Source organism: Moschus berezovskii, chromosome X (genome assembly GCF_049115385.1).
Source record: "Moschus berezovskii isolate FMDL1 chromosome X, NW_MosBer_1.0, whole genome shotgun sequence".
NCBI lineage: Eukaryota > Metazoa > Chordata > Mammalia > Artiodactyla > Moschidae > Moschus > Moschus berezovskii.
This window is the reverse complement of record NC_142488.1, coordinates 9,306,549-9,844,265: the sequence shown is the minus strand read 5'-3', so window position 1 is coordinate 9,844,265 and position 537,717 is coordinate 9,306,549. Positions and strand designations below refer to the sequence as shown.

Genomic DNA, 537,717 nt, shown 5'->3' with positions numbered 1-537,717 from the left:
GAGGTTATTGATATTTCTCCCGGCAATCTTGATTCCAGCTTGTGCTTCTTCCAGCCCAGCATTCCTCATGATGTACTCTGCGTACAAGTTAAATAAGCAGGGTGACAATATACAACCTTGACGTACTTCTTTTCCTATTTGGAACCAGTCTGTTGTTCCATGTCCAGTTAGCCTTAGTCTGACATAAATGTCCCATCATCTGGGAATTGTCCACACAGCATAACCTGCGCTACCAGAGCTTATATTCTACTGCATCTCAGGATTTTTAAATTAGACTAACTACAGACCTCCTGCTTGACCAACTGCAGCAAGTCCTAAATGTACAATGAATGAGTTATACATTAGAAAAAAATGGGTCAGTCTATGTGGATGAAAGAGAAAGAGTGACCAAGATACAATTAATAAAAGAAAAAAAGAAGCCAAGCTAAGAACAGTGTACACACTCTGCTCCCATTTTTTGTTGATAAATATGAGGAAGGCCAGGTTTTGTACATTCAGTTCAGTTTAGTTCAGTCGCTCAGTTGTGTCCGACTCTTTGTGACCTCATGGACTGCAACACGCCAGGCCTCCCTGTCCATCACCAACTCCCAGAGTCTACCCAAACTCATGTCCATTGAATCGGTGATACCATCCAACCATCTCATCCTCTGTTGTCCCCTTCTCCTCCCACCTTCAATCTTTCCCAGCATCAGGGTCTTTTCCAATGAGTCAGTTCTTCGCATCAGGTGGCCAAAGTATTGGAGTTTCAGCTTCAGCATCAGTCCTTCCAATGAACACTCAGGACTGATCTCCTTTAGGATGGACTGGTTGTACATTGTATGTATCATATATTATATTTGTAATGCATAGAATGTGTAATAGTAGCAAGAGTTGCTTCTAGAGAGGATGGGCTTCCCTTGTGTCTCAGCTGATAAAGAATCCGCCTGCAATGCGGGAGACCTGGGTTCGATTCCTGGGTTGGGAAGATCCCCTAGAGAAGGGAAAGGCTGCCCACTCCAGTATCCTGGCCTGGAGAATTCCATGGACTATACAGTACATGGGGCTGCAAAGAGTTGGAAACAACTGAGTGACTTTCACTTTCACTTTCTAAAGAGCACTGGAACCTGGTCTGAAAAGGAAATATAGTTGACCTTGCACATCCTTTTATAAGGCTTAATATTCCAACATTATGTAAGCAAATTAATCTTTTAATGAAAAGTGTCTGGTTCTTTTATAATCAAAATAAGAAAAAGTTAAAAATGAAAGCATTTAGAGTTTAAGAAGCACATTTTTATTTTTACTCCCCCCAAAGGATGATACAAGAATGATTCTTCTTCCTATTGGATTGGCTACTATTCTTAACTCAGTAAAGAGTATAGCAATACCATGTTTCACTGGGGCCAAATATTTCAGTGGGGAATGGGGACCCAAACAATTTAGCATGAAACAAACGTGGGAAAATAGAAACCAGATTCCAACATGCTCCGGAGGTCCATAGTTCTCTTGACTGTTCCTTTAGAATAGAGTGCTTATTTCAATTATAGCTCACTTTATGCAAAATACACCACATTTCCCCTAACACTCCTACCCCACACACCCACACACACTCATTCTCATAACCACCTTGGGAAATATCACTCTTGTCCTTGCTTTAGAGAGCAGCGAGAGGAAACCCAAGACGATAGTGGTTTGCTGAAGTCATAATGAGGCATTGGAACTCTGAGTATGTGTGTAGTCTCATCAGTTAATTTTAGGCAGTTGACTTCCATGTCAAGTCTATCTTTCAGAGAAAGAGCCAGAGAGAGAGAGAGCTAGAATGTTAAATATAGAACAGACTGGTTTGTTATGGTTTGTGTCATAACTTCACATGTTAGTGGGAGGCTCAGAGGAAAGTAAAAAAAAATGTAAGTCCAATTTCTCCCTTCATTGTCTCAAATAAGCATGAGGAAACTGATGAATATGGCATATGTGGTGAAAATGGTGCCGGGGCCAAACCAAAGGACTATAGGTGGGTCCTTAAAATCCTGAAATGAAGTAACATACCAGTTGGGATAGCACAGATTATGCCACGTTAACAACAACAACAACAAAAACCGTCCAAAATCTTACGAAACACAATGAGGTTTATTTTGTTTTTACAGAAATAAATTTTTTTCTTCCAGTGTTATTAACATATAATTGCCATACAGCACTATATAAGTTTTAAGGTATACAGCCTCATGATCTGACCTGCATACATGATAAAATGATGACCATGATAAGTTTAGTGAACATCTATCTTCTCACGTGGATACAAAATTAAAGAAATAGAAAAAAAATTTTCTTATGAGAACTCTTCAGATTTGCTCTCTAAATAACTTACATATATAATGTATAGCAGTGCTAATTATATTTGTTATGTTGTACATTACATCCCTATTGCTTATTTATCTTTTTTCATTGATGTATATATTTTCATTACAATATTAGTTTCAGGTATATAACATACTGATTTAAAATTTTGTAAGTTATATTCCATTTAAAGTTATTTTAAAACATTGACCTTATTTCCCTGTACTGTATAATACTTATTTTATACACAGTAGTCTGTGCTTCTTAGTCCCCTATCCCTATCGTTCCCCCATCCCCTTCCCTCTCCCCACTGATGACACCAGTTTTATCTCTGTATATGTGAGTTTATGTTTTCTTATATTCATTTTGTTTCTTTTATTTTTTAGATTCTATATATAAGCGATAGCACAGTATTTGTTTTTCTCTGACTCACTTCATTGAGTTTGATCATCTCTAAGACCATCCTTGTTGCTGCAGATGGCATTATTTTCTTCTTTCTCATGGCTGAGTAATATTCCATTGGGTATATGTACCACTTCTTTTTCCATTCCTCTCTCGATGGACATTTAGGTTGCTTCCATGTCCTAGCTATTGTAAACAGTGATGCAATGATCTTTGGGGTGCATGTACCCTTTTGAATTACAGTTTTCTCCATATATATGCTCAGGAGTGGGATTGCTGGATCCTATCACAATAAACTGTGGAACATTCTGAAAGAGATGGGAATTCCAGACCACCTGACCTGCCTCTTGAGAAACCTGTATGCAGGTCAGGAAGCAACAGTTAGAACTGGACATGGAACAACAGATTGGTTCCAAATAGGAAAAGGAGTACGTCAAGGTTATATATTGTCACCCTGCTTATTTAACTTATATGCAGAGTACATCATGAGGAACGCTGGGCTGGAAGAAGCACAAGCTGGAATCAAGATTGCCAGGAGAAATATCAATAACCTCAGATATGCAGATGACACCACCCTCATGGCAGAAAGTGAAGAGGATCTCAAAAGCCTCTTGATGAAAGTGAAAGAGGAGAGTGAAAAGGTTGGCTTGAAGCTCAACATTCAGAAAAAGAAGATCATGGCATCTGGTCCCATCACTTCATGGGAAAAAGATGGGGAAACAGTGGAAACAGTGTCAAACTTTATTTTTGGTGCTCCAAAATCACTGCAGATGCTGATTGCAGCCAGGAAATTAAAAAACGCTCACTCCTTAGAAGGAAAGTTATGACCAACCTAGATAGCATATTAAAAAGCAGAGACAATACTTTGCCAACCAAAGTCCGTCTAGTCAAGGCTATGGTTTTTCCCGTGGTCATGTATGGATGTGAGAGTTGGACTGCGAAGAAAGCTGATCACCGAAGAATTGATGCTTTTGAACTGTGGTGCTGGAGAAGACTCTTGAGAGTCCCTTGGACTGCAAGGAGGTCCAACCAGTCCATTCTAAAGGAGAAAAATCCTGGGTGTTCATTGGAAGGACTGATGCTGAGGCTGAAACTCCAATACTTTGGCCACCTCATGCGACGAGTTGACGCACTGGAAAAGAGTCTGATGCTAAGAGGGATTGGGGGTGGGAGGAGACGAGGATGACAGAGAATGAGATGGCTGGATGGCATCACTGACTCGATGGACATGAGTTTGAGTGAACTCCGGGAGTTGGTGATGGACAGGGAGGCCTGGCGTGCTATAATTCATGGGGTCGCAAAGAGTCATACACAACTGAGTGACTGAACTGAACTGAACTAAACTGATAGTTTAGTTCCTTAAGAAACTATGTTTAGTTTCTTAAGGAAGTTCCATACTGTTCTCCATAGTGGCTTAAACTATGTTTAGTTTCTTAAGGAAGTTCCATACTGTTCTCCATAGTGGCTGTACCAATTTACATTCCCACGACCAGTGTAAGAGGGTTCTCTTTTCTCCACATGCTCTCCAGCATTTACTGTTTGTAATCTTTTTGATGGTGGCCATTCTGACTGTGTGAGGTGACATACCACTGTAGTTTTGATCTGCATTTCTCTTTGATCTGTGATGTTGAACATCTTTTTATGTGACTCTTGACCATCTGTAGGTCTTCTTTGGAAAAATGTCTGTGTAGGTCTTTTGTTTGGGTTGCTATTTTTGTATTGAGCTGCATGAGCTGTTTGTAAATTTCGGAGATTAATCCCTTGTCAGTCACATCTTTTGCAAATATTTTCTCCCATTCTGTGTGTTGTCTGTTCATTTTGTTTCTGGTCTCCTTTGCTATGTAAAAGCTTTTGAGTTTAATTAGGTCCCATTTCTTAATATGGCACCACCCAAGATGGATGGGTCATGGTGGAGAGTTCTGGCAAGACGTGGTTCACTGGAGAAAGAAATGGCAAACCACTTCAGTATTCTTGCCTTGAGAACCCCATGAACAGTATGAAAAGGCATAAAGATTGTACATTGAAAGATGAACTCCCCAGGTGGGTAGGTGCCCAATATGCTACTGGAGAACAGTGGAGAAATAATTCCAGAAAGAATGAAGGGATGGAACCAAACCAAAAACAACACCCAGTTGTGGATATGACTAGTGATGGAAGTGAAGTCCAATGCTGTAAAGAACAATAATGCATAGGAACGTGGAATATTAGGTCCATGAATCAAGGTAAAGTTGTCAAACAGGAGATGGCAAGAGTGAATATCGACATTTTAGGAATCAGTGAAGTAAAATGGACTGGAATGGGTGAATTTAACTCAGATGACCATTATATCTACTACTGTGGGCAAGAATCCCTTAGAAGAAATGGAGTAGCCCTCATAGTCAACAAAGGAGTCTGAAATGCAGTACTTGGATGCAATCTCAAAAACAACAGAATGATCTCTGTTTGTTTCCAAGTCAAACCATCCAATATCACAGTAATCCAAGTCTATGCCCCAACCAGTAATGCTGACGAAGGTGAAGTTGAATGGTTCTATGAAGACATACAACACCTTCTAGAACTAACATCCAAAAAGATGTCCGTTTCTTTATAGGGGACTGGAATGCAAAAGTAGGAAGTCAAGAGATACCTGGAATAACAGACAAATTTGGCCTTAGAGTACAAAATGAAGTAGGGCAAAGGCTAACAGAGTTTTGCCAACAGAATGCATTGGTCATAGCAAACACCTTCTTCCAATAACACGAGACAAGTCTCTACACATGGACATGACCAGATGGTCAATGCCAAAATCAGATTGATTATATTCTTTGTAGCCAGATGGAGAAGCTCTATATAGTCAGCAAAAACAAGACTGGGAGCTGACTGTGGCTCAGATCATGAACTCCTTATTCCAAAATTCAGACTTAAATTGAAGAAAGTAGGGAAAACCACTAGACCATGAAGTTCAGTTCAGTTCAGTCACTCAGTCATGTCCGACTCTTTGCGACCCCATGAATCACAGCACGCCAGGCCTCCCTGTCCATCACCAACTCCCGGAGTTCACTCAAACTCATGTCCATCGAGTCCGTGATGCCATCCAGCCATCTCATTCTCTGTCGTCCCCTTCTCCTCCCGCCCCCAATCCCTCCCAGAATCAGAGTCTTTTCCAGTGAGTCAACTCATCACATGAGGTGGCCAAAGTATTGGAGTTTCAGCCTCAGCATCAGTCCTTCCAATGAACACCCAGGATTGATCTCCTTTAGAATGGACTGGTTGGATCTCCTTGCAGTCCAAGGGACTCTCAAGAGTCTTCTCCAACACCACAGTTCAAAAGCATCAATTCTTTGGGGCTCAGCTTTCTTCACAGTCCAACTCTCATATCCATACATGACCACTGGAAAAACCATAGCCTTGACTAGACGGACCTTGGTTGGCAAAGTAATGTCTCTGCTTTTTAATATACTATCTAGGTTGGTCATAACTTTCCTTCCAAGCAGTAAGTGTCTTTTAATTTCGTGGCTGCAATCAGCATCCGCAGTGCTTTTGGAGCCCAAAAAAGTAAAGTTTGACACTGTTTCCACTGTTTCTCCATCTATTTCCCATGAAGTGATGGGACCAGATGCCATGATCTTTGTTTTCTGATTGTTGAGCTTCAAGCCAACCTTTTCACTCTCCTCTTTCACTTTCATCAAGAGGCTTTTGAGTTCCTCTTCACTTTCTGCCATAAGGGTGGTGTCATCTGCATATCTGAAATTATTGATATTTCTCCTGGCAATCTTGATTCCAGCTTGTGCTTCTTCCAGCCCAGCGTTCCTCATGATGTACTCTGCATACAAGTTAAATAAGCAGGGTGACAATTTACAACCTTGACGTACTCCTTTTCGTATTTGGAAACAGTCTGTTGTTCCATGTCCAGTTCTAACTATTGCTTCCTGACCTGCATACAGGTTTCTCAAGAGGCAGGTCAGGTGGTCTGGTATTCCCATCTCTTTCAGAATTTTCCACCGTTTATTGTGATCCACACAGTCAAAGGCTTTGGCATAGTCAATGAAGCAGAAATAGATGTTTTCTGGAACTCTCTTGCTTTCTCCATGATCTAGCAGATGTTGGCAATTTGATCTCTGGTGCCTCTGCCTTTTCTAAAACCTGCTTGAACATCTGGAAGTTCACGGTTCACATATTGCTGAAGCCTGGCTTGGAGAATTTTAAGCATGAATTTGGACTGATGCTAAAGCTGAAACTACAATACTTTGGCCACCTCATGCGACGAGTTGACTCACTGGAAAAGAGTCTGATGCTAGGAGGGACTGGGGGTGGGAGGAGACGGGGACAACAGAGAATGAGATGGCTGGATGGCATCACCGACTCGATGGACATGAGTTTGAGTGAACTCCGGGAGTTGGTGATGAACAGGGAGGCCTGGCGTGCTGTGATTCATGGGGTCGCAAAGAGTCAGACATGACTGAGCGACTGAACTGAACTGAACTTACTAGCGTGTGAGATGACCTAAATCAAATTCCTTGTAATTATACATTAGAATTGACAAATAGATTCAAGGGATTAGATCTGATAGACAGAGTGTCTGAAGAACTACAGACAGAGGTTCGTGACATGGTACAGGAGGCAATGATCAAGACCATCCCCATGAAAATGGAAAATGGTTGTCTGAGGATGCCTTACAAATAGCTGAGAAAAGAAGAGAAAAAAAGGCAAAGGAGAAAAGGAAAGATGTACCCATCTGAATGCAGAGTTCCAAAGAATAACAAGGAGAGATGAGAAGGCCTTCCTCAGTGATCAATGCAAAGAAATAGAGGAAAACAATAGAATGGGAAAGACTAGAGATCTCGTCAAGAAAATTAGAGATACCAAGGGAAAATTCAATGCAAAGATGGGCACGATAAAGGAGAAAGGTATGGATCTAACAGAAGCAGAAGATATTAAGAAAATGTGGCGAGAATACACAGACGAACTATACAAAAAAGATCTTCACGACACAGATCATCAGGATGGTGTGATCACTCACCTAGAGCCAGACATCCTGGAATGTGAAGTTAAGTGGGCCTTAGGAAGCATCACTATGAACAAAGCTAGTGGAGGTGATGGAATTCCAGTTGAGCTATTTCAAATGCTTAAAAATGATGCTGTTAAAGTGTTACACTCAATATGCCAGCAAATTTGGAAAACTCAGCAGTGGCCACAGGACTGGAAAAGGTCAGTTTTCATTCCAGTCCCAAAGAAAGGCAATGCCAAAGAATGCTCAAACTACCACACAATTGCACTCATCTCACACACTAGCAAAGTCATGCTCAAAATTCTCCAAGCCAGGCTTCAGCTGTATGTGAACTGTGAACTTCCAGATGTTCAAGTTGGATTTAGAAAAGGCAGAGGAACCAGGGATCAAATTGCCAACATCCATTGGATTATCAAAAAAACAAGATAGTTCCAGAAAAACATCTACTTCTGCTTTGTTGACTATGCCAAAACCTTTAACTGTGTGGATCACAACAAACTGTGGATAATTCTGTAACAGATGGGAATACCAGACCACCTTACCTGCCTCCTGAGAAATCTGTATGTAGTTTAGGAAGCAACAGTTAGAACTGGACATGGAACAACAGACTGGCTCCAAATCGGGAAAGGAGTAAGTCAAGGCTGTATATTGTCACCCTGCTTATTTAACTTATATGTAGAGTACATCATGAGAAATGCTGTGCTGGAGGAAGCACAAGCTGGAATCAAGATTTCTGGGAGAAATATCAATAACCTCAGAGATGCAGATGAAACCACCCTTATGGCAGAAAACGAAGAAGAACTAAAGAGCCTCTTGATGAAAGGGAAAGAGGCGAGTGAAAAACTTAAAGCTCAACATTCAGAAAACTAAGATCATGGCAGCTGGTCCCATCACTTCATGGTAAGTAGATGGGAAAACAGTGGAAACAGTGAGAGACTTTATTTTGGGGTTCCAAAATCACTGCAGATGGTGACTGCAGCCATGAAATTAAAAGACGCTTACTCCTTGGAAGAAAAGCTATTACCAACCTAGACAGCATATTAAAAAGCAGAGACGTTACTTTGCCAACAAAAGTCCATCTAGTCATAGCTATGGTTTTTCCACTGGTCATGTATGGATGTGAGAGTTGGACTGTGAAGAAAGCTGAGTGCCGAAGAATTGATGCTTTAGAACTGTGGTGCTGGAGAAGACTCTTGAGACCCAACCAGTCCATTCTAAAGGAGATCAATCCTGGGTGTTCATTGGAAGGACTGATGCTAAAGCTGAAACTCCAATACTTTGGCCACCTCATGCGACGAGTTGACTCACTGGAAAAGACTCTGATGCTGGGAGGGATTGGGGGCGGGAGGAGAAGGGGACGACAGAGAATGAGATGGCTGGATGAAATCACCGACTCGATGAACATGAGTTTGAGCGAGCTCCGGGAGTTGGTGATGGTCAGGATAGCCTGGCGTGCAGCAGCTGTGGGGTTGCAGAGAGTCAGACACAACTGAGAGACTGAACTGAACTGATTTCTTAATATTTGTTTTTATTTCCATTACTCCATGAGTTGGATTGAAAAGGATATTGTTATGATTTATGTCAAAGAGTGTTCTGCTTTTGTTTTCCTCTAAGAGTTTTATAGTATCCAGTCTTATATTTATATCTTTAGTCCATTTTCAGTTCATTTTTGTGTATGATTTTAAAGAATGTTCTAATTTCTTTTTTTTCACATGTAGATGTCCAGTTTCCCAAGCACCATGTACTGAAGAGACTGTCTTTTCTGCATTGTATAGTCTTGCCCCGTTTGTTGTAGATTAAATGACCATAGGTGCATGGATTTATTGTTGGGCCTTCTATTCTATTCCATTGATCTGTCTTTCTGTTTTGTACCAAAACTGTAGTCATTTGATGACTGTAGCTTCGTAGTAGAGTCTAAAGTCCAGAAACCTGATTACTCCAGTTCCACTTTTCTTTCTCAAGTTTGCTTTGACTATTCAGGGTCTTTTGTGTCTCTATAAAAATTTTTAAAAAATTTTTTGTTCTAGTTCTGTGAAACAAATGCCATTGGTAATTTGATAGGGATTGTATTGAATCTGTAGATTGCCTCAGGTAATATAGTCATTTTGACAATATTGATTCTTCCAATCTAAGAACATGGTATGTCTTTCCATCTGTTTGTGTCATCCCTGATTTCTTTCATCAGCATCTTGTAGTTTTCAGAGTATAGGACTTTTGCCTCCTTAGGTGGGTTTATTCCTAGGTATTTTGGTCTTTTTGATGTGATGGTAGATAGCATTGCTTCTTTAACTTCTCTTTCTGGCCTTTCATTGTCAGTGTATATAAATGCAACAGATTTTTGTCTATTAATTTGCTGTGCTGCAACTTTATCAAATTCACTTGTTGAGCTCTAGTAGTTTCCAGTAGAATCTAGGATTTTCTATGTATAGTATAGTTTGAGCAAACTCTGGAAGCTAGTGAAGGACAGGGAAGCCTGGCATGCTGCAGTCCTTAGGAATCACAAAGAAGCTGACACAACTTAGTGACTAAACAACAAACAACACAATGTATAGTATCATATCATCTTAAATGTCAGTTTTATTTCTTCTTTTCCAGTTTGGATTTCCTTTCTTTTGTTTTCTTCTCTAATTGCCGTGGCTAGGACTTCCAAAACTATGTTGAATAAAACTAGGAAGAATATACATCCTTATCTTGTTCCTGATCTTAGGGGAAATGCTTTCAGCTTTTCACTACTGAGTTAGATGTTAGCTATAGGTTTGTCATATATGGCCTTTATTAGGTTGAGGTAGGTTTCTCTCTATGCCTGCTTTCTGGAGAGTTTTTTTTTTAATTTATTTTTTAATTGAAGGATAATTGCTTTACAGAATTTTGTTGTTTCCTGTCAAACCACAACATGAATCATCCATAGGTATACACAGAGTGGAGGACTGTTTAATCATGGGTGAATTTTGAATTTTGTCAGAAGTTTTTTCGGCATCTGTTGTGATGATCGTATGGTTTTTATTCTTTGATTTTTTTTGATGTGGGGTATCACACTGCTTTTCAGATATCGAAAAATCCTTGCATCCCTGAAATAAATCCCACGTGGCCATGGTGGTGTGTGATCCTCTTAATGTATTGTTGGATTCAGATTGCTAATATTTTGTTGGAGATCTTTGCATCTATGTTCATCAATGATAATGGACTGTAATTTTTCTTTTTTGTGTAGTATCTTGTCCTGGTTTTGGCTTCAGGGTGATGGTGGCCTCATAGAATGAGTTTGGGGGTGTTCTTTCCTCTGCAGTTTTTTGGAATAGTTTCAGAAGGATAGGTATTAACTCTTCTCTAAATGTTTGATAGAATTCGCATGTGAAGCCATCTGGTCCTGGACTTTTGTTTGTTGGGAGCTTTTTAATCACAGTTTCAAATTTCAGTACTTGTGATTGGTCTGAGTTTTAATTTTTAATCACATATGATAAATAGCAGCTGTCTTTGAAGTGTGCTTCTCTATGTCATCTGACCTCTGGAAACCAGACTAATAGACTTACCAACATGTGGAACATCACCAGTCATGACAGCACTGGGAAGAGAGTGTTGCAAGGTCTCCCAAAGGCAATAAAATTCCCCAGCTGGGAAATGACACAGGTCACTTCTTTCCACAGCATATTGGCTATTGCTAGTCACTTGACTTTGAACAACTGGACATAGCTCCAGGGGAGAGGGGGTGCAGATACATGTGAGCAGAAGGAATCTCTACCACCAGAATGAAAGCAAAGGCAGGCAAGAACAGTGAGCTGGGATCTGATGAAATGACAGCCCTTGTGATAGCTCTACCGTCATCCTCCAGAACTTAAGAAAAAAAGTGGGTCTTGGACTAAGTTTTTGATTAACAGAACAGTCCTTATTGGTGAACTTTGAGATTCCAAGAACATTTATACCAGACCCACAGGTTGACATAGTAGGCAAATACGTTAATTAGTGTTGCATTTATACTTCATGCAACCACTGTAATAGTTTTGAAATGTTTTTTCCCCACTATATTAAACTTGTCACTCTTGGAAATGGCATCACCCTACATTCCCAGTACAAGTCTCAGTTCAGTTCAGTTCAGTCACTCAGTCGTTTCCGACTCTTTGGGACCCCATGAATCACAGGACGCCAGGCCTCCCTGTCCATCACCAACTCCTGGAGTTCACTCAAACTCATGTCCATCGAGTTGGTTATGCCATCCAGCCATCTCATTCTCTGTCGTCCCCTTCTCCTCCCGCCCCCAATCCTTTCCAGCATCAGAGTCTTTTCCAGTGAGTCAACTCGTCGCATGAAGTGGCCAAAGTATTGCAGTTTCAGCTTTAGCATCAGTCCTTCCAATGAACACCCAGGATTGAGCTCCTTTAGAATGGACTGGTTGGATCTCCTTGCAGTCCAAGGGACTCTCAAGAGTCTTCTCCAGCACCACAGTTCAAAAGCATCAATTCTTCGGCGATCAGCTTTCTTCACAGTCCAACTCTCACATCCATATATGACCACTGGGTCTAGACTTTTTCAAAATTTTCTTCTCTATCTGCCCAAAGAAGTCCCTGGCTCCTAATGATCATTGATGAGATCATGGTCCTGGTATGGCATTTCTAAAATTACTGTTCTCCCACTCTCTTTCTTGAACATCCTCATCTTTCAGCTTAAAGGCTATAGCTATAGATATATAGGCATACATAGATATATCACTGGGTGTAGTTCTCTTACTAATATTTCTTTGCCTGGATGACTCATCTCTCTTGTGGCTTGACACAGTATAAGAAAAGTGAATAGAACTCTATTTGGCTAATCAAGTAGAGAGTTTAGTGGTCATGAATGACAAATAATATAGACAACACAGTCAGTTCAGGAAAGTCGCTTTTAAAAAAGGCACAAAAACCAAAACCCAAATATACCAACAAAAAATAACAGTAACAACATATCGTAGGAAAAGGGGAGAATCTGATTTCCAAGATGGCTACCTTATACTACTATAAATGTCTCCTTTTCAACCAAAAATTATGAGACATGGAAATAAATAACAAAATATGGACCATCCACTAGGGAGAAAAAAATAGGCGACAGGAGCTGTCCCTGTGAAAGCCAGATTTTGGCATTAATTTGATGACGTTAAATCAGGAATTTTAAATATGCTCAAAGAACTGAAGGAAACCATATCTAAAGCGCTAAAGAAAAGTATGAGAATATCTCGCCAAATAGAGACTATTAATGAAGAGCTGGAAATTAGTGTTTTGGAGCCACATGTTAAATCTAGATTTGAAAAGTATAATAACTGAATGAAGAATTCACTAGAGGGGCTTAACAGCAAATCTGAACAGATAAAGACACTAGGATGAAAATCAGTTCAGTTCAGTTCAGTCGCTCAGTCGTGTCCGACTCTCTGCAACCCCATGAATCACAGCACACCAAGCCTCCCTGTCCATCACCAACTCCCGGAGTTCACCCAAACTCATGTCCATAGAGTCGGTGATACCATCCAGCCATCTCATTCTCTGTCGTCCCCTTCTCCTCCTGCCCCCAACCTTTCCCAGCATCAGAAAATAATAGGCACCAAATGTTCCCATGTTCAATTCACAAATTCCCTGCAACTTAATGAGACCTGAGAGGCCCCAGTAACTGCAGTCTCCTCACCATTTCCCTCAAGCTTTATAAGTAGAAGGCTGGGAATACATTGGAGAATTATCAGAAGACAGCTCTAAGTTTTAAATCAGGTGATGGAGAAGGTTCTAAAGAATCATAATTAGTGATGAAGGGATGTCATTTAATTCCAGAGTTGGCTGTTTGCCTGTGTAATGAACTTACCGATTCCTTCTCTGGGACTTAGGAGCAGAGCAATCAATGGAGAGAGAGAGCATGATAGAGACGAAGGAACACTTGTTCTGGGTGAAGCCAAGATATTTGGGTTTCCCATGAGTCAATAGACACAGAGAGAAGTACTTGGGCTTGAGCCATCATCTCATCCATGATGGCTGCCTATTTGGCCAGGGCCCCTGGCAGCAAGAGACTGCATGGCATACCACGAAATGCAGTGTTCGTAGAGAGTTCAAACTGAAGTACATGTTTCATACATGAGAACTGTGTGGTGGGAAGATCCATCCCAAGAAGCTTCTGGAAAAATATATCCATGAGCCTCATGTCAGAGGGAGCATTTGTTTTCATGCATACACGAGTCTTCTGGAAAGAAGCAGGAAGAGTCAACAGAGAAGACTGCTGAGGCACCTCTTCTGTCAAGGATGTCTGCCCCAGGTACCACCACCCCTGTACCTTCTCCCTCGTCTCTGACACAGAACAGGAAGAAAGAACACAGAAGAGCACAGGATGAAAGAAGTGACAAAAGCTCCCTCCTGTATTCAACACACTTCAGGCCAAGGCCTTTCTCTGGATCCCCAGCATTATAAATTGAATATGAGGCTGAAGTTTAAACTGGACTGACCTGGGCATTTTCAAATATCAGAATGGGCAGGCAACTAAAGGGTCTGCCAGGGATATCTTTGAGGAAGGAAAAGGGAACTGGAACAGAGAATGTTTGAAAGGAATGGTTGGAACAGAAATATTCTTCTCATGTTCTCTAAACTGGTTCCATGAAGGTATCATGGAAATTTTTACAGCAAGTGGATACACAAGCCAACACAATTGTTGGTGTTATTCTTCTGGATCTTGAAAACATCCACTGTGTATTCATGACAAACTTTGAGTTTCTTTTCTTCTCTGTGCCTCAGATCACTTATCTAGAAAGTGAACTGGTTTTACCAAATAATCTCTTAAGAAGTCCCTCTTTGCTCTCATTTTTCTTTAGCACAGAGACCAATCATTGGATACTAATAAATAACCCACATGTAGCACTTTACAAATGATCCAATTCCTAGAAACACTGCAGGTTGATAAGAGAGATATTCTTGGTCTCTTTTAAGATGAGGAGGATCATGAGGTTTCGAGAGGCCTAGTGACTTTCTTGAATTCCCCCAGCTGGTGAATGGCAGAGTGAGTACTGTGAATCCAGGCTACTATCTGAAGAGTCTATCTTCTCTCTGATAATTCACACCATTTCATGCTTAGTCCAGTTCCTGTGTATGTCAACCACAGTATCTTCCAAAATGCTATGTTTATCTCTTAATATCTCATGTATTTTGAGAGAATTATACTTGGGGCTTCCCAGATGGCACTAGCGGTAAAGAACCGGCCTGCCAATGCAAGAGACGTACATGGCACAGGTTTGATCCCTGGGTCAGGAAGATCCCCTGGAGGAGAGCATGGCAACCTATTCCAGTATTCTTGCCTGAAATATCACATGGACAGAGTAGCCTAGCAGGCTACAGTCCATGGGGTTGCAAAGAGTTAGACACGATTGAAGCAGCTAAGCATACATACTTGTGAGCAAGAAAGAACTTTCTGCAAAAGTTGCTTAAGTGCCAGAGCAGGTTACTGGTGGCAATGGAGGAGGCAATGCTCAGACCCTCCTTGAGGGTCTGCAGACATGTATCTGGACTGGCCAGAAGAGGCAGTGGGTTATAGGGAAATTGCATGTTTCTTTGGATTTTTAAATCCGCAAGCATCTACCATTATGTGAGACCAGCTCTTATTTATACAGAGGATCACTTTCTAACCTTCTGTTCACTTAGAATTCTTGAAGCACTGCCTTACATTGTTTTATCATGTGGTCATGTGTTTTGGGTTACCCTCGTCATAAACTGCAGCCGCAGGAAAGAACTGCGTACCCAGTCTACTTGAAACTTAATAAAATCTTCCACATGGAAAGTAAATTAAACCATCCTATCGTGGCACATGTTTATTGTGATGACAAGGGGGGGGGTGTTTGGTTTTATGTATTTTTGGCTTAGGACATCAGGCTTTTGAAGGCCCTTGGGAAGCTGTTGTCTGTAGAGGAAATCCATTAGGACCTCAGTATTCAAAAATGGAAGAGACTGAGTACCTCTCTATGGAGAAGACAGTCAAGGTCAAAGTGACTGAGAGGTCCTGGGCCCACTCCTTTCATTCTCAGAGCTGATCATATCTAGGAGGTCTCCCTCTGAAGTGGCCACTTGACCCAGATAAGGGCTAGTTTGTCACTGGCCCCCACATTGCTTAGAACTAGAAATAGTTTTCTTAAAATCAATCTGGAACTCATAGATTCCCTAAACCTGAAATCCAGGATCTACCTTCAGGGTAGATGTGGTAAGAAAGGGATAGAAGAGATTTTCCAAGGAACAAATAATCAGGTCCAAATGTAGAGTTTTCATGGATCATGCCAGCCACTTTCATAAGTTTCCAGTGCCTGGGATGAGCTCTCAAGTGGTACTTGTTTAGTAATTCAAGAGGCTTTGGCTCTATCTTCTTTACCACAGTATGGGCAAGGGTCTTCTATGCAAGCCTGTTCCCTTACCCTCTGCCAGTGTGTGCACATGCATACATACCCACCACCACCAGCACCATCAAAGCTCAAATGCCTTGAGCATTGACCTCCTAGGAATCCTGCCATGAAGTTATTTATCTCCTGAGAGACAGTGGACCCTGTGTCCAGAGCATACAGACTCACACACACTATTACACGCACAAGAAGCTTTTATGAATGGTCTTTCTGTAGTCTTACCCTTCAGAGCACAGGATGGTAGAGAAATAGATGAAAAGCAAGAATGAAATACACCATCACTGGCTCAGTCTTAGGTAACTCTGCTGCTGCTGCTGCTGCTGCTAAGTCATTTCAGTCGTGTCCGACTCTGTGTGACCCCATAGACAGAAGCCCACCAGGCTCCACTATCCTCGGGATTCTCCAGGCAAGAACACTGGAGTGGGTTGCCATTTCCTTCTCCAATGTGTGAAAGTGAAAAGTGAAAGTGAAGTCGCTCAGTCGTGTCTGACCCTTAGAGACCCCACGGACTGCAGCCTACCAGGCTCCTCCATCCATGGGATTTTCCAGGCAAGAGTACTGGAGTGGCTTGCCATTGCCTTCTCCCTGCTTATATTTCTGGGAGGAGTTCGTCTATGTCCCAGAAGTGGGTGCACGTGCATTACTGCAGAAGGGACAAAGGGGATAGGAAAAGGGAATGAGAAAAACTTCCTCTGATAAGACATTTAGTAGTTTGATGCACTTGAACTGTAGGATGTGGTAGGCCTGGCAGACCTTTGAATTTCTGCTGTCCTTTTTCTCCTGGGAATGCATTCTGTTGTACATGTTGAAGCCCCTGCAGTCTAATCATGAAGAAATCCTTAAAGATTAACACTTTTTATCACAGGCCACCATTAGCACATTATGATTTTTATTCATGGCCAAAGAGGGCTGAGTTACATGAGGTATTTAGTGCCTATACTCAAGGAAAAACAAAACTTCAGATTATTTCACCAATGCCATTAGAGAAAAATGCACACATAACTTAAAATACATTTAATTCTTGTATTCATTGTTCATACATCCTTTAATTGCAGTTTTTATTTTCATATTAGAATACAGGTGATTTATAATGTTGTGTTAGTTTCAGGTATACAGCAAGTGATTCATGTATACATATATCTATTCTTCTTCAGATTCTTTTCCCATGGTAGGTTATTAGAGTATTGAGTAGAGTTCACTGTGCTATACAGTAGGTCCTTGTTGATATATCTATTTTGTATATTCTGTATATAGTAGTGTATATATGTTAATCCCAAGCTCCTATTTTATCCCTCCTCCATCCTTCCCCTTTGGTAACCATGTTTATTTTTTAAGCCTGTGAGTCTGTTTCTGCTTTGTAAATAAGTTCAATTGTATCAATTGTTTGCAGATTCCACATATAAGAAGTATAATGTGATATTTGTCTTTCTCTGTCTGACTTATTTCACTTAGTATGGCCAATGGCATTATTTCATTCTTCTTATGGCTCAGTAATATTCCATTGTATATATGTACCACATCTTCTCTATCCCTTCCTCTGTTGATGGACATTTAGGTTGCATCCATGTCTTGGCTACTGTAAATAGTGCTGTAATTAAAGTTGGGGGTGCATGTATCTTTTCAAAGTATGGTTTTCTCTGGTGTCTGTAAAAATAATGAACAGAAATCTCAGTTAAATAGAGCTGGGAGGCCAGAAGGGGGCGCTCTCATGCCCTGTCACTATGCTGCTGCTGCTAAGTCACTTCAGTCGTGTCTGACTCTGTGCGACCCCAGAGACGGTAGCCCACCAGGCTCCACTATCCCCGGGATTCTCCAGGCAAGAACACTGGAGTGGGTTGCCATTTCCTTCTCCAATGGATGAAAGTGAAAAGTGAAAGTGAAGTCGTGTCCGACTCATAGCGACCCCATGGACTGCAGCCCACCAGGCTCCTCCGTCCATGGGATTTTCCAGGCAAGAGTACTGGAGTAGGCTGCCATTGCAGCCGGGCCCAAAAACAAGAAGAAAGACTCCTCCTCTTTCCTGGCGAGGGAAGAACTGATGAGAAGCCATGGACTCTTTGTTTACTCTGTCCTTCCCAGCTTCCTTTTCCACTCTATAGACACATTCTCCTTCCTTTGCCATGTGGGAACATGCAGGTGGCTCACTATGGTTGCAGTCCCAGAACTGCAATTCTCTGCTGATTCCAAATAAACCCATCTTTGCTAGAGAAATATCTGGCACTCTATTTGTTTTAGGTTACCATGCCTTTAGTTATATTTTGGATTTTATTGGTTTCTGACCAAAGAAAGTAACAACCTCTTTTAGGAAATACTTTATCCAACGTTAAAATAAAGCAAGCATCAAAATGGGTCAAGGGTGTTTAGCAAAATCACAGAGAGTAGAAGGAAACCCTGGTTGGTGTCACTTTGGCACATATGTGTGCACAGGCACACACTCACATGAATCTTGTCACTGATCAGACCCTGTGTAGACTCATGAAACTCTATTTTCGAGGAAGAGAGTTGCGGACGAATCTTGGCCAATTTCCTTTATGAACCAAAGGCACAGGAATTAGAGCAGGGCCTCGGGGATCAGCTCAGATTCCCTGCAGCTTCTAGCTGGAACTGGAATGTTACTTCCAAAGCACTCGGGAATTGCTGCTCCACCCTGATTCTGCTGTATTATGTGATTCTTGGCACTTTGATTACACTCAAAACTTCACACCATCTTGAAAATTCGTTTCAGAGTTCAGAGCTGGGTTGTCCCATATATGGTTGCTGACAGTCGCTGACAAGGGCCATAAACTATCAAATAGTTTAGAACAGTGATCAGAAAGCACATTTGACTATGCAAGTCTAGCAGTAAAAAGAAATGCACACAAAACCGAAATATGTGTATATTAATTCATGTTGTATACGTGAATTAGGAATATTTTGAGGAACCACTGTGATGGTTCCATCCTATGATGAGTCTGAGTAAGAGTTGTCTACAATGGGAGTGGTTGTCAATATATGTTTTATGTTAATTTCTTGACAATGTAAAATATTTTTGGCTGAGTTCTTTCTGGCTCTGAATAAAGAGTCGTAATGTGGCTGGCGATGGCCTACTTGGAGGAGAAAAAGAGTTGTGTCTGACATTTTCTTATTATTAACTTGAAATTGCACTCATAGTATTACTTCTCTCCATGGTTTCCTTAGAGAAAACTTTGAAAACCATTGATCCATCATGTGAGGTTTATTTTAGGTGGTGTTTTTCAGTCACTCAGTTGTGTCCAACTCTGGTGACTCTGTGAACTACAGCATGCCAAGCTTCCCTGTTGGTCACTATCTCGTAAAGTTTGCTCAAACTCATGTCCATTGAGATAGTGATGTCATCCAACTATCTTATCCTCTGTCATCCCCTTCTCCTCCTCCCCTCAATCTTTCCCAGCACCAGAGTCTTTTCCAATGAGTTGGCTCTTCGCATCAGGTGGCTAGAGTTTTGGAGCTTCAGCTTCAGCATCAGTCCTTCCAATGTATATTCAGGGTTGATTTCCTTTAGGATGGACTGGTTGGAACTGCTTGCTGTCCAAGGGACTCTCAAGAGTCTTCTCCAGCACCACAGTTCAAAAGCATCAATTCTTCAGTACTCGACCTTTATGGTCCAACTCTCACATCTGTATGTGACTACTGGAAATGATTTATTCTAGTTAAAATTAGACAATAGCATTTCCAAATTCACTTAATTGGTTCTTCCAAAATGCAATACTTGGAACTACTCCAGAGTGAGAGTGACTATATGTCTTAGGGACCAAGTGTAGGGTGCCATAGTAAAAATTTAAATATTTTCCAATTTTAATTTCTTCCTTATTTTCTGATTTAAAATAAATATGAGTAGATGTTTTCATCTTTCCACCCTGTACTCCAGTTGGTTAACTTGCTCACTCTCAATAGTATACATACCTCACTATGGAGATGAAGAGAGGGGCCCTAGGGATCTGGACTCTTGAGAACCTACAGTGTGAATTGCTTCTCATTAAATGACAGCTCAAATGTCCCCTCTCCAGAGATATCTTCCCTTAGAGTTCCCTTCCCTCTGCCATAAACACAGCCAGCCCATCACTGTCACCATAGCATTTACCCTTCTTAGAATTACATTGTTCCTGTATTGGCTCACTTATCTGTTTGTATATTACTTCCCTGTCATCCTCTTCTCAAATGTAGGCACCAGAAAAGAAGGTGCCCTTTCTGTTTACACCACCCTTGTCCCTTAACCTGGCAATCCGTTAAGCTTTGGATCAATACAAATGTTCTCAGGTAGCCATTTACTGCAGTGTTTTCCCTATAGTATGCAGCTGTAATACCTCCTCAGTGCTAAGTACAACCTGGCCTTCTTCACATCTGGCAATCACCTTCTCGGTTGCTCAAATGGATAATCACGTATGATGATTGGCTTCTTCTTTGGGGGAAGAATTCCAAGCTGCTGCCACAGAAACCTAAGAATGTTTGTAGTTCCTATCTTGTAGAAAGCCAAACCCCAAACTACATATAAGTAAAAATTATGTGTAGACTCAAAAATTGTGTTTCTCCTGTACTAATTTTGAAGATGAGAGGATACCAAGTATGAATTTGTTTCATGGAGCTTTCCAAATCACAAAATAACATCTGAAGCCTAAACAGTTATCATTATCACTACGGAAATCTTTATGTTTCCTAACTCAGGGAAACTGGTTTGTGATGACTAGGGAACAATTTCAAGCACTTTCTCTATAACAGTAATTTTACCTACATTATTAATTTCAAATTCAAAAATTAAAACCCTTTGAAGAGGTTATTTTTACACTCTTTTAAGATGTAAGAGTGTAAAAATAACCACTTCAAAGGGTTTTAATTTTTGATTTTGAAATTAATAATGTAGGTAAAATTACTGTTATAGAGAAAGTGCTTGAAAGACATCAGGCAACAGAATGTGTCTAGGGATTTTTTGTGGCTATAGAGAAAAACTAAAAACACTCATAAAATAGTTTTCATTTCCACCACTTTTCATTATTTATAACTGCAAAAGGAAAGGTTTCAAAATTTTTAAATAATTATTTAATAGGAGCTGTAGTAGACAGAATAAAGGCCCCCAAGGATGTCCCCATCCTAACTTCTGGAGCCTACATCTATGTTACCTTATGTGACCAAAAGGACTTACCAGCTGTCATTTAGTTATGATCTTGAGATGGGGAGGTTATCTTGGATTATCGAGGTGAGTTCAGTGTAATTAGAAGAATCCTATAAGTGAAAGAGGGAGACAGGAGAGGTGAAGAAGGAGGTGTGAAAACGCGGCAGTATCACAGTGATATGATGTGAGAAAGATTTGGCCAGCCATTGCTGGCTTTGAATATGGAAAAGGGGGCCATGAGCCAAGGAATGCAGGCAGCCTCTCAAAGCTGGAAGAGACAAGGAAATGGAATCCCGCCAGAGCCTGCAGAAAGAACACAGCCCCACTGACACCTTGAATTTCATCCAGTGAGACCCATTTTGGACTTCTGACGTCCAGAACTGTAAAACAATAAGTTGGCTTTGTTTTAGGTCACTAAATTTGTGAAAATTTGCTACAGCAGCCATAGGAAAGTAGCACGGCGATGTTTTTAGAAGACATGATTTTATAAATTCACCAATTCCTCATGTAGCCTCTCACATTTAGTACATGACACATTTTGATGGCTTCAACAAAATAGTTCAGTTAGAGCTTTTGAAATCTGAGCTTTGATTATATTAGAGAAACACTGTAAATGGTGAAAATGGGGTAATAATGCCAAGTCCTTGTGGGTGATTATTTATAACTCGAAGTTCATATGCAAAAAGACACTGACTTGACACAAAGCAATGGTTATATCATAAAGTATTTGAATATTCAGTCCAAGCCTCCTATTTCTATGGAACTGAGCAAGTAAGGCCGTGCTCTGTATGGGGTGTGTGCTCATCAGACACTAACAGATCAACACAAGACACACAGGTATCTGGGTGATGGTCTTTGGACCTACAGATCTTCCCTGGTTTCAGAGTCTGATACATGTCTGTCTAGAGCCTATTCTTATAATGGAACTTATAGTATCACATATCAGCTTTGTTTTTCAAGTGGAACTAGAAATAACTGCCTGGGGAATGTACCATTAGCTGGAACTGAAAAAAAAAATCATGATGCTTGAAGAGTTTTAGCACTCGGGATGGACTATGATTTTCCATTAAGCAAGTCAAGTGCTACTACCCAGTCTTCACAAGGAAAGTGCACTATAGCAAGATCCACAGGTCAAATGCTTTAAGAACATTCCATATGGAAACCATTGGCAATAACACATGCTGGCATATGGCAAATGACATGTATACATATAAAAATAAAAACTATAAACATTGCAAGCTATTTTAATAATGAAATCGTATTCTTCCCCACCATCACTTCTCCCACAAAATACAGCCAAGAGGCCGCCCCCCGACCCCTCTGCCATCCGAACCCCCAGCAGGAATGTGAATTGGAGAGTAATAGCTGTGCTCCATCATTGTACCAGTTATGGCCCCAATAGAATTCAGATGATATACTCAATCTTGCCAGAGCCTCCTTTTGGGCCAAAGTCAAGCACACTGCAGCTGGTTACCAGTCCAGATGCTACAGTCCATGGAGCTCTCTCTGGCAGAGAGAACTGGACAAAGAAAGGTGTGAGAATGGAATGGAGGCAAGAGAATGTCTAGCAGCACAGTTTTTCAGTTGAGCAAATATTTTAATGAGCACTTACTGTGAGTTCTTCTCTGGGAGAGACATGTGGTAGAAGTGATCAAAGTAGTTTAATTTGCCTTAAAATCTCAGAGAGTGCCAGGGGACAAGCCAGTAAATGGCAATATGATGGCAATGATAACATGATACAACAGAAACAGAGTATTATGGACACATTTATTTAAAGGAACAAGCTCATACATATGGGATCAGAGACAGCTTCTAAAAGGAAGTCAAATCTAAGCCAAAACATGAAGAATGCATTGGTCATCACTAACTTTCAGTGAGGACTGTCCTAAGGGCTTCACACATTGTAATACACTTAATCCTTCGAAGGACTCTCTGAGTGGGAACAGGGATTAACCATCAATAGTAAAGAGGGATCTCTTTGGGGTGATGGAAATGTTCTAAAACTGGATGACAGGGATAGTTGTACCACTTGGTAAGCTTACTAAAAGTCACTGAAATGTACACCAGAATGGGAGTGAGCTTTATAACATAGAAATTCTACTTTAGTAACTTTTACAAAAGCCAAACCAAAACAGGCTGGTGTGATTATGCAAGGAAGACAGGATGGCTTGAACCGAAGTAAGGGTAGTGGGGATAAAAAGTAGACAAGTGATTGCGACTGGGAATAGCCACTTGTGATTGGGAGAGATGACTGGCAAATTTGGCACCTTGACCTAGAGGTTTTCAGAAAGGAACTGTGGTTCTTTGCCTTCCTGGTGTTGGCTGTTAACTCTATTGGAAGAGAGTGATCTTCAGCTTTGGAAGGAAGGTTACCTAGCAGGCCTTGCCTTTAGATTGAGCAGTAGCTCTCTGCTGATAACAATGCATAGAATTCTTGCAACTTTTTCTGACATCAGAGGTGAGGCTTTAAGAATGAGCTCCATATTTTGGACTGAACTCTAAGGAGGCACTGAGAACAGTGTACCAGAAAGTCTTTTTAGATGACTGCCCTCATCTGTGTCAATCAACTTGCCAAAACAAAGAGGAGGATATCTGGGTTCTTGAGGTAATACCCCTTTCCACATCAATTATAGTGACATTTGGTATCCCTTGAGGAATGCTGGGGTTGTGAAGTCCCCTCCTGTAGCTCAAGAGCCAAGAAAATGTCAGTGATCCTTCTGCTTTCCCCTCGAGCCACAATAAAATCCAGGTTCTGATTAGTTGTTTGGGCGACACCTAGTCTTGTTTTGATGGAGTTTGGTTAAACAAGTAAGAAGATCCATTTTTCCCAGGCCCATGAAATGCATGTAGTGGTGAAAAAAAAAGTTGGGTTAGACTGTGTTTCCCCTGCCAAGACATAGAGTTCTCCGTGTAGTTCGATACTCCCTGAGGGATGGTCGAACCTTTCAGCATATGGTTAGTTAATCTCTCTTATGCTGGGTTATCAGTGGGTCGGCTGAAAGGTCAGAAGCCACGACAAGAACATGAGAAGTCTGAGCTTCAAGTTCTGAATTGTAGGATGACTTTTACAAACTTGGGATAGGGGTGAGGGATGTCTCGATAGGGTAAAAAGAAGAATTTGCTGTTCTGTTTTGGCAACTTTTCTCTGTGCTGCCGTTTCTCTTCCAAGAGATCGAAATTACCTGCATCTCTGAGAGAAAATTTGCTCAACGTATGTACATTTCTGGCAGCTGGTGGGCAGATGTAGCCAAGTCCTACCCCGCAGAATGCTCTCAGAGCAGCACTGATTTTAAGTTTAAGAGACCTGGGACTCTTGATTTAAAGCAAAATATTTCTTCTGGTTAAAATATCTTGAGGGAGATGATCTGAACCAACAATATAAGCTAAGAATTGTGTGTGCATGTCTGCATGCTCAGTTGTATCTGATTCTTTTGAGACTCCATGGACTGTAGCCCGCCAAGCCCCTCTGTCCATGGGACTTCCCAGGCAAGAGTACTGAAGTGAGTAGCCATTCCCCTCTCCAGGGGGTCTTCCCAACCCAGGGATCAAACCCCAGTCTCCTGCATTGGCAGGCAGATTCTTTACCACTGAGCCACCTGGGAAGCCTCAAGAATTATGCACAGAGGGAAATAAATATATCCTGGCATATTCATGTAGTCTTAGTTGTGAGGCTTAACATGGGCAAGTTGGGGTTATGAGAAAGAAGCCTTTGCATCAACTATTGATCAGTAATATAGCCTCTTGATATTAACACATGCTCTTCCTGTACCCTTGAGAATCATCCATGGAGCAACCAAGAAAATCCCTTATTTACAAAAGTTTTTCTTTTTAAGGTCTCCTTTGTATTGAAAACAAAGTCAAGTCCTGCTTCCCTCTGAATAATAAAAACTGAGAGATCACATATTGAATAACTAGGGCCTTGTTTTCTTTCTTATCCTTTTAATGCCTGATAAGTCTTCTAGTTATCTTGTTTGCTTTGAGAATAACAAGACTTCTTTCAGCCTGGGTTCTTGGGAAGCTACTGAGAAAACTGAATTCTCTGCTGTCCAATGGAGTCCCAAGTAAAATGCAAAAGCTCAAATTGGATTACTGGACTATTATTAAGAGAAAAGATTGAAGGGGTAGATGGAAGAAAAGCTATATTTCTCTTGCTGTGTTGAGGACCTTTCAACTTGGAATAACATGTCTTGGTTCTAAATGTATTAGAGAATGACCAAGAGAGAATAAGCATAGAATGCTATTTTCTGGTTTTGATAGGACTCTTGTCAACAATAGCACGGGCAAATCTGGACACAAAAACTTAAAAGAAATTCAAGTCACAGAGAAGAAACACTTAAGAGTGATGTGGAGAACTGTTAATGTAAAGGCATAATAGTTTATATTTCTTTGTTTAAACTACACCTGCCCACTTACTTCATAATGCTTTTGTTTTGGGAAACTTGAGATTGACTTAGCTCACAGGGAACGTCCTTGAAATATATTTTTGGTAGCAAATTCAGGAGTTAACTCCATTTGCTTCTTTGGATGAGAGAGGTTCTTCAGTTTATCTCTGGTCTGAAATAGGAAATGTTAGCATTTGTATCTGTTTCCCTTAAGCAATGAGGTATTTTTGGAAGCCCTAGTTCCCCTGAGGAAAAACAGTTCATTCTTCTAACACTGAAACTAAAATGTAAATGTTGCTACAAGTCTGATGGAGATCTTAATGAAACATTAGTAAAATCTCATCTAAGTGTCAGCGAAAGAGATTATTTGCTTTGGAGATTTTGTTTTAAAAAGAAAATACATGTAAACACTTATGCTCATCACATTTTCTTAATAGCTGTCAGTGTCAAGACAGTGAAATGTATCATCATGTTTCGTATCTATTCTAAGTAATTTAAAAAGTAGCCGGTATAATAGTACATTTTTTTTTTTTAAGTAACTCTACCAGGTCCCAGGAGAGTTAGGTGAGAATTAAAGTTTAAACTTTAGGTATCCTGATGAGGAAAAAGAAAGTTCCATCCATATGGCCAAAATTTAAACTGGATGGATTAGAATGTAAATTGGTACAGTCACTATGGAAAACAATAAGGAGATTCCTCAAAAAATTAAAAATAGCACTACCATATGATCCAGCAACCGCACTTCTGGCTATATATCTAAAGGAAATGAAAACAGGATATTGAAAAGATATCTCTACTCCCATGTTTATTGCAATATTATTCACAATAACCAAGATACAAAAATAACCCAAGTGTCTGACAACGGACAAATGGATAAAGAAGGTGTTTTTAATACACGCACACACACACACACACACACACACACACACACACACACTAGAATACTACTCAGCCATGAGAAAGAAGGAAATTATGGCAATTTCAGCGAAATAGATGGACTTTGAAGGCATTATGCTTCATGGGATAAGCCAGACAAAGAATAGTTGAGTCCCCCCAGGTGACATGTGATAATGAATGGAGACAATCTTGGTTCTCACAACTAGAGGAAAGGCTACTGGCATCCAGTGGGTAGAGACCAGGCATGTTGTCAAATATCCTCCAAGGCCTAGGATAACCTCCCCTCTACCCATAAATAGTCCAGCCCCAAAAGTTACTAGTGGTGAAGTTGAAAACCTCATTGTACAACCATGATTCTGAGAGGCTTGTGACATGAGGTCAGAATTTTAGAAATGTAACCAAATGTTGGTTAGAAAATTAAAAATTATATCAAGACTTCATTACTCCATGCTATGGAATGAATTAATGCATATGTCCTCAGTTGCTCAGTAGTGTTTGACTTTTTGTAGCCCACCAGGCTCCTCTGTCCATGGGATTTCCCAGACAAGAATACTGGAGTGGATTACCATTCCCTTGCCAGGGGACCTTCCCAACCCAGGGAACAAACCCCTGTCTCCTGCATTGCATGTAGATTCTTTACCATCTGAGCCACCAGGGAAGCCCCATGGACTGAATTGTGTCCCCTCAAAATTCATATGTTGAAACCCTAACCCCTAATGTGATGATATTTGAAGGTGGGGCCTTTAGGAAGTAATTAGATTTAGATGAGGTCATGAGGGTGGGGCTCACTTGATTGGGTTAGTGCCCTAATAAGAAAAATCAGAGAACTTGGTCTCTCTCCACCATGAGAGCACACATTGAGAAGGCAGCCACCTGAAAATCAGGAAGAGAGCCCTCACCCAAACCCAACCATGCTGATATGCTGATCTTGGACTTCCAGCCTCTAGAACTATGAGGAAATAAATTTTTGTTAAGTCACACAGTCTATGGTACTTTGCTATGAGATCTTGTGTTGGCATAAAACACTCCTCAAATTGAAAAATATGCAACAGGGACCCAACCCATAATAGAATTGAACTCATACTTTCAGCCAAACTGCCATGTTTATCACCAGTTAACACTGTTTAAAAAAATTTTTATTGGAATACAGTCAATTTAAAACGTTGTAATGTTGTATTAGTTTCAGGTGTACAGCAAAGTGATTTAATTATACATGTGCATATATCCACTTTTTTTAAATTCTCTTCTCACATAGGTCATTACAGAGCATTGAGTAGAGTTCCCTGTGCTGTATAGTAGGTCCTTATTAGTTATCTATTTTATATATGGTAGTGTGTATATGTCAGTCCCCGTCTCCCAATTTATCTTTCCCCCTGGTAACTATAAGCTTCTTTTCTACATCTGTGACTCTATTTCAGTTTTGTAAATAAGTTCATTTGTACCATTTTTTTAGATTCCACATATAAGTGATTTCATATGATATTTGTCTTTCTCTGACTTACTTCACTCAGTATGACAATCTCTAGGTCCACCCATGTTGCTGTAAATGGTGTTTTGTTCTTGTTTATGTTTCAGTAATATTCTGTTGTATATATGTACCACATCGTCTTTGTCCACTCTTCTGCCAATGGATGTTTAGGTTTCTTCCATGCTCTAGCTGTTGTAAATAGTGCTACTATGAACATTGGGTTACATGTAGCTTTTCAATGTATAGTTTTCTCCAGACATACAATCCCAAGAGTGGGATTACTGGTTCATATGATAGTTCTACTTTTAGTTTTTTAAGAATCTCCATACTGTTCTCCAAAATGGTTGTACCAATTTGCATTCCCACCAACAGGGTAGAAGGGTTACCTTTAGTAACTTGACATTTGTCTTGTATGTGTGACAAATAGTGTTGTCTGCTTTGTTTTACTCAGAAAAGTCTATGGCATATACTTTATAATCTTTAATTATCATTCAGGTTTAGTGTGATTCTCGTATCAGTCATTTGTTTATTTATTCATTCAGTAAATAGTAAGCAAGCATGTGTTGAATATCAACTAAGAGCATTTTCTACCTGAGCTGTGAATATATTTACCAAATAATTGTTTATAGCTGATATAGGAGGTGATATTCCAAAGTTCAGGCTTCCCTAGTTGGGACTTAGCAACCAAACAACAAGTTCCAAAGCTCTGTGTATGTGCAGGCTAACATTAAAGATGTTATGTATTTTTATTTTTTTAAATATCAATGTATTTATTTTAATTGGAGGCTAATTACAATATTGTATCAGTTTTGCATACATCGACATGAATCCACCACAGGTGTACGCATGTTCCCCATCCTAAACCCCCCTCCCACCTCCCTCCCCATACCATCCCTCTGGGTCATCCCAGTGCACAGGCCCCGAGCATCCTGTATCATGCATCAAACCTGGACTGGCAATTCGTTTCACATAAGATAATATACATGTTTCAATGCCATTCTCCCAAATCATCCCACCCTCACCCTCTCCCACAGAGTCCAAAAGACTGTTCTACACATCTGTGTCTCTTTTGCTGTCTCGCAGACAGGGTTATCATTACCATTAAAGATGTTATGTATTTTTAAACCCTCTGTATCTTAAAAAAAAAAAAAACTTAAGAATTGTACTTCTAAAAATTAGCATACACACCAATTCACAAATTCCACAACTTCTGAATTAGTTTATGAAATACCATGCGTTCAGTTTTCAATCTAGGTGTTTCAACTACAGTATTATAATAAATTCTAGAAATGATTTTTAATATGATATATTAAATATATATGTAAAATACATTTAATATGTTTTATAATCCGTCGGATACTCCAGTTTTAGGTGATCTCATAGCCTTTTCTATTGGCATGAGGTGGGAGATGCCTATTTCTGGCCCTTTGCAAAACACTTCAAATGCTGAAATAATTAGAATTTATTCCTTAAGATTAATACTTGGACTTCAAGGAAGTCACCTTTTATAAATAGAGGAAACTCAGGATAGATTTCCACCTCTGTCACTACCATTGGGGCACTGGCCAAGTAAGCATCCCCTCCTTGGGGACTCTGTTTCATTATACACAGACACACATGTACTCACATGCATATATATACATAGTTTAAATTCTATTCAATGTACAGATATTCATACTCATATGGTTTAAATTCTATTAAATACATATATGTATACACACACATGTATATGTATATACATACATATATATGATTTTAAATCTATTCATTACACGTATACACATAAATACATATATGATTTAAATATTCACTACATATCTGTATGTGTGTATGTACATAGTCTATTCATTGTAAAATCTATTCATTATACATGCACACACACAGAGTTAATAATGTCACCTTTGAAATTAGATTTGCCTCCTCCTACATGTTAGCTGTGTGGCAACTTCTCTGAAAGTCACTTTTCTTATCAGCACATGGCAATATAATACCAATACTTAATTTCAGAAGTTTAAATAAAACTGTACAAAACGTGATATGCTGAGCACAAAGGCCTCACACAAATGACATTATCATAGGAGTTGTTTTGATCATGATCGTGATTATCACTATCTAAAAACCTCAGTGGGAAGTAACATATTTTGCAAAAGTTGCTTCCTCCAAGTACTGTATGATTGCAAATCAAGATCTTTGCAACTTAATGACTTCAGCATTCTTTTTCTTTTTTAAAAAAATTGCAAGTCATAGATCAGACTTGTGGACACAGTAAGGGGTGGAGAGAGTAGGACAAATTGAGAGAGTAATATGATATACATTACCATATGTAAAATAGATAGCTAGTGGGAATTTGCTGTATGAAGCATGGAGCTCATACAACCCAGTACTGTGTGACAACCAGAGACGCGGTGGGAGATAGGAGGTAGGTTCATTACAGAGGGGACGTATGTATACCTATGGCTGATTCATGTTGATCTATGGCAGAAACCAACACAGTATTGTCAAGCAATTATCCTCCAATTGAAAATAAATAAATTTAAAAATTCATAAAAGAAGGTTGAGAAGAAATGGCCTCAGAATAAAGAACAATTCTTTACATTTAAAAAATAAACTCTCTCTGGGGACAGACAGAAGAACTCCATCTGGGAATCCAGGTTGATGGCAGGAGCTTCTAGCCATGTCATTTCAAGTCAGATGGGTGGAAGTATGTCAGTTCCAGGCAATCAGCCCCCTTAGAATCAGTGTCTGAGTCATAATTGGAGGCTCCACTGTTGGCATAGAGACTCCTTGAGAAAGGACGTCACGTTGCACAGAGAGAGAACCAATGTGTGGCATGGTCCAGGCTAACCTGTAGTTATGCCCCCATCACCACCCTTGTGACGTATTCTGTTACACATGTCCCTCTATACCCAGCGTGTGACATTTGTCACTACAGCTGTTTCAGTCAGGTAAGTAATTCAGGTGATGAAAAGAACCAAGGACTTCCCGCAACTGTTGATTACTCACTCGCATTTGACTCCAGCATAGGTGGCCAATGACAGTAGAAAGGAAGTAGTTGTCCGAGGATACACATTCCTTCATTCTAGTGACTCCATCACTGTTAGGGTCTCACAGGCCTTTACTGTGTTCTCAGCATCTGGCCAAGAGGTGAGTGCAGAGAGAGGTTCAAGACCTATCAGGAGGCCTGAGGAGCCAGGCCACTTGGCACAGGCCAGCTCCATTCCCTTGCCTCACTTCACTGCAAGACACTGGGAAATGTTTAGTTTTGTGCCCAGGAGGGCTTGGCAAGCACGTGCCAGTGTTTCTGCCAGACTGTCATTTCCATATTTGAGGAAATGTGATGGAGCTTGAAATAGGATTAGTATTTAAAACCAATCACATACATTGTGAAAAGGATTCTCTTATATTGTAACAGGGCAGATTTTACATTTTTTTGACAAGAAAGTGAAAATAATCAAAACTCATGAATTTCAGAGACACCCCCCTTACCATATCAGTTTATCCCCCTTTGTTCCTTCATCTCTCTGCCTCCCACTTAGGCAGCTACCCTAAGATGTTGAGGTCAGCTCAGGGACAGCAAATAACTGAGGTGGCAGCAGAGAGAGGTCTGGGAGTATGATAATGATTATTTGCAATGCCCAAACACTGTGCTAACCCATACCATTGGTTTTGGAAAGCACACTACTGAGGCTGCAGTCTTGAATTGTTTCATGTCTGCTTCCTGTCAAAGGCCCAAATGAAATCATTGTTTCCTTCTCATCTTTTATTCTCCTTGGCTAGTGTTTTTCCTCACTTGGTTGTACACACAAATCATTGGAATGCTATGGTGGAAAGACTCTAAGGAGAGGCCCCCACCACCACCCATCCACTGATCCTCTTCACCTGGTTTTCTCACCGTTGTATGATCCCCTCCCTTGAATGGAGGTAGGACCTGTGAGATGCTTCTAACCAATAGAATATGGGCAAGGTGATGGGCTGTCACTTCCACAATAACATTACTAAGATTGTAACCCCTGTCTTGCTAGCAGGCTCTCTCTTTGACTGGCTTTGAGAAGGCAAACTGTCATGTTGGAGAGGTCTACCCAAAAAGGAACTGAGGGTAGCCTCCAACCAGTAGCCAGCAAGGAATCCAGACCCTTAGTCAAAGAGCTGTTAAATAACTGCATTTGGCCAACAATCTGGGTGACCTTGGCAGCAGATCCTTCCACAGTCTAACTTTCAGATGAAGCTCTATCCCCAGCTGGTGAATCCATTACAGCCTTAGGAGACCCTGAAGTAGTGGAATCAGCTCAGGCATGACAAGATTTCTAACCCACCAAAACTGGGAATTAATAAACTTGTATTGTTTTAAGCTGCTAAATGCATAGTAATTTGTTGGCAAAGATGACAACTAATATAGATACTTCTTAAAAAAAATACAGTCCCAAGGCCTAGCCACAAAGTCCATTTGGCAGGACTGGAGAAGGACTTGGAAATCTGAATTTTTCATCATCATCTCAGATTGTGATGTACCTGGTTTAAAAACCACTCCAAATTATCTAGTCTTGATTCTTATATCTAGTCAGCCTCACCAGAAAGTTATATATCTCAGCCTCATTATTTTTAATTCCAACAGAAGTGAGCAAAAAGTTATAGTCTGATGATTTTTCTCTTAGTCCATTATAAAAACTATCTGTATTCATTTTCTATTCCTGCTCTAACAAATTACCATAAGTTTAGTGGTTTGAAAAAAAACATAAATTTGTTATCTTATAGTTTTGTGGTTAGAAGTCTGAAAATGGATCTCACAAGTCTAAAATCAAGGTTTCAGCAGGGCTAATTCTTTCTGGAATTTTCTGAGGAGAATCTGTTTCCTTTGCTTTTCCAGCTTTTAGAGGCTGCCTGCATTCTTTGGGTCCTGGTTTCTTTCCAGCAATGTAGCCACTGAGACCTCTGCTGCCATCGCCACATCTCCTTCTCTGACTATGCCCCTTCTACTTCTTTCTTTCCCATATAAGGACCCTTGGATTACACTGGCTCCACCACAGTAATTTGAGAGAATTTCTCCATTGCAAGACCCATAACTTGATAATGTCTATAAAGTCCCTTTTGACAGGTAAGGTAACTTTCACAAGTCTAGGGATTAAATTATGAACATCTTTGGGGGGGGGTTGTTATTTTGTCTACCATAAGATACATTGAATAAAATATCTATGTCTTGATGCTGGTGAAATGGTTCTCTTTCTGTCACATGAACTATGTAATTTGTCTTGGTCCCCTTTCTTCTTTGGCTCCCAGGTTCTTAGAGCTAGTAATTGTGTTCAGTTGTAATAACTCTGCTGACTTGCTTTCTCATCCAGCTGCTTCCTTTTGTTCATTATTTTCTTCTGACTCTTTTATCTTTATTTTAATAGTTCTGTTTTGTCTTTGTCATTTATTATAAGTTGATTTTGAACCATTACTCAAATATACAAATCCCCATATTTAGGCTTAACCCCTGGATCTCCTGATTGTTCATCTCTTACCCTCTAAGGCCATCAGCCACTGAAACATTTTCTCACTTGGTAGCTGGACTTTCTAATATATTTTACTCCACCTCTTCTTTTGTGTCCTTCCCACAGCCATCCCTGGCTCATGAAACCACTTACCAATCTATAATTATCAATTTCCCCCAAGGGACTGTGGATAAGTAGTTCACCTTCTACCCATTAGGTGGATTCTGCTAAGGCCTGTTATGCTGTGATGAATGAACTAGTTCCTGAACCCTTGGTCAGTCTGCCTATGGAAGAAAGATATCCTTAACTGATCTCAAATACACTGGGCTCATTAAAGTACTTGAACAAATTGCCCTAGTAACTCCCATAATAGCCACACACCTCAGGGGGACCAATAACCTTATCCATATGTTACAAGAGGAAATATTGAGTCAAGGAAGGTGAAGCAATCTATAGATTCTATTTGTTTGGGAAAATTATCTTGGTTTGAGGGTTTTAGGTGACTTAGATGGATGAATCCTATTCCTGGTTTTCCATTTAATCAGTACACCCCAATTATTGTTAGAAGTAGTTTGATAAAATAATTTTGTTAGCCTAATTAAAATATAGATTTCAGATACCATAGTGTGGAATGGTTAGAAGAGCAGAGAATGTAGTACAAACTTTAGAAACATGATGATTAAAAAGTCTGCCGAAATGTTTTAAAGTTTAGTGTATATGTGCAGCCTAACAAATTTCTATAAAATGAACACCTATATAGCCACTCTCTCCTTAAGCCCCAAATCTGTCCATACCTCAAAGACCAGATTAGACACCCTTCAACAAAGACTTGCATATGCCTCTAATCTTTTTCTCACTGAATTTTAGAAACATAGTATTGATAGTTGGACTCTTTTTATGTCACATACATGTGTACTATGTGTGCATGTACCTGTGAACTCATATTATTCACACAGTGAATTCCTGAACCATCCTTTGATTTTCTGCCGCACTGAGTGTCACTGTTTAATTGTTGGTTGAATAGAGTTCATCGGAGAAGGAACAAGTGAATGAATGAGGGAGTGAGTGAATGAGACCATGGAGCTCATTACCTCAGGGGTTGAGTTAATGGTGGTCACCTATCCCAGAATGCAATAGTCAAATTCACCACGTTTGGGAAAGTAGACAAGGGTCAGCAAGCTGGGTCAGCCAGGGCAACCCTGGACAAACAGTTCAGTCTTGACTTTTAGGCTGAAACTGGTCTCCACTCTGTCCACCTACTGGGATTATGTGGCCTGGGGGCCCTTAAACAATGCTCAGGGTTAAAAGGGAGTCATATATTTCAAATACATCTTTTTTCGTTTTAAAGAGGGATAGGATGGAAGAATTACCTTGAAGAGTAAGGTATACACTGCTGCCACTTTACTTATATTTATATCGTGTATAAATATAATTTACTCTTCTCATCAGGCTTCACATATACATTCTTGATTCAAGCACAGGAGAAATATTAATTTGGGTACTGCCTTCAAAGCTGTTGACCATGAAAACCAGTCTCCAGGGGCATTAAGCAAATGATTAGATGTCGATAATAAGGCACTTGCTCTTATTGATCTCGTTTCATCCTCAGAGAAACCCTAAAAGGTGGAAATTGTTATCTGACCCTTTTTACAGATGATAAAGGCAATGCCAAAGAATGCTCAAACTACCGCACAATTGCACTCATCTCACACACTAGTAAAGTCATGCTCAAAATTCTCCAAGCCAGGCTTCAGCAGTATGTAAACCGTGAACTTCCAGATGTTCAAGCAGGTTTTAGAAAAGGCAGAGGCACTAGAGATCAAATTGCCAACATCCGCTGGATCATGGAGAAAGCAAGAGAGTTCCAGAAAAACATCTATTTCTGCTTCATTGACTATGCCAAAGCCTTTGACTGTGTGGATCACAATAAACTGTGGAACATTCTGAAAGAGATGGGAATCCCAGACCACCTGACCTGCCTCTTGAGAAACCTGTATGCAGGTCAGGAAGCAACAGTTAGAACTGGACATGGAACAACAGATTGGTTCCAAATAGGAAAAGGTGTACGTCAAGGCTGTATATTGTCACCTTGCTTATTTAACTTATATGCAGAGTACATCATGAGGAACGCTGGGCTGGAAGAAGCACAAGCTGGAATCAAGATTGCTGGGAGAAATGTCAATAACCTCAGATATGCAGATGACACTACCCTTATGGCAGAAAGTGAAGAGGAACTCAAAAGCCTCTTGATGAAAGTGAAACAGAAGAGTGAAAAGGTTGGCTTGAAGCTCAACATTCAGAAAACAAAGATCATGGCATCTGGTCCCATCACTTCATGGGAAATAGATGGAAAAACAGTGGAAACAGTGTCAGACTTTATTTTTTTGGGCTCCAAAATCACTGTAGATACTGATTGCAGCCATGAAATTAAAAGACGCTTGCTCCTTGGAAGGAAAGTTATGACCAACCTTGATAGTATATTAAAAAGCAGAGACATTACTTTGCCAACCAAGGTCCGTCTAGTCAAGGCAATGGTTTTTCCCGTGGTCATGTATGGATGTGAGAGTTGGACTGTGAAGAAAGCTGATCGCCGAAGAATCGATGCTTTTGAACTGTGGTGTTGGAGAAGACTCTTGAGAGTCCCTTATACTGCAAGGAGATCCAATCAGTCCATTCTAGAGGAGATCAATGCTGGATGTTCATTGGAGGAACTGATGCTAAAGCTGAGACTGCAGTACTTTGGCCACCTCATGCGACGAGTTGACTCACTGGAAAAGACTCTGATGCTGGGAAAGGTTGGGGGCGGGAGGAGAAGGGGACGACGGAGAATGAGATGGCTGGATGGCATCACCGACTCTGTGGACATGAGTTTGAGTGTACTCCGGGAGTTGGTGATGGACAGGGAGGCCTGGCGTGCTGTGATTCATGGGGTCGCGGAGAGTCGGACACGACTGAGCGACTGAACTGAACTGAACTGAACTGGGAACAAAGAGCCTCAAAGAGTTTTAATGGCATACCCAAGGTCATCTGTCTACTTCCTAGTTGAATGTCTGTGTTCTACTCAGCTGTGGTGTAAAGGAGTCTGGCACATAATGGAAATGCAGAATGTGGGCTTTTGATTCAAAGAAAGTAATCCAGGTTATTCTAATTATGGTCTTGTTTATGATTAACGTTTAGAATGAAGTGGTGATATACCAGTTGTGTATTCTTTTAAAATGTGCTGCAATTTATTTTAGATGATAATGATTGAGTACCTACTGTGTGCAGGCCACTGGGTTAGTGGTACATGGTACCCCGTAAACCTGTCTGTTCCTCATCTTTTACCTGGGAAATAGGATATTACTCTCTTTGCCTTAAGAAACGAAATCTCTGTTTTTGTATAATTTCTTTCCTCTGAATAACCTGGAGCTCTGGCTCTTGATATTTAAAGAAAAACTTTAAAAATAAAAAGTTCTATTTTCCCCCTCAAAAGCCTACTTTTATATGTCAAATGAGCTTTGTTCTTCAGATTATTATGATCTGCTGTGAATTTACTAACTTGATTCAGCAAAACAATTGACTTCTGTGTTCTAAGCTATATCTGAATATTGCGGGCACGGAAAAAGTGTGTTGCCATCTGGTATGCAGAAGAGTAGTATGTGGAAGGCATAGGGCATGGAATCATTGGGGAATCCCAAAATATTATCTTGCATTTGTTACATAGTCTTCTGGTTTATTATAATAGGATTTCCCAGGTGGCACAGTGGTAAAGAATCCACCTGCAATGCATGAGACCCAGGTTTGATACCTGGAATAGGAAGATCCCCTAGAGAAGGAAATGGCAACCCACTCCAGTATTCTTGCCTAGAGAATCCCATGGACAGAGGAGCCTGGCAGGCTTCAATCCATGGGGTTGCAGAGTTAGACACAACTGAGCACACATGCACTATATAGGTATTTACTATGTATGATATGAGATAAATCCTACTAATCTTTCTCACCTTCTCTGTTGATCATGCCAGGTTGAAGCCTGTATGTTTTACTATAAAATTTGTTCATTCATTTCTTTTATAGGTATGTAGATACATAGAGATAGGGATACTTAATGTGAGAGATTCTGTTCTGACCATATGAGAATATTTGGCAATATCCAAACACATACTTGGCTGTCACAATGCATAGGACAGCCCCCTACATATACACGCACACAGAATTGTCTGATTAAAATGTCAGCAGTGCTGAGAAGCCTAGTGGACTATAGTCCATGGGGTCACAAAGAGTTGGACACAACTGAGCAACTAAGTGCACACACACACACAATGCTGAGAAACTTTGAGATAGGTACATACAAACATAGCTAGCTAGATAGGTGGATATGTAAGAAGAAAGCTAGGTATATACTAAGTACCACATGCTGGGCTCAGCAGAGAAAAACCAGAGCATCCCTTATTGACAGAAAATTTAATGTACAGCCATCATGTGTCTTCATCCCTCAAAATCCAGCCCTGTTTTCATTATTGGGAAAAATGAAGTTTGGCCTCTCCCAGGATTTATTGCCTTTCTAATCAGCATTTTTTAGGAGTAAAACTACCAAAACATGCATTTCTAAGTGAAGTTAATTTTCTGTACAGCATGCATAGTTCCTAGCACTGATAACAAATTCAGCAGACTTAATCAGATTCAGATTTGGTATGCTGTTTCAGGGGAAAAGGAAAACAAATATAAGTGGGTACTTTAGAGCTTTGGCTCTTGCTAAAGAGTTTATGTAATTTGCCGAATTAAATTTTAAATCCAAGCTTACAAGAACTTCACATTTATGATGTAAAATTAATTCAAGATGAAATATGCAGTCCCCTGAGATGTCTTCCCAGCTCTATCTCCCTCTTCTCCCACTTTCAGCATGGCTCCCATTACCAAAATCTCAATCAGTTTCAACACAGAGATTTCTTTCATGTAGAATGTATGTGGATTTTCCAGTCAATCTCAGTAAAAGATTTGGATAGCTAGATGTGAGTATCCCATCCATGAAATACATATTTGGACCTGGTTTCCAGGTGGCGCAATGGTAATGAATCCGCTTGCCAATGCAGGAATCACAAGAGATGCGAGTTCAATCCCTGGGTTGGGAAAATTCCCTGGAGTAGGAAATGACCATGTGCTCTTGTATTCTTGCCTGGAAAATTCCACTGACAGGGGAGACTGGCAGGCTACAGTCCATGGGATCACAAAGAGTTGGACATGACTGAGCATACACACACACAGCACACACTAATCAAATGCTTTTGATTGGTTGTTAATAGCTCACATTTTAACCTAGTCAAGATTATCCTCACTTATAGTTGCTTCAAGTCATTTTTAGAAAATACCATGCAAGGTGTAAGCAAGTGCACAATGGTCTGCAGAAATTCTTATTGTGCTTTAGTTCAGATGAACTGTGGGGTTAGATGGTCAGGGAAACCACTGTGAAACACAGTTCTAAGAAGAGAACCCCAAAGAGTTCATGTGTGCAACTGTGAAAACATAATCTAACTTTAGGGGCTTTGTTTACTCTCTTTTTATCCATTTTTTTTGCTTTCCCCAGGTCCATCTAGTCAAAGCTGTGGTTTTTCCAGTAGTCATGTATGGATGTGAGAGTTGGACCAAAAAGAAGGTTGAGTGCCAAAGAATTGATGCTTTTGAATTGTGGTGCTAGAGAAGACTCTTGAGAGTCCCCTGGACTGCAAGGAGATCCAACCAGTCCATCCTAAAGGACATCAGTCCTGAATATTCATTGGAAGGACTGTTGCTGAAGCTGAAACTCCAATACCGTGGCCACCTGATGCGAAGAACTGACTCATTGGAAAAGACCCTGATGCTGGGAAAGATTGAAGGCGGGAAGAGAAGGAGACGACAGAGGATGAAATGGTTGGATGGCATCACTGACATGATGGACGTGAGTTTGAGTAGGCTCCGGGAGTTGTGATGGACAGGGAGGCCTGGCGTGCTGCAGTCCATGGGATCACAAAGAGTCGGGCATGACTGAGTGACTGAACTGAATATACATTCTCAAATAGACCAAGAACTAGATTGATTTCTAAGTAGAAGTGCTTATTAGGACTAAATCAAAGGTCAATTCTAAACGTCTCTTTGGTGGCATTGGGACACTAGAGAGAGTGACATTCTCAAAGAGCAACTCTTTGGCAAATGACAGTTTTCAGTGTCAGAAATTTGGTTGTCGGTGTCTCCAAGGTGAGTGAGTGAGTTAAAGTTGCTCCATCGTGTCCGACTCTTTGCAACCCCTTGGACTATACAGTCCATGGAATTCTCCAGGCCAAAATACTGTAGTGGGTAGCCTTTCCCTTCTCCAGGGGATCTTCCCAACCCAGGGATCAATCCTGGGACCCTCGCATTGCAGATGGATTCTTTACCAACTGAGCCACAAGGGAAGCCCAAGGGTCTTCCCTCATAGCTCAGTCGATAAAGAATATGCCTGCAATGCAGGAGACCCAAGTTCGATTCCTGGGACAGGACGATCCCCTGGAGAAGGAAATGGCTACCCACTCCAGTATTCTTGCCTGGAGAATCCCATGGACAGAGAAGCCTGGCAGGCTACAGTCCATGGGGTCACAAGAGTCAGACACGACTGAGCAAATAAACCACCACCACTCTTCAAGGTTCCTGAAAAACTTGGTAAACCAAAATTATCTTGACACACCTGCAGAATCTTGAGAATCACATAGAAAAAAAGACCTAATATTTGAAAATAAAGGCGGAGAAGTTTCTCCGTATGCTAACGTGTTTTGAAACTGCGTCAAATCTCTCAGTTTTTATTTTTTATTTATTTTTTATTGGAGGCTAATTATTTTACAATATTATATTGGTTGGTTTTGCCATACATTGACATGAATCTGCCCCGGGTGTACATGAGTTCCCCCTCCCGAACCCCCCTCCCACCTCCCTCCTCCCTTTATCCTCCCGCATATCAGCCCTGAGCATCCTATAACATGCATCAACCCTGAACTGGTGATTCGTTTCACATATGATAACATACATGTTTCAATGCCATTCTCCCAAATCATCCGACCCTCACCCTCTCCCACAGAGTCCCAAAGACTGTTCTATACATCTATGTCTCTTTTGCTGTCTTGCATACACGGTTATCATTACCATCTTTCTAAATTCCATATATATGCGTTAGTACACTGTATTGGTGTTTTTCTTTCTGGCTTACTTCACTCTGTATAATAGGCTCCAGTTTCATCCACCTCATCAGAACTGATTCAAATGCATTCTTTTTAATGGCTGAGTAATACTGTGAAGAAAGCTGATCGCCAAAGAATCGATGCTTTTGAACTGTGGTGTTGGAGAAGACTCTTGAAAGTCCCTTATACTGCAAGGAGATCCAACCAGTCCATTCTAAAGGAGATCAATCCTGGGTGTTCATTGAAAGGACTGATGCTGAAGCTGAAACTCCAATACTTTGGCCACCTCATGCAACAAGTTGATTCACTGGAAAAGAGTCTGATGCTGGAAAAGGTTGGGGGCGGGAGGAGAAGGGGATGACGGAGAATGAGATGGCTGGATGGCATCACCGACTCTGTGGACATGAGTTTGAGTGTACTCCGGAAGTTGGTGATGGACAGGGAGGCCTGGCGTGCTGTGATTCATGGGGTCATGGAGAGTCGGACACGACTGAGCGACTGAACTGAACTGAATACTCCATTGTGTATATGTACCACAACTTTCTTATCCATTCGTCTGCAGATGGACATCTAGGTTGCTTCCATGCAGAACAAATCTCTCAGTTCTTTAAAAGAATTATCCTTTTCTCTGTTCACTATAGCTTAAGAGAATAGCGGGGAACCACATAACAAGAAAATGGAGCTCTTAAAACATTCCTGGAGCCCACCTGTCTATTTCTTTGTCTGTTGCTCTTCACATGTCCCCGCCCCTGGTTTCTGTCCTTCTTGGATGGGTATTTTCTCCATCTTATTCTTCCTTTTCTAGTCACAGTGTAAAATGAATGTGCTATGTTTTATTGTTCTTGTTTGGGTGTTTTTTTTTTTTGGTTTGTTTGTTTTCTAATTTATTTATTGTATTTTTGGTTGTGCTGGGTCTTCATTGCTGTGGCAGGCTTTCTCTGGTTTCAGCGAGTGGGGGCTACTATCTAATTTTGGAGTGGGGACTCTTCATTTTCGGTGACTTCTCTTGTTTCGGCTCAAGGACTCAGTAATTGTGGCACACAGGCCTACTTGCCCCTCAGCATGTGGAATCTTTCTGGACAAGGGATCAAACCTGTGTCCCTTGCATTGCCAGGCAGATTTTGAACCACTGGATCACCAGGGAAGTCCATGTTTGGGTGGTTTTTTTTAAATAACTGAGGGGAATAATTTTAGATTAACAAGAAGTTTCAAAATAAGTACAGAGTGATCCTCTATACCCTTTCCCTGGTTTCTTCTAATGTCAATATCTTACATTACCATGGCACTTCTGTCAAAGTAAGAAAGCAATATCAGTACATTACTATTGACTAAACTACAGGCTTTATTTGGATTGCTCTAGTCTTTTTCACAAATGCCTTCTTTCTGTTCCAGGATCCCTTCCAAAGTACTGCATTGTAGTTAGTCATCCGGTCTCTTTAGGCTCCCCTGGGCTGTGAGTTTGTCTTCGCTTTCCTCTCCAAAATGTTCCCTGTGTTGAGGAATACTGATCAGGTATTTTACAGAATGTCACTCATTTTTAGCTGCCATAGTCTGAATGTTTTTGTCTTCCCAGCGTGCATATCCTAATCTCCAATGTAATGGTATAATTCTCATGATTGGAATTAGTGCCCTTATTGAAGAGCCCCCCACAGAGTTCCCTAGCCCCTTCCACCAGGTAAGGATATAAGAAGTCTCCAGGTCAGAAGAGGGTGGTCACACCCGGCCATGGTGGGAGCCTGATCTGGGACTTCTAGCCCACAGACCTGTGAAGAATAAATGTCTGTTGTTTATAAGCCACCCAGTCTGTGGTATCTTGATAGAGCCGCCCAAATGTACTAACACATTAGGTTTATCTCTTGTTTTTCACGATTAGATTGGGGTGATGGGTATGGGGAAAGATACCAAGGAGGTGAAGTGCCCTTTTCATCACATTGTAACATGCTATCAGGATCACTTATCACTGCTAATGCGGTCTGGTTGATTTCTAATGCCACAGAATTCCCATTGCTCTTAATGTAAAAGCAAGAAAATGCAATATTTTATATTTGCACTATAGCCTAACTTTTGAAACTCTTCCAACCTTTAATTAGGTTGCTGTTCTCTACCCCAGAATAGGAATGTGTATGTGACACATAGTATGTAATCAGTATTACTTGGTGACTGAATGAATATCTCTCTGTCTCCACCCTCATCTATAGGTCAGGGTCCCTGGGTGGGAAAAAGAGACATCTTAGGCAACCTAGATACTAACCACTCCACAGTCCAGCCACTCATATTTATTGGGTTTTAAAGAATGAATTAAAAATAACTTTGGAAAACTGGGATACGTTTTCATCCTCCTGAAAGGATGTTGGAAGTTTTCTTATGATTTATATATTTGACTGTAGTGTTGTAAACAGTGCTAATAAAGTGAGAGGTAAGCATGTAGGAGTTCAGCAATACAGACCTTGGGAAATGGGGAGGCACTTTAGAATTAGTATTGTCAAATTGCTTGTTTTCATTACATTTGAGAATTTTCCCTCCTTTGTAGTAAGTTGCCATCTCATTAAAAGGGAAACTCTCAAGAACATCATCTCGAAACACCTGCCTCACCACATGGAAAGAGGCAGCCTTTTATGAGCACTAGCTTTCTTTTCTCTGTGGTTTTACCGAGTTTTGATGCTTTATCCAAAGCAGTGGGTTTCTCGCTGCTGACAGACGCAGTTGCAGATTGCAGAGTAAAGTGAACTGTTTAAAAATTCAACTTGATGAAGTTTTCAGACCACTCATTCCCTCAAGCTAAGCTGAAAAGGCCAGAATGATCGCTCACCTTTGCTGGTGGCCCTGGGGGCACGGAGAATGTTGAGCAGAGAAGCTGGGTTCTCTCGTGCCAAGACCTGTGCCTCCAGAAAAATGATCTGCCAACTGTGGGGAAGTGAGGGGGCAGGCTGATCTGAAGAAACACGAGTTTCTCTTATTTCCTAGTCTTTTCTGTATTGGCAGTTAATAATTTTAAACCATCCTGGCATTTTGCAAGCAATTTAAAGGCTGCAAATCCTGAAGTGTGGGGTGTTTTGTGGGAGTGACGTGGGTGGGGAACTCTGTCATCCTAGTCTTCTATTTTGAGAGTAAACATTCTTGACTAAAGATAAGGTGCAAAACACCCTCTCTCCTTCATTGACCATGGGCCCCAAATTCACACAACAGGTCTGTGGGGGAAATAGTGAACAATTTTCTAGCCTGTGTTCCTCCTCGGTTTCAAAATGTATTAAGAAAACCATGGGTGACACAGAGGGCTTTTATAGGGACCCAGATACCTAAAAATCACTTTCAAATTGAATTTCAAAAAATAAACTCCCCAGGACAATTCATACACTCCAACAAATTGGGTGTTTGGGTACTTGGACACTGAATTGCACAGGAAAGGTTTCTTAAGATAAGCATTTGTGTTTCAAATTTCCCCCACTTGGCTCTTTATGATAACAGCTTTCATAAATAGTATAGCAGTTGAAACATTTATTATTGGAACAGAAATGCAATTACATGCAGATGTTGTCCTGTGATTCATTGCTTTGTGCTCCACACATTTTCAAGCTGGAGGAAGAACAAGCAGGTCATCAAGTAAATGCTCTCGGCTGAGCTCCACTTACTCTCCTGACTTGAGTTATCTAATCTCTTTTGTGAGTGTTGCCACAATCTCGTCCTCCGTGGCCCTTCTTGGCAGCCAGTTTCATTGTGCAATTACTCCAACTACCGTCAAGAATGTCTTTTCATCCAACATAAATGTTCTTTCCTTAATCCAAACCTGGTTGTTTCTCCAATATTCCTGTTCCAAGGCATATAAAAGGACCACCCCATTTAATTTTTTTTCCAGTTTTTTATCATTTTCTCCTTTTGGTAATGTCACAAAGTGATCCAAACTGTGAAGGTGATAACATAGGACAATTGAGATGGAACCACTGGAGGTGGAACGGGTGGTGATGTCCTTCCTGGTTGTCATTGGTCATGGATGGCCTCTTCCTGGAGTAAACTTTTGCATTCATTCTGAGGGTTTAGGGGTTAGCAGTGAAGATGCTAAGTGTATCCATTTCCTATTGCTGCAGTAACAAATTATCACCAGACTGGGGCTTCCCTGGTGGCTCAGACAGGAAAGAATCTGCCTGCAATGCAGGAGACCCGGGTTCTATCCATGGATTGGGAAGATCTCCTGGAGAAGGGAATACCCACTCCTGTATTCTTGCCTGGAGAATTCATGGACAGAGGAGCCTTGTGGGCTATAGTCCATGGGGTTGCACAGCTGAGCTACTAACACACTTCAGTGGATTAAAACAACTCAAATTATTTTCATACAGTTCTTCAGATCAGAAGTCCAACACAGGTCTCTGTGCACTAAAATCAAGGTGTCTCCAGGACTATATTCCTTCTGGAAACTTTAGAGGAGAATCTGTTCCCAGCCTCCATCCTCCATTTTCTAAGCCACCAGTAGTTAGTTAGGTCTCTCATATCACATTATGCTTACATGGATTCTTCTGCCTCCCCCTTCCACATTTTAAAGACCTTGTGATTCCTTTGGACCCACCTGGATAATCCAGGCTGATCATCTTAAGGTCAGCAATTTAGGAACCTTCATTCGATCTCCAACCGTAACTCCTCCTCCTCATTTAACTTAATATATGTGCAGATTCCAGAGACTTGGATGTGGACATCTTTGGGAGGTCACTATTCTGCCTACCACACGAAGCAGAGCATTTCACGCAGTGGAAGAACATATGCAAAGGCCCTAAGGTCTGAACAAGATGGGTATGATGGGGAAAGAGAAGGAAGACTAATGTGGGTGGACATAATGCTCTGACATTAGTCTGGGGAAGGCTGGTAGGGGTCAGATTATGGAGAGCTCGGTGGCCCATGGTATGAAAACTAAATTGTGTTCTGGTCAAAGGAGGAGACCACTAGAGGTTTTGAGCAGGGAATGGCATGAACTGATATATATTTTTTAAAGATGGTTTGGGCTGCTCTGTGAAAATAAACTGTGGAGAGGCAAGGGCAGAAGTAGGGAGAACAATTGAGAAGCAAGTACAGGGAATTCCCTGGTGTTCCAGTGTTTAGAACTAGGCAGTTTGACTGCTGTGGGCCCGGTTTCAATCCCTGGTCAAGGAATCAAAGGTCTCACCAATTAAAAAAAGACAATTACAGTGATCTAGTTCAGAGGTTCTCAACAGCGGGCAGTTTTGTGCTGCCAGCCCCTAGGGAACATTTGGCAAGGTCTGAAGAGACTTCCGGTTGTGACTTGCGGTTAAGGGGAGAGAGAGTACCACTGGGATCCAGTGGGAAGATGCCAGCGATGCTACTTAGCATCCTACAGTGCCTAGGGCAGCCCCCAGACAAAGAATGATCCTGCCCTGTGGTGCAGAGGCTGAGAAACTGCAAGGGTTGGAGGCAACAGGAAAGACGTGGTCAGAGCACACGTGCTCAGTAGCTCAATCACGTCCAACTCTTTGCGACCCCATGGACTGTAGCCCGCCAGGCTCCTCTGTGCATGGAATTATCCTGGCAAAAATACTGGAGTGGGTTGCCATTTCCTTCTCCAGGGTTTGGACACAAACTCACCCATAACTAGGATTTAGCTTTCAGGGCTTTATCAAAGAAGGAAGAGGCTAGCGGGTTGACTTCAAAGCAGACTAGATTGAAGAGGGAGGGGCTGTGTGGGGCACATGGGTTGGGAGTGGGAAGGAGAGGTGATTTTCACAGTGCTGGGTTTCCCTCAGGCAGCCAAAAGGACACGCTGTAACACTTCCATTGCATCTTGTATCAGCTATCTTGTCCTAGTTCCTATTATGTACTTGGCGTTTGTCATAGTCTAGAATTATAAACCCAGGGAACCCAGGTCCTATTTTATTCTCCATCATCACTAGCTTGGTGATATCAAACAACTGACTTAACCTCTCCTTGTCTCCATTTTCACCACTGGGCTTCCCAGGTGGCTCAGTGGTAAAGAATCTGCCGGCCAATGCAGGAGACTCAGGTTCTATCCCTGGGTCGGGAAAATCTCCTGGAGAAGGAAATGGCAACCTGCTCCAGTATCCTTGCCTGAAAAATCCTACGGACAGAGGAGCCTGGCAGGCATGATTTAGCTACTCAACAACAACTGAAAAAGACAACATCTGCTTTATCAACCTCATCTTGTTACAAAGAACTTGGGAAGAAAAATTAAAGCATGGTATGTATATATTCTGCTTTGCAAAATTTTGTTCCCTGTAATTTCATTATCATAATCCTTCTTTTCTAGGTTTCATTATGTTTTTCACCATTAATATTTTTATACCTGAAAAACAATGTAACTGATAAATATTTAACACACTGAAAAGGCAAATTATATTTTAGATTTTATTTCCATGACATTTTCAAGGATCACATAGTCCAGTTCTTTCTGAATATTTAATAAGGAAACCAGTGGAGTAACATTATTGGCTAATTTAATTTATTTCACCAATTTATTCACTAACACCGGTGTGTAAAGGGCTATTAAATGAACTAGACCAAAATAGGGTTCCTCTTGCCTCTGGGCATGTGCAATAAATTTGAGTACCTTGCCATTCTGAGACAGTTCTCATAACGTGGAGACTAGGGGTCTGCAAAGTGTAGCCCAAGGTAGGCCGCCCAGTTGTGTGAATAAAGTTTTATTGGAACACAGCCACACATGTACATTTCCATATTATCTGTGACTGGTTTGGACCACAGCAGCTGAATAGAGTAGCTGCAACAGAGAGGTGTACGGCTGGCAAAGTCAAAAATATTTACTACCTTGCCCCTCACAGAAAAAAATTTACCCACTCCTGACGTAGGGCACTGAAGTCTTTTGGAAATTTCAGCTTTTACTTCTGAATTTGCTCTGATTTCTTATTTCTAAAAATGTGAATCTGCAATAAAGAAATATTTTAAGAATGCCTATCTCCCCATGTTTACGTGGCTTACATCACCATACCACAGGCTTTACAAGTAAAAGTGCTAAGCTACCAGTATATATTCAACTTATAGGCTAATAATGGCCCAATATAGTCTTTCTCCCATCTGTTTTGTAGATCTTTCATTGCCATCCTCTATTTATCACTATTGAACCCAAACTTCTTTCTTAACATTATTTTCCCCCATCTCTTCAAGGTCATTTTGAATTATAACACAATCCTCTGAGGTGTTAGCTATCCAATTTGGCACCATCTGCAAATTAAATCAACTTGTCTTTTATTTCATCACTCAAATAACTGATGGAAATATTAAGAAGAGCCTGCCTCAGGACATCCTTTTAAAAGGTCACTGTTTCCCTCAAGGTTCTGCCAGAACCACTGATAATCTGAATCCACTTTTAAGCTACCACTCCTCTTGAAATCGGATCTAGTCAGTGATGGCCAAACCTCAGATGCCAGTCATGATACCATAGTGGTCATGAGCATGCCTACTTAATGGATCCATTCCTCTAAGCAGATGGGTTTGCCATACCTGTCGTGTCTGCTCATCATGTATTCTGGTTCTCCTGTCTTGCTCTGAAATTAAGAACGGCCAGAGGACTTGCTTTGGCCAGTGCTAGGTGAGCGGAAGTTTGCATCCTTTAGGGAGTGAAGTTTTGAAAGGCAGTTCATGATTCACCAGGTCCGCGTTTCCTGTCTTGGCAACCGTGGAAGTACGTGTTGAAAGGAACCTTCATCAGGTTGGGCTCCTGAGTGACTGTGAAGAGAGACCCCTCCCTAGAGATCTGCATAGATGTGCAGCACGAGTGAGAAACACACCATTGTTGTTATAAGCCACTGAGACCTGTGGGTGGCTTGTTTCCAGAGCATAACCTCACCCATCTTGCCTGATAACCGCTCTTGAGCACCATAACATTTTTCTAGAAAGCTCCGTTAAAGCTCGGGACCATTCTTTTTCTGTGGATCCTTTTCTGTGTATATCCCTCGCAGAACCTTATCCACTGTGCATACCACTTAAATGTTTATTGCATAGAAGTTACTTAATAATAGATTGATAGATAACTGGCTAACATGTTTAGGGAATCTTTTTATGCTTTTGCATCCTGTTTTTATATATGTGCTCAGTCGCTCAGTTGTGTCTAACTCTTTACAATCCCTTGGACTGTAGCCAACCAGGCTCCTCTGTCCATGGGATTTCCCAGGCAAGAATACTGGTGTAGGTTGCCATTCCTTTCTCCAGGGGATCTTCCCGGATGAGGGATAGAACCCACAGCTCTTGCATCTCCTGCATTAGCAGGTGGATTCTTTATCACTAGCACCACCTGGGAAGCTGTATTATATGTGAATTAATGATAAAAACAACTCCATGTACATCCAGCTTCCTAAGCACCTTCAAAGTATTTTTCAATTGAATGCCCTGGTTCTCCTCTATTGTTTGATATAAGGATATAGTCATTATGATGGAGGTTTTACCTTCCTTAATATTTACTTTTGGTTAACTCAGCCCAGATTCAGCACTTCTAATCATGGTAAGACTGGCCTCTGGCCACTAAGAGTAACCTGCAATCACTATAGTGAGAGAATGAGCTTGGGCATTTGCCTATTAATACTTTTATATTGGGGCTTCCCTGGAGGCTCAGATGGTAAAGAATCTACCTGCAGTGCAGGAGATGTGGGTTTGATCCCTAGGTTGGGAATATCCCCTGGATGAGGGAAGGGCTACCCATCTACATGAGTATTCTTGCCTGGAGAATCTCGTGGACAGAGGAGTCTGGCAGGCTACAGTCCGTGGGGTCACAAAGAGTCAGACACGACTGAGTGACTAACACTTTCCTTCTTTCACTTCTGTATTGATGTGGCGCTTCAATGAAACATACTTCTGTTAGGAGAAATTTAGGGAAACATTAGAGCTTCACATTCCATAATATTGATGTGCACAGGCTTTCTTTAAGATGTAGTCGGGACATGCCTCACTTGCTCATGGTTGTGTTCCTGGGACCTAGCAGAATGCCAGAACCATAGAAGCATCAAAATATACATGAAATGATTTGCATTTGATACTTTCCATCATCTTTGAGATAGGCAGCCCTTTTTACTTCTATTTTGGAGGTGAGGCTCAGAAACATCACAAGTAATTTACCCAAGATCACACCACTATGAGATGGAACCAGAATGGGAACATTCTGCTTCTCAGGCATTTGCTCTTTCTTGGATAGCATGGCGCACCCAGGCTTCAGTAGTAAGAGCAAATGTTCTGGAGTCTGATGGACCGAGATTTGAATTATAGCTCAGCTACTCATTAGTTATATGTCATTGGGAATTTCTCAAATCTATCCCCTGATGTTTTCTTTAAACCACAATGATATTTTCTCCCCTTCAAGTAGGTCTTGTATTTTCTTTCTTTTCCCATAAATGCTATTTTGGGGGCATGGTATAATGATTCAGCTGTATGTACTCTCTCATTGGGGTCCTCTATGGTTAGGTTGAATTCATGTTGCTTCCCTGACCCTGTCTTTCCCAAACCATTTCTTGAGACATCCAAGATGGATTTAGCAGAAGGTTATATTCCCTCTTTGAAATAGGCTACTTTCAGATCCAAATTTCATTTTGACCTTTCAATTCAATAATTATAGCCTAAGATATTTTATGTTTAAAGCCCAAATGATTGTTTGCTTAGAATTGTAAGAACAAATTTGGAGGCCAGCTTAAGGCACTTAAAGGTTTAGCCTGCCCTGGAAAAAAAAATGCATTCTTTGTCTTGCATCAACATGTTAATAAAGTCTAAAGTTCCTGCACAAATAAAACTTGCTTCAGTGGGAATTATAAGAACATAAAGGGTGCAGGATCATAAATGGACTATATTAGTGAAAACCATTTACCTAGCATGGCATACAGAGTTTTATTTAAGATTACTGAAAACCCAATAAATAGAAAACACTAATATTCCTTCCAGTGGGGCAGTCAAGATGAGTCTTAACTTGATATCATAGAAATGTGTGTACTGTGAACAGAAAAACGTGTGCAATATTTGCAAAGTTATATTTTCATAATATTTTATAACCCAAATTTATATTCAATAAAAATGCACCTAATATCTCATTTTAGGATCATTCTAGAGTCAGGTAAAGGCAGTCATTTTAGCAGTAAGTTATGACTTCATAAAAGAGTATTTTAATCAGTTGGTATGTTACCTTTAAACTCTCTGGACATATGATTCTTAAAAATGATATTTGAACAGGGAAATCTGCCATTTGAAAGTTTTTCTGTCTCTTCAAGTGGATTTTATTTTTGAAAATTCTATTGGAGGTAAATTCTAGAAGATCTGAGATTTTGGATCTGCGACAAAATGGATCACGAGACTTCAGACCAGGCACTTTATCACTGCAAGTCAATTTTGTTATCTTGAAAAGGAAATAATAACACACACTTCCTGTAGAGATATAAGGAGAAATGGTATGGAATAGTCTTTGCCCAGTGGAAAGTGCCCCTGTGGCTTTTGTTTGGTTGGTTGGTTGGTTTTGGGTTTTTTTTGTGGTTTTTTTTTTTTGCAGTCTCCTGCTCTTAGCAGAAACCCTTCATGACTGGTTTGTGTTGGTGCTGGCTTCTGTAGCCTGTAAACATTCATTCTATCCCCTTCCCTGAGCAGAGACCTAAGACACAACACTGAGCTATTTTTGCTAAGATCCACACTACTCAAGGAACAGTCAACCGGTGGATGAAATAGAAACAAATGGTTCATTTTAAGATAAGCTTTATTTAGCAGGCAGTCTTCACCTCCAGCACTCAGGTACTAAGTCTTGAGTCTGTTCTTCATAGTGAGACTTCAGTGGAATTGGTTAGGCTTAAAAAGAATTATTACTTTTCTCAAAGGTAGATAAATGTAGAGGAGAAGAGCCAATTATTAGACAATGGATGTATTACATACTTACATTTAAAAACTGTTTTGAGCCTAGAGTTAAACCTTCCACAGAGTACTTTTAAAGATACATTTTCTTATCTTCTTAAGTCTAAGAGGTTGTTTAAATTTTTTCCATGTAATTATGCAAATTCACAAGTCTTAGATTTCTTTCCTGAAACCATCAAATAACACTTCAATATGTGAGCTCAGGAGGGTTATTTTGGGGAATAAATAGATATCATTATGTGTCATTTCACCCATAAAAAAAAGTGGCAATTACTGCATTGTAAAAGGAGTAAACTCTAAACCATCTTATTGTATTATCTACTAAAGGCTTGGAAAAGTTGAATAACTATTAGTTACTATGTTCCTATAAGGCATTGGGGTCTTACTTGATAGAAGTTTATTCATATTCTCGTCCCATCATATGTTCTATTCACTTCTTTGAAAATAATTTCAAGAAAAGTTACCCTGGTTTTAAAAACATAAAAGACAACCGATAATATACTATGCTTTGGTTTTTCTCCCTACACTGCCTTTATATAATAGAAGGTCGGTCACAGCTCATGATATAAAATACTAGCTGTTGACTCACAGTTACACTAGAAGGGCCAAGTTTACAGACTGCTGAAATAAAGATGATTTTAATTAAATTGCACAAATCCCTTTGTACTGCAACCAAAGCCTCCTCAGGCTGGCTGACGCTGAGCCACTCTGGCGTGTGTAGAGTTAACCAGGTTACCGGGCTTCCTAGTTAACTTCTTTCACCAGGAATGCAATTCGTGTTTACCTATATAAGGAAACCTGTTAGGCTGACCTGAGTTTGGCGGATTTTTGCGCTGCCTGGGAGGCGTGTGAGCACACAGCCCAGAGACGGGGAGTGATTCCGAGCTGGACAGAGCAAGCTTCCTGATCGCACCAGCCATTCAGCTGATCCGAGGCAGGCTGCCTGGAGGACCTACAGGTTTGCCTCTTCCAGATCACAGTTGAGGAACAAAAACCCCGTCCTGGGAAAAATGGGGAAGCCGGTGAGTCTTACCGATCTCTCTCTCTACGCTGCTGCTCAGGGGCACGCCTCGCTGGTCTCACCCAGGAAGTGGAGGCAGAGGCGTCGCTCAGCCTCTCACCCCACAGCTCCTTCCTGAACAAACACCAGGCTTCGCGAATACCTCCAGACAACTTTTCCTGCCTGTTTTGTACCCCGAGAATCCACAGAGGCAGTGATTTTCGCACCTTAGACACAGTGTTTTGGTGGTTTGGGGTGGGGGGGCGTTGGCTTTTTTTTTAACTACTCAGGAGTTTCTGTCCTACCGCGATGAGCAAACTTTCTCATCTTTGTTGCACTCCGCAGAGTGGAAAGGAGTCCTGGGGTGCTTCGCGAGAACTCTGAGCCCCCAAGGATGTCAATGGTAACTTTAAGTGGGGTTCCAAAAACCACAGGCGGGGTGATCGTCTGTAGAAGTGCAGTTTGTCACAAAAAAGGCAGTTTGAAGGTATCATTTTTCATTCATGCGGCAGCAAAAATCCTTCCATCCTGAACATGTAATAAAGGACACCTTCTGAGACCCTGAGAAAAGAAGCGGAGCTGAGCTCTTTGTTCTAGACAATGTAAAGAAGCCCACTCCTGCATTTTGACAAGTTAGCATATGTCTATTTATATATAAGGCAGGAACGATGTCTAAAGGCTTTATGTCAAAGGCATTGTGGTCGATTGAGTTAAAATTTGGTTCTATTCTCTATGTGGACAAAAACTCAAGTCTGAATGTAATTAAACAGGGAAATGTGAAAGTGTTTAACAGACTTGCAGGGGAATTTTAGTAATACTGAGGAATGCTCAATTATAAGAGGCAACTGAGTGAGAAAGAAGAAAAAGCCATTCCAGCTGAGCTCTGGGGCTTAGGTAAAACTTTTGAAAAGAAAGTTCATTTTAAAGAAAATCTAGTATAGCCATCCAAAATGATTTTGGAATGGAATACAATTTTTTTTTCTGGCAAGGTGATTTTCTTAATTCAGTGAGCTTGGATAATTGTTTTGAATGATTTGACTTTTCATCTTGAACAGAAATATTGTCATTTTCTGTCACACACAGTGACTTAATCCTAAGGCTTTGGGGAGCAGGCAAGTGGCGCACAGACCCAATTTCCAATTTGTCATATTAAGAAATTAGTTTCTTAAATTAATTTCAAGAAAAATAACAGCACAAACAAGCAGGTTTGAGCGAATGTCCACTTTTTTAAAAATTGCAAGTCATAGTCCATTCAATAGTGAGGCTATGGATTTAATACAGGGATTGGCAACCACTTATTCATAAAAACAAAAGTTATGGCCAGATTTATTTAGAGTTCTCAACTTGCAAAAGCCTTACTATTTGCAGTAACACAGTTTAAATGAAACCTGCTCATCTCAATGAGAATGAAACCAAGAAAAGCTGTGTGTGTGTAAGACAGTAGATGTTTTAGTAAATAAATTTCATAACACAAGCAGCAGAACTGAGGAGCCTAATGCAAATGTTTTAAAGCTTGTTATCTCCTCACTGCTGCTCAGAAAAATAAGAGTCTTGATATTGTACTGCTTTCGATGGGAATCAGTAACCCAGGAGACACAAAACACTTAAAATATACGGTTAATAACAGATGTTTATACCTGGTCGTCTCACCCTGCTGAAGAGATGGCCCCCAGCCAAGTCGACTAGCACGTCCGCTGTTTTTTCTGTGAGTTGATATGTACACAGTTATTATACACTAATTACATCAACGGCCAAGGGAATATATAACTAGAAAGATAAATCCGTCTCCTGGGGTGGGGAGGGCTGGGGGTAAGCTTGGGTTTGGGGAATCTCATGTTTAGAGTTCGCCTTGCCAGTGACTGATGAATTATTGTCAGTGACTGGGATTCCTGACTCCTGAATTTACTTACCTCTGGTTCCTGGGCAGCTCATTTGGGGGTAATAAGAGTGATTATTGTATTTAACACTTTGGTATTCATAGAGTCCCAACAGGATTTCTTCTTGAAGATTAAACTTATTTCAGGGTCCGAACTAATCCTCCAGTGAAAGGCAGGTAAGGTGCAGCGGTGCCGCATTAGTTGTTTTCCAGTCACTGGTGCTGTGTGTTTAGGTCTGTGAGGTGTTAGTAAGTGTTCTGGTTAAGGAGACTGAAAAATCATGGGAGGGAAAAAGCAAGTAATGGAACCTTAATATCGTCTTTTGCTCATATATGTTGCGACACCCTAAAAAAGTGCAGCATATGAAGTATGATTTGTTGCAAATGTACCTGATGGATCCTTTCTGACCTGATCATCATTAGAAACATTCTCTAAGGCAAAGCTTTCTGAAAGATGGGCCATGGAGTACTGGTAGATGATGAACGAGTTGCAGACATGCCCAGAAGTTGATCCCTCTTGGCATCTGGGTCATCAAGCTGTGCCTGGGATGGGCATATCCCCCTGAGGGTTAACTATGGACCACTTAGTTTCCTCAGCTTGCCCCATTGTGTTGTGCAGATAGGATCAATTTCTGTGTAAAAGCTAGGAAACTGTCTTTGACAATCCAGCCCCAGAACACAGAGAGAGCCAGGGAAAATTCAACTACTGTGTTAAAACCTGAGCCTCGAGGCTCAACATTGATGAAACATAACCTTATTCCTTTTTATCATCTTTCATGTTATCATGGGGAGGCCAAGGTCCTCTGTATGTCACTCCGTTTTCCCCCTTTGTTCTATAACAAAGTTAAAGAAGTATTGGGGTGTGTGTTGTTGTCGTTGTCATTGTTTCTCTATTCTTAAAGATCCCCTAGAAAGCTGATGGCAAACGGTTTTCTCTTGGGATCCTTTCTAATGTTTAGTCATCATTTATTCTTTTTCTCAAACTGCTATCACAGTTTGCTTGGCTAAAATTCTCCTGCCACCAGTGTGGCCTGGTCTAGAGGCAATGACACAAAAGAACTTGGTTTCCAAAGTTATTTATTAAATGTAAATTCTTTCCTTAGATACTGTACCAAATTTGTACACAGCATTCCTATCCCTGGTGAACTTTCTCTGGCTTTCTCTGCCTACCATTTGTCATCAATTACCTTTTCAAAAACATTTTGCATTATTAATTCCTGTTACATTCATTCAGCAAATATTTATTGAGTGCCTTTTGAAGTCCTTTGCTAAGGACTCAAAAGGAAAAGCGAGTATATAGGACACACATGAATTTAAACCCAGTCTTCACGTAATTGGTAGCATTTCTGCAAAGAGTAATCTCATTGCCTGAATGGTGTGCAGCATGTGAAGTACGATTTGCTACAAGCTTACTCGACCACTTACTTTTTGGCTGATCATCCTGAGGGACATTCTTGAAGTCAAAGATTTCCAACTGGTGAGCAGAAAACAGGTTAACACACAGGTCAAGATGCTCATGCTATCAAGATATTCACCAGATAATGTCCACGTCAGAACATGTCCAGTAGATGCCAACGAACTTGGTTACTTACAAAAGAAAGATGCCCCCTTGCTCCCCAAAGAGCATTTCTAGATAACAGGGAGCTGGGTGATACCTTTTTCTGTTTTGCTAATGTATTTTTCAAGACCACATTTTATTGGATTGTGAGGGGTTCCTAGGGCACCATGTTAAGAAGAGAGATTTTCAGAGTACTGGGTAACTTCAAAGTTTTATACTGGCTTTTACCCACTGGAGATTACTAATTGACCAGTGATGATTCTTAAGAAGCAGGCAAGAGCATCTGCTGTTACTACTAAGTTGTAGATGTAAGGCTTCGAATCAGGGATCATGAATTAATAACTGGTTTGCACCAGTAGGGGGTTTCTTTGGTGGCTCAGACGGCAAAGAATCGGTCTGCAATGCATGAGACACAGGTTCAATCCTTGGGTCAGGAAGATCCCCTGGAGAAGGAAATGGCTACCCAGTATTCTTGCCTGGAAAACCCCATCGACAGAGGAGCCTGTTGGGCTACAGTTCATGGTGTCACAAAGAATCGGACACAACTGAGCAACTAACCCACACTTTTTGCGCCAGTAGGATTTTGCAAGTATCTCAGGCATTAGCAAAACCAATTTAAGATATATTTGAAGAAAGCTTGGCTGGTGAGGTGATAGACATGACTAGACTAGGACTTCTAGTTAAATGTAAAAATACATTTCCATTTTTTAATTAATTGCTTGCAGTCACGTATAAGGAAACCTTCTGTGAGTGAATCTTTCAGAGAAATTGAGTTGCTTTATATATTAATGCTAAGGGTTCAGTTGATTTCATTTTTGATTTAAAAGGAAAATATAAATGGATAGCAGTGCTTTGTGGAATGGAGCTTTCTCCAGTGTGCGTGGTACTTACCTAATAGCTGGATCTGCATAAAGATTGGCTCTAACTGCTCCCACTCTCTTGCAAGTTGCTCTTCACTTGTCTAAACTTGAGACGGAGATGAAATTAAGCAGAACCTCCTCAATTTGACAGTTTGAGTTTTAACACGTGACAGAATAGGAATTTTGGTCAAAGGGCCGGAGCCAGGAAATAACTGCATTATTTATAGTTATTGTTCTGCAGCAGAGGCCTTGGTTATTTAAACCCAATTTATCCGCCCCCTACCCTGAGTGTCTAATTGTGCAGTTATTTAGATCTGTACTGACACACTCATCATGTATTGCCTTGGGGACCGAAACTGTATATAAACTACTAGAGAACGGATAACGAGTTTACTCGAACTGATATACTTGGCTTAAAGCTAAGAAACAAAAGAATAGCAGTGTTTCCCAGGTTTATTCCAAGGTGGTGGATGGTGGGTTTGGCCAAGTCATCTTAAACTTCTCTGGGATTCAATTTCCTCATCCATCACTGGAGACATAAATACACAGTTCACTGGACAGTTATGAGTATTGACAGCACCTAGCACAGTGCTGGGCAGGAGGCCAGTCAATAAGTATTTGTTGGATGTGAAATGCATGGGAGTGGATGAGGCGTTCTCCAATAAACAATTAAGAGGCTGAAGGAGTAGAAAGCAACCACTGGTGCCCCTATGTACTTTTGCCCACGCGGTGGTTAAAACCTGCTTTTCACTGAAGTGTGGTATACTCTCTAATGTCTCATACCAGGGTCGCTTTTCTTAGTGTTACCTGTTTGTCCCTTATAGGTTTTGCATTTGAGGCTCTTGTTTAAAGGCTTCTTCTATAGCAATCTATGTTATCGCAAATGTAAGTCCCCCCCTCTTTTAAGGTGTTTTCCCCAAAGCAACACATTTTAGAAGCAAAACAAAAAATATTAATTTTACACTCAGTAATTTGACAGCTTGCAAGCTTTCCAGCAGCACTGGTGGGAGGGACTGGACTAGTAAATTCATGGATAAGATTCACTCATTTTGTGGACAGTAAGTACAACATCTGCCTGGCTTTAGTTCATCACAGTGGTTTTCCAGGTGTCTTGATGTGTTCGGGCCTCTAAGGTATTATGTCCCCAAGGTTATCCTCAAATCCCACCTTCTTTGTCCCACTCTTGCTCATAATATCCTGCCCCAGTGGAATACAACATTTAATCTTATATTGCTCCTATGGTGTTGGAGAAGACTCTTGAGAGTCCCTTATACTGCAAGGAGATCCAACCAGTCCATTCTAAAGGAGATCAATCCTGGATGTTCATTGGAGGGACTGATGCTAAAGCTGAAACTGCAATACTTTGGCCACCTCATGCGACGAGTTGACTCACTGGAAAGGACTCTGATGCTGGGAAAGGTTGGGGGCGGGAGGAGAAGGGGATGACAGAGAATGAGATGGCTGGATGGCATCACCGACTCTGTGGACATGAGTTTGAGTGAACTCCGGGAGTTGGTGATGGACAGGGAGGCCTGGCGTGCTGTAATTCATGGGGTCGTGGAGAGTCGGACATGACTGAGCGACTGAACTGAACTGAACTGAACTGATGATGTGTCCTGTGTACTAGTATTTCAACCAGAATTGTCATGTGTACAGTTTTCCATACCATGCTATCATGCTCTGTGCCAGGAGACAGCATTTATTTTTAGAGGGCATCTCTACTGTCTCTGTTCAGTTCAGTCGCTTAGTCGTGTCTGACTCTTTGGGACCCCATGAGTCACAGCACACCAGGCCTCCCTGTCCATCACCAACTCCCAGAGTTTACCCAAACTCATGTCCATCGAGTCGGTGATACCATCCAGCCATCTCATTCTCTGTCGTCCCCTTCTTCTCCTGCCCCCAATCCCTCCCAGCATCAGGGTCTTTTACAATGAGATGGCCAAAGTATTGGAGTTTCAGCTTCTACATTAGTCCTTCTAATAAACACCCAGGACTGATCTCCTTTTGAATGGACTGGTTGGATCTCCTTGCGGTCCAAGGGACTCTCAAGAGCCTTCTCCAACACCACAGTTCAAAAGCATCAATTCTTCGGCCATCAGCTTTCTTCACAGTACAACTCTCACATCCATACATGACCACTAGAAAAACCATAGCCTTGACTAGATGGATCTTTGTTGGCAAAGTAATGTCTCTGCTTTTTAATATGCTATCTAGGTTGGTCATAACTTTCCTTCCAAGGAGTAAGCGTCTTTTAATTTCATGGCTGCAATCACCATCTGCAGTGATTTTGGAGCCCCCCCCCAAAAAAAGTCTGACACTGTTTCCACTGTTTCCCCATCTATTTCCCATGAAGTGATGGGACCAGATGCCATGATCTTAGTTTTCTGAATGTTGAGCTTTAAGCCAACTTTTCACTCTCCTCTTTCACTTTCATCAAGAGGCTTTTTAGTTCTTCACTTTCTGCCATAAGGGTGGTGCCATCTGTATATCTGAGGTTATTGATATTTCTCCCAGCAATCTTGATTCCAGCTTGTGCTTCTTCCAGCCCAGCGTTCCTCATGATGTACTCTGCATATAAGTTAAATAAGCAGGGTGACAATATATAGCCTTGACATACTCCTTTTCCTATTTGGAACCAGTCTGTTGTTCCATGTCCAGTTCTAACTCTTGCTTCCTGACCTGCATACAGATTTCTCAAGAGGCAGGTCAGGTGGTCTGGTATTCCCATCTCTTTCAGAATTTTCCACAGTTTGTTGTGATCCACACAGTCAAAGGCTTTGGTATAATCAATAAAGCAGAAAGAGATGTTTTTCTGGAACTCTCTTGCTTTTTCAATGATACAGCAAATGTTGGCAATTTGATCTCTGGCTCCTCTGCCTTTTCTAAAACCAGCTTGAACATCTGGAAGTTCATGGTTCACGTATTGCTGAAGCCTGGCTTGGAGAATTTTAAGCATGACTTTACTAGCGTGTGAGATGAGTGCAATTGTGCAGTAGTTTGAGCATTCTTTGGCATTGCCTTTCTTTGGGACTGGAATGAAAACTGACCTTTTCCAGTCCTGTGGCCACTGATTAGTTTTCCAAATTTGCCTGCAAATGGAGTGCAACACTTTCACAGCATCATCTTTCAGGATTTGAAATAGCTCAATTGGAATTCTATCACCTCCACTAGCTTTGTTTGTAGTGATACTTCCTAAGGCCCACTTGACTTCACATTCCAAGATGTCTGGCTCTAGGTGAATGATCACACCATCGTGATTATCTGGGTCATGAAATTCTTTTTTGTACAGTTCTTCTGTGTATTCTTGCCACCTCTTCTTAATATCTTCTGCTTCTGTAAGATCCATACCATTTCTGTCCTTTATCGAGCCCATCTTTGCATGAAATGTTCCCTTGGAATCTCTGATTTTCTTGAAGAGATCTCTAGTCTTTCCCATTCTGTTGTTTTCCTCTATTTCTTTCTTATCTCTCCTTGCTATTCTTTGGAACTCTGCATTCAGATGCTTATATCTTTCCTTTTCTCCTATACTTTTCGCTTCTCTTCTTTTCACAGCTATTTGTAAGGTCTCCTCCGACAGCCATTTTGCTTTTTTGCATTTCTTTTCCATGGGGATGGTCTTGGTCCCTGTTTCCTGTACAATGTCATGAACCTCAGTCCATAGTTCATCAGGTACTCTGTCATCAGATCTAGTCCCTTAAATCTATTTCTCACTTCCACTGTATAATCATAAGGATTTGATTTAGGTCGTACCTGAATGGTCTATTGGCAATGAGGAGTTCATGATCTGAGCCACAGTCAGCTCCCAGTCTTGTTTTTGCTAACTGTATAGAGCTTCTCCATCTTTGGCTGCAAAGAATATAATCAATCTGATTTTGGTGTTGACCATCTGGTGATGTCCATGTGTAGAGTCTTCTCTTGTGTTGTTGAAAGAGGGTGTTTTCTATGACCAGTGCGTTCTCTTGGCAAAACTCTATTAGCCTTTGCCCTGCTTCATTCCGTGCTCCAAGGCCAAATTTGCCAGTTACTCCAGGTGTTTCTTGACTTCCTACTTTTGCATTCCAGTCCCCTATAATGACAAGTACATCTTTTTTGGGTGTTAGTTCTAAAAGGTCTTGTAGGTCTCATAGAACTGTTCAACTTCAGCTTCTTCAGTGTTCCTGGCTGGGGCATAGGCTTGGATTACCGTGATATTGAATGGTTTGCCTTGGAAATGAACAGAGATCATTCTGTCTTTTTTGAGATTGCATTCAAGTACTGCATTTCGGACTCTTTTGTTGACCATGATGGCTTCTCCATTTCTTCTAAGGGATTCCTGCCCACAGTAGTAGATATAATGGTCATCTGAGTAAAATTCACCCATTCCAGTCCATTTTAGTTCACTGATTCCTAGAACGTTGACGTTCACTCTTGCCATTTCCTATTTGACCACTTCCAATTTGCCTTGATTCATGGACCTACCATTCCAGGTTCCTATGCAATATTGCTCTTTACAGCATCAGACCTTGCTTCTATCACCAGTCACATCCACAACTGGGTATTGTTTTGCTTTGGCTCCATCCCTTCATTCTTTCTGGAGTTATTTCTCCACTGATCTCCAGGAGCATATTGGGCACCTACCGACCTGGGGAGTTCGTCTGTCAGTATCCTATCATTTTGCCTTTTCATACTCTTCATGGGATTCTCAAGGCAAGAATACTGAAGTGGTTTGCCATTCCCTTCTCCAGTGGACCACATTCTGTCAGACCTCTCCACCATGACCCATCCGTCTTGGGTGGCCCCACACAGCCTGGCTTAGTTTCATTGAATTAGACAGGGCTGTGGTCTGTGTGATCAGATTGGCTAGTTTTCTGTGATTATGGTTTCACTGTGTCTGCCCTCTGATGCCCTCTCGTAACACCTACCGTCTTATTAGGTTTCTCTTACCTTGGTCGTGGGGTATCTCTTCACAGCTGCTCCAGCAAAGCGCAGCCACTGCTCCTTGTCACTGAGTCTCTACCAAAAGATAACAACCAGAACTATATTTCTTCCTCTAACAATCCTACCTGGGAATGCAGGTATACCCACCAAGTGACTACACTTGTGAGTGAGCTAATTCTTTAGCCCTTCTGACACATGTCCATGAATGTGTTTAGAAGCAACACTCTTGGTGGCTTCCACTGACCTCCTAGATATCTGCCCAGACAACTTTCCTCTAGTCCCACCTGAACCCAAAGAGGATCTCCCCCTGGCCTGGGGGATACCCTTCCTTCTTTTCATTCCTTTGAGCGGCATGTGACTTCTCTTCTCTGGATGTGGGGCGCTGATTTCACATAATACCTAGAACTCAAAAGAAGTGAGAAAAATACAAACTTCTGTGACCAAGAAGGTTCACGGGTGGGCAATTACAGTTATATCAGGACTGCCTCCCAGGAAGCAAGAGTAAGATACCTCCCAATGTCAGCCTGGTTAAACTGGAAAGCGCTTACCCTGAGAACTTAGGAAATAGAGTGCATCTCTCCCACCCCACAGGGATGCCTAAAATCTCAGCATTAGAAAATGTTTTGTCTTTTAAGACATCAAGAGTGTTTTAGTAGAAATTAATGACTCTAGACAGAGCAACGTGTAGTTGCTATATTTACTGCTTTGGCATGCATTTCATTCCCATTAAGATGAAGTAAGAGCAAGAGCCTGTGAAGATGGGACAAGGAATGGGATGGGGATGAGGATACAGGAATGGAAAAAGAGTAGGAAAAGAGCAGAGAAAAGAAGAAGCTCAACTTTCATTCAGTGAAATTTATCAAATCCCTGGTCTGAACCAGGCATCACCCTACATGCTGACACTAAAGTGCCTGCACTTAAGGACCTACCTACCCTTCTAGTGTAGGAGACAGGCATCGGTGATATATCAGGCCAACAAGTGTAAAAGTCTTCCTAGAATAAATGCTATAAAGTATAGTTATATGTTCTATGAGATTGTACTGGAAGGATTCAGATAATCAAGGAAAGTCAGAGAAAACTTCCTCGAGAAAAGGATGCTTCAACCAAGAGGTAGTAGGACAGGATGTGAGTCAGTGTTTGGAGGGGTAGGAAATGGCCAGACTGTATCTGAGAGTTTTCAGCAGTCAAGAAGACTACATTGACAGCATCCTGGAGACTCAATTGGGGAGCTTCAGAGTGAATGTGAGTGAACCTAAGGGGTCCAAGGAAAGATGATGGCTCAGTGTACTAGTATCACGGAGGTGGAGAGAAAGCAAGGTGGATGGCTTTTAGTTATATTTCAGAGGTGAAATAGATAGGTACTGGTAATGAATGGGACATGAGCAATGATGAGGGATCAGGAAGTGTCATGACAAACTCTCAGGAATCTGGTCCACGAAACTAGAGGAATAAGCGGTGTCATTAATGATGTAGAGAGCAGTGAAAGTTGACCTGATTTGAGGGTAGAGAGAGGAATCATTTGTCGTCTGATGAAGTAGAAAATAAGTCTAGCTCATCCATTTACTAGCATTGTGATGCTAAGTTTCTCCGAACCTCAGTTCTTCCATCTTTAAAAATGAAGCCATAAACATTCACCTCACAGGGTTGCTGGGACAATCAACATAACTTCATATGTGTTGAAGTTCCTTCCTACGTGAGTTACTGTGATCACTCCAAAACTGAGCAGCAGTGAAGCCTAGAGGCAGAGTGGCTATTTTCAAGAACTTTCTAGGAGGTGGGGTGGTGTGTAGGAGTTTTGACAGCTGAGATCTCAACACTCTGTAAGTTTACCTTAGTGGAATTTCTCCTTGTTGATAATGTACAGGGCAGCTATTAGCTTCATTTGTCTGGTGAATTCCTTCTATTTTATTCCCACCCCCGCTCCTCCTCTCTCTCAGCCTGGATCAAGGGAACCCATAAAGGAAGAAGGTACATTGCTTTTCTCAGCTGAGATCCCTTATCGCTTGTAAGAGGACTAGAGGATTTAGGAAAATGTAACCCGAGAGTTTGCACTAACAGATGAGCACAGTCGATTAGCTTCACACTCCCTGTAGGCTTCGGGTGAAGACTTTCCCATTCTGTTTTTCTAGCATCAATTTAGCGAGGGCATTTTATACGACATATGTAATTCCTATGCCCTTGAGTGACCTCAGCACATTCCTTTCTGGCTTCCAAATAGTCCCTCATTAAAGGGAGCCATTAGGCAGTGAAAGCTGCAGCCAGTGGTTGAGGAACACACTGGAGTGGGCAGCTGAAGCAGCAGAGGGGGTTAAGCCCTCTGGAATCCAGGTATTAACTTCCCTCTCTGCAGGTGTTTTGACCTTGCAGGATCCTAACTACTACCAAACATCTCCCCCTGTCTCCTGGCTTCACTTCTTTCCCTCTGTTCTTGCCACACTGTTGTCTTTTTATAATCATATTTATCTCTCACTGAATTATCAGAGAGATTATTTCCCATCCAGAGCCCATTCAGTTATTTTTCCTTGAAGGAAACACTTATTTCCGTATAGAAAAATGGGTGGGAGAGAGTAGGAGGCATTTTATTTCATTGTTTCACTTGTTTGGGGTGGAAGGAGGTGACACATTTGTATGAATTTCTGCATAACTAAATTAATTTACGCATAGCTTCCCAGGTGGCAGTAGTGGTAAAGAATTTACCCGACAATGTAGGAGACACAAGAAACACAGATTCGATCCCTGGGTCAGGTAAATCTCCTGGAGAAGGAACTGGCAACCCACTCCAGCATTCTTGCCTGGGAAATCGCATGGACAGAGGCTCCCGATGGGCTACAGTCCATGGGGTAGCAAAGAGTTGGACAGGACTGAGCACACAAGGTCTTTGCACAGGTAACTAAGTTGTTCTTGATTCTCCATCTGGATATTTGAGAGTTGACTGTATACACCCAGGCAGGAATTGGGATGTGCGGGAGGAGTGGAGAAGGAAGTGGAGTGGAAGCTCTTATCTTAATTAGAAGTCTTAGGCAGGCTTTTAAGAGCTTCCTCTTTCGACTACCTTCCCTGCCTTTATAATTATTTTTCTCTATATGGTCCATTTGGATGCAAATGCACTTTAAGATATAAGAGTAATGTAAAAAGGCACTTCTAAATCCAAATTGTGTCTCCCAGAGGGGCTGCCATTTCACCTCATAAAGACCCAGTTGGCTTTAGTTTTGCCGAGTTCAAAGCAAGGGCGTTCCATAGCAACTTCTAATTAGCATGTGCAGTAGTAGTGGCTCCAAGTCTGAATGTTTGAGGAGTCACAGTGCAGTAGCAGGAAGCCAGAGCTAGGCAGTATCAGAGAGTTCACTTTGCCTGTGAATGTAGTTACCTGCCAGTAAATCATTTGCCAATAGTTCAAAGATTAAGATGGAACCTGACAGAATGATCCAAAGAGAAGGTCTCAATACAGAGAAAGCACATCAAACATTACAGTGAGTGAAAAACGGTGAAAACTTCTGTTTCCAGGCCCCTAAATAAAATTCCTGCAAAGATAAAGATGTGAGCTTTGCACACCATCAGGCCTTCTGGTCTGTTTATCCTGCTGAGAAAGGCTGAAACTGGGGAGGAGGAAGGTCTCCGCCAACAGATTGTAGGTCATAAATTAGTTAATAAAACCTGTCCTATGTTATCTGTGAAACAGTCTATTTTATATATACTTGTCCATTTGATTTAGTTGTTTCCCTGCTTACTCCAGGCTGTATTTTGGTAGCATAAGTCAATATGTGAGTTTTAAATTATCCAAAAGTTTATTATTAAATGACTTGCCTTCTGTGGGGAAAATAACAGTAATGTGTGTGTGTATAATTTATTGCTATTTTTTGGGAGTTTCACAGTTAACTTTAGATTTTATATGTATATACATATATATGTGTGTGAAATATATATTTCATATATATAACACAATTTCACAATATGTAACACTAATTATTCCAGTGAAATGTGAATATTGTTATATGCCAACATATATTTATTTTATCATAAAGTTAATTTTTATTGCTGCTTTCAAGACCTATTCAGTCCTTATATGGGTCCTGTAGAATATTTCCACATATTACCATTAGTACAGCCAGCTCTTGTTTTATGTATTATAGTCACTATGGGTGATAAAGCAACACTATGGGTATCTATGTATGTATCTATGTACCAGGGAAGCCCTATATGTTTATTACATATATACAAGCTACATATATCCAAATGTATGTGTCCCTTTGAAAGTTCCTCCCTATTGAGAACAATAAATAGGCATTGTTGACTGATTTTTTTAAGTCAGATGAAATATATAAGAAAAGAAAATGTCACATTTTTTAAGACCAAGTATAATGATTTAGAAGTTACCAAAGAGGTCAGGGGTAAAAAGAAAACAAAAAAGAGTAAAGAAAGAAAAGAAAAGCAGGAAATGAGAGAGGAAGGGAGGTCTCAAAGCAGCAAAACTCTACTCTCCCCTCGCCAATCAAGCCTGCCCTCCATCTATAAACAAAAGCCTAGCAAACAATCAGGTGAAGGACAAAGGGATAAGGAGGAAAAGGACTTCCCTGCTGGTCCAGTGATTAAGACTCTGTGCTTCCAATACAAGGGGCATGGGTTTGATCCCTGGTCAGGGAACTAAGATCCCACATCCCATGCAGCACGGTGGAGAAAGTTTTTGTTTTTGTTTTAAATCTAGTTAAAGAAAAGAGGCAAGCTAAAAACTGCTAGAAAATACTGGGGACCAAAGAGAGAGAGAGAACACAAGAAAGGGTGAGAATGAAACTTCAGGGTGAATGATTGTAAAGCTAAAGCAAATGGGCAGAAAAAGCCAACTAAAGAAAGTAAGAAACAGGGAGGCAACATTAAAAAATCAAAAAATATGAAACGAGACAAAAATGGTCATGGTGTTTGAGGTGGTGGGGCTGAGAAGACATTGTTCTCTAGGTGTCTTGCTGGGAAAGAGGATAAGATGGCCCAGAAACGAAAGTGGGCAGGAGTGGAAGACAGCAAGCATCAGGTGAAAGGGCCACATGACAAGATAGTCAGCCAAGGGGTACGTCCCAGACACTGGCTGCAGAATAATGTCCTGGAGAGGTTCGTCTCCACTGCAGCTCAGCCCTGGAGATGGCAGGACTTGTCTGTTGTTGTTTAGTCATTCAGTCGTGTCCGACTCTTTGCGACCCCATGGACTGTGGCCCGTCAGGCTCCTCTGTCCATGGGATTCTGCAGGCAAGAATACTGGAGTAGGTTGCCATGCCCTTCTCCAGGGGATCTTCCCGACCCAGGGATCTAACCCACATCTCCTGATGGACTGAGCATGATGGATTATAGTCCATGGGGTGTCAGAGACGACTGAGTGACTAACCCTTTCACTTTCATCAGGAATTCTGGCTTCTTAGCTGTGAGGTGCTTCAAAGGAGGCTGGCTATTTCTGATTTAGGAAATGATTATTCTAGGGCAGTGAACGATGGTGGCCTAAAGAGTTAATCCTCCAAATATTTTTCACACTCCCAGGAGTCATTTATTGAGCCAGAAGTACCTGGCTTAATATTTATTGAACACTTTGTTTCTGAAGGGGAATGGGAGGGAGAAGGGTGTCATATTTGAATCTATTTCCACCATCAAGCTTTACCCAAGTACCCGATGCTTGACTCTCTAACTGCCAGGCTTAGAGCCTACCCATGAAATTCCAAATCCAGTCTCTTGTGGGTTTGGACTTGCTCGTTTATTTTTACTGTGCTTCGCTCATAATAACTTATGTTTGTAATTCAGCAACCTGAGGAATTGTTTTTATGGCACGTTCGGATCTTGCAGTCACTCACACGTTTCAAGGTCCATTGCAGGAAATGAGTTTGACACAGCATGTTAACAGTGAATTATTCATTCTTACCTGCAGCGTTCAGAGCAGTCCGGAAGGCTTCCCAGTTGTCGAGTCAAAGTTATGTAGCCGTAGTGCAAACTCCAGTGGGCAGTTGTGAAGATGGCAAACCTTACTTTGATACAATGCCACAGCACCTCCATTAGTGCCCTGGTTAAAATGCAAACATCTGGTTGCTTTTATGGCCCGTGTGTTCCTTAAGATGGTCTATTTCTTGATGACGTCAGTCATTGAAATCAACTATTTTTAAAGACTCTTTTAGTGTTTCTCTCAAACAATCACTCCTTACATTTGTTTAATAGATCATGAGGTACACAAAAATTGTAGAGAGCACATCTATTCTCCTGACTGTTTTCAAGGATGACATTGTGACTCAAGGACCCTGGGGTGCTGTGGGATGTGTTGTCTTCTGGGGTTGTGTGCACCGTAAGTTTGTGACATTTCATTAGCATGTCATGTCAAAAGGAAGCTCACGTTTCTATTTACTGAGGAATGGGGCAGCTAAGCTGCTGCTTTGTGCTCACCGACCATGGCTTTGTGGATTTGCCTAGTTAAGTTTGTTCTGCGAGTGTTTGCTATTTCCTCCCCTGCATACTTATTTTACCTGGTCGTGTGCCAGGCAATCTACTTGCCCTCCACACTGTGCTTGTGTCCAGCACAGATAAGCTTCAGGCTGACAAGGACTGTCACCTAAATTCCAATGAACTGCTGTATGCAGGGCCTTTTGGGGGAAGAATAATTTTATCTTTACCTTTAATGGCAGGTGAAGGTTTGAAGCCAATGGGACTGCTCAAGAAAATGAGAGTCATGAAACAAAGGTTCTACCAATGGGATAAGTAGAATCCATCACTTATGACTGCAGATTTGAAAAAAGATTGGCAAAAGGTATAGCGAATAGTAGAATGGCTCTCCTTAACCCACTGATTGGAAAGGCTTGAGAGGACATGTCTGAACATACTGGATCCTATAACTTGTAGAATGTTACAGACTAGGCCAGCTAGATGAGAACTGTCAAAACATTAAATAAAATATGACTCTTAATCATATCTTAGGATTGCATGGAGGCAGGAAACTTCCATGGAATTCCCAAGAGAGAATATTGGAAGATGATAATTTAAGGATTATGAAAGTTCCTGAAATTTGCCAAAAGAATTAACACAGGCCTAATTGGGAACTCCCAGGGACCAGACAGAACAAATGTGGAAATATTAGGTTGTAATGATTTCTTTCCATTTCACATCTATTTGTTTCTTATTCTCTCTGGGTTCCAAATATTGAATTTATGAAAGTAGAAGGGAAGAAATGAGTGTGCACTAGAGGGAAGCAACTAGGGGTGGGGAAAAACAACCCCCTGCCTCATAACTGGGGAGACAGGAAGAACGAAAAAATTTGAGGCCATTGCATGGAGTAAATGGAATAACTGCAATGTAGTGTTGAAGAAAAAGAATATAGTGTTCTATAAGTCACAAATGGAAGGACATGAGAAGGGAGATTAATTACAATTCAAATTAATTTCATTTAATTAGTTGAAAAGACTAGATGAGTGGTCTTCAAACCTTTTTAATATTTCTGAGTATTCCTTTCCTCTCTCCCTCTCTTTCACAACCCCCCACACGCAGATGTGCACATGATGCAAATTATCCACTAAAACCAAAATGAAACTAATACATATGTGTTATTTCCCATCTCAGCTAAGGAAAGATACAGAAAAGAAGAACCCGCTTTGAAGAACATCACTAGCTGTTAATGCCCTGTTAGGAAGTGCACTATGGCATTGAGGTTAGGAAAACAAGTCTATGAGCCATGCAGATCTGCATTAGAGACTCTGTCATGCCACTTCCTAGCTGAACTGCCGACTCCTAACTCTTGATTCCTTGACCTTGGTTTCTTTTACTACCTGTTTGCCAGGGTCATTTGCTAAGAGTAAATTACGTATGTGCAGTGTTCTTCACAGGGTAAGTGTTCAATCAGTACTGGCTAGTATCATACCCGCTACGTTCCTTGAGAATGATGGCCTGATATTTGATAAACATGTGAACTATGGAACCATCACTCTGAAAGACCGGTTTTGCAAAACACACTGCCTCTAGGGAAGAGGATGCCCACTAACAAGCTTTTGACTTTGTTGGTTAGTACTGCTTTTGCTTCAAAGCACTCAGAATTGTTTAGACTTCCTTCAGAGGTTCATGGGGTCACAGAGAGTCAGACAGAACTTGGTGAATGAACAACAACAACACAGAGGTTCGTGGACTTAGGCAGGCTCTAGAGTCTCTCAGTTAATATAACTAATGAAAAGGATTGATAGCATGTTGAGACAGTGACCTGTCAGAGTTGAAGGTGAACATTCGTTTTCTATCACCCTGTATATTCAGTTCATAATGAACAAATTTATTCTGTTAAAGAATCTTTCTGAAACTAGATCAGTCTTAAGCTTTGCATGCAAAACATTACTCAATAAATTTGAATTAATGCTACTAATATATTCAGTTATTGCCAACAACCGTTGTAACACAAGTTGACTCAAAACAAATTTTTAACAATTTTGCCTGGTGACCAATTTTTCTGTGAAATACTTGAACATATTAAACTCAAAATTAAAATTTGTTTGGAAGGTGTTACTTTTTTTACCACAATAAATAAAATATTTTTAATAACTAATTCTTTAAAAAGCACTTCACATGGTGAGTTCTTACAGAGCAAATCATACACTACAATGAAGCTAACCCTCAGTCTAACCAAAGCTCATAAAAATACAGCTCAGATTCAGCAAATAGTTCAGTTCAGTTCAGTCACTCAGTCGTGTCCAACTCTTTGCAACCCCATGGACTGCAGCACGCCAGGCCTCCCTGTCCATCACCAACTCCCAGACCTTGCTCAAACTCATGTCCACCGAGTCGGTGACGCCATCCAACCATCTCATCCTCTGTCATCCCCTTCTCCTCCTGCCCTCAATCTTTCCCAGCATAAGGGTCTTTTCCAATGAGTCAGTTCTTTGCATCAGGTGGCCAAAGTTTTGGAGTTTCAGCTTCAACATCAGTCCCTCCAATGAACACCCAGGACTGATTTCCATTAGGATGGACTGATTGGATCTCCTTGCAGTCCAAAGGACTCTCAAGAGTCTTCTCCACCACCACAGTTCAAAAGCATCAATTATTCGACACTCAGCTTTCTTTATAGGCCAACTCTCACATCCATACATGACTACTGGAAAAACCATAGCTTTTACTAGAGACCTTTGTCAGCAAAGTAATGTCTCTGCTTTTTAATGTGCTGTCTAGATTGGTCATAGCTTTTCTTCCAAGGAGCAAGTGTCTTTTAATTTCATGGCTCAAATCCCTAATAACTCAGACACTCTGCTTAACTTGAGAATGTGTGACTGGGTGATTTTTACTTTTTGTCTTGGGATCAACTTCATCAGTAAGGTTGGCCTGTGGAAATACTGAATTGCCCTAGTGTGCACTATTGACAGCAACTGGTAGCAGAGAAATTCTGACCTAACTTAAGTTCCAATGAAAGAATGCGCTGAGCACATAAACCACAGACTGATAATGTGAAGGAGGAGGGAGCTGTTAGATTGGCTAGGCCAAGGTCATGTCAGTGGTGCTCACAGCTGCAGATTTAAGACCCAGAATATGCCTTTATGTAGTAGACATTTAGTAAATGTGCTGATTGTTTTCAGTAAAACAATGAATTAATTAATCAATAGGAAATATTTCTGCTTTGAGCTTAACCTGCATCTCCACATGTTGGGCTGGTCAGGAAAATATATGGTATGTTATACTTGAATTCTATTCACTTGCGGGATTGAGAAATAATCAGGGGAAATAATTCTTCTAAGAGTCAAGCATGTAAGCTTGACTCAATAACAATGTTTCAGTTATACAGAGAAAAGGTGTTAGTTTACCCAGCCTAGTTTTGTATTCCCTCCTGGATCACAAACAGATTATTCCTTTAGAAATCTGTTAATATGTGTCCTGAAGACATAATTCAGGAGGGCAAAAACCCTATCCAACAACAAAATCCTATTCCTATAAACATGCAAAGATGGCAGCAATATTGAATGAAAGAAATGAGTATGTGTAGCCATTTCCTTTTCCTATCACTCTCAAGTAAATGTTCTTTTGATGGGAAAGAAAACTATGTTGAAGTGTTCCTAAGATTTTTTATAATTGTATATTTCCAAAGCACTTCACTGCTGAAGTCTACGTATCATAACTACTTAACTTCAGTTTTTCCTCCTCTTAAATGCCAAGGCATAGGTGAATGTTTTGTTTGCTTGTTTTACTGAAAGGTAGGTTACAATAGATTTTTTATAATTGTATATTTCCAAAGCACTTCACTGCTGAAGTCTACGTATCATAACTACTTAACTTCAGTTTTTCCTCCTCTTAAATGCCAAGGCATAGGTGAATGTTTTGTTTGCTTGTTTTACTGAAAGGTAGGTTACAATAGATTTTTTATAATTGTATATTTCCAAAGCACTTCACTGCTGAAGTCTACGTATCATAACTACTTAACTTCAGTTTTTCCTCCTCTTAAATGCCAAGGCATAGGTGAATGTTTTGTTTGCTTATTTTACTGAAAGGTAGGTTACAGTAGATTTTTTATAATTGTATATTTCCAAAGCACTTCACTGCTGAAGTCTACGTATCATAACTACTTAACTTCAGTTTTTCCTCCTCTTAAATGCCAAGGCATAGATGAATGTTTTGTTTGCTTGTTTTACTGAAAGGTAGGTTACAAAACTTATATCCCTCTCTAGTGTTTTATAACAAAGAACACTGAGGAAAACACATAGAATTTCCTGTCCTTCAAATGATCTGTATGAAAACTAAAGAGCTCAAATCTTCCTTGCTAAGTGCTCTTAGATCCTCAAGTATAGATATTGTATTTTCCTTTACACATATCTTATCTTTTAAGAGTACTTATGTGTCATAATACCTTTCCGTGGACTTGTCAGTTGCTCTCAATCTTACAGAATAACCGACAAAGCAGAACAACCTGAAAGCTCCACTTCAAAGAGCTTAAGACATCCCTACCTTAATGCCGGAATTTGGATCACCTGGTAAGACTGCATTGTTTGACTTCTTAACGAGAAAAATTGGAAAAGCAGAAGCTGGGACCTGCCTGCTCTATTGTTCCATGAGTGACCTTTCTGAAAGAAGGTACTTTTATCACAGGGCACCTTTGTTTAAACACAGGTCACCCCAGACACGCTTTCAAGCTCCATTTTGTAGGTAATGACTTTTTTAAAAACAATTTTCAAGATGGCACCTATGAAATTCATTTTTCCCACATGCATGTGGAAATAATGTCCATTGTAAAATTATTTGGAGTCAATGGAGTAACACCAAAGATGTGTTTTCGTTGGTTATTGATGTTTATTCTACAATTTCTTCCAATCCTTCATGTTCAGGAAAATATGCTGGATACTTAAGGATAGTCAGAATGTTTTTGAGAGTCCAGCATCTTCTACAGCCTTAAAGTGCACCCTTTAGTGGAGGACGAAGCCACTATAATATAAAATACAAACCAGTCTTTTTTCCAACAACCACTTATTAGGCACATATTTATTAGGCTATGGAGACACATGTTTCCTGCCCTCAAGGAAATTACAGTTTGATAAAGAATTTTAAATAGGTGCTAAGTAGAAGCACAAACAGAACCTTTTCATTAGAAACATAACATACATATAGCATGTGTGAAGAAAGCTATGATCTGTTGAATGTCAGAAATAACAACTCAGGCTTATGCTGATGTCAATAGTGACCTCATAAAGACTGTATAATTGACAGAAAAGGACTGAAACTGTTCTGTTAGCTGTTTTTTGTTTTTAACCTATTTGCAAGGTATGGATTCCATTTCCATTGTCTCCTTGAAATATAGTTTGGAAGTAGTTGTACTTGTGCTCAAGCTTTAGTGAGCTCTAGCATCTCCAGGCTAGAGCTGATGAAGAAGCAGATGGTTGGGCTCTTGCTGAAGCAGTTTTGGTTCTACTGGTCTTGGGTGGGACCCAGGGGTCTGCATTCCTAACAAGTGTTCAGGTGATGCTGCTGCTGCTGGTCCAAAGACCCTCTTTTGAATAGAACCAGTTTAAGATACGGACACACACTTGCAAGGCCTCCTAGATCCTGAGGAGAGAGTGAAAAATGTAGGGAACCTGCACTTCTGGTCTTGGCCAGTACAATGAAAATTGTCCCAACGTATGTAGAAAAGAAGTGAACTCTTCCTGGACCGTTCAGGACCTCAGAACCTGTCTGGTAACACTTTGAAAATGTGAGTCGCTCAGTCGTGTCTGACTCTTTGGTACCCTTTGAACTGTAGCCCACCAGGCTCCTATGGCCATGAGATTTTTCAGGCAAGAATACTGGAATGGGTTGCCATTTCCTTTTCCAGGGATCTAATCTTCCCAACCCAGGTATCAAACCTGCGTCTCCTGTGTCTCCTGCATTGCAGGAGGGTTCTTTACCTTCTAAGCCATCAGGGAAGCCCATGATCTCTGGGAGCCTGATGAAAAGGGTTTGTTTGCCGTGGCCACAGAGCATTCAAGTTTCCGGTTTTCACACGCACACACCCAGGAGAATTATTAACCTTTCTTAGCATGTTGGCCCTTTGCTGTCCCTGATTACTTCCCCAATGGTTTGAGTCAGTGTCACATTTTGAGTGGAGAGGCCATACAAGACCCCACTGAGTGAGGCTCTGGAAAGAATGGATGATTGAATAGGAGCTCACAACATCCTCAAGAAAATCATGTCTTTTGTTTTGTAGTGAGAGATACTCATCTTTGGCCATTTCCATTTGTGATTGTACTGGTGCAGTGTGATAGGAAGAGAGCATTAAATGGTAAGATGGAAGTGATGTCTTGTTCTGGCTTAGGCTGCCCTGACCTTCTATAACTTGTGACCTCTTGGGGCCAGTTCAGTTCTCTAGTCTTAAGTTCCTAGGTCTATAAAATGAGAATGCAAGATGGCAGGGAATTTTTAAAGGACCTTTACCATGTTATCACTTGTTACTGAGTATTTTTGAAATAATGTTGAAAAGCTTATTTTACCTTACTTACATGCTCAAGGGTTAGTCACTCAGTTGTGTCCGACTCTTTGTGACCCTATGGACTGCAGCACGCCAGGCTCCTCTGTCCATGAAATTCTCAAGGCAAGAATACTGCAGTGGGTTGCCATTTCCTTCTCCAAGGAATCTTCCTGACACAGGGATCGAACCTGCATCTCCTGTGTCTCCTGCATTGCAGGAGGATTCTTGACCTGATGAGCCATTGGGGAAGCCCATAAACTCTGGGAGCCTCCAGGGATCTTCCTGACCCAGGGATCAAACCCAAATCTCCTTTATTACAGACAGGTTCTTTACTGTTTGAGCCACCAGCTGTTTCTTAAACATGCTCAAAGAGAAAATTACCATATAGTCCAGAAATTGCACTCTTGGACATTTATCCCAGAGAAGTGGAATGTTCACATAAAAACCTATACACAAACATTCATAGAAACTTTATTCATGTTAGCCTAAACCTGGAGAGAACCCAAGTGTCCTTCAACAGGAAGAGAGTTAAAGCAGCTATGGTACTTCTATACCAAGGAACACTACACAGCTGTAAAAAGGAATGGACTACTGACATCTTCAACATCCTGGATGAATCTCCAGGGAATTATTATGAGTCAAATAAAAGCCAATCCCTAAAGGTTATATACTGTATGATTCTATTTATATATGCTCTTTAAAGGAGAAAATTTTAGAAATGAAGAGCAGATTAGTGGTTGCCCAGCAGTTAGGGGTGGAAGGCAGGGAGGGTGGCAGATGTAGTCACAAAAGGGTAGCACAGGTAATCCTTGTGGCAATGGTACTATTCTGTATCTTAATCTTGGCAGCAAATATACATATCTGCACGTGTGATAAAATTGTATAGAACTAAATACACACACACACACACACACACGTATTAATGCAAGTAAAACTGGGGAAATCTGAGTAAGATCAGTAGATTATATCAATGTCAATATCCTCTTTGTAATATTATACTATTGTTTTACAAACTGTTACCATAAGGCAAATGGTACATGGAGTTTCTTTGTTTTATTTCTTACAATTGCATGTGAATTTATATTTCAGTTCAGTTCAGTCGCTCAGCAGTGTCCGACTCTGCAACCCCACGAATCACAGCATGCCAGGCCTCCCTGTCCATCACCAATTCCCAGAGTTCACCCAAACTCATGTGCATTGAATCGGTGATGCCATCCAGCCATCCTCTGTCGTCCCCTTCTCCTCCTGCCCCCAATCCCTCCCAGCATCAGGGTCTTTTCCAATGAGTCAACTCTTCGCATGAGGTGGCCAAAGTATTGGAGTTTCAGCTTGAGCATCACTCCTTCCAATGAACACCCAGGATTGATCTCCTTTAGAATGGACTGGTTGGATCTCCTTGCAGTCCAAGGGACTCTCAAGAGTCTTCTCCAACACCACAGCTCAAAAGCATCAATTCTTCAGTGCTCAGCTTTCTTCACAGTCCAACTCTCACATCCATACATGACCACTGGAAAAACCATAGCCTTGACTAGACGGACCTTGGTTGGCAAAGTAATATCTCTGCTTTTTAATATGCTATCTAGGTTGGTCATAACTTTCCTTCCAAGGAGTAAGTGTCTTTTAATTTCATGGCTGCAATCAGCATCTGCAGTGATTTTGGAGCCCAAAAAAATAAAGTCTGACACTGTTTCCACTGTTTCCCCATCTATTTCCCATGAAGTGATGGGACCAGATGCCATGATCTTTGTTTTCTGAATGCTGAGCTTCAAGCCAACTTTTTCACTCTCCCCTTTCACTTTCATCAAGAGGCTTTTTTAGTTCCTCTTCACTTTCTGCCATAAGGGTAGTGTCATCTGCATATCTGAGGTTATTGATATTTCTCCCGGCAATCTTGATTCCAGCTTGTGCTTCTTCCAGCCCAGCGTTTCTCATGATGTACTCTGCATATAAGCTCAATAAGCAGGGTGACAATATACAGCCTTGACGTACTCCTTTTCCTATTTGGAACCAGTCTGTTGTTCCATGTCCAGTTCTAACCATTGCTTCCTGACCTGCATATAGGTTTCTCAAGATGCAGGTCAGGTGGTCTGGTATTCCCATCTCTTTCAGAATTTTCCACAGTTTAATGTGATCCACACAGTCAAAGGCTTTGGCATAGTCAATAAAGCAGAATTTATATTTACGTCAGTGAGAATTTCAAGTAAAAAAAAGGTTTTTTAAAAAAAATACAGTGTACTCAGTTTTCTGTAATAACCTATAAGGGGAAAGAATCTAGAAAAGAGTGGATATGTATATGTATAACTGATTCACTTTGCTACATACCTGAAACTAACACATGTAAATCAACTATACTCCAATAAAATAAATAAATAAAATTATAAATCCAAACTTTGGATTTTAAAAAAGCCTAAAGAAATAATTTTTTAAAAAGCCATACATAATGACATTTTTTGTGAGCCCCTCTAGAAAGCCAAAATTGGCATTATGATGATGTAAAATGCCTAGTTACACTTAGTAGTTTTCACTATCTGGTTGCCAACAGATCTATTCTATTGGGTTGGTCAAAAAGTCATTCAGGTTTTTCATTAAGATACAATGGAAAAACTCGAATGAAGTTTTTGGCCACCCCAATACTTTTGTAAACTTTCTAGAAGTAAACTATGGAAAATACATGAAAAAATCAAGTATGATCCTCCAGCAGGTATTGGTAAATTATGGACTACAGGCTAAATCCAGGTCTCCACTTGTTTTTGTATGGCCCACCAGCTAAGAATGGTTTTGGTATGTGTGCCTGCTCAGTTGCTTCAGTCATGTCCAATTCTTTGCAACCCTGTGGACTGTAGCCCACCGGGTCCTCTCCCCATGGGATTCTCCAGGCAAGAATACTGAAGTGGTCTGCCATTTCCTTCTTCCTGACCCAGAGATCAAACCTGTACCTCTTGCATTGGCAGGCAGATTCTTTACCACAGAGCCACCTAGGAAGCCCTCAGCCTACAATAGGACTCCACAAATGCCCCTTCCAGGATGGGAGGGCACCACTTGCTATTTCCGGTCTGGCTTCTCCATCCATCACCTCCTTCAGTGTAACCCCACAGTCTCCAGAGAGGTCTCAGAATCCTTATTCAAATATCACTCTGGCCCATTTTTGCAGCATTCTCCACAGGTTTCTATGGGGTGTCTTTTTTCAGAACTAGACCATCTCCCTATTGCCCAGACCCCTCCACAAAGAGACCCAAGTGTAAGCTCTAACACAGTGGAATCTCAATCAAATCTATTTTTCAATTATAGGATGGAATATGTCTTCAGTGCTAGGGGAAACCTGCAGATTGATGATATCCCAGTAGGCTCAGCACTAGTCTCCAGGAATAGGCCAATTCAGTTTTTTTGTAATGTTTCCAGGCCTTCAGGTTATTGAGACAACCTTCTAACTGCAATCGTACAGTCTGAAGGGAAGCATGCAGGGAAACTGGCATCTCCAGTTGATCACAGGTGAGCATTCAGTTTACAGTGCCCTTGCTTGTGATTAACTCTGCGTTGGTTCAAGGGGACTCAGGCATACTTTCCTAAGGCAAATTAGGCTGGCGACTGAGAGGCCGGTATTTTTTGCCACACATACTGGAAAGGACATAAAATTCAGTCTCAGATGTCCTCTCAACTCTGGTCCAGTCCAGTCAGAGGGGGACTGTAATGGCTTGACTTGCTAATGGAGACATGAATCCTTGATCATTACTTTGACCTCTCATAGAGACACTCAGGGAGGAGATTTTTCTTTTTTTAATTTATTTATTTTCATAGTGTTTGGCTGTGCTGGGTTTTCATTGCTGCATGGGCTTTTCTCTAGTTGCGCTGAGTGGGGGCTACTCTGTAGTTGTGGTGCTCGGGCTTGCAATTGCGGTGGCTTCTCCTGTTGCAGAGCACATTCAACTACTGAGGGCTTTAGTAGTTGCAGCTTGTGGGCTTAGTTGCTCCACAGCATGTGGAATCCTCCCAGACCAGGGAGGAACTCATGTTCTCCTACAGTGGTAGGTGGATTCTTCACCGCTGAGTCACCAGGGAAGCCCAGGCGGATTTTAGGATGCTGATGATTTTTTAGTTTCCAATCTAGGGGGAGATTGCCATGACTGGAAAAGAGGAGGTGATAAAAAAAAAAGCCAAGGGATGATTGATTTTTTAAAAAATGAAGACAAGTAATTTTGGAGTTGCCAATATTCTTGCTTCAGAGCTATAGTTGAAATTAATTTCTTTATGTCATTCCTCTTCCCCATGTGTCTTAAAGGTATGGCAACCTAACAAGCAAAATGCAACTACATGCATGTAATGAGCCAAAATACATGTTTTCCATGTGGTCACTCAAGTTTAGTTTCCTAACGAAAAATGAGAATTATCTATCCCCACTGTAACCTGCCTCTCACCCCGCTTTTCTCTGTCAAAACTGTCTCTGTCTGACTTACTTCACTTAGTATGACAATCTCTAGGTCTATCCATGTTGCTGCAAGTAGCATTATTTCATTCTTTTAATGGCTCAGCAATATTCCATTATATATATGTACCATGTCTTCTTTATCCATTCCTCCACTAATGGACATTTAGGTGCCTCGGCTATTGTAAATAGTGCTGCTGTGAACATTGGGGTGCATATATCATTTCGAATTATGATTCTCTCCATATATGTTCCCAGGAGTGGAATTGCAGGATCAAATGATAGCTCTATTTTTAGTTTTTTGCAGAATTTCCACACTGTTCTCTAAAGTAGCTACACCAATTTACACCCCCAGCAATAGTATAGGAGGATTCCTTTTTCTCCACACCCTTTCCAGCATTGATTGTCAACTTTTGAATGATGGCCATTCTGATCAGTGTGAGGTGATACCTCATTGTAGTTTTGATTTGCATTTCTCTCATTCCCTGATGGCTCAGTTGGTAAAGAATCTGCCCACAATGCAGGAGAACCAATCCCTGTGTTGGGAAGATGCCCTGGAGAAGGAAATGGCAACCCACTCCATTATCCTTGCCCAGAGAATCCCATGGACAGAGGAGCCTGCTAGGCCACAGTCCTTGGAGTTGCAAAGAGCTGGACATGACTAAGTGACTAACACTTTTGCTCTCATAATTAGTGACGTTGAGGATCTTTTCTTGTACCTTTGGCCACCTTTATGTCTTCTTTGGAGAAATGTTTATTTAGTTTTTCTGCCCTCTTTTCATTGAGTTGTTTGTTTGTTTTTATTAAGCTGTATGAGCTGTTTGTATATTTTGGAGATTAATCCCCTGTAGGTCACATCATTTGCAAATATTTTCTCCCATTCTGTGTATTGTCTTTTTGTTTTGTTTCTGGTTTCCTTTTCCGTGCAGAAACTTTTAAGTTTACTTAGGCCCCATTTGTTTCTGTTTTTTTTTTCATTACCTTGGGAGATGGATCCAAAAAGACATTGCCTACTATTTATGTCAGTGTTCTGCCTATGTTTTACTCTAAGAGATTTATAGTATCCGATTCTATATTTAGAACTGTAATCCATTTCAAGTTTATTTTTGTGTGTGGTGTTAAAGAATGTTCTAATTCCACTGTTTTTTTTTTTAATTTGACTATGCCAATTATTAGTTGCAACATGTGGACTCTTTATTGCAGTATGTAGACTCTTAGTTGCAGCATGTGGGATGCATTCCATGACTGGGGATTGAACCTGGGCTCCTTGCATGGGGAACATGGAGTCTTAACCGCTGGACCACCATCAGTTCAGTTCAGTTCAGTTCATTTCAGTCGCTCAGTTGTGTCCAACTCTTTGCGACCCCATGAATCACAGCACGCCAGGCCTCCCTGTCCATCACCAACTCCCGGAGTTCACCCACACTCATGTCCATCGAGTCAGTGATGCCATCCAGCCATCTCATTCTCTATCGTCCCCTTCTCCTCCTGCCCTTAATCCTTCCCAGCATCAGACTCTTTTCCAGTGAGTCAACTCGTCGCATGAAGTGGCCAAATTATTGGAGTTTCAGCTTTAGCATCAGTCCTTCCAATTAACACCCAGGACTGATCTCCTTTATAATGGACTGGTTGGATCTCCTTGCAGTGAAGTGCCTAATTTCATTTTTTCACATGTAGCTGTCCAGTTTTCCCAGCATCACTTATTGAAGAGACTGTCTTTTCTCCATTGTATATTCTTGCCCCCTTTGTCAAAGATTAATTGACCATAGGTGTGTGGGCTTATTTCTGGGCTTTCTAGCCTGTTCTATCGATCTGTATTTCTGTTTTTGTGCCAGTAACATACTGTTTTGATTACTGTAAACTTGTAATATAGTTTGAAGTCAGGGAGCATGATCCCTGTAGCTCCATTTTTCTTTCTCGAGATTGCTTTGGCTATTTGGAGTCTCTTGTGTCTCCATACAAATTTAAAAACTTTTTGTTCTAATTCTGTGAAAAAAACTGCCATTGGTAATTTATACAGATTGCATTGAATGTGTAGATTGCCTTGAGTGACATAGTCATTTTAACAGTATTGATTCTTCTAATCTGAGAACATGGTATATCTTTCCAACTGTTTGTGTCATCTTTGATATCGTTCATCAGTATCTTACAGCTTTCTAAATAGGTCTTTTGCATCCTTAAATAGGTTTATTCCTGAGTATCTTATTTGTGTTTTTTCTGAATGGCAGGAGACTAATATGAGTTTTTTACTTTAAATTTTGTCACATTACAATAACAAAAAAACCTTCTTACATACAAAATCGTAAAAAAAAAAATGGACATTTTACTATTGAAAAATATAAGCTGGCTGTAATTTAAAAGAGCAGTTATTTCTATTTAATAAATTTAGCTTTATGAACAAATTATTAAATTGTCTACATTTTCTTCATTTCACTACTCTTCATATGAAACTTCATCATGGATCAGTCCTAGCCTGATCCTTCATGGTTTCAAATGTCAGTAGCCCTGACAAGTGTCTTCTTTACAGTCTAGCTTTGCCTACCCTCCCACCCATAATTCTCCCCACTCACATTCATGTACTCTGTGTGTCAAAATCACTGTCAATGAAAGTCTCTCTCCCTTTTTGGACTTGATTTGACTCCTTAATTAGCACAAGAATTTTACCTTTGTTTTGTAGCTTGTCAGTCTGTAAAAAAAAAAAGAGATTAACCTTTCAGCTCAATGCTGGAGAACGTAGATTCTTAGCCAGACAGCCTTGGTTTGAATCCCAGCATCTCCACTTACCAGCTATATTAACTTGGACATGTTTCTCAACTTCTCTGTTCTCAATTCCTCATCTGTAAAGTTAGAATTAAGTGGATTTAATGTGTTCATATTTATAAAGTGCTTATAACAGTCCTTGGCTCAGAGTAACCACTATAGAAATGATGGTTAAATAGAAGCAAAAATAGGTTAGAATTTTTCCTTTACCTCATCAAAGACAGCACACCAAAATGGACCCTGTCATTTTTTAATGGACTATGCCGCCGACCCTAGAAAAGGACCAATATGGAGGGTGTCTGGATAAATCACTGAAAATGTATCTCAGATGCTAAAATAACAACTTGAAGCCATGCTGCCACAATGGACTTCTTTTGTTAGTCAAACAATCTAGTCAAAAGTGACCTCAGAATTCTCCTTTATGGTAGCCATGACTGCTGGCCATCTTATCTCCACTCAGCTGCTTTTAGGAAAAGGATATCATCCCCTATAGGACAGTTTATCCCACTGATAAGGTGCCATAGAGAAGGATGCTAGAGAGAGAGGAAAAGTAAATACAGAAAATCCTAAAGATTCCATCAGAAAACTGTTTGAACTAATTCACTAAAGTTGCAGAATATAAAATTCACACACAGAATTAAGTTGTGATTCTGTACACTAACAGCTCACTATCTGAAAGAAAAATTAAGGAAATCCCATTTACAATAGCATCAAAACAATAGAATACTTAGGAGTAAATTTAACCAAGTAGAGAAAAGACCTGTGTGCTAAAAACTTTTAGACATGGTTTAAAGGAATTGAAGAATACACAAACAAAAAGATATCTCCCATGTCCTTGGCCTGGAAGAATTAATATTGTTAAAATATTAACAGAGGGGATAGGTTGGGGAGTGGGGAGATGTTGGTCAAGGATACAAACTTTCAGTTTTAAGATGATTAAGTTCTGAAGATCTAATGTACAACATGGTATACTTGAAATTTCCTAAGAGAGTAAGTAGATCTTAAGAATTATCACCATACACACATAGACCTGCAAAGAAGCTTATGTGAGGTGATGGATGTCTTCATTAATGGCCTTAATCATTTCACAATGTATACATATGTCAAATCACATTGTACACTTTAAATATATACAATTTTATTTGTCTAGTGTACCTCAGTAAAGCTGGGGGAGGGAAATCAAAGAGAAGCATAATAAATTTTAAAAAATAAAATGAAAAAAAGGAGAATAGGGGCTGGAGGAGTGGGGAGTGAGTAGTTACTTAATGTATACAGAGTTTTGGTCTGGGAGGATGAAAAACTTAGGGAAATCAGTAGTACTGATGGTAATACAATGTTGTGAACATACTTAATGCCATTCTTACACTTAAAATGGTTTAAATGATAAATTTTATGTTATAAATATTCTCCCACAGTAATTTTTTTTTAAATATGGCTTCTCAAAGAGGGGTTTCTTAAAAATAAACATCTTATATGCTGGCTTCATATAGATAGGCATAATGAAGAGGAATACCACAGGAGGGGCACTGTAGACAAGGGCATTGTAGATTGGCTTCATCACAGGGAGGTCCATTATAGATAAGGATATCATAAAAAGGTACATCATGGAAGGTCATTACAGAGATGGACCTCATAGGAGGGAGTTTTGATGGTTATCATATATAATTTCATCACAGAGAGGAACAACATAGGATCATCCTAGAGAAATCTATCAGACAGGAATACATTAGAAGCTTTCATGTCAGCTTCTCTTCTCTGGACATGAGACCAGAGATGATATTATTCATTTTTACTTATTTTTAACATCTGACACATACTTGGCTTATAATAGGTACCTAATCTTGTTTGTGGGGTGCATATATGTATACCATCGCTTCCACACATAGCTTTTGAAAAATGTAGAACCTGTCCCCCATTTCTTCTGCAGACTGAATTAGCCTATTTGTTAGAAAAATTTCCAGTGTACTGGATATTTCTGACTTTTCTCATTCTAAGAGCCCTCTTTATACCTATTTGTGATGGGCATAATTTTTAGGATACCTCCCCTCAAAGATGTCCCGCCCTAGTCCCTGGAATCTGTGATGTTATGAGATAACACTTCCACGTCTATATTATGTTATTCCCTTTTAAAAATAGGGAACTTATCTGTTGGGTATGATCTGGTCCCATGAGCTCTTAAAAGCAGAGAACATTTTCTGACTGGTGGCAAAGAAGAAGACAGAGATTCAAAGCCTGAGAAAGGTTTGATGCACCATTGAAGATGGAAGGAGCCATGTGTAAAGATGGAAGGCTAACCAATAGGAGCTGAGCAACCCTTCACTGCCAGCCAACAAGGAAATGGTCCCTCAGTCCTACAACCAGAAGGAACTAAATTCAGTCAACAATCTGAATTATTTTGGAACTGAATTCTTTCCCAGAGCCTTCAGATAAGAGTCCTACCTGTACAACACTTTAATTTCAGCCTTGTGAGACCCTGAGCACAGAACCCAATAGAACCGGTCCAGATTTCAAACCTCCAGAATTGTGAGGTAATACAAAGTGTTGTTTTAATTCACTAAATTGATTGTAATTTGTTATGCAGCAGTAAAAAGCTAATGTGTCATATGTCACTGTCTTTCTTTAAAAGTTCCTAGAATTTATTATTTTTTATTTTTTTAATTTATTTATTTTAATTGGAGGCTAATTACTTTACAACATTGTAGTGGTTTTTGCCATACTTGACATGAATCTGCCACGGGTATACATGTGTTCCCCATCCTGAACCCCCCTCCCACCTCCCTCCCCATCCCATCCCTCAGGGTCATCCCAGTGTACCAGCCCTGAGCACCCTGTCTCATGCATCGAACCTGGACTGGCGATCTTTTTCACATATGGTAATATACATGTTTCAATGCTATTCTCTCAAATCATCCCATTCTCGCCTTCTCTCACAGAGTCCAAAAGTCTGTTCTTTACATCTATGTCTCTTTTGTTGTCTCACATATAGGGTCATCATGACCATCTTTCTAAATTCCATATATATGCATTAGTATACTGTATTGGTGTTTTTTTCTTTCGATTTTTTAAAAATGAGTATTCTATTTTCCCTTCAGTTCTAAGTATGAAAAGAATTCCCTCTCCATCCCTCCCCCTGTGAGTTGAGAGAAGTTTTTCTTTCCTTTTTCAGATCATTAATTGCCGGTTAAACTACTTAAAAGAATATTGTCTGAATGAACTTTAGTAACATTTGTACTTACAAAAAAGGAGCAGTCATTTGCCTATTTCTTATTTGTTTCATATAAGAAGATATGGTTGATAATGTGAGAAACTTGAGTGCCGTGATAGAAACATATTTGGACAATTGGATTTCTAGATCTTTAGATTTATAGATCTCTCTAGTTGAGAAGAGTGTAACTTGTTCATAAATTTAAAATATTTTGGCAGAAGAAACATCTGGTTTCCACTCATGCATGTAAAGAGCTGCCATCACTTCTGCCCTCTTAACAAGAAAAAGGCTGAACAAACTGAAAAATCAATGACTTAGCTCCATCAGAAAGTGAAATCACAGGACAAAGTCCCATCCTTAAAACTGGAGAGAGAGAGACAGTTATAGAAAATGAAGATCAGTTTACCTAAAATGTAAGCCACTGGACCCAGTAGCTGGTAGTTACACATAAACTATAACTTCAGTGAATAGTTGAGAGTATTGACTATCTTGAGAGTTAAAAAATGCTGGAGACTCAATGTAATTGGGAGCCCCACATTTTTGTATGTTTCACCTCTAGGATTCCCACTATGTCTCATGGTGAAAATCAGAGAAAAATCTTATAGTGCTTGGACAGAAGAGGGGGAAAGAAACCTTTTGCAATACAAAAGTAACAATTTTGAAATGAACCCAGGAGAAAGGTAAGTATTTTAAAACAGTCAGAACATTCTTTACATCAAAAGCCTCACCAGCAAGGGAAAAGAATTTACCAGAGCTTTAACTGACTTGAAAGATGGGAAATTACCCAATTTCAGCTCTCTTTAGCCTGTGTATCTTGCTTGAGGGTAAAACAAAAGGTAAGAAGCACTTGTTAGGGTCACATCCCATGGATACAGGCACACTGAAAAATTAAGAACTGATCATAGGATTAAAGACTGTCCCCCCCGCCACAAACACTGTATTAATAAAGCTCCTGGCTAATGACAGTAGATTACAAGTGAAGTAACTGTGATGCTCAGACTGTAAAAAGGAGTTTTTAGGGAAACACAAAGACCACAGGAAGGGAAACAACATGAAACAAAACCAGAATACTTGAGGAAATTAAAGCCTCTGACACCTACAGGTACAAAAAAGTGGAGCCTAATTCCTAGGCTGCTGCTGCTGCTGCTAAGTCGCTTCAGTCGTGTCCGACTCTGTGCGACCCCATAGATGGCAGCCCACCAGGCTCCCCCGTCCCCGGGATTCTCCAGGCAAGAACACCGGAGTGGGTTGCCACCTCCCCCTCCAAGGCATGAAAGTGAAAAGCGAAAGTGAGGTCGCTCAGTCGTGTTCGACTGAGTGACCCCATGGACTGCAGCCTATCAGGCTCCTCCATCCATGGGCTTTTCTAGGCAAGAGTACTGGAGTGACTTGCCATTGCCTTCTCCATCAACTTAAAGCCTATCTCAGTTCCTATTATTTAACACATCATGTCCAACTTTCAACAAAAAATTACAAGGCAACCTAAAAGGCAAGAAAAACCACAATCTGAAGAGACAAAAGTAAGCAGCAAAATCAAACTCAAGTATGGTAGAGACTTCAGAATGATCAGATCAGGAATTTAGAATAACTGTGATTGATATGCTAAAGGCTCTATTGGAAAAAATGGACAAGATGCAAGATCATATGGGTATCATAAACTGAGAAATGGAAACTCTAAGAAAGAATCAAAAGGAAATGATGGAAATCAGAAGTATTATAACAAATGAAGAATGCCTTTGATGAGCTCGTAAGTAAACTGTCCATGGACAAGCAAGGAACCAGTGAACTGAAAGATATGCCAATAGAAACCTCCCAAACGTGAAATGCAAAGAGAAAATAAAGGAACATAGTATCCAAAGACTGTGAGACAATTGTAAAAGATATAACATACACATAATGGGAATATCAGAAGAAAAAGAGAGAGAGAAAGGGGCAGAAAAAAAATAATTGAAGTAACAATGACTGAGAATTTTCCACAACTAATGACAGAAACTGAACCATGAATCCAAGCAGTTCATGAAACATAACTAGGACAAATACCAAAGAGTTTATACCTAGCCATATCGTATTCAAACTCAGAAAACCAAAGAAAAGGAGAAAATCTTTAAAATACAGTAACAGCTGCTTATGTGCCAAGCATAGTATACACATTTTACTTACGTCATTTAATTTATATGGAAATCTTCATCTCAAAGACTTTGTATTCATCCCCATTTACAGATGATAAAACAGAATCAGGAGGTTAAGACTACTTGGTTAGAAAGTGAATTGACAAGAATTCAAACTCAAGCGTGTTCTAAATACAAAGAAAAAGGTGGAACATAACTTCGTATGATGAGGACATGTTGACCTCAAAATGAAAAGTTATAAATTTCCACAAATTTTTTAAATTTGAGTCTCAACTATTCATTTCTTAAAAGATAAAAGCTCTGAAAAAGAGGAAAGCTATCTAATCCAAAGGACTGCTCCCTGTTGATGAAGCTCAGCCAAGCAGAGCTAGCTCAATCAGTCAGGGTACCAAAATGATTTCTTAGGTGATGATTCAAATCATCCACTAGTTTAAATCTCAGTGTAGATTGGAATTCTCTAGTGATTTCCAAAATTCCTTTCCTTCAGTATGTACTTGTTCTTTGTTCATTTATATTAATTTGTTACATATATGTGTTTGTTGATTTCTTTTGTCTGCCTAATGGTTACACCCTTTCTATTTTATACTTTTGACACAGGAGTTAAGCAAATGTATTGGGTCCAGAAGGCAAAGTGTTCACTGTATTGTTTTTAAGCCTATTTGGGGGGTATGATCTAGTGGAGGAGTTCCTCTATCTGTCACTTTGAAAAGTAGCATCATTATCTTCCATGGGTCTCAGACTGGTAGCTACATGTGCCAAGCCATTTGGTTTTATTGAGCCTTTCTGTGAGGCCCTTATGTTAGGAATCTATTGCTCCTAGAGCAATTACCTCAGAACTTAGAAGTTAAAAATAATACACATTCTTTGTCTCAAAGATTTTGCTAGTCACGAATCCAGGCATACCTTAGTTTAGTCCTCTGCTCAGGATTTCACAAGGATGTGATCAAAGTTTCCACTGAAGCTGAAGTCTCATCTGGAGGCTCAACTGGGGAAGAATATGCTTCCAAGCTCACTCATGTGGTTGTTGGCAGAATTCAGCTCCTTGAGGGCTATTAGACTGAGGGCTTTATTTCATTTTTGGCTGTTGCCCAGAGACTACCTCCATTCCTTGTCATGTGGGCCTCTCCAACATGCCAGCTTGCTTCATCAAAGCCATCTGGGGAGCCTGCCAACAAGATGGAGATCACAATCTCTTTCTGACCAATCAGGGAAGTGGCTTCCCTCAATGTTGCCCTATACTATTAGATAGCAAAGAATTACTTAAGGGAAGGTAAATACCAAGTCATGAATACCAGCACGTCCAGACCATTGGAGACCATTTTAGACATGCCTACCATAGTATTTTGGTGGTTTGAAGGACAGTATAAGTAGGTATCTATTGTGCCTGAGCAAAAAGACCTCTAACTCCAGAGAAGAGTATAGATTTCAGCTCAGCTACTTCTACTAAGTGTGGACTTGGATAGAGTTTCTTACCTTCTTTAGATCTCAATTTCTGCTTTGGGAGATACAGAGATAAAAATACAGGCTTTGCCTAACTGTTATGAAGGTGTAGGAAGAGTTCTTGCTGGTCTCTCATGTGTTGGGTGTGTTCATGGCATGTTACTATCTCTTCACCCCCTTCATAGCTCTAAATGAAACTTTAATCAGTCTGTTTGGTATCTCAACCCCACCCTAAACTTCCTGAAAGTCTATTGAATTGCCATGATTTTTGTTATATCTCATCTGATTAACTCAGTAAATGAATACTTTTTGGTAATGATAGTTTCCAAGCATGATATTTTTATAAAATAACCCTAGGGAATTAATTGTGACTTTAAACGTCATAAAATTTTCTCTGCTGCCTTCATGCTGTGATTTATATACATGATCAACATTATTGATGTAGTATTCAGATCATTAATTTCCTTGATTTACAACTACAAGATGGTCATTATGCATGATCACTTATTTTAGAAATTACATGAAGGTGAGTTGTAAGCATTTAGACTCCTCTTAAGCTGAATCTACGATGCCAGTATGATTCCCAAGCAGCTGTTGAATTAGTTGATGGGTGATTCAAAGAAAGGAAGGGTGTGTAAATTATAATTAATAAAAGCTCAAAAGGCCCCTAATCAGGAGTTAATCTAAGGGCCCAGACCTTCCATACTCCCCACCCTCCATATTTGTGGAGAGCCACACTGTTCTCTGTTTTCTAGAAGAAAGCTGGGTACACACCCACCCTCTCTGATGAGCCACATTCTTTCCAGCTGATCACCCTGGACATGGCCTAGTTTTGGTTTTGTCAATAAGAAAGGCAAGGTATTAAATAGATCATACGATTCAAGCCATTCACAGAGGGCTTAAAGCGAAACTGCAGTTAGACTGAAATGGACTATGTCAAGTATATTTCTCTTCACTCAAATAAAATGTAGGACTTGCACCATGAAAGTCATTAACCCATAGAAATGCTAAGAAAAAGATTTTAAAATGATACAAATCTACTTTTCATCTCTCTGTAAACACCCTCCTAAAGAAATTATAGCATTCATACCAAATGTGCATCTGGTGCTAAATCAAAACTCATAAAATGTCATAGAAGAAAATCATGAAAACAAACAAAATCCCTCAGGAGTGTGGCGATGCCATTGAAGTGTTACATTGGTCAGCTTCCTGTGTAACGTGAAATAAGCCACGTATGACTGTCATCAGCTTTTAAAATGCACTTTTCCAATTAGGATAAATTATTCCTGGGCAAATAATACAGTTTATGAAAATCCTGAAGAAAAGCTTTGTCTAATCCATGTCAGCTTTACACGAGAAGGCCCAGGAAGATTTATGGGAGATTCCTTGCTTAGTCTTCCTTCCCACCTAGTGCCTTTTAGTGAACAAACTTACAGCCTCTTTCTTCCATGGGAAAAGCAGTGTGCAGAGGTTTGGTTGATGGCCTTTCCTGAGTAAAGGCAGATAAGAAGTTTTATGGGTAGCAAGATTTAGACTTGGAGGATTTACTCCTGGATTATAACCAAGACAAGGGAATGAGACAGTTGGAACACATTTTCTTTAGGTTGTCTTTATAGATTGTTTGCTGATTAATGGCCTTTTCAGAATGTAAAATCTCATAAGTCTGATACCACAGCTAGTTCTGTTCTTTCTGTTGTTAATCTAAATACATCGTCATTAAGAGAGGTTTGTTACTTTAGCAAAAGGCAGAGACAAACGACTTGTTTCTTCATTGGTTTCAAACTGAAGCCAGCTCTCTTCTTTCTCTTTAAAGAGCTCTTCATACAAATATTATGATCTTTAAATGTCTGATTTGAAACCAGTCTGGAGATCCTTCCACCACTTGCAAATATTGCTGAATCTTAGAGGCATTTCCAGACCCTGGTTATTTTAAAAAAGCGTAATCTTGGCTTACAATCCCTTATGAAGGCAGAAAATTGTGCGTTGAATTTCAGGGAGTCTTCCTCCAAGAGCAGTCATGGCCTTCTGGCATTTCAGTTAAATGCCAGGCAATGTCCATAACTCAAACACAGCAACAAATGATACAGGGGCCATGTGTATACACATTCCAGATTGATAAGTTTAGCCCATCCTAGATAGAAAATGTGTCAGTGTATGTTGAAAGGGGAAAATAATTAGAGAATATTTGCTGTTCTTTTTCTTCTAGTTTCTTATGTACCACCTCTTGAACAGTGGTTTTGCTGTCCAGGAAAGTTTTGGCAATGTCCAGAGGCATCTTTGTTTGTCACAGCTGAGGGGTGAGTGCTACTGGCATTTAGTGAGTGGACGCCAAATGCACAGAACAGCTCTCTCTCCCCCTGGCCTCTGCCCCTGAGAATTATCTGATCCAAAATGTCCATAGTGCCTAGGCTGAGAAATCTCACTCTAGAATCATGGAAAGTGCTAATTGTGGGCAGATGGAGTGTCGGGGGGGATTATGTTTTCATTGGCTCAGTACATGTTTGAATTAAGAAAAGGTCAAAGGTTTGACATTTTTCACCTTCAAGTCTCTTAATGGATCAACTGTTATTTCAAAGATTAAAAAGGGGAAAAAAATAAGTAAGTGCTGAATGTATAATGAAGTCATGTCCCTTCTTGTTTCTTGATCTGCTTCCCAAGAGAAAAGAAAGAAATCACCCACAGACTGAAGTTTACCCTTCTTTTGTGTTTGAGTTAATTAAACAAAAGAATGAACGGCAGTCCCCATGTGGGGGAAGGTGGTATCCATGACTTACAGGCTTTCCCCCAGATGCATAACTCTGTGGGTAGTGAGTTGGTTACTACAAGGTGTTGCTGCAGACTGTCATTTTACTCCATGATTTATAGGGTGTGTCACCTTCAGTCACTCAGTTCAAGTTCCTTAGCTGTGTGCATGCTGACTGGTTCCTATGCAATGGGTGATCTTGCGTTGGGAGCAGCTGGTTTCCCTTAAATGCCCATGTCTCTTTTTGCTACATTTCTATGACAATGTGTTCACACCAATATAATTATGACTGTATTAGCACTTGCCCTGTAAACCACATGATTCAGGGCTTTATGAGTATGTAATAAAAACTCTCTCCAGGCAGAAACTTGTCTCAGACATGGAACTTGGGGGTGGGGGCAGTTATAAACGGCCGGTGTTGATTAGGACCTTCTGAAGTCTGTGGTCATTAGAACACCCATTTATTGGTTAGCGCTCCACAGAGCCAAGACTGTGTGCTGTGAGATTTCAATCTTTAATCGTTTAGCTAAACATAGGACCTTTGCCAGGTTTCATCCGCATCCATTAATTCTTTCAACAAGTAGTTGAGTGTCTCAAATGGGTAGGGGCAGATGATCCTTCAGTGAACAGCACAAAGTTCACGTTCTCATGGAGCTTACATTCTATGGAAGGAGGAAGGAAAGGAGGAAGGAATTGAAGAACTGTCTCTACTTGGGAACTGTAGGTGAGGACAGTGTCTGTGAGAGGTGATCTGAAGAAAGAGTCCGCCATGGGAAGGGCATTCCTGGTGGAGGGACCCGCCAAGGTCAGCCTCTGGCTTGATGTAGAGGGCCCATAGGTTGATGCATGAAGGGCGAGAGTGGGATACCACACAGATGCTATCCAAAGAAGCCAGGGTTTATCTAGACCCTTCTAAGTCCGGGTGAAGAGCTTGACTTCTTCAGCTAAAGTTGGAATGGTGGGGAGGTAGAAGTGGGTATGAGATGACTACAGGTTAAAATAGATCCCTCTGGCAGTTATGGGCAGGAGAAGAAACAGGATGACCATTTGAGAGCCAACTGCTAAAATCCAGATGGCAGTATTGTGAACTGGCCTTCAGGGCCTCATCTACACCACCCTTGAGGGAAAGAGCACAGCTTAGGGACATTCAGGAAGTGAGGTGCAGGCTGACACCTGCCTCCTGCTAGGGGCACCGTCCACTGAGATGGTCTGTGAGATCAGGAGGGATGGGGGAAAAGACATGGCCTTTGACAATTGGTTTGCTCATCTGTGAAATGGGATTTAGGAGGCATATCCTGCAGAACTGTGGAAAGGATCAAAGAAGGCTGACAAGCTCACAGCCAGTGCCCTCAATCAACTTATATCCTGGCAAATCTGTTGTTCACTCATGTAAACAGATCACACAGCCATGGCCACTTTCCAGGGAGGGGAGAGGGTAAAATATTACCTTTAAATTGTTCCCAGGGTGTGGTAGAGGCCCGTTTGTGTTCGATCTGATGTATAGAGAACGATCCCAGTAACTGACATGATTAATTAATTGATTCATTTGCTGTTTTTCCACGTCCACATCCTCTTCACTCCTCTTCCCCTTTCTCTTCTTATGTTTTTGCATGCGTGTGTGCCAAGTCGCTTCAGTCAGGTCCGACTCTGTGGCCCCGTGGACTGTAGCCCGCCCGGCTCCTCTGTCCATGGGATTCTCCAGGCAAGAATACTAGAGTGGGTAAACATTCCCTTCTCCAGGGGAATCTTCCCAGCCTAGGGATGGAACCCGGATCTCCTGCACTACAGACAGATTCTTTACCATCTGACCCACCAGGAAAACTCACCCAGGCTCTAGAGCACAGTCTCAGTAGTTGTAGCTCTCAGGTTTAGTTGCTTCACAACAAGTGGAATTTTCCTGGACTAGGGATCAAATCCTTGTCTCCTGCATTGGCAGGCAGATTGTTCATCATTGAGCCACCAGGGAAGCCCCAGTTCACCCTTTTAAAGTGTCCAATTCAGTGAGTTTTGGGGTACATTTACAGAGTTGTGCCACCCTCACAACTCTCTAATTCAGAACATTTCCATCACCCCCAAAAGAAACCCTATGCCCACTAGCAGTCACTCCCCATTTCCTCCTCCCCAGCCCCTGGCAACTACTAATTTGCTTTCTGTCTCTTTGGATTTGCCTCTTCTGGACATTTCATCTAAGTGGAATCATGCAATACATGGCCTTTTGTGTCTGGCTTCTTTCACTGAGCATCATGTTTTCAAGGCTCATCCATGTTGCAGTTAGCTCCTATATCTGAGCTGTATATTTATTTATATGTTTTAAAAGAGAACTTTTTTGCACGGTGGTTACAGTTGGTAGGAAATTCTGCCGATCAGTTTCATTTTCTCACATGGCCAGCCAGAGTTTATTGATTTATTATCATTCCCTTAGTGTATCTTACAACTAGAATATTATCTCCTTTGTACCCCTGCAGTGTTTCCATCAGTGATTTCATTTTTCCCAGTTGTTTTGGAGCTGTCTCCCTTGTTCCCAGTTTATTTTTTTTCTTTCCTTCTGTATAGTCTAGTGCAGGGCTGACAAACTATTCCCCAGAGGCCAAATCTAGCTTGCCATCTCTTTTTGCTACTGATTGAAACAGAACCATGCCCATTCATGTGCATCTTGTCAGTGGCTGTCTTCCTGTTATAGTGACCATGTTGAATTGTTGAAAGGGGCCATATGGCTCACAAAACCTAAAATATTTACGTTTAACTGACCTTTATCACAAAAGTTTGCCAACCCCAGTTATAACATCTGATGGACGACAGAAGCTAAGTGTTTATTTGGTTCTAATCAGAATGATTTGTGACCCATGGTGACCTCTCTGGACAGGGGCAAAGTGTTTTTCGCTCAGGCATGTTCAACTCTTTGCCACCCCATAGTCTATAGCCTACTAGGCTCCTCTGTCCATGGAGTTCTCCAGGCAAGAACACTAGAGTGAGTTGCCATATCCTTCTCCAGGGGATCTTCCCGACCCAGGGATCAAACCCTGGCCTATTGCATTGGCAGGTGGATTCTTTAGCACTGAGCCACCAGGAAAGCCCAGACAGGGCAACTCATTGACAAAAATCATGAAGATGAAAAAATCATTTGTTGATGTCACTGTTCACCTCTCAACAGGAAGGTAAAAACATATTCCTTCAATGAAAAAAGATGTTAGACTATTTCTGAATATTTCAAGACAGAAAGAATGTTGGTGAATGTAACTGTTACCCTGGGGATTATAAATGTCATATTGTAAACACGCACACCCATATATACCACCCAGTTGTACACATATGTGTATCAAACTTGACAGAGGGTAAATTACTTAAGCCCTCCTCAACTTGGAAAATGCAGGAACTCTAGCTGAAGGCTTCTATGATTGCACCATTTGGACTCCCAGTATGATCAGAACCCACATGTTTGGAGTCTTGTAAAACACAGGCAATTTTCATGTCATTGCATCTTCGCCTGCCAATGCAAACTGGACCCTTTTATCTGGGCTGAGACATTAGCCCAGAGCTACCTTTTGACTTGGATGCAACTTCCTTCCCTTCCTCCCTCAATTTGAGGAACAAAGAATTTATGGTCATATTAGCCTTCGTGTTTTCTGAACAAAACTGAAACATGCTCTTATTTTTCATGTATATTTCCAGATGCTTTCCTTGTAAATCTTTCACCTTTGATAGCAGTCTCTTTCTTGACCTTACTGTGCCCCCAGCTCAGGTGTCTCAGGTGTCCCATTATCTTTACATTTCTATCTTCCCCACTGGCCTATGAGCCTTTGAGAAAAGAGACTGTTTCCTTTTCATGCCTCTATTTCCCATGCCTAATGAAGAATGTAGTACTGCAAGGCGCTGGACAAATGTCAGTGGAGTGTATGCATGAATGTACTTAAAGCTCCAAACTTTTTCCTTCACATATGTTTTGTTCATCCATAAATTCCTTGTATTAACACTGTTTTTAACAGAGATTTATTTCCTGACCATTTCAGGTATCTGTCTTCAGTGATGACAAGCCCTGCCCTTTAATCCATCCATTCAACTGTCCTTAACCAAACAGCCACGATCCCTGTGGAACATACCTAATTGTGCAAGGTCAGGCAACAGTACACAAAGAATCAAAATATTGTTACAGCCACCCATACACATGTTGATAAAATCTGATACTAGCTCAGAGGAAAAATGCCTGGGGGCTGTAGAGTATCTATATGAAAAATAATCCAAAGAATCTGTACTGATTTACACTGAAACAAAAATCACTTTAGATGATTCAGATGAAACTTTGTTAATGAAGGGGCCAGAATGTAGCACCAAGGCTTAATGAGAGCTGGGGTGCTAGCAGGAGATACTCTCCTAGAGGCATCTAAGAAGCACCTAGAGGCACGTCAGTTCAGTTTAGTTCAGTTCAGTCTCTCAGTCGTGTCCGACTCTCCGCGACCCCATGAATCACAGCATGCCAGGCCTCCCTGTCCATCACCAACTCCCAGAGTTCACTCAAACTCATGTCCATCGAGTCGGTGATGCCATCCAGCCATCTCATTCTCTGTCGTCCCCTTCTCCTCCCGCCCCCAATCCCTTAGGAGGCACCTAAGAAGTAAAGGCGGTCAAAGTACCTGGATGTCCATCTCCTCCAGCCCTCCCGTCTCTTACCGTTGCTTCCCATTGGCTGAATCTAAGCCTGAGTCAGTTAGCAACAGTGCTTACGTCATACAGAGTCAATGGGGTGAGGGGTGCAGGGTAGGGCAGAGAAGTGGGGAGAATGTATAAGGACAGGGATGATGAAAGGAAATGGGAAGTTAGGGAAAGCCTTTTTGAGGGCATGCTATTTGGGTTTCCCTGGTACCTCAGACAGTAAAGAATCTGCCTGCAATGCAGGAGACCTGGGTTCGATACCTGGAGTGGGAAGATCCCCTAGAGAATGAAACGGCAACCCACACCAGTATTTTTGTCTGGGAAACCCCATGGATATAGAAGCCTGGTGGGCTACAGTCCATGGGATCACAAAGAGTTGGACACGACTGGGTGACTAAAATTTTCACTTTAAAGACATGCATTGGTGCAGTAGTAAAAGAATCCAACTGCCAGTGCAGGAGACACAAGAGATGTTGATTTGATCCCTGAGTTGCGAAGATCACCTGGAGGAGGAAATGGCAACCCACTCCAGTATTCTTGCCTGGAGAATCCCATAGACAGTCCTGTCAGGCTCCAGTCCATGGAGTCGCAAAGAGGCAGACACAACTGAGTGACTGAACCCGCACACGTATGATGAAGTGCGAGTGTAATATTCTATTCTGTTCTATTCTGTATTTAGATCGTGATGTGAAACAGAAGGATTTAATGGTAGGGGAGGAGACTTAGAGAACACAGAATATTTGAAGCCTTTGAACTGGGATCACTGTGGCTAAGCAGAGCAAACATGATGAGAGTCCCAGGTCGTCAGGGTCCAGGTCACAGGCACCCTGTAGATGTTGAAGCTGGTTGAATACTATCCCCAGTGCAGGGGGATTTGTTCAGTGCTGAACATAAGGCAATCTGATCCTGGTGCACATCAGTCTCAGAAGGGAGAGGTGATGGGAGCTTGGCCAAGTGTGGGGCAGAATAGGAATTCATTCCCTGAAAAGTGGCAAAGCCTCTCATGTATTATTAGCCCACTTCTAGAAAAGTTATCTTTTGTCTTAATCTCACAGACAGATGAAAATAGGATTAGAGCATTTATTCAACAAGAGATGACTTACATTTTTAGTCCACTCATTTTTGTGGACTTATACATTTCTCTTGTTTAGTCAGTATAAATTTCTTCACTTAAAATCTGGAACGAATAATATGATGTAGCAAAATATTCCTAAACCTTGGCACTATTAGCATTTGGGACCAGAAAAATCTTTGCCATGAAGGCTGTCCTGTTCATTATAGGATGTTGAATAGCACCTCGGGATTCTGCCTACTATTGATACATGCCAGCTCCCCAAGTATGACCACCAACATGTGTCCAGATATTGTTGAACATCCCCAGGGTGGCACAGTCACCCATCTTGAGAACTACTTCAGTTAGCACAGCACATACTCTGGTGTTGCCCTTCTTTATCTCATGTGGGGTTCATTATTTTATACCTATTTCCCAGGAACATGGGGTTCCCCAAAAGCAGGAATGATGCTTCATTCTTCTCCCTGACCCTGTTTCCTACACACACAATAAGCAACACATTGTGAGATCAATACATCTCTGTGGGACAAGTGAATGAAAAATGAATAGCCCTAACATGTGATATAACCATGAGCATGGGATTGGGATCCAGTGAAACTTGTCATTTTCTCCCACTACTGGTTCTTCTGATTAAAGAAAGCATCACTAGAAAGATTATGGAGGAAAGTTATTAAAACCTTTTTAGCCTGTATAAAATATTACTATTTCATTCATAATTGTTTCAAATGAATCCATTAAGCTTTACTAAGTCATTAATTGTCTAGATTAGCTTGTTTACCTTCTCTAGGCAGTTTCAGTTAGTCAGTTTCTCTGAGCTGTATCTCCTTGGGTTGAGGGAGTATAGTGGGTCACACCTGAGCTTTGGAGTCAGAATTTGGATCAAATTCTGGCCCTGCCACTTATGACTTGGGTTGTAACAGCCAAATAGTTTAACATCCCTGAGGTTCAGTTCCTCGTTTGTAAAATGATGATGGTGAAATCGGTCTCATTGTTCAATTAATAAATGTGATAATGAATGTAAAATGCAATTTCTAAACTATAAAGTACTGTATAAACATTCATTATCATTAATGAGAGTTAATCGCAGTTCATTAGGGCGCCCTGTTTAATTTTTTATTGTGTCTTCCTAACAAACCATTTTTTAAAACTTGGCTTTGGGTTGTATTACATTTTATGGGAAAAATATTCTGTCAGGGAAAGAATATTTCTTTCACTTTTCTATGAATAGAATTTCTTATTTTCTTAAAATAATTCTTACTTTCAGCTACACGAGTAGTATGTGGAAACATTCTTGTTATAAAAGATTCAAACTAGCAAAAATGTATAAAGTAAATTGATGAGAATGTATTCTTCATTGCCCCACCACCATTACTTACTCACTCAAGGAAATCCAGTTTTAACAGTTTGGAGTTAAAATTCTTCGTCTTTATTTTCTCATATATTTAATTTATTTTTATATAACTAGAAATATATTTTTTGTACTGTGGTATCTTTTTTCAAGTTATGCACATGTCTTGAAATATTTTTGCCATTATGTTCTAATAGTGGATTATTGACATTAAATATGTAATCTTGGACTACCAGCCTATTCTTCATCTAAATTCGTACCCACAATAAATAAAAAGTATTGCCTAGAAACGTGTATTCTTCCAAGCTTCTCAGAAAATATTAAGAACATCAAATGTGTCATGTGTGGATGCTTGGAGCTTGTTGAATTGTGTGCTCTTCCACCATGGCACAGTCAGACAATGTAAAAATTTTGAAAATACAATTTGTAAGAGGGGTTGGCATTGATGTTAGTTGGTGAGTTTCCATAATTAAAGGCACATGGAAAGCTGTCAATTGTATTTGACATTCAGGTTTTCAAATCTAATATGAATGCTGCCATTGCCCATTGTTGGAAAGTAACATACGTTTCCCATTCACATTTGTGTGAGGGCATTGTGAAGTATAAGTTCTTTGCAGTGCTGTATTTGTGAGTCAGTGTGGGTATGCAATCCCTATAAAAATCTAATGAGGTTTATAACATTGATGGCAGAATATATTTAATTATTAACCACCTTATTGTTTGGTTTGGTGTGGTTAATTTCATGTATTTTAATTTTATAGCTTTGTAAAAACAGGATCAAGTACAGAACTCTGAAATAAAGTAGATTGAATTGTGTTTTCGCCTCACCTTTTCTATAAAAATAAAGATTACCTTTTCTATTGGCAAAATATTGATCCATTCAGAAGTCTAATAACTTTCAGGAAACTGATAGGAAAACTGCTTTTATATCACAAAGAATATGCTTCTCCAATAGGAGTGGCTTTTTTTAAAAAAGCTAGAAGTCTGTTTTTAATCTCAAATTTAGTTAAGGAACAGTTCTGATGGAGGTAGAGGATTGCCAAGGGAAAATGCTTTCCTGCTGCTAAAGAAATGATGAAGCAGGCACTGTGTTTATTTTTATAACAATGTATTTTGATCCTGTGACAAATGTTTCACCATGACTTTAACATTTTTCCTATTCTAATCTAAATTGTATATGTTAACATTTTGATCTGTCCTGACTTCTAAGACCACTAGGATGCATTTTTGGTGTTGAAGACTTTTCTCTCTGGTTTCATGGAGATTTAATTCAATTACATGGTTGATGAATGTCTCCCATTTGCAAACTATCTGGTTGGTGCCATTGTGGGATAAAAGATGATGAGACCAACAGTCTTCCATCTGGGGGAGGACAGACCCATCCCTAAATAACTTGGGCACAAAGCAAGAAAGTAATAAGTTTTATAAGAGAGTCAGAGAAAGAAGAACACTGTAGAAAGAAAACAAGGAAGGAAGTTAATTTAAATACGGAAGATCCTGGAGGTCTTCTTGGAAGAGGTGGAAATATTGAGAGATAGCTGAAATGTAATAGATTACTATGAGAGTGCTGGGTTTGGAAAGCAAATCTTCCTTTGTGGACTGGAAAGCTTAAAAATATAGCACAGGGGTGGCACTGCAGCTGTCCTTTTAAGGACAGAATATAGGGAATAGACCAGTGCAGTCCAATATGACAACCACTGGCTGAAAGTGGCTGTGTAGGTTTCAATGAAACAAAATAAAGTTAAAGATTCAGTTTCTCAATTGTATTAGCCACAGTTGAAGTGCTTTGTGGCCACCAGGAGCTACAGGGTGTTGAAGGCACGGTGGAATGATTGTTAATCGGTGTTTCTCAGACATTTGCCAGCACCTGGAGGGCTTGTTGAAGAAGGCAATGGCAGCCCACTCCAGCACTCTCGCCTGGAAAATCCCATGGGCGGAGGAGCCTGGTAGGCTGTGGTCCATCAGGTCGCTAAGAGTCGGACAAGACTGAGTGACTTCACTTTCACTTTTCACTTTCATGCATTGGAGAAGGAAATGGCAACCCACTCCAGTGTTCTTGCCTGGGGAATCCCAAGGATGGGGAGCCTGGTGGGCTGCCATCTATGGGGTCGCACAGAGTCGGACACAACTGAAGCGACTTAGCAGCTGCAGCAGGAGGAAGGCTTGTTAAAACACAGGATTCCAGAATCCACCACCAGAGAGTGTTGAGTTGCTAAGTCTGGGGTGGGACCCGAAATTCTGCTTTTCTAACCAGCTCCCAAGTGACGGGGACACTGCCAGGTCAGGGACCTCACTTGATGTGACACCACTGTAAAACAGTGTTTCTCCATCAGTTTTAAATTGTTACTGTCTGGTCTATTGGTACATATGATTTTCAAGAGTAAAACTGAGTTACTCAAAAAAGAATATTAAAATACTTCTTAAATTTACAAACTTGAGAACTCGATTAGCAGATTCAACAGATACATAATTACATTTCCATGAATATAATCAGAACAAATATAGGAAAAAAGGAAAGAACATGTAGAGAGATTTCTCAGTGATTAGTCTGTATTTATCTGAGTCTCCTCAGGGTGAACCACGCTGGACCTTGTGGTGAACCTTGTGGACCGTACTGTTATAGTTGGAATATCAGTTTGAGGATCCTACCCTTCATGCTGTTTGTAATAGCGATTCCTCCTGACTTGTAAGCAAGGAAATTATATCATCCAAATCACAGGCAGAGAAATGTGGTGGCAGTGGAAAGGTGTGGTGGGGAAAGGATGCAGACAATACCAAGGCCATGACAGAATTCGGGCAGAAGGAACTATGGGCGGTGGACAGGAGGGGTCAGATGCCTAACACGTTGAGGTCATAGAATCAACAGGATTGGCCAGCTAATTGGCTGTGGGGTGTGAGGAGGAAGAGGAGAGATGTAATGATGACTTTGTGGTTTCGATCCTGAGCAACTGGACCGGCAACAGTGGCACTCACCAAAACAGGAAACACAAAAGGCGCCACCATCACTTTCCACCAAGAAGCCTGGCACAAACCCTTTTTGTTATCCCTCAGATCAAATTGAAGCTTTATTCACCTCTGTGGTTTTTCTTTAGGATATTAGTGGACTCTTGTTTCGGAGATGTACTTTATAGGTCATTATCACATGCATCAGAAAAGCATCCTGTTGGGTGAGCGACTCATAGGATGATTATCTGTGTGTGAGATGGACATTTAAAATGGCACAGATAATCAGTGTGCTAGGTCAGGAAGATCCCCTGGAGAAGGAGATGGCAACCCACTCCAGTATTTTTGCCTCGGTAAGCCCATGGACAGAGGAGCCTAGTGAGCTACAGTCCATGGGGTCACAAAGAGTTGGAAACAACTTAGTGACTAAACAACAATGAAGTAATCCAAATAACCTAAGAAAAGTACTGTGCAGCTCACAAACTTCAAAGTGATCCACAGTTCTTGAAACACCTCGAGGGCTTTATACAGCAACTCCATGTCTTGATATTCAGAAGAATGGATTGTTCAGTTCAGTTGTTTAATACATAAAAAATCTAATTTCTAGGAACACTGGATAACACTGAGCAAGCTTACTGGAATGTTACTAAGTATCCAAAAGTTCATCCTAAATGCCATGTACACATGGAGTTCTAGATAGAAGCTATTTTAAACCCACAAAAGCAAATGGTGACATTCTCTTTGAATTTCACAAGAGTTATGGAATATTGGGGGATTTTAGCCAACAAATGAATGTCATGTAATACACTAGAAAGACTCTGGGAAATCTCCTCAGGTCACTAAAAGGAATTTGATGGTTTCCTTTCTTGTTCAATATCCATAACAAATCTATCAGATTTAGACCTACAAATAGCAGCGTGGCCATCTTGAGAGTATTATTTTCAATGGATTTGCACATCACAGGGATCCACTTAGGCTATCACTGTCCTAGGTGTTTGGGCACATTTCCATAATGATAGGCAGGATGTTTCATATTTAAATATCACTCTTATTCCTTACATTTGTCAGAAAGTGAAAAATGCATTGTTTATACTTTACATCACTGAAAACTCTTAGGTTTACAAACTAAAGGAGATTTTATATTTTTTAAAACCACACTTTTTTTCTGGTTCTTGCTCCTAGTGATAACACCTTTCACCCCCTTGACATCACTGTGACCTTTCACTCCAGCTTTGGTATGAATTCCAAGAAGTCACGCCACAAGTAAAGAATTCAATAAAATTGAATTCTTCACTTTCCTGTTTGTTTCCTGTATTAGTTTCCTATTGATGCTGTACCAGATTACCACAGCTTAGTGGCTTGAAGCAATGAAAAAAGTCCAAAATGGTTCCGCTTTCCTGCCTTCTTCCTGAAGGTGCTGGGGGAGGATTTCTTTCATTGCCTTTTCTAACTTCTAGTGGTCGCCTGTGTTCCTTCGCTCAAGATCCCTTCCTGCATCTTGAATGCCAGCAGCAAAGCATCTTCTACTTGATCAATGTCTCTCCCTTCTGCTTCTATCATTGTATCTCTTTCTCTGCCTCTCCTCCTTCTCCTCTCCTCCACCCTCACTGCATACAAAGTAACACACTCATAGTTTCTAGGGAAGAGGACATGGACACCTTTGGGGACCATTATCCTGCTCACCACACCCCCACCCCATTCCTCTCTGGGTCTCCTACTTCAGTGACTACTTCTCTAGCTGCTCAGCTGGTGATGTTAGAAACTTTCGAACCATCTTCCACTCCTGTCTTGCATCCCCTACATGTAGTTTCCCAGGTCCCACATGTTCTGCAGCTGAACCTCCTGATAAATATACAATCCCTCCATCTTAATCATCACTGCCTCTCTTCATCCCCTCTCTCTACTTTTTTATGCTGGACTCATAAAACACCATCCAAATTTGCTTTCCTGCCTCCTGTCCTGTTCCTCTATTCAATCAAATCTCAGCTTCTGTTTCCAGTCTTCACAATCCCTGGTACCACACTCTTTCATGCTTCAGAGATTTTGTTTCGATGTTCCCATCTGTCAGCGATGGTTTTCTCCTTTCTGCCCCTCCTGGACTTGGTCATGCTCCAAGGGCTCGCTCAGTCTTCAGCACCATGATGCTTGCCCATGCACTCAACAGGAATTGCTAGAGGATGTGTTAGCCCAGCGCTTCATAAATACAGTGGCACCTACTGTGGTTTGTGGTAGTTCTCTGTTTATATGGCTTGTTCTGGCTATGTGATGTTTCATAAGGGCAAGACAAGGTGTTATGACTATACTTTTCAGGGTGAGATTCCAAATTCTCCCTCTTTCCCCATCCTTTCCAATCTCCTTTGTTTTTCCCCACCCCCCACTTGCCCTCCTTGAAGCTCTGTTAAGTCTAGATAATCTCCTTTCATATGCATGCTCAATGGAAACTTCTTGCACCCCCCAGTTAGATTTTCAGCTTCTTTCTCTGTGATTCCATTGCTTCTTGTATGTGCCTCTCTTCACCCTAGACATAACCTCATTGCATGACAGTTGGCCATTACATATGTATTTATTTCCTAGATTCTGGGGAGAAGAGTCACATACCTTTCATCTCTGTGACCCTAGCACATGGCCACATAGTACATGGCACGTTGTTGTTGTTTAGTCACTAAGTTGTGTCCAACTCTTTGTGACCCCATGGACTGCAACATGCCTAAGTCTGTGTCCCCCACCATCTCCCAGTGTTTGCCCAAGTTTGTGTCCATTGAATTGGTGATGCCATCCAACTATCCATCCTCTGTCGCCCTCTTCTCCTGCCTTCAATCTTTCCCAGCATCAGGGTCTTTTCCAATGAGTTGACTCTTCACATTAGGTGTCCAAAGTATTGGAGCTTCCATATCAGTCCTTCCAATGAGTATTCAGGGTTTAATACATGGAAAGTAGTGACTGCTTAATGTAAATGTATTGAGTACATAATTAAAAATAAGTGAATGGACAGGTATACCCATTGCCACCTTCTCTACCTGGAAAAATATAACTCATTTAACTGTTGATGTCCCTGTTGAATTGTCTCCCAGGCTAAATAATATGTTTAAAGAGAGGGGCCACATCTAGTTTACTGTAACCTAACTTAACCATGAAGAGCACTCTAGGTGCTCAGTACTTGTGTGGGATTGAATGGGATGCTCTTTTTTCATCCCTTTTGTAAGAACTTAATTCAGATAAAGTTAAACCGGAGTTTAATTCCGGTAAGAAGCCTGAAATTGAATATTCTGGCTGTCATGAATATTGTACTAGATATCACGCCGTCTGAGCTCTGTCTGGATTCTGTAATGAACTTGTGTGGCATGGCCTGAGGTTCATCACTTCACCTTTTGAAACATCTATGTCCTCATGTTGAAAACTTGCCTGTCTATTCCTCACAGTATTGCCAAGATCAAACAGGATAGTTGAAGGGCATCTTTAAAAAAGGCACAGACTGCTATTTGAGTGCAATTTATTGTTGGGATTCTGCTTTGGGAAAAAAAATGGTAGTTTGCTTTGTCTTGAGAGTTCAGGCTCTTGGAAATGCTCCATCTTCATGCTGATGGAAAAGGAATAGATGACAAGCCTTAATGCCTCTGTATAACCTGGATAGATACCGTGGGAATTGAATATCTTCCTTCTATGTGGCCCTTCAAACTCACAACTCTTCCAAAGACAGCCTGCTTCCTCCATTGTCTGCCTGTCATGAGTTGTTTGTATAGGAACTGGAGGTTTAAGAACCCTTGAAGCTGTTGCTGATTGTATTAGAAGAAATACCTTTCTCCCTGGGGGTCACTTGTTTTTGAGCCAACCTGAATATATAGGTCGGCATGATTGGCTGCCATCCTCCACAATAAGGAATCCAGAGGATTGCCATCTTCAAGAAGGTCAAGGCCACCTTGCGGGATCCCCTATGATACACTCGCTTGACTGGTAGAAGGGCACTTATCCTGTCTCTGATGCGGGGGCTTCCTTAATGCTACAGTGCGCAGTTGTGTCCTACTCTTGCAACCCCCATGGACTATAGCCAACCAGGCTCCTCTGCCTATGAGATTTTCCAGGCAAGGATACTGGAGTGGGTTGCCATTTCCCTCTCCAGGGGATCTTCCCGACCCAGGGATCAAACCCAGGTCTCCCGCATTGCGGGCAGACGCTTTACTGTCTGAGCCACCAGGGAAGCCCTCCTTAATGCTGGAGTTATTCTATTTTATACTGCTTAATGTTGTGCTTCCATCATGAGGCTGTCAACGTGATATCTCAAAACTAATGATTCATGCATGACTCGATGAGTCCTAGACCTGACTCGCTGCCTCCTTGCCTCCCTTCCCCTTCCCTCTCCCATGCCAGAGGCTCAAGCACATCTGAGTTGAGTGTTCTTTGGTGTCCAATGTAGGGGACTATCTAATGTGAGATATTTTTGACCCAGATTCTCCCTCTTCCTCCTTTCTTTCCAATCTGCCTTGCTTTTCCCTTCCCAACTGGCCCTTCCTGCAGCTCAGTTACTTCTAGATCATCTATTCTACTGCGCATGCACTGCAATCCCCATTGGCTGTCCTTCCTCACTCCCAGCTCCTGCCTGGTCATCTTTTCTTCTCTTTCTCTCTCCCTCCCCACCTCCCTGTCTCTGTCATTGTTTTCCTCGCTCCATCCCCCTCTCCTGCCCCACTGCTTGCTGTCACTCAAGACCTCCACAGCAATCCCACTGCAGTTTGCTGCTTGCTAAGATTCAGAGCATTCTACAGCTGGAAGACAGTTTCAAGATCATCACAGCAGAGGAGTAGTTAGAACTTGAGCAAAGAACGTAAAAGCTGTCAAGATCTGAAATGGACTTAGAAGTCAAAGTGTCAAAGATACTGATCTCTAAAGCCCATGAAAGTGCTTGGATGCCCCCTTTAGAATTTGCTAAAAACCTTTGACTGCTTCCATATTCTCCTAGTCAAAGCTGCTTTTCCTGGAGTGCCAGAATTCAAGTTAAAGTCCTTTTTAAAGGTATTCCTCATGTATTTTGTCTGTTCTTTCACAATATTGTTTGGTTTATTTTCTCACAGAAAATCTATAAGGCTATTTTTGTTGTTACCTGTATACTAGCTCTAAAGAAACTTTTATAAGAGTAACTCAGAAATGCTTGAACAACTTTAGCTAAATTAGAGTTTACATTTATGCTTCCAAGATGGCTCTTTCCAAGGACCAATACTTACTTAGACATATAGGTTCCAGTACGTGCATTATTAATCACTCTTGGAGTTCTGTGTCTTCATTATATTGGCGTTTCATGGAATATGGGTTCCCTGCTCCCAACAACCACCTGCTATTGGCCTGCATGTCAGCTAGGCCTACTTACACCTTGCATCAACAATAAACTCTTCTTTTCAACTAATGTCTATAACCGTTTCTAGGAGTTTCTTTTGGTTTTTATGCCTTCACACCCTCTGTGGTCCCAAATGAGTCATTTTAAATCAGATGCTCAGATATCTGAAATAAATAAGACAAATGTTGGAAGGAAAAAAGTGAGAAACCGAATAGACACGTTTTCATGCTGTGAAGACTGACTTTGGAGGAAGAGTTAAGCCCCAGGGTGGCCATTTATTTGCTCTGTGTCTTGTGCCTCAGTTTATTTACCCATAAAAGTGGCTTGGGAAATATAAATAAGCAATGAATCCAGTTGTTCTTCTACAATGAGCAGAGAGAGAAAAAAATACCTACCATAACTCAGTATTAGCTTTCTTCTTCTGTGGCCTGAAAAGGTTAATGTTAGTCTGAAAATCCAGAAGGAAAGTCCCCCAAGATATGTGTAGGATAGTCTTTGATAGACTAACGCTCTCATTTCTGGATAAACCATATTATAGTCTTTTCATGTCCTCTTTTGGCATGTGTGTGCTCAGTCATGTTCAACTATTTGTGACCCCATGGTCTGTAACCCACCAGGGATTTTTCGGGCATGGGATTCTCCAGGCAAGAATACTGGAGTGGGTAGCCATTTCCTTCTCCAGGGAATCTTCCCAGCCCAGGGATAGAACCTGCGTCTCCTGCAATGGCAGGTGAATTCTTTCCCACTGAGCCACCTGGGAAGCCCTCCTCTAAAGCTTGAGATGGTTTTTCTTTTTTCTCGTTGCTGCTGACAGTGGCATTACCTTTCCATCATTGTCAGTATTGCTGTTTGGACATCAGGGCTACTAACTTTTGTAAATTTGCTTTTTTTCTCTCTTTTACACCATGCTAATTAACACTATACTTTTAAAGGTAACTCCCTTTAATTGTTTAGATAGAAAATTATAATACTAAATTTTATAATTTAAAAAGTCTTAGTGATTGATAGCAGCAACTGCTAAACTATCAAAAATAATGGTTACATTGTACATTATTGCCCTCCCTCTCACCTTGAATAAAGAAATATCCCCTAGGGCTGTACTGTGCTTTATAATGGCTATTAGTCACATGTGGCTTTTTAAATTCAAATGGATAAAAATGAAATAAAGGTAAAAATTCAGTTCTGTGGTCGGAGTGGCCACATGTCAAGTGCTCAGTAGCATAAGTAGCTAGTGGCTATCGTATGGGACAGTGCAGGAAAAAATAATTCCGTCATCATAGAAAGTTTTAGACAATGATGTGCTAAGGTGTGGCTCTTGGCTTTCAGTGTAAGGGGGGGGTCAACAGTGACATCCTAATGGGCATTATTTCTATTCTTTAAGGAAGTATGCATTCATTTTTATCTTTTGTTACCTCTTGAAATGTTCATATGATCTCATTCTCATTAAAGTATAGAATCCTTTGTCCGTGGATATCTATTTACAGAGATATCGTAATATTTCTGAAACAAAGCATCCTGGATTTGGGATTATTTTTATTCTAAAGTATTCAGTTCAGTTCAGTCACTCAGTCATGTCCGACTCTTTGCGACCCCATGAATCACAGGACGCCAGGCTTCCCTGTCCATCACCAACTCCCGGAGTTCACTCAAACTCATGTCCATCGAGCTGGTGATGCCATCCAGCCATCTCATTCTCTGTCGTCCCCGTCGCCTCCCGCCCCCAATCCCTCCCAGCATCAGAGTCTTTTCCAGCGAGTCAACTCTTCGCATGAGATGGCCAAAGTATTGGAGTTTCAGTTTTAGCATCAGTCCTTCCAATGAACACCCAGGATTGATCTCTAGAATGGACTGGTTGGATCTCCTTGCAGTCCAAGGGACTCTCAAGAGTCTTCTCCAGCACCACAGTTCAAAAGCATCAATTCTTCGGCAGTCTTACAAGATTCTATTTATTGCTTTATTTTAATGTTTTATTTTGAAGTTCATGAGTGACACACTAAAACTTTTATTAAGCCTATGAAGTTTTAGAATTGAAGCCATAATTATCTCCAAGAAAGAATTTGCTAAAATGCAGAATTGCTCCTCAGGAGACTTCAGAAGAATTCCCTCAGTAAGTCCGTAATTTCTTAACATTCTTTAGAATTCCGAGTTTGGGATGGGGAAGGTCACTTAAAGCACTAGGTTTCTTCTGTTCTTAAAGAATTGACTAAGAGAAGTTGTCTCTTCCTTATTGTTGAGGTTTTGAAGTTTTCTTCTCTTTATTGTTTGGTTGGAGAAGGAAATGGCAACCCACTCCAGTGTTCTTGCCTGGAGAATCCCAGGGAAGGGGGAGCCTGGTGGGCTTCCGTCTATGGGGTCACACAGAGTCGGACACGACTGAAGTGACTTAGCAGCAGCAGCAGCAGTATTATCTTGTTTAGAGTGAGGGTGAGTTCTCAGAATGCTGGATATATGCACCAATGTTGTTCTTGTTTAATCATCCAGTCATGTCCAACTCTGCAACCCCATGGACTGCAGCACACCAGGTTATTTCAATACACCCAAATCCCCAGTAAAATATAAGTAATGTAAACTTTTTGTTATTTTACATAGCTGCCTGGAACTTAGAGCTGAGTATGTAGATATCACTGTAACTAATATATTTGTGACATTCATATTAATTAAGATATACTCTGTGCTTTAATTAGGCACTTTCAGGAAAAATAATGATTTTATCGGATTGTTTTCATCTGTTTTTAATTAACTTGGCATGATTTTTTCATTAATTAAGTTTTTACTAAAATGCCATCTGTAAATGCATTTTTCTTCTGTTTCAATAATTCAGCTTCAAATAAACGAGGGCAGGAGAGATGAAAATATTCATTTTAAAGGTTGCATAAATGGAATCTTCAAAGGTATTAGAGGTATTTGCTCTAGGCTCAAGACAAGTATGTTCAGCAAGTCTGTGTCACTCCTCGTGCATACTAAGTCACTTCAGTCGTGTCTGAGTCTTTGCTACCCCATGGACTGTAGCCCACCAGGCTTCTCTGTCCATAGCATTCTCCAGGCAAGAATACTGAAGTGGGTTGTCATTTCCTCCTCCAGAGGATCTTCCCAACCCAGGGATCGAACCCATGTCTCTTACGTCTCCTTTATTGCCAGGCGGGTTCTTTACCACAGTGACAGATTTGTTACATAGGCTATCTTAGACCAAAATGGAGCCATAGAAATGGGGAGAAAGAAGCAATATCATTGAGATAACAAGAGGTTTTCAATAAAACTGAGCAGATAACTAATACACAGCAAGCAATGCAACACAGCATGTAAAACAAGTTAAAATATAACCAGGGGGGAAAAATCTAGTATTTAAGTTCAAGAAAGTTCTAGTGCACAATGGTAGAATCAGGGTGATTGAAATTTATATCAGTTCTAGTAAAAAATAATAGCCAGATCTGTTGACTTAAAGCTCTAATAGGAGGCAAGTATGACTTGGGAACTAAGCAGTGTACTCTGAGGCTGCATTAATAGAATCATAGCATTTAAAATGGAAAAATCATTAGAATTGCTGTTCTCTGCACTGATCAGAACACAATAAATAAAGGAGAGGTGTGAAATAGCTAGATTTAAAACATGCACATATATGCACACACATACTTGTGTATGCACACACACACAGTGACTCTCAGTCCATTCACCAAAAAGCTTATATATAAATGTCCTGATTTAGTAAAAGGTGGCATTAGAACATTCCAAGGGGTTCTCATTGTGGTGGCTTCTCTAGGGCTCACGAGCTTCAGTAGTTGTAGCACATAGGCTCAGTAGTTGTGGTTCCCAGGCTCTAGAGCACAGGCTCAGTAGTTGTGGCGCACGGGCTTAGTTGTTCTGGAGCATGTGGGATTCTCCTGGACCAGGGATTGAACCCGTGTCTCATGTTGGCAGGCGGACTCTTTACCACTGAACCACCAGGGAAACCCTAAACAACTTTAACATAACTATTCAACCATAGCATCTGATGATGGGTTACATGTACATTTTCTGTACAGTCAGTAATTAATAAAGCATAATAAATCTGCTCAGAAATATATTATTTTATTAGCAATAATCAAAATATCAGAATTGGTTGCTTTTCAATTTAAATTAAAGTACTTTAGTTTTACAGTCATCTTTCAGCATGTTCAATTGTTTTAACCAGTTTATTTTTGTAATCATTCATGTTGGATTCCATATTTGCAGTTTATATATTTTGAAGAGTTAAGTGAATGGTAGCTCAATTTCAAAATCATATAATAGAATTGTTTTGGCAATTTATGAATGTTTGCTTTTGGTCTAAATATCAGTACTTAATATGAATTAAACTTCAACTTCATTGTTAATTTTAAATACCGATCTATCTGATCTGCTTTTTAATTTGTATTGAAAATTTTACTTGAACTTATTAAAGTTTCATTTCTGTTTCATTTACAATTTAAAATTTTTTGAATTGCTTGTTGTAATAGAAAGACTCAATAAAAATTAAGATTCATAGAAAGATTCATCAAAAATTAGATAAATTGCTTAAAATAGAAAAAACAGGGAGTGTCTTTTGAAAGCATCTGGACTAAAATCAGAAGTAGCTGGAACAATCTTTTTATATTAAAAATGCTGATTTTTGAATTAAAAATAGTTTTCCATGTGGGAAGTTTACCTTATTTCTCTTTTGCAAGACTTTTAGCATATTTAGAATTCTTATGCTACCCTTACTTAACTTAAATTTCAGATAATATGAATCAGTCACTAAAATCTAACATTCCACTTAAAACTATTAAAGTGATTAAACCTACAATGGTTAGATTTGGTGTTTTGGGCTTCTTGGAAAATTAACTTTTGGCAAATTGACCTTGTGTGAAAGCTAAGAGAAATCCTAACTTAAGTTTATAAGATGTGAAAAGAATCTTAAGGAAGATAGCTTTGAGCCATTTTCTATAATTTTCAGAGTGGATAAAAAGAAATGATTAATTATGATAAAATGAAGGCTTTAGACTAGCTGTGTAGGTTCATTTTCTCTCATAAGGAACATGAATATCAGGCACCTAATTGATCAAAGGGACATTTCTCCTGAGTTCTAAAACTAATTGGTTGCCTACGTAAATATCAGCCTTGGAGAAGTTTAATCAGAAACTCATTCAATTTTTTCAGTAAGTTGTCTTTGAATGAATAGAGGATCTTTTGCATACCTCCTTACCATGTTAAATTTACCCCCCTGGTATAAACGCTAGACTCACCTTCTGCATTACTTCCCCTGAGATTAGCCCAGTTTGGATTCCAAAGTAGAAATGATCCCTGTCATTTGCCAGAACAAAGGGCTCAATAACATAGGATCCTTCTGAAAATATAGAGCAAGCCAGCAAGTGAGCACCTCCTTTGCGCAAAGCAGGTTCTCAGAGGTAAACTAAATTCGGAGAAAGAAAAGTAAAAATTGGATAGAATGTTTCATGAAGGCGATCACTCTTAAGACCCTGCTCATAGCTCCAAACTCACTGTTTTTAGTGTGTTTGCCACGTTCGTTCATTAGCCAGGGCGCTGTGTGAGGGAAGAGACAGGGTGGACCCTGACTGTTCTGTTGCCATAGTGATGACATTTGAGCTTCTTTGGAGTGGTGAATCTGATTAGTCAGGTCAGTGTTTTCCCTCATTTCACTTCCTTATGCAGGGAAAGAAACTCCGAAAAAGACAGTTGCATGTGGATTTGTATTTGATTAAAGTGTAAATATTTTTCCTGCCAGCTCATCTATGGATTGGTAAGACGATCTACAGCCCAGCTGTATCATATATCACTTTGCCCGGATGCTATGGTGAATGGCAGTGTTAAGCCAGCGGGTAGAAACAAACAGCCTGCTTGGTGCTCGAGTAGCTAGACCTCAGTGACCTTTGCCACCTCCTATCTGGAGCTTCAGTGAAAAAGAGTCAAAGTCTCTATGTATTTGTGTTGATTGGGTGGCCAGCTCCTAGTCAACCTCTATTGAAAAGAACAGGAGTGGAAAAAGAAAATGAGGGCGTTAAATGTAGTCTTTGTTTACTTAAAAATGTATGTGTTGATGGCCAAGCCAAATCCAAGGTATTCTAGGTTCTTGCATGCTTCATTGAAAGAAGGGATGAAAAGGGGTCCCAGTGGACATGGGAGTCTATCTCATAGAAGCCAGCCTTGTCATCTTTGGGTTTCAGAAGGCCTGTGACAGGGAGTCCCAGGGCACCAGGAAACAGTGGGGAGGGAGCCTGCTTCTCCCTTTTTTCCTATCAGCTGCCTTTGTTTGGTGGCCCTGATTAGATAACGCTTATTAGCAAACAGCCAGCAGACGGTGCTGTTTGGTTTAGCACTAAATTGAGAGCTTCCTGGTTTTTGTTTTCTTTTCTTAAGGCACTAAGATAAAGAGAGTTTCCCTTTTATTTTCAAGAGCCTGATCCTGTCATCAGGTCTGTCTAAATACCACGCCTTGCTGTTAGGAGGGGGTCCTCACAGGTCATCTCAATACATTTTCTAAGTTCAGAGTAAGAAAAAAGGAAGATAAATTCATAGACCTCTTTTATAGCCTTGGTATCATTTTCAAGTAATAAAAAAAGTCCAAGAAAAAGTAGATGGCAGCCTTCACTTCCCCCTGCTGCATGCAAACAGATGCCCCCCACCCATCACTGTCAGTTCTCCCAAGTACGTTGTTGCCAGATTGTTTGTTTCATGGCACTTCACTGCTCATCTCCTCACCAAGAAAAGGAACTCATTGAGGTTTATAGAAACTGTTATATAAAAATTGGCAAATATTGTAAAATGAACCCTAACAAATTAACAGAGGGGAAGGGTGTGTGGGTAACCCTGTTGGGAAGGTCCTCTATAGTTGGTACCTGGGACTAGTCCTACCATGTCACCCCTGGGGGGAAGTGAGGAGGAGGGTGAGGCTCTGGATCTCTAAGGATCATTCCAGAACTAACATTTTTGAGCCACGGGCTTCCTCTATGGCTCAGCGGGTAAGGAATCTACCTGCAATGCAGGAGACAAGGTGACTTGAGTTCAATCCCTGGTTGGGAAGATCCCTTGGAGAAGGAAATGGCAACCCACTCCAGTATTCTTGCCTGAAAAATCCCATGGCCAGAAGAGGCTGGCAGCCTACAGTCCATGGGGCTGCAAAGAATCCGACATGACTGAATGACCAAGCATAACAGGGCTTCCCTCATAGCTCAGTTGGTAAAGAGTCTGCTTGCCATGCAGAAGACCCAGTTCAATTCCTGGGTAGGGAAGATCCCCTAGAGAAGGAAATGGCAACCCACTCCAGTATTCTTGCCTGGGAAATCCCATGGACTGAGGAGCCTGGCGGGCTACAGTCCACAGGGTTGCAAGGTCAGACAGGACTTAGCAAATAAACTACCTGCACCACCATTTTTATGTTCTATTTAATGGTAATTGAGCTAAGAAAGGATTAAAGTCAGCACCATGGCCTTATCTGTCCAGGGGCTAAAAAAAAATCCTTTCAAGTTTCCTGAAGGTAAACATAGAGTTGGCTCTGGAAATCCTGTACTTTTGGAACCTGACAAGTCACGAACCTTCCTGATACATCCCCTTTGCTCAAAAGGGACATTATTTCTTGATTGCCAAAAGACAAGTTGGGTTGTTATTAATGATGTTTGAAATGTCTAAGGCTGGCATTTTCTTTTTGTTTCTTTTGTTACAGAAAAGTCTATTTCCAGTTTTGTAGGATTTTAACTGTATACCTGTGGCTGATTCATGTTGATATAGGGCAGAAACCAATACAACATTGTAATGCAACTATCCTCCAATTAAAAATAAACTGATAAATTTATTAAAGTGACAAAAATCAAAATATCCCTCAAGCTCTAAGTTCATCTTGCAGATATTCTTTTTCTGCCTATAAAAATTCAAATAACATTCTTGTAAACAATAAGAATAAATAGTTTTACAGAGGGTTTTGATTAGTGGTGAATTAATTGAACCTCAACTCAAACAATTGCTCTCATTCTAAACTTAATTAGCTAAAATTCTTTGTACATTTTAATCTACCTTTATGAGGTTAATATATTCTGTTTTCTGTTTAACCATTCAGGTATCTATCTAACTGGGCAAACTTACAACCCTAATAGGCAAAATCTTTCTAAAAATCTCAAAAAATGTTTGTAAATGTAATACATGCATTCATTTATTCAATAAGCACATATATTTAAGTTCATTACCACTTGAACTTGAAAATTTTCAACTTATTACCTGTAAAATATTAAACTATTTATAATTTTATGATTTCAATGGTTCAGTGGTTGAGTTTGTTAAATTGCAGTATCCATACTTATTTAAAGAACTGAAAGTTCACCTTGACAGTCCGATATTATTTACCAAATAGTTAAATTCTGTTCTACTTTTCAATTTACAATCACAAGTCTGAAATCAATTTCACAATGAAAATTTGAATTAAAAGGCTGATACATTTAATCACTTGACAAATATTTACTGAATAAGCAAATAGATCCATTTTCTAAAATGCTCTTAAAAACTAAAAATGCTTTCAATCACATTCCCAGATTGTCATTCAGTTCAGTTCAGTTCAGTCGCTCAGTCATGTCCGACTCTTTGTGACCCCATGAACCACAGCACGCCAGGACTCCCTGTCCATCACCAACTCCTGGAGTTCACTCAAACTCATGTCCATCGAGTCGGTGATGCCATCCAGCCATGTCATTCTCTGTCGTCCCCTTCTCCTCCCACACCCAATCCTTCCCAGCATCAGAGTCTTTTCCAGTGAGTCAACTCGTTGCATGAGGTGGCCAAAGTATTGGAGTTTCAGCTTTAGCATCAGTCCTTCCAATGAACACCCAGGATTGAACTCCTTTAGAATGGACTGGTTGGATCTCCTTGCAGTCCAAGGGACTCTCAAGAGTCTTCTCCAGCACCACAGTTCAGAAGCATCAATTCTTCAGTGCTCAGCTTTCTTCACAGTCCAACTCTCACATCCATACATGACCACGGGAAAAACCATAGCCTTGACTAGAAGGACCTTTGTTGGCAAAGTAATGTCTCTGCTTCTTAATATGCTATCTAGGTTGGTCATAACTTTCCTTCCAAGGAGTAAGTGTCTTTTAATTTCCTGGCTGCAATCAACATCCGCAGCGATTTTGGAGCCCAAAAAAACAAAGTCTGACACTGTTTCCACTGTTTCCCCATCTATTTCCCATGAAGTGATGGGACCAGATGCCATGATCTTTGTTTTCTGAATGTTGAGCTTCAAGCCAACCTTTTCACTCTCCTCTTTCATTTTCAACAAGAGGCTTTTGAGTTCCTCTTCACTTTCTGCCATAAGGGTGGTGTCATCTGCATATCTGAGGTTGTTGATATTTCCCCCAGCAATCTTGATTCCAGCTTGTGCTTCTTCCAGCCCAGCATTCCTCATGATGTACTCTGCATATAAGTTAAATAAGCAGGGTGACAATATACAACCTTGACGTACTCCTTTTCCTATTCGGAACCAGTCTGTTGTTCCATATCCAGTTCTAGCTGTTGCTTCCTGACCTGGATACAGGTTTCTCAAGAGGCAGGTCAGGTGGTCTGGTATTCCCATCTCTTTCAGAATGTTCCACAGTTTATTGTGATCCACACAGTCATAGGCTTTGGCATAGTCAATGAGGCAGAAATAGATGGTTTTCTGGAACTCTCTTGCTTTCTCCATGATCCAGCGGATGTTGGCAATTTGATCTCTGCTGCCTCTGCCTTTTCTAAAACCTGCTTGAACATCTGGAAGTTCACGGTTCACACATTGCTGAAGCCTGGCTTGGAGGATTTTGAGCATGACTTTACTAGCGTGTGAGATGAGTGCAATTGTGCGGTAGTTTGAGCATTCTTTGGCATTGCCTTTCTTTGGGATTGGAATGAAGACTGACCTCTTCCAGTCCTGTGGCCACTGCTGAGTTTTCCAAATCTGCTGGCATATTGAGTGCAGCACTTTCACAGCATCATCTTTCAAGATTTGAAATAGCTCAACTGGAATTCCATCACCTCCACTAGCTTTGTTAGTAGTGATGCTTTCTAAGGCCCACTTGACTTCACATTCCAAGATGTCTGGCTCTAGGTCAGTGATCACATTATCACGATTATCTTGGTTGTGAAGATCTTTTTTGTACAGTTCTTCTGTGTATTCTTGCCACCTCTTCTTAATATCTTCTGCTTCTGTTAGGTCCACCCCTTTTCTGTCCTTTATTGAGCCTATCTTTGCATGAAATGTTCCCTTGGAATCTCTAATTTTCTTGAAGAGATCTCTTGTTTTTCCCATTCTGCTGTTTTCCTCTATTTCTTTGCATTGATTGGTAAGGAAGGCTTTCTTATCTCTCCTTGCTTTTCTTTGGAACTCTGCATTCAGATGTTTATATCTTTCCTTTTCTCCTTTGCTTTTTGCTTCTCTTCTTTTCACAGCCATTTGTAAGGCCTCCTCAGAGAGCCATTTTGCTTTTTTGCATTTCTTTTCCATGGGGATGGTCTTGGTCCCTGTCTCCTGTACAATATCACGAACCTCTGGCAAGAGTGAACATAGACATTCTAGGAATCAGTGAGCTAAAATGTACTGGAATGGGTGAAATTAACTCAGATGACCATTATATCTACTACTGTGGGCAGGAATCCCTTAGAAGAGATAGAGTAGCCATCATGGTTAACAAAAGAGTCCAAAATGCAGTACTTGGATGCAATCTTAAAAATGATAGAATGATTTCTGGTCGCTTCCAAGGCAAACCATTCAATATTACAGTAACCCAGGCCTATGCCCCAACCAGTAATGCTGAAGAAGCCGAAGTTGAACGGTTCTATGAAGACCTACAAGACTTTTTAGAACTAACACCCAAAAAAGATGTCCTTTTCATTATAGGGGACTGGAATGCAAAAGTAGGAAGTCAAGAAACACCCAGAGTAACAGGCAAATTTGGCCTTGGAGCACGGAATGAAGCAGGGCAAAGGCTAATAGAGTTTTGCCAAGAGAATGCACTGGTCATAGCAAACACCCTCTTCCAACAACACAAGAGAAGACTCTACACATGGACATCACCAGATGGTCAACACCGAAATCAGATTGATTATATTCTTTGCAGCCAAAGATGGAGAAGCTGTATACAGTTAGCAAAAACAAGACCAGAAGCTGACTGTGGCTCAGATCATGAACTCCTTATTGCCAAATTCAGACTGAAATTGAAGAAAGTAGGGAAAACCACTAGACCATTCAGATATGACCTACATCAAATCCCTTATGTGTATACAGTGGAAAATTGTCATTACAATTGCTAAACATGTTCCTAAATTTAAAACAAACGAATTAACCCTATCTAGGGAAAAAAAAATTAGCCAAGATGCCGTGATTAGGTTCTCTTGCCCCACGGCCTCTTGCTCTTCCCCCACGTTTTGTAAATAATGACTATGTAACAGCTGTGGCTCAGATCATGAACTCCTTATTGCGAAGTTCAGACTTAAATTGAAGAAAGTAGGGAAAACCACTAGACCATTCAGATATGACCTCAATCAAATCCCTTATGATTATGCAGTGGAAGTGAGAAATAGATTTAAGGGACTAGATCTGATTGATAGAGTGCCTGATGAACTCTGGACGGAGGTTCGTGACATTGTACAGGAGACAGGGACCAAGACCATCCCCATGGAAAAGAAATGCAAAAGAGCGAAATGGCTGTCTGAGGAGGCCTTACAAATAGCTGTAAAAAGAAGAGAGGCGAAAAGCAAAGGAGAAAAGGAAAGATATAAGCATCTGAATGCAGAGTTCCAAAGAATAGCAAGGAGAGATAAGAAAGCCTTCCTCAGTGATCAATGCAAAGAAATAGAGGAAAACAACAGAATAGGAAAAACAAGAGACCTCTTCAAGAAAATTAGAGATTCCAAGGGAACTTTTCATGCAAAGATGGGCTCGATAAAGGACAGAAATGGTATGGACCTAACAGAAGCAGAAGATATTAAGAAGAGGTGGCAGGAATACACAGAAGAACTGTACAAAAAAGATCTTCACGACCAAGATAGTCACGATAATGTGATCACTGACCTAGAGCCAGACATCTTGGAATGTGAAGTCAAGTGGGCCTTAGAAAGCATCACTACGAACAAAGCTAGTGGTGGTGATGGAATTCCAGTGGAGCTATTTCAAGTCTTGAAAGATGATGCTGTGAAAGTGCTGCACTCAATATGCCAGCAGATTTGGAAAACTCAGCAGTGGCCACAGGACTGGAAGAGGTCAGTCTTCATTCCAATCCCAAAGAAAGGCAATGCCAAAGAATGCTCAAACTACCGCACAATTGCACTCATCTCACACGCTAGTAAAGTCATGCTCAAAATTCTCCAAGCCAGGCTTCAGCAGTATGTAAACCGTGAACTCCCAGATGTTCAAGCAGGTTTTAGAAAAGGCAGAGGCACCAGAGATCAAATTGCCAACATCCGCTGGATCATGGAGAAAGCAAGAGAGTTTCAGAAAAACATCTATTTCTGCTTCATTGACTATGCCAAAGCCTTTGACTGTGTGGATCACAATAAACTGTGGAACATTCTGAAAGAGATGGGAATCCCAGACCACCTGACCTGCCTCTTGAGAAACCTGTATGCAGGTCAGGAAGCAACAGTTAGAACCGGTCATGGAACAACAGACTGGTTCCAAATAGGAAAAGGAGTGCGTCAAGGTTGTATATTGTCACCTTGCTTATTTAACTTATATGCAGAGTACATCATGAGGAACGCTGGGCTGGAAGAAGCACAAGCTGGAATCAAGATTGCTGGGAGAAATATCAATAACCTCAGCTATGCAGATGACACTACCCTTATGGCAGAAAGTGAAGAGGAACTCAAAAGCCTCTTGATGAAAGTGAAAGAGGAGAGTGAAAAGGTTGGCTTGAAGCTCAACATTCAGAAAACAAAGATCATGGCATCTGGTCCCATCACTTCATGGGAAATAGATGGAAAAACAGTGGAAACAGTGTCAGACTTTGTTTTTTTGGGCTCCAAAATCACTGCAGATGCTGATTGCAGCCATGAAATTAAAAGACGCTTGCTCCTTGGAAGGAAAGTTATGACCAACCTTGATAGTATATTAAAAAGCAGAGACATTACTTTGCCGACCAAGGTCCGTCTAGTCAAGGCAATGGTTTTTCCTGTGGTCATGTATGGATGTGAGAGTTGGACTGTGAAGAAAGCTGATCGCCGAAGAATCGATGCTTTTGAACTGTGGTGTTGGAGAAGACTCTTGAGAGTCCCTTATACTGCAAGGAGATCCAACCAGTCCATTCTAAAGGAGATCAATCCTGGATGTTCATTGGAGGGACTGATGCTAAAGCTGAAACTCCAATACTTTGGCCACCTCATGAGACGAGTTGACTCACTGGAAAAGACTCTGATGCTGGGAAAGGTTGGGGGCGGGAGGAGAAGGGGACGACGGAGAATGAGATGGCTGGATGGCATCACCGACTCTGTGGACATGAGTTTGAGTGTACTCCGGGAGTTGGTGATGGACAGGGAGGCCTGGCGTGCTGTGATTCATGGGGTCGCGGAGAGTCGGACACGACTGAGCGACTGAACTGAACTGAACTGAACTGAACAGCTGAGATCACTTATAGTACTGCTCATGTGCATCACGAGGTACTTGCTTGGTCATGGGCTACTTTGTGCAGTACGCCTGTGTGAGCTTCACCATGAAAGCCCTGGCTGCTGTTGCATTGGGGTTACATTGGAGCAACACCATGGTTATGTTATGTGAGGTTATGTTGACTGCTGCTCCAGCTGCTGTATCATCAGGGAAAGAGGCTGTGTTATGGCTGCCGTGCCAGCCATAGGAGTTCCTACAACTCCTCAAGTCTTCTTCCAACCTCTTAGCTCACATCTTGCCTACCCTGGGTTCAGCAAACAGTGCGGACAGTGTGAAGAGGAAGACAATTGGTGTCACAAACAGGATCAGTAGTACGCCTATGAAATTCATCTATTAACTCAATTGCGTTTCCATCATGGGTTGACTGAGGTTGTTAACTTGGTGGCTTCTGGGTTAGAGATTTGATGCAGGATGTAGGACATAGAGGCTGCAGTGATCCAATGTGTACACCACACTGAGCCTCAATCAACATCCTTGTTTTAGGATCATCGTGTTAACCTGTGACCCTTAATCCATTTCATAACCCATTTCTTTTTATATCATTCCTTTTTTATTTTTATTTTTTTATTATTATTTTTTTTTTAATTTTTTTTTTTGTTTTACAATATTATATTGGTTGGTTTTGAAATTGGAGCATAGTTGATTTATATTGTTGTACCAGTCTCTGCTACACAGCAAAGTGACTCAGTTAATCACATAAAGACATTCTTTTTTATATTCTAGTCCATCATAGTTTATCACAGGATGCTGAGTATAGTTCCCTGTGCTCTATAGTAGGACCATTCGAAAGGTAATAGTTTGCATCTACTAACTCCAAACTCCCAATCCAACTGTCTCCCTGCTGCTGCTAAGTCACTTCAGTCATGTCCGACTCTGTGTGACCCCATAGACGGCAACCCACCAGGCTCCCCTGTCCCTGGGATTCTCCAGGCAAGAATACTGGAGTGGGTTGCCATTTCCTTCTCCGATGCATGCATGCATGCTAAGTCGCTTCAATCATGTCTCACTCTGTGCGACCCTGTGGAAAGCTGCCCTCCAGGCTCCTCTGTCCACAGGATTCTCCAGGCGAGAATACTGGAGTGGGTTGCCATTTCCTTCTCCAAACTGTCTCCCTACCCTCTCCCTATTCATCACCTATTTCTTTAATTTGATTTAGGTTGAAAGAAATTGGCTTTCTTTGTGTTGTCTTTCTGGCAAAAAGTCTTAAGATATTTTAATTCTTCTGATCTGCCTCTAAAGATAATTTGAAGTTATTACTCCATCATATCCTGAGTTAGTCTTAATCCTTTGTTTGGTTCTTTTCCTGTATGGAAGGTTCCCACATGCCCACATCAGTTGGAACCTTCGAGTTGCTGCCCCTAGAGACAGCTGATAGTCTGCAGTTGACCACAGGCCCCCAAAACACAAGACAGGGTTTCTCAGCCTCAGCACTGCTGGCATTAAGTACCAGGTCATTCTTTCTTGTGGGGGCTTCCCTGTGTCATCTAGGATATGTACAGTACAATACAATAGTGTGTATTCAGTCATGTTTGACTCTTTGTAACCCCATGGACGGTAACCCACCAAGGCTCCTCATGCATGGGATTTCCCAAGCAGCAATACTGGAATTGGTTGCCATTTCCTCCTCCAGAAGATCTTCCCAACCCAGGGGTCGAAACTGTGTCTCTTGTTTCTCCTGCATTGGCAGGCAGATTCTTTACCAACTAGTGCTACCTAGGAAGCTTCCTAAATATCCTCTATCCACTAAATGCCAGTAGCATCCCCCTTCTCATTGTGACCACCAAAAATGTCTCAAGATATTACAGGATGTCCTCTGGTAAGCAAAATCACTTCTCCTACACACACACACACACACACACACACACACACACACACACACACTGAGAACCACTAGCTCAGGGCAGTGGACTGTCTGCCGAACACAATGGCAGAGAGATAGGACCATTTATGCCATGACTGTCGTTCTCTTTCTTATAACCTATCAATTGCCCTCAGATGGGCTCCCTGCCTGCCTCCCCTTGGGTGTCTGAGTACCTATCTGCACCTTGCTTAGACTCTAGGGTAGGAAGGTCTGCTTTGGGGAATTGAGCACCGTTTATTGTGTACGTGAGAGTGTGTGTGTCTTTGTCTTTCAGTCTTCATGACAGTAGACAGCATGCTCCCTAGATGAAAGGGTTCCATGTCAGGTTTTAATTTTGTATTATTAATTGTTACTCAAATTCTCCTGTTGAAAACATCCATTTATTTTCATGTAGTATCAGGAAGTGAGCTTTTAGAAACACTGAGGTTTCTACACATACTCACTGTCCAAACCAGGACTCCAGTTTCATGTGAATTTCTTGACTCTTTGTTCACATTAACAGTGATGAACTGGATTTTTTTTTCCAAACCCACCTTGGCCACATTTTTGGTTAGGATGGTTTGAAACCCCAAATAATCAAAATCAGGACAGTCAAAGAAAATCCAAAGTCTTAAAAACTGAGAATACACACAGGCTCAAAGATGGAAGGGAATCTTTCGGCTTGATCTTTCACATGGTACATGATAAATCATTTCTTTTCCAAGACCAGAGGAACCTACATCTTGCCTCACAAAAGAGATACACCAGAGTCTAGCTTTATCTCAGAATACCACCACCCCCCCCCTTTGAAATTAAAGGTAGGTTAAATTACCCGATACAATAAATGTCTCACTGGGAGATTGCTGAAACCCATCTTAGTAAATTAAATGTTTTTAATGATGGAAACCTGGAAGAAATTCACCTTGAGCTAGTTTGCTGGGCAGCAAACTTGATGTTCTCATGGAGGTCTTCATGAACCATTCACCAACATCTGCATGCCAAACTCAGCTTTCACGTGAATACTTCCTTGGCATTTCAGGGCATCTGTGTTTGTGTGAATTCTGTAGACTTGCATGCCTTTCTGTAACATGTTTCTTATGGACTGAGCATGTTAGTTAGCCGGTTTTCACAAGGGTGAACGAGAACAGTTATTGGGTTGGTGTGAGTTGCTATTAACATGAGAAGGAGCTAAATAAACATAATGTTGGAGTACACCTTAATGATGAGTTTTCAGAAGCCAGGGGGAGATTCCACATGAAATGGGCAGTTGGGCAGGGGATATGTATTTCCTTTGAATGTTCCTGTTGTATGTTTGTATGTTCCTGTTGGCTCTTATTTGGGAAACAAAAAATGCATTGTCTAATATGGTCACCATTAAAACAGGACTGAGTAACATGCAAATAGATGGAAATACTGTTATATTGGTGCTACAGAGATCCACTGTCAATATATATGAAAATAGCAGAATACTGTCCTAAGCAGAATAATTAGAATGAAATTGAATTTGATTTCTGGCAGAATTTAAACTCAAATTTCTGTCCTGAAAATGCTAGGGAACTTTGGACCATGCGGATACATAAAATAAATAAAGTGAAAATGAAAGTCACTCAGTCGTGTCTGACTACTCTTTATGACCCCATGGACTATATAGTCCATGGAATTCTCCAGGCCAAAATACTGGAATGGGTAGCCTTTCCCTTCTCCAGAGGATCTTCCCAACCTAGGAGTTGAACCCAGGTCTCCCTCATTGCAGGTGGATTCTTTACCAGCTGAGCCACAAGGGAAGCCCAGGAATAATGGAGTGGGTAGCCTATCCCTTCTCCAGTAGATCTTCCCCACCCAGGAATTCAACCAGGGTCTCCTGCATTGCAGGCAGATTCTTTACCCACTGAGCTATCAGGGAAGCCCAAAATAAATAAATCCCAACCTTATTATTGTCCTACACAGAATGTTTAAAAAATTCTAATATTTAAAGCAAGCCCAAGTGATATTTACATAGTGTGGATATTATATTAAAGAATATATTTGAACTTTATTGTGCTTCATTTTGCATTAATATCAGCATGACTTTTGTCTTATAATTTATTGTTTATAGTAACTGTCTGCAAACTATGGCCCAAGTGCTTTTGAATGCAGGGTTTTATTAGAACACATCCATACATATTATTTTACATATTGTCTGTGGTTGTTTCTGCGCTAGAACGGGCAGAGTTTAGTAGTTTCAACAGAGACCATATGGCTCACAAAGCTGAGAATATGTACTCTTTGGCCCTTTCTAGAAAAAGGTTGCTTGCTCCTCAGCAAATCATTTGATGATCCATTGCAAACTGAGATAACTTCTATATCTACGACGGAAAGGAAGGCAAGCATTTTCTTGTTGCCATTGCTTTACACAGAGTGAGTCATGGGTTTAATAAGAAGACATGTCAGTTATATCCAATACGTACTTGAAGGAGTTTATGGAAAAGAGGGGAGAGAGAAAATGTTCGCTGTTTGAGGAGGACATTTAATGATCTGCCATACTTGATTTTCTTTCAGAAGAACTTAATGTTTGAAAATTTGTCCATAACGTGAAACTTGTGTCCAAAGCCATATAAATAGCTCAGTGGGACTTAGAACTTCTGATAAATCATCGTTTTGGGGCTCTGAGCAAAAAGAATGTTAGATTCTAGACTTGAATTTTTCAGAAGACCTAAGGCAAAGTAAAGAGGGGAGTTTATGTAAGTGAAACCAGAAGAAAATGAGCAAAAAAATTTTTTAAAAATCATGGAATACAAATAATAACTCAAGTATAAATAGATGTTCTCTTATACATTGTACTGAATTAAAAGTAACAGCTAACATAAATTACATACTTTACCCATTAATTCCTACTCTTCAAGGTGTACTTTGCTCAGTCGCTCAGTCATGTCCAACTTTTTGCGACCCCATGGACTGTAGCCCACCAGGCTTCTCTGCCCATGGGATTTCCCAGGCAAGAATACTGGATTGGGGTGCCATTTCTCTACTCCAGGGGATCTTCCTGACCCAGCTATTGAACCTGCATCTCTTGCATCTCCTGCATTGGCAGGAGGATTCTTTACCAAGTGTGATAATTCTGGCTTTACAGATGCACATAGTGAAGCTCTGAAAGACAAGGGAACTTTCCCTCTGAATAAATATCGAGCCATCTGACTCAAAAGTCAATCTGTTTCTATTAGGATTCTCTTAAGATTATATTGTGTAACATTGTATTGTTATATCACATTTAAAAATAAACTAATCAAACAGACCCCTCCTGATTAATACCATTAACCAAACCTGTCTGATAGTGATTTAATGATATATCAGTCAGTTAATACCACATAACAGAACATCCCCACATGTAGTGGGCTAGAACGGGTATGATTTATGATGTTTCTGAAGTCCACTCCAGTGTTCTTGCCTGAAGAATCCCAGGAACGAAGGAGCCTGGTAGGTTGTCGTCTATGGGATCGCACAGAGTCGGACATGACTGATGTGACTTAGCAGCAGCAGCAGCAAGTCAGATGATCAGTCTTGGCTTACTGGTCTTGGCTTGGGGAGGACTCTGCCGCGTTCTCTTGGGACCAGCAGGCAAGCCCAGGCATCTCATTTTCTTCTGGCAAAGGCAGAGTTGCAAGAAAGTGGGTGGAAACACACAAGGCTTAGGACTGGCACTGTGTCACTTCTGCCTCCTTCCATAGGCTGAAACAAATCATATGGTTAGGTCAAGAGACAGAGAAATATAGCCTGCCACCGGTGTGCCATGGCAGAGTGCTGGGATGATGGGAGAAATGAAGGATCAGGGCCAATCTTCCACTCAGAGATTGATTAAAATTAAAAGGACTATTCCAAATGTTATACATTTGAATTATCTGAAATCCAGGCCCAGAATTATGCTTGTTTTCCATTGTAATTACCCTGTAACCAAAGAGGTAGTGTTCTCTACCAAGACCTCATGACAGGAACATCTGAAGTGCACATGGAGAATTCTGAAAACACAGCCTCACAGAGTTCCTTGGACACTTTTCAACCACCTGAGTCCTATTTTATACTAACTCTGCCCTGAGAGTAGCCAGCACTTCATTGTACTTGGTCAGAGAACACAACGGTCCTTGTTGGAACACATTGGCCTTCCCTGGTGGCTCAGACGGTAAAGCATCTGCCTATAATGCGGAAGACCCGAGTTCAATCCCTGGGTTGGGAAGATCTCCTGGAGAAGGAAATGGCAACCCACTCCAGAATTCTTGCCTGGAAAATCCCATGGAGAGAGGAGCCTATTAGGCTACAGTTCATCGGGTTGCAAAAAGTCAGACACAACTGAGTGACTTCGCTTTTATCAGTTAAGGAAAGCAGCATCTTCTCCACCTATAGAAGACTTCCAAGTGCAGTGTGCATGTGTGTGGATATGTACATGTGCACGCGAGAGGGCAAAGGGGAGCAGGGAGTGAAAGAACGAATGCAGCTTCCACATAATTAGACTGTTGGAACAATTTACTTGAAAGTCCTAGGCTGCGTTTTGGTAAAAGGAATGACTTCCTTACTGTTAGCTGCTCTGAGTAACAGAGAATGGCTGATGCCAGCCTTGTGATAAGATAACTTCCTGCCATTCTCAGGTACTTACACAGTCACTAATAGAAAATAAAACTGATTGTGAAGCTTAGAAAATAATTTTCCAGGCAGGAAGTATTGATTGGTGGGAATAATCTATAGATTCTCCTCCTGCCAGAAGAGCAGATAATTCTGGACTTTTCCCAATGATTACCCAAAGTTTAGAGCAACCTGGTTTTTTCAAGATAAGTGCACTTCCCCTTTGTGTTTTCATTTTATTTTTTGACAAGATAAAGACAACTTCATATTAACATTCTTCCCCCAAAACACACACACCCAAATAATCTAGTAAAGAAAAGTACATGAGATGTTTATGGGTACAGCATAAAAAGGAAATGTAAATTTAAAATTTTTCTTTGTTTTCTGAAGAAAATAAGTGCCCAAGAAAATAAGTCATTTTAAAGTTTTGGAATGAAGTATGTAGTTTACAGTCAGCTTCTCCGATGGCTCAGTGGGTAAAGAATCCATCTGCAATGCAGGAGACAAAGGAGACTCAAGTTTGATCCCTGGGTTGGGAAGATCCCCTAGAGGAGGGCATGGCAACCTGTTCCAGGATTCTTGCCTGGAGAATCCCACGTACAGAGGAGCCTGGTGGGCTAAAGTCCAGGGAGTTGCAAAGAGTTGGACACAACTGAATGACTAAGCATGCATGTAGGTTATATTACATTCGGAGAGGAGAACTAGGTAACACAGACCTAACTAGTCCTCCTCTCCCTAAAGTTAGAAGAAGAGCAGAGTGAGCAGTATTTACCATGACTACGTAGATTAATGAAAGGAACTATGTGTACTTTTATTTATCCTGAGTGGAACCCTTCACCTACCCTTGACTATCCAGGGCTCACATCACAGTCATGCCTGAGTTTTCATCTGTCAGGGATGTGCTTGGTGGTTGACTTGATGCAAAGTGTTCAACTCAAAAATGGATTGGTTTGAAAAAGCACTTCCCAGGATGGCATGTAGACTGTGCCCTTAAGACTGGGCATTCTGGAAGGGGAGACCTGTGCTAAGTGGGCACAGCAGCACTGTGAGATTACATTGAAGAGGACAGGAGTCCTCGGGGGTCAGCTGAGGGTCCAACCAAGAGTCCCCTTAACCCTCCTCTTTTTTAAAATGGAAATATAATTACATTACAATATTTCAGGTATACAGCAAAGGTATACACTTCTACATAAACATATATTCTTTTTGAGATTCTTTTTCATTATAGGTTATTATAAAATATTGAGTAGAGTTCCCCATGCTATAAGTATGACCTTGTTGGTTATCCATTAATATTGTCGATATAACAGTGTGCATATGTTAATCCCAAAGTCCTTATTTGTTCCTTCCCACCCCCTTTCCCCTTTGGTAACCGTAAATTTGTTTTCTGTGTCTGCAAATCTGTTTCGGTTTTATAAATAAGTTTCTTTGTATCATTTTTTAAGATTCACATATAAATGATATCGTATGATATTTGTCTGACTTCATTTAGTGTGATAATATCTGGGTCCATCCATGTTACTAAGTGGCATTGTTTCATCCCTTTTAATGGCTGAGTAATATTCCATTGTATATACACACCACATAGTCTTTATCCATTCATCTGTTGATGGACACTTAAGTTGTTTCCGTGTCTTGGCTGTTGTGAATAGTGCTACTATGAACACTTGGATGTGTATATCCTTTCAAATTAGAGTTTTCGTCTTCTCCAGATGTATGCCCAGGAGTGGAATTGCTAGATCATATGGTAGTTCTAAGTTTAGTTTTTTGAGGAACCTCTATACTCTCCTCCATGGTGGCTGTGCCAACTGACATTCCCACCAGCATTGCCATTGTGCTGCCTCTTGCCTAATATATCTAGCAGGTGAATTCACTTGCCTGGAATACTTAGTATGATTGTTTTTAAGTCACGCTTTACTAACCTCCCTGAAGAAGGGAATGGTTTACTCACTCCAGTGGAGAATTCCTGGAGAATTCCATGGACAGAGGAGCCTGGTGGGCTGTAGTTCACGGGGTTGCGAAGAGTCAGACATGACTGAGCAGCTAACACTTTCACTTTTGCCAACCACAGGGACCCTTCTTCTGCTAGAGAACCGAGTGCAGAGGTGGTCTGGAAGAGAGGAGTTCAAAGTTGTGCGCATGAAATGGGGGCAGAGAATCATGTATGTAGCAGGCTGCACAGTGAGGTCAGCGACAGAAGTGACTAAGGAGACACCGGGGATGGGGCCGGGAGAGGGGAGTGGAAGGCGAGGTGAAGGTGCTCTCTGAAGCAGTTAGACTACACAGGTGCTCCCAGGGCAGCAGGTAAAGGAAAATGGCTGCAAAGATGGGCAGAAAGTGACTAAGGTGACCTTGCCCCTGGGCATCATTCACCACAAGCTTTCCTTACCTCACATCACGTTGGAAATCATATTGATGTATTTGTATTTCCAGACACCTCACACTGCAGGGGAAAGTTCTGCAAATCATTAATTCCAGTTGCCTCACAGCCTAAAAGCAGCCCAAGCAAGTTGAGCCTACCACCTCACTCTCCCTCCAGTATTCAACTAGAATGATGGACACGTATGTTGTCCACGTCCCTTGAAAACGGAGTATTTACTGCCTGGGAGACTCTGCAAAGAAAACAAGCGTTTTACAGGATGAAAGATGCAAACTGGGAAAGCTTATGTGTGGGAAACATCTGTAACCATTTGCCGGCCAGTGCAAAATTAATTAACTGTGTACAGATTTTTCAATAGTTCATTTCATCTGCTTGTTATGCAGATCGAATTTGTGATTTGCATTCTTTAAATTTTAGTAGCTTTTCTTAAAGCTTGAGAAAATGTTCACTCTATTTTAATTACGTGTGGAGGAGACTGACATGGTAAAAATAGTAAAGATTGTTTTCAAGAAGACATACGGCCATTCGGAGACCTAACAAAACTCCTTGTCAGTGGCCTGCAGAATCAGATGAGGGTTAATCAAGAGAATAAACAAACCAGTTTAGAACAAAGAAGCCTTGTATCTTGTCTTGATAGATAAACTGGTCTTCAATGCAAACTATAAAGTGAGTTGTGAGAGCAGTTGATGTACATTAATAAGGTTTAACACCATTACCAGGATTAATACATTTTCGAGTTGCCCCCAAATCTATATTTGAATGACTATAATTTTTCTTTCTTGTACATAATAAGTTAGTCAAAACAGAAAACCTGATTTATAGATAACTACATGGTTCTGAATAACAGGCTTGAGCAGAACATTCATTTCTTTATTTGGATAGAGTTCTAGTTTCTGCTGAAAAGTAAAATCCAATAATAAGCCTGTCCAGCTTAAACTCTGTAATATTTTAAAAAGGAAGAGTTCAGATGTAAAGCTTCAATAATTAAAACATTCTTTTCTGGTGAGGTAGTTTCAGAAATACTTAATTTACCCCCAAAATGACATAAATATTCCCCACACTTCTTGGAACTGCATGCATCCACCTCAACAATCATAGTAATTACTCATTTTGCTTTTATTATGGAGACAACTTTTTTTAAGTTCCATCCCATCAATGTTGCATACAGAGATCATTTAAAGCCATTTTTAGAAAAAATTTTTAAGTGTTGCTTGTCAACATTTTCCTGATGGCACTGCCAGTGCCAGATGCACATACCATATTTTATGTGGTCCCATAAAAGGGCGTCATTTTCATCCATCAGGTCAGTAATCCAGTTTCTTTTTTTTTTAATTTATTTATTTTTTTTATTTTACAATATTATATTGGTTGGTTTTGCCATACATTGACATGAATTCTCCCCAGGTGTACATGAGTTCCCCCTCCTGAACCCCCCTCTCACCTAGTAATCCAGTTTCAACCAACCTCAACTGCGGTAGTGAGGGTCGTGAATCCAACTGTGACCTGTGCATCAGCAGCTTCAGCACACTGCAACACTTGTTAGACATACAGGTTCTCGGGCCCCCTGCCCCAAATAACTGAGTCAGGAACGTGGGATGTGGAACCCCAGAAACTGCCTTGACAAGCCCACCATGCCGAGGTGTCTGGGTGCACGCCGGAGGCAGTTATAAATGTTATAAATGAGACTGAAAGGTCCAGGTACTCCAGGCAAAGAGGAGATTTTTTCATCCAGAGATCTTCAGAGAGGAAGTGGTTTTTAAATGAGGTGACGGGGTTTCATAGGGCAACCCAGAGGTAGGCTGACCATGCCATGGGGGTCCCCTGGGAAGTTGCAGGCATCCTTTACAAGTGAATGGGTCTCCCTTGTCATTTTCACATCATCTGAGAGTCCCACTCTGCCATCCAGCCTTTCAGTGCACAACAGGAAGGCTCAACGTGGTTTGACGAGTTCTTTTTCTCTGTAGTGCTTGTGTTTTCTTCCTGGGGGATGCTCCATTCCCACCCCTGCACGAGGCATTGTGTTCGCATCCTTTCTTTCTCTATGCATTTGAGTGTGTGTATATCTCCCCCTTCTGATCCATGCGTAAACGACTGGACACGTAGCCTTGACCTGAGCTTGTGTGTGTGATTTCACATGGTAGGAATGTCCGGGATCTCAGGCTCCTCGTCTGCAAAGGGAGGGAGTTGGGGGCTCCCAAAGGCCTTCACTGCAAGGCCGCAGACCTCGGTATTTCCCTGTGTCTGTCTTTGTTCGCTATATGATTTAGCATTGTAATTAGGTACAGTCAATCTTAATACTCTGTTCACAGTGTTCCTCCCAAAACTAAAAGCTCCTCATGAAATTTCTCTGCTTTGCTTCACACATGCCACGTCTTGATTTTAAATTTCACTACTCGTCTGTAGATGATAACATTATACTTATCATCAGATAATCTGAGACACTTGTTTGAAAACACCTGCATAAATAAATAGCATGGATTTCTTTACCTTCCAAAGGAGATTAATTTATATACAGACTACAGAAACCTTCTGTGTTGTAAATGGCTATTTGCTGTATGTTTTTAATTTTGCTTCTCCATATGAGACTGTATGTGTCCATGTGTGCATAAATATTGAAAGAAGATTATCTCCTGGGTATCTTACTCATTTCTCAAGGTGGTGTCAGGTCACCAAGAAAATTAGTGACAGATTCACATCATAGAGTGGAATTCGACTTATGACAAACTTTGGACAAAGTACACCTTCTTTGTCTGCTTCTTCATAGTAAGATTGGGTGTGCTGGCATGGGAAAGCATTTAGCAACAGAATAAAAACAAGCCATGTCCCCTTTTCACCATCTGTCCCAGCCTGATTTTTGTCCTTGAATTTCTCGACTTCAGTGGGCTATCTCTGCCATTCTGAAGTTTCTGGAACTTGGTTTCTCTGAAAACCGTGACGAGATGTACTCAAAACATGCTCTGAGGCGTCCACTGGTAAATTGCTGACATTCTTTCTCGCTGAACGCTTGCTCGCTCCATATTTATTAGTTCATCTGAGATTCCACAACTGCCACCTGAGCTTTTATACAGGCAATAAGGACCCCTGGCTTGGGGGTTGGCGAGATTCTGATTTAGCCAGGGTCTCTCTAGTCTGCCTGTACCAAATGTCTTTGCTAAGAAACAGATAAATCTGTTCTTTTTCTCCTGCTCCCTATGAAATGACAAGTAACGCCCCTTGCTCCATGAAAGCATCATTTGACATTTAGTTTGTTGGTTTTAAAAATGTTTTTTTTCCATGCTTGTTGCCAGATTAGATACTATCTCCTATCAGTAGCTCTGGGTGGGGAAATCTGTACACTGGACAATGGAAATGATTCCATATTCTTCATTTTTTTCTACTTTCCGTTACTATTTCAGGGAAGGAAGGAGATTTTTGTTTTCTGCAATATTCTCTCAGTTCAGTTCAGTTGCTTAGTCGTGTCCGACTCTTTGCGACCCCATGAACCGCAGCATGCCAGGCCCCCCTGTCCAATATTTTCTAGAAATCATAACTGCTCTGTAGCCTAATATCAGACATATTTGGATTCATGTTGCTTTTTGCTTATTTTTCCAAAGCATTTCTGTGTAAATCTTTAGTCTACAAACAAACGTCAAACACTGTCCACCTTCTAACCAGATGGATAGGATTTACATGAGCATTTTCAGGCTTATCCCCTTATGTAAATGTCACTTTAGGATGGCTTTTTCAAACTTTTCCTACAAGTTCTCTGGCATTGTACTTTGGGTATGAGAAGCAGCCTGGTTAAAAATAAATTGTTCATCTTAGATTCAGACTTAAAAGGAAAAAAATTTAGAATAATGTAAAGCTCAACATTTTCATATGTTTGGGGCTAACTTTGTTGAATCTGGATACCGTCAAAATAAGGATTATGTTTGATGTACTCTACAACTGAATAATTCTGGTTTTTGAATAATGAGACTTTTCATTTGCGATGATGTGAACTTTCCAAGGGAAATGTTCCCTAGATCTGAAACTCACTGTGGAGATTACAGGGTCACCCAAAAATGGCCTTTTGGTCCCACAGGTCAGGCTAATCTCATCTGCTCCTTCACAGAGTGCATCTCACACGAGAAATCAGTGCAAGATAGCGCAGGAAAGGAGGTTTTATTCATCTCAGCTGCTCTCTGAGAATTATTTGTTTTCAAAGATAAAACTCCATTTCAGGGAGTCTTATGAGATAAAATTCAAATAGGAAAAAGTGTCCTCATTGCTTCAACAGTTTATTTGCGTTAAGGTAATTTACAAAAGCTGTCATTTTTGGGGGGGGGTGTCTAAAAACTATCCCCACCTTTGTTTCTCACTAAGAAAAGCTGAAATTTGAACTCACCACTCTGGAAGACCTTCCGTATATCTTATCTCTCATGATACCTTGTGTAGCAGCCTCAGTCTAGCAATGACAACAATGATCTTGTCTCTTTTGTGCTAATCAGACAATTCAGTGTAAATAGATGTCAGAAAACTCACATGACTCAGAAAACGTCTTGCGTTTAGTAATATCTCTCCTTAAGAATTTAGCATTCAGGCAAATACTTCACTTGCCCTCCTAAGATAATAAAACAAAAATGCCAAACTGCTCTGCTTGGTTCTTCCAAACTTTTGACAGCTTCACTGTCTCTTTCAAACATTCACCATCTACTTACTCACTATAAGCTAAGATTTTTCACAGATTTAAGGAGATTTGCAACAGTTCTGAAAAAGATTTGAATTTCTTACTTGGATGTTTGACAGCTCCTAAGAATATATTGTCCAGGTTATGGGGCTTCAGTAGCCTAAAGCTTCAAAGGGCTTCAGTTAGTCAAAATTACCTAAACAGCTTCTCTTCATCTCTTTATAGCTGTGGTTCTTAAAAGGAGATGTCTTAAAAATTACAACATTCTTTTTAGCATCCAGGTTTCTACCCACCAATAAATACACCCATATTTCCTAAATATGCATATCTTTTGGTCACAATATAAAAATATTTTACAACTTTAAAGAAAATTTCCCCCAAATTCATTTCCAAATTCCAAGCAGAGAAATATGTTTCAGACATGGGATTTTTTTGGAATTTTTCAGACAAGACTATATTTTCCCAACACTTTTATCCTGTGAGATTTTAAATGCCTTTCATTTGAAAGTTTTTTTTTTTTTATTTCAGTATGTCCTGGATATGTCTAATGAATAGTCTTTGAAAACAGAGTCACCTTATTTATAAATTCAATTCTCTTTCCATTCATATGAGGAACTTTATCCTTCCTCAGGGCATATATTTAATAACCATTAATGAAATCTGAAATTATATATGAGCACTGAGACCCAAATTTGCTACTCATTTTTTTTTCCAGTGGAAATTTCATAAGGGTTTTGGCATGGGAACACAGCAGACATTTAAGGCAGATGGAATAATACAGTTGGCCACAGTGGCTCCGATTGAATCATAACAGTTTATAATCAATAATTTGCTTACTAGGGAAGAGAATCTTTTCAGCCAAATGAACACAGAGCATACCGTTCACCCTCCTAGTTAGCAGACGACTGCCACCGTTCTGCAACCTTGTGACTCCCACTGATGTTACACAAGGAAGCTGGGGGCTCAGCGCTCATTTGTTCTGTCTTTTGAGATTTCTGTTTCCACCCGCCCCTTCCCACCACAGATCCTATTCCCATTTCCCCTTTCATACCACAAAAGCCGTTGGAGCAAACAGAGGCAACACGGGCCAGATTCAACAGGCGTCTGCAAAAAAGGGCAGGACTTAGAGAGGAGAAGGGGCCACTCTAACTGTTCCTAGATTAGAAACTGCCTGATGAAAGGGCCCTTGCTGGGCAGACAGGAGCCTGGCCTTTGGAAGTTGAAATGCGTGCATTTTTTTAAAGTATATATATATATATATAATTTATGTATTTCTTTATTTATTTTTGGCTGTAGTGGGTCTTCGTTGCTCCACGTGGGCTTTCTCGAGTTTCAGCAAGCGAGGACTACTCTTCATTGTAGTGCACAGGCTTCTCACTGCAGTGGCTTCTCTTGTTGCACAGCTCAGGCTCTAGGGTCCATGGGCTCAGTAGTTGTGGTTCCCAGGTTCTAGAGCACAGACTCAGAACTTGTGGCACCCGGGCTTAGTTGCTCCATGGCAAGTGGGATCTTCCTGGACCAGGGATCGAACCTGTGTCTCCTACATTAGCAGGCAGATTTCTTTGCCACTGAGCCACCAGGGAAGCCCTCAGATGAGTTTTGATTGGGCAGGTTAGAGTGAAGTCCTTGCAGAATTTCCTTTTGAGGAAAACAAAGTGAAGAACTTGGTAATAGACTCTAGACTCTGAGAGGTGAGGCAAAAAAAAAAAATACAGGTCCTCATCTGATGGGCTATGCAACAAAACAATGTCCCCACTTGGGTGCCAGGTTCGCTACAGAGGATAGAGAAATCTGAATATGCAAGAGGCTGTGGAAGAAGAGGTCTAGGCAGTTGGCCTCCATCTGCTCTTGCAAGTTTCTGAGCAGAGGGACTGTTTGGGGAGTGGGTTGACAATGCTTTCTACTAGATATATCGCCTTGTATTTTCCCATTTAATCCTCTCGGTCGCTCTGTCATGCATGCATGCATGCTAAATCACTTCAGTTGTGTCTGACTCTTTGCAGCCCCATGAACTGTAGCTCACCAGGCTCCTCTGTCCATCAGGATTCTCCAGGCAAGAATACTGCAGCTAGGCGCCATTTCCTTCCCCAGGGAATCTTCCTGACCCTGGGATCAAACCCACGTCTCCTGCATTGGCAGACGGATTCTTTACCACTGAGCCACCAGGGAAGCTACCAGGAAAGTACTCCTTACTTTGGCTTTAGGGAAGACTCTTTCCAAACCACTGCCCTATGAGGCAAAATCCTTTGTGAGAGAAGCCCCCATATGGAAAGCTGAGTGTTTCTTCCAAAGCCTGGAGACAGGAGAGAGAGGACAAAGGCCAATTGTCAGTCAATGTCAGACCTGAAATTCTCTTATTTCAGGCAGTAAAGACCCTTGTTTGAAATGAGAAAGTTTTCTGAGAGAGATCCTGCATTGACGTAGGATCACTTTCGGCTGAAGTGACAGCATCACCGGCAGACGTCACTGTGACCCTAGTGACATAACCCCATGCCCACTGCTCATTTAGAATCACTGGCGTTTCCCCTCAGCACATGTGTACTCACAGGTGGGCTTCTAAATACAGACTCCCACTTCATCAGCTGTCTTGCATAACTCTAGTCAAGCCAACAGCAAATGCAGGTCCATAATTTCAAGTCTTTGTGGTCAGTATCTGAAGATGGCCATGGATTTGAGAACGGTCCTGGGTTACCCAGCCACCAGATCTGACGCTGATGGCCGTGAAGTTAGGGTGGTGGCTTAGAAGCAGTGGTCGGTAGTATCTGGGCTTCCCTGGTGGCTCAGTGGTAAAGAACTTGCCTGCCAGTGCAGGAGATGCAAGAGATGCGGATTTGATCCCTGGGTCGGGAAGATCACCCGGTAACCCACTCCAGTATTCTTGCCTGGGAAATCCCGTGGACAGAGGAGCCTGGAGGGTTGCAGTCCATGGGGTCACAAAGAGTCGGACACAACTGAGTGACTAAACAACAGCAACAACAACCAGGAAAATCACAAAGGTGCTTGCTAAAAATGGAAATTCCTAGGCACCTCCTCAGATCAGTAGAACCTGAATCTCTGATATGGGATCCTTGTGAATAGTCAGATGTTCAACCTGCTTCGGGAACCAAAGGGTAGAATATTGTTCTAGAAGAGTCCTTGACACAATAGCCAGTTTATTTGCAACCATCTCTTCAGTCATCTTGGTTTGACCATCCTTATTCCAAACAACACTGCTCTTCTTTCTTCAAGGTCAGTGTAAAGTGTCACGTTCCCTCAGATCCTCTGGTCAGAGTGTAGGCTCTGACTCAGTGGGTCTGAGGTGAGGCCCATGATTCCCTATTTCTACCAAGTTCCCAGGAGGTGCTAGCGCTGCTGGTCCAGGGACCACACTTAACCTTTTCTAATGATGATGTCTGCTCAGATGCTTTGGGCCTTCCTCTCCACAGACTGTCTGCAATTTATCAGTGTCCTGTGGAGACAGGGCTCTTCCAGGTCTAATCAAACATTGAGGAAGATCCCCTCTGATGGGAATTTCAAACAAAGTTGAAAAAGAGGGTGGGGAAATGGTGAACTCTTAGTAGAGGCCTTTCTGGCAGTGAAGATATATGAAACATTCCCCATCCTATAGCGTGACTGTGCATGAGGATAGGGTCAGAACCTTCCAGAAATAGTCTGCTCTGCAGAAATGAAAAATATGCACGAGCCCAGAGATGACTGCAGAGGAGCACTAGGAAGAAGAGACACTTGCAATCGCGGCAGCAAACACCTTCTGGCCCTTATGACAGTACCAGAGTGTTCCTCCCACCCCCCAGGGGACCCACATGTCCTGTCACAGCTTTCTCTGGCACATTTAATTAACGAAGGTGAGCATACCAGTGGTCATACCCCTGTTTGTCCGATGACCCACCATCTACTGCACACTGCAGATGAAGCCGTTTTTCTTCAGGGCGACATCACATATGTGCAATGGGACTACCACAGTATGTATTGATAACCTCGAAATTGGCTTTACATCTCCCTAAACCCGGCTTTGTTTTCCATTTATTGATTTCATTATAGTGATGATAAGTTTCCACTAGCTTTGGAGGATGGATTAATTCATAACAACAAATGACTCAAGTGAGAACAACCCATCATTATAGTCACTTCATATAAATAAAGTCTTGCTGTAAAGGCATCAATAACCTATAATTCTGCACTCATCTATAACTCAGCCCTCTTTCTGAGTTGTTCAGGCTAGTGTATAAATCTTTGAGACTAGCCACATCGACCAGCATGATCTCAACTTGCTTGTTTAATTTCAGACTTCACAGAGTGCACTGCATAAATCAAAGGTGCATTTTCACATTTAGTTGTTTTCTGTCCCATGAGAGAGGGCTATAAATTGAACCTGGGCCTGGGACCATGCAGCTCTGCCTTTGCTGGCTCTGTCTTAGCATCATGACAGCTGACTGAAGAACAATGGGACTGCTTGAAGGAGGGCCTTGTGGACAGCACGCAGGGGAGAGGCCAGCCCAGTGGGAAAAACTGGAGCCATTTGTCAGCAGAAATATATGATTCCCAGGGGCAGCAAGAGTGGAAGTTCCTCATGATTTGGGCCACTAGCTTCTCATGAGCCATTGTCATCTCCAGCTCATTAAATGGATCCCAAAAGCTTGAAGAACTGGTACACCTAAAAAAATTTTTTTTTCCTCTTTTTTTCCTGAAAAATCAGGCCTAATGTCTGAAGCTTTGGGCTTTCAAAGGTACAATGGGAGAATTTTTTTTGAAGGTGTGTGCAGATCTTACATGCATAAACGTGTCTCCTCATAAAAGAAGTCTCACAAATTTGGGGCTCAAAGGAGAGACTACTTAATGGATTGCTTTGAAGTGCAGACAAGAAGGAAGGGAATGCGAGGAAGCCTTCCATGAAGAAATGAGTTTAAAGCCTAGAGAAAATTTTTAATGCATACACAAACACAAATGATCCCTTTATTGTCTTACCATGCATAACGCTTGCCTTAATTAGGAAAATTTATATAACAGGTCAGGTTTCCCCAGGTGGCAGTAGTGGTAAAGAATCTGCCTGCCAATGCAGGAGATACAAGAGACATGGGTTCGGTCCCTGGGTTTGAGAAGATCCTCTGGAGAAAGGAATGACACCCCACTCCAGTATTCTTGCCTGGAAAATCTGATGGACAGAGAAACCTGGCAGGTTACAGTCCAGGGGGTCACAAAGAGTCAGACACGTCTAAGAACATGCACATATAGCAGGTCTATGAAGTCTTGAGGGGCTTCCCTGGTGGCTCAGAGGTTAAAGCGTCTGCCTCCAATGCGGGAGACCCGGGTTCGATCCCTGGGTCGGGAAGTTCCCCTGGGGAAGGAAACGGTAACCCACTCCAGTATTCTTGCCTGGAGAATCCCATGGACAGAGAAGCCTGGTAGGCTACAGTCCACGGGGTCGCAAAGAGTCGGACACGACTGAGCGACGGAACGGAACGGAATGAAGTCTTGAAGTAGCAATTTTTGAAGAGCTGCTTTCACTTGAAATTCACAAATATTTGGGTTTTAAAATGGACTGTGAATGTTTTGGAATCCTCTGACTCATAGATTGCTAAAAACAAAACAGAAAAACAAACCCTCATCTCCCAGCTGCCACTGCATTAACTCTCATGATCATGGTAATCCTCATCAGCTCTGTCCTCAAAGATAATGATGGTTCTTGTTTCCTCTAGTCTCCCCTCTCCCTTCCAGCCTTCCCCATTCCCTGCTGTGCTCACTAACAGATTGAGCCCCTCACCACCAAGCCCCAACGTCTTCAGTGGTTCCCTTGTCTGCACAGCTGGATGTCGAGCCCAGTGTATCTCGTGTTCTAGCCACAGTCCTTGTTGCCTCTTTGGCTCTTCCCAAACATGCTTTGTGCACTGTCAAGCCACCTGACTCCAAGTACATTGCTCAGGAAGCCCTCCCAGCTCTTCTCTGCCTGCTGAAAGTCAAAGCTCAGACCAAACATTATCTCACTGTGTCTCCTTCCCTGGCATCCTCCCAGATGTAAATCACCATATCTTCCTCTGGGAACTGACTGCTCTCTTAGTCCTTGTCTCTGGGTCTGTTTCAGTGCATGGACTATGAACACCATAAGAGTAGCAATTGTGGTTAATTTCCCTAAGCTCAGTGCAGACATGTAGAAGATGCTCCGTACATTAATTGATGGTCTGAATCTCTGCTGCTTCTCTATGTTTTCTGCCTGTGTAGAAACGGCTTGGTCACAATGCCAGTTCTCTCGCCCTCTTGTTGTTGTTGTTTAGACTCTTTGTGACCCCATGGACTGTAGCTCACCACGCTCCTCTGTCCATGGAATTCTCCAGGCAAGGATACTGGAGTGAGTTGCCATTTCCTTCTCCAGGGGATTGTCCCAACCCAGGGATTGAACCCATATCTCCTGTATTTCCTGCATTGGCAGGTGGATTCTTTACCACTGAGCCACCAGGGAAGCCCTCCCTTCACCTCTAGGAGAATATTAATAACTCTTCCACACATTCTCAAGCTCTCTAGAGTTTATACTTGTCAAGAATGGAAACTTCTCGATAGCTCTGTACACACAAAGGGCAGACTCAGTTTCTACCACTTGCCAAAGCGATATTTAGACTTAACCTCACCTGTGGTAGAATCAGGGCCACAATCTAGTCTCTGTCATGTGTTTGTCTAACCCATTTCGTTGAGCTGTTTGGATTTAACTTAGTGAAAACCAGGAACTCTTGGCCACTAGGATTAAATCCATCTGGAGGCCAGGACATCTGGGCACTCGCAGTGAGTCAGGTGGTACAGTTGGGGTGATCTCTGTCACCCCACCATGTCCTCTCTCCTCCGTCCTGGACAGGCCACTTTCCATAGGACTCAGTTAATAAATGGGGTGAGAAGCAGCCATTCCAATGGACTTCTTCACTGTAGTGGGAGACAGTACTGATCTAAACATTTATGAAATACTCCATGTGCTGAAGGTTTGACAGGCATTTTCTCATCTGTCACATAGCTCCATGAAACGTGAGAACCAAGGTGGTCTCAGGGAACTCAGGAACTGGAGCCAGGTATTTGAATGATCTGAGGAACTTCTTTCTCCCATCTGTGTCTTTGCTTCACAGTGTCATGTTCTTCCCCCGTAGACCAACTTTATCCATGTGATGGGAATAGTGGTTGCCAGTCGCCCTGCCAGCTTCACCACTGGAAAGAAAGGGTCTTCCCCTGGACATATGTGAACCCTGTCCCCCAATCTAGTTCCAATCCCAATGGCAGGATTCTAGTCAACTGGGTTGAGTAATTGCCCAAATCCTTGGACCAGTGATTGTCACTGAGGTACAGGTAAGGTTGGCAGGTGTTGGTATTCTCCTTGTAACACCCCCCACTAGAGCCTACATTGGCTAGGGATTTCTCTGAAATAAGAGCAGGGAGGACTGTTACTGGAAGAAAAGGGGCACATAGTGGTAGACCCTTTAAACACAGTGCTGGAGAAGGGAATGGCAACTCACTCCAGTATTCTTGCCTGGAGAATCCCTATGGACAGAGGAGCCTGGTGGGCTACAGTCCATGGGGCCGCAAGAGTTGGACACAACTTAGTAACTAAGGTACCACCACCACAAACACAGTGAGAACCCGGAGACTTGACAAGTTTGTGTTATTTTCCCCACGTCATTGGGTAGAAGGATCAGAATCTGAACCCAGGTTAGCCAGACCCCAGAGGCTACACTCTGGACCACTGGGCTGGGCTGATCATGGCAGTTGCATAGTACAGAACATCTGTTTTATGACTCTTTGGAGCTACTTGGCTAGTTAGCTCGGAGCTAAAGTCCCTTTTTCCTTTTTCTTTTTTTTTTTTTTTTTTTGGATTTTTTTTCTTTTTTATTTATTTTTTATTGGAGGCTAATTGCTTTACAATATTATATTGGTTGGTTTTGCCATACATTGACATGAATCCGCCCCAGGTGTACATGAGTTCCCCCTCCCGAACCCCCCTCCTCCTCTTATCCTCCCTCTGGGTCATCCCCGCACACCAGCCCCGAGCATCCTGTAACATGCGTCAACCCTGAACTGGTGATTCATTTCACATATGACAACATACATGTTTCAATGCCATTCTCCCAAATCATCCCACCCTCACCCTCTCGCACAGAGTCCCAAAGACTGTTCTATACATGTGTCTCTTTTGCTGTCTCATATACAGGGTTATCATTTGCATCTTTCTAAATTCCATATATATGCATCAGTATACCGTATTGGTGTTCTTCTTTCTGGCTTACTTCACTCTGTATAATAGGCTCCAGTTTCATCCACCTCATTAGAACTGATTCAAATGCATTCTTTTTAATGGCTGAAAAATACTCCATTGTATATATGTACCAAAGCTTTCTTATCCATTCGTCTGCAGATGGACATCTAGGTTGCTTCCATGTCCTGGCTATTATAAACAGTGCTGCAGTGAACATTGGAGTACATGTGTCTCTTTCAATTCTGGTTTCCTCGGTGTGTATGCCCAGGAATGGGATTGCTGAATCGTATAGCAGTTCTATTTCCAGTTTTTAAGGAATCTCCACACTGTTCTCCATAGTGGCTGTACTAGTTTGCATTCCCACCAACAAATGTATTTATTTTATCATTTATATTTGGCTGTGCTGAGTCTTTGCTGCAGTGCACGAGGGCTACTCTCTAGTTGTGGTGCATGGGCTTCTCATTGTGGTGGCTTCTCTTGTTGTGGAGAACAGGCTCCAGGGCATGCGGGCTTCAGTAGTTGCAGCCTGTGGGCTGAGTAGTTGTGGCACATGGGCTTAATTGCTCTGTGGCATGTGAGATCCTCCCGAACCTGGGATCGAACCCGTGTCTCCATCATTGGCAGGTGGATTCTTTACCACTGAGCCATCAGGGAAGGCTCCTTTTCCCTCTTGATGAGGCTGATCAAGTCAGGCTCATGGGTTGGCTCCTAGAGTCCTGAGCAATGAACTCATGGGGCCCACTTCTTTCAAAGACCTCTGGACTACCAGGTGAGCAAGTGGCAGAGTGGAAAGCAGTCTCACCCACCCGCATTACTAGTGGAAAATAGCACAAAGCTTACCTTTTCCCACAAGGCACCATCTCAGTAGGAGAGTGGCCTCAGGCTTTCATTTCCCTTTCCAGATCTTCTTACATTTTCCCTAACAAGACTGCCTTCCTTTTCATTCTCCCCACTGCACTGGCCCCTGCTGGGCTGACAGGCAGCGCTATCATGGCTGATGTTATCAGAGCGCATACCCCCTCTGGCCATTATTAAGTGGCCGTCTGTGTTCAGTTGCATGTTTCTTAGCAACCGCCCAACATCATGTCCTTCCTTTTATTTGTGTCTTCCTTCTCCAACCTAGGGGGCAAATGTAGTAAGAAATGAACCCCTGCCTTCTCAGATTTCTAAGCCATGGAAACCAGAAAATTGACAATGATTGCATTTTCAGTCTCTCAGAATGATGACCAATTTCCTGGGCCGGGCGGGGGACTTGGGGAGGTGGGGGAGGTGGGGGTACATTGGGGAGCAGAGTCCTATTCTTCCATATTGGCAATGGCCTCGCAGAGCCCACGTGATTTATAGCACATGTAAACTCGTCTTAGGAAAATTGATTTAAACTGAGATTCTTCCCAAGATCGAACACGTCTACTGCATTGTTAGTCGCTAAAGTGCTAGATGTGCATTTAAGCCTAAACGTTTCAAACCGTGAAGACTGCTTTCTTACAAGTTTCTATCAGGACCAGCCAGTTCGCCTAGCCTATTCCCTTTCCTGTGGTGTGCTCTCAATATGGTTCTGTTTGGGGAGGAAGTTCCCAGGACAGATGCTTAATTTCTTATAGCCAGCCAACTGCTTGTTCTTATTCCACAAACGTGGGAATAAGTAACTCACTACCACCCCCACCACCACCCTAGCCCTAAACACTTGCGAAGATCCTGGAACATGCAACAAAGACTAGACTTTTTTCTCTCACAAAGCTTGAATCTTGGCTTTAATTTCTATTAATCTGGTTTTGTTTGCTTGCTTTTATTTTGCACTTTTAATGCTCTGGTTCCTATTTCTCTTTGGCTTATGCCTTCTTCTTCCATCCTTTACTCTCATTTTTTTTTTTCTTCTCAGCTATAGTCATTCAGGTCATTTTGTCCCTACGTGCATTTGGGAAACTGCAAAACAGTTTATCAGACGGTGTTCCCAGCACAGATCGTAAAAACGGTCACCCAGCCCTCAAATCAGCCTCTGAAACGCATCATGTTCCTTCTAAGCCACAGTGGTATTCTTTTGTCTAGACGCAGTCTGTTCTCTAGAACAGATGACTGTAATTGAATATGTCAGTTGCAGGGGAGACTTGCTTCTAATAAGCTTTTAATTCCAAGTAACAAAATTTTAGCAAAATGCAAAGACAGTTTGTTGTTGAAAGGAAGGCTTTGGGAGTGGATGTTTTTGGCTTGGCTCGGCTGAATTGTTGGGTAACCTTTCCTCTGAACATAATCTTGAAAGGACCAGAAAAGTCAAGTTCACCTCATTTGTTTGAATGCCCCCAGTAGGCTTATCTGTAGACCAAATATTCAAACACGCTCGGTTTTAGTTCATTCGATCGGCTGGAGTTAGCGCATTAGTCGTAGAGACTGCCAAAGTCAACCAATTGTTCCACTGACTGGAGATTTGCAATGCCACAGGGCCACTTATGTTAGGATGGGGACTTGAAACTCTCATAGACTTGTGAAGAAAATGAGTCTAATTTTTCTACTGAGAATAATTTGTAATTATTTGAAGAAATCAAGAAGTCAGGGATAAAGTATCTTGCCCTCTGGATGTTTAAACCACAAGCAATTTGTCTTTACCATTGAAAGTGTGTTTAAGGTACTCCCAAAGAAAAGTCATAATAAGGTATTATAGAACATTCCCTTTCTTTGCTTTTTGAGAAAAGTAGATTTAGTTCAATTGGTTGGTGGAAGGGCTAAATTTGCCCTTCCGCAGGAAGCCCATCGTGCCTTTGGCAGCTCTGTGCTCCACATGTGTAGAAGGGGTTCTTCTTTTCAACATAGTGTGCTTTCATGAAGACCTTTCTGTTGGTCCTTTCCTTTCCTTCCTCCTTTATTCCCCCTTCCCACTTTCTGGCCACAGCCTTGGATGACATGTAAAATCATTACTTTGGCATTAATCTCTGATCCCTATTAAAATGCATTTCTGGAGAAGGAGAGGTAAAATATGGTCAGCTTATATCAGTTTTTATAACTTTTAATGCCAGAGTTTAAGACTCTTATCTGAGATCAGTAATTGGTAACAAATATTGGAGCGGGGGAGAAACGAAGGCACTGGGCCACAGAGAGAGGCGGGGGTGAGGTCTCTTAGGAGCGCCAAGAACCAGAAAGGGGAAAAGGGAACTAAGTTGTAAGACTGAGGTGTCAATATCAAATTCATCTTATTTTAAAATGATGCCTAGGTTTGCTTACTCCTCCTGTTTTTTTTAAACCAAGAGTTTTATAAACCTGTAACACACTTTTTTCTTTACCTTGAATATAGCCAGTTGACTTAGCAGCAGCAGCAGCAGCCACTTCTTACTTCAGACATTCCACTCAATTATAACCTTGAGGATCATTTATTCATAAACTAATTTCTCTAGAAAGACAAAGCATCTAAATTAAATGTTAGTCACTATTTTCCTTTTTAAATCCGCTTTCTTCTTGAAACTTCATTTTACACAATTCACTTCACAAGTTGCTCATTTAGTAGAATGTCTCCCTTCCCCCAACAGTGGAATCAATCTTCCATTTGGCTTTATTCTATGGTGTTCCTACTGCAACGGAGAAGGCAATGGAAAGCCACTCCAGTACTCTTGCCTAGAAAATCCCATGGACGGAGGAGCCTGGTAGGCTACAGTCCATGGGGTCGCTACAAGTCAGACATGACTGAGCGACTTCACTTTCACTTTTCACTTTCACACATTGGAGAAGGAAATGGCAACCCACTCCAGTGTTCTTGCCTGGAGAATCCCAGGGATGGGGGAGCCTGGTAGGCTGCAGTCTGTGGGGTCGCTAAGGGTCGGACACGACTGAGCGACTTCACTTTCACTTTTCACTTTCACACATTGGAGAAGGAAATGGCAACCCACTCCAGTGTTCTTGCCTGGAGAATCCCAGGGATGGGGGAGCCTGGTGGGCTGCCGTCTATGGGGTCACACAGAGTCGGACACGACTGAAGTGACTTAGCAGTTCCTACTGCAAACTCAGCAGATTAACAATTATCTCCTTCCCCAGTGAACAGGCTTGGAACTACCTTTCTCTAGATTCTCAACAGCTGTAAAAAAAAAAAAAAACTGTAAAAATTATTTTCAAAGACTGAAATCTGTTTTTAAATAAACTAAGACAAAAAGTCTTCCCTGGTGGCTCAGTGGTAATCCACCTGCAATGCAGGAGACCCGAGTTTGATCCCTGGGGAGGGAAGATCCCCTGGAGAAGGAAATGTCAATTCACTCCAGTATTCTTGCCTGGAGCATCCCATGGACAGAGGAGCCTGGCGGGCTGTAGTCCTCAGGGTTGCAAAGAGTTGGATATGACTGAGCGACTAAGCAACAAGAAGATGAAAACAGAGTACTGGGAAGAAGTAAGAAAAGAAAAGAAAGCCTGTCTTTGTCATTCCTACCTTGTTATCACTTACATTGATTCAGGGTGTGGCTGAGAGCCCAAAGCTACCGTCTTGATCTGCATATCCTGTCTGCACACAGATTCCTAGCCTGTAGATCTCTCGCCATCTCAAAACATTTCCAGAATAACTCCATACTTTAAGCCTCTTAGTGTTGAAACTGGTAGTCTTAATTTCTTTCCTCAGTCTATTTTTTCTCTCCAAATGAAATAACAGTGTCATGCAATCCTTCATCTTCTAATACCCTATCAGCAAAATCCTAGCTGGAAAAGTCCAAGGTTATCTTCCGGGTTTCAGAAATTGGGAGGCAAAAATGATGTTGACAAGACACAGATACCCTTGGCAGGAACACAATAAACTGTTTTCTCCTTTTTTGAGCATTTCCTCTAAGTCAAGCTTCAGTTGCTAATAGGCTGGTCATTGTGCACATTTCTCACCAGCGATTAGAAAGCATCTCTATGGATTGCTTTGACTGGACTTTAAGATGAGTTACTTCTTGGGGAAGCTCTTAATTCCTTCTTTCAAAATGCCTAGTGGTCTTAGGGCAAGCCCACAAGCAGCATCCTAGATTGATGGGCAAGTCCACATTGAAGGAAAGAGTATAATCCACTTCTTGAGATAATAAAAATAGTAAAAAATATAAGTACAGGTGGTCTTATTTACAGGTGTCTGTGCTGGGTCTTTGTTGTGGCATACAAGATCTTGACTTGCATCATGTGAACTCTTAGTTGTGGCATGTGAGATCGAATTTTGATCCAGGGATCGAACCCAGGCCCCCTGAATTGGGAGCATAGAGTCTTAGCCACTGGGCCACCCGGGAAGTCCCTGTACTACCCTTCTTTCTTGTTTCATTAACCTCTGTAATTTGCCTGAGTATAAATAAAGACCATAAAGGTCAATGTGTTTCATATCAACCGTGTGGCATTGTGAAAGGCACCTCTGGTTGGGTGAGAAGAGCATGGAACTTGAACATTAAAAGCCCTGCTATTGGTCCCTCTCTGGGCCTTTACTTCCTGAATTACTGTTCCCTTATCTTGAAAATTCTATGGATGATTCCTCCCTCATCACAAAGTAGGGAGGGCCCCATGTCCTGTGTAAAGTCTGATTTACACGTCTCTTGCATCTCCTGCATTGGCAGGTGGGTTCTTTACTACTCCACCACCTGGGAAAGAATACATGGATGTATTCCTCTGTAAAAACTCCCTGAACTGTGCACTGAAGACCTTTGCCTTTTACTGCCTATACATTGTGTTTATTAGAAATTTCTTCTTCATGGGTAATATACATTGTTGCTTCCCTGCTTTTCCCATTCATAAGAAAATTTCCAGAATATACATAGGATAATCACGATTTTAGAAAGTAAGTTAGATTGTTTTCAAAGGCTCCAGATAGAGCAATATCCTCATATATTACAGCAATTGCTCTACCATGGTTTTACTAATGTTTAGATTCTCTATATTTTAAAAAAGGGCAGAATGCAATGATAATAATTGAATCCTCTGCTCTATGCTACTGTGGACCATAAGAGCATAGACCGTATGCAGGCACAAGGTCACCTAAGGAAGAGCTAACAGCATTCCTTCTTTGCAGTTCACCTGTCCTCATTTATCTTGACCCCTCATGCCTTATGGCATCCCAGTTCTAAAAATAAGAAAGAAAGAAAAAAAAAAGGTGATGGGCAGTGCAGTTCTAGAATGTCTTTAACTGGTATCCCAAAGACACAGAAGATTTCTTTTCAAGTGTGTAAGTGCTTGTATAAGCATTTTCTAGATCAACACATCTTCTTGTGTTGCAGTTCAGAGGCCTCTCTGACAGGAGGTCAGTGCCACGTGTGAGCCATGAACATATTCAAAACAGATGCAACCTATTCTTCAAGGCCTAGCCTCTGGCTAATTCTTTCCTGACTTCTCTGGTACTGTGGCTGTATATGCTCAGAAAAGAGAATCTACATTTAGGATGGGGTGGCGCAGGGAGAATATTGCTGCGCTATATACCGAACTGCATGTTGAGATAAGTTGAATCGGGCTTCTCCTTCCACATGGTAGAGTCCTCTTTGCTCCAACTATTATTTCTCATCTTCATTCTCCATTCTCACTCTTCAGCTGCTACGCTGTCATATGCTTATCCTTCTGCTTGCAACCTCAACATTCCATTGCACCCACTGGCACTTCACCAAGACACACTGGCACCATTCCAGAGTCCATGGCGTGCCCTGATACTCTCTGAGAATATGTGATGGGAAGTCTAAAATTGTAGCTCCCTCATTTTTTTTTTTTTTTGGTTCCCAAGTTAGCTATGCTCATTTCATCTAAAGTCAAATAGGAGGTGTTTCACAGTACCATGAGCCTCGATGGTAGAGTTTTTCATTGGATTGAAGAGAAGACCCTTAAGAGTACACAGGGGCCCATTTTTCTAATCAATGCCAGAAAAGTCCTAGTTAGATGGAATCTTAAAGGTCATTTATTCTCACTTTCCACCCACCACTCCTCCAGGAAGGCAGTAATACAGCTCCTGGACAGGGAATCCATGCTACCCACAAACAGGAACAGGATGTCTGCTTGTGCAATTCCATCTCCTCAGTGGCCCCTGCTCAATTGTATTTCTATTCACTTGATCTTCACTCGACAATGTATCCCTTCCCATCACATACCAGGTGTTCGGATATTGGAAAAAGCGAACATACTGCCTTTCCTCCTGACAAAATATTGCTTGAACCAAAAGAGATACTAGAATTAAAAGCAGGACAAAACACAATAAAACCCTGACACATGAGTCAAAAGTTTAGGAAATTTTTTGGCATTTAGCAGAAAACTTCTATACCGTGAGGGTGAATCCTAATGCATGCATGTGTGCTCAGCTGCTCAGTCGTGTCCGACTCTTTGCGACCCCATGGACTGTAGCCCTCCAGGCTCCTCTGTTCACGGGATTTTCCAGGCAAGAATACTGGAGTGGGTTGCCATTTCCTTCTCCAGGGGACCTTCCTGACCCAGGGCTCAAACTCTGGTCTCCCGTATTGCAGGCAGATTCTTTACCATCTGAGCAATCTTCACTTTCAAAGTGTTATTTATCGTTTATGTGCAATTCAGATTGAACTGGGCATCTGTATGTGCCTCAGCTAAACGTGGTAATTCCAGCTAAATGCCCACTGACTTCCCAGAGAAAGAAGGTTCCAGAAAAACTGCCCTGATACCAGAGCCTTTGTCATTTGCTTTTCAGATCTGGGTCTTTCTGGGCTGGGCTTCCTTCTGTTTACCATCTCCTGCTGCCCATACAATCTGCCCATGACCTTGTGAAAGGCAGTAAGGACTGCTCTGGATGATCCTACTTATGAAGACAAGTTCTGCTTCCCCCTACAGCCCTCCTGGCTTTACGCTGTCATTTTCTGTCCTGTGTGAGCTCTTCTGAGCCGTAACCAGGGAGGGAAAAGATGCTGCTTGTGTAACTCATCAGGACAATGAGCAGGCCGAGCAGTGCTCTCTCTACATTTGCACTGAGGTCAGGACCACCCACTGATGACAGAGGAGACGTGACCGCAAGCTCCCTGGACTCAACCTGCTGAGATTTTGCATTACACAAGAGAACCAGCCCAAGGCGTGGATCACAGGGTTGTCCAACCGTGCAGCTGGACCACCCCATACTGCTCCCAGCCACAGCCTCGTTTGGTGGCTCAGCTGCCTGCATGGTTCCCCTGTATGGTAAGGTCATTCCAGATAGGTGTTCTCTTGCTCTCTGTACATCCCCTGCTCCACCACTCCCTGATTCACTCATATCACTATCCAGTCTTCTCAATTATGCGTGCTACACCGCTTCCGTCAGGTCAGACTCTGCGACCCCATGGACTGTAACCCATCAGACTCCGCTGTCCATGGGATGCTCCAGGCAAGAACACTGGGGTGGGTTGCCATTTCCTCCTCCAGGGGAATCTTCCCAACTCGGGGACTGAACGCATGTCTCCTCCTTGGCAAGCAGGTTCTTTACCACTAGCGCCTAATTAGTGTGTGCTCACGTGCTTGCCCCCTACCCCAGCCACCGGTTTCCCTTGTAACCGATGAGCCACCCTCACATCAGTTCCCCCTACAAATGGCAGCCTCCTTCTCCCTGCTGCCCCCTCAGTAGTGAAGACTGCTGCCATGTCCTGCCCATCTGCTGCACACAGACTCCAGGACCCTGCTTCATGTGTTGAAAATCCCTGTCCATCGATGCCTCTGTTGCTGATTCTGGGCTCTTTCTTTGGTCTCGAGGCTGGGCGGGTACAGGGCTTGCAGTCCCTCGGGGTGCAGGTGCGGACCAACATCCCCGCTTGCACAGCCTCTCTCTGACCCTTTTCCCTCCCTCCCTGTGTTTCTGTAGTTCTGCAGTCTTCTCCGCTGTATCTTTGTATCTCCTTCTCCTTGAAGAGTGTCTCCATCTGCCCATCCCTCCCTTTGTTCTAGTTTCATCTCTGTGTGGTCTCCTTGGCCCCTTTTCTACCCCACCTCTCCCCATCCCTCCCCTCGGTTGTCTCCTCCAGCACTCCCCAGCCTCCCTCTCCTCCACCCCTCCCGCACATTCCATCACTCCTGGCTTTTCCTCCTTTCATGCCCATCCTGCCCTTTTACTGCCTTTGGCCCTTTCTCCCATCTCTTCCCGCTTTCTTCCTGTCTTTCTTTTTTCCCACTGTCTGGCTCATGCCATCAGGGTCACGCTACAGAGGGGTCGTTCCTGAGACTGTGGGCTGGGACCTTCTGCGCTTTTGTCCTTCCACTGGGAACAGCGACATCTTCTGTGAGGGGCTGGCCCAAATGTACACACCAAACTGACTTCATTTGGGGCTGGCTGCAGGGTCCATGCAGAGAGCAGATGTACGGAACCTAGGGACAAGGTAGTTTCTAGCATCCACTGAACATTTCTAGCGAGGGCCTCATGTACCCTGGCCCAGTATGTGCGTTTGATGGGTTTGCTTGGTTTGGGAGAAACCAGTTTTTCGAGAATTATGAGAGAATCTGTCAAGCTGCTCTTATCCTTGGGGCTTATGTTTGTTCCTAAGCATATTTTTGATGGGATCAGAATCAGGTTTTCGTAAGCTGTCTCCCACTTCTATGTTGAGAATGAAACTCAATATTCTTAGGCTCTTTATGCCCCAAATCTGGAAGGGAAATGCAAAGACTATTTTGAAATAAGAATGTGCTTACATATGTGTGTAAGAGGCCATATGCACACACATATATATACCATGTAAACATAATAACTATACATGTACTTCTTCAAAACGTATTTTACATGTATAAGCTATATCTGAACAAAACTCTGTACTGTACACATATACATTGTTGTTGTTCAGTTGCCAAGTCATGTCAACTCTTTGAGACCCCATGGACTGCAGCACGCCAGGCTTCCCGGTCCTTCACTATCTCCCAGAGTTGGCTCAAATTCATGTCCATGTCATGTCCATGTCCATGGCATGTCAGTGATGCCATCCAGCCATCTCATACTCTGTCGTCCCCTTCTCCTCCTGCCTTCAATCTTTCCCAGCATCAGGGTTTTTTCAATGACTTGAAATTATCAAGCTAATGAGGTTCTGTTATAGAAGGGTTTTTCCCTTCCCCCACCACCCCCTTAAATCTGAAGGAGAATGTTCAGGGCTTCTAAAACACTAAAGAGAAAATTTTGGCTTAGACCAGTGTTCAGTCTAGTGCCAAACTTAAAATGGGATTCAAAACCACATAGTAAGGAATTTATTCATAGCAGCTATCCTGATAGAATGATCTCTCACTTTGCTCTATTCAACTGTCTTAAAATTTCCTGTTTCAAACAGCTGTTATTTGATTAAAACAATGTTAAAATTTAAAAAAAAATGATTGATTCAGGTGGCCAAAGTATTGGAGCTTCAGCTTCAGCATCACTCCTTCTAGTGAATATTCAGGGTTGATTTCCTTTAGGATTGACTGGTTTGATCTCCTTGATATCCAAGGGACTCGCAAGAGTCTTCTCCAGCACAATTTGAAAGCATCAATTCTTTGGCACTCAGCCTTCTTAAAAGCCTGTGGTTATATATAAATGCCTGATTATACAAAAAGACTATTTAGGTTGTTATCAGAAAGCATGGTTAGGAATGAAAAATGAGGAATTTGGGGGGCTTCTGATTTTATTTAAAGATATTATGCCACTTCTTGGTTTAGGTTTAAATTAGGTTTAAGCACTTTTGTTTTTTAAAAAAGGTATCTTAAGTAGCTCTCACAAATAAGTGTAAGAGGAGCTGACTGAGCCTTAGCTTAAAGCATTCTTTGGTAGTGGGGAAACAGAGACATAAAGAAAGGCAATGCCAAAGAATGCTCAAACTACCTCACAATTGCACTCATCTCAAATGCTAATATAGGCATGCTCAAAATTCTCCAGGCCAGGCTTCAGCAATACGTGAACTGTGAACTTCCAGATGTACAAACTGGATTTAGAAAAAGCAGAGGAACCAGAGATCAAATTGCCAACATCCGTTGGATCATCGTAAAAGCAAGAGAGTTCCCGAAAAACATCTCTTTCTGCTTTATTGACTATGCCAAAGTCTTTGACTGTGTGGATCACAACAAACTGTGGAAAGTTCTTCAAGAGATGGGAATACCAGACCACCTGACCTGCCTCTTAAGAAACCTATATGCAGGTCAGGAAGCAACAGTTAGAGCTGGACATGTAACAACAGATTGGTTCCAAATTGGAAAAGGATTATGTCAAGGCTGTATATTGTCACCTGCTTATTTAACTTATATGCAGAGTACATCATGAGAAACGGTAGGCTGGATGAAGCACAAGCTGGAATCAAAATTGCTGGGAGAAGTATGAATAACCTCAGATATGCAGATGACACCACCCTTATGGCAGACAGTGAAGAAGAACTAAAGAGACTCTTGATGAAAGTGAAAGAGGAGAGTGAAAAGTTGGCTTAAAACTCAACATTCAGAAAACTAAGATCATGGCATCTTGTCCCATCACTTCATGGCAAATAGATGGGGAAACAATGGAAACACTGACAGACTTTATTTTGGGGGGCTCCAAAATCACTGCAGATGATGACTGCAGCCATGAAATTAAAAGACACTTCCTCCTTGGAAGAAAAGTTATGGCCAATTTAGACAGCATATTAAAAAGCAGAGAGATTACTTGGCCAACAAAGGTCCATTTCGTCAAGGCTATGGTTTTTCCAGTAGTCATGTATGGATGTGAGAGTTGGACTGTGAAGAAAGCTGAGCACCGAAGAATGGATGCTTTTGAACTGTGGTGTTGGAGAAGACTCTTGAGAGTCCCTTGGACTGCAAGGAGATCCAACCAGTCCATCCTAAAAGAGATCAGTCGTGAATATTCATTGGAAGGACTGATGCTGAAGCTGAAACTGCAATACTTTGGCCACCTGATGCGAAGAACTGACTCATTTGAAAAGACCCAGATGCTGCAAAAGATTGAGGGCAGGAGGGGAAAGGGATGACAGAGGATGAGAAGGTTGGATGACATCACCAACTCAATGGACATGAGTTTGAGTAAACTCTGGGAGTTGGTGACTGCAGGCCTAGCGTGCTGCAGTCCATGGGGTTGCAAAGAGTCAGACACGACTGAAGGATTGAACTGAACTGAACTGAACTGACTGACCTGAAAGAGACAGCCCTGGGCAAAGCCTGGACACCTCAGGATTCAGAAGTCTGACGTCCTGGTCATGAATGGGTGAAGTTCACATGTCTTCTGCTTTCTGCCACATGTTCAGAGGAGCCTGGTGATCTTGAGAACAACAGTCCACCTCCACCATCAAACTCTGACGCTTGTGAATGGCCCAATCTTGGGCTCTCTTTGGGGAAGGAGAGGTGGGCAGCTGGAGTCTTAAATTAACAGCAACAACAGCAAATGTGGCTTATGAATATCATGGGAAAAACCTTTCTTGCCTCTTTTCAATGAAAAACTTAACAGTAGAGCCATTGGGAAGTGTTACTTTAAAAAACAACCGCTCCCACCCACCTCAAAAAAAACCCTGAATTCAGACTCAGTGTGAGCATCATTGGGCTTCCCAGGTGGCTCAGTAGTAAGGAATCTGCCTGCAATGCAGGAGATACAGAAGACATGGATCCTATCCATGGGTCAGGAAGATCCCCTAGAAGGGGAAACGGCAACCCACTCCAGTATTCTTGCCTGGAGAATCCCATGGACAGAGGAGCCTGGCGGGCTACAGTCCATGGAGTCGCACAGAGCCAGACACAACTGAAGCGACTTAACAACTACAAACATTTGCGTATAATTCTTTGTGAGGACATGTGTTTTCATTTCCCTTAGGTAAGTACCTGAGGGCAGAATTACTGGGAACAGCATAAGTGTATGTTTAAATGTACTAGAAACCGCAAAACAGTTTTCCAAAGTGCTTGTAACCTTTTGCACTCTCACCAGTAATGTATGAAGTCTCTTCTGATTGCTTCATGTCCTCACCAACATTTGGTGTTTTATTTTTTTCATCTTTACCATTCCATGGAGTATGAAATGACATCTTGTTGAGTTTTTATTTTAAATTTCCCTGATGACAAACAGTGATGTTGAAAAACATTCTTTCTGTACTTATTGGTGGCTCATGTACTTTCTACCATAAAATTTCTCTTTATACTTTTGATGCATTTTCATTGTGTTATCTTTTTATTTTTGAATTGTAGAGTTATTATATATATTCTGGATACAATTACTGTGTCAGATGTAGGTAGATAGATAAAATATTTTTCTTTGTCATATCTTGGCTTTTTATTTTAACAGTATCTTTGATGAGCAGAGCTTTTAAATTTAGATGAAACAGTTTCCTTTTTTCTATTCATTATTTTTGTTTCCTCTGTAAAAAATATTTTCCTACTTTACAGTTGTGAGATATTTGCCTATGATTTTTTTCCCTAGAACCTTTAGTCTTAACTTTCAGGTTTAGGTTTATGATACATCTTGATTTATTGACAGTGTGTAATATGAGGCAGAGGTCAAAATTCATTTTTTAGCATGTGATTTTTCCAGTTATTCCAGTGCCGTTTGATGAAAAAATTGACTTTTCCATTATTTGATTATGTTGGACCCTTTGTTGAAAATCTACTGACCATATACATGTGAACATATTTCTGGATTTTGTTTTGTTTCACTGATCTCAGACTGTCCTTAAGGCAGAAACAAACTGTGTTGACCACTGTAGCTCTATAGATAGTGTTTATATAAAGTAGGGTGAGTTTTCCAACTTGGGTACTTTTTTAAAGATTGACCATCCTTAAAATCAAACAAACAAAAAGATTGGCCATCCTTATTCCTTTGCATTTTCATATAAATATTGGAATCAATTTTGTCTGTTTCTACAAAACAGGCTTGAGGCTTTTAACAGGAACTATGCTGAATCTTCCCTGGTGGCTCAGAGGTTAAAGTGTCTGCCTCCGATGCGGGAGACCCGGGTTCGATCCCTGGGTCGGGAAGATCCCCTGGAGAAGGAAATGATAACCCACTCCAGTATTCTTGCCTGGAGAATCCCATGGACGGACAAGCCTGGTAGGCTACAGTCCACGGGGTCGCAAAGAGTCGGACACGACTGAGCGACGGAACGGAATGCTGAATCTATAGGTCAATTAGAGGAGATATATATCTCATTTGTTTCTGTCTTTTAAACTTTTTCTCAGCTATAATTTTTCAACCCCCTCCATTTTATCCTGCTACAATTATACAAAATATGATTGATTCTGTATTATTTTTACTTTCTATGACATTGTTCTATCTACTTATTAGCTTGAACAATTTTTTGTTGGTGCCTCAGAATTTTATTATATAAGCAATCATGCAATTTTTGAAAAAGGACAGATTTACTTCCTTTTAAAACTTTATGTCTTTTATTTACTATTCTCATTTTATTTCCTTGGCTATATATAGTAAGCCAGTGGCTTCCCAAGTAACTTAATGGTAAAGAATTTGCCTACCAAGAGGAAGATGCGGGTTCAATCCCTGGGTCAGGAAGATCTCCTGTAGAAGGAAATGACAGTATTCTTGTATTCTTGCCTAGGAAATCCCATGGACAGAGGACCCTGGTGGGCTATAGTCCATGGGGTCGCAAGAGTCATACACAACTTAGAGACTAAAACACTACCATAGTATCCAGTACACTGTTGAATATGAGTGCTTAAATTAGACATGTTTGCCTTTTTCCAGATCTTGAGAGAAAGTGTTCAATCTTTTACAATAAAGTATCACGTGAACCATAGATTTTTCCATAGATGCTCTTTATCAGGTTGACAAAATTGACTACTTCATAATTTACAGTTTTATATCATTGAGTAGATGTTGAATTTTATAAAGCTCCTTGTCTGCCATTATTGAAATGATCGTATGTTTTTTCTCCTTTCTCCTCTTAATGTGGTGAATTATACTGGTTGATTGATTTCAAATGTTAAATTAACCTTGTGTTCCTGGTTGTCATGTGTTATGCTTTTTACATGTTGCTGGGCCTGATTTGCTAACACTTTGTTAAAGACAGTCACGTATATCTTCAGGAAGGATGAAAGTGAAAGTGAAAGTCACTCAGACATGTCCCACTCTTTGCCACCCCATGGACTGTATGGTCCATGGAATTCTCCAGGCCAGTACACTGGAATGGGTAGTCTTTCCTTTCTCCAGGGGATCTTCCCAACCCAGGAATCAAACCCAGGTCTCCCACATTGCAGGCAGATTCTTTACCATCTGAGCCACTAGGGAAGCCCAAGAATATACTGGGGTGGGTAGCCTATTCTTTCTCCAGGGTATCTTCCCCACCCAGGAATCGAACTGGGGTCTCCTGCATTTCAGGCAGATTCTTTACCAGCTGAGCTACCAGGGAAGACAAAATTGTTTATAATATTACGTTCTTTGATGCCTGCAGAATGATACAGATGATTCCTGTTTTCTCTCTTTTTTCTTGATTAGTATTGCCCAGAGTTTGTGAATTTTATTACTAAGGTAAACAACAACAACAACAAAGTTTGGCTTTGTTAAATAACCATTATTTATTAGCTATTTTATCATTTACTCTTTTTATGTTCACTTTTCCTTCCTTCTGTTACTTTGTATTTAAGTTGTTGCTCTTTTGTTAACTACCTAAGGTGTAAACTTAGATCACTGATTTTACTCTATATTTTAGGGTTTCTATTCAGATTTATTCCTTTAAGTTTATTTTTAATTGGAGGATAATTGCTTTGCAACATTGTGTTGGTTTCTGCCATACAACAACATGAATCAGCCATAAGCATACACATATCCATCCCTCTTGAGCCTCCTTCCCACCCCATCACTGATTTTAAATGTTTCTTCTTTTATGGCCATTTAACTGTACAAATTGCCCTCTAAGCCATGTTTTAGCTTCATCTCACAAATTTTGATATATTGTTTATTTTTTTCATTCAGTTCACATAGCTTCCTAATTTTCCCTGTGATTTTTTTTTCTTTTACATTCATAGATCATTTCGCAGTGTGATGTTAATGTTTTAAATATTTGGGACTTTTTTTTAAGATCTGACCTTTTTTGTCTTAGTTGTTTTATCCATTACTTAAATAGAAGTATATGTACTGTAGAACTATAAAACTCCTAGAGGAAAACATAAGCAGAACATTCTTTGCCATAAATTGCAGCAATATTTTTTTGAATCTGTCTCTTAGAATAATGTAAATACAAGGAAAAATACACAAATGTAACCTAATTAAACTTAAAAGCTTTTGCACAGCAAAGGAAACCATAAACAAAATGAAAAGACAACCTATGGACTGGGAGAAAATATTTGCAAACAGTGCTACCAACAATGGATGAATTTCCAAAATATACAAACAATGCATACAGCTGAATATCAAAGAAACAGCCCAGTCAAAAATTGGGCAGAAGACCTATATAGACATTACTCCAAAGAAGATATACAGATGGCCAACAGACACACGATGCTAAGCTGCTAAGTCACTTCAGTCGTGTCCGACTCTGTGTGACCCCACAGACGGCAGCCCACCAGGCTCCCCCATCCCTGGGATTCTCCAGGCAAGAACACTGGAGTGGGTTGCCATTTCCTTCTCCAAGGAGAAGGAAATATTGCTAATTATTAGAGAAATACAAATCAAAACTAGAATTTCCTCACACTGGTCAGAATGGGCATCATTAAAAATTCTACAAATACAACTATATTCCAGTTTAGAAAAAAACTGTAGAAATAGTAAATGCTGGAGAAGGTGTAGAGAGAAAGGTGCCCTTCTACACTGTTAGTGGGAGAGTAAATTGGAGCAGCCACTGAAGAGAACACTATGGAGATTCCTTAAAAAGCTAAAAATAGAGTTATATATGATTCTGCAGTCCCACTCGTGGGCATGTATCTGGAGAAAAATCTGTCTCCAAAAGGCACATGCACCCCAATATTCAATGTAACACTAGTTACAATAGCCAAAACATAGAAGCAACCTAAACATCTATTGGCAGATGAATGGATAAAGATATAAAAATATATATAAAGATATATAAATAGATAAATAGGTATTTAGATAGATGGCACTTAGATAAATAGATGCATGCATGTTGAGTTGTTCAGTTGTGTCCAACTCTTTGGTATGGAAAGTAGCCTGCCAGATTCCTCTGTCCATGGGATTCTCCAAGCAAGAATACTAAAGTGGGTTGCCATTCCCATTCTCCAGGGGATCTTCCTGACCCAAGGATTGAACCCATATCTCTTGCATTGTCAAGCAGATTCTTTACCACTGAGCCACCTGGAAGCCTCCAGATAAATAGATAGGTAGATAGATGTATAACTGAATCACTTTGCTATATACCTAAAACTAACACAATGTTATATTTAACTATGCTTCAATTAAAAATGGTTAAAACTTTAAAAATAAATAGAGGTATAAAATCGGCAACCAGTAGCATGAATTTATCGTTCTCTTCTCTAGTTCTGGCAGTTTTTATTTTGAATTAAATATATACACATTTATTATTGTTATGTCATCCTGATGATTTGCCCTTCTGTCATTACGAAATGTTCCTATTTGTCTCTCACAAATATTTATTGACTATCCTATCAGGGCATCCCTGATGGCTCAGCAGTAAAGAATCCACCTGCAGTATAGGAAATGCAAGGGTTGTGAATTCGATCCCTGGGTCAGGGGGATCCTCTGGAGGAGGAAATGGCAACCCACTCCATTCTTGCCTAGAAAATTCCATGGACAGAGGAGCCTGGCAGGCTACAGCTCATGGGTTCACAAAAGAGTCAGACACGACTGAGCACACATGCACAATTTTTAGCTTATATTGTTGGTTCAGATCATCTCCCTCAAAATATTTTAACCAGAAGTAATATTTTGCTTTAAATCATGAGTGTGGAACTAATAGTTACTAATAACTTTAAGTATTCTTTTCATCTCAAATATTTTAGAATTTAAATTTAATATTTTTTCTGTGTATCTGTGCAGTTGAGACATCACATAAATTAAGATTATGTTAATCATATATAAATAAATTTTAACAGTAAAGGGCAGTGAAAGTAATAAGGTAATTGTTACTCAGATTTTAGCCACATTTAAATTTTCAAGATTCCCATAAGATGTGTTTTTCTTTTCTCTCAAATATCCAATCTCAAAATTTGCTTGTTTGGAAATATTTCTAATCTACTTATGTGGGCATCGTATACTTTGATTTCATGCTTCTTTCATGTTTCAAAAGCAAAGTAATTTTTTTTCAGATTAGATCTCAATTTGCATTTCTATACACTTACTTTTGCTTATATTCTTCCTACCGTACATAAAGCATGTAATTAAATATTCGAAAATCATGTGTCATGGCTTGCAGTCAAATCTGACTCTATCCTAACAAATATATACTAAGTTAATCATGTTCAGTTCAGTTCAGTCGCTCTGTCATGTCCGACTCTTTGCAACCCCATGAATCACAGCACGCCAGGCTTCCCTGTCCATCACCAACTCCCAGAGTTCACCCAAACCCATGTCCGTTGAGTTGGTGATGCCGTTCAACCATCTCATCCTCTGTAGTCCCCTTCTCCTCCTACCTTCAATCTTTCCCAGCATCAGGGTCTTTTCAAATGAGTCAGTTCTTCATATCAGGTGGCCAAAGTATTGGCGTTTCAGCCTCAGCATCAGTCCTTCTAATGAACACCCAGGACTGATCTCCTTTAGGATGGACTGGTTGGATCTCCTTGCAGTCCAAGGGACTCTCAAGAGTCTTCTCCAACTCCACAGTTCAGAAGCATCAATTCTTTGGCACTCAGCTTTCTTTATAGTCCAACTCTCACATCCATACATGACCACTGGAAAAACCATAGCCTTGACTAGATGGACCTTGGTTGGCAAAGTAATGTCTCTGCTTTTTAATATGCTGTCTAGGTTGGTCATAACTTTCCTTCCAAGGAGTAAGTGTCTTTTAATTTCATGGTTGCAGTCACCATCAGCAGTGATTTTGGAGCGCAAAAAAACAAAGTCAGCCAATGTTTCCACTGTTTCACCATCTATTTGCCATGAAGTGATGGGACTGGATGCCATGATCTTAGTTTTCTGAATGTTGAGCTTTAAGCCAACTTTTTCACTCTCCTCTTTCACCTTCATGTTACATTTTGTTAAATGCAAAAAGTTTTTAAAAAATCTTTAGAAACATGTAGATTCTCTGGGCTTCCCAGGTGGCACTAATAGTGAAGAATCCACCTGCCAATGCAGGAAACATAATGAGACGCGGGTTTGATCCCTGGGTCGGGAAGATCCCCCTGGAGAAGGGAATGACAACCCACTCCAGTATTCTTGCCTGCAGAATCCCAGGGACAGAGGAGCCTAGGGGGCTACAGTCCATGGGGTCACAGAGTTGGACAGGACTGGAACAACATAGCACACACACAGAGCCTCTAAAATTCCATTTCTAGAAATAAGGGAATTCCTACTGTACAATCTATTGTGATTATTTTAAAGAATTCATGTCCAAGTTCTACAACATTTAGCATGCTTTGTGTTTTCTAATTGGTAGCTTGAACAATATTTTATCAGTAATCCCAGATAACTTTTCACAAGCTGGATTAGGATGGCATCTGGAGGGGACTTCATTATTATAGCTCCCTTCACAACATTTTAAAGTCAAACACTTAATGATTTAGTAAAATTATCTGTTTTCCTTTTCACAAAGTCACACAGTGACATCTTTGGATGTACATAGAAGTGGCTTCAATTTTTTTTCCAGTTTATTTTCCCTTCATACTTATGACCCAAAGAAGAATAAACATTGGGGAGCCAAGGTTGAAGAGTGTACCACTGATCCACCCAGGCAGTGGGTTTGGAATTTAATTTGGTCAGCCTCTAGTCTAGCTGGACAAACAGAAAGAAAGGTGATAGCCTGCCTGGTGCTTGTTGTTGTCAGAGGAAACGTGACCCCTCTGCCTTTGAACGGTTCCCAGTGTGTGTGCAGGAGCCAGCCCCTGCGACACAGGAGAGCAATCAGAGAGGACAGTGAGTGAACGTGGATGACAGAAGTGTGTGTGCCACTCATTCATTAGGGACTCACAAAGGGGCATAGAAATTCTGGGCTTTTGTGGGGATTGAGAGTTTCATATCAAATGTCTGTCGGGTAATTTAATTACATGGGCATGGTCGGAATGACACAGTGGCTACATTAATAAACTGAAGCATTAAAGAATAATAGCCCAGTTATTGCTGAATTATGGGAAACACGCTGCCTATTCATTCCTGGTGATATTAGAAGGGAGAGGGAGGGGGCTTTCCACTTGGCGCTTCTCAATGTAGAAACAGTTTCTCGCCTTTCCTGACCTGGGGAAAACCTGGGACAGTGGAAGGTCCAAAGTTGCAGCCCATGGCATAGATCTAGCTTTGTTTAAGAGGCTTAAAATATCATAAGCTAAGTCTGTTTTTATGGTGCTAAATAAAATGTACTTGAGCCAGACATAGGAATGAGCCAGCCCAGCGCAAACATCTCCAAATAGCCTTTCTGACACATCTCAGTCCGGATCTTTGTGGCTCGTTGTCCTGGGTCTCTTGTTAATAGAATCCATTTTATAGAATCACAGGCTACCGGGTTGGCAACTTCAAAGAAATAACCTATTATTTAATAGAAACCGAAGTAATTTTTCATCTTCCCTCATCCCTTCTGGCAGACTGTGAGAAAATGCCTTTTTCCCTCCTGTAGGAGCAGGGAAAAAAGGAACACACCTTTTATTTCATATCCTTTTTTTAAAAAAAAGTGTTGCTCGAACTGTGCCAACACTGTTCCCAGAACTGTGATGTGAAAGGGAGATAAGAGATGAAAACGATGTGCTCCTTGATTTCTGATCCCAGTCGAGGAACTTCTGTCCTTACCACTGGTCACCTTCTCTCATTACCCCCAGGAAGGTTTCTCTGCGTCACCTCTCACTGTCTGCATCTTGTGACCTGAGTTGCTCCCTCCCTGGGTTTAAACAAAAGAAAATGGCGACTAATTGTAAAGATCCAACTCTAAAATTGTTTGAGCCTATGAATTGTGAAAATTTTATTTTGGAGAAAAAGTAAGCATTTTAATTGCACAGAAACCAACAACAGTATACGGAGTATGGTTCAAAAAATTACTATTCAATCATACAAATGATGGGACGAAGGGAATGGCAGCCCACTGCGATATTCTTGCCTGGAGAATCCCATGGACAGAGGAGCCTGGTGGGCTACAGTCCATGGGGTCGTGAAGAGTCAGACATGACTGAACAACTAACACTCTGACATTCATACAAATGCTATTTTGTGCTTTGGGGCGTTTAGGAAAATCCTGGGCAATTTGAATTCGAACAAGTCAAATGATACAAGTTGAGGGAGCAGATGGCTTCTTTTCTTCAGCTAAAGTAGAATGGTCTGCTGCCGTGGCCACAATACAGAATGGAAGTGCCCCTGGTAACATTCACAGGCAGCCCAATTCCCAGGGAAGGTGACACTGTTTACTGTCACAGAAGTCACCTCTGCACTGATTCCTTAGCTCAGTGGTTCTCAAGTTGCGCATGTGTAGGACTGAGATGGGGCCAGGAAGTCTCCTGCATTTCTCTGCATCTAACCCCTCCCCAGGATGCAGCCACTGCAGGGACCACACTTTGAGAACCCCCGCTTCAGCCAGAACGATGATGTTCTTGAGTTTCTTAAGTTGCAAAATCCCCCGCTCCTCAAACAGAATGAAGACCAATTTTCATTTCATTTGGATGAATCCATGGCTCTGATGAGCTCACTCTTCATAATTCAAAAGACAGTGTTGAAGAAGACTAGCCCTGAAATACACCCAGTGAATCTTCATTGTGCCACGTTAACAGAGACATTACACACATGGAGGCTTGACTGCTGGCCTGGTTCTTTACTTCAGCTCTTCTCAGCATTCCACAGGAATCCAGAAAGCAGTTCTGTGACATGGGCTGACTGTACCCCTTCCCAGTCCCACTGTGTCATGTTCTCTGAGGACAGGAAGGGAATCCAACCATTGCCCACTGTTCCCCCGTAGCCACAAGCTGCAGAAAGAGTTGAGTCAGCAGTTCCTGGCTCCCTGGCCCACGCTAACCACAGTTTGGCCACCAAAAATGTGGGTCAGGAGTTGCCAAAATGCCAAAGCATGGTGGTTATAAGGACCAGAATGCTCCAGTTGGAACATGTGACACGGTTCTTAAAATGGGAAACGAGGGCAAAGGTAAGCCTTGATATTCTTGGATATGCTTTTCTTCTGCCACCCATTGCTAAAAGCCAACTGCTGCTTACACGGTTTTCTTTTTCTCTCATAAATTCCGCCAGACGGTGGTTTCATTCAAGCAGGCTTGGCTGTTGAATTGGAGTCAAATGTAGCTTTTGTATTCTGCTCTTTTCTCAGAGACGGGGGAGCCTGGTGGGCTGCCGTCTGTGGGGTCGCACAGAGTCGAACACGACTGAAGCGACTTAGCAGCAGCAGCAGCTTTTCTCAGAGAAAGAAACACTCAACTCAATTTGATGTTGTAAACTGAATACTTAGTATCCCTGACCTTCCATCTTAACCTGAGTCATAAAACCTACCATGTTAAAAACACCTACTTTTCTGTCTCAATTTTCTCACAAAGTACAGGTAAATAATTTGATTTCAATGTTTATTGCTTCTCCCTCCTGGGGAATTAGATTGTTAACTTCTTAAAATAATAAGAGCTCTCTCTTAATTGTATTCTACAGGGCAAGCAAAAATGATCAATTTTGTAAGAAATGACAAATGCTGTTTCATTGATAGCCAGAGAATCTCTGTTTCTGGTTCAGGTTTGAATAGCTAGTGAGAAATCAAGCTTAGATAAGACAAGACTGGAAAAGAATCTCAGAACATATAGTTTATTATATTGTACCCTTGCTTGCATAGCTTTATCCACGATCAGAGGCTTAAAAAGACATAGTGGAATTTTTTAAACTTCTACTTTGTTCCATTAGGAATTAGAGACTAAATTCCAGATATATAGAACATATTAATGGTAACTGTGAAACAGCAGGAAAGAAGAAAAATGTTTGCAGGCTTTGCAAAGTTCACTGACTATATTATTTCTTTGGGGCAGTACATTCTTTTTCTAAGGACATTGACCCAAAGCACGGCATGTGGTTATATCCATTAATGTATGAAGATTTTTAACATTCACTTTTAACATTGAATATGGCCAAGATTTCTCAAGAGACAGATCAGATGATCTGGTATTCCCATCTCTTTCAGAATTTTCCACAGTTTATTGTGATCCACACAGTCAAATTCTGAAAGAGACAGAAATACCAGACCACCTGACCTGCCTCTTGAGAAATCTGTATGCAGGTCAGGAAGCAACAGTTAGAACTGGACATGGAACAACAGACTGGTTCCAAATAGAAAAAGGAGTACGTCAAGGGTGTATATTGTCACCCTGCTTATTTAACTTATATGCAGAGGACATCATGAGAAACGCTGGGCTGGAAGAAGCACAAGCTGGAATCAAGATTGCTGGGAGAAATATCAGTAACCTCAGATATGCAGATGACACCACCCTTATGGCAGAAAACAAAGAAGAACTAAAGAGCCTCTTGATGAAAGTGAAAGAGGAGAGTGAAAAGGTTGGCTTGAAGCTAAACATTCAGAAAAGTAAGGTCATGGCATCCAGTCCCATCACTTCATGGCAAATAGATGGGGAAACAGTGGCAACAGTGGCCGACTTTATTTGGGGGGGCTCCAAAATCACTGCAGATGATGACTACAGCCATGAAATTAAAAGACACTTACTCCTTGGAAGGAAAGTTATGACCAACCTAGACAGCATATTAAAAAACAGAGACATTACTTTGCCAACAAAGATCCGTCTCATCAAGGCTATGGTTTTTCCAGTAGTCATGTATGGATGTGAGAGTTGGACTATAAAGAAAGCAGAGTGCCAAAGAATTGATGCTTCTGAACTGTGGTGTTGGAGAAGATTCTTGAGAGTCCCTTGAACTGCAAGGAGATCCAACTAGTCCATCCTAAAGGAGATCAGTCCTGGGTGTTCATTGGAAGGACTGATGTTGAAGCTGAAACTCCAATACTTTGCCCACCTGTTGTGAAGAGCTGACTCACTTGTAAAGACCCTGATGCTGGGAAAGATTGAGGGCAGGAGAAGAAGGGGATGACAGAGGATGAGATGGTTGGATGGCATCACTGCCTCAATGGAAATGAGTTTGAGTAAACTCCGGGAATTGGTGATGGACAGGGAGGCCTGGTGTGCTGTGGTCCATGGGGTCGCAAAGAGTCGAACACAACTGAGCAACTGAACTGAACTGGATGGCCAAGATAACCTAAAAAAAATTTTTTTTAAAAAATTGGTTATATGCAGCTTTATCCCTCCATGTATAATTTTTATCTCCGATCTTAGAGAATACTCATGTATTCTCTTGTGCTGAGTTGCTTTAGTCGTGTTCAACTTTTTGTAACCCTACGGACTGTAGCCCCGGCCAGACACCTCTGTCCATGGGATTCTCCAGGCAAGAATACTGGAGTGGGTTGCCATGCCCTTCTCCAGGGGAGGCCTTCCCAACCCAGGGATCAAACCCACATCTCTTGCATTGACAGGCAGATTCTTTACTGCTGAGCCACCAGGGAAGCCTTTGGCTTTCCTGATAGCCAAATATCTTTTAAGCAGAGGGTTTGCTAGGAACGCTCTTATGGCAGTTGAGAGAGATGCGATCTGGACCTCTGGGTATAACGAATTCTAGCTTTGGTGCCTCATTTTTTCTGTTGAGCTTCTTTGGGGCCCTGAAATGGACACAGTTGGCTTTCTAGATAGTAGTGAGATGATAATACTTACCCACCCTGTGGATATCTGAATTATGTACATGATACTACAGATTTTGAATTCATCTGCCATCTCCAATGAGGCTTGCTGAGAGGCACACACATTGACCCCATCCTCCAATATTTAAAAATTCAAACTCTTTTTCTCTACTGAAGACCACACTTTATGAGTACAGAAACACTGAAATCCTATGCTTAAACCTCCAAAGTCAACTAAGGTGACTGAGGACAAGGAACCAGTAAAACCACAAAGTGGACCAGATGGTACAAAAGGAAAAGTGCCTCTATTTATTTTCTTTGTTTTTCTATTTTCCTTCAGAGAAATAAACACTAAAGAATCTGTTTGAAAGGCCCAACTCAAGTGACACCCCATTCACGAGACATTTCAGGTTTTCCCAGCTGGAAATGATCTTGCCATCATCCTCTGAAGTACAGGCCTCTTTTATTGAATTATTATATTCGGCTGCATTTTCTCATGGTCCTTGGACATGTCTCATCTCCTTTCTTTGATGGTAAGCTCATTCAACAAACACATCATACTTTGGACATCACTGTGTTTCCCAGGAAGGCCAGCATCTTACTCTGACAGTGCTCAAAACTACACGCCAAATAAGCTTATGTATGGGACACACTACCGAATTTACAAAGCTCAGTGCAAAGTGAGGACATGGAGCCTTTTGTTTAAAAAGTATTAAGAATTTCAAGGTGGTGACAGTAGGGCATTCATCCAAACTGGGGAGCCTTCATAGCATGGAGCGCTATGCAACTGCCCAGGTTGCACACTCATGAGGCCAGCCTCACAGGTGTATGACTGAATGAATGAATCCATCCCTCTCACTCAACCAAAGCCATGGTTTTCAGTTGTCTAGTCATGGTTTAAATTTTAAAGCAAACAGCAACAACAAGAAGAAAACAGCCAGACTAACCAGGAGATCGTGTGTTTTGATTCCTTGACGCAATTATATTCTGTCTCTATTACTGCTTACTTCTGTTTAAGCCAGTATATGTGTGTGCTCGTGCCTGCTGGATACTCAGTCTCTCAGTCATGTCCAACTCTTTGCAACCCCATGGACAATAGCCCACCAGGCTCCTCTGTCCTTGGAATTTTCCAGACAAGGATACTGGAGTAGGTGGCCATTTCCTACTCCAGGGGATCTTCCCGACCCAGGGATCGAACCCATGTCTTTTGTGTCTCTTGCATTGGCAGGCAGATTCTTTACCACTGCACCACCTGGGAAACTCATTTAAGTCAATGTTTCTGTAATATCTCGGAGGTTCAGTTCAGTCGCTCAGTCGTGTCCGACTCTTTGCGACCCCATGAATCACAGCACGCCAGGCCTCCCTGTCCATCACCAACTTGCAGACATTATTAAAGATCACCAAGCAGCGGTATGCTCTTTACCAAAAGTTCAATTGGCATGAAGTTCGTTTCAGCAGTCTCCTTTTACTATCCCGTATTTACTTTTGGCTATTTTAGGTTATGGGTAGTTTCAATATTTAAACTGTGTATCCAGAACTGATAAATGAGGTAAAGAATCTACTCCTTGAATGAAAGAAACACCACTATTTTCCTTAACTTTCTCAAATGGCTTTTTAAAATCAGTTTTTGGCCTTCCTCTGTATTTCTCAGAAGCCTGGGAATGCCATTATGATGCGTGCTTTATGTAACGAGTTCTGTTGATGGTTTTTAGTAGGGGAATCATAGACGGTTGAATAAGGCTGAACCTCAGACCATCCCTTCCTTCTCTAGTGCGGCTTGTTTATGCAAGTCTGCGTGCGAGAGGGGAGCTCTACCAAAGGAAAATGGGGAAGCGAAGTCTGCCCTGGAAAAATTCAGCCGCTAGAAATGTGGTCTTGTCCAGATAGTGAGAAAATAATTGTCTCCAGGTTTGATGAAGGGTTTATAGCGCTAACATTTTAGGATGAAATACAGCTGGTTTCAAATTCCACTGTCAACTCAGAATCAAGCTAATTTCATGTGGTTTGGGGTTTTGCAACTACTTTTTTGCAGAGTACTTCTCAGGACTTTTTGTTCCAGAAACACCCTAGAGCCCTCCCCCACCCACTAGCCCCCCAAAGTCATTTGAGCTCCGATACGAAACTTACTGGGCGGCATTACTGAGTTTATCCAGCAGAGGGCACCATTACACCTCCATCCATTCTTTATGTCCTCAACTTCAGCAACCCCCAAGCAGAGGTTCTTTAGATCCTCAGTTTGGACCCAGAGCCTTTCTGATAAGGTTGGGGGAAGGGGTGACCATCAAGAAAAGGACAGTTATACTCTCCAGAAACAGCAGTTTCTGCATTTCTTATGGGGGCCCTCAGTGTCAGAGATTGCTGCAGGAATATCTCCTCAGAAAAAAACTCAATTCTAAGACGTGATTTAGGCTGTTTCTGACTGCCTAGCCTCCCTTTGTTCCTCTGTATTTTCTGAGCTGGATCTCCAGTCATCTAAGGCGTTCCTTTTTTGCTTAAATAAGTAAATAAGTAATAAAAACTAGTGCATGCATGCTCAGTTGCTTTAGTCGGGTCCGACTTTTTGCGACCCCATGGACTGCAGCCTGCCAGGCGCCTCTGTCCATGGGATTCTCCAGGCAAGGATACTGGAGTGGGTTGCCTTGCCCTCCCCCAGGGGATCTGCCTGACCCAAGTAAATAAGTAATAAAAACTAGTATGATAAGATAAATTTCCGTTTTCCCCTGGAGGGCTGATATTCATTAACCCTGTAACTTAAATTACAGGATGTTTCTCAACCAGGGAAGGTGTTTTTCTGCTTTTGTGGTTGTTTTGGTGGGAGAGAACAATTGGCTGATTCTGTTAGTCTCAGATTTTTCCCCTGTTGGAATGCTCGTTTGTGTCCTCAGAAACTGTTTAAAGATTTATCATCTCCAGTTGATTAATAATAAATTGGTGACCAGCATAACCAAATATCTAGATCATATCATATATTCCTAAAGGAAATTTTGAGACTCCAAATTCACATTTGCTTTTATAATTTGCTATATATTTATAATAGCAGTGTATACTTCAGTGGGATAAGTCAATGGAGTGTATCCTTTTACATGGCAAAAGAAAATACTAGAACTACAAAGGGCTTTTGAGAAATTTGCATCCCTTTGCTCCCAACTCTGGACAATCATCATCTATGATGTGGTTTTTATGCAGCCAGGTGGCGCTAGTGGTAAAGTGCCAATGCAGGGGACATAAGACACATGGGTTCAATCCCTGGGTGGGGAAGATCCCCTGGAGGAGGGCATGGCAACCCACTCCACTTATTCTTGCCTGGAGAATCCCATGGAGAGAGGAGACTGGTGCGCTTCAGTCCATAGGGTGACAAAGAGCTGGGCAAATTAGCACACACATGCTTACCTTTAAAATTGTACCTGGCATAGGATAAAATGTTTTTCCTAACTGTACATTTACTCAGAGGTGTAAATATATGACCAAAGAACTGTGTGCATGGCAATTTGGAAATATTTATATGCATAATCCCCAAAATAGCAAGTCTGTATCTCACGAAAGGAAGTATTTCGGTTTGAATGCAGATCTATTGATTTCACATTAATTTTCAGAAAGATATGTGTTTAGATTTAATCTTCTCTGTCCAAAAAGGCAATTCTTGATTTTTGCTAGCATCGTTTGCTAAAGAAGATTTTGCCCCCACAACCATTATATTCTCAGTTGAACTTTGGATGATGGAAAATTTGATCCTGTGTTTTGGGCACAAAATGACCATGGAAAATATTTGTTGATTGATTGATGTCGCTGAAACATTAGCAAAGAGGGCTGTATCTTTAGATCTGATAAGCCAGAAACGTATGGCTTATCAGACGAATAAGCTGATTCGTCTCCGAGTTTGAAAACTTTTACATCTGTTATTACTCAGGTCTGTGCATATGGCATTGGATTAATTACTCTTTAATTCACACTGTAGAAAACTGTCCTGTAGTTCTGATTATAGAGAAGTCTGTTCACATGTGGGTTTATGTGTGTGGGGGAATATATATGTAGAGAGAGAGAGGGAGGGAGGGAGAATCCTATTTAATATAAGAATACCTCAACATCTAACTTCATTTTTGAGTAAAAAACTGACTTTCTAATGCATGCTATTTAAATCATTTCTTTAAAAATTGCAATGTGTACAGTATACAAAAGAGAATATTATATCTTGATTAGGTAAAATTAGAACAAGAAACACGTTTGGAAATTGTCATATTTTCATGATAGAATTTTATTTCATGAAAGTTTGGCATTCTACATATTATCACTGATCAGTTTAGTAGCTTTTATCCTGTTAGGTCTGATATTGCTCTGTTATTTTCACAGTTTGGCTGGCTCCTTAGATGCAAAATCTTTTCAAGCCCTCCCAGACATGGCTTCATTTTCATTCTCTTTTCATAATGTTTGGAGTATCATAAATGAGGCTGTTGGATGTGTTACCTGTGCCTGACTTTTATCCATGGCTGTCTAGAAGCATGAGCTACAGTTCAGTCAGCAACGCCAGTAAGGCAATTGAAACACAGACCATGTTAGACTATTCCTGATTTATTAGCAAAGATAGATTGCTCATGAATTATAAAGAGACTGGTGCCAGTTTTCCACAAGATCAGCAACTGTCAAAGATGAATCAGTGCTACTTCTTTTAGAGAGGAATTCTTCATTGGGGCATGAAGGCCCAATGATCTGTATAGATTTCAGGTTTCACAGGCACCCCACTCACTTAGGGCTCCCTTGAAATTTAGGGTCTTCTATGCCTCTCCTCAGTTTTTACCTGGGCTCCACTTTGAACTGTATCCAGAAAGGCATGATTCCTCACTGGGCTGGGCTGCTGGCATGATAATGAGTGTTTCTGATTGTCTGGGTGCCCAAAGCCCGGCACGAAAGAAGGCTTTCCTTTCATCCTTTCGTTGTAGTTTTGTTTTCTTCTAAAGGTCATCTTTTGAAAATGTGAGCTGAAAGCCTCTTGCTATGGAGTCTGTAAGAAGGAACTTTTGTCAGAGCATAAAGTTCTAGGTGTCCTAAGTACAGTGGTGCGCCTGAGAAGAAAGAAGGATTAAACCAGGGCATACTAGAATAGTAACTGGAAACTGGACATTTCCCCGTTTGCGTTCTGAATCCTATTGTCACAGGGCACAAAAAATACCAACGTGAATGATGAGTTTCTTCAAAACTTGAAATTAGGATGAGTGCAGATGTGATAGGAAGTATTAGCTCTTCCCCTCTTTAATCATAAAAAGACTGAATATGTCCAGGAACATCATCAAGAGTGGGTCCCCCTTTGCCCTCTGGCCTGAAACTTACTAAATGGCAAGACTTTACCTCTAAAGATCTTTGCCCTATCTCAGCTCGTGAGCTTTAAGTCTACATACCCATGAGATCACAGGCTGCCTTGGAAACGAGATTCTAAGTGAAAATTCCAATTCAGATTTTGTATTTTTAAATTACGTTGTTGAGGTGAAGAGAATATCTTAATTTGTCCTTGAGTAGCACAAACTGAGATTGTCCTTAAAAATTCTGTTTCTCTTTGTTTTCTCTGTCTTGCCACCATTATTTCCCCACTAAAGTTGTTTTGAACTTGGTCATGTTATCAGCATCTCTTGGAAGATGTGGTCAATCACAGGGAGATACCATCAGTTTCAGATTCTGTAGGTCTGGCTAAGGCCTCAGAATTTTGCAACTGTCACAAGTTCCCAGGTGGTGTTGCTGTTCCGGGGAACACACTGAGCTATAGTCTCATCCTAGTCTCTTGTTCTTTCAGGCCTTACAGAAGATTTCGGGTGAGCTGAAGGAATTATGTTCCATAGGAATCCTCCTTAACCTTCACCTTACAATTAGAATGAGTTCACAAAGGAGAGCAGCCAAATCTTACATGATTTTTTTCTAGAAACTAAAAATGTGTTCATTCGCTTCTTAAAGAGAAAAAGACACATTTCTCATTGTTCCTCTTCATAGTTTTCTTTCATGAGTACTTTCAGAAGAACTCAAACATTACTGAGGCACTAACTACCCCTCTGTAGAAGTGTCCTGGTAGGAAAATGCAGGTTTCTACCTATAATCTTGGCTAGAGTTGAATTTTGTTAAAATTGCATGTTGTGACAGCTGATGATGCTTGAAATAATTATTCAGATCCTTGAGTCAAACAAAATGAATGTGAAGTCCATTAAATCAGAGTTTCTCAACCTTCGCACTATTAACATTTAGGGCTGATAATTCTCTGGTGTGAGAGTTTCCCTCAACTTTGCAGGATTGTTTAGCGACATCCCTGGTGCCTACCCTTTACATGCCAATAGACCTCCATCCCAGCCGTGACTCCCCAGAATGTTCCTAACATTTGCAACTGTCCCCTTCACAGTAAAATCAGCCCTTGTGGAGAACGACTAAATTAAATCATTAACAAAGTCACTGAAGTGTAGAACAAAAAATTAGAAGGTACCCTTCTAAGAACTTGTGCTGAGTCACTTTAGTTATGTCCAACTCTTTGTGACCCCATGGACTAGCCCGCCAGGCTCCTCTGTCAATGGGATTTTCCGGGCAAGAATACTAGAGTGGGTTGCCATTTCCCCTCCAGGGGATCTTACCCACCCAGGGATTGAACTGGCATCTCTTAGTTCTCCTGCATTGGCAGGGGATTCTTTACTACTAGCTCCATCTGGGAAGCCCCCTTCTAAGAACATGCCACCATAACTCGCTTGAACTTCCCTTTCATCATTTGGCCAGTGCAAATCTTTGCACAATGCCTTTTTATCTGGACCGTTTGCCTCATCAGTTCAATGATCCTAACATTTGTTCTTTCTTTGTCTCTCCAAGAAGGGAAATAGATGAAAAGAGAAGAAATCCATAGTTTAAAAAACAGTGTAATTTTACTTTAGACCACTTGAAAGAGGCATGGTCAGAACTTCTAAACTCCTAATATTGTATATGGGCTCAGTATGGGTGGGAGTGTTTTAACCACGTCTCACGTCATGTACAGCTCGATGTGTTTTATTCATTTATGATTATTGGAGTGGTCTGTTGGCCTTTAGAAGTCACTGTAAAAGCCCAAACATCACAGGGGGTTGAAAGAGGTCCATGAATATCAGAAACTTGTCAGAACATTCTGGGCATAGAGGGAGCTCTGAAGTCCCTCTCACTAATTTAAAAGTTAATTAGGGGCTTTTTGGAGCTTCCCCAATGGGTTAGTTGTAAGGAATCCGCCTGCAGTGCAGGAGACACAAGAGATGTGGGTTCAATCCCTGGGTCAGAAAGATCCCCTGGAGCAGGAAATGAAAACCCACTCCAGTATTCTTGCCTGGAGAATCCCATGGACAGAGGAGCCCGGTGAACTACAGTCCGTGGGGTTGCAAAGAGGGACTTTTTACTTACAGCAATATAGAAAACTCTCATTAATTGACTGTCACTTTCCTTGACAAAAAGACTGTTGTTCATCCTGGCTCCTTGGAGCATCATGGAAAATAGCTCCTTAATATAACAGAGAGTCTGGCATAAGGGAGGAAGGGTACTGAGAGATGCCAAAGCATAAACCACATACTCTTGTCTCTCTACTGCCTTGGACCAGGCATGGGGAGTGGGGATGTGGGAAAGAGACACCACAGAATTGTCCCTGAGCAGGAGAAGAGGAGGAGCTACTTAAAGTGTGGCCCAGGGAGCCCAGAGATGGGACATGACTGGTTTCTGTGTGCCACAGATACGGTGACAGTATTTCCAGAGTAAAATTAAGGCATGTGGTTTAACACAAGAATTTGCGCTATTTCCAGATATGAAAAGTATCCAAGAAAGGGAGATTGGAAGTCAACGTGCTGGAATTTTCCATGATATTTATGTAGATTCCATAAGAGGACTCCAAAAGGAGAGATCCTAGGAAACCATCACCTGTCCACACATGTTATCTAATGTGATCGGAGGTTTGATGTCCAATACCTGAAAGTGATAGGTGATGGATCAGTGTTTGTCAGAGGGAGGAACAGAAGGAAAGAGAGAAGGCAATTAGGAAATAGGCCCTGTTCTCCTCCAAAGGAGGGAATGACCTGGCTGGAAACTCTTAAAACAGACTAATAACTCTCATATGGTTGGTGAGATTGCAGATAAATACAAGTTTTAAGGAAAGTGCTTCATCATCTGTATTAAAATGTCCACTAAAAGATATCTTATTACCAGTCAATCCTAATTGTAGGAATTTATCCTAAGGAAGGGCTTCCCTAGTAGCTCAGACGGTAAAGCATCTGACTGCAATGCAGGAGACCTGGGTTCGATCCCTGGGTCGGGATGATCCCCTGAAGAAGGAAATGGCAACCCACTCCAGTATCCTTGCCTGGAAAATCCCATAGACAGAAGAGCCTGGCAGGCTGTACAGTCCATGGGGTCACAAAGAGTTGGATACGACTGAGCGACTAACACACATCCTAAGGAAAGATAAGTTGCTAACATGAATATAAAATTTGATATTGATAACAATAATCCATATTAGAGTTGAAAGATTATACAGTCTAAAGAACCAATACTTGGTAAATTGGTTGAAATAATACATGGTATATACATATCCATTTGTGGAATATTACATAGCAGTTATAAATGATAACATAGTATTTAAAGGGCAGATTGCAGAACGGTATATATGGAATATGGAGAAGGAAATGGCACCCCACTCCAGTATTCTTGCCTGGAAAATCCCATGGACAGAGGAGCCTGGTGGGCTACAGTCCATGGCGTTGTAAAGAGTCAGACACAACTGAACATGCACAGATCCACACATCCATATATAGAATAATCCCACCTAAAAGTATTTATATTATATTTTAAAATTTTTAAAGAAAAAGAAGAATTCTAAAGATAATTCAGCGTGTGTCCACCTCATCCATTTATACTGATCATTCAGTGGTTGACTGGTTAATATAGTGACAGCCTTTTCTGAAGAGTTATTCTAAAGGACTCATGCATTTATCAGGTCATTTCACTATACTCAGGTGTTAATTGTTGCCCAATAGTGTACTTAATAATTATGTCACTTATTAGTTAAAACTATAAAAAAGATAATCTTATCACTCTAAAAAGAGAAAAACTTGGCTGCTTCTCATTTTAGTGTAACTTCTGGGCAAAATTAAGACAGTGAACACAAAAAATTAGGTGTGCATTTTTTTTTAATTTATTTGGCTGTTCCAGGTCTTAGTTGTGGCAAGTAGGATCTTTTGCTTGCAGCATGCGGGCTCTTAGTTGGGAGGTCCCTGGTTGTGCATTTCTATAGAGAAATTATGGATTGCCCCCAAATTCTAAAGTGCAGAGCAGAAATTACTAGCTGCAGTAGCAACCTCTACCTTTTATTGGCATACAGCTTTGGCTGTCTCTTGACCACCCCATTAAGGCATCCTACCTAAATTTCCTGCCCTAGGAATTCTCCCTTTGTCAGCAATGTGTCCCCACACCTGTAATAACAATTGACCATGAATGTTGGACCGCCAGGTAGCTTCTTTCCCCAGAGGACTCCAGACACATAATCTTTCCCCATCGTTAGACCCATAAATTTGGGGTAGTTAAATTGAGCTGTCTCATTTAGAAGTGAAAAATCACTTTAGAAAAAAGAAAAAGGGAAGAATCTGCCCTTTACCTCTCTGCTCACAACCCACACACACTTGCTCCTCCAACCTTCTCCAGACTTGCTGACTTTTTCACTTCCTTTCCTGAGGTTTGCCTTTGGAATCACAATCATCACTGCAGTTAAAGATGAGTCTCCTAAGTCAGAACAAAATCAGAAAATTTTACCTGGCTCTTATAACCTGTCACAAGAGGATTACAGCTTCCAAAAATGGCCTGCCATCCAAAAATATACAGAGTACAGAAGAAAAGCCCCAGTGATAGTTAATAAATAGCACGTGAATTCTGTACCATGTAAGTGAATCCACTTGTATAAATTTGGACTCGAGTTTAAATTTTGGTGGGTGACAACTATGATGGTGGTCAGAATTTGCTAACTGCCTCTGGCTGCCTTTACTCAAATCATTTTCCTCTACTTTCAGAAACTTGTCAACTCACCAAATTCTTTCTTAGACAAATGAGCCAGAAAGGGCAGAACTCGCCTAACCCGCCTGCAGCCTGCTGTTCCATCTCTCCCAGATATTAAAAGACTCAGATCTGTGGCATCAGCCATGCAGTGAATTGCACACACAGTACTTCTAACAGTGGAAAAAGAAAGACACCATCAGCCAACAGTTTTTCTATGACACCGATGACTGATCTTTTTTGATTATTGCTGTCGCAACTTGATGCAATCTCTCAGTTGTTGGACAGGGTCGATTTTTTTGACAATGTCAGTTTTTAGGTAAAAAACTTTTTGAGCACTCACATTAAAGACTGTTGGAGGTCAGAATATTGGACATTTTTAATTACCTCAAAATAATACCCTCTGAATTATTTTATTCCATTAAATCTTTCCCCATCCAATTTGTTTGTAGTTTCTCTTGGTGGGACATAGCTTACTTTTTATAAAAGATTTGTTCCCAGAAACTGAAATCTTAACATTGTTGGACTTTAAGAAACTGCCGTTTTGCCAGTCAGAATGGTCAGATAGTGACCGTGTCATATCGTTCACTGTAAATATGTGAAAATCATTTTTGTCAACCAAAATGTTTTTCATGGGCCCCAGGGGGAAATCACTAGTTAAATACATTGTACAGTGACTCTTGGGGTAAAGGGTGTTGCTGTTGTTCAGTCACTCAGTCGTGTCTGACTCTTTGTGACCGTATGGACTGCAGCACGCCAGGCTTCCCTGTCCTTCACTATCTTCCTGAGTTTGCTCAAATTCATGTCCATTGAGTCAATGATGCCATCCAACCATCTCAGTCTCTGTCACCCTCTTCTCATCCTGCCCTCCATCTTTCCCAGCATCGGAGTCTTTTCCAAGGAGTCGGTTCTTAGAATCTGGTGGTCAAAGCATTGGAGCTTCAACTTCAGCATCAGTCCTTCCAATGAATATCATGGATTCATTTCCTTTATAATTGACTGGTTGAATCTCCTTGCAGTCCAAGGGACTCTCAAGAGTCTTCTCCAACACCACAGTTCAAAAGCATCAATTCTCTGGCACTCAGCTTTCTTTATAGTCCAATTCTCACATCTATACATGACTAGTGGGAAAAAATAGCTTTGACTAGATGGACCTTTGTCAACAAAGTAATGTCTCTGCTTTTTGATATGCTATCTAGGTTTGTCATAGTTTTTCTTCCAAGAAGCAAGCATCTTTTAATTTCATGGCAGCAGTCCTTGTCTGCAGTGATTTTGGAGCTCAAGAAAATAAAATCTGTCACTGTTTCCATATTTTCCATGAAGTAATGGGACTTGATGCCATGATCTTAATTTTCCTTTGTAAATTGAATAATGCCAAGTGAATTTATCCCTCTGGTTCCATGTTCTCCGTGCTTAACGCAGGGTGTACCTGTTGTCTGGTGAACAGGTAAATGAGGAAAGGAAAAGCCAGTGTTGGTTCTCTGTTCACAGTGAGGCTTGTGGGTTCTCACTCCAAAATACCCCCAGGATTGCTTAGGATACGTTGATCTCTTTAATTGTACTTTCTTCTTGTTTCTGCCAGGAATTTCTGTTTTCTGATAGGAATTAAGCAGCCTAAGGGCTTCCCAGGTGCCACTAGTGCTAAATAACTGGTTTGCGAATGCAGAAGATGTAAGAGAATCTGATCCGATCCCTGGGTCAGGAAGATCCCCTAGAGGAGGAAATGGCAAACCATTCAGGTATTCTTGTCTGGAGAATCCCATGGACACAGGAGCCTGGCGGCCACAGTCCATAGGGTTGCATTGAGTCAGATATGACTGAAGCAACAGCACGCATGAGGAGAAATTGACCAACGTGTGCTTTAGCTCAGAGACCTGAGACTTCTCTCTTGATGGCCCTTCTTCTCTCTGCCCTGCTAACCATCCCACTCTGCTCCAAACTTCCATGAAGCCTGGAAGGAACTGATTTGTATCCTCAATCATGCAGAATGCACCCTGACTACTTAAGAAGTAGGAATCATTTTGTTGTCATTTGATTAATTCTTTTTACCTTGAGGGATTAAAAAAAAAAGATATGAATTATTTATTCATGTGTGAACCACCAGCCTACATTTCACTCCCCTAAAATAAAATTAGTTCCATAAACATTTTAAATAATGAATAAATGTTAATAGCTTGGTGTACAATGTCCAGACATTCATTTTTATGATTTGACTAAATCTGAGGAAAAAGAGAACCTAAGATATTCATCTGTGTCAGTAAAATGACCAGATAATTTCTACTAACCATTTTCCCATTAGCTTATTTATGATTACATCTCTTTATTCAATAGTAAACTCTGGACATTGAAAGATTCATTCACAGAGCAATAGCAACACACTGCATTTATTTAAACCACACTTGACTAGTGGTATATAAATAATCTCCCCCAAATCATATTGATTTCCCAGAGGGAATATTAAATGCTAAATAACTTCACAGATTGGAAGCAGTCCTGTCTCTGCCTTCATTTTTGATATAATCAAAAATGATGACATTGTAGCTAGTTTTTCTTTTTTTAATAATTCACACATTGAGTGCAAAAGAAAATATTACAGCACCGCTCAGGGACTTGAACTTGTACTACATACCACATTCTCCTTTCTTTAATGAATGATAACAGATTGACCACATCAGGATGTCTGCCAGGGATTAAGAATGTGTCTATTCATAATGGGACTATAAATTAGCACAGTGTATTATTCTCCAGATATCAGATGCATACATAGCACAAAATCTTTGGGAAGAATGTAGCTTACACATCTTTTATTAGTCCTCACAGAATCTTTATGAAGTATATAATATTCTGATTTTTATAAATCTGAAAATGAGACCACATATACTCTTGAACCATGAAAATGTTTTTGACTATATTGGCAAAGTCTGGGTAGATGTTCACCAAACAGTTCTCCTTTCTGTCCTGGACACATAGTGGGATTCCATATCCTAGCCTCTCTTGTATTGGTATCTTGCAGTAGTTATGTACTTGGGTTCTTATGAATGGAATATTCTAGTCCCAGTCTATACAAACCTCTGTCACCCTCCACACACAATGGAAGACTGGGTCCCTGTGTCGTTTTTGAATTGCAGTTCACCTACCAGGGCTAATCACATGAGTAACCTGAAAATTCTGTGATAAACTTGGAAGTGTTAAACCTGGCAACCCTTGATTCTAGCTGCCCCACAATTCAATTTTTTACTTATCTGCCCCATTATAAAACTACAGTTAGCTCCAACTCTAGTATGAGTCATGTGTCTGTATATGCCTTCCCATTGTTGTGGGGAAATGTGATGATTTATTTATGGTATACTCTGTTTCAGAGTATAAGCTGACTATGAAACATATTTCTATAGAGCAATTTTTTTTTTGCACCTTGTAGCTTGTGGGCTTTAGTTCCCCAAACAAGGATTGAACCCAGGCCCCCGATAGTGAAAGTGCAGAGTCCTAACCATTGGACAACCAGGGAACTCCCTATAGAGCAAATTGTATTGACTTCTTTTTCCAAATTGGAAATAGTTCCACCAAGAAAACCTTCAATAGAGGAATGTGAAACTGTTTTGTGAGGTGGTTACTTGGCAGACTCTACATTATGGTAGATGGCTGGGTTTTTTTTTTCTTTCTTTTTATTGAAGTAAGGTTGATTTACATTGTTGTGTTAGTTTCAGGTATACGGCTCAGTGATTCATTTATATATAACTTGAATTCTGGGAGTTGGTGATGGACAGGGAGGCATGGCGTGCTGTGATTCATGGGGTCGCAAAGAGTCGGACACGACTGAGCGACTGAACTGAACTGATTATTTTTTAGGAAAATAATAGGAATTCTAGGAATCAGCTAACTAAAATGGACAGGAATGGGTGACTTTAACTCAGATGACCATTATATCTACTACTGTGGTCAGGAATCCCTTAGAAGAAATGGAGTAGCCATCATGGTCAACAAAAGAATCCGAAATGCAGTACTTGGATGCAACCTCAAAAACGACAGAATGATCTCTGTTCGTTTCCAAGGCAAGCCATTCAATATCACAGTGATCCAAGTCTATGCCCCAACCACTAACACTGAAGAAGCTGAAGTTGAATGGTTCTATGAAGACCTACAAGATCTTTTAGAACTAAAACCCCAAAAAGATGTCCTTTTCATTATAGGGGACTGGAATGCAAAAGTAGGAAGTCAAGAAACACCCAGAGTAACAGGCAAATTTGGCCTAGGAGTACAGAATGAAGAAGGGCAAAGGCTAATAGAGTTTTGCCAAGAGAACGCACTGGTCATAGCAAACACCCTCTTTCAACAACACAAGAGAAGACTCTACACGTGGACATCACCAGATGGTCAACACCAAAATCAGATTGATTATGTTCTTTGCAGCCAAAGATGGAGAAGCTCTATATAGTCAGCAAAAACAAGACTGGGAGCTGACTGTGGCTCAGATCATGAACTCCTTATTGCCAAATTCTGACTTAAATGGAAGAGAGTAGGGAAAACCGCTAGACCATTCAGGTATGACCTAAATCAAATCTCTTATGATTATACAGTGGAAGTGAGAAATAGATTTAAGGGACTAGATCTGATAGACAGAGTGCCTGATGAACTATGAATGGAGGTTCATGACATTGTACAGGAGACAGGGACCAAGACCACCCCCATGGAAAACAAATGCAAAAAAGCAAAATGGCTGTCTAAGGAGGCCTTACAAATAGCTGTGAAAAGAAGAGAAGTGAAAAGCAAAGGAGAAAAGGAAAGATATAAGCACCTGAATGCAGAGTTCCAAAGAACAGCAAGGAGAGATAAGAAAGCCTTCCTCAGCGATCAATGCAAAGAAATAGAGGAAAACAACAGAATGGGTAGAGATCTCTTCAAGAAAATGAGAGATACCAAGGGAACATTTCATGCAAAGATGGGCTCAATAAAGGACAGAAATGGTATGGACCTAACAGAAGCAGAAGAGATTAAGAAGAGGTGGCAAGAATACACAGAGGAACTGTACAAAAAAGATCTTCATGACCAAGATAATCATGATGGTGTGATCACTCACCTAGAGCCAGATCCTGGAATGTGAAGTCAAGTGGGCCTTAGAAAGCATCACTATGAACAAAGCTAGTGGAGGTGATGGAATTCCAGTTGAGTTATTTCAAATCCTGAAAGATGATGCTGTGAAAGTGTTGCACTCAATATGCCAGCAAATTTTGAAAACTCAGCAGTGGCCACAGGACTGGAAAAGTTCAGTCTTCATTCCAATCCCAAAGAAAGGCATGCCAAAGAATGCTCAAACTACCACACAATTGCACTCATCTCACATGCTAGTAAAGTCATGCTCAAAATTCTCCAAGCCAGGCTTCAGCAATACGTGAACCGTGAACTTCCAGATGTTCAAGCTGGTTTTAGAAAAGGCAGAGGAACCAGAGATCAAATTGTCGACATCCACTGGATCATTGAAAAAGCAAGAGAGTTCCAGAAAAACATCTATTTCTGCTTCATTGACTATGCCAAAGTCTTTGACTGTGTGGATCACAATAAACTGTGGAAAATTCTGAAAGAGATGGGAATACCAGGCCACCTGACCTGCCTCTTGAGAAACCTGTATTCAGGTCAGGAAGCAACAGTCAGAACTGGACATGGAACAACAGACTGGTTCCAAATAGGAAAAGGAGTATGTCAAGGCTGTATATTGTCACCCTGCTTATTTAACTTATATGCGGAGTACATCATGAGGAACGCTGGGCTGGAAGAAGGCTAAGCTGGAATCAAGATTGCTGGGAGAAATATCAATAACCTCAGATATGCAGATGACACCACCCTTATGGCAGAAAGTGAAGAGGAACTAAAGTGCCTCTTGATGAAAGTGAAAGAGGAGAGTGAAAAATTTGGCTTAAAGCTAGACATTCAGAAAACTAAGATCATGGCATCTGTTCCCATCACTTCATGGGAAATAGATGGGGAAACAGTGAAAACAGTGTCAGACTTTATATTTTTGGGCTCCAAAATCACTGCAGATGGTGGTGATTGCAGCCATGAAATTAAAAGACGCTTACTCCTTGGAAGGAAAGTTATGACCAACCTAGATAGCATATTAAAAAGCAGAGACATTACTTTGCCAACAAAGGTCCGTCTAGTCAAGGCTATAGTTTTTCCAGTGGTCATGTATGGATCTGAGAGTTGAACTGTGAAGAACACTGAGCGCCGAAGGATTGATGCTTTTGAACTGCGGTGCTGGAGAAGACTCTTCAGAGTCCCTTGGACTGCAAGGAGATCCAACCAGTCCATCCTAAAGGAGATCAGTCCTGAATATTCTTCGGAAGGACTGATATTGAAGCTGAAACTCCAATCCTTTGGCCACCTGATGCGAAGAACAGACACATTGGAAAAAACCCTGATGCTGGGAATTATCGAGGGCAGGAGGAGAAGGGGTCGACAGAGGATGAGATGGTTGGATGGCATCACCGACTCGATGTGCATGAGTTTGGGTGAACTCTGGGAGTTTGTGTTGGACAGGGAGGCCTGGTGTGCTGCGATTCATGGGGTCGCAAAGAGTCGGACACAACTTAGCGACTGAACTGAACTAATTATTTTTAAAATTTCTGTTTATTTTTGGCTGTACTTGGTCTTCACTGTTGCGTGTAGCCTTTTCTCTAGTTTTGGAGAGTGATGTCTACTTTCTATTTGCAGTGCACAAGTTTCTCACTGTGGTGGCTTCTCTTGTTGCAGAGCACAGGCTCCAGGTACACAGGCTCAGTAGTTATGGCACCCAGGCTTAGTTGCTTTGTGGCATGTGGAATCTTCCCGGACCAGCGATTGAAGCTGTGTCCCCTGCATTGGCAGGTGGGTTCTTAACCACTAGATTATCAGGAAGTTCTATATACCTATTAGTTTTCCAGTTCTTTTCCTTTATAGGTCATTACAAAATTTTGAGATACTTCAATATATACATATTGAGTATATATACATTGAGTATACATATTGAGTATGTAGCAGGTCCTAATTGTTTATTTTTTATATAGCAGTGTGTATATGTTAATCCCAAACTCATAATCTATCACTTTCTCCCTTTCCCCTTTGATCACCATCTGTTTTCTATGTGTGTGGGTCTATTTCTGTTTTGTAAATAAGTTTATTTGTATATGTTTTTTTTAGATTCTACATATAAGTGATATCGTATGACAGTTGTCTTTCTCTGGCTGGCTTATTTCACTTGGTTTGATCATCTCCAGGTTTATCCATATGGCTACAAATGTTATTATTTCTTTCTTTTTTATAGCTGAGTAATATTCCATTGTGTACTTATTCCCCATCTTCTTTATCGATTCATCTGTTGGTGGGCGCTTGGGCTGCTTCCATGTCTTGGCCATTGTAAATAGTGTTGCAGTGTACATTGGGATGCATGTATTTATTCAAATTATGATTTTCTCCAGGTATATGCCAAGGAATTAGGATTACTAGATCATATGTTAGCTGTATTCTTAGTTTATTTTAAGGCACCACCATACTGTTCTCCATAGTAGCTGCTCCCATTTACATTGCCAACACCAGTGTAGGAGGATTCACTTTTCTCCACCTGCTCTCTGGCAGGGGGGTGGGGGGTGGTAGTTGTTTGTTTTTTTAAAGAGAAACTGTCTTAGAAGAGCCTCTGGCTCAGTAGGAGTTTCCTAGTTCCTTAAGTACAAGACTCTTAACATTCACTTCACAGGAGTAGTGGTTTTTATTCGGGGCAATTTCCTCCCCCCAAAGAGCTATAGGAATGTATGGAGACTTTTTTGACTGTTACAACCTGCCGTCTAATAGATGGAGGCCAGGGATGCTACTCAACATTCGTTAGTGCACAGGACAGTCTCCATAGCAAAGAATTGTCCAGCCCCAAATGTCAACAGTGCTGAAATAGAAAAACCCTAGGCTAGTTTGTGAGCTTCATGAGGGCCACGTCTATTTTATTCATCACTGCATCTTCAGCCATTCATAAAGTGCTTGAAACAAAGTACTTAGTAATATTTGTTCAGTGACTTAATGGACTGAGCCCCTCCTGATTAACAAAGTGGTAGTAGGTAAAGTAGAATGTAGAGTTGGAACCTTAGTCCTCCTGCTCAGTAAGCATGTGTTCTTGAGCAACTTTTTCTACGTTTTTAGATCTCAGTTTCCTCATCTGTAAGCTGAGGATCATAATAGTACCAAGCTCATGGAGCTGTTGTAAAGATTAAGTGAAACGAGGCATGTACAATGCTCAGCACAGCAGCTGAGATGCCATTGATAAATATGAAATTTTATTAAGAGAAAGAAACCAGTGTTTTCTGTGTTTCTGTCATGTGCCAAGTACAGACTTCAGGATGTCCACCACTTCATTTAGGGACTTCCTCGGTGGCTAAGCAATAAAGAACCCACCTGCAAAGCAGCAGATGCAGGTTCAATCTTTGGGACAGAAAGATCCCCTGGAGGAGGGCATGGCAACCCACTGTAGTAATCTTGCCTGGAAAATCCCATGGACAGAAGAGCCTGATGGGCTGCAGTCTATAGGATCATAAAGAGTTGGACACAACTGAAGTGACTGAGGGCTTCCCTGGTGGCTCAGAGGTTAAAGCGTCTGCCTCCAATGTGGGAGACCCGGGTTCGATCCCTGGGTCGGGAAGATCCCCTGGAGAAGGAAACGGTAACCCACTCCAGTATTCTTGCCTGGAGAATCCCATGGACGGAGAAGCCTTGTAGGCTACAGTCCACGGGGTCACAAAGAGTCGGACACGACTGAGCGACAGAACGGACGGACGAAGTGACTGAGCATGCACGCACCACCTCATTTAATCTTGTCAACAATATCTATGGATTAGGACTTTTTATTTCACTGAAGAGGAAACTGGGTTTTAGGGATATCAAGCAGTCTTCCCAAGATGACAGAGCTATTAAAAGTGTGGGAATCAGAAGACCCCAAAGCCCAGGTTCATTATGTCACAATACACTGCCCTCTTTGTGAAACTCCTGACTCTAAATTCTGTAAAATCGAAAAGTGTGAAAGTGATCCCTTTTGGCTTTACCAAGTTCCTCTCATTGCTCACTGACAATATCCCACCTTCTAGAGCTTTCATCTCACATATAATGAACTCTGGCCAACACATTTAGCACGTTATAACATCATTGATCCCATATTGTACCATTCCTTGAAAATCAAAGTTGCATATAGTAGATTTACTGTAACTTTGTGCCTTCCCTGTTTTATCTCCTGGGTTCTAAGCTTCTTAAAATCATGCACTGGACTCTACCTCTTCTGTGGTAATATGTCATCCAATGCTCCTAGCATGGACTGAGTACAGATTTCTCAGAACAAACCTACTGCCATGCTGCCAGGGAGAAATGATGTTTACTCACCTAGATACAGTTTTCATAGTTGTCTCAATTTTTAAGATGCTAAAAAGTCACCCCAGAGTGCTATAAAACTTACAATGGTTTCATGCTAACAGGGGGATTTAACAATGCCTCAAATTTCTTATTAAGGCTTGTCCAATATTCATCTAATACTTAATAAGATTTAGCAAATTAACTTGAACAATATTTTGAGAAGCAAAACAAAATCATAAAGGAAAGGAGGCTAGGTGATTATAATCTTTCTTTTTTCTTTCTTTCTCTCATTCTTTGAGTTTATTTATGAACTCATCTTCTTGTTCAGTAACGTGTGTCAATACAATAGCATTTGGATTCTCTTGTTACTTTTACTGATATTCACATGCCATATCAGCTTTGCTGCCCTCACAGAAGTGAATCACAACAACCTTTAGAAAGGTTTGGAGGCTCATAAAGATTAGGGAGGCAAAGCTCCCGGTAATGAGAGGGATAGGATGCCATTTTGAATATGGCCGTTCCCTTGGATGTCTCACCAACAGCCACCACACTCTGTAGCACTGCAGTGGTCCCTGCTCTCATTGAACTGTTTTTCTTTAGAAAAAATTCCTAGAAAAGCTTTGACCTGTTAAAGATATAATGTTTGTTGTTTAGTCACTAAGTCATATCCAACTCTTTGCAACCCCATGGACTGTAGCCCACTAGGGTCCTCTTCCATGGTATTTCCCAGACAAGAATACTGGAGTGGGTTGCCATTTCCTTCTCCAAATATAACAAGTGAAGTTTAGAGCTAAATGCACCTTTTAAATGTCATAATTATGTAGAAGAACTAAGTATAAACAGGGAAGACTTTGTAAGTGGTTCAAAAAGTAAGATGCCTGATAGAAAGCATACTATATCTGTTGGGCAAGACCCTGGAGAAGAAAGGGAATGGAATGAGTATTTGACTAGGCACTGGTTTGAAAGCATTCATTTATATCTTTTCCTGTGAAACTAATACCATATGGTTTTGCTACAACAGGCAATAACTAGTCTCACAACACAAATTATATTACAAAAGCTCTCCAAAATATATTTAAGAGCTGTTTCGGCAATAGATTTGTTTTAGTGATTTATATTAGAATCAATCTCATTCCCATTTGACAGAACTTGAAAATGGAATAAAACTGGCATTGAGTCCTTATGTATTGATCTCAAAAGAAAAAGGAATGATTTTGGACCCACCAAAGGGAAAGAAAAAAATCATTGTGAACAAAATATTTTATTTTAAGCCATCCTCTTTTTTTCTCCCTCCTTTGAAGGCACCAATATTGTCTTTTACCATACTTATTTATATGACACTTAAATTTAACCATTGGTACTGGTGGTAGCCAGCAGAATATCATTAATAAGTTGGTCAGTGCAATGAAGAAAATTACACAAGGGAGGGATATGGGGGAGGCTTCAGTTTTAAATAAGAAGATCATGGAGGGGGGGACTTGTAGAAAGGAGACAGTGGAGCAGAGGGAAAGAAACCTGGGAGAGGGAGTAGGCATATGGGGGAGGAGCGCTCCAAGTGTGGCTTGCTGAGTTCATTAGTTTGGGCAGGTTACATCTTCTTCCTGAGTCTGTGTCTTAATTTTTAAAATGGGAACAAATTGTACTCAAAATTGTATTTTGAGTGGTCTAAACTGTGGAAAATTCTTGAAGAGATGGGAATACCAGACCACCTTACCTGCCTCCTGAGAAATCTGTATGCAGGTGAAGAAGCAACAGTTAGAACCAGACATGGAACAACAGACTGGTTCTAAATTGGGAACAGAGTACATCAAGGCTGCATATTGTCACCTTGCTTATTTAACTTATATGCAGAGTACATCATGCAAAATGCCGGGCTGGATGAAGCACAATTTGGGATCAAGATTGCTGGGAGAAATATCAATAACCTCAGATATGCAGATGATACCACCCTATGGCAGAGAGCAAAGACGAACTGAAGAGCCTCTTGATGAAAGTGAAAGAAGAGAGTGAAAAGACTGGCTTAAAACTCAGCATTCAAAAAGCTAAGATCATGGCATCTGGTCCCATCACTTCATGGCAAATAGGTGGGGAAACAATGGAAACAGTGACAGACTTTATTTTCTTGGGCTCTAAAATCACTGCAGATGGTGACTGCAGCCATAAAATTAAAAGATGCTTGCTCCTTGGAAGAAAAGCTATGGCCAACCTAGAAAGCATATTAAAAAGCAGAGACATTACTTTACCAACAAAGGTCCCTCTAGTCAGAGCTATGGTTTTTCCGTTAGTCATGTATGGATGTGAGAGTTGGACTATAAAGAAAGCTGAACACCGAAGAATTTCAACTGTGGTGTTGGAGAAGACTCTTGAGAGTCCCTTGGACTGCAAGGAGATCAACCAGTCCATCCTAAAAGAAATCAGTCCTGAATATTCATTGGAAGGACTGATGATGAAGCCGAAACTCCAATACCTTGGCCACCTAATGCGAAGAACCGACTCACTGGGAAAGGCCCTGATGCTGGGAAAGATTGATGCAGGGAGGAGAAGCGCACGACAGAGGATGAAGTGGTTGAATGGCATCACCGACTTGATGGACATGAGTTTTAGCAAGCTCTGGGAGTTGGTGATGGACAGGGAGGCCTGGCGTGCTGCAGTCCATGGGGTCGCAGGGAGTTGGACACAACTGAGCAGCTGAACTGAACTGAACTGAGTGATCTGAGGAAATAAGCAATGTAAAACCTTTACATAATCTATAGCCCATATTATACATTCCTGTCACTGACATCATTGTGATAGTTATCAGGACCCCCATTCTACTGAGGTTGTTCCTTAGGACAGGAGTCCCCAACCCCTGGGATCTAATGCCTGACAATCTGAGGTGGAGCTGATGCAATAAAAGTAGAAATAAAGTACACAATAAATGTAATGTGCTTGAAAGTGAAAGTTGCTCAGTTGTGTCCAACTCTTTGCAACCCCATGGACAGTCCATGGAATTCTCCAGTCAGAATACTGGAGTGGGTAGCCTTTCCATTCTCCAGGGGATCTTCCCAACCCAGGGATCAAATACAGGTCTTCCACATTGCAGATGGATTCTTTACCAGCTGAATCACAAGGAAAGTCCAAGAATACTGGATTGGGTAGCCTGTCCCTTCTCCAGTGGATCTTCTGGACCCAGGAATCGAACTAGGGTCTTCTGCATTACAGGTGGATTCTTTACCAACTGAGTTATCAGGGAATCATCCCCAAACCATCACCTGGTCCTCGCATTAGTGGAAAAATTGTCTTCCACAAAAGCAGTTCCAGGTGCCAAAAAAGTTGGAGACCACTGCCTTAGGATCTAGGGAAATTAGGCCAAACTCAGGATATACCTATACCGTCCAAAGTTCACTTTCCCTGCTGCCCCCATACCCTCACATATCCAGACCTCTGTCTCCCAGTTACAAACCGCCAAGCCACCTAAGTTGAGAAACTTCTAGAGTATTTTTCCGAGTCCTTGGGATCCTAGATCCCCACTGATTTGGTGGGAATCCCCAAGAGGGCCCTCTCTCCCTCAGGGTCATCAGTGTCTCCCCTTCAGTGGCATGAGTAGTGGTCCTGAGGTGCAGGATGGAGAGTGATTTGCTCATCACAGCTGGGGTAGGAAAAAGGCTTGAGCTATAGCTTGCCAGACAAATAAATACTTGGATGGAGAGAATACTGGAAGCGGTGATTCACGATTTATTCCCTCACAGTCTTTTCCTTCCTTCCTCCCCTCCCTCCCTTCCTTTCCCTTCTCACCCTTTTGTGACATTTATTGACCAGCCATGGTGTGTTAAGCTCTATCCTCCACTCTAAGCATGCATAGATGAATAAAACTATATTATCACAGCACTTTCCACAACTCCATATGTAAGCACAGTCTAATGTGAGTGGTACCCAGAGGAGAGATGTTTCATGTGTCCCAAGGAAGGAAAATGAGATCGTGGGTGGGAAAGAGGAGCTGAAGTTCCAGAGAGGGCTGTATCAGACCCGAGTCTGAAAAGCAGGTTTCCCTAGAAACGAGGAGGAAAGTTGAGGTTGGGAGAGGATGATTATAGCTTTCAAGGAAGAAGGGCCAGCCAAGGTTCGAAGGTAAAACACAGCCCGGTATGTGTGTGTGTGTGTGTGTGTGTGTGTGTAAGTGTGTGTGTATGCACTAAAATCGGGTAAGAGTTCTGTATAAGCAACTTGGTGTTATCTCAATACAAAGAAAGAGACATGGCATGTGTTTTCATGCCATTACTAATAGATATTTGCAAAACCTCTGCAAATTATTCAGTCTTAGAATCTTAAAAGAATATATACTTTGCTATTTGTTTATTTTTTTTTAGGTAATTAATTTATTTTTTATTGGAGGCAAATTATTTTACAATATTATATTGGTTGGTTTTGCCATACATTGATATGAATTTGCCCCGGGTTTACATAAGTTCCCCCTCCTGAACCCCCCTCCCACCTCCCTCCTCCCTTTATCCTCCCTCTGGGTCATCCCCGCATGCCAGCCCTGAGCATCCTATAACATGCATTGACCCTGAACTAGTGATTCGTTTCACATATGCTATTTGTTTAAAAATTGGTAACCTACCTATATTAGTAATCTCTGAATAGAACACTCTGATCAAGATTTTACCATGCAAAATAATATTTACTCTAATTCAGAAAAGATGTTATATGTGCTAGTTACTGAATGAAAACTCAAAATCAGAAAAACCACCCACTGTGTTTGTTTTCCCTTTACTCAGTTTTGGGTTGAAGAGTGGCTAGATCAAGAATGTAGCTTAATAGATAGCCAATGGAAATTTGCTATGTGACTCAGGCAACTCAAACCACGGCTCTGTAACAACCTAGAGGGGTGGGATAAGGAGGGAGATGGGAGAGAGTTTCAAGAGGGAGGGGACATATGTATACCTATGGCTGACTCATGTTAATGTCTGGCAGAAACCAATACAATACTGTAAAGCAATTAAATACTGTAACAAAAAAGTATGTAGGTTAATAGACTAGGTCCAAATGTATCTGAAGTTTTGATGGATCTGAGTGAAGATCTGAGTCTTCTGAGGTTTTGGCCTGGGTTTTCATTTTGATGGGGGACCAAGGGTATGTTTCTCAGCATTTCATAGCCCCTCTCTCTTCATTTTTTATAAAATTGCTTATTGAAATATCATTTGCATACCATAAAATTTGCTTATTTTAGGTGTACAATTCAATAAGTTTAGGAAATTGACAAAGGTGTGCAACCTTCATCACAATCCAGCTTTTAGAACATTTCCATAACTTATGAAGATTCCGTTTGCCCACTGCCAGTGACTCCTTGTTTCCAGCCCCTGGCAACCACTAACCTACTTTCTGTCTATATAAATTTGCCTTGTGTGGGCATTTCCAATCAGTGGAATCATGCAGTGTATTTCTTTGTTTCTGACTTCTTTCACTTACCCTAGTTTTTCAGTGTTCATCCATATTGTTATATATATATATATATCATAGTTTATTCCTTGTTATTACTAAATTATATTCCATTGCATAGATAGACCACATTTTATTTGTCCATTCACAAGTTGGTGGACAGTTAGGTTGTTTCTACTTTTCGGTCTTTCTCATTTTTTTATTTTATTTTTTTAGATCTTCAGAATTTATTAATCCTGTTTATTTTTTAATTAATTAATTAATTAAATTTTTTATTTAACTTTTTTTAATCAAATAATCCAATTTTATTTATTTATTTTTTCAAGTTGAACAGACTAATTTTCTTTAAACAAACTTACTTATACTCCAGAGTCCTTTAAAAACTTAATAGCATTTGTACATTGAAGGTATTTGATTTTCTTGTAACTAGCACTTCAAAAGCATTTGACCCAACAAGTAAAACTTTCTACAGTTCATAACTTTTATAAATAAAATAAATTAAATGTACAGTGAATAAGTTCTCTGAAATATTTAAATATTTCTGCAGGTAATTTAGTAACATCGTAAAATACATTTCAACTAAAATTCACAAATCTAAAAAGCTGTTAGGCATTTTTAGGCGTTTTAAGTTGGAAATGAAGACCAATGTTACATCGTAATATGCCAATTACACATAGTACTTCAAATAGCAAATACTACAGTTTGTCCCAAACTTTAAAAACTATTCATGAACTCAACACTGAACTATTGATGGCTATGAGAATTGTTTCCTAGCCTTTTTGAAAATTTCAACCCATTTACGTTTAAGGTAATTATTGATAAGTACGATCCCGTAGCCATTTTCTTTATTGCTTTGGGTTCAAGTTTATACACTCTTTCTGTGTTTCCTGTCTAGAGAAGATCCTTTAGCATTTGTTGGAGAGCTGGTTTGGTGATGCTGAATTCCCTCAGCTTTCGCTTGTCTGTAAAGCTTTTGATTTCTCCTTCATATTTGAATGAGATCCTTGCTGGGTATAGTAATCTGGGCTGTAGGGTATTTTCTTTCATCACTTTAAGTATGTCTTGCCACTCCCTTCTGGCCTGAAGAGTTTCTGTTGAAAGATCAGCTGTTATCCTTATGGGAATCCCCTTATGTGTTATTTGCTGCTTTTCCCTTGCTGCTTTTAATATTTGTTCTTTGTGTTTGATCTTTGTTAATTTGATTAATATGTGTCTTGGAGTATTTCGCCTTGTGTTTATCCTGTTGGGGACTCTCTGGGTTTCTTGGACTTGGGTGATTATTTCTTTCCCCATTTTAGGGAAGTTTTCAACTATTATCTCCTCAAGTATTCTCTCATGGTCTTTCTTTTTGTCTTCTTCTTCTGGGACTCCTATGATTCGAATGTTGGAGCGTTTAACATTGTCCCAGAGGTCTCTAATATTGTCCTCATTTCTTTTAATGCATTTTTCTTTTTTCCTCTCTGTTTCATTTATTTCTACAATTCTATCTTCTAGTTCGCTTATCCTGTCTTCTGCCTCTGTTATTCTACTATTTGTTCCCTCCAGAGTGTTTCTGATCTCATCTATTGCATTATTCATTGTATATTGACTCTATTTTATTTCTTCTAAGTCCTTATTAAATCTTTCTTCCATCTTCTCAATCCTTTTCTCCAGGTTATTTATCTGTAACTCCATTTTGCTTTCAAGATCTTGAATCATTTTCACCATCAAAATTTGAAATTCTTTATCAGGTAGATTCCCTATATCTTCCTCTTTTGTTTGTGTTGGTGGGCAATTATCTTGTTCCTTTACTTGCTGGGTATTTCTCTGCCTCTTCATCTTGCTTATATTGCTGTGCTTGGGGTGGCCTTTCCCTCTTCTTGCAGTTTGTGGAGTTCTCTTTATTATGTAGTTTCTTCGCTGTGTGTGGGGTTGGACGGGTGACTTGTCCAGGTTCCCTGGTTAGGGAAGCATGTGTCGGTGTTCTGGTGGGTGGAGCTGGATTTCTTCTCTCTCCTTTAGAAGACAATGGGCTGCTTTTCTGGGAGCCTGATGTCCTCTGCCAGTATTCAGAAGTTGTTTTGTGGACTTTACTCCGCGTTCAAATGTTCTTTTGATGAATTTGTGGGGGAGAAAGTGGTCTTGCTGTCTTATCGCTCCGCCATCTTGTTCCTTCCTCCCCAGAACACTGGATTCTTATATTCCACTTGGTCGTGGAGTATCTCTTCCCAGCTGCTCCAGCAAGGCGCAGCCGCTGTACCTTACCTTGGATGAGGGGTATCTCCTCAAGGCCGCCCCTCCTGCTTTGAATGTGGATCAGCTCCTCTCGGCCCTCCGGTGCCCAAGCAGCCACCACCTCCTGGACGTGGTACAGCTCCTCTCGGCCACCGCCCTAACCCTGGGTGCGGGGTAGCTCATCTCAGCCACGATTCTGCACGTGGTCGGTTGCGCCGGAGCCAGGCGTCTCCCGCGCCTGCCTCTCATTTTTTTAAATGAGAAAATTGTATTGGAAGAGAGGATTCAAAGCACCTCCAAAATTCTTAGGCCATATCTTGTTTTATTTTGTGAATTATCCATCACCTTTATTTTGTGTTGAAAGAAGGTGTTAAACATTGCCTTCAGTGGCTATAAGTCTTGACTCTCTATATAGTAAACTTATGACTATCTCCTTATGTTTTTCTGTTCTGTTACTTAGTGAGACTATATATGCTGATAGCTAAATATCACTTTTAATTGTGTGGATTTTGCAAACTGAACCATTTTAGTGTGAAATAGTAAAAATACTGCTGCTAAGTCACTCCAGTCGTGTCCGACTCTGCGTGACCCCACAGACGGAAGCCCACCAGGCTCCCCCATCCCTGGGATTCTCCAGGCAAGAACACTGGAGTGGGTTGCCATTTCCTTCTCCAATGTGTGAAAGTGAAAAGTGAACGTGAAGTCGCTCAGTCGTGTCCGACCCTTAGCGACCCCACAGACTGCAGCCTACCAGGATCCTCCATCCATGGGATTTTCTAGGCAAGAGTACTGGAGTGGCTTGCCATTGCCTTCTCCGAGTAAAAATACTAAAGGGGTAAAAATGCTTATGGTATGATTTTGGGTTAATTTTCCTTCTTAAATCCCAGCATACTTTGTGCTTGCTCCAGGAATCCTACTGTAGTGACAAGATTCTAACTAAAGTATATTTATTCTATTAAATTGTGTTGCCCATTGTATTAGTCCAGAGAAGGCAATGACAACCCACTCCAGTACTCTTGCCAGGATAATCCCATGGACGGAGGAGCCTGGTAGGCTGCAGTCCATGGGGTCGCTAGGAGTCGGACACGACTGAACGACTTCCCTTTCACTTTTCACTTTCACGCATTGGAGAAGGAAATGGCAACCCACTCCAGTGTTCTTGCCTGGAGAATCCCAGGGACGGGGGAGCCTGGTGGGCTGCCGTCTATGGGGTCGCACAGAGTTGGACACAACCGAAGCGACTTAGCAGCAGCAGCAGCAGCATTGTATTAGTCAGTTCAGACTGCCTTAACAGAATACTACAGACTGGGTGACAGAAATGGCAGAAATTTATTTCTCACAGTTCTGGAAGTTGGGAGTTCCAAGATAATGGTGCTAGCTTATGAGGTTTCTGATAAAGGGTGTCTTCCTGGCTTTCAAACTGACACCTACTCATTGAGTCCTCAGTGCATGCACATGGATACAGAGCAGGGTTTCTAGTATCTCTTCTAATAAGGACACTAATCCTATTGGGTGAGGGCCCCACCCTTATGACCCCATTAAACCTTAACAACTTCCATAAAGAGCCCATCTCCAAATAGTTAAGGCTCAAATATATGAATTTGGAGAACACAGACATTCAGTTCATAACATTCATTAATTGTAGAAAAGAGTAAACTATCCAATAGAATTTTTTATAACTATCAAAGAACATTCCTGGTGATTAAGTGAATGTCAGGAAAGAATCTGTATTGGTGCAAGCCTGAGTTTGCTTTCAAAAAAACACAGCGGTGTTTATTCAGCTTAGTCATGGATTCTGAACATGATGTGTACTTAAAGGCAAATAAGTCAGATACCTAAAATAAGTCCTCTTGTACATGTGAGTTAAATTGTTTAAAAGAACTTTTCAATGGATTTTAAGTAATAAAACTATGCATCAAACTCAGTTTGAAGAAGACATGTCTTTCTGAACAAATCCTCCACAATTTTGAAAGACATGATATAATAAACATTCTTTTCAGAAAAACAATTTCAACCTAGGATTTTTGACAGCTTCATTTTCAGTCTAGTCAGCTAGGATGAAAACTGAGCTGCCCAAAGAGAGTTGGCAAAATAGTTTACTTGTTATAATTAAAAAAGGGAAATTTCTAAACCACAGTTGTCTTCAGTGCTAATATGAACAACCAAATGTTATTTCCAGTAGGTTTTTTAAATTTCTTCATTCTTGGCAAGTTGATACAGCTTTGTGCAGTTAGGAATCAGAAAGTTTTTCCTCAAGATAGAAATGTTCTTTGTGTTAAACACATCATGGTATAATTATCCTACACATTCACTGCATACATTCAACTGCTGAAATCCAAGTCCAATAATTTTAAATTTGAGCACTTAGCTTTATACTTTTAATAAAGAAAAGTCATAGCAACTGTGTATACTTCTGGCAGAATATTTCCTGTAGGCAATGTTATTTATTTATACAATTGGAAAATGACTTGATTGCAACCATGTTGAAAATCTTTGCCAAGGTATGAGGTTTTCTTACATTGTATTTTTCCTTAGGAGAATAGATAGCTTCATTTTGTGATTTTATTTGGTTATGCTCAATGACACAATCTGGCTTTGGAGACATATTTGACAGATCTTGATACAGAAAAAATAAAAAACACAAATACAAGGATTTTGACTACAGATCCTTTCAATAAACAATATCCATTGGAGTGCAATATTAAAGTTAGTGTATCACCTTGGTATTGGGGACACAAAAATGTAAGTCATTAATAATTTCCAGATGTTTTCCTTTTTTAAGCTGCTGCCGTATCTCCTCTACTTTCCCCTGGTTCTTCTTCTTTAAATGAAACAAGTTTAAATTCTGAGCTCCCCAGAGAAACTTTTCCAAATGCCCCCACGTCCAATGTACCAATCATGAAATGGCATCATTGTGTATTTGGGAAGAGACAATGGGGGCCACAAGGGAAGCTGGGAAACTGGGGGAGGCCAGCTCCCTATTCTGTCCACCTGTGCATGCTAAAGGGGTATTTGGGCAGACTTTGGCCACTGCCTTTGTGTATATGTCAAAATCTTACATTAAGACTAAGATGCCTTTTGAATGGTCTCACCATTTTTGCACGTCTCTGCAGGTCCTATTTATCAGTCTTCAGATGTGGATGGAAGTAAACTGAAATCTTTTCTGGCTAAGATGTAAGGACTAAGATGAGGATCACACTTCAGCACTAATGGGATTCACACTTTGTTAGAAAATAGCTCTGTTGTTCTAACCTTTGCTTGCATCAACAGCAGCTGCTTTAGAGTGAGTATTTGCTTTTCTTCTTGCCTGTGAGGTTATATTAATTTCTTTTTCCAGCTTGATGGTCTGCCTGTTCTGGGTTTTACATTCAAAAGAAAAAAAAAAACAGTTTCCAGCACTGCATTCCTAATGGTTTGTGTTCAGGCTTGCAAGCCACTCTTTAGTTGTCTAAAGAATGATGGTTTTTCTTTGTCTTCATAGTTTCAAAAAAGTGTTTCGTAGACAAAATTAAAAAACTGCTAAAGTCTACAAATTTAGCTTCCCCACTGATGTGGAAAAGAACATTTCCATTTCATATGTAGACTTCACATCTTCATAGAACAACAGTGACCTGGGTTTTATTTTTTTAATTATTTAGTCAAAAATATTGATTCTCCTTCAGTTCTGTCTATCCAAGGCGGATCTCTTTCTTTCCAGGGACTCTTCCTGACCCAGAGATCAAACCTGCATCTCTTCACATCTCCTACATTGGCAGGCCAGTTCTTCACCATTAGTGCCACCTGGGAAGCACTTTCCCTAAGATAGTCTTTCCTTGCTGCTGCTGCTGCTAAGTCACTTCAGTCGTGTCTGACTCTGTGTGACCCCATTGACGGAAGCCCACCAGGCTCCCCCATCCCTGGGATTCTCCAGGCAAGAACACTGGAGTGGGTTGCCATTTCCTTCTCCAATGCATGAAAGTGAAAAGTGAAAGTGAAGTCGCTCAGTCGTGTCCGACCCTTAGCGACCCCACGGACTGCAGCCTACCAGGCTCCTCCATCCATGGGATTTTCTAGGCAAGAGTACTGGAGTGGCTTGCCATTGCCTTCTCCGAGTCTTTCCCTAAGATATCTCAAAGCTGTCTCCTTCATTCTTTGCTCTACTATGCACGATTTTGCCCCTTAATCCATTGTTTGAAACCCCACTTTCCTAAATGTAAAGAACTTTAAAAAAATTTTCTTTGACCCCCAATTTCTATACTCATATTTCCCACAGTCCATGAGATATAAAATATATTTAAAAGGAAAAAAATTATAACATGTGGTGTTTCAGTACATCATAGGATAAATTCACCTTTCCACCACTTTACAACTTGATTGAAGTATCAAGCTGGTCACTTTACCTAATGTGCATCCAAGAGTCTATCTAAAAACTGCATGCTGTTAAGTGAAAAGATCTAGGCAGTTCTTTAACATACTCAAAGAGTAGATTTGTCATTGTCGTTGTTGTTGTTTAGTTGCTAAGTTGTGTCTGACTCTTTTGTGATCCTATGGACTATAGCCCGCCAGCCTCCTCTGTCCAGGGGATTTCCCAAGCAAGAACACTGGAGTGGGTTGCCATTCCTTCTCCAGGGGATCTTCCCATCCCAGGGATTGAACCTATGTCTCCTGCCCACATCTACTGCATTTTCAGGCAGATTCTTTACCTCTGCGCCACTGGAGTGGGTTGCCATTCCTTCTCCAGGGCATCTTCCCGTCCCAGGGATTGAACCTACGTCTCCTGCCCACATCTCCTGCATTTTCAGGCAGATTCCTTACCTCTGCGCCACCTAGGTAGTCTGACTTAAATTAGACTCTGTGATGTCCAGAAATTTACTTTGCCTCACAGAAACAGGGTGTGGCAGCACTAGAAAGTACAGTTCCTCAGAGTGTACAGGCACATGCAAGATGCAGCTCTGGGAAAAGACCAGCCACACCTATCAAAGCAGGACTACAGACAAGTGATGGGTCAAATGGGAGCCTCTGTGGCTGAGTCATAGGGGCAGAGCTCCATGCTACAAACTCCAGATTGCAAGGCAACTGCTTCTCAAAAGGGCAACTTTTTTTTAGTTTTTTTTTTGAGAATATAATTGCTTTATAACATTGTGTTTCTGCTGTACAGAAATGTGAATAAGCTATATGTATGCATTATCCCCTCCCTCTTGAGCCTCCTTCCCACCCCACTCCCATCTTGCCCCTCTAGGTTATGACAGAGCAACGAGCTGAGTTCCCCGTGTTACCCAGCGGCTTCCCACTAGCTAGCTATTCTACACAGGGTAGTGTGTAGATGTCGGTGCTACTCTCTCAGTTTGTTCCATCCTCACCTTCCCCCCGGAGAAGGCAATGGCAAGCCACTCCAGTACTCTTGCCTGGAAAATCCCATGGATGGAGGAGCCTGGTAGGCTGCAGTCCATGGGGTCGCTAAGGGTCAGACACAACTGAGCGACTTTACTTTCACGTTTCACTTTCACACATTGGAGAAGGAAATGGCAACCCCCTCCAGTGTTCTTGCCTGGAGAATCCCAGGGACGGGGGAGCCTGGTGGGCTTCCGTCTATGGGGTCGCACAGAGTCGGACACGACTGAAGTGGCTTAGCTTAGCATCACCTTCCCCCACTGTGTCCACAAGTCTATCCTCTATATCTACGTCTCTATTCCTGCTCTGCAAATAGGTTCTTCAGTACCATTTTTCTAGATTCCATATATATCTGTTAATATACAAATTTGTTTTACTCTTTCTGACTTACTTCACTCTGTATAACAGACTCTTGGTCCATCCACGTCTCTGCAGATGGCTCAGTTTCATTCCTTTTTAAAAGGGCAACTCTTTGTGGATCGTCTAGGGATTTAGTTATTTAGTGATGATTAAAATTGGCAAGCCCAGATGGTGGAATAAAGGTGTTAGTAAAACGTGCTCTAGATAGGAGGTATCAGTCCCCCCTATTTGTGCAATTGCAGTATGACCTGTCATTTTAATCTGCTCTACATCCATGCAGAAGGCCTCTTCCAGGTGCCAACGTGGAGTCAGGGAGGGAAAAAACTTATTCTTCAACCCTCTTAGGTCCATTGACTGGGACCCTGCAAAATAAACTAACAATGGACAGATTAACAGGAGGGAAAAATTAGTTTATTAAATATGCATATGAGGAGCTCACAGAAACAAGGTGAAAACCCCGAAGAGTCTATCAGACCTAGATGACTTGTATGTTACTTTTAACCAAGTGCTATAATTTGGTGGAGATGTGCCAAGACAATGGAAGCGGGTTTCAGGATTCTAGGGACAGTCATTGTGAGGAACACAGGGAGGAAACTAATGGAGATGAGGATTATTTCAGTAAGATTTGTTTTTGCAGATTTCACGACCATCACCTGTGCTATGTTATCTCCTCTTCTTGGTACCGGAGAGTGGAGGGGGTACATCTTCCCAGAGGGAAATGTAAGCCCTGCCTCTTAGGCAAATAGAGAAGGTTAGAGAGCTTTTCCTGTATCTGGTGTTTCTCAGTTGCCATTGACTGAAAATAATCATTATGCCAAAGTAGTATATTTGGAGATAACATATTCAGATCCTCTTCAATGGTTATATGATTGTACAGGTGAATAGCAGGGACATTGCAGATGTTGATACCCTTATAATAAACGGTTACCCCTTACCCTTTCTAAGTCACTTTTAGTACCTCACTATTAAATGTGTGCATACTCTCTGCCAGAATTGTGCACTTGTCAACATGTAGGTTGTGCAATTAATTGAGATCCATTTTTGAGAAATTATGATGAACCATTTTATTTCATTCAAGAGTGAACACAGATCAGTGTTATGAGACTACCTTTTGTCTGTTTCCTTGGGATGGAGGCAGGATGTTGACATGTGACCAGCGTCTCCCCAGTAAATGGTCCCTCCAGACTGAGGCTAGAATTTCAACCTGCCCAACAGGGTCAGGGTTCAGTGGAAAACATGTTCTCTCCAACACTGTCCAACTTGTTAGAAAGATTTTAGAAACCCACACATCTAGGTCTGCATCACAGCACTTAGGGGGAAAAAAACAACAGGGAAAATGCACATTAATACTTTGAAGTCTGTTTCTCTATAAACACTGTATTTTAAGGGATTACACCAGTGCTTCTCAAAAGGAGTAGGAAGAGGAAGGTGGTTCTGACCTCCAGGGGACATCTGGCAAAGTCTGGAGACATTTTTGGTTGTTACAACCGGAATGTGGGGTATGCTACTGGCATCCGGTAAGCAGAGCCCAAGTATGCCGTTCAATAGCTTATAATGCATAGGACACCCCACAACTGAGAATAATCCAGCTCCAAATGTCAGTAGTGCCATGATGGAGTAAACCTGCTTTCCATCACCCTACAGCACAGGTCAGAACACACTCACCCCCACCCCCACCTCCCAGCCACGGTTCCAAGAATAAACCACCACCACAGGACCCCCACGGACACCACATTGGATATTTAGAAAGAGACCAAAGCCTTCAGTCAATTCAAAAGAGTCTTACATGCTTTTAAACAAAAACACTGAATCATCAGTAAATATATTTGCACTTTTTCTTTTTTATTAGACTCAAATTTCAAAGGGAATTTTTCATGGGAAAAAAAAAACTCATCAGTGATGGGTGATCTGGGGCAGTCCTGTATAAGGCATCTCTCTCACCTTATTTTGAAAGCTCCTACGAACTGCATGCGAGACGGCCGTCATCCCCCAATTCCCCAGCTCCAAGCTTCTGTAGGTTTCTTTCAGTGTTTCTGTGGGTTTTGTTTGGGCTTGTAATTTGGGTTTAGGGAAGGTTCCCAGAGGCATTCTGGGATCCAGTCCTTTGACTGTTGATCCTCGGTTGGATCATTAAAGAGCCATTAAGAGCTGGCTGTGGTGTCCCTTTGTAGAATAAAGTCAGCATTTCACCCGCTGAGAGTAGCCCGTTAATCCATTGTTTCTGTTTCTTGGAGGAAGTAGCAGATTTTTGTAACTGAAAAGCAAAACCACCTGGTATATTTCTGAAGTGAATGGAGCCTCCAATCTCCCAATTCTTTTGAAAATGGGATAAATGGTATTGGGGAAAGGGGGTGGGGGTTGTCCCCAGCCCTCTGCTTCTTGAAACAGGAGTTAGTAACAAATGTAAAGGTCAATGAGAATTGTTTTAGTAATGACTTCCCCCCCCCAAAAAAAACTTCTTTGAAAAAAAAAAAAACTTGAATCGATTATGGGCAAAGGTCAGTTTCCTGTTTGTTCCAGGCCATGCAATTGTTAGCCGGGCTATGGATGGTGGTGGTTTAGTCACTAAGTCATGTCTGACTCTGCAACCCTATGGACTGTAGCCCAGCCAGGGTGTATTTGGGTGAAATAGCTGCTAGAGACCTTTTAGAGCTGATGTTATTTTTCACTATATCAATTGTCCTACGACAAATCCTAATCTGGCTTTCTAGGCCCTCCGTGGTCTAGAACAACACTGTCCAGTAAAAATAACACGCAAGTTGCCTGTGTAATAACAACTTTTCCTGCAGCAAAGTTAAAAATAAAAGAAAAAACAGGTGAAATGCAGTATACTACTATATTTTATTGAACACAATAGAGCCAAGTTATTATCATTTCAACATGTGATCAGTGTTTTTAAAGTTATTAACAAGATGTTTTATATTCTTTTTCATGCTAAGTTTCTGAATGCTGGTGTGTATATTTACATCTTCAGCACATCTCAGTCAGACTCAGTACATTTCAACTGTTCAGTTAGCCACATGGAGCTGATGACTAGCATATTGGACAGCATAGTCTAGCCCCTGCCTATCTCTCAGACTCCATCTATTTTTCCCACTTTCCCTTGTGAAATTCACATTCCAGCCTGGGTATATTTCTTTCTGTTGTCCAAGGGTTGTTCTCTCTTATTTCTTGGTTTTTGTAGCAAGTCACTCCCTGAAACACTCTTCATCATCCCTCCTACACTACCTGCAAATTCCTACTTATTCTTCTCCAAAGTTGATTCTTCTGGGGCGGGGGTGGGGGGAACTATTGGGGAGGAAAAACTCTTCTACTCTCTTACGGACTTCCCAGGTGGCGCTAGTGGTAAAGAACACACCTGCCCATGCAGGAGAAGAAAGAGATGCAGATTTGATCCCTGGGTCAGGAAGATCTTCTGGAGGAGGAAATGGCAACCCACTCCAGTATTCTTGCCGGGAAAATTCCATGGACAGAGGAGACTGGTGGCCTCCAGTCCATGAGGTCGCAAAACAGTCAGACACAACTGAGCCCTACCCTCTTAGGTTTGTGATTGGGAGGACTGAAAATGTAAATGGACAAAAGACAGGTTAGAAGGATAACAAATGGAGTGTATGCACATGCGCACACTGGAGATCTTGGTGAGGAGTGCTTAAATTTGGAGTTATAGACCTAAATGAGTAGGGGAAATGGAGTAGGGAGTAAAGACATCTGTGGCAAGAACAAATAGGTCTCTTTTGGAAAGTCAAATGGGTTTTTAGGGAAACAAATGGGATACTTTCAAAGTTTATGATAATGTTTGCTTCTGCAAGGTTGGGAAACTCCCCCAGAGAGGCGATTTATGGTAGGTTTACTCTTGGTCTGTCTCCTGGGAGTAGAAGCCACCCTGAAGAAAGAATTTATGGAAGTCTTCAATTCTCCTAAGTTTCTGCTTTTAGTCAAATAAGGGAAGCTCCAAGAAGACTTCTTTCTGTATCTGTTGAATCTCAAATGTCATCATCTTAAAATAATCTTTAGACGAACTTTGGAGTTCCAAGTGGGTGCTCACAGAACCATAGAAGAGGTTGGGTTTGTTACTCCATGCTCTAATGATACCTGTACCTCTCATTCCATAGTTCTCATTCACTGTATTATGTCCTCAAGCTGAGTGTTTTTCTTCCCAAATAAACCCTAATCTCCAAAAAAAGCAGATCAACTCTGCATTTCCTATATGTTCATGTGAACTGACTCATCATCTAAGACAGTGGACTGGAATATAGTAGACACAATCAGTATTTGTTGAATAAATCAACCAAGTATAAATATTCTTGGAGGAAAGGAAAATATCTTTTTCTTCTATGCTTCTAAGTTTTCCACTGGGGCCTCTAAATAGAAGACATATTGACAAGTGAAAAGCATACATATTTAGTTAATAAAAGTTTGACATGACAAGCCTTCATAAAGAAATGAAGACCCAAAGAGTAGTTAAACCTGAGTGTTTTTATGCTAGGTTTAATGAAGAGCTGCAAATGCTATTTTGTGATAAAAACCAATGGAGTAACGGTGTATGTTACCACATGGTTGATGTTCAAAAACAATTTCTGTAGTAAAATAAGCCACACACAGAAGACCACATATTGTATGCCTTGACTTATAGGAAGTATCCAGAAAAGACAAATGCATAGTCACAAGAAGGAGTTGCCAGGGGCTATGGGGATAAACTATAAATAAGAACTGAGATCTCTCTAGGGTGATGGAAATATTCTAAAACTGACTTTTGGTGATAGCTGCAAAACTTGATAAATTTTCTTCAGACAGTTTAAAATGGATGAATTTTATTATATGTAAACTGTGCTGTGCTTAAACTGTACTTTAGTAAAGCTGTTAAAGATGTAAAAATAATAACAGTTTTGAAAGGCACGATGTAAAAGTGTTTATACATCTAGTATGAACTCAATTTGTTGAATGTTATCTCTCGCTATCTATCATTCAGCTATAAATATGTGTGGCAAATTATTAATAGTGGTTATCACCTCATCTTTTAAATTATAGATGATTTTTATTAGACTTTTTTTAATATCCAAAATTCCACATTTGAGAATTTACCACTTGAAGCAATTCACTTACAAATTGAAAACCAAAAACTTTAGGTAATGAATGATTGACTCTTTGTATGAATAACGTCTTGCAAATGGGGATAAGGGTGGGAGGGGGTGGATGTGAGTGTGGTATGTGCATGCCTGCGATTCAAGTGATTAATGACCTACTTCCAAAAAGGAGGATCAGAGACTCTAGCTTCCAGAGACAAGATGAACTGTGTTTATTCAGGATGTTAATGATTTTGTCATTAAGTGTTGACAGTGGAAGTCTTTTAGAGAATCAGAGACGAGTTCATCCATGCATTCTTTTAGAGGAGTGACCTATCAAGGGATGAAGTAAGAGCTGCAGCTTGGAAGTATTTGAGATTGCAGTTGGAGTCAAGTAAAGGGAAATGACCACAATTGAATGCAAATATGACAAGTCTTACTAAAAGCTAATGATTATTAAACCAGTTCATGTGTTCAGTTCAAACTATATGACTCTCCATTCTATCAGGATTGTTGGTAATCCAGCTTCATCTAATGCCCCAAATTTAACACTTGACTATCATGGAAGAACAGTTATGACCAATCTAGAAAGCATATTAAAAAGCAGAGACGTTACTTTGCAAACAAAACCAGAGGGATGGTATGGGGAGGGAGGTGGGAGGGGGGTTCAAGATGGGGAGCACATGTACACCCGGGGCAGATTCATGTCAATGTATGGCAAAACCAATACAATAATGTAAAGTAAAAAAAAAGAAATATATGCATATATTTCTCAAAAAAAAAAAAGGCCGTCTAGTCAAAGTTATGGTTTTTCCAGTAGTCATGTATGGATGTGAGTTGGACTATAAAGAAAGTTGAGCACTGAAGAATTGATGCTTTTGAACTGTGGTGTTGGAGAAGACTCTTGAGAGTCCCTTGGACTTCAAGGAGATCCAACCAATCCATTCTAAAGGAAATCAGTCCTGAATATTCATTGGAAGGACTGACGCTGAAGCTGAAACTCCAGTACTTTGGCCACCAGATGCAAAGAACTGACTCGTTGGAAAAGACCCTGATTCTGGGAAAGATTGAAGGCAGGTGGAGAAGGGGATGACAGAGGATGAGATGGTTGAGTGGCATCACCGACTCGATGGACTTGAGTTTGAGCAAGCTCCGGGAGTTGGTGATGGACAGGGAGGCATGCTGGAGTCCATGGCCGCAAAGAATCACACACGACTGAGCAACTGAACTGAACTGAGCTGATCATGGGCAGAGGAGCCTGGCGGGCTACAGTCCATAGGGTTGCAAAGAGGCAGGGACATGATCAAAGTGACCTAGCACACACGCACTCTTTCTCTCTTACATTTGTTCTTGTATCGTGTGTAACATTTTAGTTAAACAGAGCTTTCAAGCTATTTGTTATATGGAAAGTTAGCAATTTTGCTTCTAAAAATAAGTTCTATTTTCATATATTTTAAAAACATTAATGTTCACGAAAAAGGTCCTGATAGTTTATCATGGTGACTTTCATGCACACCACAGTTTTTCTTTTTGATATCCTGGTCCCCATTGAAATATAGCCTACTATTTCAGTGATTAAAATGTGAATTTGTTATTACTATTCTCCAGTGAAGTTGCTCAGTCATGTCCTACTCTTTGTGATCCCTTGGACTGTAGCCTACCAGGCTCCTCCATCCATGGAATTTTCCAGGCAAGAGTACTGGAATGGGTTGCCATTTCCTTCTCTAGGGGATCTTCCCAACCCAGGGATTGAACCCAGGTCTCCCACATTGCAGGCAGATGCTTTGCCATCTGGGCCACCAGGGAAGCCTATTACTATTCTCACCGATGACTAACTTGGAGACAAATTACTGTAATGAGATATCTTATTTTTAAAAATAATTGTATTTTATGTTCCTGGTGCTTTTTCCTTATCACAAAAGAAAGTTACTGTTTTTACATCCCTTAAATACATTACATCAATTAAATGCTTACAGATACCCAAACAATCAGTTCTTTCAACAAGCAGAAAAAGTGCTTGGCAGGGAACATTTCTAATTAGCTTTCAATTATCTTGAAAAAAAATAGGTCAACCTTTCTGACAATCAACTCAAGTTATTGTCCTCTGAGGTTCATTTTGAAATACCTTTTAATTTTTTTATGAACATTCATTCAAAGACTATTATAAACTCACTTTCTTAAAAAAGTGAAGTTGTTAATCCCAGCACAGAAATATAACCAGTGTTCACATTTTGATGTAGCTTCTCTTAGAATGTTTTAATATAGACACAAACATAAAACATAATTCATTTCTATACAACAGTTTATTCAACCTATGTTTATTGAGTTTCAGTTATGTACCAGTGTTATCTCTACTATATGGCACCATATTGGCTGTCCTAGCAACTCAACATTCACTCTCATTTGAATATCTTTTCATGTCAATAAAGTTGGATCTGCTGTATCATCTTAATCGCTGCATAATTATGACAGATTATACTTTCCAAAATGATGACAGCAACCTTTCCATCACTCCCTTCACTTTCTGAACCTTGTCATGCCCCACCAAGAGGTAGAATCTCCATCCTTTATTCTGAACTTGGGTGAGGTTCTATAACTGCCTCAATCCACCAGATGTGACACCATATGATTTCCAAGAGAGATCATAAAAGGGGGTATGATTTCTGCCAAGCCCTCCATTGGGAAGCTCACCCTTGGAATTCAGCCTGCCAGGCTCCTCTGTCCATGGGATTTCCTAGCCAAGAATATGGAATGGGTTGCCGTTTCCTTTTCCAGGGGGTCTTCCTGACCCAGGGATCAAACCCACATCTCTTGCATCTCCTGCGTTGGCAGGTGTATTCTTTACCACTGCGCCACCACAAAGTGCTTAATGTAAGTATTGCTTGTCTGTATATCTGAACATAATGGTATGTATAGCATTATTTGCTCAATATTATTTCCCAAAAGTAGAGGTGCAGGTCAAATAATGTGCATATTTTAAGGGCTTTTGATACAATTTTGGGGCAGTTCACTTTTTACAGGCTCACAGATATGTATGGTTTAGAAACAGTTAAAATAATTTGACAAAATCAATTACTAGAAATTTGATAACTGGAAAGGAAAGATCATTGAGTATAGAAAAAAAATCCCTGATAGTTCTAACAGAAAGAATTTCTGGCTTTTATATTAAAATAATACATTCAAATATTTAAAATAAGAAGAAAGGTGACTCTGCAAACATGAATTTGATGGTTAGAGTCTCTTCCTCAATCTAAGTATTTGTCATATACTATCCTCAGATGGACCCCAAATAGACGTAGTATGCCATACTTCATAATAAGATAAACTATGTTAAATGAATTTTAACTACTAAAACTTAAAGATATTTCAAAGTTTAGAAGTTTCTAGAGCTCTCTTCAGAGCTTCTAATTAGTTTAGAAGTTAAGTTCTAATTAGTCTAATTCCAACTAATTCTAGTCTGAAGACCTTATCCTGAGTAGGATTTTACCTCTGAGTCAGTATTGCTGGATGATCAGAGGCAATGACTTGACTGGTTGTAGAGAATATACAGGAGCTTAAGAGTTATCCTGTGACGGTGGCTGATAGAAGTATTAACTGGAGAAGTATTAAGTGGAGAAAAGTTTAAAGGCAGTGTTGTCTTGGTGAGTGATGAAAATTTTTAAATGTCCTGGCTGTTCTAATATCACTTGTCTTTACCAATTATCTGTGTATGTATCTGTGTATTACCTGTCACCTTCTATTACAATTACATTAAAAATAAATCTTAGGTCAATATAGTAGTTTAGAGCTTACAAAGTGTTTCCATATTTGTTTCACTGTTTTATTTAAAATTCACAACAAAGTCAGGGGTCATCACTTTGTAGATGATGAAAATAATTCCAAGGAAGTTAAGTAACCAGAGACATCTAGGAGTTGAACACAAGTATTCTGATCTCAGTTTAACATCTTTTAAAGTAGAAACCCGGGACATCAACCCCATCTTCCTAAGACTGTCACTTGCATTATTCTAAAAGTCATTTCATCACACAGAGTGGGGGGGGGGGTCAGCAATTTTTTTCTGTAAAGGACCACATAGTAAACATTTTTTACTTTGTGGGCAATTCTGTCCACTACTGCAAATACTCAGCTCTGCCGACATAGCAATGCAGGAAAGCAGCTAGGGACAATGTGCAATGAATAGGCATGGCTGCATTCTAGTAGCTCTTTATTTACAAAAAGAGGAAGAGGGACTTTGGAGTCCTTAGGCCATACAGACGGTCCCTGACTTAACAATTTTTCGACTTTATGATAGTGCAGAAGTGATACAGATTCAGTAAAAACCGTACTTCGAATTTTGAACTTTGATCTTTTCCCCAGCAAGCAACATGCAGTCTGATCTTCTGTAGTGATGCTGGGTGGGACAGCACCCAGTCAGCCCCATGATCACAACCATTCTGGACCCAGACAACCATTCTGATTTTCACTTTCAGAACATGCGTGCATGCTCAGTTGCTCAGTCATGTCCAACTCTTTGTGACCCCATGGACTGTGGCCTGCCAGGCTCTTCTGTCCATGGGATTCTCCAGGCAAGAATACTGGAGTGGGTAGCCATTTCCTTCTCCAAGGAATCTTCCCAACCAAGGGATTGATCCTGGGTCTCCAACATCTCCTGCATTGGCAGGTGGAGTCTTTACTGCTGAAGCACCACTTTCAGGACATTATTCAATAAATTACAGGAGATATTTGATACTATATTATGAATATAGGCTTGGGCTTCCCTCATAGCCCAGTTGGTAAAGAATCTGCCTGCATTGCAGGAGACCCCGGTTCCATTCCTGGGTCAGGAAGATTCGCTGGACAAGGGATAGGCTACCCACTTCAGTATTCTTGGTCTTCCCTAGTGGCTTCGCTGGTAAAGAATCCACCTGTGATGCCGGAGATCTGGGTTTGATCCCTGGGAAAGGAAAGGCTACCCACTCCAGTATTCTGGCTTGGAGAATTCCATGGATTGTATAGTCCACGGTGTCACAGTCAGACACAACTGAGCAACTTTCACTTCACTTTCACTTTCAGACTTGGTGTTAGATGATTTTGCCCAACTGTAGGCTTAATAAGAGTCCTGAGCACATTTAATGGAGCCTAGGCTAAGCTGTGATGTTTGGTAGGTTAGGTATATTAAAGGCATTTTCTACTAATGATATTTTCAGCTTATATTTCACTCGATGGACATGAGTTTGAGTGAACTCCGGGAGTTGGTGATGGACAGGGAGGCCTGGTGTGCTGTGATTCATGGGGTTGCGAAGAGTCGGACACGACTGAGTGACTGAACTGAACTGAACCCCATCACAAGTCGAGGAGAATCTGTAGTTTGCCAATCCCAGACAGAAAAGGATACATAAACACATAAACACACAGGAATCTCATGTCCATTTCTGCCCTTTCCACCCCGCTCAGTTCCTTTCCCTATGAAAGTCTACTTTTGTTGGATTCTGATTTATCCCTCCAGAGTTCCTTTTTTGGCAAATGTAGGCACAGTTGTAGACTTTTAGTCCTCCCACTGCCCCTTCCTTATTTCTTGCAGACTCAGGCCTCTCCAACACTTTGTTTTCATGATCTGGGCATTCATTGCATTAATACTTAGAGATCTGACTTCCCTTTGGCAGTTGTTCACAGCTTTGCTATGTACGTGCTCTGGAATAATCAGTCTATTGCTGGACATCTGTGTGCTTTCCATTATTTTGCCTGAACATTGTACTGGTGATTCTGTGGAATAGATGCCTAGAAGTGGTATGGCCAGATGGAAGGGTTCATGCGTCCATAAATTTATTACTTATTTCCCAATCCCCTCCATGTTTGTGGTAGTATTTTGTACTCCCACCAGCAACCTCAAAGATTATCTGTTTCCCCCAGCCTCCCCAGTGGTATGCATGTGTGCGTACTAAGTCCCTTCAGTCGTATCTGACTCTCTATGACCCTGTGGCCTGCAGCCCACCAGGCTCCTCTGTCCATGGGATTCTCCAGGCAAGAATACTGGAGTGGGTTGCCCTTCTCTCTTCCAGGGGATCTTCCTGACCCGGGGATCGAACCTGCATCTCTTACATCTCCTGAGTTGGCAGGTGGGTTCTTTACCAGTAGAGTCACCTGGAAAGTGCCCCCCACCCCAGTGGTATACATGAGGTCAAACATTTGGATTTAGTCCAGTCTGTAGGCAAGAAGTGATGATCTTGATGTAGTTTTAATTTGTATTTCTTTTACTGCAAGTGAGAAAGAACATCTTTCCATTACATTTTAAGACCAATTATATGTCACCTCTGTTTCATAACCTTTTGGGAGCTAGGTTTTTCTTTTTTCAAAGTTTAGCCATTTGTTCAGCATAAAGGACAGAGGCCCTCTGTCCCAGTTCTTCCTGTCTTTTGACTTGTCTTATGCTTTATTTTGCCATGCAGAAGTTTTTAATTTTTTATAATTTTATTCATTTATTTTTGGCAGTGCTGGGTCTTCATCGCTTGGTGTGGGCTTTTTCTCTAGTTGTGGTGAGTGAGGGCTGCCCTCTAGTTGCGGTGTACAGGTTTCTCATTGCAGTGGCATCTCTTGTCTCTAGGGAGCACACGCTTCAGTAGCTGCGCCCCACAGGCTCAGTAGTTGAGGCTCCCCAGCTCAAGGTCACAGGCTCAGTAGGTGTGGTTCATGGGCTTAGGTGCTCCATGGCATGTGGGATCTTCCTGGATCAGGGATCAAACCTGTGTCTCCTGCACTGGCAGGGGGATTTTCTTTACCACTGAGCTATCAGGGAAGCCCAAGTTTTTTATCTTTATACAGAATGATCTACTGATCGTTCATAGATAGAGAAGCTAGAAAATGAGAATGTATAAAGATGATACAGAGAAAGATACAGATGAGGTAGATAAAGATATAATATAGATATCTTCTGGGTTTTTTTATTGTTCTTGAGCCATACATCTGAAACTTAATTGGGTGAAAAGGATGGAAGTAATAAGAGTTGCAAGATATTAGAACTTTTCTTCACAAGTAAGTTTGTATTAGGTCAAATGAATTTACTGAATATTACTTTAAACGTTAAGACCAGGGATGTGTACTGGTTCAGAGAGGACCTGAAACGTAGAATAGAGTGAATGGCCAAGGTTAATTCAAGAGCATATATATCACTTGATATAGTGATATCTCACTATGTATCTCAAGTGATATATCACTTAATAGTCAGGAAAATTTTTACAATCAAGAAAAATGTGATATTAAGGTATTGCAGTTGAGTCTAAATAAAGACAGTTTAAATATCTTTGCAGTTGTTTACATATAATTTCATTGTAAATCTCTTAAAGCACATGTAACAGAAAAACATCAGTGTCATTGTGGAAGTGTTTAATACTGATAGGAAACATAAAACGTTACTTTTGAAGGGTTACTATTTTACTGTCAGGTGATAAACTTTTAGAAGATTGAATTCTGCACTTTTGTTTGGTTTTGTCTGAATTCTGTCCCCAGTCCCTTCATATTCAGTCCTCCTTTCATTACCCCAACAAAGGGGAATGAGAAAATTGAAGTGAAGGACAGAGAAAGTTACAGCATTGCTTTGGAACCCGGGTTCATTTCTGCTATTGAGATGGCATTGTCACCAAGCAGAGGCAGTTTTCTATCAAGAAAGGAGAGGGGAGAGGAGAAGCTGGACGGGGGCCTGGGGCAGGGGTTGCAGACAGACCCGTGATGTCACAGATTGCATTGTCTCCTGGGAAACTCATCCATCAAACCGTCACCTCTGATTCTGTGCAGGGTCACTACGGAAAGAGGCAGCTTGCCCCAGTTGGGGCATTCTGGAGTGTTAGTCTGTAGTAAAGCTGGTAGTGTGAAGCTGATTCATTTTGTTTCAAAGGCCCAAATGGCATGCTGCCGAGCAGAGGCACCCGCACAGCGTCTCCTTAGAAATAATGACTCCTAGGCAAACAGCCCTCATTGCGAAATGTAGAACTGTGCCATCTGCTTGTCTCCTCTTTGATTTATTCATTTCGGGCTTTTCAATGATACAGTCGAAAGGTAAGTCGTCTTTCTCAAAACTCGAGGGGAAAAGGGAGGAATTCCAGATTGATTATAGCATCTCTGAAATGTCTGTAAGATATTCGTCTTCATTTGGAAGGAGATTTGCGTTTGTAAGGTGTAAATATTGTTGTGAAGTACAAGGGTGAACCCAGTCCTTGGGAAGACGAGGTAAACTTAAGAGCTTACAAAAGATCATGCCTTACTACTTAGCACCTGACTTTTCATTAATATTTTTGAAACATGGCTTTGGGTCAACACAGTTATTTTTTGGATTTTGGCTGGCACGTGTCAATCCATGTTTTCCTATTTGCTATTCTGCCTTTTCTCGATGTTTTCAGTTGATTTTTCTATTTGGGGGCACATGAAAAGCAAAGAGCTGCTGTACATCATCAAGGGCTTTGAAAGTGCTCGGGGCTTCCCTGGTGTCTCAGACAGTAGAATCAGCCTGCAGGTTGATCGAACACTGCAGGTTCGATCCCCAGGGAAGATCCCCTGGAGAAGGGCATGGCTACCCACTCCAGTATTCTTGCCTAGGAAATCCCATCGACAGAGTAGCCTGGTGGCCTACAGTCCACTGGGTCGAAGAGTCAGACGCGACTGAGCGACTGACATTTGCACTTAAAGTGCTAGCTAGATTTGGATGGCTTCTAGCTGATTGCTACATACCTTGCTTGAAATTCTTCTGTTCTGGGAGGGAGTTGAGAAGTCAGATGAAAAGTTTGGCGCCGAGCTGCCTTGCCCATCCCTGAGCCTGGGGAGGGTACCAAAAGTGCAAACGCACATCCCCAACCTGGTCAGGGTTCAGTACTTGGTGTCCGGGTCCCTGGCCTCTCTGAGGATCCGCCTTGCAGGAATCCTGGGCAGCAAACACCCTCTTTCACCCTCTCCCCTCCCACTCCCCAGGAGAGGCGCTTCTGCAGAAGTCATTTGGTGTGTGTGCCGGTTTTCCTTGTGAGGGGATTAGAAACTAGCAGAGTGCTTTGTGAGAAAGATCTGGGAGGGCTGGGGAGAAACCAAAGAGAGGGAAGGAAGACTTCAGCCGTCTTGGTCCCCTCAGTAAAGTGACTCTGAGAAACCCAGTTGCCTGGCTAGAGAAGCTGGGGGTGGTTTTCTTTCGTCTACCACCTACCGCAGGAGAAACTGGTAAGGCGCTCTCTCTCTCTCTTTTTCTTTTCTCCTGCTGCTCCTAGGATGCTAGTCTAACTGCTTTATTAAAGTGGCTGTGTTGGAAGAAAGGGAAATTGGTTAGCGATGCTGGGGGATATCTCGCTGCATTGTGTCTGGCTAGTGGGTGAGAAAGACGCCGTTTCCTGCACAAAGGGCTGGTAGCCAGAGCATAATGCCAGTTTTCCCAAATTTGATTAGCATCAGTTTTGAGCAACTGATTTAAACAAAACACACGCAGACCCTGGACACCGTATCTGAATGTACCTATTTATAAGGTAATCATATTTTAAAGCATTGATATCAAAATTTGATTCGTTTGAGGATACAACTGCATAGCGGTGGGAGAAAACTAGGCCTTCCTGGAAAATTCCAAAATTGTCGGTTTCCTATGAGGATGTCTCTTTCACCTGTTTTTCTGTAACGAGGACCGTGCAGACCCACACCGCTGCTGATCAACCAGACACAGTAAGTTCTAGGCAGTGTGAGATAAAGGGAAAGTGGTCCCGCTAAAATGAGGAAAATGGAATTTTGAGTCCGTTGTGAAGAATTTCCATTTCCAATTGTTCCTCAGCCAGTGTTCTAATCGGAAAGTGAGGAAACTGCCTCAGAATCAGAAAGAATAGGTACCAAGGCTTCGTCAGCATTTTCAAGGGATCAGCTGGCTTACACAGCCTTATTTGGCAAACATTATTTCTTACTCCCTCATTCCATTCTGTTATTTTTAGACTTGATAAATATATTTATATATCCTTTTAGTATATCTTGGTAAACTTGAGGCTGAGTAGTTTAGAAGTAGATTACTTCAACTGGAGGCAATTTTTCCCACAAGCAAACCACTACAGTCCTTCAAGTTGGTATAGGCTTGAAGAAGATATAAGTGACAGACCACTGTCACTTTCTGTGACAGACAAGTCCAGAAACCTGTTCCCCACCCTCCCCCCCATAGCTGAGAACCAAATTCCTCCAAACCCTGCTGCCCCTCCCCCACCATTCAGGAGGGGACAGTCATCTTTGTTGTGGTTTTTTTTTGCCTGAGAAAGTTTGGGTGCTGCCTCATGGCAGTTTTTCCCCTTCTCATTAACATAAAACTAAAAATTTGCAAACTAGGCAAAATTCTGCAAAATAGATGTTTAGTTTCTAACCTTCACATAAACCAAATCCTAGGATCCTTCAAGTTGAATCTGTACAACATGAAAATGATACTCAAGTAAAATGATTCAACAGCAGCTAACTACCCAGTCCTGCAACTTTAACCTCAGTTGAGATTGGGCCCCTAGAGTTTTTTTCCCATTAATTCTGTAGTCTTAAGATGACCTGGTTATTAGAATATTCCAAAATTGAAAATGTGTGACATTTATTTCATTAACAGAAATCAGGTTTTTCAAAATCTATAACTATTTAAATAAAGTTTCTTCACATGCATATTAATATGAATGCCTGAAAAATACAGGCTCTTTCTTTAAAAGGAGCTAATTATTTGATTGAAATATACTTTGCAAAAAAAAAAACCATGAAAGTCAATTCCCTTTCAATTTCAGTTTTCATTCCTTTTCAACTGAAAATGCTAATTCAACCCAACAGTTTTGTCGTTGCCTAGGAATTATTTACGGAATGAAGGCAGTTAATTTGGGGTCCTGGGTGTGAGATAACAGTTAATCAATTTATCTGTGAGCTGTGAGGATGCCTGGGAGGGTTTTAGGTTTGATCAATGTTATTTACTATTCTTTGCTGCATGCTCATTGCAGTTTCAAAGACTATTTAGCTTCATGATATTTGAGCCCGAGAGCATCAAGTATATTAGAATTGATTTTCTTTCCAGGTTGATCTTTTAAAATACTTTTGCTGGTCATTTTTCACTACCACCTTATGCATTTTTCATTCATCTGGCCTATATTTATTGAGTGTCTGGTGTCACTAGTGTGACCCACATTTGCTGTGAGAGATAAAAACTGTGTTTTGCTGGGGCTCCCTGCAGAGGTGACCACGGCTAACAGGGAAGAGACCAACTTTCACTGCTCTAACAATTGTTGGCTTGTCCACATGGTTCAGTTGCAAATGTGGTTTCAGCAACCATAGAAAATTCTCCTTCTTCGGAATTATTGATACCTTAAAATATATGACTGGCTACTTAGAATCTGGAAGTTGAATTAACCAATAGTTCTTTCACACTGAGCAAGATCCACTGTGTGTCCTTCTCATCACTAGGAATTTGAAGAATTCAGAAGTCACATTTCTCATGAATTAATCTGGCCATGGTGCAGGTTGAGAAAATATGGACCAGAATATTTTTGCCAGGTTACTCTTTGCAGTTTATAAATGACTGTTCGTTCTCATTTTTCATCTTGACTTACTCGCTTTTTTCCCTCTTACATGGCTTTTGTTAAATGTTTTGTTCAATGATGTCTCACAATAATGTACATAGTTTACAATAATATCAATAGGAAAAGGGCATCATGGGAAAGAAAGGAACCTTTCTTGAATCTATCCTGTAGCAGACACTGCCCTGGTGACTTCACAAGCATGGTATCATTTAATCTTCTCAACAGTGCTGCAAAATAGGTATTAGTATACCCATTTTAAATATGAAAATGCTGAGGCCTAAGAATTTAAGAATGAAATTGTCTTGTGTGACTACTAACATTGCAAACCCAGATCTGTTTCCTGCTCCACAAGGCACTTTTCAGCCACATCTATGTCACTTTATATTTCTGTGTTATAAAAAATATATATATTTATTCATTTATTTGGCTGTGCTGGGTCTTAGTTGAAGCATGCAGGATCTTCAGTTGTGGCATGTGAACTCTTAGTTGTGGCATACAGAATCTAGTTTCCTGACCAGGGATCAAACTTGGGCCCCAGCATTGGGAGCAAGGAGTCGTAGCCACTACCAGGGAAGTCACCATATTGCTTTCTTAACACCCATGTCTTTCTCCCCAAATCCTGGATCAATTGGTCATTCCCTATAGCTTACCTTTATGCTTCCAGAGAATCTCCCTTGACAGTTACACCTTGTTTCCTGACTTCCTTTATGAGCTGACAACCAACCTATGTAAGTACAGATTCAACACGTGCTATATGTACTTATCTGTAAAAACTGCTTTTGAAACGTCAAAGTAGAAACAACATATGAAACTGTAGAAGGCAGCATATTAGATTTGCCTGGATAGGGGAAATTAAGGTAGTTTGGCTTGGGTTTTGGCCATGCCTATCTTGGTTTTCACCATCTATCTAGTAGGCGCCCCAGTTTGCAAGCAAGCTGGTAAGTGTGTCTTCTCTGTTTGTATGAACACGTAGGTTTCCATCCCCACTGGGCCACACTTTCAGTCTCCTGAAGAGAAGCTAAGGAAAGGACAGAGTTATAGAAACCTAGGAAATGCATTCCCTGCCCCCTTTGGAAGCAATAAGTTGAGAGACAGGAAACAGTGGCATGTTATGAATAGATGAAACTTCTAGATATAATGGTGCATTAGTCTGGTGCATTCATAATATAGTCATTGATTGACCTCAATACATTTATTTAGTCAGCACTATTTGTCCCACCACTTTGTATATTGGTTTCCTATCACTGCTGGAACAAATGACCACAAATCTAGTATCTTAAAACAACACAAATTAATATTCTTACAGTCCTGGAGGTCTGAAGCCCTCTGTGATCTAAAGCCAAGGCTCCAACGGGGCTTCATTCCTTCTTAAATGATTTTTCTAGGGAAGAATCTGAGTCCTGCTTTTCTTCACATCTCGAGGTCACCGCCATTCCTTGGCTTGTAGCCTCACACCCCTCTGACCTGTATGTTTATCATCACATCTCCTTCTCTGACTTCGACTCCCTTGCCTCCTGGTTTCCCTTTAAAAAGACCTTTGTGATTACATTGGACCCATCTGGCTCATCCAAGGGTATTTCCCATCCCAACAGCTTCAATCACATCTGTAGAGCCTCCTTGGCCATGTAACGCAATAGAGTCCCAGGTTTGGGGAATCAGAACACAGACAGCACTTGGGAGTCACTCTTCTGATTTCCCCACCCTTTTGAATATTTCTTTATAGCTACAAGACATTTACTTGTGTTCTTTCTTTAATATTTATTTTATTTATTTATTTGGCTGTGCTGAGTCTTAGTGGCAGCATGTGGGATCTTTAGTTGGGGCATGTAAACTCTTAGTTGCAGCATGTGGGATCTAGTTCCCTGACCAAGGATCAAACCCCAGCCCCCTGCTTTGGGAGGATGGAGTCTCAGCCAATGGACCGCCAGGGAAGTCCCTATTCTGTGATCTTGTCGGTCAAGGGGAGCCACAGAAGACTTTCATGTGGAGAGGTGAGATAATCAGTTGTACCTGTTCAGAAGCTTATGGAGAGAGTCCTATAGAAAGGGAGGCACAACTAAGATGCCGCCTAGAATGCAGGAACAGAGGAGTTGAGAACACGAATTGTGGTAGAGTCTGTAGCAGAGGGGAGGGGAGGAGTTTGAGAGAGAAAAAGAGTGTTGGCGGGACAGTTGAGAGGACAGAGTCTGTAACTTGGATGACGGGTGGGTGATGGGAAGCCACAGAGGATGGGTGTTGCTGAGCAGATATGTGTACACTGGGCTGGGCGCTGGGAGTACAATGATGGCTGGAAGCACCTCTTTGCTCATGTAGCTCAAAGCCCCATTAGGAAGACAGCAGTGGTAGTCATAACAAGAACTCATGTTTCCTGAATGCTTCATCTCATTCCAAGCATCTTACATTTACTCTCCATACCAACCCTCTATGGTATCATTATCATCCCATTTTTCAGATGAAGAAACTGACTCCTAGAGAGATTATATGATCTGCCCAAGTGTGAGCAATTCGCAAGAGGAAAGAAGGAACTTGAAGCCAAGTAGTCTGGCTTCAGGGCTCATGGTTTTAATTAGAACATTCCACGGCTTCACTTAACAACTAATGATGATTTTCTAGGCTGTTTAGTATGAGAAGTCTCTGCAGATTTCCATGGCAGGGCCATAGGAATAGCAGTGGCTACTATGGAGGAGAACTCTGAATTTTTTGAGGCAGTTTCCTGTAGATGCCTGGCCATCAGGAGGATGTGATATGTGATAAAATAAAACATTGATCTGGAGCGCTGAACTGGGCATAAGGGCAAAATTAGAGAAAGATCTTGTTTCCTTGCTCTCTATGAATTGATATCCATGTAGAGAAAACCATATTGCAATCATAAAAACAATACATATCACAGACAAAGTGTTTCCAAAGCCCTCTAGATAAATCTGACATGAGGATATAATCTTTTTCTAAAAGGAAATGGGAAAGAACAAGGTCGATGAGAAGGTCAATATGGTCCATTGTAGGGGTGTTCTAAGCAGAGGTGAGTTGGTGACTCCATGTGCTGTGTGCTTTCTGTCCATTCTTCCATTTAATTCTTACTACAGTCTGCCTGCCAATGCAGGGAACATAAGATACATGGGTTTGATCCCTGGGTCTGGAAGGTCCCCTGGAGGAAGGAATGGCAAGTAACTCCAGTATTCTTGCCTGGGAAATCCCATGGACAGAGGAGCCTATCGGACTACAGTCCTTGGGTTGCACAGAGTCAGACACAACTGAAACAACTTAGCACGCATGCACAGTGTTATAAAATCATCTGTCTTACGGATGGGGAAATTGAGGCAGAAAGCAGTTAAATTAAGGAACTTGCTTGAGGTCACGAAGTGATGATCAGTGGAGTAACATTTGAACCACAGAGTCTCATTTCTCTCTCTGCTAGTATGTATTTAAAGCCTACTGGTTCAGTATTCTTGTTGTTTAGTTGCTAAGTCATGTCCAAATCTTTGCAACCCCATGGACTGCAGCACGCCAGGCTTTCCTGTCTTTCACCATCTCCCAGAGTTTGCTCAAATTCATGTCCATCGAGTCGGTGATGCCATCCAATCATCTCATCCTCTGTTGCCCCCTTCTCCTCTTGCCCTCAATCTTTCCCAGCATCAGGGTCTTTTCCAGTGAGTCAGTTCTTTGCATCAAGTGGCCGAAGTACTGGAGCTTCAGTTTCAGCATCAGTCCTTCCAATGAATATTAGGCACATTTTGAGATCGATATTCTTATTTTTCAAAATAATCTGTAGTCTGCTTTAATGAAAGGGGATTTTGAAGCCCATTTGTTGAAAGGGTAATGCACTGCAATTGTATAATTGGCTTCAAAGTGAGAATTCTAAAGAATAGGAGATTTACCCAATAGTTTGCTAGCCAGTCAGAGAGATTTACATTCAGTGTGACATCTGTTCAGGCTTATACTCTGCTTACATACGTGTTGGCAAAACACTCTCTGTAAACCTTCCAAATGTTCTAACCCCACGTTGACTTCTCCCAGCACTCCTGACAAGAAGGGGACCAAGTTAGAATGATCATCCCAGAGTACCTGACCCTGCGTTCAATGCTTAGAGTAGGTCACGATTAGTTTTAATAGTAAATAATACATAATTGCTGACAGGTGCCTTTGGGCTTTGGGATATAGCACTGAAAATAATGTTTCAGTGATATATTGCCTACAGGAAGATGTCATCATGCAAAGTTAATAGCACTGCTTAACGGTGAGAACTCAGTGTCATATCGAAAGGGAAAGTTTGTTCAGACTTTTTTCATCCACCTTTAGGGAATCAAACATCTCCTGGTGTGTCTTATGTTTTTGAGACTAATGAAAAAAAAAAGCTAAAAATCCACAGTTGCAACCTAACTAAATACAGTTATCAGTATGCCAATAAGATCTGCAAAGCCTGACTTCTCATTGAAAAATTATTGTCTTCAATGAATTTCCATTCAGAGTTCATTTAGTCTCAGGTTACACTAATTCTGAGATCCTCAGGTCATAGGGATTCCCTAGTGGCTCAGGTGGTAAAGAGTCTGCCTGCAATGTGGAAGACCCAGGTTCAATCCGTGGCTTGGGAAGATTCCCTGGAGAAGGAAGTGGCAACCCACTCCAGTATTCTTGCCTAGAAAATCACATGGGTGGAGGAGCCTGGGAGGCTACAGTCCATGGGGTTGCAAAGAGTCGGACACGACTGAGCAACTTACTCTTCCCTGTTGTTCTGCACCTCAAAGATAAGTTAACGCTTTATTTTCACGAATTCAAATTAAATTTGATCCACAAATGTAATTTCCATATACTCATGTAACTTCAAATATATAGAGGCTTAAAAAGGAACAAAATTGTGCCATTTGCAGAGACGTAGATGGACCTACAGACTGTCATACGGAGTTAAGTAAGAGAAAAATATCATATAATATTGTTTATTTGTGGACTCCAGCAAAATGGTGCAGATGAACCTATTTGCGAAGCAGAAATAGAGACAGATGTAGAGAACAAACGTGTGGACACCAAGAGAGAAGGGAGATTGGGATTGATATATATGTAAAATAGATAACTAAAGAGAAGCTACTATAGCACAGGGAACACTACTCAATGATCTGTGTGACTTAATGGGAATGAAATCCAAGAAAAAGAGGGACTGCATTTGTACATATAGCTGATTCACTTGGCTGGACAGCAGAAACTAATACAACATTGTAAAGCAGCTATATTCCAATAAAAATTCAAATATATATATATATATATATATATGTAGAGGCTTGAAGCTACTGTAAACATGAGCTTCTTTATCGAATTTTATTTGATAATACCCATCCTCTTGCCACGGAACAGCAAGAGCGAACATTCTAAAACTTCTCATAAGTGAAAGGAAATCATCCTCTTTGTTAATTATGTGAAATTTTCCTCATTAGTCATGAACTGTATGGACCCAAGAAAAGTGTGGGAAATAGACACATAATTGGGACATAATGAACATTTAAGCCTTATATTTTCATCACAAAACTGTCCTAATTTAAAATAAAAATGTTATGCAAATGAGGTTTGTTTAGCTAAATGTGGGCAGAAGGGCTGTAAAGATATCAGAATGTATTAGAAGAACATGAATAATTTATTTTATGATGTAAAGCCTAATAAAGATTTAATGATCACCCATATGCCTTTAAAATTATGGGAGAAAGAGCAATACAGTGGGCACACAGAACTCTTACAACTCTGTGTAAAATTCAGTTTATAACTGTTCCTCTGTGAGTTACTTTTTGGAAAGGATGGGCCACAGACTGATGTAATAAATAGTTGCAAAGAAGTTTCTATCCCCAGATACCCATCCAGTGAATTCTAGACCTAAGCTGTTTTTTTGTAAAGCCATGAAATACACTTTCTTGCCTCAGAATTGGACTCACCATTTTCTGATTTATAAATTTAATGATTTCAATATCATAGAATAATTTCTGGGAAGAAAAACGATGTTAGGGGTTTCATTTCATTTCATTGTTGGCCTGTTGCTTTTAATTCCATCTGAATGCATGCTGCAGAGTAGTTGAGTGAAATCCATAGCATCTTGGTTATTCTTCATGGATGAGTTCCAGTTCTTTTGGTGATAGAACTAAAAGCTCACAAGATGCTGTGTATCAGCAGTGAAACGATTAGTCTTTGAGAAGCTTTGGGGAAATGACTCAAGCGGCGAATTAATCATTGTGATTCTGGTTTCCCTTCACAAATGCTAGGTGTCTGTAAGGAGTTCCCCACCTATCCTCATTCGGGGTGCTCTTATTAAAGGTGTAAAATTTCATAAACTTTGGGGAAAACATTATGAGTTCTCTGTGCAATACAACTGGTATTTTTTTCCAGACGTGTATTTCCATAATTAAACATACGAAAATACAAATCCCATTATTATTTGTTATGTCTAGTCAGTAATTAGACCTCAGCTGGTAGGGCAATTTCAGAACAGAGTTTGCCAATTTACATACTAATCCAGCAGAGTCTGGTGGGACATGACTAGCATAGATTCAGTCAACATCTTAATTAGCCCTAATCCCAGCATGCACTCCGAGGTGCCTTACCCCACCCCCACCCTTGTGAGTCTTGTTTAGCTCACTTGTTTCCTTCAACAAATTCCCACCCTTCAAAGATTTTTTTTTTCCAGTCCTCTTTTCACAGATGAAATGGTTGTATCTCAAAGTGGTATGCCAGGCAAAGTATTTTGCTTCAAGGCTGAGAAACGTGAGAAATTTGGTCAGACAAGCAATGAACACACGATTATATTCTAGAATGCGAGAATAGCGACCCTTCATCATCCCACCCCCAACTCCAGGTAGTGAGCCATCATACACACAGGAGGGTCTTACCTCTTTTCTAAGACACCCGAGGATATTTGTTATTCCCATCCATAATCAGGAGCCCATTTCATTATTTGCCATTTCTCATGTCATGGAATTCCTTATACTTAACTGAGATTCTCCCACGCTGCCTGTTTAAATCTCTTGCCTCTCTGTCTGTCCATCCATAGTGGAGATAGAGGGCAGGTGGCCACCGCCTGTGTAAAGTTCCTCCTGTAGCTGAGGACCAGAAGTCAGTTATCTCTTTAACCTTCTCTTCTCCAGAAAGAACTTTTCCAGCTCCCTGACTCTTTGCTCTCAGGTCCCTTTTCTTCACCCCTTTGATCTTCTTTGTGGCTTTCCTCTGAACTCTTGCCAAGTTCGCCACACCCCTCTTAAATGGTGGCACTCGGAACTAGACAGAGTGCCTTTGAAAGAGTTTGGATGGCCACGTTTTCTCAGGATGAGTAGCTAATACTTCAGCATGTCTCCATCTTCACCTTACCTTGATGATGTGCTTTCCGTTAGTGAGCTGTCTAGCTTTGTTGACTCCTCTCCTGTTAAACATTTGTTTGTGTTTTCTTCCTTTGTGTTATTCTATAACCTAGCGAGGATTTCTTCTCTGTGCTTTGTAATGTTATATTGCAGTTTATCAAAAGCACTTTGAGTTTGAATTTCAGTTTTCAAAGCTATCATCACTGGTAACTCCTGTGGTGGTTTGAAGTCATCAGCAAACTCAAGTTGGGCATTGTGCGTGCATGCTTAGTCATGTCCGACTTTTGCAATCCCGTGGACTGGCTCTTCTGTTCATGGGATTCTCCAGGCAAGAATATTGGAGTGGGTTGCCATATTCCCAGGATAGTCCCAGGAGAAGAGTGCTGGCTAATACCTTTGGCCCAAGGATGCCTCCTTGGGTTTTTGCTCTCTGCTCTCCTTCCCTCCTTCCTGACCTTTGTCCCAGGATGTACGCTTTCCCTATTTCACACTCCCTTTTCTCTCTCTTTCTTTTTACTCATCCCTTCTTCCTCTTCTCTTCCATTTTCACTCAGAACTTTCCAGTTCTCCCTGCTGGAGATGGTTCCCCAGCCAGAGTGTTGGTTTGTTTGCCTATCACGTTGTGAGTGTCATATGGGAGGTGGGGAACAGCAATGGAATGAGAGAAACACCCCACACGAGTTTCTCTTCCAGCTTTGTACTGGCTTTGCTGAAATCGAGCCACGAGGCTCACAGATAGGAACAAGTCAAAAGCATCAACTGATGGATCTTACGAGAATCAAGCTAGGGCCTTCCCTGGTGGTCCAGTGGCTAAGACTCTGTACTCCCAGTTCAGGGGCCCAGGTTCAATCCCTGGTTGAGGAACTAGATCCCACATGCTCCAACTAAGACCCGATAAAGCCAAGTAAAAATAAGAAATAAGTACTCTTTTTAAAAAAGAGACGCTAAAGGAGAAAAATATGGCCCGCTTCAGCCCCATCTGCCCAGCAGTGCCAGCTAGGGGACGTCTGCATCTTCTGGGGCACATGCCTTTGTGTCCACACAGAAAGAGCCAGTCGGAGCACTGCCAGGTTTGTGCACAAAAGAACCAGTCTCCTTCACCTCCAGACTCTTACTTGACTTATCAGGGGCCAAGCATGTGTTTTAAATTCCAGAAGGTGTCCCAGCTTGCCTTAAAAACCAAGGTCTGTATTGATCCCTGTCTAGAAACTTAAGAATCCTTGAGATTATAAAAGATTTTTTCATGCATCTTTGGAGACTTTTTTTCATATTTGTGTGCCTCTGTGCAGGAAGCAGGTGTGAGGGCTTTTGCATGGATGTCTTTATAGCCAAAAATGTCTCTTGCTACTGAAAACTACAAAACCATAAAAACCACTCAGATATCTCCTAATCCTTCAGGACATGAAGAAGCACATGCCTCCACATGGGGAGTTTCTATTTGACTGGTTGTTTGGTCTAGTTTGTTTTTATTTTTGTAGGGCTAATTGAATTTTTTTTTGTGTGTGTGTTTGTTGTAGTCTCAAATTTTAATTGCCACTGCCAAAATGTAATTCACACTCTAGAAGTAGAATTGATAAATATATCCTTCATTTCCTTGCTTCCCATTCTAATACCTGATCACTTTGCTGAAATCATGGTGAGGCAAAGACACTCTGGCACCTTTCAACTGACCAGACTCAGTAGTGTGTGAAACCAGAAACGTTGGGTTTTACTAGTTGTAGTGAAGACAGGAGCCCTCAGAGTGGTTGGGTCAGCTCAGGTTAAAGAAAGGAATTATTGATGGTGTGCAAAATGATGCAGCCATTTTGGAAATATTCTGGCAGTTCCTCAAAAAGTTAAACATAAAGTTAACATATGACACAGCTGTTCACTTCAAGGTATAGACCCAACAGGAATGAAAACATATGTCCACACAAAAACTTGAACATAAGGGGACGGAGGCTCAAGAGAGAGGTGATATATATATAATTATGGCTGATTTGCGTGGTTGTGTGGCAGAAACCAACATAACATTATAAAGCAATTTTCCTCCAGTTAAAAAAACCTTGTACATAAATGCTTATAACAGCATCATTCACAATAGGCAAAAGATGGAAAGAACCAAATGTCCATCAACCGGTGAAGGTATAAATACTTTATGTAGCATATCCATGGAATGGAATATTACTCAACAGTAAAAGGAAGGGAGTACTGATACATGCTATACTATGCTAAGTTACACAGGATCACATATTGTATGTTTCTTTTTTTGAAATGTCCAGATTAAGTAAATCTCCGTGTAAACAAGAAGTAGGTTAGTGGTTGTCAGGGGCTGGAAGTGGAGGGTGGGAGGAGTAAGGAGTGATGGCTAACGGCTACAAGGTTTCTTTCAAGGGGAGTGAGTCTGTTCTATAATTAAGTTGTTCTGATAGTTCTACAACTCTGGATATTCAAAATAAAACCTTGACAGGTGCACATTAAATGAACTATATGGTAGTTGAATTATATGTCAGTGAAGCTGTTAGGAAAAGAAAAGGAATCCAGTGTTCCCAAGTGAAGCACAAACTGCTTTTATTTGTTATGATTTATTGATAAAAAGAGATATCTAACTCCTGTTGTTTTTTCAATTAATTAATTTGAATTGGAGGCTAATTACTTTACAATATTGTAGTGGGTTTTGCCATACATTGACAAGAATCAGCCTATTAAATATTTTCTCCAAGTGGCACTGTTGGAGATGTCAAACAAGACAATCTAACCATGGCTGTGGCTTTAGAGACTGTGCCTCAGAGAAGTACCTTGAGCAAGGATGTGGAATCTGGTGTTTTCTTTAAATTTATTTTTATTAATGTATAGCTTATTTACAATGTTGTGTTCAATTTTAGCAAAGTAATTCAGTTTCATATATATGTCCTTGTTCATATTGAGCTTCCTTGGTATTTCAGCTGGTAAAGAATCCGCCTGCAATGCGGGAGACCTGGGTTCGATCCCTGGGTTGGGAAGATCCCCTGGAGAAGGGAACGGCTGCCTACTCCAGGATTCTGGCCTGGAGAATTCCATGGACTGTATAGTCCATGGGGTCGCAGAGTCAGACACGCCTGAGCAACTTTCACTTTCACTTTCTTCGTATTCTTTCCCTTTATGGTTTATCATAGAATATTGAATATAGTTCCCTGTGCTATACAGTTGGACCTCGTTGTTTATCATTCTACATATAAAAGCCTACATCTGCTAACCCCAAATTTCTACTCCATCCCTCCCCTTCCCTCCCTCTCCCTTGGTAACCACAAGTCTGTTCTCTACATCTGTGAGTCTGTTTCTGCTTCATAAATAGTTTCGTGTCATATTTTAGATTTCACATATAAATGATCATCATATGATATTTGTCTTTCTCTGTCTGACTTACTTTACTTAGTAATGATAATCCCTAGGTCCATCCAGGTTGGCATTCTTTCATTCTTTTTTATGGTTGAGTAGTATGGAATCTGGGTTTTAATTTCTAATCTCACTTTAGCATGCCTAGTAAGAGTAAGCCAGAGGCTGGATATCTTTGGAAGTTAGCTGCCCACTTTCTCCATGAAAATAATGGTAACAACCTCTTGTAAGTTCACAGAATTATATTAGGATAAAATGAGGTGTGGTGCTGCCATGGTCCCTTAAAGAATGCCATGCCTGTGTGCTTAGTCATTCAGTTGTGTCTGACTCTTTCTGTAGCCCATCAGGCTCCTCTGTCCATGGAATTTTCCAGGCCAGAATACTGAAGTGGGTTGCCATTTCCTTCTCTAGGGGGTCTCCCTGACCGTGGGATCAAACCTGTGTCTTCTGCATTAGCAGGTAGAGTCTTTACCATTGAGCCGTGAGGGAAGCCGTAAAGAATGCCATGGAAATGCAAAAACTTATTATATAATCAGCAGTATTCATTATATATATCAAATATATTTATGCTTAACATATTAATATTTGGTTGAATTAGGCAATTCCTATGATCCTCTTGATCCTGACATTGCAAGATTACACACCTTCCCAAATCTACACACACACACACACACCCACACACCCAGTTACACCCAAGCAAAATATGAACAGATATTTACATTAAGTACAGTCTTGGTGTGTGCTGTTTCATATTCCTTTTATTAATCTCTGAACTTCCCTCATGAAGTGGAGGAATGCAAAACTAGGATTTTAACTACCAAGTTTTTCAAAAGAGAACAAGAAATCTAACAAAGTGAGAGACTCAGTGACACAACTAGGTTTATGGGAATTGTAAATACTATTTTAATAACTATTGGAAGGGCATCTGAAGCAGTAAAAGTAGATAGATCTCTCATTTATATTGTTTACAGGATTCTTTTCTGAGTGAATTGAAAATGTGGAATAAATAGAATTTTTCTTGAGAAAGTTAACTTATTGTCCAAAACCCCCTTGACTCCAGACGCCTACACAAGTGCTGGAAATAATATGTCAGATGGCTCTGTAGTTGTAATTATCTAAGGTCTACTGAGACAGCACATTTTTTTCAAGTCAGAAAAATACATGTTTATTCGGCCTCAAAAATAGATTTTGCTCTAGCTTTTTTTGTTTGTTTTGTTTTTCAAAATAGTTTAAGACACAAGAGGTTGTAAAACTAGTACAGCGAATTCATATGCACCCTTCATGCAGTTTCCCCCACTGATAACATTCTTCATAAGTGTGAGTAGCATTAAACCCTGGGAATAGACATTGGACAGAATGCCATCAAAAATCAATTTTCATAGTGGTAAAATTTCCCTGAGAAATTGGGCTACAAATTATCACAGCTTGTCTCAAGTGTCACAGTTGAAACTGTTTTCATTGGATCAAGCTTTTATTATTAAAGAGTGTGATTTGATTCTTCATGTAAAAAAATGTTGCCCTCAGTGATATTTTTTAATTGCATGTTTTGAAACCCCGATAATGGTGCAGTTTAGCTTATATTTATATAAAAAATACTAATAAGCTCCTTTTCAAAATATATGACTATTTTTAAACTCCATCTTGCTTTCAAACAACACTTAGATCATTAAATTAGATTTTCATTGTTTCCTTGGAGGTAGCAGGCATTATTAAAATGTATTCTGCATATTTTGTTTCTGTAATTATGTCTAATAAGTATGAATTGATGCTGTAGTAAAATACTTAATTAAAAACACATATTCAAGAGATACGCGGGGAACAAAAGAGAAACGCTCTTACTTTGCTTCCAAGTGACAGAAATTGATAGAAACTTGAAATATCAGACAAGATCAGCAGCCTGGAAAGTAAAATGTGTTAATAGGTAGAGAATGCAAAATTGCTACAGAAAGATCCTGGCCTTAAAATAAAAGCAAGGGCTTCATGACTGTGAATTCTTTTGCCCTTGCAGAATCAATTCTCAAAGATATGGAGATCTCATAAATGTCTCCAAAGACCAATTCGCAGCACCCAGGGAGTGGGGGCTTTTTGAAAGAAATGCCTTCCCAGGCTGTGAAAATGCATGTGTCAAGGGGGAGAGACCCCTGCACAGGAGCTGCCAGGGGGCCCTTTCCTTTGTATCCTGATCATTTACATGACTTAAACACAACAATGTGCTCCATAGTCAATAAAACAGGACGCTTTTCCATAGCAACAGTTTCAGAATGTGACACAGCTTCGGTGCTGTCCCCAAGACAGAGAAAAGTACCCTAAAGAAACACTCCTTATGAATATGTTCAGAGATTTCTTTATTTCACCAGTACTTGTTTCAGATGCCACTGTGTGTAGGTTTTCTTTACACCGCCCATCTTTCCTCAGCTCTGGGAGAACGAGCTTTGTGTGTCGAAGTTGTGGACACGACTGAGGGGTCAGAGGGCGGGAGTACTTATTTCGCTATGATGGAGATGGAATTCTTGAGTATATCTTTGCAGAAAACTCTTGATGCTATCGAGGAAACCACAGAAAAGTCAGGAATGTAATACACATCCCTAAGTCATTGTTGATTTCTTTGAAGGTTTGTAATAAATGGCCCTTTTAGCCTTTGCACGTTTCTCTTGTTTCTGTCGCATATCAACATGTGCATATAATACTACACACTTTAGAAAATCATAAGGGAGAACTTCCCTGGGGGTCCAGTGGTTAAGAGTCCGTGCTTCCAATGCACAGGGTGGGGGTTCAATCCCTGGGCGAGGAACTGAGATCCCACATGCCGTGTGGCACAGTCAAAAAAAATTTTTTTAATTTAAACATAAACTTTGAAAAATCTTAAGGAAATAAACTCCATACTCAATGCTGTTGTCTAAAAGACATAGCACATGTGCTATCAAAGCTGTAATTAGGCTTCAAGTGTTTTCCCTTTCTTTCAAGCTCATTTCCTGGCATGATAAAATTTTCCTGTTAAGAAAGTCCCTTCTCTTTTTTAAAAAGGCATTAGTACTTCCTCCAAGTTTGAGTCAAATGGAATTGTTTTGATAAAAACTTCACTGAAGAAGGCAAATCAGAGATGAAGAACATAATGTTAATGATTTTTGTTTCAGTATGCAACATACATGGGTTTTACCTTTAGCAGATAGACAGCTTGGTCGTTTGTAAATAGGAAATTCTTTACCTGGAGACATTTGTGCTTCTTCTGAAAGATACCCGTGCCGTGGCATCCGGGCCTTGTCCACATCTCTGTTCCCTTTCATTGATTTCTGGGAAGTAGCCAGCCCTTAACACTGGAGCTACTTAGAGTGAAAAATGAGGCCCTGAATCTGTGCACCTGACTCCATAGTAATCTATAAATTAGTTATGAGCTGGTAATAAAAAATCCTAAACATCTCTGCTTCTTGGGGAGCTGCAGACCCCAGGGGTCACCAGAGATTGAAAGATCAAACTGGTCTCACCAGTGAAAATGCAATTAATTATTTACACACATCAGCATTTGACAGTGGCATAATTTGAATCAAGAGATCCTCTGTTTGCTACATTGCATCACTGGCTGGTGCTCTGAAGACTGTAAGTTTAGGTGCCTTGTTGTTCAGGCCAAAGGGAGATGAATACACAGACAGCAAGTGATAACGGTGAGCTATGAGGGTCAGACTTTATGCATGTATTGATGGCAAACAGAAAGTCACGTGGCTATCACAGTGATATTTTCAGGATTATTGGAAATGCAAAGATTGTGTGTGGGTGCAGAGTGGAAGGGATGAGGGGTGGAATGGCAATTATACTTCTCTTATCTCAGGCCAGTGAAGGCAAATTAATTTAACCAGAGCTGAGGAGAAGTCTTCATGGAGAGGGCCTTCCAAGGAAAATCCCACTGGAGAACCTTCAGGGACACTAGAGGGGAGTGATCCCAGTTCACGTCTCTTGGTTACTCTGACATTCTTGGGAATGATTTCTCGAACGCAGCAGGGCTGGCGAGTTTAATAGCAGAAACTTCTGGCTCAATAACATAGGCATTTTATGCATTTAACTATGCATTTGAGAATAAAGCATGTCCTCCTTCAGGATGCCTCTAATATTTAGCCTCCTCCGGAGGCTGAGCAGGTTTGAATCCTTTTGTGAACCTGGGGAAGAGGAATAATCATCTTCATTTTGTAGGTTGTCTGATTTCCGAATCTTTTTACAGTCAAGGAACTAAAGTTTGAATGCTGTGAGTTTGGTGGGCTGCTGCTGAACAATGGGGAAATTTCATTAAGCTGAGTCGAGGCTAATTTTGAATCGGTTCTAATACATTCTGTATGAACTAGAGAGATTTGATTGCCTACCCTCCCTTTCATGCTCAAAGGATCTCAGAATTCTTGACAAAGCAGTGACAATAATATTGGCTATGGGCAAAGGGAACCCTGTTCAGATGTTCAGCATCGTCTCCTAAACTCTTTTTCTAAGCATCATTCTGAACTATCAAGAATTTTTCTGCTCTTTTAGAAGAATAGGTCATAGATTTATATACAGGTCTTTCCTAAGTCGGTCCAGACACCTTGGTTGCTCACTGTCCCAAAAGATGAAGAGTTAACATGTTCAATATTTAATTCCTGTGTACCAGTAAAGACTCATCATTTTCTGGACCACACAGAATCCTTGAACAAGTTTTGGATATAATCTCTGCTTTTGTACTAATTCCAAAAAAAAAGTCAATGAAGTCTGAAGGCATTTGGCAAAAGAACTAACCAATTTAACTCTATGCTCAGAAAGTCAATGTTGCATAAATATTTGAACATAGTTATTGGAATACTCCTGGTTATCTGTTTTAAATTGTACTTAGGTCTTAGACAAAGAAACATATCAGAGGATCATTCTCCCATAAAAATCTGTGAAGTAATGCTTGAATAGCTCCACATGAAAAGAAATTAAATTCCACCAGTTTATTGCCCTGTGGATATTGGGCAGAGTGACTGATGCCCATGTTATAGATGAAGTGGGTTATGACCCAACATTTCCCTTATATTCAGTCTTGTTTCAATTACCTGCCTATCAGGAAAATCTCCCAGACTCTTGGACAGAGGGTGGATGGGACCTGTGGCAGATTGTATCCTGTTTACCATCCAAGTAGCTCATTCTATTCATCATCACATTGTTAGCTTCTTTCCCCCCTAAATCGTTGCCATCATCTCCATAGATCCAACTCCTGTCCTTCAAGGCGGATATCCAGTAGGTAGGTTACTGTCTTTGCTTGGGTTCTCCTGAATGTAGGTCTTGAAACAAAATTTCAAGTGCAAGTAATTTATTTGGAGGAGAGAGACAAAGGAGGAAGGGAAACCAATAAAGAATGTGTTCCCAAGTCAGTTACCAGTCTGAGCACCTGAAGTTTAACCACACTGGGGAGCTCTAGGTTGTTTTCCAGTGACTCGGTCGCATCTGACTCTTTGTGACCCCATGGACTGCAGCACGCCAGGCTTCTCTGTCCTTTGCTATCTCCCCAAGTTTACTCAAACCCATGTCCATTGAGTCGGTGATGCCATCCAACAGTCTCATCTTCTGTCAACCCCTTCTCCTCTCACCTTCAATCCCTCCCAGCATCAGGGTCTTTTCCAGTGAGTCAGCTCTTCACATCAGGTGGCCAAAGTATGGGAGATTCAGCTTCAGCATCAGTCCTTCCAATGAATATTCAGGACTGATCTCCTTTAGGATGGACTGGTTGGATCTCCTTGCAGTCCAAGGGACTCTCAAGAGTCTTCTCCAGCACCACAGTTCAAAAGCATCAATTCTTCAGCGATCAGCCTTCTTTATGGTCCAACTCTCACATCCATACATGACCACTGGAAAAACCATAGCTCTGACTAGACCGACATTTGTTGGCAAAGTAATGTCTCTGCTTTTTAACAGGCTATCTAGGTTGGTCATAGCTTTTCTTCCAAGGAGCAAGCGTCTTTTAAATTTATGGCTGCAGTCACCATCTGTGGTGATTTTGGAGCCCAGAAAAATAAAGTTTGTCACTGTTTCCATTGTTTCCCCATCTATTTGCCATGAAGTAATTGACTCACTGGAAAAGAGTCTGATGCTGGGAGGGATTGGGGGTGGAAGGAGACGGGGACGACAGATGGCTGGATGGCATCACCGACTCGATGGACATGAGTTTGAGTGAACTCCGGGAGTTGATGATGGACAGGGAGGCCTGGCATGCTGTGATTCATGGGGTCGCAAAGAGTCGGACACGACTGAGCGACTAAACTGAACTGAACTGAACTGAATGGATGCCATGATCTTTGTTTTTTGAATGTTGAGTTTTAATCCGGCTTTTGCACTCTCTTCCTCAAGACGCTCTTTAGTTCGTCTTTGCTTTCTGCCATAAGGGTGGTGGTGGTTTAGTCACTAAGTCATGTCTGATTCTTGTGACCCCGTAAGTGTAGTGTCATCTGCATATCTGAAGTTATTGATATTTTTTCCAAGCAATCTTGATTCCAGCTTGGGCTTCATCCAGCCCGGCATTTTGCATGATGTACTCTGCATATCAGTTAAATAAGCAGGGTGACAATGTAGTATCAAACACACTCCTTGGAGGGATCTCATCCAGGTAAAGAGAGAGTTGGGTTATTTCTATTCCAGCTCCGGTCACTGACTTGGTAAGGACTGCACAGGGCCAGAGGTGCTGGTGGTGATGGTTGTCCAGTTTCTCAGTCATGTCCAGCTCTCCGAGACCCCATGAACTGCAATTGCCAGGCTTCCCTGTCCTTCACCATATCCTGGAGCTTACTCAAACTCATGCCTATTGAGTCAGTGATGCTGTCCAACCCTCTCATCCTCTGTTGTCCTCTTCTCCTGCCCTCAGTCTTTCCCAGCATCAGAATCTTTTCTAATTAGTCAACTGTTTGCATCAGGTGGCCAAAATATTGGAGCTTCAGCATCGGTCCTAGGAGACTTTAATTCTCCAGTTCCTTGGGTCTTGCCAGAGCCAGCAAAACCTCCAGAGACAGCTCTAGGAAAGAGATGTAGGGGCTGACAGTTGTCAGGCTACCAGGCACAGAAATGGGAAATGGAAAGGTGTAGGGGAATATGAGTTGAGCATTAACCTATCTGGTTCATACTGTTGGGAACCAACTTCACTGTCTCCCCACCCCAAAGGCGGCATGCACGCTCCACAAGCCCCTGCAACAGCCTTGCCAATATCCTTCCACAAGGAAGACAGGTCATTTCCTTACGACTTATTTTTCAAAATCACCATCTCCTTCTGCTGTTTACAATTTGTCATCTGGATATGCAAACTCATGGATATTTGCCTAACTTTCCAGGCCCAGCTGTGTCTCAGACGGAGGATAAACCGGAAGAATAAGAGCATGGGAATCTGGGCCTAATGGAACAGAACATCCAGGGAGGAAGCTGACTGTCAGTATTTGGCAGGTGGCTAGCTCTCCTCTTTGCAGACAAGTGGAGAGTGGCAGCAATAGGTCCAGTGATCAGTAATAGATGGAGAATCACATCATCAAGCAGTTGGCACAGAGAAGAGCCAACAGGAAGTGGCAGATACAGACCCTCGGCAAAGACCATAGGAAGGGGTCCAACCTGCAGAGGGCAGAGATGGTTTTTTGGCAGCTTTTGAGGACACAGCCTAGGTGGGTAATAGCAACACAGGGGTTGGGAGGAGAAGTTGGGATTTAGGGGCAGAGTTTGAGTTACAGAATAAGCTACATGAATGGACAGAGCACCAATTCACTGACAGGGTCACTGGAAGCTCTTTCATTTTAGTCAGATTTCTTTTGATGGTATATGGCAAAAAAAAAAAAAAGTTCATTTTAGGGGGGAAAAAAAGGAAAGTTTGTTTGTGTTGGGTGTGTGGGTGTGTGAGGAGTGTATCAGTTATCCAGTGCTGCATAACAAGCTAACTGTAAACTTACTGCTGCTGCTGCTGCTATGCTGCTTTAGTAGTGTCTGACTCTGTGCGGCCCCATAGACAGCAGCCCACCAGGCTCCCCCGTCCCTGGGATTCTCCAGGCAAGAACACTGGAGTGGGTTGCCATTTCCTTCTCCAATGCATGAAAAGGAAAAGGGAAAGTGAAGTCGTTCAGTCGCATCTGGCTCATAGCGACCCCATGGACTGCAGCCTACCAGGCTCCTCCGTCCATGGGATTTCCCAAGCAAGAGTCCTGGAGTGGGGTGCCATTGCCTTCTCCATAAACTTACTGACTTAAGACAATAATCATTAGTTCATGATTCGGTGGGCCAGCTGGGTGATTCTTCTGCTGATCTCACCTGGGGTCACTTATGTGTCTGCAGTCAGCTGGGAGGTCATCTGGAGACTGGTTGGTCTAGGAAGCATCAGGTAAAATGCTTCTACATGGTCTATATGATCTATACTGCCCACGTCTCTCATCTTCCAAATGGCTAGCCTGCACCATTGCATACGTTAATGGAAAATTCCCAGCAGCACAGGGGGGCAATTCCCAAAGCACAAGCACTTTATAAGCCTCTACTTGCTTCATGTTCACTAGTGTCCTGTTGACCTACAAGAGGTGTGTAACCATGTCCAGATTCAAGGAGTATTTAGATTCTATTGTTGTTGTGTCTTCTTGTTTATTTGCTAAGTCGTGTCTTACTCTTTCTGATCCCATGGACTATATCCCACCAGACTCCTCTGTCCATGGGATTTCCCAGGTAAGAATACTGAAGTGGGCTGCCATTTTCTTTTTCAGGGGATCATACCAACCCAGGGATCGAACCCAGGTCTCCTGCATTGGCAGGTGTGTTCTTTACCACTGAGCTACCAGGGAAGCCCTAGATTCTATTGTGCTGGCATAAAAGTTCATTTGGGTTTTTCGTACTATCTTGTTAAGTTCATTTCACTTCAGTCGCTCAGTTGTGTCCAACTTTTTGCAACCCCACGAACCACAGCACGCCAGGCCTCCCTGTCTATCACCAACTCCCGGAGCTTGCTCAGACTCATGTCCATCAAGTTGGTGATGCCATCCAACCATCTTATCCTCTGTCATCCCCTTCTCCTCCTGTCCTCAATCTTTCCCAGCATCAGGGACTCTCAAGAGTCTTCTCCAGCACCACAGTTCAAAAGCATCATTTCTTCAGCACTCAGCTTTCTTTATAGTCCAACTCTGCTGCTACTGCTGCTGCTGCTAAGTCACTTCAGTCGTGTCCAACTCTGTGTGACCCCATAGATGGCAGCCCACCAGGCTCCCCCGTCCCTGGGATTTCCCAGGCAAGAACACTGGAGTGGGTTGCCATTTCCTTCTCCAATGCGTGAAAGTGAAATTGCTCAGTCATGTCTGACCCTTAGCAACCCTATGGACTGCAGCCTACCAGGCTCCTCTGTCCATGGGATTTTCCAGGCAAGAGTACTGGAGTGGGATGAAAACCCCAAATAAACATTTTGGGTAACCTAATACTTTTGGATGGAATTAGCAGCCAAATTTTGCAATATACTAGAGGACTTTACTTTCATTTTCACTTTCACACATTGGAGAAGGAAATAGCAACCCACTCCAGTGTTCTTGCCTGGAGAATCCCAGGGATGGGGGACCCTGGTGGGCTTCCGTCTGTGGGGTCACACAGAGTCGGACACGACTGAAGTGACTTAGCAGCAGCAGCAGCAGAGGAGGGTAGCTGGGGACCCACAGAATTATGAATAGAACAATGAAAGAAAACAGCCTCTGCTTATTATTTTTTCTATTCATTCTCTACCCACTTCAGTCTCTTGGGCCAGCTGTCTTGACATGACAGGAGTTCTCTGGTCACTTGTAGCTCCTGGACTCGTATCCTCACTGTATTTTAACCTGAGAGAAAAGTATTCTTTCTCTTAGGCCAAGTTAAAAAAATTTTGAGAGTAAAGATGATTGGCCTGGCCTGAATGTTGGGGGAAGAATATAGGTAGCTCTTTCCACAGATGGAAGCCATACAGAGCTTGCTGTCTTGTGGCCCATAGCGCAAGGTAGTCCAGGGTCTAAAGTGATTGAGTACTTACTGTACATCAGGTGTATATTTTTAAAAAGGGTTTGGCAAATATTGTTTCAATCTTCCCAAACATTTATGATAAAAGTGTTATTGTTCCCATTTTGTTGAGGAGGAAATTCAGGCTCAGATTGTTAAGTAACATGGAACAGATTTTGATCCAAGCCAACTGGACTCTAAAGTCAAGGCTTTTCACTACATGCTGGTGTCACCCCACAAATGTACATTACTTAAGTTGAGAGAAGATGAGATCACAATAGTGATGGCCGTTTAGAGGCTTGTAGGCATTGTGTGGACTTTGACTTTTACTTGGTGTGAGAATGGGAGCCCTAGAAGAGTTCTGAGCATAGGAGTTAAAAATAATAACAGCTTTCAATTAGGCTGGTGGCGGGGAGGGGTGGGGTGGAGGTGCAGGGCAAGCTCAGGGTAGAAGCAGGCACACCTTAGGGGCTACAGCAGAAATGCAGTCTAAAAATGGTGGTGGCTTGGACCAGAGCAGTACGATGTAGTGAGAGATCATCAGATTTTGGGTTCGTTTTGAAGGTGAGACTAATAGAATTTCCCCATGAATTTGATGTCAGATTTGAGGGAAAGAAACATACCATGGATAACCACAAATATTTTGGTCTGAGCATCTGGCTGTGTTTATGGCTGGCTCTAAAAGTCTCACTTGCTTTTAGAGATGGTCATATGTTTAAAGGGCCAGAGATGGGACAGACAGGACCCATAATATTGTGATTAGGCTAATCACAGTATTCACATCCAACAACATGAAATGAATAGAATATCCATCCTTCCATCAGTAAACTAAGTGCAAAAAAGAAGAGATGCAGTTTGGCAGCATGGGTGACAGCAGTTAGGGGAGTAAATTCAGTGTGTTAACAGCACCTAATGTAACGTCAATTGCAGTAGTAAGTTTACAATATATATTGTCCTAGTGCCCCTTGTTAGTCATGTGGGGCCATGTGCCTATGTGAGGCCAATGGGTGGGATTGATGTACACTACTTCTAGGCCTGTCCTCTAAACCCTCCTTTGAGATCTTTGACATGCACTCTGTTCCCTGGCCTGCCTGCCAGGTGCAAGAGACCCAGGGGAAAACCCCAAGGCCCTGGAAGATGGTGGGTGGAAGGGCCTGGGTGTATGAGAGGAAACGGAACAGGAACTCCATGTTGGACTGTGATATGAACATGAAATAAACCTGAAACAGGACAGGAACTCTGTGTTGGACTGTGATATGAACATGAAATAAATCTGAAGCAGGACAGGAACTCCATGTTGCTCTGTGGTATGAACATGAAATTAACTCTTATTGTATCCAGCCATGAAGAGCTGGGGATCCTTTGTTGTAACAGGGGGGTTTACTTACCCTGATAATATGCCTTCTAACTTACAGAAATGCCCAATTGTGGAAGTAATTGCAGGGAAGGAGATGAATTTCCTGTTCCTGGGTTTGTTCAGGTACACTCATTTAGATGTGAAACTTTTGAGGCAAATATCAAGCTGGAGATAAGTGACTTGACTAAATAACTAGTACAGTGCTTTTGAAAATTTTCTACTCAAGTAGCCCTATCAATAGTTAAGGTATGACCTTTTACTCCCAAGTGATTGGGGGTTTAGTTTTCAGCGACCTTTCTTCGATGTCTTTTGTTTTCATAATCTTATCTTAAACATGAATGCAGTTTCTGTAGTCTTCTCAGTTTCTTTTATTGTATCCTTATTTTAATATATCTGTTTATTTTATATTTTTTAAAGTTATGAAATGCATGTCATTACTGAAGAGGACTGTTTCTTTTCAATCTTCCAGTGAAGTGGACTCATTAGAAGTAAATGTTCAAAAACTACTATTTTCAAAATCAAGCTATATGGAAATAAGTAAATTCATATTTAAGCCTTAGTTTCAAGTGAAATATAAAACCAGAGAAGCAGATTTGAATGAGAATGTACATTACTTTTCATCAAGCCACAAATTTTAAATCATTTCCATTAATAGTATTCCACATTTCACGGTTCACATTAAAAAATTATAATGCCAACTAAGGTTCTTTTGAAAATGCTGGAGATTTCTTTATCTTCTAGGTAACACATGTAAAAATTATTTTCATGGCTTTTTCTTTTTTTACTTCAGTTCAGTTTAGTTCAGTCACTCAGTCGTGTCCGACTCTTTGCGACCCCATGAATCACAGCACACCAGGCCTCCCTGTCCATCACCAACTCCCAGAGTTCACTCAAACTCATGTCCATCGAGTCGGTGATGCCATCCAGCCATCTCATTCTCTGTCGTCCCCATCTCCTCCCACCCTCAATCCCTCCTAGCATCAGACTCTTTTCCAGTGAGTCAACTCGTCGCATGAGGTGGCCAAAGTGTTGGAGTTTCAGCTTCAGCATCAGTCCTTCCAATGAAAGGCCAGGATTGATCTCCTTTAGAATGGACTGGTTGGACCTCCTTGCAGTCCAAGGGACTCTCAAGAGTCGTCTCCAGCACCACAGTTCAAAAGCATCAATTCTTCAGCGATCAGCTTTCTTCACAGTCCAACTCTCATATCCATACATGACCACGGGAAAAACCATAGCCTTGACTAGACGGACTTTGGTTGGCAAAGTATTGTCTCTGCTTTTTAATATGCTATCTAGGTTGGTCATAACTTTCCTTCCAAGGAGTAAGCGTCTTTTAATTTCCTGGCTGCAATCAGCATCTGCAGTGATTTTGGAGCCCAAAAAAATAAAGTCTGACACTGTTTCCACTGTTTCCCCATGGATACAAATTATAACTCTTATTGTGCCTGCTTACAAAAAGAAGTTGCAGTAAACATAATACAACTCATAAAAGGGAAACTGTGTTGCCATTAGCAGACATACACATTTACTTGCTCATGTCTGGTGGTAAATGTGATTCAACTACAAGGAGAGGTGGATTTCTCCGTCGGCATTTCCCCACAATCCCACATCTTCCTTTAAACCAGCCCTGCCAGATGGAGTAGAAATGCAGTGTGTGTTAAAAGCTACAGGGGACGATAAGATGTCTAGGCTGTGTTTGAGGAAAGGAAAAAAGCTGTATGTGCCTAAGGACATCATTTTCTTTACAGACATTCTTTTTAGTCAATGTTGAGGTATAAATAATACCTACTTATATGTACCTACTTAGAGGAGTAGCTGCTTGGCTTCCCTGGGAAGAATTTATCCATGAGTTTGCAAGATTTATCTGATAGTTTAAATTCATATTTATTTTGATATAGATTTTGAGCAAGCTTTCTTCATTATTAAATTACCTTTCATTTTTAAATGAAAAGCAAAAAACATGAGTGAAAAGAGATCATTGTAAATCTTGGTAGATATTTTAATAAAACTAGTCAATGTCCATCTAGTGGCCAATATGAAAACTTGGTCTCATGCCTTGAAATTTGACAGTAATGTAACACTAGGAGAGCGACCAGGAGGATCACGTGAGATATTAATGAGAGCCAGACTGCAAGCTGATTGTATCACTTTTTCCCACAACCCAGAATTGAGTCACATGATCAAAACCTATTCACGTGGGGAACTGGGGAAAATGGTCTTCCTGTATGTCCAGGAAGAAACACAAAATATAACAGGATTTAGTGGTGGTATAACAATCTCTGCCATACCAGCTTTCTCATGTATAATTCAATAGTTAATAAATAGTGAATTCTTACTATGCCTTTACCATCTCAGTGATGTAGATATACTTTGGATTCTATTTTACAGAGGAGGAAATTGAAGATCAGATTTGTTAAGGAGCTTTTATTTCTCTGAATCTCTCATCTTATCATCTTACTGGTCTGAAATTAATTATCTTTCTTACAGTATTAAATTTGGCTTGTGATCAGTAAACATTTCAAAGTACCATAATTCAGCTTTTCAGATTGTATGTTTTTAGTTGGGCACTTTCAATGGCTTGAACAACACAGATTTTCTTTTTTCTTTTAATCCCACACATGCAAATTCAAGCACAGTTCCAGGACTGATTAATTTCTTGGCATGATGATATCAAGAAGCCTCATGTGGGGGTTTCCCTGGTGGTCTAATGGTTAAGACTCCCCACTTCCACTGCAGGGGGCATAGGTTCCATCCCTGGTTGGGGAACTAAGATCCCACATATCTAAGTAAGTGTAAGTAAGTGTTGATAGCTCAGTCGTGTCTGACTCTTTGTGACCCTTTGGATTGTAGCCCACCAGGTTCCTGTCTGTCCATGGGATTCTCCAGGCAAGAATACTGGAGTATGTTGACATTCCCTTCTCCAGGGGATCTTCCCGACACAGGGATCAAACTGAGGTCTCCTGCATTGCAGGTGGATTCTTTACCACCTGAACCACCAGGGAAACTCAGGGAAGCTGTTGTGTCTCAGTTTTCCAGTCTGCCATCCTCAGTGAGTGAGTTTACATCAGCAAGTGGTGGGAAGATGGTTGCCCCAGCTCTAGGCATCACCTCCTCACTCCCTGTATCCAACGGCAGAAAATGGAGTTATTCTTCACACATCTCCCCCTTTTGTGGCTTCAACATTCCCTTTTCATCCCTTGGAGTTGAGGAGAGCACAGCTCCCTAAATATATTGCTGCCCTAGACCTGGCCAAACTTCAGGGAGGTTGCTTTTAGCAAAGATAAAGGGCCAGTGGCTACAAGGTAGTCAACCAACAGTGTCTTCCAGATACAATCTCACCTCTAATAAGTACTAGAAATGAGAGCTAAAATGAGAAATGCTAGAGCATGGGTTTGAATCAAAGGACTTTGGAAATCATGTAAGTCAACCCTCATTTTACATATGGATAGATAACCTAAGTCTCAAACAGGTTAATTGGCTTTTCCAACTTATACAGCTAGATAAGGCTACAGGTAGGACTAAAAGGAAATTTTTGGATGGCCAGGTTAGTATATGTATATAAATATCATTGCTTAATAGTAAATAGACTATTGATCACAATATTATGATACATTGTACTTGCTTCAGTTCAGTTCAGTTGCTCAGTCGTGTCTGACTCTTTGCAACCCCATGAACTGCAGCACACCAGGCCTCCCTGTCCATCACCAACTCCAGGAGTCCTCCCAAACCCATGTCCATTGAGTTGGTGATGCCATCCAACGATCTCATCCTCTATCGTCCCCTTCTCCTCCTGCCCTCAATCTTTCCCAGCATCAGGGTCTTTTGCAATGAATCAGCTCTTTGCATCAGGTGGCCAAACTACTGGAGTTTTAGCTTCAACATCAGTCCTTCCAATGAACTTGCTTACTTGGTTTTAGATTTTCACCCAATGAGGTATGAACTTGTCAAGGGAAAAGAACCTCTTACTGAGCTTTGAATCTGCAATGGATAGCACTACGTCATATATTCAAGAATAGTAGGAGGGCAGGGATAGTTTGGGAGTAACATATATACACTATATAAGATAGATAAACAGCAAAGACAAACTGTATAGCACAGGGAACTATAATCAATATCCTGTATAACCTATATGGGAAAAGAATCTGAAAAAGAATACAGATATAGAGAGACATCTATTTGTTGTTGTTGTTCAGTGACTAAGTCGTGTCTGATTCTCTGCGACTCCATGGACTGCAGCACCCCAGGCTTCCCTGTCCTTCACTATCTCCCGGAGTTTACTCGAACTCATGTCCATTGAGTCAGTGATATTATCCAACCATCTCATCCTCTGACACCCTCTTCTCCTTTTGCCTTCAATCTTTCCCAGCATCAGGGTCTTTTCCAATGAGTTGGCTGTTTGCATAACGTGGCCGAAGTGTTGGAGCTTCAGCTTCAGCATCAGTCCTTCCAATGAATATTCAGGGTTGATTTCCTTTAGAATTGGCTGGTTTGATCTCTTTGCAGTCCAAGGGACTCTCAAGAGATTTCCCCAGCATCACAATTCGAAAGCACCAGTTCTTCAGTGCTGTCTATCTCTATATCTATGTGGATAGATCAGAATCACTTTGCTGTACATGTGAAACTGACACAGTATTGTAAATCAAGTATACTTCAATCAGAAAAGAAAAGAATAGCAGACTTCATGTTTGTACCCTACTTAATGATTGGTTATGTTTAATTCTTACCTTAACCTTTAGAGGCAGAAGAAACTGAAGCAGAGGCTTACCTGAAGTTACAAACTCACTGAGGCATTGTAAGGCATAGCTACAAAACATATGCTCAAATATACAATAGAGGGAAAACCTCAGAGTTTTTTCCTGCTGCTCATAAGTACATGTATGAAATCTGAAATGCTCATGGCAGTGGAATCTCGTATTTTTCTGCCAGAGGTTGAAGGTAAAAATTAACTCATAACTAGAATAGTTAGAACCTGTGGCTGGAGATTGTTGAGGAATTTTGTTCAGTCCTTTTTCATAAAGATGAGAGGCACACAGTGATGTGTGCAGGGTGAGAGGACAGGTAAATTTTGACAACTGAAGGGACTCCCTAAAACAAGAAATAAGGAATGAAGCTGAGTCATTTGTGATCATTTTGCTTCTCTTACCTGCCCATGAGACCATCCCGATGCTCAGTGGTTTCACAGAGGACCACACATGAATGTCACGGACTGTATTTTCCATAGTTGCCTACACAGAGGGACAGGGTTACTCTGATGAGGGTCACTATGTGCTTTGGACACGTGGAATCAGATGCAGCCTTAACCCCCAACTACCCTCCAAATTAGAAACTGTTTGTTTTTGGTAACATGGGTAGTAAGTACCTTTGATCCTTCCATTTCCAGTTTATCATCTGACTTTTCAGCTTTGTCTTTTTTAAAAAAAATAATACTTTAAAAATATTTATTCATATATTTACTTATTTTGCCATGTCATGTCTTAACCGGGGCTCAGTAGCCTTGAAACATGTGGGATCTTAGTTCCTGGACCAGCGATCAAACCCACGTTCCACGCATTGGAAGCTAGTTTCCCAACCACTGGAGCACCAGGAAAGTCCAGCACTTTTTTACATCAACATTTTTTTAGTCTAATTCTCCATTTGAAGTTGAATTGAGACACACAATACTCTTAACACTTTTCTAGAGGTGATTTTTAACCCTTGCCAACCTCATATGGGCTTCCCTGGTGGCTCAGACAGTGTAGGATCCACCTGCAAGGCAGGAGACCTGGGTTCAATGCCTGGGTTGGCAAGATCCCCTGGAGAAGGAAATGGTAACCCACTCCAATATTCTGGCCTGGGAAATTACCTGGACAGAGGAGTCTGGCAGGCTACAGTCCATGAGGTCACAAAGAGTCGGGCACAACTGAACACACACACACAGTATAAGTATATCCAGATCATAGTAAGAGAAGCCTCAAGTATTTACCTGTTGCATCCTCCAGTTAAGACATTCAAATCATGCAAAAGAAGACAGCTTTCTTTTCATTTCTTTATGTCTATTTCATACCTTCTTGTTTTCAAAAATGATCTGTGGGAAAATTAAGAAAATGCTGCTTTCTGAGTCTCCCTCTCAAAGAACCACAATACATATTAATATTTCCAAGGTTCAAAGAAAACTTGCCATTTATAAACGAGCGAGTATTTATTTTCCAAACTTGATTTACCAAAAATACCCTCCCTCCCTTTGCAACAACAATTCATGTCCTTTCGTTCTATTCTAAAGGGAGAGATGACACACTTCCCTCATTTTATGACAACTTGCAAAAATGTGCTTTTTCAAAAAAACTTCTGAACTTTAAAACTTCTACTTTGAGCAAAATTGCAGGTGAAAATGACCTTCCTTTAACATTTTGCTTAACATCAAGGACTAGAAAGAAAGAAGAGCCATTTTTGGGTCTTTCTCATTAGCCTATTTCTGTTTAAATTACTCTCTCTTATATTTCCTTTCCACTTATATTAGGTCACCATGTGATGCAGCCAAATGTACCCAGGGAGTATACCAGAAACTTATGCCCAGTGGCCTGTCAAAGTCAGGCAAAAAGCTGGAAGTAATTTGTAGTTACCCTGGCCACTCAGCCTCACCAGCCTGTTCTTATTACAGGAACCACTGGGCAGAACCGAAGTTTTCCAGCAAATAATTGCAGAACCATCCAAATTTAGAGCAGAAAAGGATGACAGTGTCTGATGTAGAGTAGGCTGTTGTCTTAGCCTAGATCTCACCCTGGGCGGATCCTGAATCACAGTCTTCTTGCAGGAAGTCTCTATGGGAAAGAGTCTCAGGGAACAGTGCCAAGATAGTGGGAAGGCTGGGCCAAGTGTATCATCAAGTTCCCTCCTTACATGGGCAATGAGGAGGTTTATCCCAAGGGGTGTTTGGAAGAGCTTATCAAGTGGGTCTTAGAACTCATCTTTGGGACAAGAGGCTCATGTACCCCAGTAGTCTTGGGTGTCCCCATGAGAGGTGGCTTTCTGTACTTGTGGTTTTACATCCAGGAGAGCTGGGATGTCAGAAAAGCCCTAAGCCCTAAGCTCGAGATCCCCTTGGTACACCCAAGGCAAACTCATTGAAGCCCATGTAGAAACGGTCACCATGGCATTGGCTGGTGGAATAGGTGGCATTGAAAGGAATGACATGGTGCCCAAGAGGTGTCCAGTATGGCAGTGCACAGTGAACTGTAATGGTTTAGCTGGGTCAAGTCCAACCCCTCGCTGCCCCCTCTGAGGACAATGAGACCCTGAGAAGTGAAACTGCTTACCTTGGGACACACAAAGCTTGTTGGTCGCAGAAAGAATTGGAAACCATGCTCCTGACTGCCTGTTCCCTGGGACTTTCAGCAACATGGCACTGCCTCACCTTCATACTTGCTGTGGTTAAAAAGCCTGAGAGCAGAGAGTCACACCCACAAAGTCTGGGAGGAAGTTCAAAACAGATATCCACTCTCAGTAATGTTAATAACTACAGAGAAGCTAATGCAAACTATAATAGGATCACTAGTTGAATGATGTAGACAGTGAGTCTCAGTGGAATTCTAAGGAGGGCAGAGAGGTCTAGAAGGAAACTGGCCTTCAGAGACCTACTTTGACGCTTGTAATCTGTGCATCTTCCAGTTTTTGAGGGTAGAAGGGAGTAATGTTTTGGTGTCAGGCTTGGAAATTGTGCTGTGTGACTATCAGGGGAACTTTGGACCCTGTTCTGGAGCTAAGAATAGCTGAGATAATAATTAGGTTACTTGACAAATGCTGAAGAGGAACTCATCAAGTCCAGAGAATTCACAGTGGGGCCTCAAGGCCAGACTGAGGTTGACTCTAACTAGGGTTAACACATCGACCATATCATTGCAAAACATATGGAAAATAATGTCATGTATTAGATATCTCCAAGTTGAAATATGATTGTTGGTTTTTATCATCTCTAAATTCAAATATTTGCCTACTGAAATAATTGTGCATTTAATTATTCTGATACTCAAACATATGAGTCATAACAAGGAAATGTCATGAAGGGAAGGGATAAAGATAGGGTTTGGAGGGGGTCTAAAACTCCAGGCAAGGAGAAAATAGGGAGATAACAGCAAGGAGAAAAGAAGGTTATCCATCTGAAATGTAAGGACCACATGTCTCGGATTTATTTTTCTTAAGAATTGGTTCTTTTGTTAATCAGAGTAGAGTAGGCAACAGTATTCCTTTATCAGTGCACTTAAAGGGCACCATCTTAACGACATAACGTACATAGTTTAGTGCTTGGTACAAAACAAACAACAAATGATTACCTACTAGTAATCCTTTGTTCTGTATGAGAATTTTATCCATCCTTTCCCACTTCCCCTCAACGTATTCACCCACATTAATTTTTGTACTTTCTAAAAAATAAGCCTTTGACTTTAGAACATTTTTAGGTTTATGGAAAAGCTGCAGAGACAGCAAAGAGAATTCCCACATACCCTTCATCCAGCTACCCTTTATGGATGTCTTACATTACCATGGTACACTCGTCAGGACTAAGAACTTAGCACTGGGGCTTTGCTGGTAATCCAGAGCTTAAGAATCCACCTGCCAATGCAGGGGACATGGGTTTCATCCCTAGTCTGGGAGGAATCCACATGCCACAGGGCAACTAAAGCCTACAAGCCACAAATACTGAAACCTGTCTGCCTAGAGCCTATGCACCACAACAAGAGAAGCCACTGCAATAAGAAGCCCTTGTACTGCAACTAGAGAGTAGCACTCATTTGCCACAACTAGAGAAAAGCCCGTGCAGCAACGAAGACCTAGCAAGGACAAAAATAAAATAAATAAATCTTAAAAAAAGAAGTTACCACTGATACATTACTATTAATTCCTTGTACTTTTAAACAGTTCAGTTCAGTCACTAAGTCATGTCCGACTCTTTGTGACCCCATGGACTGCAGCACGGAGGCCTCCCTGTCCATCACCAACTCCCAGAGCTTGCTCAGACTCATGTCCATCAAGTCGGTGATGCCATCCAACCATCTCATCCTCTGTCATCCCCTTCTCCTCCTGCCTCCAGTCTTTCCCAGCATTAGGGTCTTTTCCAGTGAGTCAGTTCTTCACATCACGTGGCCAAAGTATTGGAGCTTCAGCATCAGTCCTTGCAATGAATATTCAGGACGGATTTCCTTTAGGATTGACTGGTTGGATCTCCTTGCAGTCCAAGAGACTCTCAAGAGTCTTCTCCAACACCAGTACAAAAGCATCAATTCTTTGGCACTCAGCCTTCTTTATGGTCCAGCTCTCACATCCATACATGACTACTGGAAAAATCATAGCCTTAACTAGACGGTCCTTTGTGGGCAAAGTAATGTCTCTGCTTTTTAATATGCTGTCTAGGTTGGTCATAACTTTTCTTCCAAGGAGGAAGCGTCTTTTAATTTCATAGCTGCAGTGACCATCTGCAGTGATTCTGGAGCCCCAGACAATGAAGTCTTGTCACAGTTTCCATTGTTTCCCCATCTATTTGCGATGAAGTGATGGGACCACATGCCATGATGTTAGTTTTCTGAATGTTGAGTTTTAGTGATATTTCTCCTGGAAATCTTGATTCCTGTTTGTGCTTCATCCAGCCTGGCATTTCGCATGATGTACTCTGCATATAAGTTAAATAATCAGGGTGACAATATACAGCCTTGACGTACTCCTTTCCCAATTTGGAACAAGTCCATTGTTCCATGTCTGGTTCTAACTGTTGCTTCTTGACATGCGTACAGATTTCTCAGGAGGCAGGTAAGGCCCATCTCTGTCAGAATTTTCCACAGTTTGTTGTGATCCACACAGTCAAAGGCTTTAGTGTAGTCAATGAAGCAGAAGTACATGTTTTTCTGGAATTCTCTTGCTGTTTCTGTGATCCAGCAGATGTTGGCAATTTGATCTCTGGCTCCCCTGCCTTTTCTAAATCCAGCTTGAACACATGGAATTCTCAGTTCACGTACTGTTGAAGTCGGCTTGGAGAATTTTGAGCATTTCTTTGCTAGTGTGTGAGATGAGTGCAATTGTGCGGTAGTTTGAACATTCTTTGACATTGCTGTTCTTTGGGATTAGAATGAAAACTGACCTTTTCCAGTCCTGTGGCCACTGCTGAGATTTCCAGATTTGCTGGCATATTGAGTGCAGCACTTTCACAGCATCATCTTTTAGGATTTGAAATAGCTCAACTGGAATTCCATCACCTCCACTAGCTTTGTTTGTAGTGATGCTTTCTAAGGCCCATTTGACTTCACATTCCAGGATGTCTGGCTCTAGGTGGGTGATTACACCATTGTGGTTTTCTGGGTCATTAAATTTTTTTTGTATAGTTCTTCTGTGTATTCTTGCCACCTCTTCTTAATATCTTCTGCTTCTGTTAGGTCCATACTATTTCTCTCCTTTATTGTGCCTATCTTTGCATGAAATGTTCCCTTGGTATCTCTAATTTTCTTGAAGAGACCTCTAGTCTTTCCCATTCTATTGTTTTCCTCTGTTTCTTTGCATTGATCACTTAGGAAGACTTTCTTATCTCTCCTTGCTCTTCTTTGGACTTTGCATTCAGATGGGTACATCTTTCTTTTTCTCCTTTGCCTTTTTTTTCCTCTTTTTTCTCTCTCAGCTATTTGTAAGGCATCCTCAGACAACCATTTTCCTTTTTGTATTTCTTTTTCATGGGGATGGTCTTGATCACTGCCTCCTGTACAATGTCACAAACCTCCGTCCATAGTCCTTCAGAGACTCTATCAGATCTAATCCCTTGAATCTATTTGTCACTTCCACTGTATAATCACAAGGGATTTGATTTAGGTCATATCTGAATGGTCTAGTGGTTTTCCCTACTTTCTTCAATTTAAGTCTGATTTTGGCAATAAGGAGTTCTTGATCTTAGCCACAGTTAGCTCCCGGTCTTGTTTTTGCTGACTGTATAGAGCTTCTCCATCTTTGGCTGTAAAGAATATAATCAATCTGATCAGTATTGACAATCTGGTGATGTCCATGTGTAGAGTCATCTCTTGTGTTGTTGGAAGAGGGTGTTTGCTATGACCAGTGCATTTTCTTGGCAAAACTCTGTTCCATTCCGTTCAGTCGCTCAGTCATGTCCGACTCTTTGCGACCCCGTAGACTGTAGCCTACCAGGCTTCTCCGTCCATGGGATTCTCCAGGCAAGAATACTGGAGTGGGTTACCATGTCCTTCTCGAGGGGTTCTTCCTGACCCAGGGATCGAACCCAGGTCTCCCGCATTGGAGGCAGATGCTTTAACCTCTGAGCCACCAGGGAAGCCCAAAACTCTGTTAGCCTTTTCATTTTGTACTCCAAGGCCAAATTTTCCTGCTACTCCAGGTATCTCTTGACTTCCTTCTTTTGCATTCCAATCCCCTATGATGAAAAGGACATCTTTTTTTGGAGTTAGTTCTAGAAGTTCTTGTAGGTCGTCATAGAACTGTTAAACTTTTGCTTCTTCAGTATTAGTGGTTGGGGGATAGACTTGGATTACTGTGATATTAAATGGTTTGCCTTAGAAATGAGCAGAGATCATTCTGCCATTTTTAAGATTGCACCCAAGTACTGCATTTCAGAGTCTTTTGTTGACTATGAGGGCTACTCCATTTCTTCTAAGGAGTTCTTGCCCACAATAGTAGATACAATGGTCATCTGAATTAAATTTGCCCATTCCAGTCCATTTTAGTTCACTGATTCATAAAATGTCGATGTTCACTCTTGCCATCTCCTGTTTGACCGTTTCCAATTTACCTTGATTCTTGGACCTAACGTTCCAGGTTCCTATGCAATATTGTTCTTTACAGCATCAGACTTTACTTCCATCACCAGTCACATCCACAATTGGGTGTTGTTTTTGCTTTGGATCCATCTCTTCATTTTTTGTTTAATTTTTTATTTTAGTTGGAGGCTAATTACTTTCTTCATTCTTTCTGGAGTTATCTCTTCACTTTTCTCCAGTAGCATATTGGGCACCTACCAACATGGGGTGTTCATCTTTCAGTGTCATATATTTTTGCCTTTTCATACTGTTCATGGGGTTCTCAAGGCATGGATACTGAGGTGGTTTGCCATTCCCTTCTCCAGTGGTACTTTTAAACAGATGCTCTCTAACCTGGGGCCACTAATTAGTAGCCCAGGTCATTCTTTTTCAAGGGGTGGGAGGCAAGGAATAGAGCCTTTCTTTGGAATACCAGCACACTAAACAGATTTAGGACTTGTGTCCAAAGAACCATCTTACCTGGTTTTGGAAAGCCTAGATCATTCTACTAGTGATTTTTGATTGAAATAGGATATTTCTTTGTGAATGAGCAATGAGTGGGCTTTAGAATTTCAACCCTAGTATGCGCAGAAATTACCATGATCCTTTGATCATGTTGCAATAGTCATATGAGAATTCCATGGCTTCTAACATCCCTGGGAAACTGTTGTGTGTGTGTGTTCAGTCACGTCCGACTCTTTGAGAGTCCATGGACTATAGCCCTCCAGGCTCCTCTTGTCCATGGAATTTTTCGGGCAAAGATATTGGAATGGTTTGCCATTTTCCTTCTCTAGAGGATCTTCCCAACCCAGTGATGGAAACCGTATCTGCATCTCTTGTGTCTACTGCATTGGCAGGTGGATTATTTACCACTAGCACTACCTGGGAAGCCTGTTGCAACACCTGGGAACTGAAACTGCTGGTTTATTGCTAAAAGTAAGTAACTCACTCAGTTGTTCACTTGCATCAGACTCTTTTGCCACCCCATGGACTGTATCCTGCCAGGCTCTTCTGTCTGTGGGATTCTTCAGGCAAGAATACTGGTGTGGGTAGCTATTCCCTTCTCCAGGGGACCTTCCCAACCCAGGGACTGAACCTGCGTCTCCTGCATTGCAGGCAGATTTTTTTTACCACGTGAGCCACCAGGAAAGCCCAGCTGACCCCTATTGGAATGAATCTTAAAATATGCGGTTGAATATTCACCTTAGCTGTGTTTGAAAGCTTCAGACCTTTTTTAAGAACATACAATATCTCTTTTTGAACAAAACCTTCTAATCTGTTATGTCAATGTGATGTGCTCAGAACTAGGATGCTCCAGATGGCAGCACTCTTTGGAACATGATGGTTGACACAGGTGACATTGTAAGAGTCAGGATTTTGAAAGGGGGCCTTTGGAAATCTCCCAGATGAGCTAGCTCACTGGGAACCTACCATATGGAATTTATGAGCCTCTTTCCTACACAGATGCTTTCCAGCTGCAAAAGCTGTGACAAGGAAATGCACCCAAATGCTCTTAATGGACAGATATCTGCACACACACACTCACTCACTCACTCCTACAGACACAAAGCTTTTGAAGAATTGAAAATATTTGGATTGCTTAAAAACGTCCATTGCTTAAAATTAAAATTTCCATCATCAGTCACTGCCGGTTCATCTTTTATTTGAAATACTAGGAAAGTTGGAGATAACTTTGTATTTAATACTGTTTATTTTTAAATTTTTATTGGAGTATAATTGTTTTACAATGTTGTTTATTTCAGGTGTACAGCAGAGTGATTCAGTTATATATATTCATTCTCTTTCAGATTCTTTACCCATATAGGTTAGTGCAGAATACTGAATAGAGTTCCCTGTGCTATACTTACCATAGATCCTTGTTGATTTATATTTTATATATAGGTCTGTGTGTATTTTAATCCCAAGCTCCTAATTTAGTTGATGAGCAGACATAAGGAAAACTCTACTTCTTGTCAGCATCAAATCCCCCATCATCTGTGAGAGTCTTTGAGACTAATGAATTAATTTCAATAGCAACCAAGTCAGTGAGTTTCCCAGATGACTCAATGGTAAAGAATTCACCTGCCTATGCAGAAGACATGGGTTCCATCCTCAGGTCGGGAAGATACTGTGGAGGAGGGCATGGCAACCCACTCCAGTATTCTTGCCTGGAAAATTCCATGGACAGAGGAGCCTGGTGGGCTACAGTCCATGGGGTCACAAAGAGTCAGACACGAGACCAGCTTGCACACAACTGGTCAATGTCATGCTTGAAGTTGTTTAGATAGTAACTTCTGTTTGCACAGTATCTTAAGAATACCAGTAAGGTAGACTCTAACTTCTGGAGCTTTCGACATTTAGCCACCAGAGGCTGCTCTGAGATCATTATCCTCCTTGCTCTTTGGTCCGATCCCAATGGGGAGACTTGGAAAGACAGGTTTGGCTTCCATTGCTCTGAATTGTCCTCACTCAGCACGGTTTCCTGGTGGTCAGCTGTTGGTGTAGGTGATTACTGACAGTAAAGAAGAGACACTAAGGAAGACAAAAACTCTGCGTTACTGCTTCACCTTTCTATTTTTAAACTTTTTTTTATATATTCAGAAAATCTTGTTCTTTTTCAAGTAAAAGAGAACTGGGCAACGCTTTCCTACTGGCCTTTGCTAATTTTTCTTCATTTCCCCCTGTTACCATCTTTTCAAAGTAGGTTTCTGAAGATTTTTTAAAAACCTTTATTCCATAATACTTACTTCCACATGGTTTCTATTCTTCTACATTTTACCAGCATTTTATAGTGGCTTTCATGCTGTTCCGTCTGTTTTGTTTTTTAAATCTTTGTTTTTCTCCTTTAAGTCATTTTCTTTATCTAACGGAACAAACCAAAAATTAAACATAGGTGTATCTGTCATTTAGTAAGATGATTAAAAATGGTTTTGGTGCCTGTAATGTATTTTGTCTGTAATCTCGGACAACTGAGCACTGATTTCAATTGTTAATTGAAGAATGACACTAGTTTCTTCATGTAAAATTGCTTTCAGTCTTCTTTAGGAAAGGCCCAATTGTGGTAGACAACCATCAGCCCATGGAAAGCAACTGGTTTTATGTTATCTTTACATGTCACCCTAATTAGTATACTCCCATGAGAATAAGTTACTATACAAAGACGGAAGGTTTTACAGCCATGACAAATACCAAATTAATAGTTCTGTGGCAGGCAAAGTCATCAGTACATAGATAATCTGGACAATTTCAGCACCACAGTTCTTTAATACTAGACTCTATTGCAGGGGGCACAAAATTCTATGTCTGATTGAAAAGGTGTCATTTAAGTATGTTTCTCTCACACTTAAGTATGTGCCTCCTTCTCACACTTAAGTATGTGCTTCACTTTCTATAGATTACAGAGAAGAACTTACTACATTAAAGAAAATAAATACATAGTGTATCAATTTCTATTTTTAGTAACAGATGAAAGTTTCAAGATTTTTTTTGCTCTGAAAAGAAATTCCTGCAGTACCAGGTGACATTCCTGAATGTTTGGTGCCATTGAATATTCAGAGAAATGTTTGCTATTTCCCTTCTAGTGTAATCATAATGGTAGAGATCCCTAGTTAATAAATTCATGACTAACCAAGGATACATAGTTCCTTATATTTTCAGGTAGAATAATGAAAGCCACCATATGTAAACTGGTGCCAATTTCACTAAATGTTTTTCATCTTGTCTCAACTCGGGAGAGAACCAAAAGTCTTTTGTCCATGAGTAGAGCCTTATTAAACCGTTATGATTTAATGTGGCATGTTTTCCTCTCAATTTCCATGCCTGACAGTCGACTTCCTAAATGTTACATTCAGGCTGAGCCACGGAAGAAAAAGAGACCCAGTGAAGTAGTGTTAGGTCAGCTTTGCGGGTTACATTAGCGGCCTGTCTGAACAAAGACAAGGGACTTAGCCACAGAAAACCATCACGTGGCCCTGGGCCTTGGGCGCCTTGCAGATGCACTGCATGACTCATTATTAAACATGCCGAGAACAGACAAATTCCAGGCAAGTGAAACATCCACTGATTCAGCGGCAGTTAGGTGGGTCGTGTGATATTTGTCTTCTTGGCTTTTCCTTTATGAACTCCCACGCCATCTTTCAATCCCTCTTGAACACCACATGTCAAAGGCACAGAGCAGCTGTATTAAGATAAAATTGTGAGCATTAAAGACAGGCACTTAAATTAGTATAACCCTAAGGCCAGGTAGACTTCACTAAATTGCACAGGCTTTAAAATACCAGCACTCAATTAGAAAAAAATAAAAATGTATCCATAGCAACCTCTTTGTCAAGGGAATGGTTACCTGAAAGGATACACACTTTTTCAGAGAAACAGGGAGAAATAAAACCATATCCGTTAACTGTGGATGATATTATTTGAATCTAAATTTAATTAGGGGCATGATTCAGGAGAAGGGGCTTTTAAGAAAGTTATACAAAGTAGGTGCTTATTTCTAGTAGAACGTGTTTTCATGCCTTCTTTATCACCAAAGCATTCTTACATATGGGATTATTTAATTAAAATGCCATGAAATAATTTTAGGTTTCAGATATTTAAGAAAAAATGGCAGTGCTCCTCTTCTTCCTGGTCATAGCATGCCTACCTTTTTAGAAAGGTCTTTCATTGAGCATTCACAGTGGATATTTGCCTGAGGTTTCTGCTGCATCTGGATCTTTGGTGGTTATTTCATGGGTATTTGTAGAGAGGACACAAGATCATGTAAAAGTCCACAATCTTTCCATTGTGAGGTGACCTGACTTAAGCCATCCTGTTTCCAAAAGGCTCTCTCTCATGAAGTAGCCTTTTTATTGGGTCACGTTGTATGACATTGGTTGCGAGGAGAAGCCAATGGGCCTTTTGATCATCTCTGATGACAAAGTCAGATACGGAAAAGGGATGCTGTAGAAATGAGAGCCTGCGAATTTCCCCTTCTCCTATCTCCTTGGGGAAGGAGGGTCAGGAAGGAAAAACTTCCTGTATTCTCTTAGGTTAATTCACTGGGGCCTGTGTGTTAAACTAACGAAAGCCAGATTAACAGGATAAATGACACCCAGTGTTAACAGTATTTATGTGCACTGGAGTTCATAGCAAAGGAGTAAAACTCAAAGACGAGCAGACTTGAGGGCTTATGTACTCTTATCACAAGGAAAGGAGGATATGGGCTTCAAGGAACAATAAAATATAAGGAAGTGGCTGAGAGATATATAGAGAGGAACTCATAGAAGATAAGGGCTGTTTTAGTGCAGTCTGTTTATTCAAACTCATCGTGGTGTTGACACCCTGTTTTCCATGATAAGAGTCACTCTTCTCTGCATCAGGATTGGAGGAGGGGGTAGAGACCTTACTCAAAGGGAACTTTATGCCCTGATGTTAGACAGATAAGAGGGAGGCAGAAAACTCTTGCCTACATCTGTTGATTCTCAATTGCCTTCAGCTCAAAATAATTCTGATAGCAAAGTGGTATATTTGGTGGTGGCCTATTTTGATCTGCTTCAGAAGGTAAACACATCAAGCTTGGAGCCTGCAATAACCAGTGTCGTTCAGGGCTGGCTTTGTAAGCAGAAAGACAGTTATGAAAGGCCCGAGCTTGGTTTAATGGTCTGTGGCTGCCTTCCAGGAAAACTTTATTTATGGACACTGAATATGGGTTTCCTATATTTTTCACCTGACAGGAAATAGAATTCTTTTGATTTTCTTTTCAACCATTTGAAAATGTGGAAAGCCATCCTCAACCATTGGACCATCCAAGAATAGGTAGAGGGCAGGAGTTTGGAGAGGATGCTGACCTAGAGAAAGTGAAAGTCGCTCAGTCGTGTCTTACTCCTTTCGACCCCATGGACTATGCAGTCCATGGAATTCTCCAGGCCAGAATACTGGAGTGGGAAGCCTTTCCCTTCATCAGAGCATCTTCCCAACCCAAGGATCAAACCCAGGTCTCCTGCATTGCAGGTAGATTCCTTACCAGCTGAGCCATAAGGGAAGCCCTAGAATACTGGAATGGTTAGCCTATCCCTTCTCCAGTGGATCTTCCCAACCCAGGAATCAAACTGGGTCTCCTGCATTGCAGGCAGATTCTTTACCAACTGAGCTATGAGGGAAGCCCTTGACCTAGAGAAGTGGTTCCCAAACCAGCAGCGTCTGCAGCACATGGCAACTAGTCAGAAATGCAAATTTCCAGGCCCCACCTCAGACTTGCTGAAACTCTGAGGTGGGGCTGGGTAATTGTGCTTTATTAATAACAATCCCTCAAAGGGGTTCTGATGCCTATTTGAATTTGAGAACCTCTGATCTAGACCTCTGGTTCCCCACTGCTCAGTCTAATTCCCTCAGGGAGCTTTTGAACCATCTCTCTGCCCAAGCCCAGCCCAGATCAATTAAATCAGAGTCTCTGCAGGTGAGACCCAGTCACCAATATATTTTATTTTTAGCGAGGTATAGTTGATTTACAATTTTGTGTTAATTACTGCTGTATGGCAAAGTGATTCAATTATATATATATACATATATATATGCATTCTTTGTTTATATTTTCCATTATGGTTTATCCTTGTTGTTGTTGTTCAGCCACTGAGTCGTGTTTGACTCTTTGTGACCCCATGGACTATAGCGCACCAGGCTTCCTCTTCCTTCACCATCTCCTGGAGTTTGCTCAAACTCATGTTCATTGAGTCACTAATGTAATCCAACCATCTTATCCTCTACTGTCCCCTTCTCCTCCTGCCCTCAGTCTTTCCTAGCATCAGGGTCTTTTCCAATGGGTTGGCTCTTTGGAGGTGGCCAAAATATTGGAGCTTCAGCTTCAGCATCAGTCCTCCCAATAAATATTCAGGGTTGATTTCCTTTAGGATTGACTGGTTTGATCTCCTTGCTGTCCAAGGGACTCTCAAGGGTCTTCTCCAGCACCACAATTAGAAAGCATTGATTCTTTGGCACTCAGCCTTCATTATGTTTTATCCTAGGAAACTGAATATAGTTCCTTGTGCTATAGAGTAGGTCCTTGGTGTTTATCCATCTAATATATAAAACATCTGCTAACCCCAACCTCCTAGTCCATCCCTCTCCCAACCCCCTCCAACTTGGCAAAACACTGGTCTGTTTTCTATACCTGTAATTCTGTTTCTATTCCGTAGATAAGTTCCTTTGTGTCATATTTTAGATTCTACATATAAGAGATATCATATGGTATCTGTATGTTCATAGCAGCGCTGTTCACAATAGCCAAGACATGGAAACAACCTAAATGTTCATCAACAGATGAATGAATAAAAAGAAGTGGTACACATATACAGTGGAATATTACTCAGCCATAAAAGGAATGAAATAATGCCATTTGCAGCAACATGGATGCAAATAGAGATTATCTTACTGTGTGAAGTAAGTCAGAAAGACAAAGACAAATACCATAAAACTTATATGCAAAATCTAAAATGAGGCACAAATGAATTTATTCACAAAACAGAATCACAATGTGATTTCCATGGGCAGACAAGGCGATTCATGCTTTCATTGTTGAATTAAGGACACTGAAGTTCAGAGAGTTTGACTTGCCTGAGATACACAAGAAACAGGCATGGTGTAGTCCACTTACACTTTTTTAGATACATGAGCATTAAAATAGTATGTTTGGTAATGGGATGTATTTGCCCACAGCTTCAGGGATCCTGTCGTCTTTTATTAGTTGCACTGATTAATTTAAAAACACATCTGGAAACATGCCATCAGTAAAATGAAAACTGGTTTTAGAAACTATAATTGGAAGAAATAAGGTGCAGAGGCATAGGGCAGGCCCATGTGCAAGCACTTTGGGGCAGAGGCCAGACCTCCGAGATTCGGAGAGAGGACAAGCTCTGAGCACTTCTGAAGGTCATTGCCTACTCTGGAGCTACTTGTAAGTGTTTCTGAGCCATTGTTTCCTAGTCCATATCTGAAGTGCACAAGTAAGTTACAGTCTTGAATGTCATTAATGATAGTGAGAAACCAACATTTGCACACTTGTGATGAGTTTGTTTTGCTTTTTTTTTTTTTTTTACTTTTAAGGACTCCTCTGCCTTGGATATTTTAAAAGGCAACTTTTTATTAAACTGAAGTATGGTTGATTTACAATGCTGTGTTAAGTTTAGGTATACAGCAAAGTAATTCCGATTTATTTTTTTCAGATTATTTTCCATTATAGGTTATTACAAGATACTGAATATTGTTCCCTGTGTTATATAGTAAATCCTTGTTGCTTATCTATTTTATATGTAGTAGTATGTATCTGTTAATTCCATAGTCCTAACTTATCCCTCCCTTCTCTTTCCCCTTAGGTAACCATAAGTTTGTTTTCTATGTCTGTGAGTCTCCTGTTTTGTGTAAAGATTCATTTGTCTTATTTTTTAGATTCCACATATAAGTCATATGGTATAGTATTTGTCTCCGTCTGGCTTAATATAATAATCTCTGGAGAAAGAAATGGCAACCCATTCCAGTATTCTTGCCTGGGAAATCCCATGGACAGAGAAGCCTGGAAGGCTACAGTCCATGGGGTCTCAAGAGTTGGACACGACTTAGTGACTAAATTGCCACCAGTGTATCTACTAAAAAAAAAAATAATAATTTCTTGGTCTATCCATGTTGCTCCATATGGCATTGTTTCATTATTTTTTATGGCTGAGTAACATTCCATTGTATACAGGTACCACATCTTCTTTATCTATGTTGGGGGGAATTAGATTGCTTCCATGTCCTACCTATGGTAAATAGTACCACTAAGAACATTGGGGTACATGTATCTTTTCAAATTAGAGTTCTCATCTTTTCTGGATATATGCCCAGGGGTGGGATTGCTGGATCATACTGTAGCTCTATTTTTACTTTTTACTTTTTAAAGAAACCTCTATTCTGTTTTCCATAGTGGTCACACTAATTTATATTCCCACCAACAGTGTCAGAGTGTTCTAAAGGGAATTTTCAACTGATACATCTTTTGTTCTGATTTTCTCAGCAAAGTCTTCAGCATACCTGCACATTCCACAGAAGGAAGAACACAGGCTGTGTACCCAAATTAGGGGTGGAGAAAGTGAGGCACGGTAGAAACCAAGTCATGTGATGTTTACAAGCGGAGTTGCACAAATGACCATTCAGTGTTTTCATTGTTTCAGTAGTCACATCATCACAATACAAGACACGATTTGTTGGTGTTTATTACGTGCTGCATTCTCATAGTTCTGTGATTAAGAGCATGTTCTCAGGGACTAGTCAGCCTGAGTGCATCAAGAAGGATCTGTGCCTTCTTAGTTTTGTGACCTTGGCAAGACATTTCACTTATCTGTGCCTCAGTTTTCTCTTAGAAAGTGGGGATATAACATGAGTGCCTATTCTCCTAGGGGCAAAGGAGAATTCAGCAGGCTCACAAGTACTTGGCATCTAGTGAGTACTTAATTAAATAACATTAACTGTAAACAAATCATTTCATTCAAACACAACAACTTTGAGGGAGAATAAGCAGATAGTGGGTGTTCATTGGAAGGATTGATGCTAAAGCCGAAACTCCAATACTTTGGCCACCTCATGCGAAGAGCTGACTCGCTGGAAAAGACCCTGATGCTGGGAGGGATTGGGGGTGGGAGGAGAAGGGGACGACAGAGAATGAGATGGCTGGATGGCATCACCGACTCGATGGACATGAGTTTGAGTGAACTCTGGGAGTTGGTGATGGACAGGGAGGCCTGGCATGCTGCGATTCATGGGGTCGCAAAGAGTCGGACATGACTGAGTGACTGAACTGAACTGAACTAAGCAGATGGGCCGTATTCACAGTTCTTAAGTGTCAGAGTTGATATTTGGACTGAGGCTGTTTCCAGCATCAGTGCTCCTAGCCAGTTTGCTATACTGTGTTGAATGGGATTAATAAGCCAAGTGGTGTTTTCCATGTGTAGCATGAGCTTTTTCGCTTCGTTCACATATCCCTGGACCTTCTTTCTTTCTGGACAATGGATCTTACACTGCCTCCAGACTTCCCCCTCCCATAGGAGACTGAGGCAGAGGGGTGGCCCCTTCTCCCCACAGCTCCCTGTGACAGCCTTCTGTCATCTCAGTCAATGGTGACTTCATTTTTCTAGTTGTGTCAGCAAAGAAGTTGGAAGTCATCCTAGTCTCCTCTTTATCAGACACATTCACTTTGCAAATCACATTGGCTCGACCTTCACAATCACCATCAAGAATCTAGCCAGGTCTTACACCCTCCACTGCCATACCCATCAAGTTCACCAGCATCTCTTACCTGGTTGACCACAAGAGCATCCTTAAGGACTTGGCTTCTGCTGACAGGCTACCATCCTCCCATCAGTCATACTGAATGCTACAAAGTCAGTGGGCTATCGTCACTTCTTGGCTCCACACCATCAAAGCCTCCCCATCTTTCTCCAAAGGAGACCCACAGCTCCCATGATCTACTAGACCCAAAATGACCCACAAACACTGCCTCCCAACACACATACACATACTCACTCACTCAGACACATTCCTAAAGCCCTAGTTCCTACTGTAGTGGAAAGGGGGACCCCTTCCAGACCCCAAGTGTGGACTCTTGTCTAATACTCAGAAACAGATTGTCTGAGGAGACACATGTGCTGACAAAGAAAGAGACATTACTGGGAAGGGGTGCCCAGGTGGAGAGCAGCAGGATAAGGGAAACCAGGAGGACTGCCCTGCCACGTGGCTCAAAGTCTCAGATTTTATGGTGATGGGGTCAGTTTCTGACTGTCTCTGGACAATCATTTTTACTTAGGTTCCTTCCTGGTGGTGTGCACATTGCTCAGACAAGATGGATGCCAGCAAAGAGGCTTCTGGGAGGTGGTAGGACACATGACGTCTCCTTTTGACCTTTCCTGAACTCTTCTGGTTGGTGGTGGCATATTAGTTCTGTGTTCCTTACCAGGACCTCCTGTTGTAAAATAACTCACACAAATGGTTACTATGGTGCCTGGGCAGGCTGGACAATTTCAGTCCATGTTTCCCATAACACTACTGCTGTCACCCTTACCCACTCCAACCACCACAGGCTCCTTGGCTTGACTTTGCCCTGGCCTCAGAGCTTCTGCAATTACTGTTCCCTCCGCCTGGATAACTCTGCCCCATCCATAGTCATAGCTGAAAGTATTTCTTCCTTTCACTTCCTTAGAACTCTTCTCAAATATCACCCTGTAACATATCAACTTTCCTACACCACCCAACCAGCACTCCCTATCTGCCTTTCCCCATCACTGTCAGAACCACTTTACATTTATTTGTTGATTGATCTCTGTCTCTCTCCACTAGAAGGTATGCTCATGAGGACAGCTTTCAGCCTGTCTGCACCTTTCTGCCTGCCCGTCCACCACTTGGAACAATGTCCGACACACAGTAGGCACTCAATAAATACTTGTTGAGTGGGTGTTTGGTTGTTTGAGCATAAGAAAGTTGTACCAGTGCATGTTTGTTAGCATCAGGTTGATGTGTGTCAACCTCGGCCTCTTTTTTTTACTTGTCTTTACACTTGAGAATTCTGGATGCCCTGAGAGTAATAAAAATCAATTCATAGAGTGCTACAGATACTATATGTTGCTAATGAAATCAATGGTTAAAGCATTAACCTACAGATTGACTTTGAATAAGAAAAAAAAATGCTTCATGGACTGCATTCCTAACTATGGAAATGAATCACAGGAATGTATTCCATTGAGAAAGCCATTGGGGAATTCTGAATAGAGAAGGAAAACCTCATTCACAGTTCTAAAGAAATAGCCATTAAATCTACCTACATCCTGCCCTTCATAGCACAACAGCAACATCTTTTTCCATGAGAGATCTCCCACCAGTAGACATATATGTGGGTTTTCCCCTAACTTCAAATGTTCAGATGAATACTGTCTAAATTTAGAGAACCATTGAAGGTAAATACAAATCATGGAAGTGCTTCCTCTGTTTGTTTTCAAATGTGATGGTAAACTCCTAGCTTATCTTGAAGGCAGTATGACAGGTGGATCTGGACCAGGGTGGCAGCATTGTGCCAGAAAGAGCACAGGTTTTGGCATCAGAGAGGTGCATTCCAAATTCCCATATACAAACCGTAAACTGGCTTCATCTTCAAGAGGGTCTGATGCATCACTGGTCCATGACAGATGGGGGATCCTTTCATTTCCTCCCTTTTCTCTCAGCATAAATACTCATGACATAGCTTGTATCCACTTTTTAATTTAAGATTTAAAGACCTCTTGAGTGCTAAATCACTTCAGTCGTGTCCGACTCTTTGCGACCCTATAGACTTTAGCCCACCAGGCTCCTCTGTCCATGGGATTCTCCAGGCAAGAATGCTGGAGTGGGTTGCCATGCCCTCCTCAAGGGGATCTTCTTGACCCAGGGATCAAACCTATGTTTCTTATGTCTTCTGAATTGGCCACTAGTGCCGCCTGGGAAGGCTGTAAGACCTCTTAGTGTGTGGTCTATCAGCTGGTTTTAAATTCCTTTAATCGGGTTAGATTAATTTGCCAAGTTGAAGAGAATTGTCACCAGTAGGTTGGTTTCTAAAAGATGCCCATAACAAAATGATCTTTTCCCCTCATAGAGACAGTTTAGGAGAAATATCAGTAAGTCTTTTTGATACAACATAGATAATACTACAAACAGAAGTATAGCTATCTTGTTCATTGTATGATGTTATATAAGTCACTCCCATTAAAATTATTTCAAATAACAACACTGTTTACAAAATAGGCAATGTAAGTCCTTCTTTTTGTAAATTAATAAGTTAAAGGAGAAATATAATGAAGCCATATTTGAATGCTGTTTCTTGAACATTTAGAGCTCTTTAATAAATATGGAGAAAGCTAAGGCACTGATACTCAATTTTTTTTCTTCCTACAACTCAATATGTTTATCTTGCATCACAGGATGAGTATAGGAAAGGCTATCTCAGTATGTGTGACTTTTCATAAGTGGTTTCCAGCAGAGGAAAACCTCATGATAAGCTGTCTAGTTATAAAGAAATAAGGGCAAATATTATTTCCTTGGCTATTAAAATAGAGTAAAAAGATACCCCGATCTGCATCTAGCAAAGGAAAGAGATATGTAAACCATGATTCTTAAGTAGTTTTCATCTTTACCATCATCTTAAAGCCATCTTAAAGCCAGTATTGATATTATATGTGGAGTGGGAGAGGGCTTTCGTCAATCAGAGAACAATACAGCAATTTTAGCCATCTTTCTGTGCACATGAGAAGTGCCAATCTAAAGGATAATGCATTGTCTTTGTACAAGCAAGGAGCGCAAATCCTGCTCAAAGCTTCTTTTGATTAAAATTTCTATTTGCCTTCTCTCCAAGTTATTATCGATGAACCAGCCTGATTTGCCTGCTTCTAACATATGCAAACTGAGATCTGATTCACAAACTTAATTTTTTTTTTTTTAAATCTCTAAGGTTAATTTAAGAATCAGCCTCTGGTATTAAGATGTTAAAGGTTTGAGAGACTAATCCTTTTCATATATGAGACAAGTAAGAAATCATTTTCATGTATAAGAAAAATAGCAGATAAAAGAATAAGGGATAAAATGGTAATAATAGGAAGAACAGTAACCAGATATTCCTGGCCATACTTAAGCCCACAAAAAAAAAAAAAAAGGATTTAAATCAAGAGTGATGCCAATGCCAATTAGGAGTAAGAAGAAAATGGGGGTTTTAATTAGCCTAATGAATTATTTAGGCATCTAAGTTGTAGAATCTTCATTCCTGGAGCTCAAGAAGAATGTTAGTTGAAAACAGTTTGGATTAGGGCTAATATATATGATTCTTGCTACACGTGGCAAATCAGTAATAAACTCTGAGCACATTAAATCTGTGGTGGGAGAAAGAGGAAATGGCAATCAGATCTTATGCGCATCATATGATGACATTGCTCTTGGGGTTCAGAATTGGCCAGAGGGTGTGTAACTTCTCCAAAGCTTTACTCTGACTCTGGTCAACTACGGGCTCCTGCTGCTGCTAAGTCACTTCAGTTGTGTCCGACTCTGTGTGACCCCATAGATGGCAGCCCACCAGGCTCCCCCATCCCTGGGATTCTCCAGGCAAGAATACTGGAGTGGGTTGCCATTTCCTTCTCCAATTCATGAAAGTGAACAGTGAAAGTGAAGTTGCTCAGTCGTGTCCAACTCTTAGTGACCCCATGGACCTCAGCCTACCAGGCTCCTCTGTCCATGGGATTTTCCAGGCAAGAGTACTGGAGTGGGGTGCCATTGCCTTCTCCCAACTATGGGCTAAATAATCATAAAATATTGTTAGTTTACAGGAAGTGAATTTGAGGACAAGAAATTGAGTTAATAACCAGTGAGTATCTTTTTGTTATGACCAACCTTGATAGTATATTAAAAAGCAGAAACATTACTTTGCCAACCAAGGTCCGTCTAGTCAAGGCAATGGTTTTTCCCGTGGTCATGTATGGATGTGAGAGTTGGACTGTGAAGAAGGCTGATCGCCGAAGAATCGATGCTTTTGAACTGTGGTGTTGAAGAAGACTCTTGAGAGTCCCTTATACTGCAAGGAGATCCAACCAGTCCATTCTAAAGGAGATCAATCCTGGATGTTCATTGGAGTGACTGATGCTAAAGCTGAAACTACAATACTTTGGCCACCTCATGCAATGAGTTGACTCACTGGAAAAGACTCTGATGCTGGGAAAGGTTGTGGGCAGGAGGAGAAGGGGACGACAGAGAATGAGATGGCTGGATGGCATCACCGACTCTGTGGATATGAGTTTGAGTGTACTCCGGGAGTTGGTGATGGACAGGGAGGCCTGGCGTGCTGTGATTCATGAGGTCACGGAGAGTCGGACACGACTGAGCGACTGAACTGAACTGAACTGATCTTTTTGTTTATTTTTAATTAGTTTTAATTTTTATTAATGTAAGACATGTTCAAAGTATAAATATATTAAAGACTTTAAATGAAAAACAGCAATTCCTACCCCATCCCACTCCTTTCTAGGAGTAATCACTTTCAATTTGTAAATTTCCTCGGTATGTACTTTCATATTTTCCATTATGTGCTTTTACTATTTCTTCGTTTATGAATTGTAGACATTAACATCCTACATACATCAAAAATGAATTACCTCTCTTATATATCCCCACCCCATTCCCTCCTGATATAATCATTTCGGTTAGGAATTTGTGTTCATCTAGTAACACAAATTCCAAAACATTGACTCAAACAAATTCGCAGTTTATCTTCTCACAGAATATAAAGTTCAGGGCTCATTAGGAGACTCCAATATGGAATCAGCAATCCAAGATCCTTCTATCTTTCTTGTTTTCCAGGTTTCCCATCTATTGCATCCTCATGTTTACAGAATGGTCCCCCTGTGTCAAGCATTGCAGTCCTACCTATTCCTGGTGAGGAAGTCTTGGAAGGGCAAAGAGCATACAATGTGTGTTTCCTTTAAGGAATTTTCCCAGACGTCTTACACAGCCGCTTCTATTAAAATTCCAAGGCCATAAAAGTTTCACATGACCACTCATACCTTCAAGGGAGGCTGAGAAACGTTCTTCAGCTGAACACATTTCTGGCTCCAAATACACTGAAGTTCTGTTGGAAAGAAACAAGGAAAAGATGAATATCAGATTGATTACGAGTATTCCCTGCCACGTGTAATGCTGTGCTTCCTTTTTTGTGCATTCTTTCATTTATCCTAGAGTTAATAATGGCCTCACCTTTGGCTTAGATTTATAGATACCTGTTGATCTTCAATGTGATCTATCAGTGTCATTTTCTTCCCTGGTAACCTGCCTCCAAGAGTCTTCCATCCTCCTAGTACAGTTTATTTACTTATCTATTTTTAAATGTTTGTTTTCTTTGGCTCCACCAGGTCTTCCCAGGTGGTTCAATGGTAGAGAATCCGCCTTCCAGGTTTGATCCCTGGGTTGGGAAGATTCCCTGGAGGAGGAAATGGCTACCCACTCCAGTATTCTTGCCTGGAGAATCCCATAAACAGGGGAGCTTGGCGGGCTACAGTCCGTGGGGTCATAAAGAGTCGGACACGACTTCGCAACTGACCCCCCCACACACACACACACTCCGGTCTTAGTTGCATCACACAGGATCTTCATCTTTGTTGTGGCATGCAGGATCTTTACTTGCAGCGAGTGAACTCTTAGTTGCAACATGCAAGATCTAGTTCCTTGACTAGAAATCGAACCTGGGCCCCCTGCATTGGGAGTGCTGAATCTTAGCCACGGGGCCACCAGCCACCAGGGAAGTCCCCTCCTGGTACAGTTTAGAGTTGGGCTTTTCTAAGACTGCTGCATCTATCCTCCTAGACTTTATTGTCTTCGTGTTGATTTCTCTGTCTTCTGAGTCCCACTGTCTTATTTTTCTTGGTTATTTCCCTCCTTTTGTGAAGACGTATCTTGGAGTAGATTCCAATGAAAGAATACATGGGATGCAAAAATGTTGAGTCTTTGTATGAAAATAATTGCATTCTATCCTGACATTTGATGAATAGTATAATTTGGTATACAATCATCAGTTGCAAAGCATTTTATTGCAGAATGTTATAGCTGTTACTTTCTACTGTTGCAGTTGATACATGTATAATAAATGTATTAGCAAAATTTAATTATTTAGAAAGAAGAGGGCCTTCTATATTAGCGGTTTTATTTATTTTTATTTTTTTAATTTATTTTTAAATTTAATTTATTTATTTTAATTGGAGGCTAATTACTTTACAATACTGTAGTGGTTTTTGCCATACTTGACATGAATCCGCCACAAGGTGTACATGTGTCCCCCATCCTGAAACCCCTCCTATCTCCCTCCCCGTCCCATCCCTCAGGGTCATCCCAGTGCTCCAGCCCTGAGCACTCTGTCTCATGCATCAAACCTGGGCTTTAAAATTATTACTATTACTATTATTAGCAGCAATTCCGAGAACACTTTTTATTGACTAATTGATCCTATCCTCTATACTTGTTGTTAGAAGGGATATACAACAGTCCCTCGGCTAGGCTATAGTACAGTTATTCCATGAAACTAATCTAGGTGTTGCTATGAAGGTATTTTGTAGGCTTAGGTAACATGCATAATTGGTTGACTTTAAGTAAAGGAGATTATCTTTGATAGTGTTGCTGGGCTTCATCTAATCAGTTGAAGGCCATAAGAGCAAAACTGAGGTTTCCCCGAGGAAGAAGAAATTTTGCCTGAAAACTGTAAATTGAGCTCCTGTCCACGTGCCCTATGAATGTCAGACTTACCAGTACTCACAATCATGTAAGTCTAGTCCTTGTAATACATTTTAATACATATGTTAAATATCCCATTGGTTCTGATTCACTGGAGAACTCAGACTGATTAAGGCCTCAATGACCTCAGTAACTAGAAAAGGGGTTGATAAGACAAGTCAAAAATATGCTATTACAATAATTTTTCTCTTACAAATTTAAATGTAAGATTATAGTTTAAAAAAAGTAGATGATTGAGAAATTGAAGAATTATTCTTGAGAAGATATTGTGATGTTGACATGAGGCAGATGTTGACATGGGAGTGTAGAGAATTTTTGACAGTGGGAGGATTACACAAAAACCATTGCTAAATTAATACATAAATCTTTATCAGATCACTAAGAAGAAGATAATGAAGGATCAGTCATATTTAATCAACAAAAACTAAACTGTCAAAATAGTTCACCTCTAAAAGCATAGAATTATTAAATGGTAAGTTATACTTAAAATTTTAAGATAACATGGATTGCTTTAACTCGTAAATTTTCAAGTGATGAAATATCAAAAGCTCAATTTATTTAAAACCTTGACTGGTGACTGTCTGAAAGTCTGCCCTTTAGGATACATTCTCCTAAACATTTCCTCATGGTGTCTTATTCTGTTCTGTATCCACAGATTTCTCCCTTTCTTTTCAGCCTGTCATCCAAATTCATGCTGTAAGCAATAGTTGCAAAAAGCTTTCCCATATATGTTTTCATTTGTCTTAGTCCATCTGAACTGCTATAAGAAAGTACCATAGAGTTGGTGGTTTATAAACAACAGAAATATATTTCTCACAGTTCTAGAGGCGAGGGGTTCCAAGTTCAACATTTTGACAGATTCTGGTGTCAAAGAAGCCTACTTCCTGCTCCAGATGGCCGTCTTCTGTGTACTCACATGGTGGAAGGGGCAAGAGAGCTCTCTGGGATCTTTTTAATAAGGGCACAAATCCCATGCATGAGGGCTCCTCTAAGGTTAGGATTTCAACATATGAATTTGTAGAGGGACACGAATATTCAGTCCATAATTTGCCCAACTGTCCTGAAAATCCCTGGGCTCAGAGATGTCATTTGGTTTACCTGACACCTATCAGCGAGTTCTGTGGCCACATGTTTTGTCGCTCAGTCATGTCCAACTCTTTGCAACCCCATGGACTGTAGCCCACCAGGCTCCTCTGCCCATGGGATTCTCCAGGCACGAATACTGGAGTGGGTTGCCATTTCCTTCTCCAGGGGATCTTCCCACCCCAGGAATCAAACCCAAGTCTCCTGCATTGCAAGCAGATTTTTACCGTCTGAGCCACCAGGGAGGTCAACTCCAAGAATGGATTCCAAATTGTATTTGTAACCCATGCTTGTGGTATGTCACGTTGCTCTCTTTAATCAAGTGACAGAAACTAACTTAATGAATACTTGTACTCAGTGAGTAGCAACTTGTTTCTTTTTTATGACATCCTAGAAGAACTATAGGTGGGGTTTTCTTTTCTTTTTTTCACTTTCTTTTTCTAAGTAGGGACTCGTGTCACTGTCCATGTAAATCACCTTCACTAATCACCTCAACTTTTTATGGCTGCCATAAGTATACAATTAGATTTCTGGAACTTCTGAGGGAAAATAAAGTCTTTTCATAGGCCCTCAAGACTGTGCCCTTGCACCAGGCATTTCCTAGATGGCTGAATTAGGCAACTTCAGCTTGGTTTTCATTGACTTTTGATGTGTCCTGATACATATTTCAATAAACTACAGGGAGTTACTAATAGTCAACCATTTTTTACATACACATATTCCCATATCCTTTGACCTAACAGAGCACTGAAAGAGGTGGCACTGTTACTGCTAATTGTCCTCTCGGGTGTCACCCCAATGTCCATCCATGTCTAGTAGGGCCTGTCCAGGATCACTGGCCCAGGAATCCATGTTATGTTTGCTGTAGAGGTCTGTTTATATGACCAAACCTGCACTAAACTACACAGGATTACCACCTCAGCTGCTGTCTTAAGAAAGATCTGCTAAGACGGCCTCATCCCTTCAGCTGATGTTTGCAAATGCTGTTAATCACAGACCAAGAACAGAACATCCGCACCTTTCAGTTCAGTCGGTTCAGTCGCTCAGTCGTGTCTGACTCTTTGCGACCCCATGAATCACAGCACGCCAGGCCTCCCTGTCCATCACCAACTGCCGGAGTTCACTCAGACTCATGTCCACAGAGTCGGTGATGCCATCCAGCCATCTCATTCTCTGTCGTCCCCGTCTCCTCCCACCCCCAATCCTTCCTAGCATCAGACTCTTTTCCCGAACCTTTAGTGAAGCACATTTCTTTCTTTGCTTCAATTTACTTGCTTATGCTGTTTCCAATAAGTGGATATAATGCTCACTTAATGGACGACCCCTAAAGTGCCATTTATTGGATTTGAAATGTTGAAGAAGTCTGTTTATTGGTAAATGAAAAAGTAGACTTCATTTATTTACATGGTTCCCTTTTCTTAAGAGTTTTAGGGATGATTTCTGGAGATAGCATATTTTATATCGCAAAGCAGGGCAGGGACTTCCCTGGTGGTCCAGTGGTTAACACTCGGTGCTTCTAATGCAGGGGGTGCAGGCTTGATCCCTGGTCGGGGAACTAAGGTCTCTCATGCTGTGCCATGTGGGCAAAACATAAAAAAGAAATTTAAAAAAAATCTTTTTTAAAAAAGCAAAGTAATTCTCACTTCAAACACTTAAGTTTAATTGCTGTAGCAATTGGTCATGATCAGACCTTTGATTTTTTTAACTTTGCCTCAACGATCCTGTCTGTTCTTATACTTTGATGCAGATGAAATGGTGCATATTTGTAAAGAACCTGGCAAAATGCTTGGCTCACAGTAGATACTCACAAGAAGTGTTTGTTAATAACACTCCTGTAGGCATTCCTGTCCTGCATAATGAGAAGATGGAAGAGAGAACTAGCAACCCATCATGGTATCTCTTACTGGTGGAAGTGCCCTTTTTTTGGTTTTTGTTTTCAATCGCTTTACGGTGTTGTCTTGGTTTCTGCCATACCTCACCATGAATCAGCCATAGGGATACATATGTCCTGTCCCTCTTGAACCTCCTTCCCCACTCCCATCCCATCCGACCCCACTAGGTTGTCACAGAGCACTGGATTGAGCTGCCTGTGTTATACAGCAGCTTCCTACCAGCTGTCTGTTTCACATATGTTCATGTATATATTTCAATGTTACTCTTGCAATTCCTCCCCCCCACCCCCCCACCGCTGTGTCCCTAGGTCGGTTCTCTGTGTCTGAGTCTCTGTTGGAACTGCCCTTTCATATATCTCCCAGAGATTATCGTACACATTTCCCCCAGAGACCTTGTCATCTGGAGTTGATGTTTTTTATGTAGATGCAGAAGTGTGTGATGGCTTCATATAAAAATGTAGAAAATAGACTGTCTCACAAATATGTCCATGAAGCTAAGATTCTGTTTTAGGAGGCTCATCTCTCCTCTTTCACTCTGACTTTGGTTGGACAAGGGAGAATTAGAATAAATATGGGATTATGGAGACTTCCCTGGTGGTCCAGTGGTTAGGACTCTGCTTTCACTGCCATGGCCACTGCAAGTTCAGTCCCTGGAGAGGGAACAAGGTACTGCAAGCCACATGGTATGACCAAAAAATAAATTAAAAAGATGGTATTATGCTTATTGTTTTCATCAGTGCAGGACAGATTTTGAATTACGGTAAAAAAAAAAAAGGTAACTGTAATAGTTTAATTTGCCAAGAGATTCTTTTCCCTTGAGTACTGTGGCAGTGGCTGCAGTCCCGTTGATGTCCATAGCTCAGGAAAGCGTTTCATTCCCTTTCCACACACGTTTTGTTTGTTGCCTTCCTCCTGTGCTGTTGGTGCGTGGGTACAGTGAAAGTGTCTGGGGTTACAAAGATGAATAGGACATCATTCTTGCTCTTGAGAGTTTTCTAGTTTGCTAAAAGGGACAGACTGAAGAAGATACGATGACAGTGCTACATGGAAGTAAAGCAGCAGAGATGCAGCATGGTCTGCTCAAGCTGGTGCTTACCATCCCCTGGCTCAGTGTGCCTCCTCCAACCTCTTGTGTTTAGGGTGCTTACTGTGGAAAAGGAGGGAATATTTACACTATGAAAATTGGCAAAGGATTCAGATAAGGTGAAAAATGGTGCTGTCCCAAAGAGTAAAAATGCAACATAATTATAAACTCTAATTTGTGAAAATATAGGCTATCTCCTTTCAAAGCTAAATTTTAGATCATGACATATGTGCACCATGAGTTACTTTAGGATTTTAAAGAAAAAAAAAATATCTGGGTGTAAGCCTGGTCCCTGGTGGCTCAGACGGTAATGAATCTGCCTGCAAGGCAGGAGACGTGGGTTTGATCCCTGGGTCGGGAAGATCCCTAGAGAAGGAAATGGCAACCCCTCCACTATTCTTGCCTGGAGTATCCCATGGACAGAAGAGCCTGGTGGCCTACAGTCCATGGGGTTGCAAAGAGCTGGACACAACTGAGCGAGTAAACAACAATGACGACAAATCTTGGCTTCTTTTTTTTTTAAAGAGCTGGTTGTTAAACATTTACCAGCACACCACTTAGTGTCTATAAACTACAGAGTGAAGGGAAGGGATTACTTTGTCTTGGGACATTTGGAGGAAGCCACAAAATAGTGGTGACATTCTGACCTTGTAGGATGCAGTAGGAATGGGCCAAAGGAGAGGAAAGATGGATGAAACTTTGATAGGGCACAGAGCCTGTGAGAGGAAATCCCAACTCATATTTTCCTCGGAGGTTATGACAGCAGAAGGCAAATGCAATCGTGAGAAGCTTCTGTTGAAAGTGATAAATAGATACGCCTTGGGACTTCACTCTGGTGATATTTAAAGGCAGCGGCCCTGGGTAATTTCCTGTGTCCTGGGGCTCAGGGTATTCCTAGGGCAGGAACAGGTACAGTATTTTTTTGAAGTGAATCAGAGCCCTCTGCACCGGGATAAAATGCAGATTCTCAGGCTCCTCCTCAAACCTATTGATCAGATTCCCTTGGAGTCACAGGCCCAGGGACTGGAATTTTTCACAATGTCCCCAGAAGTTTCCTTGGACAGTTAAGTTGGAGAACCACTATTTTTGTTTTATTTTGTTTTTGAAAACGAGTATTTCAAAGCCAGTACATCAGTGATTCTCCACTGGGCATGATTTCTCCCTTGGTGTTGTCTAGAGACATTACTGATTGTCATGACTGTGGAAGGGTTCCTTGTATCTGGTGGCCTGAGGCCAGAGACACTGCTCAACATCCCTCAGTGCACAGCACAGCGCCCCCCAATGGAAAATTATCTGACCCCAAATGTCAATAGGGTTGAGGTTCAGAAACCCTGGTCTAGGCTCTGTAGTAAATACATGAAGAGGACTGAAGTCTGGTTGTGTCACTGCGTGGTTCCTTACCTTGCTAAGGTGGGAGGCTAGAATGGGGTTATGGACTTTCATGTCCAGATATGGGGCCGCCAAGCTTTCTTGGAACTGGGCAGAGCTGACATCTACTGAATCCATACAGATGATACGCTGGAAGCTACTCATTCATTGATTTGCTAAGGTTTTTTTTTTTTTTCTCCCCTCTGATACCAAATTTTTTTTCTTTATTGAATTATTCTCACAAAAATTTTGCCACTTCTTTGGGAAAAAGCTTTGCTCAGCTTGTGCTGGTTATTACTATTATTATTATTTTTGCCATCCAAAAGACAGAGTGACTTTGAGACTATATTGCTTAAGAATTGAAAAGCGTTCCTGTTTATAGAAAATACAGAAAGCAAACTTTGGAAATTCTTTTTCAAAGAATTTAAGTTTAAATTACAAACTTAAAACTTCAGGGTTTAAGTGTGTAAGAAGCCAGCTCTCTTAACTGAGATCCTGTCTAGCTTGCCTCTGAATAAGTTCACCAGATCAACCTTGTAGGTAAGGTGAACTTGAGCGAAAGGTAGACACACGTCTTTTAATTTTTTTTTCTTCTTAACCAAATCTCAGTGCCTATTTTTCTACCAGTTTTATTTAAAATTGTGCCTTGGGCCCTTATTGGGTAAAGATTCTCGTTCATTTGCCATGTTTCAGCAGACTTGCGTGCCTGTTCCCATTAAGATCTGTCTCTTTAGATGCAGTTCATCTATATGGAAGCGAGGTGGATGACATCCTCCCCCCTACCCCGAGTGCTGGCTTCGGTTCAGGTGTCCTGAGTAACAATTAGGTTCCCTCCCCAATGTTCGGTGCGAGATACCCTTTTCGAAATCCGCCTGGGTCCTGCGTGTGGCACTTTTCTGCTTGCAGTCGTTTTGTCCCTCTCAAATGCTTGCGTGCTTTTAGGGAGCTCTTAAAAGGCCAGGCCTTAAGCTAGTTAAGCTTTGAGGCGAGCCGGAGCTGTGAGATAAGAATAGAACGCATCTTTTACTCCGGGAGCCGGGGAGGCTGTTTCCAGCTGCTTCCAGTCATTGAAATCCTGAAAGCTCTCTAATCCTCGCGGAGGCAGCCCCTCCGGCTCCCAGGGCCAACCCCCTTCTCCTGATTGGCGAGGCTCCTCCGGGGCCCCCGCCAGCCACCTACGACGTCTCTGAGACCCGATTTGAAATAAGAGCCAGGCGGTCCCCGCTTCCCTGCGCCTGACTTTTCATAGGCTGGGAAGCGAAGCTTGAGAAACTTGACGTTGTCTTGGGCAGAGTGCGTGTAGCAACAGATCAAAGGAAAAAGGGGAAGAAAACGTGTTCTCAGCTGCCTGGCGAACTCGCTGAGTTGCTTTTGTCTTGCGGGCTTCTGCTGGCTTTGGTGTTTCCCCTCGGAAGACCGCGGCGTGGGCTTCCAGGCGGCTCGCTCCCTGCTGGATGGGTGATGGAACTCTAAACATGAGGCAGGTGAGCTCCGGGGGCTGCAGGGGCGGGTGGAGCGGGAGGGCGCAGCGTGGGACCCCTGGGATGTGACTCTGGAGGGCTGGCCGGATGAGCAGATGCCTGGCCGAATGGTTCCATTTGGCGGAAGAACGGAGCTGCCTTTTCCTAAATTAACCCATGAAGCAGATCTCCTTAGGTTCCCCCCACTTCTACCTCTAATGGGGATTGGCGATGTCAGGTAGTCATTGTAAAAGGCTTAAACGCGGTTCGTAGAACATGTAAATCACTTCCAGTTTGCGGTGGCTGGAAGGTATTGTTCGGGATCTATCTGAAGCTCTGAGCCTCTTTCCTGTGCTTTGGGTGAGAATAAAGACAACGGAATATCCTGAGAAAGAATTGAAGGGGTCCTCTTATCTCGTTTTGGCTCCCCATCCTGAGCACTTACTGTGTTTATGGCTGAGAAGGTGGCACCAGCCCGAAATGAGCACAGACAGTCCTTCCAGGAAAATTGTGTTTTTCTGTTCTAGCAGTTTTGAAACTATTATTGCTTCTGGACAGGAGAGGACAGCCCTGAGAGTAGTGAGCTGAGAAAGGGCTTGGGGATTACTTCCATGAGTCTTTGAAAAGAATTCTAAACCAGCAGCTTCTTCCGTGGCTGCGGGGCATGATGATAAAATTTCTTATCAGCCTAAGTCGAGGTTTATAGCTCTGCTTGTAAGAAAAGCAAAAAGTGAGTGTACAAAGCCAAGAAAAGGGTGTGATTTATAACAACCAAAGTTATAGAAGAATCTTATGTCAATATTTCAGTATCAAGATTCGTACTCATATAAGGGGCAGAGAAACTGGAAAAACATGCTAGTAGGCTGGCAAGGGCAGAAAACTCCAAGAGGAGTGATATTGACTTTGCCAGCTCTAAGTAAATGTGGGTGGGAAAAGTTAGCATCCATGTTACCACTAGGAAAACTCTGCACTTTTTTCTTCTAAGTGGGTTGGGCAGTCACCACCCTGTTTGCTTTGGGGTAAGTGAGTTGCATAGGGAGCAAACTTTCTGTTTCAGGGCTGGAGTGAGGAGGTTAGAACTTCCCCTTTCCTGTAGTCTGGGGCAGTGAAGCAGAGCCCCCTCTGTACGGTCAGGTTTCGGAAAGACCCTCTGCCTTCTTGCCTCCTTGCCTTCTCACTAAGCAAGTGTGCTTGCTTGGCAAGTGGCAGTGAGTGCAGAAGAGCAGGCTTACACTCGCAAGCACTTGTGTGTGTTTCCAGTGAATTGCCCTTCCTCTTGCTGGAGACAGGGGCCCTTGATCAGTTTCAAGTTCTGCAAACTCACGGTTTGACCCCCCCCCCCACTTCTTTTTCTGTTGAGCAGTTCCGATGGGATGAGGGAAAGAAGCAAGAAGCCTAAATGGAAAGGATTTAGCCAAAGGAAAAAGGAACGCAAAACATTTTTGACAAAGGTCCTGGGCTGGAACAAAGAAGTCATTTGATCCATTGCAGAGCCACCTGTCCTCTTGGTATCTGAGCTCACTTTTCAGAATCCCTGTTCCCACACAATTCCTCTGGAATGGAGGCACTCCCTGTGGATGCCAGAGGCATGCTGTCCGAGGCTTGGCACAGGTTTTCCCATGCCTTGCTCCTTGTGGCATTCACATAAACTGGACTTCAGCCCAGTCTTGAAGTTTTAAGGGTACACATGGAGTAACTCAGTCGTTTAATGAATGGGCAGCTTTTCATCCCATAACTGTATGTCCAGTAATTTTTTGCCCTGTTTGATACTTGAAAAGAGGGTATACTAGGGGTGGGATGACAGACAGGGAGAGAAGTGGCGGGGTGGAATCAGGGCTGTTCGGAAGAATCTAGGCAGTTCCAGCGACTCGGGAATCTGACACGTTCTGCAACAGGAATGTGGAGGGGAATGAGATGGTGGAGTTACTGGCTTGGATTAAGCCCAATGTGATCTGAGTTTCTCTTTGGGGGAAACTCATGTTAAGGTGGGATGACTCGCACCCACCCGCGAATCTGTCATCTCAGTCCGGCAGCTCCAGTTGGGCTTGCAGGGTTAACTAGCAAAGAGATCCATGTGTCACCAGCTCAGCAATGAAATCCAATCTTTTCCCCGAGGAGTGATCCATCCCCAGGGCTGCATAGACTCTGAACAATGGCGTGGCAGTCAAGAGACCCCCACCCCTGACTAGCCACAGTGGGTAGCCAGAAATGGCCAGCAGAATTAGAAAGCTGCCTGACTGGCCCTGAGAGTCAGAGGGGTTTTGCCTTCTGCCAGGTGGAAGGAAGAAGAACCGGTGCAGAGGGATAGTGTTCTTTGAGGATTCCTAAGGTCACGCTGAGTTGGGCCAAAAGAAAAGGGTGAACCTGATTTGCCTCTATCAGGAAGTCATTTTAAAGCATGTGCCAACCTTTTTCTGCCCGCTGATCATAAATGGGAAACTTCTGAAACTTCCTTGAGCAGGAATTTGCTGTGTTCCCAGGCAAAAAGAAAGGCACGGCCACCTGTTCAAGCAGCCCAGCCAAAAACAACAGGTTTGCCTATGGCATTCCCACAACTGCAGATGCCCTCCTCAAATGGCACACCACCCATTGTCCCTGGAAATGAGAAGACCAAATAATTTTCTCTCGAGTTAGGGGGAAAAAATCAGGTTCTTCAGAAAACACTGCCCAACAGATGTATTTTGGGTTTTTAATACGTGATGATTTTAGGAAACACTCCAAGAAAAGAGGGTGCTTACTCTATTTCTGATGGACTGAAATCATTGCAGTTGCCTATAGCATGAAGGGAAAGAATGAGGTATTAACCAGCGCTTCAAGCAGCTGCTAAATTCTTGCATGGCTGGGATAGTGCTATTACAAGGAAGTTGTGACTCAGTTTGATCAGTTTTGCATTCTTCAGATTCGAATTAAAATGCCCAGGGACATCTGGTTTAATAATGAATGTCTTTGTATTAGTCTTTCCTTTGAGGATTAGAGTCCTTTACAAACACGATCTATTTATTCTCTGCCATATCCCCAGAAGAGAATGAGATGGCAATTTGATCCTCATTGGAAAAAATGGTGAGGTGAAGGCAGAGAAAGGTGAAGTAGAGAGATACATGGCAAAGTCGGTACAAGCCTGAGATGAATGCTACCCAGCGGGAAAGACAGACAGCTTGCACAGGCTCAGAATGGCCAGTGAGTGGAGGGATTAAAGGCAACTCTCTTACAGCTTCCCTTTTCTTATTCTATAACCAGCATATATTGTCCCAAGTATGTTTTATGGTTTTCTTCATTTGAAAGTCAAGTCTATAAAAGTGTAAAAGGCATTTCTGTTCTCATTTGTCCCAACATTGAGATCAGGCAGTTTTTATTACTTCACCTAGACAGATACTGAAACTAACCAGAATTTAAAGTCTGTATCTGAGACATGGTGCTTTCACCAGATACCGTAGGGTTTTTAAGTTTTTGCACATGGTTTGGAGGTCCAGTATCTTCAACACACCTTAGAAGTTTCATTTATTCCCTACTATCTCTCCTTGGCAGGGAATTTTATAATTGTGGCTTGTTGTCAGATTAAAGATCTTTATTGGTCGTGTTGAAATAGTTTTTTCGATTTGGCTTTTTCTTGCCATTTGTTAGGACCTGTGCTTGTAGTTTGCTTGACTAGGGACTGCATAGGCTGTGAGTAAATCCTCTAATTGGTACTTGCATGTTATCCTCAGACATTCCAGCAAGTTTTAAGGCTAAGTGTGTATGTGGATGTCTCCTGGCTTTGATCCCTTGTGTGGTAAATAGACATTCAAGGTAGCCATGGCAACCTGGGCTGTGCATTGGTGAAAGAGGGGGATTTGGTCACTGGACAAAGAGTAATTTGTTTGATTAGAAAAAGGTGGGACCGATCAGGGCATTTTTTTTAAACCTGCGTGATTTAGGGATCACAGTTCACCCAAACCATTTAGATTTTTCTCAATAGGCAAAAAGAATGACTGGCTAACTGCGACCAGTGTATGTTGCCAACGTAATTTAAATACTTTTTTATCAAATGGTTGCTACTTTCAAAAAGCTACTGAAAAAATAAAAGGGAAGTCCAAAGTATTATATCAGTTTTCCTGTTGTACATAGTATGAATTTTCAGAGCTTGGTGGAATTTTAAAAAGAAATAACCAAAGCTGATTGGGCAGTGTGCATTTCAGTTATCTACCTGCAGAGGTCAGGCTTGAAGTGTCTATGGTGGAAGGCCAGGCGCTGGACGCTGCTGCTGGGAACTGGGATCAGTCAGAATTGCTCAGCTTTTTTGGAACAGTTAGTTAGCGATTCTTTAATCTTGCAACCAAAGCCACAGATGAAACTGAGTTCATTCAAGGAAGAGAATATCAAATACACCGTGATTAAAGAAAGGGCTCCAAAAGCCAGGTCAGATAGGAATCTAATCTCCATTAAGATACAGGACAGTTTATCAACACAGTGCTTTTTGGCTCATTATCAACTCCTTTTATTTCACATGAAACCCATCTCCGAGCTTTTGTTGTAGAAGATTGTTTGCCTCGTTTTATGAAGTGGCATAGAAATTCCTTTAAATGGAAGGACAGAATATTAGGGACTCTTCCAGAGCCACGTGAACTTGTTTCCCTCCAGGGAAAGATATTTAATTGACATGAGCAGTAAAGTTAATGCCTACAGAAGGTCATGTGATGTTAAAGAGGTCAGAAATTTTGAGGCACGGAAAAAAAATAATGCTAAGGGAGGACTTGGCTGTAAAACAAAGAACTTACATGCTTTGCGCTATAAAAGAGAAGTTCTCGGAAAAGAGAGCAACAAGAACAAAAAGGATTTATGATGTTGTTTAATCACTAAGTTGTGCTCGACTCTTTTGCGACCCCATGGACTGTAGCCCACCAGGCTCCTCTGTCCATGGGATTTCCCAGACAAGAATCCTGGAGTGGGCTGCCATTTCCTTCTCCACTATCTATGACGAAATAGTACAAAAAGGAGAAATAATATACAGATTCTCCTTCATTTCTTATATTATTCAAAGACATTTACTGCGTACTTACAGAATTAGTGTATTTGTTAGTTCATTCAGTAAAACTACCCTAAATGATTCCCTGGAGACTCAGCGGTAAAGAATCTACCTGCCAATGCAGGAGACTTGGGTTCCATTCCTGGGTCGGAAAGATCCCCTGGAGGAGGGCATGGCAAACCACTCCAGTATTCTTGCCCAGAAAATCCCATGGACACAGGAGCCCAGTGGGCTATAGTCCATGGGGTCGAGAAACAGTCAGATACAACTTAGTGACTAAACAACAGCGACAACAACATATGCCAGGCCACTTTTGGGTTGCAAACATGCTTTTGATACAGGCCCTGCACTCAAGGAACTTTTAATTTTATGTCTACTTTATTATACCAGTAGCACAGTGTAAGTTATGCATGGGTAAAATGCCTGCTCATTAATAACTATATTTATATGATTAAGAATCCACTTAATAAATTGATGGTAGCCAAAACTTTACTGAACTGAGAAAGCTTGAGAAAGGATTTGTAATTGTGAGATTTAATTTTTACTCACATATCCATTTGTGGGAATGTATGAATTCCTAGTTTAAATAAATGTATGCTAATTAGTAAACAGTCATTTAATTCATTTTTCTCAATAGAGAAAATAGCTCATAGGTGGTGGTACCCCAAATCTAGGAATGCGTGATGTTCTCAGAGATTGTTGTTTGAAACCCAGAACACTTTCCATTGAGAAGTGGTACCTAATTGGGACTAAAACACTATTTTATTTTATTTTATTTTTGTTTTTTTTTTTTTTTTAATTTTATTGAAGTATAATTGATTTACAATATTGTGTTAATTTCTACATAGCTAAGTGATTCAGTTATACATACATATATATATTCTTTTTCATATTCTTTTCAGTCATGGTTTATTACAGGCTATTGAATATAGTTCCCTGTGCTATAAAGTTGGACCTTGTTGTTTATCCCTGCTAAATGTAATAGCTTGTATCTGCTAACCCCAAATTCCCAGTCCATCCCTCCTCTTCCCCTCTTCTCCTTGGCAACCCCAAGTCTGTTCTCTATGTCTGTGAGTCTGTTTCGTATGTGCATGCTCAGTTGTGTCCAACTCTTTGCAACCCCAGGGACTCCAGCCCACCAGGTTCCTCTGTCCATGGGATTTTCCAGGCAAGAATACTGGAGTGGGTTGCCATTTCCTACTCCAGGGACTAAAACACTATTTTAAAAAATAACCAATCTGATTAATGACAGATGAAGTTCTGCATTTTGAGGACATGCCTCCATGTTGTACAGGATGGAACATAGAGAAGGGGTTGTATACTTTCAGTAATAGGCCAGTCTTAAAATACCTGAGGTAGGAAAAGTTTGCACTAGTTTTCACCTTTCTACACGTTTCTAGTATCCTCTGGGTCGCACTGGGATATCTCTCCCAGACATATCCTAATACCCAATCAACCGAGCTTCCATCATTGCTTCATCTTCCCTCTCTCCCCTCCCCCACCTCCAGACCACACTCTTGTTTCCTCTAGACAATGGTCTTGACCAGATGTTGGGAGAAAAGCGATGTGTATGTGCTAAAGCTCATGACTCTTTGCCCTTTAACCCCCAGGATGAATGTTTTTTTTTTTCTTTTTTCCTGGACAAATCTTTAACTGGGGACATAGCATGCACTAGAGCCTGGAGCTGCAGAAATCACAAATGCCCTTTCAGGGACAATGTTTGTGGGTAGGGTCATGCTTTGGGCAGACAGGACTTGCTAGTGTCTGTGCCCATGGGTCAGACCTCTTCACTAGTTCTTTTCTCAGCATCCTGCCTGAATTTCTGGACTCCCTGGGGTCTTTGTGAGTGACACCTAGGGGGCCAAGTGAGGGGAGTGATGTCATTTGTGGGTTTGTTGTTTGTAAGTACAGGCTTTGTAAGCTGAGCACTGTCTACTTGGATCAGAGTAAATGGAAAGGATATAGCTGCAACTTCCTCTTATCCACACAAGTATTGGAAATGCTGTATTTATTTCCAGTTATTCCTTTGTCTGCCTATATTGGGACTGAGTTAGTCAAGAGCATGAGTTAAAATACCTCTTAACACATTATTGACCAGGAGATTTCTTTGCAGAAGCTAATGCCTGTGGCTGATGATTTGTTTCATAAGTGAATGTTGAAACATCTCAAGTCAATAACGTTTGGGTAACAATAGATGTATTCATACATCTCTGGTCAGTAAGTTGCTCATTACCTTGAAAGCTCACATCCAAGCACAGTGCCTGACACACAGTCAGTTCAGTTCAGTCGCTCAGTCGTGTCCGACTCTCCGTGACCCCATGAATCACAGCACGCCAGGCCTCCCTATCCATCACCAACTCCCTGAGTTCACTCAAACTCATGTCCACAAAATATTTTTTGCCATTTGCAGCAACATGGATGAACCTAGGGATTGACCTATTAAGTGAAGGCAGCCAGACAGAGAAAGAAACATCATGATATTGCTTACATTGTGGAATCTTTAAAAAAAAATTATATACAAAGCCAAATATACGTACAGATGTAGGAAACAAACACAGTTACAAAAGAGAAAAGGAGGGGATGAATTAGGAGTTTGGAATGACTATATACACACTCTGTTCAGTTCAGTACAGTTCAGTTGCTCAGTCGTGTCCAACTCTTTGCGACCCCATGAATCGCAGCACGCCAGGCCTCCCTGTCCATCACCAACTCCCGGAGTTCACTCAGACTCATGTCCATCGAATCGGTGATGCCATCCAGCCATCTCATTCTCTGTCGTCCCCTTCTCCTCCCGCCCCCAATCCCTCCCAGAATCAGAGTCTTTTCTAATGAGTCAACTCTTCACATGAGGTAGCCAAAGTATTGGAGTTTCAGCTTCAGCATCAGTCCTTCCAATGAACATCCAGGACTGATCTCCTTTAGGATGGATTGGTTGGATCTTCTTGCAGTACAAGGGACTCTCAAGAGTCTTCTCCAATACCACAGTTCAAAAGCATCAATTCTTCGGCGATCAGCTTTCTTCACAGTCCGACTCTCACATCCATACATGACCACTGGAAAAACCATAGCCTTGACTAGATGGACCTTTGCTGGCAAAGTAATGTCTCTGCTTTTTAATATGCTATCTAGGTTAGTCATAAGTTTCGTTCCAAGGAGTAAGCATCTTTTAATTTCATGGCTGCAATCACCATCTGCAGTGATTTTGGAGCCCCCCAAAAATGAAGTCTGACACTGTTTCCCCATCTATTTGCCATGAAGTGATGGGACCGGATGCCATGATCTTAGTTTTTTAAGTGTTGAGTGTTAAGCCGGCTTTTTCACTCTCCTCTCTCAGTTGCATCAAGAAGCTCTTTAGTTCCTGTTTGCTTTCTGATATTAGAGTGGTGTCATCTGCATATCTGAGGTTATTTCTTCAGGCAATCTTGATATTTCTTCAGGCAATCTTGATTTTAGCTTGTGCTTTATCCAGCCCGGCATTTCACATGATGTACTCTGCATATAAGTTAAATAAGCAGGGTGACAGTATACAGACTTGACATACTCCTTTCCCAGTTTTGAACCAGTCCGTTGTTCCATGTCCTGTTCTAACTATTGCTTTTTGACCTGCATACAGATTTCTCAGGAGGCAGGTAAGGTTGTCTGGTATTCCCATCTCTTGAAGAATTTTCCACAATTTGCTATGATCCACACAAAGGCTTTAGTCAGTGCAGCAGATGTAGATGTTTTTCTGGAATTCCCTTGCTTTTTCTATGATCCAACGGATGTTAGCAATTTGATTTCTGGTTCCTCTGCCTTTTCTAAATCCAGCTTGTACATCTGGAAGTTCTTGGTTCATGCACCGCTGAAGCCTAGCTTGAAGGATTTTGAGCATTACCTAAAAAAAAATAGTGATACGTGTGTGTGTGTGTGTGTGTATGATTCATTTGGCTGTACGGCTGATACTAACACAACATTGTAAATCAACTATACTTCAATAAAAAATAAAATTTCAAAAATAATCAATAAATATTTTTCAGGTGCATCCTGGATGAATTTTGACAGGAAGGAAAATGGAAAATGCTCTTTAAGATCAACAGAGTATGAGAAAGAAAGGGCATTAGAAAGGTTGGAACAGCATGAACTGAATAGACTGCTGTCGGAGGAAAATGAAAATAGTTTGCCATTGCTTAACCATCGAGTCCTCTTGGTTGTGTTCTGGGTGAGGCCGCAACTCAGAGTGTGGCAGGTAGTTTGTCTTCTATACTCCATGATGGGGCTACAGAAGTGATTAAGAAAGCTGTCCTCCAACAGCTCAAAGCCTAACAACAAAGATGGAATCTGCTGCTTGTGCTCATTGAGCCAAACCTGATGTTTTAGCCTTTGGTCCACGTGCAGTAGGTTTATTTTGCCAGGTGAGTGGCATGTCCAAGGTCACTCAGCAACTGAGAGATTATTTCTGGAAGGACTCTGAAGTCTTCCACTTTATGCCATGCCTATGGCGGCCACATTTTGTGCAGTGAAACTCAAGTCATATGCTGGACACAGCATTTTCACTGTTTCTGGTGTGACAGACTATCTGAGAGTTATGGTTAAAATGATGAAATAGAAATTTCTGAGAGGTTGAGTGGTTTATGGAGACAACAGGACTAATACATTTTCAAAGGGTCCATATGGTAGACTGTGTTATCTATTATCTATCCAGTTGTGAAGTGTGCCTTCAGTTGTATGTATTTTGAAGTGATCTTCCCTAAACAATTGGGAGGAAAGGAGCTGTTTGACAAATGGAATTCGTTGAGTGCCCTGCTGAGTTCCCAGTAGCTAGATGAATGACCAGATAAGGCAAAATGTAAATGAAAGACATCACCCAATATTAGAAGTCTACACAGGATCAAGTCTCCTATAGGAGATGTGTTAGGAATTCAGACAAAAAGTGCTGATTAAAAGTTTAGCATTTGTGGGGTAAAGCGTTAGCACAGAGGAATGCATTATGTTCTAGGAGGGAGCAAAGTTTACGTTTAGAACGGTCTCCTAGATTCCCCATCTTATTCTCTATTGACTGTACCACATGCCTTCTAATTTGGATGTTTTGGGATCACATGCTAATTTAATGTGCTAGTAAGTTCCAACAAATTGGCTAATAGATTGATGGTTTATAATGAGTCAAGAATCAGCAAAGATTGTATCACATTTAGGAGAAAATACTATCCAAAATATCCAAGTAGTCTTGTTCTGTGTGGTATTTTTTTGACCATGCCACATGTCATGCGGGGTGTTTGTTCCTAGACCAGGGATTGAACACTGGAAGTGCAGAGCCTTAACCACTGGGCCACCAGAGTTCCCCAAGTAGTCTTATGTTTAATTTTGTCTGTATAGTCTTGGCTCTGATTTTCGATACATATGAAAATGTCAGAGAGGGACAACTGGGAGGATTATGTTTCCAAAGAAGAAAGTTTAAGGAGTGAGATGAGTCCTTGTGTGTTTATTTATTTCACAAATGAGTCAGCTGAGCTTTGTGTAAATAGTTTAGGAAAGTGAGATGGGAACAGTTAGAAGGGAGAAGAAAGTGTGCGTTGTTTCAGTCAACCTATGGGGAAAGTGGAATAGAAAAATTGTCTATTCAGTGAGTGACTTGGTTTTTTTCATTGGTCAGTGTTTCAAGCAGATTTCTGAAGAAATAGCCCTTTGCGTATGCCTATGAGCTAAAGAAGGAAACCAAGTTGTGATAATTGATGGAAAGGAGTATGGCTTTCTGAGTAGAGAAAAACATGATAGTAGACTATTCAGTAATGAATATTTATTGCTTAATGCTTCCTAGCCTGGAGGAGACACTTTCTGAATATTTTGAACAGTTCCCCTTTCTAACATTTAAGCTGTCAGAATTGAATAGTTCATATGTAAACTACATTGTTTTGGTTTAACTAACAAAGAGTGATAAGACCTGAATAGTTTGTGACAGCCCGAACATTGATAACAGAAGACATTAATGCCTGCAGACACAGCCTACATGGTAAGATTCTGGGAGCAAAAATGCTTATTATGTTAGGCCAACGTGCTTTGACCTAGTTTTGCTTTTCTGCTTGGAAATTATGTCAGAATTCGTTACATCATCCCTGTGGATGAGCAATTGCACGTTCTTGTTTATTTCAGCATTATTTTATTCGCTTGTGTATTTAGTTCTGACCTCCAAGAAGCCAAACTAATCCTCATTGACTTGCCTTTTCCTTTTGAAATGAGTCTCCTGCATGCTAAAGAGAGAGGATTTCATGTATTAACAAAACAATCTAGGATGCAGTCTTCAAAGACATGAATTTCTCCTTGATCGGAGCCACAACTGCCCTCTTGAAAGCTCTGAGAGGCCAAGTAGTTTTCCTTTCTTTGTCTTATGGGGATGGTTCAGATTACTGTGCCAGAGTTGAATAACAAAAAAATTAAATAAGACAGGGAGGTTGATGGGGTACTTCTCAGCCCATCATCTTTAAGTTTGTCCATTGCATATTTCTGCTTTCTTCATCCAGTCAAAACTGGCCTGACATATTTTTCCTATTTAACATTTTTATTGAATAATTTTCAAAATGAATTATTTCCTCAGTTGATTTCAAACACATTTCCCCCTTGCTATTTAATACTTTGTATCACGAGGGGAAAGAACCGTTTAATTCTTTCATACATTTATGAATTCAAATCTTCAAAGAGTGTGAGTTCTTCCACTGATCCATTGACGTCGAATTTACAAGTATAATTTGCTACCAAAAGACCTTGAACGGTTTTTGGTGTGCACGTTTTGGCATTCCTTATTAACAAATGTAATCAGGCAAAAGCCCGCAAGAATATGTATTCGTGGTTCCTCTTGAAAAATCGACCATTTGCTCTTGTTTTCTAATGAAATCCCTTTGTTGTTAGCTCCTTTGCAAATCCGGTGTCTGAAAGCAGAAAACCTAAGAAGGGAGAGTCCTCTTCAAAGCATTCCCAAACCCACTGAATTTTAACCAGGTAAATTGCTGATTAGCTATGGATCATTTAAAGATACAGTATGAAAGTAATTGGGACAGGCACAAGCCCTAACTGTGATCCCAGGGCGCTTCAGAAGTTGATTGAAACAGTAAACGCAGAGGATTCTTTTCCTCAGCTGGTCCTTAAGCTAATTTGAATACAAGCATATTGAAGAAAAACTTCTTCAGAAGCTTTCTGGAACCCCTAATTGGTATACAAACACTGTCACTTCTAAGCTACCTGAAATGTGAAATAGACTCTGCAGCTCCTATGGTGATGCTCATTTCTAGGTGTGGATGGCATACTCCCAGCATTTTTTTTTTTTTGTTATTATCACAGGCAGATAGAAATATTTCCCTCATCTTACAGAAACAGTGGCCTTCTGTATAGCCTATGTGCACCCTATTTTTTTCTGCTTTGTAATTTATCCTGGAGATGTATTCATAACAGTGGACAAAGAGCTTCAACAACCACATAGCGTTCTGTAGTGACAGCATACCATAATTTATTTCATCCTTCCCTACTGGTCACATTGGTTGTGTCCAATCTTTTTTTTTTAATTTATTTTTGATCGGAGTATAATTCCCAAGTGGCACTAGCAGTAAAGAACCTGCCTGCCAATGCAGGAGATGCAAGAGACCTGGGTTTGATCCCTGAGGTGGGAAGATCCCTGGAGGAGGAAATGGCAACCTGCTCCAGTATTCCTGCCTGGGAAATTCCATGGACTGAGGAACCTGGTGGGTTATAGTCCACAGGGTCACAAAGAGTTGGGCACGACTGAGCTCACACACATGCACACACATAATTGTTTTATAGTGTTGTGTTGGTTTTTGCTGTGCAACACTGTGAATCAGCCATAAGAATGCATATAACCCCTCCCTCTTGAGCTTCCTTCCTACCCACCCTGCCCTCCCGCCTTCGCGCCCCTCTAGGTTGTCACGGAGCAGCAAACTGAGCTCCCTGTGTTATACAGCAGCTTCCCACTAGCTGTCTATTCCACACATGGTAGTGTGTATGTCGGTGCTGCTCTCTTAGTTGGTCCCACCTTCTCCTTCTGTGCTGTGTCCACAGGTCTGTTCTCTACATCTGCATCTCTATTCCTGCCCTGCAGATGGATTCATCAGTACCATTTTTGTAGATTCCAGTGTGTCCAGTCTTTTGCCATGAAAAAAGCCTCATGCATTGGTCAGTTTGTGTGGGACAGATGTATCTGTATTGTAAATCCCTAGAAACGGAATTTCTGGGTCAAAGGCTACATTGCAGTTTCTAATTTTGATCAGTCAGTGAAGTTGCCTACTCAGGGTATGTGCATGCTTCCTCAGGCCTCCTCAGGACAGTGCGTTGTCCGCTCTGGGCATCTTTGTCTATTTGCTACTGGAAAAGAGGTCATGCTGTGTGCGTTTCTCTTCTGAGTGATGTTGAGCATCTTTGCATATTCTTCAGCACTATTTGCATTTCTTGTGCAGTGTCTATTCACGTCTTCCACTTCAGATTTTTTTTGATGTTTTTGATTTTTTCAGGCTGCGTACCTTTATCATCATTCACCAAGGAGATCTAGCTTGTTGACTTACCCCAAGTATGTTCGAAATACGCCAGAAGGGGATCCTGTAGTCATGTAGCTAATTCTAATGATTTTCTATGAATGGAAGTGGGGCTGGTTCACAGCAAACATTCATGCGAAAGTCTGGATTTCTAGGCCTGTTGGTCACTTCCTCTTCCACTCTGTAGCCAGCAACTCTCAAGAGGCTGAACTTTGTAAAGCAGAGATAACCTCCAACATGTGGAAAGCTTGCTACTGAGGGTCTACTTTGGGGAGGATGCTTCTGTCATTAGTACTCAGTTTGTTGGAACTGTGACCATTTTCCAAGGAAATGAGGGCTTCCACTTGCAGTACTTAAGATCCTGGAAAGTCTTTAAGGAAATAGTCTCCACTTTTCCTGTCAGATTGCTAAATGTCAAGATGCGTCACTGATAAGAATAGTTTAAATATTTCTGCACAACATTGTTCTGTATCACCCGTTTTGAAGACTGGGGCTTTATGATTTAGACCGAGAGAACTTTTGCACTGGTCTGTTTCTGTGTATGTTTTTTCATTTAGTACAGAAGATTATTTAGTGCTTAGAAACATGGACAAAAAGTCTTTATCACTTTATGGAAATGATCCTACTATTCAATCATATGTGATTGCCGTTGCTGCTGCTGCTGCTGCTAAGTCACTTCAGTTGTGTCCGACTCTGTGTGACCCCATAGATGGCAGCCCACCAGGCTTCCCCGTCCCTGGGATTCTCCAGGCAAGAACACTGGAGTGGATTGCCATATCCTTCTCCAGTGATTGCCGTTACCGCCTTGTAAAATGGAAATAAAATATAAGCAATAATCATAATACCTGTAAGTTTGTTGTAAAGATTGAGTTACTCTTCATTTACCACTTAGAATAGCACCTGATACAGAGTCAGTACTATATGTATATGTGTACTTTTGAAAACAATATTTATTATTTATTTATAAGGCTATACTGGGTCTTCGTTGTGGCATGCGGGATCTTTAGTTGCAGACACGAACATTTAGTTGCGGCTTGTGGGGTCTAGTTCCATGACCAGGGATCAAACCTGGGCCGCCTGCATGGGGAGTGTGGAGTCTTAAGTCACTGGACTACCAGGGAAGTCCCAAATGTGTGTTAACTAAAGTTAAAGAATGGTGGTTGTCAAGAAACATGAACAGTCTGAGACTTTATCGCACTTGCCCACCAGCAACTTAGCCTACCACTGTTTCTTGGTTGTTGGCAGAAAACATGAGACTCCTGGGTCAGAGACAGAGGACTTAGTACTCACAGCACATTAAGTGGCATGAGCACCATGTTCACGTCGTTGCCTCCCAGGTTTCCCAGAACAGGACAGAGGACCCCAGATGGATGTCCTGTGCACAGAAGAATTGCCTCCCAGATGGGGCTCATGAGCTGAGGAACTCTGGATTTCTTGTGATTGATAGGAAGCACATGCCTGCCCATTGCTCTGGGAGCAGACATGATCTCCATGTCCCAGGGTCATTAGACAAAGATGTTGAAAAGATTACCTGGAGCAAAAGCCAGCAGCAGCGCCTTTGCTCCTAAGATGTGCAAAATGCAAGGGAGACCTGGACATTTTTTTCCCAAAAGTAGTCCAGTGAAGTTGGAGAAGGCGATGGCACCCCACTCCAGTACTCTTGCCTGGAAAATCCCATGGACAGAGAAGCCTGGTGGGCTGCAGTCCATGAGGTCGCGAAGAGTTGGACACGACTGAGCGACTTCACTTTCACTTTTCACTTTCATGCATTGGAGAAGGAAATGGCAACCCACTCCAGTGTTCTTGCCTGGAGAATCCCAGGGACGGGGGAACCTGGTGGGCTGCCGTCTATGGGGTCACACAGAGTCGGACACGATTGAAGTGACTTAGCAGCAGCAGCAGTCCAGTGAAGTATCTGGATCTTTGCTTCTCAGAGCCCTAAGAGTTCTGCAGAACTAACTACCCAGAGCTGGAAGAGGGGAGAGGTACAAGAGCAAGACCATCCTCTAGTTCCCTGCTTTTTCAGTAAGAAGAGCTTGAATGTGTCCTTCTGCTTTTCTCCTCTCTCAGAATGTTGGGCTTCCGGTTAAGACTTCCTTGGAACAAAGGGATCTTTCTTTAGGGGGGGAAAAAACAGAAAAAATGCCAGGTCCAGTACAGTGGTGTTTGACATTTTGACAGTGATAAAGTCATTGAGAGAATCACTTCAGGCAACAGATTGAGAAGCACGGTATCAGAAATCCTTCGGGTTGCCCCTGATGTACCACTTCCTAGCTCTGTGACCTTGGGCTGATGGCTTAAGCCTCACAAGTTCCCTTACATATAAAATGGAGATGCTATTACCATCTCCTGGGGTTTATGTAATAACTAAGTGAAAAATTATGTATAAAAAATGAAGTAAAAAGCACTTACAGTCTCTATTTGTTATATATCAGGCATTTACGAAACATTCGGTTATTTTCTCTTTTGGTGGAAACAAACAGGGTTTCAGAGGAGTCTTAGTTTTATGGACATTTCCACTGGCTTAGCCATGGAATGAATACATGCCTAGCCACATAGAGACATGCATATGTAGACACATGTACAGGCAGTAGGGTAGTGTGTTATATGTATGTAATAATGCTCTAAAGGCATCTCTTCAGGCAAGTATCTACCTCTGTGTGTGCATACATATATAAAAATATCCTTGTAAAGTGTGAGAAAACTCATTTGTTGCTGAAAAATATTCTGTTGTAGGACAGACTCTCCTAATAATGCTAAAATAATACCAAATGTCATTGATGAATGTGATCAATCATCATTACTTTTCATAGATTAAAGAAAATTACTCTGACATTTGTTAAAACAGTAAGGAAAACTTTATTCAGGACTATTGCAATAGCTGTAGGGGAGGGAAATCAGAATTCAGCTCTGAATACAGCAGAGACAACTGGGAATTCATAGCCAATGAGCAGAGCAGAGGGATCAGTGGATGGAAAGGTAACTAAGAGGGTTACCTCAAGGGTGGGGGAATTCTTGCTAAGCCAACTTAACAGGGTTCTTACTGAAGACAGGCCACGGTGATCTGGTCTCAAGGGTGGTGGATTACCTCTACACAGACTTAGCACAGGATTCTTGCTAATACTTGTGATGTATAGGCCCAGCCAGGACAGAGGTCAAGGTTGAGGCTTAGTCAAGAGGAGGGCTCAGAGGAGCCTGACTGAAGTTTGGTTGAGGAAAATCTATGTCACAAAGCATCACCTAAGAAAACTTTTCTTCCTCATCTTTTCTATTCTTAACAGAGGTTAGATTCTTTTGCATATTATACATCTTATATCTAAAACTATCTCAGAAATGAAATACTAACACTCCTGTTTATGTAGTTATGTCCTGAAAACAAAAGTGAAATACTGAGTGGAATAGTAAATACAAAAGGTAGAAATGGGAAAGAATGTGTTGTACAGGGCAGGGTGCCTAGAATTACCACAAATTAGAGCTGAGATTCTAACACTGATCAACCCTACAACTGTGAATGTGGTTTTTTAATGCTCTTGCTTTCCAGGGCTCTGTTGATATAGGAAGATAGTTTTAAGGTTTTTTTTCTGTTTTAAGATAATTCTAGAGCCATAGGAAATTGCAAAACAATATACAAGGTAGTCTTATGCACTCTTCCCCCGCCTCATCCCCTGGCAACCAATAATATGTTTTCCATCTCTATAATTTTGACCTTTCAAGAATATTATATAAATATAATCATATATAAGATTGGCTTTTTTTTCACTCAGCGTAATTCTTTAGAGGTTCATCCAAGTTGTGTTTGTTAGTGGTTGTTGTGGTTTAGTCACTGAATCATGTCCGACTCTTTGCAACCCCATGGACTGTAGTCTGCCAGTCTCCTCTGTCCATGGGATTCTCCAGGCAAGAATACTGGAGTGGGTTGCCATTTCCTTCTGCAGGGGATCTTCCCGGCCCTGGGATCAAACCCAGGTTTCCTGCATTGCAGGCAGATTCTTTACTCTTTGAGCCACCAGAGAAGCCCTATTTATTTATTTATATGGCTGTGCCAGGTTTTAGTTGTGGTGCAAGATCTGGATCTTGTTTCCTGACCAGGAATCAAACTGGGTCCATGTTCTAACCTCATTTTTATTTTAGCCATTCTAGCAGGTGTATCGGAGAAGGCAATGGCAAGCCACTCCAGTACTCTTGCCTAGAAAATCCCATGGATGGAGGAGCCTGGTAGGCTGCAGTCCATGGGGTCGCTAAGGGTTGGACACGACTGAGCGACTTCAGTTTCATTTTCACTTTCACACATTGGAGAAGGAAATGGCAACCCACTCCAGTGTTCTTGCCTGGAGAATCCCAGGGATGGGGGAGCCTGGTGGGCTTCCGTCTCTGGGGTCACACAGAGTCGGACACGACTGAAGTGACTTAGCAGCAGCAGCAGCAGCAGCAGGTGTATAGCAGTATCTCACTTGTGTTTGTTTTTTTAAAGGTGAAGAAATATGTCATAATCTAGTGTAGGTGTGTTCATGTCTCCCAGGTAAAATTCTTACACCCAAATGGGCCTATTTTCCCAGGTTTGGCACTGCTGCTAACTACTAATCTCTTCAAATGTATTTTTTCCACATTATGGTGGAAGATTAGTGCTTCATGGAGAAATATAACAGCCCTTGTTTCTTAAGTAGCTTATAATCAGTGCTTTAAAATATGAATTGAACACACAAAATGAAATCAGATTTCATCCTTGTGGTTTTTGTTTTACTTTGTATTGATGTTTTATCACTTATGCTGATTATCGTGATGATTTTAATAGATATACAATTGGACAGATAATAAAATATCTTTATAAAATGAGTTATATCTATACGTTCATAGAAAATTTTACTGAGCAATTGATTTGACTTTCTGCTTTGACTTGTTTCTCTTAATTCTCTAATAATAGAGGTTTTAAGGCATTTAAAGAACTTTAAAGCAGGCAAGAGAAAACGAAGTTGGTTTTTAAAGTTTGAATCATACTTATATGGTAAAAACAATTTATTATTTATCATACTCCATTAAAACTATTTGCTTGTTTTTATTTTGCTAACTCTTGGCGGTGCTGGGTCTTTGGTGCTGTGCATGGCTTTCCCTAGTTGTGGAGAGCTGGGTGCACTCTCTAGTTGCAGCCCACAGGCTTCTTGTTCTGGTGACTTCTCTTCCATAGGCTCTAGGGCTCATGGGCTCCAGTAGTTGTGGCACACTGGACTTAGTCGCTTGGCATCATGTGGAATCTTCCCAGACCAGAGGTTGAACCCGTGTGCCCTGCATTGCAAGGTGGATTGGTAACCTCCAGGCAAGCCCATACTCCATTTTTGTCCCTTTAAATTATAAGGTACAAGTATGCTTTTTGCTTATTATATCTTAATATATTGCATACATATATTTTTCTATTTTAGAATTAAAGGATAGTAAAAATGATTATTGTATGAAATACTGTTAGTGGTAGATTCTTCGTATTAGAATTAAAATATACATTTTATATATACATATAAATTACAGGGTACCTGAGAATAGGATAAAATATAACCACCTGTGAAAATTAAATGTTCCTCTATCAGTTATACCATTTCAATTCAACTTCATTCTTCACACTTTGTTAATTTTATTGGGCTTCTCTAGTGGCTCAGATGGTAAAGAATGTGCCTGTAGGAGACCTGGGTTTGATCCCTGGATCAGAAAGATCCCCTGGAGAAGGAAATGGCAACCCACTCCAGTATTCTTGCCTGGAGAATCCCATGGACAGAGGAGTCAGGTTGGCTTCAGTACATGGGGACACAAAGAGTCGGACATGACTGAGTGACTTTCACTTTCATTTTATTAGTAACAGAATATAAGTTGTTATAGTGTGCTTAAGAATTTGGACCACAGTTCAGTTCAGTTCAGTCACTCAGTCGTGTCTGACTCTTTGTGACCCCATGAACCACAGCACGCCAGGCCTCCCTGTCCATCACCAACTCCCGGAGTCCACCCAAACTCATGTCCATTGAGTCAGTGATGCTATCCAACCATCTCATCCTCTGTCGTCCCCTTCTCCTCCTGCCCTCAATCTTTCCCAGCATCAGGGTATTTTCCAGTGAGTCAGCTGTTCGCATGAGGTGGCCAAAGTATTGGAGTTTCAGCTTTAGCATCAGTCCTTCCAATGAACACCCAGGACTGATCTCCTTTAGGATGGACTGGTTGGATCTCCTTGAAGTCCAAGGGACTCTCAAGAGTCTTCTCCAGCACCACAGTTCAAAAGCATCAGTTCTACATTCAGCGTTCTTCATAGTCTAACTCTCACATCCATACATGACCACTGGAAAAACCATAGCCTTGACTATATGGACCTTGGTTGGCAAAGTAATGTCTCTGCTTTTCAATATGCTGTCTAGGTTGGTCATAACTTTCCTTCCAAGGAGTAAGCATCTTTTTAATGTCATGGCTGCAGTCATTATCTGCAGTGATTTTGGAGCCCAAAAAATAAAGTCTGACACTGTTTCCCCATCTATTTGCCATGAAGTGGACCACTGCTGCTGCTACTGCTAAGTCACTTCAGCCGTGTCCAACTCTGTGTGACCCCATAGACGGAAGCCCACCAGGCTTCCCCGTCCCTGGGATTCTCCAGGCAAGAACCCTGGAGTGGGTTGCCATTTCCTTCTCCAATGTGTGAAAGTGAAGTCGCTCAGTGGTGTCCGACCCTTAGCGACCCCACGGACTGCAGCCTACCAGGCTCCTCCATCCATGGGATTTTCTAGGCAAGAGTACTGGAGTGGCTTGCCATTGCACAGTTACTATTAATTCATAGCTACTGTGGCTGTGCCTGTAAATGATGCCACTGAACTGTATGGTAATACAAATCCCTGAGAAATGCTGCAGCCTTCCTTTCTCAGGAATAGAGATTTATAAACTGCCTGGGGATATCGCTATTTGTAGTGAAGGCATGGCCTGAAGTGTTCTTATTCTTTTCTGTGCTCTTGTGTTCCCCGCAGACTAAACTCAAGTGACACTTAAATACTGCAGAGGCTCTTGGGAATGCATGAGTAGTTTTTAATTATTTATTTTTAATTGGAAGGTAATTGCTTTACAATTTTGTGTTTGTCTTTGCCATGTATCAACATGAATCAGCCCTAGGTATATGTATGTCCCCTCCCTCGGTGTGTGAGTTTTAATAAGAAAATTTACCAAGAAAATATACAAGTAAAAGCACATTGACCATTGACTCCCCAAATAATAGAATGCATTTGCAAATGTATTTGTTTCATAGTATGACAAATTATACGCAAAAATACTTGAAGATCCTTTAGTCTATTTAAAAACTGCTCAAAGGGCTTTGTAGATTATGTTGAGAGAAGGCTTTGGAAGAAGAAATATATCTGCATGAGCCAAGAAAGTGAACCTCCTTTTGTTTATAGGATTATAGAGAGGAATTTTTACATCTAAAGAGAGAATACAAATTCTACGTAGGCCAAAATCGCCCACCTTGTAGAAAGTCATGCCAGTGTTCTTTATGTGTTATTCTTTCAGAGAGTGTCTTTAAAGTTACAACACTATAACTTCAGTTGTCCTTCATTTAACTTTATTTAAGATCTTCATGCACACTTCCGTTTCCTATACAGTCCTTATGAACAGAGCAAGAGATTCATTTATTTTGGGAGTTACATAGCAAAGAGTTGCTGAATCCAAAATAACATCCCTCTAATTTCCAGTATTTTCTGGCAAGCTCTACTTTAAACATACGATGCCATGGGATAAACTAATCATGTGACCTTGGTCCCCAGCATTCTCATGTTTGTCTTCCCTTCTTTTGTATGACTTCCCTGGTAGCTCAGATGGTAAAGAGTCTGCCTGCAATGCAGGAGACCAGGGTTCAGTCCCTGGGTCAGAAAGATCCCCTGGAGAAGGAAATGGCAACCCATTCCAGTATCCTTGCCTGGAGAATCCCATGGACAGAGGAGCCTGGCGGGCTACAGTCCATGGGGTTGCAAAGAGTCGGACATGACTGGGTGATTTCACTTTCATTTCTTTTATATACATGAAGTGTATAAGGTGACCTTTTAGGGTTACATTATCTTCTTACAGATTGTGATTAATTTGCAGAGGTGATCACAGCAGCTGAACATTCACTCAGATCCTTAAAATGTCAGTAAAGAAAAGAAACCTTCAATTTTTGGCAATTCTTTTAAACAGGTCTTTGAATTGAGTCCTTGAAATCTGTACGTTGGTATTTTCCCCAATGTTAGCCCGAAGCTTATTTAACTACCTGTTGAATAGATGGATTACTGAATTAATTAATGGAAAGTAAATTGTTTAAATGTAACATATTGGTTATTTGGAATAAAATTTCACTTCCATGTAATGGAACATCATCATTGAAGTTGTGGGAGTTTTCAAATATCAGTTCAGTTGTTCAGCCATGTCTGACTCTTTGCAATCCCATCGACTATAGCCCGCCAGGCTTCCCTGTCCATCACTAACTCCCAGAGCTTGTTCAAGTTCATGTCCATCGAGTCAGCAATGCCATCCAACCATCTCACCTTTTCCCTTTGATGACCACAAGTTTGTTTTCTAAGTCTGTGAGTCTGTTTCTGTTTTGTAAATAAGTTTTTTTTTTTTTTTAGATTCTACTTATAAGTGATATCATATGATATTTGTTTAAAAAAGAGTGTAATACTAGCTGGTAAAAATCTCCGACACTTATCTATAAATGTTGACTAACACTTTTCCTTTTCATTTGCTAACTTGTGACATAAATCGTGGGAAGATTATGTTACTGTTGACATTGAGACCTCTTCATTATCATTTTCGAAAACACACCACTCCTTGGGGTTGAACCATCATAGCTGCTTTAAGCTATGTCTTTCCGAATGGGTTCCCATTTACCTCCTTGCCAGAGAATCTACATTCTTAAGAGTTAAAGGTCTGGTCTATCTCTCTGAACCTTATGCTATTGGAATTCCTGTAATGCCATCAGCACCTAAGGGCCCCAGGAATGCTTCCATGGCAGGGGTGTTCTGCCAAGGAGACCCCTTCCACTTTGGGTTGGGACATCATTTGCGGGTACACAGTTTGTCTTCAGGTGAAATCTGTGTCTGTCTCCTGATGGTTTTTACCCTCTACACAACATGGAACACCTGCAGTTACTCTGTTCTGTGACAACACTTCAATGATAAAGCTAACAAGCCCATTCGTGTTTGATTTAGACTGTATCCTTCAGGATCAAGCAGCGTTCCTAAGTACAGATGTCCAACAGGGAAAGACTGTCCATGGGAAAGACTCACCTGATTGGAGGAAAGAGATAGCATTTGGCTTCCAATACCCAATGACCTGAAGGCTGCTATTTTAAATTCTCACTGTCCAGATTATAGGGACTTTGCCTGGCTTACTTCTGGAATGGAAATTCTGAGTCTTTACTAGTGAATGAGCAATAACATGATGGCAGACATTTAGGTACAAGAAAAAATCATTAATGGACAAGGTTTGAATTTTTTCCCTTAGCTTGTCTGGTACTCCATGGGTATTCACAATATTGTGTGGATGTGTATTTCAGAACTCAAATATATTAATCAAATAAAGGAGTGCTAAGATGGAAGGGAAGAAAATAGGGGGCAGATAAGTAGGAAGAGTGTGAGCTAATAGCAGCTTTCTTCAGATATTTGACAAGTTGAAGGCCAAATTTTATTTTGAGCATCTTAAGAAATTACATACTTTTTAAAATAAAAGACTAAAGCTCTGAGAAATACAGTGTGTTGCCAATACAATGTGTAGGGGTTTGACAGATCAAGCCAGTATCTAATGAAAAGTAAAGCTGTGAAGATCTGGATCTGAAAATCTAGTGTATTCTTCCTCATCTAGCACAGTGCTTGGCATACACCAGCTGCTCTACAAATATTTATTGGGTAAGTGGTAGGATGAGCACATGGAGGCTGGCTGATGCCTTGAATGGCATTGCTCAGCCTCATGGGTGTCCCTTTTGCCTGTAAGAAAAGTCTGTGGTCTATTCTCATCATTTCAGAAAGCAATTGGACAGTTATTACTTTGAAGTGATTATTTTCATCAGAGACTTCTATACTAGGGGAATTTGCGAAGTTAAAAGTAAGAAATTTTTTAAAATATTCTGCTAAGTGAGAAAAGCCAGCCATAAAGAGCCACATATTGACTGATGTGTTTATATGAAATGTCCAGAATAAGCAAATTTTATAGAAATTTAAACTAGGTAGGATTTTCCTGGTGGTCCAGTGGTTGAGACTCCATGCTTCCACTGAACTAAGGTCTCACATACTGTGGGGCATGGCCAACGTTTTTTTTTTTTCAGAAGGTAGATTAGTCGGGGTCAGGAGATGGGAGGAGGGGAGAATTGGGACTGATATTGGGTGGTATGACTCCATTGGGTGGGGTGTTTCCTTTAGGGGTGATGCCAGTGTTCTGGAATTAATGGTGATGGCTGCACATCTCTGTGAAGACACCAAAACCCCCTGAATTGTACAGGTTAAGTGGTTGAGTTTGTGATTTGTGAATTACATTTCAGCGAAGCTGTTTTTGACAGTATAATACTGATAAGTATATAATACTGATAAGCACAGTACTCAGTATTAAAAAAAAGAGGAGGGGAGGGTAGTGGAACCACTTGCTAACTGTTTGGTAGAATTTCTCCCAGATTTAAAAAAATACTCATTCCTTTTTACTGTCTTTCTAGAGGGTTGTCATTCAGTCACTAAGTCAGGGTCTGACTCTGCAATCCTATGGACTGTAGCCCACCAGACTCCTCTGTCCATGGGATTCTCCAGGCAAGAATACTGGAGTGGGTTGCTATGCCCTCCTCCAGGGGATCTTCCCAACGCAGGGATTGAACAAGAGTCTCTTAAGTCTTCTGCATTGACAGGCAGGTTGTTTACAACTAGTGCCACCTGGGAAGCCCCTATGTATATATTGTTGTTCAGTCGCTCAGTCTCGTCCAACTCTTTGTGACTCCATGGACTGCAGCACGCCAGGCTTCCCTGTCCTTCACTGTCTCCTGGGGTTTGCTCAGACTCATGTCCATTGATGCCCAGTTGTGTCCAACGCTTTGCGACCCCATGGACTGCAGCATGCCAGGCTTCCCTGTCCTTCACTATTTCCTGGAGTTTTCTCAAACTCATGTTCATTGATGCATCTAAAGGGTATAAAGAGAATATTCCCACAACTGTAGAGAATGGAGGTGGACTCTACTATTGGGTACTTTTGTCCTTTCTCATTCTCCCCAGATTAGTACATGTATGAATGTGTAAAAGTTAACAAGGGAAATAGTGCTCAGAGCTAGGTCATGAGACTTCCAAGGTCTATGGACAACCCCAGAATCCTAGGGGAGCAGAGTTTTGAAGTGTTTGCACCATGTTCATACCACCTAAAGCTAGGCCAGGGATCAGCAAACTTGTTCATAAAGGCCAGATAGTAAATATTCTGGGCTTTGCGGGCCATGCAAGTCTCTGTCAAAACTACTCAACTCAGCCATAAACAGTCGGTAAGCAATCGGAGGTGACTGTGCTCCAGAAAAGCTTAATGTTGTTGACTCTGACATTTGACTTTCATATCTTTTTCCTGGATCACAAATATTAGTGTTTTTTTAGTTTTTTTAACCACCTCAAAATGTAAAGACCATCTATAGCTTCTAGGATACAGAGAACAAGCTGAGGGCTAGACTTGGCCTCTGGTGGTTCTCTGGTCATGGTGTGCAAACTCTAGGGTAATGGGTTAGAAAGCAGTTTGTTGTGAAGCGTGTTATATTCCTTAAGCCAGTGTACATCTCAGAGCAACAAATAATGCCACGTGATTGAAGGCTGAACTATTAAGAGACTTAATTGTCACAATCAGCTTGTTAGCAAATAAAGAAAAATCAGCAAATAGGATCTTTACTGAAGTGTTTTAAGACTATACTAATGCTGTGTTGTGTGGTTTTGAGATTTTTAAAGTCAGAGAATGTATGGATATCTTGAATGCAGGCCATTAAGAAGTCTGCCAAGGCCATGAATTTAAAGTCCTAGGAATTTTTCATTGCCCCTGGCTGCTGAATTGTAACAGCAAAGTTATTCATTAAGTTCACATTTTTAAAAATTGTCAACAATGCTTCTTTATACTTTATCTGCATTTGATACACTTCCAGAAAGATGATCTTTAATTTGACTAATGAGTGCATCCATTGTTATTTTAATGACAAGTAATTTACAGAAAGAATAGCTCTTCAGCAAGTATCCTTAACTCTGGCAGTAAAAGTCCCCAGTTTTCCAGTCCATGAAGGAGCAGTTGGTGTTAGATGGCTCCTGCAGGATGTGGCCACTGGAAATACCTCCTGAGTAATGAACTGGAAATGCACAAGGAGGAAAACAGTTTGAAATATGTTGGCCATTTTATATCATAATGTTTGAGTTTATTTTCTGATTTGAGCACAAGTCACAAGTTGCAGAACATGGAGATTTGGGGGAGGTCTGGCCCATTTCCTGCATCCCATATAACTCTCCTTGGTTCTGTCATAGTTTTTAGATCTATTAATTTGAAGAAAATTGAAACCCATATTCACTAGGATTGTGAATAGAAAATTCAGGAAAATAATCAGTTTTTGAGCTCACCACAGTTTCCTGCAGAAATTTCACTCTTTAACTGAATTTTTTGGTGCATAAATAAGTCCCCACTGAGGCCAGAGTTCTAAGCAGACCTTATAGATATCTAAGATGAAGTGAACATGGACTCTGTCCTCAGGGGGCTTGTGGTTCACTGAACCAACAGAAATATCCTAACAAATATACCAACTGCAGAATTTTCTTCCTAATCCTGGAACCCTTTTGTTGTTATTGGTTGGAGTAATGAATGTGGCATCCTAAGGTCAAATGTAATGATTGCCACATCCTACCATGCTCTGTTGCATGCTCTGTTGTCAAGGCTAAGTGTTAGTCACTCAGTCATGCCTGACCCTTTGTGACCCTATGGACTGTAGCCCATCATGCTCCTCTGTTCATGTGATTCTCCAAGCAAGAATGCTGGAGTGGGTTGCCATTTCCTCCTCCAGGCAATCTTCCCAACCCAGGGATTGAACCACAGTTTCCCGCATTGCAGGCAGATTCTGAGCCACCAGGGAAACCCATTGTCAAGGCTAAAGTCTGTCTTAAAGAAGGTTAACTGTGGCTTTGTTCTTGTATTGGAAGAGATAAAGAGATCATTTACAAAGCTACCTCCTGAAAAATTGAAAGTATTTCATGCCAGCCATTGCCTGAGTTCATCTCACAGTGATTTTTAGCTGTTTGCAAAATCCAGTTTCTGGTATTTGGGCTGTCACTGTTTTGTTTTGTTTTTTTTCTTTCTTGCAGCTTCATGAATTAAATATTACTATTGTGTGCTAAGTCACCTCAGTCATGTCTAACTTTTGTGACCCCATGGACTGTAGCCTGCCAGGCTCCTGTTCATGAGATTCTCCAGGCAAGAATACTGGAGTGGGTTCCCATGCCCTTCTCCAGGGTGTCTTCCTGACCTAGGGTTCGAATGCGTGTCTCTTAGGTCTCCTGCATTGTAGACGGGTTCTTTACCAGTAGCGCCACCTATTACTCTTTTACAATGGGTAAAATGAAGCTTCAGAAGATTAAAACATGCAACAAGTACAAAGGTGATAAAGTACTGTCAGCATTCACTTATCTGGCTTCCATGGGTTCAGCCAACTGCAGATTGAAAATATGCTGGAAAAATAAAATTCCAGTAAGTTCCAAAAAAGCAAAACCTGAATTTTCCAGGCAGGCAACTGTTTACATGATATTTGCATTGTATTTTCAATTATTTGCATATCATTTGCATTGTATTAGTTATTATAAGTAATCTAGAGATGATTTAAAGTATATCAGAGGTTGTACAGTAGGTTATGTGCAAAAAATTGGTGTTTAGAGGCTTGAGCCTCTGTGGATTCTAGTGTCTGCCAGAGCCCTAGAACCAGTCCCCCTCAGATACTGAGGGCTGTCTGTACTGGGAGAGCTTCAAGTTCAGACACTAATGTTGCCTAATCTCTTTCCTTCTCTTTGTACGTTAGCATATGATTTAACAGTCACTGCTTCTGTTTTTCCTACAGAAGATTTAGGCAAATGAAGGCATCCACGAGTATTCTGTCTTCCACTTAACTTCTTACATAATCTTTTGAGCAACCCATTATAGGAGAATGAAATCATTGGGGACTTAGCAAGATAGATGAAACATTCTATATGTAGGAAAATAAGTTCTAAGCAGCTAAAAGACAATTGGAGTGAAATACATCAGATGGATGCATGAGCTGGTGAAGATGCTGAGCATTTAGTAAACCAGGTAGTAGAGGGTAGGAAGACAGGTGAACATTGAGAACTTGATGCTTGATCATTATGTGGAAGGTAATGAAAATCTTCCTAAAGGACAGTTGATCAGAGCAGGGATCAAGAGCTAAGACTTGAGTCACAGGATTGATTCTCAAAGGGTTGGGATGGTCGGCATGAGACCCAAGATTGGAAACTGTATTTGCAATGGTTGTTATTGACCAGGGTCTGTGACCCAGGAGACAAATGTTGCAAGGATGCCATTTGTTGGTATGACTGTAGAGAAAAGTGTACTATGGCTGTGTAACAAATTACCACAAATTTGAGGGTTAAAACCACACCTATTTGTTAGCTTTTGGTTCTGTAGGTCACAGGTCTGGATGGCCTGCTGTGTTCTCTGCTCAGGGTCTCGTGAAGCTGAAATCAAGGTGTTGGCCATGCTAGGCTCTCGTCTGGAGGCCCTGGAGAAGAATCTCCTGCCAGGGTCACCCCAGTTGTTGGTAGAATTTTTTCTTGCAGTTGGAGAACTGAACTCTCCATTTCCTTGACAGCTGTCCGATGGGGTCCATTATTTCTTCCTGGGGGGTATTATGTTCCTTCTCACATGGCCATTCATTCTCAAAGCAGCAATGGCACTGTTAATCTTTCGCATACTTAGGATCCCTCTAAGTTCCTCTTCCACTCTTGAGTGGAAAACTCTCTCAGCTTTTAAGGGCCCATGTGGTCAGGTCAGGCCCATCTGGATCATCTCCTTCCCCTGATGTCAACTGTGCTTATAACACAACACAGCCAGGGGAGCGATGTCTCATGGCCCTAGGTTCTAGGGGTTAAGGCAGACATCTTTGGCCACCATTTCCGGCATTCTACCTCCCACAGAAAACGACGAAGGTTTTCATCTCCTACTTTACTCCTTTGTAAGCTGTGTTGCCTCTGATAAAAGTCAGTCCACTCTCTCCCAGGGTTAAAGGGCAGGTGAGAAGCACTGTAACTTTTCCTTCCACCCTGACACTTGCTTCTTCCTGCATGGAAATCTGTCTTTGAATGTTCTCTGTATGACTGCCTCCTGGATGTGGGTGCCATGAAACACCCAGAGGGTCCATCAGTTTGGTGCATCTCAGGGTTATTGGGAAGAGACATACTGGAGGCCCAGATAGCACAAGAGGGCAGCACAGAGCAAGAGCTCATAAATGTTGAAACGCAGACTCCTCTGATCCTAGGCCTTTCCGATATGATATGTCCTGCTGCTGCCGCTGCTAAGTCACTTCAGTCGTGTCTGACTCTGTGCGACCGCATAGACAGCAGCCCACCAGGCTCCTCTCTCCTTGGAATTCTCCAGGCAGGAATTCTGGAGTGGGGTGCCATTTCCTTCTCCATCTGTCTTCAAAGCATCTTCTCCCCCAACGTGGCACATATAACACGAGCTGACCATAAGTGTACCCCAGAAACTCAGCTCTGCTTCTTGGAACCTCGTTTTCGCCAACTTAGAAATGGGCTAGAATTCATTCAAGCGTGAGACCTTTAAAATGGAAAAATTCATCTTTTGAATTCCAGCTATGTAAAGGTCCCCGTTTACAAGCCTGATGGTGTGGTACAGTGTTTCACAACCTCTTTTCATCACTAATCCACCATGGAGCCTTTTCAAGCATATTTTCCTAATTTACCCCTCTGTGAAATTTTAGCACTACAACTATATTGTATGTCTATTTACATATCTGTAATTTGTCCATAAAAGTAGAAGATTCTTTGCTGCTAAGAACTAATTTTCTTTCCCTGGGGACAGTATCTCTCTCGCTGACAGTGCATGTTGTAATAGGAAGAAGGAAATTGCTCAGATTTTAATATTTATTAAATCTTCGGTATGCATGATCTATTTGAGTTGGCATTTGGCAGTAATACTTCAGTTTTACTAAAACATACTTAAGATTAACCCTGAGGAATCAAAGGAGTCTCTAAACATGAAAAGTCACCCAATATTTTATATTTAATGTAACAATTTGCAGAAAGTGAAGAGGACTAAAAAGCCTCTTGATGAAAGTGAAAGAGGAGAGTGAAAAGGTTGGCTTGAAGCTCAACATTCAGAAAACAAAGATCATGGCATCTGGTCCCATCACTTCATGGGAAATAGATGGGGAAACAGTGTCAGACTTTATTTTTCTGGGCTCCAAAATCACTGCAGATGCTGATTGCAGCCATGAAATTAAAAGATGCTTACTCCTTGGAAAGAAAGTTATGACCAACCTAGATAGTATATTAAAAAGCAGAGATATTACTTTGCCAACAAAGGTCCATGTAGTCAAGGCTATGGTTTTTCCAGTGATCATGTATGGATGTGAGAGTTGGACTGTGAAGAAAGCTGAGCGCCGAAGACTTGATGCTTTTGAACTGTGGTGCTGGAGAAGATTCTTGAGTCCCTTGTACTGCAAGGAGATCCAACCAGTCCATTCTAAAGAAGATCAATCCTGGGTGTTCATTGGAAGGACTGATGCTAAAGCTGAAACTGCAATACTTTGGCCACCTCATGCGACGAATTGACTCACTGGAAAAGACTGATGCTGGGAGGGATTGGGGGCGGGAGGAGAAGGGGATGACAGAGAATGAGATGGCTGGATGGCATCACCGACTCGATGGATGTGAGTTTGAGTGAACTCCGGGAGTTGGTGATGGACAGGGAGGCCTGGTGTGCTGTGATTCATGGGGTCGCAAATAGTCAGACACGACTGAGCGACTGAACTGAATTGAACAATTTGCAAAATCAAATGTGAAGTATGATTCCATTTTTGTGGATAAGATGTATAGAAAACTGGCTGGGGAGACTGATCTACCAAATGCCACTTAGTGGTTACATTCTCCTCCAAGCATTTTGCTTTGGGGGAATTTTATAAATAAATTCATCTCATAGTTGCGTCAAGAAAAGTATTATTAGAGAAGGGTTAACCCTTCTATTTTTTTTTTTTGCCTTCAACATTTAAAATGAGTGGGAAGGATCATCCACATGTTAGCAGAAAGAGATTTCATGGTCCACTCATGACTCCTTTAGCTCTCAAGAGGGCCTTGTGCCTCCAAGTTGATTGTTGTATTCTTCTTAATTCTGTTTGAATTCATGTACATTATTTTCTGAAGAGAAATACCACCTACAAGGGAGTATTTCTTCTCACCAGGTTTTGGTATCCCCAGAGTCCCCTTAGTCCTGTTTATTTTGGGTATTTCAGGACTTACTGTAGGATTTAACTGTGGTGAGTTTTTAAGCCCTCTTTTTAAACTCATCAACTGCCTCTAATCTTAGCAAAACGTCAGGTTAAACTTTTGACAGGTTTGGGAACTTGACATTTTGTAGCCCACTTGGAGTTATAGGCCACTTCCATTCTGAGCACCTTGTTCCAATTTACGTCAGAGGGAATTATGTGCAGGTCAGGGCTGAGAGTAGGTTATAATTAATGGGATGGACAAGTGGATTTTTCGTGTTTCATAAAATAAAATGGAAATCACATGTGCTTAGAACAGTTGCGTGTTTTTAAATATTTACATTTATTCTAGTAAACATTAATTATAACTGATATATTTCTCCTGTGAACTTGCTAACTGGGAGGTCAAAGCCATTGTTCACTGCTTAGAAAGGCTGGATGACAAGCTGGTTATACATTAAGAAGGAGTAGTTGGGGAGATACTGGTGAGTGAACTGGTGGAAGTAATTCAGTGTTAGGTTTTTGTCCTAATTTTCTCTCATGTTTAAAGCATCCACTTGCCAATATGATCCAGATGTCAGTCCTTCTCAGGGAGACTAGGGGGTGCTTAGCTTGTGAAATTGGTGAAGACACATGACCACTGCATAAGCATTAGTCACCTTTTATTTAAGTTCAGAAGTAGTTGAAACACTACCCGAATTTACAACATCCAAATTTTCTTTACATTTATATATCAGAAACTTCCAAATCCTGGTGGATATAGCAGCAGTATGTTCCTGAGGAAAGAAGTCTTTTGAGTCAGAAAAATCCAGATTCTAAACTGTACCCTGCCCTCTGCCAGCTGTATGGCCCAGGGCTGTGTGCTGTGTGCTTAGTCACTCAGACATGTCCGGCTCTTTGCGACCCTCTAGTCTGTAGCCTGTCAGGCACCTCTGTCCATGGGGATTCTCCAGGCAAGAATACTGGAGTGGGTTACCTTCCTCCAGGGGTGGCCTGGGGCAAGATGCCATAATTCTGAGCCTCAGTTTCCCTATCTACAAAATGGGGAAATGATACAGACTGGACATGGAACAACAGACTGGTTCCAAATAGGAAAAGGAGTACGTCAAGGTTGTATATTGTCACCCTGCTTATTTAACTTCTATGCAGAGCACATCATGAGGAACGCTGGGCTGGAAGAAGCACAAGCTGGAATCAAGATTGCTGGGAGAAATATCAATAACCTCAGATATGCAGATGACACCACCCTTATGGCAGAAAGTGAAGAGGAACTCAAAAGCCTCTTGATGAAAGTGAAAGAGGAGAGTGACAAGGTTGGCTTGAAGCTCAACATTCAGAAAACAAAGATCATGGCATCTGGTCCCATCACTTCATGGGAAATAGATGGGGAAACAGTGTCAGACTTTATTTTTTTGGCTCCAAAATCACTGCGGATGCTGGTTGCAGCCATGAAATTAAAAGACGCTTACTCCTTGGAAGGAAAGTTATGACCAACCTAGATAGTATATTAAAAAGCAGAGACATTACTTTGCCAACAAAGGTCCATGTAGTCAAGGCTATGGTTTTTCTAGTGGTCATGCATGGATGTGAAAGTTGGACTGTGAAGAAAGCTGATCGCTGAAAAATTGATGCTTTTGAACTGTGGTGCTGGAGAAGACTCTTGAGAGTCCCTTGGACTGCAAGGAGATCCAACCAGTCCATTCTAAAGGAGGTCAGTCCTGGAAGTTCATTGGAAGGACTTATGCTAAAGCTGAAACTCCAATACTTTGGCAACCTCATGCGACGAGTTGACTCACTGAAAAAGACTCTGTGATGCTGGCAGGGATTGGGTGTGGGAGGAGAAGGGGACGACAGAGAATGAGATGGCTGGATGGCATCACCGACTCGATGGACATGAGTTTGAGTCAACTCCGGGAGTTGGTGATGGACAGGGAGGCCTGGCGTGCTGTGATTCATGGGGTCGCAAAGAGTTGGACACGACTGAGCGACTGAACTGAAGGTGTCATGAGACCTTTGTGCCCTGTTCTAAGGAAGCCATTTAAGTATTTAATGAAAGAATAACTTTGCGTGTAGATACATGGTAACAATCTACAGGACTTCCTGATGCTGATTCCACAAATGAGCTGGAAGAGTGTTTGCCGGTTTTAAATGCAATGAGCCGAATTGCCCTCGGGTTCCTTAACACTGCTTTTCAGCATCCCAGTTTACTTTTTCTTTTTGGAGTATAATTGCTGTACAAACATCCCCGTTTAGAAAGTTTCTGCAGAACTCTCCAAGGTTTTAGATCTGTAGTATTCCTTGAGGGGCCCTTGGCGGGGGGAAATGTTCTTGTGTTTTGGGTATTATTACCCTTCTTCAATGCAAGCCTTGGTAAAAAGATACTGAGAGAAGACAGGATAGATAGAAAGGCAAAATGAGCAAGAAGAAAATCCCACTGATCATGGGCAAAGTCTCCACCGAGTTGCAGGTTGGGATCTAATATACATTTACTCAGTGTACATGTCTTCAGTATATACTCAATATATTTGTGCCCAAGACATATTAGTTGGTAAAAGTAACACATAAATGGGAATATTTATGCCTTACAGTAAACTCTTTTAGGGTTTAATGACTATACCATTTTCAAAACACTGCCGCTGAATTTTGGCATCATTGATATACCTATAAGGATATGTTTTTTAGCTCCGTGAGCAAGGTGTGGGTGATCTCTTCGGCTTCATTCAGTCTTTTATGGAAATCTTTACAAAAATCATTCTGTGATTGACATGTATATGGTACTATGTATAACATAGATAAATAAGGCTGGTGTACTGGGATGAACCAGAGGGATGGGATGGGGAGGGAGGTGGGAGGGGGGTTCAAGATGGGGAACACATGTACACCCGGGGCAGATTCATGTCAATGTATGGCAAAACCAATACAATAATGTAAAGTAATTAGCCTCCAATTAAGATAAATAAAATTTTTTAAAAAATAGCCTCCTGTAGAGCACAGGGAACTCTACTCGGTGATCTTTGGTGACCTAAATGGGAAGGAAATCCAAAAAAGAGATATATGTGTATGTATAGCTGATTCACTTTGCTATACAGCAAAAACTAATACAACATTGTAAAGCAACTCTACTCCAATAAAAATTAATAATAAAAGAACACCCTATGAGCCCAGTAATTAACAGAGTTTCTGACAAATAATAGGATGTCAGTATGCTTTAGGATTTGCCTAGTGCTGCTTTGACTTGAGTGCATGATAATGCCTCTTCCTTCTCCCCAAAAAAGAGGTGCGAGGTCAGGGAGAGAAACGGAGAGGGAAGGGGAGAGGGAGGGAGGAGCATGAGCCCAGTCTTATTTTCCCACTCAGCGTAGAGCATCTGGAGTTGGAAATGGTCTTAGCTGACATTTTCCAATCTCCTACCCAAGGCAGGAAAATTCCTTCTAAGATGATGTCAACAAAAGGCAGGAAGCCTGATGTAAGATGAGAGGTCTCTTTCTGTACGGTGGTGATTTGGTTCAGTATGGTGGTATTATTTGTAGGTTGAGGTGGCATGGTGTAGAGTTGTGTGGGAAATTGGGGTGAGGCCTGGACTGCTGGTGACCACATTGTGGAGGGCTGTTTGGGACCAGTTTTGAGCTGCCATTTTGTTCCATTGTGGAACCTAAATCCTAGTGCTTTCTCAGTGAGTTTAAATCTGTCCATCAAAGGAATTTATGTGGTCTTTTAATATATGTTAATAAAATTGATTGAAATCACTATATTAAAGTTATTTTTTATACTTATTGAACATCAGGGAGAGAAGGAAGAATTTTTGCCAGTTTCCTTTGGCATAAAAACATGCGAAAGCCTCAACTTACCTGAATTTTGCCAAAAGAATTCAACCTATTAACCACAATTTTCTATATTATACTTTTCCAAGAGATCCAAAGAAAAAAAAAGCAACAGTTTGGATTAATGTGAAAATTGATTGTCTTGGATACAAATATACATTCAACTTCGATCTCTTAAATCTTCTCTGTTTACTATTAAAGGAGAAAAATATCTTTTTATAATAATAATTGTAAGGAACAATGAAATTTGGGATTACCTAAGAATCTTCCAATTAGATTCACGATACGGTTTGTAAATTATGCAAGTAAAGTGGACTCAAGCATTTTAGGAATGTTTCAACAAGGATTTTTTTCTAAAAATGGTTTCTGTTTGGAGTTCAGTTAACCAGAAAATTAAATTAACCGAAACTCTTCTATTTCCAGAGAATTTCAATTACTTGGAGTTTGACTGTACTTTTATTGTAGTCTTGCTTCCCACGCAGATGTGAATTCCGTGTTCTTTTTTTAAAATGTGCTTTATTGAAACATAGTTGATTTCCAATGTTGTGTTAATTTCTGCTGTAAAACATAGTGATTGTTATTTGTTTATTTGTACTTTCTTTTTCATATCCTTTTTCATTATAATTTATCACAGAATACTGGATATAGTTGCCTGTGCTATACAGTAGGACCTGGTTGTTTATCTGTTCTATATATGACGGCTTGCACCTTCCATTTTCTGACTTAGTTCGCGCAGAGTGCTTAAGGACAATGAATACTTCGAATGAGCAAGGTAGTGGCGGCTTTTTGGTTTGGGATCTTAATTACTACTATTAATATATATCCATCTACATTGATATCTATAATCTGTATATAAAGAGATAGAAGCAGAGCTCCCTGGCAGCACTGTTTATGTTTAGAGAAATATGAGTAGATAATGCTTTCACTATGACTTGACTTCCATCTTTCTCTCCCAAGTATACTTTTCCCCTTTCAAACCTGCCATTTAGAACCGAGGAGTATTTTTTTCCATACAGAACAATGTTTTCATCTCTGTTTCTTGAAGTAGTACACAGAAGGAAATGGCATCATGGTAAAAAGAATTTATAAGTGAAATTGGAATGTTTTGCTAAAGATAACCAGGAAGTAAGGAGTGAAAGCCCTCAAGTAGCAGAGAGGCCAGATGGTCTTTTTTTTTTTTATGCAGTCACTAAGCAGGAAATTCTGCTTGATTAAGAAGACGCTGGTCTTGATTTTCATTCACTGATTTTGAGGTTCCTTCTTTTAAAATGGGTATATGTGTACACACACAAAGCCCACAGATTTTATTCAGCCAGTTGATTGTTGATGTCATTGTTAGCAGGACTCTGCTGATGAGAATGCGAAGTCTTAATGATAAAGAAGGAAATGGGTTCCCAAGTCTCAGCTCTGAAAGAACTTGGGATTGACCCACTCTACCCCAAACATGCCATCATTACCATCTCCAGCAAATTGTTGTAGGGTCTGGTGTTTTGTTGTGTTTTCTTTTGATAACCCGGAATGAGAAAAGCTGCATACCACAGTGGCTAAGTAGGGTTTTGTGAGATACAGGGTAGACTCAAGGGAGAAAAATAGAGGGTTTGGAGTTCAACACTCCAGGGGGCTAATGTGCATAAAGGACCTGAGTTTAATCCTCAGAGCTGCCAGTCAGGATCATGATGAAGAAGCACCCATGCAAAGAATTGCCTCTGGATGCTGCTGGGCTGGGGCGGGCACTGGATGCAGGGCACCTCTCTTTGGACTGTGATGTTTTAGCCGTTGATATTGAGGGGAGGTTGCCTGGCAGTGACTCGGACACAACAAAGCACCCTTCTGGAAAGTCACCCTGCCCTCGCCTTACACCTATTGCTCAGCACCCCAGGAGTGAGCGATTTCCCAATCTGTAGTCTAAGGAAGAAAATTAATAGAGTTGCGAAATGGAATACTTGCATCCATTTACCAGGGAGAATCACTTGGTGAAATTTGTATTGGAATGAATAGATGTAGACAACAGGCAGAACTGTTTGGAGCTGTGCCCTGAATCGGGTATCTGTTGATTTAAATAAGGAAACTGTGTAACAAGGGATGATAAGCCAGCAGTCCTTACCATAAAGCTGATAAATCAGACAGCAAAAATTATTTCGTATTTATTTTCAAAAGAAATATATCACCATTTGAAGATAGCTTAGCCACCTGGAAAGGTCACTGTTCTCAAAGCTAGACATTTTTACATAAGTGAATTTTAAGCCCTAGGTTGCACCTCAAGTACTGAGCCCTTTAAGTGTCACTTTATCTTATATTCAAAAAGCCAGCTTCTTAGAAAATTTGATCCAATGAAAAGATAAAATGTGCAAGATGAAACGCACACATTAGCTTAAAATGGACTTTTTTTTTAAGAGACACATAATCCTAAAACACAAACAAATAAGACCCTAACATCACAGCATTTGACACTATTTCCAGGGTAATATAGTGACTTCCCATTTTATAAATTACATTTATCATCTCTCTCTGAAATAGGACAAGGAAACCTATTTTGATAACACAAGAAAAATCTCAGAGTTTTGCCTGCCTTGAGAGAATTTTGGAAGAGTTGTTAGAAGCCTGGTAGCATTTATGGGGTTTGTTTTCATATGGATCACAAATATGTATATACTTTACATAATTTTGTGCACAACTATCAAGCTGCAAAGAGTTTAAATCTTGGCTTTTAGGCCAAAAAGTCTCTGGGGTGGGGATGACACACTGCCTGAGAATTGCCCACCACTCCGTCCTCTCCTAAACCTTGTGTGTTTCCGGGCATAGTGGTTGGTACCCACCACCCAGACTCCCCAAACCCTTGCCTTGGTTTCTGCTGCAGCCACAGTAGCAGCTCTTTTTTTTCTCCCATGAGAGTTCCCTCTGTGGTCATCTCCCTTTTGGCCTCTTCTTGAAGAGATGAGCTCTGATGATCATCATCTGACGGCCATTCCAATTCTCGCTAGCCAGTGAATTTCTTTCTGTTGAGATACCTTTTGTTAATGCCGTTTTTGTCAGCAAGACCCCAACAGAGCTCTCAGGCACTGGGACCATTTAGTATTAATTCATCTTTGATCCTTCAGTCATGAAGCCCTAGCTGTTCATTTCCCCTGTGCTGTTTGCCTACTTCTTTCCTTTCCTTTCTGAAATTTCTTCTCCTAGAGAGACAAAAACAGGTAAGACCGGAGAAAACCAATGAGTCTTGAAATGTCTCAATTTCCTTCACACCCTTCTGTGTAACCCTAACTGCGTGTCCATGGTTCCTTTCAACTTTGAGTTAATATCCTGCCACTAAACACTCAAGACATTCAGGGAATTCTAAGTACCGTAGTTCCTGTTATTGGTTTTTTTTTTTTTTGGTCCACTGTGTAATGGTGACTTTCCTCTCTCAAATGGCCTTGCCCAAGTAAACAAAGAGGTCACTGATTCCCATAATTCATCATTTTGTCTTTTTATGTTAGAAATAGTCAAAGTTGGATTTTAATGTCCTTGAAAAAGAGTGGAAATCTGAAACTATTTAACAGCCTGAGAGATTGAATCACAAGTCTCTGCTCAAACGCTGGAAAGTTTTATCCTGTAATCAAGATGTTCTTTGCTTGTTTACTGGCAGAGGAAAAAGACAAAATATCAGACAAAAGCCTCCACAGATCTGAGCAGAAATAACTCCTTAGCTAAAGCTGACCTGCACTCACCCTTCTGCCTTCTAGCAAGTCATCCTTTCTGTTTCCTTCATTTTATGTATGGTTCCTTGAAATTACCAGGTTTTCTCACCAGTTTCCCAGTTTATTTTATGTCTGCCTCATTAAAATGCAGCTTCTCCCAGGGCATACTTTTCCTGCCACATTCACTAGTGCATTCCCAGGGCCCCATCAGTGCCTAGCACACAGCAAAACCTCAGAAATACCCATTGAATGAAAAAATAATCAGAGAAATGACTTTCTCTCTGGGTGTGCTCCAAAATCATTCTAAAAGAATTTTTTTTTAATGCTTAAAGAAAGCCAAATGAATGTACATAAAGGATTCCTATGAAGAAAGCTGATCGCCGAAGAATCGATGCTTTTGAACTGTGGTGTTGGAGAAGACTCTTGAGAGTCCCTTATACTGCAAGGAGATCCAACCAGTCCATTCTAGAGGAGATCAATCCTGGATGTTCATTGGAGGGACTGATGCTAAAGCTGAAGCTGCAATACTTTGGCCACCTCATGCGACGAGTTGACTCACCGGAAAAGACTCTGATGCTGGGAAAGGTTGGGGGCGGGAGAAGGGGACGACCGAGAATGAGATGGCTGGATGGCATCACCGACTCTGTGGACATGAGTTTGAGTGTACTCCGGGCGTTGGTGATGGACAGGGAGGCCTGGCGTGCTGTGATTCATGGGGTCGCGGAGAGTCGGACACGACTGAGCGACTGAACTGAACTGAATGTCATAAAAGTACAAAACTAGCTTACTCCTCCAATCTCTTAATATGAGTTTAGGTTAAGAGTAGTGAAGAGTTAAAGTTCTAGATCAGATAAAGGCTGATTTGAGATGAATGAGGAAGTTATTAAGGATTAATGAAGAAGTCTGTTTGGGCTTCCCAGGTCCTGCAGTGGTAAAGAATCCACCTGCCAATGCAGGAGAGACACAAGAGACACTGGCTTTAATCCTTGGGTTGGGAAGATCCCTTGGAGTAGGAAATGGCAACCCGCTCCAGTATTCTTGCCTGGAAAACTCCATGGACAGAGGAGTCTGACAGGCTACAGTCCCTGGGTCTCAAAGTCAGTCACAACTGAGTATGCTCACACATACTGGGCAAAACCTATAGGTGGGGCTTACCTGCTCTCTGCCAGTTTTCCTGGTGTCAGCTGACCTTAGAGGATGGTGGGGATAAAAGACATGGAACACTGTCTTATGAGCTCCTCTTCCTTCTGGTCTTCCATGGTACAGGAGTCATTTGTGTCAAGTTAGCTGGCTAGAGAGGATGAGATGGTTGGATGACATCTCGGATTCAATGGACATGAACTTGGGCAAACTCCGGGAGATGGTGAGGAACAGGGAAGCCTCGAAGTCCATGGTGTTGCAAAGAGTCGGACATGACTTGGTGACTGAAGAGCAGCAATCACTGCCTCTGCCATCACTGCTAGAAGGCCCAATGGTGATCTCAATTCTTAGGACCACTACTAACCGCATCTCCAGGAGGAGATGGAAGCATTTCTTGAGGAATAATTCTTCATGGGTTTCTTAAGGTTCTGTACCCCTTGTTCACTGAGGTGCTGACTGCCTTTGTTCCAGGCTATCTTTCTAAGGATTTTTGTACAGTGAAAGCCTTCAAAGGTCAAAAGAAAACATCTCCCTCCAGGGTAGAAAGCAGGATTGTTGCCCATTGTGATAAAGAACATGACGCCCTCTAGGGCAAATGCTGGGCTTTTTGCTTGCAGTCCATTATCAAAGATGCAAGTTTCCAAAGCTTGGGGTTGCTCAGCTGGAATATAAACCCTTGTGTGTGTCACTTATGCCTAGGCTGCCTGCTCCATGGGACTTGGGGACTTGTGAACAGGAAACAAACGCTGCTCCCTGGGCCCTGACTCAGAAACATTGTCTCTAATTCGGGAGTCTCATGTCTTCTGCCAGTGCTTTTCAGGAGGCTAACTGATTAGCTTGCAGGTAGCTTGAAACCCTTCACTGTTCTTGGTGGTCCCCCATGCCACACCCTGTGCCAAGGTCCTTTATTTCCTGCAGAATCAAAAATTCTGGCAAAGGATCCATGTGGGACAGAGAACCCTTCCCTGAGGAGCAGAGAACTGCAGTCTCAAGACCATAGTAGGCAATCAGTGGTAATGAATAGAGGTACATCCAAGTCCAGGAAATCAACATTGTCTATATGAAGATGATGATTACAGAGTGAGTACTGTAATAATAGGAATGCTAATTTATTACTCATAGAGTCTTACTTCACGTAAGATACTCCATGAACATTATTCAATGAATAAATGGATCAGTAGCCTTCCTGCTTCCAAACGTGGTTTGAAAAGATTTCCAATGGAAAAAAAAAAGATCATTTGTATATTGAAAGAAGAGTGGGAAGAGGTGATTCGGGACAAGAAGGGGAGGAGGGTATGAAAGGTACAGTTTTGCCAGGCACTTTTAAGACTTTGTTTCACTTAATTCTCAAAGGACCCTTCAATAAGGAAGCTCTAGAAAAATATGAAACGGCTCTGTGAATGTAAGGTCCATTGGGTAACTGGCTCCTAGCCACCTCTGCTAGGAAATGGTGGATGCAGAGTTTGAAATCAGGTTTATCGGATTTTGAGGGACCCATTTCTCTGCACAGCATCACACCGATGGCCTCATCCCAAACTGGGGCTTGCTGACAGCTCATCAAAGAGAAAGGTGGATGAAATGCATGGTCTAAAAGAGGAAAGCCTATTAGGTTCCTCTCTCATGGGTTTGCAAAGAGGTGAACACGACTTAGCAACTGAACAGCAACAACTCATCTCACAATAGAAGGAAAGAATGGGGAAAGGGAAAAAGAATACAAGGCAAATGTAGAGAAGAGGAAAAAAGCCTGCAATTTTAGCTGCAATGTCAGATAGGATATATTATTTACTGTTCTGAACCCCTTCAGCTTAGAAACTGCAATAATAGCAATAATCATTCTTATTATGTAAGTCCATTAAACTAAACACCGATGATCTTATTAAGTGTATCGTTCTACTAGCATCTTTAGCAGAACTTGCATTGGAAGAAAAGTATAAGATGATAAAAGCATGACTTGACAAAACCTGGCTGTTCTGTTAATGCTAGTGAGTTAGCTGCAGTGATTGTTTCTCAAAGTAGAACCTTAGCTTCTCTGGGAGTTCTAGAAAGCTCTATGTAAAGGTTATCTTTAAAGTGTAAGAGCATGCTCTGAATGGAGACTTTTTTCTATGTTTTTGGTAAGAAAAAATTGATTTTCTTAGGAATATGTGCTGTTAGCTCAGCTATCTAACAAAAGAGTATTTTGTTTCAGATGGGGCAAAACATAGATCTAAAATTTTTAAGTGGATCGTGGTTTGAAAGGGGAGTGATTAGTGTGATTTAAAAGCAGTTTTAATTTTATACTTCAAAAGTGTGTGTGTGTGTGTATGTGTGTGTGTGTGTTAATGATAACCTAATTTTACTGCCCCAGACTTAAAGATTTCTTGCTGCCTGGAAAACTAGTTCATCCATTAGTACTGAAATTGATTCAAGGTATTTGTGCTCAAGTTTCTCCCAAGAAGCCTCCTGCCTTTGTTCTGTAGGGACACCCAGTTCCGACACTGTTCTTAATATCCTGTTTGCGTTTGTCAGCCCTCTTGTCCTTTTCAATGCCCTGTTCCCATGTTCCCCGTCTGTCTCTCGTGTGGTGCTTTACAATAACAATTCAGAACAAAAGAGTCCCTCCTCTTTCTGTTGCATTTAAAAAAAAAAAAAAGACTTCATTCCCTGACGGTAGGGCTTGAGTGATCATGGGAAGTGTTGAAAGCATGTTCTTCATAAGAGTTAACCAGGAGTTGTAAAGGAGGGTTATTTTTCTTTATATTTTAAGATCGCAAAGTAGCTTCGGGGTCTTGTGAACACAAGGATTTTTGTATATGGCTGACTTTGAAGTAGAGAGTAAAAGCAATTTTCTTTGAGGAGAGAAGCTATGATATTGGAGATAATTCCCCTATCTATTCTTCGAATAAGAATTAGTTACTGTGTCACTGTGTAACATTGTCATCACCTGAGGACATAGTTGTGCGTGTCATGTCCTTGAACCCAAGAGAAAAGTTGGGCGCTGCCATACTGGCCATCATCCACACCTATCTACTGATACATTTTCCTCCTGGTGATAAGACACGGGAAGGGGAGAGTGTGCAAGGGGCAAGGGTTTTTCTAGGTAGAATTTTCTTGCAAAAATCCAGCTCCACTGGTCTTGTCCTTCAGAGACTAGACCTCTTAGATGGTTTTGCTCATTTCTGGGTCAGACCTCTTTCGGATATGAGTGACAGATTTTGGGGGGTCACTTTTTTTTTATTCAACCACACTAGGTCACTTTTAAAAGTTGGTGTGTTTTGATTTTTCATTTAGAAATTATTGACAGGTTTCTGTTTTTGCATGCAGGAAGGAAAGTTTTTTCTCATGCAGGACAGATGCTGTGACCAAGAGGTATGTGAAGAGTACTAGCAAGTCCCAAGGAATTTTGCAAAGGTGCTTTTATACCCATATGTGTGTGGATGTGTACATATATATCCACATGCATGTGTATATATGGTTCCAAAAGCTAATTGCATTGTAGGTATACATAGGATTTTATATAGACATAGAAGTAGTTCTCTGAATGTATGTGGAAGTGCCTACTGTATTCTGAATACTCTTGGAAAAGCATTTAGGAAAGGCAGTATTGGAGCCCTTTTTATCTGATTGATTTCACAGGACTCAGTGGCCTCCATTTCTGCCACCACCACACTGCTCTTCCAGAAGGTTCAATTTAGATTTAGATTTCTGTCAGGAGACTAAATGTGACACATTCTCACTCCCTTCTTTCTCTTTCAAGTCTACTCTCACAGCCTTCAGAACCAAATTCTTGCCTGACACCCAGTACAGCATAGACCTGGAAAACATCAGTCATTTTCAATTTAGTGTAAAATAGGTTCCATTTGTCTTTAAAACCGGATGCTTTCTTTCTTAACATAAACTGGAAAAACTCTGAAATGTCGGAGTCCCCCTGAGAGTGGGAAATTTCCTGTTGAGGTGGTCAGATTGTGCACTCTAGAAGATGATAGAATTTGTTGTTGTTTATCATTTTCCTTGGCTTTTGTGGGACAGAGTAAATGTTTCCTGATGTCTCAGGCTAATTTTTCCACAACAGTGCCAAAATGTCTCAGAGAAATCTTGGCAATTTTAATGTTGTTTTAACAAAAGCAGTGCTTTCAAATCTCTTGATGAACAGGTCTTTCCAATTCTATTGGATGATGTACATGTGCCCCTTCCATGGACAGTGAGGACTCCTTTGGGAAGTCATTTGTAGGTGAAATTGAGTAACCCCTTTGTTTATTGTTAAAAGACAAACAAAATTATGGTTTGTAGAGACATAAGTCTAGAAAACGTACGTTTGCGTTTATATGTCCAAACATGCGAGGCGTGCTTTGGTTTACCATGAGGGGTGCAGTGGCATGAAAGTAGGTGTCACAATGTGCAGCCCAGGTGACACAGGGAAGCCGTTCTTGCCCTTTATTAAGATTGTTCTCTAGGGACCTCCCTGGTGGTCTAGTAGTGAGGACTTCACCTTCCAATGCAGGGGTTGTGGGTTTGATCCCTGGTCAGGGAGCTAATACCCCACATGCCTCATGGACAAAAAACACAAAAACATAAAACAGAAGCAATATTGTAATGAATTCAATTAAGGTTTTAAAAATGGTTGACATCAAAAAAACAATTTTAAAAATGTTTGATGGACTTTGACATTAAAAACATGTTCTTTAATCTTCTTGGGTTGAGTCCAAATGTCTGATTGATGAATTGTGCAGGTTTGCAACCAATGTAGGTTTTTAATTTTCTTTTTTTTTTACACTTTCCTGATGATTTATTATCGTTGTAATTTCTTGCCTTGTGCAGTGTGATAAGCAACATCCTTGAAAGAACTGCAGTGCAGGGCAAGTTTTTCTTTTTTTGCTTTTGGGAAGATGACTTCCCTTTCTTCCTTCAGACAATCAGTTTTTAAAAGATTGCTTTCCATTCTTGATTCACTCTTTCTTTGCCATTTTGGAGAGTGAAATTTGGGACACTCATCGCAGATTTGCTCTGTGTGTGTGTGTGTTTATATTATATGTACATATGCCTGCAGTACAGCAGACCCAGGTTCAATCTCTGGCTCGGGAAGATCCCCTGGAAAAGGGCATGGCAACCCACTCCAGTATTCTTGCCTGGAGAATCCCTTGGACAGAGGAGCCTGGCAGGCCACAGTCCTGGGGTCACAAAGAGTCCGACATGACTGAGCAGCTTTAACTTTTGTATGTACATATACACATATGATACACCTATATGATATGCATGTACATAATATGTATACAATATATGTATACATAGTATCTATACATATGTATGTATATATGTAAAGCTTGCTTGTGGCTGTCTGCACATATGTGTATATTTTATAGGTATAGTTTCAGTTGTTTCTCAGGATGACAGATTGTGATTTAGATCTCTCTTTCTCAAAGAAACAATGACTGCTTTATTGTGTCTATACAAGAGATCATGATTCCTGATATAGCATGAAAAAAAACACTTCTTCTCGATAGTGTATTTTAATTCAAAAGATAGATGCAAGGTAATACATATATTTTTTTAAAAAATAACAAAGCAGTGTCCCGAGCATAATGTGATCACGTACTCAGAAGGAGGCCAAGAGGATCAAAATGCCCGTTGGTGACCCCGGGCAGTGGGCAGGCATGACTCCCATTGGCAGCGTACAAAGCTGGCATCCGGTGCTCAGCCATCGGACACTGACCCGCTCTTGATCCCTGTGAGCAGTGAGGGTACAGATCCTAGTGGCAAATCATGCTTTGGGGGTGGGGGGACTAGGCAGCGGATATTGACCTGACCCGAGCTGCCTTTTCGTTTGGTTCAGATGAGCACTGAGTGGGCTAGGGCCTAGGGGAGCCACGACGGGGTCCGAGGAAAGGGCAATTTGAAAAGCCAGAGAGTTTTGATTCTTCAACTCAGCAAGCCTGGCGGGGTGGATGAGGTGGAGCTGGCCTTCCTGGAATTGTCGCGTCGATTTTCCTGTTGTGTTTCACTGTTGACGCTCTCACAGACATACAGGACCGCTCCGGCACTGCCTGCCACCCACCATCTGGTCTCGGTGGCCTGTGTGTCATTTCGTGGGTCCCCCTCCTCTGCCTACGGCGATGTTTCTTCAAAAAGAACTAGGGTGCAGTCCATTGGTGGGTATTCAAGGCAATCTTTTCGTAAGAATCTGTGGAGATGCTAAAAGAACTCTTTCGGACAACTGTGCTGTTTCCTGTTTTTAACCTGTTTATCCGTCTTTCAGTAGGATGAATGGCATTTCTGAGACTGTTGAGGGGGTTTCTTCACAGGGCAGAATCAAGCAGTTGTTCCTGGAGAAATCAGGATGACTTTTTTTGCATTGTCATTTGTGTCTTTTTGCTTATCTGCTTGTATAAATGAACTCCAGAAGGTGTATTTAAGCATTCTGTTAAGTAAATTTGGAAGACTGGGTTTCAATTAAAATAACCAGACAGTGTGACCTAGCTCCCATTTCTCCTTAATTTTTATCATTAAAGCCTGCATATCCCTAAAGACATCTGCCAGGTTTCCAAGTGATTCTTTTCAGGAATGTTCATTCATTATTAATCAGGTTGTGTGGGCAAGAGAGTATGTGATTATTTTAAAGAATGTCCTGGAGATCCAATTACTAAAAAATGAGCACGTTCTAGACAGACGTGGATGGACAGAAAAGGGTTTGAGAACAGATTAATTCAATTTGCATGAATTCCACCAGGTGGGTGTTGACTGAAATTAAAAATCTTTCCTGGTTCTCAGTTCAGTTATCAGGTAAAACATTTTTAACTCCAGCTCTCCTTAGAATACAGGTGAAATGACAACTGATTAAAAATATCTCTTGTCCTCATTAGTTATTTTAAAACTTGGGGCTAGTGCCTCAGTGCTTATCTGCTTGTCACTATTTTCCCCATCAGTTCCTCTGGTCCCCTACAATTTGGTTGGCAGAAATTTTCACTTGTCTGCTGTGATGAAGTGAACGAATTTGTGTGCTGATGGTTGGAGGTTAACCACAGTGATACTTCAGAGGGATTACCTTTAGAAGGTTATGGGATCACTTTTTTCACCCATTCCTACTCGATGTATTATTTCTACTGTTGCTTTAAGAGCCCTTTTGCATTTTGACTGTTCTGTGCCGTAATTTGGGGTGGGGTAATTGTGGTATCAGTAGGCTTTCAGGTTGCCTTTACATTCGATCGGAGCTCCCTTGATCCCTCTTTCAAACCTATGCTTCTCTTTTATTGTGCATTTACTGACTCACCTGCTTCTCAAATCAGCCAGGATTCTAATGAGTAAAATAGTATTTGGGTAGTGTTTTTACTGTGTGGTATTTATAACTCAAAAATGTAAAACTAAACCAGGATTGAATATGCAGATATTGAGTGCTTGTATTATGTTTTAAAAATACTTGTTTTGTGGTGAATTCATCTGGGGTGGAGCTCTCAGTTTTCACTGAGTTTCTGTTAGATCATGTTTGGGGTTTGGAGATGCAGTTTATGTGACATGAGACCAAGTCCTTTCTGAGTTTAGTCTCTTTTGCAAATCCTGCCTCACCAAGTGAGGTTCAGTTTCAGTATTTTCCAATTCCCAAGTTTTTAGTCCTCTGAAAGTCTGTATTTCTGCTGATCCAAGATGAAAACATTATTCCACAGCCCTTTAAAAAATACTCCACCTATGGCTCTAGAAAAGAGAGAATCCCGTAGCAAAAATTCAGATGGCAGTTAAGTCCGCTCAGTCTTAATTACTTATGTGAAGAGAGAGAACAGGAAATTGACTTGATCCTGTTTCTGAAATTTATGACTCTTGAAGAAGTAAATGTATTCATAGCATTTCTGAAGCTCTCTTTTTTCTGATACTTTTAGGAATTTCCTTTTCCAAACCAGTTTTAGGTGACTTGGTGTAACATTGTGCAGTTTTGACGGTGTATGTCCTCTCGGTTGCAATTTGGTAAAACATCAAGCTTGGTTTCCATAAGCCAGAGGCTATTTATGGGGAGAGATGGAGGAAATGCCTTGCAAATCATCTGGGCAGTGGCTGAGAGTGACCTGATGTTAACAATTGACCACAGGCCACCCAGTGTTGGTATCCAAGTTTCTTCCTTGGTCTGGTGACTCATTAATTTCCCTCATGGTGATGGCTTTCAGAACTGTACAGAGTGAGGGCCTAAAAGTAAAATTATAGGTGGCTAAAATGCATGTTCTTTTTCAGTCTCCAAATGAGAAAAGTGATTACTTTTGATGGGGTATGCAGACATGACATAGAATACCTGTAGGGAAGCATTGAGAGTGGATTTACCTTATGATTAAGACACCAATGTCTCTATTAAGAGAAATTGGGAATAAAAAAGTCAGGGATGATGTGCTGACAATTGCGTGCATGCAGTCTCCTCAGTCATGTCCGACTCTTTGCGACGCCATGGACTGTAGCCCACCAGGATCCTTTGTCCATGGGATTCTTCAGGCAAGAGTGTTGGAATGGGTTGCCATACCTTTCTCCAGGGGATCTTCCTGACCCAGGGATAGAACCGAGTCTCTTAAGGCAGGTTCTTTACCACTGGAGTCACTTGAGAAGTTCACAATTTAATGTCTCCTTATTCTAGCGGGTGATTGAATTCATAGAATACACTTGGTCTGGAGATTCCTTGGTCACTTGATTATATATGGGTGAAATTCCCATGGGATTTTGAACTGGAAAGGCTGCTCATCGACTTTGACTAGGGATTAAACTTTGGAGTGCATGCCATCTTCACAGGGGTCCTAGGTGTTTCTTCAAGGTGCAGGTTATCTTTGTCATAGCAGAAGTCAGGAGAGACTACAAGGACTAAAGCTGTGAAATCCTAAAGTGAGCTACCGAGCAGGATGGTGGGAAGGCTTGTGACAGCAGAGGCAGGGAGTTAAATGTTTTCTCTGTGTTGACTTGTCAGATGAATAGTTTTGCCTCTTAGTTCAAAGCAGAAGGCAAAAAATATGAAACCAACAGATATGAACCCTCTTAACTTCTGTCTCCCTGCTTTAGCACATTGATCCCTAAGGGCCTCCTGCTGAGTTCAGCCATCTCCCTTCTCGAGCCTAATACCATATCTGAATTCTTTCAGTCCCAGTGACCTTGTCTTCTATTGGGAACTTTCTCCTCCCGTCTCTTTGCTTCCGTATCCTGTACTTTGGACAAAAGAAGGCCTTTCTCCCTCTGGGAAAGTCCTCCTCCTAGAATGAGTGCTGGTTAAAGATGATGATACCTGGAGCCCAGAGGGAGCAAGGTGGCTTCTTCTGAGGCGCCTGGGTCAGCCAGCTCACCATAACCATCACCTGGGTGTCCAGGTGCAGTCTCTATACAGTGCTTACTGCTAGCTCTCCTGCAGGCTTTCTATTGATGAAAGTGAATGTGAAAGTCACTTAATCGTGTCAGACTGTTTGGAACCCCATGGACTGTAGCCCACCAGGCTCCCCTGTCCATGGAATTCTCTCAGCAAGAATACTGGAGTACATTGCCATTCCCTTCTCCAGGTGATCTTCCTGACCGAGGAATCAAACCCAGGTCTCCTGCATTGTATGCAGATTCTTTACCAGCTGAGCCACCAGGCTGACTGGTGATGAATTTTTCTGTTGATCTATAGATGATTTTTCCTTAACTCCCAAAGGGATGAGTGTCTTATATCCAACTTGTATCATGCAGAGTTTTGAAGGGGGAGGTAGTCTTTTGGCCCAGGCTATCCATTCACAGTTGGCCTCAAATTTCGACTATGAATGTTACCTCCATGTGAGATTCATGTTTGTGCTCACACATGCCTGCCTATATCAGTCCCAGGGCTAATCTGATTCTATTGAATGAATGATGAAAGAAGATGACTCATTTAAACCTGTGACTCATTACTGATTGCTCTGTTGGGTTCTAGGAAATACTCCTTTTAAATAAATATTTTAGTTATTTTGTGAAATACTCCTTTTAAATAAATATTTTAGTTATTTTAGTTATTTTGTGTAAATAAATATTTTAGTTATTTTGTTTGTGTCTTTCAGCTAATGATTTAATTGGCTAATATTAAACATGTAAGACATGTCACGCTATTTAGAGCCATCTTTTAAAACATTCTTCTTGTGGACTGTGATATCCCTCAATACCATAGTGACCAGGGCTCTTTGGACCTCTTGGAACTTTCTCTCTCATTTTTTTAAAAAAGCAGAAAAGAAAAGGGAACATGAAACAAACAAAAAAAAAGTAACAAGAGAAAAAAATGATTTGTGCTAGGAAGAAAGCAAAGACAACTGCTAAGAGTAGAAAACAGTCCCTTTTCCTGGGTCTCTGGTACAGGAGGTGAGTGATTGGGACTAAGATTAAAGAAGCAGCTTGGGAGAAAATTGGGCAAGGTTTTTAAAAGATAAGATGTCAGGACTGAGACTTTGGGCAGCAGGGAGCTGCTCAATGTTTTGTGCCTTTAAGAGAAGTCACCAGAAGAAATGATGATACCAAAGCATGTTGCAAAGGTGAAACTGAAAGACAAAAAGTGGGAGGCAATAAGTTAAATTAGGAGGTATTTTTGTTCTTGTGTGGGGTTTGTTTTCGTTCATTTGTTTTGGGCAATAGTGTGGGAATGCAGTAAAGATCTGGATCAACACAGAGGCAGTAAGAACAGAGAAGTCAAAGAACTACTAAGATTTGGTATTTATATGTCTTGGCTAATGATTTGGATTTGGGGAAAGGTGAGTGTATGGTTTCCTATTGATGCTGTGACAAAGTACCACAAGCTCATGGCATTAAAGAAGAACACTGGGAGTTGTTAAGTCTGACACTGGTCTCACTGGGCTATAATTAAGGTATATCTACAAGGCTGTATTCCTTCTGGAAGTTCTAGCTGTGGTCCCCATCTTTTTTGGCACCAGGAACCAGTTTTATGGAAGATAATTTTTCTGTGGACCAGGGTTGGGGGATGGTTTCAGGATGATTCAAGTGCATTACATTTATGGTGCACTTTCTCTTAGTATGACATCAGCTCCATCTCAGATCATCAACCATTATATCCCAGAGGTTGGGGACCCCTGATCTAGAGGATCATCTGTTTCTTTATTTTCTGTATCTTCTGGAGGCTGCCCATATTCCTTGGCTTATGGCCTCCTCCCATCTTCAAAGCAGTGTCTTATCAGGTCTTTTTCAAGTAGTGTCATCTGACACTTCTCTCTTACTTCCCATTTCCACTTTTAAGGACTCTCATGATTATATTGAATCCCACTGGATGATGTAGGCTCATCTCCTTGTTTCAAGGTCAGCTGCTTAGCAGCCTTAATTTCCATCTGCAACTTGAACTGTTTGCTTTGTAAGATAGCTTTGTTGGGGCGGGGGCATGATTCTGCCTCCCCCGAGAGGGAGGAGTAGAAAATGAGGCAAGCCTCTGAGTTGTGCTAGTCAGGAGAATGGAAGCACCATGAGGAGATACCAGGAGGCTTGGAGGGCAGATGGGTTTGGGACAGAAGCTACTGAGTCCCATGAGATGCACACTGTGAGTTGGGGTGCTTATAGTAAATGAAGCAAGGTGCTGTCCATGCTACGAGATGGTGCTGTGAGAGTCTCGCAAGCCTAGGAGTCAGAGAGGCAGTACATGGATGAACAAACAACCTGGACAGCTTTTTGATGGAAGGTAGGCTGGCCCTTTTAAAAACACCTAGGCTTTGTGGCTCAGCTGGTAAAGAATCTGCCTGCCAATGCGGAAGACTCAAGAGACGCTGGTTTGATCCCTGGGTCAGGAAGATCCCCTGGAGTAGGAAATGGCAACCTGCTCCAGTAGTCTTCCCTGGAAAATTCCATGGACAGAGGAGCCTGGTGGGCTACAGCCCATGGGGTTGTAAAGAGTCGGAGGTGACTGACTATACATGCACACACACACAGGCTTTGCTTAGCTGGAGAAGTCAGATGTGGTTAGATAAGAAAACCAGAAAAGCCCCATCTCAGTGCTACATAAAATGGGGAAGGGGAGGTAAAGGAGGCAGGAAGAAGTGTGGAAAATAAATATCCATTTATTCATTTTTCACTTTAAAGAAGTGCTTTCCTCCGAAGTCTTGAGTCTGTGAGAAAGTTTTTTGAAAAGATGTCTGGCGGCCAGTGCTTCCCAGCATCCAGTGCTTAGCTGCATCCTGTGACCAAAGACTCTACTGCTGAGGGCTGTGATTGGAGAGAATTGGAGAGAACATCCGTGGGCGCTACCCCAGGGACACACAGCTAAGAAAGATCAGAGCTGTGGATCAAACTCCATTGTCTGGCCACCCGCCCAACTCTCTCTCCTCACTCTTCTGTGCCCTGTTATGGACCATAAACGGTGGACGAGCCGAGCTGTGAACTGTGAATTGTTTTTCATCCCTGCCTGGTTTGTTGCAAAGGTTCCCACGATGACCGACATCCTCCTCTGAATGAGAACCAATCAGCCCATTCAGAAAAATCTTGAGCTATAGCATTTCCTGACGGTGATATGCACGTCTGATTTCCTTCCATTGTAGTGAAGGCTAAGAGTCAATGTCTCTCTCTCTGTCTTAATTGGAGGCCTGGAAATTAGATTGCAGGAGTTCAAAAAAGAAAAAGATAACATTTTGCACAAAATCTCCTCCCACTCCCACATCTCTGTGTGCTTGATGACCCCCTCTTCATCTTTAAAACCCACCTTGCATGTTGCCTTCTTTAGGAAGCTTCTACATTCTAAGGGAGATCGATCCTGTGTGTTCATTGGAAGGACTGATGCTAAAGCTGAAACTGCAATACTTTGGCCACCTCATGCAGCGAGTTGACTCACTGGAAAAGACTCTGATGCTGGGAAAGGTTGGGGGCGGGAGGAGAAGGGGACGACAGAGAATGAGATGGCTGGATGGCGTCACCGACTCTGTGGACATGAGTTTGAGTGAACTCCGGGAGTTGGTGATGGACAGGGAGGCCTGGCGTGCTGTGATTCATGGGGTCGCGGAGAGTCGGACACGACTGAGCGACTGAACTGAACTGAACTGAACATCCTCTTCTCCCCCAGTCTTTTGTTATGTTGGATGACAATTTGTTTTTTCTCTCCCATAATAGACCATAAGATCACTGAAGGTGGAGGGGGGCAGACAGGTGTTACCGTTAGTTGTCCTAGGACCCCTTACCTAGAGGGAGTTCACTATTTGGTGAAAGAATGAATGGCATTTTCATGTCTCAAAAAAAAAAAAAAAAGAAAAGGATTATTTTAAAGAAAGCTAGAAAATAAGCCATGCCATTTTTTTTTTTTAAAGAGAAGGGAATGGCATCTGTGCTTACTGGTAATATATTGTTGAGTGGTTTCATAAGAATATCGCTGCCATGGGAAAATCTGGATAAAAATAATAAAAATGAGATCTGCTGTAGACAACAAATCAAAATCCCTTCCTTTCTGGCAGCCTACAGGCCAGAGGTTCAGAAAAATGGCCAAATCTCACTTTGCATCTCGATATTTTGTCATCACTTAATACAATTAACCAACAGCATATATAGCGTAGACACTTGTATAAAGTGCCACGCCCAGCACCAGGGCAATAAAAGAAAAAATGATCCATTTCTGAGTAGCTGCTATTAAATCATTCTTAGGTGAATTGCCCCTGAGGACTTGACTCACATCATGTCCATGGATGGCAGGGTGGAATCCTGTCGTCTGGCATTTCCCATTAGCACTCAAACTTGTATGTGCTTGTTGAGGTCTTATCCTGCCAGCATGGCTGTTGTTGCCAGTGCAGCATTTTATTCATACCTCTCTGAAAGTGCTCTGCATTTCTATTTTGTTGACTGTACATGTCTCTGTCTTCTAAAATACGGGTCAGCAGAATAAGATACATACGCCAAATCCAGCTTGCTACCTGCTTTTGTAAATATAATCCCATTGGACAGCCATGATCATTCATTTCTGTATTGCATATGACTGCTTTTGCCTGCTACAGTGGCAAAATTGAGTCATTGCAACAGAGACTGTCTGGCCTGCAGTACCAGAAACATGTACTGCCTTGGCCTTGATAGGGAAAGTTTGCTGACCTCTGTTCTGACATATTGAGAGATTATTGAAAGGAAGGGTTATGTTTTATTGTTTCTGGGTTCATCCCCAAAGTTGGTACTTACTTTAACTCAATCAATGAATGTTCGAGTCTTAATGTGTGAGGCACTGTTCCAGGTGCTGATGGTATGTCCCTCAAAGAGCAAAGCAAAATCTGTGCCCTCCTAGAGCTTGATACTCTAGTGGTGGGGCCATGGGGAGAGATGGAGCAGTGAACAAACTAATAGACTATGTCGGTGAAGGTTATGGAAGGAAACAAATGGAGATGGGGAAGACAGTTTGCCGTGATGGGTAAATGGGTGGTCGCAGTGGGAGTAAGGAAATTCATTTCATGTGGGTTCACAAAGAAGGTAATGAGCAGAGAGTCATCGCAATGACCTTGCCAAGGGGAGGCAGGACGTGCGTGGTGCGTTTGAGAGATCGCAAGAAGGCTATGTGCCCAGAGCAGAAGAAGGGCTGGCGTGGGAGGAAATGAGGTCACTGTCTGAGTCTGTGTTTTCTGGGGCTGGTTTTATTCTGTGAACTTCTCCCTGAGTGAGATGGGAAACCCCTGGAGGCTTGAGCAGAGGCGAGGCAGACTCTGTCGTGTGTTAGCAGGCTCTTCTGAGTGGAGGATAGAATATGGGGGGTGGGGGCAACAGTGAGAAGAAGCCAGGAGACCATTTAGAAAAATACTATGATCATCCAGGTAGGGGAGGATGTTGGTTTGGCCCATGATCATAGAGGGAAGAAGATGAGGAGGAGGCCTGATTCCAGCTTCTCGAGACAGCTGATTACCTAGCATTCGGTAAATGTCTCTTGGATAAATGTCAGTGTTATCCTTGGGGTCCACAGTGGAATCCCCTCTAGAAATTCTGACTATGCTACTCTGGGATGAAATTCTGGCACCTGCCTAAAAGTGCAGTCATCTAAGCTCTCCAGACAAGCTCAGTCCTCTGGTGAGATCTGTCAGTAGGTGTTCTTGTTTCACCTGCCAACATAGTAGACCAAAGGATCTACCTTTTTCCTTTACTTGACATGCTTCTGCTGATGGTAGGTGAGAAGATATTTGATTGAGAGATTATTCTGTTTTCCCATGATTAACAAAAATGATGATTAATGGGTAAAACCTTTCAATTTATTCTAAGCCATCCATAGGAAGGAGTTGGCCAGGACTGAGTGCGGATCATAAGTTTCTCAAAACAGCAGCCCTGGGCTTTCCATTGCAGGTCGTGGAAAGATAAGCAATCTTTAATATTTCAAATCTCAGCTGCTCGTTTATCCTTTCTTATATAGTTAATATCAGAAGATGGCTAGAGAGGTCTTTAAGGTACCAGGCTTCTATGAAGCCAGCAGCTCTTTAATTTTTCACAAGGCCGGCACATCCTTTATGCTTTTAATGATCAGCTACCATTCGGTTGATAACAAGATGAGCATTGGTTTAACCAAAGGACACCATGATATTTCTGAGGGATGCTGTTTCAGAGAGGGTGAGGGCATTCTAGAAACAGTGAATTTTGTAAATAAATGGAGGTGTGAATACAAAAAGGCTGATTGTCAGAATCACTAAACAGAGCTTGTATCTGAAGCCTCCTCATGAATCTGGCTGAGAAAACCCCCTGGAGGGTGATTTGAACATCGCCTCTACTGGGTGAACTGCACGATTCTCCCACAGTCCGCAGCGGGCTGCATCTAATGCGCCCGTCACTGTTGCGCAGACCTCTGCTAATGGCCTTGAAAGGGAGAAGGTTCAAAGAGGCTTGGTTCCCAGGCCTGCTAATGAGCATGAGGCCTCTTCCCTCTTAATGAGCCAGGGTTTATGTGGGATTCTTTGCCCTCCCCTTTTTGAAGGGAAGGCAGGCGAGAGTTCACAAAAGCAGCAAGTCTTGCCGTCAAGGGGAGCATGCAGCTGGGCCACCCGAAGACAGCCTGGAGGGGAGCAACAAAGCTGCCAGAGGTCGTGCCCAGGCCAACGTGGCTTTGAGTGTGAGGCTGGACCTCCTGCTAGCCCTGCCGGTCGCTGGCGACAGTGACAAGCCCTTGATGGGAGATTTTAGGCCGGGAGGGTTGCTTATGGTCCGTCGGCAGCCCTTTAAATTTCCTCGGTGGAGCGCGTCTACCTTCAAGTGCTTTCTAAACGGTTATCGTCACCATTGTTATAACTTAGCAAATGAATATTGTAGCCACTAAGATCCTTGTTCTCATGAACCACATTGTTAGTACTCACTGGTCCTCAGCTCACCCCAGCTGCTAAAAAGGCCCCCAGATATTTTTCTCCACTTCTCTCTGCCCACCCACGTCCCACTGCTGGATTAAACAATAGAATTATTCAGAAGACTAACAAATACATGCCAGAAACGTTGCCTCTATCACAATCATCTTTGTGAAAGTCACTTGTTTTTTTTCTTGGGGGTGTATTTGGGAAACTGACATCCCCGGTTGCAATGTTATAATTGCCACTGAAACCATGCAATTGATTTCATACACATTTCACTCCCGCTTCTGCAATAACTGCCTTTCTCCTCTGAAGCCTAGTTCGGTATCACAGAGTAGCAGCCCTTAAAGCACATATACTTAGCATGTCAACTCATAAATGCAAAGTCATGAAAGACTCTGTAGTTCATTAATTACCGTTTCTACATTTTTGTTTTAAAACACAAGGAAAACTTGGCCATAACACAATAAGATTATTGTGATTAGATATGGAAATTACGGTTTCCCTCCCTTGCCAGTTTGGAGGGAGACCCTTTAAAGAACAAAATTGCAAGCAAACAAACAAACATTAAATTTTAAAAAATGCTGCTTTTGGCGACAGGAACCTTGAGGAGATGTTAGCTGATATGCTGGCTTTGGGTGTTCTCCACCCCCCCCCCCTTATTTCCCCAGTGAATAGAGAATTATTTGGAATGTACACACATTTACCCTCCTGTGACCTGTGTGTGGAATTATTCTGAGATGCACTCAAAGCTGACAGCCCCCCATGGCTGACCCCCTCACGCCTAATCACATCTTACGTTCTGTTTCCAGATAGCTGATCAGCTTCCTTGGATTTCGCTGATGACCCAGGAGAGCTTTGCCTGAAGATGGAAACACTGGAGTCGGAGCTGACCTGCCCTATTTGTCTGGAGCTCTTCGAGGACCCTCTCCTGCTCCCCTGTGCACACAGCCTCTGCTTCAACTGCGCCCACCGCATCCTGGTGTCACACTGCGCCACCAACGAGTCCGTGGAGTCCATCACCGCCTTCCAGTGCCCCACCTGCCGACATGTCATCACGCTCAGCCAGCGAGGTCTAGACGGGCTCAAGCGCAACGTCACCCTCCAGAACATCATCGACAGGTTCCAGAAAGCCTCAGTGAGCGGGCCCAATTCCCCTAGCGAGACCCGCCGGGAGCGGGCATTCGACGCCAACAGCATGACCTCGGCCGAGAAAGTCCTCTGCCAGTTCTGTGACCAGGATCCTGCCCAGGACGCCGTGAAGACCTGTGTCACTTGCGAAGTGTCCTACTGTGACGAGTGCCTAAAAGCCACTCACCCGAACAAGAAGCCCTTCACAGGCCACCGTCTCATTGAGCCCATCCCGGACTCGCACATCCGGGGGCTGATGTGCCTGGAACACGAGGATGAGAAGGTGAATATGTACTGCGTGACCGATGACCAGTTAATCTGTGCCTTGTGTAAACTGGTCGGGCGGCACCGAGATCATCAGGTGGCAGCTTTGAGTGAGCGCTATGACAAATTGAAGGTTAGTCCGATCCGCCTTAAGCCAAACCCCTTTGTGCCAGCAAATGTCATGGAAAGAAAAAGTGTATTCACTGCTAGCTACGTGGCAGGTGAAGGTTGTCTCTTCGCCTTTTGTTATCTGATTCGTTGTAGCATGTTTTTTTGGCAGCCTGGCCATGTTACACAATAAGAGTATCTTGTAAAAGTTGATTGCTGCTTGTGATGTTAGCGTTGTCAAGGCGAGAGCGAATTCAGAAAAATCTGGATTATTTTCAGTCCTTGTAGTTGAGAGAGAGCAGGAGAGAGAGAGAGCAAGAAGGAATGGCAGATAAAATGTGGGTTTAGGCATTTGTGGGGGCATTTATTTTCCTCACTCATTTCACTGTCATTGTACTAGTATCTAGTTACTGCCCAAACAAAGAAGAGAGGGAGGAGGACTGCCTAGAGCAAATGTGGGATTTTAGAGGACACATGACCTTTTATTCCCAGCGTAAATGATATCCATCTTACTGGTGGACTGGAGTGTTCTGATTGTCTCGGATTTACGAAAGAATTTCTTTTTGTGGAAGCTTTTTAACCCAGTAAGGGTAGAGGAAAGTATGTTTAACTTCATTTTTAATCTAGAACTCCAAAATAAACTCTGGCTCGGGGAATGATAATTAATATGACTATCCATCACATTTTAAAAATCACTCTCTAAACACGGAGAGAAGGCTCCGGGGACAAATAAGCCAGGTCTCCAGGTATCTGTTCATCTGCAGGCGGCGGTGGGTCTAATTATTGCAAACTCAGCCGAGCGAGTTTGCTCTGATCATGAGACACTTCTGTCGATTCTGTTCACCAGCTAATTTTAGATCATAAGATGCCAATTAAAAGGAAAGGAAGTATGAATTAAGAGCTTTGAGTAAATATATATTGAAGTCCTTCCTCTCAGGACACACAACACTGTGTTGTTGAGCAAACACAATGAATCACATGATCAAAAGCATTACCGCTCAGAGCAGATCATCACCTCTCACTAATAGTTCCTGTCACTTCTTCTCGCCGCTGACGGGGGCTTGTGTTTATGGGGACCATGTCGTGATCCTTGCTTTCAAACGTCATTTGGGGAACAAACCTATCACCTGAGCAGCATGCCTCACTCAGAGTATTCATTGACGACTGGTACAGATCAATCTAGGAAGTTAAGCCCAAGGATGGGGGCAATACAGACAAGGGAAGACAGATGCTGACTGGATTTCTAGTGTCATGCACAAAGGTGGCCAAAAGCTCACCTCCCAAGTTCTTAATAGCAAAGCAATATGTGTGTGAATTGTGCTGCTAAAATTCTTCAGAAATTGCTGTGGCTATCAGATTTTAGAAACTATGGTGAGCCTTCTGCCCTTTTTTGGTGGGGGACAGAATGTGTAGGATAATTGAACATTGGTGCTTCTTTTCCCCCTCCTTTGTTAAAAACTGAAGTATAGTTATTTACAGTGTTGTGCTAGTTTCGGATGTACAGCTAAGTGATTCAGCTTTATATATTTATATATATATATGTGTGTGTGTGTGTGTGTGTGTATGTATATATATATTGTCTTTTTCAGATTCTTTTCCCTTCTAGGTTATTACAAAATGTTGAGTAGCATTCCCTGTGCTCTATAGTAGATCCTTGCTGGTTGTCTATTTTATATATAGTAGTGTGTATATGTTACTTCCAAATTCCTAATTTATTCTTACCCCAACGTTTCACTTTTGGTAAGCATAAGTTTGTTTTCAAGAAGGTAAGTGTTTTTGCTTTCCAAAACGTAAAGCTGCCAGATTGGATTTTTTTCTTTACCAAAAAATGTTCCTGTAATTGGATTAACACTGCTCTTAATGATCATGTGTGAAAACACCACACTGAGGTTCAATATTCAGCAACTCCGAGACTTCATATTTAAATCTTTTATTTGAGTTCTTCTCATTGTTTTTGTCCCATCTCAGAGGAGTCCTTAGTTATTTATATCTCCAAATTTAAGAGGAGACACTTACGTGCTCTAGCCCATTTTTTGATGATAATGAAATTCTTCAATTATGAGCCCTGAACACTTGTCTAATCAAGCCAGTAGGCTAGTGGTCATTTATACTGTCACCAGGAAGGCCTGACAATTTATGATCCTGGTAGATTTTATCTTCTAATTACAGAAATATAAGCATATAAATAGCACCCAGTAGGCTGAAACACATTTATAGCTAGCTGCTCAACAAAGTATGCTTATAAGCATTTATTTACAGCCATTTCACAAAATATGCTTATCAGCATTTAAACAAATAACATGCTAGCATAGCCTGTTTGTTCTAAAACATGCCACTTATGTTAGAACAAAAAAAACCCCATAGAATAGATGACATTTGCGTGTCCACGGTATTTCAAAACCTAAGTATAGTATAAACATCAGGTTTTTGAAGAAAGGAATAGCATACTGAAAGAACCAAAACAAAACAAAAAAAAAAGTATTTTTGTTAATTATTTTGACCTGAGAAAGTAAATGAGTTCTGTTAGTATATTTTCCTGAGACTTTAGCATCACTTACAAAAATGTATTTCTGATGATATGGAAACAAAAGCATGGAGAAATTTGAGGATGCTTTCATTCATAATGTGATAGATTTGCTTTACTTACTTGAATAGGTAAGGACTCAGGTGGCTGCTGTTTGAAATTTTTGTTTTGTACTTTTGTTAGTATAAGTCCATTATTTGAAGAAAGGGAATTCTACAGTGATCATGAAGAATAATTCTTTCAATAACACTCAATAACTTAGAGGGACATTTTTTCATAGTTCTCAGTATACATGTGTTGATATAGAGGATTGGAATATACTTTTGTACATTTCAATTATTTTTGTAGACACAAAGGAAAAAAAAGGAAAATTTTCAGCATGTAGAATTCATGCAAATAAAATCTTTCATATCATTTGAAATCGCATCAAGTCAAGAATCTAATGATGCTTTCAGAGACTATGCATTGGGAGATAATCATAAAATATTGAAACAAAGAGAAAATTAAACTAGCATTTCCTGAACTCTGTTTTAAGATAAAAAGAGAAAAGTCTTCCTGGCAAGTGCATCTCTAAATGGAGCCTATCATGATGTGAACCTTTTCACATCATTTTAATTGAATTTTAAGAAGCCTCTCCAAACTTGATTCAAAAGTTTGATTAGTGAACCAAGTGACATATAAGAGAATTGAATAGAATGCATTCCAGAGTTTTCAAGAAATTACAATGCAGTAATTTCTTCTCCTCTGTTCTACCATGCAATGTTGGAGCTCTTGTTTCTTTCCTCTAGTCCCACCTATAAAAAATATACAAACCCAGAAAAATTGACCTTTCCTTGCTCTTCAATTTCAGCATACTCTGACTTCAAGTTAGCTGAAACTGAAGTTCCAAATCACTGTTTTGCTCTTCTGACTCTAATTGGCCTTCTTTTGGCCATGGGAGTTAATTTGAGAAATAATCCCTTTCAATGGGTCATCTCATTATAGTTTTATAAGTTTGATAAAGGTTCCAGTTAAATCTCAGCCTTCCTATGTAGCCCTTCTCTTCTGGAGGTAGAGAGATGGGATTTCACTTTTGGGCTTCATTTATAGATCGTGAGGGTCTATATTTTTTAAAGTCTTCTACTTTATTTGCCATTGGGGAAGTTGCAAGTGGAATCTGAGCTTTTTACTTTTTCCTTATAATTTCTATGACTTTTTTCTTCTTTGAAAATAGTCACTGGTAGAGTGCAGGTTCCAGGGAAAGAGGGGTGTGTGTGTGTGTGACATGCATATGTGGATAGAGGCTGGGGATGCTGCTACATCCTACAAGGTGCAGGATGGGCCCCCACCACGTAGAGTTGTCTGGTCCCAAATCTCAGCAGTTCCCAGCTTGAGAAACCTTCATCTGTGAGAAGAATTTAGCATTTATCACTGCATTGATTTGCCAGGGCTGCTGCAGCAAGGGCCCACAAACTAGGTGACCTACAGGAAAGGAATGTATTGTACATTTCTGGAGACTGTTGTTCAGTTGCTCAGTTGTTTCTGACTCGTTGCGCTCCAGTGGACTGAAGCCTGCCAGGGTCCTCTGTCTGTGGGATTCTCTAGGCAAGAATACTGGAGTGGGTTGCCATGCCCTCCTCCAGGGGACCTTCCCTACCTAGGGATCGAACCTGTGTCTCCTTTATTGGCAGGCAAATTCATTACTACTGAGGCTGGAAGTCTTCAATCAAGGTGTCAGCAGAGTTGATTCCTTTTGAGGGCTGAGAGGGAAGGATGTGTTCCAGGCCTTTCTCCTTGGGTTGTTGGTGGCTGTTTTCTCCCTATATCTCTTCACATGGCATTCTTCCTGTGTGTTTATCTTCGTGTTCAAACTTCCCCTTCTTAGCATAATTTTTTTTTGGCTGCCCCACATGGCATGCAGGATCTTAGTTCTCCCATCAGGGATTGAACCCATGCTGCCGACATTGGGAACCCTGAGTCTTAACCACTGGATGGCCCAGGAAGTCCCAAATTGCCCCTTCTTAAAAGGACACCAGTCATATCAGATTAAGGGCCCACTCTACTCCAGTATGACTTCATCATAGCCAATTATAGCTGCAGTGACCTTTAAGGTCGCATTCTGAAATATTTGGGGTTAAGACTTCAACATAAGAAATTTTAGGGGCCACAGTCCAATTCATAGCAATCACTTACTCCAGTATATACCTGGTTATCTAGTCAGTTGAGCACACAATATGTCTCCCTCGATGATTTAATCACCCTAAGTTAGGCAGAGACCTTTGGCTCCCACTGCTCCATCACCCACCTAAGACTGACTACAGGATCTTGCAGATAATGAACTCCTAATAAATATTTGTCAGCTGCTTCACTGATGATCACCTGTTAACCCTACTTGAAAACTTAAATTCCATTCATAATAATATTACAGATATTCATTCTGATCTATGATAAAGAATTCTGTAAGATAATTTAAGATAATTTCTGGGCTTCTTTGGTGGCTCAGATGGTAAAGAATCTGCCTGCAATGCAGGAGACCCGGGTTCAATCCCTGAGTCAGGAAGATCCCCCGGAGAAGGGAATGGCAGCCCACTCAGTATTTTTGCCTGGAGAATCCCATGGACAGTGGAGCCTGGGGGGCTACAATGCATAATCACAAACAGTTGGACAGGACTGAGCGACTAATGCTTTCAACTTGAAGATAATTTATAAATAAGAGCAGAGCCAGATATACATTATATTTTATACAACTGGACATAACTCATTATTCTGGTCTATATTGCATTTCATTGGTTTAAATTTAATGGTATGAATTTTGATAAACTAGATCTCAAATACTTGTTCACCTTTGTTTTATGCTCCTATATGATGGACCCTTGACAGACCCATTATACCTACTGTTTCCTTTATCTGATATGTAGATTTTTTGGAGAGGTCATGCAAAAGTAACTTAATGTATGCTTCATAAAGACAATATGAACAGGAACAGTCCCCCTCCTCCCTGGAGATTATAGTTTAGCAGAGAGTTCTAGTAGGTAAATATTTCCTCTGTTCATGGGAGGAAACTTTGGGTACACTGTGCCCAAAGGAGGGACACCAATGCCAGACCTGAGACTTTAGAGAAAGGCTTCCTGAAATAAAGGCCATTACATCTATCATTGCCAAGCTTTTTATTAGAAAACTGACAAATTTAGTAGACATCCATAGGTTCTTTGGTATCATTCTTTTTTATATTTCCCAATTATGACATCCTTTGTGGAGCCCTGTATCTTTTTTCAAATGGGTTCACAGTAAGTCTAGGTTAGATTTTAATCTAACATGTAGATCATGACATTTTGTCACCTGATGCCATTGGGGTTATATGAATGTCAGACATATGTCTTCCAAAATGTTTTGGTTATATGAGTTCTCACCTGTTCCAACTAGCCCCTTCAAATTTCTATTCTGCTTATGCTTATTTCATGGGAACAATTCTTTAGTATATATATATAAATATATATATATATATTTATAAATATATATAAATATAAATAAATATAAATAAATATATACATATATATATATTTTTTAAGAAACTTCCCATATGACAAAATACAGTTTCCAAATACTTGTGAAATATGTTAAAGTTGTAATTTTCTTAGTTGGGTACAAAAACTTTTTATGATATACAGAGTAAAAGAAGACATTTCCAGGGATATGTTCTTAACAGTAAACTTAAGGCTCCATCTTTCTCTCTCCTTTTCTTCTCTTCCCTGTGAATAATCCCCTCTCCTTCCCTTACCTGCAGAGAAGACTGTCTTACCGCCTGATGATTTATTATTGGGATCATTTCTGAGGAGTTCAGAGAGTTCTGGGAAATAGGTACACAAGGTACCTTCTAGTCATTTGATTGTGTAAAGAAATGTAATTCTTGAGCATGTTTCTTAGCTTTAGTTCGTTTGTTGTTGTTGCTTTGTTCATTTGTGTTCAACTCTTTGCAACCCCATGGACAGCAGTATACCAGGCTTCCCTGTCCTTTGCCATCTCCCAGACTTGGCTCAGATTCATGTCCATTGAGTCAGTGATACCATCCCACCATCTTGTACTCTGTTGTCCCCTTCTCCTCTTGCCTTCAATCTTTCTGAGCATCAGTGTCTTTTCCTATAAGTCGGCTCTTTGCATCAGGTGACCAAAGTATTGGAGCTTCAGCTTTAGCATCAGTCTTTCTAATGAATATTCAGGATTGATTTCCTTTAGGATTGACTGGTTTGATCTCCTTACAGTCCAAGGGACTTTCAGGAGTCTTCTCCAACACCATAGTTGTAAAACAGGGCTAATAATGTATTTGTTGTTGTTCAGTCACTAAGTCATATCCAACTATTTGCGACCCCATGGACTACAGCACACCAGGCTTCCATGTCCTTCACCATCTCCCAGAGTTTGCTCAGACTCATGTCTGTTGAGTCGGTGATCCCATCCAACCATCTCATGCTCTGCTACTCTCTTCTCCTTCTGCCTTCAATCTTAGCCATCATCAGGGTCTTTCCCAATGAGTTAGAAATAATGTTTTTACTTGCATAGAAACATGGAAGAGCAAAATAAAATGTTTCACACAAACCATCAGCATTGTGCCTGGCAATGTATTAGAATATAAAAACTCTGTAATAATCCAGGAGGTTAGAATGGCATGATGGTTACAACGTGGACCTTTGGGGCACACTGCCTGACAGTTATTTTTCACCCACTGCTTGTCTTATTTGCCTGTGAGATAAGGGTCTACATTGTTGCTTTCATGGGTTTTGTAGTTCTGTGTCTCAAGCTCCTGGCGAAGGGCAGAGGCATGAGAGTGAATAAACACTTGTTGATGGACAGGGTGCATGATTGATAGGTTAGAGAAGTGCTTTGGGATGTGGAGGAGGAAGAACTGACTCTGGTTTTTGAGTAGAAAAGAAACCTTGCTTCAGGGTGGTGGGCTTTAAGCTGCCTTGACAGATCAGTGGATTATGCATCAAACAACAGTGAGGCGTTCCTCAGGAGTGGGGCCAGCAGAAACCTGTTGGCAGGAATTGGCAAGACAGCTTAGGGATTCTAGACAATGCTGGCTAGAGCCCAGGGTGCCAATGGAAGGGGCCAGGAGGGAGGCTGTTGGAAGAGTCCTATTGGGGGCAGGGTGAAGAGTTTGAGTCTTTGAATGCCAGGTTAAAGTTTGGGGCAGTTTTCTTCTTCTCTAGAAAATAACACTGAAGGAATTTAGTTTTTGAGAGAGAGAGGCTGATGTCATGTATAGTTTATGAAGGCAAGGTCCAGTCAGGATATCAGAAACATTTAGGGTCACTGTGTCCACAGAAGAAATAGAAGGGGGAAAAGTTGTTCACATGACTTTAGATTTTTGTGGTCTCATTTTTAATAGGCAAAGTGAAGTAGTATCATAGGTCAAAGCCCCCCCTCCCTGACACACACACACTCAACAGAAACATGGAAACCAGTGAGAGTCAATGTCTTGTCCTTGAAGACCAAGAATAGGAGTGATCATTGATGATTGGCTCTTGACCCCAGACATAAATGCAATTCTTTTCTACCTTTCCTTCCCTGGTGGCTCAGATGGTAAAGGATCTGCCTACAATGCGGAAAACCTGGGTTCGATCCCTGGAAGAAGGCATGGCAACCCACTCCAGTATTCTTGCCCGGAGAACTCCCATGGACATTGGAGCCTGGTGAGCTACAGTCCATGGGGTTGCAAAGAGTCGGACACAACTGAGTGACTAAGCATACAAACACATAACGCAGAGATATACTCGTGATGTGTGCTTATTTCTTTTGGCTTTTTGAGCCACTCTAAGGCGGATGTGTTCAAATCTCTAAATGCTGACCACAAACCTTAGGAACTTTTTAGAGTCAGATATGACCTTGAAGTTTATGTTGTTTCATCCCTATTCTGCAGATGAGGAAATTGGGGCAGAAAGTGGTAAAAGGGATGGCCTCACATCACCTGGTCAGAGGGCTTTGACCTAGGACTACAGCACAGTTACCCTGCTGCCCTCTTACTTTGAGTCTCTTTGGCTCCAACTTTTCAAGTGATTCCATTACTTCTGAGGTTTCCTTTTGGGTTTGGAGACTCAGTTCAATTTAGTTCAGTCACTCACTCATGTCCAACTCTTTGCAACCCCATGGACTACAGCACACCAGGCCTCCCTGTCCATCACCAACTCCAGGAGCTTGCTCAAATGCATGTCCGTGGAGTCGGTGATGCCATCCAACCTTCTCATCCTCTGCCGTCCCCTTCGCTTCCTGCCTTCAGTCTTTCTCAGCATCAGGGTCTTTTCCAATGAGTCGGGTCTTTGCATCAGGCGGCCAGAGTATTGGAGCTTCAGCTTCAGCATCAGTCCTTCCAATAAATATTCAGGACTAATCGAGGTGGTGGTTTTACACACAAACCTGGCCAGGCTGTAGGCCACCATCATAGACGGTGGCCTCGTGTCATTGTTGTTCAGTCACTAAGTTGTGTCCAACTCTGCGACCCCATGGACTGCAGCACACCAGTCCTGCACTATCTCCCGGGGTTTGTTCAAGTTCATTAAGTTGGTGATGCCATCCGACTGCCTCATACTCTGCCGCCCTCTTCTCCTTTAGCCTTCAATCTTTCCCAGCACTGGGGTCTTTTCCAATGAGTCAGGTGCCGCCAGGGTCACCCAGAAAGCTGCCTTAAGATTTCTCCATGCCAATATTTTCTCCAGCTGAGCCAGTGTCGACTTACACTGGGCTGTCTTGAAGGGCCAGACCTGAATTCACACAGATGTATCTGAGATGACCTAAGGGACACTTCAGAAGAAAAGATATGCTCATGTGGAAACCAGTGGATTGTCACAGCAGCTTCCATGGACCCCTTAATTTTTTTTTCCTGAATGTCCTCATATATATATATATAACTCATTTATTTTATTTTAAAAAATAATTTAGTTTTAATTTTATTTTTGATTGCACTGGGTCTTGGTTGCTGCTCGCGGGCTTTCTCTAGTTACTGTGGGTCAGGGCCATTCTTTGTTACAGTGTGCAGGCTTCTCATTGCAGTTGCTTCTGTTGTGGAGCTTGGGCCCTGGAGTGCAGGGTCCATAGTTGTGGTGCACGGGCTTAGCTGCTCTGGGAGCTTCCCAGACTAAGGGTCAAATCTGTGTCCCCTGCATTGGCAAGTGAATATTTATCCATTGTACCACTAAGGAAGTCCCTCCTTCATTTTATTTACGTATATAAAGTGAGTCTATATAAGTGAGGAGTATCTATTTGTGCATAGCATTTGAATTTAAGTTGAGAAGTTTTGAAAGAACATAATTCATCTTGATGAGGTACGAAGTTAAAGCTAGTAGGATTTGCTGAAATTACTTTTACTGAATATTTTTTAAAGGCTGTGATATTCAGAATTCTTTCATTCTCTGACACCAGCGAATCATAAACTAGGTTATTGTTAGAAAGACTTGTAAATTTTTTGACAATGGATAGGTAAATAATAAAGAGGACACATAGTAGCCTGAGAAAGTGAATGAAGCTAAAGACTGGATATAGTCTCTGAATGTGACATTGGCATTCTGGAAAAATCTGATAAATCTATTTACAAAGTCCACTCAAAACTTAATTCACTTTATGTTTTAGATTTTTGGGCACACTACTTAAAGACTTCACCGACCCATGAGGATAGCTTTTAAGCTGACAGAGGAGAATACATTTTGCATTTCTCATCAAAAAGGAAAATGCTTGTAAAGTGCCTAGTCTAGTGATTGGCACATAGTAAGCGTTCCATGAACATGAGGTATTATTATATCTGGGCATTTACTGTTACAATAAAGGCTTCATTGCTGTAATCCAATAGTGGGTTTCCTGACAGTATCATAAATTACTCAGTGGTTATAGGGTCGATTTGTGTTTCTGGCTGACATGGGAAATTTTGAACAACCCTCGGGGGAATTATAATTGGGTGGGAACTTTGATTTGTCCTTTTTAAACCAAGCCGAGTAGTAAAATGGACTCTTAAGAAGCAGTGAGCAGTGGACTCAAAAGAAATGGCTTTAAAAACAAGCACCATTTTGAAGTTCAGGGTAGCCTGGGCCAATCACAAGCTCCGTTGGCCAGCTTTCTGTTTTGCTGTAGATCGCCTTGGGTGTGTGAGTGAAGGATGGAGCTGGGCAGTCCTGGGCTCCGTGTCAGCAGCCATCGCCCTTAGAATAGGAAGAAGGAGGGGTTTCAGTCTTGGTTAGGGCTGGGCGCAGAGGAGAGCCCCGAAGGGAAGAGCTTACACAAGGACATGAAAACCTCCAGCCCCTCCTATAGCCGCCCTGGGTGTTCTGTGCCGTTGGGACAAAATGCATAGAGCAGCAAGGTCAGCATCTTGTATCTACTTTGCTGCCTATTGGGGAAAACAGTCAGGAAAATAATGGATTTTATTCACGTGGAGAAAGACCAGGTTCTTATTCCTGAAACAACATGAAAATTCTGAAAAGCTTCTACCTTTTTCATGTCTTTATAGATGATCTTTTCCCCCATCTGCTTTATCAAATTCTGCCTTTAAAAGAAAAAGAAAAGAACCCTTATTTATTCACCCAGTGGATATTTGTGTTTGGCTAAGGAGATAAGCCCTGGGTAAACTCTGGCAATGCAGAAATGAGTCACAGAGACACGTCGTTGCTTCCATGGTCTAGACATAATTATAACATGTGATAACAGCATAGAAAAGGGCTAGGAAAAGAAGTCCATGAAACTCAGTCCATGAGATAGTTTTTTAAATGACTCATAGTCCCAGATTGCTGACTTAGGTGTTACTCTGTGGAAATTGTGCTGTGTTTGTGCTCCGTTGCTCAGTCATGCATGACTCTTCTGCGACCCCATGGACTGTAGCCTGCAGGACTCCTCTACCCATGGAATTTTCCAGGCAAGAATACTGGAGTTGGTTGCCATTTCCTCCCCCAGGGGATCTTCCCACCCCAGGGATTGAATCCTCATCTCCTGTGTCTCCTGCATTGGCAGGCAGGTTCTTTACCATTGTGCCACCAGGAAAGCCTACTCTGGAAATTGCCTAGTTCCAAAAGCTGAAGGGAAAATACATTTCAAGGAGAAGCAGTGTTCAGAGAAGACAGAAGGGACATTTGCACTGTGCATCCCTTTGGAGTGGCTGTCAGGGCAACATAGGACTCCAGTCCATGAAAAAATCTGGGCCAGACCCTTTCTTATGAAAGGTCTGCTGATCACGGGTTGAATTGTAGCTCTTCTCACATGCTTTCCTCAGAGGTCTCCGTTTCCTTCCTGAACATGGCTCATAGGTCGAGTCCATATCCAGGCTCGGGAACCATTTATGTCATTTCCACTGTGAAAGGGCCCATCTCTAGGAAGACGGTGTGAGAGGTCACCAGAGGAAATGCCATTGTGTGGCCCAGCCAACTGGGGGCGTGGCTAGCTTTATCTGTGAGGGAGTTTTTGCAAACTTAGGTGTTAGGGTGAATATCCTGGCTTGGTAGAGAGATTTATTGCTCGATCCTTTGGCCCTTTCACATGGCTGTCCAGAGCTCAGCGGCTCTTGGTTGGTGGCATCAGATTTAAGGCAGAGAGGAGTGCAATGGGCAGGCTTTCCAACTCATGCTCAGTATGGCCTGTCGCTTCTGGAGGATCAAGGAGACCCACGGTCCCTGCTTCCCAGGTGGCTCACTGGTAAAGAACCCACCTGCCAGTGCGGGAGACAAAGAGACGTGGGTTCAATCCCTGGGTCAGGAAGATCCCCTGGAGGAGGGCAGGGCAACCCACTCCAGGGTTCTTGCCTGGAGAATCCCATGGACAGAGAAGCCTGGTGGGCTACAGTCTGTGGGTTGCAGAGTCGGACACAACCAAGCACGCATGCCATGCCAAGGTCCCGATCCAAACTTCACCCAGGAGGGAGGTGATTTTCTTGCCCCTGGCCTGCTGAATAAGGCTCTGGAGGGTCCCAGCCAATGAGGATCTTACCCAATTATAATGGTTCAGCTCATCAAATGAACTGGTTCCAGTTTCTCTTTTATTCTAGAACCTCATCTGGAAACAAACTTGGCAAGGCCACCATGCTGCCTTTGTACCTCTAGACTAAAGTCCTCTAGGTCAGTGCTGGGGGTGGTAAGGGAAGGTGGTAAGCTAAGGGTAACTCTCTTTCAAGATGCTGCTTAAAGTTGTTTTGCGATGTGGTTCAAGCATATTTGTTTATTCAACACTGAGAACCAGCTATTACCAATAGGAATAATAAGCATTTGCAGATCTCCAGATTGACAGTTTGCAAAGCACTTTCAAGTATTATTTGATTCTTGAAACAACCGTGTATCCCCTGCGAAAATATGAGAATGTTAATACCTGCTCATTAGGGATCTTGGCAGGATTAAATGAGATAATATAGGTCCAGGTATCTAGCTCAGCATCTAGAAGGTGGGAGAAGCTGCATAAGGAACCTCCTTAACCGCTTGGAATGTGAGGACAAGGAAATTAAATAGCGTTAACTGTGGTTACAGAAATTGAAGTTTGGTGTTCCAATCCAGGGACCCTATCTTGGCCTTAACTAATCATCACCTATGATTAAGGCAGAAAGAACTATGGCCCAAACGTGCCCCAATTCAGAAAATTGAGAAGGAAAAACAGCTTAAGTGATGGAGAGACAAAGGGCTTTTGCCTTAAATTCTGACACAAGGGTTGCCTGGACACAAGAAATTTCCTTTAAATTAGTAACTAAATTGAGGCTGATCTATTTTTCCATTCTGATATAAATAAAGGAGTAAAAATACAAAAATTAATTATGGAAATCCTTATGGAATAATTTTTATTTACTTACAGTCATGTTGAATTATTCAGTATTCACCAGCTACTCAGTATATTAGTGTTAAATGAAGGAATGAATGAGTCTCTCATGGTCTCTAAATTCATCCCATCACTTGAAATGTGATAATTCATTTGCTGTGGTTAAAAGTGTAAATTTAGCATCTTGGTCTATGAGTTTGACATTTCAAATCTCTTAAGAGACCTAAATGAGTTCTTACTCATATTTAGTTATTTTTGGCAAAGCCTGTGTATAAGTGAAAATGGTCGCCACATGTTAGTCAATAACAAAGGTTTGGGGTCTATTATTCATTCCTTTTTTCAGGATTGCTTATCAGAATTGTAGGTTTACATTAGTTTCCTAGACCAGAACAGCACAGGAAATACTCGGGGATCTTATTAAAATTATCCTCCAATTAAAATAAATAAATAAATTCAAACAACAACAACAAAAATGCAGGTTCTCATTCAGCAGGTTTGAAATGAGTTTGAAGTCTGATTTTAACTTGTGCCTTAGCCTTGTCATTTTCAATTTGTGTGAACTTAGGTTAAGGAAAACAAACCACAACTAAGTTCTCTAAGCCTTATTTGTTCATCAGTGCAACAGAGGTATAATTGAGGGTTAAACCCTGTAATGCTTGACCCTGGGGAAGCCCAAGGTTCCTCTTTCCATTACTGTTATAACCTGGAGGCTGATCTCTTTCCCCTTAGTCCAAGTTTTAAGCCTTCCCTGTAGCTATAAAGACAGTATAGGTTCTTTTAAGAAGTTAATGTAAGGTTGATGTAAATCACAGTGAATAGTCTTCCTCTTCAAGCCTTCTATTTCTTCCTATACTAACTCCAGTTGATTGTTGAAGGACTAACTGTAGGCTCACCAAGGACTACTTTAGGTTAGCTTTCATAAAATTCTCTCAGACACTCCATGTTGTCTCTACAACCCCTTCATCATTACACTGCCTTCCATATTATTATATAAACACTTTTGGGCTAAAGGGCTTCCCCGGTTTGGGCTAAAGGGCTTCCCTGGTGGCTCAGACAGTAAAGACTGCAATGCAGGAGACCTGGGTTCGATCCCAGGGTTGGGAAGATCCCCTGGATAAGTTAACAGCTACCCACTCCAGTATTCTGACCTGGAGAATCCCATGGACAGAGGAGCCTGGCAGACTACAGTCCATGGGGTCACAAAGAGTTAGACACGACTGAGTGACTTTCACTTTTCGTTAAAGCTAAAAGCCTTCCTGCCTCAACTGGTTGTCCATTTCTCAAGCTCAGTGACTGTATCTCATAGTTGTTTTCTATCTCTTTATTCCTTTTCCAGTGACTAGCTGTTATTCAGTCACTAAGTTGTGTCTGACTGCGACCCCATGGACTGCAGCAAGCCAGGATTCCCTGTCCTTCACTATCTCCCAGAATTTGCACAAACTCGTGTCTATTGAGTCGGTGATGCCATCCAACCAGCCCATTCTCTGTCATCCCCTTCTCCTCCTACCTTCAATCTTTCCCAGCATCAGGGTCTTTTCCAGTGAGTCAGCTGTTCGCATCGGGTGGCTTTTTTTTAAATAAGCTACAAGGTATTTTATCAGTAGTAAATACTTACTGAAACAAATGGAACAGCCGTTAATAATTTAATGAGATGATACAGTGTAGTTTGCCCATCAGGTAAACAAGAAAAATCATAGCCCACCTGCCATTCTTTTGAAATTTGAATACATAAGCCAGCAAAATATTGCCTTGTAGGTCTCTGCATTCATTTCTGAATCAACAAATTGCTCGCCAATGATTTCTTATGAGAAAGTATTATGAAGAGACTGTTTGATTTTTAAAGACTTTAGTTCAGATACAGGTGGTGAAATATTTGTCATTCACAAGGGCAGGATAAAATAATACTATATACATATGTATTTTCTTGTGTGGATATTTTTTAGGTATATGTTTTGTTCTCTACTGCCTCAGAACAGAGTGCTCTTTAATTCCCCTTTGAGGTAGAATGGTAAGAAATCATGAAGACCTTAGCGGGTAAACTTAGTGGCACACATTTGCCTTATCATGACAACTTGAAGGGCTAGGGGCATCTAACGGATCAAGGTCAGGGATGCTGCTCAGCATCCTAAATACACTGGACAGCCCATGGCGGAGAATCATCAAGTGGTAAATGTCTGTGGTGCTGAGGCTGGGAAATCTGTAATTAACCAAAGCATCTTTGCTGGTATGCAGAGAGGAAAGCTCAGCTTCACTTTTCACAAGGCATTGACTTCTTTGTGTAATCTCCAAGTGTTAGTCACTCAGTTGTGTCCAACTCTTTGTGACCCCATGGACTGTAGCCCACCAGGCTGCTCTGTCCATGGGACTCTTCAGGCAAGAATACTGGAGTTGGTTGCCATTCCCTTCTTCAGGGGATCTTCCTGACTCAGGAATCGAACCCAGGTCTCCCACATTGCAGACAGATACTTTACCGCCTGAGCCAGCAGGGAAGCCGTGATCTCCAAAACCAAATCTATTTTGAGACAAGAAAGCCCAGTCCTTGCAGAATCCCCTCCCTCCATCTGTGGACACCCTGAGCGGCAGGCTGGTGGCCGCCCCAAGGCTGTGCATGGCAGGCTTCCTCCATCCCAGGCCCCCGGGCTGTCTTGAGGTGTCTGGGCCTGCCCAGGGCACCCTTGGGGCTGTCTCGGCAGTATTTCAACCTCCAGAGGCATATTGAATATTTTTTAATTCCTTCTCCAAACATGATTTAGGTGCAACTGATATTATCTACTATCCCCCATTTGTACTAGCTGTGACAGTTCATGTTCAGGACTACACTACCTTCCTGGGGTAGCTATCTGTATCAGACACAGCCTGGGGCTTTCTACCAAGTAGGAAGTTGGCAGAGAATAGACCAGCAGCTGAGAGTTTCACCCAAATGGCTTTTATATGTTGGATAATAGTTTTCATTGTATTATAGTCAAAGTGAATAATTTCCAGAGACAAAAGTGACTCATTAAATCTGTTAGTCAATTTTAAATCTGTCTTCCAAAGAAACTGTTTATATGTATATACCTCTGCATGTGTGTGTGTGTGCAAAACTATAGATTCTCAGCTCCTCAAGACTTGGAACGGCATGAATCAAATGTGAGTGTTCAATGCCGAGGCAGAGGTTATGTAGGCATTGTTTTGTTTGTTCCTGCAGGCAGAGACAGTTTATGGTCCAACTCTCACATCCATACATGACTACTGAAAAGACCATAGCTTTGACTAGATGGACCTTTGTTGGCAAAGTAATGTCTTTGCTTTTTAACATGCTCAGTCGTGTCCAAGTCTTTTGTGACCCCATGGACTGTAGCCCGACAGGCTCCTCTGTCCATGGGATTTCCCAGGCAAGAATACTGGAGCACATTGCCTTCTCCTACTCCAGGGGATCTTTCCAACCCAGGGATCAAATCCTCATGCCCTGTGTCTCCTGCACTGGCAGGCAGACTCTTCACCACTGAGCCACCTGGGAAGCCCAAATACGTTTATGTAAGTTGAAACAAGTATCTTAGTGTAGATGCTTTTAGTCGAGAGCATAGAAATTTTCAATAGCAATCTTGAGGAAGAAGAATGGAACTGGGGGAATTAACCTGCCAGACTTCAGGCTCTACTACAAAGCCACAGTCATCAAGACAGTATGGTACTGGCATAAAGACAGAAATATAGATCAGTGGAACAAAATAGAAAGCCCAGAGTTAAATCCACGCACCTATGGACACCTTATCTTTGACAAAGGAGGCAAGAATATAAAATGGAGAAAAGACAGTCTCTTTAACAAGTGGTGCTGGGAAAACTGGTCAGCCACCTGTAAAAGAATGAAACTAGAACACTTCCTAACACCATACACCAAAATAAACTCAAAATGGATTAGAGAGCTAAATGTAAGACCAGATTCTATAAAACTCCTAGAGGAGAACGTAGGCAAAACACTCTCCGACATAAATCACAGCAGGATCCTCCAAGACCCACCTCCCAGAATATTGGAAATAAAAGCAAAAAATGGGACCTAATTAAAATCAAAAGCTTCTGCACAGCAAAGGAAACTATAAGCAAGGTGAAAAGACAGCTTTCAGAATGGGAGAAAATAATAGCAAATGAAGCAACTGATAAAGGATTAATCTCCAAAATATACAAGCAGCTCCTGCAGCTCAATTCCAGAAAAATAAATGACCCAATCAAAAAATGGGCCAAAGAACTAAACAGACATTTCTCCAAAGAAGACTTACAGATGGCTAACGAACACATGAAAAAATGCTCAACATCCCTCATAATCAGAGAGATGCAAATCAAAACCACAATGAGATACCATTTCACACCAGTCAGAATGGCTGCTATCCAAAAGTCTACATGCAATAAATGCTGGAGAGGGTGTGGAGAAAAGGGAACCCTCTTACACTGTTGGTGGGAATGCAAACTAGTACAGCCACTATGGAGAACAGTGTGGAGATTCCTCAAAAAACTGGAAATAGAGCTGCTATATGATCCAGCAATCGCACTCCTGGGCATACACACCGAGGAAACCAGAATTGAAAGAGACACATGTACTCCAATGTTCATTGCAGCACTGTTTATAATAGCCAGGACATGGAAGCAACCTAGATGTCCATCTGCAGATGAATGGATAGGAAAGCTTTGGTACATATAGACAATGGAGTATTACTCAGCCATTGAAAAGAATGCATTTGAATCAGTTCTAATGAGGTGGATGAAACTGGAGCCTGTTATACAGAGTGAAGTAAGCCAGAAAGAAAGACACCAATACAGTATACTAACGCATATATATGGAATTTATTTATTTATTTATTAAACGCCTGTTCGCAAGTTTATTGGATCATCTTGACACAAAATCATTACAGCAGCATGATATGTCTCTCCTTTACACGGGAATGTCGATAGCAAATAAATTCTTATATAACACATCATACAATTTAGAGATTCTAGAATCACCGCACAGGATTCTGTAATAGGTTACTCTACATGCTAAAGTGACAGTTTTCAAGATGCAAATGATAACCCTGTATACGAGACAGCAAAAGAGACACAGATGTATAGAACAGTCTTTGGGACTCTGTGGGAGAGGGCGAGGGTGGGATGATTTGGGAGAATGGCATTGAAACATGTATGTTGTCATATGTGAAACGAATCACCAGTTCAGGGTCGATGCATGTTACAGGATGCTCGGGGCTGGTGTGCGGGGATGACCCAGAGGGAGGATAGGGGCTGGTGTGCGGGGATGACCCAGAGGGAGGATAAAGGGAGAAGGGAGGTGGGAGGGGGGTTCAGGAGGGAGAACTCATATGCACCCAGGGCGCATTCATGTCAATGTATGGCAAAACCAACCAATATAATATTGTAAAATAATTTTTCTCCAATTAAAAAAAAAAGAGAGAGAGAAAAAAATAAAGCTGAGAAATAAGCGAAACCTGACTTAGAATTAAACAGAAAATAAAGGGTACAATGATTTTCTAATACTTGGTATTAAAACAGATTAATAAAAAAATTAATAATAAAAAAATAAAACAGATGTAGCTCTATAAGCATTTTTTCATGAAACTGGTTTTAATTGCAAATTTAACTGGAGTTTGAGTAAAAATGAAATAAAAAACTTATCTTTTTTTAAAAAAATTACTTTGTACATTTTAATTGCAGGATAATTACAATATTGTGGTGGGTTTTGCCATACATCAACATGCATCAGCCACGGGTGGCACATGTGTCTTTCCATCCTGAATTCCCTTCCCACCTCCGTCTCCACCCCATCCCTCTGGGTTGTCCCAGAGCACCAGCTTTGAGTGCCCTGCTTTATGCATTGAACTTACACTGGTCATCTGTTTTACATATGGTAATATACATGTTTCAGTGAATAGCTGTGTTCCTATGAGAGGTCTTCATTTTGAAGATACCTATCATATTTAAGATAAGAATTATCACAGTGTCTCTGTTCTCCTAATAGCCAGGCAATAATAATTCTGTCCAGGGGATTTTTTTTTTTCAACCGGAAAGTCAGAAAATAAGACAATATGATCAGGTGCAATATGATCATCAGTGCAAGAAGAAAAAAAAAAAACATTCTGCTAAGGACAATGAGATGTGATTTTTCCTTTTAACCAGTAAAGAAATCAGTTGTAAATCTCTAATTCTTTATCATTATTCTGATGATCTGTGAAGGGATATTTTATTCTGATTTCTTCTGAATAAACATGAGCAAATTTGAATATCACCTCTGAGAGCTAGAGACACCTCCCAGGAATCCTGTGAGTGACCATGGAGTAAGGCCATGGGGCTGGGGATGAAACCATCACAATTAATCTGTCGAGTTATGTGTTTGGCTCTTAATGACAATTTTGGTCTTTTTCACTGTTTGTGCAGCCCTTCGTCCAAAATGCAGTCATAAAACAGGCTTCATGGAAGGTTCAAAAGCCATTGAATCTGCTCATTTTCCTTAGAAATTGATTTATCTATATTTGATAGTTATCTCCATATCTATATTTTTCAGAGAAAGTGACTCAAACTCTTCCATTTTGTGTCTAAACAATATATTCAGTAAAAGTGCTCCTGTCCTGAAAAAATATCAACATGATACTTACAAAGATAAAATGACTTTCTGACAATGATTTCTGTGAATGGATAAACACCAGAGATGGTGAAATGGAATCAAATTGGTCTCCCACAGGAAATCCCTCATCCATCTCTATGGTCCCCCTCTTTTTGATGTCCCCCTTTGACCCCCCACACATGTGAGGCTGACTCTGTCTAGGTTTGCTTTCTTCACTGTGCTCACCCCATCGTAGTGAAACTTGACTGCTGCCTTAATCTTTGATTCAGGAGGCTCAAGGAGAGTCATTTTCCCCCTGCAGTTTAGAGTTATATAGCCCTATGTGATTTTATGAAAGAGTGTTCCAAAGGACTGTTCTAGAAGGTGAGTGATAGGTGTTAATACCAAGCATGTCTTCAGACGAGGAAGTGTTAGGTGCTAAGACAGTTGCCAAAGTTTACTCTGATCCTTACCCGGATAAGCTCTGCACTTGAGGTTATCTTTGTCAGATGGACAAGAGGCATGGAAAATGTTTCAAAAAAAATAAGTTGTGTTTGTTTACACTATAATTGTGAAAAGAATTCTCAAGATGGTCATTCAGTTCAGTTCAGTCGCTCAGTCATGTCTGACTCTTTGTGACTCCATGGCCTGCAGCATGCCAGGCTTCTGTCTGTCACCAACTCCTGGAGCTTACTCAAACTCATGTCCATCGAGTCAGTGATGCCATCCAACCATTTCATCCTCTGTTGTCCCCTTCTCCTCCCGCCTTCAATCTTTCCCAGCCTAAGGGTCTTTTCGAATGAGTCAGTTCTTCGCATCAGGTGGCCAAAGGATTGGAGTTTCAGCTTAGCATCAGTCCTTCCAATGAATATTCAGGTCTGATTTCCTTTAGGATGGACTGGTTGGATCTCCTTGCAGTCCAAGGGACCCTCAAGAGACTTCTCCAACACCACAGTTCAAAAGCATCAATTCTTTGGTGCTCAGTTTGCTTTATAGTCAAACTCTCACATCCATACATGACCACTGGAAAAACCATAGCTTTGACTAGACGGACCTTTGTTGGGAAAGTAATGTGTCTGCTTTTTAGTATGCTGTCTAGGTTAGTCATAGCTTTTCTTCCAAGGAGCAAGCGTCTTTTAATTTCATGGCTGTAGTCACCACCTGTGGTGATTTTGGAGCCCAAGAAAATGAAGTCTTGTCACTGTTTCCATTGTTTCCCCATCTATTTCCCATGAAGTGATGGGACCGGATGCCATGATCTTCGTTTTCTGAATGTTGAGCTTCAAGCCAACCTTTTCACTCTCCTCTTTCACTTTCATCAAGAGGCTCTTTAGTTCTTCTTCGCTTTCTGCCATAAGGGTGGTGTCATCTGCATATGTGAGGTTATTGATATTTCTCCTGGCAGTCTTGATTCCAGCTTGTGCTTCATCCAGCTTGGCATTTCACATGATGTATTCTGCATATAAGTTAAATAAGCAGGGTGACAATATACAGCCTTGATGTACTCTTTTCCCAATTTGCAGCCAGTCTGTTGTTCCATGTCTGGTTCTAACTGTTGCTTCTTGACCTGCATACAGATTTCTCAGGAGGCAGGTCAGGTGGTCTGGTATTCCCATCTCTTTAAGAATTTTTGACAGTTTGTTGTGATCCACACAGTCAAAGGCTTTGGCATAGTCAATAAAGCAGACTAGAAGGTCTTTAAATAAATAAATAGCAGATGGTCATTAAATGAAAAAAATAAATAATAGCAGAAGGTCATTAAATGAGATAAAGAAATAAATAGCAGAAGGTCATCAATTGCTGCTAAATCCTTAATTGATAATTTATAAATTTCTGAAATTCAAATAATTTTCATGAAACAAAATGAAAACATTTCAGAATTTTTTCCCCAAAATTGAAACAAAATTGTTCTTCCTTTCACTCTTTCTAAGTATTGGTTTGTTTGGGGGTTCTGCCATTACCCTGGTGTCTCAAATGGAAAAGAACCCACCTCCAGTGCAGGAGACCTAAGTTCAATCCCTGGGTCAGGAAGATCCTCTGGAGAAGGAGTGGCAACCCATTCCAGTATTCTTGTCTGGGAAATCCCATGAACAGAGGAGCCTGGTGGGTTACAGTTCATGGGGTCGTGAAGAGTCGGACACGACTAAGTGACTTTAACCTTTTTCTTTTTGCTGTTACTGCCTAAAGAATAATTATTACCTTAAAGTATTAAACTTTTCCTAAGTCATAAATTCCATGCAATAAAAGACAATAAGCAGAGAGTGTCATGCCAGAACATTCCAGGCGTGCCCGAAACTCCCCAGCAGGATGGATCCAGGAAGTGGCCTCATGGCGCCTGCCATTTATCTTGTAAAGTCTCAGACTACCATAGAAGTCCCTCTCAGATATGCTGTTGTTTGGGCATTCCATTTAAAAGGCATTGGCAATATTCAATATTTTTTTAAAGTTCTGGAAATCTGAACTGTACGTTTATGCAGATGTATTATTTGTTTCTTTCAACAGCCAGTGCTGGCAAGCAGAACTAAAGAAGAAAAAATAAAGATAATAGAAATATGAGAATCATGATTATTCTAAACTGATAAAAGTTTTTAAAGAGCAACAGAACAGAATGAGCCCAGCCTTGTTTGAGGGGCTTTCAAGTAGCATTATTTAGAATGGGTTTCTTTTCTCCCAGTTCCCAGCCTCCCTCCTCTGTCATTCAGAAATAGTCATCTTGTCACTGCAGGGACACATCCCACTTTGAAAGTTTATACCTGGGGTCTTTTCCTCCGTTTTAATATTGTGACCTGAATATTGGTGTGATTTTCATCCTTTTGGCTTCCCTGGTGGCTCAGATTTAAAGAATCTGCCTATAATACAGGAGACCCAGGTCCGAACCCTGGGTTGGAAAGATCCCCTGGAGAAGAGAATGACAACCCCCTCCAGTACTGTTGCCTGGAGAATTCCATGGACAGGGAAGCCTGGTCGACTACAGTCTGCTGCTGCTGCTGCTGCTGCTGAGTCACTTCAGTCGTGTCTGACTCTGTGTAACCCCATAGACGGCAGCCCACCAGGCTCCCCCGTCCCTGGGACTCTCCAGGCAAGAACACTGGAGTGGGTTGCCATTGCCTTCTCCAATGCATGAAAGTGAAAAGTGAAAGTGAAGTTGCTCAGTCGTGTCGGACTCTTAGTGACCCCATGGACTGAATCCCACCAGGCTCCTCCACCCATGGGATTCTCCAGGCAAGAGTACTAGAGTGGGGTGCCATTGCCTTCTCTGCGACTACAGTCTAAAGGGTCGCAAAAGAGTTAGACATGACTGAGTGACTAACATTTTCCTTTCATCATTTTGGCAGGCAAAGTGAATACTACATGTGCTGAAGGGAGACAAAGCCTTCCTATGATTATAGATTGAGCAAAGGGTGAAGAAGAATATTTTGTTATTTCAGTCATATATGACAACAGATAGAAGCCCCCCAAATTACCCTCAGAGTTTGTCAGCTGGTATCATGATAGCCTATTATGTGTCTTGGGCTTGAGATTCCACATTTCTTAAGAAAGAAGAGCTGAAACATTCCATAATGTTCTCTCCCTTGGGTTTCACAAACACGCTTGAAAGTGAAAGCATGGGAATTTCACACTTTCACCCAGAAAGCGTGCAAACACACTTACACCCAGATATATATATTTTTTATTTTTGGTTAAAATCCTGAAGTAAGTCATGGTGTACATATGTCCTGACCTAAAATTTAGCTTTGAAAAGAGACAGTCTATATTTTCAGAAATTCGAGTTTATAATTATGTTGCATTTGTACTCTATCAGACAGCACCATTTTTCACCTTGCTGAATGCATCTATTAGACTTTCCTTACAAAATTGAACCCAAACTTTCATCAGGTTAAATAGAGCTCCCTATAATTGATAGAGATCTAAATAAGAATAAACCTGTAATAAAGGTTTAGGAGAAACCTATGAGGTTAAAAGGATGATGGCAGGGAATCCTATATATATTTCTAGTCTTCAATTGGACTTAGTCCTGTTATAGTTTATGATACTTTAAAGTGGATCAGTGACCCAGAGGTGGTTTTATTTAGAATGAATTGGATATGAAAAAGAAACTATTTCCCTTCTTCTGAAAAGTCTTCTGATAAAGATTTCAGTTGATGGTAGAAATGCATGTCCCAAATTAAGGTCTTTTCCTGAAGTCCTGGTCAGCAATTCTAAACAGACCTTTTCCCAAAAGAGGGGCCTTCTACATGGTGTAGTTTATTGTTGCTGAGGTTTCAAATCCTCTTGGTTCAAACCATGTCACTTAGATGAAGAATCTTGCTATTGGCTCTTCCCCACTAAGTGTAGCCTTGGAAACCCCCACCTTCCCTTTGGGGCACTGGCTCTTCCTTTGGTGTCTCAATTGGTAAAACCAGTGCAACATGTTGTAGTCATGACATGCATTTTCCTGTTGTTGTTCAGTCACTCAGTCGTGTCCAACTCTTTGCAACCCCGTGGCCTGCAGCACGCCAGGCTTCCCTGTCCCTCTCTACCTCTTGGAGTTTGCTCAAACTCATGTCCATTGAGTCAGTGATGCCATCTAACCAGCTCATTCTCTGTCGCCCCCTTCTCCTCTTGCCCTCAACCTTTCCCAGCATCAGGGTCTTTTCCAAACAGTGAGCTCTTTGTATCAGGTGGCCAAAGTATTAGAGCTTCAGCTTCACCATCAGCCCTTCCTGTGAATATTCAGGGTTGATTGACTAGTTTGATCTCCTTGCTGTTACAGGAGACAAATGTTACAAGATGTTACAAGGAAGAAAAAAATGAAATAAGTTGACTTCTTAGAAAATGGTGCCTTAAAAAAAAAAAAGAAAATAGTGCCTTAAGAATCAAGACATGAACCTACTTCAGAAGTTGGATGTTAGAGAAGAACAGGCTTTGGACTCAAATGGATCTATCTGGCAGTGTGAATTTGGGAAAGTAAGCATATCTCTGTCAATAATGATCAGAGTTACAGTATTATTAAGGGGAGTAGAAATCAAACACGCAAAATACTTGGCACATAGTATATGTTCAGTAAATGGCAGCTGCTATTATCATGACTACTACTGTTACTGCTACTTTCTTATTGCTGCTGTTATGGCTGCTACTACTACTAATCTATGACACTTGTTATCATTACTGTTGCATGAGGAGGGCTGTGTGGAAAGAGGAATTACCTCTTTTGGTTCTAAATAGATGAGTCATTACCTCTTCCTAGCCCGTTTTTCTACCAGGATAGGAGAATGACCAAGTGCTTTGGAATAAAAACTCAAGAGTAACTTCTGCAGAATGATAGAATAATAGAAGGTATGAGAACTTGAGTACATTTCTAATGCTCTTTGTGTGGCTGTGAAAGTTGTTTTTTCTGAAATTGAATATTGTCAGAGGTGTTGAGATTTTTTAAGGGATCATTAAATTGTATTTTATTGGTTTTATCATGAAATACAAAAATAGAGGTAATACCATGATGAGCAATGTATCTGCCAACCAATTTTAGAAATAAAATATTGTCCCACCGTGTTTGTATTCCCCTTCCCACTACCGCAACTACCTCCCACAAAGAGAAACTAGCTACTTTAATGTCATTGGTTCACAGATGTTTCTTGAGCTTGACTAGATGTTCTTAAATTGCTGTCTACATTGACCATACTCAATTTCTACCAGCAGTACCAGAGAATTTTTGTTGCCCCATTGTCTCTCCTACAATTAGTATTATCACTTGCTTTCTGCCAGTCTAATGGGGATGAAGTGGTTTTAATTTGTATTTCCATGATTAGTAGTAATTAAAAAAGTTTGGCCTGAAGCTCAACATTCAGAAAACGAAGATCATGGCATCTGGTCCCATCACTTCATGGGAAATAGATGGGGAAACAGTGGAAACAGTGTTAGACTTTATTTTTTGGGGCTCCAAAATCACTGCAGATGCTGATTGCAGCCATGAAATTAAAAGACGCTTACTCCTTGGAAGGAAAGTTATGATCAACCTAGATAGCATATTAAAAAGTGGAGACATTACTTTGCCAACAAAGGTCCGTGTAGTCAAGGCTATGGTTTTTCCCGTGGTCATGTATGGATGTGAGAGTTGGACTGTGAAGGAAGCTGATCGCCAAAGAATTGATACTTTTGAACTGTGGTGCTGGAGAAGACTCTTGAGAGTCCCTTGGACTGCAAGGAGATCCAACCAGTTCATCCTAAAGGAGATCAATCCTGGGTGTTCATTGGAAGGACTGATGCTAAGCTGAAACTCCAATACTTTGGCCACCTCATGCGTCGAGTTGACTCACTGGAAAAGAGTCTGATGCTAGGAAGGATTGGGGGCGGGAGGAGACGGGGACGACAGAGAATGAGATGGCTGGATGGCATCACCGACTCTGTGGACATGAGTTTGAGTGAACTCCGGGAGTTGGTGATGGACACGGAGACCTGGCGTGCTGTGATTCATGGGGTCGCGGAGAGTCGGACACGACTGAGCGACTGAACTGAACTGAACTGAAGCATTTGAAAATATTTTAATTCTTCATTTAATCCCTTTTATGTTTGCTTATTCATAATTTTTATCATTTGTTCTTTTGTGTTATATTTTTCTTACTACTTTACATGAAATTTTATACATAATATGTACTACTCTGATAGTTGCATGCATTACAAATAAATTCTTTTCTAGGGTATTAAAGTAAAATTCAAATTTTCACATAATTTCAAACATAAAAGATAATAAAAGAGACAGAAATTGTTGTGTGCCCTATACCCATAAACCTCAAAGGTTTATATTTTACCCCAATTGCTTTACCATTCTTTCTTTCTCTCTCTGGACTCTTTGTGAAATTGTTCTCCTTTTTTTTTTTCAATTACTTGTGTGTTCATTTCCTAAGAATAAAGACCTTCTCTTACATACACACAGTAGAGCTAACAAAAATCAGGAAATGTAACTGTCAGAGGTGTTGAGATTTATCTCCTGTCCCTATCTGATCTTTCAAAGCTCATCAATACATAACACACTTCAGATTGTGTTGGAAGTTTGTAGCCTTTGCTGTGTGGATATTATCGTGAGCACTTAGTAGACCACGTGTGTCATATAGGGAAGATATGGTACATGGTAGTTGAACTACGACTTTGACTTAATGAACTAGAATTGAGTTGCCCTAAAAACTTTTTTTAAAAAAAGAGTAAAGTCAAATCTAATTATAATGATGCCTCTCAATGTGATATGATTAGAGAATCTTTGAAATCTTTTGAGTTTGGAGTAGAATAGAATGGAGTACTTCAGTTACTCCCAACACCAATGTCCATTTATGTTCCATTGCAGTTCAGGTATTTATTGATCGTACTCAGAGTTCAGACGGGAAAGCAGTAAGATTAGCACAAAGATACTTTGTCATTAAGGATGTTGCTATCTATTAAACCTGGCTGCTATGTTTAATCTCTGATTATTTAAACTGTTTTCTTTTCATTATACACTCATAATAGTTGAAGGAAAGAATGTATTTAAAGCAGCAAGGGTTCAGTTCAACCCTTTTATTCTTCAGTGTTGTCTCTAAATACTATTTCTGATGTTAAGTGTTAAAGTGTTAGTTGCTCAGTCGTATTCAGCTCTTTGCAACTCCGCTTCTCTGTCCATGGAATTCTCCAGGCAAGAATACTAGATTGGGTAGCCATTCCCTTCTCCAGGGCATCTTCCCAACCCAGGGATCGAACCCAGGTTTCCTGCATTGCAGTCTTTGAAGTAAGATTCTTTTTCCCCTTTTACCATCTGAACCACCAGTTCAACCCTTTTTTCTTCAGCGTTTTGTTTAGATACTATTTCTGATGTTAATCACGATGTTAAATCTTAAAGTTCCCACCCCAAAAGCACTCATCATAGCCCTTTCATTTCTTAAAACTGGCAGACTTTGGTAAATAATGAGCTACAACATTTTGTAAGGTCTTGAGCATTTATTCTAAGAGGACAAAGTACCCTATGGAGACGTTGTATACACTAGTAGCAAGGAGCAAATGTTTCTTTTATTTTTATAGTTGTTTTGAAAAACCATAGGATTGCCAAAGACAGCATACACATGGTCAATTTGGATTCATCCCAACTTAAAAAAAAAACTGCAAAACACATTAATGGTTGTAATGTATATAGCTGAGATTTTCTTTTGAACCTGCCTTCCAGCTGTACATTTGTAGTGTTTAATTTAGGTGAAAATTCTATGAAGGATTTAATTGATATGATCCAGAAGTGTGTTAACCATGTCAAATGGCCATTGATTTTGCCAGATTCCATCATATGCTGTAAGACCATTACCTATGCTAGGTTTCATTAATGGTGAAAAAACTCCCCTGGTAGATTTGAATCTTAATGGTAAAATGGCTGCCTAGAAATAAATGAACCAGAGTCCTAGGGAGTCTGACTAGGCCTGGAAAATCCAGTGGAAATACCTAGCTCTGGAAGTTTCCAGAAGTCTTTTCAGTAAGATTCTTTTTCCCCTTAAAGGACTCTCCCAATTCCTCCCTCCACCCCTTCATTTACTCTGCCTGTGCTCAGAAAATTTACTCTTGTTTTTATTTTGTGATTTGAACTCATTTCTGCCATTTCCTCTTAAGTTTCTTGAATGCTTCTCGAAAGGGACATGAACCTACCATTTCAGGCCTATGTGCTAAGGAGACACTTGGCTGTAGTACAAAATGGAAATCACGTAAAATTACTTTTGTGACAACTCCTTCCTGTTTTTTCCATTTCATGCATGTCATTGGTTATCAAAAGGGATGACAAGCACATAGCATGCTTTAGAGTACATTGAGGACTTGAAGACTGTTTTCTTCAGATTCAAGTTTTAAAGTTAGTGATTTTAGATACTGAGAAGTTGGAATAACCAGCTCCAAATGACTGGCGGGAAAAACCTTTTTACTAGCACCTAAAATTTTTCTGTTTATCTGCAACCTGAAAACTAGTGTCTGCTGGTTTTCATTTGCTCACTTGCTCTGGTCACTTTGTAAGCAAACAGGAGGAGATGGAGCCCTGGGAGTGAGGCCTTTCTTTTCAGCACAAGTGCAGGAAAGAATTAATTCGAGGACTTCCCTGGTGGCTCAGACGGTAAAGCATCTGCCTACAATGCGGGAGACCCGGGTTTAATCCCTGGGTGGGGAAGATCTCCTGGAGAAGGAAATGGCAACCCACTCCAGTATTCTTGCCTGGAAAATCCCATGGAGAGAGGAACCTGGTAGGCTACAGTCCATGGGGTTGCAAAGAATCAGACATGGCTGAGCGACTTCACTCACTTTCACTTTGACAGAGAAGGAGACAAAGGTCTACTGCCTTTGCTATCTTCCATAGAATGTCAGAGTGGATCCTTCCAGAAAGCTCTCAATAGAATCAGAAGTGCCCATTTGAGAGAATTGGGAAAGTTTCCAACTCCCAGGCCTCACTAGCTTAGCTCTGTAGAAGGAAGACTTTCTGAGGATTTGTGATTAATATGAGTAATTCTTTTCCCCAACTCTGTAGGAAACCATTCTCCACCTACCCTGCCATCCATCTGCCCAGTCACCCACCCATCTGCCCATTTCTTAAGCAAATATCTGTGGAGAATCTGCTATGCAATGAGCATGGCATTAGGTGCTTTGAATCCTACGGGAGGAAAAGAAAGGAGTCCTGTCCTAATGATGCTTTCCTTCAAGACAGTGTGTGTCTTTTCCACCGGAAGTCCTCTCACTAGAAGAAGAGGCAGAGAGAAGCTCAGTATGTGTTACTAGAGGGCATTGGCACTGGTAGACTTAATGGTCACCAGATCGACTCTTTGGGTGGAATCCTCCTGACCCCCTCCATATATTCAGCTTCATGGTTTGTGACTCCAAAGATGACAGACTGTGTCTCAGATGATCAAGGGCAAACTGACACACTTTGAAGCAATGCATCAGACTCTATAATTGAACTCGTCTCATTCTGAGCCTCTTTCTGTGAAACCACAGAGTCTTCTGCAGACCACAGTTACAACCATCATTGTGGAACACTGACAGCCCAAGAAACAGACCAAGGTCGCAGGCAAAAACTCTGGATGGATTTCAGAAGTACTTGGTGCTATGAGGGATCTAGAAATTTCCCAGATTTTGGAGGCTTACACAGGCCCTCTAAAGGGGTCTATTTCCTCAAGTCCTGCAGGCAGCATGTGGGTCTGCCTCTGGTCGAGCTTATGTTCCTGTCTCATCAACCGCTTGTACAGTGGTGGTGAACAGAGGCATGATCACTCTGTTGTCTGTATATCATAAGTGTAATATACCCACTTCTGGTGTTGTGCGTCCAGTAACCACTGGCCCTATTTCCTCTGTAAAGTCTCAGGAACTAAATGGTCATTATGTGTTAGTTGCTCAGTCATGTCCGACTCTTTGCAACCCCCTGGACTGTAGCCCACCAGGCTTCTCCGTCCATGAGATTCTCCAGGCAAGAATACCGGAGTGGATTGCCATTCCCTTTTCCAGAGGATCTTCCCGACCCAGGGATCGAACCCATTGAGTCAAAAAACAAAGGCCAAACCCGGGTTTCAAATAGCAGAACACTGCTGACAATCCTGGACAAGGACTCTTGTCATGCAAACAAACCAAGATTCCACTAGGAGCCAGCAGCCTACCTACCTGCTTTCAGCCTCCCTCTGACTCCAAGGGCTGGCTGTAATCAGAATCCAGTCTCTCTGGCATACCATCTTAGAGTGGGCTCCTAAGGGGCCCTGTTTTTCTAGACCTAGGATTTTTGTGTGGTTCTAGAATACACTTCGGAGAAGGCAATGGCAAGCCATTCCAGTACTATTGCCTAGAAAATCCCATGAATGGAGGAGCCTGGTAGGCTGCAGTCCGTGGGGTCGCTAAGGGTCAGACATGACTGAGCAACTTCACTTTCACTTTTCACTTTCATGCATTGGAGAAGGAAATGGCAACCCACTCCAGTGTTCTTGCCTGGAGAATCCCAGGGACGGGGGAGCCTGGTGGGCTTCCGTCTATGGGGTCACACAGAGCCGGACACGACTGAAGTGACTTAGCAGCAGCAGCAGCAGCAGAATACACTTGGGGACTAGAGTCTAGTAACAGTAACAGGAGTATCAAATTCTCCAGCAGTATCTTTCTATCCTGACAACACAAAATGAGCCTTTCTCATTGGTCTACCTCCAAGCTGTTCTACGCACGTGTTGTGGCATAATTGTTCCAATCCCTCCCATGACACTCTGGTTTACCTTTGTATCCTGAGCCCCAAAGATGCAATGTTTCATTAAACCTACATAAAGTTCCCCTTCAGTTCAGTTCAGTCGCTCAGTCGTGTCCTACTCTTTGTGACCCCATGGACTGAAGCACGCCAGGCCTCCCTGTCCATCACCAACTCCCGGAGTTCCTCAAACTCATGTCCATTGAGTCGGTGATGCCATCCAACCATCTCATCCTCTGTCGTCCCCTTCTTCTCCTGCCCTCGATCTTTCCCAACATCAGGGTCTTTTCCAGTGAGTCAGTTCTTCGCATCAGGTGGCCAGAGTACTGGAGCTTCAGCTTCAGTATCAGTACTTCTAATGAATATTCAGGATTGATTTTCTTTAGGATTGGCTGGTTTGATCTCCATCCAGTCCAAGGGATTCTCATCTAAGTTCTTATATAAGGGACTCTTATCTAAGTTCCCCTTAGATAATTAAAAAAAATTTTTTTTCAAGTTTTGTACCAGCTTACTTTTTTGAGAGAGTTAGTTTACATTTATTTATTTAAATTTCAGTCAGACAGACTAAACATACTCCTTGGGCTCAGGGTTGGCTGGGGTGAGGCCTTGGGGTCACAGGTGCTCTAGGGTACTAATAATGTTACCAAATATAAGAAAATGCCTGATTTTTGAAACAGGCTGTCCAGGGCTACCAAGACCCTGTGTACCAGCTTACATTTATTTTTTAAAATTTATTTTTATTGAAGTATAGTTAATCTGCAATGTTGTACAATGGTGGGGAACAGAGGTGTGATCACAGTTTTAGGTGTACAGCAAAGTGATTGAGTTCTCCAACATATATATCTTTTGTTATTTCAGATTCTGTTCCCTTATAGATCATTACAAAATATTGAGTATATAGTTCCCTGTGCTGTGCAAGTAGGACCTTGTTGTTTATCTACTTTACATATAATAGTGTATTCACCCCAAACTCCTAATTTATCCGTCCCCTGCTCTTCATTTTTTTAAACATTAAAAATGTCTGATTATTTGGTTGTTGGGGAAAGTTTAGTTGTAAACAGTGTTAATTTTCAAGAAAACGGATTAAATGTTAAAGTTCAGGAAGCCACTGTAATCCAGGTTTAATCAGGAAAAGAAAGTTAACCATGTGGCTAAGTTTCTTTGGTTATCATTTTGTAAAGTAGAATAATATTGCAAAGGAAAATTGACTAAAAGAGGAAAAATCGCAGTGCTCACATGTGGTCGAAGAAATCTTGGCGGTCACAGGTAGTGTAAATTCTCTGATTAGTGCCAGACAGAGATGAGCTTTATCTGACGGAGATGGAGCATTATTGAGTCATCTGTCTGATCTCCAGCCAGCAGCTCAATCTAATGATTTCATTCCTGGATTATTTTTAATACATAGAATTAGAGGTGTATGGGAACCGTTTGCTATTATTTTAATAGTACAGTTTCCTCCTAAATTGCTCTTGTTAAGTAAAATCCTGTTGCATTGGACGAGTGTGTATTTTCTTAGTAATGCTTCACAAGTCCTTGTCTTACAATTCAATAAATCATCCTATACCTGTCAGCACGTAGACTTTAAGATTTATTGCCCGATGCATTGCGTAGTACATAGCTCCTTGGCTGGAGAGCAATTTCTGAAACTAATTTAATCAAAGTGTTTTATGATTTAGTGAACTCTGGCTTGATGTTGCAAATATGTATTGATGTCTTTGGAAAGGTATGATTTAATCCTATCCAATTTTGAAATAGAATTAAGATTTGGCTTGATGTGATTTCTGTTATAGATAGAAAATCTTTAGTTGCATGAATATTATTCATATCCTCCTTTATTGAGTGAGCATTTATTAGTGCCTCTAGCCATCTGCTAGATTCTGAGATGCCATGGAGAGAATGAAAAAATTCTAGATTGGTGCAAAGATGCAGACAAGGGCTCAGAAGGATCAACTGATATGGCATTTCTTGATGAGTAAGGAATCCGTTGTAACTGAAGTTGAATGTTCATTGTGTGGGATGGTGATAGTTATAGCTGGCTTCTATTGGGGAAATTCTAAACCATATATATATATAAATTTAAAATTATATATATAATTTTGTATTTTATTTTGGAGTCTAGTTGATTTACAGCATTGAGTAAAGTGATTCAGTTATACAGATACATATATATCTACTCTTTTTAGATTCTTTTCCCATATAGGTCATGACAGAGCACTGAATAGAGTTCCTTGTGCTATACAGTAAGTTTTTACTAGTCATCGTTTTTATATAGTACTGTGTATATGTCAGTCTAATGGGTTCAAAAATGAGCAGTTCTCAAAGTTAGCAAGTTGGCAGAAAAATAAACACTATATAAATTGGTATCAAACTTCATAGAGTCATTTAGCAATACCTACTAAAATATTATTGATATATGTACTTAAAATTTTTTATTTTTTAAATCTATTCGTTAGCATATAGTTGATGTACAATGTTGTGCTAGTTTCAGGTGTACAACACAGTGATTCAGTCATATAGGGAAATATATTCATTCTTCTTCAGATTCTTTTCCCATATAGGTTATTACAGAATATTGAGTAAGGTTCCCAGAGATTTGGTTATCTGTTTTACATACAATAGTGTGTATCTGTTCATTGCAAGCTCCCAATTTATCCCTCCCCACCACATTTCCCCTTTAGCAATCATAAATGTGTTTTTGAAGTCTGTGAGTCTGTTTCTATTGTGTATATAAATTAATTTGTATCTTTGTTTTTCTTTTAGATTCCACATGTAAGTGATAATCATATGATATTTGTCTTTGTCTGACTGACCAAACTTAGTAGGATCATCTCAAGATCTATCCATGTTGCTGCAAATAACATTATTTCAGTCTTTTTTATGGCTGAGTACTATTCCTCCCCATATATGTATACATACATACCACATCTTCTTCATCCATTCCTCTGTTGATGGGCATTTAGGTTGCTTCTGTGTCCTGGATATTTGAATAGTGCTACAGTGAACATTGGGGTACATTTATCTTTCAGAATTATTAAACCTACTATAGTTTTGAGGGCTTTGCATCCCAACTCAGGAGTTTGAGCTTAATCCTTTAAGAATGGACAGTTTTCTTTGGACTTCTGAGACTGTAATGGTACAGTAATACAAGTTTACTAGGATGATGACTTTGGTGGCCATGTGTGTACCCAACTGGCTGGCAAAAGTTAGAGGAATGAAAACCAGCAACTCATGGAAGAAGATGGTTAGAGTGATAGCCTTGGGAAGAAAAAGGAAGGCTGAAGCTACCTTTTCGAGCAACCAAACAGCCTTAGAGAGTGATTAAGAGAAGGCATGAATATGAGGTCAGAATATCAGATGATGTCCTGGTGCTCACCTGGGGAATGGTAATCTCAGTTATATACTCTGAGGATACTAAAAAATTGGAAGAAATTTCAAAGGGGCACATGATGCAGTTAAGAATGTTGAGTTTAAAATAACAAGGGATGATCAAAGCTAAAAGTCTGTCAGATTTGAGATCTGAGATTTGAAATTTGAATATTAGCAGGACACTGTTTTTAACATTAGAATATTCTAATATTCTTATTAGAATATTTAGAATATTAATATTATTAATACTATTAGAAAAGTGACTTCTAATATCCAAAATATTCTAATGTTATTATTAGAATGTTTAGAATATTAATATTATTCATAATATTGTAATATTTTGAATATTAGAAGTCACTGTTTTGTCATAATTGTTTGGGGATAGAACATGCACTGGTGAAAAACTTGCTGGCTATGAAAAATACACAGTGTGAAAGTTTACCTTTATATAGTAAATGCCTTTGATTCGGGAAAGTATTCATTAGCCATATTAAGTGACACTTCATTCAAGTAAAAGAAGCACGTTACAGAAAGACAGTGGTTAGAAGAAGGCCACTATATGATTTGGGGCTTCCCTGGTGGCTCAGTGGTAAAGAATCTGCCTACAATGCAGGAGACATGGGTTCTACCCCTGGGTGGGGAAGATCCCCTGGAGAAGTAAATGGCAACCCACTCTAGTGTTCTTGCCTAGGAAATCCCATGGACAGAGGAACCTAGCGGGCTATATATAGTCTATGGGGTTGCAAAGTGTTGGACATGACTGAGCATGAGCACTATATGATTTACTACCACCACATAATTATTAAGCAGTCTCTAATGTCCTATGACCAAGCCACAGACACTTGAAAATCAAATGCAAAAGTCACAGTAAAAAATCCTGTGAGCAAGATTAACATGAAATAAAATATAAAAGAAAAAATCCTTGAGAGCAAAGTTTAACATGTTGACTTTCAGCTTTATACGTTTCGTGTCAAGCCACATCTTCAAGAGGTATGCTTACTCCAGCCAGTGGGGGTGGGGGGAATTTTATTCAATATTTTCATCATAAACAGATGAGTTTGGATACTCTGCTGGCTGACTGCCCTCTTCCCCTTTTCAACACCACTTAAAAAAAAATTTAACAGCATTTATAAGTAATTGAGAATACACTGGGGCAACTTCACCAAGACTTTTTTTCTGGCACATTCTGAACATGTGAGTTTTGGGTATGTTTTTATTAGAGAAAGCAATTCAGAATGGCCAAGGGTAAAGGGGTAAAAAGCATGGATGGGTGAGATGCCCGTCCATTCCCAAACCTTCCCTCTTCCATGATGTTGGGTCCTCTTCCCCTACTTCCCAAATTCTCCAGCTCTCCTTTGTCCCTCTGCCTCGGCTAGCACCCTTTTCCATTATGCTTCCTGTTCCCCTGTGGAGACTGAAGGAACCAGGGAAAGCCCAAGGATAGGGCCTGATGACAGAGACTGAGCAACAGGATCCGAAGGTATCCATGAGAAAGGGAAGATGGAAAGTGCAGCATGGGGATAACTTACCCTTAGCTTTTCTTGGCTTTAAAATTTTTAAGCAACACCCCTCCCCCGCTCCCCGCAAGAATGTTACAACATTTGTATAAGTGGTTCTCAAATTTGAGCATTTCACCAAATCCCCTGAAGGGTTTATTAAACCACAGGTTGCTGGGCCCCACTTCTAGAGTTTCTGATTCAGCACGTCCAAGAATTTGTCTTTCCAACCAGCTCCCTGGGGAGGCTGTTCATCCATAAATTCCTGGTCTCCTTTCTAGATTCTACAGACTAGAGTCATCTTGAAGTCTCATCAAGATGAGACTTTGTCATTCATGATTGTTATAACTGGCAAGTCTCCTCCAGTTCTCTGAATATTGGACATTTTTCTCTCCCTGGGTTAAAAGCAACTGACTTCAGAAATATTTTTATGTGACATTTATTACCTTCTCTTTTAGCAAGAAAAAAAAGTGAAAGTGCTCAGTCATGTCCAACTCTTTGTGACCCCATGGACTGTAGCCCACCAGGCTCCTCTGTCCATGGGATTCTCCAGGCAAGGATATTGGAGTGGGTTGCCATTTCCTTCTCCAGGAGAACTTCCTGACCCAGAGACTGAACCCAGGTCTCCTGCATTAAAGGCAGAATTTTTACTGTCAGAGCCACCAGGGAAGCCCCCTTGTGTGTGTGTGTATACACACACACATGCACACATACATAAATTAAAGTATATGCCAGGGAAATGAAAGTTAGTTCATTTTCGAAATACAGTGACCCTTGAATTGTCTTTAGTCATGTATATACAAACCAACTCTGGGAAAATGGCTTAATAATTTGTTGTAAAGCACTGCAAATTAAATAATTCACTCTCCAGATTTTTTTTTTTACTAGCAGACCAGTGGCCGTCAATTAAAGAAAAGCCGTCAACTAAAGCAAAGCAAAGATGAAGGAATTAAAAGTTATCATTGTGGTTTCCAGGATTCTCTGGTGACTCAGTGGTAAAAATCCACCTTTCAATGCAGGAGACTTGAGTTCGATCTCTGGGTTGGGAAGCTCCCCTGGAGAAGGAAATGGCAACCCACCCAGTATTCTTGCCTAGGAAATCCCATGGACAGAGTAGCCTGGCGGGCTACAGTCTACAAGGTCACAAAAGAGTCAGACACAACTGAGCGACTAAACAACAACAACTGTGATTTCCATCATTGCAAATATTGCATTTTACCTTTTAAACCACAGAGGAATTTCTGGTCTTCAAGACAATTGTGTTACATGAGTTGATCTTAAAAAAAAAAAAAATCTGGGTAGGCGAATGAATCTATTCTTTTCTCATCAGAGTCCTTAAATCTTTTTCCCAAACCTTTTTCCTAAATCTTTAATGCACCATATAAAACATCTTGTTGAATCATAAACATCTAAGCTACTTTTCTTATATTTCTGTGGAAAGAACAACTGTTAAAATCAACAAAGCAAATTTTTATGATACTAACACTGTTGCAAATGATAAACTGAGATGACCATCAAGGACTATTATTTGACATTGGGAATACTCAAATGATTCAACAAAGTATTCTGCTGTATTTTCAAGTCAAAACAGCCTTCTCCCTTTGTGACCAGTGATAATCAGTGTCCCCTGCAGAGCACTATTTCACTATTGGGATTTCCTACAATACATTCACCTAAATTTACAGTTGTGGTATAGTTATATCTAGTTTTATCCCCATACTTATATACATATGCTGCATTACAAAAATATTCCTTTCATTCTGAACAAATCTTGAAGTGTCAAACTAGTAAACTGACTACATGATTAATTTTTGTACATTGTGTCAATCCAACAACTTGGCAACCTGATTTTGAACAACAGTTTTCACACTTGATTACACGCTAGGATCTCCTGAGGACTTTGAAAGATTACAATCCCTGAATCTCACCCCAGTCTGAGTAATTCATACTCTTTGTTTGGGAAGGGGGTGGAGACCAAGCCCGGTGTTTGTACAGCCCCCTAGTTGATTTGCAGAGTGCAAACCACGGTGGGAACCACTCACCCAGTAGATTGTTGTCATCTCGCTTCCTTCCATAACTTTCATGTTGCTTTAATTTGGCTTTAGTCAAATCACTTCGATTGGACAAAGACAGCTTTATGCTACTAAAAGCAGAGGAAACGGCTGGCTGAGTTAAAGGTGAAGTCAAGGATGAATGATGCAACGAATTTAAGGAATTTGGGAGTCTTTAGGTCTGAAACCCAAGGAAGGTTCTGTCTTTGAAGGTTACTTGGGGCTAAGAAACGATCGCATGCTTTCATAGTCTTTCTTGCTTCTCTAGGCTGTCCCATATGGGGAATTCTCTTACATAAGATTGATTCTATAAATTCTTAACAGACCAGACCCACTTTGGGTTGAATGGAATTTTAGTCTTTTTTTTTTTTAATTGAAGAGTATAACCTCCCTTACTTTTAATACTTTTTGCACTATGTAGATGGGGATATGAATTTTGTGAACAACATGAACCCTTCCTGGGAATGCCACTAAATCAAGAGCAAACCTGAATCACGTATTGAATGTTAATTTGTTTTTAGCAGGTGATCCAGAAAAGACATATTCCTCTAAAACCTAAAAATTTGAGGAGATAGAAGTTGCTATAGAAACAATGCAAATCATAGTTACTTGTGCAAAATTATTAGATCAAAGACTCAACTTTTTTAGCTTGAAATACATTCGATATATTTGCTTTGCGCAACATGAAATATCTTTGGAGTGTAAGGCACTGGTTAGAAAAAGATTTGGTCTTCCCACAGTATGTTAAAAATAAAAATGTAAAAAAAATATTTCCGTTCATCAAAGGCTAAGCATCCACCATGGGACATTTAAGTCTGGTAAAAAATGTTTGATGGTATCAGTTAAAACCCTATTTAAGTAGAAAGGCCAGAACATGTTTGTTAATGAGTATCTGGCAATGTCATCATCTACTTAAGACGGAAGAAAGGGGATAAGATCAAAATTATTCAGTCTCTGAGTGATGAAGGAAGTAAAGCTTGAAGTGACATATACAAACAATGTTTGACATCCATCAATATCAGTTTTATAGACATTAATCATCCAGTACTCTAAGTTCTCCTTTGAGGTATATTTTATGATTAAGGAAAAGATACTAAGAAAAAGAAAACTGATGGAAATAACAATCAATGAGTACTTGCACATTGGAGGTGTACTCACAACCCAGTGCTTTACTCTTGTTTGCAAAAACCCAATGCTTTACACTTCTTTGCAGAATGGAAAGTGAAAGTCACTCAGTCCTGTCCATCTCTTTGTGATCCCATGGACTATATATAGTCCATGAACTTCTCTAGGCCAGAAAACTGGAGTGGTTAGCCATTCCCTTCTCCAGGCGATCTTTCCAACCCAGGGTTTGAATCCAGGTCTCCCGCAATGCAGGCAGATTCTTTACCAGCTGAGCCACAAGGGAAGCCCAAGAATACTGGAGTGGGTAGCCTATCCCTTCTCCAGTGGATATTCCCGACACAGGAATCAAACTGGGGTCTCCTGCATTGCAGGTGGATTCTTTACTAGCTGAGCTACCAGGGAAGCCCAATGGAAAGAACTGCAGAATGGAAAGAACTAATCCTTGTGCTGTGCCTTTTTTAAAAAATTGAAGTACCTTTTTTAAAAAATTGAAGTATAGTCAGTTTATAATGTTGTGTTAGTTTCATTGTTGCTATATATTCTTTTTCATATTCTTTTCCATTATGGATTATTGAGTTCAGTTCAGTCACTCAGTTGTGTCCGACTCTTTGTGACCCCGTGGACTGCAGCACGCCAGACTTCCCTATCACCCACTCCCAGAGCTTGATCAGACTCATGGGTTATTACATGATACTGATTATAGTTCCCTGTGTTACACAGTAGGTCTTCATTGTTTATCTATTTTATAGACAGTAGTTTGCAGCTGCCAATCCCAAACTCCTAATTTATCCCTCCCCTCCCCCACACTTTCCCCTTTGGTAACCATAAGTTTGTTTACCATGTCTGTGAGCCTGTTTCTGTTTTGTAACTAACTTAATTTGTATCATATTTTAGATTCTACCTGTAAGTGATATCATATAATATTTGTCTTTCTCTGTCTGACTTACTTAGTATGATCATCTCTAGGTCCATCCATGTTGCTGCAAATGGCATTTCATTCTTTTTTGTGGCTGAGTAGTATTCCGTGTGTGTGTGTGTGTGTGTGTACACCACATCTTCTTTATCCCATGGCTCTATGGATGGACATTTAGGTTGCTTTCATGTGTTGACTCTTGCAAATAGTCTTGCAATGAACATTGACGTGCATGGATCTTTTCAAATTAGAGTTTTCTCCCAATATATGACCAGTGCCTTCTTTACTCACTCTTTACCATGTTCTTCCTATAGCGGCCTTGATCAAGCTTAAGATCCTTTCTTACTTTTTCTGGGTCTGAATCTTCTACTTCTCTGAACAGAAGTTGCAGAGGACTTTATCCAGACGTTATATTTTACTGGTGATTTAAAGCTATTTTTTTGTGTGTGACTTAAAATTTATTTTGGTAGCCAACATAAAGATCTCCTTTAGAATTCTGAGTACCTGAATGATTGAAGGTTTAGCTATACTCTTACACTCTCATGTTAAGCAGATTGAGTTACATTTAAATTTTTAAATGGTTTGAGCCAATATAGAAAATACTCTGTATTAATTAATTACAAAAAAGCTTGGATTAATTTTTTAACTTTTTTTTCAAGGAGGCAGCAATTTTCTGTAAAGGACCAGTACTCAACTTTTGTCATTGTAGCATAAAAGCAGAGACAAACCATCAACAAACGGGATTATCTGTGTTCCTAGAAAATTTTATGGATATAGAAATTTGAATGTCATATATTTCTCATGTGTCACAAAATTTTGTCATTCTTCTGGTTAAAAAAATCATGTAAAAACCATTCTTACCTAGCAAGCCATACAAAAACAAACAGCAGGCAGGATTTGCCCTTGGGCTGTAGCTTCCCAACCCCTGGTTTAGAAGATTAAATATGTCCCCAACTTGAAAGCTTTCACTCAAGCAAAAGTTAGTCTGTTTTCAAGTATTCGCATAATCTTTTCACCATCTAATTTTTGAGTAACCAATTGGTCACCTCTCTGGAGTTAACCACATGGATCTGCTATGGTAGCCCAGAGTGCTGAGTTGAGGAGGATTTGAGAACCTGACTGGAAGCAATGAGCAGAGAAGGCAGCAGGATGACCGCCATATTGGACCTTCATGGCTCTGACCCCTACGCTGTCATCTTACAGAAGTCCTAGTTATGTTCTCTAAAACATTTCTCTTAGACAATCACTTTTTCATTTAATAATTGAGATTTTCCTTTCTTATTGAATGAAAGATTCTTGAGATTTTATAGTGTTTTACAGTTTTCAAAACTTTCACACACACAATTTCATAGAGCCCCTTAGTAACGCTTTCGCCCCTCACCCCTATGTTGCCCCTCCCCTTTCCCCCTCCCCCCTGGTAACCACTAGTTTGTAGGACATCATTATTTTTAAGTTAGAGACTTTCAAAGTTTCCTAGTCATTCAGCTTCCTTTGCTCAATATTGATTCTCAAAATTGACAAATGTGTTACTGGTCCATTGCTCATCTTTCTTACTACAGGCAGAAATAGGGCCTGGGGATGAGGAATGAACAGGAAAGGCCACTCACATCTCTAATACCTGCAAATAAGTAGTTGCCATTGGATCTGCTAACATTACAGCTAAATGAATATAATTATACTGAGATTTATTTATATCCATTAACATTTGAAAGCTCTTCTAGGCTGTAAATGGTATTTAAAAATTATTCTCTGTATATTATTGATTACTAGATTACAATAATAAACACTGAACTGACTGTGGAATTTATAAATATATGGTGCAGATTCTGTGGTGTTAATATAGAAATATCAAATAAAACCTGACAAGGTAAATACAGTATCACATATCAAAATGGCTTAAATTGTCGTCCATGGAACACTAGACTTAAATTTGTATGCAGATTGGGTTTTATTATGTTTTTGAAGTTCCCTGGGCGACCTGTCTTGCCAGGGCATTTGAAAATGTTAACTATCATAACCAATGAAAAAAGGCATTAAAAACTCAAACCAGCATAAATCACCTGGATTTGCGGTCTGTCATGAGCTTAACCTGAAGATAGCCTTAAATTCCTGCAACGTAATTAAAACATGTTAAGAGTTTAGTTACATGTTAAGAATTTACGTTTTTGTGCAGGTGGCACGTGTTAATACGGGTGTGTTTTTATATTAAGGGTTGTAATTAAAGTTTGTTAGAAGAAAATATACGGATGGTAGCACTCGACGTGTTCATATCCTGATGGTGCTGGAGGGCTGGTGTTGAGTGTCAAGGCTATGAACAGAGTTCCTGAGTGTCGCTCTGAAAATTATAGAATGGAACAAGCCAGATCTGTGTTTGCCTTGAAAGGTATCCAGACTTAATACTACTTTAAAGACATTCTGAAGCATTGACTTCGGAATAAGAGCAAACATTCTTTAAGGCCTGGACAAACCCAAAAGGAGTTACTGAAATCTCCTGTTTCAGGCATACATTTTCATAATACTGCTCAATGACAAGTCCCTCATTCCTTGCAATCTGACTCTTAGGTACAGGTCTCCAAAGGCTAAAATGAGGGGTATTTTTGTCTGCTTACTTTGCTATATGATTGGGTCTCAGTATATGTAGAAGCACAAAGCTCATCTGTTAAGTTGGATTTACTATTTTCAGCCGGTGTCCATATCCATGCCTAAAGGCTCATATTGGGATGGATTGCAAAATCAGCTATCCTGCCACAAATTGTTCAGTGATCAACTCAAATAAACCTTACTGAAAACTATGTAACATGAAGGAGGTTGAGTCTGACTCCATGAAAATACATTAGAAATGTATACATTAAAACAAAAATTGCTGGAAAAGTTAGTGCTCTTTTCCATAAAAAGTATGCAGGGGAGCATCCTTCTTGAAACAACACATGTTTGACCATGGTGTCTTTCACAAATTTGACTTGTCCCCAGTCTTTTGCTCCATATGAAGAAAATGAAATCTGACTTGTTGCATGTCTACTTTTAGATGGACCATCTTGAATGATTTATATTCCTCTTTGGTGGGGTGATGACATGGTGGGAGGGTGTGTGTTGAATTACAACAAAGAGTTGCATACTTACAAAAGCCTCGTCTTTCTCAGCAAAGACTCTTCCTTTCCCTTCTTAGAGGAAGAGGAGGACTATGAAAAAACACCTGGGGAAGAGGTGATGAGTTACAGCTAGGCACAGCCTGACTTTGGTTTTAGACAAAATGTGAAATGATGTATCAGTGATAATTCCTAGACTGTCTACTTATGTAAAACTGTGTTTATTCAACAACATAGTATTTGCTTTCCCAGAAGTCTTGTGATCTAATGGAGTTGTAAAGCATCCATTCAGAATGCTTCTAAAATTTTATTGGCGCACAGTCCCACCTGTTTACATGTGGCCACTTTCTTACTAAAACAACAGCAGAATTGAGTAGCTGCAACAGAGACCATATGGCCAACAAAGCCTAAACTATTTACTCCCTGGCCCTTTGCAGGAAAACTTGGCTGACCCGTGTTCTAGACTCTGATGCTATGCTGTCCAGTAATGGAGCCACGAACTGATGTAGCAGCTGAGTGGTTGCAGTGTGGCTTTGTGAATTGAGATATGTTATACGTGCAAAACATGCCAAAGACTTAGTAAAAATAAAGAAAAAGAATATAAAAGATCTCATCAGTTTTACAATATTGATTACGTGTTAAAATGATAATATTTTGAAAATTGACTTCAGCCAAATATATTAGAATAAATTTTACCTGTAAATTTTCTTTTACATTTAAAAAAAATAACAACTATTAGAAAAATTTCAATATGACTCCCATTTGTGGCTCAAATCATATTTCTAGTAACAGTGCTGGTTTAGAACCTGGGATTTGGAGGCTATTGTGGTCTCTTGAAAAGGTTGGAAAGAGGGAAGATGCGAGGAACAGAAAACAAACTTTTGTAGTTGTAAATATCTTTCCGAAACAGTAGTCTTCTGTTTGTTTGGTTTATTTTTTGGTTATGCCGGGTCTCAGTTGATGCACGCGGCATCTTTTAGTTGTGGCATGCAAAGTCTTAGCTGCAGCATGTGGGATCAATTTCCCTGACCAGGGATCAAACCTCATTGATCAAACCTCATTGTATTGGGAGCTCAGAGCTTAGCCATTGGACCATCAGGGAGGTCCCCAATCTTCTGTTAATTTGGCTATTCCTCATAAGAAAGAATACTGAAAACTAAAAGATTAGGATGTCTATGGATAAAAGTTTCAGTTGAGTTCTTCCAGAAGACCCTGAATCAGAATTCAAATTGGGAGGTGATTCAGGAAGCATCTGGAAGGGAGAGGGATGGCGGGACAGAAAGAGGGCATGGTCACGAGCAGGCAGTTGCTGTGGACACTGGGCTTCTCCCAGTGGGGCACTCTGTGAGATTTTCTGAAACCCAGATCAGAGTGGTCCCACCTGGAGGTGAGGAAGTTGGGCTGTTTACCAACTGCCAGTACTTGCTGGTTGAGGACTGCTCCTTGGGGCATCAACCTACCTTCTCCCCAGCACCCCAGCCTGCCCTGCCTGCCTAGGGCCAGAAAAAGCCCTGGAGCCAAAAGGAACAGGTACTTTGAGCAAAAAGCCATCAGCAGGCTTGAGAAGGGTGAGTACTTGAGACATGAGGTTGGGCTCCTGTAGTATCTGGTGCTGACCCCAAACAGTGTTTCATCCTGTAATTCATGGTGTCAGCAGACCTTTTTATTATGGTTCCTGCTGTGTGTGCTCAGCATCTCCTCCGAACCTACCAATAGCATGTTGTTGTTGTTGTTCAGTCACTAAGTCATGTCCGACTCTTTGTGACCCCATGGACTGCAGTACACCAGGCTCCTCTATCCGTGGGATTTCCCAAGCAAGAATACTGGAGTAGGTTGTCATTTCCTCCTGCAGGGGATCTTTCTGACCCAAGGATCAAATCTGTGTCTCCTGCATTGGCAGGTGAATTCTTACCTCTGAGCCACCTGGAAAGCCCCAATAGAACAAATGGGTATATTTATTGTTTCTACACATTATGGATGAGAAAACTAAGCCCTAGCGTCAAGTGTCCAGGAGAATTGAGCTGGGGTCGTAGCCCCAGGTTCCTTGCTCTACCTGTGTGGTCACTCATGCCTGACTTGGACTTCTACATGGTTCAGCTCCATAAGGAAATGGAAATATATTGATGTTTTTGAGGCGAGAACAGGAAACTAAAACTTTTGAGAGGGTTATTCTGTAGAATTCCTTAGATATCCATAGGGAAGTAGATACTTATATCCACTTCAGTCGCAAGACTCTGATGGCAAAAAGCATTATCTCTCTTTTGCACAAAGCACAGTCAAAATCAAGGGGTTATAGGCCCTGCTGACTGCTGCACAGGATGTTCGTGATACAGTTAAATTCAAGAAAACTCCATATCAGTCCCTGTAATGGAAGTTATGGATACATGGTTCACTGAGGGCTGGATTCGGTTCCCTTCCCATTCCCCGACCTCTCTTGAAAAGTGTTGTCAGTCCCTGTGGTACCTCTTGGAATCAAGTCTCTCTCTCAGCTTCATTTCCCTTTGTTATATTTCTAAGTGACTTAGTAATTCTTTGCGGGCTTCAATAACACTTGTACTATTTAAATCTGAATAACCCCAAAGGATCTAGCTAGGTCAATGGGTTTAAACCACAGGCTTTAGCCTGCATATTAGTTGATTAAAAACAGATTTTATACATGATGGATCCTTAATAAAGGGAGGGGAAAGCAAGCAGATGTTTGTAAAGTCTAAATGTGTTAGATTGCATTTACTTGGATCTCTTGCTGACTAGATTTCAAAGTCTTACCTATGACAATTGAACTTTAAACAGTTTCATGATGCATTTCCTGAGAAATTTCCTGCTCTGAAGGGTCAGCCAAAAAGAAAAGCAAAAGGATTCCCTAAGATGAACGTACAAAATTAAGTTGACAGATGTACCATAAAGTCATCATATCCACGTGAAAGACACTGAATAATGGAAGGCCTCAAAATGATTCTCTAGTCTCAGACCATAAAGTAGTTGCAGTTTGTTTTAAGTCAAACAGTAGAAAAACAATTGGCTATTGTGGTGGTGGCGGCAAAGAGCTTTGAAAGCAAGTTTTTCTTTGATACAAACATGGGATCATTAAGTTGCATGTAAATCTGTCTGGTGCATTCTCTGACTTCTTGTGGTATTCCATCCTTCAGGGGAGAAACAGTTCTTCTTCTCCCTTAAAATATGTATACTTGAGACGCTTTGAGTGTCTCAAAGCCGACATGGAAGATTTCCTGTTGGTCTTCCCGTCCAGATGAAATAATGCCCCAAACCTTCCCCTGAACTCTGAACACATGAGAATTACAGACAAAATAGTTTTAATGCATTTTAAAGAATAATAACCAAGCTTAAACATAAGTGGGAAGTCTCCAAGGACCAGAAATGAAAGGACATGCAGAAATGAGAGGGGGCTGGTGAGGGGCCAGTGGGGACCTGCAGGTAAACCTGGTTGAGTGTGTCCCACACGTGGCAGAAGGCTTAGATGCCCCATGCACCTGGAGTGCAGGACTCCCTGTGTACACACCAGCCTCAAATGGTACCTCCCACCTTCTCTAGAATTGGAGCCAGACAGGATTCTCATGGAAGGAAGCAGAGGCACTGAGTCGAACCAGGACTTGCGCCTCTGTGGAACATGAGTATCTTGTGGGAACGCCTTCTCTGGGAAAGCAGCCTCAAGCCCTAATGACTGAGTAGGTACCTCAGCTGCCTGTGTGTGTGGTGCCAATCCCCAGATTACAGCACAGGGGACGAAGTTCACGTCAGATGAGCTGTCAGACAAAAATGACAAGACCTAAAATGAAGCCCACTTCTCTTGAAATGTTATGCAAATACAGGAAAATATGAAATTGCCTTTTCTCAGAAGAGCTTAAGTATAAGTATATTCAGTTCTCTGGAGGTTGTAGAGGAGACGGTTGCATCCAGGAACAGGAATAGAAAGCAATTCAACAAGAAAAGGGAGATGTTATAAAGAACCTACTGGAAATGAAAAATGTGACCAGTGAAATAGAAAAAAAGTTAGACAATAGGATAAATACCGGATGCATAGGCATAACTTGTTTAAGAATGACCAGAGAGATTTCTGCTTTGAGATTATACATTTTAAGCATTCAATAAAAGTGATTCTTTTCCTGACTATACCTTTCTAAATCTCAAATATAGGAAAGTAGAAACAGTAAACATCCTCAGAAATACATTTCCCAGTATAATGAACTGTTCTCACCTTTATGAAATTGTTGATTTTCAAAATCTCCCTCATACTCTTTCCAGATCTTTTTACTCAGACGGCATTACAAAACTTATATCTACCATCAGATTGCCCTTCTGTACCTTTACCATGTCTATGGAATGGGTTATATGTTAAAAACACACTTGCCCTAATCCTTTGCCCTCTCATGCCTCCCTGAGCTTGTTGTATGAGACTGTGCTGTTCCCCACCCATGGGAACTTCAGTGTGCTCACCTCCACTTGCATTCTCTCTTCCCAAGAAACTCCCACTCATGTTCTCCATCCTCCCAGCCTCTGAGGAAACAGTGTCATCTTGGAAACCTTCTGAGGCAGCCCGACTCTCCCCCTTCTCTTGTTTACAGCATCTCTAACCCAGTGCTGTACTCGTTTCTTTGCACATAGGGAGTAGATCTTTTAAGTTTTCTCTCTCGTGATCTGGCATGTGGTAGAAGCTTCATTAATACGCATGTCAATGGGCAAAATGGTACAAATAAAGAGCATAAAGAATCAGAAGCTAAAAGTAATTAGCCTCCAATTAAATAAATTTTAAAAAGTGAAAAATAAAATTAAAAGGTCAAAAAAAAGGAAAAAAGAATCAGAAGCCATGGAGAACTCTTAAAGAATCTTACCCAGAACAGAGGGTTACTGTGGTTGAAAATAAGGTTAATAGTCATTGTGGGGAATTTTAAATTTTATGTTCTACATACTTGTGTTTGCCAAGGTTGGGGTGTGTTGGGGGGTGGATTGGGAGTTTGGAATTCAGTTCAGTTCAGTCACTCAGTCATGTCCAACTCTGCAACCCCATTTACTGCAGCATGCCAGGCTTCCCTGTCCATCACCAACTCCTGGAGCTTGCTCAAACTCATGTCCATCGAGTTGGTGATGCCATCCAACCATCTCATTCTTTGTCATCCCCTTCTCCTCCTGCCTTCAGTCTTTCCCAGCATCAGGGTCTTTTCCAATGAATCAATTCTTCGCCTCAGGTGGCCAAAGTATTGGAACTTCTTTTAAGTATCAGTCCTTCCAATGAATATTCAGGACTGATTTCCTTTAAGATCGACTGGTTTGATCTCCTTGCAGTCCAAGGGACTCTCAAGAATCTTCTCCAACACCACAGTTCGAAAGCATCAGTTCTTTGGCACTCAGCTTTCTTTATAGTCCAACTCTCACATCCATACACAACTACTGGAAAACCCATAGCTTTGAGTCGATGGACATTTGTTGGCAAAGTAATGTCTCTGCTTTTTAACATGCTGTCTAGATTTATCATAGCTTTTCTTCCAAGGAGCAAGTGTCTTTTAATTTCATGACTGCAGTCACCATCTGCAGATACTTTGGAGCCCAAGAAAATAAAGTCTGTCACTGTTTCTATTGTTTCCCCATCTATTTGCCATGAAGTTTGGGATTAGCAAATGCAAACTATTATATATAGGATGGATAAACAACATGGTCCTACCATACAACACAGGGAACTATATGTAATATCCTGTGATAAACCATAATGGAAAAGAATATGAAAAAGAATGTGTGTGTGTGTATCTGAATCTGCTATACAGCAGAAATTAACACCACATTGTAAATCAATTATACTTCAATAAAATAAATTGTAAAAAATATGGATGTTCTAAAGGAATAGGGCATAATTCTAGATTCTTAAGGAGGATATGTGCTAGGTCACTTCAGTTGTGTCTGACTCTCTGCAACCCTATGGACTGTAGCCCTCCAGACTCCTCAGTCCATGGAATTCTCCAGGCTTGAATACTGGAGTCACTTCCCATGCCCTCCTCCAGGGGATCTTCCTGACCTAGAGATCAAACCCGCATCTCTTAAGTCTCCTGCATTGTCAGGCAGGATCTTTACCACCTGGGAAGTCCAAAAGGAGGATAGTGATATGAAAAATGTAACATTCAAGGAAGTTTGATTTGGCACTGATAGGCTGATAGGCATAGAATAGAAACATGCACAGTGAAACATACTGTGAGTGAATGAACATGTATCATGAGCACTTCTTCTAAATGCCTATAAATGACCATAATGTCAGCAGTAGCTGGACAGTCAGACCTTTCTCCAGGGGATTGACATCAGCCTGTCCATAAGATGGTAAATTCTAAAAATCCAACAGTGGTTGATTTGATGTGGGAGTGTATTCCTTCTGTTACTGCAATTTCTGATTCCGATAAGGAATTAGAAATCCAAGTACCTCTTCTCTCCCTGGTGCTCAACCAGGAAATAACCTGTGACTAATTAGTCAGTGAAATATGCCCAAGTTCGTGCATGAAGCAGGCACAAAAAGAGTAAGAGGTGAACATTTTAAAAATAATCTTTTACATGTGATTTTTCAAAATCTAGTATAAATCTATAAGAACTTGAAGCTGCATAGATTTCATTAAGATTTCTCTTAAAATGTATCCATTTTCCTGAGTATAAGTAATTTTATGTATACTAAAGTATGAAAAGCATGCAGAATAATATTTTCCTCTCTCTCTTTTTTCTGAACAGCAAAACTTGGAGAGTAACCTCACCAATCTTATTAAGAGGAACACGGAACTGGAGACACTTTTGGCTAAACTCATTCAAACATGTCAACATGTTGAGGTGAGTTTCTCTATGTGCTATTTTTCATATGAAAACTGCTTAATCATGGTTTTTATACCCTTACCCTTTATATTTTTCTGATGGGAATCTTCTTAAGATTAGTTTTTGCAGAAGCCAGATATCTAAGATGGATGAAATCAGAAGGAACTAGAACCTTCGAGAATCTCTCCTCATCCACTGCTTTGCTCTGCCCCCACTCCTATCACAGCTCTCCCTAATCCAGCTTACTTTAACATTCCTAAACTTGTAGATTTGAATCACCCCTCCAAAGAACACTGCCCCAAAAGCACTACTGAAAAGGTGTTGTATTAGTTTCCGATGTCAGCTGTAACAAATTACTGCACACTTGGGGGGCATAAAACAGACATTGATTTTCTTGCTATTCCTAGAGGTCAGAAGTCCAACATCAAGCTGTTGGCAAGGCCTTGCTCACTCTGAAGGCTCTTGGGGAGCCTCTTTTATGCCTCTTCCCACCTCCTAGTGTTTGCAGTCTAGTCCTTGGTGTCCATTGGCTGCTAGATCCATCACTCTAATCTTGGCCTCTGTCCTTATGTGGCCTCCTCCCTGTGTGTCTCTGTGTCTGTATCCAATTCTCCTTCTTAAAAGGATGCCTGTCATTGGATTAGGCTCCACCGTACTCGAATATGCATGTGTGCTCAGTTGCATCAGATTTTTTGCAGCCCCATGGACTGTAGCCCACCAGGCTCCTCTGTCCATAGGATTTCCCAGGCAAGAATACTGAGTGGGTTGCCATTTCCTCCTCCAGGGGATCTTCCCTATCCAGGGATTGATCCAGTGTCTCTTAAGTCTCCTGCACTGGCAGGTAGATTCTTTGGCACTGCGCCACCTGGGAAGCCCACTTCAGTATGAATTTACTTTAACTTCATTCCATCTGCAAAGACCCCATTTCGAAATAAGGTCATATTTACAGGTACCAGGGATTAGGTCTTGGACATACTTTTTTTATTGGGGGGGGATGGGGTACAATACAATTCAGCTCACTACAGGTGTAATAAATACATCTTAGTTGACAAATATGTTTCCGTGAAGTTCACCATAACTGAAGCATGTTGGGATTTAGTCAAGAGATTGCAGGCAGCACAAAAGCAAGGGCAAGTTGCAGAACATAGGTCTTTGACTTCTTCTGGCAGGGATCTTCCCAGGGAGCATGCGGAGCCTTGTTGATTAAACAGCATTGTAAATAATAGTGAACAACCATGATGCTCTCATTATTATAGGGTGAGGTGAATATGTATTATAGAATTAGATGGATGAACAAAAAATAATCCATGTGCTGTATTTTCTTTTTATGATGTGATAGCATTTGATGTTTAGGAAGGACCAGAAGAAAGAATTATTTCTCTTCAGTTTAAAAAAAAAAAGGAAAAAAATACCTGTCTTTTATGGTGAAATCTTACAAATGCTTTATGGATTGAGTGATTATTTCATTCCATTTCAGCTAGATACTTCTTATAGCATTAGTGTCTGGTTTCTATTATGGCCTTTAGTGATTTCAGAACAACTGTCTTGCTCCTAATGCAACATTAGTGTGCCTTGAACTTACAAAACACTGTTCATCCTAACATGTAAAAATACATTCGGTAATATTTGGTAATTTCAACTGATAGATAGATGTGTCATTCAAGAAATTTACAAGCAGAGTCTATTTTTAATTCAAAAGATTAGGTATTTAGTTGACATACAGGCTTTTAAAATGAAACTATTACTGACTTGATTGTAGCAGATTTTCAAATAGACAGATAGATGCCATGAGAAATTATTCTAGACAAAGAGTAAACAGTATATTCCATTTGCTGTTGTTATTTCTGTATCAGTCATGTGGAATGGAATGAAATGTGTGTGGTGAATACATTTGGTATTTAGGAAATTTCTAGATAAAAATCAGATAAAATTAATTATAAGTAGATAAATAATGATACCAGAAGTACCTATTTTTATGTGTTTCTTTATTCATAATTATTCACATTTTCAAGGCAAATGTTTTAAAAATGGAGCATAAAAATCTCACATCAGTTCAGTGCAGTTGCTCAGTCGTGTCTGACTCTTTGCAATCCCATGAACCGCAGCACACCAGGCCTCCCTGTCCATCAACAATTCCCAGAGTCCACCCACACCCATGTCCATTGAGTCGGTGATGCCATCCAACCATCTCATCCTCTGTCGTCCCCTTCTCCTCCTGCCCTCAGTCCTTCCCAGCATCAGGGTCTTTTCCAATGAGTCAGTTTTTCGCATCAGGTGGCCAAAGGATTGGAGTTTCAGCTTCAACATCAGTCCCTCCAATGAACACCCAGGACTGATCTTTAGAATGGACTGGTTGGATTTCCTTGCAGTCCAAGGGACTCTCAAGAGTCTTCTCCAATACCACAGTTCGAAAGCATCAATTCTTTGGCCCTCAGCTTTCTTTATAGTTCAGCTCTCACATCCATACATGACTACTGGAAAAACCACAGCCTTGACTAGATGGACCTTTGTTGATAAAGTAATGTCTCTGCTTTTTAATATGCTATCTAGGTTGGTCATAACTTTCCTTCCAAGGAGTAAGCGTCTTTTAATTTCATGGCTGCAATCACCATCTGCGGTGATTTTGGAGCCCAAAAAATAAAGTCAGCCACTGTTCCCGCTGTTTCCCCATCTATTTCCCATGAAGTGATGGGACCGGATGCCATGATCTTAGTTTTCTGAATGTTGAGCTTTAAGCCAACTTTTTCATTCTCCTCTTTCACTTTCATCAAGAGGCTCTTTAGTTCTTCTTCACTTTCTGCCATAAGGGTGGTGTTATTTGCATATCTGAAGTTATTGATATTTCTCCCTGCAAACTTGATTCCAGTCTGTGCTTCCTCCAGCCCAGTGTTTCGCATGATGTACACTGCATATAAGTTAAAAAAGCAGGGTGACAATATACAGCCTTGACATACTCCTTTCCCTGTTTGGAACCAGTTTGTTGTTCCATGTCCAGTTCTAACTGTTGCTTCCTGACCTGCATACAGGTTTCTCAAGAGGCAGATCAGGTGGTCTGGTATTCCCATCTCTTTCAGAATTTTCCACAGTTTATTGTGATCCACACAGTCAAAGGCTTTGGCATAGTCAATAAAAGAGAAATAGATGTTTTTCTGGAACTCTCTTGCATGTTCGATGATCCAACGGATGTTGGCAATTTGATCTCTGGTTCTTCTACCTTTTTTAAAACGAGCTTGAACATCTGGAAGGTTACAATTCACGTATTGCTGAAACTTGGCTTGGAGAATTTTGAGCATTACTTTACTAGCGTGTGAGATGAGTGCAATTGTGCGGTAGTTTGAGCATTCTTTAATCAAATGAATCTTCCTTGAAATTTATTCAATCTTTGATAAAGGAACAAGTGAAATGATAACGCTGGCTTTATCAGAAACGGATTCGTACAAATTTGGAAGTTGGGGGTAGTCAGGGAAAAGAATGCTAGAATAAGACAGCTAAATTCAATGCAGAACTGGTTAGTGACCTAAAGTGAAAGTGAAGTCTCTCAGTCATGTCCCAACTCTTTGCGACCCCATGGACTGTAGCCCACCAGGGTCCTTGATCCATGGGGATTCTCCAGGCAAGAATACTGGAGTGGGTTGTCATTTCCTCCCCCAGGGGATCTTCTTGTGACCTAAGGGGCAATAAAATCATTATATTTGAGCTAAATACCTTGCATCCCATCAGTTTTCTCTAAGTTAACATTTAACTTAGCAGAGACAAAGCCCTCCTCAATAGTCAATAGAAAATCAAGCTCTTTTACATCCCAGCCCGGAGAGTCAGATAACCCTTCCTTCAGCTGGCTCAGTGGAGTGGAGTCTAGTATACATCCAAAGGAGTCAGTCTTCTTTTTGCCTTATTTCTAAGATGTAGATAATTCAGCTTAACCTGACTTTCTGCTCTTTGGGTTCTTGATACTGTTTGTTAATCTGTTAGCGGTATTTGCTAAACATATATTTCTGGATAAGTGTGTCTGTCAAGTTTTGCCTGCACTCAGTTACTTGGGCTTGTTAAATGGTCACACTGCTTCATTCCATGAGTGCTTTGTGGATCCTCCTCTGTATGTGTGTGTTTCACTGTGCTGAGTAGGAACGACCTTGCCTACACAGAGCTCACTATCTCAACTAAGATCAAAGAGCAATAATACACAATGGGGAAATGAGTTGCTGTAAGAAAATGATGTGTGTGTGTGATTAGTCGCTCAGCTGAGTCCTACTGTTTGCGACCCCATGGACTGTAGCCCAGGCTCCTCTGTCCATGGGATTGTCCAGGCAAGAATACTAGAGCGGGTTGTCATTCCCTTCTCCAGGGGATCTTCCCAACTCAGGAATGGAACCAGGGTCTCCTGCATTGCAGGCGGATGATTCTTTACTGCCTGAGCCACCAGGAAAGCCCATAAGAGAGTTAGGGATGATATACTTTGGAATTGCAGAGAAGAAATTTCTTCTGTCTGGGAACTGGATCAGTTAGAACACTTTCTGAGCCTGCTTTCAAGGGTATGTAACATTCAGACCTATGGAGAGATGAGAGAGGCTCTGCTTCCAGGGCAAACTAAAGCATGGGGATGGAAAAATGAAGAGTGTGTGTACACACAGTCAGTAGTTCATTCTATAGGAACAGAAAGTGTGTGAGGCTGGATAAGTAGGACTGACTTTGGAGAGATGAGGGGTCAGTGAGCTTTAATATTGCATCTGAGTTTGAACTTGATTTGGTTTTGAAGGTATAGTGAGGGCTCGAGGAACACTGTGTCAATTTCACAGTTAACATCAGCGTCCCTAGCTCTTTTCAAGAAATGATGTTTTGGGGTTCTTGGGGAACTAGGATGGATATCTTGATGCAAAATGACCACACATCCAAGGGGAAATGTCCCAGTACTAGTAAACTCCAAAAAAGGTGGTGGGATCGGTTAGGCACCAGCCAGCATAACAGTCTTTTTAAAATCAGTTTAGTGGAAAATAATTTTCTAGTTCACAACCTAGGTTCCTAGACTGTATTTCTTCCTTTTTCCTCTTTCTGAAGGTGTCCTTGTGTTTGGGTCTGAGCATTCCACGGGAAAATAATCCCCCTGCCAGCTGGAGCTAAAAACACTCAAAAGCACAGAGGCAAATCCCAATTGTTGTAAATTAAATCAATGAATTCACACCAAATCCTGAGGAAATGCCACATCCTTATAAGTCCACACCTCCTTCCTGGGATTCACTTCTGCTGTTCTTTAGCATGAAAAGAGTTTGAAGGTCTCCCACCGCCATCCTCATTGTTTTCACAACTTCTTTTTTTTAAATGAGGGCAAGCAAATGAAATGGCTTTTTGACAGTAAACACCAAATCTTTTGAAAACCAGAGGTATGAGGCCAAGGCAGCTTAGGACTCAAGAGAGGGAGGCATTGAAAAGGCAACATCAGGTAGACTCCCAAGAAATGTTCGTGTAATTGGGTGGAATTCCAAAAATTAGTGGGCTTTAGCTATTCAGTTCGGAGAAGGCAATGGCAAGCCACTCCAGTACTCTTGCCTAGAAAATCCCATGGATGGAGCAGCTTGGTAGGCTGCAGTCCGTGGGGTCGCTAAGGGTCGGACACGACTGAGCGACTTCACTTTCACTTTTCACTTTCATGCATTGGAGAAGGAAATGGCAACCCACTCCAGTGTTCTTGCCTGGAGAATCCCAGGGATGGGGGAGCCTGGTGGGCTTCCGTCTATGGGGTCGCACAGAGTCGGACACGACTGAAGTGACTTAGCAGCAGCAGCAGCTACTCAGTTTTGTTTTCTGCAGAAGAATGCAGTCAAGAATTGCCTTGGGATGAGTTTGGAATTAGTTATGGGATGTAGAACAAGTTCATGAAAAGTGGTCAAAATTTGGGTCAGCTACATAAATTCACAGTTCTAGGTCAAATAGGGACTATTGTTCTTCATCAACTCATCCTCCTCCCCATTTTCTTTTCAAAATCAGAGAGCTTAGTTTATTAGCTAGGCAAATGCTTAGAATCACTGATGGATATCATATTCTCCACACATTCTGAGAATCAAGTTCTTTCACAGGGAATACAATACCTGGACATGCAGTGGCTATGCACCTTGGGGAATTGTAGGTAACCAATGACTAACTCCACAGTAAGGTGGTAGAGAAAAGCTACGAAATGGTGACTAGTTGCCACAGTAGCTTGGAGAAGATAAAGGCTCAGCTGGCTCCACTGTTCTTGCCCAAGTTCATGCTAGCAGGCCATTCTCTAAGCCAGCATCCCATCAAAGGCCTAGGTTTAGCTCCTTTGGCTTATATTGCCTTGTTTATAATCACTTTTTGTGTCCTTTTGCCATTGATTTTCACTCTAAGTCTCTAAACTATTTTTTTTCCTTTGCTCTCAATGGAAAGTTTGCTGTCTTACTGGCTTTACAGTAAAGATTTTTCCAATGCTAGGTGACATATGGAGTGACAGATTTCTTGTGCATAAGTTAAGTGGCATGTATTATGTGATTTTTGCTTAGATGTTGAGCTCTGGAAATTGAGAGGGAAGAGGATAGCTTAAGGAATGGTAATAAAATGATTTGGGAAAACAGATGGGGTTCTGTAAAAGAACTTTCCAGCTAGTCACCAAGCCCTAAAAGCATTAAATGTAAACACGGAAAAAAAGGAAAAAGTGGCTAGGTTAAAAAGTAAAATGAACCTTTCTGTTCGAAATAATTGTACTGTGTAGTTTTATACCAAAACATTAGCTCTCTATGGAAGTCTTGGCGGTTGCTTTGCCTGGAGCCCCTGAATGAAGACCAGCATCCGGACACCAAACATGGTGTTTGTATCTTGTGGACAGGTGTCTGATTTTGGATGATGTGTATCCTGCTAGGGGCCAACTTAAATGTCCCAGGTTGTAACCCATTGTCACTTGAAGATAAGGGTTTGAGTCCCACTCACATGAGCCCTTGTGAGAATGTTCTCAAGGTATATTTAGACTCAGACTCTGGAACCACATCAGGCAGTCCACAGCCATTCTTGGCTGTTTGTGTAAATAGCTCTGGAATAAGGGTAACACAATAGTGCAGCTATGGTGGCATTTAGAAACTGGATTGTGACAAGCCACTAAGCTAAAGATTAATCTCTTAAGTTCAAGTCTCAGTATTCTCAGGACAAAGGAGAAAAGGAACTCTTGGATTGCACAGAACTTCATCTTCTCTGGAGAAGATTCTTTTGTTTTTTAAATTATTGTTGATTTACAATATTGTGTTAATCACTGCTGTACAGCAGGGTGATTCAGTTACACACACACACACATATATACACACATTCTTTTTTTATATATTCTTTTCCATTATGGTTTATCGTAGAATGCTGAATATAGTTCTCTGTGCTATACAGTTCAGTTCAGTTCATTTCAGTCGCTCAGTCGTGTCTGACTCTCTGCGACCCCACGAACCACAGCACGCCAGGCCTCCCTGTCCATCACCAACTCCCAGAGTTCACTCAAACTCATGTCCACAGAGTTGGTGATGCCATCCAGCCATCTCGTTCTCTGTCGTCCCCTTCTCCTCCCGCCCCCAACCTTTCACAGCAAAAGAGTCTTTTCCAGTGAGTCAACTCGTCGCATGAGGTGGCCAAAGTATTGCAGTTAGGACCTTGTTTATCCATCCTATATATAAAAGCTCACATCTGCTAACCCCAACCTCCCACTGTACCCTTCCGCCCAACCCCCTCCCCCTTGGCAACGTTGCCACATGTCTGTTCTCTATATGCCTGATTCTGTTTCTGTTTCATAGATGGATTCATTCGTGTCATATTTTAGATAAGTGGTATCACATGGTATTTGTCATTCTCTGTCTGGCTTACTTACCTTAGTACGATAGCTCTAGTTGCATTTATGCTGCTTCAAATGGCATTCATTCTTCTTATGGCTAAGAGGTATTCCATTGTATCTATGGATCACATCTTGTTTATTCACTCATCTGTCAGAGGACATTTAGGTTGTTTCCATGTCATGGCTATTGTCAATACTGCTGCCATGAACATAGGGAGGGGTGCATGTATCTTTTTGAATTACAGTTTTGTCCAAGTGTATGCCCAGGAGTTAGATTGTTGGATCGTATAGTAATTCTGCTTTTAGGTTTCTGAGGAACCTCCATACTTACACTAATTTACGTTCCTACCAATGGTGCAAGAGGGTTCCCTTTTCTCCACATCCTTTCCATAATTGGTTATTGAAGACTTTTTAATGATGGCTATTCTGACCTGTGTGAGGTGGTTCCTTGTTGTTTTGATTTTCATTTCTCTGATAATTAGCAGTGTTGAGCATCTTTTCATGTGCCTATTTACGATCTGAATGTCTTCTTTGGAAAAATATCTATTAGGTCTTCTGCCCATTTTTGGATAGGGTTGATTGTTTTTTGTTGCAGAGTTATACAAACTGTTTGTATATTTTGGAAAGTAAGCCATTAACAGTTGTATCATTTGCAAATTTTTTCCTTCATTCTGTTAGATATCTTTTTTTTTTAATATAGTTTCCTTTGCTGTGCAAAAGCTTGTCAGTTTGATGATTTTTTTTAAAATTTATAATGCCTTAGGAAACTGACCTTAGGGAACATTGGTACGATTTATGTCAGAGACTGTTTTGCCTATGTTCTTTTCTAGGAGTTTTATGGTATCATGTCTTATCTTTAGGTCTTTAAGGCAGTTTGAGTTTATCTTTGTGTATGGTAAGAGGATGTGTTCTAACTTCATTGATTTACATGTCACTGTCCAACTTTCCCAACACCACTTGCTAAAGAGACTGTCTTTTCCCCATTGTATATTCTTGGCTCCTTCGCAGAAGATTGACTGTAGGTATGTGGGTTTATTTCTGGGCCCTCTATTCTGTTGCATTGATACATATGTCTGTTTTTGTGCCAGTACCATGCTATTTTGATTACTGTAGCTTTGTAGTATTGTCTGAAGTCTGGGAGAGTTTTGCTTCCTGTTTTGTTCTTTTTCTTCAGGATTGCTCTAGCAATTCTGGGTCTTTTATGGTTTCATATAAATTTTAGGATTATTTTTCCAGTCCTGTGAAAAATGTCATAAGTAGTTTGATAGGGATTACATTAAATCTGTAGATTGTTTTAGGTTGTATTGCCATTTTAATAATATTAATTCTTCAAATCCAAGAACATGGGCTATCTTTCCATCATGAGAAGATTCATTTCTTGACTACTGCAAGTGTTTAATGCTGTGTATCCAGTTTACTCCACCAAATTTGCTAAAATTGACAACTCATGAAGCAAATTTAGCTTTTCTTGGTGGAGATTAACTGTTTATTAAGATGGTGTACAACACATACTTGAACGTCTCCTCTTAGATTCAGTGCTCTTGTCTTTAAAAAACTGATTCATAAAGGGCATTGGATCCTGTTTCCTTCTTAGGCACGTTCATGAGGAATAATGAGAAGACATCAGTAGAATGGTTTCCAGTATTTAGAAATAAGAGATGAATCTTACTAACGAATGAATGAATCTTAGAGTTAATTTGGTATTACTTTCAGAATAACATTCCCAAATTTCAGCTTTGAAACTTTTTAAAAAACATGATCAAAACCTTTATCATCTATAGTCTTTCCAGTTTGGATGGAATGAACTGTTGTGTCAGATTGAGAACCCTACCAGGTGGCTTGGATTGGAACATGATCACATACATGCCTCTGAAGACAGATCCTCTTACATGTTTGAATTTAGTCATGCAGATTTCCAAGGCTAATACTTAAATATGAAATAATCAGCCTTAATCGGGAAGGCTGAATGGATGAGCAGTAGGAATGAGGCATGAAGACATAGTTTTACTAATGTATCTTAACATAGTTTCTCCCCATAATACAGGAATTCTTTATCACATCTCCCCTACTCTATCCCACACATAACCTTCTTGTCTTGAAATATTTAGATGCTTTATTAGAGCAGCAGAGATGTTTCTGGCATAATATAAAGAATAGTAAGAACAGGTTGTGACAGATTTTTTAAATGGTCATCATAGTTCTAACTCAGCTTTCACTTAAGATGGTGGGAGTTGAATAGATCCAGGTGAGAGAGTCAGAGCTGAGACGAATGATCCTAGATGAGGTGACTGTCACATAGAAGTTTGGGTCCCATTGTCGCTTCTGTGCCTACCATTCAGAGACGCATGACCCGACCCATCAAGCCATCATTTTGTTACTGAACCAACCTCTTTTGTTTCTTGGTCTTCATATCTAGTTTATTCCAAGAAAAAAAATTTTTTTAAACAAGAAAAAAACACAAAAAGGTCCTATGGTGTAGCACAGGGAACTATATTTAATATCTTGTAATAAACCATAATGAAAAAGAATATATGTGTATATAGATAACTGAATTACTTTGCCAGACCCCACAAACTAACACAACATCATAAATCAACTATACTTCATAAAATTTTTAACTAATTTAAATTATTTTTCTCAATATAAAATTGCTATTTGTGATAATCAAGCTGAAATTATCTCTGTATATAAGATGATGAGAAAAAACAGGACACATCATCTTTTACCTTCATTCAATTGACTTCTATTTTTAATTGCTAAATGTTATAGGGAAAACTGAAGAGCTTTGTTCTAATTTTGAAATTCCCTAGCAAAATCATTGAGTCATGCATATCAAATGTTTGTTAACAAGGGTACGATTGTAGCACTGGTTATTTTTGTTTCAAACAGAAATATGAAATTTTAAATTCAGCTATTTAAAAAGCCGGAGGCTACCCCTGAATATACAAGGGCTTTCAGTGAAAAGCAACACAAATAGAGATTTTAGCAATCAAGTGAGGTAACTTCCCACTCTAGGAATTTATGATAGAGCTTTTACTCTACTTTTTAAAGCATTTTCACTATATATAGCATCAGACTTATATATATATGAGGTGATGAAAATTATCATCATAGCCTAATTCTCTGAGATCGCATTAGGCTATGATGAGTTCAAGGACACCTTCCATCTATTTTACGCTGGTTGGGAAGATGATGCCTTGTCCATTCTTGCAGGTATTAGAAAGAGATGATTACTGTATCAAATGGGTGCAATGCCACAGCAAGGCATAGCTTGTGGTTTAGGGTGTACTTATGCAAATATATATGAAAAATAGTATGGCCACTTGACAAACTCCTACTATCAATTCCTGACTTAATTATCCCTACTGTCCTTTGAGGTAAACGTCATTCACATGACCACAGAAATGTGACTTGAAGCCAGAGAGAACAAGAACCAGTCAGCAAAGAAATGGATTAAATCCAACTGAGTAGTAAGGCAACTGGAGTGGTTATTCAATCTCAGCTACCCAATCCAGATGACAGAATTGAAAGACATGATTAAAAATTCCTAGTGTGTTGAGGGGGTGAGGGGATTTCCCTGACAAATCAGTGGTTAAGAATCTACATTGCAATGCAGGGGACTCTGGTTTGAGCCCTGGTCAGGGAACTAAGATCCCACATGCCAGGGAGCAACCAAGCCCACATGCCACAACTAGAGACCCTGTGCGCCACAACAAGATTCCCACATGATCCAACAAAGATCCTGCGTGCCGCAACTAAGACCCCACACAACCAAATAAATCAATATATTTTTTTAAATTCCAAGGGGGAGTTTTCATGAACCAGAAATATGCCCATCTGCGAGGGGATTGAAAACCCTGTCCAATGCAGGATAGTGAGGACACAATGGTTATTAATCAGTGATATCAGTAGAAGCAGTAGGCCTTTGGGTTTTGTGAATTATTCTCAAATCTTTGATCAGAAATCCTTATCCCGGTATCTTCAACTTCTTTGAGATGACTAGTTTACTTCCTTAAGTAAATAAAGTTCTTCCCTCCTCCCCAGAAGTTTGTGAATGATGTAAAAAAATGAAAACCTAAAGAATAGCCAGAGTCAGTATTTTGTGTTACAGTTTAGGACTAAAACATATGTTTGTATTTTAAGGGTTTGTAGCATTTAAGAGAGTGACATATTAAAGAAATTTGACAGGTTAACTTTGAGATTCTAATCTGAAATATAATTTATTTTAGACATCTGATTTTAAATTGAAAGCATAAAATCTTTTGTTTCAAACCAATGTTAGACTGTTCACTCGAAATTGAGTTCCACTGCATTTGTAAGTTTATTAGATTTCTAAGAACTATGTAAAGACTTGGGAAGATTTACCTAGTTAGGGTTTTATTTTTGTCCCATTAGGCAATTAAAGTGGTTATAAAGTAAATTGCATATGTTACATTTATAAACACAATTTAAAATGATACAGGAATTTGGTGATAAAAATCTGAACAATGATTAACCGTGGGGGTGAAAATTGACTGGAAGAGGGTCTTGAGGATACTTTCTGGGGTGATGGGAATATTTTATATCTTGATTAATCTATTGGTCAGGTTGGTTTTCAAAATCTATTGAATTGTCCCTTAGTTCAGTTCAGTCTCTAAGTCGTGTCTGACTCTGTGACCTCGTGAACCGTAGCACGCCAGGCCTCCCTGTCCATCACCAACTCCCGGAGTCCACCCAAACTCATGTCCATTGAGTCAGTGATGCTATCCAACCATCTCATCCTCTGTCGTCCCCTTCTTCTCCCGCCTTCAATCTTTCCCAGCATCAGGGTCTTTTCAAATGAATCAGCTCTTCACATCAGGTGGCCAAACTATTGGAGTTTCAGCTTCAACATCAGTCCTTCCAATGAACACCCAGGACAGATCTCCTTTAGGATGGACTGGTTGGATCTCCTTGCAGTCCAGGGAACTCTCAAGATGTCTTCTCCAACACCACAGTTCAAAAGAATCAATTCTTCAGCGCTCAGCTTTCTTTATAGTCCAACTCTCACATCCATACATGACTACTGGAAAAAACATAGCCTTGACTAGACAGACCTTTGCTGACAAAGTAATGTCTCTGCTTTTTAATATGCTGTCTAGGTTGCTCATAACTTTCCTTCCAAGGAGTAAGCGTCTTTTAATTTCATGGCTGAAATCACCATCTGCAGTGATTTTGGAGCCCAAAAATTAAAGTCAGCCACTGTTTCCACTGTTTCCCCATCTGTTTGCCATAAAGTGATGGGACCGGCTGCCATGATCTTAGTTTTCTGAATGTTGAGCTTTAAGCCAATTTTTTCACTCTCCTCTTTCACTTTCATCAAGAGGCTCTTTAGTTTTATGCATTTTCCTATATGGAAAGTGAAAGTTGCTCAGTCATGCTAACTGTTTGCGATCCCATGGACTGTAGTCCATGGAATTCTCCTGGCCAGAATACTGGATTGGGTAGCCTTTCCCTTCTCCAGGGAATCTTCCCAACCCAGGGATTAAACCCAGGTCTCCCACATTGCAGGCAGATTCTTTACCAGCTGAGCCACAAGGGAAGCCCCTGTATATGTAAGTTTTGCCTCAGTTCTTAAAATGTGTATAGGAACTTAATCAGCTAATTTATAGATGGAATTGACTGTTTAATGGAGTTGAGTTTGTTCAACTTGAGTTAATCAAACATTGATTCAGGGAGTCCTGAGAGTGATTATTCCTGGTTTTATAAATTTTTTGAATTTATAAATAGAATAATGAGATCCATAATTTCAACTTGAAAGCTTAAGGAAAACTACATAGTGATTTGTTGATATAGATACAGTCCTTGGGCAAAAATCCTCAAGGTCTTTAAGTGCCTGTCTATTCCCTCTTGCTTGGACTCCTTGGGAAGCAGAAGGGTGTCTTTCTTTTCTTTGGAAAATGACCAGATAGCCACTTGGAATTCAGTGGAGGGAAGTACTTTTAAACACTTTCAGATGTAAGATAGCTGGTCAACCTAGGTCTGAAGATGTCTTATAGGGTGACATTTTTGATATCAGATTCTGTTGATTCCCAAACACACGCACATACTCTGCAACCTCAAAATCAGCAACTGACAGACATCTGAATTCTATTTTTTTCTTTTTAGTTTTAATTGAAGGATAATTACATTGCAATGTTGTGTTGGTTTCTGTCTTACAACGTGAATCAGCCATAAGTGTGTGTGTGTGTGTGTGTGTGTGTGTGTGAATAAATATACACATATATATTGGACTGCAAGGAGATCCAACCAGTCCATTCTAAAGGAGATCAATCCTGGGTGTTCATTGGAAGGACTGATGCTAAAGCTGAAACTCCAATACTTTGGCCACCTCATGCGATGAGTTGACTCACTGGAAAAAACTCTGATGCTGGGAAGGATTGGGGGTGGGAAGAGACGGGGACGACAGAGAATGAGATGGCTGGATGGCATCACTGACTCGATGGACATGAGTTTGAGTGAACTCCGGGAGTTGGTGATGGACAGGGAGGCCTGGCGTGCTGTGATTCATGGGGTCGCAAAGAGTTGGACACGACTGAGTGACTGAACTGAACTGATACATATATATATACATACATATCTCCTCCCTCTTGAGTCTCCCTCCTACCCCAGACATCTGAATTTTATGGTCTTTTCTCTTCCCAACCAGACCAGATTTACTTTTCACTGTCCTTTTGATAGCAAAGACCATCTTATATAGCAACCGTGCTCTTAATTTCCCTCCCAACTCCCCTCCTACTCACTTCATTACTTTTACCACCACCACAATTTCGGAAGAAAGCCCTAGGAAAGTAAGTAAGCATGGCTAGCTTCAAAGAGAGGTGGTGCAGACCCACTAGATCCAAGATGCAAAGGATGTCAATTAGAAGAACATGAGGTCTAACAAAGACCACATGCCCACCCCCATCAGAGTTAAGCCTCCCAATTCACACCGTCTGGTCAAAATTTAATGAGTAAATGTTAAGTTTCCAAGTAGCCACATTTTTAAAAAAGTAAAAACAAATAGGTAAAATTAATTTTACTAGACATTTCACAAATAAGTAACTAATTTTACTAGACTCTTGAGAGTCCTGTGGACTTCATAGAGATCAAACCAGTCCATCCTAAAGAAAATCAATCCTGAATATTCATGGGAAGGACTGATGGAGAAGCTGAAGCTCCAATACTTTGGCCACCTGATACAATGAGCTGACTCATTAGAAAAGACCCTCATGCTGGGAAAGATGGAAGACAGGAGGAGAAAGAAGGAGACGACAGAGGATGAGACGGTTGGATGGTATCATCCACTCAATGGACATGAGTTTGAGCAAGCTGTGGGAGATGGTGAAGGACAGGGAAGCCTGGCGTGCTGCAGTCCATGCTGCTGCTGCTGCTAAGTCGCTTCAGTCGTGACCGACTCTGTGCGACCCCATAGATGGCAGCCCACCAGGCTCTGCCGTCCCTGGGATTCTCCAGGCAAGAACACTGGAGTGGGTTGCCATTTCCTTCTCCAATGCATGAAAGTGAAAAGTGAAAGTGAAGTCGCTCAGTCATGTCCGACTCTTCACGACCCCATGGACTGCAGCCGACCAGGCTCCTCCGTCCATGGGATTTTCCAGGCAAGAGTACTGGAGTGGGGTGCCATTGGGTCTAGTGGAGACCTAATAAACTCAATGTATAGAGGTCACCTGGAAAAATAGGGTCGTAAAAAAGTTGGACCTGACTGAGTGACTGAACAACAAGACAATTCATTGGGCACAATATATTCAAAACATATTCATTTCAATATGTGATCAATATAAGATTAATGTCTGTGTTTTTCCTCACAGCACATCTCAATTCATACTAGCAACATTTCAAGTACTCAAAAACCACAAGTGGCTAGTGGCTGTCATATTGGACCCCATGGGCTAGAATTTCTGTAGCCCATGGTTTAACAGTTAATTGTGTATGTAGTCAGAAGATTCGCTAATTGTTTTCTAGTATAGTCATTTTCTTTAGAAGGCAGTTCTAAGTGTGGTACTTTGCATTTTATGGGCACTCAAACAAGTCTATAGGATAGTTTCATTTGTACAGAGGTAACATCCTGCCCATTCAAGGAGGGATAAGAACATGCATGTTGCTTCTCACTTTTTGTTCCTCAGCTACTAAGACTATTGCAAACATCTCTGGAGACCAGTAAGTAGCTTTTGTAATCTTAAGTAGAGAGAAGTAAAACTTGGAGTTGAGGAGCAGGGACTGCATGAATATTTGAGTTTGCTGCTGGATCAGAATAAGCACTGAATTAAGATTTGTGTGGTTCCCAGTTTTATAAATATTAATAGAGTTTGCAAGGGGAGAGTGTTGGCTTGTTTGTTTTGGGTGAAAAATGTTCCTTCTTTTAGCATATTATCTGGAAATGATGATGGCAGAGATGATCTCCGAAAAGAAGGTTGTTTCTTTGGTATCTCTGACATAGGCTTGATTTAACCTTAATAAAAGAATGATTGCCTGGATGAACAATGCCAACAAATGCCCGTAGAAAGCTAGCATACACACATGCTAACCTGGAGTCGGGTTCCGGTTACTTCAACAAAGGATTGCTTTAATTTTGCAAAAAAAAAAAAAATATATATATATATATATATATACTCACACACACACACATATATATATATATATTTTTCCTTCTGTTTTTCATGAAATGGCCTTAAAGAATTCCTCTTGTTTGTGGTCTCAAAAAAATGAGAACTATGCCCATGAGGCCTGCCTTTAAGGGTTCTATTAAACAATAAGAGGGCTTTGTTCTTGGTAATAAAATTAAAGCAAGCAGTGTTTCCATTACCTGGCAGAATGCCGCCATCTTGCCACCCCCTGATCCTGACAAACATAAACAGAGCATTCTGTTTCCCAGGTAGGAAGGTGCAAAGACAACATGTGTCAGATTTGTGTATAGAGATAGAGCCGACCTTGAAGATAGTGGAGGGAGGGTGGAAGGGAGGGAGTAGGGAGAGAGAGAAGCCCTACTTCGTGAGATCCCTAACTCAAGTGTTTACAAATCAGTTTTACTGCAGAAAATTACATACTGAGCCTTGAAGCTGTAAAGTAAATAATTTCACAATGAGTTGACATGATGGAAAACTGAAGGGTGTCTAAATATATATATTTTAGTGTGTCTCATTAGATTCCGTGTGTTTTCTTTTCCAACCAACTTTGTTGCTGGAATTTAGACCCGTTGCTCAGATTTAGACCCATTTATGGGCAGTTGCAAAGGGAAGTTTGGAGGTAGATTGTGGGCCCCCAGGTCAGGACTGATCAAGGTTAGGATAGAAAACACTGTCGGATGCACTCTGTTTAGTTCTGCAAATGAGCCCTAAGTCATTGGAGCTATTGGCCAAACTGGGCGACTGCAACACCATTGTCCTCTGACCTCCATGACAGCTCTTCTTTAAGAAATGGCCAGGAAATTCCATGGCAGTCCAGTGGTTAGGACTCCATGCTTCCATTGCAGGGGGCATGGGTTTGTTTTGGGGGACTAAGGTCCTATAAGCTCTACAGTGCGGCCAAAAAAAAAAGTCCCAGATGGCAGTCTCTTCTAAGGCTCTAGCCCTCCTGTCTCAGCGTCATGCCAGGATGTTGCACACTCACCAGTCCCATCCATGTGCCCTGGCCTCAGAGCTTCTGCTGCAAAAGGCTAACCATCTGCCTGGGGGCTCCTCCCACCCCCGCCAGTTAATTCCAGAGGTGTGTTCACACCCACCCAGCCCCAATAGCCTTCAGCCAGCCACTGATGGGAGTCAGTAGATAAATTGTCCTCTTCCTCCCCATCAGCTAGTGTGTTCTGCACTGGTTCCCAAAGTTACCCCTGGGATTCATTACCTTCTGACTTCAGTGGTGTTCATAAAAGGACACTTGCCTGGTTCCATACCTTTCCTATCTCACTTCCCCACACCCCTACTGGTATTTCCTGGCGACAACTAGTACTTCATCCTAGTCTCATGCCCTTTTCTGAGGGGAATAGAACCACAGACCTCCTCTTGAATGGAATGACAGCACCAAATCTGTTTTCCCCATCATAAGCATAGCTCAGATGTTCATTTTGTCTCAAGCGTTCCTTCTTTCACTGTATTTGAAGAAATGGGAATAGTCAACACTGGGCTTCCAAGATATGTAAAAATCAACCTCCCAACTTCTGTTGGTATTCCTAAGTGACAAACAGGTAAGATCATTCATAGATGGTGCCTGTGGATACATCAGAAAAGCCAGAACAAAGCCCAGTGTTTCCAAGCTGGACTTAAAAGTGCAAGTCTAATAGTGAAATGGTCACATCTGTTTCACTCGCTCTCAGGAAGACCAAAGAGAAGGGATCCAACCCTCGTTCTCCAGAATGTTGCAGGAGGGCCGATGGCATCCATAGTTGAGTAAGTTAAGCCTGAATAGGAGTCCAACTTTGTATTTTTCCAGTGCCTGCTATTGAAGAATCATGGCACAACAACTGAAAAGAATGCCACTTAATGAGAAATGATATGTAAGACTGAAAATGAGCAATGGAAGGTCATGGGGTAGAAGCTTCCTCTTTCCATTAGAAATGACTTCCCTTCCCTGAAACCCATCACCTCCATCCTCCCTGGCATTCTACTGTCTTCTCCCAGAAGCTACTTTTTAGACCTGACCACAATGTCTAAAAGCTGATTTTTGCCACCTACTTTGATTGAAAATCACTTAATTGAAAATAGCACTTTCCAGAAAGTGTAGGAAAAAGACTTGATAGAGACGAGTGCCCATGACAGACTGTATTCATTTTTTTCATTCTATGTGTGTGTGCCCAACCCAAACGGAAGGGTGTAGAGCATTTGTGTTATAAAGTGTGTAATTAATAAGAGAAAGGAAGGGAGGAGTTTATTGTCTTTGAATGAATTATGAGCAACACCTTCCATTCTGCTTCATTTTGGAACAGCTTTGAACAGAGTTAACAGTAAACACGAAAAGTCAGTGGTATTCATGCCAAGAATGTTTAAGATTGAAGTCAGTTGAGTGGAGTCTGAGAAAAACATCAGGGGAAGAGCAGCATTTGCTATAACTGGGACAGCAGTTGGCAGGACGTGGTGGGTAAAGTAAAAACCATTCTGCAAGGATGTTTTCATTTTCAGATTTCCATCCTCTGAATTCCGTCTTTAGGTCTGTTCATGCCCTGAAGGAAGAAAACTATTTTTTTCTCAAGCTCCTATTAAGTGCCAGATAGTTTACAAACGTTTTCATTGAAAGTATTAAAATGAGAAAACATTCTCACAGAAATTTAATACATTTTTCACACCCACAACCCTTTGACTCTAAAGCCTAAAGACTTCAAACTCCAAAGACTTTTCCTCTGGGTTCATGCTAAGTCGTGTCCAACTCTTTGCAATCCCATGGACTGTAGCACGCCAGGCTCCTCTGTCCTCCACTATTTCCCGGAGTTTGCTGAAATTCATGTCCATCCAGTCAGTGATTCTATCCAACCATCTCATCCTCTATCACCGCCTTCTCTTGCCCTCAACCTTTCCCAGCAGCAGGGTCTTTTCCAATGAGGTGGCTCTTCACATCAGATGGCCAAAGTATTATAGCTTCAGCATAAGTATGTCCAATGAATATCCGTCATTGATTTCCTTTAGGATTGACTCGTTTGATTCCCTTGCTATCCAAGGGACTCTCAAGAGTCTTCTCCAACACCACAGTTTAAAACTCAGTTCTTCAGTGCTCAGTCTTCTTTATGGCCCACCTCTTACATGGCTCAGACGGTAAAGAATTTGCCTGCAATGCAGGAGAGCTTGTTTTGATCCCTGGGTTGGGAAGATCCCCTGGAGAAGGGAATGGCTACCCACTCCATTATTCTTGCCTGAAGAATTCCATGAACAGAGGAGCCTGGCGGGCTACAGTCCATGGGGTCCCAAAGAGTCGGACATGACTGTGTGACTAACACTTTTCTTGCATCCGTACATGACTACTAGAAAAACTATAGCTTTGACTGTACGGACCTTTGTTGCCAAAGTTTGTCGACAAAGTGATGTCTCTGGTTTTTGGAAGGAAAGTTATGATCAACCTTGATAATATATTAAAAAGCAGAGACATTACTTTGCCAACCAAGGTCCGTCTAGTCAAGGCTATGGTTTTTCCCGTGGTCATGTATGGATGTGAGAGTTGGACTGTGAAGAAAGCTGATCGCCGAAGAATTGATGCTTTTGAGCTGTGGTGTTGGAGAAGAGTCTTGAGAGTCCCTTGTACCTTAAGGAGATCCAACCAGTCAATTCTAAGGGAGATCGATCCTGGGTATTCATTGGAAGGACTGATGCTAAAGCTGAAACTGCAATATTTTGGCCACCTCATGCGACGAGTTGACTCACTGGAAAAGACTCTGATGCTGGGAAGGGTTGGGGGCGGGAGGAGAAGGGGACGACCGAGAATGAGATGGCTGGATGGCATCACCGACTCTGTGGACATGAGTTTGAGTGAACTCCGGGAGTTGGTGATGGACAGGGAGGCCTGGCGTGCCGTGATCCATGGGGTCGCGGAGAGTCGGACACGATTGAGCGACTGAACTGAACTGAACTGAAGGTTGATCATAGCTTTCCTTCCAAGGAGCAAGTGTCTTTTGATTTCATGGCTATAGTCACCATCTGCACTGATTTTGGAGCCCAAGAGAATAAAGTCTGTCATTGTTTCCATTTTTTTCCATCTATTTGCCATGAAGTGACAGGACAGGATGCCATGGTCTTCATTTTTTGAATGTTGAGTTTTAAGTCAGCTTTTTCACTCTTCTCTTTCACCCTCATCAAGAGGCTTTTTAGTTCCTCTTCACTTTCTGCCATAAGGGTGGTGTCATCCACATATCTGAGGTTATTGATATTTCTCCCGGCAATCTTGATTCCAGCTTGTGCTTCTTCCAGCCCAGTGTTTCTCATGATGTACTCTGCATATAAGTTAAATAAGCAGGGTGACAATATACAGCCTTAACATACTCCTTTCCCAATTTGGAACCAGTCTGTTGTTCTATGTCCGGTTCTAACTGTTGCTTCTTGACCTGCATAAAGGTTTCTCAGGAGGCAGGTCAGGTGGTCTGGTATTCCCATGTCTTTTAAGAATTTTCCAGTTTGTTGTGATCCACACAGTCAAAAGCTTTTCGTAGTCAATGAAGCAGAAGTAGGTGTTTTTCTACTAATTAATTTAGTTCTCACCACTGTCTACCCTGGGGTTTCTACTTCAACACTAGTGACATCTAGGGCTGGATAATTCTCTTTTCTATTGGGGGCTGTCCTGAGCATCGTAGAATGGTTAATTAGCAGCATCTCTGACCTCTACCCACTAGATGTCATATTACTCATATACCCTCTTCCCTGCCCCCAACCGTGACAATGGGAAATGTCTCCGGATGTTGCCATTGTCCCCTGGGGGAACATCTGGTCAGCCAGGTAAAGTGTTGATATTTTCTTTATTATGCAGATGAGGAACTTGAGAAATGGACAGTTTACACAAATGCCCAACAGCATATAACTAGTAAGGAAGGAAGTGAAAGTGAAAGTCGCTCAGTCATGTCTGACTCTTTGTGACCCCATTCTCCAGGCCAGAATACTGGAGTAGGTAGCCTTTCTCTTCTCCAGGGGATCTTCCCAACCCAGGAATCAAACTGTGGACTCCGGCATTGCAGGCAGATTCTTTACCAACTGAGCTATCTTTCAGGGAAGCCCAAGGAGGGGAGACCTGGCATTAAATCCCTGGAAGACTTCCCCAGGACTCTTGAGTTCTGCCTCTCCTAACCCTTCCTTGTGCACTGTGAATCAGTTCACCTTGTTTGATGATTTTGCTTTACTGCAGAATGGCTAATGTCAGCAGCACCTTCAATGAGCATGTTGTGTGCGCTGCTGATGCTGTTCAGTTGTGTCTGACTCTTTGCGCAGGATGCCAGGTTTCCCTGACCTTCACTATCTCCTGGAGTTTGCTCAAACTCATGTCCATTGCATTGTGTGTCCTACTCTTGGAAGAAAAAATCTTTGTGATAATGCTTCCAATTTTAGGCATTAGCAGTGGTGTACCTGCCGGACAGTTTTATGCTATTGTTACAGTTATGCTTCATTTCGAGGAAGAGTTTTATTGCTTAGCTTACCACAGTGTGTTGCTGTGTTTAATGGTATCTTGCTTCCTTCTCTAACATTCAAGCTTCATAATCTTAGAAACCTCAAGGAAAGAGGATTAATTGTGCATTTATAGTTCCTGGGAGCTATTTTTTGATCCCATAGCAGAACAGAACAATACCCCACCCAGGTAATTGGTTTCCTGTGGGCCAAATCATTGTCCACCATGTCACTCTACAATGAAGGTCAGATTCCGTGTAGCGTCTATGCCATCATCAACAAAAGCGATTCCATTTTTTATTTTTGCAAAGCCTTTCTTGAACTTCTAAAAGTCTCAGTCAAAAGTGTTCTATATTATCATACTAAATATTAAAATAGATTACCTGTGCTCTGATTTCTCCTCCAAAGACGAGACACAGCCATTTCTTTTCCTCTCTCATCTCTTTGACTTCAGTCGACAAATATTTGACTTTGGTGTGAGAGAATTTCAGGATGAAGTTTATATGTAAACATATTAGATGAATTACAGTAATACCATCTGCTCTTTCTCAGTTTTCCTTGGCTTGGTTTTATATACAAACTCAAGTATGAGAATCCCTTTCATTGTTCCTTCTGCCAGCTCTGGCTAACTTCTGCCCCAGGGTCTGGAATGTTCATGACAACTGCCTTGGAAAAGAAAACCCAAAGCACCCTCAAATCTCCGCATTTTTCTTCGCACCTGGTCAGCTGTCTGCAGCAGGGCGTAGAGCCTGTTTGCACACAAACGCCCTGTACCGTCAGCTTCCTGTCTGCATCATGGGCTCACCTGTTGCTCCGTGTTAGTTTAGTTGCCCTGGAGCAACGCCTCTGATGTTTCTTTTTGAGCGAGATGGGATTGGTATGAACATTTTAGCATCTAACAGTGTGAAATAATAGTGTTATTAAAATACAATAACATTAATCCCTTGAAGTTTGGATGCAGATTCAAAAGTCCCTAATTTACAAAAATTTTTATTTCTGACTCTGCTGGGTCTTTTCACTGCTGCACATGGGCTTTCCAGTTGTGGAGCCCGAGCTCAGTAGTTGCGGTGTGTGGGCTTAGTTGCTCTGCAACATGTGGAATCCTAGTTCTCTGACCTTGGATGAAACATGCATCCCCTGCATTGCAAGGAGGATTTTTAACTACTGGTGTGCTTAAGTTGCTTAAGTCATGTCCGACTCTGTGCGGCCCCACGGACTGTAGCCCACCAGACTCCTCTGTCCATGGGATTCTCCAGGCAAGAATACTGGGGTGGGTTGCCATGCCCTCCTCCAGGGAATCTTCCCAACCCAGGGATTGAACCCACATCTTTTATGTCTCCTGTGTTGGCAGGCGGGTTCTTTGCCATAGCACCACTTGGGAACCTTAACCACTGGACCATCAGGGAAATATTTATTATTTTGTTTTTTTTTAAATTTGATTAGAGAACAATTACTTTGCAATGTTGCATTGATTTGTGACGTATGTTGACTTTCCATTAGGTATCTATTTTATATATGTTAATAATATTTCAGTGCTACTCTCTCAGTTCATCCCACCCTCTCCTGTCCCTGCTGTGTCCATAAGTCTGTTCTCTGTGTCTGAGTCTCTATTCCTGCCCTGCAAATAGGTTCATTTGTACCATGTTTCTAGATTGCATATATATGCGTTAATGTACAATATTGGGTTTTCTCTGTATAACAGGCTCTAGGTTCGTCCACTTTAGTAGAATGGACTCAAATGTGTTTCTTATTATGGCTGAGTAATATTCCATTGTAAACATGTACCACAGCTGCTTTATCTATTCATCTGTCAACAGACATGTAGGTTGTTTCCATGTCCTAGTTATTGTAAATAGTGCTGGAATGAACATTGGGGTATATCTGTCTTTTTGAATTATGGTTTCCTCAGGGCATATGCCCAATAGTGCAATGGCTGGCTCATATGGTAATTGTATTCCTAAGTTTGTAAGAAATCTCTCTACTGTTCTCCATAGTGTCTATATCGGTTTACATGCCCACCAACAGTGCGAAAGTGTTCCCTTTTCTCCATGTCCTCTTGTTACTGTTTGTAGATATTTTCATGATGGCCATCATGACTGCTCTAAGGTGATGTCTCATTGTAGTTTTGATGTGCCTTTATTAGCCATCTGGATGTCATATTTGGAGAAAGGTCTGCTTAGGTCTTCTGCCCAAACGTTTCAATTTACTAATTTTTAGTTGGAGGATAATTGCTTTACAATACTGTGTCGGTTTTGGCCACAGGTAAACATATGTCCCCTCCCTCTTGAACCTCCTTCCCACCCCTCTAGGTTGTCAGTAGCCCCAGTTTGAGTTCCATGTGTCACATAACATATTCTCATTACATATGGTAAATGTTCATGTTTCCATGATACTCTCAATTTATCCTACCCTCTCCTTTCTGTCCTGTGGGCATTAAGTCTGTTCTCTAAGTTGGCATCTCCATTGCTGCCCTGCAACTAGGTTCATAAGTAGTATCTTTCTAGATTGCAAACATATTTGTTCATATATAATATTTATGGTTCTCTTTCTGACTTGCTTCACTGTGTATAATAGGCTCTAGGTTCACCTGCCTCATTAGAACTGAATCAGATATGTTTCTCTTTATGGCTGTGTAACATAGCAATAACATCAACATAGCAGAAAACAAGAGGGTTTTTTATAACTAATTTTATTGATATAGCTTATTTACAATGTTGTGTTAGCTTTATATGATGGTTTATCATAGGATATTGAATATAGTACTTTGGAGGGAGGGAGGGAAGAAAGGAAGGAAGTATATATAACCATAGAAACTAAGATAAAAGTATTAACAGGAGTTGTAACAGGGGTAACAGGACATGGTGTCATTAACAGATTTGGGTCATATATTTTTAACATGTTGGTTAATATTTGAGTTCTAAAGTCCTTTAAAAATTCTAGGAACAAGTCTCCTAAAATTCTGTATCATCACAAGTTTCTTAAGCTCCCACATATCATTTTTACCTTTCGATGTTTATTCAGCAACCATCTTTACAGTTTATGAATATGGTATTATGGTAGGAGATTAGCGTATACCTGCTAGTGGGAAAAATGGAGCCATCCATCAAGAGAACTATACAAGAGTATCGTAAGCGGCATGTGAGGTCATGAGAGAAGTGACATCCTCTAGTTTGTCTGCATACTCAATATGCTTTGTCCTCATCAGTCATCCTCTGAAGCTCTCTGTGATTGAGTCTTGTATGAAGTTTAGGAACTGAGCTATATCTCTACTTTATCAGGGAGCCAACCTAGTCTAGTAAAATGAGGGTAATTTGGGAGAGTAAGGAGGGAAGCAGAACATGTTTCGGACTTCCAGGGTGGGTAGGGGTTAGGACTTTGCTTTCCAGTGCATGGGTCGTGACTTTTATTCCTGGTGGAGAGCTAAGGAGACTTACTTAGTTTGAAGGAGAGCTAAGGGCTTAGTTATTCTGACACCTATTGTATGCTCAGGAGACTTACTGACTTACCTACTTACTTACTCTGACACATATAGTGTTCTAAGGAGGGCTAAGGAGACTTACTTAGTTACTTATTTTGACACATATACTGTTCTAAGGAGAGGTAAGAAGACTTAGTTACTCTGACATATAGTGTCCTAGGGAGAGCTAGGAGAACTAGGGAGACTTAGTTACTTACTTACTGTGACACATGTGTTCTAATGAGAGGAAAGGAGCGCTAAGGAAAGCTAAGGAGACTTACTAAGCTACTTACTTACTCTGACACATACAGTGTTCTAAGGGGACTTACTAAGTTAGTTACTTTGACACATACAATGTTCTAAGGAGTGCTAAGGAGACTTAGCTACCACTTACTGACGTACTCTGACACAGTGTTCTAAGGAGAGCTATGGAGACTTACTTACTTACTACTTTGACACATACAGTGTTCTAAGGAGAGCTCAGGAAAGCTACAAAGACTTCCTTCGTTACTTACTTTCTCTGAAACATAGACTATTCTAAGGAGAGCTAAGGAGACTTACTCTGACACATAGTATGCAAGGAGAGCTATGAACACTTACCTACTTACTTACTCTGACTCACAGTGTTCTAAGGAGAGCTAAGCAGAGCTACAGAGACTTACTTCCTTACTCTGACATGTATACTGTTCTAAGGAGAGCTAAGTAAAGCGAAGGAGACTTCCTTTGTTACTTACTTTCTCAGACACAGTGTTGTAAGGAGAGCTAAGGAGACTTAGTTTCTTATTGACTCTGACACATATAGTGTTCTAAGGAGAGCTAAGCAGACTTACTTTCTCTGACACATATAGTGTTCTAAAGAGCTAACGAGACTTACTGCCAGAGCTAAGGAGAGGTATGGCAACTTACTTATTTACTCTGACATATAGTGCTCTAAGGAGGGCTAAGCGGAGCTGTGGAGACATACTTAATTACTAACTTCCTCAGACACATTATGTGGTAAGGAGACTTACCTACTTACTCTGACACATAGTGTTCTAAGCAGAGCTAAGGAGACCGACTGATTTACTGACACATACTGTTCTAAGGAGACTTACCTACTTGGTTACTTACACTGACACACTGTGTTCTAAGGAGAGCTCAGGAGAGCTAAACCAAGCTATGGAGTCATACTTACTTCCTCGGACATATTATGTGGTAAGGAGACTTATCTACTTTACTTTATTACTCTGACACATAATGTTCTAAGCAAAGCTAAAGAGACATAAGGAGACTTACTTAACTTTGACACATATAGTGTTCTAGAAGAGCTAAGGAGGGCTAAGGAGACATACTTAGTTACTCTGAAACATACAGGCTTCTAAGGAGACCTATATACTCTGACACATAGTGTGCTAAAGAGAGCTAAGCAGACTTACTTACTCTGACACATATAGTGGGCTAAGGAGACTTACTTATTCTGACACTGTAGTGTTCTAAGCAGAGCTAAGGAGACTTACTTATTTACTATGACACATAGTGCAAAGGAGACATCAGGAGAAGTAAGCAGAGCAAAGCAGAGCTAAGGAGACTTACCTACTTACTTACTCTGACTCATATAGTGTTCTGAAGAGAGCTAAGGAGCGCTAAGCAGACATACTTACTCTGACACATAGTGTTCTAAGAAGAAATAAGTAGACTTACTTAGTTGCTTACTTAATTACTCTGACACAGTGATCTAAGAAGACTTAGTTGCTTATTTACTCTGACACTTGCTGTGTTCTAAGGAGAGCTAAGACAGTCACAGGTATTTACTTACTCTGACACGTATAGTGTTCTAAGGAGTCCTACATACTCTGACACATAATGTGCTAAGGAGACTTAACTACTTACTTACTTACTCTGACCCACAGTGTGCTAAGGAGAGCTAAGCAGACTAACTTACTTACTCTGACACATAGAGTATTCTAATACAGCTAAGGAGACTTACTTACCTACCCTGACACATATAGTGTGCTAAGGAGACTGACTTAGTTACTTACTTTCTCTGACACATATAGTGTTTTAAGAAGAGCTAAGGACTCACTTAGTTTCTCTGACACATATTGTAGGGTAAAGGAGTTAGAGAAGGCGAGGTTCAGAAAAAGACCAGCATTTTACAGGAACAGATCACCTTTAATGAGGCAAGAAGGGGCAGCAGTCAGATTAGTGAGCTGCTGCCCTAACCCAAGAAAAGAGTAAGTATATATAGGCATATATGTGGAAATCTGCTGTCTTAAGGGGGCCAGTTCTTCTTCTCCAAGGTCGTTTGGAGTAGTTATCTCTTAAACGGCTGGGGCAAGGAATTCTGGAGATCAGCCAGAGGCTGGACTGGCTGGGAGCTGGGTGTGATCAACCTTAATGTCCATTTTTTCTCCTTCGGGTGAGGGAGTTCTTTGTTTTGCATAGAATGGTGGGGAGGACCCAGAGGGGAGTTTTAACTCTAGGCTATTTTGAGCCAAGTAACTTTCCTTCACATACTGTGTGCTAAGGAGAGCTAAAGAGACTTCTGTACTCTGAAACATCGTGTTCTAAAGAGAGCTAAGGAGGATAAAGGAGACTTAGTTACTCTTACACATACAGTGTGCTAAGGAGAGCTAAGACTTAATTACTCATTCTGACAGGTATAGTGTCAGGAGAGGTAAGGAGACTTACTTACTTACTCTGACACAGTTTTCTAAGGAGAAATGAGACTTACTTGGTTGGTTACTTATTTACTCTGATAACAATGTTCTAAGGAGGGCAATGGATATTTATTACTTACTCTGACACATAGTGTCCTAAGAAGAGCACAGGAGGGCTAAGGAGACTTATTTAGTTACTTATGTACTCTGACACATATAGTGTTCTCAGTAGAGCTAAGGAGACTTACCTACTTAAATACTTAAGTACTGTGACACATAGAGTCTTCTAAGAAGAACTAAGGATAGTTAAGGAGATTTACCTCCTTACTTAGTCTGACACATATAGTTTTCTAAGGAGATCTAAGGCAGCTAAGGACTCTGACCTACTTACTTACTCTGACACATATAGTGTTCTAAAGAGAGCTAAGCAGACTTACGTACTTTCTCTGACACATATAGTATTCCAAGGAGAGCTAAGGAGAGCTGTGGAGACTGACTTCCTCAGACACATAGTGTACTAAGCAGAGCTAAGGCGACATACTTCCTTACTCTGACACACAGTGTTCTAAGGAGAGCTCAGGAGAACTAAGCAGAGCTACAGTCTTACTTACTTCCTTGGACACATTATGTGATAAGGAGACTTACCTACTTACTTACTGTGACACATCTAGTGTACTGAGGGGAGCTAAGAGAGTTACTTACCTTTGTGACACGTACAGGGTTCTGAGGAGAGAGAAAGAGACTTACCTACTTACATACTTAATTACTCTGACACGTATAGTGTCTTAAGGAGATTGGAAGGACTGATGCTAAAGCTGAAACTCCAGTACTTTGGCCACCTCATGCGACGAGTTGACTCACTGGAAAAGACTCTGATGCTGGGAGGGATTGAGGGTGGGAGGAGAAGGGGACGACAGAGAATGAGATGGCTGGATGGCATCACCGACTCGATGCACATGAGTTTGGGTGAACTCCGGGAGTTGGTGATGGACAGGGAGGCCTGGGTGCTGTGATTCATGGGGTCGCAAAGAGTCGGACACAACTGAGCAACTGAACTGAACTGAGGGATAGTTAATGAGACTTTCTTGCTTACTCTGACACATAGTGTTGTAAGGAGAGCTAAGGAGGTCTAAGGAGACTTCCTTAGTTACTTAGGTACTCTGACACAGATAGTATTCTCAGTAGAGCTAAGGAGAGCTAAGTGACTTACTTAGTTACTCTCACACATACAGTATTCTAAAGAGAGCTAAGGAGACTTCCTTGGTTACTTACTTTTTCTGACACATAAGAGTGTTCTAAGGAGAGCTAAGGAGAGTTACTTAGTTTCTTAGGTACTCTGACAGATACAGTGTTGTAAGGAGAGCTAAGGAGACTTATTTAGTTCTTCTGACACATATAGGCTTCTAAGGAGAGGTACTTACTCTGACACATAATGTGTTAAGGAGAGCTAAGCAGACTTACTTTCTCTGACACATATAGTATTCTAATAGAGCTAAGGAGACTACTTACTTACTTACTCTGACACATATAGTGTTCTAAATAGAGCTAAGGAGCATTTCCATAATCAAGTGTTCTGATTGCCTCTCTGTAGTAGCACAAGCTGATTTCAAATACTTCTTATTTCTCCTCCAATTTAATTCAGTTGAACCCCAATTTACTAATAAGTACTTTATTTTCTTGACAGCGCTTTATTTATTCAAGAGTCTGTCCCAGTTGACATGCCTGCCAACAGTATTTTGCGTAGATTTTTTGTTGATGGCCATTCTTACCCCTTTGAGGTAGTATCTCATTGTGGTTTGATTTGCATTTCTTTTCCTGTGATGTTGCACAGGTTTCAGAAGCAGACATAAATGGTAAAACCATAACCAGGAGCAGCCAGCTTCCAAACCAAAACCAAGATCTAGAAACACCTGCACACACTGCAAACAACGCATACACCCTGCCATATTTGATTTCATGGCCTATATAAAAATGAAGTCCAATCAAATCCTTAACATTTTTGAAGTAACACATCAAACTGCAGTACTGTGGAAAACTTCTTTGTAGTGGAAAGAGTTTAGAAATACAGGATAGCGTTCAACTTACTTTATTGTACCTGTTGGAATGGAAGATTGGTAGTGTTATAAAAATTTGGAAACTTCACACTTTTCCTACCATAGAGTAGCCCAAATTGCAATGATTTAGAGAGTGACATAGATCACAAACTGTATCATAGTCTCTTACTGAAACTGCTTCTCGATGCAGACAGTACTACCTCACATGTGTCTATGGCTTCATAATGTAATCATATATTGTGGTATTGTATTTACCACAATGATCCTACTCAGGCAATAATCACCTCATTTTACAACATACAGAAACTTAGAAACTCCTTGACTTTCTCAAAATCACCCCATGAGAAGAGCTTGTACTCCATACCACACTTCATGGTACCTTCTTAAGAGTGACTAGCATGGTCTCACTAGATTTAGTCAAAACTAGAAAAAAATCTTTAAGCAGAGAATATGTTAGCAGTAATGTCAAAACCTAAGGACCTCACAGTATAGCCAACTGATTTTTGACCAGGTGCTAAGATACTGAAATGGAGGAAAGAATTGTCTTTTGTGCTTTAGCAACTGGATATCCATAAATAAAAGGATAAAGTTGGATCCCTATTTCTCACCATACATAAAACTTATTTTAAAATGGCTCACAGATATATATGTAAGAGATAAAACTTGCAGAGGAAAACCGAGGCATACATCTTCACAACCTTGGATTAGGTTTCTTACCTATGATACCAAAAACACAAGTGACAGTAGAACAGTAGATCAATTAGATGTTATCAAAATTAAAAACTTTTGTGCTTCCAGTGTCACCATCAGGAAAATGAAAAGACAGCCTACAGAACGGGAGAAAACATTTGCTAATCACATAGCTAATAAGGGACTGGGTATCCAAAATATATAAAGAAATCATAGAATTTACTATGTAAGGTAAATGGCCCAATTACAAAAAGAACAAAAGATCTACATAGTCGTCTCTGAATTAGGTACACAAATGTTCCCTAAGCACATGAAAAGATGCTCAACATCTTTAGCCATCAGGGAATGCAACTCAAAACCACAAGAAGATGCTACTCCACACCCACTATGATGAATAAAACAGAAAAGACAGACAGTGTCAAGTGTTGACAAGGATGTTGAGAAATTGGAATCCTCACATACTTGTTCTTGGAATCTAAAATGATGCGGCCCCTTTGGAAACCAGTTTGGCAGTTCTTCAAAAAGTTAAACACAGAGTTGACGTGTGACCCAGAAATTCTTCTATACTCAAGAAGAATGAATACATATGTGCACACAGAAATTTATACATGAGTGTTCACAGTGATACTGTTTCTAAGTAACCAAAAAATAGAAGCAACCCAAATGTCCATCTACTAGAGGATGGATAAACAAAATGTGGTGTATTACTTCTGTAATAATATTTGGCATAAAAAGGAATGAAGTACTGACACATGGAATGACACGGAGCAATCTTGAAAACATTATGCTAAGTGAAATCACCCAGACCAAAAAGGATCATATATTGTTTGATTCCATTTATATGAAATGTAGAGAACAGGCAAATGCATAAAGAGACAGATCATAGACTAGAGGTTACCTACGCCCTCAAATAGGGTAGGTAGTCAGAATATGGAGTTACTGCAAATGGGTATGGAATTCTTTAGGGGATGTGGAAAAGTTTCTAAAATTAGATTGTGATGATGATTCTAAAACTCTGAGTACACTCAAACCCACAAACTGTACACTTTAAATGGGTAAATTTTATGATATACAAAGAATATTTCAATAAGGCTATAAGGAAAGTTAATACCCTCCCCCCTAAAAAGAATCATGATGACATGCTTCTGTGTCTACACAGTCTTAGGAAACCAACACGTTCAATACCTGCATATTACCGACTTGCAGTATACCAGGAAACCTACTTGCCTGATTACATGTTACCTTGTCTCTTGTTGGAAGGTCATTTTCACTATCTATTCATTGAACAAATAGTTTTTGAATGTCTATTCTGTGTTAAATATGGCTCCAGGTGCCTGGAATAGATGCCTCATGTCATATAACACCCAAAGATCCCTACAAGGAGCTTGCCTCCAATCAGATTTACCTTGATTGTATGTTCATGTTCAAATACAGCTTAGCTCTTAGGGGTCATTCCAGGAGATATTTTTCAAGTGTAAGGTGCTATTTTCCACAAATTTCACTTTCTCCATCATAATGGGTTCTTGGTTTCAATAGACTGCCATCCTTTTCACAGCTTGCTTGTTGTCAGTTATTAAATTCAGTGTGAAGTCAAAAGGAATGACAAGAACTCCTGACCCCACTTCCAGTTTATCTCATTCACAGAGATTGAAATTACGCTAGTTAAATAAAGTATGCCCAATCAAAAGAGCTACATGTCTGGGCCCTGTCTCCTCCCTGAGTTATACTGGAATCATCAGTTGTCTATTGGCATTCTTTATAACAGCACAGCCACTTCTCCTGTGCTGTGTTAAAATCATAAACTCAGGCCTGTCCTATCTCCATCTCCCACAGCTGTAGTTTTTGGGTCTCTATGAATAACATTTCAGAATCATCATAAGGTGGAGGACACAGCATGTGCACAGTATTTCCCAAGCCCAGTTGCCAAGAATGAGCTAATGTTAACCCTTTCTTGCATACAGTAAGCCTTACAAACTTCAAATGCAAGCCGTTCGACAATGATCGATCTTGCCAGCAGAATGGCAGGCTTTTATGGTAGATCCCCAGACTTCCAGAGATAACATTTAAAATTATGTCATAAGATTTATAAGATATTCAACCATCCTTTTCCTTTTTGATGTTTTCATAGTGACTAAACACAAAGTTTGCATCTGTATATAAAAGACAAGTTAAATAAATGTGATGCCACCTTGCTAATTTGCTTTTGGAAAATGTGTCCAAAAGATATTGATCATAATCTGTCCTCCATAAAAGAACAGTATTAGTTTAACTTTTGTTTAGTAGCCTGAAACTGCACTTCCCTTCAAAATATAAAAACAGGAATTGCAAATATCAATTTTCAATTAATTGGTAATAGCTACACACATGGTGTGTTAGGAACGATCCTGAGATTGAGCATGGCTTAGCAAAAAGAGATGGCTAATAAATGTTTTCCAAGGATGCAAGGTAGGGAGTAGGTAGACATGTAAGTCTTATATTTGCCATCCCTGCATAATTGGAAGAAGAGTTAACACTGAAAACATCTTTTTATCACAGATTTAGAGAACACACTAGTGGTTACCAGTGGAGAGAGGGAAGACGTAGTAGGGGATTAAGAGGTATAAACTGTGAAAGTATGTTACTCACTCACTTGTGTCAGAGTCTTTGTGATCCTGTGGACTGCAGCCCGCCAGGATCCTCTGTCCATGGGATTCTCCAGGCAACAATACTGGAGTGGGTAGCCATTTCCTTCTCCAGGGGATCTTCCCAACCCAGGAGGTATACACTACTATGTATAAGATAGATAAGCTACAAGGATATATTGTATAACACAGGAAATATAGCCAGTATTTTTTTAATTTTATTATTATTTTTTTTATTGGAGGCTAATTACTTTACATTAATATATTGGTTGGTTTTGCCATACATTGACATGAATCCACCCCGGGTGTACATGAGTTCCCCTTCTTGAACCCCCCTCCCACCTCCCTCCTCCCCATATCCTCCCTCCAGGTCATCCCCGTGCACCAGCCCTGAGCATCCTGTTTCATGCGTCGAACCTGGACTGGTGATTCATTTCACATATGGTAATATACATGCTACAATGCCATTCTCCCAAATCATCCCACCTTCACCCTCTCCCACAGAGTCCCAAAGACTGTTCTATACACCTATGTCTCTTTTGCTGTCTCGTATACAGGGTTAAGGTTACCATCTTTCTAAATTCCATATATATGCGTTAGTATACTGTATTGATGTTTTTCTTTCTGGCTTACTTCACTCTGTATAATAGGCTCCAATTTCATCCACCTCATTAGAACTGACTCAAAGGCATTCTTTTTGATGGCTGAAAAATACTCCATTGTGTATATGTACCAAAGCTTTCTTATCCATTCGTCTGCAGATGGACATCTAGGTTGCTTCCATGTCCTGGCTATTATAAACAGTGCTGCAATGAACATTGGAGTACATGTGTTTCTTTCAATTCTGGTTTCCTTGGTGTGTACGCCCAGGAGTGCGATTGCTGGATAACTAGACATGGAGTATAACCTTTAAAAATTGTGACTCACTATATTGTATGCCTAACTTATATACCATTGTCCAGCAACTTTTCCTCAATAAATTTTTAATAAAGTATCTTTCCAGCAATTAATAGAAATTTACTAGTCTACATCTTAAAAAGGAGCATTTAATGGAAAACAAACACTAAATTAATGCTCACCATTTTATCTATCCCATAGGTCAATGCATCACGTCAAGAAGCCAAATTGATGGAGGAATGTGATCTACTTATTGAGATCATTCAGCAAAGACGACAAATCATTGGAACCAAGATCAAAGAAGGAAAGGTACGATTTCTAGGGCAGAAGGTTTCAAATTCTCTACCTGGAGAAAATATACTCCCATGCATGCCAATAGCTTAAGAAATACTGAATGCCTCCTTTTTCTGTATTTTCTGTGGTTGTACTCTTTAAGTCTTTAGGAAGTAGGTCAAAGCCCCTTCATGGGCCAGTTTTTGCTCCACCCTTTCTTCGTGTGATGGTCTCCTGAACACACCCACAATGCAAAGGCTGCTCCATGACCCAACTCCAGGGCACAGCTCGGAGCTCTGGTATATTAGAGCCCCAGTTTTCTGTCTCTCTTCTCTGGGAAAAGGTAGGTTTCATAGAGAAGAGTTCATTTCACATTTACTGCTTTATCCCAGCACTTAACATGGCACTAAATACTTGTTTAAATAAGTCAGTCTTTATCTACAGAAATTATGAAGTGCTTTCTCATGTCCCTGAGGGAATTTAGACAGGTGTCATTTCATGGTGGCAAAACTCCTGTCATAAACCCCTTTGTGGATCTATTAATAGTACTTCTTTTCTAATGTTTATATGTCTGAAATTCCCATGGTTTTACAGTGCCCTATATTCAAAAAGCAATTCACCAGTTTAAGTTATATTCTTTATGGCCGTCTTATTCAAAATTTATTTCAAAATGCTGATAACTCTAAAATCACTTTATTCTGTTTTTAAAGTAGTCATATTTGTATTGATAGATTTTTGATCCACTTTATCCCATTTCTCTGCCACCCTCAAGACAATTTTGTAAATACTTAAAAATAAAAAAGTTTGTTCACAATCAAATCAATTCTTGAATTTCTCTTATTAGTGCTCATAACTATAAGGAAATATGTATAATTAAATCCAATCAGCAAGAATTAAGTAGTATATAGAGATTACAAAAGCAAATGTCTATGCTCTTCGGTTTTCTACAAAATTTGAAATGTACTCTCATTGTATAATATTTTAGACTGCTTTGTCTATGTAGAATGAAAAACATTTATACCTGTACATTGTGATGATGATGACAAAAGTTAAGGTCAAATCAAATAGGTCTTGAAGCTGTTCCAGTGGATTATCAAATTAATATAAAATTATTCCCCAACTTGAAGAGATAGTTTGGCATGGACATATACAGTCTGCTATATTTAAAATGGAGAACCAACAAGGACCTGCTGGACAGCACAGGGAACTCTGCCCAATGTCATGTGGCAGCCTGGATGGGAGGGGAGTTTGGGGGAGAATGGATACATGAGTATGTATATGTATATGTATGGCTGAGTCCGTCCCTTTGCTGTTCACTTGAAATTATCACAACATTGTTGATTGGCTATACTCCTGGACAAAATGAAGTTTTTTTAAAAAAATTATTCCCTGGCCAAGGATGGACTGAGATGTGTTACACAATTATTTACCCCACATAGAAATTATACTGTCAGTCTGGAATCTGTATTGGATCTGTGTCCTCTTCCATCATCAGGCACCATGTGTATATTTCTTAATACCTGACATCTTCCAGGTTCTTAGACACATGAGAGCCTGAAAACAACTGTAATTAATTATTAATATGCATATGGAAGACAATTTGTTTACCCTTACATGGTCATGTACAGGGATCAGATCTCAATACACATTACTTCCTTATTGCTGCTCAAACAAATTACCACAAACTTAGTGGCTTAACACAACACAAATTTATTATCTGACCTTCTGGAGGTCAGAAGTCTAAAACCAGTCACAACTAGGCTCCTGTCAATATTTCAGCAGTGCTGTTTCTTTCTGAAGGTGTACAATGGAATTCATTTCTTTTCTGGCTTATAGGAACCACCTGCATTCCTTGGCTGCTGGTTTCTTCATCACATCACTCTGAGCATTACTTCCCGCCTCAGATCTCTTTTCTCTGGCATAGACTCTCCTGGTTCTCTCTCATCAGGATCCTTATAATTATATTGGGATCACCCAGATAATCCAGGATAATATTCCCCCAGCTCCAGATTCTGAATTTAGTCACATCTGCCAAGACTCCTGTGTAAAGGAACATGTAAGGTCACATTTTTTTTAAACTCCTGGGATTAGGATGTGGGCATCTTTGGGGGCCCTTATTCAGCTTGCAATGACTCCACCACAACCTCCTGGCCAGCAGGTCCTCCTTTCCCTTACTTACCTCCCCAGCATGAGGGTTACTCTCATAAACTAGATCAAAGTAGCAAAAGGGTATCCCCAGTACCAGCCTAGATGATTCGTGGGCTTCATGCTCTGGTGTACCCACTCTGCTCAGAATGTGTCTGTGATCCAGAACATAGTAAAAGAGAAAAGCAAAGAGACACATAGCCAGGCCCCAAACAAGATAAGGCTTCTCAGCTCACTGAAAGGGACTGACAAAAGTTTCTTGCCAGCCTTCACCTTGGGTCAGAGCTTTTGGCAAACTTCAGGCCTGGGAGTCTAGAGCAAGTCAGTTGGGTTGGAGCCTGGCTCTGCACTTACTGTTTCTGATGCCTACACAAAATGCGAGAGCTTCAGCAATGCAGAGATAATACAAGATTCCTGCATGAGGACCCCCAAGGATGAGGTGAGGGCGACTGTAAGACAGACAGGGTAGGCTAAGCAAGGTGAGTGAGGGAGGAATAAAACTTATGAATGACTGCTGCCCTTTGAAAACTGAAACCCAAACCACACTTCCAAAGCATATAAAGATATCTTGAATTTCTAAAACACCCCCAACAAAATCAACGAAGACATTTTCTCACCTCAGATAAAAGGAATTTGATGGGAAAATATTTAGATGTTCAAAGAGATCCACAGAGGAATAACTTCCATCTTAGAAGAGCAAAAAGTTGTGAAACCACAAAAAGGAAGATAGGAAATAAGAAAAAATAAATATAAAAACAACAAATTAGAAGTTTTGGAGGGGAAAATGTCTACACTGAAGTCGCAAAGAAAACTCAGCTGGAAGGCAATTTTGGAAGCTGAGTTTCAGCCTCCATAGGGGGATACTCTACACATAAGAATAGATAACTTGATCTGTACTTCACACTACATACAAAAATTAAATATACATGGGTCATATACTTAAATGTAAAAACTATGAAGACTCTAGAAGAGAAAACACAGGAGGAAATCTTGGTGAACTTGGGTTGGCCCAAGATTATATACAATGGCAAAAACATAAAAGAAATATTTACAAACTAAGGGATAATTATACATTTTATATTATCAAAAGTAAAAACTTCTCAAGGCACTCTGAAGTGAGTGTAAAGACAAACCACACAATAGGAAAAAATATTTATAAATGATTTATTTAACCAAGTACATGTATCTGGAATATATAACAGATTTTCAAAACTCATGATTAAGGAAATAGATGACCCCTTCACCAAAACAGATAAAAGATCTGAATAGCTACTTTACCAAAGAAGGTATCAGGATGACAAATAAGCACATGAAAAGATGGTAAAAATCATTAAGTCATTAAGGAAATGCAAAGTAAAACCTCAGTGAGATACAACTACTTACCTCTTCAGTTCAGTTCAGTAGCTCAGTCATGTCCGACTCTCTGTGACCCCCTGAATCACAGCACGCCAGGCCTCCCTGTCCATCACCAACTCCCTGAGTTCACTCAAACTCATGTCCATCGAGTCGGTGATGCCTTCCAGCCATCTCATTCTCTGTCGTCCCCGTCTCCTCCCACCCCCAATCCCTCCTAGCATCAGAGTCTTTTCCATTGAGTCAACTTGTTGCATGAGGTGGCCAAAGTATCGGAGCTTCAGCATCAGTCCTTCCAATGAACACCCAGGATTTATCTCCTCTAGAATGGACTGGTTGGATCTCCTTGCAGTCCAAGGGACTCTCAAGAGTCTTCTCCAGCACCACAGTTCAAAAGCATCAATTCTTCGCTGATCAGCTTTCTTCACAGTCCAACTCTCACATCCATACATGACCACGGGAAAAACCATAGCCTTGACTAGACGGACCCTGGTTGGCAAAGTAATGTCTCTGCTTTTTAATATGCTATCTAGGTTGGTCATAACTTTCCTTCCAAGGAGTAAGCATCTTTTAATTTCCTGGCTGCAATCAGCATCTGCAGTGATTTTGGAGCCCAAAAAATAAAGTCTGACACTGTTTCCACTGTTTCCCCATCTATTTCCCATGAAGTGATGGGACCAGATGCCATGATCTTCGTTTTCTGAATGTTGAGCTTCAAGCCATCTTTTTCACTCTCCTCTTTCACTTTCATCAAGAGGCTTTTGAGTTCCTCTTCACTTTCTGCCATAAGGGTGATGTCATCTGCATATCTGAGGTTATTGATATTTCTCCCGGCAATCTTGATTCCAGCTTGTGCTTCTTCCAGCCCAGCGTTCCTCATGATGTACTCTGCATATAAGTTAAATAATCAGGGTGACAATATACAACCTTAACGTATTTCTTTTCCTATTTGGAACCAGTCTGTTGTTCCATGTCCAGTTCTAACTGTTGCATCCTGACCTGCATACAGGTTTCTCAAGAGGCAGGTCAGGTGGTCTGGTATTCCCATCTCTTTCAGAATGTTCCACAGTTTATTGTGATCCACACAGTGAAAGGCTTTGGCATAGTCAATGAAGCAGAAATAGATGTTTTTCTGGAACTCTCTGGCTTTTTCCGTGATCCAGCGGATGTTGGCTATTTTATCTCTGGTTCCTCTGCCTTTTCTAAAACCTGCTTGAACATCTGGAAGTTCACGGTTCACATATTGCTGAAGCCTGGCTTGGAGAATTTTGAGCATGACTTTACTAGCGTGTGAGATGCCTCTTAGGATGGTTGAATTAAAAAGATGGACTATGCCAAGTGCTGGTAAGACTGTGGATTAACTGTAACTCACACTCGGCTCTAAGAATGGAAACTGTATTTTAGAAAACTGTTTGACAGTTTCTTCAGTAGTTAAATATACACGTACCCTTCCATCCAGCCATTTTAGGTGTTTACCAAGGAAAATGAAAGCAGAGGTTTATATAAAACTTGGACATGAATTTTCATGGTAATATTAAGGGTAATAGTTTTCCAGGTGGCACTAGTGGTGAAGAATCCACCTGCCAATGTAGGAGATGCAGGAGATCCCTTGTTTAGGAAGATTCCCTAGAGAAGGAAATAGTAACCCACCCCAGCATTCTTGCCTGGGAAATCCCATGGACAGAGAATCCTGGTGGGATACAGTCCATGGGGTTGCAAAAGAGTCAAACGCAACTTAATGACTAAACAACAACAATAGCCCTTGACTGCAAATGACCCAAAGGCTATCAACAGATGAATACAGAAATGATTAGTGGCATTTCCATACAATGCTATTCAGCAAGGAAGCCCATGTGACAACATGAATCATGAGTGAAAAAAGCCAGACAGAAAATAGTATATACTGCATGAGTATATTCATACAGAATTCCAGAAACAACTCTTTCTAATTAGCTACAGTGGCAGAAAACAAATCAGTAAATGCTTAAGGATGAGTGACAGAGAGGTGGGCAGGATAAATGACAAAGGGGCAGAAAGAGAATTGGGGGTATGATATATACATACATACATACATACATACATATATATATATATATATATATATATATTCATTACCTTGAAAATAGGGACTCTCTCATGGGTTTATACATATTTGAAAACTAATCAGACTTGTACTTGAAATATGTACAGTTTCTTCTATATTAACTGTATCTCAGTAAAGCTGTTTTATGACAACTAACTTATAAGTGATCAATGCAAAGAAATAGAGGAAAACAACAGAATGGGAAAAACTAGAGATCTCTTCAAGAAAATTAAAGATACCAAGGGAGTATTTCATGCATAGATGGGCACAATAAAGGACAGAAATGGTATGGACCTAACAGAAGCAGAAGATATTAAGAAGAGGTGGCAAGAATACACAGAAGAACTGTACAAAAAAGATCTTCATGACTCAGATAAACATGATGGTATGATCATTCACCTAGAGCCAGGCATCCTGGAGTCTGAAGTCAAGCGGACCTTAGGAAGCATCACTATGAACAAAGCTAGGGAAGGTGATGGAACTCCAGCTGAGCTATTTCAAGTCCTAAAAGATGATGCTGTGAAAGTGCTGCACTCAATATGCCAGCAAATTTGGAAAACTCAGCAGTGGTCACAGGACTGGAAAAGGTCAGTTTTCATTCCAATCCCAAAGAAAGGCAGTGCCAAAGAATGCTCAAACTACTGCACAACTGCACTCAACCTCACACTCTAGCAAAGTAATACTCAAAATTCTCCAAGCCAGGCTTCAACAGTATGTGAACTGAGAACTTTCAGATGTTCAAGCTGGATTTGTAAAAGAGGAACCAGAGATCAAATTGCCAACATCCAATGGATCATAGAAAAAGCAAGAGAATTCCAGAAAAACATCTACTTCTGCTTTATTGACTACACTAAAGCCTTTGACTGAGCGGATCACAACAAACTGAAAAATTCTCACAGAGATAGAAATACCAGGTTTTTCCAGTAATCATGTATGCATGTGAAAGCTGAACCATAAAGAGGGCTGAGCACCGAAGAACAGATGCTTTTGAACTGTGGAGTTGGAGAAGACTCTTGAGAGTCCCATGGACAGCAAGGAGATCAAAGCAGTCAATCCTAAGGGAAATCAGTCCTGAATATTCATTGGAAGGACTGATGCTGAAGCGCCAATACTTTGGCCACCTGATGCAAAGAACTGACTCATTGGAAAAGACCTTGATGCTGGGAAAGATTGAGGGCAGAAGGAGAAGGGGGTGACAGAGGATGGGATGGTTGGATGGCATCACTCATAACTCGATGGACATGAGTTTGAGCAAGCTCTGGGAATTGGTGATGGACAGGGAGGCCTGGTGTGCTGCAATCCATGGGGTTGCAAAGAGTTGGACACAACTGAGTGACTGAACTGAACTTGTGTATTTATACCATGGAATAGTCTTCAGAAATTAAAAGCAATGAACTGAGGTGATACATATTTATATGGACAAGTCACAGAAAGAGAAGCAAGGTTTATAATGATTCATAGAGAGTAAGAAATATTATATACAGTTTGATGAACTACAGAAACTGCATACACTATTGAGGCAAACATACATTAGCATGCTTGGGAGTCATCAGAAGTGTGTTTTCCTCTAGAGAGAGACATGAATGGAATTAGGGAGGGACGTTCAAGGGCTTCAATGTCATCAATAATATTTTACTGCCTTCTGAAAAATCCTATGCTAATATGATGAAAACACTGACATTTGCTAACGCTGGTGCTATGTATGGCAACACTGGTCATGTGACTTGAAAAATTGTACTTTTGAAGTGTATCCCTTCTTAAAAATGCACGTTTGCCCAGGGACGTGATCTCAGAAGATGAGGGCCCAGTTCAGCTTTCCATTGAGTTACTACCTTGGCACATGACCAAGGACTAGTTCATCCCTAAGCTGGGAATTCACAGTGACTAAATCCCTGGCCAGGGAATCGGGTGTCAGAGAGACTTTTTAAAGAAAAGAAGAGCATGCATGCCAACTCCCTGCCCAGCATCTCCAGGTACGGGCTTGGGGCCCAGTGAGGGTGTCCAGGGTGGTGACTGGGAAGTCTGAAGACATGCAATCCAGAGAAGCGCTCGGACTAGCACTTAGAAATGGGGAGCCGAAGGCAGAATCATGGAGCCCACAAAGGTTAATCTGACCCGCCTCTTGACTTTGCCTCTGTATTTAGTGCCAGTCGTAATGCCCCAGACCCAGAGAAAACAAACTCACTGCATATCCTCCAACCGTGATGGGGGGCTGGGAGGGGCTGGGGAAGGCTGCCAATCAGATGACGCTGTTACCCATTAGTACAGACTGGTAATTCCTGCCCTCAGACCACTGCGCCTTCTTTGAAATAATAGCTCAACAGCCTTTATACTTGGACTGACTGAAGAGTCTCAAGCTCTGAGACTCCCCAAGAAAGAGCTGGCTTATTTCTTCAGCAGCAGGGGATCAATTTCATATCCACGCATCAACACACGAAAAGCTGACAGCAGACTCCAGGTTAAGCAAATGATGTACTTATGTTCAGACACATATCTGAGAAAGCTGCAGCTAAAAACAAAAGGGGGTCCCTTCTCATCCCTACTTTTATGTGCTCTGAGTCTCCAAAATTGCTGGTAATTACCCTGGAGTCCATGTCAGGGCGTTTGTATAGCCTTATAAAAATGCTCAGTACAGTCCTTATTTTCAGTTCAGATACTTTTCGTTAATTGAGGATCAATGGTTTGGACCAAACAATTTTGGGGTGAGAACCCTATGTAGATAATAAAAGCACTTAAAATAAACTTAAAGAAAAATAAAGGGCCACTTTTAAAAGCATTTGTAAGGTAAAATAAACAGCAAGTAAATTGATATAAATAGACCTATGTCCCAAATAAAAGGAGATTCCAACAAATAAAGTATTTCCATGATGACTGTGGAAGTGAACTCCACAAATTACAACATTCAGTCACACTTCCCCAAGGAAAAAAGAACACTGCCAACTTGGAAAAAAAATTTAAGTAATATATTTTAAAAGCTGTTTTCTAATGAAGGCATTCGTATTTTGCTAAATACTCAATGCCTGATCCTGAAGTGTGGTACCATCTAGGACAGTGCTTCATATGATGCGATCCAAATCATGTCCATCTGTTTAGAATCATTTAGGTCGGCAAACTTTGTAAAGGGTCAGGTATAATAAATATTTTCAGTTGTGACCTGTAGGCTGTGTCATTACTGCTCACCACTGCCCAATGGTATAGTGTGAAAGCAGCCATAAATGATTCATAAACAGAGGCATGTGGCCCTGTGCCAATAAAACTTTATTTATACAAACAGGCTTTGTGCTGGATATGGTCCATAGACCATAGTTTGTGAACTAACTTAGGAAAATGGTTTTCTTTTCTTTTTTCTTTCCTTTTTACTGAAACCCACAGTAAAAAATACATCAAACCCAGCATTGACACACAGACACGTAGAGAAGTAAGTTTTACAAAACCCAACTTACCCTTTCTACAAGGAATGCACTCTGCTACTGTCTTTTCTCCTCTCCTCTTTCATTTAGTTTTTTTAAATGCTAATCCCATCCATTCTGGTGATTCATCACCTGCAGATCAAAAAACATTATTGCTTGGTAAAATGCAGATTCCCACAGCCCGCCAATTACAACTCCTCACCTAGGATTTCGAAGTGTTGGCCCAGATATTTACAGGTTTTCTTTAAGAGATCCCCAACTGATTCTTGTGCTCTAGTCTGGTCTATCAGATGGAATTCTACACAAAAGTAAAATTAAAATTAAACCAAGTTGTCTTCTGTAAAACATTTGTATATTTTCTAAGGTGGCTCTCCTTTTGGCTTGAATTCAACTTATGCATGATTTAGGACTTTTTTTCCGTTTCTTCTTATGTCACTTTGAATTTCCAGCATCATGATAGAATTTTGTGTTTTTTTTTTTTTTAAAGAAGAAAGTGCAGGTCAAGCATTTTGCCATTTGTAATCTGTGTGATCACTACAACGTATACTGAAAGGACATGAAGTTACTCAAAAGGAATATTTGGGCCTTATTTGTTTTGTTGCTGTTAGAATTATACTAAATACCTTCAGTTCTGCCGTGTAACTTGTGATTAAGCATTCCTTCCTCTGACAATTTCTTCTGGATATGTTCCAGCATCTTGAATTGGACTCGATGCCTTTCTGAGCTTTACCTCTGGATATAATGCTCTTAGAAGCTAAATTCTATTTGGTGTACAATAAGTGTCATTTTATTCAACTAACAAACACAGTTAATCGGCAGTGATGGTCACTGTAATTATATGTAATGTGGTAAATCTTTTACCGGGCTTAAGATAACATACTCTATGCCCCAGAGTTTTGACACTTCATTTCTCTAACCCTTGACTTTCAAGAATCTCACCCTTGCCTGCAATCTTGTGGCTGCTGCCTCGCAGTTCAGCATTCATTTCCTTTGTCTGCTCTGGTACAACAGAGCTGAAATTGGACAGTCCTCAGAGGCCTCGAGTTCTGACATCTCCTTCCTTCCTTTACTTCGATTAGACTTGCACGGGGATGATAATGATGACTTGGAGAAAGGAGGAATTTCTTGGAGTTAGCAGGAATTCTGGAGGGAACCCGAGCCAGCCTTGTCTGCAAGACAGATGAACTGGCCTCCTCCCTACCCTTTCACCCCAGGCTGTTTTCCATTCCGGAATGATCAGAAAGCCGGCCAAGACCTGTCCCAGACTGTGTAGACTTGAGCGGGGCGGGGGGGGGGCAGTGCACACAGGGTGCACTGCTGTTCCAATTAGCACTCTCATTTTCCCCTGGCTTCTGGCCAGAGGGCTTCGTCTCCCAGCACACTGCAAGCACCAGAGCGACCGGTCAAGTGGGTTACCATGGACTTATCACAGCCTGCCCCGAGGTAATGGTCAGTTATGTTTGAGGGTCATTTTCAAGTAAGACGGAATCAGAAGTTGGAATGGAGGTTGGAACCAAATGAGTATTTTTATCTGGACTGGGAACTGCTTATCAAAATAGTTTTAGTTATCAAGCAAGCACAAAGTGCCTGGAAATGACGTTCCCGGTGAGGGGAAATGGCCCAGCTGTGCTTTTTTTGGCTTTCTCTCATCTGTGGAACAGGAAAAATATTAATCAATGGAAAAAATGCTCCCTTTCTGTTAATTTAACACATGAGTTTGTGATAGTGTGGGAAATAGTACTATCTAATGTGTTTACATCACCATTTTATTACATGGATGGCAAAGAACTTTTGATTTGACTTAAGCCACATGTTTTGCACCTACAGCAATGTTTTATTTTCTCATTGGCTGAAAAAATACGATAGAGAAAGTTCCAGGGTTCCCTGTGATCTTACAGTCATTGTGTCAGAATAGCTGAGGGAAGAGGCCCAGTGACCCTCTAACTCACACTGGGCAACACCTTTTTTCCCCATCAACAGGGAAGCAATTCGCAATTCAGGGCTTCCTCCTGAAACAAATTAGTGACACTTCTCCAAGAAGATAAAGAATAGCTCAGACAAGAGTGCAATGACTGGGGTTCGCAGCTTTCTCTGCCTCCCTTTTGAACTTTTAGTGAAGGATGACTTGCACACAACTGAACTCACACACTGCGAGAGTCCAGCACAATGCATTTTCACTAAGCAAGCCCACCCGGGTAACCAACCATCTCCATGCCTCTTTTGTTCCAGGTGATGAGGCTTCGCAAACTGGCTCAGCAGATTGCAAACTGCAAACAGTGCATCGAGCGGTCGGCATCACTCATCTCCCAAGCAGAACACTCTCTGAAGGAGAATGATCACGCGCGTTTCCTACAGACCGCTAAGAATATCACTGAGAGGTGAGTGCAGGGGCTGCTGGGAAATTCTCAGTGCCTGGGCTCCCGTGTCTGGGCCATGATTGGTCGGCCTTGCCCTGCCTTGCTTTTGTTTGCATTTTCAAGGCTGGGTACCAGAGAGAATAGAGGCTTTGAGTTTCTTTGTTCCAACTCAGAATGCTTCCCTTTGACCTGTCAAAGTCTTTTCAGTATCAGCCGGGAGTTCAAGGCCTTTGAAACAAGAGCCTGCCAGTTAGAAAGAATAAAATCTGCCTCCTTTTACTGGGGAAGAAAGCTTATGATGGCACAAAACTGCATTTACTGTGACTCTCAGACCTGATCTTATCATATACTTGATAACAAAGAATCAAAATGAAGACAAAAACATAAAAGGGAATCTTTTCTTCCATCTCAAGGTTTATCTAGTTTTAAAAACCACCCAGGTGTTGTTCTCTGTGAGTCCTGTTTTTATTTGGTTGAGAAGCTTTGCCTCTCCTCAAAGGTCAAGACCAACTCATGTGGGAGAGAGAAGACCCAACTGTCAACTTCATACCTCCTTCTTTGAAAATCTTTATTCTGTGGTGGGGGACATAAACATTTCATGATTTGAAGGGACAGCTCAGCAGTGAAACTGACAGGGGTCACTGCGCCTTCAGTGCACATACTTGATAGGCATAAAATTACTCGTCTTCACTGATGCAAACACCTATAGCAATTCTTGGGGAGCCCAAGAAAAGCACCTCACACCACCTAAATGCATGACATATCCAGCCAATACCATTGACATTGACTTTTCATTCAGTGGAATTTTCAGAGTCAACTTACCTTTATCCAAAGCAATAATTGAAGCCTATCCCTGGAAGACCCCAGACAGCTCCTTTTTCCTGATCTTTATCCAGCAGCAGGGCTCTGCAAACTCTGCTTATAAAGGACCAGAGTAAATATGTTCAGCTATGAAGGTTGGCAACCCACTTCAGTACTCTAGCCTGGAAAATCCCGTGGACAGAGAAGTCTGGTAGGCTACAGTCCATGGGGTCACGAAGAGTCAGACATGACTGAGTGACTTCACTTCACTTCATGAATGTTATTTAGTCCTCATGACAACTACTCAACTCAGTCATGATAGGTCTCCAGCAGCCTAGTATAGACGCAAATGAACAAACGGGCAACAGTGTGTTCCAATAAGACCACTGGCAAAAACAGGTGGCAGGTCAGATCTGGCCCTCGGCCAGGGCTTCCCAGGTGGTGCTTAGTGGTAAAAAAAACCCCGCCTACCAATGCAGGAAACGTGGGTTTGATCGCTGGGTTGGGAAGATCCCCTGGAGGAGGGCATGGCAACCCACTCCAATATCTTGCCTGGAAAATCCCATGGACAGAGGAGCCTGGTGGACTACATTCCATGGGGTTGCAGAGAGCTGGACACAACTGAAATGACTTAGCACACACACTGGACTTTGCCAGCCCTTGGCCTAGGGCAAAAAAATACTTACCATCTTCTGACCTGAATTTCTTCAGGGAAAGAGAAAGAAAACTACAGCTTATTGAGGGTTTGCTTATATTGCACACTGTGCTGATTCTCAAAATACCACACAGAGGTCGGCAGTGGTATTTCTGCTTCCAGTATCCCTTCAATGGGAGGAGGGTATAGTCTCTTTATGGCTCTAGTCTAGTATCCAGCCGGTTTCTTTGTGTTCTTTCTTCTGTTTGAGATTTCCTCTGCGACTGGTTAGATACTTATCTCTGCCAATGAACGTGGATAACAGCTGGTTATCATCCCTTTTATATCCTTAAAATGATCTCCTCCCTCCTCCAAAGGCAGCCAGCTTCTTTCCTCAGGACTCGTCAGTTCCAAGTGTTTAATTGTCTCCACTGCTCTCATCTGGACTGCCTCCAGATGCCTGAAATATTCATGCTAAAGTTAAAAAACTGCAAACAGCACTAATACTCCAGTGTACCCAGGACACTCAAGTAGACAGCATTTACACTTACATCATGGTTTCCCACTGGGATCCACTAGTACTTTTCTCTAGCTATAAATTGTGCAATGTCCAGATGAAATGGCTAGTATGAGTTGCATTTCTCAGCACTTCTTAAAAATCTGAGCCAGTCTAACATGGATAAATTCTCACTTAGCAGGAGAGAGAACATGGCCCCATAACGGTTAAGATAGAATGTCTGGAAGAAGATCTGCATTTGAAGTCTAACACAAGAGCATGGATGTCCACATGGCATGTCCCTTTGACCCAGCAGGTCATACCTGGACCCATTCAACTCTACTTCTCACAGGCCCATCTCGTCAAGAATAGAATCATGACCCACTGCTCTTTCCACAAATGAATTTTATCATATATAGGGTTCGCCAGAAAGTTCCTGTGGCTTATTCCATAACAGCTTATGGAATCACCCAAATGAACTTATTGACCAATCCAATACTGTATTCTCAAGCCTCACTAATACATAATTTTTGGTGTGATTGTATGTGCATGATGTTAAATAAGCAAAACTCTTCACTAAATCCTTAAGAAACTTTGCATACTACTTATGAAAAGTTTAAAAGTTTGAATGCATACTACCTGTAAAAATTTGCTAGGAGCCCTTGTCGCTCTGTTTCTTCATCCCATCTCTGTCTGTCTCTATTTGTCAGTCCTCTTGGTCAATTCTTGAGCCCTTTGCCTTTTCCAGCAACGAGAATGTGGTAAAAGGGCGATGACCTTGACCTTGTAATTTGGAAACCTGGGTTCAAATCCTAGCACTGTCACCTTTTAACTGTGATTCTTTGGGTTTGTCCAAGAGTTATTTTTGACTCAGAAAACTGGGCTCCTAATAGCTACCTCTATCCACAGTTGTGATAACATTGCTGGCTACTCCTATAAACACGTCTTTGGTGTTATAGATACTCCATAATGTTCCTTGGATTTGTGTTTTCATATTACTTAACATTCTTCTCTAAAACATGACTTCACAGCTCTGTTCCTGTCTGTCTGCCTTGGGCTTTGGCACCTGTGTACTTGTAAACCATCTTTACTCTTCTAGTCAAGGGTGGAATGGCCACAGGAAACTTAATACTGCAGGCCTTCCTCAAGTTAGAATTGGATGCAATTTTTCTGCATGCTTACATCACTTAAAGTGCATATGTTTGCCTACAAGCTGAATCAGACTGCATTAAGATTTTTCAATTCAGAAATGTGAAAAAAAAAAAAAACCAAGAGGGGAGAGAGCCTCAAGTTTTACATTGTAAGAGATGCATATGCTTTAGAATCAACCCCTTGGCTCTATGCTAATTGCTCAGGAGTAATGACAACTCACTGAAAAAGACCCTGATGCTGGGAAAGATTGAGGGCAGGAGGAGAAGGGGGCAGCAGAGGATGAGATGGTTAGATGGTATCATCAACTCAATAGACATGAGTTTGAGCAAACTCTGGGGGTTTGCTCTGAAGGACAGGGAACCCTGGAGTGCTGCAGCCCATGGGGTTGCAAAGAGTTGGACATGACTGAGCAACTGAACAACAACAGCAGTGACAGCTGGCATTTGGGGCTGCTCCCTGATACTTACAATTTCCTCATGTGCTCCCAGTGGACAAGACCCCCAGTCATCTTGTTTTCACCATGAAGACCCCAGCACATAGCAGGCTGCCTGATCTGAATGAATGCATGAAGACATCTATAAAACAGGGTCATTATTCATTCCTACCTAATACAGTTCCTGTAGGGATAAAATGAAATAATTTAACAAAGATATTAACTGAGATCCTATCTCAAGGTAAACATGCAACAAATGCTAATTTCCCTCCTTCCCACTCACTAAATGGATCCAAATGGATTGTATAATGGACTATATACTCAAGCCTCGCTAATATATCATTCTTGGAGTGGTTTTTTTGTACACTTTTCTAAAATTATGTTAAATAGCAAAATTCTTTACTCAATCTAAGCCTAAGAAAGTTGGTCTACTACTTATGAAACATCTAAAATTAAAATCGCATTTAGCAGCTAATTATCTGTATCAAGGGGCTTCCCCGGTGGCTCAGCGGTAAAGAATATGCCTGCAGTGCAGGAGATGCAGTAGCCATGGGTTCGATCCCTGGGTCAGGAAGATCCCCTTGAGAAGGGAATGGCAACCCACTCCATTACTCTTGCCTGGAGAATCCCATGGACAAAGGAGCCAGGCTGACTTCGGTCCCTAGGAGGGACTTAGATTCTATCAGATAAAGTCTTTGTCCCACACTGCCGTAGGTAATTCAAGGATCCAACAGACTTCCCCAGAATACAAAGCTGAGAATGCCAGTCATCTACCAGAAAGATGTCATTTCATCATAAGAATCAGAGTGCGTCTGATGAGTGATTTTTGAAATGTGTTCTATTGGGTGTTAATTGGTGTGAAAACAACAAGGCTCCAGAGTCAAATGCATTTGGGAAATCCCGAGTTGATGAAAGCAAGCCACATTTTGTTACTATGAGACCTCACCAGGTTTTCCCATGGTGATGTGCATCATAGTCCACCGACCTGAGAGGGAGCAGGGTAGAGAATCTTCCCCTGGCATTGCCTGTTTGGCAGAAATGTTGTAAGCACTGTAGCTCTAGACATGTATTCCATCCACAACACTGGCCCCAAGTGGCTGCTAGCAACTGAATGTCATGGAGATTAGGGGCATCAAAGTCAAAATACAAAGAGGAGGTAGGGACTTCCTTGTTGGCTAAGACTCTGTGTTCTCAATGCAGGGGGCCCAGGTTCAATCCCTGGTCAGGGAACTAGAACCCACATGTCACAACTAAAGATCCCACATGCTGCAACTAAGACTCGGTGCAGCCAAATGAATTAATTTAAAAAAATAGGAAGAGGACGTAATGTGCAACCCACCCTATGAGGCATCAAGGTAGGATGCAATACCCTTATCTCCTCCAGTATGGTAAAACTTGACACACACATACCTATAAGCACGTGCACACATATTTCCCCGCCCCCCTCCCCACACACACACAGACATGACTAAAAGCACAGAACTGAGAAAGTAGGATAGTCTGAGGGCCCTGGTGGATTTGGGCAATTTATCTGAAAGGCCAAAAGATGGGCAACAAGGATTTGGGGGATAAAAACATGACCTAAAATATTGAATTTGGCAGATCTCCACTCCCCTGTCACTCCAGATAAGAATTTGAAATTGTAGCCAAACATAAATATCTTTCCTTCCATCAAAAAAAAAAAAATGTGAAGGTGTTAAAAGCTGCAGTCATCTCCCAAGAGTCTTTTTGTCAGTCTTTGCCCCCGAGGCTTAGGAACTTTCATTCTTTTTGTTCCCACTCTACCAAGTCCCCACCATCAAGATGGCATATATTGGGATTCCCTGGTGGCTCAGTAGTAAAGAATGTGCCTGCCAATGAAGGAGACACAAGTTCAATCCCTTGTCTGGGAATAGCCCACAGGCCATGGGGCAACTAAACCTGTGCTCCACAACTACTCAGCCTGTGCCTAGAGCCTGGGAACTGCAACTACTGAAGCCCACATGCTCTATAGCCCATGTTCCGTGCTATAGCCCATGCTCCCCAAAAAGAGAAGCCACTGCAGTTAGAAGCCTGTGCACTGCAACAGAGAATAGCCCCTGCTCGCCACCGCTAGAGAAAAGCCCACATAGCAACGAAGACCCAGCACAGCCAAAAAATAAATAGAATTATTTTTAAAAAAGGATGGCAGGCATTGTCAACAATGTCCCTGACTAAAGCATGGTTTAGTTGATTGTTTCTGGACAACAGAACCAGGAGAAACTTGGCAATGAAATCTGTTTTGGATGAACGTGAACAGAAGCTGGTGCCATAGGATGGGGGAAGTGCCAGCTTGAGATTATCTGTTCAGAGAATTTGAGATCCTCTAACTCGGTGTGCACAAGGTCTATGCTGCATGGGAAGAGCAGAGAAGCACAATAGAAAGTTCAGTGCTTGTTTCATAATAGCTTGGCACACTTCTCCCTGTTGGACATCATAAAACAGAAATAACTGGGGTTTCACTTTGAAATTGTTATTTGAGGAGTTCAAATGGCACTGTAGCATTTCTTTGAACTTTTCTGCATAGATGCAAATATTTTGGGCTCTTTAGTAAATGACATAATTGGAGGGCTTACTCAATATTCACTGAATAGTTGTTGACTAATCCTAAGATCTGAGTTTGAAGGAGTTTTGTGATAATAGGACGTAAGGAAAACATTTCTTAAGTTCAGTTTGACCATGTGTGAAAATTGCCTGGCAACCACTCCTTTATCCATGAGTCTGAATTAGCACTTGTCGTAATAATTAGTCCAGTTCTCTTGGGTACAATAATTAGCTAATAAAATCACATAACTGCTATTCACTGTTTCTTGGTGAAAATCAAGAGTGGTGAATTTAGATTCTCCATCTTCATTTGAACACTTGAAACTTTTCTTGCCAGGGTTTAGGCCTCTTCAAGCTTTCATCTGTGGGCCTCAGTATCATTCCAGTTATGACACTGTTGACTGTCCTCTCTACTTCCCTCCCTCTGTAGCACTGAATATGTGCCAGAAGTACAATTCTAGAAACTTTATTTCTAAGGATTTTGAGCATTACACAGGACTGACTTCTTAATCAAGGTAAATTTTACATAACATAAAATTAACCATTTTAAAGTGAACAGTTCATTAGCATTCAGTACATTCACAACATTGTACAATTCCTGCCTCTATGAAGTTCCAAAAGATATTCCTCACCCCAAAAGAAAAGCCCGCACCCATTATGTAATCACTCCCCACTGTCCCCTTGCCTCCAACCCCTGGCAACCACCAGTTTACTTTCTGTCTCAACAGAGTTGCCTACTATGGACATTTCATGTAACTGCATCATACAAGATGTGGCCTTTTGTCTCTGGCTTCTTTCACTTAGCATAATACTTTCAAGGTTTGTCCACATCATAGCATCTATCAGTATTTCATTCCCTTTTATGACTGAATAATATTCCATTGTACAGACATGCCCACAGATGTAATTTTTATGGCCAAGATATATTTCTTTATAAAATCCAAAACTTTAAGAGCCATTAAGAGATGCAAGAAGAGATCTACCTCATAGAGTAACCTGGCTGAAATTTTTCTAGATGAAATGGAAGAGTACAGACCTAGAATTCTCTTCCTGGCTGCTGCCAGCTAGCTTTATGGCCTTGTATACATGAGCGTAAGTGCCCTTAATTAGAAAATAAGTAACTAGGTAAAGGTTGTTTCTTTGCTCAAAATTTCCTAGCACACTACACATAATAGGCCCTTGGTGGTGTTTGTTTAATGTCCTGAAACACCAAAATCAACAAGATTACGAGTCTAGCATAGTTTGATGCGCTCAGAAGTGGTTTACATCATCCCATAATTTTCTTGTTCTTAGAAGGATCACTTGCATTCTTTAATGAGTCAAAATGGTCTGCTATTGATAACAACTTCTCCAATTAACGTGACAGTCCATTGCAGGAGATTGATACATACCAATAGCTTGCTTTATAGAGTATACATGAGAAGTCTAACTAGCAACCCTAATGAAGAAGAGAAACGGTGGATCCATCAGGGAAATGTGTGAGAAAGCTCATACATATTTTCTATGGCATCTGCTGGGAATATGGTGCAAGAAAATGAGGACAGGGAGAATGAAAACGAGCCAGACCAAAACTCCTTTTTTAATGTTTATTTTAGAGAGAGGCTAGTCATTGATTAAACTAATCCAATATCTGGGAACATTCTTTTTTAATCTTCACTTTGCCTTTTATGCAGCTTGAAATTTGGGAGATTCCTCTTTGAAGTGGAGCAGGGTCGGGTCTGAAAGGAACAAACAGTTTCCCAGACAGATGTGTGAAGAAATGCCTGGGGCCGTGTGCTTCTCGCTTGGGTTAGATGTGCGGGGGGCAGGCAGTTGCATACACAGCAATGTGAAATATGAATATTCTTCTGCCTCCATGGGGAATTTTTTCCGATAGTAAAAAGGAAGGGAGGAAGCCATTCCACTGTTTTCCCACGTCCTCTGCCTTCCCTTGAAGCTTGTGCTCATTTGCATGTGTTGCTGCTTGTGCCATTCCGAGATTCTTTTTAAGGCTCCCATACAAAAACGGCACTGGTTTTTGTGTTCTTGACATTTTTAAAAAATTATTTTTAATTGAAGTATAGCAGATTTACAATGTTGTATTTATTTCTGCTGTACAGCAAAGTGACTTAGTTACACATATATATATTTTTTCATATTCTCTTTGATTATGGTTTATCACACAGTATTGAATATTCTACAATTCCATGTGCTATACAGTAGGGCCCTGTCACTTATCCATCCTATATATAAGAGCTTACATCAATAACACTATTTTGTAATGATATTTCTTTTCCTTTTATTTTTTCATTCCTGTGCAGTGATGGTAAAAGTTAGCTTGACATTTCTAAAAAGTCATTTTGTTTCCATTACAGAGTCTCCATGGCAACAGCATCATCCCAGGTCCTCATTCCTGAAATCAACCTCAATGACACATTTGACACCTTCGCCTTAGATTTTTCCCGAGAGAAGAAATTGCTAGAATGTCTGGATTACCTTACAGGTATTGTCTTTGGTGTCTTTGGTGAATATACCAGGTATATTCAGTGATACAAAACTTTGCCACTAGATAAGTTTCCTAAAACCAGAGGTATGGACTTCTGGTGAGGAACGAAGTCTAATATTCCTGTAAAAAATGTTTGACATTCCTTTATTTTTTTCCTAAGCAAAATAATACAGCCCAAGATTCAATTGGGGACACAGGCGAAAAGACAATCTAGGCCACTAAAAGCACACTTACCACCATTTTTTCTCAGAGTATGGGTGCCACATGATACCTCTGTCAGCCAGTACAGGGTTAGCATGGCTGTTTTCCATTTCATGGCCACAAGGCAAATGACTCTCACAGTACCTTGGCGGAGAAAAACGTGGCAGCCAGCTCTGATGGGGTATCTACCCTGCTCTACCTCTTGGTGTTTATTTAACCTTCACAACATCGAATTGAGGTCAGGTATTTTAATCCTCATTTTGCAAACAGCAGAGGTCATGCATCTTGCTGGAGGTCAGACAGCTAGGGAGAGGCAGAATTCGGATTTACCTCAGGTCTGTGCACACTCCAAAGACCTCCGTACTTTCTACTAAAAGACTGGATTTCATCTTGGTGAAGGTCACCGTAGCAAATGTCTGTCAGATCAGAGTAGGATTACTGGTGCCATGTTTCAGTTCTGTGGTTTCTGACAGACTTTTTCTTTGGGGTCAAACTTAAAAAACAAAATCAGCCATAATACAAGAAAACTTCAGGCTACTCCTATTCCTAACCATGCTCCTAAATTTTTCTTTGCTGTCAACCTCTGGGCTTTCCATGTATTTCAGTGTAAAGATACCAAATGCCAATGCAGGAGATTCGGGTTCGATCCCTGCGTTGGGATGGTCCCGTGGAGAAGGAAATGACAACCCACTCCAGTATTCTTGCCTGGAGAATCCCATGGACAGAGGAGCCTGGTGGGCTATAGTCCATGGGTTCAAAAAAGAGTTGGACACAACTGAGCAATTATACAGCAACTAAGGCAAGAACAGACATGATAGCCTGTGGACTGAGTAGACAACTTTATCTGTGTTGTCCCAGGCTGCGGATGCCTGTGACTTCAGAGAAGCTCTGTGTACACAGCGAATCCAGGTGTGCACTGAACTTAGGATCTACCACCTTCAAGAGACCACGTCCTTAACTGAGCACAACATCAGCATCTCCACTCTCATCGTGTGTGTGTGTGTGTGTGTGTGTGTGTGTGTGTGTGAGCAAGAGAGAGAATGTGCATGTGCACACATGCAGCTGGGAAAAGGGAAGCAGGAGAGAGAGGGAGCATTGGGTAATGTGTATTTTTCTAGTCTGTGGTTAGAAAGCAGACTTGTATATTCAAGGGTGTTGTACCCAGAAGACCAGTTTTTTCCTTACCTGGAAAAGTGTTATTTTTAGCCTTTGTGTGTTTGCAAGGGAGGCAAGTCACTCCAGAAACATCGTATCGTAGGGAATTCTTTCAAACCATATAATTCCTAGGAAGAAAGGAAGAAATTGACTCAGAAAGCATGTCCAGTAAGGAATCAAATTGGATTTCAGCTATTCATGGATATAGGTCTGAGATTTATCTAAACTAACACTATTCCACAGAACTTTCTAAGATGGTAAGAACAGTCTCCATCCACACTGTCCAGTCAAGTATCTACTAGCCACATAGGGTTATTGAAAATTTGACATGTGCTGTTTTTACTGGACATGAGTTTGGGTAAACTCCGGGAGTTGGTGATGGACAGGGAGGCCTGGCGTGCTGTGGTTCATGGGGTCACAAAGAGTCAGACACGACTGAGCGACTGAACCGAACTGAGTTTTTACTTGTAATTACTTGCTTTAATTAAAATGTAATTGCAATGTCAAGAGCCACATGGAGCTCATGACTACTATACCGGACCATTCAGGTCAGCCTTTCTGGCACTGAAATGCTTTATATGATAACATCCTATTAAATAAAAGTCTCCTTTATTGTTGTATCATGTGGGCTGGGTGTGTTTGCAACAAGAGAAAATCCAGTGAGCGGTGACTGAACCCCTCAGATTCCTATCACAGAAAACAGCATAGCAGAGGGGTCCCGCTCATGGCTGGACAGCTGTTCTGTGATGACTTCAGACACCAGGCTCTCTTTTTCTGCTTTGCTATCCTCATCTTGCCACATGATTCCATTACATCTCCACCTCCAAGCATTATGCCCAAGTTACAGACAAAAAGAAAGGGACAAGAGGAGAAATGAGAACCAAAAGCTCTGTCTACCAGGTTTGTCTTTATTTAGGAAAACCAAAACTTTGTTCAGCAGACAGACCAATTCCAGGGCTTCCCTGGTGGTCCAGGCGATCCTGGTGGCCAGATCGCCTGCCAACGCAAAGGACATGGGTTTGCTCCCTGCTTCTGTAGGATCCCACATGCCACGTGGCAACTAAGTCCGTGTGCCTCGACTACGGAAGCCCATGAGCCCTAGCGCCCATGCTCCACAACAAGAAAAGCCACTGCTCTGAGAAGCCTGTGCTCTGCAAATAGAGAATAGCCCTTGCTCACTGCAACTAGAGAAAGCCCACGTGCGGCAATGAAGAGCCAGTAGTGCCAAAAATAATGAGTAAATCTTTTAAAAAAAAAAGTAAAAAAGACCCATCCAGGAAATTTCCACTTCTGTCTCATGGGCCAGATCCATGTTTTAAGGTCATGCCCAAGGGCAAAGACGACTGCAAAATGTTTGGCTGGGCATGTGGCCATTTCTGCACAGAATCAGTGTCTTATTGATAAGAGTGTGTCCTTCCCCTTTCCCAATAGTTGTTTAATAGCATTTCAGGAAAAGTATGCCCATTCTCATCTGTGTGTGAATGCCAAGGTACTGACTGCAGGGGAAATTGTGACCTTAGTTTGCACTGACTTGTAATTTGTACACCATATATCATCCCACTGACTGTTTATGCCAAACGAGAGACCATATGGGGTACCTGTTATTATGCCTTCTTAGCTGTCAACCTCCAGTACAAATTTGGACCATTTCTAGACATAACATCGATCCTGGCCATAACATACAATGCTTGGCTGATATTGCCAAGTCCAAATAGTTTATCAGACATTTGTAAGCAGGAAATGAAGTGTTTGTGAAGTATCAGCCCACCATTGCTTGTGTCCTGTTTATGATAGAAGCAAGAAAATAACAGTTATGGGACCAATTGCGTGAATATTGAAATTGGCAACCTGCTGCTGTTCTCATTTACAGTAAATTGGATATTGACTTTTTAGGACAAATCCATTGGCTTTATAATCAAAACAGGGTTAGCCTGCCTGACTATGAAAACAAGATTTTTTTCTTTGCCCCTGACATGCCTCTAAATGGGATGTCAAGTGAATAAGCCAGAGAGGTGACATTTCCTCTCTGATTACAGCTACAGCCATGTGTCTCCCAGCTACCTGCCTATTTCCAACACTTTTCTTTATATTTAATCATATATAGCAGTGCAGAAAGAACCAAATCTTTGTACAGTAGTTGACAGAGAAATAATTCCAGGAACTATTTAGATGATGGGAAAATAAATATTTCTCCAGTGATCCATGCAGGGTGATCCCACACTAACAGGGACCACACAGACAGTAACAAGCATGTTTTATGATGCAGCTGGGCCTCCCCCGTGGAAGGTCATCTCTTCATCCAAGTCACAGCACATGGCACTACATCTTGCACGTGGATACTTTGGGAGAGATATATCAAGTCATATTCCAGAAGGAACGCTTTAAAAGGGCTCTGTAGAGTCCTTTGATCTTAGTGAACAACTTTTTTTTTCAAGTTATCTTTTTTAAAAATTGTATTTTGTTGAAGTATAATTGATTCACAATGTTGCATTCATTTCAGGTGTACTGCAAAGTGATCCAATTATACATATGCATATAGCCGCTCTTTTTAAAATTCTTTTCCATTATGGTTTATCACGGGATATTGAGTATATTTCCCTGTGCTCTACAGTACGACCTTGTTGTTTATCCACTCTAAAAGGAGAATGGCATTGAAACATGTATATTATCACATGTGAAACAGATCGCCAGTCTAGGTTCGATGCATGAGAAAGAGTGCTCAGGGCTGGTGCACTGGGATGACCCAGAGGGATGGGATGGGGAGGGAGGTGGAAGGGGGTTTCAGGATGGGGAAGCCATGTACACCCGTGGCAGATTCATGTCAAGTATGGCAAAAACCACTACAATATTGTAAAGTCATTAGCCTCCAAAAAATAAATTAATTAATTAATTTAAAAAAACAATGTAGGAAAGGCTTAAAAAATAAATACAATAAATAGAATTATAAAATAAAAATTAAAATTAAAAAATTAAAAGTAATAGTTTATATCTGCTAATCCCAAGCTCCCACTCCATCCCTCCCCCACCCTTGGCAACCACAAGTCTGTTCTCTATGTCTGTGAACCTGTTTGTTTCATAGATTGTTTCATTTATGTCGTATGTTAGATTCCTCATATAAATGATATCATGGTACTTTTTTCCTATCTGACGTATGGCGCTTAGTATGATAATCTCTTCAATCCACGGCACGTGGCATTCTTTCATTCTTTTTAATGGCTGTGTAGTATTTCTTACTGCACACCTTAATGCAGTGCCTGCTGCGTGTAAGCGCTCCACAGTGTTCGTGGAATTCAATAATCAATAGACTAAGCTGGGTTAACTGACTTGATGCTGCAGACATAAAAGTCAGTTGGCTTCGTATAATAGTTGTCCTGGATGGATCTTCAGGTGGCAAAGTGAAGACTACTAAAACAATCAAAATTTACAATTTTGCCATTTTCATAAACTTTCCTCCCTCCTCAGGTTTCTTTAGGAGTCATTCATCCTAACCAAAGTTTCAAGCAGTAAAGAATTCTCTAAACAGTGTAAGCAAACATGGCTCCTCATCTGTCGGATACAGATTATTTCTCCTTTTGAAGAACCTCCTTTTGAAGGTTCTGGTGTACGGAAGAATGGAAACACAGGCCTGGATCGATTCTTTAAACCAGGGCTCGACAAACTTTGACTGTAAAGGACCAGATAGTAAATATTTTAGGCTCTGTAGGACATATGGTCACAACTATTCAATTTTGCTATTGCGCAAAGGCAGCCAGAGACAATATGTAAAAGAATGAGCCTGGTCATGTTCCAATAAAACTTTATTTACAAAAGCAGGCAGTAGGCCATAGCCATAGTTTGCCAGCCCCTGCTCTAATATATTATTGCCCATGCAAAGCGCTCAATGCCTAGGCTTTTTCTTGCTCACAAACTCATCTCATAAAACTAGTTATTGAAATCAATCCGTTAGAAGTCAACTAAAAAATCATCATTTGGCTAGGATTTAGACTTCTGCTGCAGAATGTGTTCAGGACATAAAACAGCAGCCTTGCCCAATGATAAACTTAATCAAACGCCAAGGAATCCTGTTATTCTTGGGGAAAGAGAATGTACTTCTTAGATATGACTGATTGGTAATCATCTTCTTAATTTGAAATATCACCTGTAAACTGAAACATGAGAGGAAAATAGAACCCCACTAACAAATTTTAATAAGGCATCAACACATTTATCAAAAGAAAATTTTTGAAGAATTATTTGGCTGATTTGTTAAGGGTTAACAAACAACATTTTTCCAGGTGAGTGGCTGTATATAAAAATCTGTGGCATGTTGGAGCTCAGTTAGTTCAATTCAGTTCAGTCGCTCAATCGTGTCCGACTCTCCGTGACCCAATGAATCACAGCATGCCAGGCCTCCCTGTCCATCACCAACTCCCGGAGTTCACTCAAACTCCTGTCCATCGAATCGGTGATGCCATCCAGCCATCTCATTCTCTGTCATCCCCATCTCCTCCCACCCCCAATCCCTCCTAGCATCAGACTCTTTTCCAGTGAGTCAGCTCGTCGCATGAGGTGGCCAAGGAGTTTCAGCTTTAGCGTCAGTCCTTCCAATGAACACCCAGGATTGATCTCCTTTAGAATGGACTGGTTGGATCTCCTTGCAGTCCAAGGGACTCTCAAGAGTCTTCTCCAGCACCACAGTACAAAAACATCAATTCTTTGGCGATCAGCTTTCTTCACAGTTCAACTCTCACATACATACATGACCACTGGAAAAACCATAGCCTTGACTAGACGGACCTTGGTTGGCAAAGTAATGTCTCTGCTTTATAATATGCTATCTAGGTTGGTCATAACTTTCCTTCCAAGGAGTAAGCGTCTTTTAATTTCATGGCTGCAATCAGCATCTGCAGTGATTTTGGAGCCCAAAAAAGTAGTCTGACACTGTTTCCACTGTTTCCCCATCTATTTCCAATGAAGTGATGGGACCAGATGGCATGATCTTCGTTTTCTGAATGTTGAGCTTCAAGCCAACCTTTTCACTCTCCTCTTTCACTTTCATCAAGAGGGCTTTGAGTTCCTCTTCACTTTCTGCCATAAGGGTGGTGTCATTTGCATATCTGAGGTTATTGATATTTCTCCCGGAAATTTTGGAGCTCAGAAGTTGGCTAAGTTTGGCTCCCATGCCAAATCTGGTCTTCACCTGTTTTTGTTAATAAAGTTCTATTAGAACCTGGCCATGTCTATCAGTGGACAAATGGTCTCTGGCTGCTTTCTGTACAAAGGCAGAATTGAGTATTTGCAGCAGAGACCAGGGCAGCAGAAGATGAAATGCTTGGATATCATCACCAACTCAACAGACATGAACTTGGGCAAACTCCGGGAGACAGTGAGGGACAGGGAGGCCTGGCATGCTGCAGTCCATGTGGTTGCAAAGAATTGGACATGACTTAGCAACTGAACAGCAACAGCAGAGACCATATGGCCCACAAAGCCTAAAATATTGACCATCTAGCTCTTTACCGAAAAAGTTTGCATCCCTAAAATGGGGGCGAGATGACAAAAGTTCATCTTGGTTACTTTTTGTTTAAAATGTTTTCTTCCATGAATAAGAGAGTCTTGTTTACCTACCCTTAAAGACATGCTTTCATGATGCACAGGGAGAAGATATTGGCTGGCTGAAGTCACACCATCTGGGAAAAATCACAGTGATACCCAGCCAACGAAATGTTCTTTGGATTGGGATCACTGTCTCTACGATAATAGTTCTGATGGATAGATTTTAAAAGGCCTGCTTTGACTATCAGGACAACTCCTCTGAAAGGGATCCCAGATGTGTCTGCTTCTCTGCTGATAACCTTCTTGTTCCCCACAGCCCCCAACCCTCCCACAATTAGAGAAGAGCTCTGCACGGCTTCTTATGACACCATAACTGTTCACTGGACCTCCGATGACGAATTCAGTGTGGTTTCCTATGAGCTCCAATACACCATCTTCACCGGACAAGCCAATGTTGTGAGTGAGTATCGCACGCCCTATTGATTTCTCTATTGGGTGACTGTTTTCGGATCGATTGCATTCCTGAATTTAAATATCAAGGGAAGACAAGGAAGGAGAGAGTACAGAGTATTTATTGGCTTGTCTTTCCTGACTAAGAAGATGGTGGCCCTCACTTGTACTATACTAGTAAAAATAATAGGTCAAATAGCCTTGAAAATTATTGATCTCTAGCAAACCACATGGACGAATCTTGTGAACATATTGTTAAAGAAATCAGGAGACAAAAGTATCAATGTACTATGAGTATCTATACATGTATAAATTAAATATAAAAATAAACTATTTTGTTTAGAGATGTACACATGGTCTAAAAACTATAAAAGTTAGGATGATGGTTACCTCTGTGATGGGAGCGGAGTAGCACCATTGGGGAAAAATGTATGGGAGTTTATGGGGTTAACAGCATGTTCTGGTGGAATTATATGGTTTAGTCATTATATCATACATTTAGTATTATGTACTTTTTGAGTGTTATTTCATCATTTTTTGTTGTTGTTATCAACCTTGGATCTATATCACTTTATTTTTTATTTTAATGTTTGTATTATAGTGATTTACAATGTTGTGTTAATTTCAGGTGTATAGAAAAGTGATTCAGTTATACATGTACCCATATCTATCCTTGAACAGTTTCTTATCACATATAGGTTATTAGAGAATAATGAGTATAGTTCCCTGTGTTACACAGTAGGTCTTTGTTGATTATCTATTATATATATAGTAGGGGAAATATGCTAATCCCAAACTCCTAATATATCCCTCCCCTGGATCTCCCTTTTCATACTGTTCATGGGGTTCTCAAGGCAAGAATACTGAAGTGGTTTGCCATTTCCTTCTCCAGTGGACCACATTCTGTCAGACCTCTCCACCATGACCCATCTGTCTTGGGTGGCCCTACACGGCATCACTTAGTTTCATTGAGTTAGACAAGGCTGTGGTCCCTATGATCAGATTGGCTACCTACCCCAGGTTGGTAGGTGCCCAATATGCTACGGAGATCAGTGGAGAAATAACTCCAGAAAGAATGAAGAGATGGAGCCAAAGCAAAAACAATACCCAGTTGTGGATGTGACTGGTGATAAAAGCAAGGTCCGATGCTATAAAGAGCAGTACTGCATAGGAACCTGGAATGTTAGGTCCATGAATCAAGGCAAATTGGAAGTGGTCAAACAGGAAATGGCAAGAGTGAACATCAACATTCTAGGAATCAGTGAACTAAAATGGACTGGAATGGGTGAATTTAACTCAAATGACCATTAAATCTACTACTGTGGGCAGGAATCCCTTAGAAGAAATGGAGTAGCCATCATGGTCAACAAAAGAGTCCGAAATGCAGTACTTGGATGCAATCTCAAAAATGACAGAATGATCTCTGATCGTTTCCAAGGCAAACCATTCAATATCATGGTGATCCAAGCCTATGCCCCAACCAGTGACGCTGAAGAAGCTGAAGTTGAACAGATCTATGAAGACCTACAAGACCTTTTAGAACTAACACCCAAAAAAGATGTCCTTTTCATTATAGGGGACTGGAATGCAAAAGTAGGAAGTCAAGAAACACCCGGAGTAACAGGCAAATTTGGCCTTGTAATAGGGAATGAAGCAGGGTAAAGGCTAATAGAGTTTTGCCAAGAGAACGCACTGGTCATAGCAAACACCCTCTTCCAACAACACAAGAGAAGACTCTACATATGGACATCACCAGATGGTTAACACTGAAATCAGATTGATTATATTCTTTGCAGCCAAAGATGGAGAATCTCTAAACAGTCAGCAAAAACAAGACCAGGAGCTGACTATGGCTCAGATCATGAACTCCTTATTGCCAAATTCAGACTTAAATTGAAGAAAGTAGGGAAATCCACTAGACCATTCAGATATGACCTCAGTCAAATCCCTTATGATTATACAGTGGAAGTGAGAAATAGATTTAAGGGACTAGATCTGGTAGACAGAGTGCCTGAAGAACTATGGACGGAGGTTCGTGACATTGTGCAAGAGACAGGGATCAAGACCATCCCCAAGAAAAATAAATGCAAAAAAGCAAAATGGCTGTTTGAGTAGGCCTTACATATAGCTGTGAAAAGAAGAGAAGCAAAAACAAAGAGGAAAGGAAAGATATTCCCATTTGAATGCAGAGTTCCAAAGAATAGCAAGGAGAGATAAGAAAGACTTCCTCAGTGATGAATGCAAAGAAACAGAGGAAAACAACAGAATGGGGAGGACTAGAGATCTCTTCAAGAAAATCAGAGATACCAAGGGAACATTTCATGCAAAAATGGGCTCGATAAAGGACAGAAATGGCATGGACCTAACAGAAGCAGTAGATATTAAGAAGAGGTGGCAAGAATACACAGAAGAACTGTACAAAAAAAGATCTTCACTACCAAGATAATCAAGATGGTGTGATCACTCACCTAGAGCCAGACATCCTGGAATGTGAAGTCAAGTGGGCCTTAGAAAGCATCACTACAAACAAAGCTAGGGGAGGTGATGGAATTCCAGTTGAGCTATTTAAAATACTGAAAGATGATGCTGTGAAAGTACTGCATTCAATATGCCAGCAAATTTGGAAAACTCGGCAGTGGCCACAGGACTGGAAAATGTCAGTCTTCATTCCAATCCCAAAGAAAGGCAATGCCAAAGAATGCTCAAACTACCACACAATTCCACTCATCTCACACACTAATAAAGTCATGTTCAAAATTCTCCAAGCCAGGCTTCAGCAATACATGAACCGTGAACTTCCAGATGTTCAAGCTAGTTTTAGAAAAGGCAGAGGAACCAGAGATCAAATTGCCAACATCCGCTGGATCATTGAAAAAGCAAGAGAGTTCCATAAAAATATCTATTTCTGCTTTATTGACTGTGCCAAAGCCTTTGACTGTGTGGATCACAATAAACTGTGGAAAATTCTGAAAGAGATGGGAATCCCAGACCACCTGACCTGCCTCTTGAGAAACCTGTATGCAGGTCAGGAAGCAACAGTTAGAACTGGTCATGGAACAACAGACTGGTTCCAAATAGGAAAAGGAGTATGTCAAGACTGTATATTGTCACCCTGCTTATTTAACTTATATGCAGAGTACATCATGAGAAATGCTGGGCTGGAAGAAGCACAAGCTGGAATCAAGATTGCTGGGAGAAATATCAACAACCTCAGATATGCAGATGACACCACCCTTATGGCAGAAAGTGAAGAGGAACTAAAATGCCTCTTGATGAAAGTGAAAGAGGAGAGTGAAAAAGTTGGCTTAAAGCTCAACATTCAGAAAACTAAGATCATGGCATCTGGTCCTGTCACTTCATGGGAAATAGATGGGGAAACAGTGGAAACAGTGTCAGACTTTATTTTGGGGGGCTCCAAAATCACTGCAGATGGTGACTGCAGCCATGAAATTAAAAGACACTTACTCTTTGGAAGGAAAGTTATGACCAACCTAGATAGCATATTAAAAAGCAGAGACATTACTTTGCCAACAAAGGTCCATCTCGTCAAGGCTATGGTTTTTCCCGTGGTCATGTATGGATGTGAGAGTTGGACTGTGAAGAAAGCTGAGCACCGAAGAATTGATGCTTTTGAACTGTGGTGCTGGAGAAGATTCTTGTGAGTCCCTTGGACTGCAAGGAGTTCCACCCAGTCCATCCTAAAGGAGACCAGTCTTGGGTGTTCATTGGAAGGACTGATGCTGAGGCTGAAACTCCAATACTCTGGCCACCTCATGTGAAGAGTTGACTCATTGGAAAAAACCCTGATGCTGGGAGGGATTGGGGGCAGGAGGAGAAGGGGACAACAGAGGATGAGATGGTTGGATGGCTTCACCAACTTGATGCACATGAGTTTGAGTGAACTCCGGGAGTTGGTGATGGACAGGGAGGCCTGGTATGCTGCGATTCATGGGGTCGCAAAGAGTCGGACACAACTGAGCAACTCAGCTGAACTGACCTCTCCCCATGGGTATCCACAAATTTGTTTTCAACGTGTTTTTCTGTTTTATAAATAAGTTCATTTATGCTGTTTTTTTTAGATTCCATAAATAAGTGACACCATATGATACTTATCTTTGTCTGACGTATTTCACTTAGTATGATCATCTCTAGGTCCATACATGTTGCTGCAAATGGCATTGTTTCATTTTTAATGGCTGAGTAATATTCCACCATATATCTTTACCACATCTTCATTGTGCATTTATCTGTCGATGGACATTTAAGTTGCCTCCATGTCTTCACTGTTGTAAATAGTGCCACAGTGAACATTGAGATGCGTGTATCTTTTAAAATTATGGTTTTCTCCAGATATGTGCCCAGGAGTGGGGATTGCTGGATCATATGGCAGATCTATATTTAGTTTCTTAAGGAACCTTCATAAAGTTCTTCATCGTGGTTGTATGAATTTTCATTCCCACCAACATTTTAGGAGGGTTCCCTTTTTTTCACATTCTCTGCAGCACTTGTTATTTGGAGACTTTTTGATGATGGCCATTCTGACCAGTGTGAGGTGATACCTCATTGTAGTTTTGATTTGTGTTTCTCTAATAACGAGTGATGTTGAGCATAGTTTCATGTGTTTTTAGGCCATAGATTATTCTTTTCTTAACTGTTATGCATAGTTGTTATGATTGAAGGAGACCTGGATTTGAATCCCAGCTTTGGTCCTCACCTCACTAGCACTATCCTTTGGGACAAAGTATTGAACATCTTCTGAATCTATTTCTTCATCTGTAAGAAGAGGTAATGTTTTAGCTTCACATCGTTGAGATACTGAAAGTAAAGGTCTTAGCCCTGTGTTTGTCAGTGTTAGCACATAGCTATTCAAGGTTACTATTCCTACAAAAATATAGACTAGACTCACTGTCATTATATCTTTTGTCACATGGTAAAGGCCAGTCATGCAATTTGCTAGGATCATCTACATCAGCAGTCCCCAACCATTTTTGTAAAAGCCAACCTGCTCACCTCCTGCTGTGTGGCCCAGTTTCTAACAGGCCATGGACCAGTACCAGTCCGTGGCCCAAGGGTTGGGGACCCCTGATCTACACAATAGCATTTAACACATTCTTCACATGAAAGGCCTTCATTGAATGTTGTTTGTTCGTCTATCCTGCCAGTTGAAAAGACTATCTTTTGCAGATGTTCTACTGAATGATAAGATCTAAGACTATAAAACTCTATGGAAAATTAGGAGAAAGAATGCTCCAAAGCTGGCTGTAGCTCCATGTGCCATGAGGCAGACTTTTACTGTCCTAAGTCATGGTTCCTTCACTTGTCATAATAAATTCTAGTTAATTGCCCTCAACTGACTTTAGTGAAGGAGAATTAGATACAATCTATGGAGCTTTTTAATCTTATAAAAAGGCTATCCCTAATTAAATTCATACACTCAAATGCAAAATTAATGACAATGTTAATTTTTTATTTTTCCTTTTTATGAACAGGCTTATGACTATAGATGTTAACGAATTGCTTGTTGAGACATAGATATGTATTTAATTTTACAATGTTTCCATGCTTTTTCCAAAACGATTTTTAATGCATCGTTGAAAATCTTCAATTGGAACCTTTTCCCAGCAGCCTATTTTTATTATTGGCAAAAGTCAAAGGATCTCCATGTTTTCAGGCTTTCATGGCAAAGTAGTTATCTGTATTTAATTTATTTTAGTCATTTTGAAAATATTCATGAAGGTTTTTAGACATATACCATTTGTATTCAGAAAAAGGAAGAGAACATTCTCTTCTTTCCAATCTGGTCGAAGAGACAAAGGGTGTTAGAAGCTGGTATGCAGTCTCTCTAAAGGGTGTCCATTGTTGCATGTTTTATACATAATGTTTTACTGTAAGATGACAGACAGTTGCTCTACAAGGCTCTGAAATCCTAAACATAACTAGGATCTTGTAGTGAGCACCATCATGTAGGGAGATGCTTCTGACCCACTGTGACTGAGAGAAAAAAAGTACAAAATCACGTAACTCAACTGTTGCCATATGAACTAATTATCTTCCAAGTTCCACTGTTGTTTTACTACTTCAGGCTGAATTGGAGAAGGTGAGTGTTGGCATCCCATCAAAGATGATTGAAAATGACTTTAGAGAGAAGTACACATTTTAGTTGGGATAGTTACGCGGGTGTTTCATAAAGTGATGAATAAAACCTGGTCATCAGTCCCGACACAGTGGGGTACCGAGGCAGAGAAGTCTGGTGCTTGGCGCCATATGCAAGAAGTTAAGTGGTGCTGGCACTTGACCAACACTAGCAATGCAATAATGGTGCACTTTGAGGCATCCCACTTACTCCAGGCCCCACCAGAGAATGGTCGACGTTGCTTTCTTGGCATTTATAATCAACTTCTCAATTATGACCTTGGCGATGGAGGTAAGCCTAAATTTTAAGAGTTAGCATTCATGAAAGCAGACTGTCCCAGGGTAAAGTTATCCAATCACATTTTACTACTCCATAAACATTTTGTTCTTTTAATATTCACAGAAAAAATTAGTGACCTCTTCAAAATAATCAGGATGGTCAGGGTCCCTTTTTAGTTTGGAAAGGGTTTCTGAAGCATTCAATCTTTTTGTTTTGGGTTAAGACTTCAGACTGTAAGCCAAGTTTCAGTTTGCAGCGATTTCAGACATCTGCTTTACAATGTTGCTGAAAGCATTCCCCCACCACATGAAAACCTGCATCGGGGTTATACAGTGATGTAAAGTTTATTGAAACATTTTTACATTTGCTTTCTTTGACCGCAATAGTCATTTTGCTGTGACATATGCAATTAAACAGGAACAGTGTAAATGCACCGACATTGATAGGATTCTCATTTGATTCTAGTGAATGCTGTTATTGTTCGTGTGCATGCCAGACTGCTATTGACAAAGGTCTAGGAATATGAGTGGGTTATCCTAGAACAGAAAAGCTCATTCTTTCATTTTTTAATTTTTACTGAATTGTAGTTGATCTACAGTTTGTGTTAGTTTCAGGTTGAACAGCACAGTGATTCAGCTATACATATTTTTTTTCAGATTCTTTTCCCTTACACGTTATTGCAAACTATTGAGTAGAGTTCCCTGTGCTCTATAGTATGTCCTTGTTGATTACCTATTTTATATATAGTAGTGTGTGTGTACGGAGAAGGCAATGGCAAGCCACTCCAGTACACTTGCCTAGAGAATCCCATGGACAGAGGAGCCTGGTGGGCTACAGTCCATGGGATCGCTACTAGTCGGACAAGACTGAGTGACTTCACTTTGATTTTTCACTTTCACACATTGGAGAAGGAAATGGCAACCCACTTCAGTGTTCTTGCCTGGAGAATCCCAGGGATGGCGAAGCCTGGTGGGCTGCCGTCTATTGGGTTGCACAGAGTCGGACGCGACTGAAGCGACTTAGCAGCAGCAGCAGCAGTGTGTGTGTATGTCTGAGTTAACCCCAACTTCCTAATTTGTTCCTCACCATTCCCCTTTGATAACTTTGTTTTCTGCCTGTTGTTTTTTTAGTATTGTAATAGTATTATTAAACATCTAAAGTGAGTTATTGGCTTTTTAGGGCCCAGAGCTCAGAATCCAAAAGTGAGTTAGAGGCTTCTTAGGGCCCAGAGCTCAGAATTCAAAATGACCCTTCTTTGGTTAGATCAACATCTGCTGCTTGGTCGTGCCACTAGCCTGAAGTGTTGCGTTTGTTACCTCTACGTTCAGGGAAAAGGGAAAATGAGAAAGGATCCAAAGAGATATGTAAGTGGGAGAGTCCCATGTTACTAAGCTATGTGTGGCTGTGTACCTGGGCCTTACACAGGTGAGAACTGGTATGAGAATGAGGGGGATGCTGGGAGTGAGGGGTGAATGGGTCCTTAGTTACTCTAGTCCATCTCCAAACACCGAGACACCACCCTCAGCCTCTTGTCTGAGCGTCACATTACTTCTGAGTGAGAGAAAATTCACAAAGTTTCTCATATATGTGAACATGTATGTTTATTTATTTAAAGACTCACTGAAGTGTGGCTGAATATACTCTGTACCCCAGATGCATATCTTAGGGGGTGAATTTTCATAATTAACATTTTTAAGTTCTTCTGTGAGATTCATGAACAATGCCGAACTGAAAACTTGGAGATGGTATTTAGTAGGATTCAGAGACAGCTGTTGGGGCATGAACATCTTGAACTGTTATGCAGATACTTGTGGGTTGGTATGGATATGCATTTGTGATTTCCTTGTACATTTCATTAGAAACTCAAAGAAGTAAGATGAAGTATGGTTAAGGTGTAAGTTGCCTCAAGATCAAAAGAACTAACCCTTTGACTTGCAAATCCCCTGAAAGGGAAGGAGGGGCGGCAAGTTGAGAAGCCCCTCATGAAGTGGAAGGGCTAGGCCTTCTACTGAGAATTAGTGAAGGAAATTCACCAGTCAGGAAACAGCCGTGACAACCCAGTCACCAGGGGGCTGGGCAAAGGTTCGATTAGAGTGGAGATTGATGGGCGGAGAGGGGAGAGACGAGAGTCGGGCCCAGTACCAAAGAGATGTTTTCAGCATCAGCCACAGCTGCACAACAAAACAGCTTCCTTTTTCCTCATGTTCTTCCCGGCATCGTAAATCCACAGACTGCTCCTCAAACCACATCCTGCAGCGTGCAGCCAGAGCATTGGCTCTGCTCTGCGCTGGAACCAGCCATACTGGGGATGCAGCTGGTCACAGTCCCTGGTGATGCTTTTGTCAGAGCTCCACTTGGCCCTGAGTTGCCTTTGGGTGCCACACGGCTCCCGGGTTCTCGTAGGAACACATGTCCTGAATCAGTTACAACCACACCAGTACTGGGCCACAGACAAGCCCCTTAATCATTTTCTCAGCTCTTCTGTCCAAACTTGGGCTGGTGTTGGCCAGTCTCTGCTGGTCTCAGTCCTGAACTGGCTAGGCCATTGAGCTGGTCCCTGTGTCTCTGCTCCCACTGGGATGAGCAGACTATCCAGAATGTTCTCCCCATGGCAGAGGCCTGAGAGGGCCACAGACTTTCAAGGGCTTGTGATGTCTCCTCTTGCCACTGGTATGTTGTCATTACAGCCAGGTCACATAGCCAAATTCAAAGCCATGACGTAAAAGACAACATATCCCATCTCTTTAGAAGGAGTAGCCACAGAGTTACCTAGATATGGATCCTGGACGGGGTGGAGAATGAGAAGCAAAAGAATAGAACCTCCTACAGCTCCATAAGTGAGGCCAATGTCGCATACATGATCTGGGTCTGTTCTTACCCTCTGTGAGTCTCAAAATTTATGAGATCCAAGATTGAACGGTCATCATGATGCGAGCAGGGGGGAGGGATGTGTGGTCACTTGCTTTCTTTCCATCCCACAGCACCTGGTAACACATGACCAGGCACGGCACTTAAGATACTACTGCTCCCATCCATGTGGAACAGAATTTGCAAAACAGTCATCTTAGTTGGTCTTTCCACTTAGAGCACATGGTGAGAATATATAGTAATAAATATAGGTTGCTGTCCTTATTGTAGGCAGACACTGAGCACTCAAGTTGATTGGTGGGCACCTGAAGAGGTCACAGAGCTTTTCATTGCTGATCCCAATAACTGAAAATTCCACAACCTTAATATACAGATTTGCCCCGTGCTTGCTCCAAAGAACTCACCACGTCTGCTTGGCTTTGCAGGTCTGTGCAACTCGGCTGATAGCTGGATGATCGTGCCCAACATCAAGCAGAACCACTACACGGTCCACGGGCTGCAGAGTGGCACCAAGTACATCTTCATTGTCAAGGCCATCAACCAGGCAGGCAGCCGCAGCAGTGAGCCTGGGAAGTTGAAGACGAACAGTACGTGCCATGAACTCAGCAGAACTATCATCTCTAACCTGCTCTCCTTCCAGATGCCCCTGGCCCCCTTCATTTCCCTTTTCTTTGTCCCAGGCATTGCTTACAACCTGAGACAGCAAGGAAAGAGCCAGCATGGAGTCAGGGTTTTTCCATCCAATCCTCTATTCCAAGCCTGGCACAGAGCTAGAACTCTTTGTAAATTGCTAATGGTCTTCTTTTCCATATGTGTGTGTGTGTATGTGCACACTCAAGTCATGTCCAACTCTTTGTGACCCCATGAACTGTAGCCCACCAGGCTCCTCTGTCCATGGGATTTCCCAGGCAAGAATACTGGAGTGGCTTGCCATTTCTTCCTGCAGGGCATCTTCCCACCCAAATAGCAGAATCTCAAATTACTCTTTCTTCAGGTAGCTTCTAGGTCTGTGATTCTCAATCAGAAGTGACTGTGGTCCCCAGAGGGACACTGAGCTACATCTGGAGTCATTTCTGGTTGTCACAGCTGGGTGTTACTGGTGTCGAGTGGTTAGATGCCAGGGGTGATGGGAAACTCCCACTGTGTCCAGGATGGTCCCAACAACAAAGAGTGAACTGGGCTATGCATTCATGCATATTGTAACACTGTCATCTCCCGCTCTCTCTCTCTCTGCCCACATGTGTTTTATTTTATCCTCCTCTTCTTTCTCCACGTCTTTTTGGTCTAGAAATATTATTCTATATAATATGGTATTTGTTTTCATAAGACCTCCCAGGAGAAAGTCGATTGGAGTATGTCAACATCACATCATGCTTTAGGGTTGCCAGCCAATCTATAGGAAATACTTTTTAAGAAGAACCCTCATTTAACCCAACCTGTGATTTTAGTAGTCAAGTAACTTTACTCCACATATCTGTCCTTAAGACACGTACTCTTAAACATAAGCTAATTTCTCAAGGGTTCTGCTGGTAGAGAAGGAGATGTCTTTGGAGAATAAGGGAAAAAATTAATACATACTGGAAAAAACCTGTAACAGCGTATAGGAAACCCAAATGAACTTTTTGGCCAACCCAATACATACACTGAGCTTTATTCTGTAGAATGGATCTTTGAGGCTTCTTATTTGTGCCTTATTGGTTTTACTAAAGATAATGTATTCATTTCATATGGACAGGTAATCTTGTATTTCTAGACATGCAATCATTGATCAGATGTTATTAAATTATGTACAAGAGGTTGGTAAACTTTTTCTGTAATGTGCCAAATAGTAACTGTTCTGGGCTGTGCAGGTCAGATGTACTTGGTCACAGGTGTTCAACTCTGGTAGAAAAGCATGGCCTGGCCACGCTTCATTAAAACTTTATTGAAAGACACAGGCAGTGGGCTCAATATGGCCTGCGGGCTGTAGTTTGCTGAACTCTTAGGTGTACAGATCTTACAATGCATTGAATTCTTTAGCCAAGTAAATGATTAATTTCTTCTGTGAACTAATCTATCCTCATTAAAGCAAAAGCCTTGAACCTAGACAGAGTGGGTCATAGTTTCCTTGAGAAACATATCCATGGCACAAGTGGAATTTGTTCCCTGTGGAGGCAGGGGGTTTCACCTAACACCAGATGGCAAGACCCTGCTCTGCATATGTGTGGGTCGGGGTGGGAGCTGAGGAAAACATGATGGATCTCACCATTATAAGGCCAGTCTTTTCAATGGCTGTGACATTCTGATCTTCCTCACTGGGAGAAGGGTAAGTATAACACAGCCTTCAACTTCAGTGATAGCTGCACCTTTATGGAATTCCTTCCTAACCACCCATTAGGGTCCAATTATTTTTAAGGCACATCCTATCATCACCTTTTTCTTTTTTTGAAATTTGATGGAAGTACAGATTTACAATGTTGCATTAATTTCTGCTGTAAAGTGATTCAGTTGTACATGTAGATACATTGATTTCTCATATTCTTTTCCATTATGGTTTATCACACCTTTTAAGTCAATCTATCTTCAGACTCTTTTTGTCTTAGCTGGTGATCATTCCTGAGGACTTTTTTTTTTTTACAAGCCAGGCCAAAATTTAAACTACACATGGACTTCAGTAGGTCTTACAGTCTTTGAGAATACCCCTGCCTGCTCAGCACTTGAGGATTTTCTCAGCTCCCCTTTAAGGTTTTATTTGATATGAACAAAAATCTAAAATTGGTCAACTGCCCATGGGCCAGATTCAGCTACCTGTTTTTGTAAATAAAGTTTTATTGGCACACAGCACTGCCCATCTGTTCACCTGTGTCTCTGGCTGCTGCCATGTTTCGAGAGCAGGGTTAAATAGCCCCAGAAGAAACCACATGGCCCGCATAGCTGAAAATAGGAAATATCTGGCCTCTTATAGAAAAAGTATGCTGGTCCCTGATCTACAAGAAGGAATTTTAGAAGTGCCATTGTCATGTTTTTATCCAAGGAGTGACACCCTTTGGCCTACCTGCATATGATGTAACACACACAACTGCTCCAGGTTCTCTGCCTCAGTTTCTCAGCCCGCATCCTGTATTGCCATAGTCAGATTTACCAGACTGAGCACTGTTCAGAAGCAGCCTTCCAACACAGCGGTGGAGTTTGAACATCATGGTATTTGCATCACATTGTAATCTGTTTCCTCTCTTTAAGTGGTGTTGAATGACAGGATGGCCCCCACACCAGTGTTGAATTTTCAAAGCAGTAACAGTTAATGAGAGGATGGATATTCAGGTGTGATTTGGCTAGAGTTTTACAATGGTTCAATGTTCAAAACACAAAGACGAATAAATGAAATAGAGAGGACCTTATTATGTCTATAAAGGAACTTTTACGTCTGTAAATGAACTTGGGACTCAAAAACCAAGGTAGGTAGTAACCTGTCACATTTTCCTCCTGATCTTATGGGCTGAAAAATAGCCCATTTGATCATCATTTTAAGCTTGTGAGAATACTGCTCTAATTTGGAACAATCTCAAAATAATATAAGCCATTAGAATGTTCTGTACATTAAAACCTGCAGTCTTGATGTGTTTGGTTTCTGAGGTCTGCTGCTGCTGCTGCTAAGTCACTTCAGTCGTGTCCGACTCTGTGTGACCCCATAGACGGAAGCCCACCAGGCTCCCCCTTCCCTGGGATTCTCCAGGCAAGAACACTGGAGTGGGTTGCCATTTCCTTCTCCAATGTGTGAAAGTGAAAAGTGAAAAGTCGCTCAGTCGTGTCCAACCCTTAGCAACCCCATGGACTGCAGCCCACCAGGCTCCTCCATCCATGGGATTTTCTAGGCAAGAGTACTGGAGTGGCTTGCCATTGCCTTCTCCTTCTGAGGTCTATTGAGCATGAATTATCTGAAGCCGACTGAACAGGGGAATGGTTGAAAGTGAAGTCTTCGTTTTCTTCTCCCTTCCAGGATGACGTCAGCCAGCACATTAACTGTGCTGCTGGTGTGTAGCTGGGATCCCCAGCAAAGCTTATACCACAGGCTCTGCTTGATCCTCACCCATGCTATTGTTGAACAGTGAGGGAAGCAACCTTGCATCCACAGCTCAGAGCTGACTGACTGCAAGCTCTTGGAGGCAGGGACATGTTTGTCCTCAATATTTTACTGTACTTTTTAAAGCTTATTCTGAAAATATATTCTTGCTTAAGTTAAAATCCACAGTTCTTTTCATCTACCTCTTTTGTATGTTGTAACTCTGTTTCTAGGTCAACCATTTAAACTGGACCCCAAATCTGCACATCGAAAGCTAAAGGTGTCCCATGATAACTTGACAGTAGAACGTGATGAGTCGTCATCCAAAAAGAGCCACACGCCCGAACGCTTCACCAGCCAAGGCAGCTATGGTGTAGCTGGAAACGTGTTCATTGATAGTGGCCGCCATTACTGGGAAGTGGTCATAAGTGGAAGCACATGGTAGGTACTTTGATCGAAATATATTCTCTTTCACATTCTCCTCCACCATAGATGATCACAAGATATTAAACATAGCCCCCTGTGCTACACAGCGTGACCTTATTCCCCACCTTTTATACATAGTGGTTCATATCTGCCAATCCCAAACTCCTAATTTAGCCCTCCTCTCTCCCCGCTTTGGTTATCACAAGTTTGTTTTTTGTTTCTGTGAGTCTGTTTGTTTTGTAAATAAGTCCATTTGTGTCATATTTTAGATTCCATACATAAGTGATATCATATGATATTTGTCTGACTTACTCCACTGAGTATGATCATCTCTGGGTCCATTCATGTTGCTGCAAGTGGCATTATTTCATTCTTTTTTTATGACTGAGTAGTATTCCATTGGGTGTATGCACCAGGTCGTCTTTATCCATTCAGCTGTTGATAGATATTGTCCTACAATTATTAAAAAAAAAAGCATATCTCATTCTATACTTTGTCAGAGCATCAACCCAGGCCAAGGTCCATCTTGAAGAATAATATGCACAAAAGCTTTATCAGTCAGCTATTGCTATAGTAATGCTGCATAATAAACACCCCAAAACTCAGTAGCTTCAACCAACAATCATTTACTACTGTTCACTGACACTCACATCTCTGGGTTAGCTGATCAAGGCTGATCTCAACTGAGCCTTGCTTTAAGCTGCAGGTTGGATCTAGGTCTGTTCCATGGGTTTCTTCATCCTGTTTGGACACATGGGCTACTCAGGTCATGTCCTTCTTGAGGAATCCGAGTATAAACCCAATTACGCAAGCACATTTCAAACCTCTGCTTGTATCATGTCTTACTAACTTCTCATTGGCCAAAGCCAGTCACACAGCCAGGCTCAAGGCCAGTGGTACAGGGAAGTATATTCCTCCCATGGTGTTGAGAGGAGAGAATGAATATGTACTAAGCAATCATTTAATCTACCATTCGGCCAATAAGAAAAATAACTCGTTTAAACTCCATCCATTTTTTATTTGCAGCAAGACTTGAGCCCCAGTCCCCAGGAAAGCTAGTATGCTAATACTGCCCTTTCATGCCTTAAAGCATGGGTCAGCCTACTACAGCCAAACCTGGCCCACTGTGTGTTCTTATAAATAAGCTATTTATGAGAACACAGCCAGGCCCATTCTTTTCCATATTGTCTATGGCTACCTTTGAGCCACACAGCAGAGTTGATTAGGTAAGACAAAATTCTGTGGTCCACAAGGCCAAAATATTAGCTCTCTGGCCTTTACAGAGAAAATTCACCAATCCCTACTTTAATTCCTGCTCTTCATCACTGAAATTTAATTTCTGTTGCCTTGTATGTTTTGTGACTCTAAACTGGGCCCATCAGTGCTGGGGGGAAAACAGTGATCCTTGGCCGGGACTCATTTCAAAGCGTCCCTTAGATCCAGCCCAGTGACTTGAGCCCACTGAGTTCTCTAAGCCCAAGGGGTGGAGGTCAGGGCAGTGGACATGGGAATTAGTGAACTCTGCCAAGTTAACCTTAGAAAACTGACCTTGCCTGTTCCACAGCCGCAAACTGTACCTCATACCCTGCCCTTCTGTCTCATAGATGCCCACTTAAATAGCTCCCTTTATGAGCAATTATAATTTTTACTAACCAGCCTTTATCTGGCACAACTCTGTGCCAGGCACTGGCCTGAGCATTTTACAAATGGTAGCTCATTTATTGATCTTAACAGTCCCAGAAAGGTAAGTACTAATACCCCATTTTACAGATGAGCTGACTGAGGCCCAAGGTCACACAGCTCATAGGTGCAATCAGAGTACAAACTGTTAACCAAAGGTCCACAAATGTTGTTTGTAAAGGGCCAGAGAGCCAGTATTTCTGGTTTGCAGGTCAGATGATTTTCTCCCAAATGGTTGCCTCTACTGTTGTGGGGAGAAAGCAGCCATAGACCACACATTCATGAACGGGTGCAAATAAAACTTTATAAAAACAAGCAGAGGGCCAGATTTGGTAAAATGCTACAGCCACTATGGAAACCAGCATGGAATTTCCTTTAAAAACTAATAAAAATAGAAGTACCACATGATCCAGCAATCCCACCCCTGGGCGTATATGCAGAGAAAAGCATGCTTTGAAAAAATACATGTACCCCAAAGTACACAACAGTGCTATTCACAATAGCCAAGACATGGAAGCCACTTAAATGTCCATCAACAGAATCAAGAAGATGTGATATATATACACGATGGAATATTACTCAGCTATAAAAAAAAAGAGTGAAACAATGCCATTCACAACAGTATGAATGGACCTAGAGATGATCATAGTAACAGAAATAAATCAGAAAGACAAATATCACGTGATAGCACTTATATGTGGAATGTAAAATATGATACAAGTGAACTTATCTAAGAAGCAGAAACAGACTCAGGTAGAAAACAGGCTTATGGTTGCCAGGGAAGGAGGGGATGGGATGGACTGGGAGTTTGGGACTAGCAGATGCAAACTATTACATATCAAATAGATAAACAATAAGGTCCTACTGTATAGCATTGGGAACTGTGTTCAATATCCTGTAATAATTAGTCATAAAAAGAAGAATGAAATAATACCATTTGTAGCAACATGGATAGACCTAGAGATTATCATACTAAGTGAAATCAGACAGAGAAAGACCAATATATGATATCACTTATAGGTGGAATCTAACAAGATGATACAAATAAACTTATATACAAAACAGAAATAGAGTCACATATGTAGAAAACAAATTTATGGTTATCAGGGACAAAAGACAGGAGGGTTAAATTGGGCAATTGGGATTGACACATACACTTTATTATACTATACAAAACAGACAACTAATAAAGACCTATGGTATAGCATAGGGAACTCTACTCAATACTCTGTAATGACCTATATGGGAAAAGAGTCTTAAAAAAGAGTGGATACGTGTATGTGCTAAGTTGCTTCAGTCATGTCCGACTCTGTGCAACGCTATGGACCAGAGCCCACCAGTCTCCTGGGTCCATGGGATTCCCCAGGCAAGAATACTGGAGTGGGTGGACATGCCCTCCTCCAGGGGATCTTCCTGAGATATGTGTATATGTATAACTGATTCACTTTGTTGTATACCTGAAACTAACACAACATTGTGAAATCAGCTGCTCCAAGAGAATTTTTTAAAAATATATCCTTTAATAAACCATAAAGGAAAAAAAATACACTTTAAGGCTTACTGTGGTGTACTTAATAAGTGATAGTTGAATTTTTGCTTTAAAAAAAACCAAAACCCTAAAACTGAAAACTGCCTAACTTGCAGATGATGAGTATGATAACAGTATTTAGTTTTGAGATAAAGATGCTAAAACACTTATTTTACAAAAAAGAAACCTTTCAGTTCAAGTCTATGCAAATAATGCAGTATGTCTAAGTCCTTTACAGTGTTGATACACATTCATAAGCTTAGGTGTTGTCTTTTTCCAAACAACGGTTTGCATATTAGCCAAGCAAGTAGGTTTTTTCCCCTCTTGTGACCCTCCATGTTCTCTTTGCTCAGAACATTCCTGTTTCAACATCCCTCTGAAGGATGAAGGACAGATCCTCCCCCTGTATTTGGCTCTGGTCCAGGCTGGCATTTGCAATGTGTAGCTGCACTGGGGCAAGATGAAAGCCCAAAGGAAAATACAGTGAATTTTTGCAGGTGCAAAAGAGCAAACATTTCTAGTTAATTAACGGGCTCTGTTAATCTGGGATAGAATCCAGTGTCTAAATAATTACAACCCCCTTAATAATTACTTATGATAATGATACCTGATCGTTATGATCTCATACCCATTGACGAATGGTGCGGGGAATTCCACCACACCACTTCAGTTATACAAACACAGATCAGCATTACCTTGAAAACACCAGATGTCAAAACCAACTCATGAGGCAGGGGGAAAATATTCTCACATTAATTGCAACGCTTCAGATCTTTACAAACTCATGTCCGTTTCAGAAAATTCTCACGTAGAAAGTAGTTTAACATTTCCTGGGAGGTGTTAGCGAGGAAAGGGTGACCTTTACTATCAAACACCTGTAATACTTTGATTTGCAACAACTAATAACCCATGTATTTTCTTGTGAAGTATAGTGCTGACTTGAAATTTACTTGTATGTTATAATCCATGCTATGGGGCATGTTAACATTGCTCTGAGAAACATCATTTTATACTTTTTGAATTCTCTGAGTCTCACTGCATACCTTAATGGAACATTGCCTTTCGCTTGCACCTTTCAAGCTCACTGGAAATATGCACATAATTTTACAGATTAATGATAATATAATGGTATTTTCCATTGCTTAATGGACTAGACACGTAGTTATTTTCTTACTCTAAGCTGTTAATGTGCTCTTGGTATTTTAGGAAAGGGTGTTAACTAAATGTGGGTTCACGCAAAGATTACAGGAACCCAACTTAAGGGGGAAGGGGCGAGATTCTAGATTTTGCTCATTTTAACCTTCTCTTGGTTTTCCCATTTGCTAAATGAAGACAGTCATACTTGCCACAGCTACTCCATAGGGGGTTCAATTAAGGTTCAAATGGGAAAGGAATGTCAAAGTTCTTTACTAAAAAATCAAAATGGTGTACAGCAGCAAGAAGGAAACAATACAGAAATGTGGCTATTTTGTGATGCAAATGCAAGTTTCAGATTATCTGAAAAGGGAAATGGTGTCTGCTGGGACAGATAGAACGTCTTGTGGGAGAATACTGAAAAGTGCAAAACAAAAACCTTTCCAGAGTGTCTGTTAGGGTTCAGAGAAAAAGAAAAGTCTTTTTCTAGGTACACCAAGGAGAACGAGGGCCAAGGCTTCCGGGAGCCCGCTGCTCCTCTCCTGGAAGGCGGAAAGCTATTCAGAGCCCAGAGGCAAGGTACACCCAAGAGTCTGCCCAGAAATTTCCACAGACCTCACGTGTGCTGTCTACTGTCTGGAAAACAGTGTTTTCCCTTCTCTTAGAACTTCTGGATCTTGTGCATGGATGTCAGTGGCAGAATCTGACCCGGACTCCATATTGGAAAGAGGATTCTGGGAAATGCAGCCCCAGGAGTATCCCTAAAATGCTGAACAGAATTGACGAGGGTGAAGTGCAGAGGTTTGACAGCACACAGGCTGGTACCCTATGCTTACCAGAGGATCAGTTCCATCCTCTCTTAATTCAGTCATGGTGTGTTTTCTTTTTTGAACACATCACTCTTTTAGTGATTATATTCTAAATCCAGCACATGATGTTTGAAAGAATGTCGTTATATCAAAGACCAGTGAAGTTTTTCACTCTTCGGCAGGTAAGGTACCATATGTCAACATCCATTTAGACTGGTTTCTACTATAACATGTTAAGAATTGAACTCTGAATCATTCACTATTTATTAAGAATAATGGGTTTTGCTTATCTTGTTTAGTTGCTAAGTAGTGTCCAACTCTTTTGTGGCTACAACCCACCAGTCTTCTCTGTCCATGGAGTTCTCTAGGCAAGAATACTGGGGTGGGTTGCCATCTCCTCCTTCAGGGGATTTTCCCGACCCAGGGATTGAACCCACATCTCCTCCTGGGAAGCCCTTGCTTATCTTAATAACTGAGAAATACTACATTATGGAGGCATGTTTCAGCAGGCTGAAAAGAGATTAAGAAGCTTAGAACACTGTAGAAAGAATTCAGAACTTTTTTTTTTTGAGCGGTGAGAGAACATTTAGATTAACTAGGATATCTACCAGCTCAGAGACATTCAGGATGTATGTAAATATAGTAGGAAATAAAACCAAAAGGTCTCCTCTCGTGAGGAAAGACATTAGGGAGTGTTGTTTAAGTTATGTGGCCTTTTAAATCATCCTCGGGTCAAATTCCTATTCCGGTAGTTAATTAATCATGTGTCATTGGGCAAAGATCATAAAATAACAATTACTGACTATTCTACGCCAGGTCTTAGGCCCAGGATCTTACACATATTCTTTTCTTAACTCCTCAAAATAACTCTTGAGACACAATGACAATCATTGTCCCTGTGTTACAGATGAGAAAACTGAGGCTGGGAGATGACAAAGAACCTACCCCCATAAATGAAACTCATTTTCCATGCTTGCCTTGTGGAGTCATGGAAGATGACAGGCAAGATGTCAGTTGAAAAATTCAAAGAAGGTCAGAAGAGGTCTAGGGCTGTGCTGTCCAAGATGGTAGCCATGGGCCACATGTAGCTCCTGAAACTAACTTGACTATAATTAACTTAAAAGTACAATTCCTCAGTCTCACCAGCCACAGTTCAAGTGCCCAATAGCTACATGCAGCTTGTGGCTACCATATTGAACAGAACAGAACATGTCAGTCATTGCAGAAAGTTCTACTGGATGCCACTGGTCTCAAGAATCTACTGCATGGGTCTTCATGAATGTAAAAAAAAAAAAGGACAGCCAAATACAAAGTTCTAATTCTCTCGGTAACATCAGCACTGTAAACAGGAATTTGAGTCAATCTAATGACCCCTTTCTGCCAACTCTTATGTCCAGAAGGGAAGAAAATGGGGAAGAAGGGTCAGGGTTCTTGCCCGAGCTTTCACTAAAGAGTGAACAGGGATGACCAAGGATAACAGAAAGGATTTCATGTATGTGTGCATGTATGTGCCTCATGGTTCTTGTCATTGTTCTTTTGCGTCTGCAGGTACGCCATTGGCCTTGCATACAAGTCAGCCCCAAAGCACGAGTGGATTGGCAAGAACTCTGCTTCCTGGGCACTGTGCCGCTGCCACAATACCTGGGTGGTAAGACACAACAGCAAGGAGATCCCCATCGAGCCAGCCCCCCACCTCCGGCGCGTAGGCATTCTGCTAGACTACGATAATGGCTCCATTGCTTTCTATGATGCCTTGAACTCCATCCATCTCTACACTTTCGACATTACATTCTCGCAGCCCGTGTGCCCCACCTTCACTGTGTGGAACAAATGTCTGACCATCATAACAGGCCTTCCCATCCCCGACCATCTAGACTGTACAGAGCAGCTGCCCTGAGCATGTGGAGCTGGTTTCTGGGAGATATAAAGGGTGGTGGCCACCATTTCGGGGACTGAGAAAGCACAGGCTTCCAGAATGTGGTTAAATCTCACTAAAAAGCATCCAGAAATCAGCTAAGATAGGACTCCCAATGGGCGATTCCCCCCTTTCACTGTGTTTTATATTAAGTACAGGCTTTAATAATTTCTTCACCCTGTTTTTGTATTTACAGGAAAATTTATAGATTATTTATAATAGGAACATAACCGGGGATTACAGCTCTTAGGAATTCTCTGGTTTTGCACATTAGGAGGCCCGTAAGTTTTATCAGTTCTCGACAACCTTTATTTTCAGCACAAATCTCTGAGCTTAAGAAACAAGATCTTTTGTAGTTTTGTGTTTCTCCACCTTCTCACATCCTCTTTCCTACAGATCTCATGGCAGGTCCTGTCACCCCAACACTGTGTAACAATATGCCACTATTTTCAAACTAAAAAAAAATAGTTTTGAACCTAGTAGGTAAGTAAGCAGGCTTTCTGACTCTGGTTTCGTGTGAAGCGTTCTGCGATGTCAGAAGGATTTATGCATCAAATAGGATGGAGAGAGCAACAGACAGGAGGGAAAGACTTGACTTGGGAACTGGGGATCTGCTATTTCAAAGCCTGTAATTACCCTTCCATGGCTGGTAGGATGATGCTGGGAGAGCACAAACAATGAGATTACAATGGAAAAAAGTCACCTTGAATCCTACTGATGATTCAAAAATTCAGGAAGATTTGTGTTTTCTCAGAAGAGGGATTCTGTGTCATGATAGAAATCTATTTCCTTCTTCCTTTTACTAGTTTCTTTAGGCCTGTGAAGTTTCTTCACTGTGTTTACTAGCTGTCCTGTGTCCCACTCCCCCTGAATAATTTTTGTCACTGGGGCTGAGGAAATAAACATTTTCTGTCACAAATGGCAGCACCACTTTGGATCGATTTTGCTCTCTAGGACATCAACATATGGCCCCAACCACCAATACCACATCCAACCATAAGTCACCAAAAAACATTTGTATTTATGAGTTGGTAATGACATGGGACATTGCATAAAGTACTCTTCTCTAGTATACGTGCTTCAAAAGTTATAATAAACAGACCTTTAAACACATCTCGAAAGATGTAGAAGTCCCTCTATATTCTAGTATAGTTAATAGAGTTGTAAGAAAACAAAAACAAAACAAACAAAAAAAATTCAAACTCACTCTTCTCACTTTGGAACCTGCTAGTAGAACCTGCTATTGCCATGTCAGATGTAGTGCTCAGTGTGCTAACCTAAGACATTGGAGTGGTCCATGACATAAGGCTTTTTTGCCTTTCCTGGTGGCTCAGTGGTAAAGACTGCACCTGCAATGCAGGAGACCCAGGTTTGCTCCTTGGGTTGGAAAGATTCCCTGGAGAAGGGAATGGCAACCCATTCCAGTATTCTCGCCTAGAGAATCCCATGGACAGAGGAGCCTGGTGAGCTACAGTCCATGGGGTCACAAAAAGTCAGACATGACTGAGTGACTGACACTTTCACACTAAGCCATCCTTGGACTCGGACTAGGAATCTGGCAGTGGTTCTACCTTGATGAAGGGCATGACATCTCTCAACCATTTCATTTGCTACAATATTTATCTGGGCTGCTGAGGTGGCTGTTTTGACAGACTGGGGGATTTAGACACTGTTTTTATTGGTTTTGTTTTTGAGCAAATCAACCAATTGTTTCTTTGAAATTTGTCCACCGACCCACTGTTTCAGCATCTCATTATGTGATCATGAGTCTGGGTTTCAGGGGCAGCTTCCCCAGGGCTTCTGCCTCTACACTGGCAGATGCACTCCTTTCTCTTAACAGACAGATTCTATATATTTACTATATTATTTATACCCAGATGAATATTTTGATAGTGACTTAGGACAGTTTCACATCTAAAAGATGGATGCCTCAATGGAAAAAAATTTACTCAGTCTCTGCCAACTTAATGGAATTTTTTTCTTTTTACAATAGAAAAACAATGTGCATTAGGCTTCCCTGAATAAACCAAAAGGGTTGGCTTAGTAATTTTACCAAACTTTCTTGGTAGCTGAATAATGGATATTTTCATGCACTTTGTACACTAACAGGTTTTAAATAAAAGGGTCTAAAACTCAGCTTCTGAGATTTTTTAAATCATGGTCTCCAGGTACAATAAATGCTCCAGTTTGCCTTATGATGTTAATCTAAAGCATTTATGAGGACAATATTGCCACGAATTATAATGCTTTTTCAGTATAAAGGAGTTACTACTCCAGTTTTCACTGCAAGCCATTTAGGTTGTGTTTTGGCTATTTTTATAAGGACGAGGGATTATGTTATCATTTTGTTGTGGAAGTCTCACTCTTTGCTAACTTAAAAACATTGTGGATAGTAGCAATTACTATTTCCATGTCATATTTACTGGAAAATATGTATATGATGAAAGACCACAGTGTTTACTTTCATTACTGTAATGATGTAGACAAAATTGTCATGTGGATTTTTTTTTTTTGAAAGTCTAAAAAATATATGCTATCAACATTTGTTGCAGTAGAATTCTTTAAAAGGATTGGGGGCATGGCATTTTGTTTTTGAGGTTCTTACTTCACAGAAGGCATCATAATACAGGGGAAAAAGAGCTGGCAGTGCCAGTTAAATTAATACACAAAATTGACGCAACGCCAAACAAGGCTGCCAGGTCCAACATCGTGGGTGTGTGAACACTGCTGGCACCATCTTGAAATGCTCAGTAATGCCTGGACGAGGGGTTCTACATTTTCGTTTAGCACTGGGCCTCGCAAATTACGTAGCCAGTCCTCAAAACTGAACTCTGAAATATGGTACCTCTCTCCTTCCGATGGATAGAAATGAAGAACCCTGAATCCACTGTCACAAGTGGCTGGCCATATAGTTCAAGTAGGAATCTAGACGGATTAAGATGGAGAGTGGGCTTGGGTGAAGATTTTCTTTCTGGCTTTAAAAGAAAGTGACTTCAAAAACTGCACATGTTGATGAGAGTTTCTGCTGGAGAAGAGGCAAAGGCCTGAGGACCAACAGGCATTTTATCATGGTACTGATATTTTGAGACTTTCTGAGGAACCAAACCAGTGCCCCCCAGCAAACGTGGAATTCCGTTTCGGCTCTAGGCACACAGGCAGTGCCTGCGGGAACACACACGTGTATGCTCGTGTACATGTGCTTTTGGTGTTGGGAACCAGATGACCTGCTCTACCCGTATAAAATGTCTTAAAAAAAAAAAAAGGATACAAAGACAGTAATGAGGATGGGAGAATGTTTTTAAAATAGTGCTTCTGAACATGGGGGCAATCTGGCAGTGTCTGGAGTCATTTTGGGTTGGTGCAACTTGGGAAAGGTGCCCCTGGCATCTAGTGGGTAGAGACCAGAAATGCTGCTCAACATCCTGTGGTGTACAGCACAGCCCCCATGACAAAGGATTATCTGGCCCAAGATATCAATAGTGCCACAAACAGACTATTACTATTTTTTAAGCAAAACTCTCACCAGTGTTTTTTCACTCATGATTGATTCAATTCCTGGTATATCAAAAAAGAAAGTGGGCACCAAAACCTTCACCTTTAAAAAAACATTTACAAAATTGTTCAGAAAATCTGAAAGGCAATGCAAGCCTTTGTAAATGGGAATCTACTGACAAGTGTCACAAAGATGCGGATGTTATCTGCTTGGTCGGGAAATGAAAGTCTCTGTATGCTGCTCTTTTCACCCGAACGAGTTCAGTTCCTGGTACTTGAGTAATGCTGTCACACCCTCAGCCCAAGCTCTCCATTGCTGTTTCTTTCTGGTTTAAAATAAAATCATTTTTGTGGTTCCCATGCCCTCTGTCTCTGCCTGTGTCTGTTGCCTTGTTACCAAGGCGTGTTTTCGCCTTCACTGTTTCTACACATATTTATTCAACTTCTGCTAATCCTTCTACCACTTTGCAACATATAATCCATTTTCTTTTTTGCCTGAAATGTTCCAGTGTCCACCATCCAGCCTCTCCATAATCAAAATACAAGTAATTGACAAGACGCAAAACAGTGTCCCACCTTCCCATCTCCCCGGGAATTTAAAGACACAGTAAGAGAAAACCTGTACAGGAGCAGAGACTGGAAGAATGGCTTGGTTTCTAGACGTCCAGAGCGGGTGCAGAAGAGGAGGGCAAGGAGGATGTGTATGGATGGGTGAGGGTCTTGACAGCGTGCTCTGGAACCACCCCAGCAGTTGGTTCATAAATCTGTCCCCAAACCCCTCCCCTGCCTAACAGGATTTGACTTTCATAAGAAACGCAAGCATTTTTGACCTGAGTCAGCACTCCGAAGGCTTGGTCCTGGGTCCAAGGCATAAGCGGCACCTGTACACTTGTTCCATGTGCCAGCCCTACCTACCCCAGACCCACCCACCAGACAGAACCTGCAGGGCTGGGACCCAGGCCTCCAGGGGATTCTGCTACAAGCAGACATGTGAAGTGCCGCTCTAGGGGGCTTTCTTCAGTCTCATATCCCATAGAAACATGCACATAGAGCTTGAAACACCTTCTTAAGGTCATATGCTTTAGAGGCACCATGATGTAACACACTGACTTTTATCTGGCTGAATATGAAAATCTTGTCCTATTGCTGCTGCTTCACAGGTGGCACTAGTGGTAAAGAACTCACCTGCCAATTTAGAAGACATTATAACAGATGTGGGTTTGATCCCTGGGTCAGAAATATCCCCTGGAGGAGGGAATGGTAACCCACTCCAGTATTCTTGCCTGGAGAATCCCATGGACAGAGGAACCTGGTGGGCTACTATCCATGGGGTTTCAAAGAGTCAGACATGATTGAAGCAACTTAGCACGCATGCACACTGCTACCTCTTAGACAAGGAAGTGTGTGTGTGTGACAGTCACTCACTTGTGTCTGACTCTTTGCAACCCCATAGACTGTAGCCCACCAAGCTCCTCTGTCCATGGAATTCTCCAGCCAAGAGTAAGTGATTGATCCAAAAGTCAATCAGTCAGTCGTGTCCGACTCTTTGTGACACCATGGACTGTAGCCCACCAGGCTCCTCTGTCCATGGGATTCTCCAGGCAAGAATACTGGAGTGGGTAGTCATTCCCTCCTCCAGGGGATCTTCCCAAACCAGGGATAGAACCCGGATCTCCCACATTGCAGGAAGATTCTTTACCGTCTGAGCCACCAGGGAAGCCCATGAAGCACCTAGAATTTTTCAATTAAAAGAATATATTCTCTGGGTTCAGATATGGCCCAGACCATGTTAACATTTTTTTTTCTATTGTGGGTTTTGACTTTTTCCCCTATAAATTGGATTTATTTGATGTATCCTAGTCTTAAGTTTCTCAATAAAGAAAAAAAATCTCCATTTTAAAAAAATGCCAGTTTCTGGATCCCATCCTGAAAGATGGGCCGATAAGGTCCTTGGTGTGGGCCAGCACCCTGCACTTTCCTCTGAAATGATTCTCAAGTGCAGCCAGGACCAGCAGCCCATGCTGTCTAGCACCACAGGGCTCAGCCCCTTTTCTGTCAAGGTCAGAAAGGGGCTATTTTAGGGTTTGCAGGCCATACTGTCTCTGGCAGCTACTCAACTCTGCAGCTGGAGAGTGAAAGCAGCCAGAGAGGATGTGTCAACAAGTGGGTGTGGCTGTGTTGCAATAAAACTTTATTTACAAAAACAACCATGAGACTACATGTGTCCCATGCTGTGACTGGCCACAGCAGATACAGTACTGGACCAGTGGACTGAAACCCTCAGGGCACTGTCTGTCTATCCTTCACTCATGAGGTCTCAGCTATGTCCCCCCATGGCTTGGGGCCTCTGTGAGCTCCCAAGTCCTTTCCCAAAGAATCTGCCTGCAATACAGGAGACCTGGGTTCAATTCCTGGGTCAGGAAGATCCCCTGGAGAAGGAAATGGCTACCCACCCCAGTATTCTTGCCTGGGAAATTCCATGGACAGAGGAGCCTGGAAGAAGGGCTACAGTCCATGAGGTTGCAAAGAGTTGGACATGACTGAGTGACTAAGCCTTCTAACACTGAATTCCATCAATTCAGTGATATTACAGAACTCATAAGAATTCATTGCGGAGTGCTTAAGACAGAAACATGAAAGAGGCTATTAAAAGTTGCTTTCATTCAACAGAATAGCGTGTGCCAGTTTTAATGATTAACTTTACCTCCTTCATAATTCTGACTTAAATCAGCCCTTCTCACAAGTGATAGGTATGTAAAATAGATTTCCTTTAGTAAGAGTTTTCAAGTATGTTTCATTTCAACTTTTGAAACAGAACAGATGCTGCTGTAATTAATCATCTTTCAAAGTCAATCTGAAGGGCATGTTATCCACTCTAGAGAGTAGCCCCCAGCCCCCTCTTTTACAAACTATTATTTTGTAAAATAGAGAAGCAAAACAGGTTGAAGAAGAGAACTGCTTCTGATTATAACAGAAACATAAAGAAAGGCATGTGGAACTTTCAAGATCCCTTCCCCTGGAGTACCATTCTCACCGTGGGATGTACATTCAAGAACATAAAGTAAAAACAGGGTCGAGGGCTTATGGAAAAACCTTTCTTGTAGTTGTCCTGTCTTAACATGGGTGAATTATGGAAAGGAATTCAGGTCTCCCTTTGAATCTTCATGTTCTCTAAGAGAATTATAAAAGCATGATTAAATAGGAAGTGTAGCAATTAACAAGCAAATCTGTCATGGCCAAAAACCAATTACCAATTAAGGAGAGACACAGAAAAATGATTTAATGAACATCAGTTCTTTAGCACGGTCTATTTATCCTCAAAGCTCAATTTTTGATTAAAGTCATTAAATGCTGTTCAGTAAAATATTTCAGATAGGAGGGCTTATCTCACTTCTTCCCCAATCTTATTCTCCCTTCAGCTTCTGCCCTCTCTGGCCTCCTCTTTTCCCTCAAGCTTCTCAAAGGACCAGTCACGTGTTCTGTTTCTGTTTCCTCGCCTGTCATTACAGCTCCCCTCACTCACATCAGTCATCGAGTGTCTTTACCAAATACTGCTCAGCAATGTCAGAAATGCGTCTGCATCGATATTTATTCCCATGACGGCTTGGCCTCATCTTGGCACGCAGCAACTTTTGAGATATTAAGCCACTTCAGTTCTTTCTTAATCCATCCAGAGGCAATGCCATCCACATCCAGAGGGAATGACATTCCCTCCTTCACCATGCTGGGCAGATGCCCCCCAGATCTCTATATCTAGGTCTAATTTCTCTGCTGAGCTCAGCACTATATATTGACCTGCTTGCTTGGTCATCACTTTTGGATGCTTAAGTGAAAGTGATATTCACTCAGTCATGTCTGACTCTTTGTGACCCCATGGAGTGCAGCATGCCAGGCTTCCCTGTCCATCAACAACAATCAGAGCTTGGTCAAACTCATGTCCAATAAGTCATCAAAGCCATCCAACCATCTCATCCTCTGTTGTCCCCCTCTCCTCCTGCCTTCAATCTTTCCCAGCCTCAGGGTCTTTTTCATTGAGTCAGATCTTCACATCAAGTACCCAAAGTATTGGAGTTTCCGCTTCAGCATCAGTCCTTCCTTTTCATAACTGAACATGGAACAACAGACTAGACTAGTTCCAAACAGGAAAAGGAGTACGTCAAGGCTGTATATTGTCACCCTGCTTATTTAATTTATATGCAGAGTGCATCATGAGAAATGCTGGGCTGGAAGAAGCACAAGCTGGAATCAAGATTGCCGGGAGAAACATCAATTACCTCAGATATGCAGATGACACCACCCTTATGGCAGAAAGTGAAGAAGAAATAAAGAGTCTGCTGATGAAAGAGGAGAGTGAAAAAGTTGGCTTAAAGCTCAACATTCAGAAAACTAAGATCATGGCATCTGGTCCCATCACTTCATGGGAAATAGATGGGGAAACAGTGGCTGACTTTATTTTGGGGGGCTCCAAAATCACTGCAGTGGTGATTTCAGCCATGAAATTAAAAGATGCTTACTCCTTGGAAGGAAAGTTATGACCAACCTAGACAGCATATTGAAACACAGAGACATTTCTTTACCAACGAAGTTCCATCTAGTCAAAGCTATGGTTTTTCCAGCACTCATGTATGGATGTGAGAGTTGGACCATGAAGAAAGCTGAGCACTGAAGAATTGATGCAAGGAGATCAATCAGTCCATCCTAAAGGAGATCAGTCCTGGGTATTCATTGGAAAGACTGATGTTGAAGCTGAAACTCTAATACTTTGGCCACCTGATGCGAAGAGCTGACTCATTAGAAAAGACCCTGATGTTGGGAAAGATTGAGGGCAGGAGGAGAAGTGGACGACAGAGGATGAGATGGTTGGATGGCATCACTGACTCAATGGACATGGGTTTGGATAGACTCCGGCAGTTGGTGATGGACAGGGAGGCCTGGCGTGCTGCAGTTCATGGGGTCGCAAAGAGTCAGACATGACTGAGCAACTGAACTGAACTGATCAGTCCTTCCAATGAATATTCAGGACTGATTTCCTTTAGGATGGACTGGTTGAATGGACTCCTTGCAGTCCAAGGGATTCTCAAGAGTCTTCTCCAACACCACATTTCAAAAGCATCAGTTCTTCAGTGCTCAGCTTTCTTCATGGTCCAGCTCTCACATCCATACATGAGTAGTGGAAAAACCATAGCTTTGACTAGACGGACCTTTGTTGGCAAAGTAATGTCTCTGTTTTTTAATATGCAATCTAGGGTTGGTCATAGCTTTTCTTCCAAGGAGCAAGTGTCTTTTAATATCATGGCTGCAGTCACCATCTGCAGTGATTTTGGAACCCAAGAAAATGAAGTCTATCACTGTTTCCATTGTTTCTCCCATCTATTTGCCATGAAGTGATGGGACTGGATGCCACGATCTTAGTTTTCTGAATGTTGAGTTTTACGCCAGCTTTTTCATTCTCCTCTTTCACTTTCATCAAGAGGCTCTTTAGTTTCTCTTCACTTTCTGCCATAAGAGTGCTGTCATCTGCATGTCTGAGGTTATTGGTATTTCTCCCAGCAATCTTGATTCCAGCTTGTACTTCATCCAGTCCAGTATTTTTGCATGATATACCCTGCATATAAGTTAAATAAGCAAGGTGACAATACTTTGACATACTCCTTTCCCAATTTGGAACCAGTCTGTTGTTCCATGTCCAGTTCTAACTGTTGCTTCTTGACCTGCATACAGATTTCTCAGGAGGCAGGTCAGGTGGCCTGGTATTCCCATCTCTTTAAGAATTTTCCACAGTTTGTTGTGATCCACACAGTCAAAGGCTTTAGTATAGTCAGTGAAGCAGAAGTAGATGTTTTTCTGGAATTCTCCTGTTTTTTCTATGATCCAACGGATGATGGCAATTTGATCTCTGGTTCCTCTGCCTTTTCTAAATCCAGCTTGAACATCTGGAAGTTCTTGGTTCGTGTGCTGTTGAAGCACAGCTTGGAGAATTTTGAGCATTACTTTGGTAGTGTGTGAGATGAGTGCAATTGTGCAGTAGTTTGAGTATTCTTTGGCATGCCTCTCTTTGGCACTGGAATGAAAACTGACCTTTTGCAGTCCTGTGGTCACTGCTGAGTTTTCCAAATTTGCTGACATATTGAGTGCAGCACTTTCACAGCATCATCTTTCAGGATTTGAAATAGTTTGAATTCCATCACCTCCACTAGCTTTGTTCATAGTGATGCTTCCTAAGGCCCACTTAACTTCAGATTCCAGGATGTCTGGCTCTAGGTGAGTGATCACACCATCGTGATTATCTGGGTCGTGAAGATGTTTTTTGCACAGTTCTTCTGTGTATTCTTTCCACCTCTTCTTAATATCTTCTGCTTCTGTTAGGTCCATACTATTTCTGTCCTTTATCGAGCCTATCTTTGCATGAAATGTTCCCTTGGTATCTCTAATTTTCTTGAGGAGATCTACTGCTAATATTTTTATGACTTCTCAACCACCACTTCCCACAGAGGCTTCCCCTCAACTCTCTGCTGGAGCCAAACACCCCTAGTACCGACTCACAAAGCCCTTTGTGCCTTCCTTCATAACTGCAACCTAGCTTTTCTATCTGTAAATTTTGCTTACTACTTATGTTTCTTGGCCACCATGAGACTGTTATAATTCTGAAGTCTGAAACCAGCAGTGGCTTGGCTTCAAGTGTACCACATAGTATTTGCTCAAGCAATCCGTAGAGTAAAATTCCCACTTCTCATGAAGATGTTCTACTTAAACCCACCTATAACATCCACTATTCTCTTTAAAAGACTTATGTTAAAAATAAGTAAATGAGTGCTTCATATTGGCAGAAACCACATATACCTACAGAATGAAAAATAACATCAAAATAAATGCTATACAATCTGTAGTTGTTTAGCCACTATGGCATGTCGGACTCTTTGGACACCATGAGGCTCCTCTGTCCATGGGATTTCCCAAGCAAGAATACTGGAAAGGATTGCCACTTCCTTCTCCAGGGGATCTTCCTGAGCCAGGGATCAAGCCCGAGTCTTCTGCATTGGCAGGTGGGTTCTTTAGCACTGAACCACCTGGGAAACCCCTAGAAAATCTAACTTCCAGCAAATTACATCCTCTCTTCATAGCAGCCTCAGGTCATCAAGCAAAAAGAAAACCTCAAAACTGGGCAAATGAATCTGCCCATTAGTGTCTTTTTTAAAATTATTTTAATTGGAGGCTAATTACTTTACAATATTGAGGTGGTTTTTACCGTACATTGACATGACTCAGCCATTGGTGTACATGTGTTCCCCATCCTGAACCCCCCTCCCACCTCCCTCCCCATCCCATCCCTCTGGGTTGTCCCAGTGCACTGGCTTTGAGTTCCCTGTTTCATACATCAAACTTGGACTGGTCATCTATTTCACATATGGTAATGTACATGTTTCAATGGTATTCTCTCAAATCATCCACCCTCAGCTTCTCCCACAAAAAGTGTGTTCTTTACATCTGTGTCTCTTTTGCTGTGTCTCTGGCATATAGGGTTGTTGTTACCATCTTTCTAAATTCCATATATATGCGTTAGTATACTATATTGGTGTTTTTCTTTCTGACTTGCTTCACTCTGTATAATAGGCTCCAGTTTCATCCACCTCATTAGAACTGACTCAAATGCATTCTTTTTTATAGCCAAGTAATATTCCATTGTGTATAACTACCACTGCTTTCTTATCCATTCGTCAGCTGGTGGACATCTAGGTTGCTTCCATGTCCTGGCTATTGTAAACAGTGCTGTGATGAACATTGGGGTACACGTATCTCTTTCAATTCTGGTTTCCTCACGGTATATGCCCAGCAGTAGGATTGCTGGGTCATATGGCAGTTCTATTTCCAGTTTTTTAAGGAATTTCCATACTGTTCTCCATAGTGGCTGTACTAGTTTGCATTCCCACCAACAGTGTAAGAGGGTTCCCTTTTCTCCACACCCTCTCCAGCATTTATTGTTTGTAGATTTTTTAATGGCAGCCATTCTGTACCTCATTTTGGTTTTGATGTGCATTTCTCTGATAATGAGTGATGTTGAGCATCTTTTCATTTGTTTGTTAGCCATCTGTATGTCTTCTTTTGAGAAATGTCTGTTTAGTTCTTTGGCCCGTTTTTTTATTGGGTCATTTATTTTTCTGGTATTGAGCTGCATGAGCTGCTTGTACATTTTGGAGATTAACTCTTTGTCAGTTGCTTCATTTGCTATTATTTTTTCCCGTTCTGAAGGCTGTCTTTTCACCTTGCTTATAGTTTCCTTCATTCTGCAAAAGCTTTTAAGTTTAGCTAGATCCATCAGTGTCTTTTATCACCTCCCACCTGGCCCCTGGCCCTAAATTAAAAGTCTAAAGTTGTGCTTACACAATTCTTACTTATTAGCTCAGCTCATCCCACACTGTAAGACAAGTGAAAAGTGAAGTCGCTCAGTCGTGTCCGACTCTTTGCAACACCATGGACTGTAGTCTACAAGGCTCCTCCATCTATGGGATTTTCCAGGCAAGAATACTGGAGTGGGTTGCCATTTCCTTCTCCAGGAGATCTTCCCAACCCAGGGATTGAACCTGGGTCTCCCGCATTGTAGGCAAATGCTTTACCATCTGAGCCACCAGGGAAGTCCCGTAAGATAGTCCAAGTGCAAATACAATGAGCTCTAGGGTATCATGATCAACTTAAGTTTGAGAGAAAGTCCCCTCTGACCTTGGTGAACCACCTTTGCAAAAGGCCTACTCATTTTCTTAGAAACCAGACTCCCTATTATTTACAAAAGTATCACAGAGTCCCAGCTATCTTCCTAGAGTTTTGTTGTTTTTTTTTTTTTTTTTTGCCTGCCTGGCACACGGCTTGCAGGATCGTAGTTCCCCGACCAGAGATAGAACCTGTGCCCTGTATGGTGGAAGTGCAGAGTCCTCACCACTGGACCAAAAAGGAAGTCCCAGCGTCCTTTCTCATTCCTGATCAGGAGCACCCAGGTAGTGGCCTAAGATTAAAGCAGGCAACACAGGTATTGGGTGGCATTCCAAGTGGAGGACTTCTGCTGCCTGGGAAGTTCAGAGTCCATGTTGAAGATCAAATCAGAAGGAGTTCAAGGACAGAGAACTCAGCAACTGTTGAGCTGTGTTGCTGTTCCTCCAGTACAGATGGTAACAATATTAAACACAAGCATTCATCAAAAGAAAGTTGGGGTACCCGTACTAGCAGCAGACCAAGTAGACTTCCAAACAAGGAATGTTTCTTAGGAGCCAATTCATTGAACAAAGAAACGAAGATTCCCTCCTCTTCCCTTTTTCTCTTACCCCCAGAAGAAAGAAAGAGAGTAGAAACAAGGTTAGTTGAGGAATATATCAAACCAGTCCATCCTAAAGGAAATCAACCCTGAATATTCATTGGAAGGACTGATGCTGAAGCTGAAACTCCAATCCTTTGGCCACCTGATGCAAAGAGTTGACTCATCGGAAAAGGCCCTGATGCTTGGAAAGGTTGAGGGCAGGAGGAGAAGGCGGTGACAGAGGATGAGATGGTTGGATGGCATCACCAATTCAATGGACATGAGTTTGGGCAAACTCTAGGAGATAGTGAAGGACAGGGAAGGCTGGTGTGCTGCAGTCCATGGGGTCACAAAGAGTCAGACAGGACTTAATGACTGAACAACAAGAAGGGTCTGAAATTGGAAAATGTGGGGCAAAACTATCCCAACGGAGTTGGCCATGCATTTTGGTTGGGCGCACTGCCTTTTAGAGTCTGTTTTCAGCTTCCAATCAATAAGTTACTGTAGTTTATGACAGAGATGACTCTACTGGGTTTAAATCTCTGTGTCAGCCTTGGGGCGAGACCCTCTTGATGAGGCTAGGTTCAGAAGCAGCAAGAGACTAAAGTAAGAATAAATATCCAGTCATTATCGCAGACCAGTGAGCCCAATCAAGGCCTCTGCCTTTCAACCCCTGGGGACTTGGTCACACAGAGAAAGGAGGGGAGGGCATCCATATTGCAGCATCTGTTAATGGTTGCCTCTTGCTCTCTCCCTGCATTCCAGACCTGGCACTCAGGACATCCTGAAATGGAGAAGGTTGCTGGTAGGAGTGTTTGCAACTTTCAAATGATTGACTAGAAGCAGAAGTGCCAGGGCGTGAACCCTCAACCCCAGAGTTCATGGGGCCAACTAGCCCGCAGAGCCTGAGCCCTTGATCCCACTAGACAGGCAGTTCTCATTAAGCAATGTCACTGGAACTGGTGCCAAAAACATAAGGTTGCCTGCTCCCCCCTGGGCTTCATTTCTAGGCTCTTATATACACGTATTTTGAAAATTTCCAAGTCAGTCAGTCTTTGCTTGGTGGAAGTGCTTGAGCAATGCTAATATTTACTAAGCAAGAGACGAGAGTCCAATGGTTCTCACAGATGCCCATGAGGAGACATCCCACCCAGGACTCCCACTCCTCACGGGGACCCAGGTCAAAGAGATGCTTCTGTATCAGCACAGAAGCAGCACTCTGGGCTTCTGTCTGCATGGTTTCTGAATGACTGCATATGCTGAGGCAGCCAGTCTTCAAAGGCAGCTCACTCTTGCTGAGGTTTTTGCCCTGAAAACCAGGAAGTCCTCAGGGACAGTTCTGACTGGGGGAAAATCAACAAAGCTCAAGACAGCATCTGAGACACAAATGTGAACAATTTCCCCTCATGCTGTCGGACACAGCCGTCAAAAACATCCCCAAAGTGCCATGGCCAGACTCTATGCTGCAGAAAAATTCCACTGTGGGGAGATTGAAATCATGACACCTTCACAGCTCTGGGAGGAAATGAGACGACGGAGTGTTAAAATATCCTGGTGAATTGGGTAAAAACGAGGAAGTTGTTCGTTCTTGCTAATTACAGTCTGGGTGTCAAGTTTTCATCTTCAGTTGAGGCAGGATATTAAGAACTTTGTTTGCTTACACATTGGGGGTTGAATGAGATTGCCAAGTACAATCTTCTATCCTTGTGGACACACAAGATGGGAAAATCAGTATCTTTGAATGTATTTCCAGAAATACTTTTTCTTCCTCATCTCACTTGTTTGTGGGCAGTCATCTGATGCCTGTTTTTGACTCTGTTCAGTCCTTCCCTGGTGACTCAGATGGTAAAGAATCTGCCTGCAATGCAGGAGACCCAGGTTCAATCCCTGGGTTGGGAAGATCCCCTGGAAAAGGGAATGGCAACCCACTCCACTATTCTTGCCTGGAGAATCCCATGGACAGAGGAGCCTGGTGGGCTACAGTCCATGGGGTCGCAAAGAGTCAGACACGACTGAGTGGCTAACACACACATGGTCCTTTCTCAAGTTGTCCCTTCTCTAAAGCAAGAGTTCTCGGCCAAGGCACCATGGTCCTTTAGGGTTGAAAAGTTCCTGGTTGTGGAGCTCCACTGTGCCTTATAGGATGTGTAGGAACATCCCTGAACTCTGACCACTAAATACCAAAAGTACTCCTTCCCAGTTATGACAATCGACCATGTCACCAGACATTGCCAAATGTCCCTCCAGGGTGGGGGGAGGCACAATCACGCCTCTGAGAACCAGCAACCTAATGAACACTTCAGTGGTGACACCCATCTTCTATCATGACAACATCCCTTCTGTGCACAGAATCTTCTCATGTCACCTTTCTCCCCATTTTCTCTCCCTTCCTCTACTGCCAGGCCTCTGGGTCACTTGTGGGGAGTCTGCTGATAATGCAGGCATTGTTCAGCTCACTGGCTCAATGTCCCAGGCCTGCCCATGGTTAAACTGGGAGAGAGGGAGGCACAGATGTCAGAAGAATAAACAACTCCCTCTTCTCCCTGGAACTGGAGGCCTCAAGACATGCAAATATAGAGACTGACCAAGATGATGGAGTAGAAAGATCTAGAATTTACCTCCTCTCACAAGCATGCCAAAATCACAACTTTGCACAAAAACCATTGATGGAAAAGACAGGAACCTCCCAGAAAAGATCTTCTACCAAAAAACTTAAAAAGGAAGCACAATGAGATGGCAAGGAGACTTGCAACGTAATCAAGTATGAATACACCCAGGTGGGCGCCCCACAGACTGGACAATTACAGTGCAGAGGTTGTCCCACAGGAGTGAGAGCTCCGAGTCCCATGTCAGGCTCCCCAACCTGGGGTCCTGCACCTGGAAGATGAGCCCCTGGAACACTTGGCTCTGAAGGCCAGAAGGGCTTCATTTCAGGAATCCCAAATGACTGTGGGAAATAGAGACTTCAGTCTTAAAGTGTGCATGCAAAATCTAAGGCTCCGGGACAGAGAGCTAAAGCATTCTTTTGATAGAAACCTGGGCCAGATCCACCAGCTAGTCTAAGAGAGTCTCCTGGATAGGTAGAGGGGGTGGTGAGGATAAGGGGTGGGGGGTGAGGGGTAGGGGTAGAGGTGGGGGGTAGGGGGTGATTTTTACCGTCAAATCATTGCTATTCACAATCCCCCACCCAACACCTCAGGGCAAGCAACTAACTAGGTAGGACACAGCCCCAGGCATCAGCAGACAGGCTGCCTAGAGACTTCCTTGAGCCGACAGCCACCTTCAACACAGCCCTGCCCACCAGAATGCCAGAACCTGGCTCCACCCACCAGTGGGTGGGCACTGGCTCCACCCTCTAGGAAGCTTGTAGGAGCCTGTAGACCAGCCTCACCCACCAGGGAGCAGATACCAGATGCAGGAAAACCACAATGCAGCAGCCTACAGACACAGTCTGCCCACAGCAGGCCAGACCCTGCCCAGGGACCAGCTAAGACCTGTCCCAGGCCATGAGCAGACCAACATAAGCTTCAGGACACCCTGGACCCTTCTTGTACACAACTGTCTTAGAAACCACCCCCTGCCCCACCCCACTGTGATCTGACACCAGCTCTGGGATCCCTGGGCCATGCAGCCAAACTCCAGGACCCAGCTCTTCCTACAAGCAGCTGCGCACTAACTCCAGAACCTGGCTTCACCCACCAGTGAGACAGCACTAGCCCTCAAGTACCCTTGGGACCATCAGCCTCCTCAGTACCCGGCATGCATGCATGCATGCAAAGTTACTTCAGTCATTCCCAACTGTGTGTGACCCTATGGACCATAGCCCACCAGGCTCCTGTCTATGAGATTCTCCAGGCAAGATTACTTGAGTGGGTTGCCGTGCCCTCCTCCAGGGGATCTTCTCAGCAGCCCCCACATATGGCAGGGTCTGGAAACTAACTGGATTAGGGGCTAACCAAGCCTATAAGATAATAATACAACATGCAAAATGCCCGGCTGGAAGAAGCACAAGCTGGAACCAGGATTGCCGGGAGAAATATCAATAACCTTAGATACACAGATGACACCACTCTTATGGCAGAAAGCAAAGAACTAAAGAGTCTCTTAATGAAAGTGAAAGAGGAGAGTAAAAAAGTTGGCTTAAAACTCAGCATGCAGAAAACTAAGATCATGGCATCCACTCCCATCACTTCATGGCAAATAGATGGGGAAACAACGGAAATAGTGACAGATTTTATTTCTTGGGCTCCAAAATCACTGCAGATGGTTACTGCAGCCATGAAATGAAAAGACACTTGCTCCTTGGAAGAAAAGCTATGACGAACCTAGATAGCATATTAAAAAGCAGAGACATTTCTTTGCCAACAAAGGTCCACCTAGTGAAAGCTATGGTTTTTCTCGTAGTCATGTATGGATGTGAGAGTTGGACTATACAGAAAGCTGAGTGCCAAAGAATTGATGCTTTTGAACTGTGGTGTTGGAGAAGACTCTTGAGAGTCCCTTGGACTGCAAGGAGATCCAACCAGTCCATCCTAAAGGAAATCAGTCCTGAATATTCATTGGAAGGACTGATGCTGAAGCCGAAGCTCCAATACTTTGGCCACCTGATGCGAAGAACTGACTCATTGGAAAAGACCCTGATGCTGGGAAAGATTGAAGGCAGGAGGTGAAGGGGACAACAGAGGATGAGATGGTTGGATGGCATCACTGACTCGATGGACATGAGTTTGAGCAAGCTCAAGGAGTTGGTGATGGACAGGAAGGCCTGGTGTGCTGCAGTCCATGGGGTCACAGAGAGTTGGACATGACTGAGCTACTGAACTGAACTTGGCCACCTGATGCAAAGAACTGACTCACTGGAAAAGACCCTGATGCTGGGAAAGATTGAAGGTGGGAGAACGGGACAACAGAGCATTAGATGGTTGGATGGCATCACTGACTCAATGGACATGAGTTTGAGTAAGCTCTGAGAGTTAATGATGGACAGGGAGGCCTGGCATGCTGCAGTCCATGGGGTCACAAAGAATCAGACACGACTGAGCAACTGAACTTAACTGAGGCTTCTCCAACTCTGTCACATGCACGCTTGCTGCAAAGCTGTGTTCTCAAGTAACCTTAGGCAGGTAGGAGCCATTAAGGGTTCATAAATATTCTGTGCATACATACATCTGATTATAACAGACTGAATTATGGGAAAGACATGCACAACAGAGTCTGTTGCTATCTAACTTGCAACTGACAATCAGCCTTGAGCACATGTCCATTTGCATTCCCTTTCCTGATTAGTGGCAGGTACAACCCTATTTTGCACAGGGAAGAACCAAGAGGACACTGGAATTATAAAAATGGGAAACCAAGAGGAAATATGATGACTCCTTAGGGGTTGGCCTGTTCCACATCTCAGAAGTGTCTGTTTATTAAACGTTGTGTCTGCTTGAGCTGTAACTGGCTGTAATTTGTCCATTGTTTTAAACCCTTTTGTCCTCCGTTCCAAATCTTTGTCACGATTAGACAAGAACTGAGGGAGAGAAATAAAACGAACTGCCAGGTGGAATGTAAATTGATACAGCCATTATGGAAACCAGTGTGGAGGTTTCTTAACAAACTAAAAACATAACTACCATATGACCCAGTATTTCTACTCCTGGGTAAATATCTTAAAAAAACAAAAACACTAATTCAAACACAAACCAATGTTTACAGCAGCACTATTTTAAATTGCCAAGATATGAAAGCAGCCTAATTATCCATCAAGAGAGTTTTGGATAAAGAAAGGGTGGTTTGTGTATATACGCATATATACACACAGAGACATGTGAATATTTATATTCTATTGTGTGTAGAATACTAGTCAATCATAAAGAAGAATGAAATTTTTCCATTTGAACCAACATGGATGTACTTGGAAGGGATTATGCTAATCAAAATAAGACAAATAAAGTACAATGTCATGTATATGTGGAATCTAAAAAATTCAGCAAACTAGTGAATAAAGCACAAAAGAAGCAGACTCACAGATAGAGAAAACAAAGTACTGGTCACCAGTAGAGAGAGGGAAGTTCAGAGGGGCAATATAGACAGAGGGCTTTAAGAGGTTCAAACTATTGTGTATAAAATAAGCTACAAGATATAAGTACAAGACAGCGAATAGAGCTAACATTTTATAATAAGTATAAATGGATTATAACCTTTAAAATTTCTGAATCACTACTTGTACACCTGTAATTTATATCATATATCAACTGTTCTTCAATAAAGAAGTAAAGCAAATACCTAAAGATCTGAATTCCAGATAAAGTTAGAATTCAAGCAGAGGAAATCCTGGTATAATTACTGATAATATTTTTTAAATTACTGTTACTGCCAAAAAAAGATAGATTACAATTTGTGTTTTTAAAAATACTACAAAGGAATTTACTTAAGCTCCCAAAATGTTTCCTTACAATACTGCAAAAATGGATTCTTTCTAGACTTTCTTTCAGCACGGGAAATACTATCACCCTCACCTTCCAAATTAGACTTCAAGGCAAGACACTGCTTTGGGTCATGGCCATGTCTGCCACACTACTGCTCTGTCGTCAGGAAATAAGTTTCTCTTCCCAAAGCTAACTTGAGAGAATAGGTGGGTATTTAACTTGTTTTGTTTTGTTGCTAACACCCGGAGACATATTCTGCATAGACTCATGCGGGAGACTGCTTTTGGGAAAGATATGGCTGTTCCAAAGCATAACTTTTGTATACTTTGGAAAAGAGGGGCAGGGATAAATTAGGAGCTTGGTATTAACATATACACACTATGATGTATAAAGTAAATAAGCAACAAAGACCTACTGTATAGCACAGGAAGCTAAACTCAATATTTTGTTATAACCTCTAAGGGAAAAAAATTTGAGAAAGAACAGATATCACTTTGCTATACACCTGAAACTAACATAATTTTGTTTTTTTTAAATATAAATTCATTTATTTTAATTGGAGGCTAATTACTTTACAATATTGTAGTGGTTTTGCCATACATTGACATGAATCCACCACGGGTGTACATGTGTCCCCCATCCTGAACCCCCCTCCCACCTCCCTCCCCATCCCATCCCTCTGGTTTATCCCAGTGCACCAGCCCTGAGCACCCTGCCTCATGCATTGAACCTGGACTGGTGATCTGTTTCACATATGATAATATACATGTTTCAATGCCATTCTCCCAAATCATCCCACCCTTGCCTTCTCCCACAGAGTCCAAAAGACTGTTTTATACATCTGTGTCTCTTTTGCTGTCTTGCATACAGGGTTATCGTTACCATCTTTCTAAATTCCATATATATGCGTTAGTATACTGTATTGGTGTTTTTCTTTCTGGCTTACTTCACTCTGTATAATAGGCTCCAGTTTCATCCACTTCATTAGAACTGATTCAAATGTATTCTTTTTAATGGCTGAGTAGTTGGTGATGGACAGGGAGGCCTGGCGTGCTGTGATTCATGGGGTCGTGGAGAGTCAGACATGACTGAGCGACTGAACTGAACTGAACTGAATATTCCATTGTATGTATGTACTACTGCTTTCTTATCCATTCGTCTGCTGATGGACATCTAGGTTGCTTCCATGTCCTGGCTATTATAAATAGTGCTGCAATGAACACTGGGGTACATGTGTCTCTTTTAATTTTGGTTTCCTTGGGGTATATGCCCAGCAGTAGGATTGCTGGGTCATATGGCAGTTCTATTTCCAGTTTTTTTAAGGAATCTCCACACTGTTCTCCATAGTGGCTGTACTAGTTTGCATTCCCACCAACAGTGTAAGAGGGTTCCCTTTCCTCCACACCCTCTCCAGCATTTATTGTTTGTAGAGTTTTGGATAGCAGCCATCCTAACCAGCGTGAGATGGTACCTCATTGTGATTTTGATTTGCATTTCTCTGATAATGAGTGATGTTGAGCATCTTTTCATGTGTTTGTTAGCCATCTGTATGTCTTCTTTGGAGAAATGTCTGTTTAGTTCTTTGGCCCATTTTATGATTTGGTCGTTTATTTTTCTGGAATTGAGCTGCCGGAGTTGCTTGTATATTTTTCAGATTAATTCTTTGTCAGTTGCTTCATTTGCTATTATTCTCTCCCATTCTGAAGGCTGTCTTTTCACCTTACCTATAGTTTACTTTCGGAGAAGGCAATGGCAAGCCACTCCAGTACTCTTGCCTAGAAAATCCCATGGAGGGAGGAGCCTGGTATGCTGCAGTCCGTGGGGTTGCTAAGGGTCGGACACGACTGAGCGACTTCACTTTCAATTTTCACTTTCACACATTGGAGAAGGAAATGGCAACCCATTCCAGTGTTCTTGCCTGGAGAATCCCAGGGTCAGGGGAGCCTGGTGGGCTTCCGTCTATGGGGTCACACAGAGTCGGACACAACTGAAGTGACTTAGCAGCAGCAGCATAGTTTCCTTTGTTGTGAAAAAGCTTTTAAGTTTCATTAGGTCCCATTTGTTTATTTTTGCTTTTATTTCCAATACTCTGGGAGGTGGGTCATAGAGGATCCTGCTGTGATTTATGTCAGAGAGTGTTTTGCCTATGTTTTCCTCTAGGAGTTTTATAGTTTCTGGTCTTACATTTAGATCTTTAATCCATTTTGAGTTTATTTTTGTGTATGGTGTTAGAAAGTGCTCTAGTTTCATTCTTTTACAAGTGGTTGACCAGTTTTCCCAGCACCACTTTTTAAAGAGATTGTCTTTTCTCCATCTAACACAACTTTGTAAATCAACTTATTTCAATTTAAAAAAGCATAACTATCGTATCTTTTCTCTTTGTTCTTCCTTGCACGGCTCAAAAGACTACACAAAATTCTGCTCTGCCTTGAGAGATTCTTTCCTCTGTTGGAGCATAAGCTTCCTGAAGGGAGGGGTTGAGATTGGTTATTACTTTTTAATATCTCTGATACCTAACACAGCTTACGATGTTTCAGTTCAGTCCAGTCACTCAAGTCATGTCTGACTCTTTGTGACCCCCATGGACTGCAGCACGCCAGGCTTCCCTGTCCATCACCAACTCCCAGAGCTTGCTCAAACTCAAGTCCATCAAGTCGGTGATGCCATCCAACCATCTCATCCTCTGTCATGCCCTTCTCCTCCTGCCTTCAATCTTTCCCAGCATCAGGGTCTTTTCCAATGAGTCAGCTGTTCACATCAGATGCCCAAAGTACTGGAGTTTCAGCTTCAGCATCAGTCCTTCCAATGAATATTCAGGACTGATTTCCTTTAGGATGGACTGGTTTGATCTCCTTGCAGTCCAATACAAGGATATTTTAAAATACTAGGATATTTAGTATTTTTAAAAAGAAGGAGGGAAGGAGGAAGGAAAAGACTTCAATCTGAAGGAGGGGGGAAGGGAGAGAGAGGGAGAAAGGGAAATAAGTGAAGGAAAAAAGAAAAGGAGGACAATGTTAGATTAATGTAGTACACAATTCAGATTTGTTACAAGTACTAAAGAATTTGTTCAAGTGAAGGTAGACCTAACTCTCACTTGTCACCATATAACACAGAGAGGAGTGGTGCTTCCAGGATCCAGCATCTCAGGCAGAACAAAAAGAAACGATGTGCCGGTTGAGGTGACACAAGAGGTATGGTAGAATAAAAACTGACAGCAAGAGAAAACAACCAATGATGACGAGCCAATAGATGCTCAGTTAATTCCCATTAAGTTAATATTAGTAAAGGGAACAAATGTTTTTGCTCTGGAGACATAAAGGAGAAACAGAATAAAACAACAGGCATAAAAGTTCCCCAACCATCACCCCACCTTGAAGCAAAGCCAAAACAATTTTTTTTCCCTTTTCTACAGATGTTTGAAGGAAAGTTGACTTCTTGAAAGGTTCTCTTTAGAGCACATCAAGTTGTCGACTCTCAAATTTAGTCTATTTTCTCCAGTCTAGCAATATATATTAAAGAAATGTTTGAAAATATCAAAGAACATCAAAAAAAGCAAAGCAAAATAAATGTCCATATTGTTCTGGGAATCATATAATCAATGAAAATTTTCATTTCTGAAAAACCTCATTTCTGTTACATATTATTATATGAATCATTCTGCCTTTACATTTTGATTCAAGTCCTAATTCTTCATTGGCCATTAATGAGAACTGTTGTATATTTTTGAAGTGTGTTTAAAAGTCTTATTTTAGGACCCAGGCCAACAGGCAAGGTTCTCCAACTCATTAACCTGCTCCATAAACTTGAAACCACTGTTTCCTACGGGAGAAAAACATACCTGGGAATAGTTGCTATTGAATATTTTAATTCTTTCCTTCTATTTCAAGACCCGTTTACCCCCATTTCATCTGAATGAAAATTACTTGAGAACGTTTCCTCCCTTGTGCAATAAGGGACTTAACAACTTAATTCTGGTTAAGAAATCCAATTGCTTCCATCACACAAAGAACCAGAAGCTAAACAAAAATTCAGCACCAAAGGAAATCTGTCATGATGGTAGAAGGAACCCCACAGAGGGTGCTGCCAATCAGAGGGACCAGCAGATGGAACCTTCTGACCTTGTTAACTCTGAGCTCAGTTTCCTCAAGCTTCTGCCAGAAGGAGGAAGGAAGGAAGGAGTGTGGCCTTTTGTACGGTTCATCCACGACCCCATCTCCCAACTATTTCCTTTCCAATGAGGAAAGGGAATTGTTGGGTTTAGTTTGTATGAATTTCATTTATTTTTCAACTTCAGCATTATGTTCTTTGGCTGGGAATTGGGAATTCTGTTTCTGCAGGCCCCAGCCTGAAAGTCATCACTTCTCCAACTTCTCCAGGTGGGAGCTGGCGTCCGGGCCACTCAGGAGGCTTCTCAGCTTCCAGGGGGCCTGTGGCCAGGGCTTCCTCCTCCGTTCAGGGCAGCCTGCTCCTGGGCCTGGAAGGGGGTGGCTTTCCGGGACCCAGGGCTGGGTCTGTGCCCACATTTTAATGACAGGCTGGAGCCAAGAGTCTTTGTGATTGGGAAAGCTATATGCTTGCTTGGGGCTTTTTAGTCGTAAAAAGCCTTTGCAGGCATTGTTCCCAGGCTGCTTCCACCTTGGCCTTGGGATTCTGAGCTAAATAGTCTGTATGCTGTTATCATGGTCAACATGTTCTGCCAACCTACTGGGGCTCTCCAGTGTGGTCTGGCCTGTTGCGCAATCAGTAAAAGACATAACCTCTGTCTCGAAGACCTTGTGCCCCCAAAGCCTGGTAAGCATATGTAGATGTGAATGCCGACCATCAATCATTGACAAACATCTGAAATGTAGTAAAACCTTGTTAATCCACTGTTGCTGATTCCAAACAGCATGTAATTCAAAGCAACTGCTGTTCCTGTCCTTCATTGTTCTTTAATGAAAATAGTCAATAACTCAAAACTGGCAGTGAGATGTTTATTTTTCCAGGTCCCTGGCACTTCAAATTTTCAGGACATTGCTCTAATTATATTTTCATGACTAAGTAATAGATTGTTTGTTTCATAGGTCCGGCCAATCAAGCTCTCAGTAAGAAGTTTCATCGTTTCGGCTACAATGGTGTGAGTGTAAGGGTCAGAAAGCTAAGCTTAACGTTGCTCAAAGAAATTGTTAACTTCAGCTAGAAATCTAAGCTTGGATTAGTGACTTCATTTTTAGAGGAATTTTTATCTGATTTTTTGAAAAATGCTGTTTCTTACAGAGTGTTATGAAAATAAAGAATAGTACAAAGGAAAACAAAAACCATGCTCATGACTTCGTAAGCAGAGAAATCACTCATTTATTTACCTCAAGTTCAAGGTTATGAAGACATCAATCCAGAAGAGATGGAGGGGAGGGGGGAAGAGACACTCCTTTATTTTCTGTTCTTTTCACTTGAAAAAAATTGATACTTTCTCCATACTAATTTGGATCATGAGATCCAGAGGAGAGAATTCAGTCACTGTTGCCAAACATCATAATGAACTCTATTTTCCATGAAACAGAATTCAGAATAAATTAGACACAGCTTCCATCTCAATTCTTCAAATAAAGAGAAACTCATTGGAAGATGGTCTCATACAGGAAGTGAAAATCAGGCTGAACCCCAAGGACAATTTTATATGCTCAATGATACATTGGGGAGATAGAGTTAAACCAGTATTTCCCATTTTGGGGTGATTTTATCCTCCAGAGGACACTGGCAGTGTCTGGAGCCATTTTTGTCTGTCACAACTTAGAGAGGAGGTGACACTGGTATCTAGAGAATAGAGATCAGAAATGCTGCTCAGTATCCTCCAGCACACAGAGCAGTCCCCACGGCAACAAAGAATGATCCAGCCCCAGGTATCAATGCTCCTGAGGCTAAGGAACTCCCAGTGAAACTCATCCCATCCTTATCCCCAGAGAGTCATGATCTAAGAGGCTACAGGGATGCAGAGAACAAGACACCACATGGGCTGCCTTTCCGATGACTTGGTGGGTGGATGGATATTCTGACAGTGTAGCATAATGCTTAAGAACACTGGTGTGAAATATCGCTAGCTATCAGAGAAAAGCAAATCAAAACCACAAGGAGGTATCACCTCACACCAGTCAGAATGACCATTATTAAAGAGTCCACTTACAATAAATCCTGAAGTGAACTATAGTTTAATAACAAAATAAATTTTAAAAAATATCAGCAGAATGAACAAAAATCCTACAGATACTGTAAAACAAAAAAACTACTAGAAAAAATAAATTAATCAATGTGCAAGAATATGTATCTATGTACTGGCAATCTATTGGTTAAGACTCTGCACTTCCACTGCAGGGGGTAAGGTTTGATCCCTGTTCAGGGGACTAAGATCATGCATGCCATGGTAAATGGTCAAAAAAAAAAAAAAGAGAGAGAGAGAGAGATCATACAGTATTGGCTTCCCTGGTGGCTCAGACAGCAAAGAATTCGCCTCCAATCCAAGAGATCTAGGTTTGATCCCTGGATCGGGAAGATCCCCTGGAGAAAGGAATGGCCACCCACTCCAGTATTCTTGCCTGGAGAATCCCATGGACAGAGGAACCTGGCGGACTATAGTCTGCGGGGTCACAGAGTCAGACCCGACTGAGTGACTAACACTTTTACAAGAATATATGCTTATCCTGTATGATACAAAAATTTAAGAGAATACTAAAAACAAACAATAAATGCAAGAGAGGTGTGGAAAAAAGTGAACCTACTACACTGTTGATGGGAATGTAAACTGGTACAGCCACTATGAAAAACAATATGGAGATTCCTTAAAAAACTAAAATAGAGCTACTATACAAAACAGCAACCCCGCTCCTGGGCACATATCCAGAGAAAACTGTACTTTGAAAAGATACATGCACCCCAGTGTTCACTGCAGCACTATTCACAATAGCCAAGACACGAAAGCAACCTAAATGTCCACTGACAGATGAAGATATGGTAAATAAATACGATGGAATATTACTAAACCAAAAAAAAGTAATGGAATAATGCCATTTGCAGCAACATGGATGGACCTATAGATTATCATACTAAGTGAAGTAAGTCAGATAAAGACAAACAGCATGTGATAGCACTTATATGTGGAATCTAAAAAATGATACAAGTGAATTTATATACAAAGCAGAAACAGACTTATAGACTACAAAAACAAATTTATGGTTACCCAAGGGGAAAGGTAGGGGAAAGGGATAAATTAGGAGTTTGGGATTAAGAGAGACTACTATATATAAAATAATCTACAAGGACCTACTGTATATAACACCAGGAACTATACTCAATATTTTGTAATAACCAATATGGGAAAAGAATCTGAAGAAGAATGAATTACATGTATACCTAAATCACTGCTGTACACCTGAAACTAATACAAAATTGTAAATCAACTATGCCAATAAATATTAAAAAAAATTTTTTTTAATATTTTAAGCACTAGTATGAAGACAAGATGAGTGTGAAATAGTTGAATGCCTGACACACTAAACTGCAAGTGCCTCTATAAATGGTCACCGTTATCACTGTGGGCTAAATGCAGTAACTTTTGATACTTGGCTTCCAAACTGAGTCTCACAGTGAGATGTCCTCTATGAACAAGTCAATAAGGGCTCTCAAAAAATGGAATCATTTAAGAGTTCACTTGACTTCTAAACAAGAGCCATGCGTCACGTACATGGAAGCCCTTTTTGGTTACCATTGCTTTGTAATCATGGTATAATCAAATGGTCTCAGAAATCCCTCAGGCTATAGATTGCTTCCCCGATGCTAAGAACCTTCTAAGGACAAATGCTAAATGAATTTGTGGTAAACGTTGTAATGATATTCTATTGAACAGTTTTCTAGCCGAGTAAATCTTTTGGCTTTAGCTTTCTAGACAGCTATCATCTGGCCGTCCTTCCCAGCATTGACTAATCACCAGTGAAAAATACAAATGTCATTCACAAATCATATCAAAGACAGGAACAGCTGGAATCAAATTCAAGAGACTGCATCATTTTATCATCTTGACATTAATCATTCTACATGGATAGCCCAGGCAATCTGGAGCAAAGAGTAATTTATGTTGCAATATAAACATTAACCATTCAGGCCTGGGAGGCTCTCTTCCTTCTCCCCCCTGCCCCCCACCATTCCAGAGGGCCCCTAGAGACTCAAGTTCAAGGATTACAGGAAAATGGGTGTTTTAACTTTTTACTTTGACTGTGCCGCACAGTACACGAGATATTAGTTCCCCATCTAGGGACCAAACCTGCACCCCCTGCATTGGAAGCACAGAGTCCTAACCACTGGACCACCAGGGAAGTTTCTGAGAATGTTTTATGAAACATTATTTATTAAGTAGCCATGAGAGCTGGGAAAAAATCCCAATATATACAAGGCTGCATGTCTGACCATGTAGGTTAGGGGTCACCAAACTACATCCTACAAGTCAAATTTGGCCCCATAACTAGGTATCTATGACTTGTTCACTCAGAATGACTTTTATATTTTTTAATGGGTGGAAAAATTTAAAGAGTAATATTTGGTGATATGTTATACCAAATGTTAATGAAAACTATACAAAATTTCAATTTCAGCATTTACAAGAAAGCTTTATTGCAACACAGCCACGCCCAATACTTTGGCCACCTGATGCGAAGAGCCAACTCATTGGAAAAGGCCCCGATGCTGGGTAAGATTGAAGACAAGAGGAAAAGGGGGCGACAGAGGATGAGATGGTTGGATGGCATCACTGACTCAACGGACCTGAGTTTGAGCAAACTCTGGGAGATGGTGAAGGACAGGGAAGTCTGGTGTGCTGCAGTCCATGGGGTCACAAAGAGTCAGGCACCACTTAGCAACTGAACAGCAACAACACACCCATTTGCTGACATAATGTCTGTGACTACTCTCTTATTACCGTGGCAAAGATGAGCAATTTCAGCAGAAACCATATGGTTCACGAGTCCTAAACTATTATCTAGCCTTTTATAGAAGAATGTTTCCCACTCTGATCTAGGGACTCAACACTATTTTTTTTCTATGCAATAATTACAAACTTTACTAAAAATCTGTTGGGTTCACCTGCTTTACCACTACCCCCCAATAGGAGGGCACTCCAGTAACCTGATGGGCAATTACTTCTCCCCCATTGGAAGTCGGAGAAGGCAATGGCAAGCCACTCCAGTACTCTTGCCTAGAAAATCCCATGGATGGAGGACCCTGGTAGGCTGCAGTCCGTGGGGTCGCTAAGGGTCGGACACGACTGAGCGACTTCACTTTCACTTTTCACTTTCACACATTGGAGAAGGAAATGGCAACCCAGTCCAGTGTTCTTGCCTGGAGAATCCCAGGGATGGGGGAGCCTGGTGGGCTTCCGTCTATGGGGTCACATAGAGTCGGACACGACTGAAGTGACTTAGCAGCAGCAGCAGCAGCAGCCATTGGAAGTGGTCTTGGTGGGAAAGCAATTCCCAACTCACCTAGTCAATATGTCTGCTACTTCCACGGGAGTTTTCCTATATTGGCACCTATACCTCAGGGGGACCTCCTCACAATGAATTCTTCAGGTATTCATTTGTCAAATAGCCATGGAGCACTGTGTTGGCTATTCCCCAGGCACTGTGCTAGAGTCTGCCCAAGGAAAACCAAGTCCTAGCACCTGTGGCGGAGAAGGCAATGGCAAGCCACTCCAGTACTATTGCCTAGAAAATCCCATGGATGGAGGAGCCTGGTAGGCTGCAGTCCGTGGGGTCGCTAAGGGTCGGACACGACTGAGCGACTTCACTTTCACTTTTCACTTTCCACTTTCACACATTGGAGAAGGAAATGGCAACCCACTCCAGTGTTCTTGCCTGGAGAATCCCAGGGACGGGGGAGCCTGGTAGGCTTCTGTCTATGGGGTCACACAGAGTCGGACACGACTGAAGTGACTTAGCAGCAGCAGCAGCAGCACCTGTGGAGAGCGTATATACTAGGACAGATGATCAACAGCGAAACAAGTAAATGGACGAGTAACTTCAGATAGTGGTAAGCGCTACAGAGAAAATACAAGTGGACATTTGCCAAGGAGTGGGAGAGGCTGGCTAATGTCAATTAGTAGTCAGGAGTGGCAACCATGAGTCATGTGCAATGTGGACTGCCCATGGACATGGAAATGTCAAGTGGACAGTATGGAGCTCAGAGACATTAAAGCAAGAGATAGAAAACTAGAAGTCATAAGTCCATAAGGAGAAATTTAAATCCCTGCTTATCATAGAGAACGAGGGAAATGTGATACCCAAGGAAACCAAAGGAAGTGATGGTTTAAAACCAAGGAAAGGATTCTGATGAGGCAAATCTCAGAAGCAGATCTATAAGGGACAAGTCAAGCACTAGCCTGATTCAGACGTCAGAATCCTTCAGGCCCCAGTGCAAATGGTCCAGAGGCACAGTGGAGAAAAGAAGTCCCCTCAATGTACAGTCAAGGAAAACATCTCATTTCCTCCTTTTCCTGGGATGGGAACACAGAAGTCCTGAACTGAATTAGTTCCAACACTGAATTAAGGGACTGCCCAGGTGGTGGCTGAGACAGTAAAGAATCTGCCTGCAATGCAGGAGACCCAAGTTCCAATCCTGGGTTGGGAAGATCTTCTGGAGAAGGAAATACTCCAGTATTCTTGCCTGGAGAATCCCATGGACAGAGGAGCCTGGTGGGCCACAGTCCATGGGTTCACCAAGAGTCAGACACGACTAGCGATTAACACTTTCACTTTCACTTCACTGAATCAAGGTCAGTAGCTAAAGATCTGGTTGGCTGGTTGATGGGTGGAAGAAGCAACAATGGAAGGACTTGTAATAAAGGTGGGAAGCAATAGGCCTTGCTGAAGAGTGCTAGATAGACCTGTCAAGTCATATCTGACTGCTAATCTGTCTATCCCACTGGAAAGAGTTCAATTTTCCAGAAGCAGTAGGGCAGAAAATATAGCTGTCCACCAAAAAGTCTTACATGGTCTCCTTAATACAGAGTTGTCAGTAGGAAATGGCCATGCAGCTAAGGGCTGCCTCTCCCAGCCTCCCTTGAAGGGAGGAGTCATCAGGTGTCTGAGATCTGGGCAAGGGATGTGAGCAGAAGCAACATGCCCCATTGCTAGGCCTGGGTTACACATCTTCTACATGGAATTCCTCCATGGGCTCTTGCCCTTCTAGCTGGCTGGAATCATGATGATCCCCATATCTAGCGTACCCTTGGAAGTTTTAGCTTAAAAGTGGCAGAATTTCCATCACGCTGGGGGCCTGAATGACTATGGAGGAGGGAGAAACATTCTGACAACCATTTTGCTTACCCAGTACTGTTTCATGATCAAGAAATGGATTTCTAAGTCAGACAGAGAAAGACAAATATGATTTCACTTACATGTGGACTCTAAATAAATGATATAGAGCACTGGTTCCCATGGAGGATCTCAGCTCCTGAGTTTTGACTCTGTTTTAAAAGCCTAGCCAGAGACGCGAGAGACGCCCGGCTGCCGGCGGCGCAGAGGCGAGAGACGCCCGGCTGCCGGCGGCGCAGAGGCGAGAGACGCCCGGCTGCCGGCGGCGCAGAGGCGAGAGACGCCCGGCTGCCGGCGGCGCAGAGGCGAGAGACGCCCGGCTGCCGGCGGCGCAGAGGCGAGAGACGCCCGGCTGCCGGCGGCGCAGAGGCGAGAGACGCCCGGCTGCCGGCGGCGCAGACGCGAGAGACGCCCGGCTGCCGGCGGCGCAGACGCGAGAGACGCCCGGCTCCCGGCGCAACCGACCACGTGCAGAATCGTGGCTGAGAGGAGCTGCCCCGTGCCCAGGGTTGGGGCGGTGGCCGAGAGGAGCTGTGCCACGTCCAGGAGGCGGTGGCTGCTTGGGCACCGGAGGGCCGGGAGGAGCTGATCCACATTCAAAGCAGGAGGGGCGGCCTTGAGGAGATACTCCTCGTCCAAGGTAAGGTGCAGCGGCTGCGCCTTGCTGGAGCAGCTGGGAAGAGATACTCCACGACCAAGTGGAATATAAGAATCCAGTGTTCTGGGGAGGAAGGAACAAGATGGCGAGACCACTTTCTTCCCCACAAATTCATCAGAAGAACATTTAAACGTGGAGTAAAGTCCACAAAACAACTTCTGAATACTGGCAGAGGACATCAGGCTCCCAGAAAAGTAGCCCATTGTCTTCTAAAGGAAAGAGAAGAAATTCAGCTCCACCCACCAAAACACTGACACATGCTTCCCTAACCAGGGAACCCGGACAAGTCACCTGTCCAACCCCACACACAGCGAAGAAACTACATAATAAAGAGAACTCCACAAACTGCAAGAAGAGGGAAAGGACACCCCAAGCAAAGCAATATAAGCAAGATGAAGAGGCAGAGAAATACCCAGCAAGTAAAGGAACAAGATAATTGCCCACCAACACAAACAAAAGAAGAAGATATAGGGAATCTACCCGATAAAGAATTTCGAATTTTGATGGTGAAAATGATTCAAAATCTTGAAAGTAAAATGGAGTTACAGATAAATAACCTGGAGAAAAGGATTGAGAAGATGGAAGAAAGATTTAATAAGGACTTAGAAGAAATAAAAAAGAGTCAATATACAATGAATAATGCAATAGATGAGATCAGAAACACTCTGGAGGGAACAAACAGTAGAATAACAGAGGCAGAAGACAGGATAAGCGAACTAGAAGATAGAATTGTAGAAATAAATGAAACAGAGAGGAAAAAAGAAAAACGAATTAAAAGAAATGAGGACAATATTAGAGACCTCTGGGACAATGTTAAACGCTCCAACATTCGAATCATAGGAGTCCCAGAAGAAGAAGACAAAAAGAAAGACCATGAGAGAATACTTGAGGAGATAATAGTTGAAAACTTCCCTAAAATAGGGAAAGAAATAATCACCCAAGTCCAAGAAATCCAGAGAGTCCCCAACAGGATAAACCCAAGGCGAAATACTCCAAGACACATATTAATCAAATTAACAAAGATCAAACACAAAGAACAAATATTAAAAGCAGCAAGGGAAAAGCAGCAAATAACACTCAAGGGGATTCCCATAAGGATAACAGCTGATCTTTCAACAGAAACTCTTCAGGCCAGAAGGGAGTGGCAAGATATACTTAAAGTGATGAAAGAAAATAACCTACAGCCCAGATTACTATACCCAGCAAGGATCTCATTCAAATATGAAGGAGAAATCAAAAGCTTTACAGACAAGCAAAAGCTGAGGGAATTCAGCATCACCAAACCAGCTCTCCAACAAATGCTAAAGGATCTTCTATAGACAGGAATCACAGAAAGAGTGTATAAACTTGAACCCAAAGCAATAAAGAAAATGGCTACGGGATCCTACTTTTCAATAATTACCTTAAACGTAAATGGGTTGAATGCCCCAACCAAAAGACAAAGGCTGGCTGAATGGATACAAAAACAAAACCCCCATATATGTTGTCTACAAGAGACCCACCTCAAAACGAGGGACGCATACAGACTGAAAGTGAAGGGCTGGAAAAAGATAGTCCATGCAAATAGAGACCAAAAGAAAGCAGGAGTAGCAATACTCATATCAGATAAAATAGACTTTAAAACAAAGGCTGTGAAACGAGACAAAGAAGGAAACTACATAATGATCAAAGGATCAATCCAAGAAGAAGATATAACAATTATAAATATTTATGCACCTAACATAGGAGCACTGCAATATGTAAGACAATTACTAACAAGTATGAAAGGGGAAATTAACAATAACACAATAATAGTGGGAGATTTTAACACCCCACTTACATCTATGGATAGATCAACTAAACAGAAAATTAACAAGGAAACACAATCTTTAAATGATATAATAGAAGAGTTAGACCTAATAGATATCTATAGGACATTTCACCCCAAAACAATGAATTTCACCTTTTTCTCAAGTGCACACGGAACCTTTTCCAGGATAGATCACATCCTGGGACATAAATCTAGCCTTGGTAAATTCAAAAAAATTGAAATCATTCCAAGCATCTTTTCTGACCACAATGCAGTAAGATTAGATCTCAATTACAGGAGAATAACTGTTAAAAGTGCCAACATATGGAGACTGAACAACACGCTGCTGAATAATGAACAAATCATAGAAGAAATCAAAAGAGACATCAAAATATGCATAGAAATGAATGAAAATGAAAACACAACAACCCAAAACCTCTGGGACACTGTAAAAGCAGTGCTAAGGGGGAAGTTCATAACAATACAGGCATACCTCAAGAAACAAGAAAAAAGTCAACTAAATAACCTAACTCTACATCTAAAGCAACTAGAAAAGGAAGAAATGAAGAACCCCAGGGTCAGTAGAAGGAAAGAAATCATAAAAATTAGGGCAGAGATAAATGCAAAAGAAACAAAAGAGACCATAGCAAAAATCAACAAAGCCAAAAGCTGGTTCTTTGAGAAGGTGAATAAAATTGACAAACCACTCGCCAGACTCATCAAGAAACAAAGGGAGAAGAACCAAATCAATAAAATTAGAAATGAAAATGGAGAGATCACAACTGACAACACAGAAATACAAAGGATTATTAGAGAATACTATCAGCAATTATATGGCAATAAAATGAATAACCTGGAAGAAATGGACAAATTCCTAGAAAAGTACAACTTTCCAAAACTGAACCAGGAAGAAATAGAAAATCTGAACAAACCCATCACAAGCACGGAAATTGAAACTGTAATCAAAATTCTCCCAGCAAACAAAAGCCCAGGTCCAGACGGCTTCACAGCTGAATTCTACCAAAAATTTAGAGAAGAGCTAACACTTATTCTACTCAAACTCTTCCAGAAAATAGCTGAGGAAGGGAAACTTCCAAACTCATTCTATGAGGCCACCATCACCCTAATCCCAAAACCTGGTAAAGACCCCACAAAAAAAGAAAACTATAGGCCAATATCACTGATGAACATAGATGCAAAAATCCTTAACAAAATTCTAGCAATCAGAATCCAACAACACATTAAGAAGATCATACATCATGACCAAGTGGGCTTTATCCCAGGAATGCAAGGATTCTTCAATATACGCAAATCAATCAACGTAATACACCACATTAACAAACTGAAAAATAAAAATCATATGATTATCTCAATAGATGCAGAGAAAGCCTTCGACAAAATTCAACATCCATTTTTGATAAAAACCCTCCAGAAAGTGGGAATTGAAGGGACATACCTCAACATAATAAAAGCTATATATGACAAACCCACAGCAAACATTATCCTCAATGGTGAAAAATTGAAAGCATTTCCCCTAAAGTCAGGAACAAGACAAGGGTGCTCACTCTCACCACTACTCTTCAACATAGTTCTGGAAGTTTTGGCCACAGCAATCAGAGCAGAAAAAGACATAAAAGGAATACAAATTGGAAAAGAAGAAGTAAAGCTTTCACTGTTCGCTGATGACATGATCCTCTACAAAGAAAACCCTAAAGACTCTACCAGAAAACTACTAGAGCTAATCAATGATTACAGTAAAGTTGCAGGATATAAAATCAACACACAGAAATCCCTTGCATTCCTATACACTAATAATGAGAAAATAGAAAGAGAAATTAAGGAAACCATTCCATTCACTGTTGCAATGAAAACAATTAAATACTTAGGAATATATCTACCTAAGGAAACAAAAGACTTGTACATAGAAAACTATAAAACACTAGTGAAAGTAATCAAAGAGGACACGAATAGATGGAGAAATATACCGTGTTCGTGGATTGGAAGAATAAATATTGTAAAAATGAGTATACTACCCAAAGTAATTTATACATTCAATGCAATCCCTATCAAGCTGCCAACAATATTTTTCACAGAACTAGAACAAATAATCTCACAATTTGTATGGAAATACAAAAAACCTCGAATAGCCAAAGCAATCTTGAGGAAGAAGAATGGAACTGGGGGAATTAACCTGCCGGACTTCAGGCTCTATTACAAAGCCACAGTCATCAAGACAGTATGGTACTGGCATAAAGACAGAAATATAGATCAATGGAACAAAATAGAAAGCCCAGAGATAAACCCACGCTCCTATGGACACCTTATCTTCGACAAAGGAGGCAAGAATACAAAATGGAGAAAAGACAGTCTCTTTAACAAGTGGCGCTGGGAAAACTGGTCAGCCACTTGTAAAAGAATGAAACTAGAACACTTCCTAACACCATACACCAAAATAAACTCAAAATGGATTAGAGAGCTAAATGTAAGACCAGAAACTATAAAACTCCTAGAGGAGAACGTAGGCAAAACACTCTCCGACATAAATCACAGCAGGATCCTCCAAGACCCACCTCCCAGAATATTGGAAATAAAAGCAAAAATAAACAAATGGGGCCTAATTAAAATCAAAAGCTTCTGCACAGCAAAGGAAACTCTAAGCAAGGTGAGAAGACAGCCTTCAGAATGGGAGAAAATAATAGCAAATGAAGCAAATGATAAAGGATTAATCTCCAAATTATACAAGCAGCTCCTGCAGCTTAATTCCAGAAAACTAAGTGACCCAATCAAAAAATGGGCCAAAGAACTAAACAGACATTTCTCCAAAGAAGACATAAAGATGGCTAATAAACACATGAAAAAATGCTCAACATCCCTCATCATCAGAGAAATGCAAATCAAAACCACAATGAGATACCATTTCACACCAGTCAGAATGGCTGCTATCCAAAAGTCTACATGCAATAAGTCCTGGAGAGGGTGTGGAGAGAAGGGAACCCTCTTACATTGTTGGTGGGAATGCAAACTAGTACAGCCACTATGGAGAACAGTGTGGAGATTCCTCAGAAAACTGGAAATAGAACTGCCATATCATCCAGCGATCACACTCCTGGGCATACACACCGAGGAAACCAGAATTGAAAGAGACACATGTACTCCAATGTTCATTGCAGCACTGTTTATAATAGCCAGGACATGGAAGCAACCTAGATGTCCATCTGCAGATGAATGGATAAGAAAGCTTTGGTACATATACACAATGGAGTATTTCTCAGCCATCAGAAAGAATGCATTTGAATCAGTTTTAATGAGGTGGATGAAATTGGAGCCAATTATACAGAGTGAAGTAAGCCAGAAAGAAGAACATCAATACTGTATATTAACGCATATATATGGAATTTAGAAAAATGGTAACCTGAACCCTGTATAAGAGACTGCAAAAGAGACATAGGCATTTAGAACAGTCTTTGGGACTCTGTGGGAGAGGGTGAAGGTGGAATGATTGGGGAGAATGGAATTGTAGAATGTATATTATCATAAGTGACCAGTCCAGGTTCGACGCATAAATTTTCCTCTGTTCATTTCTTTGCATTTGTGCTTTTTTAATAAAATTCTTTTTTAGAAATAAATAAATAAATAAATAAATGATATAAAGGAAATTATTTACAAAATAGAGAAAGACTCACAGGCATAGAAGACAAACTTATGGTTACCAAACAGGAAAAGGGGGTGGGTGGGGTAAATTTAGAGTTTGGGATTAACAGATACATAGTTCTATATATAAAGCAGATAATCAGCAAGGACCTACTGGACAACACAAGGAACTCTATTCAATATTCTGTAATAACCTACATGGGAATAGAATCTGAAGAGATATGTGTATTAATATAATTGAACCACTCTGCTGTACACCTGAAGCTAACACACCATTATAAACCAATTATACTCCAATATAAAATAAAAATTTAATCTAAAAAACTAAAAGAAATTTACTTTTGTTACATAAGAGCCAATATACATTTTTGTCACCTTTCGTTAATAGCAGTTAATCTACCTTAACACAAACCTGAACTCCTTATGAGGTAACATACTCTAGGGTAAGCCACACAAACATGTATTGGCCACCCCTAGCTGGAGAAGGCAATGGCAACCCACTCCAGTACTCTTGCCTGGAAAATCCCATGGGTGGAGGAGCCTGGTAGGCTGCAGTCCATGGGGTCGCTAAGAGTCGGACACGACTGAGCGACTTAGCAGCAGCAGCAGCAGCTGGCGGGAAAATTGCAGGTGACAACCTCAGAGAAGGGTCTTCCCATGTTCGCCATATGTTATCTGCAGAAGCAAGTCACTAGGGCAGCCCACACTCAAGAGAAGGGGGTTACACGGGACATGAGTATAACATAGTGAGGATCAGTCATATTAGAGATAGCCTGTCACACTAAGTAACAATAAAATATAAGTCCCTCTCTCTCCTTTTATGATACAGTGATTGCCTTAAGGTAGAGGAATCAGCAGAGAGTGACCGTGAACAAGACATTGCAGGGTGGGGAGTACTTCCACAGGACAAGTTCCTAGCAGAAGGATGATGCTACCACAGGACATAGTTTTTTTTGTTCAGATCATCAACAAGCTCTTCTGCTGTTGAAAGCTTGAGATTCGACGTGACTTTCTCAATGCTTCTCCCCTTTACTTTGCCCAAATGACCTCGTGAAACAAGCAAAACGGTGAGGCTCCAGGTGGAACCATGTCAAGGTCAACATGTGTCATTAAGTTGGGATGTCTATGTGTTTTTCACAATTAAATAATTAAATGAGGAGCAGGAGGAGAAGGGGGTGACAGAGGATGAGATGGTTGGATGGCATCACCGATTCTATGGACATGAGTGTGATCAAACTCTGGGAGACAGTGAAGGACAGGGAAGTCTGGCGTGCTGCAGTCCATGGGGTCACAAAAAGTCAGATGTGAATGAGCAACAAGGCAACTTAATAAAACAAACATTCAAATCCTAAGAATCGTCTCCTTTGGAGCCAAAGGCAGGAGACCTGGAGCATTTGGAACCATTGCTTTCTTCATGATTCCAACAACTGAACTCTTTGGGTTGTTGATTTAAATTTTTGGTGTTAAAAAGTCTAACTAGGCTAAACCATGAATGGGAGATGAATAACTGAAATGAGTTTTCTGTAAATTATTTAGCAAAGCGTGGAAGCCATTCTCCAACACCAGTATTTTTAAGGATCAAGTGAGACAAATGTGAACGGTGAAGTGCTACACTGACTTAAAAAAGTTCCCCAGATGAAAACTTGCAAGGAAGTCTGATCTATAAAACAGAGAACCCAGAGACATCTGATTACAATTTAGGTGGGGCAAAGAGAACTCCATCTGCCACACTCCCCTTTGCTTCCCTCCACGGGACACTGAAGATGTACCATGGAGCAGATTTGAAAACCATGGGGCTCCCCAACTGGACAGCACTGTGTCTTCATCTTTGGGAGCATTTACTCTCCAAGGTAAACTTGGTCTTCTTCTTCACCCTGGAAACCCTGGCAGGTAGGCACTTGTCATGTAACACCTAGAAATTGTGTTTGGAAAAGCGTATTTTGCCAGAAGAGCTTCCCTGGTGGCTCCGTGGTAAAGAATCCGTCTGCCAATGAAGGAGACCTGGGTTCAATCCCTGAGTCAGGAAGATACCCTGGAGAAGGAATTGGCAACCCACTCCAGTATTCTTGCCTGGGAAACTCCATGGACATAGGAGCCTGGCAGGCTACATGGGGTCACAAAAGAGTTGGACACGACTGAGCAAGTAAACAACTTTGGAAGAAGCTGAATGTTTTGGTGCTAAGAGGTTGCCCACTCTGAGCCCCAAAGGAAATGAGAGCAGGGACTTCCTTAACCTCGAAGAGGGCTAGCTCAGTGAAGGATAAGGTAAATAAAGAATAATTTTAAGGGAAGCTCTGGAAAACACCATTCAAAATCACTTCTGACCCAGCTTTAGAAGTATTTAGAACTATTTCTCAAGAGCCACTCTCAGAATCTACAAAAAGCACATAAAATTGAAAAATTCAAGAAACTATAGAAAGCTACTCTGCTTGGATTTCTATAATGTTGTATCAGCAAAGCCTCCATCAATCCAAAATTTTCCCTTTCTTTGAATTCACTGTAAATTTAAATTTATGTATGTTAAAATATCCATGAAGACTTCATATAATCATCATATCTTGTGCATATGGCCCAACTTTAGAAGAAACCATTTGGACAAAAATTCATGGAATCTTCATATACAAATAAATCTTTGCTTATTTGTCATACATTTTTTTTGCTGCATTAATGGTAATGATTATAAATTCTTGACAATGTCAAATTAAGCATTATTCAATACAAGAACTTTTCCAAAGAAAAGAACTTTCACAGCAGAGCTGAACTCAAACATTCATCTGCTCTTTTTTTTCCAGTTAATGATATTGACATTTTACTATATTAGTTCATTAGAGCATGAAACTTCCTGTCTTGTTTTGAAAAGCTATTTTAGTACTTCATATAAAAGAAACTCTATACCACTGGGACATAGCAAATGCAATGAAATCATCAACCACTCAGTGGGAAAGAAACCACTGCAAGCCACTAATCATTATTTTAAATGGAGCACATTTTAGACCTCTCACTTTGTAGAGGCAGTCCGCACTTTTTACTACAATAGGTTCCTCACCATGTCTCTAAACATTAGAAAAGTAGATCTTTTTTAAACTCTTGCCCAGGTCCTGCAAATTCACCATGTTACCTAAAACCTATTCTTGAACTAACTGGTTTGTAAGTAGTCTCTCCCGGCTCATCAACTTTTAGAATGCGAAAGCCACCTCTTCTGTTGATTCCACATTTCTGATACCCACACACAGTGATTAAGGCATTTGGGGAGCTTGATAGATATTTCAGGACTGAGACAACATCATGTCACTAAATTGACAACCACATGGAAAGCCAATGTCCCAATTATTAGTGTTGCATTACACACCATCCCAAACCTGGTGCCATAAATGATCATTTCATTATGTTCACAGCTCTGTGGGCCAGGACTTTGGAAGCGATAGATAGGGTGGCTTGTCCCTGCTCTACAATGTCTAGGGCCTCAGATGGAGGCAAGCCAACAACAAGGGCTGGAATCATTTGCAGGCTCATTCATTCACATACTGGGTGGTTGATTCTGGATAGGACCAGAATACTACATATGATCTCTCTGTGGCTGCTTGTGCTTCCTCATAGCATGGTGTCTGGGTTCCAAGAGTAAAAATCCCCCAATAACCAGGCTTGGAAATCACTATAGTCACAAGTTCAATGAGGTTCAAACCATGAAGAGCCTCAGGCACATGACAGGAGCCATCTGGACAGTCTTCAAACAGCTGCCTCCTTGGCCAGCTTTCAGGCCTGAGGTTGTGCCCAGCAATGCCATCTGCCCTCAGAAACAGGAGGAACATTGGGAAGAATCCATGCAGGCTTAGAAGTTGACTTGGACATTTCAACAGAGAATTCCTAGGTCTTGTGTACAGGACGTGTGGTCCAGAGCAGGGGCAAGGGTCACATTCACTTAGCCCAACAGAATGCTGGGCTTGAGGAGTAGTATAGACAGAGGAGGACTCTTATAACATGAGGTCCAGAACTGGTGTCTAGGGAGACACACTGAGGGGTATGAAGTGGAAGCATTATTCTAACTCAACCACTTAGAAAAGGCATCATGGACAAGAGGAGATCTGTACAGCTTTTTCAAAGATGCCATTTGTCTGCAAGTCTAGCTGTTGGTGGACTTCCCTTGTGGCTGAGTGGTAATGAATCCATCTGCCAAGGAAGGAGATGCCCGATCAACCCCTGAGTCAGGAAGATCCCCTGGAGAAAGAAATGGCAACCCACTCCAGTATTCTTGCCTGGAGAATTCCAAGGACAGAGGAGTCTGGTGGGCTACCGTCCATGGGGTCGCAAAGAGTCAGATAAGACTGAGTGACTAAACAACAACAACGATAGCTGATGTGGATTTTGCTATTGTTATTAATCAGGTTAAACGGTAGACAGGAAACCAATTAGTTGACTAAATATTTTCCTTTTATACAGATTTTGGTGCAATGTAGGAATCACAACTTCAGACACAAATGGTCATCAAATGGGGCCTGGATTTGAATTGTAAACTTGAGCTCTCTTCTGGGCTCCCATTACCATCCGAACGTGCAACTTTATGAAGGCAAATTAACCTCTCTGAGTCTAGAAAGAGCTTATAAGTCTTGTGCCAGATGTGCAAACCTATACGCAAACAGACTTAAAATTCTTGAGCAGAAGGTATCATATAAATGGACTGAAAAACCACCAAACTGCTCATTGCTCAAAAGGAAATGAGCATCATAAAAGAAAGTGAAATGAAATGAAATACAGAACAAAATAAAAGCTTAGACTTTATTAACTGTCCTTAATGTTAAGGTGTAGCATTTGCAAATGTTTTCTGTAAAGTGACAAAGAGAAATATTTTTGGTTTTGCCAGCCATACAGTCTCTGTCACAACTACTCAGTGCTGTCACTGTAGTGCACAAATAGCTCTAGACAATATATAAACAGATGAGCATGGCAGTGTTCCAATAAATCTTTATTTACAGATATAAACAGAGGGCCGGATTTTGGCTAAAGGCTGTAGGATTTTGCCAACTCCTCCTCTACGTTAACAATATATGGGGACTTTCCTGGTAGTCCAGTGGTTAAGAATCTGCCTGCCAGTGCAGGGGACACAGGTTCAATCCCTGGTCTGGGAAGATCCCACATGCTGAGGGGAAACTAAGCCTGTGTACCACAACTACTGAGCCCTTAAGCCGCAACTACTGAAACCTGCACTCTCTAGACCCCAAACACCACAACTAGAGAAAGCCTGCACAGAGCAGTGAAGACCCAGAGCAGCCAAAAATGAATGAATTAATTATTTTTAATTTTAAATAAAAATAAAAAATATCTGGGGTCATTCCATTCTATTAAGCAGCATGAACACTTTCAATCATTATATTAAAAATAAAACTAAGCAATATGACTCTAATCTTGACTACAACCTCCAGAATGTGCTGGAAATAATCAGCAATGTTAATGGACACCTTTGCCTTTTTTTGTGAGATGGTCTGCTTTTAGCTGAAACACAATTACCATCATCATGAGTTTGTCATACAGGAGAAATATAGAAGAGCAATATAAAAGGGGACATTTTTCTAAAAATAAAAGGCTCTTTTTACTTCTAAGATTACTTTTCTTTGGACTGTTGCTTTTCTTAAAACCATTTCCATTTCAAAAGAAAGAACTATTAAAGCTCTGAGGGCTTTAGATATATTTTAAAACTATGTAGTCATTGATCTCAAAAAGGTTGCAATCAATAAGAGAGAACATAAGAATGAGAAGTACCATGATACAAGATCGAGCAAAAAACAACCAAATGTAGAGTCATGACTTTTCAAGGCATGAAGAGCCCTTAAAACCCATCTGGTGCAGCCCCTGCCCTTGTGGACTGCATCCCTAAAAATAGGAGTTCTTAGTTCTTTGCAGGAGTACCATGTGCCAGGGACACTACTCAGGCAGGAAAATGCAATTCTTGGCAGGGAAACCAGGCATTTGCCAAGGCATACGTGCTGAGCTGCCAGAGTACAACACCGGAGTCATGAGGGGCAAATGGCCCAGCCCTGGCAATGCAGAAGCTGGGTCAAGGAAAGTAAAACCATTTCTGGATCACGTCACCAGTGGACTCGACCCAGACACTCTCAGCCCGGGTTGGGACTGGCCCAGAAACTGCTCCAGGAAGAACACACAGTGGTAGCCCCAGGGGCTGGCCAGGGAGGGCAGGCAGGACTGACAATGAGTGACCATGACGTGTCAGTACTGGGTCAGGCAATTTGGTTGATTCTTCAGTTCCCTTGTATGGCTGCTTGGTGCAGATCAGCAGTTCATATTGAGAAAGTTCCTGTTTCAGAGCACCTAAAATCTGAAATCCCCCGACTGTTACCAACTATGCAGAGACTAGGAAGCAATCACATCTTACACAACTTAAGGTTAAACAGTGCACTGCCAATAGCACATTCCATCTTCAGTCTCATTTTCATCTTGTTATTCTGACTTACTGATTTTGACCAGGTTGTTTCTCTGTGCTATTGTATTTTCACCTTACAAAAATACAGGGAAAGCAATTTCTACCCACTTCCCAAGACTGTTGAGATGATGAACTCATGCCTATCAGGTGCTGTGGTGGGCAGCTGTTGTTCTGCTTCCCAAACTTTACCTACTTGTATGAATTGTGTGTTGATTTTCTATATTCCATGGTGCTTCAACATTTGGGAGTTGTTGATCCTGAAAAGAGGGCTTCCCAGGTGGCTCAGTGGTAAAGAACCCCCCTGCCAATGCAGGAGATGGGGGTTAAATCCCTACATTGGGAAGATCCCCTGGAGTAGAAATGGCAACCCACTCTAGTATTCTTGCCTGGGAAGTCCCATGAACAGATAAGCCTGGAGGGCTCCTGTCCACAGGGTCACAAAGAGTTGGAGATAACTGAGCATGCACACATAATCCTGAAAGACTCTGTACCAAAGGTAATTCCAGCAAACCAACCAATGTACAGCCCATACCTGCCAACTGCCTCCTTGATTGAGCCACTATGCCTGTCACGATCTGAGTGTTTACGCATTGCCTCCAAATTCAAATGTGAAATCCTAATTCCAAACCTGTTATTAGGAGGTGTGACCCTTGGGAGGTAATAAGGTCATGAGGGTGGGGCCCTCATGGATTATATTAGTGTCCTTACAAAGAGACCCCTAAGAGATCTCTAGTCCCTCCCACTATGTGGGTATGCAACCCAGAAGAGGGCCCTAACCAGAATCTGACTGTACTGGCAACTATAATTTCAGACTTACAGCTTCCAGAACAGTGAGAAATAAATTTCTGTTGTTTATAAGCCACCTGGTCTAAGGGATCCTGTTACAGCACCTAGTTGGAACTAAGACAATCCCCCCACCCTAGCATCACCCCAAGGCCAGCTACTGAGCAACTAGAGGTGGTCACAAGCCCATCCCAAGTGTGTTTATCCTGCCCTACCCCTTCTTGCTGTGAAAACCACAACTGAGGCTTTTGTCCATGGTTTTTCCTTAGCCCTCCACCTCCTAACCAGCTCTGGTCTTTCCCAGTGTGGCCCTCTGTGTTATATCATGACTCATGTCTCTTAATATCTGTGACTGGCATTTCTGTGTCTGTGTATCTTATTGTACTATATGATTAAAACAAACCTCAACCACATTTTCACACACTACCCTTCTCCAGCATCTGTATCCTGCATCCCTCTGGTACAGTGTATTGGCTGTCTATTGCTGCATTAAAAGTCACCACAAACTTGGCAGCAGAAAACAAATGTTATCATAGTTTGAGTCAAGAGTTTGAGCACAGTTTAGCCGGGTCCTCTGCTTCATGCCCTGCCCCAAGTCTCCAAGTGAGTGGCTGGCCAACGTTTGGGCATCATCTGAAGGCTTGCCTGGGAAAGGATGTGCTTCCAGGGTCACATGGTTGAGGGGAGGATTCAGTTCCTAGAGAGTGCTTAAATGGCCTCTTTCCTTCAACCATTATTGGCTGGAGGTTGCCCTCAGTTCTTTGCCATATGGGCTCCTCCAACATGGCAGCTTGCTTCAAAGTGTAAAAGTTCGGAAGCCAATAGAGAGAGTTTGAGAGAAATAGAAGTCACTGTCTTATGTAATATAGTCACAGAAATAACATACCATCACCTTTCCTTTATTCTATTGGTTAGAAGCAAAAGACCAGGCCCAACCTTGACTCAAGGGGACACGAATACACAAAGGCATAAATACCAGAAGGCAAGGATGGCAAGGAGCCATCTCAGAAACTGCCTGTTACAGGGATCATCTCTTTTTCCTTGGCCCACGAGTTCTGAATAGGACTTCCATGATTTAGGTGTGGGGCATGTGATTAGACCTTGGCCAATCAGAATATTACATGTCCTAGGCTTTGTGATTACTGATTTATTTCAGGATAGGCACATCTCCCATTCAGCATCAACAAGATTCTGAAAAGGCACCACTCACTTCTCCTCATGGGCTTGAACCTAAAGCAATGCAAAAGTCTAGATCTGCTGTCACCATCTTGCTATCACATGAAGTTTGAGGTTGAACCAACATAAAGGAGATGGAGTCAAGAGACAGAAGGCTAGAAAAAAGAGGAGGCAAAGAGATTATTGGAAAGCGAAATAATTTAGTATGGCTAGAAACATTCATCTCACATTGCTGAAGCCAAAGGATGTACCTACGAATGTACACCTTGCCATCTTCAGCCCTTTTTAAAAGCTGAGTTAAACACAAGAGGCCCCTGGTCTTGGGTGAAAAAAGCACCAAATCTCCTGTTAAACAAATAAAAAGGAAATGTGCATTCCTTGGCCAAAGTAGACACAGAGTAAGGTATCTTATTTTCTAAAAATAAAGTCCCATACAATCTTCTGAGGTGTTCTCCAGTTAATATTTAGGACTGAGGATTTAAAAAGAATCAACATCCATGAAAATCCATCTCTCCCCCTTTTTTCTTAAGGCTTTTTTGACCAAAAGTGTTTCATAGACTGAACTCTCTAATGAGGGAATATTTACATGACATACCAGAGCAGATGTGACTCTCATTTTATGAAATCCAAACCCAGATGGTCTTTTCTTTCCATTGTCTTAGGTAATTTATATGAAAGCAGAACATGAAAAAAATTCAAATGTAATTTCTTTTCCACCATTTATACTTAATGGCCCTGTAATCACTTTCATGGCCTCAGTTTCTCTGCCGAGTCTCCAGAGGGTCTGTGGATTAGTTCATGTCATAGAGGTGCTCTCTGGCAATTGGAAATGCCCAGCAAGAGTGGAAATGTCTGTTATCATAAAACATGCATTTCCAATTTAGGTTATTCCACCATGTGTCCTCCGCAGAGAGTCCAAAATACTCTTCTAATTTGAATCAGCCCAGAGGGTATAAACTAAAAGAAAGACTCATAGATGGAAAAATAAAAAATAAAAAAGACTGACCCTGAACTCAACTTCTTTAAATGACTTTTCTTGGGGAACATTCTATTTCATTTGGTCATCTATGGGGAAATGGAAAATAGGGCTGAAGGATAAAAGGGAAGAGAACACAAAAGCACTCCGAGAGGTGTCCAGGAATTTAGTTTAGCTTGAGAATTCCTGGAATATGACGCTGATGGGGTTGAATTTTTCCACTTGGCTTAATGACAGTTTCTGCCACCTTCCCAGACATTACCTTGACAACCCTATGTTCTTGAGAATTCGTTAGCAGGCTCTGAACAGAGTAATCACACCCATTTAGTTATCCTCTATTTAAAACTGTATTTGTACATGTTGGCTTCCAACACTCTGAAGGGCATTTGGAACTCCATGGGTTGCATGAAATTGGACTGTGTAATGTAGTATATTTTCCAGCACCTCATAAATTGTACTGTATTCATATATTCGTAGTGTAGAGATATCTCGGATTCTCTTTGAAATTAAAAATTATTTTCCTCTCATTTCTCCTTGAATCCAACTGCCCACATTCCCAAGCATGTGAGTAATTGAGTGAGCAAGGGAGGACTGAATTCCCCCTTCCAGGGGTGATCAGATACATGGGCGGCTTTGGCGGGTGTAAGGAGCCAGGGCTTTGTGAGTCTGGACAGTTAAAAAGGTAGGTGCAAAGACAGAGGTGGAAGCAGCAAAAAGAACAGTAGTATCAGGACCTGGACACCTGGGGTCTAGAAATTTCCATAAGCCAAAGAGAGGATGCTTTTCTGAGCACAAAGTTCTCTGGGCATTTAACTTAGAGCATTTAGTGCTTTGTATTTTCCTCTTTGTGCTTCTAGTTTACCAGATTTGTGTGCAGCAGCTAAGAAGTAACAAGAAAGTTCTAAAAATCGTCACATCTTTGGCCCATTTTTTGATTGCAGACATTTCTCCAAAGAAGACATAAACATGGCTAACAAACACATGAAAAAATGCTCAACATCCCTCATAATCAGAGAGATGCAAATCAAAACCACAATGAGATATCATTTCACACCAGTCAGAATGGCTGCTATCCAAAAGTCTACATGCAATAAATGCTGGAGAGGATGTGGAGAGAAAGGAACCCTCTTACACTGTTGGTGGGAATGCAAACTAGTACAGCCACTATGGAGAACAGTGTGGAGATTCCTCAAAAAACTGGAACTAGAACTGCCATATGATCCAGCAATCGCACTCCTGGGCATACACACCGAGGAAACCAGAATTGAAAGAGACACATGTACTCCAATGTTCATCGCAGCACTGTTTATAATAGCCAGGACATGGAAGCAACCTAGATGTCCATCTTCAGACGAATGGATAAGAAAGCTTTGGTACATATACACAATGGAGTATTACTCAGCCATTAAAAACAATACATTTGAATCAGTTCTAATGAGGTGGATGAAACTGGAGCCTATTATACAGAGTGAAGTAAGCCAGAAAGAAAAACACCAATATAGTATACTACCGCATATATGTGGAATTTAGAAAGATGCAAATGATAACCCTGTATACGAGATAGCAAAAGAGACACAGATGTATAGAACAGTCTTTGGGACTCTGTGGGAGAGGGTGAAGGTGGGATGATTTGGGAGAATGGCATTGAAACACGTATGTTGTCGTATGTGAAACGAATCACCAGTTCAGGGTCGATGCATGTTACAGGATGCTCAGGGCTGGTATGCGGGGATGACCCAGAGGGAGGATAAGGGCAGGAGGGAGGTGGGAGGGGGGTTCGGGAGGGGAACTCATGTACACCCAGGGCGGATTCATGTCATTGTATGGCAAAACCAACCAATATAACATTGTAAAATAATTAGCCTCCAATAAAAATAATAATTAGAAAAAAAATAAAATAAAATTTCACCTAAAAAAAATAAATAAAAAAAAATCGACACATCATTACATTCCAAGTCCCTCCCAACACTGGGAGGTTTTATGACAGATTCTGCAAAGACCTGCCTGCCTCAACCATGCTTGGAGGCTCAGGTCAGGGTCTCCATCATTTCACTTTCTTTTAAGTTAATTATTTTAGGAGATGGACCTTAAAATATCTCACATTTTCTGTTCACCATGTCTGTCCTTCATACAGCACCTTGATTCCCCAAGAGCATCCTGTCAGCAAGTATCAGTCAGTGGAAGCCAGTCCACCCTGCTGTCCTACAACTCCGTCCAGCTCTGAGCTCTCCCCACTTCAGACACCCGCATCAGACTCAACTGTGAACATGACTCCCAGGAACACTGATGAGAATGAAGATTATAAAGTCCAATCTGTTGAGGATACCCCGCATGGGGCTGCCTTTCCCACGTGCTCACAGGGCCACAGCCCAGGTCCCAGGGGCCTTGGGTCCACGCAAAGTGCATGAAGAAGCCAAGGTCGACGAGTGGATTTTTTTAAACTTTCATTTCTTAATTGAAAAATTGCTTTACAATTTTGTGTTGGTTCCTGCCGTCCAACAATGTGAATGAGTCATAAGTACATACATATCCCAAGTGGACTCTTGTGCTTTGTCACCCTCAATGAATTAGAAGCCAACTCTTTATGTTGTTGGTGCAATGTCCATCCAAGAGGTCAGAAGTCTCTGCCCAACTGGGATTTAACCATGCATGACTAGTACCCTGCTTTTTCTAGATAGTGAGCTGCTGTTTCCATCCAGAGGTGCTAATGTCGCCACAGTGCCTTGGCCTGCTCACTGGCCCACTGTTAGACAGAAACTTACCTCTACTAATCGAAGAAGAAATGAGGACATTTGGCGGTTGAATGATTTATATCTCAGAGGCAGCCTCACATATTTTTAGAGTTATATCAGTGACTAAAACCACACAGTAAATACCTCCAGATTCAGAGAACTCTTAATGTAAAAAAAAACAAAAACACACACAAACCTTCAAATCCGAAGAAACCTCTTGGTCATTTCCATAAAACACAATTGATTTGAAGAACTAAATTACCCCAAAGAGAGCCTTAATGAGGCCCACCGCCTCCCCACCCCAAATGGAAATGGGTCCAAATTTTCAGATCTGGTGAACAGAAAGGTATATTATTTGATGATTTTCTATGCAAATAATGTCTCATCTATCTCAGCAGCCTGCCATTTCCAAAGCAAATGCATTTGGGGAGTGAAACCATATTTTCCCCATTAGAAATTTTTGTTTTAAATGAAGCCTCACTCCCTAAAAGAGAAGATAAGCATCTAATTTGAGAACCCTGGGAGTTTCAAGTTAGAATTTTGATCATGCAGCTAACTGCCGTCTTTAGCTGAAAATGTCTGGCTGTCCATACACAAAAGCACATTGCTCTCAGCTTGTCATGTTTTTAACTTTAATCTCTGCTACAAAAAAATGGCATTGTTGGCCCTTGAAAAGCTTCAACTGTCAAAAGGAAATATAATAACCTCTCCTGCATAGAGGCCAGGTGTCCTGCAGTAACAAGCCTGGTGACAGAGGGGTTAGCCATCTCTGATGGCTACGCATTGGGGATCTCACCAGGTCGCAGTCAGATGCTGAGAACCCTGGGCTGAGGGACGGCTGGGCCAACCACACTGTCTCACACAATGGAGCTGTGCTGGGCGGGGTGAAGGGGAGGGACTGTTGGGAGACTTGGGAAATACAATAAGCTTGATCTCTCATGTGGGAAAATCTATGGTGTTTAATAGCTTCATAAAGTGGCATGCTTTTGTCTCTGTATATAAAGTCCCCAGTAAATTCTTACATTACCACCACTATAAAATGCAGCAACAGAAACGTTGAGCTATGCTATGTGATCCCCAGTGGCAAAGGTTAGGAGGAACCCAAATTCATAATGACTTCCAAGAAAATACTATTAGAGTGTAATTTAAGCAGGCTTTGCAGCCATAATTTTTAGCGCGATGTGGAACGTGCTTTCGTGACATACACACCCCCACCAGCATGCTAACGCTTCCCAAGGAAAATTGACAAGCATACAAAAGATGAAAGGTCAGGAGGGAAATGAGGAGTGGAATCATGGCGACAACTGGCTCTGCCGCACAAGTTCAGGAAGAGAGACCACATGTTGTTAGATGCGATTCCATGATAACGTGGAAGGGTCCTCTCTCCCTTCTGTCAAGACACTGGTTTCTGCAGAACTGTAATTTTTGTGTGTACCTCGAGCCATGATTTAAGGCTGAGACAGGCATTTCCATTTAATCCTCAAGGCTATCATTCACACAGTGGACACTTAGCTTGATAGGGAGCCCTGCTTGTCACTCAGAGTTAGATGAACGTGGTCATCTGGATTTTTCCCTGAGACTGTCTTCAATGCATGAGCGTGTGTTAACTTCGCTGTGTGCTAAGGATCTTCAGTGAGGAACAGAGCACAGACTAGGGATACTTGATGAGAAACTCAGAGAGAATCCTCTGCTACCCACTAATTTGGGTAGTGAGGCATTGTTTATTTAACTACCCAGCTTAATAAAGGATTAACCTAAGTACATCAATTTTCTATGTTGGACTTTCCTGGTGGGACAGCAGATAAGAATCAGCCTGCCAACGCTGGGGACAGGGTTCAATCCCTGCTCCAGGAAGAAGCCTATGGGACACAACTACTGAGCCCGAGCACCCTAGAGCCCATGCTCTGCAACAAGAGAAGCAACTGCAATAAGAAGCTGAAGCATCACAATGAAGAGCAGCCCCTGCTCGCTGCAACTAGAGAAAGCCCGAGTGCAGCAAGGAAGGCCCAGCACAGCCAAAACTAAAATTTTTAAAAGAAATATTAAAAATAAACAGGCAAAATTAATTGCAATAACACAGTTTATTTAACCCAATATAGAAAAATATTATAACAATGCCTGTCACAACGGCTATCATCAAAAAGAGCCCGAACAACAAGTGCTGGTGAAGATTTGGAGAAAGGAAACTGCAGTTCACTGCTGGTGGAGATGTAAACTGGAGGTTTCTCAAAAAACTAAAAAAAGAGAGCTACCATATGACCCAGCAATTCCACTCCTGGGTATATATCTGAAAAGAAAACAAAAAGCCAATTCAGAAAGATACATGCACCCCAATGTTTATAACAGAATTAATTACAATAACCAAGATATGGAAGCAACCTAAGTGTCCATCAACAGATGAATAGATGAAGTATATATATATACATATATGTATGATGGAATGCTACTCAAACATACAAAAGACTGAAATTTTGCCATTTGTAGCAACATGGATGGACTTGAAGAGTATTATACTAAGTGACATAGTCAGAGAAAGATAAATATTGTGTGATATCACTTACATGTAGAATCTAAAAAATACAACAAACTAGTGAAAAACAAAAAAGAAGCAGATTCACAGATATAGAGAACAGACTACTGGCTACTAGTTGGGACAGGGAACGAGGGAGGGGCAATACATTAAAAAGTACAAACTACTATGTAAAAAAATAAGATAACAGAATATATTGTATAACCAGGGGGATACAATCCCCCACTTATAATAACTTTAAATGGAGCATAAACTATTAAAATCATCAATCACTATAGTATACATCTGTAACTTACACAGTATTGTACAACTATACTTCAATAAAAAAATTATCAAAAAATATTATCACAAATGTAGTCTATATAGAAATTATTAATGAGATGGTTTATATTCTAGGTTTTATTGTCTTCGGAATTCAGTGTGTGTTTTATCAACACAGCACATTTCGATACAGACTAGTCACATGCCCAGGGCTCAGGAGCTATAAGCACTAGTGGCTCTTGTTTTGGACAGGACAAATTAAGAAGCTTTGTCAAAATTGTAACAAGGCTCCCTATATTCGGATCTTGTCCTCGACGACTGCTGACTGATAAAATCTGAATGACTGGTATTAAGTACTGCATGGGATCCTTCCCCAGAACTAGTAGTCAGAATTCACTGCAGAGAAAAGACACCAGGTCTCCATATCTTAAGCTCAGAGGACCACCAACTTCTGGCAGTTTTATTCTCCCTCCAGAGGATGTACTGAGAGGGGCCCCATCAGTTCAGCAACCCCAACAGCAGAAGACATCAAAGAGGCCTTGATGAGGGATACAGGTTTAAAGACACAACGTGTTCTCATCCAGGAAGCGGTGGAGCTCCTGGACCTGATTCCGTCCCAAACCAGGGGAGAGAGCTCCCTGAAGATCCTCTCACAACCACCTGCAGGAGAGCACCCCTTTTGGAGGTAGAATAATTTCTTAGCTACTGCACATGCAGCCCTGCCCCAGGGCTCAGGGGTGGAAAGAGGAACCCTGGGGAGAGGTGGAATATTCAAGTGAACAGAAAGAAAGGGGCAGTTCCTTCCATTGCAAGATGAATTGCAAGAGGAATCCCACCTATGCCTGGAACAAAGGCCAAAGATGTGGGCTAAAGGCCCCTGGAGCTGCAGGTTGGAGTCAAAAAGTGCTGGGTTTTAATCCCATTCCAGGGCTTACATCGGAGAAGAACAGAATTCAAAAGAAGTATGCACTCCGGTGTTGACTGCAGCACTATTCACAATAGTCAGGACATGTAAATGACCTAGATGTTCACTGAAAGAAGAGTGGATAAAGAAGATGTGGTACATGTACATGATGGAATATTACTCAGCCATTCAAAATGTACAAAATAGTGCCATTTGTAGAGATGTGGATGGACCTACAGATCGTCATACAGTGAAATAAGTCAGAAAAAGAAAAACAAATCTCGTATAATACCACTTTAATCTGGAATCTAGAAAAATTGGTAGATGAATTTATTTGCAAAGCAGTAATAGAGTCACAGATGTAGAGAGCAAACTTATGGTTACCAAGGCGGGTGGTAAGACGAACTGGGAGATTGCAATTGACATACATACACTACTACATATAAAAGAGCTAATGACAACCTATTGTATAGCACAGGGAACTCTGCTCAACGACCTGTGGTGACCTAAAGAGGAAGGAAATCTAAAAAAGAGTGTTTATATGTAAATGTGTGACTGATTCACATTGTTGTATAGCAGAAATTAACACAACATTGTAAAGCAACTATAGGCCAAAAAAGAAAAAGTGCTAGGTCTTGCAATTACCACCTGCAGAGATCACTAAGCCACACTCCTCACTTTGGGTTTTAGGAAAAGGGAGCTGTGAATGGCCTTGGGTAGCAGTGCTGCCTTAAAATGCACAGGACTCTCAACACAAGACTGTTGAAGTAAGTGCCAGTGACGAACTAATGAAATTAGATTTAGCCGCATGCAGGAAAGCCAACTGACCAGAGGGAAGCAGGACACTGGATGAGCAGTTATTACAGAGAGCAAAGTTATCTGATCTGCAGCCTATGGGTCGAAACTCCTCCAGCATCACTGCCTCCATAAGAAGGATTTTCACTCAACGGATACAGGAAATTGGAGACGTTATAATTATCAAGGCCTAAATCATGATGGAGAAATTTTTCCATATAAATGAAAGCTGTGGCCTTACTGAAGAGACTATTTCAGATTGAATTATTATTGAGAAAAAGAAAAACAGACAAGGAGCTGGCAGTCCCTCCCAGCCAGGCCCTGGTGTTCTCCTGTTGAACATGAATGGTTTCACAGAACAGCAGCATCAGTCAAGATCACCCCGTGACCATGATGGATCAAGACAAAAACAAGAGTCCTCTGCAATCATATCTGAACATCGACAAAACACCTACGTCACCCAAGTCACAAACAAAAAAATCTCCCCCTCTCTCGGCTTATGTAAGCAATTTCTGCTTCTTTATGAATTACAGCTTTGGCCTTGTTCTCATCATCCTTCCCCCAACTAAGGTTTATCTCGACACCCACTCCCAGAATGACTGCTGCTTCCTGGATCAAGCCACCCAGTGCCAAGTCCCGCTGCTTTATACCCTTTCCAAGGTCACCTCCAGTTCAATTTGTGTGTGGATGTGCCTGTACGACAGTGCTCCAGGCTCTGTGAGTGTGCACTCAGGTCCTCAGGTACATGTTCAGTCGTGTCCAAGTCTTTGTGACCCTATGGACTGTAGCCCGCCAGGCTCCTCTGTCCACAGGATTTTCCAGGCAAAAATACTGTGGCAGGTTTCCATTTCCTCCTCCAGGGGATCTTCCCAACCCAGCGATCAAACTTGGGTTTCTTGCATTGGCAGACAGATTCTTTACTGCTGAGCCACCTGGGAAGCCCACCTCAAGGTCAAAGCCCATAGTAAAGTATGTCAGGGATTCTCAGGACTACTCCCAAGTCTGGGGATACACTAAGACTCACAGGACCCAGCATGTAGTCATAGTCATGGCTGAGATCGGGCACAGTGAAAAGATACAAAAGCAGCCAATGGAAAAGTGGATGAGTGAAGTCCAGGGGAAACCAAGCTCCAACTTTCAGAGTCCTCTCCCACTGGCTTACACAGCATGTGCTTAATTCCTTCAGGATCAGCTGAGCTATGTCAACACCTGTGACATGCCATCACCAGGGAATGGCAGAGATTCAGTGGCCCATGGTTTTATTGGGGCTGCTTACACAGGCACTTCCTGCCTAGCATATACCAACATTCCAGACTCCCTGAACACAGACCAGTGCTCAGCATCAACCTTACTGCCGGCACAGACAGCTGAAGCTCAGTATGCCACTTTTGTCAGTGTGGGAATGAGGGTGACTGGATTCCCAGATGAAAGCCAAAGACCAGGTTGGCAAACAGGTTTTTGAAAGAATAGCAGGCTCATGCTTGCTTTGTTAACTTTCTGCACAAGGCATTTATCTGACTCAGATGCCCCACTTGGCCCCAAGGTGTGCAGTGTCCCTCTCTGTAAGGAACTCAATTCATTCAACTCCAAAAACATCACTTTGCTGACAAAGGTCCATGTACTCAAAGCTATGGTCATTCCAGTAGTCATGTATGGATGTGAGAGTTGGACCATAAAGAAGGCTGAATGCCAAAGAATTGATGCTTTCCAATTGTGGTGTTGGAGAGGACTATTGAGAATCCCCTGGTCTGCAAGGAAATCAAACCAGTCAATCCTAAAGGAAATCAACCCTGAATATTCATTGGAAGGGCTGAAGCTGAAGCTCCAATACTTTGGCCACCTGATGCAAAGAGTTGACTCATTGGAAAAGATCCTGATGCTGGGAAAGATTGAGGGCAGGACAAGAAGGGGGTGACAGAGGATGAGATGGTTGGATGGCATCACTGTCTCAATGGACATGAATTTGAGCAAGCTCTGGGAAATAGTGGAAGACAGAGCAATCTGGTGTGCTGAAGTCCATTGGGGTCACAAAGAGTTGGACATGACTTAGTGACTGAACAACAAACTGTTCCTAGGGGTCTTTTCTGGAGGTTACTAGCACTGTTCAGTGCCAACTGGCAAGAGTATTCAAGGGAAACCCTGAAATTGGTTCCAATCTGTCCAGTGCTACTGTGAGAAGGCCCTCCAGGTCTGAGGCTGCAAATGCAACCCAGCAGCAAGACCACAGATCACTGTGGGCACAACGCTAAGGCAGTAAAGCAAGTATGCCTCCTAAGCACTACTCCACCCACAGGCATACACTGAGCACCTACTGCAGACAGCATGCCGGACCTGTTGGGAACCGGGCTGCACAGCAGGAGGTGAGCGGTGGGCGAGCCAGCAGAGACTCATCTATATTTACAGCTGCTCCCCATTGTTCACATTACTGTCTCAGCTCCGCCTCCTGTCAGATGGCTGGCGGCATTAGACTGTCGTAGGAGCAGGAATCCTACTGTGAACGGCACGTACGAGGGATCTAAGCTGTTCATTCCATACGAGTGTGTGCTAAGTCGCTTCAGTCGTGTCTGACTCTCTGTGACCCCATGGACTCTAGCCCGCCAGGCTCCTCTGTCCATGGGATTCTCCAGGCAACAATACTGGAGTGGGTTGCCATACCCCCCACCAGGGGATCTTCCCAATCCCGGGATCCAACTCACACCTCTTACGTCTCCTACAGTGGCAGGCGGGTTCTTTACCACTAGCACCAGAATCATCCTCAAACCTCTTCCCACCTCACCCCCAACCCTGGTCCATGGAAAAATTGTCATCCATGAAACTGGTCTCTGGTCCCAAAAAGGCTGGGGAGTGCTAGCCTAAACAATAAGCTGTTTGCCTGAGTTGTTGTCCAGGAACTTGGAATCAACTGTGTCCAGTTGGAGCTGAGCTGCTTAAGACTGGATAGGACCACTGACCCTCCAACTGGGCATGCACAAGTGTCCATGATTTGACATCAGAGGACCAAAAACACCATGGTTAAGTCACACTAAGCACCTCCATGTTTGAACATGCAGAGGCCTGTGGCTTAGCCACACCTGCACAGAATGACACTCTCCATCTATTTCCAAATCACCTTCCCCCACCTTCCCCACCCCTTCAGACTGCCCTGCTGCTTTAGTCATTATCCCATAAATACCCTGAACCCCTTGCATTCAGGGTGAACTGGCTCTTTGCTGCAAACCTCAGCGTTTCGGTGTTTTGGCTTGCTACTCGGCAAGCCAAAAAACATGTGGTTCAGTAATAGTTTCAAGCAAGGGAAACTCAACTCTGCACATCCTGAAGTGAAGGCACATTTATATGGAAGTTGAAAATGCAACTGATCAACTGAACGGGACAGCTGTAGAAATAGGCCCAGAAAACCTGGGGCTGGGCGGTTAGGGAACAAGAATGGCCTGGTAACTGAGAGAAGTGTATTTTATACTATGTTTGTCTGGTTTCTCATAACCCCTGTCACAGGCTCATCCTTCTGTCAGTGAAAGTCCCTCAGCTCAGGAAGCACAGACCAGGGTTCCCAGGGCTCCACAGGCAGTGGAGTGCAGTCACTACCCTCGAGGGCATCACAGACTAACAGGGGAGCAATAATCATGTAAGAACTACCATAAAAGCAGTAGTCATGTATCAGCGCCCATAAAACGCTAATGGAAGTAACAAAAAGGGAGCAATTAGTCCCACAAGGGGGGCACAGGAAAGCTTTAGAGCAGTGTCTCTATTGCCTGAGAAACATTCTATTTCCTCACCTTCTTGTGTCTCAATTCCCAAACCAGATTGCGAGCTATTCAAACATAGGGGAGTGTAATTTCTCATCACTTCACAGCAAAGAACCCCTAGCATGGTGTGGGAACAGGAGTCCGTGTCTAGGACAGTCAGCTTCAAATTAATAGCTCTCCCTCCCTGGGCAAGGGTACTTCTCAGCAACCTTCCCAATGAAGTTACAGCAATCGACTGCATTTGACACAAAACAAAGGTGATTCTTCATGGCTAGCTTAGGGACATTACAGAAAAAAAATAAGTTTGCTTTGAATCACTGGCCTTTCATATACTTTTAATTCCCTGATTAATACAACACAAGATATCAATAGCTCTCTTCAAGTTAGCTGCTTTTATTGATGATACTGATCTCCTTCAGTAGCTCATCAGAATTCGGTGGAATTGTTTTATCTACACCCTTCCGGGACTAGGGACTTAGGGAGGGGAGCTTGTAAGATGATTTAATTTTCCACTTTCATCACTTAAATCATAATGTCTCATTTTCGATTTTTTTAAGTTTGTATGAAAATTTCCTTTTGGAAACCAGATACTTTATGCTGGTTCAGTGGAGCATTATTTCCACTGTTGCAAAAAGTGATACCCTAGCAATTAAGTTGGTGAGAAGTGTGCTTCTTGACAGGGGTAGTTACAGTCAGCTCTGACCAAGTAAGAGGGGAGGGAATCATGGGGTGGGGCTTTACCTGGTACATATGTCCCCAGAAAGTTCTAATCCCTCTATTCCAGTGGAGTCCCTTGCCTGAGTAAATTCCTGTTGCTTTAAGGTATGTGTTGTTATTAGTCCCTCAGCTGTGGCAGACTCTTTGCGACCCCATGGACTGTAACCTGCCAGGTTCCTCTGTCCATGGGATTTTCCAGGAAAGAATACTGGAGTGGGTTGCCATGTTCTTCTCCAAGCGATCTTTCCAACTCAGAGATCAAACTTTTGTCTCCTGCATTGGAGGAAGAATTCTATTTTTAACCACTGAGCCACTAGGGAAGCCCTTAAGGTATGTGACTGTTCCCCTAAAGAAAGATGGGAACCCTAGGTTTAGGGACAAGGGCCAGCTTGCAGCTTAGAACCAATACTCAGGTGTGCAAACCTTGATGGCAAGCTTGCAACAAGGTCCAGTTCATGACCCTACCTGTAACAGGATCTCTGATGGATGGTGAAAAGAAAACCTCACCTCTCCCTAATGGTACTGACATACCAGCAAAATTCTTCCATTTTCAAGCAAACAATCTCCATGGTGTCCATCCCTTCTGTGCTGGCAACCTCATCCTGGCTCAGTCACCATAAAATCCTTTCATTTCCGTTTTCTTGATGAGGATACAGGGAACCTCAAGCATTTCAGTAGCTTATTTACCAGCACCTTTTTGAATCAATATACCCTCAGGGAATAAAATACAGAATGGAATATTTGCCATGCTTGGCATCTTTCATTTTATTATGATTTCCTTTGGGCACTTAATATTAATTATTCTCTTTTCCAGTATTCATCATGGATTGAGGCTTCCATAGACTCGCTTTTTTTGGTAAATTATTTCATACCCACCTTGTTTTTCTCTCCAGTAAAATATAAAATCCAATACTCACAAAACACTCTTCTAATGGAAAATAGAATTAGGAGCCCAAATCTGGGAAATCAGAGTACATAGTAAGGACTTCTGTGAATGACCCAGCAGTTAGTTTCCAGGCTCCTTTAGTAATAGAGCCAGGATGATTTTTCTATTTAAGGTCATATCTTCACATGGTTTTTTTTTATTACAATGCTAATACTAACAAATCCCCTTTAAAATTTTTGTTTGCATTTAAGTGTTTAATCCTCATATTCTGTACAATGTAACTTACACTTTTAACTCCTTTCCCAAGTTGTAATCCTATCCTTTCTAGAATTCTCCATATGTCTTTTTTACCACTATTTGGTAATCACTTTTGGCCTGTATATGTCTATTGGGAATTATAATATCTACCTCACTGAATTGTTTCGAAGGACTCAATGAGATAAGTGAACTTTTTTGATAAATTATCTTTTTTTGATTAGCATACAACAATAAAATAGATTTCACAAAAGTAAAACTGGGAAGAAGACATTTCTAGTTGAAGTGGAATAGTTTTTAATCTACTCACAGCAAGTCCCATATACATAATCACTTTTCTCTGTTCTTATGTATGTACCAAGGCTTAAACATGTAATGAAATATGAAATCTGGACTGTTGAAATATACTTCAATGGCATTTTTTAACAGTAAGCTCTGTATCCTTGTGGCAGGTAGACAAAATAAACTCTGAAGTCATTTTCAGTTTTAACCTTCTATGATCTTTCTTAAGAATATTTTCATGAGGATGCCACAAGGCAAGTGAGGAGCAAAAGATAGAAGCCTAGAAATCAAGGGGACTTCTCAGAAGGAAAAGTGAAAAGGCCTTGTCTATGTGCACTCATAGTAATGAGACCACATATCAAAGCTTCCTTTAGCCTGGACTCTATTTGAAAATATTTTTAACCCTATGTATTAAAAACATGGAGTCACTGTAATACACCACATTGAAGAATGAAAAAAAATCATATGATCATCTCAACTGATGCAGAAAGAGCATTTGACAAGTCACACTTAAGATCAAACTGCTAAAAAAAAACCCTAGAAATAGAAGGAATACTTTCAATATAATAAAGGACATATATTCAAAACTTGCAGCCAACATTATATACAATGAAAGGTGGGAACATTATATACAATGAAAGGTGGGAAATGTTTCCTCTAAAATCAGAAGAAAAGGCAAGGATGCCCACGGTTACCATTTCTATTCAATTCTATTCATAGTAATGGAACTTCTAGCCCAAGCAATTAAACAAGAAAAAGGAATACAAGACCTAAAAGCTGAAAAAAAAGAACATTATCTCTGTTAACAGATGGCATGACCTTATATATATAAAGCCCTAAATATTTTCCCCCACCCCACAGATTAAGAACATGAACAAATTCAGCAAAATTGTCCAATACAAGATCAGCATGCAAATATCACATCTTTTTCTATAAACAAGATTGTTTATAGAAAAAACAATCCATTGATAATAGCAAAAAGAAATACTTCAGACTAAACTTAACCAAGGAGATTAAAGACTTTGAATACTACAGAACAATGAAGAACTTAAAGAATACACAAATAAATGGAAATATATCCTGCATTCATGGGTTGGGAAGACTTAATATTGTTAAGATGTCCCTATTACCCAAAGTGATCTGCAGATTCATTGTAATCCCTATCAAAATCCCAATAATTTTTTGCAGCATAGCAAAATCCATTCTAAAATTGATAAGAAATTTCAGGGGACTCCAACAGCCAAAACAATCTTCAAAACGAAGAACAAATTTGAAAGTTCCATTCCACCCGATTTCAAAACTTACTAAAGTTACAGTCATCTAAACAGTGTGGTACCAGCATAAAGACCAACATATATACTAATGGAATAGAAAAGAGAGCTCAGAAATAAATCCTTGCATATATGGCCAAGTGAACTTTGAAAAGGAGTGCCAAGATCATTCAGTGAAAAAAGGATAGACTTTTCAACAAATGGTTTTGGAAAAGTTGGATATCCATATGCAAAAGAATGGAGTTGAACCCTTATATTATACCATATACAAAAATTTAACTCAGAATAGATCAAAGACTTAAACATAAGAGAAAAAACTATATAGCTCAGAGAAGAAAACATGGAAGAAAAGCTTCATGACTTTAGATTAGGAAATGATTTTTTGGATAGGACACCAAAAAAAAAATTTGATTAACATGAAAATTCAAAACTTCTTGATAGATAACCAACAAGGACCTACTGTATAGCACAGGGAACTCTACTCAATATTCTGTGATAATTTATATGAGAAAAGAATCTAGAGAAGAATGAATGTATGTATAACTGAATCACTTTGCTGTACACCTGAAACATAGCATTGTTAATCAACTATACTCCGATAAAATTAAATTGAAAAAAAATTTTAATTCAAAACTTTTTTTTTTTCAAACCTTTTTATTGTGAAAAATTTCAAGCATATACAAAATTAGAGATTTGTATATTTAATCTGTATATGTGTACTCATTACCCAGATTTAATAACGATCAATTAATGGCCAGTCTTATTTTGTGCAAAGGACACTATGAAAGTGAAAAGTCAATTCATGGCACGGGAGAAAATACTTGAAAATCATCTATCTGATAAAGGGTTAATATCCAGAATATATGAAGGACTCCTGCAACTCAACAACAACAGACGAAACAATTTAAAAAATGGTGAAGGACATAGACATTTCCTCAAAGAAATGAATGGCCAATAAGCACATGCAATGATACTAAACATCACTAAGAATTAAGAAAATGCAAATCAAAACCATGATGAGTACTTCCCTAGTGGTACAGTGTCAGTGCAGGGGACACAGGCTCGAATTCTGGTCCAGGAATATTCTACATGCCTTGGATCAAATAAAGCCTGGTGCACCACAGCTACTAAGCCTGCAAACTGCAACTGCTGAAGCCCACATGCTATGCTATAACTACTGAAGACCGTGCACCTGTGTTCTCCAAGAAGAGAAGTCACAATGAGAAGCTTGCACCACAACAAAGGGTAACCCCCACTCACCCCAACTAGAGAAAGCCTACATGCAGCAGTGAAGAACTAGCAAAACCAAAAATGATAACAATATAAGAAGAAAAAAAATGAGATACCACTTCACACTCATTAGGATGGCTATTATCAGAAGCCAGGAAGTAAGTGTTGGCAGGTATATGGAAAAACCCTTTTGGGTTTGGTGGGAATGTGAACTGGTGCAGCTGCTATGGAAAGCAGTGTTCCTCAAGAAAATTTAAAATAGGATTACCACATGTTCCATCAAGTCCCCTTCTGGATATATATTACAAAGAATTGAAAGCAGCGGTTTGGATATTTGTACAGCCATGTTCACAACAGCATTATTCACAGCATGTAGAAGGTGGAAGCAACTGAGGTGTCAATCAACCAATATACAGATAAACAAAATGTGCTCTATACACTCAATGTAATATTCAGTTCAGTTCAATCGCTCAGTCGTGTCCGACTCTTTGCGACCCCATGAATCACAGCACGCCAGGCCTCATAATGTAATATTACTCAACCTTAAAAATTAAGTTCTGACACAGGCTACAACATAGATGAACCTTGAAGGTATTATGCTAAGTGAAATAAGTCATTCGCCAGAGGACAATTACTGTATGATCCCACATGATTTCACATGTTTTCTATTTTCTACCTACATAAAGAAAATACGAAATTAAAGAATTCTACCATTTGAGATGTTCTTGAAACATTAACCAATATGTGAAACTATTAAATATAGTGTTCCTATTTCACACACATCTTGACCCAATAAAGAAATATACACATCTTCAAGAGGTTAAATTCATACTGGGAAAATACTGAGAACCATTTGATCAGGGTTTCTTAAGCTAGGGTTCAGGCAGGCCTTAAAAGTTCTGCAATGTGATATATATAATAAGTGTGCAGAAGTGATTTTTTCCCTTGAGTCCATAGTTTAATTCAGATTTTCAAAGGACCAGGACACCCTAACACTTGAGGATGCTTGAAAGCATTATGACCTTTCATTTCAGTTCAGTTCAGTCGCTCAGCCATGTCCGACTCTTTGCGACCCCATGAATCACAGCACATCAGGCCTCCCTGTCCATCACCAACTCCCGGAGTTCACGCAAATTCATGTCCATCGAGTCGGTGATGCCATCCACCCATCTCATTCTCTGTCGTTCCCTTCTCCTCCCACCCCCAATCACTCCCAGCATCAGAGTCTTTTCCAGTGAGTCAACTCGTCGCATGAGGTGGCCAAAGTATTGAAGTATCAGCTTTAGCATCAGTCCTTCCAATGAACACCCAGGATTGATCTCGTTTAGAATGGGCTAGTTGGATCTCCTTGCAGTCCAAGGGACTCTCAAGAGTCTTCTCCAGCACCACAGTTCAAAAGCATCAATTCTTCGGCGATCAGCTTTCTTCACAGTCCAACTCTCATATCCATACATGACCATGGGAAAAACCATAGCATTGACTAGACGGACCTTTGTTGGCAAAGTAATGTCTCTGCTTTTTTATATGCTGTCTAGGTTGGTCATAACATTCCTTCCAAGGAGTAAGCATCTTTTAATTTCATGGCTGCAATCAGCATCTGCAGTGATTTTGGAGCCCCCAAAATAAAGTCTGACACTGTTTCCACTGTTTCCTCATCTATTTCCCATGAAGTGATGGGACCAGATGCCATGATCTTCGTTTTCTGAATGTTGAGCTTCAAGCCAACCTTTTCACTCTCCTCTTTTACTTTCATCAAGAGGCTTTTGAGTTCCTCTTCACTTTCTGCCATAAGGGTGGTGTCATCTGCATATCTGAGGTTATTGATATTATGACTTTTACCTTGGACTAAAAGATCATGCTACCCTGGAGATGGGGAATTAAGTGAGGCAGAGAAATCAGATTGATTATATTCTTTGCAGCCAAAGATGGAGAAACTCTATACAGTTAGCAAAAAAAAAAAAAAAAAAAAGGACCAGGAGCTGACTGTGGCTCAGATCATGAACTCCTTATTGCCAAATTCAGACTTAAATTGGAGAGACTAGGGAAAACCACTAGACCATTCAGATATGACCTAAATCAAATCCCTTATGATTATACAGTGGAAGTGAGAAATAGATAAAAGGGACTAGATCTGATAGATAGAGTGCCTTTTGAACTATGGACGGAGGTTCGTGACATTGTACAGGAGACAGGGACCAAGATCATCCCCATGGAAAATAAATGCAAAAAAGGAAAATGGCTGTCTAGGGAGACCTTACAAATAGCTGTGAAAAGAAGAGAAGTGAAAAGCAAAGGAGAAAAGGAAAAATAAAAGCATCTGAATGCAGAGTTCCAAAGAATAGCAAGGAGAGATAAACAGAGGGAAACAACAGAATGGGAAAGACTAGAGATCACTTCAAAAAAATAAGAGATACCAAGGGAACATTTCATGCAAAGATGGGCTCGATAAAGGACAGAAATGGTATGGACCTAACAGAAGCAGAAGATATTAAGAAGAGGTGGCAAGAATACACAGAAGAACTATACAAAAAAGATCTTCATGACCCAGATAATCACGATGGTGTGACCAGTCACCTAGAGCCAGACATCTTGGAATGTGAAGTCAAGTGGGCCTTAGAAAGCATCACTACGAACAAAGCTAGTGGAGGTGATGGAATTCTAGTTGAGCTATTTCAAATCCTGAAAGATGATGCTGTGAAAGTGCTGCACTCAATATGCCAGCAAATTTGGAAAACTCAAGAGTGGCCACAGGACTGGAAAAGGTCAGTATTCATTCCAATCCCAAAGAAAGAAAATGCCAAAGAATGCTCAAACTACCGCACAATTGCACTCATCTCACATGCTAGTAAAGTCAAGCTCAAAATTCTCAAAGCCAGGCTTCAGCAATATGTGAACGGTGAACTTCCAGATGTTCAAGCAGGTTTTAGAAAAGGCAGAGGAACCAGAGGTCAAACTGCCAACATCCGCTGGATCATTGAAAAAGCAAGAGAGTTCCAGAAAAGCATCTATTTCTGCTTTACTGACTATGCCAAAGCCTTTGACTGTTGGATCACAATAAACTGTGGAAACTTCTGAAAGAGATGGGAATACCAGACCACCTGACCTGCCTCTTGAGCAACCTGTATGCAGGTCAGGAAGCAACAGTTAGAACTGGGCATGGAACAACAGACTGGTTCCAAATAGGAAAAGGAGTATGTCAAGACTGTATATTGTCATCCTGCTTATTTAACTTATATGCAGATTACATCATGAGGAACGCTGGTTGGAAGAAGCACAAGCTAGAATCAAGATTGCCAGGAGAAACATCAACAACCTCAGATATGCAGATAACACCACCCTTATTGCAGAAAGTGAAGAGGGACTAAAAAGCCTCTTGATGAAAGTGAAAGAGGAGAGTGAAAAAGTTGCATTAAAGCTCAACCTTCAGAAAACGAAGATCATGGCAGCTGGTCCCATCACTTCATGGGAAATAGATGGACAAACAGTGGAAACAGTGTCAGACTTTATATTTTTGGGCTCCAAAATCACTGCAGATGCTGATTGCAGCCATGAAATTAAAAGATGCTTACTCCTTGGAAGGAAAGTTATGACCAACCTAGATAGCATATTAAAAAGCAGAGACATTACTTTGCCAACCAAGGTCCGTCTAGTCAAGGCTATGGTTTTTCCAGTGGTCATGTATGGATGTGAGAGTTGGGCTGTGAAGAAAGCCTAGCACCGAAGAATTGATGTTTTTGTACTGTGGTGTTGGAGAAGACTCTTGAGAGTCCCTTGGACTGCAAGGACATCCAACCAGTTCATTCTAAAGGAGATCAGTCCTGGGTGTTCATTTGAAGGGCTGATGCTAAAGCTGAAGCTCCAATACTTTGGCCACCTCATCCAAAGAATTGACTCACTGGAAAAGACTCTGATGCTGGGAGGGATTGGGGGCAGGAGGAGAAGGGGACGACAGAGAATGAGATGGCTGGATGGCATCCCCAACTCGATGGACGTGAGTTTGAATGAACTCCAGGAGTTGTTGATGGACAGGGAGGCCTGGTGTGCTGTGATTCATGGGGTTGCCAAGAGTCAGACACGACTGAGCAACTGAACTGAACTGAGAGAAGACAAATGCAAATGCAGACCCAGGGCAGGATGAGCTACTGTGGTGTCGCATGGTTCCCGTTTTACTCTTCAGTTCTGTTTTCTAAGTTCTGCTGCATATGGCAATGCAAGCACACAGTGCTGCCTTCACATGCAATTCATGTGTATGTGACTATAGTAATATTCACTGGGAAAAGACCCTGTTGTTTTCATTTGCCTGATTATAATTAGTTTTAGCTTATTATTTAGTGAGTAGGGAGGGGATTTTTGCCATTGCTGCTGGATAAAAAGGAAACCTAAAACTTCCATCATGGAAAGTTCTTGATATTTGTTTGGGAGTTTTTAGTAATGGTTTTCCAACTATCTTCTGATAAGATTCTGAGAAGGTGTTTTAGGAGGACACATGGAGGGAAGGAGAGGCCAAGCTAGGTCTCCAGACTACCAACCCAGGTTCAAACAAAGCAGTTTTGCTTTCATCTAACACACACATTGGAAGGACCGATGCTGAAGCTGAAGCTCCAATACTTTGGCCACCTGATGTGAAGAGCTGACTCATTGGAAAAGACCCTGATGCTGGGAAAGATTGAGGGCAGGAGGAGAAGGGGATGACAGAGGATTGGATGCTTGGATGGCATCACCGACTCAATGGACATGAGTTTGGGCAAGCTTCAGGGTTTGGTGATAGACAGGGAAGCCCTGTGTGCTGCAGTCCATGGGGGTGTCGCAAAGAGTCAGACACAACTTAGTGACTGAACAACAACACACAGACACTAGAAGATATTATGAACACTTTTGAATTATATAAACTCCATCAAGTTTGTATCAGTGAGTAGAGACTATATTATACTACAGCGATAAACAGCTCCCAAATCTTAGTGCTTTACTCAACAAAAATCTCACTCTTTCTTGAATTATATGCCCAACAACAGTTTGCACTGTTTACACTCATTGCAGTCACTTAGGTAGCCAGTTTGATGGAAATTCCATCTGGATATTCTTCCATAATAAGCAAGCTAGGCAAAGGGTAAATAAGTTACATACTGACTGTTCAAGCATCTCCTCCCATTTTTTAAAAAACCAATCCAAGTCATTTGGTCATGCCTGAAGACTCTTGAGAGTCCCTTGGACTGCAAGGAGATCCAACCAGTCCATTCTAAAGGAGATCAATCCTGGGTGTTCATTGGAAGGACTGATGCTAAAGCTGAAACTGCAATACTTTGGCCACCTCATGTGACGAGTTGACTCACTGGAAAAGACTCTGATGCTAGGAAAGGTTGGGGGCAGGAGGAGAAGGGGACGACAGAGAATGAGATGGCTGAATGGCATCACCGACTCTGTGGACGTGAGTTTGAGTGAACTCCGGGAGTTGCTGATGGACAGGGAGGCCTGGCGTGCTGAGATTCATGGGGTCACGGAGAGTCGGACACGACTGAGCGACTGAACTGAACTGAACCTTCATAACAATTAGAGGAGTGATATCATATGGCATGTCAGGAAAGAGAAGAAAATTAGAGTATGTGACAGCACTAAAAAATCTCTATATTGCCTATGTTTCTTAAGCTACGATCAAGTGAGACATGTTTTAAAAAATGATTAATAGTTTCAAGTTCTGTTTGAGATCATCTAATCTTAGAGGGGCTTTCCTGGTGGCTCAGCAATAAAGAACCCACCTGCCAATGCAGGAGACAAGGTTCAATGCCTGGGTTGGGAAGATCCCCTGGAGAAGAAAATGGCAACTCACTCCAGTATTCATGCCTAGAGAATTCCACAGGCAGAGGAGCCTGGTGGGTTACAGTCCATGGGGTTGCAAGAGTCGGACACGACTTAGCTACTGAACAACAGCAACTATCTTAGAAGAGGAAAGTGTGTGTCAGGAATTTTCCCACAAATTATTATTATTATTGTTGGAATAAGGTTAACAAGTCAAACTATTATTTATGATTCATCCCGTGACTGTATTTTGGCATAAAGAGTGGCTTCCCTGGTGACTCAGACAGTAAAGAATCTGCCTGCAATGCAGGAGACCTGGGTTTGACTCCTGGGTTGGAAAGATCCCCCAGAGAAGGGAATGGCTACCCACTGCAGTATTCATGCCTACAGAATTCCACAGAGGAACCTGGCAGGATAAGTCCATGGAGTTACAAAGAGTAGGACACAACTGAGTAATTAACCCTTTTCTTTTGGACTTCCCTGGTGGCTCAGATGGTAAAAGTGTCTGCCTACAATGGGGGAGACCCAGGTTTGATCCCTGGGTTGGGAAGATCCCCTGGAGAAGGAAATGGCAACCCACTCCAGTACTCTTGCCTGGAAAATCCCATGGATGGAGGAGCCTGGTAGACTACAGTCCATGGGGTCGCAAAGAGTCGGACATGACTGAGCGACTTTGCTTTCACTTTTCTTTATTCTGTACCAGTGGTAACTGTGGTACCAGTTGGTATAACCCTAATTTAGGGAGACAAATTCAGTCAGCCATATACCTAGTCACAAGACCGCTATGACTGGCTGAAATTGTCTCTCTAAATTGTATAAAGCGGTTGAGCCACAGTAAATAGACTCATCCTTCCATTCCAGATGTCTCTGACTGGGTCTGAAGAGAAAGTAAACCAAAGAGAGGAAAGAATTTGGAGCTCTGGAAGGGAGGGGCCAGTGAAGAACCACCCCAACTTTCCTGTAATTAACAAGAGTGGCAGGTTCGGTTCAGTTCAGTTCAGTCACTCAGTCGTGTCCGACTCTTTGCAACCCCATGAATCACAGAACGCCAGGCCTCCCTGTCCATCAACAACTCCCGGAGTTCACCCAAACTCATGTCCATTGAGTCGGTGATACCATCCAGCCATCTCATTCTCGGTTGTCCCCTTCTCCTCCCGCCCCCAATCCTTCCCAGCATCAGAGTCTTTTCCAGTGAGTCAATTCTTTGCATGAGGTGGCCAAAGTATTGGAGCTTCAGCTTTAGCATCAGTCCTTCCAATGAACACCCAGGACTGATCTCCTTTAGAATGGACTGGTTGGATCTCCTTGCAGTCCAAGGGACTCTCAAGAGTCTTCTCCAGCACCACAGTTCAAAAGCATTAATTCTTCGGTGATCAGCTTTCTTCACAGCCCATCCATACATGACCACTGGGCTAAGATCACTGGAATCAAGGTGTTCCAGCCACCATGTTCATGTTTCCGAGACTCAATTCTCCTTTTCTCACACAGGACAGATAAGGACAAACTCTCATGACTCAAGCATGGAATATGAGGGGATTAATGCCACAATGGTGTGAGCCACACCCTCAAGGAAAGAGCAACCTGCCCTTTGAGGAATATTATCACAGAACCAGGGTAGGAGTCAAATACATAGTAGGCTTCTTCCCCGTGCCCACCTCCCTTTTAAGTGCTTTGTGTAACCACCGTGTAATTTGGTGGAAACATACTATTTTGGTTGGTCTTTGGAGTACTGAAATAGGTCAAATTTACATTCCTCGAGTTACTACAAAAATATGATGCACAATATCCAACATTCATTCATCTATTCATTCAACAAATATCCACTGAGTGGGTACTCAAATTTAAACATGGTGGGTTGAAAGCACCTATTAACCACTGCTCCTTTCTCCAATTCTCAGAAGACAGCTCCGTACCTGTGCCCTCTGCCCAAAAATTATATATAACATTTCTACAACTTGAAAATGGTTGGTTCAGCTCCCCATTAACACACACCTGCACCTCTTCCCCATTCTCCAATCCTTTCCTTGAGTCTCATGACAGTTAAATACATTCAAAAAAGGCAAAAACCCGGGACAATGAAGGAAAAGAGTTAATAGGAACAAAATTCCAGCAGCTGGTCAACAGATGGTGATGTTAGTTGATTTATTAGGCCCAAGAAAACGGGAAACTGACTCAGCAATGGGGAAAGCCAAGGGAAAGCCAGTATTACTCCAATGTTAGGAATTGACTAGCCCAGACCACACTCTACCAAAAATGTACAAATGCAGAACTAATGATAGAAGGGTTCCTAGAATGTTTAAGAAACAGCTAAACTCTTAGATCCTCTCAACAACTAAGGATCTAATGTCCACTAAATCCAGAATCAAAATGAATGTTTATTCTTAGAAAAGAGACAAACAGGGAGTCTCCAGCCTGGGAAAGTGCTTCTCAACTTGGGGTGATTTGGCCTCGCATGGGACATTCAGCAATGTGTAGAGACATCTTTGTCCCAGCTGGGGGAGTGGGCGCTACTGACATCTAATGGGTAGGAAGCAAGGATGCTGTCCAGCATCCTACACCACACAGAGCAGCCCCATCATAAAGAATCATCTGGCCCCAAATGTCAATAGTGCCAGGGTTGAGAAACTCGAGCTTAGAGAAAGGATTCCACATTGGAGAGAGTGGAATGAACATACATATTCTCAGTACTGAGACATCAGCACTATAACTTCTGCCAGCTTCCCACATTCAGCTCCCACAACGCTGCTCAGTATGCTTCTCCCACACAGGGCTGTAGGAGTCCTCTCAGAGAAATCTTCTCAATTTCAGAAAAAAATGTCTGAAGAGACTGACATCAGAAGGTTTCAACAGGCTAGTTGCCTTAGAACTGAGCCTATAGTAAAGAGCTTCCTTGCCAGTCTTGGTGCCCCACTCTTACACATCAGCAGTGAAGGACTGCCAAACATTTAGGAGAAGTGGCATATAATATAAAAGAAGAAATTTAGAGCTATGCAGGGAAAGGAAAATTCAAGGAAATTATCATCCTTGGAAAAGGACAGAAAACATCACATGTGTGAAACAGGGACAGATGTTATGAAAAAGGAACCCTCAGAATAAAAGTAATGGCTGCTAGAAGTGTTCTTGCCTGGAAAATCCCAGGGACGGCGGAGCTTGGTGGGCTGCCATCTATGGGGTCACACAGAGTCGGCCACGACTGAAGTGACTTAGCAGCAGCAGCAGCAGAAATCAAATACTTTAAGTATTGGAAGGGAAGTGGAGAAAATGTGCCACAAGGTCACCTTAAAAGACAAAGGAAAATAGAAGAAGAAAAAATGAGGGCGAGGTGACATAAAATGTCCAGAAACACAAAATTGAAAAAAAAAAAAAATCAGGGTTACAAAGTAGAGAACAATGAAAAGAGGGAGTTGGAAATTATCATGCAATTTGAGAAAATTTCCAGAAACAAGAAGCTTCATTTTGCAATTTGCAAAGGTTCCCTACAATGCATCCAGGGAAATGCTTGACAATGACTCACACCAGGTCATCTCATCATGAAATTTAAGACCACTAAGCACCAAGAGAAGATGGTCAAAGTGCCTACCGATAGGAAGGAAAAAAAGCATTAATTTTGATGCAAAGGATCACGAATCAAAGTGGCACTGAAATTCTCACGAATGACACCAGATCGAAGCAAACTAAAGCGATGTTTTCCAATTGCTGAGGGAAAATGACATTTGGCATGCGAATTCCATTGGAGAAGGCAATGGCAAGCCACTCCAGTACTCTTGCCTAGAAAATCCCATGGATGGAGGAGCCTGGTAGGCTGCAGTCTGTGGGATCGCTAAGGGTTGGACACGACTGAGCGACTTCACTTTCACACATTGGAGAAGGAAATGGCAACCCACTCCAGTGTTCTTGCCTGGAGAATCCCAGGGACGGGGGACCCTGGTGGGCTTCTGTCTATGGGGTCACACAGAGTCGGACACGACTGAAGTGACACAGCAGCAGCAGCAGCATGCGAATTCCATAGCCAGATAAAGCTATCAGTAGAGCGTCAAGACCTTTCCAGCCATGCACTGTCTCAAATGTTATGTCCCATGCACCCATTCTTGGCAATCAGTCAAGGGATACACACCACCACAGAAAGGAGTACATGAATGCAGAGAGACATAAAACCGAGGTGAGACTTTAGAAGGCATTTTATACATGCCCAGAAAACTAAGCCAACCAGAAAAAATAAAAGACTGTTGCTACCTGTTTCTACTATTTCTACTAAAAGACTGCTTCTAAGTGTTCTAACAACAGTTGGGAGGGCTCCATTGTCAACAGCATTACCTCATGCCAACTCTGAATCTTGACCTACTCAAAATTATAGAAGGACTATTTCTAGGATGGGAGGAGAGGAGGTGTGCATGTGCAGGGGGGGGTGGGGGGCCAATGAGGTGGTGACTTCTTCCACCTCCAAAATGGGAAGTCAATGGATAATGCAGAAAAAATTAAGAAGCAGAGATAAAAGCGTGTGACCTACAGGCATCATGATGAGCTTCCAGTCAGCTGAGGTTAGTGCCGGTGGGAAGCAGGGAGTCAGAAGTTACTAGAGGGGGCAAACCTAGTGAACTGTGGAACTTCTGCAACTCTGTGCCTGCATCACTTGCAGAATAACAATGACTAGACTGTACAAGAAAGCCTCCTGAGTGTGTATTTTGTGCCAGCCCCTGTTCCAAGCTGTTTGGGGAATCCAATGGTTAATAACACAGTCTTCGAATGTTAATATGTCTCACTAGGATCATGAATTTTTTTCTTTTCCCTTATATTTCTTCTGATTTCCTTTATGTATCTTTGTTTCTTTGTTGTTAGGTGTCTAATGATTTATGATGTCTAGCTTCTTTGTGAATTGTACCTTTTATCATTAAAAATATTCATCTTTGTTTCATTTAAAAATAATAAATTTAATTAAAAAAAAAACAGTTTCCAAACTCAAGGAGTTGACATCACAGAGGGTAAACATGCTGCAAGCAAATAGCCCCAAGTCCATGTGTCAATACATAAAGCTGATTCACTCACTGTGCACAGAAATTAAAACACTGTAAAGCAACTCTATTCCAATGAAAATTAAACCACTCCCCAAAAATAAATGCTAATAATCACAAGTATGCATTAATTTGAGCTCTCATATATCACTATCGTATCATTGATACATAAGTGAAGCAAAGATATATGCCAACACACACACATGAAAGGAAAAAAGAACCAGAAAGAACTACTTCCTCCTGAAGATGGAAGTTTGAAAGAACTATCCGTGATGATTTCATGGAGGAGCTGGAAGGAGAAGGGTGATTTTCACCAGCGGCAATGAAGATACAGTGAAGAGTAGGTGGGGAATGGCGAGGACACACGCAGAACAACACTGGGAACTGGTAATGAGATGGATGTGTTTGCCCCTCGATACTACATGGATCCACCCATGTCAAAGTTCTCACGGCCAATTGGGATTGTCATCTAAATGCCTTCAGTATGGCAACTGGAACCGAGTTTGTGGTTTTTGAACTGAGCTCATGATTGTCAAACCAACACCAGGAAACCAAGAAATAAATCAATAAACTTCCCAGTGGAAACCTTGGCCTCTGCCGATCAAAGGTGAATTTCAGGCAGATCAGGCTCCCGGCAGCTGAGTTACATACACACAGAAGATTCCGACCCTGAGACCCTGCCAGTCACAGAAGCAATATCAACACTGTGTTCCCCCAAACATACTCAGGGCTTTTTCTCCTGAAGTGATTTTGTTTTAATAAGTTGTTTTCCCCAAAGTTGTATTTTATCCAACTTAGTGTTGTCATTTTCACGTGACAGAGACAATGGATCCCAGGGAAGAAACTTTGCTGGAATTCCAAAGGCTGGTTACTGCTCTCATTCTCCAGGCTGATGCTGAAATCAGAATGCAAAGTTAATAGAACCCCAACTAAAAACAAAAAGCCCCACTTTCTGTATTTGGTCAAAATGTGTCTGATTATTATGAAAGTAAACTTCCAACACTAAGAAGGGCATCATCCGGATGGACATATAGGAGAGCTCGCAATCAAACCCTGGACACTGACCAGAATGATAACATGTGATGCCATTCTGGGTATTTCCACACTCATGTATGTTTCTAAAACAGAACTGCAATCATTAATGTATTCTATATAGAAACCTATGTTTTTCACATGGTTAACATTTTGCCCCTTCACCTCATCCCTGGTTTCTCAGAAAGGTTATGTGAAAGGCAGGATTTTCTTTACTCCTACTCTTCCGCACCTCCCCCCCACCACAACCAGATGGAAAGATGGTGTGATGGCAAAGGTTCTCAGCTGGAAATCAAGCAAATTGGCTTTGACCTTTGAGTTCACTCGCTTCTATGTGAAATGAACGCCTGGAAGGAAGTTATTTCTGAGACCAGCTTTGGGAAGGGGAGAGCCCAGGCTTGGCATCAGAGCTGTGGATCATCAGCTCACCACTGACCAATGAAGGGACTCTGTGATGATCAGTTAGCTTCACTGAGTACCACTGTCCTGCTCTGTGTGAAGGCACTGAAAGTAATTCGCTTCAACCGGCTGTTGTGGGGGCACATCCTTGTCTGGAACCCGAAGTTGAAGATGAGGGATGCTGTAAGCCTGTTGTCCATGACGGATTTGTTAAATGGCTCCAAACAGTAAGGATGTGACCCTTACTGCCCACCACCTGCATACCAATGAGGGGAGCCCCGGCACAGAGAGAAGGAGAGGGTCAGGAGTCAGTTTTCCTGCCCTTTGGGAGACCCACCCAAGTGCTCAT

At 41.3% G+C, this 537,717-nt stretch overlaps 1 protein-coding gene across 4 annotated transcripts; it reads left to right on the top strand.

The window, feature by feature from the left end:
• The first annotated feature begins 52,275 nt into the window (after positions 1-52,275).
• Positions 52,276-467,407, top strand: MID1 (midline 1). Of its 4 annotated transcripts, none has more exons than XM_055437738.2 (10): positions 52,276-52,446; positions 330,415-331,130; positions 380,874-380,969; positions 415,405-415,512; positions 426,697-426,845; positions 435,257-435,384; positions 442,595-442,738; positions 452,434-452,595; positions 456,281-456,488; positions 463,173-467,407. In XM_055437738.2, the coding sequence occupies exons 2-10, from the start codon at positions 330,471-330,473 to the stop codon at positions 463,519-463,521; spliced, it is 2,004 nt and encodes a 667-aa protein (XP_055293713.1). In that variant the 5' UTR covers positions 52,276-52,446; positions 330,415-330,470; the 3' UTR covers positions 463,522-467,407. The 4 variants fall into 4 exon arrangements, with proteins under 4 accessions (XP_055293713.1, XP_055293715.1, XP_055293712.1 ...); XM_055437740.2 differs by lacking the exon at positions 52,276-52,446 and adding an exon at positions 272,925-273,798 and having other exon boundaries at positions 330,415-331,016; XM_055437737.2 differs by lacking the exon at positions 52,276-52,446 and adding an exon at positions 272,926-273,798.
• Positions 467,408-537,717: the final 70,310 nt, after the last annotated feature.

Excerpts from the sequence above, each read along its gene's own strand:
- MID1 (XM_055437738.2), top strand. The coding sequence starts at position 330,471 with ATGGAAACACTGGAGTCGGAGCTGACCTGCCCTATTTGTCTGGAGCTC. Across the intron at positions 380,970-415,404 it reads AAACATGTCAACATGTTGAG|GTCAATGCATCACGTCAAGA; the intron begins GTGAGTTTCTCT and ends TCTATCCCATAG. Across the intron at positions 415,513-426,696 it reads CCAAGATCAAAGAAGGAAAG|GTGATGAGGCTTCGCAAACT; the intron begins GTACGATTTCTA and ends CTTTTGTTCCAG.